Source organism: Bos mutus, chromosome 4, assembly GCF_027580195.1.
Source record: "Bos mutus isolate GX-2022 chromosome 4, NWIPB_WYAK_1.1, whole genome shotgun sequence".
NCBI classification, from domain to species: domain Eukaryota; kingdom Metazoa; phylum Chordata; class Mammalia; order Artiodactyla; family Bovidae; genus Bos; species Bos mutus.
This window is the reverse complement of record NC_091620.1, coordinates 69,408,680-69,884,209: the sequence shown is the minus strand read 5'-3', so window position 1 is coordinate 69,884,209 and position 475,530 is coordinate 69,408,680. Positions and strand designations below refer to the sequence as shown.

Genomic DNA, 475,530 nt, shown 5'->3' with positions numbered 1-475,530 from the left:
CTGGACATGGAACAACAGACTGGTTCCAAATAGGAAAAGGAGTACATCAAGGCTGTATATTACCACCCTGCTTATTTAATTTATATGCAGAGTACATCATGAGAAATGCTGGACTGGAAGAAACACAAGCTGGAATCAAGATTGCTGGGAGAAATATCAATAACCTCAGATATACAGATGACACCACCCTTATGGCAGAAAGTGAAGAGGAACTCAAAAGCCTCTTGATGAAAGTGAAAGTGGAGAGTGAAAAAGTTGGCTTAAAGCTCAACATTCAGAAAACGAAGATCATGGCATCTGGTCCCATCACTTCATGGAAAATAGATGGGGAAACAGTGGAAACAGTGTCAGACTTTATTTTTTTGGGCTCCAAAATCACTGCAGATGGTGACTGCAGCCATGAAATTAAAAGACGCTTACTCCTTGGAAGGAAAGTTATGACCAACCTAGATAGCATATTCAAAAGCAGAGACATTACTTGGCCAACAAAGGTTCATCTAATCAAGGCTATGGTTTTTCCTGTGGTCATGTATGGATGTGAGAGTTGGACTGTGAAGAAGGCTGAGCGCCGAAGAATTGATGCTTTTGAACTGTGGTGTTGGAGAAGACTCTTGAGAGTCCCTTGGACTGCAAGGAGATCCAACCAGTCCATTGTGAAGGAGATCAGCCCTGGGATTACTTTGGAGGTAATGATGCTAAAGCTGAAACTCCAGTACTTTGGCCACCTCATGCGAAGAGTTGACTCATTGGAAAAGACTCTGATGCTGGGAGGTATTGGGGGCAGGAGGAGAAGGGGACGACAGAGGATGAGATGGCTGGATGGCATCACTGACTCGATGGATGTGAGTCTGAGTGAACTCCGGGAGTTGGTGATGGACAGAGAGGCCTGGTGTGCTGTGATTCATGGGGTCACAAAGAGTCGGACACGACTGAGGGACTGAACTGAACTGCACATGATATTGAATATAGCTCCCTGTGTTAAGAGACTTTTTTTTTTCTTTTGACATTCTCTTCTTCAAGGCTTTTCCTAGTGAGATTTTGGTTTCTCCTGCGAGTCCCACATTTCAATCCCTCTAATCTTTCACTCCCTACCCTGTAGCATCAATACAGCATTTCCTACTTCCTGAACCCTTTTCTCATGCAGATTCCTTTGCCTTGAATGCCACACACCTGAACTTCAATGCCAGCCTCTTTATGAAGTTTTTTTTAAGGGTGTTTGAAATGACTGACTGTAGGCAAATTTCCCATTCTGGGAAGCTCTTCACATGGCTTGGGTTCATTTTACATCTTGAATGCTATACAGAAATCACTCACTGAGAAGTGTACCCACTGTGGCATACATATTTGGAAATAAGCTCTATCTAAATATCTAAAACCAAAACATCTAAAACTCATTAGTTTGTCCCATATACATGCTTGCCTCTTGAATTCCATTCTCAGAGGATTGTTAAACCTGGGGAGCTTTAAAAATCCTGCTGCCCATAGTATTCCATACAAATTAAATCAGAATATCTGATGACACAAATAGATGGATAAAGATATATTATGTTCTTGATTTGGAAGAATCAATATTGTCAAAATGACTGCATTGCCAAAGGAAATCTACAGATTCAATACACTCACTATCAAATTACCAATGGCATTTTTCACAAAACGTTTTAAATTTGTATGGAAACACAAAGACCCCAAATAGCCAAAGCATTCCTGAGAAAGAAAAACAGAGCTAGAGAAATCAGACTGTCTGACTTCAGACTATACTGCAAAGCTACAGACATCAAAACAGTATTGTACTAGTATAAAAACAGAAATATAGATCAATGGAATAGGATATAAAGCCCAGAAATAAGCCCAGACCCCTACAGTCAATTAATCTGTGACATATGAAGCAAGAATATACATAGAGAAATGACAATATCCTCATTAAGTGGTGCTGGGAAAATTGGACACTTACATGTAAAAGAATGAAATTAGAACATTCTCTAATACTATACACAAAAATAAACTCAAAATGGATTAAAGACCTAAATGTAAGGCCAGAACCTATAAAACTCTTAAAAGAAGACAGGCAGAACATTCTTTGACATAAATTACAGCAAGATCTTTTTTGATCCACATCCTAGAGTAATAAAAATAAAAACAAAAATAAACAAATGTGACCTAATCAAATTTAAAAACTTTTACACAGTGAAGGAAACCATAAACAAAACAAAAAGACAACCCATGGAATGGGTATTTTAAACCCCAAAATGAAAGCTGCAATGAATTCAAGTCAGCAAATATTTTTGATATTTTTCTAGGTACTACCAGGGGCTAAAAGATGAATATTTGCCTTTAAGGGTTTACAATCTAATAGGAAGGTCTAGACAAATTATATTTAAAAAAAAAAAAACAGAATGTTTCCACTCCTAGGTATCTACCCAAGAGAAATGGAAGCATGCATCCATACAAAATTGTAGATAAATGTTAATTGCAGCATTATTCATGATAGCCAAAGAGATTCATTTTGATATTTGGCAAAACTAATACAATTATGTAAAGTTTAAAAATAAAATAAAGATAAAAAAAAAAGAATAGGAAAAACCCAAATGTCTACCCAATGGTGAATAAATAGAATATGGCATATCCCTATAATGGAATATTACTTAGCATAAAAAAATAGTGCATTATTGATTCATGCTACAACATGGATGAATCTTAGAAATATCATGCTAATTGAAAGAAGTCAGTCACAAAGGACCACAAATTGTCCACAATGGTTTTATTTATTTGAAGTATGCAGACTAGGCCAATGTACGGAAAGAGTAGATCAGTAGTTCCCAGGGGCTGCAGAAAGAGGCAGATTGTTGAGGGGAAGGGGGCAGGGGTTTAAAATACGCCAGTCTCTGACCTCAGCACTAAGTGACATGATATTTCTAGCTTGATTTTTATTTACTGGCTATTCCATTAACTTCAGCTTCTCTGCCTTCACTGGAAGGCCTCAGCTGTGCCCTAGAGATGCCCCTTCGTCTTGGTTTCAAAATGTTGGTGTAAATTGTCAACCCTGGGTGTTCCCTGGTGCTAAACTTTTTCCTGCCTCTTCCTCTACAGTCTCTTTCTGTGGCTTCAAGTTCCTGATTTTATTATATATGTAAATATTGTTTTCCAGAGCCCCACTATGAAACTGGGTCTGTCTTTTAATCTGAAGATTTAAATGATGTAATAGGAAGCACTTGGATGGTATAGAAGGCTAGAGATGATTACACAGTGCTACGTATTTTAATATCACAGCTGGAAGACAGTCCTTGTCTCCATTTAGAACTGATCTTAGAACTATGCTTTGTGAAACAACCCTGAACCACATCCTGTGAAGGATTTACAGCTTTCAGGTCAGAAGAACTGGCCTGGAGCTCGAAGCATTCATCCTGTGGGGTTCTCCAGGGCCCAGTAGAATGATGGGCTGGGGTTCCCGGCTCCCTTTCCTCTACTGAGATAATGGGAGTGGCCCCAAAGGACTGCCAACATGGGGGTTTAAAATCCTTCAGCTCTCTGAAATCTGTGAGGCAGATGTGAGTTAGTTCTGGTTAATTCAGGTGACTAAAAATATTCTCCCTGAAATGAACCAATAAAATATGATGAAGGGACAGAAATTACCCCTGATTTTCTTACTTCTCTGTGTTATATAGCAAGTGGACCTTGGACTTCCTGTTACCAATTTGATTTCCTCGTATTTCCCCCTCACTCAATTCTACCTCCTGGAATTGAGTCTCCTTCTCAGTGAACATGGATGATGGCTGATTTCTGCAATTACACTGAAATGTTTAAGCCTATAGCAGCTTGCCTCTTCTCACGTGCGCAGGGGTTCTCATAGGATTGGTTTCCGCCTCCCCCCGCTTCCCCTTCGCAGAGCACATTTGGCAAGTGTCTGCAGACGCTTCCCCTGGTCACAGCAGGGGAGGGGGATGCTACTGACACCTAGTGGGTAGAGGCCAGAGATGCTGCTAAACGCATATCTGACAATGCACAGGGCAGCCCCAGTCCCCTTAACAAAGAACTATCAGCCTCAACTATCAACAATACTGAGTTCTGAACCCCTGCAGGTGGCTTCAGTACCCCTAGCTGAGGGCCCGCCACCCCACCTTTCCTTCCCTAAGTGGTTCAGCCCTAGTCTTACTCCCAGCTTTCTGTTTCCCATTTTAGGTGATTGGCTTCAAACTAGAAGAGTGTTACAGTAAGCTGTGCTTCCCTGATGGTTCAGCGGGTGAAGCATATGCCTGCAATGCAGGAGACACAGGAAACGCAGGTTCAACCCCTGGGTCTGGAAGATCCCCTGGAGTAGGAAATGGCAACCTGCTCCAGTATTCTTACCTGGGAAATCCCATGAACAGAAGAGCCTAGGACAGAGAAGCCTGATGGGCTACAGTTCAATGAGTCAGATACAACTGAGAGACTAATCATGTATAGTAAGTCCATCAGCTTTTTAGAAGTTCTGTTATTTGCAATCACTTACCCAGTCATGATAAAACCCCTCGGTGTACATAAAGCCCAGTTCCAGGTGTTGTGGTCATCTCATCCATACCTTCCTTTATCAAGCTACACATTTAATTGGTCCTGCTTTTCTGGTTGGTTTACCACATTGACATTTGCAAAGCCTCAGTGGGGCTACATGAAATTTTTTCTCTTGGTAAACTCATTGGTAAGCTCAGTGATCTATGTATTAATCACATAAAAGGGGACAACAGAGACAGTTGGATGGCATCACTGACTCGATGGACGTGAGATTAAGCAAGCTCTGGGAGTTGGTGGTGAATAGCTTGACATACTGCAGTCCATGGGGCCACAGAGAGTCAGATATGACTGAGTGACTGAACTGAATCAGCAGGAATTAACATAATATTATTGCTTTTGGGGATGAAAAGCATGTCAATATAGTTACAAAGGAACTGGATGCATTTTGGTAATTGTTTCATGAAAGTTGCTAGATTATGCTGGTCTTAAAATGAGGACGTGCTGTGATAAACAGTAAAATATATGAAACTGACAACTAATTTTCTGGCTTCGCTAACTGGTTTTCATTGCTGATTGTGTACTAACTTTACCTCATTTGCCTTCAACTTGAAGACTGTGCTCAGGCCTATATCTTGTCCAAGAGTTTCCTCATTTTTTTGTCCAGTTTGGATGAAAATAAATGAAAACACGAGGGGCATATCATGTCAAAGTGCCCAGCCCCTCAACCACAGTGTGGGCGCAAATCGTATTCGGTAAACAGCCTCTCCATAGATAGTCCTGCATTCCACTCTTGTTTCTACTACTGTTCTTTTCTTTTGAAAATGGCACAGTAATATCTAACACAGGGGATAATTTTAATAAATTTATAACATTATATTCTTCCTTTGTGGCTCAGAGACCTGGATTCAATTCAGGAGACCTGGATTCAATCCCTGGGTCAGGTAGATGCTTTGAAGAAGGGAACGGCAACCCACTCCAGGATTCTTGCCTGGAGAATCCCATGCACAGAGGAGCCTGACGGGCTACAGTCCATGGGGTCTCAAGAGTTGGACATGACCGAGTGACTGACACTACTACTCAACTTCTTTTTTGACTCACCTGAGTTATTGTATACATTTAAAACCACAATTCTCATAGAAACCTTATGCTTATTTAACACATTTTATTTTTCACATTACATCAGGAATCATGAACTATTTCACCCGTGTCACCTAAATGGCATAAGCATGAGGAATGCAATGCTTTAAAGCTAACTTTTCTTTCAGTGACAGCAGACACCATGTTTTCCTTGAAACTTATCATTTACATACACCTAGGATATTATTTTGAAGATATGGACAGCTCTATAGAATTTGAACTTTCTCTAAACTGTCACAACGTAGATCACCATGATAAAATAAGTATCCCCCTAATACACAACTTTAAATTGTGCAGCTCAACACTGTATCATTGGAAGCTTTCTTTAAGGAACAGAAAAGCTCAGGTCATTGGCTGCACCCTTCTCTAAACTATATATCGACCATCCCACTGGATACTGTATTAAGTATACAGGTCTTGCGTACAAATTTGTTGTTGTTGTTATTGTTACTTAGTTGCTGAGCTCTGTCCAACTCTTTGCAACCCCATCCTGCCAGGCTCCTCTGTGCATGGGATTCTCCAGGCAAGAATCCTGGAGTGGGTTGCCATTTCCTCCTCTAACAGGTTTTCCCGACCCAAGGATAGAATCCACATCTCGTGCACTGCAGGCAGATTCACCTGGGAAGCTGAGCCACCAGGGAAGCTCTCTATATAAATGTTATTGTTCTGAAAAAGGAATGATTATTCTCTATGCTGGTCCCCCATCTACCCGACAACTTTTAAATTTGCAGCTGCCTTCACTTAATCCAAAAAATGCCAACTTGCCAGTGAGACCGAAAGGGAGCCTTACCTGGATTTCAGAGCTCGCATTGAGAGGCGCAGGCAGCAAACAGGGCATGTAAAGGCATACCTGAAAGTGAGAGTCAATTGAAGCAGAAAATGCTTTCCCTGGGGCACCAGAGGGAGGAAAACCAGATGAGTGGTATACCGAAACCTGCCAGAAAAGGTGACTGTGGAGTCGCGTGTCTTAGGTTCTGTCTCTCTCTCACACACACGCTCAATACAGAGGGAAAGAGCTTGACTTCATGGCAAATGTTCTTCACCCTGATTTAGGTGCTAGACTTCAGAAAGCAATGACTAGGAGTGGATATCAGGGCTACAGGAACAAATTGCAACATTCCTACCAAATTTATAAGTTCTTAGGTTATGCGTAGCTGCTGTAATATTAAGGAGATAGAGTCACAAAAAATCAGAGGCTTACACAAGCTCATTAAAGCAAGTGAGTTCCCATGCCCTCTTTTTTTATATTTTTTTTAAAATTAAATTTATTTTAATTAGAGGCTAATTACTTTACAATATTGTATTGGTTTTGCCATACATCAACATGAATCCGCCACGGGTGTTTGAGAAAATGAACTGTTTATGAGGTGGGGTATGGATGAAAGGTATGAGCCTATTCAAATAATGTTTAATTACTACTTGCAATAATGTTTTACAAAGTAAACTCTGAACCTGGAAGAGAGTGGTTGACATGTGCAGATGTTTTCACTATTCACTAAGTAGTAGTGTGTTTTGCTTGTACATCCAACTTTGCCTTCAAAAACCAAGATTCTGGTGGCCTGGAGAAAAGAAGCTGTGTCGGATGAAACTTACAAAGAAAGAGTGAGACAGTCCGTGGAATATTCTGGCTCCTAGAATGTAAGTAGTAAATGCACCCTTTACAAATACGACTTTAAGACAAAATTATCTAACCCATCTATCAATTTAGAGTGGCAAATATCAAAAAGAAGAATTGGTTCATTCTGAACAAAAAGATTAAATTAAAAATCCAGAAGGCTAGCTGGGCCACGGCCTCTGCTGTTCTTGCCTATAACTGCTGCCCATGACGCAACGTGTGTTCATCCTCAGGGCACAAAAGGTCAGTTTTTCAGGATCCACTCAGCCTTGAAAGACTTCCCCCCATTTTTACCCTTACCCAGAGACTTTGGCAGTACATGCTCTAATATAGAAGTTCTGGAAATGATGTTATTCAGTATCTTCTAGATTGCAAATGATGGGTTTATGGGCTCCATTATTTAATTGAATTTGAGTAAATCAACGTCACCAAGCAATGTTTATATTTTCAAATGCCAAATAGATAAAACAGAAAATATTCTCTTCTTTTATAGTCTTCTTGGGCTTCCCTTGTGGCTCAGCTGGTAAAGAATCCACCCGCAATGTGGGAGACCTGGGTTCGATCCCTGGGTTGGGAAGATCCCTTGGAGAAGGGAACAGCTACCCACTCTAGTATCCTGGCCCAGAGAATTCCATGGTCTGTATAGTCCACAGGGTCACAGAGAATTGGACACAACTGAACGACTTTCACTTTCTTTAATGTTGGTGTTTCTTCTGGCTTTATCACCTGAGAGTCCCCTGTCTCTTCCTATGTGCATTTCTCAGAAAAACTCATTCAGACAGGTTAGTGATTTAATCCACTTCTTTCTCTTCTCTAACCCACCTACTTCCCTGAGCTTCGGCTCCTTGTTTCTAATCACTTATGGACATCTCTATCTGAATGACTCACCAGTACCTCAATCATACGATGTTTACAGGCGAACTCTTGTTTTGTTCAAACCTGTCCATCTTCTTCATTTCCATCTCAGTTAATGGCATCTTTATCTGCCCATTTGTTCAAGCCAGGAACCTCAGTTATGAGACAGGCCTGGCACCTGGGATCCTTGGCTGCAATGCTTGCCCCTGGACAAATGTTGCATTGAGCAACAAAGTCCAAAGAAACTATACAGGACTAAAAATACCTGTGTGCATGAGCAGCTGGGGAAATTCTGGACCCACAAGATACAAAGAGACCAAAAAAACCCAGTTGCCACTTTTGAAGAGCCTGGAACAAAAACAAGGTACTGTGTACGCCCCCTGTACACACCACCACCTAAGGGATGGGCAAAACACCTAAGCCACCCTCCAGCCTGACCCCTGGACACACCCCTACCCTCATCCCATATAAGGAGCAGGCTGGCCCCTGAGCAGGGACCAAGCGAGCAAAGAACTTGTTGTTTTCACTCCCCACTGTGGCAGCAGGGATCCCCATAAAGCCTTGCCTGAAGTTCTTGTATGGCCTCTACTCAATTTCTATTGACTGAGGAAGGCCAAGAATGCTGGTTGGTAACAGCTATGCTTAATTTCTTCCTTTCCCTTCCATTCTCCTTAGACATAGAGGCAAAATCTGAGCGTGAACTCTGAACAATGGATGGGGTCCAGTGACAAAGAGGGAAGTGGCCATAGCTGTTCCTTCTGCTGTTTTCCCCTCAGCTCAGCGTCAGTGACTGTCCTTGGGCCCTGGCTTGCACTAGGACACTGCTCTTGTCCTTTCAGAGGGAGCTCGTGGGGTTCAGACTGGGTCCCAGACAATACCCACCTGCAAGACTTAAAGGCACAGTTGGAAATAGCACCTGATCCTCGCCATTTCTACTCCCCCAAGACTGTTAAGAAGTTTACCTTTCACTGGCTGTTTATTCCCAAGATCCTTTCAAGAACAGTGTGGTGCAGGAAAGGGGAGTTGGTGTTGGGAAGTGGGGAGAGAAGGCTATTATTGACTGTTTTATTTTGCTTAGAAAGACCAAATTTAGTATTTTGGAGGCAAGGTCCTGATGACCAAACAAAGTTGTGTGCCTCACTGACTCAAGGCAGAAATTTTAAAACATTACATTTTTAGTATGGTTCTTAGCTTTTCTCAAGATGAGATCATCAAATAATTTTTATGAAGGAAATCCCCTGATTTCCAAATGCTGTCAAGCCAGCTTTAAAACAACAACAACAACTGCATTTATCCTTTCTTCTATTGCCTTACATCAATATGTTAAGCAGGGATATCCTCATTTCTGACCCAGACTCCAGGTGCCTTCTAACCCTCATCCTTACTCCTTCTGAGCCTCATCCTCATCATCACCAGAGAACACAGACTTATACCTGTCACTTCCTGGCTTACAAACCTGCATCAGGTCCCTTTTACTGGCAGGAGTTTCTTAGTTGGGAGAACCACACATGTGCCCAAGCTGGCCCCAGACTCTCCACGTTCCCTGCAGGAGAGTGGCTGTGCACCACCCATTCTGCCCCCACTATTCATGTGCTGTTATGCCTTATGCCTTCGCACAGGACACCATTCTGCCATCGCTGTTTGTCCTTTAGCTTTCACCCTGTCTAAAGCTTTTCTTCTCTCCTCCAGGAAGAGCTGGCTACTCCATCTTCTTCACAATGAAATGACAGCCTTTCTGTGGTGGTGAAGTATCGCTCTTAGTCTCCCCCTAATTACTTTTATACAATGTGATGGCACGGACCACAGGGAAGACCCATCCTTGTTGCTCTTCCTCTGACTCCATGAACTGGGCTGCTCATGTTTCCAAGAAGCCAAAGGTTCAGTTCTGGCAGGTAAACTCCTCCATATCCTCTGATCTTCCTTCCTCCTCCTCACACTCACCATCCAGTAACCAAGGGCCCAGTGCTGGGTATTCTAGTGCCCACAAGGGGGCAGCACTCCTCACCCACCAGGCAGGCTTTCTCTTTCCTTCCCGTTCTACAGGGTTGGTCTAGGGTCCCTGCCGGGGTCCAGCCCCGGCTGATCCAGGGTATTTGAAGGAGAGACGGCGTAGGCAAGGATCAGGAAACAACTGCTTAATTAAATGTTAATTAAGGATATAAAGAGTAATAGAATGAGGATAGCTCAGTAGGAAAATTCAGTGGAGAAAAGAGGCTGAGTAGCTTGGTTTACGCGGGAGACCAATAAAACTTCAAGACAAGAAGTTTGCACCACTTACTAGGCCACAGGCGTCCTTCCATTCTCCGGAAGGAGAGGAGACACTGAGGTCTCCCCGGTCGGATCTTAGAAGCCCAGGCATAATTAGTAAGCATGGTGGGTTCTGCGCTCCAGATGGAGACTCAGCCAGAGTGAGAGAGAGAGCGACATGGGGAGACCAAGTTTCGGTGAACAAGGCCTGCACTTTATTTTCCAAAGTAGTTTCTATACCTTAAGTTGTGCATAGACGATAATGGGGGAAGGGGTAGAGTCATGCAAGGACAGCAGTTCCTGATCCTAATCGAAGCCAGACTTTACAACTTTTCATATGCAAAAGTTCAGGTGAATTACATCATCTTCTGGCCAGGAGGCCTGTTAACATTTTAAGAAACTTATTTTTCTCTAAAGGTGATTATTCCAAAGTCAGGCACCAGCCTCCAGAAAAGCATTGGACAGAGTTGCATTCCTATAGGGCAAAGGTGAGGTGTGCTCAATCAAAAAAAGAATTAACTCAAGGGTCCAAGGTTGCAAACATTGAGGCTACTACGTACATTTCTATACACCCATTATACCAATCAATACACTGCCAAGGACACAGTAGGTAAGGGGTATGGAGACTTAGCAAACATTGGCCCAATAAGTGAAAAACCCTTCACCAATACAATTTCTAATCAATCTTTTAACTACTCAAAGGACTCTGTGTTTAGACAGTTTAGAACATCTCCCGCCTCTCACAGTTGGGAGGCTCTGAACAATCACATGTGGCCGGAAAAACCTATTCAGGCAGGCTAGAGGATTTCCAAAGGAGTTTGTAGGTTGAAACACTGTCACACCCAGGAATTATTAACTGGAGCTATAAGCTAACTCTTTTTTCAGAGAGAGGTAGTGGGGGACAGCCCCCCGTAAAGTCAGAGGTATAGGTGAAAGCACAAAGCAGAAAGTAGGCAGACTCTGGTTTTGGGGGTAGATGCTCGAGAATTTCCAGGGGGACTTGATCCTGAGGCTTGATCCCGCCTTTGCGTATGCCGAGCCTCCTTCCTCATGACCTTTGTCATGGGCGGAGTTCCTCACGCTGGCTCCTGGCAGTGATAGAATTCCAGTTGAGCTATTCCAGATCCTGAAAGATGATGCTGTGGAAAGTGCTGCACTCAATATGCAATATGCACTCAATATGCAATATGCCGGCTCCCGGCAGGTCCCTTTCTAGCAGGTAGCTTGGCCCAATATTAGGTATCTGCCCTTTCCATATCTACCTTGAGCCTCTCCTTTTACTGGGATCCGAGCACTTTGTTTCTCCTCTGAGGTGCGTCCCTCTTTACATTAGCTTCTTTCCATGGCTCTGCCTCAGGGGACAGATCATCAATATTTTAAGTCTTACGGATTTTCCACTGCTGGCTTTTGCTTAATCTCCACCAAGGAGACCATTAGCAGAATTCAGACACATCTGGCCTGTTCTTCTCTGCTTCCTACTCCAGTCCTGGAATGAACTGATTCTCCTTAAGAAGTTGCTATCCTGGACAGTTTTTGGAACTATTGCAGTTTGTCATCTATCTTTCTGTGATGAAGTCACTTGGGCATAATCTTCTACCCTACAAAGTTTTTGGTCAAGGATATAAAATATATTACATGCTGTTTTCCCACATGTCAAGTTTAGTTCAGAGCACACGGTGGATGCTTTCTTTTTGAATGGACTAAGCATTAAATTGCTGAAACTACCAACAAAATCATAATGAGAGGCTTTCTTGGTAGCTCAGTGGTAAAGAATCCGCCTAGCAATGCAGGAGACACGGGTTTGATCCCTGATCCGGGAAGATCCCACATGCTGCATGGCAACTAAGCCTGTGCGCCACCACTATTGAGCCTGTGCTCTAGAGCCCAGGACTTGCAACTACTGAGCCCACGTAGCACAACTACTGAGCCCATGTGCGTCCTAGAGTTCGTGCTGTGCAACGAGAGAAGCTACTTCAATGAGAAGCCCGCACACCGCAACTAGAGAGTAGCCGCTGCTAACAGCAACTGCAGAAAAAGCCAGCACAGCAACGAAGACTCAGCACAGCCAAAAATAAAAATGAATACATAAATTATCTAAAATAACATATGGAGAAATCTATAGATGAGAAAAGTCTCAATCTCTTAATATGGAATTAGATTCTAAACTATGGGGCATGTGATTTGAACTTCTCTGTGTCAGCTTTCATTCAGCCTAAGTTGTCAGAGTGGATGGACCCAGAAAGTAATCAAATGAAATTTTCAGGGAGTAGAGCATTCAAGACAAGAGAGGGACAATTTTCTCTAGTGCCTAGTAATTTAGAACAGCTAGAACATTCTCCTGCATGCCCTAATAAGGTCCTGTGGTAATTTAAGTCAACTGTTATTTCTCTAATCAATCACCGTCTGCCTTTCTTCACAAAATGTAACTTCCTTTCTTCTCCCCCCATCTTTTAGACCTTCTTTGTTTTCTTCTCTTATCATTTTCTCATAGCCAATTTTAATTGCCAGGGGAAATGCAGGGATATTTTGTTCCCTTTCTTCATTGATTCATTTTTTCTAGTTCATGCTTCAGTAATCATTTTCAGGCAGCTTGACACTTATCAGCTATAAAACATGCTGAATTAGACAGAAAAGACCCTAACCCCACTCCAATCTACTTCCAGGAGGACCAAGCAGAATCCTTCCTTTTTGGTTCTCAACACTTGGTCAAGTCCAGTTGACTCGGGTTCGTCCTAAATGATTGCTTCCCTTGCCTTGTGGTTCACCAAGTAGAACCAGTGCAGAAACTGCAGGTTTAAGTGGTTCAGGACTCCACGTGGTTTGGAACTGCATTCTCCTCCAAAGATGGCTTATATAATAGGAATAAAACTAAGGCAGATCTTAAATTTCACTCACGCGTCATTAAACTCACGTGTATATTAAACTCCCCATTTAAAATCTCCTATGCAGTTTCCATGGATAAGTTTGTTAGCTGCTTGAAAGGACATATTTGGGATCCCTACAAGCTCATGGAGAATGATAGTTATGAATTAAGCCAAAACTGTTCATTTTTTATACTACATTGACAGATTATAGATTCCATAAATGTTCCTCTGACACTACTTCTGTAGGCCTTTAGGCTCTTTCAGAATAGTTTTTCAGTGGTTCTTGTTACTTGTGTTTTTATTTATTGCTATATTTTAAGTTGATGCCATGATAGTTTTCAATTTTGTTCCCTACAGGCCAGATGAATCTGTTCACTTCTGACAGACTGAAAAGCAAACTCCAAAGACTGGAATCACATCTTTTTCCCTTTGGGACTGAGAGGAAGCTTGTGGACAGTATCTGCTGAACTAACTTGTTTTATTTCTTTTTAAAACCCAACAGCTCCCACAAAGCACCACGGAGTAAGAGACCAGAGAGCAGCATTTGATTTTTAGGTAGAAATATCCACAGGGGTTAACTGAAATAAAAGGATTTTTCTGTTTGTTCATTTGATTGGTTGGTGATCTGTTTTATTAATCAAATGCTATTTCCCCTTTTGGTCTTTTAAATTATTGTGCAAAATGTGAAACCCTAAACACTAAATATTGGTGTATATTTAAAAGTTGTTTCAAACATCAGGGATTTCACAAAAAAGTGTTTTCCTTTTGAAATAAGTAAACTTAAAAGGCTTGTTGCATTCTTGGGTGATTTTATCATATCTCGAGGGGTTTTTGCCTGATATATGTATCTAGAGTTTTATAACGAAAATTGAAGAGATAGCATCATTTACATTTCATAAATTTACTTTCAAATAACCATGCATGGGTTACTACGCCACTTAGAAAGCCCAGCCTCTCAGTACAGTATATATATGTGTATATATTTGCCTATGTCACACAGCATGTTCCCTGACCAGGGGCTGATCCTGTGCCACTTGCACTGAAGGTGTGGAGTCCTAACCCCTGGGCCTCCAGGGAAGTCCCCCAGTATAGCTCTTCTTAATCGAGGGCTTGGCTTCTCTCATTTTCTTTTCCAAAAAGAAAACAGCTTTAGTGCTTTCCCTGAAATACAATATATGCTCATTGACCTGACATCAGATAACATAAAGAAGCTGAAAATAAAAATCACCTCAAAGCCCACAGTCTTTTGGTGGGGATCTTTCCAGATGTCTCCCCGTCTCGTTCCTGCTCTGTCATCTCCCAGAAACAGAGGATGGGTGGGCTGCAGGGCAGGAGCAGCTCCCAGACTTAGCAGTGTGGGGTCCTAGCTCTACTTCTCTATTCATAAGACCTTTGAAGCAGGTAAATTCCATTAGGTATAATTTACATACCATAAAATCCACCTAAGTGTATAGTTAAATACATTTGGTTGAACTCAAATGCGAGAGAATGTAATGTTTCACACCTCTGGGATAAGATATTTCCTTTGAAGGCAGCCTGGAGAGAAATTCCCTGGTGCAGCCTTATCTCAGCCAGGCGATCGTTGTCCTGCTGGTGGCCTGGCCAGCCTTTTGCTCCTTGGTGACTCACCTCACTATCCTTCCCAGACTCAAGGGGATTTTGTGAGGGCTCAGGAGTCTTCCCTGGGTACAAGGAGGCTTGCAAGTCCTGACGGGATGTGTGGAGGGCTACAAAGTCTCAGGAGATATTGGAACAGCTAAATGGCCTTTCAGAAGATTCTGTGAACCTAAAGGAGGCTAAGATCACAATGCTCCTTGGAACTGACACATGCTGCCAAAACTGTGGAAGGACAGATGGGTGTGGGCATGCCTGCAAAGTGTTCAGGCAGAAAGGAAGCGGCCAAAGCTCCCCGAGAGGACTGATGTCAATTGCCCTGGGTTACCTCAGAGTCATCAAAGGCAGAGCCCATTGGCACCTGGAGAGAACCCTCACTCTTTACAAAGAGTAAATTTATTCTTTGGTCTCTTTTAAAACCAACTTTCCTGTTCTTGTCTTCATAGAGGAAGAAGGGAAAATTCATATAGTCTACAGTGACCTGGGCCTGAGGTAATCCTGGCACCTCTTACCTCAGAACCTGCCTTGGAATGTTCTAGTTACCAGACTATGGCAGATGGAGCTCACAGGGCATTTTAGAGCAAGCCAGGGGACTCAAGTTCATCCATGTACCTTTATAAGTCCTATCGGAATTTCTAAAATGTATTTCAGTACTTATGGGAAAGTGTTAAAAAGGACCAAGTGTTAAGTTGTTGATAAATGTGTACAGCTGTGTCATTCCTATGCACAAGTGGTTAACACAGAGTCATGGATGATTACAGTCCTAAGTCTTTGCCCTCAAGATGAGGAAACTAAAATCCAGAGCATAAAATGACTCGGCTAAAGCATATACTGGTCCACAGCCGTCCTCCATCCTTACTCTATCAGCTCTGCTTGATGCTCATGCTTCTTTTACTTCACTCCTTGGTGGGTGCCTGTGTGGCAAGGTGTCACACTAGCATACTTTAGGGTTTCAGTGAGTGCAAAGACGCGGAAGTGTTTTGAAGGAGAATGAGGCATACTCAGTTATTGAATTCACATATTCACCTTGTGCACTGCTGCTGCTACTGCTAAGTCACTTCAGTCGTGTCCGACTCTGTGTGATCCCATAGACGGCAGCCCACCAGGCTCCCCCATCCCTGGGATTCTCCAGGCAAGAACACAGGAGTGGGTTGCCATTTCCTTCTCCAATGCAGGAAAGTGAAAAGTGAAAGTGAAGTTGCTCAGTCGTGTCCGACTCTTAGCGACCCCATGAACTACAGCCTACCAGGCTCCTCCGTCAATGGGATTTTCCAGGCAAGAAGTGGGGTGCCATTGCCTTCACTAGGTACTAAGTTATCATTTTACAGATGAGGAAACTGAAGCACAAAGAAGCAACTTGCCCATGGTTACACAGATATCAACATTTCCTCTGATTCTCCTGAAATAAACTGACATAACAGGAAGGCAGAGGAAGAAGTAATAAAGACCAGGATGTTGGGTAACAAGAGACAGAACCAATCCTCTTAGAGCCCTTCCCTCCAATCACACTTAACTGTGTCAGGAGAAATTGTGAAAATCATAGAAATGAGAATAAAATTACTAGTGTTCATGTGTACTGCGTTCTTCCTAATTATTAATGTCTTCCATAGTCTTTGAGTTACTTTATAACTCTGTTAAGTCTTAGAGTACTACCGAGAGCAATGCAAATAACGCTTGTCCATAGAGGTGCAAAACGTATTCTGAGAGGGCTTCCTTGATGGTCTAGTGGTTAAGAATCCACCTGCCAATGCAGGGGGACATGGGCACAATCCTTGGTCCAGGAGGACCCCACATGCTGCAGAATAGCCAAGCCCATGCACCACAACTGCTGAGCCTGCACTCTAGAGCCCATGCTTCACAGTAAGAGAAGCCGCCACAATGAGCAACCTGGGCACTGCAATGAAGAGAGCCCCTCCTCTCTGCAACGAGAGAAAGCCTGCACGCAGGAATGAAGACCCAGCACAGCCAAATAACAAGTAACTCCTTTAAAAAATGTATCCTGAGGAGATGCAATTGTAAGATGCCTTATAAATACTGACTAATTGAATTCAGCATTTCTGATGGCTGATATACATGTGCTTTTGAAATTTCCCCTTTGGACTGGTTGTAACTGGTAGTAACATTTTGCTGGTTTCCTCATTAATTAACAAGTTAGATAAAATCTTTAGCATATGTTTAATGTTTCAACAAGAGTAAGAAGTAATGCTTCAAGGAGAGTAAAAATGTAGATTATTTTTAGAATGTGTTTGAGCCTATATGACTATCAGTCTAAAGCAGATATAGGAAGAGGTTAACATCTGAAAAACAGGGTAACCACAAATCAAAAATATACACTAGATTCACAAAAACCAGAAACAGAACTGGAAATCATCAAACCACAAAAAGAAAAAGGAAGGAAAAAGGAGGAAACATAGAATCAACTGGAAACAAGGTTTAAAGTGGCAACAAATACATATGTATCAATAATTGCCGTAAATGTCAATGAACTGAATGCTCCAATCAAAAGACAAAGTGGCAGACTGGAAAAAGAACAAGAGCCTACAATATGTTGTCTACAACAGATGTACCTTACTGCAAAGGACACACATAGACTGAAAATGAGGAGTTGGAAAAAAAGATGTTACATACAAATAGAAATAAGTGGAAGTTGCGATACTCCTATCAGACAAAATAGACTTTAAAATGAAAAGCCATACAGAGAGATAAAGACAGACATTATATAATGAAAAAAGGATCAGTACAAGAAGAGGATTTTACGTTCGTCAATGTATATGCACCTAATATAGTAGGAGCACTCAAACACATAAAACAAATACTAGCAGGCATAAAGGGAGAAATTGATGGGACCACAATAATAGGACGTTTTAACACCACATTCTTATCAATGGACAGATATTCTAGAGAAAATAAATAAGGCAACAGAGATCCTAAATATACAAGTTAGATTTCATTGATATTTTCAGGACATTACATCCAAAGAACCCAGAATGTACATTCTTTTCAAGTGCACCTGGAACATTCTCTAGGACTGTCCACATACTAGGGCACAAAACTAACCTCAACAAATTTAAGAGTATATTTTAATCATCTTCTCTGACCACAATGGCATGAAACTAGAAATGAACCACAGGAAAAGAGAGGGGAAACAAGATTACACAGAGACCAAACAACAGGCTACTAAAAAGTCAATGGATAAATGAGGAAATCAAAAAAGAAATTAAAAAATACTTTGAGATGAACACTGAAAACACAACCATATGAAATCTATGAGATACAGCAAAAGCAAAACAGATACTCCCAGTTCTTCGAGGAAATTCAAAGTGATACAGGTCTTCTCCAAAAACAAGAAAAACATCAAGTAACAACCTATCACTTAAAAGAACTAGAAAAAGAAGAACACACAAAACCTAGTCAGCAGAAGGAAGTAAATAACAAAGATTAGAGAGGAAATAAATAGAGGTTAAAAAGCAATAAAGCCAACAGCTGGTTTTTGAAAGTGTAAACAAAGTTGGCAAACCTCAAATCAGGCTCACCAAGAAAAGAGGAAAGACATAACATAAGAAATGAAAAAGGAGAAATCTCAACTGATACCATAGAAACACAAAAAAATTACAAGAGTACTATGAACAACTATACGCCAACAAACTTGACGACCTAGAAAAAACGGACAACATTCTAGAAACACGGTGATGGTGCTGGTTTAGTGGCTCAGTCGTGCCTGACTCTCACAGCGCCATGGACTGTAGCCTGCCAGGCTCTTCTGTCCATGGGATTCTCCAGGCAAGAATACCTGAGTGGGTTGTCGTTTCCTTCTCCATTCTAGAAACATACAGCCCTCCAAAAGTGAATCAAGAAGAAACAGATAATTTGAACAGACTGATCACTAGAAGTGAAATACAATCTGTAATAAAGAAGAAAACCTACAAAGCCCAGGACTACATGACTTCACAGATGAATTCTACCAAACATACAAAGAATTTATACCAACCCTTCTCCAACTCTTCCGAAAGACTGAAGAGGAGGGAATACTCCCAAGGACATTTTATGAAGTCTGATACATAAACCAAACAAAGAAACCACTGAAAAAGAATATTACACGGACTTTCCTGGTGGTCCAGTGGCTAAGAATCTGCCTGCCAAAACAGGGGATGTAGGTTCAATCCTTGGTCCAGGATGATTTCACATGCAGCGGGGCAACTAAACCCATGTGCTGCAACTACAGAAGCCTGAATGCTCTAGAGCCTATGCTCTGCAGCAAGAGAAGCCACCACGATGAGAGCCCGTGCACTGCAACTGGAGAGTAGCCCCTGTGTGCAGCAATAACAACCCAAATTAAAGTAATACACATTAACAAAAGGAGAGACAAAAACCGCACGATCATCTCAGTGATGCAGGAAAAAGCATTCGACTCTGCTCAATGTTAGCTGGCAGCCTGGATAGGAGGGGACTTGGGAGAAAATGGATCCATGTGTATGTATGACTGAGTCCCTTTGCTATCCACCTGAAACTATCACAACATTGCTAACTGGCTACACTCCAGGACAAAATTAAAAGTTGAAAACAATTCAATATCCATTCATGATGAAGCTCTTACCAAAGTGGGTTTAGACAGAACATATCTCAACATAATAAAAGCTATTTATGATAAACCCACAGCCAATATAATACTCAAAGGTGAAAAGCTGAAAGCCTTCCCAATGAAACCCGGAACAAGGATGCCCACTCTCACCTCATCTATTCAACATAGTATTGGAAGTCCTAGCCACAGAAATCAGACAAGAAGCAAAAGGTATCCAAACTGGAATGGAAGATGTACGTGCTGACATGATACTAAATACAGAAAACTGTATGGACTATAAACAAAAGCTAGTAGATAAATAAATTCAGCAAAGTAGCAGGATGTAAGATTAACATACATAAATAAGTTGCATTTCTTTACATTAACAATGAAATATCAAAAAGAGAATGTTTAGAAAACAGTGCCTTTTAAAATCACACCAAAAAAACCCTAGGAATAATCCTGACCAAGGAGGTGAAAAACTTCTAAGTTGAAAACTATAAAACATTAATAAAAGAAACTAAAGAGGATTCAAAGAAAGAATAATGGTAAATGGCAATATTACCCAAAGGAATTTATAGATTTAATGTGATATCTGTCAAATTACCTATGATATTTCTCTCAGAACTAGAACAAATAATCCAAGAATTTATATAGAACCATACAAGACCCAGAATTACCAAAGCAACCCTGAAGCAAAAAAAGCAGGAGGCAAAACCTTCTCAGACTTCAGACAATACCACAAAGCCACAGTAATGAAAACAGTGTGGTACTGGTACAAAAACAGACACAGATCAATGGAACAGAATGGAGAGCCCAGAGACAACCCACACCCCTATGGTCAATTAATCTTCCACAAGGGAAGCAAGAATATACGAAAGGAAAAAGACAGTCTCCTCAGCAAGGTGCTGGGGAACTTGGACAGCTGCATGTAAGTCAATGAAGTTGGAACACACCCTGACACCAGGCACAAAAATACTCATAATGGCTTAAAGACTTAAACATATAACTACCGCACAATTGCACTCATCTCACACGCTAGTAAAGTAATGCTCAAAATTCTCCAAGCCAGGCTTCAGCAATATGTGAACCGTGAACTTCCTGATGTTCAAGCTGGTCTTAGAAAAGGCAGAGAAACCAGAGATCAAATTGCCAACATCCGCTGGAGAGTTCCAGAAAACATCTATTTCTGCTTTATTGACTATGCCAAAGCCTTTGACCGTGTGCATCACAATAAACTGTGGAAAATTCTTCAAGAGATGGGAATATCAGACCACCTGATCTGCCTCTTGAGAAATCTGTATGCAGGTCAGGAAGCAACAGTTAGAACTGGACATGGAACAACAGACTGGTTCCAAATAGGAAAAGGAGTTCATCAAGGCTGTATATTGTCACCCTGTTTATTTAACTTCTATGCAGAGTACATCATGAGAAACGCTGGACTGGAAGAAACACAAGCTGGAATCAAGATTGCCAGGAGAAATCTCAATAACCTCAGATATGCAGATGACACCACCCTTACGGCAGAAAGTGAAGAGGAACTCAAAAGCCTCTTGATGAAAGTGATAGTGGAGAGTGAAAAAGTTGGCTTAAAGCTCAACATTCAGAAAACGAAGATCATGGCATCTTGTCCCACCACTTCATGGCAAATAGATGGGGAAACAGTGGAAATGGTGTCAGACTTTATTTTTCTGGGCTCCAAAATCACTATAGATGGTGACTGCAGCCATGAAATTAAAAGACGCTTACTCCTTGGAAGGAAAGTTATGACCAACCTAGATAGCATAATCAAAAGCAGAGACATTACTTGGCCAACAAAGGTTCATCTAGTCAAGGCTATGGTTTTTCCTGTGGTCATGTATGGATGTGAGAGTTGGACTGTGAAGAAGGCTGAGCACCGAAGAATTGATGCTTTTAAACTGTGGTGTTGGATAAGACTCTTGAGAGTCCCTTGGACTGCAAGGAGATCCAACCAGTCCATTCTGAAGGAGATCAGCCCTGGGATTTCTTTGGAGGGAATGATGCTGAAGCTGAAACTCCAGTACTTTGGCCACCTCATGCGAAGAGTTGACTCACTGGAAAAGACTCTGATGCTAGGAGGGATTGGGGGCAGGAGGAGAAGGGGATGACAGAGGATGAGATGGCTAGATGGCATATTCAGTGTCAGATGGCATCACTGACTTGATGAACGTGAGTCTCAGTGAACTCCGGGAGTTGGTGATGGACAGGGAGGCCTGGCGTGCTGCGATTCATGGGGTCGCAAAGAGTCGGACACGACTAAGCGACTGATCTGATGACATGACACCATAAAACTTTTAGAAGAGAGCATATGCAAAGCATTCTCTGACAAACTGTAGCAATGTTTTCTTAGGTCAGTCTCCCAAGGTAGCAGAAATAAAATTAAAAAATAGATGGGACCTAATCAAACTACAAGTTTTTTCACAACAAAGAAATCACTAAAAAAAAAATGAAAAGACAACCTACAAAATGGGAGAAAATATTTGCAAACAATATGACCCACCAGGGCTTAATCTCCAAAATATACAAATAGTTTATAAAACTCAACAACAGCAAAAAGCAAGCAACCCAATCAAAAAGTAGGTAGAAACTCCAAATAGACTTTTTCTCAAAGGAGGAATAGATGGCCAACAGGCATGTGAAAAGATGCTCAACATCACTAATTATCAGAGAAATGCAAATCAACACTACAATGAGGTACCATCTCACACCAGTTAGAACGGCCATCAATAAAAAGTCTACAAATAACAAATGCTAGAGAATGTGTGGAGAAAAGGGAACTCTCCTGCACTATGGGTGGAAATGTAAGTTGGTGCATCCTCTCTGGAAAACAGTATGGAAGCTCCTTAAAAAATCTAAAAATTAGAGCTACCATATGACCCTGCAATCCCATTTCTGGGTACATATTCAGACAAAACCACAATTCAAAAAGATACATATATCCCTATGTTCATGGCAGCGCTATTCACAACAGCCAAGACACAGAAACAACCTAAATGTCCATCAACAGATGAATGGAGAAAGATACGGTACGTATATATAATGGACTACTCCTCTGCCATAAAAAAGAAGGAAATAATGCCATTTGTAGCAACATGGATGGACCTAGAGATATAAGTGAAGTAAGTCAGAAAGAGAAAGACAAATACCATGTGATATCATTTATATGTGAAATCTAAAATGTGCAAATGAACCTACCTACACAACAAAGAGAAAAGACTTGTGGGTGCCGCGGGGAAGAGGGATGAACTAGGAGGTCAGGCTAGGCATATGCTATCACATTCAGAATGGATAAATAACAAGGTCCTACAGTAAAGCACAGGGAACTATATTCAACTTCCATTACAGCTAAACCACTTCCTAACTCTTCAGTCTGAGCTCTCTGGTTCCCCCACCGGGTACACGTAACACCCGTATGGGTGTATCTCCTGTAGCTACTGTCATCTGTGTTACGATAATTGACTCTCTCTACGCTGTCATTCCTCCTCTGCTAACCCCTTGAGGACACGGATTGGATAACAAGTGTGTTTGAATATCACAGCATCTGAATACTTAATAATTAGTTATCAACCTATTTTTATTTTGAGGGGGCTGAATTAACAATAAGGACCAATCTACTTTTTAAAGATAAAATGATGGGGGTGGGAAGGGATACATTAGGAGTTTGGGATTAAAATATACACACTATTATATTAAAATAGATAACCAACAAGGATCTACTATATAGCACAGGAAACTCTAGTTAGTACTTGTAATAACCTATAATGAAAAAGAAACTAAAAAAAAGTATATTTACATATATTAACCAAATTCATTAATGGGTACACCATTTCTCACTGAAAAAAAATCCTGTTCAATCCAGTTTGCTAGCTATGAGAATGCCATCTAAAAAGTCTTGGTCTCAGTTTTAAATCTAAAATGTACTAGTTATTGTGTGACATTGTATAAATTATTTCATGCTTCTATGCCTGAGTACTTTATATGTAAAACTGAATTAACTATGTCACCTTCTTTCATTAATGTTCTGAATACTAAATGAAATGATGTATAAATGCTAGTTACAATTCCAGTACACATCAGCGGCTTTATGTGGTGCTAGTGGTAAAGAACCCACCTGCCAATGCAGGAGATGCAAGAGACACAGGTTCAATCCCTGGGTCAGGAAGATCCCCTGGAGTAAGAAATGGCAACCCACTCCAGTATTTGCCTGGGAAAGCCCATGGACAGAGGAGCCCGACAGGCTACAGTCCATGGGGCTGCAGAGAATCAGTCACAACCGAGTGAGCACACACATACCCATGCCTGAGTACTTTATATGTAAAACTAAATTAACCGTGTCACCTTCTTTCATCAGTGTTCTGAGTATTAAATGATATGTTGTATAAATGCTAATCACAGTTCCAGTGCACAATAGTGGCTCCATAAATCAGAGCCAGCTAGTTGTGTCTGTAGTGACAATGGTAGCAACTGTAGTAGTAACAATACTCAACAATACCTCAATAATATTTCTTACACTATACTTTGATACTGTGATTAGACAGTTAAGTCTTTGACTATCTTATCCTTATCCGTGAGTTTCGAAGCCTCTCCTGCTCATTTTTCCATCTCCATTCATTCTTTGGTTTTTCTACCTTGCCCTTGCCCTGTCAAGGAGCTTTTTCAGAACACCTGAGGCATCCCGTATCACTCAGTTTGCTTAAATACTCTACAGAGCCCAATCCTGTTTTTTGGCAGCTCTTTCTACTGCTCTGAATTTTCACTTTCAGAAGGCACTGTTAGTGATAAGAGCCAAGGGGTCCATGAAAATATGATTAGGAGCAAGATTTGCAGGAAATTCTAAGTCCTTTCAAGGAGCTAAGCACTGTGCGTTTCAAGTGCCATCCCCACACTGGCATAAATTCTTTCCTCAATCTGCTGGTTTGCTTTCTCAGCTTCTGGCATGGATTTCTCACCTTGTCTTGTTACAGGATTTATTGTCTCAGATGACCTAAAAATTCTGAGACCATGAGGAGTTTAATGCCATCTCAGTCTACTACAAGCCGAGGCACAAATGTCAATTCCTTGAAAGCACTGACTTTTTGTTCCCTTTGCAACTCTCATCTATATAGTGTATTGTGGAAGCTATAGGAGGCATTGGCAGGATACAATTCCTATTTATTGTGCTATGAGTTGAATTTGCCCTCCCTTTTCCCAAATCCATTTTTTGAAGTTTTAGTTCCCTTTCAGAGAAGGCAATGGCAACCCACTCCAGTACTCTTGCCCGGAAAATCCCATGGGCAGAGGAGCCTGGTGGGCTGCAGTCCATGGGGTCAGGAAGAGTTGGACACGACTGAGTGACTTCACTTTCACTTTCCTGCATTGGAGAAGGAAATGGCAACCCACTCCAGTGTTCTTGCCTGGAGAATCCCAGGGACGGGGAGCCTGGTGGGCTGCCGTCTATGGGATCGCACAGAGTCGGACACGACTGAAGTGACTTAGCAGCAGCAGCTCCTTTTACTTCAGAATGTGGCCTTATCTGGGAACTGCATAGTTAGCTAAGATGAGGTCATGCTGGAGTAGGGTGGGCCCCCAATCCAACATGATTGATGTTCTTACAAAAAAGGAAAAATTTGGACATGCAGAAGTAAGCACAGAGGAATACACCACATGAAAACTGGAGTTATGTTGCCAACAAGTCAAGGAAGCTGGGAGAGGGGCCTGGAGCAGATCCTTCTCTAGAGACTTGGGAGGGAGCATGGCCCTGCCAACACCTTGGTCTTAGATCTTGACCTCTCAGAACTGTGAGTCAATACACTCCTGACGTTGAAGCTGCCCTGTGTGTGGTCCATTTTATGGCAACCCCAGCAAATGAATACATCCTGGCAGCACACTCTGCATCCTTTTTTTCCCCTGACCCCCAGTATTGGGGCTGGGGATTTATTACCACCTAGAAATCACTGCCTTTGGGGTTTGTTGACCTTGCTACTTTTCAAAATTGAAGGCCCTCTACTCCACCCCCTGTATTAGTTTCCAGTTGCTGCAGTAACAAAACCACCATAAACTTAGTGGCTTAAAAGAAAAAAGAAAACACTTTCTTATCTTACAGTTCTGAGGTTGGAAATTCAGAATTAGTCTCATTGGGCTCAAGTCAAGGTGTCAGCCTGTCTAGTTCCTTCCTGAGGTTCTGTGGGAAGATTCCATTCCTTGACTTGCTCATCTTCTAGAAGCTGCCTACTTCCTGCAGCCCCTGGTACTCGAATCTCTTGTTCCCAATGTCACATCTCCTACTGCTCACTCTGACACTTCTGCCTCCCTCTATAAGAACCTTGTGATTATACTGGGCCCACTCAGATGATCCAGAATTATCTCCCCATCTCAAGATTCTTGAATAAATCACATTTGCAAAGTAATTTTCATCATGTAAGGTAACATATTCACCAGGTTCAGAGATTAGGATGTGGATCTCTTCAGGGATCCATTATTTTGATCACCATGCCTCTTTCCATCCTCATCCTTTCCGAATTCCACTCATCTTTCAAGGTCCTCTCCTGGGACTTCACTTCCTCAGTCCACAGTGACATCGGTCTTTGTAATGATAGCTTATATACCACCACAGGGCCTGGTCCTAGATCCCTAATTGTTGGACACGAAGTCACTTGGTTTCTCTAAATTGCTCTGAATATGCCTTGAGTACAGACTGTTGTATACACTCCTCTGGCTCTCCTTCAACACTGGATACTGGCCATGTACCTAAAGATGTAAAAACTGCTTGGCAGAAGGATCCATTCTTTTTTTTTAAAGCCATACTGTGCCACATGTGGGATCTTGGTTCCGCTGGTGAATCTGCGCCCCACTGGACTGCCAAGGAAGTCCTTGATCCACTGTTCTTTGGAGCAACAAGAGGTAGAGCAGCAAATCCAGGTCTCCAAGTTTCCCCTCTTTTTTCTCATGTTGCTCACTTAAGACGGAGGTAGGACTGAGCTTGGCTGAGCGGAGCTGAGACCCCCAAATCATCACCTATCTGTGAACTTTACTCCAGAGTAGATCTGGTAAGCAGTTAGCATGGCCTTCATATTTTGTGTCCTTTCCTTCTCTGTAGAAAATAATAATCATGACACAGCTAACAATCTCAAGTACCAACAATGTTTAAAGAACTTTATGAAGCTCTTATAAATGTGGGGAAAGTTGAGGAGGCTTTGGTTCTGCCTTGGAGCATCTGGCAGCCTCACAACAAGCAGAGCTGGACAGTGCTTAAAAACTGGCTGTCCTATGTTCTAATATCAGAAAACAGTAACACATGGATCTCTATTCTTACATAAATGTGGTTCCAAGCCTGGTTAGACAGACCTGCAGCAATGCCAAAGAATGCTCAAACTACCACACAATTGCACTCATTTCACATGCTAGCAAAGTAATGCTCAGAATTCTCCAAGCCAGGCTTCAATAGTACATGAACTGTGAACATCCAGATGTTTAAGCTGGATTTAGAAAAGGCAGAGGAACCAGAGATCAAACTGCCAACATGCTTTGGATCACTGAAAAAGCAAGAGAGTTCCAGAAAAACATCTACTTCTGCTTTATTGTCTATCCCAAAGCCATTGACTGTATGGATTTCAACAAACTGTGGAAAATTCTTAAAGAGATGGGAATACCAGACCACCTTACCTGCCTCCTGAGAAATCTGTATGCAGGTTAAGAAGCAACAGTTAGAACCTGACTTGAATAACAGATTGGTTCCAAATTGGGAAAGGAGTACGTCAAGGATGTATATTGCCAGCTGGCTTGTTTAACTTATATGCAGAGTATACCATATGAAAAGCCAGGCTGCATGAAGCACAAGCTGGAATCAAGATTGCTGGGAGAAATATCAATAACCTCAGATACGTAGATGACACCACCCTTATGGCAGAAAGCAAAGAACTAAAGAGCCTCTTCATGAAAGTGAAAGAGGAGAGTGAAAAAGTTGGCTTAAACCTCAACATTCAGAAAACTAAGATTATGGCATCCGGTCCTATTACTTCATGGGAGATAGATGGGAAACAGTGGAAACAGTGACAGACTTTATTTTGGGGGGCTTAAAAAATGACTGCAGATGGTGACTTCAGCCATAAAATTAAAAGATGCTTGTTCCTTGGAAGAAAAGTTATGACCAACCTAGACAGCACATTAAAAAGCAGAGACATTACTTTGCCAAAAAAGGTCCGTCTAGTCAAGGCTATGGTTTTTCCAATAGTTATGTGTGGATGTGAGAATTGGACTATAAAGAAAGCTGAGCACCAAAGAATTGATGCTTTTGAACTGTGGTGTTGGAGAAGACTCTTGAGAGTCCCTTGAACAGCAAAGAGATCCAACCAGTCCATCCTAAAGGAGATCAGTCCTTCCATTGGAAGGACTGATGTTGAAGCTGAAACTCCAATACTTTGGCCACCTGATACGAAGAGCTGACTTACTGGAAAAGACCCTGATGCTGGGAAAGACTGAAGGCAGGAGAAGAAGGGGATGACAGATGAGATGGTTGGATGGCATCACCAATTCGCTGAACATGAGTTTGAGCAAGTTCCGGGAGTTGGTGATGGGCAGGGAAGCCTGGCATGCTGCAGTCCATGGGATCACAAAGAGTTGAACATGACTGAGCAACTGGACTGAATTGAACCCTAAGTATTTAGGAAAGATACCATGTCTTTCCCTTTCCTAGCGTTTGGACTGAGCACCTACTGACCTTTACAAAGAGCAAAGCTTTGCTTATATTTTTCAATAGTTTTCCATAACTGAAGAGACCTTTGTCCTTGGCCAACTCTCCCTCTCTCCATTTTGAATATCAGGGTTTTACTGAATGTAGCTTAGGTTTAAGGAGAAATAATTTAAAGGGGGATGGGGCTAGTATTTTGGCATCAGATACACTTGAGTTTACGTGTTAGATCTCTTCTATGGCTGTGTGATCTCTGGCAAGAAAAGCTGTGCCACCTCACAGGACCGATGAGAATATTAAGTGGGGATGGACACTGCTTCCTAGAGTAACTGGCATTTCATAGGCACTAAAGGCAGGTTAGTTCTTTTATTCTCTTTCCTTATTTTAATACAAGAAATTCTAGCTAACTAAAGAGGATTAACTGCTGAAAACATCTATAAAGTAGAAAAACACCACAAAGATTGTTTGCCTCTGGGGGATGGAATGTGAAAAAATAATTTGCAAAGGATTATGTCTCAGTCTGTTTGGGCTGCCATAACAAAATACCCTAGAATGTGTGGCTTAAATGACAGAAACTGATTTTCTCAGTTTCTGGAGGCTGGAAGTTCCAGGTCAAGGTGCCAGACAACACAGTTCCTGGTGAGATGCTACTTCCTGCCTTCTATGTAGATGGCTGCTTTCTCTCCATATTCTCACATGGGGGTTGGGGCTTAACATAATAGTTTTGGGGAAACAGCACTGAAATTGAAACTGTGGTTTAAAAACTCCCAACAGGACTTCCCTGGTAGCTCAGTGGTAAAGAATCTGCCTGCCAATGCAGGGGACGCGGGTTGAGTCCCCAGTCTGGGAAGATCCCACATGCCGAGGGACATTAAAGCCAGTGCGCCACAACTACTGAGCCTGAGCTCTAGAGCCTGGGAACCTCAGCTACTAAGCCTGAGTGCCCTAGAGCTCGTTCTCCAAAACAAGACAAACCGCTGCAATGAGAAGCCCACACATCGAAACAAGAGAAGCCCGGATGGCCCCAAGTAGAGAGAACCCAAGCACAGCAATGAAGACCCAGTGCAGCCATAAATAAATAAACCTTAAAAAAAAAAGTCCCAACAAACAAAAGTCCAGGACCTGATGGCTTCACAGGTGAATTCTATCAAACATTTAAAGAAGAGTTAACACCTATCCTTTTGAAACTGTTCCAAAAAATTGCAGAGGAAGGAAAACTTCCAAGCTCATTCTGTGAGGCCACCATCTGATATCAAAACTAGACAAAGACACCACACACACACACACATTACAGGCCTATATCACTGATCAACACAGACAAAAAATCTTCAACAAAATACTAGCAATCTGAATCCAGCAATACCTTAAAAAGATCATACACCATGATCAAGTGGGATTCATCCCAGAGATCCAAGGACTTTTCAATATCTGCAAATCAACGTGATACACCACATCAACAAACTGAAGAATAAAAACCATACGATCATCTCAATAGATGCAGAAAAAGCTTTTGACAAAATTCAGCTCCCATTTATGATTAAAAACTCTCCAGACAGTGGGCACAGAGGGAACATACCTCAACACAATAAAGACCAATGTATATGACAAATCTACAGCTAACATCATACTCAATGGTGAAAAACTGAAAGCATTTTCTCTAAGATCAGGGACAAGACAAGGATAGCCACTCTCATCACTTTTATTCAACATAGTTTGGGAAGTCTATCTATGGCAGAGAAAAAAGAGTAAAGGGAATAAAAATTGGAAAAGAAGTTAAACTGTCACTGTTTGCAGATAACACGATACTATACAGAGAAGATCCTAAAGATGATACAAGAAAACTATTAGAACTCATCAATGAATTTGGTAAAGCTGCAGGTTACAAAATCAATACACAGAAATCGGTTTCATTTCTATACACTAACAGCAAAAGATTTTCCAGTGGTCATGTATGGATATGAGAGTTGGACTGTGAAGAAAGCTGAGCACCGAAGAATTGATGCTTTTGAACTGTGGTGTTGGAGAAGACTCTTGAGAGTCCCTTGGACTGCAAGGAGATCCAACCAGTCCATTCTGAAGGAGATCAGCCCTGGGTGTTCATTGGAAGGACTGATGCTGAAGCTGAAACTCCAGTACTTTGGCCACCTCATGCAAAGAGTTGACTCATTGGAAAAGACCCTGATGCTAGGAGGGATTGGGGGCAGGAGGAGAAGGGGATGACAGAGGATGAGATGGCTGGATGGCATCACCGACTCGATGGACATGAGTTTGGGTAAACTCTGAGAGTTGGTGATGGACAGGGAGGCCTGGCGTGCTGCACTTCATGGGGTCGCAAAGAGTCGGACATGATTGAGCTACTAAACTGAACTGACTGAACAGCAAAAGATCAGAAAGAGAAATTCAAGAAACAATTCCATTTACCATCACACCAAAAAGAATACCTCAGAATAAACCTACCAAAGGAGACAAAAGACCTGTACTAATCTGCCTACCAATGCTGGAGACACGGGTTCACCCCCTGATCTGGGAAGATCCCACATGCCATGGAGCAGTAAAGCCTATGTGCCACAACTATTGAGCCCACGTGCTGCAACTACTGAAGCCCATGCTCTACAACAAGAGACGACACCACAGTGAGAAGCCTGGGCACTGCAAATAGAGTAGTCCTCACTTGTCACAACTAGAGAAATAGCCTATGCAACAATGAAGACCCAGCAGAGCCAAAAAACTAATAAAATAAAGACAAGAAAATTAATACATTAAAAAAAGAAATAAACCCATGCACCCATGGTCAATTAATCTGTGAGGAAGCAAGGAAGCAAGACTACACAATGTTGGAAAGAGTCTCTTCAACAAATGGTGCTGGGAAAATTGTACAGTACACATAAAAAAGTGAAATTAGATCATTCTGTAACACCATTCACAAAAATAAGCTCAAAATGGATTAAAGACCTAAATGTAAGACCACACACTATAAAACTCCTACAGGAAAACACAGGCAGACCACTCTCTGACATAAATCGCAGCAATATCTTTTTTGATCTGTTTTCCAGAATATGGAAATGAAAAATAAATAAATGGAGCCTAAATGTGAAAGGTTTTGCACAGCAAAGAGAACAATAAACAAAAAAAGGACAACCCACAGATTGGGAGAAAATATTTGTAAATGCTATGACTGATGAGGGATTAAACTCCAAAATTTATGAATAGCTCATGATGCTTAACAGCATCAAAACAACCTAATTGAAAAAACAACAGAAGGCCTAAATAGATATTTCTCCAAAGAAGATATACAGATGGCCAAGAGGCATATGAAAAGATGTCCAACATCACTAATTGTTAAATGCAAATCAAAACTATAATGAGATATCACCTCATATCAGTCAAAATAGCTAGCATAAAAAAATCCACAAATAATAAATGCTAGAGAGGGTGTGGAGAGAAGGGAACCCTCCTAAACTGTTGGTAAAATGTAAATTGGTACAGCCACTATGGAGAACATTATGGATGTTCTTTAAAAAACTAAAAATAGTTACCATATGACCCTGCAATTCCACTCTTGGGCATATATCTGGAGAAAACACTGTTTACAACAGCCAAGACATGTAAGCAGCCTAAATGTCCATTGACAGAGGAATGGATAAAGATGACGTGGTACATATATACAGTGAAATATTATGCAGCCATCAAAAGAATGAAATAATACCATTTGCAGCAACATGGATGGATCTAGAGATTGTCATACTGAATGAAGTAAGTCACACAGAGAAGGAGAAATAGCCCATGACATCCCTTATATGTGGAATCTAAAAGGAAATGATACAAATGAACTTACAAAACAGAAACAGACTCACAGATGTAGAGAATGAACTTATGGTTGCCAGAGGGAAGGATGGGGGAAGGGATAGTTAGGGAGTTTGGGATGGACACGTAGACACCTGTATTTAAAATGGATAATGAACAAGGACTGACTGTTTAGCACAGGGAACTCTGCTAAAGGTTATGTGGCAGCCTGGATGGCAGGGGAGTTTGGGGGAGAATGGATACATGTAAATGTATGGCTGAGTCCCTTCACTGTTCACCTGAAACCATCACAACATTGTTCATCGTCTATCCCGCAATACAAAATAAAAAGTTTAAAGAAACAGTTTTGGAAAGCGTTCCTATGGCTCATTACAGAGAAATAGGGCTTCTAATGCTACCTATTTTCTGGGAGCCCTATTGTCTGGGAAAAGGAGAAAGGAGAATATGACTTTTCATTTGAAAGGTCAAGGATTACCCAGTTAGCTGAGCACCAGCCTCACACATCCAGAGACTTTCCAATCTTTGGGTGGTTGGAATTCAACTTGCTCCTGAGGCTTCCCGGGTTTCCCGAGCTGAGTGGGAAGGTGATCATGGACAAAACTGCCCTGGGAGTCATGACACCCCAGATTTCTGGGCACTTACTCTCTGGATAGCCAGCCTCTGACTCCAGGCCCTGAAACTGGCCTTCTCCCTGCTACAGCCCCCTCCTGCCAGCCATCCTCTAGTGTCCAGCTGCCCTCCATCCTCCTGGCCCCTTCCCTAACCTCTAGGGCTGGCAGAGGCCCCTTCCCTACCCTAGGTACCTATCCAGGCTTTGTCTCACCTCCCGGGACAATCGCCCCTGTACCACTCTGAGAGTCCACTGGGACAGTAACTATGCATCCTTTTTGGTCCTATTAGACACCAGAGCTCAAGTCACTCCAGGAAATCCCTCTAAATTCCCCAAACAGGAGCCCTTCTCTTACAGGGCTCTGCTGGGTAAACCATCACAGGGGCATAAATGTATTCAATGCCATGATTTGGCCATTCACCTCAAAGGGTTTCCTCTGGGGGCGCCCTCTCCCACTCCTGTTTCCCTCCTGTGGGCATGGATGCCCTGAATGTCACCACACCACCTGCAACAAGCCTAGGTTCTTGACTTACTGGTGGAACATGCCAAATGGATGCCAGGGACTCCTCTTTCTCCAGTCAGGATGGTAAACAGCCCCCAGCACCACCGTTAACAGAGCACTGAAGGCTTATGCCCCGCATTACTCACATGCTTGAGATGGGAGTCAGCAGGCCCTTATATTTAATATCCATGTGGCTGGTACTTAAGCCCCTACTGACTAATGGAACCTCACCACTGACCATTGGAACCACAATGCTCAGGCAGTTCCTAATACAGGATTGAGTGAGGTCATAAATGGGCCCAAGGAGAGTCCTTTGAAGTCGCTGACCTAGCTCATACGTTCTATTCTGTTCTTATTACACAGGAATCCCAGGGGTAACTTGCTTTTACTTTGGAAGGGGTTCCACATACATTTTGAGGCTCCCAATGGGGTATGTGAACAATCCTGCAAGGTTACATAACCTCTGCTGCCAGGACTTAAATACCATACAATTGCAAAGTGCAGTTCTTGGCATCATATTGATGACCTTAGACTGACAGTCCCTTTGAGGAAGCAGCAGGCAGCCTTGTATGTCCTCCCGCACCAGTTACAGCAATGTGGCTGGGCAATTACCCTTTCTGAGACCTAAGGTCCTCCTCACCTGACAAGTTTCAGGGCATCACGTGGTCCTCTAAGGGCCGAGAAACCTCCCCAACAGTCAAAACATCAGTTACTCACATTACATCACCCCCATACTTAGGCAAAACACAAACTAGGTCTTTTCATGTTCTGGAGGAACACACCCCTCATCTCTGTGTTTGCCCATATGTGCAATCACATGCATGATTCTGCCACCTTCTGTTGAGATGAAGCCCAACAGTGGGCTTCAGAAGCAGTTCAGCAGACAGTCCAACAAACCTTACCTTTAATGCCCTCTGACCCTACTTTCCAAGTCAAGAGCCTGGCCACATCTGACTATGCCTCCTGTTAGTGTCTGGACCAAACAGGAGTTAACCTGGCTTCTTGCAGACTTTTAGACTAAGCACCTACCCACAGTGTGCTTCCCTGGTGGCTTAGACAGTAAAGAATCTGTCTGAAATGTGGGAGTCATGGGTTTGATCCCCCGGTTGGGAAGATTCCCTGGAGAAGCACCTACCCACAGTAGCAGCCCCAAAATACCCACCTGGAGTGCAGTTGCGGGCATCCTCTTAGGCTCTTACAGAAACTGAGGCCCTAAGTAGCCTCCACCCCACTACTCCAAATCCAAGTCCCGATAAAGGCCTGGGTTAGAGATGCCTCCCAATGGAAGTCCAGCATGGCTCCCAGTGCCCCTTTGGTAAAATGGAAATGTACCTTTAGGATAGGGCCACACCTGATGTCAAAGGCCTTTCCGGATTACAGGAAGCTGTGGCTTCCCCGTGCTCAGCCCCTTGCCTGGGAGACTTGAGGAGGTAACGGTGCCTCCTCTCCCCCACTGTGGCTACTTGGGGAGCCCATTGGGAACAAATGTCTGGGATGGATGGGGAGTCTGTGGTCTTCACACATGGCACCATTCCAGTGCAGCTGGAAGATGCGGCTCCACCCACCTCTCCTCGGGAACCTCCCTGGAGGAGGGGAGGGGCTCTCCCGCTCAGCCCAGGTGATGGAACTCGTGACTGTGCACCCAGCCCTCAAGGAGGCCATACCACAACCTTTTGCAGAGCCACATAGTCAGACTCTTGGGTTGTCACTAATGACCTATGGTTTGGTCTGACCATGGGCTGAGGGGCAATTTTCTCACAGGAGGCAAGCCCACCCAGGAGACCCAAATATAAAAGGAATTAGTTGAGTCCCCAGGTCCTATCATTTCTATCCACATTTCTGCTTACACTAACTTCACCTCATCAGAAGCCATTGTCAACAATCCAGGAGACCCTCTCATAAGCCCTCCATACTCAGCCCGGTACAGGGCTCAGGGTACCTATCATTCCATCAACTCGACAAATAGGCTGCACAACCTCAGGTCACCAGGGAGTTGCACCTATCAACTTGACTACAAGGGGGCAGGACTCTCCCCTCCAGGAGCAGCCAAGGTTGCAACAAAGTGCCTTCTCTGCTCCCAAACCGAACACCAGAGATCATCCAGATCTGGGACACATTCCTAGAGAAACCACCACACACCTGCGGGCAGAATGGCTTCCTTGGCCCACTGCCCTTTTCTGCTGGGGCTTCCAGAAAGGGTGTTCCAATCACCAATGCTTACCAGAGCCTCCTTTTGGCAACCCCCAACCAGAACTCCTCTTCTAAATAGGTTCTCTCTTTCTTCTTTATGCCTGTTCGCTTTGGTTGGACAGACATCACAGACTCTGACCAGGAGACCTCTCAGGAGATTCCACAGTGGCCTCTGCAATCTAACACTCTTTGGATCTTCCATTCACATTAGGCCTGCAGGCAGCTGGTCTCACGGAGCATTTTAATGACCTTCTTAAAGAAACACTCAGGGTCTTCCCTGGTGGTACAATGGATAAGAATCTGCCTGCCAATGCAGGGGACACAGGTTTGATCCTTGGACCAGGAGGATCCCACATGCCATGGAGAAACTAAGCCCGTGGGCCACAACTACTGACCCCATGCTCCAGAGCCTGTGAACCACAACTACTTAAGCTTGAACACCTGAGAGCCTGTGCTCCACTATGAGAAGCCCCATACTGCAACAAGCAGCAGCTCCGACCCGCCAAAACTAGACACAGCCTGTGCGCAGCCACGAAGACCCAGCACAGCCAAATATAAAATAAATTAAATAAATGCAATTATATATATAGATATATGCAAAGAATCTGCCTGCCAATGCAGGAGATGCAAGAGACAAGGGTTTGATCCCTGGGTGGGGAAGATCTCCTGGAGAAGGAAGTGGCAACCCACTCCAGTATTCTTTCCTGGAGAATCCCATGGCCAGAGGAGCCTGGTGAGCTACAGTACATGGATTTGCAGAGTTGGACACGACTGAGTGACTAAGCAACAACATAACAAAAATACACATTAAAAAAAAGAGACACTCAAATTACTTTCAGGCACGTGTCCCCAAAAGGGATCAAACTCTTGTCCCGGTATTTCTAACCAATAGCATCACTATTGATAGGTTGAGGCCAGCACAAAACACATCTATAAACAGTTTTATTGGGACTTGGCCACACCCGTTTTGTTAAGTGTCTGACACACCTGTGGTTGATGTCCTTGCAGAGCTGAGTAGCTGTAATGCAGAGCACCTGGCCTGAGAAGCCTCAATTATTTGCTATCCAGGCCTTTACAGAAAAGGTTTGACAACCCTGCTTCACTGTGTGGCGTTTGGGTTGCAGGAGGGCAAGAGGGGCAGGCAGTACAGTTGGGAGGCTAGAAATAAAGAGATGCTGCAGGTATTCAACACAAAGTTTGGAAAAAATAGAACCAGCTGTTGGGTAGGAGAGGAGAAAATGCCGACTCTGCCTTGATTGAGCCAACGCGGGACCATTTACTGAGACTGGGTGCACTGGGCAGAGAAGAGTTAGCATATAAAACAACTGAAGATTTACATTTCGAACAAGTTAATTCTGAGATGTCAATGTGACCTCATCAGGATGGAGAATTGAGAGCTAGGAAACAGATGCTGTTTAGCCCAGGAGAGCAAACATGAGGGACAGCAGAAAGGAAAAAGGAAGGTCATGAGAAGTTTGGGGGAGAAAAATAAGAAAGAGAAGAAGGATACCTTGAAACACTGAGCTGGAGACGCCAACAAGCCGGGGTTTCAAAAAAGCCACACCAAGATGCAAGTTAGGGGGGACTGCCTCCCAACGCTTGGGAAGTCTGGGTGGATACCAGAGCTGACATGCATCCTCAGATGCCTGACAAGTCAGGCGTTGACCTCACGGCCCGCTGGAGTGAGGGAGAGATGGCTTCCAGCCGACCTTCCTCTAGAAGTCAGGTTGAATCTTAACCCCTTGCATTTACCACATGGAGACCAGAGCAGGGCCAAAGGTTCCCCACCTCCCCACCCCTGCGCCCTAATCTCCTTGGGCCAGCTGACCAGAGAATGAGAAAGAACCAAGTGACAAGTCACTTAGGCCCAACTCTTTTTTCTTTTTTCCCTTTAAAAAACAGCAGTATCAAAGCTCAATAAAACTTTTGAAAAATAAGATAATTTAAAAAGAAGAAAAAAACAGCATTATTGATATAATGGTGGACTTAAAACGAACCGACTGTCAATTACTTATCCAGCAAAGGTGGGTTTCTTCTGGATCAGACCAGAACTGCAATCCCTGACTTACAACCATGGTGAGCCATGAGCAAATCCTGCCCACAGCATGGGAAGAAATAGGCTTCTTACAGGGGGAGCTGGGAGGGCAGGAGCAAACAAAGAGCCCTTGGCTTCTCATTGGCTGAGTCCTTGCTGGGAAAGGAGTCTTTTTCCTGTTGGGCTCTGCTATCAGCATAGGATGTGAGAGCCCCTTCTGCTCTTCCAACTCAATTTGAGATTTCTCAAATTTGTTGATTTTTTTTTTTAACAATATACCCATTTTAAGTATATAGTCCTGACAAATGAACACACCCCTGTAAACAACACCATAATGAAAATATAGACCATTTCCATTGCCCCTAAAAGCTTCCTCAGCCCTTTTGTAGTAAATCCCTCCCCACAGCTCAGCCCCAAGCAACCACAGATATGCTTTCCATCATTGTAGATTAGTTTTGCTTGTTCCAATGTTTCACATAAATAAAACTTGTTTGCAAGTTGAATGAATGAATGACCTGTATCAGTAGTTTATTCCTCTTTACTGTGGTTAGTATTTCATTACTATAAATGTTGGTCTGATACAACAGAATTGTTTCCTCTATTACCTGATGATGAACACTTCATTATTTCAACTTTTTTTTGCTGTTATGAAAAGAGCCAAGTTTCTTCTTTTCATCTCAGAAGGTAAATCCTTTCTATGCTTACAGGCAGGAGAGAGGAGAGACTGGAGTGGAGGTTGACTCCAGCGCTGCCCACATGTTAGGATGTACCAGAATCGCCTAGAGTGCTGTGAAAACACAGATGCTGGTCTCCACTCCCAGAACTGATTCAGTAGATCTGAGGTGGGTCCAGAATTTGCACTGCTCTCCAGGACTGCTGATGCTGTTGTTCCAGGGACCGTACTTGGAGAACCACTGATCTTGTGGGGTCTCCTGAAAAAATCAGGAGGACGGGGAGGGGGAGTGACCCATCCTGTGGTGCTGTACTCATCCCAAGGCTCATTTACACACAGCCCTGATCACTCTCAGACACACATAAGCTTAGGATGGTTTGTCTTACAGCTTTATTGAGGTATAACTTACATTCCACAGATTCACTTAGGTATACAATTCAGTGATTTTTAGTAAATTTATCAGTTGTGCCATTGTCAGCACTGGTCTAGATTTAGAACATTTACATCACTCTAGAAAAATCCCTCCGGCCAATTTACAGTAATCCCTGTTCCCATTCCCAGACAACCTATTTTGTCTTTATAGACTTGCTTTTTTGGACATTTCAAATAAATGGAATCATGCAGTATGTGGTCTTTTGTGTCTGGCTTTTTAATTTAACATAATGCTACCCTTGGTCCTCTATGTTGCAGTAGGTATTAGTACTTTAAAAAAACTACTAGTGTCTTATTTAATTGTATGGATTCATTGTTTAATCGCATGGATAGACCACATTGTCTTTACGCATTCCTTAGTTCCCGGACATCTGGGTTGTTGTTTGGCTATTATGATGAATGCTCCTTTGAATATCTGTATACAAGTCTTTGCATAGACATATTTTTCCATTTCTTTTTCAGTACATACCAGGAGTGGAATGTCTGGGTCATAAGGTAAATTTATATTTAACATTTTAAGAAACGGCAAAACTGTGTTTCAAAGTACCATTTTATAATCCCACCAATGATGCAGAGTCCATTTTCCCTAGATATGTTATCGTTGTTTTTTACTGGGACAAATACAAGATAATTTGAGATCAACCTGTACGAAGAAATGTATTCAAAACACTGTTCATTAAATACTTTAAATGCACATACAAGAGTGTAGAAACATGTTTCTTGAGGCCGGTTTCAGTCTTGTCTGTACATTAGAATCATCTGGGGAGCTTTGAAAAATTCTGATGCCAGGCTATGTCTCAGACAATTAGAACAGAGACACAATGGAGTGAGTGGGCAGGCATGAGGACTTTCAGTGCTCCCCAAGTGAGTCCAGCGTGCAGGCTGTCTGCTCCTACTCAAGTGCACAAAGACAGGCACAAAGTTTGTTGATTAAAAAAAAGTTTGTTGAGTCACTCGCTGAGATAATAGCTAAATAGCTACAGCTGAAGCAAGACAGTGTCTCCAGAACACATTGAGTGAGACTGGAGAGGTTTGAAGGCTATAGAAATAAAAAGGAATATACCGTCTGGTTAGACAAGTCAGGAATCTAAGCACCATCTTGGATCTCTCCCTTTCCATCATCCTCCCATATCTGATCTATCACTCCCATTAACTTCCTTCCTAAATATCTTTAGAATCCACCCACTTCTATCCATCTCCAGTGATGTGATCTGGATTCAACCTCTATCATCTCTTATCTAAACAACTGCGAAGCTTCCAAGTGGCTTCTTATCAACCTTCCTGGCTCCTTTCCAGCCCATTCTCGACACTAAATCCTAAGAATTCCACCTCATTCACAAACAGATCTGGTCATATAACCCTTTTCTTTAACCTTTTTAATTACTCCTCACTTTCCACTGCACCTTGACTAAATTCAAAAACCTACCCTTTGCTGCTCAGGGCCCAGTATGCTCTGGCCCGGGCATCTGCTCCTGACGCAGGGCCCCTCCTGGGCAGTGGCTTTATCCTGCCTTCTCCTCCTGGGTCCCACTGTCCCCCAGCTCCCAGCTTCTCAGGGAAGCCTCCTGACCACCCTGCACAGCTCAGTCTCCTCCATCACTTGCTCTCATGGACCCCGTGCCTTCCCCTTGCAGCATTTATACCTCAGTTTGCTTCTTTAATATAAATACCCTGGGAGTATTCTTTCCCTCTCCTGCTTTTTCTAAAGTGAACAAGAAAAGCTGTCTCTGCTTAAACTGTGCTTACTGTGTTAACCAGCCACAGAATATCAAACCACTTGTGGCAGACAAGATGGCATGATGGGGAGAAAGGGGAAGGACCATTTTAGGATCCTGCCCCTCCTTCACAACCACCAGCTTGCAGGTGAGGTTGTCTGGAGGGAGCCAGGAGGCTGACTTCTCCTCCTTTTGCTCTGCTGATGGGCCACCAGCCACCCGGCCACCATACAAGGAAGCAGATACTGATGAGGCTCATGGTGACACAGATGCACGCCCTGGAGGTTGTGAACTCCTCAGAGAAAGCTGCCAACTCCGCTTCTCCCAGTTTCAGCAGGCAATCATTTTCTGCATGATCAGATCCAGTCTGATTATCAAAGGTCCTTGGCACTATTTCTCCAGAGGCTTTGTTTTCCCAGTTTTTTGTTCTGTTTTCCATTGAATAAGGTACGGGAGCCCTCTGGTGGCAATTTGTAGAAAAATCTCATGAGCAGGAGAGATGCTTAGTTGGGGTGAGAAGTCTCAGTTCTTCACATTTCTTTCCTTTGCCTCCACAAGCTATTTCCAATTATTTTATCAGACATTAAAAGTAAACCAGGTTACACAGGGTTATATCAATTATCTAATGTCTTCTCCAACTTGTGAAGTCAATTTATAAACATAGATCTTAAAGAACTGAACAATTAAAAAAAGGCTTGCTGAAATTACTTAAATTACAAAAGTAAAATTAATCATTATACTTTAAATTACAGAAATACTAATTACATTTTTTTTAAATTTTCACATCTTAGGTCTTCAATAAAATTTAAATTTACAAAAAAAAAAAAAAGAGAGAGGACAAAAAAGTAAAGCAGGGCCATTATAAACCATCTGAACAAGAAGGCATCAGCAAACCAGTGCTTTTTGTGGTCAGGCTTACAGCTGGCCAGGCTGTGTTGCTAAACTGACCTGTGACTGATGATGTGGTCCGAGGACGTCAACTGAATCTGGCCCATGGTATAGACTGGAGACCCTGACTTGCTGCTCAAAAGTGAATGCTCTCCATGGTAGAAGGACTAAGGTCTACATAGGGTCTATTAGCATCATTCAGTTGACGCATGTATCACATTGGTATCCAAGTAACTGTGTAGGGAGGGGGAGCTCTGTGCCAGCACAAGGTCTTACGGGTAGAAAGCTGGGACCAAGGGCAAATGGAGGAACAAGCCAGGTCTTGGCTATTTGCAGAGCTGGACAGTTATGAGACTCAAGAAGAACTGGGCTGCTGAGAAGGGGGTGGATGACACATCTGTCAGTGCTACTTGTTCACATTCAAGCTGTTTCATCAAACAGGAAAAGTTAAGGAATCCATTTGCCATAGCTGGAGATGGTGGATGTCCAGGCAGGTAGAAGAAAGGATGACAACAGGGAACAGCTCGTGGTGATCGGGCTTCAGGAAAGGAAGCAGCATCTAACTTCTCAGACTGTTTCTCCAAAGGCTGGTTAATATCTATTCCTGCTTTGCATTACAATGTTTGATATGCCCCTCTTTTATTAGCTCTTTTTCATATTGTTTAGCTTTTCATTTAACTTTTTCTCTGCCTTTTAAAAGCAAAAATCAAACTCTGTATTATATTTTAAAACATTAGGGGGGAAAAAAACACATTAGGGGGAATTCCCTGTTTGTCCAGTGGTTAGGACTCCGAGTTTCCACTGCCGGGGGCCAAGGTTTCATCCCTGGTCAGGGAACTAAGGTCCTTCAAGCAATGTGATGCAGCCAATAAATAAAATAAAACAAAACATTAGGAACTCTAGGTTTGAAGAAGAATCATAAAGAGATCATGACTTTTTAACAGTTACTTTTTTGATGGAAATCCAGTCACATCTGCCTGTACTGTTAAATATACCATTACTCGGACATTCATATTCCACTAGGAACATGATATATTACAAGAGACAGAAGGACTTTTAAAACCACATTTAACTTTTAATACAAACTCTGTTGCACTAGTACAGAAATAACCCCTTCATGCACAGATAAATTTAGCACCTGCCATTGTGGAAGAGGAAAAACTATACTGTTCTTGTCTCCCCTACCCCACCCCCATACATTGGTAAATTTGAAGTAACTTATCTCTGTGCTCTCTGATGCCAAGGCAAGCCTGTCTGGTCTTTCTGGATTTCCACAAGAAAGGCTGATCTGTGAAAAGTGAAGACTAGAGACATTAAACTATGTAGAGCCATCTTTACCTGGGATTACTTCAAACTGTGCTTCAGCAAAGCTCTGAAAATTTCTTCTAGAAACCTGCTGTCTGTATGGAAAATAGTTCACTCTTTCAGTTTCACAGCAAAAAGAGAAAATAAAACCCCAGAAGGCATTTAAGTAAATGCTTTCCAATCCCACGCACTGTATTAATTAGCTAACATTTTATACAGTACAACATAAACATCGTTGGTATGTTTATTTGTATGTAACACCCCTAAGCATATAGCATCTACACTCTAAGCGTATGTACAAATTCAACAAAATATCTACATATAAAAAGCTTTACTTAAAATTAAACTTGATGCAAGTTATGAGAAACCAATTTATTGGCAAATGAAACTGAGCATTCCTTCAACCATAGGTTGTTATAGAATTTCATATGTGGAAGGAAACCATTTGATAGATATTATTTATGAAGCTGGTAGAATATATATGCTTATTTTCAAAACCACAGATGTAATCCCTTTGACTGTTGGCCTTGTTAGCACTTATCAGTTTTCTTAGATTCTGCAAGGCATCCATGTAATTTGCATACACACTGTTTAATGCTGCAGAGTTTCAAAAGCTGCCACATAGGTAATGACTTAGAAAAAAATATATTCCTGTTGCTTTGCTTTATGTGCTTTTTTTTTGAAATAACTTAAAAAAAATTTCTACCAAGTTCCCATCTTTCTTACTGAATGTGACTTGTTTTAATAGAAACCATAAGAGACCATAAAATCATCATATGCTCCAGTTGGTGATAAAACTTTTCTTTTTAGACATATGGGGGAAAATGCTCCTTAAAATAAATTGTCTTCATTTTACTGTCACAGTTCCTTTTTATACCCCAACATTGCCATCTTCATGAACTCTGCCTTTTCCAAGTGACTTTTAGACAATGACAATAATCTAGGACTCCGAGTTGACTGTACCAAATGATATAGAAGGCAGTATGTTGTGGAATGCTTATCATCTGAAGGCACTGCATATGTCTTGCCCTGTGCTTTCTGGAATAATTTTGGAAATTTAATTGGAGTGATCTGTTTGAGATTCTCTTGGTCTGGCACAAGTGCCAAAATGCATTGCGATACACATCGTTTATGCCTAAAAATCACAGACCAGAATGGAGAGAGGATGTAAAAAGTAGAACACTGTACCAATATAATACCTTGATGATTAAGAGGTCAATGGAGTAAGAGGAGCAAAGAGCAGGTAAGAGAGTCTCAGTAAGCATCAGCAAATGTACCTGTCATAATTAACTCATTTAGCAAGTATATATTGTACATATGGTTCCTTACAGTCTCCCAAAAAGACTAACGACAGCTAGACATAGAGTCACCAATTTCACGACAATGTCCACAAAGACATTGAAGTTCTAGAGAATACTACAGTAACACTCTTGACAATGAAAACGGAATTCCTACTTAGGGGTTCAGTGGAGGAGAGTATCAAACAAAGTATCAACCCATGTTTGATTAACATACACAGGTATATCCTTTAAAGGTGTAGCATTTTTCATGCAACCTATTGAACTGTATCACAAAGTGGGCAGAAGGTGATCTGTTGATGATGTTGTATCATTTTTTTTTTATCAGTTCTTAGGAAATCAAGATGACCTATGTTGAATGAAAAAGTATGCACTTTGCACTGCAGTTCACATTAAGATATCATTTGACTGAGTTACGTTCTTGCTTTGACAGTTCTCATCATATGAACACCCAGCAGCACATAGACCTTCTGCCTCTATGTTCATAGTATGAGAAGGTGGACAGACAAGTGCTTATTAAGATAAACATTTGAGAAAAGTTGGATACTGGCAAAGAGCTCACAAATCAGACAAATGAATTCATGGCGTTGACAGGAGATGGTGCCTCTGAGCTTTCGTTTCCTTCAGCTGGTTCTTTCTCTTTCTTACCACTGTACTGTCCGATAAAGGAGCCGTCCTCATTGAACTGGCCATTCACTCCCTCTCCATAGTCAACTAGGCTATCATCGCTATCTTCCTTTTTCACAGTCCTGTCTGAAGGTGTTCGACTGCCTTTTTTTAAAGGCTTGTGGTCTTCCGCATCACTGGAAAAAGAAAGATAAAACATGTTCGTCGAGATGGGCCCTTAGGTAAAATGCTTGGTTCTCAAAGATCAGGCATGCAAATTATGAGGAAGCATTTGGAGCCCTGAGCTTCTCTAGCCCAATCTAATCGCCAGGTGGCCTTCAATGACCGGAATGTGGTTGGAATGAAAGTAGAGTGCAGAAATGGTTTAATCATGAAGTCTTCGACAGGTGGATGGCTTCACAGGGTGATGTCAATATCAATGACAGATTCTGGCCCCTGATTTGGAAGCAACTCAGAAATTGTCACAAGCATTACCAAAAGAATAATTGAAAAAAGTTGAAAATCATCACTATTTTACTAGAATTCAAAAGGGTGTAAAAGTTTATGGTAGAGAAGTTAGTATGTTAAACTGCATAATATCTCTGATTCTTTGGATATGAATGGAGAATGATTTTGGTTAAGTGTGAAATATGGATTTTTGTTTTTCTGAGCAAGAAGCAAAATCCTGCATCTCAAATCATTGTGTTACTGAGTGCAGGCCAGACTTGTAAACTTGAACCTTACCTTTCAAGAGACCTACACATTCCATTAAAGGGATGCAGAAGAAACAAATGAAAATAGCCTAAGAAAAAAAGCAAAATCCTTATACTGATTGCATACAGTATTATTTTTGATTAGTTAATGGGTAAAGATTTATTAATTTGGAAAGAAACATAATTTAACTTCAGGGCATTACATCTGTACTATTAGTAGTGTGTTAATATATTCTGACAAGTGTGAGTGATGCCCAAATGTAAAAGCCAGTATCTCCTGCCCTCTTCTTTACCCCACTATTCCCTTCTCCCCAGTGTGTTATGCAGCTGATCCATATCAGATGGTAATCTGAGGAGTGCAACTTAATACACATGTGTAGGACTCTCTATATATCTGCTTATGTCTCTGTTAAACCCCTAAGTATAACATCTGGAAGTAGAAGAGTAATTACTATATTTAAGAGCATTCACTCAAATGGTCATATAACTAGGTATGCACGCTGACCTAGTCCTTAACAGGTAATATTTGGTTTAAAAATAAAAAGGAAAAAAAAGCAATGACATATTTTGTATTCTTTCAAAGAACAAAAATGGGAAACATAAACATTAGTTTAAAAAAATTTGAAAGATTTCATGTAAAAGAGAGGCCCCTGAGCTGTAATATTTCACCTAGCAACTTGTGCTAGGACTTTACTATTCCCTTTCCTTTGAAAAATAACTTCTTTCTAGCCAAGATACAAATATTTCATGGTATATGGATATTCTGGCCAATAATTCCTACTAGGGTCTCCAGTTTTTCGCCAAGAAGAAAATTTCAAGACTGGAAAATAGTATTGGCTTTACATGACATTGATATATGCTATTGAAAATTACCTGTGTTAGCAACACACAAGTGCTTGTCACAAACTGAATAAATGATATTATCACTGTTGTTAGTAAATAACCAGGGAGGAATCACAGAATTTTGTAATGGCCTGTGTCTGGGAAATGTCAGGGGACATAGCAGCCAGTCTCCAACCTGGTACAAGAATGACTTGCACATTTTTGGAATTTAATCATTAGCTTCTAAGCTGTGCTTGAATACTTCCTGTGAGTTATTGCCCATAACTTGGTGAGAAAATTCCACTGAAGAATTTAATGATGAGCAGAATTTTGTTACCTTGATCCCAACTATTAATATTATTCTGCTTTAGAGAACTAATGTTCCAAGGTGTACACTCCAGGAAATTCTAGTCTATGACATTTCTTTGATTCATCCATTCACCCATCTATCTATCCACCCACCCACCATACATCTAATAAATGTTCATTTAGTGCCTACTCTACGACAGGTTTGAGTCACTGGAGATATAGCAATAAACAAAACAGACTAAAACCTTCACTAAGTTTACTTTTTGAAGGGGAAAATACAGACAATCAACATATTTCAAAAATTAGTCACAGAGTGTGTCAGAAGGTGATTAGTTCTATGGAAAATACAGAGGTGAGTAAAGAGAATGGAGGGTGTCAGGGGAGGGGGTGGAAAGTTGACATTCAAGTAGGATTTCCAGAGACGGCCTTGTTAAGAAGTGATATCTGATCAAAGACTTAAAAAGAGTTGAGTTAGTCAGGTAGACAGCTGGAGGGAGAGCCATTATGACGGGTAAATAGTTCAGATGCCCTGTAGGAGGGCAAGCCTGTTCTAGGAATGGAAAAGCAGCTTGGGGTGGGAGAGGGGGAGAGGGGAAGAGAGGGAAGAGAGAGACTGAGATTAAAGAGGTGATAGATCAGGTCATGTAAGGATCTGTCTCACTGAGACAGGAAGTCAATGGAGGGAATTCAATGGATGAGTGACCTGATATGATTTACATTTTTAAAGGATTACTGTCATCAGTATTGCAAATAGCCTACCCTAGAGGGAGGGGTTGGTGAACTACATCAAAATTGGGCTGTGCTCATTTATTACGTATTGTTTATAGCTGCTTCAGTACTACAACAGAATTGTAGAGTTGCAACAGAAACCATGCAACTTGTTAAGTCTAAAATACTTATCGTTGGACCTTTTACAGAAAGTTAGCCGACTCCTGCTCCAGGGGGCCAGGGAGATTACTGTGATAATTCAAGACTGAGAGGACTGTGACTCGGGACAGAGTGGAACACTGGGCTGGTACAAAGTGGTATTACAGACGTATTCTGAAGACTGCACCAATAGGACTTCCTGATGGGTTAGATATGGAAGAAACAGAGAAAAAGACAACACCAACATTTCTGGTTTGAGTAGCATGAAGGATGGAATTACCCTTACTCTGGAATGCAGCATGTTTGGGCTAGAAGACTGGTGGTCCAGTTTTGGACATGTTCAAATTTGACATGTCAGAGGAACCATTCATTTTGTGAGATAGTATAACATTATATAACACTGATATCTAAAACCAACAAGAACAATTTGAGAAAGTAAAAGTAACATTACAGGCTAATTTCACTTAGGAACATAGATGAGAAAAATCTCAAAGAAATCATGAGCAAATAGAATTTAGCAATTGGCTAAAAAGAGAATATAGCATGACCAGGTTGGGTTTATCCCAAGAATGCAAGCTTATTGTAGCATTAAAACATGATGTATAGAACAGTCTTTTGGACTCTGTGGGAGAGGGAGAGGGTGGGATGATTTGGGAGAATGGCATTGAAATATGTATAATATCATATATGAAATGAGTCACCAGTCCAGGTTCGATGCATGATACTGGATGCTTGGGGCTGGTGCACTGGGATGACCCAGAGGGATGGTATGGGGAGGGAGGAGGGAGGAGGGTTCAGGATGGGGAACACATGTATACCTGTGGCAGATTCATTTTGATATATGGCAAAACCAATACAATATTGTAAAGTTAAATTTAATAAAAAGAACAATAAAAAACAAAAAAAAACACCAATTCATGTAATTCACCATTTTTGCAAAAGAAAAAAATTTATGATTATCCCAGTAGATTTAGAAAAAAAAGTTTTATGGTAAAACTTTACCATAAAGGTAAAATCTGAAGAAAATATTTAGGAAAAAAGTTTCATTCACAATAAAACTTTAATATACTAGGGACAGAAGTGTCTTTCTTAAATGTGTCTATAAGAAACCCTGAGTTAATGTCATCCTTGATGGTGAATGTTGAGTTTCTTGTTTAACATCAGAAATAACAATTCTAATAAAAACTGAATTGGAAAATACTAAGTGACATGATGAGAAAAAGAAATAGAAGTCATATATATTAAGAAGAAGAGAACCATCATTATTCATAAATAGTATGATTACATACATAAAAAATTGGAAAGAACCTATAGGCAAACATTAGAATAAAAAGAAAGCTTAGTAACATTGCTTAGTATCATATTAGCATAAAAGTAAGTTTGATCTAAGTACTTACAAACAATTGGAAAATGAAAATTTAAAAATAATTCCATTTAGGATACCACAAAAATATAAAGTAGATAAGAACAAATCCAACAAAAATATGTGTAAGAGTCCCATGAAGAAAATGAAACCTGCATTCAAAGCTATTGAATAAGAGGTAAATAAATGGAGAGATATATCATAACCATGAATAGGAAGACCTCTGGTAACTGTGTTCACTTTCTTTACATTGTTTTTTAGATTCAGTTTATTTCCAGTAAAAACACAGCAGGCTTTTATATGGATCTTGGCAAGCTGATTCTAAGATATATAAGAACATGAAAAGAGTCAAGAATATTTAAAATTTCTTGAGGAAGAATCACAAAGTTGGAGGACTTGACCCACTAGCTATCAAGACTCACCCCAAGCTACTATATTAAGACAGTTTAGTTTTGGTGCAGAGATAGACAAACTTCTGAGTGGAATAGAATATCAGACCCTGAAATGGAAATACAGGAAGATCTTTTTGTTGGTTTTATTCCTACATCAAAAAATTTTTGACATTATCCTATTGGAAAATCTGGGCTTCACTGCTGGCTCAGATGGTAAAGAATCCACCTGCAATGCAGAAGACTCTGGTTTGATCTCTGGGTTGGGAAGATTCCCTGGAGAAGGGAATGGCTACTCACTGCAGTACTCTTACCTGGAGAATTCTACGGACAGAGGAGCCTGGCAGGCTACAGTCCATGGGGTCACAAAGAGTCAGACAGGACTGAGTTGCTAACACACACACACATTGGACAATTTTTTTTGGTAGCAACATTTTTTTTCATTAAAAAAATTTATTTATTTTTAATTGGAGGATAATTGCTTTACAATGTTATGTTGGTTTCTGACATATATCAACATGAATCATGCTATCATAACTGGGACAACTTTTAAACTCCTATTTTCCAACTATTTCCTGGTAGCAAGAAATATAATTGACTTTTACATTATTTTTTTTTAGGTAGCATTACTGAATTCTCTTATGAACTCTAATATCTTCCTACAGATTTATTTGGATTTTTACACACATAATCACATCAGTTATGAATAACGGCCAGCCAGTAAGGGGCTCCCCAGAAACATCCTTTGCAGTTTAAAGGCCACACGTGTGTGCTTAGTCGCTCAGTCGTGACTGACTCTTTGTGACCCCATGGACTAGCTCCTCCATCCATGGGAATCTCCAGGCAAGAATACTGGAGTGGGCTGCTGTAGTGGGCGAGAATCTATAGCAACATGGGCTGTGCTCAAAAGACATAAAGTAAGGAAACGGGATATTCTACTCACAGAGTCTTTCCAGGAAAAGCTGTTCAGAGGCAGCTCAAGATCTTTTAAAGACGTGTGATATAATGTCCTACTTCAGGAATTAGAATCTGGTTAAATGAGAAAAGTATTTATGAGGCACCAGCACAGCACCTGGCTTGTGAACAGTACCTAACAAATGAGAGTGCCCATCCACCTGCCATCACACCTCTTGGCTCCACTCCAGACTCCCTGCCTCAGAGAGACTTTTTCCTATGAAATACCTTGTATAACACATACACTTAGAACTTTCCAGATGAGATGGGTGGTGACAAGTCTGTGATGAAGCTCTGAATGAATGCCTGCCTCTTTTCAACTCAAAGATGAATTCTCTAATGACAGAGTAAGTCAACTGCTTTTGACATTGTGCCAAGGGAAGCTGCTTGGTCAAGTTTCAGTATGAAAGGGTAGTTTCCCAAACAAGAGGAATTTAGAAGCTACAGAAGATCATTGAACAATCATATCCTTATTTAGCTATGTGGTATTTAAAGCTTAAAAAAATCCATCCATGTTTTTATGAGAATTTTTTAAGGACAGGAGGTATCAGATGTTAATTCTTAGCCTGGAATGGCAAAGATGAACAAGTTCCCCAAAAAGTAATAAAATCATCCTAAAATAGTACATATAGCCACAAAATACATTTTTGATACATATAATCATATCAGTCATGGATAATGATTATCTTTATAAGTTGTGCAATGGAATGGAACCTTTAAAACTCAGCTCCTGCATTACTCCCTCTGGGACAACTTCTTGTGCCACCTCCTTCAAGGCCATGAACTTGGCTTTGGCTTCCTGTCCCTGCTCCCTTGGCACCTTGGCTGTATCCCTTCCCTTCCAGCGCACTCTTTACACTATGCCCAGATTGTCCTTTTACTTCCCTGCATCCCCCTCGACCATTAACTAGTGAGATAAGAGTCTATTGGTTTTAAAAATCTCCACAGCTTAGAATACAGTAGGCACTCAATAAATACTGGCTGAATGAATTCATTGTAAAATAACAATAACAATAAAAATAACAATAAGTGCATTTTAGAAATTCTTCAAAATTCCAACTCTAACTTTTTTTTCCATTTTTTTTCTTCATCAATTTTATGATGTCAGACAAAGCACTGGAACCAATTCTTTCCTTCTCTTACCCTAAAGAATCAATTTTAGAGTTCACTTTTTAAAAATAGCTGTGCACACAGAAAGTATCCATTGAATGCCTGCAAAGTAAAAATGCAGCAATGATGAATACATCTGTGATCACTAGGTCTGATTCTCCTGTGGTCACCACCCTACCATGGTCAAATCACACTGCAATAATTTTTGACGTTCACAAACCAAACACTCCCTCTAAAAGTCTGTCACTGTTTATACTGCTCATGATCAGTTTACGTCTCTGAGCAGAATAAATCTAAAGTATATATCAAATGCAATATATGTGCACATCATCTGTGCCTCACGAACATGGGTTAGCATGCGTGCAACAGGGTCATGTTGACATGACAAGACTTCCCTGCCAAGAGCCTCCATCAAATACCATGGTCACATGGCTTATGACCTATGTTCATTCTGGTTTTTAAAGGGATGGATCTAAAGAACAAAAAAACACTTACACAGTTGGTTGCATTGTTTCTCTGATTTTTCTATATGTTAGTAAGGATGCAGATCCTACTATCTGTATAATTAAAGAAACAAACAAAGAAAGCTGCAGGCTTCCACCAGAGGGTGACTGTTTGGGGGTGAGTGTTGGAGTGAGAGTACAAGGTTACAGCATATGCAAAAAAAAAACACAAAACCCCATCAAATTTGGCCATTGAAGTTCCATCCTTTTTGCACTATGAAATACTCCCTGGCTCAGAGCCAATCACATAGAAATGGCTTCATCCTCAAGCATGAGAATAAGCAAACCATCAACAGAATTCATTAACATTTAGGCAATAGTCCTGATTTTGTGTGTGTCTGTGTGTGATAGAATATTAATTTATTTTCAGAATGAAAAAGAATAAGAATCAATAAATAATACAGAGCTCAAAAACTTCTAGAAGGTGCAAAGTAGACAAGGGACTTGTAATTTTCACTCTTGTGACATTTAAGTGTATTATTTAAAATTCTATAATAAACAGTTGAATCCATTTTCATTCATGTGACATCTAAGGAATGAAAGGTTTTTTAGTTTCTCCTAGTAGAAAAGAAACCAAAGGAAAAAAATTCTCAGGTCATGCCAGGAAGTTATAAGACAAAGCCACATCGGTAGCAAAGGGTGGCTGGGTGTTTTGGGAAGTGATTTCACTTGTGGGATTGTCCTTATGAACTTTCAGCTTCAATGAAAAAAAATCACTGAGTTGTGTTTCAGGTTTAAGACACCTGTCAGAACCTTATCTCCTTTGGCAATTCGCAGATCTATAGAATTTCAAGGTTTTTTTCTTCACACATGAACCAATGAGTTTGTTTTTAATAAACCCAAGGGAAAGTCTTTGTCTTCTGAGAAACTCAAGGCATTAGCTAAAAACAGCTATTTGAAAATGCTTCACAAACATACCACATATGAATTAACACCAAGACAAAGAAACATGACCAAAGAAATATAAACACAGTGATAATGAGGCCAGTAACTAAATACTCACTATGTTCTGCTCTGAAACCCCAAATCACATTAAAACTCATTGGTAGATGGTTTATAAAGGAGCACAGAAATCAAAGAACTAGAAACCTTCAGAGATTCTCTCATACTTGAACAACTCTGTTATTTTAGAGATGGAACAAACTGACACTTGGATTAAATGCCATATCTAAAGAAATCAAAGGTAAGGGCTAAGTTGACAGCAAAACTAAGTCTCTTGATTCCAGATGAGTTCACATTCAACCTAGATTTCAATCATGTTTTAATGGAGTAGGCAGAAGAGGGACTCTGAGAAAGCCTTACTACAATCGATCATGGTTTCACATAACTATAAGAGAAAGCTGACATTTGAGATGCACAGAGTGAGCAGTATGTTGCCAGATTCATTTGGGCATGATAATGTAGAACAGAAATCCATTACCATGTGAAGAATATATGGAGAGCAATAGTTTGTTTTTGGTTTGTGCAGATACATAACTTTTTCAGACTATATCAAAAATTTGGCTTTATTACAATAAACAGTGGTGGAGAAGGCAATGGCACCCCCCTCCAGTACTCTTGCCTGGAAAATCCCATGGACGGAGGAGCCTGGTAGGCTGCAGTCCATGGGGTTGCTAAGAGTCAGACATGACTGAGCGATTTCACTTTCACTTTTCGCTTTCATGCATTGGAGAAGGAAATGGCAACCCACTCCAGTGTTCTTGCCTAGAGAATCCCAGGGACGGGGGAGTCTGGTAGGCTGCCGTCTATGGGGTCACACAGAGTTGGACATGACTGAAGCGACTTAGCAGCAGCAGCAGCAACACATATCTTGGGTAGAATTCTAGTCATAGGAACACTAAAAATAACAAGTTGTTTAGTAATTCTGGACTCTCTTACTTTACAGGAGAAATATGCAGGAGAGTGAATGAAATCAGCAAAGATTTCAACTCATCCAGTGTTAAGGCCTGGCTGCCCTTGGCTGCGACCCTCTGCAGGCTGCTTTAATGCATTAATATTACTTTGTGGATGGACCAGTGGGGATGCTGAATGAGGTTTTCATACCCTTTCAGCCTTGTAGTCAACATCTGACATCAAGACAACCCTCACTAGACGTTTTTCGGTATCCTAAGATCCAGAATTCTGAAGAGTTTTAAAAATCATAGTCACCTCTTCTGGAAAGGAGATTACAATGAAAGATGAGGTGCTGAGACACACAGGCAAAGCACTTACATCTGTGTGGAGACTGGTGTGAATCCAACTTTGTAAAAAAAAAAAATACATAGTTTTTCTCAGTCACTTCTCATATTTCTTACCCTTGGCTTTATTTTGCCCCTCGTGATGTTGACATGGTCATACCAAAAATGAGCTCTAGAGATAAGTAAAAATGAATACACATATCTTATTTATAAATATCATCTGGCAGTCACAAATAGTGACACATTTTATTTTACCTAAAAGCCTTTTCTTCTGGCAAGAGAGAACCTCAATACTGGCCCCGTGCATATTTAAAAGATTATATAATCAAGAGGCTTACAGAAAGAAAGAACAAGGTATAAAAGCATTTTTGATTAATAGATACATTCTTTTTGGAATACCAAAATCCCAATGTTTTAACTGAATAAATATATCTTTTGTTTCTGCTTTTAAACATATCTAAAACAATAATTTATCTCTCTTAAATACCTATACCCCTAGGCAAGAAAATCTTTGTTTAAAGAAATCTTTTTGTTTTTTAAAAAAACTATTTAGCACATAGGTTACATTACATTTGTCCTTAATGATGGAGCCAAGCTAAGAACATTTTATTTACCAAAACCCTGTGAATTAACACACTGCCTCCAGGGCTGTGATATTTCTTAATAATTAAGAGCTTCTAAAACCACCATTGAAGTGGTCATTGAAGTGAAGTGAAGTCAAAGTTGCTCAGTTGTGTCCGACTCTTTGTGACCCCATGGACTGTAGCCTGCCAGGCTTCTCTGTCCATGGAATTCTCCAGGCAAGAATACTGGTTTGGGCAGCCATTCCCTTCTCCAGGGGATCGTCCCAACCCAGGGATCAAACCCAGGTCTCCCACATTGCAGGCGGATTCTGTACCATCTCAGTCACCAGAGAAGCCCATGAATACTGGAGTGGGTAGCCTATCCCTTCTCCAGGGAATCTTCCCAACCCAGGAATCAAACCGGGGTCTCCTGCATTCCAGGAGGATTCTTTACCAGCTGAGTTACCAGGGAAGCCCTCCTAGCCATCATTTTATGATTAATAGGAAGGTGTACAGGAACCTGTTTTGGTAAAAAAAAAAAACCCTTCTAATCCAAGATGAAAAGAGTAACATCAGTTTTACAAAAGCACTGCTTGGAGAATGACAGGGATAGTTTGCTTTATAATGCAGGTTTGTAGAGTACTATTGTTTTAACTCTTATTGTAACACTTGAGCTTTTCTATGTTGATCAATTATAGCAAGGGTTTCTGGAAAATAGGCCAGAGTGGGAGACACTCCATCTCCAAACCTATTAATACAAAGGACATTTATAGTGAAAAAGTAGGATTTTTTTTTTTTTTTTGGTCTATGACATGTAGCTGGTGAGAACATGGTTCCCTGACCAGGGATAAAACCCAGGTCCTGGCAGTGAAAGTGCCAAGCCCTAACCAAAAGTGAGATTACTTTAACTGTGAGGGATGTGTAAACATTTATTCCCGGAAGTGTTTCTTGACTAATCTTTGAGATAAATAAGCAATTCCAGGCAGAGCATGTTCCTGGCTGAATCCCATTCTAGGCATGACTGAGTATGGTCTCTGCGCAGGGCAGGGAGAATGAAGGGCAACTAAGAAGCAGGGGGCTCACCTGTATTCTCCAAAAGTGCCATCATCTTCCTTCATAGGCTGGATTTCAGGATCTGCGTGGGCATCTTCCTTTTCTTTAACTAAAAAATTACCAAAAAACATTATTATCTACTGATCCTGTGTTTCCTTATTCAAAGTCTTTAAGAGCACACTCTATGAGACATATAGCAGTGGGGAAATTTTTCTATATGCCATAGATGATACGCAACCAGATGTATCATGTGGCCATCCATTTATTTATTGGCCCCACCTCCCCAGTTAGGGATTGAATGTAAGCCACGGTAGTGAAAGCCCAGAATCTTAACCACCAGGCCACTAGGGAACTCCCTATGCATATATTTTGATGTATTAGTCTCTTGGAGGTAACCTAGAAAAACAGAACAGGTTAGAATAACCTAGAATATTTTGTTAACAGATAAAGTTAACCTCATGAAAGCATTTTGGCACAAGTTTCTTACTCACTTGATAGAAGAATAAGTCTTAAGATTCTAAGATTTCCCCCTATTTTACCAATCTATCTGTTAACTATATTCATGGGTACAAGTTGCTTTGGAAATCTATTCTTTTGTAGATTTTCCCCCCTGTCACTGAAAGGGAAATGGCCAGGTAAAAAGAAAATAGAAATTCACTGGATCTATTAAATTGAAAAAAACATTAACCGTATAGGGAAAGCACTATTACACATCATATCAGGATCCAGTTCATGCATTACCTCCTTTAGAAAACTTCACGTTTTCCTTCTACTACTGCCTGTTGGTTTTAGATGCTATTTCAGTACCTGTGACTCCTGTGAAGCCTAAGGAAGCAGAGTCACTAATATCTTCAGAGGACAGATTCATTTGCTCCTCCAAAATTGTCTTTTGATCCTTGGCAATTTTTAGGCTTCTATTACATACAAAGGCATCAGCAAGTGTCTGAACAGAAAGTCCGAATGTATGGCTCTGGGAAGATACACTTATTGTAGTCTCCGTGATGACTCTCATGATCTTAGTTTCATGGATTATCATGCAGCATTAGAGGACAATTTCAATCTCTGTTTCTTACCTGGATATTTACCACCTTTGTTTCTTCTGATGAAGCAAACAATCAGCAAAATTAAGATCAGGAGAGCGACAGCACACATTAGACCAATGAACCAGCCCTGAGTTGCTATATCCACTTGCCGGCTTGCCATGGCTGGAAAACAAGTCAATGGTGTCAGTGCCAATGGGTTAAGGAGGAGGTGAGAAGTGTTGTAGCTTCTTGCAGCAAAAAACTGCCATGTACATGAGCTTTTCTATATTTTACATGTGGCCCCACATTGGAATCTGCCAACTACCAATCAGGAGTTACATAAATATTCAACTGGTGAAAAATCTTCAACAATTAAGAAAATTCAAATAGAGAAATCTGACTGCTAACACATTCAATGCTAACAAACCCTGCTGAGCATTGCATTCAGTTATTTTCACTATATATTTTCAACAGAAACATAGTCCCAAACCAATTAAAACATTTATTGTTTACAGGGTAAGTTGTATTTACGATGATAAGAATAGAAGATCATTTTAAACAGAACAGAATGTATACATCTAATGGAGTATTTTTCTTTCAAAGGAACCACTTTCAGAGGCTAAAATACCATTACAATAATGTTGCCATTTCCCCCAAATGTTTTAGAAACTGTTAAAAAGAAAACTTTTCACACATGAAACCTGTCCACATAAGATAACCAACCTTATTACTTTATATAACATCTTGATTTGTACACAAAATATTTCTTAGATTTATTTTTCATCTCATTTGCCAGAGTTCTGAAGGCTCTAGGGAAATTTCTGAAAAATCTTATTTACCATAAAAGGATCAACATGTAATATTCAATATCACTCAGGATCCAATCCAAAAACTATTAGGTCTATCTTTATCAGTGGTATTACTGGAGTAAGTGGCCAGTTTAAAGAGAATAATACTCAATCACATGTATACAGATTAAGTTTTCATCTACTCTGAGTCAAATAATGTGAAGCCCTTTATTCAACCAACCACAGTATGCAAATCTCCTAAGAAAAACACAGAATAATTAGCATTTCCAGTATTGTTCAAAAGTGTCAATCAAATGGGACAAAGTGCAGCATCAATGGCTAATCAGAAAAGCCCTTGAGAATTTGTTTCAAGACACTGGTATAAAATTTTTTTAAAACCTTGATTTTTTTCCCCTCTTTTTACCTTAATCAAGGTAAAGGGTTTTCTTCTTTTTATTGGTAAGAATGCCTGTATATCATTCTTTTAATTTGACTGGATTTCTTCTGAATCCATTAACATGGTTGGGTTAGGTGAATGTGATTGCTGGATGCAGAAAGAAGCATGGTGACAAGTATCCCAGGCTACTGTATATTGCAAAAACAGCACCTTATTGCCGTTTTTCTCCACTCAAAGGATAGGGAGAAAAATGAAATGCTTAAAATCAAGTGTGAAGAGGAATGTGAAAAATTATGTGGATGTGTGTTGAAGAAATAAAATGAGAAGTGAAATACATTCTTTGGAATATGAATCAAATTGCAGGTAGCCGGTCCCAGTAGCCTCTTGGGCCTCACTGGGTGGAGGGCTTTTGAGTTGTATCATCACTAGATACAACTGAAGCAGGAGTGTGGGCAGGGCTCCCCTTCCATACACATACCATAACCACCACGGGGAGGGTGAAGATGAGGATGATGATAACAAGAACTGACATTTTGAAACTTACTCTACTAGGCACTGGACTGAGGGCAAAATCTCATTCAGTCTTCACAAAAATCCTCTGAGGCAGGCATGAGGAATAAACTCAGGCTCGGAAGGGTAAAGACCTTGTCTGAGAGTCAGAGCTTCACCCAAGACTGTGGATTCCAAAGAATATGGTACCAGCCATTGCTCACTACCGCTATAATGCACTGGTGTCCGGGCATTAACTCTGCAGAAGTCTTTACAAAGAATAAAACGCTGTAGGGACTTGCATCTTTTAAATATTTTAAAAGTCCACCATTACACATACTCTGGCAACATAGTTCTGTCAGTTTACACATGCTCTCTGATTGAGTACATTTTCTTCAAAGCTGAACCAAAAATTAACTGATGTAAGTCTATGGAGCCTTTGCTTGAAGTTACGGAGTCTTTGTTTGTAATATGCTTAATGCTTTACAGTCCTGTAATAAATACTATCTACATTTACATTTTCCATCTAATTATGTGCAACTGATGAGGGCAAAATGCAAGAAGATACTGAAGTATCAGCACAGACATTGTCTTAGGAAGATACTGACTGTCAAAACTGAACTGCCAATTGGTGGTTTGTGGCTATGCAGCTATGCACAAAGTGGAAATGTTTCTTGACAGCTGATAAAGGAACCTCCAAGTTGACTTTGTGTTTTGCCCCTGTGTCTAAAGAAAAAAAGTATGTCTCTCTGCCCCATTTATTTAAGACTGGGCAGATACAGGATGTTAAGAGGTGCATATGTGTGTATGCTCACACACACATTCAAGTGTACCAGAAGTTGACATAAAATAAAAATTATGTAAGTGAAAAGAGCTTCTACTGATTTCCCATCCACATGAAAAGGAATATGAAGTCCAGAATGACTATAAGAGACTTTAAATGTTACAGGACATTCCAAAATCATCTTAACTAAAATGCACATATTACTACAAATCCAAGTCATGGCCACCACTGTGCATCTCTCTCTCTCGCACACACACATATACACAATGAAGGCTGTGAGGTTTTTTTCTTCTTGAATAAGAGTTAGTAGGATTGGGTAGGAGATCAACAGAGGATTGTCCTTTTATTCAAAAAATTTACAGTAAAAATCTATTCATGTATTAGTTGAATAAACCATATAGCAATACATTAAACAAATAGACCTAAAGAATATGAAAACAGAAAAGAAACCAGAAAAATGAAATTGACTTTGTTTCCTAGAAATTAGTCTTAACAACAGTCTTCTCTATCACCTTGCTTGTTGTCTCATGTTTAACCTGTGTTCTTTGGGAGCAGGTCTTTGAGGAAAATGTCCTTGAGTACTTAGGATCATAAAATAAGCATGGAAGACAACAGACTCACAGACTTAGGAAACAAACGTATGGATACCAAAGGGGAAAGATGGGAGGAGGGATAGATTGGGAGTTTGGAATTCACATATATACACTACTATATTTAAAACAAATAACCAATAAGGACCTACTGTATAGCCCAGGGAACTCTGCTCAACATTCTGTAATAACCTAACTGGAAAAAGAATAGATACATGTATATGTACAACTGAATCACTTTGTTGTACATCTGAAACTAAAACAATATTGTTAATTCAACTATACTCCAATATAAAATAAAATTAAAAAAATTTTTTTTTAAAACATGAAAGAAAAAGAGTGAGATAAATGGCTATTTTTGAAGAATCCATTATGTATAAAAGTGACCTGCTTAAGAGTTAAAATAGTTAGAAATGTTTAAAAAGGGAAAAAAATTACTTTGGTCAAAGTTTGGAGGCAGTTGACCAAACAAACAAACAAACAAAAAACCAGAACCCACTGGGGGAAAAAAAAACCAAACTGTTGGGCCCAGTAAATTTCAATCTGTTTTAAATCTTTTGTGAAAGAAGAGAAGAGACTCAGTGATTGGGGAAAAGAGGTGAGAAAGCAAGAAAAAGAGGTAGGAGTGTTAACAAACATGCAGGTAAGAAGCACAACAGCAGGATACCATCTCTAGCCTTGTTTTTCAGTGTGTGCCAGAGGAGGAAATTATGAAACAGACCTTAGGGACTTCCCTAGTGATCCAGTGGTTAATACTTCACTTTCCAATGCAGGAGAGTTCAGGTTCGATCCCTGGTGGGGGAGCTAAGATCCCACATGCCTTATGGCCAAAAAACCAAAACATAAAACGAAGTAATATGGTAACAAAAATCAATCAAGACTTAATAAAAATGGTTCATATCAGACAAATAATCAAAGAAATAGATCTTAAAAAACCAGTATCAAAGAAAGAGACGGTGTCACGCTAAGAAGAGTCACAAACAAGCACAGGTGAAAGTTGAGTCTAGGTTTCTAAAATGAACACAACTCAGAGAGAGAAGCAACTCATTCATATGGAGAATTAAGAATTCAGCCAGGGTGCTATGCTTCCATGCCAGGCACTAGCATTCGCACCTTGAAATCTAGCTGGAGGAGTGAGAATCAAGAGTAGCAGATCATGAACTCTACAGTTCATCCCACAGCCCTACAGGATAGACAGAGAAACTAGGAGGACCAGCAAGCTGGATTAACAGCATCTGGCATCCTAGAGCTAACATGTTAAGTAAGGTCACTGCGGTTTAATGGATGTTTATCCCCTTAACAGGGAGGCCTGGTGTGCTGCAGTCCACGGGGTTGCCAGGCAGAGTCGGACAGGACTGAGTGACTGAACTGAACTGAACTAATTCTCTTAACAGTTACATTTACATGTCAAAGGTGACAATAGCTGGTTGTGGCCTTATCCTATTCTCCATTGCTGACACACAAGAATGGCCCACCCCTGAGTGCTCATCTTGAAACTCACTTGCCAGCTGCTGCTATTATTGTAGGTCTAACCACATCAAAGACAAACTGTTTTCTAATGGGTTTTGTTTGCTCTCTGTCCTAGAAAATGCTGTAACTTGATTTTGTGGATGGAATCTAATTCTAGCTAGGTCTGCAAAGTAGGAGTACACTGGGACCATGAAGGGTCCAGAATAGATGGAAAGACGTTCCAAGAGCTGAACAGAGTGGTCATTTTTGCTGCTGTTGTTTTTGCTTATTTGTTGGCCGTGTGGGATCTTAGTTCCTTGACCGGGGATCAAACCAGTGCCCCCTGCACTGGAAGGCAAAATTCTTAACCACTGGACTGCCAGGGAAGTTCCTGAAGTGGTCACTTTGCAGACAACCTGTTCCCCTTGGGATGTGGGCCTCTGTGGCCTTGAATGGTGGGTGTTTGTCAGTTCAGTTCAGTTCACTCGCTCAGTCGTGTCCGACTCTTTGTGACCCCATGAATCGCAGCACGCGCGTGTAGAGAGAGCTTATTCTTGGTGTTGAAAATATGAGCTCTCCTGCATTCTAGCTGGGTGATAGGGCAGGCCCTTCACCTCTCATTACTGGTTGTTGACATGGGGTGGAAGTGGGTAATAACAGTCTCCTTCACAAGATTGTTGTAAGGACTGAATGAGAAAAGCCAAGAAAACCATTCACCTAGTTGAGATTAGCACTGAATGAATGCTAATACTAGGGCTGTTACTATTATTAGCCTCCTAACTCTATACGGACAGAATAGATAATTGAGCTTTTAGTATTTTGAAATTAAAAATTCTCAGTAATAAAAAACACCTTGTCCTGCTGGCTGTGAATGGCAATTCCTCTTTTAATACGGAATTTTCCTAGAACTCTGTACACTTATGGATATGAAAGTACAAAGAAGAGAATAACAGAAAAATATTTTTCCTTAAGCATTATGATTTTAGCATATGAATATTTTCATAAGGTATTTTAATACTACATTTATTTAATATGTTCTTAAATATTACCTATAGTTTTTCTTTTTTTCAAACCACTCATGTTCTTTTCTAAATTAGAAGAAATGAGTTTAAAAATCATGAGGCTTGGGTAAGGAAAGACACACAAAAAAATACATATTTTCCTATGGGTTCTACAGGAAATGCAACATTTCCCCAAGAATGCATGAAATGAGTGAATATAACATGATTTTATGAATCATAAAATGAACACATACCACACAACCCTTTAAATCGAAGCAAATGGGGATTATTTTCCATCTTATGAGGAAATATGGATATTTTTACACCTTACAAGAACATTTTTCTTTATTTTAGAGACTTTAATGTTCTTGTGTATTTTGATAATATTCACCTAACTAAAATATATACAAGCAGTCAAATATGGTATGATAATGAAGTACATGAATTTAATAATTTTTTGTTCTACAGCAGTTTAATAGTCTTCAAATCAGTTGTCACACAAACTGCAGAGTTCGGTTGGATTACAGTCCATTTTGACATTAAAAATTGTGACTTTATCAATGAGCTGTTTCAGCTCTAAAGCATTTCAAAAATTCTGTTCTAACTCTGAGGGAAAGTTGAGACATAAATGATGTGAAAAATTGAGTCACCTAAATCATGTAGGTTAAGAATCATATTTACCTCTGGTTTTGTAATGGTTTTGGCAAAAATGTGATTAGAAGGTGATTTCCTCAATTCTGTAATTAATTTGATATAAAGGGCCAAAGACAATTAAAAACCCAACTCGACACCCAACTGGGCCCCACAGACATTCTCAGCCCTACCCACAATACGGCTCCATCAGCCTCCCATCTCCAACTGGAGCACTGGGTGGCTTCACTTCTGACTGGGAGCCAGAACTGGTGTGGTGTGCACCTCACCTGGGCCTGTCTCAAACACATCCTCTGAACTCACAAAACCAGAGTCCCCCTCAGCACCAACTCGAACTTTGTATGCTGTTCCTGGCATTAGACCCTTTAACCCAAAGAAGCTCCGAGAACCATTTACAATTTCTCTCCTCCATTCTTCTTTGCCTATGGAAATTTTGCAAAAACAACACATTGGAATGTTTTAAGGGAACGGAAGTCATTTAGTGCTTTGAGAAAGGAAAATACACGTTATAGGCAAAAGACAAAATGTAAGGTGCTTCAGTTTATCATTTTAGGTGATATAAGTTGAGTTGTGTCAAATAAATCAATGAAAATGAACAGCTACATGACAACGTCCTCAAAGAAAAATCAACTGGATATCAGATGACATTTTAACTGCATATATACCCACTGGATTAAATCTTTTTAACACAAAGGAAACTTCTTGATCTTTACCTTGCCTTGTGAAACTACTGAATTTCTCTAACGATATTTATGAAAAGAACTGTAATACATTAAACAGCTTGATCCAACTATGGAAAGAACTGTTTTTTTTTTTTTTTTTTTTATTCACAAGACAAATCTTTCAGTAAACTTAAATGCCTTAAAATTTACCCAAGTTATAGATTCAACCTTTCTCAAGTACTGGTGTTTCTAAACTCATAGTTTTTTTGTTTTTTGTTTTTAATATTTACTTGCACAATAAGGGCCTAAACAGAAAGTTGAACTATATTCAACATTTTGTCACAAACATTCACTGGCCACCCAGCTCATTAAGTGCAGAGCACTGTATTAAGGAGGAGGACTGGGTTCTCATACACTCTGAAAATTAAAGTTGCCCCATCTCCTAGTAGATGTGGCCAGGATATAAGTAGAGTACCTGACTTGGGAATATATTAAACATAGAAATAAAATTATTTTTTATTATTCTAACTTACAAGTCATGGATAAGGAGTTTTAAGTACCACAATCTAAAAATAACAAATGCAATGGAACTTATTATGTCCCTTGTATTTCATAACATGAACCAACGAGACTCCTAGTTATATATAAAATATATAGGTTGATGGTTCACTCTAATTTTTTCACATACATTGGATTCATTTAGATCAAGTTATTTTTCCAGACGATCCACAGTACATCCTGAAGATGTTCTCAATCTCTTCAAATATAGCCCCCCAATTAAAACCCAGGTAATGAAATCATTTCTTACTGCCAGCTACACCATATTCAACATAAAAGTTCACAAGCTCTGGTCCCTCATATTCCCAACTGATATTGGCTGAGGTCTCAGCAGCGGCAGTAGTAAGTTTGCTGATCCCGGGGTATACTGCTTAAAATAAATATACAATAGAAAAAATAAAACAGAGACAGACAAGTCAAATTGCAAAATCAAACACACACACAATGTAAAATAAGTTTAAGTACTCTGAAATTGTTCAAGTCAAATGAAATTGATTGTTAACAGAGTTCATTTCTCCTTCACTTTAGAAAGGTTTTCGTTTCTTAAGTTACAGCATTAGGAAATAAATGAGAAATCAGAAATAATGACACACACGTATTAAAATGTATGAGTTCTATGACGTGGGTCCTAAACACTATAAACTGTTGTCCACGAGGGACAGTCTGAGAACATCAGAGTCTCCATGTACTGATGTACAGTGGGGATGGGGAGCTGACAATGCTAGGGGCAGAGGTCACAGGGTATGAGACTGCAAGGTCAAACCCAACACTAGTGGCTGCTTTTCCATGCTACTTATCATCTCAGTGTAGGTCTTTAATGAATTGCTGTTTAGATAAGAAAAAGAGTAGTGGCTTCTGATGTGTTTTGAGTCACAAATTTCTTTAAGAATCTGCCTCTGGGAAATTCAGGGACCCCAGGTGAGAAGCATCTGCCCTGGAGAAGGTTGGATAGTTAGGGTACACTGAAAAAGAAGCTGCAAAGAAAATGCTCAATACTAGTTAGCAGAAGTGAAGAAACAAGAAATAAAATGAATAAGAACTATTTCACTTGACACAGTCCAGACAGCAAGACAATCTTCCTTGACGACTGTTCATTACATACCACGTTCTGAGAAAATCATAGTGTAATCTAAACTAAGGCCACCTGATGCGAAGAACTGACTTCTTGGAAAAGACTCTGTTGCTGGGAAAGATTGAAGGTGGGAGGAGAAGGGGACGACAGAGGATGAGATGGTTGGATGGCATCACTGAATCAATGGACATGAGTTTGAGTAAGCTCCGGGAGTTGGTGATGGACAGGGAAGCCTGGCGTGCTGCAGTCCATGGGGTTCCAAAGAGTCAGACACAACTGAGTGACTGAACTAAACTGAACTGAATCTAAACAGCTTCCTGAAACATCAGATTATGGAACCTACATGATGCTACATGCTTGCCACCTAGTTAAGATGACATTTACAGTCATTAAAAGATGTTATTTGGCTACCTGAGCCTGACAATTCTATCAGCCTTACCACAATGGCCTACAGTAAAAATGACAGGCTGCTGCTGCTGCTAAGCCGCTTCAGTCGTGTCCAACTCTGTGCGACCCCATGGACTGCAGCCCACCAGGCTCCCCCATCCCTGGGATTCTCCAGGCAAGAACACTGGAGTGGGTTGCCATTTCCTTCTCCAATGCATGAAGGTGAAAAGTGAAAGTGAAGTCGCTCAGTCGTGTCCGACTCTTCGCGACCCCATGGACTGCAGCCTACCAGGCTCCTCCACCCATGGGATTTTCCAGGCAAGAGTACTAGAGTGGGGTGCCATTGCCTTCTCCGAAAAATGACATAGTTATAGCTATATTAACTTGAGTAGTTAAACAGTGATAAATCAGATTATTATCCCAGGGGAAATATCCTAAGATAGTAAATCAAAAAGCAGGAATGGGTTTATTAAGGCTCTGAAATTAAATTCCAAATTATGTTATATAATTTAGAAGCCAAAGCCTCTACTGAAATAAATTCAATGAAATAGCATTTCTTAGAATCAAAAAGAGAAGTATATTAAACAAATTCAATAATGCATTTGACCTCTGAGATCTAATTCACCATCACATATATATTACATACCCCTCTGTGCTAAAGATGGGGGGCAGCAGAAACCAAAACTGATTATGGAATTACACAGGGTCCTTCTGTGGACCTAACTGATTTTAGTTGTCTGAGGTATTCCTTTTAAAGGAATTGTAATAAAAATATGATTAATCAACAGAGACACAGTTAAAACATTTCCTGTATCTAAAGCATCAGTGGCAAAGAATCCAGGCAAAACACTAATTTTCCTCAAAAAACTTTGGTATCACGGAACTGAGGAATGTAGTCTTGGTGTAATTATGGAAGATGTTCAAGGCAGAACCATACCTTCCAACAGAAGAGCAATTTGCTGCTGCTTCTTTTTTTGCTGATTATTAAAGATACCCAGAGAAGACAGTACAATTTCCTAAGGTTATCCTGTTGGGCCCTTCTTATCACAGAGAATTCTAACCCTCTTTGCTTTTAATCCCCAGTCATGCACTTACTGAACCAACACTCTTGAGGACCTATCATGTGCTGGTGTCATTTCTCCGCTGGGCTTTATCTAGTCTGCATCTAATCCCTCTTCCTACTGTAAGTCATTCTCTGCAGAGACCACCAGCAGAGTTAACTAAGCTTTAACTTCCAAAACTGCATCTCTGATTCCTTCACTTCCCTGTATCAGATGTGGATGGCTTACTCTGCCCACAGGTGGACTGCTGTGTTTAACCCAAATATCCTGTGGGTTTTGAAACCCCGTGACTTTGTTTATGCCACCTCCCAAGAATTTATACAACCCACCTTCCTGATTCATCTGCCCAAATTCCATCTGTCCTTCAAAGCCCAGTTCAACATTACTTTCCTTGGGAAGTTTTTCCTGATCCTGTTTGGCAAAATAAATGGTTCACTGCTCTAAGATCAGATAATGTTTTGTTCCAGTTCCATCTATTTTCACTCCTTTTTAATGTGTTGTCTTACCTGCTAGATTATAAGCACACCAAAGGCAGAAATTGCCTTAGTGTCCAACACACAGAGCCTTAAAAAGGGCTGGTGCTTTTTCTGGGCCAGGTAGACATAAGCTGTTGAACCTTCTCTATAGTTGGGGATTTGGAGCCGGGAGAGGGGTTGTTCCTTTGTTTGTTTTTGGTTTTGTTTGGTCCAGGCCAAATAAAGTTGTGCACTTTAAACTTGCTTTTGACTCACTGGCCTTGTTTCTTGACCTGATCAGTAGCTGTGGGACTGATTCTGGTATACGGATAAAGCGAGAGTCTGACCACAGAGAGGATTCGTCACCAGTCCCTTAGGCAGAGCTCTCCTCTGCTCTGTCCTGTTTGACCACAGTCAGCTGCTAATTCAGTCAAGAACTAGATTCAGTTCTTGACTTGCCAGTTAGTTTTTCCCTATTCCTTTGCCCGAACTGGTCACCTCACACAAATGCTCTGAATGCCTGCTCCCAAGGTGAGAAAGTAGGTAATAATCCATAGATAAAGCAGTGTCTATCCATCAGCAGTACTGGGACCATAAGTCAAATCCATTCTCCATGTGTTTTCAGTTCATTTCTACAGATGCCTTCACAGGTCTGTTTCCCCAGAGACCCTGAAACTATTGAAAGGGACATCGAAACTGAACAAAGGCAGCCAAATGACTACAATTTCTTACACCAGTATTGAGAGTTCTGACCAAAGACCAAAAGAAGTGACTCCTGAAGACCTCAAGAGTACAAGAGTACTCTTGCTCAAACTCAGAAGAGTGGTAAGAAAAAGTGTTAGCCTAGAATAATACACCTAACTGAATTTCCATGCTCAAACTCAGAAGAGTGGTAAGAAAAAGGGTTAGCCTAGAATAATACACCTAACTGAATTCTCTTGGTTTCTAATTCATGATTTTGATAATCATTTTGTAATTCTATATTTGAAAGCTTGGGTTTCATGAACATCTCTTAAAATCTGTAAGAAAATTTTAAAATGTAAATTTCAAATCTATCTTAATGAAGAAAAACAGAGAAGAGAATAGAATTCATTCCTAGAATGAAAAAAGAAATATTTTAAGGAAGGAAAACCCAGGGATACAAATTATTCTTCAGCACTTTAAAGTCTCATCATGGTTAAATATCATCACTTTATGTAACCAATGTTTAATTACTGGTATACTATTAAATGAAACAATATAGAAAAGAAGGTTAGATTTAGCTTTTTTAAAAAAATTTTAAACACCATAATCTTATCTGAGGTTCCACCAGATTTCAACACTGGGGGCTTCAGGAACCTTCTGAGACTCTATTTTTGCTCATCTCTATAATAAGAAGTAATTTAGAATTCAATTTAGTAACATCAAATGGTAAAACCGCAACTATTTTAATTAAGATTTCTTTTAGTTCATCTTAATTCATTAAAATCAGCGGGTGATATTTTTTCCACTGGCATGCATGTCCTTTTCCAATATGACAAGTCAGTGGAAAACACAGACAACCCTGCCACAGCTCAATTACTCGGCTACTGCCTCTAGGCAGAGCCCAGTGACAGGCTGCTGCAGAGGGAAAGAGGCCAGGCTTTCTCTGGAATGGTCCCATGAAAGGGTCTAAGGGGAGCCCAGCAGCAAATTATTGTAAAACAACCAAGGATTTTAATGGACATGTAACCATCCCTGGAAAAAAGCACGCATAAAAAAGAGAGGCTCACATCCTTATATGCTCTTGTGAAAATTTTGAATTTTTACAACTTTGTTCTTTGGAGTCTAAAAACACCTATAAAACATTGTTAAGTTGATTGAAAATAGCCACAGTTCTTATTCTATCATTCTGAAATCTAGCTGATCTACATTTTATAATTTACCAAGACTCTGAGTATAAGATGTGTAAGAAAAGAGAAGATAAGATTAGGTCTAAGCTCCTAATATTTGAACAATTTAGGGCAAAGTGCTTATTTATTTTGGTTGACTTGTTCTTCATTCCCATTTGTACTTATTTGGTCTGTCGAAGTTCAAGAACATCCCTGGCCAGGGGTGTTCTCTATGGGTACAGTGCCCAGTGAGGCAGGGAGGTCTCTACCGCTCGCTAAAAAGCTGACGGATCTGCCAAGAGTCAAAGACTGAGGGAATCTCTGGGTGGAAGAAATAACTACAGCTCATTCAAGCATCATTCTCCCAAACAATCTTCCTCACACAGAGATCTGTGAGCAATTAAGGAGAACAAAAGTAATTCCCTGTGACTGCTGGTGCTTCCCCAGAGAAGACAGACTTGGTGTAGTTCGGTGAAGACAGAAATGGAATAACACAGCTGAGTAGAGCATGTGGGCTGCCTAACCTTGCTCCGAGGGGACCCCGCTGGGGAGACTTTCAGTCCTGGGCCAGTTGGAGTGTACAGCGAAGTCAAAATTCCAAGTGGACAGTGCAGTGTGATGCCAGCAACGTGTACACTGAGTTTAGGAGGACAGCTAAATCGGATTAGAACGGGAAGCTCAGTTGATCTGATTTCTTACTGGCTGTTTTCATCACAGGGCTAGTATTTCTGAGCCCTTCATAGACAGCATGGTCATCATGAGGGGCTGTGACAAAGTCACAGTTTGGGTCATGTCTGATCCAGCCACAATCCTTAGCATTAAAAGCCAAGAATAGGATTTGGACCTGGGATAAGTCTTGAGAAAAGGTGAATTCAATGTGCGGCTTTCTCTTTGTAAAAAAAGGCTAGACATGAATTTTAAAGTCAAGATCTTGCAGGATATTATCTTTCTGTTGGTGTTTCAGAGCTTATTTTATTTTCACTTTGAACCCATGCTGCACTTCCCCATGGTTAACATGGCAAATTTCACACATGTAGAAAGTCATGCAGATGAATTATTTTACCTTTGCCTGCACCTACATCAGGTGGGAGAATACCAGCTTTCCATGAAGGGAAACAGAAACAGGACACTATATAGTTAGCATGTAAAGCTACATAAAACACTTCTTAAAATGCTAAAGCATGCAAGAAGAATGGAGTGTATCATATCAGTGTACCACCGCAAGGTAGGCTGGTGTTCCCAAACTTACCAGGAATCAAATCCCCACATTACTCAAAGTGCATTATTCATGCTTGCCTATTATGTAAGATGCTTAGGAGATTTCAAACCAAATTTCAATTTCTAATGCTATGGAAGATAATCAAATAAATAACCCTTAAGCAGTTCTATAATTTAGAGGCATGCAAAATCTTTTACTTTTTTTTTTAATCATTTTCACTGAATCTAAAGTTTTTCAAAATCATTTTTAAAAGTATGAAAGGAAGAGTTCCTTCCTTTCCTAAATACTTTAATGCTTTCTCTGTACCAGATGGCATAGCAAACTATGAAGTCCCATGCTCAAACATAAAAGTAAATGTATTATTTAATAACTGTTTTGATTTCCTTGCCAGAAAATCTAAATCAGTATGTAGACTAGCAAATTTTTTCTGATGAATCTAGACCACCACCAGAATCACGTGTATTTATTTGTGTATAGGTCTGCATGTCTGTGTGTGCACGAATGTGTGTGACACATATATGTACGTATATGTGTGTGTGTATATCTATATGCAAAGTTGTAGACTGGAAAAACACATTGTCTTGAACTGTGAATTCAAGTGTGGCAAAATGTTGTAATTTCCTACTCTCACCTTAATATTTTAATACACGTTTAAAAGGGACTTAAAAAACAAACAGCAAATCATTATTTCAGTATGAATTAAATCATTTTTTATATATATTTCAGAAAGAGAAGTTACTGATACACGTTTGTATTAGTTGGGTAGCATGGATACTTCCACGGTAAGAAGGAAAGAAAAAACATGATTTCTGTCTCATGATACTTCTAATTACATGGATTTTATACATACCCAGCTTACCTTCATCCACAGTTGTTATTGCTTCTTCTGTTATTTGAATTCCTGATCCTGCTGCTGTTTGCGCATAGAAATAAAACTTATACCGAGTGCTGAAATTTAAATTTTTTAAAATCCAGCGGGTCTTGTTGGCAGGAATTTTCAGATCTACCAGAGGGCCTAATTCATGTGTGCTATTAACTGTCAACAAGAACATAAACAAAATAAAGTAATAAAGTAAATGAACAAACCAAACAAAAACAAACACACTGACAGAGAACAAAGCAATGGTTACCAGAAGGGAAGGCGTGTCAGGAGAAGGGGAAATGGGTAAAAGAGTCAACTGTGTGGTGACGGACAGAAGCTGAACTTCCAGTGGTGCATACGGAAGAGTATATACAGAAGCTGCAGTGTATACAGAAATCAAAACAGTACTGCACACATGAAACTTACATAATGTTGGAAACCAATGTTTCCCCCATTAAAAAAACCAAGTCATTCCCCATTCACTGCTGTAGGAACACTATCATAAATAAATGCATCAACCCAAAATGTTAAACCCAGATTACACTGATTTGTGTAACCTTACTCACTCTTTGTCCAACATAATTGATAACCTTACCTAGTCCTATAAATGGGAGATTGGGATTGACATACACAAACTACTATATATAAAATAGATAACTAATAAAGACCTACTGTATAGCACAGGGAACTCTTCTCAATATCCTTATACTGGCCTATGTGGGAAAAGAATCTAAAAAATGAGTGGATATGTGTGTGTATATATATGTGAATATATATATATAACTGAATCATTCTTAGCTGTAAACCTGAAATTAACACAACACCGTAAATCAACATACTCCAATAAAGATTACAAAAAGAGAATGATCTCAAGATTTACCCTGTGATTATAATACAAATACATCTATATAAGTATATATGTACATACATAGACAGGTATTTAATTTTGCTTTTGCAAGTCTTTTAAATATAAAAAATAAACTATGGGATTAACCATTTAAAAAATTTCTATAACATGGTGCAACAAGGGGAAATAAAGTCTCCATTGGCTTCTAAGATGGGAGAATTTTATAGCTGAATCTCAATAGCATTTCTTATCTCTGTTTTTGCAGATGGAGTCATGTGTTCTTAAATAACCCCTAAACTTGTCTTCAGGGGCTTTGTGCCAAATGTACCCCTTTTCTTCCCATTTTCTGGTTCTACATAATGCCCACATATGTAACGATAGTACCCACCTAAACCCCATGCTCAAGGTTTGTATTATTCTACACATCATTTATATTCAAAAGCATATATGTCATTTTTATTTAAAAAGTATGATTTGAAGTTCCTTCTAGAATAACAGTTGAAAGTGTATATATATATGTATATACATATATATATATATATTCTACAGCTGTAAGGAAACAACTCGTTTGTATTTTAAGATAACTGTTAAGATCTTTTCCTTCTTAAGCCATATTCCCAAATTTCTTTCTCCCCATAACTTACTTGGCTGATATTTTAAGGTATACTCTGTCAAAATGCCATTTGGGTGGCTTGGTGGCTCCCATTCCAAAGTGAGAGAATCTAGCGTTGGATTAACAATCTTCAAAGAGGACGGAGCGCTGGGGACTTTAAATGAGAAGTATAGTCAACACAAAGGTTTTTGAATGTTTCAAATTGCATTGAAGTGACATATTTCATCAGATCTATACCACACATCAAAATTTTTATAACTCTTATTCATAATTCAGCTGAAAATATGTTAATAGAAACCTGTTCTGCCTCACCATTTCCATCTAAAGTCATTAAAACCATTCTCTCCAAATACATAAGGACTTTGCCTTGATACGGACCCAAACTAACGTTCAAACTAATATTGTTGTTGTTCTTTTAAAGAGACAGTACTTGTTTGTTTCTTGAATGGGGTCTTAATAAAAGCAAACTAGTAACTGAGCAGAACTAGTAATATAACCAGACCTGCAAGTAGAAGCAGTTACATTCTGGGCCATGAAGGACTGTTTTCCCCAACAAACCAGGAGTCTGCAAACAGTCAGAACACGCTGTGTGCTAGGCTCTGGGCCTGAGCCAGCCTGTCCAGGTGCAGAGGGGCTCTTATCCCAAGAGCTGACAGATGTCCAGCATCTTATGGTGATGGACAACAGCCTGGTTGCTGGCAAACCCCTGGCTCTGGGGAAGGCCTGCAGGGAGTCAGGATCTCTGTGGCAGAGGCTGGCAGATTACCAGAGGAAACATGCCTGGTCTTCTTTTATCCCCTTTCTCCTGAGGATGAGGGATGATGGCAGTCCTCCTCATGATCGTTAGCTTCTCTACCCAACCTAGCACGCTCCCTAGACCCTCCTGTCATTACAGCCAGAAACCAGGTAGTCAACTGGAATTTCTCCCTCTGCCTCATTTTTACCATCTCAGGAACATGAAATTCTGCAACATCCACCGTGGTAACCTCAACTATATCCCTTCCCTCCTCGCCTCTCAGCTGCTATCCCCTTCAGGCCCTCACTGGCCTTTGACTGAGCCTAGCAGAGTCCTGGCATATAATTCCAGGTTTCCTCACATCACCCCTTTGAGAATCTGACACCCATAAACTCTCCCCTGAAAAACACATATCCCTTGTATATAACACTAGGGGGTTCATGGAGCTCCTTAAACCCATCCATCAACCTCTTAAGAGACTACAGTTCCAGGTTAAGAGCTCCTGGTTTGAGGGTTAATATCCATAGCATTTATGGATTATGACCAGATCAGCCATCATACTGGTTCTCCCAAACTGACCTTCCTCTCTTTTCTCACCATTCTTGGCGGCCTAACTTACGGTTCTCTGAAGGAGCCATGCTGCTTCCTACCTTTGTGTCTTGGACATACTACTTCCTCTTTTGTCTGTCCTTCAATTTCCTGGCCCTCTTTTCTATGGCACCAGCCCCTGAGCTATCTAAAGAACCTGTGTAAGGTCTCACCAGTGAAAGCCTCTAGTGTAAGAAGTCCTGACCTCCAAGGAGCAATGAGGTTGAGGACCAGGCATTGTAATGAGATGGGAGTTAGGACACAAGTGACGTTCAGAGGCTGCTGGGCAGCTGCCAACACCATGAGCCCTTCAACCAGAAGTCAGGACAGGGTTTGTCTATAGACTGCTTTTATCCGTGTCTAGGTATATGCTTGAAAAAAAAATACTAATTAAAAAAGATACATGCACCCCAATGTTCACAGCAGCATTATTTACAATTGCTAAGATATGGAAGCAACCTAAGTGTCCATCAACAGATAAACGGATAAAGAAGACATGGTCCATATATACAAGGGAATACTACTCAGCTATAAAAAGAATGAAATAATGCCATTTGCAGCAACATGGAGGAACTTGGAGGGTATTATGCTAAACGAAGTAAGTGAGACAGAGAAAGACAGATACTATATGATACCACTTATATGTGGAATCTAAAAAATACAGCAAACTAGTGAATTTAATAAAAAAGAAGCAGACTCACATATATACAGAGCGGACTAGTGGTTATCAGTTTGGAGTGGCAGGGGGAGGAGGAATCCAGAGGTAGGGGAGTAAGAGGTATAAATTATTAGGTATAAAAACAGGCTTCAGGAGTATACTTACAACATGGGGAATACGGCCAATATTTTACAACTAGCTGTATACCTATAACTTACATAATATTTGTATTGCAACTATACTTCACCAGGCTCCCAGGTGACTGTGCCCAGACTCCTCCAGCCCCAACTCCTGCATCAGTGTGTTTGGTTCTCCGCAACCCCCCCACTCCCTGCCCCCGCTGCCATGGCCTGCGCTTGGAGAGACTTCTTTCCAACATGTTCTGTCAAGACCTCCAACCTTCGGGGACTTCCTTGGTGGTCCAGTGGTTAAGACTCCATGCTTCCAATGCAGGGAGCACAGCTTCACCTCTGCTCGGGGAATTAAGATCCCACGTGCTGTGTTAGCATGAACTCTGAAGCTACGCTGAGAAAAAAGTAAACTACAACCTAGAGGATTCTTTCCTTTCTAGATGTTTTTCTCAGGCAATCACCTTTTGTTCTCATGCTTTTTGGCTAAGGTAATTGAGGTTTAAAGAAGTTACATAACTTGCTTTAGGTCAGAAAGTTAATGATCCAGGTCAGCATCAAATTAGCAAGGCTCTACAAGGCATTGTAATAAGATGGGAGCATTGTACATCTCACTGTAATGAGATACTTCCATATGTTAGCAATTGTAAATAATGCTGCTGTGAATATTGGGGTGCATGTATCTTTTTAATTAGTATTTTTTTTTTCAAACATATACCCAGACATGGATAAAAGGAGTTTACAGACAAACCCTGTCCTGACTTCTGGTTGTAGGGCTCATGGTGTTGGCAGCTGCCCAGCAGCCTCTCAGACTCACCTGAGTGTCCCAACTCCCATCTCATTACAATGCCTTGTAGAACCTTGCGTAAGTGTCCATCAATGGATAAGTGGATAAAGAAGCTGTGGTACATATATACAATGGAATACTAGTCAGCCATAAAAAGAATGGAATTTTGCCATTTGCAGCAACATGGATGGACTTGCAGGGTACTATGCTAAGACAGAGAAAGATTTTTGGCAGTATGACTAAGTGTGGAGAAAAATGTTGAGAGAAAGGTGGTTTTGGGGAAGCCTGTGAAGCCTTATCCACAGCCTCAGGCCATAGATGAGCTGACACTTTGCCAGCTCTGTGTGTGCTGTGTTCATCTATGGGACAAATCACATTTGGCTTCCAGAATATACCTTACTTTGGGGCCCTTCTGTTATCCAAAGCCTGTTGAGATGTGCCACATTCTCCTAGGAGCTCAGAAATACATCCACCCTACCTCCTTCCGGAGTATTGAAGACCTTGTCAGGGCTGGCTGGGCCCTCCCCTTTCCCATTGACCACACGGACATTCAGTGTGTAGTGGCTAAAGGGCTCCAGCCCAGGCAACATGCCGTGAGTCTTGCTGCCCTGGAAAGTAAGGATCTTCTTTTCAATATGGCGTCTGTTTCTTGTCAATGAACTCTGCGCCTTCCAGTAGTAAATCTGAAACAGCAAGAAGAAAAGTCAGGGATGGACAAGGGAATCAACGGAATCTTCATGATCACAAAATTAAAGCTTTGTGTTTTCCCCCAGAAAGTTCCCTGGGTAAATTTTAGACTAGAGGAACAATGGACAGATATTGATTTGGAGGCAATCGAGTAGGACCCCACAGGTAGTGAGAGAAATTAAGAATATTTGATGAAGCTGGACTCTACTATTTTGTTAGAGGAGTCTAAGTGAAACTAAAGAAATGAAACAGCATGAGACCCATAGAGAAGGATTTAAGTGTCCTTTACTTACATAAAATAGTCTAAAAGTAAAAATCATTGTTGTTGTTTAGTTGCTAAGTTGTGTCTGACTCTTACAACCCCGTGAAAAAAATTAAAGATTACTGTCCAATATTTACAAACTTTTCCAGACTTAATACAACTTCAAGTACAATATATCATTTAGTTTAATCCTAAACCCACAGAAAAGGTGTCACAACTTTTATTATGACTATTCCTATAGTACAGATGAGCCCCTGGGCTATCAAGAGGCAAGAAGACCCTCTACAAAGTCTAGGGCTTTCTCACTAAACCAAACTGCATTGCTTAATTAAAAGCACTTATTTTTTGGCATTAAATTGCAGAAACAGATTTTGAAGAGATAAAGTATCGATTAACTTTGGATAAAAATGCAGAATTGCTATTTATTAAGTCCTCTTAAATTCTCTTAGGAGTTTAAAAGCACTTTCAAAAGAAATCAATGTATCTACAGAATCTGGCCAAATTGAACATGATGCAGTGCAAAAACTGGCCTCTAGATGTCAGGGTTTAACAAATCAAAGCAGTGACTTCTTGGTCGCTAGGAAAGTTCTTTGACCATCTGTCAATCAAAAATATGAATCCATCTTTCTACCCTTCCCTAGAACAAAGAAAATTGATGTTTATAAGAATGACCTAGTTGGGACTACATGATCTTGCTGCTGCTTAGTCACTTCAGTCGTGTCCGACTCTGTGCGACCCCATAGACGGCAGCCCACCAGGCTCCCCCGTCCCTGGGATTCTCCAGGCAAGAACACTGGAGTGGGTTGCCATTTCCTTCTCCAATGCAGGAAAGTGAAAAGTGAAAGTGAAGACGCTCAGTTGTATCCGACTCTTAGCAACCCCATGGACTGCAGCCTACCAGGGTCCTCCGTCCATGGGATCTTCCAGGCAAGAGTACTGGAGTGGGGTGCCATTCTACAATCTAAATTATTAACAACAAAAGTCTACATTGTTCTCAGGATAATTTTGTTTGTTCGACACATGTCACTATTGCTTTAAAGCTAGGTGCATTTCATTACACTGTAGCTTTCTGAACAATAGTTTTTCCCATTTAATGCATTCGTTAACTGTTGAGTTGGCAGACTGTTAGATTACATGTGGGATAAGTGGAGAAAGTACTTTTCTCTCACTTTGTGAACAGTGAGATTTTGATCTGACTCTAGCTGGGATGCTGCAGAGGTGGCTTGCCAGATGAACTCTCAAGGCTTCCTCCAGCCAAGAAAAGTGAATCTGGCATGCCTTTCACTTAGATGGGCAGGTTCTAAGAAAAGAACAAGAAAAGTGTCTTTCACTTGCCCGATAGCCCTGCAGGTGTCCTCGGATACTTTTCAGAGGTACAGGGTCCCAGTGCACCTCAGCTAAGGTGCTGTTTACCACGTTGACACGCACATTCCCTGGAGCCACCATTGGGACTGGGGAAGATGAGAAAGGGGGGTAAGAAGTATCAATGTCATTTTGAATTTCATGCAAAAATGTCACTGTCTCATAATTTTGACTTGACACATGCCCCAACCCTATTCTATGAATTATCAAGGAGGAGAGTAATTTTTCATTTTTGGTATCTGTTCATTTGACTTTGTGATAATAACACATCTTTTTAAACAGTAATAACTTTTAACATTCTGAACCGATTTTCTACATAAGCAGGCTGTTTAAATGCAGAAATGTTGAGCAAAATAACTGCTGCCTCTCTCCTTCCCAATCTAAGTACCTCTGGGCATGGCCTTGACTTGCACCTTAGTAATCTGTTTGCTGGGGGACAATATACACAAAATAGCATCAGACACTTACGGTCTTCTCCAGAATGTCCCATGACTGCAGCTGGCTCTGGGGCAAACCCTGCATCGTTCAGGGCCTGAACTTTGATCAGGTATGGAACAAAGGTTGGGGTGCCCGAGACAATGTATTTGGATACATTTGCCACAACCACAGACGTCCATTCATCATCGCCATCCTTCTGGCGCCAGCTAACTTTGTACTGAAGGCCTGGCCCATTAGATTCAAAACCATTCAAGGGCTACAAGAAAAGCCAGATAATCAGAGCTTATAAAACAGATTGCACCATCTCATACTGGAATGGCAAGTTTGATTCCCAGACTTAAGGACAGTGAGCACTGAGACAGTAAAATATAAGCTATGAACAGTTTTCTCCAGGAAACTTTCTGTCTTTTTTTCACATGTGATGAGATTCATAGCTTGTTTGGGATCAACACTTCAAAGGTAGTTAATTTCTATCTTGAAGTAGTAAAAACCACCCAAGCCTTTCAAATTCTGGCTTCACAGTTATGGGTGGGTGACATAAAACTTTTCAGTTACATAATTTCCTTTATGTATTTCTGCTTGTGTGACAGTGCATCAGTCTCTATTTTACTTGGAGACTGAAACTTGTCAACTACTTCTTTATTAAAAAAAAATGATACTGGCATATTCTGTCTTGTTTCTCCATGCATGTATATAAATATACACAAAGGTGTAAGCATCTAAGTATGGCCCTGTATGGGTCTATCTAAAGTAAGTTTTAAAAAACCACAAGTAAATATATATTAATTTTTCAAGTCCAGAAAATACACACAGGCCAAAAAGAAAATAGTAGAAGTTGACTACTGGTACGTGTCTTCTAGATGGTTCTTTATGATGATGATAATTCGAGTCAGCATTTATTGAGCATGTATATGTGTTAGGCACCGTCCTACGTGCTTGCTATGCATTAACTCCTTTAATCTTATGAGGTGGGTTCATTGCTATTCCCATCACACAGATACATGATGGAGATGTTAAGTGTTACACAGTTAGTAAGTGGCAAAGCTGGGATTTGCATCCATTCATTCTGGCTCCAAGGATCAAGCTTTTAACTACTACACTATAAATAAATAAAGAGTCCCCCAAAAGGATGAAACAGGATTTTTAATATGGATATTATTTAAAAACAACTTTCTGGGATAGGGGAGGGGAAGGAGGATCATGAGGCAGGGGATATATGTGTTAATATGGCTGATTCGAGTTGTTATATGACAGAAACCAACACAATATTGTAAAGAAATTTTCCTCCAATTAAAAAAAATTAAAAAACGACTTTTCTTTCCACTGTAAATATACCAAGGAAAATTGAAGATTTCAGACATAGCTCACCTTCCATGTAATCACCAAATTATCTGGCTCTGATCCCAGCCCTTCCACAGCTGTGGGATTTTTATCAGGTTCTAGAAGTCAAGCAGCCATACACTTGTAAGCTTTGATCTTTTGCAAACAGTGGAAAACTTTTCTATTTTATTTCATATCACAGAGGTCCTGCTTTACCTGCAGCTTTAGTCAAATACTGCTCAGATGCCTCGCTGGGCAGACTCCTCCCCAGGTTGTTTTCCGCCATCACTCGGAAGGAATAGTTGACATAGGGCGACAGCTTCAGCTGGGCTGTGGTCTGCGTTCCAGGAACTTCAGTTTGGTGGTGCCACAGCCCTGGCTCATGCATTGCATCTTCATACTCAATGATGAATTCTGGCCATACCACATACATGCAACAAACCCAAGACATGAACTCATTCACCCAATGGTAGGTTACTAGGATAATGAACCAGATAATCTAACAAGAGCAGCCAAACATGAGTTATCTTACTTTCAAGAAAAAATCATTGGGATATTTTGACTTCAGAGTCCTATTATTGTCCTCAACACTCAAGCAGATCCAATAATGTTTGGTATTCTTTCTTTAGCTTGTTGAGTTAAAATTATTTAGAAGTGACCCACATATTTCTAGGAAAGTTTAAACAATGAAAACATGACTGATTTTTGTTTTCCACAACAGGAGAAGTTAAATTAAATACAAGAAGATACCATTTCCCACTACATAGACTGGCAACAATCAAGCATTTAACATACTTTGTGGACTTGGACATAGGGAAATGAGCGTTCTTATACTTTGCAGGAAGCATGAATTGGTACAACTTCAATGGAGCACAATTTAGAAGATCTAACAATATTTAACTCAGATTCCCTTTGATTGAGAAACTGTGCTTCCAGCAATTTATTTTGAATAAATGTGCTTATGCATATGTTCAAAAATACATGAAAAGGAATCCACATGGCAGCATTGTTTGCAAGTGAAACAACCTAATTGCAAACAAACTAAATGTTCATCAGTAGAACACTGATTAAATAAATTATGATGCATCCCCACAATGGAATATTCTGCAGCTGTAAAAAATGAATAGGGCTGCGCCACATGTACTGAAACAGAATGATTTCTAAAATATATTGTTAAGTGACACCAAGAAGGGTTCAGAACATGATCCAGTGTGTGCTGGATACTACAGCTGTGTAAACGTAAAAAGATTTACTATGACATACACACATACACATGTGCTTGAATGTACATGTGTTACTTCTCAGAGGACACAAACTGCAATACTGGTGTCACTGCAGGAACTGAGAATCAGGGGTGGGAGGAAGACTTACTTTTTAATGGATACCTTCTCTCTTGTCTCTATTAAAATTTTGAGGTATGTGTATTTTATCCTTGTAAAAACAGGTATTTATTTGAAAAGATGAATGCGCCACAATGCAGGACTATTTACAATAGTTCAATGCAGTACTATTTACAATAGCCAAAATATAGAAGCAGTCTAGATGTCCATTGACAGATGAATGCATAAAGAAGATACAGCATATAAATACAATGGAATATTAATCAGCCATAAAAAGAATGACGTAATGCCACATGTGGCAACATGGGTGGATCTAGACATTACGATATTAAGTGAAATAACCCAGGCAGAGAAAGACAAATATCATACAATATTGCTTATATGTTTAATTCAAAAGAAAATGATGCAAATGAACTTATATACAAAGCAGAAATAGACCCATAGACATAGAAAACAAACTTATGGTTATCAAAGGGGAAATGTAGGGGGAGGGATAAACGAGGAGTTTGGGACTGACATAAACACAGTACTCTGTATAAAAGAGATAACCTACAAAGACATATGGTACAGCACAGGAAACTATACTCAATATTTTGTAATAACCTAGAATGTGAAAAAATAGGTATAAGTGAATCATTCTGCTGTACACGTGAAACTAACAATATTGCGAATCAAGTATACTTCAATTAAAAAATAAATGGAAAAAAGGTTATTTAGATATTAATTATCTACTACTTGCCATGTACCATGACACAAATTATAGATACAAAAATGAACTAGAAATATGTGTTGCACTGCACATCACTTAGTGATGCGCTAAGCTCATCACTTAGAGTTCTTCTAATCTGCGTTAACTTGCTAGTGATCTCCAGCTTAAACTGATGACCTTCACATTTATATCTTTAGCCCCTATCTCTTCCCTGAACTGCAGTCTTGGATACTTAATCACCTACTCAAGAATTCCACTTGTTTGTTGAGTATGGCATCTCAAATTGGATGTGACCAAGACTGATCCCAATCTTCAGCCCAACTAGTAGTGACAACTCAGGCCAGAATCTTGAAGTCCTTTTTGATTCCTCTCTTTCTCTCAAATGCTCAACAGTTCTGTTAGCTGTGTTTTTTAAATATATGCAAAATTTCAGCTTACCATTTCTCAGCTTCTCCATCCCCATGAGCTAATATAAGACATGAAGATTTCTTGTGTGAATTACTGCATAACCTCCTAACTCACAAGTTCCCAAACTTCTCAGTCATAGTAGGCTTATGTTCCAGTACTTTTTTTCATGGCTCCGTTAGGTCAAAAGAAATACCTAACATTTCCAAGTAGTAAGGAGTTAGGTCCATATAAACTAATAAGTGTTTATGTCTTAACTTAAAATGAACAGGAAACCACATAACTTCTCTAACCTTGTCAACAAATTAGATACCACCTTCCTCCTTTCCTGTTTCACACTGATTTTCACACAGTATTTGCTTTTTTATCACAGCGAAGGCTTTGCAGAGATATGACATTGTCACAATGTGACATAGCACTATTAATACTGAAGCTGTGAACTACCTCCAGCTAGCATTTCATGGGGTGTCTGACAGATGTCACTGTATTTAAAAAAAAACCAAAATTTAAAAATCACAAACTTAACATCTGGAGGCACGCCTGTGAGTTTGCTGAGGTTCTGCATGGTATTTCAATGCATGATTTGAGAACCACGGTCCTGCCTGGTCTCGCCACCCTGCTACCCTCTTGTTTCTCTATAGACTATTTTCAGTAGAATAGCCAGTGCGATCCACTGTTGTTTAGTCACAAAGTCATGTCTGACTCTTTTGCAACCCCATGGTCTGCAGCCTGCCAGGCTCCTCTGTCCATGGGATTTCCCAAGCAAGAACACTGGAGTGGATTGCCATTTCCTTCTCCAGGGGACCTTCCCCACCTAGGGCTTGATCCTGTTTCTCCTGCATTGCAGGGGATTCTTTGCTGCTGAGCCACTGGGGAATCCTAGCGTGATCCATTCCTCTATTTAAGTCCCTCCAATTCCTTCCCAAACTGTACAATGGAATGCAGGGTCCTACACATGCATATCCCACTCCCCCACCAACTCTCTGCCTCTTTGACCTTTTCTCCTACTTCACTTCCTCTTGTTCATTTCACTCCAGCTACAGTGGCTTCTGAGCAGACACGCTCCTATCTCAGGGTCTTTGCTCTTTCTCTTGCTCTCCTTGGGAAATTCTTTCTCCAGGTAACTACATGGCGTGTTGAGTACCTCCTTCTTCAGGTCTTAATTGACATACACAAACATTACCTTCTTTTTTTTTAAATTGATTATTTTGTAATTGAAGCATAGTTGATTTACAATATTGTGCTAGTTTCAGGTATGTAGCAAAGTGATTTGGTAATACATATATAGAAGAATCTAACTATAATCATTTCCCATTACAGTTTATTACAATATATTGAATACAGTTCCCTGCGCTAAACAGTAAATCCTTGTTTATCTATTTCATATATAGTAGTGTAAATCTGTTAATCCAAAATTCCTAATTTATTCCTTCTGCCTTTCCCTTTGCTAACCATACATTTGTTTTCTATGTCTATGAGTCTGCTTCTGTTTTGTAGGTATGTTCATTTGCACCATTTTTTAGAACCATACATAAGTGATATCATGTAAGATTTGTCTTCTCTGTCTTACTTCACTCAGTATGATAATTTCTAGGCCCATCCATGTTGCTGCAAATGGCATTACTTCATTTTTGATGGCTGAGTAGTAGTCCATTTTCTTCACTCATTCACGTGTTGATGGACACTTAAGTTACTTCTATGTCTTGGCAGATGATTGTAAACAATGCTGCAATGAATACTGGGGTACATGTGTCTTTTTGAATTAGGGCTTTCATCTTTTCTGGATATGTGCACAGGGATGGGATTGCTGGATCACATGGTAACTCTATTTTCAGTTTTTTTTTTAAGGAAACTCCATACTATTTTCCAGAGAAATGCTACCTTATTAATGTAGCTTTTCCTAACAACCTTGTTTGTAATTATATCCCTTACCCCTGTATTCTTTAATCTCCTTCTCCTGCTTTGTTCTTTGTGTGGCCTAAACATGGACACACACACACACAGCCGTGTGTGTATATATGCTTATATTTGACTCCTCTAGAAAGCAGATGCAGAGACAGAACTAAATGTGTACAGTGTCAATTTTTACATGTATATAGAGGGTTAGGGTTAGTGTTGGGGTTAGGGTGAGGTAAGTAAAGTGACTTTTCAAACCCGCAACTGGTAACAGAGCTCAGTGCAGACATCTGAGGGGTCTTTCTTTCCATTAGCCCTTGCTATAAAGTGACACATTCACCAGTGTTAACTCCTCACCCTGATGACATCAGCCTAGAGAATAAAATCAGGTGAGGGACCATGCCATAAGGATACTGGAAGAGCTTAGTAAAATTAGACTATGGATAAGCTTAGAAGTTTTAAAATCAAACAGATACTTAAGAGAGTAGACACAAGTCTGTAATATGTTTATGCTGCATGAAGACTAAATTGCTTTACAGTGACTAAGATAATTCTGAAACGATGTGCATGTTGATTTATTATACCTGCTGTAAAGCAGAATAGTTCCAATTAAATTAAGCAAAAACCTCTCCTCTATCTTCTGTTCTTTAGTGATGTTCCTTTCTCAATGGATTTTCAGTCCTTGATCAGAACATTCATTTCATTCATGCCAAGTCTTCCTGTTCATCCAGTATATTAACCAGACTTAGCTGGTGTGGATGCTTAGAGACTTTTTTTTACCCAGGTTAAAATGACCCCATCAGATTTCAAGGCATTTCTACTCTTCATTCATTTATTCAACAAATATCTATTAAGTACCTATTATATATCAGGCATTCTTCTGAAACAAGTTAGTCAAAAATCTCTGCCCATATGGAGTGTATATTTTAGTTAAGGACACAAATAAGATAAAAAAAAATATTACTGTATTACTGTGTACAGTGTCTAGGCATATATATATATGTATATATGTGCATATATGTACACATGCATATGTACACATACATATACACGCACTACTCAGATCTCTTTTTGAGAGAGAACCCACTACCAGGAATGTCAACAGCAGGCTCTATCTGCTGCCCCTTTCCCAAGGATCAGCTGTGGTGTTCCCGTGAGGCCACTCTCCACCTGAGCTCGTCCAGTGACTGAGCACAGCGAGGGCCCTAGACTCAGCCCCACCCTCTGCAGAACTTCCCCCTGGGGTCCTTGCTGACCTGGCTGAGATGATCTGTACTGGAGTCTGAGAGTTCTCCCAAACACCCCTCCTTCCTCTCTCCTTTCACAGACATCAGACCTGTATTACAATCTGAAGATCTTTCCTGCCTACTGCTGCTTTCTCTCCCTTTTATCTTCCATGGGCTCTTTCCCAAATAATCTCTTTAGGCTGATGTCATCAAAGTGAGGAGTTTGAGGAGTTAACACTGGTGAATGTGTCACTTTATAGCAAGGGCTAATGGAAAGAAGGAAATGGCAACCCACTCCAGAATTCTTGCCTGGAAAATCCCATGAACAGAGGAGCCTGTTGGGTTACAGTCCATGGGGTTGCAAAGAGTCTGACATGACTGAGCATGCACACACCCAAGCCTAATCACCTCCCCAAAATTCCTGTCTCCTAATACTAATACCCAGAGAAGGCAATGGCACCCCACTCCAGTACTCTTGCCTGGAAAATCCCATGGACGGAGGGGCCTGGTGGGCTGCAGTCCATGGGGTCGCTAGGAGTCGGACACGACTGAGCGACTTCACTTTAATGGAAAGAAAGACATCTCAGATGTCTACACTGAGTTCTGTTACCAGTTGAGGGTTTGAAAAGCCACTTTACTTACCTCAATATTCTAAGATTTAGACTGGTCTTTCTGTTATTTTCTCCCATATTAATGGGCAAAATATCTTGCAATATATCTTCCTACTTTGGTAGAAACTGAGGGTGATTCTTATGGATCTTTAACACAAAAGCACAGTCTATTCACTTAATTACCATCTTAATCCATCAGTGTCCCAAACCAGAAACTGTAACCAAGAATGACTCCAGCTCTGAGGAGAGGTGAGCCATAAATAAATGTTTTGGTTCTGTGAGAAATGAAGCAGAGGATGCCAGGAAATATCCCTGTGGGAAATTTCAATTGCATGTGACAGAATGCTTTGAAAATAATCATAAAGTTGACCAGTGAAAAAGCAAATGACATCACATACTTGTAATAGGACTATTGTTGTCATCGCCTGGGGTCCATGACAGCTGAACACTCCTGTCCAGTTGATCTGTCAATTCTAAATCAAAGGGAGGATTTGGGACATCTGTAGATCAAACACATACATCATAGTTAACCATCCGACCTTGAGGGTCTCCGTTACTTGTGCTACTATTCACAGAGTGAACTCTTAAAGACACAGAGCACGTAATGGCCAATGAGCATGCAACCGAAAGGAAATGAAAACAGCTGAGGCTGCTGGGAACGCACACACCATCCAGGAGAACCCCTCGTTGAGCTCTGCTTGTATCTTTTTCAAATGAAACAAGTCCCTTGTCACCAAAGCCAGTGGAATGGACAAGTATGGTTCTCCAGCACTCTCAGTGTGTCTTTTCATAAACATAGACGAGCACAAACAGAAACAGTAATATGGAAGCTGAATTTCTAACAAATGGGAAACAGAGAATGGCAAACGCTGAAAAACAAAATACAGGTAAATGCATGTACTGTTAAAAGAAGCTGCAAATATTCTTTCTGAAACATGCTAAACTACAGATTTGGGGGCACTTGAAGAATATTCATATTTTTAAGGGAATTATAAAATTGATGCTATGCAGCTAGCCCTCAGCATGCATACTTTATGTGGATGCTCAGTACTCGTCAGGCATATGGGGAGGTGTGTTTATTCTCAGAGGACACCGGGGTATAGACACCTGTTGGGATGAAGGTGTCCCAGAAGCATGTCTGCCTCTTCTAATGGTGCACTTGAAATCCAGAGAGTTAATGTTCCCCTTGGGTCTTTTCCTGACCTTGCTCTTGGCAGTACCTCTGGCTCTTGGACAAACCAGAAGCCATGTAAAAATGTAAGCACCTCTTTGATACTAGTAAAGAAGCAGTAAATGTCTATAAAGGACAGCTATTCTATAGTATAATCCATGGTATCTGTAAAATCCAGCTGAGTTTTTGCCACAAAATTAATTTTTGTATTTAACACTGAAAAAAGATGAGGGTTCTTCAGTCAAAAAGATTTCTGGAAAAAAATTCTGATTTATTTTTCCAACTCAGAAAAATCAACATGATATGGAAGTGTCCTCTTTTTTGTCTATCTTTAGTGATTTATCTCCTGTGAACACAGTGAATTGGTGGTTTTCTCCGACACAAAGGTCAAATGTTGTTCTAGACATCTATTGTTTTCCTATGTAAATTTCTTGAAAAGGGAACCCCCAAACAACATTTAGCTTTCCAAAACAACTTTTAATAGATTGAAAATCTAATTTTTGGAATGATATATGAAATTGCTTTTCCTGTCTGTAAAAGGTGGACAATAGCTTTTGAAAAGCACTATGCTACTTTACAAAGAAATAATATCAAAGAGGGACTTTCATTAAATTCAACGACTTTGTAATAACACATGAAATACTTGAAATTGAGTGGCAATATATGCAGTGAGAAGTTCCAGGGTTACAATGGAAAAATGATTCACAGCAGTAAATGGACAACACAGCTGAACATCTGACAGAGCCCCTTTCCTTAAAGAAACACAAGGACGTGATGGAGATAAGAAAGTAAAGAAATTTTTCTGCATGTGTGAAATTGTTCAAAAGAAAACAGAGAAAAAGGACTCATATTAGTTTACCGTAAATGGGAGCTGGAGTTGGAGTAGGAGCTAGAAAGGACAGTAATATAAACGATTTTAATCAAAATTAGTAATGGAAAGATATACGATAGCACAAAAAGACAGAGACTGAACATGATTAAGATTATAAAACTGAGCCTTATGTTTAGCTGCAAGGCATGGCATTGATAAACATACAGGAACAATTTGGGGGTAAAACCTCTTCAGTTTTAAATAAAAGTAGATTAACTGCTCTATCTTATAAAAATATCACTAATATGCATAACCACCATTTTAATTCCAGTGCTGCTACAGGGTATATTTATGCTGGAATTATTTCCTCAAAGGACTCTTTCAAAAAAGATCTGGGTATTTCACTCACCTATAAAACGGTAAAACTGTAACAAGAAAATAGTTACAATTGACAATTTTTCCTTTCAATCCTAAAACAGGGCAGCCAGTTGTGCTATACGTGTTTTAGTTCTTACCGACAACGCTAAGCACAGCGCTGGCCGAAACGTTGTCCAGAGTTGTGTTGGCCACACATGTGTAGGTCCCACCATCATCATCGTTGACATCAGCGACCACCAAATGGTCCTTGTCAACGGTGAACCTGCAATATCACACGTTCAGAGCGGCTGAAATGGACACCCAGCCACACCCCATAACCATTTTACTGGCACGAAAACAACAGTGAATTTGATAGAAGGGAAAGACGATAAAGACTAGCAGCACACCAGAGCGAAAATCCTGTACAATACATGTCACTTTGATAATGATTATAGTTGGAAAATATTTTGAATGAATGAGAAGCTTGTTTTGAAATGATGACAAGTCCTCTGGTCCAGTGGGTTTTAACCATACCTCTGGAGTTTTAGGCACTTCCTCAAGACCAGGGGCTGAGGTGGGGGCAGTTCCAGTTATCCTGACTAAAGGGCTTTCCTATGGCTTCTGCGACTACCACTCATCCAGCTCAGTTTTTAACAAAGTGTATATTTTTTAAAAAGTTATAATTATTGTTGTTTATTTTTCATTGAGTATATATATACTTGATGTTTCATGTATACAGCAAAGTGATTCAGTTTTATTTTTTAAATATATATATTTAAAATATATATATAGTCTTAAATATATTTAGTCTTACTAAATATATTTACTTAAATATATATAGTCTTCTCTGGTAGCTCAGACGGGAAAGTGTCTGCCTACAATGTGGGAGACCCGGCTTCAATCCCTAGTTTGGGAAGATCTCCTGGAGAAGGGAATGGCAACCCACTTCAGTATTCTTGCCCTCCCCTCAAAAAAAAGGAGCTCAAAGAAATATTTTTGGGACTTCCCTGGTGGCTCAGACGGTAAAGCATCTACCTGCAATGCGGGAGACCTGGGTTCAATCCCTGGGTCAGGAAGATCCCCTGGAGAAGGAAATGGCAACCCACTCCAGTACTCTTTCCTGGAAAATTCCATGGACAGAGGAGCCTTGTAGGCTACAGTCCATGGGGTCGCAAAGAGTTGGACATGACTGAGCGACTTCATTCACTCACTCATATATATATAAATGAATAAGAATGTAAATAATCAGAGTATACATGTACATCCATATACATATATACATATACATATTCTCTTTTTCAGATTCTTTTCTGTTATAGGTTATTCTAAGATGCTGAATATAATTCCCTGTACTACACAGTAGGTTCTTGCTGTTCATCTATTTTACATACAGTAGTGTGCATCTGTTAATCTCAAATTCCCAATTTACTCCACTCCCATCCCTTTCACCTTTGGTAACTGTAAGTTTGTTTTCTAAAAGTCTGTGATTCTATTTCTGTTTTATAAATAAGTTCATTTGTATCATTTTTCTAGATTCCATATATGTGATATCATATGGTATTTTTCTTTGACTTACTTCACTTAGTATGATAATGTCTAGATCCATCCATGTTGCTGCAAATGGCATTATTTCATTCTTTTTTATGGCTAAAGAATTCATCATTTACTGCAGAAACTTTGTATCGTTTTTCTATATGCATAATTTACAATAGGAGAAATGATTTGCAATAGAAGAAAATAAATGCAAACAATACCAATCAGGTTTATCACTAGAAACAGGAAGATTTAGATCACCAGTCACTAAGAAGAGCTTTCTAGAAGTTTCTTGTAAGTTTCTTGTAAGCATGACAGTTTACCCAGTAGGTCAAAAATCTATGCAAATAGGATTCATGCATGGTTTTAATGAAGCCACATAAATCATTAACTGTATTCACAGGGGATTTCCAAGCTAAACCTTTAGCTAACTTAGTCCAATGGTCATTTCTTCATACTTCCTTCTCATCTTTATCAATTCAGATCCCAGAGATAAAACTGACCAGTTGAAGCACAGAACTAGATGGAAACCCTGGGCACAGAAAAGGCCACATAGTTCTTCTAAGGAACATTTACAGGCAAGAGGGCACCATTAAGGCACAGTTGAAAAAAAGCCACAGAAACCATTTCTACCAGCAGATAGCATTCCTTCCCACTGGGGTGACTGTAGCCCCCCTGTATCTGCTCAAATTCTCCCGTTCAACTGTGTACCCCATCAAACCCACCTGAAAATGGGCATGACCTTTCCTCCATTCCAAGCTAGAGGAATGCAGCATGCTCAGGCTCTTTCAAATTCTTTACTTGTTTTATTTTTCTCCTCCTCCTTCTATTGGCTTTAGGTAAAATGAAAAGAAAACTCCCCTTCCAAATAAAAACTAGAGTCCTGTAAAATACTGATGAGGATTCAGGCACACTCTGATGATTAAAGAGATCACATTTCTGCTTATTTGTAAAAGGGAATGAAAACATCTGTTGAGACTGCACTGTACATGGCAGAAAACAATGGACATTGTCCAAGATCTGAAAGGAATTTTTGCATCCTGAATTACATAGTACACCAACATACAAAAATAGACAACATTCTCAGGGTCTTATTTCCATAACTTGATACCTTTCTAGGTCTGAACAATATACAGCAAGGAAAGGAAAATGTATATCTACTTTGAAGAGAGAGCAGAAAGTTTAAAAGCGTAATCATTAAGTCACTATACAGGGACTTCCCTGGCAGTCCACTGGTTAAGACTTTGCCTTTCATGGCCGGGGGGTGAGGGTTCAATCCCTGCTCGTGGAGCTAAGATCCCACATGCCTCAAGCAAAAAACATGGAATAGAAATGATATTGTAACAAATTCAATAAAGGCTTTAAAAATGGTCCATGTCAACAAATCTTCCAAAAAGTCACTATACAGTAAACTTCTAGTTCAAGAGTAGCTTAAAGAGAGAAGGATGAGAAAGGAAAGGCATTGTCTTCAAATACCTTCCATCATTGGGCAGCTCCCCGTGGTCTTTGAGCCACATGACAGTGGGGATTAAGGTGTGATCGTGTTTCACTTTGCATTCAAAGGACACAGTGCTCCCTCTTTGCACAACTGCATATTCAGGCTGTTTAATGATCCTTGTTGGATCTGAAATGGAAAGTTACTGTTATCCATTGCCAAAGCTGGAGAACTTAACAAAATCAAAATACAGAGAACAGACTTGTGGTTGCCAAGGCAGAGGAGGGTGGGGGAGGGATAGATTGGAAGTTCGGGATTAGCAGATGCAAAATATTACATATAGGATGGATAAACAACAAGGTTCTACTGTGTAGCACAAGGAATTATATCCAATATGTTGTGGTAAACCACAATGGAAAAGAATATGAAAAAAAGTATGTATATATACACATATGTACATATATATATATATATAACTGAATCACTTTGCTGTACAGCAGAAATTAGCACAACATTATAAATCAACTATACATCAATAAAATAATTTTTTTTAAAAACCTGGAGAATTTGCTCAAAGACACATAATACATAAAAAATATTTGCCACCTTGCCTCACCTTTGATTTCCAGGTGAACATCATTCTTTGCCATTCCTAACTTATTCCGTGCGACACATGTATAAGTTCCTGTACTGTCCTTCTGGGCCACAGGAATTTCCAAAGTTCCATTTTCATGTAAAACATAAATATCTTCACGAAGAGCACTCCCTTTAGCGCCCTTAAACCTTCATTATGAAAACCGTCATAATGAGAAAAACACATCATAGTTTGAAGTCAGACATAAAATGCCCTGTTCAAGGTCAACACATCATGATCTGCATTACCAGATGATGCTCACAGACTTCAAATCTGTGTAAGCATACTGCATGCGTGTCAGTCAGGGGGGTTGGGGTGAGGGGGTCAATGCAAAGAGAGGATGTCAAACTGGAGAACTCAGTGATAAATGGTGCTTAAAGAATGAGGGTGATAATACTAAATACTTAAGTGATAATTTTCATTATGAGAGATTCATAATTTAATAATCACATTATTATTTTATCTCTAATAAATGAAAAAACAGACAAAATGAAGACTGCTCCTTTGACCTTTTCCTCCTACAGTGATGTGTCTGTAACTCCATCTGCAGAGATTTCAACATCAAGGTTACAAGGGTTGTACTTTTGAGAGTATAAATAGAAAAATATTCAGAGAGGAAAAAGAAACAAGCATACATGTAAAGTACATCTACATTCAGCTTCTGGGCTAGCATCAAGAGAAGTGAAGATGGACTCACAGACTTAGAGAATGAACTTATGGTTGCAGGCGGAAGGGATAGTTAGGGAGCTTGGGATGGGCTTCCCTAGGGGCTCAGACCGTGAAGGATCTGCCTGCAATGTGGGAGACCTGGGTTTAATCCCTAGATTTGGAAGATCCCCTGGAGGAGGGAACGGCTACCCACTCCAGGATATTTGCCTGGAGAATCTCATGAACAGAGGAGCCTGACAGGTCCAGGGGTTGCAAAGAGTCGAACAAGACTTGGGATGGACACGTACACACTGCTATATTTAAAATGGATAACCAACAAGAACCTACTGTATAGCACATGGAACTCTGCTCAATGTTATATGGCAGCCTGGATGGGAGAGGGGTCTGGGGGAGAATGGATACATGTATATGTATGGCTGAGTCCCTTTGCTGTCCACCGGAAACTATCACAACATTGTTAATTGACCATACCCCCTGCACAAAATAAAAAGTTCAGAAGAAGAAGTGAGGATGGATGAAAAGAAGTGTAAGACTAAGCATTAACTCTTCTCCTTTGCTAGGAAATTTTCTGCATAAGCATCCATGTTTGTGTTTTAATCCAATACCTGGCTTTAATCTCACAGTAAGAAGTAGAGCCCCACAGTGTCTGCCAGCTGACAGAGGATCCTTAAATGAATGTTCCAATTTTCTTTCACTCATTCTTTCTGACCGGTTGCCTCTCTTGGCCTTGTCTCTTTCAGCTCAGGCTAAAGCAAGCTGGGAGGATGAACAGGACTAGTACCAAGAGGGATACGTGAAATGGAATGGTCTAAAGAGGGAGTGAAAGACACGGGGGGAGCTTGGCTGGACGCAAGCCAGCATGCTCAGTGGGAGGGGAACACTGCTAATAGCAAATTCTGTTTTTAAGCTTACGGACCCTGCTCTCACCTCAGATGATACTTTTATGATCAAGGAATGTCCCTCAACCTATCTCTCCAGCCATCATTCATGACATCCCAGGTGACATCGTGGTACTGTAATTTTAATTTTTTTTTCAAAAACATTTATATATCCCTCTAGGGTGGACAAAGCACACTGACAAGAAGATTATCCATGTGACAGTATTTAGCACAGAGCAAGTCATTAATAAATATTTGTGGATACATTTAATAATTAATAAGATGATGGATTCTTCCCTGCTTTTTCTCCTATCTGTGCTCTGACTAAAACCCTACATACTGAGAAATTTGAAAGCTCTAGCAAATGTAAATATGACAAACAGACAGGACCACTACTTACCACTCGATGGTAGGCAGAGGAGACCCAAAGAAGGCACAGTCCAGTAAGGCAGGTCTGTTTGCGATGACCTGATAGAGTGTGTTTGCAGATGTAAGGATTCGTGGTGGCTCAGCTAAAAATGTCGTGAAAAGGTAAAGTAAATATTAAGATAAAATAAACATTTAGGCCCACTGTGCATTTCTGCATCTTTTTAAGGTCATTAGAGTTCATAGTAAGGCACAGCCAATGTATCTCTCCCCTTACGTTCTCAGGCAGGTATGACCCTGCTGGTCACTCAAGGTGGAAAAACACAAGTTTTCTCCCTCTGTCTCACGTTTGCATCTTACTCAGGCATAGTTTGTGATAACTGATTTCTTTATATCTCCTACTATACTGTGAGTTCCTTATAGGCAAGGAATGGAACTTTTTACTGTCTTCTTTCCATAAATCAGCACAGTATCTGGCACAAAATAATGACTAAATACATTTTTGTTGAATGGCCCATCAGAACACACAAGTTGGCAGAAAAAAGCAGAATGCTGAATGACCCAAAACACAACCAGAATCTGAACTGCTTCCTGTACATCCATCAACATCGTGATGGCTCAGCTCTTCACGTGATTTTACTGACCTTTATTTCAAGCATGAAGGAAAAAATACCATATATTGGTTGGCTTCCTGATCTTAATTCTATTAGAAAGGGAGCCTACTCCACTTAAAGAGTTGAAATATAATTCCTTGGTATCATAAAAACCATTCTCATGTAAATTTTACATCTAACAAATCTGGTATTTTAGTCATTTTTGTTTCATAAGGGAAATATAATGTTCACAAAAACCAACCACTTCAGAACATTTATGTCACAGTTTTCTAAACATATTAATATGAATTGCTAAATAAATGTACATCTGTGACTTAGATCAATGCTAAACATTATGATTAACGCCTGATTTTCAAAAATCAGAATCATGAAATTTTCATTTGACTTGTCAGTTTCTAAGGATGGTACAATAGTTACATTCAGTTATTAAGAGCAAACCAATGCTCTTTTCCTTTTGAGAGGTTTGACACAATGTAACCATCAGATTGTATCTTATCTATCTTCCTATATCCCTTCCAGCTCCAAGTTCTATGCCACTGCACAGCAGATGCATAATGTATTTCTGCTGAAAGAATGAAAAACAACAATGGTCATTAATTGAATTTGCCGTGTCTTTAATAAAGGGAGAGCTTACCCAGCACATTTACAAATGCATTTGCCAGTAAATATCCATATTCGTTAGAGGCATTGCACTGATACACTGCACTTGATCTTTCTTGAACTTTGGAAAAAATAATGGTGTCACCATCTATTTTTCTGCTGGGGTCATCAGGGGCAACTGTTTGGGTATAAAAACAAAAAGTATACTTTCATTCCTATTTACTTAAAAGATGTACAACTTGAGGTCTAATTTAGAGTAAGCAGAAGACTGATCTAGGTATATATGCAGTAAGAAAGAAAACCAACAACCAGGCAGCAACCATCAATTTCCTTTCTCAGAATTTAGTTATCACTTATCAGCATGGGTATCCACTTGATATCCATTCAGTTTTAAATGGATTGATTCTTTTCAATATTATTTTGACAGAGGTAGGAGAAAAAAACCACAAGTTAGGTGTAAATTGCAATACAAATTCAGGAAAACATTACCTTGTTCACAAAAAATTACTGTAATTTATGAGAAGGAAAGTTAATTATCCAGTGTTAATCACTTAGTTATATTCAACTCTTTATGACCCCATGGACTATAGCCCACCAGGTCTTCTGTCCATGGAATTCTCCAGGCAAGAATACTGGAGTGGGTTGCCATTTCTTCCTCCAGAGGATCTTCCCGACCCAGGGATCAAACTTGGGTCTCTTGCAGTGCAGGCAGATTCTTTACTGTCTGAGCCACCAGGAGGAGATAGCAAAAAGGTAGTCCAAAAATATAAAACCCTCTACATCATATGAACTTGTATATTTTAAAAGCCTCTTACTGAAACAGATATGTAAATAAGTATAGGGTTAATTATCAAATGTGAAAATATGTATTTTCCTGCTTTGGCAATTCGGGAAGCTAAAGTAGAAATAAACTGTGTGAAATTTCTCTTAAAGGTAGAAGTTTCAGCTAAATCTCTCAAGTATCTAAAAAAATGTTAAGACCACAGTTGATTGTATCTAAAGCGGAATGGAACAAGTTGGCAATATATGAGAATTCAGTCCAATGCATGACCAACAATTTGGAAATGCCATGCTATTGTACATATATTTATTTTTGTGAACACTAAATCTTAGGGTGTAACCTTACATGGCTTTAAAAGTGCACTAAAAGGGGTATGAGGTATCTGTCTCAGCATGCTGATCAAAAACAACTCTCAATAACAGCACCCATATATGCAATATCCCAGATAAACCATAATGGAAAGGAATAAGAAAAAAAAGTCTATCTATGTATAACTGAATCACTTTGCTGTACAGCAGAAGTTAACGTGGCATGGTAAATCAACTATACTTCAATAAAATGAATTAAAACAATAAATAATAGCACCCTTCCTCTTAAACTGCTCTTGGAACCTGAGCCACTTACTAGCCTGTACTGACATTCTAAACACCATTTCTCCTCTTTGATGACAGGAAAAGGATGGGCACCTAAGACATATTTATTACTGCCTTTAGACTCCTTTATCACTTTAAAAAGTTTCATCTGTGGATTATTAATGAAGATAAATAACAAAAGACATCACGCTAGTGTTATTCATCCTTGTTTAATCACACGTATTCAAAGCATCATGCCCACTCATTCTCATTCTGCATTAGTTGAGGCTAATGACTAATTAGTTGAGGTTGCATTACTGAGGCTGAGCAAGTTACTCTAAACTTAGTGGCTTAAAACTACACACATTTACTATCACACCATTCTGTATGTAGTTGTATGTCTGACATTCCAATCACAATTGATAGCTAACTTAGAAAATCATCTTAGTATAGCACATGGAATGCTGCTCAACGTTATGAGGCAGCCTGGATGCAAGGGGTGTTTGAGGGAGAATGAATACATGTGTATGTATGACTGGTTCCCTTTGCAGCTGACCTGAAACTATTACAACATTGTTTGCTAATTGGCTATGCCCCAATAAAGTAAGTAAGTAAGTGTTAGTTGCTCAGTTGTGCCAGACTCTTTGCGATCCCATGGACTGCGGCCTACCAGGCTCCTCTGTCCATGAGATTTTCCGGGCAAGGATACTGGAGTGGGTTGCCATTTCCTTCTCCAGGGGATCTTCCCAACCCAGGGATTGAACCCGGGTCTCCTGCACTGCAGGCAGATTCTTTACTGACTGAGCTACAAGGGAAGCCCTATACCCCAATACAAAATAAAAATTTTTAAAAATAAAAAAATCAAAAAAAAAAAAAAAAAAGGAAGAAAGACTATTCTCTTAGACAGTCCAGTTACTTCAATTAGTGATGGAGTGAGCCACGGTGCTTTGAGTTGGTGGACTTCCCTGGGTCCAGTGGTTACAACTCCCTGCTCCTATTGCCTGGGCATGGGTTCGATCCCTGGTTGGGGAACTAAGATCCTGAATGCTGTGTAGTGGCCGAAAAAAAAAAAAAAGAAACAATTTGAGTTGGCACCTTAGCTCACATCCACTGTTTATGGTTCTAATGATTTCAAAATGGCCTTAAGGAGCATGTTCTTCCAACCGAAAAAAAAAAATACAAGTTTCAATTCCTTGGACACAGTATAGATTTCCTCAGCAGAGGAATGACATGCTACACTGGCCTAGGAAGTGGATGAGACCTGTGGCCAGCTGTCAGGTACCCTGAGAATGCAGCATCCCTCAGGGAGGCCTGTGTTCCCTGTCCTGCATTCCAAGTCTAGGATCATCTCGGCCTTGCCGACTCACACATTCTCAGCAATGTCCTTCCACTGCCTCGGCACAGCGTGTTAGGACAGAGCGGCATCTCTGGAGTCTCCCCTATCAATTATTCTCAGTGTTTTGGACCCAGAAGTTGGGCTCCCTGTGCATTCTGACTGCACATGGATCCGCCAGGCAGTGGAGGGCTGGGAGTCCCTCCCAGGTCCTTGAACATATCGAGCTCTTAAAACCTACATCACTGTGTATTTAATGGGGATAGAGTTCCAGTTTTTCATGGTGAGAAAGTTCTGGAGATCTATCTCACAATAGTGTGAAAGTACTGTACTAAGTACTAAGTGAAGTCGCTCCATCGTGTGCGACTCTTTGCGACCCCGTGGACTGTAGCCTACCAGGCTCCTCCATCCATGGGATTTTCCAAGCAAGAGTACTGGAGTGGGGTGCCATTTCCTTCTCTGGGGGCTCTTCCCAGCCCAGGGATCGAACCCAGGTCTCCTGCATTGCAGGCAGATGCTTTACCCTCTGAGCCATCAGGGAACTGTACTCTTAAAAATGATGACGACGGCAAATTTTCTGTTATGTGTGTGTGTGTTTTTAACTGAAGTATAGTTGATTTACAATGTTGTGCCAACCTCGATATACAGCAAGTGACTCAGTTTTACACGTATATACATTCTTTTTAAAATAATTTTTCTATACTGCTTTATCCAGGAGATTGGATAGAGTTCCCTGGGCTGACAGTAGGACCTGTTATGTGTTTTTTCAACCATAGTAAAAAGTTACCTCGCCACGAACATGGAAGACCAGCTCAACTCACAAAGCCAGTAGGACCATCTTCCCCTGGTGGGGGTTCATCAAGCAGAACGCACACCATTTAGAACAGCTTTTATGTAGCCCACGGCTTGTTTTTTCCCCTGCTCTCAACCCTTTACAATTTTTTTTTCTTTAACTTGAGAGGCCTCTGAGTGTATCTGCCTTATTTCTGCTAAATGGAGCAGCCTCCCAATATTTATTTTTGGTGATGTATTTAGGAATCAAATAACCCCTCGAGGTAAGAATAATAAGAGTAAATAAGCACATATTTCTCCATGGGGGTTTGGTCTACCAGCCAAATGCTGGTTTGGTTTTCCTTGAGTACTTACTAAAGAAACACCAGCAAACCCAGGACCGTCACAGTGACATACGCGAGCTCAGCAGGTACTGGACAAAAAATGAAACCACTGGTGCAGAGAGATTTGAAGCCTTTGAATTCTGTGCCCTGGCTACTGAGTGGGAGTAACTCTCCAGTATCTAAACCCAAATTGCCCAAAGAAATAATAATTAATTCCAGGAATACCAACTTTGGTTGCTATACATGCACACTGGGTGAAGACACTTAAGAGCACAGACATGACCACCGTACAAAGCCCCAGAGGTGAGGTTCAGAACTGGGCTGACAGTCTTCCAATCATACTTTCTTTTATCTACCCTTCCTGACATGGCTGGCCAAAACCATGAATGTTTCCAACATTTAGAAAATAAGAAAAACAATAAGTGCCACTATACAAATAAAAATTACTATCAAATTTTAAAATATTTTTGTTTCTAATGCATAGTTTTATTTTAAAAAGAGCTTCATGAAACAGACTAAGGAGAGAGAAGTATATGTATCTCTAAGATGAGAAACTAGAGACTTAGTGGTTTGTTTAATGTACACTTACTGCTCAGATTTCCTGAGTTAGTCTCCTCTATAAACATCTCCCGAAATCTGAACAGCTGTGCATAATGTAGAACAAATCTCTGAATGAAGAGATGAATTTTCTTCATGTAGGTATTACATCCCCTGTGAAGGGATGGCCACTGAGCCCTTTGGAAAAAAGATGACTTGGTGGAATCTTGGGGAGTCCTAGACCACATCTCCTTTCCTCTGACTGCTTATTATGTATCACTGTCTTTCAATCCCTCCCTCCAATATCAGCAAAATACGTAACTGTGGCAGGAGGAGGCCTTCTGTCTACTCTTATTCTCTTCATTCCATCCCCTTCTCATCTTTTAGAGAAAAGGGGACTTTTAACATAATAATAGTATGACCTTACAGATGCTCCACTTGGAAGAATCCGAGAGATCTACCTCAACTCACAAGGGGGATGATTAAAGATCTACAAGCGCTAGGCTCTCCCACTGTCTCCCAGGACAAGGTCAGGAATCTTGGTGTCCACAGCCTTGACCTTGGACATTTTCTTTCTGGTCCTGGATTCTATTTTCACACTTTCCCAGACACTGTGGGTCACACAATAAAAATTAGGAGTTCTTTTTTGGCGTCAGCATCTCTGCAGCTTTCTGCAGGTGGTTTCAAACATATTTTATGCAAATTCCATATTTAATACTTTTTTTTTTTTGCTTCAAGGAAAGTTTAAAGTAACCTGGCCAGTCCTAGGGGGATAGAGCTTTGAAAGACATTGAGATTAGGGCCCTGACTCTTTCTGAATGAATTCTTCCAGGTTTGTAAAACAGTAGGTGCCAGGTCTTAAACGCACAGTCACAAACCAGCAACACTATATTTTGCTAACAAAACCCAAGTCTGACCCTTTCCTGTTCTGACCCACTTTCTCCTTTTGTTGGCAGCCAGAACCTACAGAGGTGGGGGCGAGGTGGGGGGGAAGAGAGTGATACATCAGGTGACTGTCTACACATCAGGAGTGGGGAGGTATCTGGTACTGTGGTCCTCTGATAATGTTCTCTGTTGCATGGTGCCTGGTGGGGAGGTCAGGCTCCTGGCGGGATGCCGCACTATGATGCTGCAGAAGCACAGCTGTTCCTGCCCCTGTCGCTCAGCAACTGGTCCAGCCAAGGTTTCTGCAACCTCCTAGGGAGAAGGTGTCAGCAAGCCAGCCTGTGCTCCCAGCTAACTTTTGAGGTCTACTCTGGCTCCCCCTTTAATCCTTACCATGCCGATTCTGTGTTATATACTGTAGCAGATCTTGCTCTCTCCTGCCTTCTCCTGTCTCTCTGCCATCCTTCACTGATGAATGTATCTGTGGGTTGCAAACTCAGCACACTATAGATGACAAGCCACAGTCTCTTGTTTCCAGAATGTCCCCAGACCTCGGTTCTATTCAGAGGCCTCTGAATTAACAGGTAAATTATCAAGCAGGGCGGACAGGGGAGAGGCAGGAGGCTCCTCAAACTTCTACAGATATTTGGACAGTTTTCTTCTTCATTTACTCCCTATCTTGGATCAGGGAGGTCAGTGCAAGGAGGGGGCATATAGAGTTCACTTTAACTAGCTGTTTAAGACTCAGTGTCTCAAATGAAATTATTTACAGAAAGACTCACAGACATAGGTAACAGACTTATAGGTGGGGAGCACTGGGGATATGGATTGGGAATTTGGGATTAGCAGATGTAAACTATTATATTTAGATTAGATATGCAATAAGGTCCAACTGTTGAGCACAGGAAACTATATTCAATATTCTGGGATAAATCGTAACAGAAAAGAAAATGAAAAAGAATGTATATACATGTATAACTGAATCATTCTGTTGTACAGCAGAAATTCACACATTACAAATCAACTATTCATGAATACAATCAAAATTTTTTAAAAAATTGAACATTGAAAATTTTTAAAAATTATTTAAAAATTTAAAGAACAGACTTAGGGTCTAGCCAAGAAGTCATTCACCAGAAGCCGTAGACGGACCAGTGGCTGAGAGTGGGGGTGGGGAACTGTACTGCCCCTGCCGTGCCCTCCTGCAGAGACCTGTGAGTCCCCACCAGGTGCCTCAAACCCATCAGCTTTCAATTCTGAGATTACAAACAGTAATCCATGCATTTTAGTTTGGCCTCCAGATGTGAAGGAAGACAACCCAGGGACACTTCTCATCAGTTCAGTTCAATTCAGTCACTCAGTCATGACCGACTCTTTGCGACCCCATGGACTGCAGCATGCCAGACCTCCCTGTCCATCACCAACTCCTGGAACTTACTCAAACTCATGTCCATCAAGTCGGTGATGCCATCCAACCATCTCATCCTCTGTCATCCCCTTCTCCTCCCACCCTCAATCTTTCCCAGCATCAGGGTCTTTTCCAATAAGTCAGCTCTTTGCATCAGGTGACCAAAGTATTGGAGTTTCAGCTTCAGCATCAGTCCTTCCAATGAATATTCAGGACTGATTTCCTTTAGGGTGGACTGGTCGGACCTCCTTGCAGTCCAAGGGACCCTCAAGAGTCTTCTCCAAAACCACATTTCAAAAGCATCAATTCTTTGATGCTCAGCCTTCTTTATACACTTCTCATCACCTCGGTATAAACAGACAGCATCTGCTCCCGGCACTGGGTCCCTGGCTCTGCTGCCAGGCTGCATGGCATTTTCTCTTCCTACGTGTCCACCAGAGTGCCCACTCTGAGGCACACCAGAGGCAGAGGGGCCCTTGATCTGCAGGCATCGTCAACTCTGATCCCAGCTCTGCTCAGTCTCTTAAGACATACTTCGGGGATGGAAGAAATCAACTGGTTTTGAACCTGATTTGAGAGATTTTGTTCTAACTCCTTTTGCTCTGGACCCAATCAGATGATCTGGGGTTATAGCAGACAGGTTCCACTTGTCTCCAGGGACCTACACCCCATCCCCCAAATGCCAGCCTTTCATAGTTGATCCTTCCCCCAAATATTTCATTTAAAGGGGAATGTCTATGAGTGAAACTTCAAAGCTCATTTTAAAAACTGAAGTCTAGTTGACTTACAATATTATATTGATTTCAGGTGTACAACACAGTGATTCAATATTTTATAATAGATTATACTCCAAATAAATTTACGAAATACTGGCTATATTCCCTGTGCTGGACATTACAGTCTTCAGTCTTACTTATGTTATACCCAAATAGTGCAAAACTCTCAATACAGCTGGAGTTACAGATTCCCTGAGAGGCACCACCTGTGCCTCGTTTGGAAGGATCACAAGCTGAGAGAACCAGAAGGAAAGATCAGCTTCCTTATTTTATCTCCCCTAATCCCTGTGTCACTGACCCACCTACATCTCAATTTCCCTCTGCTTCTGATTGCATTCTGGCTGCTGAGCTTAAGGCTTTATCTTTTCAACATTCCCTGGCTCCCTAGTTTCCCCACTGAGAAATGATGGATGTCCCCTCCCACTTGTCAGTTTCACGGAGGCCAGATCTCAGGGGTACGTTTAACCTTCCATAAATCGGCACAGAATCTCTGAGCTACGAAACTTCAGCTACCGAAAGCGCTGAGTATGCTCCATACCTTATTGCCATTCTGAATACATTCCTACCAGAAAACTTACTTTTTGGTTCAGGGCTTCCTTCCACTTCTCAGTTTTCACTCATATGTCCCTGAGACTGGCAACAGCTTCCCAATGCACAACCACAAAATATTCTGCAGTTTTTCCCGATTCTGATCCTAGTTAAAATTAGGAGTAGAAATATCCAAACCCATTTGGCTGGACCCTTTAGTATCTGTGCTCTTCCAGGAACATATTTCCTTTTACAATAAACACAGGCTGTCTGATTCTGCGCATCTGATAAAGATTGTGTTGTGTGACAAACTACTAATAAACACTCACAGAAGCGGGTATCTCACTCTACCTAGACCTGGAGCAGTAAGACCTTGATGGTGAGAATTATCAGGAACTTGGGCTGTTTAAAATCTGCCAGTATTTTTCAAATTCATCTTAGGGTGAAGACTATTTCATGAAAGCCAGTTTAATGGATCTTTTGGGTATGGGAGAGTAGAACCAATTTTTGATTCTGGCTTGGAGGCAATGAAGGGCTTCCCTGATAGCTCAGTTGGTAAGGAATCTGCCTGCAATGCATGAGACCCCAGTTGGATTCCCGGGTCAGGAAGATCTGCTGGAGAAGGGATAGGTTACCCACTCTAGTATTCTTGGGCTTCCCTTGTGGCTCAGCTGGTAAAGAATTAGCCTGCAAAGCAGGAGACCTGGGTTTGATCCCTGGGTTGGGAAGATCCCCTGGAGAAGGGAAAGGCTACCCACTCCAGTATTCTGGCCTAGAGAATTCCATGGACTGCATAATATATGTATGGACTGTATAGTCCATGGGGTTGCAAAGAGTTGGACACGACTGAGTGATTTTCACTTTGGAAGGAATGAGGAGTCAAGTTGCTCTATATCGTATCTTAATTCTGAAGGTTATCTTTAATGAATATCTTTACAGATTATTATGCTACTGATGGGGAGGGTGAACATGATGCGGGGTTTTAAACAGAAACCAATTTTTCTCTCTGTCTCCTAAAAAGGGGAAAATATCCAAAGATTCTCCTGTCAATAGCAGCTGGTGGTAGGTGGAATCAAGAAAATGGAGAGGCAGTGGGCTCTCTGTGGATGGCCATGCTTATGAATCCAAGAGGAGGGAGACGCAATATCCATTTTAATTTTCTTTTTTTCTTTGCTATAATGCCCTCCTATGAGACTCAAGCATCTAATCAAGTTTTGTAAAACTGGTCTTTGCTATGATTTAGAAGATTGAGGGACAGCCTGTGGCTACACTCTGGGGGACTGTTCTAGGCAGCCTGGAGAAGCTGGCTGAGAGCTGGAGTGGTCCAGGGAAGGTGGCAGAAGAGGTGATACTTGGCAGTTAAGATCATGTAAACACTGGTCAAGAATTATCTCAGTAATACTTGGGGAGGGAAGACGGGTCAAAGACAGAACATCCAGCATACGACTGAGGTCAGAAGATGTGTTCTTCTTTGGGCATTAAATGGAACAGTGACCTCTCAAGACTGGAGAACTTGGGAACATCTGAGCTCTATTAGGAATGGGCCTAATAATTTAAAACCTCTTTAAATTAAGACAGCCGTATTTCTTATTGCCATATCCACTGTCTCTATTCCTAGCCTCCCTAACACCTCCTCCAACTCCTGTGATGTTTCCACACATCACTTGACATTTTGAACAAAGAAGATAATGTGAACTTTCCAGTGGGTGTTTATTTCTCACCCTGTCACTGTTCCTATGACTCACACAAAACACAAGAACAACTGCAAGGTTCCAATCAGTGCATGCTGTTCTGTTAATGGCATAAACAATTGAGTCATAATAAATTATACCTAAAGATAACAAAATTAAAATCTAAAGGTAATCTGGTCCTTCTGTGTAACTTATATATGACTTCCTTCCTTAAGTCAAGCTATTTTATCATCATTTGTCTCCTGTGGAGAAATCACTATGCTCCAAAAACACACTGCGACTGGAGCCAATCAAGGAAACTTACTTTCTATTGGGACTCCATTTGATAACCAGCTAATTCTGGGTTTTGGGTTGCCATTCGCTCTGCAGATGAGGGTTCCATCCTCTTCAGGGGACAGCACAAGATTTTGAGGTGCTATGATCCAGTATGGAGCCGCTTTACAAGAAAAGGAGAAAAACACCACAAAATTTAATCAAGTAAATTATTCTAGGAAATTTAGTACACTGAACCATCTTAATGATAAAAGTAAGTATGTTGCAAACCATTTGTTAATTTCATGTTTTTTTAAGAGTGAACAGACTTCTAAGTTATACTTCAAAGAACACTTCAGATTTTCAAAAGAATGTTTAAAGAGACTCACTGACATCTATGTATCATTTCAAGAGCCTTTTGATTCAAATATCATCATCTTGTTCTATACTGTATGGATCGGATATCAAAAAGGTAACAGATTTCTCTAAAGTTGTACAGCAATTTAGAGGTACAGATAGGGATACGAAAGAGGAATTTAAATTCTAAGCCCTGTAGAATATATACAGTTATAAAATTAGTAAGCAATTTTTAAAGCTTTGCAGTTTTTGAAGCGCTGCCAAGTGAGTATAGTGTTCCTGTAAGTCCTTCACCGGCTTTCTCTAATGTTAACATCTTACAAAACCATGGTACAGATACCAGAACAAGAAATTAACATTACTACAATACCATCAACCCAACTACACACTGTACTAGGCTTTCCCGTTTTTCCACTCTCTTATTTCTGTTCCAGGACCCTGTCCTGGATATCACACTGCATTTAATTGTCACATCTTCCTACTTCGTTTCCTCTGATCTGAAAGTTTCTTGGTCTTTCTTTGTTTTTCATGAACCTGAGACTTTTAAAGACTACTAGTAAGTTATTTTGTAGAACATTTTTTTTCTTAATCAAGAGCTTTTAATTTTTTATAACAAAGAACAATATCCTAGTTTTATTATTATCAGGACAGAAATGGAGAAAAGTAATTATATGTGTGTTAGCTGTGTAAACGTATCAATGTTAATTACTTCCCCAACTCTATAAATAAGTTCTCTATCATCTCTTTTTTTTTTTTCATAAAGCAGTTTTTCTTTGAACTTCTTTCTAGACTTAGAAAGGAGTACTAGTCAATTGAATTCTTTCAGGGATAAATCAAGCTTACTAAATTGATTAATCTTCACATTTTTCCTAAGCACATTCTCCATTTCTTATCTGTGACCAAAATATTTTGTGAAACATTCCAACACGCCCTCATTCCTAGAGAAAGTTTATACCAGCGACTATTGAATTCTCATACAGATCAATAGGAAGGTTTTAAGTGAAACAAAAGCTTTTCCACCTAAGGTCAAATTTAGTGATTTCTGAGTGAAGAATTCCTGAATTGCTAGATTATAATCACCATTCAACCACCATCATTAGTATCATCATAATTACTTCTTTTTAAAAAAAGATTATATTCCATTTACAGTTATTATCAAATACAGTTATTATTATCAAATACTGTGTTATACAATAGATCCTTATAGCTTATTTTGAAAATCATAGTTTGTACCTCTTAACCTCCTACTTCTTTATTGCCCTCTCTCCTTCCCTCTCCCACTGGTAACCACTGTGGTACACCTGTTTTCACTAGAGTTTTTCCTGATGATTTTCCACGATTCAACTGAGGTTCTGAGTGATGGAACCTTCTAACTGCATTAAATCTGGGAGCACACAACATCGACATGGCTTATTCTGGTTTATGAACCTCGATCACTTGGTTAGAGTGATGCCTGCCAGCTCTCTCCACTGTAAAGTTACTGTTTTCCTGCTTTCCACATTCTGTTCACTAGAAGCAGGCAACTTCAGCCCTTACGCAAGGGGAGGGCGATTAAGCTCCATCTCCTTAAAGGATGAGGAGTGAAGAATCCGTGGACATATATTAAACCTACCTCAGTAATTAATCTGGATGTGTGTGGGTAAGGGGAGAAAAAACACTGAGGCTATGCAAACAACCTGTTTCTCTTGAAAGTTTGACCAAGTAATTTCATCATTTTATTTATTTACTTTTGAGAGTTATATTTTATTAAAATGTACGCCCAGGAGACAGGACTCTCAGATCACTTTGAGGGACTGCTCTGAAGAGGCAAGGGGGCATCCAGTAATTTTAGCACTCATCACTGGCTCTTGCCTACAGCAGTTACAACTGTGGAATTCTAATGGTGATTTTCTATTTCCTTCATTCTTTCAACATTTATTAATTGGAATCCTCTGCAAGGAAGATCTGAGGGAGCAAATTTTTAACCTGATTTAAAAGCACTATAAATGGCAATGAGAAGAGATTCAAGGTACCATGAGTACTGATATAAATTTACATTATTATTCTGAAGAATATAATTAAAGGCATTTAATGAAAGATTCTCATGGAGGCAAGAACCATGTATTTTAGACAATGATATACCTTTAACTGTGACAGAAATGGTATGATGGATGGCTCCTAATGCATTTTTGGCTATACACTGGTAATTTCCAGAGTCTGCTTCTGTAACCTGAACGATTTGCAGAGTTTTCTTAAAGTTCCTATAAAATGTCCGATTGATGGGGAGTGTTCCATCTTCTTTTATCCAGTAAATAATTGGGGTAGGCCTGATAAGGTAAACAAAAAATAACATCACAAAAAAACATTCGTGATAAAGATCATGAGGAACAGATAAATATTTTAAGTAGTACCACACTTTTATTAAGTAATGCTCAAAACCTTACATTTCAGTCTGTAAGTTACCATTTTCACACGAGCTAACTGATGGCACACTGTGATGACTTCAGGGATCTGTTGAGAATGGCAGTGAGACTTACTTGACTGAAGGGACCTAACTATTATCTTCAAAGTTCTGAGGAAGGAGCCACTTTCAGAAAATTTTGCATGACTGGGCTATATCGATCAAAAGAATGACCATGAAATTAACGATACAGAGTCACAATTTTTTAAAAAACTTTTTTTTTTAATGTGGGCCATTTTAAAAGTCTTCATTGAATTTTTGTTCTAATATTTCTTCTCTTTTTATTTTTTGTCTTTTTTTTTGGCCATGAGCCACATGGGATCTTAGTTCCCTGACCAGGGACTGAACCCATACCCCCTGCACTCTTAGCCACTAGACTGCCAGGGCAGTCCTTCAAGTTACAATTTCTTAATCAGCCAGACTTATAAAGGTTAGAGAAAGAAAGGTTAGAGAAAAACTAACCTAAGGTTAGTTTTAACTAACACTTTAACAGTGTTAACTAACCTTAGGTTAGTTAGGAAGCCCATAAACTTCCATACATATTTCCATACCAAATAGAAGAATCTCCCTATCTTATAACAGGCTATCTGATGAGATGAATGAAGTGATTAGAGGAATCATGCAGTTATTTTAATTTCATTATTAGTGATATTTTTAAAACATTATATCAATTGATAGAGGTAGGCCCAACTCACATGTTACTTATACCATTTCTCACCTATGTTTCTTATTAAATCATGAACTATAGAGACAGATGAAAAGTCAGGCTTAGGCTTAGAGTTAAAAAGATCTGCTTCAAAATCCCTGCCCTACTCCTAAAATGCTCTCTGATTTTGGATCTCTGGGCTTTGGGGGCCTCAGTTTCTTCCATTGCCTTAATGGAGACAATAATGCTTGTTTTGATCTGGTGACCTGAGAAGGTTTTCATGAGGGTAAAATAAAAATCCATTCAGTATATTTACTAAGCACTAAACTATAGATCCCCTGGAGGGGGGCATGGCAACCCACTCCAGTATTCTTGCCTGGAGACTCACCATGGATAGAGGAGCCTGGTGGGCTACAGTCCATGAGTTCCCAGAGTCAGACGTGCCTGAGTGACTACGCACGCCTCGGCATAAAACACACAGACCAGGGCTCCCCAGGTGGTGCTAGCAGTAAAGAATCTGCCTGCCAAAGCAGGAAACCCGAGACAGGGGTTCAGTCTCTGGGTTGGGAAGATCCCGTGGAGAAGGAAATGGCAACTCACTCCAGTATTGTTGCCTAGAATATCCCCTGGACAGAGGAGCCTGGTGGGATGCAGTTCCTGGGGTCACAGAGTTGGATTCGACTGAGCACATACACACAAACACAAACTATAGGTCAAGTATTAAGGTGTGTGTTGGGAAGATAAAAAAAAAAAAAAGAATGGTCCAGGCCCTCAGGAAGAACACAATATTTATCATTAGAAATACTAGTGGGATTAATGGGTTGTAGAATTGTTTTTGTTTGTTTACTTGAATAAAAATAACCGAACAGATATACTTGATGAACTGGGTCATGAGTAGTGTTATTTCTTGACATGGCCAGCAGGGGCCTCCATGTGTCTCCAGAGGTATTAATAAAATTTTTCCTGGAGGCCGATTCTGGGCTTCTAGGAAGGAATGTGATACTCTGAGTCACCAGGTCAAGGACAGCACAGATAACAACACAACACAACATGTTTCTGAGAGTCCAGTCAATGTTCCAGCAAATGTGCCTTATCAATGGTACTTACTCTATGCCAGGCATGAGAGGAAAGTATTCAGAAGCTTGCCTCCAGCGTTTGCCTCACATAACAGCTGTTCCTGCAGCTGAGCTGAGGCTTCCCTGGGACTCCTCTCAAGGGCACATGGGTTCTGGGGGTGGTATCAGTTTTGAGGTGTGCATAGATGAGACAGGGCTTCCCTGGTGGCTCAGATGGTAAAGAATCCACCTACAATGTGGGAGACCTGGGTTCGAGCCCTGGGTTGGGAAGACCTCCTAGAGAAGGGCATGGCAACCCACTCCAGTATTCTTGCCTAGAGAATTCCCATGGACAGAGCCTGGCTGGCTACAGTCCATGGGGTCACAAAGAGTTGGACACGACTGAGTAACTAAGTATACACATAGATGAGACAGCTGCAAAGAAGCTGGTCTGGTGACCAGCGCTAGGAGGTAGAGGATGGGACAGCATGCCAGCGTCAAAGTTAGGCACTAAGAGGCTGAATGAGCCTCCGCTGTCAGGAGAATAAGCCAGAGCTCGATTGCCTAGAAGGATGTGAAAAATTCATGACCAGGAGCTCCACTGCCCTGCTAACAGCAGGAGACCCAGAGCTGTGAACCCAAGGCTGAGCTGCTCAGAAGATGCGTAAGCAGGCTCAAATGAAATCAGTCAGATCCAGCCCTGTTACGGCACAACTGCATACTTGTAGACAAATCATCAATGACAAACAGCTCTTGGTTTTAAGCCTCTAAGTTTTGAGATGATCTGTTAGACAACAGTAGCAAAATAATAAGCTTAATTACAATTACAACAATCATAAGGTGATTACTGACACATTTCTAAAGGAACATTTACTTTAACAAAATATTTTCATAATACGAAATAACACATGGCCTGTTTTGGAAGTAATCATAATATTTTTCTTGATTGCTTAATGGAGTCTTTATCAATGATTCCTGCTATGAAACAATATTAATGTCTCTCTACCAATATACCATGTTTATATAAGAAATGGACATCAAGACAGACAGTGTTAACTCACAGCCCTTCTGCGATGCACTCAAGGGAAAGGACATTTCCTCTTAACTCTTCTTTGCGACTTGTATTGCCATCTGGAGTTAAAAATGTTGGTGGTCTCTGTCTATGTGATTTAGCTGCAAACAAGAAGATCAATATGCATTCAAAGTAAGAATATGGATTTCTAGAAGAACAAATCACTGTCTAAAAATCTAATCCCTTTTCAAATCAATTTACTATTGATTGTGAAATTTGTTAAACAAATATATACATACTCCTTGCCTTATAAATAGCCATACTCAGTTGGCCAGAAGTAGAAACTACTGTGGTTGCATAAGAACTAATATTGAGGACTATTTTCCATTGTATATTTTCCTAATTTGGGTTTAGGGTTCTATGTATTTTTGGTGGGTTGGTAAAGTTTCAAAATGTAGACATAGAGAGGAAAATTATGTTATCAAATTATCCACCTCTCAAGATGAGTACTCAGGTCAAAGGGAAAATGAGCTATCTATTTTCTGGAAGATGTTAGGTTTTTCTGAAAGATATGACAATGGACAAGGTCTTTTGGTTTACCCTAGGGACAATATTATAGTCAATTCCAATAATTAATCATGAAGATAAATCATGGTGGACATCTAATATATCAAGATACCCCAAATTGCAAGGTTTACAGAAAACAAAACAAAACTAGAAAGTGACTGGCAGAGGTCTGGCAAATGTGTGCCACAGATTATGGGTGAAGTTAAAGAAATTAAAGTTGGTTTCCTCAATGGAAAAATAAAGAGGGCTCAAGTCAGAGATCTCAGGGAGGTATATGTATATATATATAGAGATAGATAGGTAGATAGATAGATAAGAGAGAGAGACTACCTTCATGTTTCATGAAGAAAAATCATATGGAGACCTGGCCTAAATGTGTCTTTATCCTCTGGTGGCATCTCAGAAGAACTTAAAGTAGAAATCCTACCATCTTGATGTTCTTAGAGCCCTTTAAGAGTGTGCAACACTTTAATGTGTTATCTACTTGATGCTCATAAAAACTGAAAAGGTAAAATATAAATTATCCTCACTTTTCAGAAGAAAAAGCTAAACACCAGAAAAGGTATTACTGAAGACAAATTAGAGTTTTCCTTAGATTTTAGAGATGGTGGAGGAAATCATATCCCTTTAAAAAATCCCTTTGAAAGTGATTTCGAGATCCATGTTTTTCAGGAGTATTTTAATATAAAGTAAAATAATATGAAATAAGGTAAAAATAAAATAAAAGTAAGGCAGGAGTTATGGTATGTTACTCTGGCCATTGATAGTACCTTAGTGCTTTTTACTTCATATCTCAAGGGTAAAAAATTAGTACAGCAGAAATTTGAGCTTATGGATAATTTAAGAGGACCCCATATTCAGAACCCATAATTTTCATTCATAGACTCTATATTTAAGATCCATGTTTCCCTTAAGGAAATAAAATTCTTTTCCTTTTAAAAGAATGATGTTAAATCTATTTTTAAAAGATTATTTCCACTGAAGATAGTGTCTTGATTTTAAACTAAATTAAGAGAAATACTATTTCTAATTATATGACATTGATAAGGTCATGTGAAAACAGATGAAAAATATAATGCTTTTCTGTCAAAATCTGGTTAACGTTAGTTGCTAAAGGTTATTAAGACTTTGATGTTAGTATTTTAGCAGGTTAAGGTACCTTGCCAATTCTTATTAATCTATGAGAAAAGTTTATGAGCCAGACAAAAAATGAAAAATGTAATTCTAAACATATATGAAAGATTTTTTTTTCCAAATTTTGTGGGATGATTCTTTACATGAAAACAGTTATAGTAACTTTTGTTATTATACATACAACATGGAACATGTTTTAATGACATGTTTGAGAGCTCAAAGCTAAATTTATATGAAACATACATTGATTCTAGTGGTATTAAACATGTAACTAGGAATTTCGTAAAGAAATAAGGTTAAACAGCCATGGAGGTGAAGTTAGTGAACTAAATTCTACAATGAAGAAGAAATACCAGTTACAATCAATCACCAAAACTCACCACCATAAAACTCAGTGTCACTCAAATTAGCAGCTATAGTGTCATTCAATTCATCCACTGAAATAAACAGAATATTATGAAGAATGCAAAAAGAAGGGGAGAGAGAATTGTAAAAAAAGAAAAAAAATACTGGGCAACAAAACATAAACCACTATGCTGACCAAGTGCCCTCCCAACCTAGTAAAAACAGTGCTCTGCCTTGTACATGACTATTTCATTAATTCACTGAGCCACCCCCAACCAGTAAGATGCAGACATATAACTGAAGCTGCAGGACTCCCAGTTAATGACATTGTGGAGCATAAACCACAAGCAAATGCTCAGAACACTAAGAACTGGGTTGGCCAAAAAGTTCATTCAGCTTTTTCTGTAACATCTTACCAATGTTCTGGCCAAACCAATAGATTCAGGAAGTTGTCATAGAAACAAGAATGGTAATAACAGTAAAAACTGTAAAATACAGTAAAGTAGGCAAGCTTCCTATAATACACATGCCAACACCTTCATGACTATTCACAGGTACTTCCCTGATCAATGAATCTGTTTACTTCAAAGTTAGTGGGATTTAATAGTTAACATACTTGCACACATTTGTAAACATCATTGCAAGAGACTTTTTGGAAACTGAACTCTTACCTGAAATCACCTTAACAGAAATTGGTTGCTTCTGCTGTATGGTTTGAGTGTGATTAAATCTGGCGTAACAGATGTAGTCTTCCCGGGTGTCCTCTGGGAGCACATTGGAAAAGTACAGGTCTCCATTCAGACCTTGGGAAACTCTCTCACTCTGTGGAAGTCTTTGAAAGGCTGCAGAATGGCAGAGAGGTATCTAGATCATTCCATCACAAAGTGGCCACTTTCCAAATTAGCAAGATAACTGTATCTACTAATAAACAGTCCTGTGAACTTCACTTGCATGTATTTTTTTCCTCTATAAAGCTCTTTTGAGTAAAAGCAAATAATCACAAAAGAAAAGACATATGAATTAAAATCCCAACTGTATCCGCCAGACCCTAACTTCTCTAGCATGGGGGCAGAGGTGAGACTAAAGTTGCCCAGTGAAGGGTTTTAGAAAACAAGTGTAAACCAAAAAATGTTTTATGGAACGAGTTTGTGTGACTTTTCCTAACATTTACGTTAATCCCTAAGTACCAGATCACCTGACCTGCCTCTTGAGAAATCTGTATGCAGGTTAGGAAGCAACAATAGTTAGAACTAGACATGGAACAACAGACTGGTTCCAAATAGGAAAAGGAGTATGTCAAGGCTGTTATATTGTCACCCTGCTTATTTAACTTATATGCAGAGTACATCATGAGAAATGCTGGGCTGGAGGAAGCACAAGCTGGACTCAAGATTGCTGGAAGAAATATCAATAACCTCAGATATGCAGATGACACCACCCTTATGGCAAAAAGTGAAGAACTAAAGAGCTTCTTGATGAAAGTGAAAGAGGAGAGTGAAAAAGTTGGCTTAAAGATCAACATTCAGAAAACTAAGATCATGGCATCTGGTCCCATCACTTCATGGGAAATAGATGGGGAAACAGTGGAAACAGTGGCAGACTTTATTTTCTTGGGCTCCAAAGTCACTGCAGATGGTGACTGAAGCCATGAAACTAAAAGACACTTACTCTTTGAAAGGGAAGTTATGACCAACCTAGACAGCATGTTAAAATCAGAGACGTTACTTTGCCAACAAAGGTCCGTTTAGTCAAGGCTATGGTTTTTCCTATGGTCATGTATGGATGTGAGAGTTGGACTATAAAGAAAGCTGAGTGTCAAAGAATTGATGCTTTTGAACTGTGGTGTTGGAGAAGACTTTTGAGAGTCCCTTGGACTGCAAGGAGATCCAACCAGTCCATCCTAAAGGAGATCAGTCCTGGGTGTTCATTGGAAGGACTAATGTTGAAGCTGAAACTCCGGTACTCTGGCCACCTGATGTGAAGAACTGACTCACTGGAAAAGACCCTGATGCTGGGAAAGACTGAAGGTGGGAAGAGAAGGGGATGACAGAGGATGAGATGGTTGGATGGCATCACCAACTCAATAGACATGAATTTGGGTAAACTCCAGGAGTTGGTGATGGACAGGGAGGCCTGGCGTGCTACAGTCCATGGGGTCACAAAGAGTCGGACATGACTGAGTGACTGAACTGAACTGAATGAGTATTAATCACAGATACACACATATCTCGGAAAATGCATTATGGAAGCTTATAAGGATGTTAACTTGGGTTGCATCTACATACACAGTCAGACACGCAATACTGTGAGAGCATCTGATGGTGATGACCTAGGCCCTGGACAAAGTGTCAGACGGACCAAGGTCCCTGCCTTGTCTGAGTCCAGGATAGGGATCTAACTGGAGAATCAGGCAGCAAATAGGCAATTAACAGCAGGGTGCAACATTGATTTAACGATGCAGATGTGTGCCTCAGAGGCCCCCCCACACCCAGCGTGCCTCACCTCCTCTATCTTTTCTTTTCTGTGTTACCAATTACCTTCTCACATACAGTGTGTTTTACCTGTCGTGTGTATGGCTCATAGCCCATCTCCCTGAACTAGAATTTAAGTTCCAGAAGGGCAGAGACCGTCATCTGCTTGGGCTACTATTGTAGCCCTGAAAATGCACCTGGTCCTTCATAGAATCTCTGTAATTAAATGAGTACAAGCAGCACTGTGACTTCCCAGTTTCACATTTAACAACAGACTTCCCCTCAGGTCCAAGGAAATGTCTAGCCTTAAGAAAGGAGGGGAGATTTTCTAAGGAGATGAAGGACTCAGGGAAGTGGGACCACTGATCTGTGTGTGAACTTACACTTGGCTGGCTAGCATGCTTCCTGAGGCTTCTGACTCAGTTCACTGGGAGACTGCTTCAGCTCTGAAGTGACAGAACTAGGAAAAATCGCACCTCTCAGTTGCCTCCGGCCAAGTGTTAACATCTCCTGGGAGGAGGATTTCTCAGTCTGAGTCAAACAGCTATGTTCCTCCAGCAGCAGGTACCCTACCCAATCATCATGAAATGCAAAATGATGGGTAGAAGCCTGCAGCTCCCTTGGGTGGGAGAAGGCAGGGAAATCTGGAGACAGACTTTGAAAGGATGCCGGTTAACCATGTGAGCCAAGTTTGTGGTCAGGATGGGGGTTTGGTTGGCGGTTGTAAATTCATGGTTTGAAGTCACTAACCAGGGAAAGAATTGTTTTAAAAAATAACTCAGAAAAATAATGTATGTTTATTTTATGACTGCAAAGAGGTAAAGATAGGGATATATTTATCTTCTTTCATTTCTCCTGCTGTATTTTATTGTGGATTAGTGTTGGGAGATCAAATGAAAGGGAATGGGATTTTATGAGGGTGGGAACACTTTCCCCATTGAATTCCTTTGCACTGCATTGGGGAAAAAATGTATGCAGATAGGAATAATTTGGTAAGGTCATCTTGCCAGGAGAATGCTACACATATCTGAATTTTTTTCTCATACCTAGATGCAATTTCACTTGAAAAATCCAGAGGCATTGTCAACGGCCTAAAATGTATGGAAATGACATAACCAGCAGTGCGATATGAAAATAAGTTAGTTTCGTATTCAGATGATTCTGAGACTTCACATGTAAACATCTCTTTATGAAGCAGAAAAGTCATCATTTCTGAATAAGAAGCAAAAGCCAATTACTGGGCTTCACTTTGGCAGTGAGAGTTGGATACTGTTATTCTAAACCGTAGATATCACTCAGTTCTACTTGATTGGTTACTTATGCTTTCAAAATCTGTAAAAGTTATTACATAATCGTATGAAAAATATTTTTGTCCATTTATCCATTTATATATATATTTTCCACTTCTCTGTGATACCTTCTCTGAGTGATTTCATATAAGAGTCGAAAATGGAAATGAAATGTGAAAGCTAAATTTTATCTTCTGTAATGTGAACAGCTTGTGATTTCAGAGGAAATCAAGTCACTGAGAATAGAATGTATTCCCCACAAGTATTTTCAACCCTTCCCACCATTCCACCCAAAGGATTCCTGTCAAGGACAATGGCAACCCCCATGTTGCCAAATTCAATAGTTATTTCTCGATCAGATTGGAAGCTGTCTCATCTCTCAGCAGTGTTTGAAACGACTGATATTCTGTCTTCTTGGCCCTTTTTCTTCCCCTTGTTCTGGGGATAGCTCCTCTTCTCTGTTTTCTTTTTACTGAAGCCACTGCTCTTTCTCATCTGCTTTTCTTTGCTCCCTAAATGTCTGGCCCCAGGAGGGCCCTGGTCTCAGCCCCCAGGCTGTGTCCTTCATCACCTGCATTTCTTCCCTCAATTCTCTTCTCCAGACTCTGACTCTAAGAAGCATCTCTGCACTAACATCCACGAATGGCTGGAAAGAGCCCTGAATCTTTCTTCTGATTCATGAAGCTCTAACTCGCTGGACACCTTCACAAGGATGCCTCCCAGGCTTCTTGCATTCAAAACCCTGGTTCCTAGTCTCCAAGCAGAAACACATGCTACCTCCAAAGTAACATGCTAACGGGAGGCTTGGAAGGGTAGGAGAGCAGAGCAACAAACAATCCCCTAAGTTTAGAGAAGGGGTGGACAGACGTTATAATGACTAATGAATGACTTCATTTCCCTGTGCCTCAGTTCCCTCACCTAAAAAGTGAAGTCATCTGAGTTGCCTCCTGGGGCTGCTGTAAAGAATGGATGAGATAACTCATGTAGTCCTTAGCCAAGCGACAGGCACTTAGGCACTAAATGCCTAAGTAGCTATAGTTACTACTGTATATAAAATAGATGATAAGCAAGCATCTACTGTATATAGCACAGGGACCTGTGCTCAATCCTCTGTAATAACCTAAATGGGAAAAGAATTTGTATATGTGTAACTGAGTCACTGGGCTGTATACCTGAAATTAACACAACACTGCAAATCAACTATATTCCAATATAAGATAAAAAATTAACTAAAAAATATTAGCTGTTACTGGGGATAAAATAACAAAAACAATAAAAAGACACAAAACATTTGGAACAGTTTTATTTCCTTTCCTCCATGGGCTTCTGCTGTTTTAGGAAAGGGCAACTGCATTTTACCAATTGTTCAGTCTTAGTCTTTGGGGTTACCTTTGATTCTGCTCTCTCATGCCTCCATCCTGATCCCAAAAAATCCTGGAAGAGACTTTGAAATTATATTTGGAATCTGACTATTTCTTACCCACTCGACTACTACTACCCAAGTCAGAATTCCCATCAACTGTTGTCCAGATCACAGCACTGGCCTCCTAACAGGCTGCTCTTTTCTTCTTTCTGTCCTCTCTATTCTCCAGACATGAACCGAAGTGATGTTCTTACTATCCGTTCTGTGTCAGGTGAAGCAGCTCCTTCAATGGCTCTCTACTTCATTGAAAGCAAAAGCCAAAGTCTTACACACTGAGTCCCTGGATTTTCCCGACCTCTTCTCTGCCTGTCACCCTTGGATTGGTCAGCCTGGCCACACTGGCCTCCCTGCTGCTTTCACACACACCAGGGATGCACCTGTCCTTGGGGCTTACACTGGTTTTCTCTTTCCACCCAGATAGTGAAGGTCTGCCTACTCTTTAATTCCTGTAAGTTTCTGCTCAAAACTCTGCCTATTTTTGTCCATAGCACTTACTGTCAACTGATGCATATTTTCCAAATACACTTACAGTCTGCTTCTTTCTCTCCTTCCTTTTATTCCCACTGCAATGAACATAAATTCAGTGAGAGCAGGATCTTTGGTTTATTTAGAGAGGCACCTGGTACATGGTAGTTCAGTCCAGCGGCTCAGTTGTGTCCAACTCTTTGCGACCCCATGGATTGCAGCACGCCAGGCTTCCCTGTCCATCACCAACTCCCAAAGTTTGCTCAAACTCATGTCCATTGAGTCCATGATGCCATCTAACCATCTCATCCTCTGTGATCCCCTTTTCCTCCTGCCTTCAATCTTTCCCAGCATCAGGGTCTTTTCCAATGAGTTAGTTCTTTGTATCAGGTGGCCAAGGTATTGGAGTTTCAGCTTCGGCATCAGTCCTTTCAACGAATATTTGGGACTGATTTCCTTTAGGATTGACTGTTTTGATTTCCTTGTAGTTCAAGGGACTCTCAAGAGTCTTCTCCAACACCATAGTTCAAAAGCATCAATTTTTTGGCACTCAGCTTTCTTTATGGTCCAACTCTCACATCCATATACGACTATTGGAAAAACCACAGCTTTGACTATATGGACCTTTGTCAGTAAAGTAATGTCTCTACTTTTTAATATACTGTCTAGGTTGGCCATAGCTTTTTCTCCAAGCAGCAGGCATCTTTTAATTTCATGGCTGCAGTCACCATCTGCAGTGATTTCGGAGCCCAAGAAAATAAAGTCTGTCACTGTTTCCATTGTTTCCCTATACATTTGTGATGAAGTGATGGGACTGAATACCATGATCTTCATTTTTTGAATACTGAGTTTTAAGCCAGCTTTTTCGCTCTCCTCTTTCACTTTCATCAAGAGGCTCTTTAGTTCCTCTTTGCTTTCTGCCATTAAGGTGGTGTCATCTGTATATCTGAGGTTATTGATATTTCTTCTGGCAATCTTGATTCCAGCTTGTGCTTCATCCAGCCCAGCATTTCTCATGATGTACTCTGCATATAAGGTAAATAAGCAGGGTGATAATATATAGCCTTGACATACTCCTTTCCTAATTCAGATCCAGTCCAAATTGGGGACTGGACAACTCCAACTGTTCCTTCTTGACCTGCAAACAGATTTCTCAGGAGGCAGGTAAGGTGGTCTGGTATTCCCATCTCTTTAAAAATTTTCCCATTTGTTGTGATCCACACAGTCAAAGGCTTTAGGGTAGTCAATGAAGCAGAAGTATGTTTTTTTCTGGAATTCTCTAGCTTTTTCTATGATCCAATGGATGTTGCAATTTGATCTCTGGTTCCTCTGCCTTTTCTAAATCTGCTTGAACATCTGGACGTTCTCAGTTCATGTGCTGTTGAAGCCCAGCTTGGAGAATTTTGAGCATTACTTTGCTGGCGTATAAGATGAGTGCAATTGTGCAGTAGTTTGAGCATTCTTTGGCATTGCTTTTCTTTGGGATTGGAATGAAAACTGACCTTTTCTAGTCCTGTGGCCACTGCTGAGTTTTCCAATTTTGCTGGCATATTGAGTGCAGCACTTCCACAGCATCATCTTTTAGGACTTGAAATAGCTCAACTGGAATTCCATCACCTCTACTAACTTTATTCATAGTGATGCTTCTTAAGGCTCACTTGACTTCACACTCCAGGATGTCTGGCTCTAGGTGAGTGATCACACCATCGTGGTTATCCGGGTCAATAAGATCTTTTTTGTATAGTTCTTCTGTGTATTCCTGCCACCTCTTCTTAATATCTTCTACTTCTGTTAGGTCCATACTGTTTCTGTCCTTTATTGTGCCCATCTTTGCATGACATGTTCCCTTGGTATCTCTAATTTTCTTGAAGAGTTCTCTAGTCTTTCCCATTCTATTGTTTTCCTCTATTTCTTTGTATTGATTACTTAGGAAGGATTTATTATCTCTCCTTGCTATTCTTTGGAACTCTGCATTCAGATGGATATATCTTTCCTTTTCTCCTTTGTCTTTAGCTTCTCTTCTTTTCTCAGCTCTTTGTAAGGACTTCTCAGACAACCATTTTGCCTTTTTGTATTTCTTCTTCTTGGGGATGGTTCTGATCACTGCTTCTCATACAATGTTATGAACCTCCTTCCATAGTTCTTGAGGCACTCTATCTACCAGATCTAATCCCTTCAATCTATTTGTCACTTCCAATGTATAATCATAAGGGATTTGATTTAGGTCATACCTGAAAGTTCTAGTGTTTTCCTCTATTTTCTTCAATTTAAGTCTGAATTTGGCAATAAGGAGTTCATAATCTGAGCCACAGTCAGCTCCCAGTCTTGTTTTTGCTGACTGTATAGAGCTTCTCCATCTTTGGCTGCAAAGAATATAATCAATCTGATTTCGGTATTGACCATCTGGTGATGTCCATGTGTAGAATGGTCTCTTGTTTTATTGGAGGAGGGTGTTTGTGATGATCAGTGTGTTCTGTTGGCAAAAGCCTGTTAGCCTTTGTACTGCTTCATTTTGTACTCCAAGGCTAAACTTGCCTGTTATTCCAGGTAGCTCTCAACTTCCTACTTTTGCATTCCAGTCCCCTATGATGAAAAGGACATCTTTTTTGGGTGTTAGTTCTAGAAGGTTTTGTAGGTCTTCATAGGACTGTTCAACTTCAGCTTCTTTAGCATTATTGGTTGGGGCATAGACTTGGATTGCTGTGATACTGAATGGTTTGCCTTGAAACAAACAGAGATCATTCTGTTGTTTTTGAGATGGCACCCAAGTACTGCATTTGGATGCTTCTGTTGACTATGAGGGCTACTCCACTTCCTCTAAGGGATTCTTCTTTGGTCCCACCCTTTAGAACAAGACCCAGATTCCCCCACAGCCAGTCCCTCCCATCAGGAAGCTTCCACACGCCTCTTATCCTTATCCATCAGAGGGCAGACAGAATGGAAACCACAATTACAGAAAACTAACCAAACTGATCACTTGGATCACAGCCTTGTCTAATTCAATGAAACTATGAGCCATGCTGTATAGGGCCACCCAAGACCAACATGTCATGGTGGAGAGTTCTGACAAAATGTGGTCTACTGGAGAAGGGAATGGCAAACTGCTTTAGTATTCTTGCCTTGAGAACCCCATGAACAGTATGAAAAGGCAAAAAGATATGACACTGAAAGATGAATTCCTCAGGTCGGCAGGTGCCCAATATGCTACTGCAGAAGAGTGGAGAAATAGCTCTAGAACGAGTGAAGAGGCTGAGCTAAAGTGAAACAATGCCCAGCTGTGGATGTGACTGGTGATGGAAGTAAAGTTCGATGCTGTAAAGGACAATTTTGCATAGGAACCTGGAATGTTAGGTCTATGAATCAAGGTAAATAGGTACATAGTAGGTATTCAATAAAACAGAGCAAATGAATGAAATGATATGTGATTTGTTTTCTGAGCATCTCTAAAAAAAGTATAAACATCTTATGAATCACAGGAGGTAATCATTGACTTGGATCGCCAATAATCATAAGACTCATGAAGAAAGTTCATATTTTTAAAACTTACAATTATCCATCCAGAATATAATGGGTGGTGGTAACCCAATTGGTGGTCTGCAGGGAAGGACCAAAGACTGGCCATTTCGAAGTATTATTGGTTCAAGCTTTTCTTTGGTCCACAACGGTGACCCTAATAAAATAAAATAATAACTTCTAAGTTATTTCTGCACTGGAAAACAAAAAAAGCACTATAAAGAAAGATAAACCAAACTTGTAGAGAAATAGTAACTTGGAATTTTTGGAAATTAAGATAAATTTTTCAAAAAATGATATTCATAGGATAAGTTCTAAGTCAGCAAGTCCATTTCTAAGAATTTACATTAAATAAATCCTTGAAGATACACAATGATTTTGTTAAAAGCATACTTTTCACAAAAGAACAAAAAACATTTATATATGTAAAAAGATTTGTGAAAGAAATAATGGTAAAGCTATACTTTTGAATAAAATAGTGTTAGATGTTGTATAAAGACAGTTAAACAATAAGTATAAGATTAATATAATAAACATGATATGTAGATAAGCCAAAAAGGTTACAAATTCAGAATGAGTTTGTTTTCAATATGTACACACTTATCTGCCTAGGTAAAAATATAAAAAACAGTAATTTCCTTGAATGAAAGGATTCGTGAACAATTTTTACATTTCCTTTTTGTTCATTTGTAGTTGATTTGTTCTGTAAAGAACAAATATTATACACATAATTGAAAAAAGCTTTAAAAATGATCAGACTTTCAAATGGCCACTGTTCTTTAAATACATGTTCCTGGGCTGTTGAGAGGATGTACTGACTATTGCAAAAAGAGTTACAATAATATGAAGATGATGAGGCCACTCTGTTTCCAGTGAAATTTTGATATAAAAATGTTTAAAGAAATATATGCACTCTAATGTTCATGTTCATAGCAACATTATTTACAATAGCTAAGATACAGAAGCAACCTAAGTGTCCATCAACAGATGACTGGATAAAGAAGTTGTGTGTGTGTGTGTGTGACATATAATGAAATATTGGGCTTCCCTGGGGCTCAGATGGTAAAGAACCTGCCTGCAATGCAGGAGACCTGGGTTCAACCCTGGGTCAGAAAGATTCCCTGGAGAAGGGAATGGCTACCCACTCCAGTACTATTGCCTGGAGAATTCCTTGGACTGAGGAGCCTGGTAGGCTATAGTCCATGGGGTCGCAAGAGTCAGACATGACTGAACAACTAACACTTTCCCTTTCACACAGTGGAATATTACTCAGCCATAAAACAGAGTGAAAATTTGCCACCTGCAGCAACATAGATGGACTTGTAGGGCACTGTGATAAGTGAAATGGGTCTCTTTGTACAGAGCGAGACAAACAGATGATATCATTTATATGTGGAATCTAAAAAATATAACAAATTATATTGTTATATATATATTGTGAATATATATAAATATATATATTTATGTGAATATAACAAAACGGCAGTGGACTCACAGACATATACTCACTCACAAACTAGTGGCTCCCAGTGGGAAGAGGGAAGAGGAGAGAGGCAATATAGGGGAAGGAATTAAGAACTACAAACTACTGTGCATAAAATAAGTTACAAGGATATATTACATAACACAGGAAATATAACCAATTTTTATAATATTTTTAAATGGAAATGGGAGAAAATAATAGCAAATGAAGCAACTGACAAACAACTAATCTCAAAAATATACAAGCAACTCCTGCAGCTCAATTCCAGAAAAATAAACGACCCAATCAAAAAATGGGCCAAAGAACTAAATAGACATTTCTCCAAAGAAGACATACAGATGGCTAACAAACACATGAAAAGATGCTCAACATCACTCATTATCAGAGAAATGCAAATCAAAACCACAATGAGGTATCATTTCACGCCAGTCAGAATGGCTGCGATCCAAAAGTCTATAAGCAATAAATGCTGGAGAGGATGTGGAGAAAAGGGAACCCTCTTATACTGTTGGTGGGAATGCAAACTAGTACAGCCACTATGGAGAACAGTGTGGAGATGCCTTAAAAAACTGGAAATAGAACTGCCATACGACCCAGCAATCCCACTGCTGGGCATACACACTGAGGAAACCAGAATTGAAAGAGACACGTGTACCCCAATGTTCATCGCAGCACTGTTTATAATAGCCAGGACATGGAAGCAACCTAGATGTCCATCAGCAGATGAATGGATAAGAGAGCTGTGGTACATATACACAATGGAGTATTACTCAGCCATTAAAAAGAATACATTTGAATCAGTTCTAATGAGGTGGATGAAACTGGAGCCTATTATACAGAGTGAAGTAAGCCAGAAAGAAAAACACCAATACAGTATACTAACGCATATATATGGAATTTAGAAAGATGGTAACGACAACCCTGTATGTGAGACAGCAAAAGAGACACTGATGTATAGAACTGTCTTTTGGACTCTGTGGGAGAGGGAAGGGGGGGATGATTTGGGAGAATGGCATTAAAACATGTACAATATCATATGAGAAATGAATCGCCAATCCGGGTTCGATGCAGGATACAGGAAGCTTGGGGCTGGTGCATTGGGATGACTCGGAGGGATGGTATGGGGAGGGAGGTGGGAGGGGGTTCAGGATGGGGAACATGTGTACACCCGTGGCGGATGCATGTTGATGTATGGCAAAACCAATACAATATTGTAAAGTAAAAAAATAATAATAATAAAAAATAAAAAAAGAAGTAAACTCCAAAAAAAAATGGAGTATAACCTTTAAAATTGTGAATCATTGTATTATATACATATAACCTATATAATAAAGTACATCAACCATACTTCAATTAAAAAATGTTTAAAGAAGTAACACTTATACCTCAATTACCCATTTTATATTGAATTTATCTCCATCTGACTATATGAACTATGCTTATACATAAGATTCAGGAGAAATCAATGATTAGATCAATCTGAGGAAGAAGCATTTTTCTTACCCCTGGTGATTTATTCTGGACTTCTACAAAAGACACACTGGTTTGGCAAAACATTAGGCTGACGAAATGGGAAAAGTGGAAAAGGGTGACGATTTTCATGCAAAATAAAGTCAGAGTGCTGGCATCAGTGCCACTGCCTTCTTGTAAGGGTTATTTGGATGATGTAACAGATGCTGGTGTTGGAGCCAGACTTTACAAAGGGTCCTGTTCAGCGAACAGGTCTGACTTACTGGATGGACGGATGACAATGTTATTAGAAATCGCAGCCCCGCGTTCATTCCTGGCTGTACACTGATAGACTCCTTCATAGGTCTCTGCTTTCCCCTCGCTCATGATGTTGATTGTGAGGGTTCCTGAGCCAGGCTTCATGGTGACGAGAGGGTCTTTATCTATGTCAAAATGAGTACCATTTCGGGTCCAGGAAAAGCTGCCAGGCACACAGAGGATTAAGCTTGTTAACAGTCCAGAAAAACAGGATTACTTGCTCTTTAACAAATTCCTTGTAGTTTTATGAGTTTCTGAATAATTATACTTTAATATTCAATAAAAGCAATTTCATTGAATCGTGACTTAGAAAAAAGTGCTGACCATATATACTAAGGTACATGTCTTCATCAGAAGTACCAAAATCTGACTCAATAAAGAAACCATGCATACAAATTGCCTGTCATTTTTCAAAGAAAATATTGTAAGTAGGTCACCAAGGCACATCTTCTTAGAGCTTTATTAGCATTTTTATTGTAAACTCCATTGTTTATAGAATTGATAACCTGTCTATGAAAATTTGCTCCAGGGTGAAGTGTAACATGAAAGGCCTTTACAAGTACTAATATATGTGTATATTATAAGTGATCAGACTAGTGTCAAGTTACCACGAGGCAAAGTGTGAGTTGGGAGGAGAGGAAGACACTTGAATTCAATGGTATTTTAAATGTCAGGTTTCATTAAAAAAGTGCCCATTCTATATAAAATATATTTGAGAATTTTTAATCTAGAGATGATTTTGTAAATTTCTGGGAAAGTATTTCAAATTGGCAACTAAAAGCCTTCTTTTTCAGCTTTGTTTATATAAAATAAATGACTGCCTTATATAAAAGCCACAGAGGTCATGTAATCAAAGACTTGGTAACTGGTTACAAATGAACAATGGCCATGCTCTTACACAAGTATTAATTTCTAAACTTTTCCAAGCCCTCTTGGATTTCCCTTCCCACTGTTTATCCATTTAGTGGCAGTTGTCACACCTCCTAGGGCAGGAGGCAGTGGTAGCAGATGCTACTGGCTTATGGTAAATAGAGATTAAGGATGCTGTAAAATATCCTACAATGCACAGGAGAGCTCTGCCTCCATAACAAAAAATCATCCAGCCCAAAATATCAACAGAGCTAAGGTGGAGAAATCCTGCCTAACAGGGAGTTATAGGAAGTATTAAGTGAGTGTTAAAGTGAAGGGGACACTGTCCATCAAAGGACATTGCATTGGGGCTTAAGCACTCAAAAGTTTCTAATAATACAGCAGAACAGATTGTTTTAAGCCAGCCTTTGATGGAAATTTTTGATATCCTTAGGTATTTACTGCCAGTTAATTTTTTCCTCTGTGCCAGTCTGTGATAGATTAGTAAGGCTGGTCATAGACAAACTCAGAAATACAATATTGAGAAAATCTCCTTTCTATTTTATAACTTTAAAAATTCCACATTATATGTCCATAATAATCATCCAATTCTTGAAAACTTCCATATATTACTGGATAAGTTACAGATCACCCACTAAGGAGGTGTGGAACCTGGATAAGGTTACCTAGCATTATTGGGCATCAGTTTTCCCTCTATAAAATATATTGGCTGGACAAGATAATGTTTAATGTTTCTCCCAAGTCTAAAATGCTCTGCAGTGCTCATGCCAAGATACATATGAAGCGTCCTGAACTCTGCCATGTTTGGAAAACCACTTGGGGCTATTTTATAGATTTCGAGAGAGCTAGGAGAGATCTTAGAAGTTGTGTAATTCAGCATCTTTATTTTATAGATAAAGACACCAAGGCCCATACAGAAGGAATTTGCCCGTGTCACAGGCTGTCAGAAGGCTCTCATGACATCTCCCCACAATTTTTTAGCATGTCACACATAAAGCTATCAGTATGGAAATGCAACCACCTGGGTTTTTAGGAAGAACCAACTGAATTTAATTAAAAGCAGAAAGACAAAACAATGAACCTACAGACATTATTAAATGACACCTTAATAATAGGTGAAAGTGTGAAAGTGAAAGTGTTTGTCGCTCAGTCGTGTCTGACTCTCTTTGACTCCATGGACAGTAGCCTGCCAGGCTTCTCTGTTCATGGGATTCTCCAGGCAAGAATACTGGAGTGGGTTGCAATTCCCTTCTCCAGGGGATTGTCCTTACCCAGGGATCTATCAGTGCTTCTTTTCAGTATTATAACAACAGAAAGCACACCTACCTTGGAGAAGGTTTCCCCTTTGCCTCACACTGGATTACAATATTCTCTCGAGGGTCAATAATGTAATCTTTTGGAGACTGTTGAGTGATGGTTGGTGGTTGCACCACTTAATTGTAGAAAGAAGAACAATGGATAGAAATAAATTATTTAATATTGTAATAGTAATCATTTTTTTTTCTGTATCAAAATCACTTACCCTAGACTAAATATGCTCCAAACGTTTTTAGTAATTTCTCTTGTGGCAACACACAACTCAGCAGATTTTTGGCTAAAAGACTCCTAAAATTTTGGAGTCAAGACATAACTCCCTTTTGGTAACTTTATATGTGTTTATAAAGCCCATTTTCCCACACTGAAAGTTTGGGAAATTCATTACCAATATAAGCTTAAAATTAAGATTTTCATTTCTGATGTAACAATGAGAAATTTCTCTGAGACCTTTGGTTCAAATGATGCTTTTTGATAAAATTTAAGTTACGAGGTAAATTTGCAACTTTATTAAAAAAGAGTAACTGATTTATAGTTCATTCCTGGGTTCATGTAAATGAATACACTGGTAACAAATATATTTGAGAAGCACTGTTAAAAAGATGATTAAATTAGAGACTTGACATGTCTTATTAGAGCCAGGAGGAAGGTGGCTACTAGGAACAGAGATAAAACAGGCTTATTTAGAAGAGGAATTGGGAAGCTCTCTGTTATAAGAAACAATATTCTCATTTCAGTCTTCAAAGTGCTATGTGATAATTTATTATCGCATTGTAGGAAGAAACTATTCTGACTCAGAACAACTGAATCTGAAAAAAACCTGGTATCTGGACATTTGATGTTCAAGTCACTCTAAGATTACCATGCCCTCCTTCTTGTGAAATCAGAATCACAGAGTGTAGAACAGGAAGGGAAGGGAGAAATAATCTATTTTGACTTCTTCTGTTGCCTAATGCAGCAAAATAGCTTGACTTCCTAGGCAAGCAGAGAGAAGCAAAGTGTCCTGGGTACAAGGTAACTACCTTGCACACCTCCAAAGACAGCTGTTCACACAGACCACAATGGTTCTCAATCTGGTCACATCTAGAGATGATTCTGGTTGTCACACTGGGGTGGGAGTGGTCCTGGCATCTGGTGGGTAGAGGCCAGGGATGCTGCTAAAACATCTTACAGGGTACAGGACATCTTTATAATGTGAAGACTTGGTATTTGGTTCATTGAAGTTTTTCATATTTCAGACTGTCCCTTTCCTCTCCAACTATGCTCTGGGCTTCCTTTGTGAAACTTCTTCCATCTGCCAATCAAGTTATTTCCCAAAGCTTCATAACTGTTCTCTACCTTTGTCTTTCTTTCTTGTGCGGGAACTGTGCACATGACTAAACTGACTGCTTCCATGGCTGAAAAATGTCTTATAAATCTGCAGGCATGATTCTGTTTTCTTTGTCTCCAATCTTGTGTCTATTGACCAGACAGCTCTTACTAAATATCCAAAGAACACCTAAAATACAGATCAAAAATGGAGCTCATAATTGCCATCATTTACTGTGCACCTGTTAGCTGCAGGATACTGCACAGTGTCAATTTCAACTCCCTTTAGCAAGATCCATCCCCTTCCTTATCCTAAGCCAGCTGCTCCTTTCAGCCTCTGGCACTGTCCAGGGGAGCTTCATCCTTTCCAGCCCAGTCAGTTACCGACGCTGGGTAGCAGTTTGGTCTAACAATTAAGAACTAGTCTGTCTATTTTTTACCAGCTGTGAGAATTCAAGCAAGGTTCTTAACTTCTGTGAGCCCTCATTTCCGTAAAGGGAAAACCGGGTTTGAAAGTGGTATCTACCTCCTAGGGTTGCTGGGAAAATCAAATAAAACTACTTGTGCAAAATTCTTAGTCCATGCCAAACTGTAATGGTTCAGCGATATTACCTGTATTTAGATTATTATCATAGTCATTTTTATTTAGACCAACTTCACTTTGCAGAGATCCTTTAGGCTCTGGCAGTATAGAGTCTGGGATGATGGAAAGAAGCTTAGAATTCCCCACCAAGGGATCAGCAGGCATAGGTTGTGGGTAAGGGGGACTTTTAGGAGTGATTCAATCTGATTTCTTGTGCTTTTCTGCGAGTGACAGAGATGCAAGGGTGGTGGTCTCAGACCCAGAACTTAATGGAGCTGGTTTAGCTGCCACAAATCACGGCCAGGAGCTGACCATCTAGATGGAACTCTTTGAACAGTGCTGAGGTCACTGGGCAACCAACAACGGCTATAGAGTAACAAGGGGAAAAGGTGATTTTATACAATTGTTCTGGTTAATCCAAACCAAAGGATTTTTCAAATGCTTGAAAATTATTATTATTTTTTAGGTAGATGATAGGTGGTGCCCAGCTGTCAGAGGCAGCAGTTTTAGATTAGAGCATGCCACTCAGAAAGGATGTGAGTGGGGGTTGCTTGTCTTTTGTACACTTCCAAACAAGATTCAAACTCTCTGGGCCATTTTACTGATGACATTAAGAAACACTAGTCTACCCAGTCCTGCAGATTGAGCAAGTATATGAATGAACTCTGCTGAAGTACCTGCAAGTGCCCAACTCCTATATATATCCAAAGACATGTTTTTATTCCAGCCAGCTTTTAACAGCATTTAGAACCAGAAGTTCTCTTCCAATTTTGTGGTTCTCATTGAGTTACATCAGATGTGAATGAAGCGCAGAAGTTAGTAGTGCAGAATATTGGTAAAAGAAAAACAGTAATACCCGAGTTCAGAATTCATGCAGGGAATATATTCAACCTGCTTCTTGGATTTCATTGCAATGCTTAGCCACAGTAAACACACATGCTTAAAAAGACATTAGCCATGAAAATAAAATCGTGCATTTAATTCACAGTATTCATTCAAAAACAAAGACACAGTCAAATTTTCACACTGCCTGGTAATGACCGAAAGACACTTACAGTCTTCAAGAAGTTTTGCTTTTTCCCCATCAATATCAGCAGGTGAGTGGGCGAACAGGATTAAAGAAAACCAGATGTTAGTAATAGGAACGTTAGCACCCTGAAGATAATAGGGGCGTCTTGTCTATTTTACTTAACCTAAAAAACCAGTAGAGCAAAGGTGGAGCTGGTGAAGTAGCAAGAGAAAGAAACCCCCATTAAAGGTTTTGTTTATTCCTGAAGCAGTGATTTCTACAGAAACATAAGGGAAGAACAAAAGAGATGCTACAGGCCCCCAAAAATGATTCTTCCAGGAATAGCAATGGGTAATTCCATGCCATCCATGTTGTGCTGGACAAGTCATTATGTTCAATTTGAAAAATAGCCTAAATCTACAATTAATCTGAGTTGTCACATACTGTGTTGTGTCTGATCCTATTATTCCAGACATCACTATGCACATGGTAATGATACCTAACAATGGGACACTGCCACAAGGAGAGTGCTCCATCCAAGTCAAATCCAGCACTGATTTGAGGTTTTTCTATTTGCATGGTTAATCCCCATGTTGGTAATTGCACTTTTCAGACGGTTGACATATTTCTGCTTCAGAATGCCTCAGTCACCCAGGGCTGCTAGTACCTACCCCAAGCTGCAGAAGAAGTGTAAAGAACTGGGGCAGGAAGAAACTGCATTAGCATGCAATTCACATGATTCCGCTGTGCTGCCTGTCATTACTACTTGCAAAGGTTAATGCAGGAGTGCCTGGGTTGTCTGTGACTTTCTTTTCATCATGGTTCTGCCTCTTCTCCATTAGCAGCGATAATTGAGTTAGCCGTAGGTGACTGTTTCCCTCTGATTGTTAGATTGAGCAGTCAGATTAAGGGAGAATATATTTAACACAAGAGAGAACAAAAGCATTTCTCTCAATGCTTTTCTCTCACTTCTACATATCTGCTAGGGCAAATGCTTACTTAGGCATTCAAACTCCAATGGGCTTAACCAATCATATCTTTTTTTTTTTTTTAATTGAAATTAAAGTCACTGAATGAATATCTTTTGAAAAGAAGTTGAATGTTGCATTTTCTTATACTTTAAAGATGTACAGCAAAGGGAGTCAACAAAGCATGGGGCCCATCACATCTCTTCTTCCCGTTGGCAGTTGCAATCTCTTTGGTTAAAAAAAAAAAAAAAAAAAAAAAGACATCACAACAATTGAATTGCCCCAGGAAAGTGTTATCTTCCTTGCACCTTGGAAAGCTTGCCAAACAGATGTTCTATTCAAGAAGCTAATGGATTTAAAGAGGTCATGTAGATTAGGGATAAAGAATAAATCAATTCTGAAGTACAGTAATTGTCCAGATTTGAAATTCTGCTTTCCATTGCAGGAAAAGTAACCCGTTGGCACTTAGCATTATCTGTAATTTTTCAGATGCCACCCAGCTCGGGGACAGTGCAGCATATATGGTGCTTTATTGAGGAAAGGGTGAGCTCCTATAGTAGCTGTTACTTGCTCCATTATAAATAGCAATTTTGCTGAAGACTTGTTTTATTCTCAACATTGACATCTTGGTCTTTAATCACCATTTTTAAAACAAAGACCTTTCACTAGGCTTTGATAAGAAACATTTTCTAGCTCTAAACTCATACTAAAGATTCAAAACTCAAAAGTGAACTTTGCCTTGTCTGAGTCAAGAGAAATGAGTCGGGGGTAGTCTGGGGATACGGAGGGGCGTGGGGTTGGCTGAGAGATGATCATTTTGCTCTCAGCATATGAAGGGAGAAGATGGAGAGGTGGGAAGGGGATAAACGGGGAGGTGGGCGGTAATCCGTGATCATTCTTTTTATTGGCGTATAGTTGCTTTACAATTCTGTTAGTCTCTGCCGTACAACATCGTGAGTCAGCTAAATGTTTACATATATTCCCCCTTCTTGAGCCTCCTTCCCCATCCCACCCCTCTAGGTCATCACAGAGCCCCGAGCTCCCTGAGCCACACAGCAGCTTCTCTCTAGCTATCTATTTCACACCTGGCAGTGGACACGTGTCAACGCTACTCTCTCAGTTCGTCCCTCCCTCTCCTTCCCTGCCTGTGTCCAAAAGCAATTCCTGCAGGATGGCTTCTATAAAAAGATGCCTGTTGGGAAGATCAGCTCACACTTCACTCCTTCTTGGGCCAGCCCCCTCAGTGGTACACCAAAAAGGACCTGAAGGGAGGGAAAGACTGACAGGGAGGGGACCATGTGTCTGACCCATTCGATGGCCTTTTCTAGAGTCTGATTCTTTTTTTTCCTAGGGACTGATTCTTTATAAACACCAGGTGCTGTTTGATTTGCTTTTCAGGATCACACAGACGTGTCCTCCATCCACACTGTTCAGAGTGATGGTAAATGCCGGGGAGGTTCTGGCTCCAGGGGCTCAGAGCTTTGCAATGTTAATACTTACGATCAAGAGGGACTTCCAGGGCACTAATCATCTGGCACAGGAAGAGCATCAGCGGCGCTCTGCCTGCAGATAAGCGCTTCTTTTTCGGCATTATTTTAAGCTGCATTAGCCGAGCTCCTGCTGAGCCCCACAAGCTGAATTTCCTTTTCTTTTTTCACAAAAGATTTGTGTGCAGTGTTTCAATAATTCTCATGCAGGAAACTGAAAAAGGATAGAGGAAGAATGAGTGTAATCTTTTTTTTTTGAAAGAAGGAAATGAAGAGAGGAAGTCTGCAGTTCAGAACATCAGTTCTGTATTATACATGAACTCTAAATGGGAGCTAACTTTTAAATATTTAACTCTGAGGACTGAAAGAATCATTTATTCATAAATCAGCTAAAATTAGGTCAGAAATATTTGCAATGATGTCAAGCAAAACCTGTTAGTGCCATCCTTCTGGTTTTCCCAGTTTAAATATCTGTGTTTATATCAGAGGCTACCATGTCTCTAATAGAGCAAGAAAACTTAGCTTTAAATCGGTTAAAAGGTGTGACTTTGAAGGGGAGGCCTAATGGCTTCTCTTTTCCAGAGATTCTCTCTGTGAAAGTTCAGGGTGTGGTTGTCAATTTGTTTCAAACCTCAAACACCGATTTACTGGCAGAGCCACCAAGAATACTGGCCTTTTCCATCTCTTACCTGGACTGTGGCAACAGACACGCCTGGGCTCTGAGTTCCAGGTCTTCCTCACTGCAGCAACCCTCTGAAGCAATGCTGACTAATTTTCTCAAAGGTCTTTGGTTAAATCATCAGAGTAGTCTCATGGACCTACCCAATAAAGTTCAAATACCCTTAAACAGGTAATAAAAAACTTCAATGATCTGGTCTGAGTTTATCCTACCAACCTTATTTCCTCCTATTTCGACATAAGTTATTATTTTTGTTTGTTTGTCAGTTTGATTGCCTGATTCTGCTTTTCTTTCTTGGGCCAGTCCTTCAATATGCTTTGAGTTTTCCCAACTTCTTGCCTTGGTTTATCCTACTCCTTTTACCTGGAATGTCCTCTCCATCAAATTCCCTCATCAGTGTCCAAAGGATTTCTTTATAGATCATTGAAAATGGAAACACAAGCTGACCACTCAAATAAAGTCATTTATTTCACCCTCTGAGAACCCCTGAAATTCCTTGTTTTATTCATCACGTTATTATACAGGTATATACTTTTGGGGGATATGCATGCTCTCTCCCCTACTACTTCAGGCAAAGATTGTGCCTCTCCCATCTTTGTAACCTAAAATAGTGTACCTGGCACATGAAAGTGTCTACCGTACATAAGAAAACATGAGCACAAACACAGAATGTCGGACAGGCTTCTGTCTGACAGCAGACTCCTGCGTGAAATGATGGGTATAATCTTCTCCCTAAGAGATGCGAGTGACCAATGGCTCTCTCTCAAGAAGGTAGGAGAGGTGCCATTATTTTAAACTAGGGTCACTTATGCAGTTTCATTACTGAATTATTTGTGTAATTGTGTATTTTTAAAATGTCTATCTTTCCCACTCAACTGAAAACCTCCAAAGAGTAGGGACCACATCTTCCCTGTTCCCTATCATGTCCCCAGAGCTCATCACAGTGTCTGGCATATGGTAGGGAGTAAATAATATAGGCAGAAAAAAAAAAAAGGCAGGGAAAGGGGAAAGATGAGGTTGTATTCAGAGAGGCACTCTGACCACAGTCTATCTAAGGCTATATTTATATTTATACTTATGTGCATGTATGCATGCTCAGTCATGCCTGACTCTTTGCGATCCCATGGACTGTAGCCTGCCAGGCTTCTCCATCCTTGGGATATTCCAAGCAAGAATACTGGAGTGGGTTGCCATTTCCTCTTCCAGGGGATCTTCCCAACCCAGGGATTGAACCCATGTCTCTGGAGTCTCCTACATTGACAGGCAGATTCTTTACCATCATAGCACCTGGGAATCCCTGGTTTCCTACCAGAATTCTTCAGTTTCTTACTCAATTCAGCATTATGGTCTAAAAGTCAGAAAACTATTTATCTAAAAGTCCTTTATATAAATCCTCTTGAAGAGGAGGCATTTTTACAAAGGTAACAGAGTGAAACCATAACTGCCTATATTTACACTACTTGGTTTGAAAACCAAACTCTTATCAATCTGGTCAAATCAGTTGTCATATTACGTCTGTGTGTGGAAGAGAGCTTAAATGTATAAAAGAGAAATGAAATGATGCTGATAACATGTGTTTTGCTAGCAACTGAGTTCTGATTTGAACATGATTATAACTGTAGTTGTGTATTTCTTGCAAAACAAATATAAAAATATGCTAAACAAATGCAAAAAATGCTAAACATAGACATTATACATATATAAATATTATTTTATGAATGAAACAGCCATACTGTGTGCTTTCATTTAAGAGCCAGGAAATTTGTCTTTCTATATTACAATACATAAACATCACGATTTAAACACTGAGAGGCAGGTAGAGAAGCTCACCCAACCATTACTAACCAAAATATAAACCAGACTGTCTTTCTGTGCATGCAAAGCAGATCTACATTATTTAATCAGATTTACTTAGGTCTTTCATGATTTTTTCTGTTGAAATGCTAGTTGTGAATTTATAGATAGTCTTCAAGGAAAATAAAACATAAATGGCAAGATGACCCTAAAACAAGTCAATGATACATGCTACACATACTGAGAGAAAACTATAGAACCAAACATTGAGAAAACAAAGGGAACACCTGCCTGAATTGTGTGTCAAACTAACTGAGTTTATTCAATTTAAGTGCCTGGAATAGATGCCAGAGAACTAAAACACTTTCTAGAAGATGTACAAATAAATTGTAATGCACATAAGATCTTAAGCAACTACATACAATTTCTAAGTTCTTCATTCATTATTTGTTTCCCTGAATGCCTTAACTATTCATCCTTCAAAACAGAGAAACTATTAGACAACATCCTATAAAAGAAAGGATCATTCAACCTGCTTATCTTTTCAGAATATATATGGAATAAAATACTGCACATTAAATCACAGTGTTGTATAAAGAAAAAAATAAAAATCTTAAGAAAAACTGAGACAGCACTTACTTAAAGAGATATGAGTAAATCTTCACAATGAGAGGAGGTCATGAACTATAATAAATGAAGATGCAGTCTCTCATCAGAAGCTGTAAGCTCATTTAGACCAATAGCCACAAAATCATCTCCAGTGTAGGTTCTGTTTGGGGAGGACAAAGCAATGGCCCAGCCCATCCTCTGAATCTTGCCCATGGAAAATCACTGACTTCTCCTATGAATGCCATCACAGGTGAATAACCCAATCTCTAAGGACAGCACTAGGTCCCTGAAAGTCACAGTGAAAATCAAATACAACTACAGAAAAGTGAACTTTCTCTCTGTAAGAGGGATGGACTTTGCATGTCTCACAGAGGAAAACCACTGCTTCTGCACTCTGAGTACTGACGTCAGAGCCCTGTTCTGCCAGGAGCCCAACTGCTTTATAGTTTACCTTGGAACAATGGTCACTCTCTTTTACGTGAGAATCATGAACCAAAACTAAATGGTTTATGCAATTACATTAAGATGAATGAAACCCCCATCTGAAATAGCATCTTGTTTAGTCAAGTTATAGGGCATGCTAGCACAACATAGTTTGTAATTTTAAAAAAATATTTGCCACAGACATTTTAAAGCATACTTGAATGAGAAAGATGATAGGTTCATCTTCAGAATACAAATCACCCCAATATTTAAAACTACATATTGTTAAAATGACCCAGAGTAATCATAAACAGGAAAGCCTTTTACTATTTTGCTTCATTTAACTCCATTCAAAGCGACTTATCACGTTACCTTTAGAATCTCTGAAACAGAAGAGAAAAAAAAAAATTTCCCTTCTTTAGTAAACTTTTCACCATTAGGAAAGAAAGAAAACTTAAGGTTCCCTTATTTCTTTTGTATAAAATTCATATTAAATCATACAAGCACACGTTTTAACAAAGGTTTCATACTCATGTTGCTTACCTAAGAAGTCTTGTCATTAGAAAGAAAAGAAAATCTTTGCTTTTCTCAAATGAGAAATGAAATTAATTTGAATGAAAAAAAAATAGCAGTTCTCTACCAGAACCAGGAGGCCATGCATTACTTACCACTTCATTCTAGCCTATTTGTACTTTTTAGCATCCCAACATGGGTGGTTCAGTGCTGACTGCACAATGTAACATGATCTACTCTCTAAGCCAATAAACAAAGATGCTTATGTGACTGCACGCCCTTTGGCACACTAATTATTGCTCTGGTGAGCCATCAGCAGCTGGCCTCTCTGACTGGATAGCTAACTGGAAGTGGCATCATCTTGACTGTGAAAGGTATTTTTTAGCAGCCAACTCAGGATGGTTACTGTTTCTTAATTGAAGTACAGTTCATTTACAATGTTGTATCAGTTTCTGATATACACAAAGTGATTGATGTATGTATCTGTGTGTATATAAATATTCTTTTTCATATTATTTTCCATTATGGTTTATTACAGGATGCTGGACATAGTTCCTATGCTATATAGTAGGACCCTGTTGTTTTTCTATTTTATATATAGTAGTTTGTGTCTGCTAATTCCAAACTTCTAATTTATCCCTCCTCCATCCCCTTCCCCCTTTGGTAACCACAAGTCTGTTCTCTATGTCTGGGAGTCTGTTTCCGTTTTAAACATAAGTTCATTTATGTGATATTCTAGATTCCACATATCAGTGATAGTGATGTCACATTGTATGTCTTTGGATTATTTCACCTAGTATGATAATTTCTGCTGCTGCTGCTAAGTCGCTTCAGTCGTGTCCGACTCTGTGCGACCCCATTGATGGCAGCCCACCAGGCTCCACCATCCTTGGGATTCTCCAGGCAAGAACACTGGAGTGGGTTGCCATTTCCCTCTCCAATGCATGAAAGTGAAAAGTGAAAGTGAAGTCGCTCAGTCGCGTCCGACTCTTATCGACCCCATGGACTGCAGCCTACCAGGCTCCTCCGTCCATGGGATTTTCCAGGCAAGAGCACTGGAGTGGGTGCCATTGCCTTCTCCCTGATAATCTCTAGGTCCATCTATGTTGCTGCAAATGGCATTATTTTGTTCTTTCTTTTTTTTTTTACAGCTGAGTAGTATTGGGATGGTTACTTTTTATATTTTGTTAAACACTTACCAAAAGGAATAAGCATATTAGTGCCCAATCCTAGCCCATGCCTGTGCTTGTCAGTCATAAGTTTTGAGTCTGAGACTATGGAAGGAAGATTAGAGAGAAATTGACAAAGAGTTCGTATAGTTAACACATCAACAAAGTCATACAAACCTACATAACTCCACTACCATGAATGTGCCTTAGAAAGAAGGAGTTTTGGATTATGTGACTCTAGAGACTGTAATGATCTCTTCAAATAAAAAGGCAAATCTTGTGAAGCAAAGGAACATGTTTATAATTCCTTCTGAGCCCCAAAGGATGTCCCTTAATAGAAACTCTACAAGGAATCTGGTACCTAGAACCTGAAATAATACTGAAGGAATGGAGGACAAGTAACAGATGCTTTTTAACCAAATAATAGATGATGGAATGCTGCTGCTGCTAAGTCACTTCAGTAGTGTCCGACTCTGTGCGACCCCATAGACGGCAGCCCAGCAGGCTCCCTTGTCCCTGGGATTCTCCAGGCAAGAACACTGGAGTGGGTTGCCATTTCCTTCTCCAATGCATGAAAGTGAAAAGTGAAAGTGAAGTCGATCAGTCGTGTCCGACTATTAGCGACCCCATGGACTGCAGCCTACCAGGCTCCTCTGTCCATGGGATTTTCCAGGCAAAAGTACTGGAGTGGGGTGCCATGGCCTTCTCCAGATGATAGAATACATCTTGATAATAGCTCAAATCTCCATTCCTCAGAGCACTATAACTGATTATCTTGCTAGGTATTCATAAAACCATAGAAAATAGGAAAGCAGGTATTTTACCCATTTAACAGATGAGAGAAAAAAAAATCATGGGGCCATTATTCATTGGGACCTTCTCTGTGCCAAGAATCACACTGAGTTTGTTACATGTGTTAACTTATCTCATCTTGCCAATAACCCCAAACAAGAAACTCTATTTCGTTTCCCAGTTTACTGATAAGGAATCTGAGATGCAGGATGGTAAAGTCATTTGCTTAAGGAAACACATGATATGTAAAGAGACAGACCCAAAGCTCCAGTGCTTCTGAAAAGTTCTGGAGCTTCCAGCTTGTCATACCCTGAGAAGCCTCTAGCATTTCCCTTCCTCTCGTATCCTCTTATTTTGCACTTAGCCAATAAGCAAACAGAATTACCAAATTTAGTCACTGATGTTAAAAAAACAAACAAACAAACAAGTGTTAATGGTTTCTGAATGTCTACAGAAGATTTTCCTAGAGCACATCTCCAGGGGCCTCTTCACAGTAGATTGTATATGAATAGTGACCACTAGACATGTATCACACACTTGCCTTGACCTTTAGAAGGAACCGCAAGTTAGTACAATGGAGACAAGACAGACTTTTAGAAAGTTAATTTTAAAAGTAGGCAATGTAACTAAGGAGAACAGTATGAAGGTTCTTTAAAAGACTAAAAATAGAGTTGTCATATGAGCCAGTAATCCTATTCCTGGGTAAATATCCAGAAAAGACAAAAATTCCAATTCGAAAAAACAGATGCACCTCAATGTTCATAGGAGCATTATTCAAAACAGTCAAGACACGGAAGCAACCTAAATGTCAACTGCCATATGAATGGATAAAGAAGATGTGATATGTATGTGTGTACTGTGCTGTGCTGTCGTGTCCAACTCTTCACGACACCGTGGATTGCAGCCTGCCAGGCTTCTCTGTCCATGGGGACTCTCCAGGCAAGAATACTGGAGTGGGTTGCCATGCCCTCCTCCAGGGGATCTTCCCAACCAGGGATCGAACCTGCGTCCCTTATGTCTCCTGCATCGGCAGGCGGATTCTTTACTACCAGTGTCACCTGGGAAGCCCACTGTGTAGCATAGGGAACTAACTATACTCAATATCTTATAATCTATAGTGGAAAAAAATCCAAAAAAGTATATTAATACCCATGTCTATCTGAATCACTTTGTGTACACCTGAAACATAGTAACTCAACTATACTTCAATTTATAACAAAAAGGGGCCATACATTTTTTAAAAAATTAAAAAATAAAAAGATGCTAAATGGCTCAAAAAAAGTATGCAACATATAAGGAGATGGTACAACATTCATAAGGTACAAAAGATCATATAATCCAAAGTACACAACACAATCCCAGTTTCTCCCTGGGGAAGGTTATTATTACCAAGTTTTGTGAATTCTTATAGAGCTATTTTATGTATAAAGAGGTCTACAAATATATAAAACAATATTTTAAGGGGCTCTTAGATACAGAAAACAGCTTTAAATCCTTTTTGCCATTGAAGTTAGATCAAAAATAGGCAAGTCTTTCAATAAAATCTAGTTATTTACATCACATAAAATTATTTGGATATAGGCTTTTTCAATCTTCCTTACTTTAAATTTAGCACAGAAATTACAAGAAAGGAAATAGAGAATGATCTAATTGAGAGAGCAAAGACGAAGGATGAAGCATGCTTACTGAAAAGTCCATGTGTACTTATGTATGACAGAAACACTTTGCTGTACAGAAGAAACACAACACTGTAAATCAACTAATACTTCAGTTTAAAAAATCAAACATACGCAAATGCACAAAAGTCCGTAAGGGTGAGACTAATGGTGACCCTGACCAATGGTGGCGCCTGTCCCACATGTGTCCACCAATTATCTGGTGACAGGTGTCAGGATTAGCTTCAGGGGTGACAGAGCTGATGAGAAAGGAAGGATGGGTAGAGGGAGAGGAACAGTATACATGTGCGTGCTAAGTTGCTCAGTCATGTCCAACTCTTTGCGACCCCATGGACTGTAGCCTGCCAGGCTCCTCTGTCCATGGGGATTCTCCAGGCAAGAATACTGGAGTGGGTTGCCAAGCCTTCCTTCAGGGGATTTTTCCAACCCAGGGATCGAACCCACATCTCTTACATCTCCTGCATTGGCAAGTGGGTTCTTTACCACTAGCATCACCTGGGAGTTTCTCAAAGGAAGCCTTCCTCACCCTACCTCCACATCCAATCACAGTCAACTAAACAGACCAGAGGGGAAACTGTTTCCTCTGAATGCCTGCCCTACTCACAGTCTGTCTTTCTGCACTGACCCCACCACCCTGACCGAGGCTAGAAGAATCAGGCGTGGGTGTCTGACCAAAGGCCACGTAGTGCCTGTGAGATGACTTGGCGATTTTAGAGGGCTCGAGAGTGACCAACCAATTGGCAGCAAATTCCTTTTTCATGGGGAGAGTGAATATGAGGCAGAAAGGGACAATAAGTCACAGTTAGGAGAAGGAACAAAGGTCAAAGATGACCCAGAGGCAAGGCAGCATGAGAAACTGTGAGTCAGCAGGGGATATGAGGTGTCCTGAGCAGAATGAAGCCAGTAGGCAGTAACAGAATCAGTGGAAATGGTCAACTGAGTGCCCGTAGTATTGGTGAACACCTCAGGTGATGACAAAGGACCTGCTCCATTTGTACTATGATCACCGGGTCTCTAAAATTCTTGGCATCCCGAACCATGTTCCAATTCTCTGTGAGGTTTGCCAGAACAGTGGTTGTGGCTGAAAGATCTTCCCATCTTTCTTCCATCCTGCGAATTCTAAAATAAGCCTTCATTAGTGTGGTAGGTAGACTGTTACATTGCTGGCCCCCAGGAAGCACCCCTCCAGCATTCATCCCTCTGTGTAGCCCCCTCTCACAATGACTCTGGGCTTGGTCACAGGATGTGTTTTGGCCAATGAGATTTTAGCAAGGATTATGCAAATTGAGAGGTATCATTAGCACTTGCACACTGGGGCTTTCCTCTTGTAATGCTCCTTCTGGGAAGCTTAGCTCGACTATGGATGATGAGAGGAGAGAGTGGAAAGAGACCTTACGTAGACAAAAGATCATCTTGGACTTTCTGGGCTCCACTGAGCTCCCAGCTGAAAGCAGCTGAATAAACCACATGCCACAGAAGAACCATCTGAGACAGAACAATCAGATGTCAATCACCTGAAGATTAACAGAGCCTCAGAATTAAAAAAAAATCATCAACTGTTTCAAGTCACAAAATTTGGGGGTGATTTGTTACATAGCCACAGATACCCAAAATAATAAAACTCAGACTGACTGTTCCTTGCAACCAGAAAGGTGCTAATATACCCATTTAAGAGGCTTGATGATTCCGATGCACATATCTCCTTACAATATCATGGCTGGAGCTACAGGGATCCTAAATGAATAGTCTGGTGATGACTCTAAAATTATCCAATTTTATTATCCAATTTTATAATCTGAAGAAAATCACCTAGGAAGTAGACCTTGCTTTGAAGGAATAGACCTGTCTCTAAGGCCTACCTTTTTTCTTTTCCTCCCTCTTTTCTTTGATTCCCTGTTTAGTAGGAGAATAAGTAGATCCAAGTAGAAGCCAAGATAGAACACTAGAAAAATATATAATTCCTCTATATACTTCCTTGTATGTACAGCCAAAGAGCACAGACTTGTTATAGTTCTCATACAAAACTTGTACTCAATAAATAGAAAATAATTACCAGGGACTCCAAAGAAAACTTTTTACCCTAAAATAATTGAGGGCAAGAGGAGAAGGAAGTGACAGAGGATGAAGTGGTTGGATAGTGTCACTGACTCAATGGACATGAAATTGGGCAGACTGAGGGTGAGAGACAGAGGAGTCTGGTGCGCTGCGGTTCACAGGGTCACAGAGTCAGACACGACTGAGCAACTGAACAAAAACAAGGCCTGATTCAGGATGTTAGGTATTCTATCAATCTATTTCTAATGCAGAAAAGCAAAACTTAAGCTAGACAATAGGATGAGAGGGAGCTCCATGAAGGTCTGCCTCTCTTACCTTCTGATCTTCATGAATCAGACCAGAATCTGCTAGTGTTCTATCTTGGCTTCTACTTGGATCTACTTATTCTCCTACTAAACAGGGTATCAAAGAAAAGGGGGAGGAAAAGAAAAAAGGCAGGCCTTAGAGACAGGTCTATTTCTTCAAAGCAAGGTCCACTTCCTAGGTGATTTTCTTCAGATGATAAAACAGAAACAAAGTTCCAATTTTTAAACATGGAAAGTAGGGAATTCTAAGGGTGAAGTCTGAGAACTGGAAAATTAAATCTGAAATACGGGCCTTGATAGTAATATATTCAGAAACATTTGTCGAGTCACTGAAACAAGTTCTGGCTCTATTTATCTTCTTGTAAACAGAGATTTCTATAAATATCACTGAAAAGATGTAAGGATCAGAAACAGTTTATTAAAACTTTCAGCAGAAAAGGCCCTGCAGGATATTAGTATTCTTATCTGTTTGTCAAGTAAACAACATATGGCAACATGGCAGCCATTTAATAGTAGATAATAGCATTTTGGAAGGCCTGGCAGACTTGCCACTTTTTAAAAACTTATGTCGTACTTCAAAGATAAGAAGGAAGGATTTACAAACTGCTCTTGTTGTTAAATGGTATGAGCCACTGAGGATGCAAAGCAGGGGTCAAAATCTCAGTGCTTTCTTCTCCTAATAGCCTGGAGTCAGGGTTTGGGGAGAAGAAAGAGCTGGAGAGAGAATTAGCCTAAAGCACTGTGAGAAATTAACTCAGAGGTCTCAGTGCTTAGCACAGTACCCTTTAGACCTGAGTCCTGCCCGTGTCCAGTGTGGGTGGCACAGAGGCTCTAGGCTGACAGAGGCTCCACCATTCCCTGAGGCTGCCATCTCCACATGTGACTTTCAGAATCCCCGTGCTCTCCTGCTCTTAACTGCCCCTACCCAGAGGTGATGCTGACAGTTTTTGCTCCTAACCCATGGACCAGAAGAAGTCAATGACACTAACCACAAGGGATTCTGGGAAATGTCTAGTGCCTACAAATATCTATAGGGCACTGCTATCATTGCCACAGACAGCATGCTCAGTTCACAGTAAATTCTGAAGGTCCCTTTCTGGAAAGAGTTTCAGAAGTGACATGCTACACTGTTCTATTGTTTGCTCTCAGTGATCAGCCAGGGGGCAGGATTTTGGTGTTGAGCAAGGGCTGTGTGGGTGCTTGTTGGCTGCAGCCACCTCCTCTGCCTTCCGTCCAGCTGCATTTCTGAATCATTCTTTCCTGTCTATTGGGTTTCCCTAAACATGGGCCTGGGCATGGGGGTGAGCAGTCAGAAGACCCAGAGTAATCACATCCAAGGCTGTCCCTCCTGCCTTGTCACAGATGACTATAATCTTCACAGTAACATTTCCAAATGCATTTTGCCAAGGTATCCAAGCTCTGTGTAATCACAATGAGACCGTGAAAAAGAGAAATGGAGTCTGACATGACATGAAGAATTGTGTTTTCCGCTTGTTATCGGTGCTGGGGAAGGTGTATTATCATAAGCTGGAAATCCTTCATTCCAGCTAGAGGCTATTTCATACAAAGAACACATTTCAGTCACTTGCTAATATACATTTTCTACTACAAAGAATTTACCCACAAAACAGGGGAGTAATTCATATTTAATTCCTGATGCATTTAATTTTCTTTTAAACAGCCTATGTGAAAATCTGCATTTATAAAAATGATCAGCAAATGATCATAGGCTTCCAAGAGAATTTGTCAGATTTACTTCAAAGAGCATCTTCCTTCTGAGCATTTAGAATAGAATTCAGTCTCTAGGAAGTTAAATTATGGGCTCCTCAGGAGTCCATAGAAGCAAAGCACACAGAAATATGAGTGTTAGAAACATTGTTCTCTGCAATGTGAGATTCAATCAAGCCAAGAGTCAAAGCTCTAGAATAATTTGTTGTGTATGCCTTCTCAGAAACCACCATTTCTATAAAAAGATCATATTCTATTACTATCACTACTTAAATGGACTCCACAGAAGGAATATGGAATTTCACTGCTATGGTGTGGAAGAAATACCAACTCAAAGAGCAAGTCAGAAGCATCATTAAGAGGAAAGCATTCTTGGTCTAAGTTTCCAGCTTCCTGGAAGAATCAGGAGAGAAGAGTCTCTGGTTTGCATCAAAGTTGGTTAGTAGGAACATTAAACCTAGAATTACAGCCTCTTTGCATCTCCTCAGGTGAGTAAATCATGAAAAAAAAATTTTATGAGTAAACTGAGTTCCTAGAAATTAATATTTGTAATCTTTCTGGAAAGAGAGTTGGGAAGTAAGTGGAAAAGTGAAATAGGAGGATGAAGACAAAAAAAAAATGAAAGAAGAAATGATGCAGATGTCAGAAATTTCCAAGTTATACTATGATTATTATCACTTTTTTAAATGTGGAAATTGTGGTAATTCACAAAGCAGTTGGGCAAAAGAAAAATACCTATGAAAAATAATTTCTTAAGCACATGAAAGGAATCATAACTATTTCAAGGAAAACATTTATATAGAAGTCCCTCTATAAAGGCTCATGCTTTGAATACCTCTAAGGTCTCTTCTAGCCCTACTCTGAATTCTGAGAGCTGCACCTGCTATAATATAAAGCAGAATCTAATAAAAAGCCCACCAAATTGGGCTTCCCTAGTGGCTCAGTGGGTAAAGAATATGCCTGCAATGCAGAAAATGTGGGTTTGATCCCTGGGTCAGAAAGATCTCCTGGAGAAGGGCATGGCAACCCATTCCAGTATTCTTGCCTAGAGAATCCCATGGACAGAGGTGACTGGCAGGTTACAGTTCATAGGGTCGCCAAGAATCAGACACAACTGAAGTGCCTGAGCACACTGCCGCTGCTGCTGCTAAGTCGCTTCAGTCGTGTCCAACTCTGTGCGACCCCATAGACGGCAGCCTACCAGGCTCCACCGTCCCTGGGATTCTCCAGGCAAGAACACTGGAGTGGGTTGCCATTTCCTTCTCCAATGCATGAAAGTGAAAAATGAAAGTGAAGTCGCTCAGTCGTGTCTGACTTAACGACCCCATGGACTGTAGCCCACCAGGCTCCTCGGTCCATGGGATTTTCCAGGCAAGAGTACTGGAGTGGGGTGCCATTGCCTTCTCCGGCCTGAGCACACAGCAACACAGTAAAACCACTGAGATGCTACACCAGAAGGGAAAAACAAATAAGATCAGACAATGGAAAAAGAGAGCAAAGCATCAGATTCCACAAGGCTGCTGGTTACTGGCTCTGATAAAAGTAGGCAAGGTGGGAATGGAGAAAAGAGCACTCTCACACAAAGGGCAGAAGGATGGAAGCAGCTAAGGCACATCAGTGTCCAGTGCTTTCTCAGAGAGAAGGCTTGGGGCTCTCGGCTGACGCTGGACAGTGGTTTCTGGATCTCTGCATCCAGTGGAGTCAAGCTGAGCATTACAAGAAGGAACATCTTTTGGAGAACAATTCAAAAGGCTGGCAGAGCAGTTGTCAGAGTCTAGGATGAAAACCCTGGGTAAATCAGGTAAGAGAGAGGAGACCAAGGGAGTCCACTGAGAATAAGGTTGGAGACCAAGGGACCCCAGAGACATTCCAGAGCAGAAAAGAACAACTGGATACGGCTTTCACTGGGTACTGGCTGTGAGTCTTCGGCTGCCCAGTCACAGGCAGAAGAAACTGTTAAAGGTCCTTCTCTGCCTGCCAGGTCAGTGGGCTCAGGTTTAAGTTGATAAGCACTGGGGGCACCCCTTTGCCAAAACTCACTAGGCCAGGGTCAGCACCTTATGTATATCCAATTAGCCTATCTTGGGAAGGCTTTCAAAGCTTAGGTTTTTGTCTCCTTCAAGAATTTTTTTAAAAAGTGTTCTAGGCCTTTGCAAGAGTACAAAACTAAGGTTTATGAGTGTATTTTTCTCAAGAGAAGGAAGTAAATGAAGTAGTCTCTACATCAGATGCTTAACATTTTAATTTGCAAGGCTACAAAATTAAGAATACACCTGACACGAGTGGCACAATAATATATAACTGAATCACTCTGCTGTACACCAGAAACCAGCACAACACTGCCAGGAAAATAAATTCAAGCAAACAAATTTTTTAAAAAAGAGTGCCATCTTCTCATGCAAAGAATAAAATGTGCAGGAAATATTGAACTATTCAATTAAATTTAACTCAATAATCTGAGACTCAATTATGTCCAGATCAATGGCTGCCTGGGGCTGGGGTGGTCAAAGGAAATGGATGGAAAACAGGCAGGAAGGAACTTTTTGAGAACAGTGCTCAGCAGAATGGAAAATATAAGGCTTCTGGGGCCAAGTTATAATTACTTAAAAGACAACAGTATACCTGGTCTCTGGATTCCTATCATTAGCACAACCACTAAAGCATAAAACTAAAAAACAGATGGCTAAGGCATTGTTGTGGCATCCAGATCATTCTCGATTATTTTAAAAGGAATGAAATTCAATAATTTTAATCAAGTAAGAGAATAGCTTTGTGACCTTGGATTCGATTTTTAGACCTGATACTAAAAGCATAACCATAAAACGAAACAAATGATAACTTGAACATTATCAAAATGAAAAACATTTCTGCTCCAAAACACATAAATAAGGAAATACAAAACTAAGCCACAGATTATGAGAAGAATATTTATAAATCATAAAGCTAGTAGAGAACTTGTATCCACAACATATAAAAAGAAAACTCTTCAACTCAAAAGACAAACATTAAAAAAAACATATTGGGCAAAGGTTTGGATAGATACTTTTCCAAAGAAAATATACAAATGGCCAACAAACACATGAAAAGATGCTCATATAACTTATCATTAGATAAATTAAACCAAAAGAGATACCACCACACCCATTTGAATACCTGTTTTCAAAAAGATGGATCGTATTAAGTGTTGGTAAGCATGGGGAGAATGCTTACCGTCTCACTTCGTTGCTGTGAGATGGTAAAAAGGTAGCCACTTTGGAAGATAATTTGCCAATCTCTCTCTCTCGTTTTTTTTTTTGGCATACAAAGCAAGAGATTAAATTGGGAAGGGGCACCCAGGCGGAGGGTAAGGGTGCCCAGATGGCTTCGCCACGTGGTTCACAGTCTCGGGCTTTACGGTAATCTGGCTAACTCTTAAAACTTAAAACACATTTATTATAAACCCAGCAATTCTGCTCCTAGGTATTTACTTAAGAGTCAGTTCAGTCGTGTCTGACTCTTTGTGACCCCATGGACTGCAGCACGCCAGGCTTCCCTGTCCATCACCAACTTCTGGAGCTTACTCAAACTTATGTCCATCGAGTCAGTGATGCCATCCAACCATCTCATCCTCTGTCATCCCCTTCTCCTCCCGCCTTCAATCTTTCCCAGCATCAGGGTCTTTTCCAGTGAGTCAGTTCGTCCCATCAGGTAGCCAAAGTACTGGGGTTTCAGCTTCAGCATCAGTCCTTCCAATGAATATTCAGGACTGATTTCCTTAAGGATGGACTGGTTGGATCTCCTTGCTGTCTAAGGAACTCTCAAAAGTCTTCTCCAACACCACAGTTCAAAAGCATCAATTCTTTGGCACTCAGCTTTCTTTATAGTCCAAGTCTCACATCCATACATGACTACTGGAAAAACCATAGCTTTGACTAGACAGACCTTTGTTGGCAAAGAAATGTCTCTGCTTTTTAATATGCTGTCTAGGTTGGTCATAGCTTTTCTTCCAAGGAGCAAGTGTCTTTTAATTTCATCGCTGTAATCACCATCTGCAGTGATTTTGGAGCCCAAGAAAATAAAGTTTCTCATTGTTTGCATTGTTTCCCCATCTGTTTGCCATGAAGTGATGGGACCAGAGGCCATAATCTTAGTTTTCTGAATGTTGAGTTTTAAGCCAACTTTTTCACTCTCCTCTTTCACTTTCATCAAGAGGCTTTTTAGTTCCTCTTCACTTTCTGCCATAAGGGTGGTGTCATCTGCATACCTGAGGTTATTGATATTTCTCCTGGCTTCAACCCGGCATTTTGCATCATGTACTCTGCATATAAGTTAAATAAGCAGGGTGACAATATACAACCTTGACATACTCGTTTTCCGATTTGGAACCAGTCTGTTGGTCCACATCCAGTTCTAACTGTTGCTTACAAAGTTTCATTACTTAAGAGTAATAAAAACATATATATATATATATATATATATATATATATATATAAAACTTGAATGTAAAAGGACATACCAGCATTTTTTATAATAATAAAAACTCGGAAACAATCTAAATGTCCCATCAATTGTGAAAAGATAAACAAAATAAGGTGTATTCATTAATGGAAAACTACCCGGCAGTAACAAAGGATGAGCCACTGATATGAGCAACAAAACCTCAAGACTACACTAAGTGAAAGAAACCAGATGCAAAAGATTTCATTTATCTGATAAAACTATAAAACCAGAACTAGATTAATGGCCGCCTGGGGCTGGAGGCAGGAAGGGATTTTTAGGGGATGATGGATAATCTAAAACTAGATTTGGATGAAGCTTGCACAATGGTATAAAGTTACTAAAACTCATCAAACTACACTTGCTGCTGCTGCTGCTAAGTCGCTTCAGTCGTGTCCGACTCTGTGCAACCCCATAGACGGCGGCCCACCAGGCTCCCCCGTTCCTGGGATTCTCCAGGCAAGAACACAGGAGTGGGTTGCCATTTCCTTCTCCAATGCATGAAAGTGAAAAGTGAAAGTGAAGTCGCTCAGTCGTGTCCGACTCTTCTCGACCCCATGGTCTGCAACCTACCAGGCTCCTCCGTCCATGGGATTTTCCAGGCAAGAGTACTGGAGTGGGGTGCCATTGCCATTCTCCAAAACTACACTTAGAATGGGTAAATTCTGTGGCATGTAAAGTACACTGCAATAAAGTCATAGAAAAGAAAAATAAACCTGACTATCCTGTGTTTTGCAAATCTGGACACACTTCAGAGGGTACACTCACACCTTTGCTTTCCCTGCTAAGTGCTCTCACATTATACTCATTCTTGCCCCAGTAAGAGTTAAATATATCTATATTTTTTAAATTATCACCTTAGAGTTTTATTTTGACAACTACCAGAGAGTATATAATCCTATTATTTTAATTGTATTATAGTTGATTTACAATATTGTGTTAGCTTTAGGAATACATCAGTGATTCACATATATATACACACACACACACATTCTTTCTCATATTCTTTTCCATTATAGGTTATTACAAGATGCTGAATATAGTTCCCTGTGCTATACAGTAAATCCTTGTTGTTTTTGTCACACTGGTCATCATCAAAAAGTCTACAAATAATGAATAATGAAGAGGGTAAGAGGAGAAGGAGAAAAGAAAATTCTCCTACACTGTTCGTAGGAATATAAACTGGGGCAGCTACTATGGAAAACAGTACAGAGGTTCTTCAACAAACTGAAAATAGAGTTACCATATGATCCAGCAATCCCAATCCTGGGCATGTATCCAGAAAAAACTCAAATTTGAAAAGATACATGCACCCCAATGTTCATAGCAGCACAATTCATAATAGCCAAGACATGGAACAACGGAGTGTCCACTGACAGAAGAATGGATAAAGATATGGTACATATATCCAATCGAGTATTATTCAGCCATAAAAAGAATGAAATGATGCCATCTGCAGCAATACGGATGGACCTAGAGACTATCACACCGAGTGAAGTTAAGTCAGACAAAAAGGCAAATGTTATATGACCTCACTTACACGTGGAATATAAATATACTTATTTCTGAATAAAAAACAATACTGAAAGAAATGGAAAACAACATGTTAGTCTATGAAAGTCTAATGGAATTACTGAAGGAATAATTTTAAGAGGGGAAATGTGGAGATAAAAACCTATTTTAACTAAAATAGATAATGCCAATGAAAATAAAATACACTTGTCATTTTCATGAAAAAATATTTTTGTCTCCATCTACAAATCATTTTCGTTAACATGAGTTCAGGAAAATTTTCAGTACTTACCAAAGTAATTTTTTTTATGATATATTAAGATTCACTGCTACATAACTTTGATTTCAGATCAAACTTACTTTTGGTTTTACATTAACTTCCATGTCACTTAAGGTACATGAGATCTTAAGACCTGAGTCAGACAGGAAGGATCTGTTTGGTCCAGAGTCTCAGATGAGGGCTGAGACATGTCCTCTTTTGTACCTGCCACAGTGTTCCCTTGTCCTCAGGTCACTTAGCATGTTGAGGTTCATGAGGGCTTTTTAAACATCAGTGCTATTCATTTCTCTTTCTTGAAGCAAAAATAGGGCTTCCTGGATGGCTCAGTGGTAAAGAATCTGCCTGCCAGTGCAGGAGATGTGGATTCAATCCATCAGGCAGGAAAATCCCCTGGAGGAGGAAATGGCAACCCCCTCAAATATTCTTGCCTGGAGAATACCATGGACAGAGGAGCCTGGTGAGCTACAGTCTGTGTAGCCCCAAAAGATTTGGGCACAACTCAATGACTAAACAACGACAAAGCAGAAATAAGGCACCCAGAATAGAGATTAAGAAAATAAAACTTTTGCTTTTAAACAAAACTATAAATGAATATTTTAATGCAACAATCTTCATCCTTTATTTATATAGTCAAAATATAGCACCTATATTATACAACCTTTTTTCCAGAAAATAGAAGAGGAAAAAATACTTTCCAGCTGAATTTCAGACAGCATTATCCTAATACCTATCAGAGAAAGATATTACCAGAAATGAAATTACAAATCAATAACCCTCATAAGCATACCATATCTCCCTATGATGTAAGAAAATAAAACTTTTCTGACTCAGTTTCTGAGAAATCTGTGTTCTCATATAGAGGAGGAGCCTAGGCCTCTGCCTGTTAGAGATGGAGGTGGTGTGGGTGCTGGATGGAAACTCTGTCAAAGGCTTTCTCCACCAGTTTACACCCTGGGCTAAAAATTCCACCCAGGGCTGAAAATACTCCTGGTCGTTCTTTGGCTGGAAGCCAACCAAAATGGCACCAATCCCCTCTGACCAAAATGTCCTCACTTGCAATTCTTTCTCTTAATTGTTCCCACTAGCCTTGTTTTCGGAGAAGGCAATGGCACCCCACTCCAGTACTCTTGCCTGGAAAATCCCATGGATGGAGGAGCCTGGTAGGCTACAGTCCATGGGGTCGCTAGAGTCGGACATGACTGAGCGACTTCACTTTCACTTTTCACTTTCACGCATTGGAGAAGGAAATGGCAACCCACTCCAGTGTTCTTGCCTGGAGAAGCCCAGGGACCAGGGAGCCTGGTGGGCTGCCGTCTATGGGGTCACACAGAGCCAGACACAACTGAAGCGACTTAGCAGCAGCAGCCGCCTTGTTTTTGGCCTCCTGTTTCTCCCACTCTCTAATTCTTTTATCTGTGTTTCCTTTCTTTCCAATCTAGGTCCCATGGACCACTCTTTATTTTTCTGCCCAGTCCTTTCAATACCTTTTCTCCCCGTGTTTAAACATCAATTCAGAACAATCTTGTCTAAAATGAATAAAGCCCAAACTCCCCAAGGGGCACACACAAGTGAGTGGTAACTCCTGGGCATATATCTGGAGAAAACTCTACTTTGAAAAGATATTTGCACCCCAATATTCACAACAGCACCATTTACAATAACCAAGACATGGAAACAACCCAAATGTCTATCAGCAGAGGACTGGATAAAGATGCTGCACATATATACAATGGACTACTACTTATCATGCTAAATGAAGTAAGCTACACAGGGGAAGATATATGTATATGATATTGCTTATATATATGGAATCTAAAAAAAAGCATAAATGAATTTATTAACAAAACAGAAATAAGACTCACAGACATAGAAAACAAATTTATGGTCACCAAAGGTGGAGGGACAAATTAGGAATTAGGCATTAGCAGATAAAAACTACTATGTAAGAAATAGATAAACAACAAGGGAGAAACCAAGTGACCAGGTAAAAATGATAAAGTGTAAAGAAGACAGGCTCTAGTTAGACTTTCTTTCAAACCATGGCTTTATGTTTTGATTGTCCATTGTTTTTCTCTATGAGGTGTGATCTTTCTGAAGTACCACCTCGTTAAGTAAGTTTGCTAAATGGATTTACTTCCTGGAGGCCCCAGACCCACAAGGAAGGAACTCCTGATATCCTTGTTTTGGTTTTTCTATTTCTCAGTCCTCTCCTCCGTCAGTTCAGTTCAGTCGCTCAGTCGAGTCCAACTCTTTGCGACCCCATGGACTGCAGCATGCCAGGATTCCCTGTCCACCACCAACTCTGGGAGCTTGCTCAAACTCATGTCCATCGAGTTGGTGATGCCATCCAACCATCTCATCCTCTGTCGTCCCCTTCTCCTCTTGCCTTCAATCTTTCCCAGCATCAGGGTCTTTTCCAGTAAGTCAGTTCTTTGCATCAGGTGGCCAAAGTATTGGAGCTTCAACTTCAGCATCAGTCCTTCCAATGAATATTCAGGACTGATTTCCTTTAGGATTGACTGGCTTGATCTCCTTGCAGTCTAAGAACTCTCAAGAGTTTTCTCCAACACCACAGTTCAAAAGCATCAATTCTTTGGTGCTCAGCTTTCTTTATAGTCCAACTCTCACGTCCATACGTGGAATACTGGAAAAACCATAGCTTTGACTAGACAGACCTTTGTTGGCAAAGTAATGTCTCTGCTTTTTAATATGCAATCTTCTCCTAATCCTTCTTAATCCAGTTCCTGACTTGCTTGACTCCTGACCTCTCGCTTCTTCTCATGTGTGTATTCCCAGATCAGCCGCTATCTCTGTCTCTTAGGGTCTGTCCCTGGCTTCCCTTCTCTCTCTCTTGTTCTTTTGTGGGATTACATTTGTTTCTGTAATGCAACCCATTCCTAGGCATGGACACCTTGTAGTGGTGTCAACACAGGAGCCTTTGATAGGAGATGAGACGTGGGCCGGTGCCAAGTTGCCCAAAATTCATGCAGAACTGGAATGGGAGATGGAGAAGCCATGAGACTCTGAAAGGCAGCATGAAAGATGTCTGGCCTGGTGTGTATAAGTTAATCTTTCAAATGATCTAGCCATCGGGGGTGGGAACTGGGCAGCAGAGGATGACAGCAGGGGAAGATTTACAACACTGAGTCTCAAACTCGACTCTTGGCAAGGTTCTTGGTCCATGGTAAGCATCAATTACAAACTGACCAGTTGACAGCAGTTGAGAGGCATCTGAGAGTCCAATGGGGATATAAGGTTCCCAAAGGGTGAATGCCATGTGGGGGAAGTGGGCATGGGAGTGTTCAGGGGACTGGTGGGCAGAGAAGGGCTGAAAACTAACCTGACCCTTTTTATAATTTTGCCTGGTGCCAAGTCTCCTTTGAAAGACTCTCTGTGTTGTTTCTTTGCTTCTAAATCCCGGACTAATAAAACCATCCCGGCATCCCTTTTCACATTTCACCTTGAATAAGATTTCCTAAATCATTATACAAACCACTTAAGACCCAAGTAATAGTCATGGCACCAAGGATCAATAAACCTGGCTTATCACCAGCTTTTCCTCAGAGCTCTGTTTTCTGTGTTGATCACAATGGCCTACGCTGGGTCTTCTGTTCTCTAAGCTATAGCTGGGTCTGACTATAGCTCTATTTTGCTTCATATTTGGTCTACATACGGCAGCTGCCTTCGGGAGAATAAATGCCATTGTTCTGACTTGCTGTGTCCATTCACATTTTATTAATCAAGGCATTTTCAGTAATTTTTATCTTTGGGAATCATAGACTTGAAAGGTCAAAGGGTAGGCAGGCTGGCTTGTTTGTTGATTTATTTCATCCCCTTCTTTCTAGACAGAAAGACAAAAAAGACATTCTTGTGAGTGAGAGCTGGTGTATTCACCCCTCTTCTGCATGGCTCTGAAACTCTCTCAATGCCTCCTTGGATTTCAGCCCTAGCTGTTTGAGTCTTCTTTCTCTTCAGGCCTGGAGAGCTCTGCACAGGGGCACCTGGACAGCAGCCTCATCCTGTCTCTCATAAGGGATCCCTCACTTCCTGCCTTCAGCATCTGTGGCTCCATGGTCCCAGGAGTCCGCCTGCATTCAAGATGCACAACCCAGCAGGGCCAGAGACTTTTGAACTCTTGGTCAATAGGGATCTACAGCTAGTGAGGAAACCCAGCCTCCTTTCATCTCCTGGCAGACAGTTCTGAGGCGCATCTTGTAAACTCCCTCATAGGTCTGGGGGCATCCAACAGTCAATATAATTATGCATCCTGGGGGTGGCTTTTCCATTTTCTCTGCTTCATACTTTTTGTTCTGCATTTCTGCTTCCCTAAGATGACATTTCCAAACAAACAAGTTTTCATCTCTAGCTCAGCTTCTAGAGAACCCTAGGCTAAGACAAGCGGGCGGTGGTCTTAGACCTGATTTGCAAAGTCTCTGGATTCTTGCTCCAGGAGGACAACTGGCTCCCTGGGGTCCCCATCACCCCTACACTAGGATTCCTCTGAGTCTCTTCTTCCCAAGGCCAACAGGGGAAACAGGAACATCTCTGCCTTGGGCACTGATGTGCCCTGCCTTGTTTCAATGTTCACACTATCCTCCTTCTACACTGAGGGCACAGGTTCAGAAAGGCCAGATGACTCATCCATAATCTCATAGTGAGAATTCAAACCGAGGATCTGAATCCAGTCCAGTGGGTTCCAAGCTCATAACCTTCCTATGGCGGCTCAAAGTAGACAAGTCCTTATGACAAGTGTCGGGAATCCTTTTTATTCCACCATTTATTCCCTGAAGATCTACAGGACAAGTGTTATACACAACACGCATCTCTAGATGTGCGACTGCACTCATTCCCTAGGTCATTTCTCCTGGAGACTCTGCATCTGGTTCTTCTCCATCACCTCAGGGGGCATGCGATTCACAAAGGCTCATCTTGACTCCCATGGGAGAAAATCTTTCTGCTTCATTGCCTAGAACTGTTTTCTCTTTTCTTCTTTTTCTGGGTCACATTTTTTCACCATGAAGCCCCTTGGCTTAGTTTTTGATTCTCCTTTGTCTCATTGGAAATGTAACTACAAACTCCCTTGGTGAGAATTCCTTCTCTAAACCACAGCTGGGGACCGCTTTCTCAGACATCTTTAGTTTTGCAAGCTGGGCTCCCAGCTTGACATGGGGGCACACACTGGAAGGAAGGTGAATGTCACCCAGCCCATGGGGCCCCCAAAACATCTCCTCTTCAGAGGCACTCAGAGCAACTACCTCTTTCTTCTCTATAGTCCCCTCAGGGAGCACCTTGATGCCCTGGGGCAGCAACTCCCAAATTTCCTCTCAGACCCCAGGAGAGGAAACCAAATCATATTATCTATTTGCTTCATTTTACTCTGTTCATTCAACATTGTCACAGAAGGGAATTTCCTTGCTTTTATTATTTTTTTTTTTTTTTTGGTGGAAATGAGAATGGCTCTTTCCTCCCCAGGTGTGAGGATGAGAATATCATTAACCTCAAAGGTGACAAAGAAAGCAGTCCTCTGCCCGTGAATGACACAGTGGTCTAGCCCCTCTGCTAACAGGTGCAAAGTGGCCAAGAGCCAACAGCAGCTCGTTGCCCTCACTCTTAGTATCCCCACCAGGCCCCACCGGTGCCTGCTTCTTGCCAGCACCATCTGGCAGGTGCTGGCACTTCCCAGCCTTGCACTGGGCTGGGTAATTGCCTCAAATCATGGGGTGTTTCTCTGAAGCCCTTACCCCCGCCATGAGCACAACTGTCACACAGAAACCACTTAGGAAATAAGTCATTCATCTCCACAAATGACCCACTCCACAGAGCTGGGCTTGCAGGACTACGGGATGACTTAATCAGAAGTGCGCATCCTCGTGCTGGGCAGGTGCCATCCACCAGGAACACATGAGCAGCAGCTGAAAGTGACCTGAGCCAGGCCTCGTAGCAGCCTGAAGAGCTCCTGAACATCACGGTCCGAAAATACACTCTGGCCTCCCCCTGGGCGATCTTTCCCCATTGTGTCACTTGCTGTTTCTAAAACACACCCTATTATTACTACAGTGAATGCTTGTTTTTGTTGTTCTAAGTCGTGTCTGACTCTTTGTGACCCCATGGACTGTAGCCTGCCAGCCTCCTCTGTCCATGAGATTTTCCAAGCAAGAACACTGGAGTGGGTTGCCATTTCCTCTCTAGGGAATCTTCCTGAGCCAGGGATTGAACCTGCATCTCCTACATTGCAGGCAGATTCTTTACCACTGAGCCACCCGAGAAGCCCACATTGAATGTTACATATGTGAAAATCTAAAACAGCCTAGCATTTTCTTTTCTACTTCCTGTGTAAAGCCCTCTTTTCACTTATCTGGGAAGATATTTGATGCTGCATTATTTCATTTCTAATTATGCTGAAATTCTCTACAAATGAAATTATGTGGTTTTGATTTTGTTGTTGTTGTTGTTTGGTTTCATTAAAAAGGTCATCAAAACAACTAAGACTCTTGGGGAAATCACAATGACCTAAGGTCATTAGGTCTCATCCAAACCAGGTTTATCCTACCTTACTTGAAATGGCCCACCAGCTGTAACAAACTGATGTTTCAGAGACATATTCATGCTTCATACTGAATGATACAGAGCTTCACTGTATAGAAATGCCCTACATATGAACAAGCTCTGCTCTGAGAGTGCATTCATAAGTTCAATTTGTTCACAAGTACAACAAAGTTACCCTAGGTACCCAACTAACACAAGTGGCTATATAGTACTGTATTGTAAAAGGTTTATAAATCAAATATTTATTGTATTTAAAGTATGGTACCTTGAAAAGTACAGTAGTACAGTACAATAAGTGGCATCAAGGGGCTGGGACTGAGTGAAAAGGCAAGAAGATTTACTGACCGGAGGAGGGAGATGATGGAGCTGAAGGATCTTTAGTGCAGTTTCACTCTTGCCTGATACTGATGGTGCAGCTTCTGGCTCCTTGCTAGATTCAGTTCTATCTACTCTCTTGAACAACAATGACAAAAAGACAATCCAGGAATGTCTGGGTAGTAGCTCTTGTTCTCTCATCACAGATGACACAGTAGCACTGGACTGGATCCTGAATGGCTGCTACGATCTTTGTGTACTATTCTACGTTTGAGTCCTATGCCTTAAAACCAATAGTGCCTCCTCAAATAAAGAAAACCCCCTTGCCATTTCTTGAGTCACGGATCTCTTGGGCTCTTCAGTTACTTCTTCTTCCTCTTGTCCCTCTTCGTCCTTTCTCGGGTTCTCCAATTCCTGGCACTTCTTAGCAGTACCAGCTGTGTCACTGCAGCTTTTACGCTTGCTTCGGACACCCTGGGCTTGAAATAAAGATACTGTATTCTGTACTCTGTACCGCATACAGTAAAGCTTGCAAAAGCACAACAACTTGTAGAGGATGCACGCGCAGGACAATGCAGGCCAGGCATATGAACTAACTTAGGTGACCATGCATATGAAGGCATGTTCACATCTTTGAAAGCCTGCAAGTTGAAGGTTTGTATGTAGGCGACTTACTGTAATTGGCACCAGTTAGACAGGAGCTTTATCAGTCTCCTTGGCAACTCACTGCTTCTTACCATTTCCAGAGTTAAGGCTAAAAACAATGACCATTTCTCTGTTCCTGTAACAAACATGCATAATTCACTTTCCATGGGTTGAACTCTTTAATCAGAAATCAGTCTGTTTCCAGTCTGATTCATTGGACCAAATCCTCATTCAGTCTATAGGTTTCTAATTCTACAGGGTTTTAGCGGGAAGAAAACATTTTTCTCTGTCTTCAGGCAAGGCATAATGAAAAAGCAGCAATTTCAATACTTCTCTTCCTTCCAACAGCAGATGGTATTAGGAACAGTACCAGACAGGGAATGCATTTGACCTTACATTTGCCCAAGAGGCACTGAAGTCTCCAGCCCAGAAGCTCCATCAGCTGCTCCCAGGGGCCACGGAGGCACCTGTGTAACCTCCAACTCCCGCTGGTTCCATCTCAGCCTCACCTCCTGAAAGATGCTCAGAGCTGAATAGGCAGCAGCCAAGGCTTGCCCAGGGTTCCAGAGGACTCAGCTGAGTTTAGAAAGTAAACCTGTGTGACAGTACCCAGGGCACACTCACTATCATCCCTTCCCTCACCACCTGTAGAACCCTGTTCCTTTGCCCAGTTCTCTTGGATCTTGCAGGGAACCCTGGAGCTTTGAGATGCAGACTAACCCTGACCCAGGCGGAAGGCCTCACCAGCGCCCTTGCCCTTGATGCAGTGGTGATGGTGATCCATCACTTGTAGACGGATCTCAGTGTCCCTCTGAAGACATGGATGATTCCATAGCACAGCTTGGTGGAGATCTATCCTAGTTTGACCCGGTTTAGCAACGAGGTGGAGTTCCCCTAATCTCCCCTCATCACCTCCAAGGAAACAGGTTCACACCTGAACTCAGTTCTACATTCTCCAAATTACACAGCAGAACCTAGCTTCCTTCTGGAAATTCCTCATGTTCAAATGCTCAGGTTTCAAACTGTTCCTTTTGTATAGGTCAGGATCAAACCTGGGTCTCTTGCTTCGCAGGCAGATTCTTTACCACCTGAGCCACCAGGGAAGTCTCTAATAATAATCAACATTTACTTAATACCATTTGCATCAACATGGATGGACCTAGACATGATCATACTAAGTGAAGTGCAAGCCAGACAGAGGAAGACAAATACCATATTATTGCTTATTTGTAGAATCTAAAAGAATGATACAAATGAGCTTTTTTTTTTTTTTTTTTTTTACAAAAAACAGAAATAGACCCACATAGAAACAGACATATTTCTATGGACATAGAAAACAAGCTTATGGTTACCAAAGGGGAAAAGCTGGGGAAGGTAAGGATAAATTAGGAGGCTGGGATTAACATATACATACTACTATATATAAAACAAACAAACAATAAGGATCTAGTGTATAGCACAGCAAACTACCCTCAGTATTTTGCAATAAACCATAAAGAAAAATTATATATATACACACATATATATAAACAGAATCACTTTGCTGTATACACCAGAAACTAACACAACAAAACAACTACAATTCAAGTAAAAAACTTTTTTAATTATTGAGGATTTCATTACAAATACTTTAAGTTTAACCACATTTTAATATGTGTGACCACTAAACATATATCCTTAAAGGGATACATTTTCATTCCTTAATGCTTTATTATTTCAACTGGAACATTGCATTTAAAGTGTAGGTTATTTGGGTTTTTTGTAAGAGACAGAAAGATCCTAACATTTACATATAATCTCAGACTATGAATAGAGCTCATCAAAGTGGAATACTAATTCCAACCTGGCAGCCCTCTAGCTAGAAATTGTTAATTCACAGCTTGAGGGTAAAATAGGAAAGAACCCATTTATTCACTCTGAGATAAAGCTTCTTCCATGGTATAACAATTTTTTCCCTAGGGTGCTTATTATATTCATACATAGAATCTACTTTAGCAAAAATATTAACCTGGTTTTCCAGAAATATGTACAGATCATTAAATTCCTGCCAATATCATAGAGTTACCCCCAGATTTATGGAACAAAGTAGTGCACATCAGAATTTTTAGAAAATTGAAATTGCATTTAGCCACTTTTGCATTAAGATGCTAAAAAAGTAACAATTTACACTGCCTTTCTCCACTTTTTAAATTAGGAATTTTTTCTGTTTACCCTTTGTACTTCTGAAGTATAAACACAGCAGCCTTGCCATAAAAGATAAGAGGATGATTTTGTTTTCAAAAAAGTGTTTTTACACGAATAAAAAAAGCGACATATTAGTCTTTGTAGAATCACCATGAGTGGAATGTAAAATGGAGCTAAAAATAAATGCTAACAGAAAACGAGGAATTTCCCCAAAGACAGGAAAAGAAGCAGTGGATTTTGCAAGAGGGGATCCTGACAAGGGACTGGTCTGCTTATTTATTTATTTAAATTTTATTGAAGTAGAGTTGGTTTGCAATATTGTGTTAATTTCTGCTGTACATTCAGTGAATCAGTTATACATATATATGTAAATATATATATATTTTCATATTATTTCCACTATGATTTATTATAGGATATTTAATATAGTTTCCTGTGCTATACAGAAGGACCTTGTTGTTTATCTATCCTATATATACTAGCTTGCATTTGCCAATCCCCAACACCCAGTCCTTCCCTCCCCCCCCACCCCTCCCTTTTATTGTGTGCAGCCTGTTTACTTGTGTGCGGCGCTCTGCAAAGACTATCCAAGAAATCTGTTAATAAGTGAGGGTAAGAATCTAAAGTTGGACTTGTCAACAGCACACAAAGCAACACTGCAATCATGCAGAGATGGCGACCATTGCCTCAGTGGGAGGAAAAAACACTTAACAAGTCCAGGAAGTATTCCATGTCCATGAAATGGACTAGAACAGGCAGCTGCCTGAGGGTGACGGTGGGCCACTATGCCCCATCATCTCTCTGCTTGTTTCAGAGTGAAAAATAAGAAGGGGAAAGAGGAAACACAATGAGTAAGTTTTTCATTTTAAAAAACCTAACCACACTAGCTATCAGACTGTCCTGAGCATGTGAATAAATTTAGCAAAAATGGTGGCAGGGTGGAGCCTGCTGGTGGCGGCCTGGTGAACTGCAGACATGAATCGGCTCATAATCAGTGATTTAGTACTTGAAACAGTCTAGAGGCATCTTCCTTTACTAGCTTTTAATTTTTTTGGCCATGCCACTCAGCTCGTGGAATCTTAATTTCCTGACCAAGGACTGAACCTGGGCCCTCGGCAGTGAAAGCAGAGTCCCAAGCACTGCCCTGCCACGGCATTCCCTATGACGCTTCTTAATTACACTTTATGCCAGGCACTGCTCTACTGCTTTACAAATGTTAACTTACTTTAATCCTCATAATGACTTTATGAAGTACTATTATTATTCCCCTTTTACAGAAAAGGAAACTGAGGGACACAGTATACGCAACTTGCCTGATGTCACACAGCCAGTAAATGGCAAAACCAGGACTTGAACTCAGGTAGTTTGGTTTCAGAGCAGGGCTGGGATGAGGGTGAGGTGAGTTGAGGCAATGGCTTTCAATGCAAAATTTCAGGGGGTGCCAAAAAACTCAGTAATCAAGATGAATCATATCTTGAAGTAGTATTTGAAAATACAAATTAATGCAAAACATCCACTTAAACAAATACCAAAAGCTGAAGTAAAGACAAGATCAGTATTACTAATTTTCTCCTTTTTGCTTCGGTCTCCAATATGGCTTGGCCAGGTCTGTGTAATTACTGTGGTCTATAACCTCCTCTGTAAACATCTCTCTTCTTTTCACAGCTCTGATTTCAGTTTGTAATTGTACAAATGTACTGTGCTTATTTTTGCGAATGTCCCTCTGCCCTTCAGAAGATGGTAAACTCTCTGAGAGTAGGGGCCTGTGTGTCTTGAATCACTGTTTTATTCCAGATAGGCTGAAGGGAAGAATCTGATGGGGAGGGTAGGATTGTGCGATGGCGGATGTGGTCTGGATGTTGTCATAAGAAGGAAAGGACATGCCTCTTACAGGTTATACACTCAAACATGACACAATTATGTACCTGAAAGGATAACGAATGCAAAACTAGACCAAATTGTAATGAGTAAATAATACACTTCATTAGGTAAATAATTGAAGGCCTATCTGTCCCAATCATAAGAGAAATTGAGCTGAAAATAAAAGAAACTGGGCTGAAAGCAAATCTGAATTTGTATTAAAATTGAAAATATAACCCAGATACAATTTCATCCCATGGCTACAATATCCAGCCTTTATTACACCACAGCACTTAAGGAGTAAGAAGGAATAAACAAAATTTTGTAGCTGTATAAAAGGGTTGGAATGTGCTGGAAATCTTAGCAAGGTTTCCCGACACAGCAATCAACCATACTCTACTTAATGTGTTTTCTGATTTTACAACTGAAAAGAGACATTGGTTCTTTACTTTGTGCTGGTCAGGATTCAAAATGTTTTAGCAGACACAGCCTCTTTTATTTTCACAACCTATCAAGAGCTTTGCAAATAATAGTCTTTCTTATTTTGAAAGTCTTTCCTTATTCTCATATTGTGGGTACTTGAGGGACTGTCACATGGAAAAATGCAGCAAGATAAGAAAAGCAACAGTTTGAGACTCAAAAATAATTCAATAGGAAAACCAATCGCTTTCCTTTCTGGTACATCCTAGATTCTGAGGTTAGAACCCGACACCAGGTACACACCAAAGAAAACTAGCTGGTGAAGCTCTTGCATAGTCCCTTGGTCAGACAAGACCAAGCACCCCCTTTCTGGAGCCCTCTTCATACAGAGGCTGACATCCTAATAATTCATAGGTAGGCAACAGGCTGCACAATTAAATCTTAAATTTAAAATTGTAATTTATGCTGACTTTCTGTTATTGAGATTTTAAATAGCCAAGTTAGCATTTTAACAGACATGTTTTTAAGATGATGTAAGTGGGGAACTTTCCTAACAGTCCAGTGGTTAAGACTCTGAGCTTCCAGTGCAGAGGGTACGGGTCTGATCCCTGGTTGGGGAACTAAGATCCCACATGCTGTGGGGTTGGGCCCCCGCAAAAAGAAAAATAAACAAATAAAATAGCCTATTAAAATAAAGATGATATGACCATCTCTAAATACACAAGTAGTAACCATACTAATTCAAAATCATTTTCTCTCCATCCATGCTCGAACCAGCACCACTCACAATGGCCAGAAAGGGGAGCAAGGCAAGTGTCCATCAATGGATGAATGGATAAAGGACCTGAGTATATTTATATAGCATGGAAAATTATTCAGTCCTGAAGAGGAAAGAAGTTATGACAGATGCTGCAACGTGCATGCTGTATGACTCCACTTATACCAGATGCCTAGAGCAGTCAAATTTTGAGAGACAAAGTTGAATGGTGGTTGCTAAGAGCTGGAGGGAGTGGGGGATGGGGAGGTAAGTGTTCAATAGGGACAGAGTCTCAGCTGGGGAAGATACAAAAGTTCTGGCGATAGAGGGTGAGGATGGTTGTACCACAGTGTGAATGTACGTATACCACAAAACTGTACACTTAAATGTGGTTAAAATGGTAAATTTAACATTATGTTCATTTTACCACAAAAAGATGAAGAAGCTGCCAGTAAGTGTTTTTAAAAATTACACTTTCAAAGAGAACTCTCCTACACTATTGGTGGGACTGTAAATTGGCACAGCCACTATGGAAAACGGTATAGAGGCTCCTCTGAGAACTAAACATAGAGTTACCACATGATTCAGCAATCCCATTGCTGGGCATGTATCCAGGTAAAACTCCAATTCAAAAAGACATATGCACCTCAGTGTTCACAGGGGCACTATCTGTAATACCTGAGACATGACATGATTATAAGTAGGCCATTGACAGATGGATGGATAAAGAAGAAGTGGTACATATAAAGAATGGAATACTGTTCAGTCGTAAAAAAGATGAAACGATGCCATGTGCAGCAACATGGATGGACCTAGAGATTATTATACTATGTGAAGCCAGAGGGAGAAAGACAAACACCATATGTGTCATTTATATATGGAATCTAAAGTATGACACAAATGAACTTATCTACAGGACAGTAACAGATTCACAGACGTAGCGAACAGACCTGTGGTTGCCAGGGGTGACAGGGGGAGGGATGGACGGGAGCCTGGGATTAGCAGGTGCAGACCATTATCTATAGAATGGATAAACAACAGGGTTCTATTGTGTAGCACGGGGAACTATATTCAACATCTTGTGACAAATCATAATCGAAAAGAAAATGAAAAAGAATTTATATGTATAACTGAGTCACTTCCTGTACAGCAGAAAATAACACAAGTTGTAAATCAACCATACCAAAAGAAAAAATTTTAATTACTCTTTGAAAACATAATATACACAAAATTACACACATATCAAAAAACAGAATCCAGGTGGATGAAATAGCCTATTTTGATTAACAGACAGATACACTAGAATAAAGGTCAAAAGAAAATTCTCCTCCAGAACATGATGAATAACATTATTTCAAGATTGTAACATGTAAAATTATACAGTTGCCAGTCCCTCTCCTTTTCAGAGGGATGGTATGGGGAGGAGGAGGGAGGAGGGTTCCATTTAAAACTAAAATAATAAAAAAATTAAAACCCAAGAAAAACAGAGGGATTATTATCCAAGGGTAACCTGAAATACATTATTTCAAGACACACTCTCACCTCCATTTATTAGAACCAAGAAAGTGAGAGGGACATTATAATTTACAAACTCTGGTACTTTATTATAGTAAACCACTAGTGAGACACCTCACACGGACCCTCGCACACCAGTGAGCTGAAAACTCCCAGACTGAGGACCCATCAAGCATAAGCCAGCAGGCAAAATTTAGCACACATCCCCATCAATCACCTTAGAGCATTCAGACAGTAGCTGAACTAGTAAAGTGATTGATTTTACCCCCTTGAGTAAGAATTATGGCAAAAAAAGAGAAAGCTAAAAATTTCTTGGTACTAATTTTAAGCATAGGTAATGGAAATCTCATTTACTGTTCTGAATCTATAATTCTGAGCTTATCCATCATCTCAGAGCAGAGGAACATATGAGGATCTAAAATTACTTGAGAAGGCACTGATGCCCTCTTGTGAATATTTTCCTGAAGAGTGAAGTTCACCACCATTTTCTGAAATATGGTGATCACCTTTTATAAAATCCAGTGGGATTCAGAGGGGTATGTTGAATAGAATTCCTTTATTCACCTATCAATTTGTGTAAGAGATGAAGTCTACATTACCTACCATTAATTCAAATAAAAACAACAGCTACCATTGTTGAAGCAACTATAATTTGCTGAACAAAAATCCTCAAAGCAGGGGTTGGCACAGGCTCATTTACCCAAAAGTTCTGAAAAACAAAAGTTTTGGTGACAAATCTCACACATTTATATACTTTATCCCACTAAGTGTGACTATGCATGTTTACTGCAGAATTACTAAATTGATTACAGAATGCTGCTCCAGACCCTGCTGGGACTGTTATACTAATACAATCTAATCCTTGTATATACACTGTATTATCTTTGAAAAATAAATAAATATTCTTTAAAAATCCTGCACTCTAAAACTCATCTGATTATAAGATTCCAGAAAAGGAATTATGAACTGACATTTCCATTTCACAGATGAAGAAACTGAGACCAGAAATGTGGCAGTATCTTGTCAAAGTCATTCAGTGAGTAAGAGGCAGAGGCCATGAAAGAGGGCTGTCTTGGGAATTCCCTGGCGGTCCAGTGGTTAAGACTCCATGCCCTCACTGTCGAGGGCCTGAGTTTGATACCTGGTCAGGGAACTAAGATCCTATAAGCTGCTTGACTAGGTAAAAAAAAAAAAAAACGGAGAGAGAGAGAGGGTTGCCTATGTGCTTTACATTATACCAACAATAAAAACACTTGAACAAAGAATGTAAGGTAAGAGAATAGATATTTGGTGTTCATCTGGGTGTGCTTCTTGGCATAAGTGTAGCATGGCTAAAAATGCTGGATCCTGATTTCTTGAGTGTGATAATGATAGGATCTTCCTCATGATCAATCATAGTTTTTATCAATTTTGTTTTTTGTTCTCAAAAAACGTGAAAATTTTCAACGTTCACAAATCAAATAGAAACGACTTACGTTTCACAATTGCTGTTTGTTTCATATGCTTCTAAATACTTATATTCTTAAAATGTAAAATACATATACACCCACATATATATATATATATATAAATACACAAAATTTTTCTGGAAATTTGGGCGAGTGAGAGATTTGTGACCTCCCTCATAAGGAGACTGATACACCACCATTTTTATGCTTCCTAAAGGAGATGAGTTTTATTTGTAATACAGTAGCAGGATAAGTATGGGCAGAGGGTGGTTTTAAGTGGGGTCATCTACTGAGTCTCTGCTGAGCTTCCATGAGAGATAATATTTCACATGTGTTGCTATAATCTGTTGCTGGAGTAATTAAGTGCATCTTGTGTGACTCCAATGGGACTAGACTCTTGGAAACTTATGTCTGGTATCCTCTGGACTTTATTCCACGTGCCTTTTCTCTTTGTTAAGTTCTTGTATCCTTTGGCTGTAATAAATCATATTCGTATGTACAAAAAAATAAATAAAGTGGGGTTATCTGAGTCCCGAGGCAGAAGGGGCACACAGGCAGCTCACAGCTGCACATTCAACCAGCTTCTGTAATGAGAGCAACAACACTTACTAACACAAACGTAAATCTAGGTGTTTTCAGGAAATTTTTATATCCAAACAAAGTCTGGCTCCTTTCACCAGGCTGAAGGGCAATCTGCATAAGGCAGGAAGAGACCAGCACTTCAGAGGTGAGGGAGAAACGAAACATTTAAAGTGTGGTGTAAAGGCCTCTCTTTTCTGCTAAGAATCAGTGGGATGTCCATGAGCCACCACCTGAACACACCCTGCCAGTCCACCCTATTCAGTTTTGCCTAGATTCCCTTATAAAAAGAACTGTTGAAGAGTTACCATATGATCCAGCAAACCCACTCCAGAGTGTATATTTGGACAAAACTCTAATTCAAAAAGATACAAGCACTCCTGTATTGACAGCAGCACTATTTACAATAGCCAAGACCTGGACATATATGTCCATCAACAGATGAATGGACAAAGATGATGTGGTACACACACACACACACATACACAATGTAATACTACTCAGTCATAAAAAAGAATGAAATAATTTCATTTGCAGCAACATGGATGGATTTAGAGATTATCATACTAAGTGAAGTAGATCAGAGAGAATGACAAATGCTATATGATATCACTTATATGTGGAACCTAAAATAGGACACAAATGAACCTATCTATGGAACAGACTCACAGAGAATAGACTATGGAGAATAGGCTTGTGGTTGCCAAGGGGGAGAGCAGGCGGGAGAGCGATGGACTGGAAGTCTGGGATTAGCAGACACAAACTATTCTATGTGTGCATGCTAACTCGAGTCAGTCGTGTCCAACTCTTTGCGACCCTATGGACTGTAGCCTGCCAGGCTCCTCTGTCCATGGGATTCTCCAGGCAGGGACACTGGAGTGAGTTGCCATGCCCTCCTCTAGGGGATCTTCCCAACCCAGGGATCGAACCTGTGTCTCTTTTGTCTCCTACATTGGCAGGTGGGTTCTTTACTACGAGGGCCATCTGGGAAGCCCTTTTCTATAGAGAATGGTTTCTATGTAGAGAATGGATAAACAACAAGGGCCTACTGTACAGCACAGGGAACTATTAATATATTCAATATTGTGGGATAAAACATAATGGAAAATAAAAAAATAAAAACAACTACTGAAATCTCAGAATGGTCAGAGTTGGAAAGGAGCACTCTCAGAACAATAAGGAACACACACAACTCTGTCTTTCAACTTAATATTTTTTACTGAACTGTCTCAAAACTTACTAAGAGGCTAACCCAGAGCTCCTACATATAGTCCCTTTGGTGCTCCTGGAAATAGTTTGACCCTTGTCCATTTTTAACTAGATTGATGGCAATAACACTGTCATTGTATTTTGTGTAATAAAATAAAGAATCTGGCGATACAGCTAGCAGCTGTTATAGAAAGGACACAAATGCCACCTTAATATGATTTCATAAATATTTAATAAGCTGTCTTTTAGTCTGGTGTGTCTGCTAACACTAGGTCACAAAAAGATAATAAAATAATGAATTATCTTCCTCAAGAACACAGAGAAGGTAGACAAGGAAGCAATGGGCCTATTAAGCTAAAAGCTCTTAAAATGGAAGAATTAAATATACTTAAAAATTAATTGATGAAAAACCTGTCCTTCTAAAATCCCAAAAGTCTTTAGAAATCGGTTCCTTACTGAAGGAAACAAGTAATTTGCTGCCTGCTCCTTGGCATAATACAATAAATATGATAATAACTTCATGGAACCACTTAAATTATTCTTGATAAATTGCTTTAAGTGATTGCATGTTTCCATTTAAAAATATGTGAAAAACTATAAAAATGCAAATCTACTTTTTCCCCCTTAACCTAATGAAATCCACAAAAGTAAACACTTGAGAAACTTCCTCATGTCTTCAACGATAACACTTGTTTACATATGCATTACACGTGACAATAACATAACAGTACATTTGATAAATGCCTTGATCGTTAATGTTTTCACCATTTCTTCTATCCTTTACATTGTGGGCAATAAAACAAAGAATGACGGGAGTTCTCCAGGAGCTTTGAGTAGAGCAGGGGAGATGTTACAGGAGATTGTACCATAAATAACCGTAATGCAAGGACTAAAGAGATCAATGGGTCAGGAAGGGCACTACATCTGTGAAGGTTCAGAGAAAGGCCAGTTACCTTGGGATGGTGAATACAAAGGATTCTGGGCTAGAATATATTTGAATTGGATCTTGGCAGGGATTTGGAAAGATGTTGTGTCTAGCTGGCTACCCAGGGGCTGAGGGTTATTATCTGCCATCAGAAAATGATGCCCAGATCAGAAAGAGCCCCAGTGGCAAATGTGAGATGGGAGGAAGGGTTTCTCTAAAGAACTCAGGAAAGATCATTCTAGAATGGCTGCCTATCTTGGGAGCTGCTCTGCCCACCCTAGCTGTTGCTTTGATAAAGTTGACAGCTTTTTTTCTCAACGTGCAAGAGCTTTCCATTCTTTATTAGGATGAACATGCTTATAGGTTGGTCTCATTAAACATAATTCAATATAAATCAACTGGACCTGATAAACAGCACATCCTCATTCAACTAGCTATGTATCTTTGGGAAACTCACTCAGTATTTCTGAACCTCTTTTTTTAACACTATAAAAATTATTTATATGTTGGCATTTAGCCAACTGACAATGCTGTGAGACTTCAGGTGTATAGTAAAGTGACCGAGCTACACATGTACATGTATCCATCTTCCCCCAAACTCCCAAAGATGGCAGTTTCGATGAATAAACTAACCTCGACATGATGATGACAGATCTGACAGTGTTTCAGGATTCAGTGTCTGGAAGACTATTGATGGAACACAGTGAGTGGATAAACCTATTTCTAGATTTTATCCTAGAGATTTCTTATAGGAGCTGGAGAACTGGCCCCACAGAGCAGGGATGCTAGGCCCCTGTGGGAAAAACTAAAGTTCCGATGTCACTGCAGTTGCACTTCTTCAACAGATCTGTTACACAAATATCTTAAATAACAAGTAGCCCTGTGTGATGATTTATTTAGTGCTTTGAAGTACTTCTATGAGGTCACCAAGTGTTGGACACAACTGAGCGACTGCCCACACAGAAAAACAGAACTTTTCCTAAAGAGTGGATATATACACAAACTTAGTAGTATAACAAGAAGAAAAGATATTACTACCCTGTTTCTAAGGAAATGACCAAAATTAAGATTTTTAATAGAGAAGGTAACTAGGAAATCATTTGTCCCATAGAACATAAAATGGAGGACTTCACTAATGTCTGAGCTAATGGGTTGATACCTGTGTGCTTCTCTCTTCTTTTCTTTTCTTTCTCTTTAAACAAATAAATCTTTTTTATGCATTTACTTCTGGACACATGATTACTAGGAAAAAATAACATTGAGTTAGTAACCAACCTATTTTTACTAGGAATTTCTGTTTAGCTGGAACTTATTAAGAACAAAGCTACTCTGGCAACTTCATGCCACGAATAACATGAATGCACTTTCAATTTTCAGTATAAAATCAAATGTATTTTCTATTAAGTTACTATGACAGAAAAGGAGGTCAAAATTTCTAAAAATTTCTATGGGAATTTTTCTATACTAAAGGTTTGGTGGTTTGTTGTCAACTGGCCAAAGTCGCACATTTACGAAAGAAATGGGTGTTTTTTTCTTCTGGTAGAGATAGGAGCTCTGTCAGCCAAAAGCCTTGAGCATTCTCTCATGGGTTGGTTGCAGAGTGGAGGAGAAAGAGAAGAAAATATTTTAACAGGTAAGGATACATTTCTGCTTTTATAACTATACAGATTCCAACGTAGGAACAAAAAGTCATCAGCAGTAGTAACAGATTCAATCTTCAAATGCGAATCAGAGTGAAAACCAGTGGTTCTGGAACTCCACTGCTCCTCAGGGCCACCTGAGATGATCTGAAGTCTCTCAACATCCAGACTACACTCCCAGTCAGTTATGGCAGAAGCTTAGGGGTAGAACCTGGTACCAGGGTCTCCATGCGCTTCCGCCCATTTGGAAGGATGCTGGGGTATCCAGCTGGCCACCCAGGGGCTGAGGGAGGGGTTATTATCTGCCACCAGAAAATGCATGTAAAAGAGCCCCAGTGGCAAATGTGAGGCAGGAGGGAGGGTATCTCTAGAGAATTCAGGAAAGATCATTCTAGAATGGCTGCCCAGCTTGTGGGCTGCTCTGCCCACACTAGCTACTGCTTTGATAAAGTTGGCAGCTTTTTTCTTTCACCATGCAAGGGCTTGATGCAGCCAAGTTTAAGAATAAGTGTTTTTAAATGCTCATCTGTTCCCGACTCTCTAAGTTAAGACTGGCTTTTTGTGATCAAGTTTAAAGTTGTCTATGACAAATGAACAAAGAACATGACAATATTATAAGGAATTTGGCTTTACTGATTTCATATCACAATTAAGTTTCTGATAAGAGCTAAGTTTTTATGGTAGGTGGGTTGGTTGTAACATTCCAAATCATCAGCAAAAGATGATCATATGTCTTTTAAAGGACCTAATAGTTGAATCCCTAGGTATTGTGCAAATATGATTTGTCTGCTTTGCAACTGAGCAGAGAGGGGACAATGACACAAATCATTATATTAGGAAGAAAGTGACTGGTGGCCCAATGATGTACGGATCAAGGACTGGAATGGCAGAAAGAATGGAGCGATCCATGCCAGTTCAGCCAAATGGAAAGTGTCATTTGTTGTTAACTTTACAGCATTCCTTTCAGGAAGGAAAAGGACCAGGAGATGGGAACTGAGGGATACATATAAGAAACAGAATAGCTCAATTTGGAAAAAGTAAAAAGAAAAAAGGCAATGCATTTGGAAAAGGAGAATGGACTACTTCTGGGAGGATCGTGCATGTCTGTCTGAGGTTCTTGAGACATGGACTGGTAGCTTCCACCATGGTCTCACTTGACCTTTCCGCAGGGTGTGGCGCTGTTGTTCACTCGCCGCCTCCCTTTCTGAGCTTCCCTCCTTTGGGAGTCACCATGTCCTTCACTTTCTAGCTCTCTGATGACCTTTCCCAGTCCCCTTTAGACTTCTCTTCCTCCATTCATCCTATGTCTCTCATTTCCCGAACTCTATCACGTTTCTTAAAAATCTCTTGTCCCAGAATTCTGCTCCCATGTTTTCCTTTCTCGTCATCCAAAAGTGCAGTGTTTGAATGACCTTTTGGTGCTTGGACGCTAAGCTGGATGTTGTGTGCCATCTGTTATTCGATCTCCTTCTTGCTCCACCTTAAGAAGCCATCAGGTTCAGCTGAATCTCTCTAATTTTCACCTTCTCTAGGTGGTACCACCTACCTGGGTACCCTAAGAGTTATAAATACGCCTCCTGCCTCCAGCATCATGACCCTCCAATCCATTCTCCACACAGCTTCCAGAGCATCATTCCAAAATCCTGGTCATGAGACTGCACTGCTTAGCTGCCTAGGGATCTCACGGTCATGTTCAGATGTTCCACTTAGCACAGACAGCCCTTAAGAGCCTACACTAGCTCACCTGACTCGCAGCTTATACTGAACTGCAACTGTTCGTTTCGTGATCTGTCCCCAGCAGGAGCTTTTCACATACACAAACAGGCATCTATCAGAAGCCCACCATCCTTTACAACATTCGTTTCCAAATCTGTTTCTGCTGGGAGCCTGTCAGCGCCTCCCAGGGGAAGGCAGGAAACCCTTGTTCTGCTTTGTGTCTCACGCACTTAGCGTGGCGCCTGGCACATAATTAGCACTCCACTGAATAAGTGAGTGACTGATCAAGGTCCTGCAGTAAAAGGGCTCATTCATCTGTTCACTGAATGGCTGAAGCAGCAACGTGAACATGAGGCTGGGGTGAGACTTTGAGGGAAGAGAGATATGCTCCTAGGAAGAGTCAGGAGTGTCAATGCAACTGACAGATGGTGTTCATTAACCTATTAAATTTATCGGCTTGTCTGGCTCGACCATCTGAGCTTTAAGTCCACCTAATGGCTCTGTTCCTCTGTCTCCTGCCTCAGTTCAGTCATTGGAGACCAGGTCACGTGGTGCCTTCCACATGGCTACAAAAAATAACCCGCCTCCCACCCTTTGTAGTCACCCCATTACGTTCCTTTAGAGCAACACACTCTATCGCCAATCCTCCCAGGAATAGCTGTTTGCAATGAATTGAAAACTAATATGCATTTATTCACAAATGCCAGCACTGGCTCCATCAGGGGGGACTATCACGGAACATGTGATCACTTTCAATCTGTTTCTAAAAAAGGCTTTACAGTGGGTTTCAAGGTGGACATGTGAGCTGATCAGTTCTTCATCTAGAGAGAGACAACAGATTCCCAGCCTGCTCAGAAAAGACAATGGATTTCCCAGGGATAACAGAGTAATTGAGAGAAAGGGAGGGATTTACCTGTCATTAGATATCTTCTGAAATGCATGCAGGTCGAAAGTGGTCACAGGGATGGCTTCAGGGAAACTAGTGCCCTGGATGCTTCATAGATAAAACTGTCTAAAAGATTAGGGGGCTGGTTACAAAACTCCCTTGTATATAATCATCACTCATAAATTCCGTCAGGAGTTAGTGATACCATGAGAAGAGCAGAGATGGATTTTTGTCTGTGTGTGCCGGCAGTTCTACCAAAAACTCCATCCGGCTCCTTTAGCACTCTCCACACGGCCGCCCTGGGAAGCTCAATACTCATTCCAATCCTGCTGCAGTGGCCACTCCCATGAAGCTCCCCTTACAGAACCGGCTTCAGAACCAAACTAAAACCCACACAAGTTCTGTTCCTTTTCCAGGCACTCCTTATTCTGTCTGCCCTGCAGCCATCCATCTTCTCAGTCTTGGCCAGTGGCGGGCAGATTGCTTGTTCACCTCCCTTTTCTTCTAAAATCAGGTCTCAAGTGATGAACTGCCACCTCCTCATCCTTGAGAGTTTTCTGATCACAGTGCTGACACGAATATACTACCGAAGGAAAGATGACAAGCTTGGATATGAACCTTTCTCTTCTCCAGACCAGGATTTGAACCTCAAAGCCTGAGGTGAATGGCTTGGACAATGAAAGAGACACTGTATTCATTAGATGGGCACAGATTTCTTTACTGTTCTTCAACCTTGACCAAATGGGGATTGATTCTATTGTCAGCGCAAGCTGGCAAATGATGTGTGCTTGACTGTAGAGATGAATCAGAACTATGTGATAGGATGAAATTGTTTTGGATCTTGCTTGAGGAAGGTATTTTAAGCTTAATAAACAGGATGGAGTTTGATTTTCAAAAAAAAAATAAAATAAAATACAGGTCAGCAACTTTTTCTATAAAAGGTCAGATTGTATGAATAAATATTTTCGGTTTTGCAGTCCACAACCCCCCACTCCATTCCAACAACTTAACTCTGGTAAAACTGTGTAAAAGAAGCTATTAGATGATCCTCAACAAACGGGGGAGGCTGAGCTCCAACAAAATGTTATTTCTTATGGACCCCGAAATTGGAATTTCATAAAAGTCGCGTATGTCATGAAAATTGGATCCTTTTATTTTTCCAAACATTTTAAAATATAAAACATCTTTAAACTTGCAGGATATACAAAAACGCAAAGGGCTGTTTCATTAGTCACAGATCACGGCTTTAGAGTAATGTTCACCATGCTTACCCCCACAGGTAGAATGATGGTTCTTAATGACATTAGACCATTTCAGGGGTCAAATTCAACCTCAACGGGTGAAAACGATGCTAGAGATTCAGTGAAGTGGTTCCTCTGAGCAGGAAAGTACTCACTGAGACAAAGTAACAGGGATAAAACAGGAAGAGTAAAGTAAAAGGGGGAGGAGGGGAAGGAGGAAGAAGTGGAGGAAGAAGGAAAGAAAAAAGATGAGGAGAAGGAAACAGAGAAAAAAAGGAAAGATGGGAGGTGGAAGAGAAAATATTTCTTGAGTGATTAGTATGTATCAAGTGAAAGTGTTAGTCCCTTAGTCATGTCCAACTCTTTCTGATTCTATCGACTTCCAAGCCCATCAGTCTCCTCTGTCCATGAGATTCTCAGTCCCTTCTTCAGGGGATCTTTCCAACCCAGGGAACGAACAGGGTCTCCCACACTGCAGGCAGATTCTTTACCATCTGAGCCACTAAAGAAGGCATGACGTATGAAACATTCTTCTAAAGACTTTATGTGCCTTATTTAATACTTCCAAGTCCTGTGAAGTAGACATTACTCCCATTTTACAAATAGCCATTCAGTGGCAAGACCATGCATGATTCAAAATCAGATCTATGTCCCTCCATGGCCCACACTCATTCCACTCCACTGTGGTATCTACAGAATCAAATATGTCATTTTTATCACTTTTAGGCATGTCTTATTTAGTGAGGTTCTAGTACATTGAGGTGTTTTTTTGTTTGTTTTTAAATCTTCAGAAATCCCAAGTAAGAAATTTTTGTAGCTACATAAGAGGTTTTTTTTCATTCAAACTCTTTACTAAGTACATTTTCTCAATTTTAAATGCATGTATTAGCAAACCTAGACAGTGCATTAGATAAACCTAGACAGCATATTAAAAAGCAGAGACATCACTTTGCCCACAAAGGTCCACATAGTCAAAGCTATGGTTTTTCCAGTAGTTATGTATGGATGTGAGAGTTGGATCATAATGAAGGCTGAGTACCAAAGTATTTATGCTTTAGAATTGTGGTGCTGGAGAAGACTCTTGAGAGTCTCTTTGACTGAAAGGAGATCAAATCAGTCATCCTTAAAGGAAATCAACCTTGAATATTCATTGGAAGGACTGATGCTGAAGCTCCAATACTTTGGCCACCTGATATGAAGAGCTGACTAATTGAAAAGACTCTGATCCTGGGAAAGACTGAAGGCAAAAGGAGAAGAGGGCAGCGCAGGATGAGATGGTTAGATAGCATCACCAACTCAATGGATAAGAATTTGAGCAAACTCTGGGAGACAGTGGAGGACAGGACAGCCTGACCTGCTACAGTCTACAGGATCACAAAGAATCAGACAGGACTTAGTGATTGAACAACAATTAGCAATGGTTACTCAGTAGCACATGGAAAAATATACATCAGTATAGTATTATGAGAACCATAAGTAAGCTAATAGAAACGTGTCTCTAATGCCAGTTTGCATAGATTCAGTAAGAAAAATTTATTTTTAGCTTACTTTACCAACACACACATTTATTGTATTCCCCTATTTATCTTTAATAGCATGATTTATTGGAGACATGAATCCTTTCTCAGTTTAGTAGGCAATTTAAACTACATTAGAATCTGTCCACTCTCTAAATGATTGTCAGGATCAACTAGCCATCAGCAGGAGCCAGGGAGAGTTCTCTATGAGTCTTTCCAAGAACAGTTGGGAAAGTGTTTCCCCTTACCATAAAGATACCATATAACTCACCATATGGGCCATCACTACTGATTTTGATAAAAATGTAACTTGCCTTCTTTGGGAGAAGGCTTATGATTTAGACCTTGGGTCTCTGTTATTGCTTGTAATGGTTTTTCTCCATTTCTATTGTGGAGGGAGACAATATGAGAGGTGGTGAAGGTCAGCCTGCTTGGAATGAAATCCCAGGACACTGAGGGGCCTTCCTGAAGAAGACACACCCACCTCCGTGTCCCCTGCCTCTTGTTTGCAGAAAAACTTTGGCCTCCTTGTCCCTTCCCTGAGTTGCAAAGAGTAAATTTAATCAGAGAAGTGAGAAAATGGAGAAACAGAGGACAGTAGTCAAGCAAAACAAATTAATAACAGTTTAGCCATGAATAAAGTCAAGGAACTTTATTTCCTCCTTAAGGGCCATAGATAACACTCCGAGGAGTTGCATCTTTGGGTTGTTTTGCACACACTTAAAACCCCTATCAAGTGGGAGAAGCTGACTACATGAAGGTCATAAACAGCTGGAGCCCGTGGATTGATAATGCTAACCCCTGTGAATCGATGTTACCTGCCCATGTTAGGTGATAACATTTTATGGCTGGACAGTCTCTGCAGATACCAGGCACCAGGTTCCAACTGCATACATTTACACATGCATGAAGACACATACATTTCCCATGTGTAAATGTCCAATCACTTGCCATGATCTCTGAATCAACTACGCATGTGTCCAGCATGCCCACCATGCCTGCAATTGTGACACCACATAAGCCAGTTGTTAAACTGCACCAATTGCAGAATTGTACTTGAGCTGATCAGGCACCCTGCAATGCCCGCTCCTAACCTCCCTTTTTAAACCCCTTCTCTGAAAACCACTGAGGAGTTTGGGGTTTTGAGTATAAGCTGCCTGTTATCCTTGCTTGGCCCCATGTTTGACGCCTTACAATAACTGTTATATTTCCTTTACCATAATGCTGTGTCGGGAGATTGGCTTTGCTGCGTGTCTGGCAAGTTCAGTTTGGTAACAGGAATAGCACCTGCAGTGAATTGGGCCAGGACTTCCCTGAGACAAAAGTTATCTAGGACTTAGGGTGGTTACAAGACATAACCTTCTGTTTGAAATAAAAATGCATAATTACCACTGGAAGTATTGGAATAGTACACTTAAAGCTTCTCTGGTGGCTCAGAGGTTAAAGCGTCCACCTGCAATGCGGGAGACCTGGGTTTAATCCCTGGGTCGGGAAGATCCCCTGGATAAGGGAATGGCAACCCACTCCAGTACTCTTGCCTGGAGAATCCCATGTACAGAGGAGCCTGGTGGGCTACAGTGCACAGGGTTGCAAAGAGTTGGACACAACTGAGTGACTTCATGTCACTTCACTTCACAATTAAAGACATTTGGCTTTCCACTTAAAATTATACATATACTGCCAACAATAAACAGAAAAAGTACAGGTTCTCAACCTCTCCATGCAGTTATTTAGGTACCTGACAGATGTTTGTAGAGTCTTCGTCTGACTTATCTTTGTTTCTCCTCTTAGGACTAGCAGTGTCAGTCAGGGCCAAGCACATAGCGGGCACTCAAGAAATGACTGCTGAATTAAACTGCATCAACAGCTAAGTCACAGAAATTAAGACTTCAGAGTCTTACCTGGGAATTCCTCACTAGCAGGGATTTTGACCTATTGTAGTAAAATTATTTTAACTCAGTGGTTCTCTAAGTGTGGTCTCCAGACCAGCAGCATGAGCTGGGATCTGGTTAGAAAAGGAAGTTCTCGTGACTAACCCACAGCCTCACTGGGCCAGAAACTCTAAAGGTGGGAAGAATCAGTATAGCAATAAACCCTTGGTGATGCTGATGCAAACTGAAGTTTGAGAACCAATGTAATTTAAACTAAACTAAAATAAAATAAAAATGGTATTTTGGAGCTCCTTCTTTCCTGAAAGGAAGCCCAGGAAGAGGAAGAGATGTATTTCCCATATAGGGGGCAAATCTATGGTGTTAATAAACATAAGGTCTTCCCTGATGGCTCAGCAGGTAAAGAATCCAGTTGAAACGAAGGAGACACAAGAGACGTGGGTTGAATTCCTGGCTCAGGAAGATCCCCTGGAGAAGGAAAAGGCAACCCACTCCAGTATTCCTGTCTGAGAAATCCCATGGACCAAGAAGCTTGGTGGGTACAATTCATGGGGTCACAAAGAGTCAGACACGACTGAGCACACTGTACAATAAACATAAACTTGGAAGGTTCCAGGTAACAGGTAGGCTTGTACATTAACCTTGTCAAATTTTGAAGACTCCATTTCATCCCAAAGTCTCAAAGGTCAACATTCAAAGGTCACTTAGCCACAAACCACCAAACTTCTCTGTCCTAAATGAAAATACTACCACTTTGTTTAACTCACTCTTCTGCAGCTTTCTGTCAGCACAGCACCCTTCCTATCTGATCCCAAAGCCGAAAATCATCTCTCTCAAACATTTAAAAAGAAATCAATTATGTCCTTAAAAAGTCGAATCAGCAACCATCAGTGCAGGACAGAGCAGGGTCAACAAAAGAGAACAAAGCAGGCATTTCGACTCTTTGTGATGACAACTGTCTAAACATTTCTGATGGATTTTGTGTGGCAATGTTTTCCTGAATGGCATCTTCCAGAAGTTAAACAATAAAGAATTAAAGTCAAAACTTGAACAACACTAATCAAAGAAAATGAACTGTAATCGTTTCGAGGAAGCTGAATTGCATCAACATTTGAGTATCCATTATTCCTTTCATCATTTCAGCATTGTACGCTATCATTATCTATTCTTTCAGGGTTCTGAAAAGGCTTTAGAATCTGCTGACTGTCAGTCACTAGCTACCGGATGCCACAAAGCTCTGCAATACTACTGGACCATGGCAAATGTAAAAAAGATAGTTAACTACTGCAAATAGCACTTCTGTTGCCAGATAAATGGCATTACAAAGCTGGACTTATTGTGCACATCTGGGCACTTTCTGAAAGCAATCTGTACATGAGCATGAACAAAACCGCCTGGGATTAGCCACATTTCCAATGGATCCACAGAGAAAACTGGCAGATTCAGGATCAAGTTGCTCAGCTGTTGGCAGATGAAATACACAAGATCAAAAGAAAAGAGCTGTGTTTCTGGGCAACCCCCTCTTCCATATATCTCTAATCTAACACCAAATTAATTGATGTACATGAGTGTTTTGAGTTAAACTTGCCATGGAAATATTTTATTATCTCCTACATTTACTTTGGATAAATATTATTTAATTTGACTCCCTTCTCAGTAATTAAAAATGCATTATCTCAAGGGAAAATAGAATTAGTTTCATTATACAAATTATTTTTGAATTAAATATAGCCAGATAGCAAGCAAATGCTCAGAAGTCATAAGCCTGATGATACATAATTAGAAAATCAGAAATTAATACAATTTAATGATTGGCATAACAATGTAGAGAAAGATAAGCTGATTTCAGATAGTTTATTTCTCAAATGTGCCTTTCTTGATAGTTAAACATGGGTCACAAAAACTGGTTAGTGACAGTATCAATAGTGTTTTGGTTAAAAAAATTTTTTTAAGATTTCATTTTTTAGAGCAGTTTTAGGTTAAAAACAAAACTGACAGGAACGTACAGAGATTTCCCATGTATTCTCTGCCCCCACACATGTATAGCCTCCCCTGTTATCAACATCCCTCCCCACCAAAGATGGTACATTTGTTACCTGTGATATACCTGCATTGATACATCATAATCACTTAACTTCCATAGTTTATCTTAGGGCTCATTGCTGGTGTTGTACCTTCTATAAGTTTGGATAAATGTATAATGCCATGTATCCATTATAATATAAAGAGTAAATATTTTCACTGCCCTAAAAAAAAAACTCTGTGCTCTGTCTATTCATCTCTTCTCTACAATCCCAACCCTGAGCAACCACAGACCTTTTACTGTCTCCGTAGTTCTGCTTTTTCCAGAATCCTTGAAATCATAATATGTAGCCTTTTCTGATTGGCTTCTTTCACTTAGTAATATGCATTTAAGTTTTCTTCATATCTTTTCATAATTTTATAACTCACTTCTTTTTTGCCCTGAATCATGCTATTGACTGGATGTACCACAGTTTATTTATCCATTCACTTACTGAAGAATATCTTAGTTGCTTACAAGTTTTAGCAATTATGAATAAAGATTCTACAAACATCTGCGTGCAGGTTTTCGTGTGGGTAGAAGTTTACACCTCCTTTGGGTGAATACCAAGGAGCACAAATGCTGGATCATATGGTAAGAGTATGCTTTAGTTTTGTAAGAAACCACCAAACCGTCCTCCAAAGTTGCCGTACCATTTTGCATTCCCACCAGCAATGTGTGAGTTCCTGTTGTTCCACAACCTCATGAGCACTTGATGCTCTCAGTTTTCCAGAGTTTGGCCATTCTGATAGTTGTGTAGTGGTATGTTATTTCTCTTGATGGTTTTTTTTTTTTTGTTTCTTTTTCTCAACTGAGGTATAAGTGAAATACATTATATTAGTTTCAGGTGTACAACATAATGATTCAGTATAAGTATATATATATATTGCAAATCAGTGTCACAATGAGTCTAGTTAACATCTGTGATCATCAATAGTTACAGGTTTTTTTTTTCTTGTAACAAGAACCTTTACAGTCTCTTAGCGTTTTTTTAGATATGCGATACAGTATTATTAACTACAGTTGCTATGTTTTACCTAACATTCCCATGACTCATCTTTAACTGGAATTTTGTACCTTGAACTCCCTTCACCTATTTCATTCACCCTCTACCCCTACTTCTAGCAACCAATCTGTTCTCTGTATTTATGAGCTTCTAAAATTTTATTTACGTTTTAAGATTCTACATGGGCGATCATACAGCATTTGCCTTTCTCTGTCTCATTATGGTATTTAGCATAATATACTCAAGGTTTGTCTATGTTGTTGCAAATTTTCATTCTTTTTTATGGCTGAATAATATTCCTCTCTGTAGGGGTGTGTGTGTGTGTGTGTCAGTGTGTGTGTGTGACATAGTGGTCCAGTTTCCCCAACATCATTTGTTGAAGAGACTGTCATTTCCCCATGTATGTTTTTGGCTCCTTTGTTGTAAATTAATTGACCACACATGCATGGATTTATTTCTGGGCTCTCTATTCTGTTCCATTGATCAATACCATACTGACTGATTGCTAGAGCTTCACAATACAGTTTGAAAAGAGGAAGTGTGATGCCTCCAGCTTTGTGCATCTTTCTTGAGATTGCTTTGTCTACTTGGGGTATATGGTCCATGCAATTATTTTGTTTTAATTTGCATTTTCCTGACGACAAGATGTGAAGCATCTTTTCATATGTTTGTCATTAGCATATCTTCTTCAGTGTACCACCAGTTTTTAAATGTATTTGTTATATATGTATCTGTTTATTTGGTATAAATGAGGACAATAATCAAAGTTCCTTTTGACCTTGCATGAAATTAATGCATCATCACACATTTTTAAAGAGGAAAGGAGGGGATGGGAGGAAATGGAGAGACGCAACTTTTCACCCCAGAAGAGGAACTGAAACCTGATTATAATCTTAAACTAAAAGTACTTTTTATAAGTATCTGAATTGTAAATGGCTATAATTTTCTGAAAGATCCATGTAGTCCTGTAAAAAGAAGATGACTGGAATCAGGACATCTTTGTTCCAAATGAATGGTCTCAAACTAAAATGCTTAATGGGGCCAAGTAGCTAAAGAGTGAATCTGCCCAGCAAAGGAATAGAGACTCAGGCCCTGCTTTCTGGGCAGCTGAGAGTCTCCTGTTAACTCCAGCAGACTGTTGTCAGCGAAATACATAGCCAGTGTTGCCAGACCACCTGATTTTTTAAGGCAGAAATAAAATTTTTTATATAAACGTCAACTGTTTTACTCATTTAAAAGTTCTGCGTAGTTCCAAGAATCTGGGGCTAAAGATGGTATCCAAGGCCACATGCTGTCTAGACCCTGAGCTGCTACCAAGTACCTTTGGGTCTCCTTGGCACTGGTTCCTTACCTAAAAAACACATGTCCAAGTTTTTCTTGGCACCAGATGCCTATTCTGGTCCTTTTATGTAATACATTTTTTTTATTTGTGAAGAAACAGTTTAGGAACTTTAGTTCTCAGTAAGTTAGAATATTAAAATAATAACATCAGAAAGAACAATCTTAAAATGCTGATGCAATTTGAGTCTTGGAAAACTGATCACTAATTCACAAGAGTGATTTATTTACAGAAATGTGTGTTGTTAAATATGACACATTCACTTGAGTGAACAATCACCAAACAGTTAGGGACATGAAAGAAGTTTCCATTTTTCAAGAGACAGTACCTTCTAATGGTTCAGAAAATATTAATACACCGGAACCAGCCTCATCTGGGCTCAAAGCTGAGTCCCCCACTTACTGTGACCTACACAAGGTCCTTTAGGTCTATATGCTATTTTCACTCATCTGTAAAAATGGGCACCACAGTTCCTACCTCATAGGGTTATTACAAAGTTTAAGTGAGTTAGTGTAGTGCTTAGAACAGTATCTGACACAGAGAAAGCATCTGACACAAGAAAGAATTAGCTGTTGTTGATATTACTGGTGTAAAACACATTAATAGCTAAATCCATTAACCTCCTACACTGGTTGACTTAGCATTTTACTCTAAAATCTTAAAGAAATTTAACCCAATCTTCATCCCGTCAAGGCTAAAATCAATGGACTACCTAAACAACTCCACTGGCAACTTGTAAGTGAGGCCCTAACATGCCACAATTCACAGAAATCTAACAGAGGTCAATATAGGCACTGCAGGTCAATGCAGTGGAACAGGGGCCATTCGAAATCAAAGGGTCTCATCCTTGGTTTCCACCCCCTTGTGATTAATTACAGCCGGACTGTCTCCACCCGCCAGCTGTATCCTAGCTCACAGGCCTGACCCCAACCGAGGACTACAACAGTCTAATGAAAACTGTGCTTCTAATTGTCCAGCGGGTGATCCTGGCTTGGCTAAGAAAGGCTCTTTTCACTCCCCTCCTTTCTGATTAACTAGATGGCTTTATAAATCCCCTTAATAAGTTCATTTGTGTAACCCAAGGCTTGCTGCCCTTCCTTCCTGCTGCTAAGAGGGCTCAGCTGCTTATCTTTGGATGTGACCCACCAAAAGAGAATTGCTGAATTTTTTTAATCTGCTAAATTGACAAGTACCACTGATCTCACATCTCCCCCAATTTAGTAATTGTTCAGTATCATAAAGGAAATCTACATGCAGGCAGCAAATTGCCAGACTGGTTGAAATCTTTTCTAGTTTATAAAAACGTCCTTAGTGATTACCTCATAAACAGTGAATTTGATAACAGGTCTAAGGTACCTAATATTCACAGAGATATTGACCATTTCTAAATGGTTTCTGTATGCATTATCTCATTTAGCCCTCCCAGCAACACGGTAAGGCAGTACTATTACTATTCTCATTTTACAAGCAGAAAATCTGAGGCACAGAAAGGTGCAAGATACTGAACCTGTATCTTACACAAGAGCACATGACCATTGAGTGTTAGAGATGGGCTTGATTTCAGGTCTTCTGCTATTAAATTGAGTGATGTTTCCATTATGACAAGCATGCTAATGATCCATTGGCTGTCTTTCAGCCCCACACCTGTCCCGTTACGCTTTGTCCTGCTCGGTCTCTGCAAACTGTATTTCCGTGCTCCTTGACCAACTGTCTTCCCATTGGGTTTTCCTTACTGGTGGTACTTGTGGGCAATACTGAAGCATCACAGAGACAGAAGATGATTTCTTCTGATTCAGAATGAGGCAGCTGATGGCAGCTGCTGAAGTAGCAATAGGACTGGTACAATTCTGGACTCCAGCAGCCTCGGAAGGCCCTGGGCTTTCTTATGGGTTCCAACTCTGGTAGAGAGAACACTTCTTGAGTAGAACCAATGTCAAGTGTCTCAACCCACCTGCAGCAGCAAGATCAAGTTCATGGGCTCCAGCCCAGGCAGGTTAGCTACTTCTGACCTTAGGAGTCACCTCTTCTTGCTTTTTGCTCCTCCAACACCACTCCACCACCCCTGTCTCTCTCTCTCTCTCTCTCCCCGCTCCCTCTTTTTGGAGCTCTAGACCTTCTAATACATTCCCTTGTTTACAGTATCTAAAGTGGCTTCCTGTACTTTGCTCCTCTTATACAAATATATCTGCTAGGTGGTGACACTTTGGGAGAGGGATAAAATGCAAAAGACATGGCCCCCACCATGAAGAAATCTGCCATCTCTCTGGGTAACAGAACTAATATGTTTAAACCAAGAGTAAACAGGACAAAAGAGATACAGTCAAGGGTTCACACAAATGGCATTCAGACCCTTTGTGCAATTGGAAAGCCCTTGGGTATTTCATCTCGAACTTGATTTGTTGGGGCAAGGAGCAGAAGGTGTACTTGTGTTTTTCCTTGAGCTGGCAGTCAAGTCTGCTCTCAGCTAGTCCAGAAGCAGCCCCGTATCCAGCTCACCCTAATATTCTTCTGAATCACTTCCTCCTTTCTGTACTTCCTGCCCTGAAACCATTCCTGGTGCCAAGTGGTTTGCCCCATTCTTGTTCAGTTTCCTGTTCATTAACTTCTGGCTCATTAGAACATTAGCATCCCTGAAATCCACATTTGCATCATCATACAGAAGCAACTTTTTGTCTATAGCAAACAAGGGCCACAATCACTACCCATACATAATTTGGGACAGAACTAGTCTTTACAACAGAGGTTGAGAGTGGAAGAAAAGTGATTCAGTGATGGCTAGACCTTCACAGTTTTCATCCTCTTTTAAATCTACCAATTTCATTTTTCTCTCCCCTAAAACTGAAGAATTCCATATCAATTGGGACCAAGGTGTTCTTTTTTTCAATTGAAGTCTAGTTAATTTATAACATTGTGTTAGTTTCAAGTATACAGTAAAGTGATTCAGTTACATATATATACACACACATATATACATATATATAGATAGATAGATATACATATTTTTTTCAGTAGTCATGTACAGATGTGAGTGGTGGACCATTCTTAGCACCAAAGAATTGATGCTTTTGAATTGTGCTGGAGAAGACTCTTGAGAGTCCCTTGGACTGCAAGGAGATCAAATCAGTCAATTCTAAAGAGAATCAACCCTGAATATTCATTGGAAGGACTGATGATGAAGCTAAAGCTCTAATACTTTGGCCACCTGATGCAAAGAGTGGACTCACTGAGGAGACCCTGATGCTGGAAAAGATTGAAAGCAAAAGGAGAAGAGGGCAGCAGAGGATGAGATGGTTGGATGGGATCATGAACTCAATGGACATGAACTTGAGCAAGCTCTGGGAGATAGTGAAGGACCAGGAAGCCTGGCATGCTGCAGTCAATGGGATCGCAAAGAGTCAGACACGACTTAGTGACTGAACAACAACAAAAATATATACATAAATATTTTTTCAGATTCTTTTCCATTATAGATTATTACAAAATATTGAGCAGAGTCCCCTGTTGTATACATTAGGTCCTTATTGTTTACCTGTTTTCTATATAGTAGTGTGTATACATTGATCCCAAATTCCTAATTTGAGACTGAGTTTAGTTTATCTTTAAAACAACAGCTACTCTCTACTGAGGGCTTACTCTGTACCTGGTGAAAGTGAAAGCCGCTCAGTCATATCCAACTCTTTGTGACCCCATGAATTATAAATATAGTCCATGGAATTCTCCAGCCCGGAATACTGGAGTGGGTAGCCTTTCCCGTCTCCAGCGGATCTTCCCAACCCAGGGATCGAACCCAGGTCTCCAACATTGCAGGCAGATTCTTTACCAGCTGAGCCACAAGGGAAGCCCTGTGAAGCCCTCCTAAACTGAGTGTTTTCCCATTTTGCAAATGAGGACAGTGAGGCCTACTGTAGTTAAGTTGCTTCTGCATTTTCCTTACTTGTTACTGACAAAGTCAGGACTCAGTGTCTGACTAGGTTATCTGACTCCTGAGTCTGTGTACTTGAAGATAACCTTGAATTGTCTGTTTCCATGGATGGAGAACAACACTGTGACAACCACCCTAGTGCTCTGTAGTCAGCATCATGCGCCAGGGGCCAGCATCACAGGACAGAGCCCCTTCAGGGCTGAGAGGAGAGGCTCGCAGGTGGGGCTCCAGAGCAGCTCAGTTCTTCTCTGCCTTGTGCCCTGGAATTCTGCACATGACTTTGCTTAAATGGGGCTCCTCTAAGCCTGCTTGCTGAAGGAGTACAGGGAGCTAGCTCAGTCTTCATGGAGGTAGTTTGCAAGAAGCAACATTACTTCCATTTCACAGAGTTACTGGTAGAAATGAGCACTTCTGCCTGATGCTCCCTGGCACACTTCAAGGCCTTTAGAAGGAGGGTAAAAACAAGACAACGACTCAGGGAACCATGGGCTTTCAAACAATGGGCCTCCTTTTATCCCTGTAACCAATGGATTAGGCTGGGCCAGCCACATACATTTTAAGTAAAGACCCTTGGTCCTCAAAATATTTTATCCCTATAACCAATGGATGAGCCTGGCCCTCTGTAAAACCTTAAGGCTGGGAAAGTTTCTCTCTTATACCTTCAGTTGTGTCCCTTTTCTTACAAAGGCGCTAACTTTTCCTCTCCCCTCAGGTATTTGGTATCCTGGTATCTTTCCCACTCATCATGTGTTTGATACTTAATTGAAGCAGTAGCAGCTCAGTAAATACAGCAGTGAGTTAAGGTAACCAAACTCTAGAAGGAGAAGTTTAGGTGTTAGCCTGTAGGCTGGGAACTGTTTTTAAGAGAGAAGGGGATTATGGGAGATTCGTAGCATCCTGAAACCACTCCGTCAATACTGCATCTAGGGTAGGCCCTCGGGATGATGAAGATTTTTTATTGTATTGACAGGAAACACACTGGCTTCAAGATTTGTACCACAAAACCCAGAACCAGCAATTGGGAGATAGTTAGGAACACTGCTCCGATTCTTACAGTGGTTTTACAACTAGCAAATTAAATGAATTATTGGAAAAAAAAAACCCTGTAAAAATAAACAATGATAATCCCTCTCCCCAAGTAATGTTTCCCTCTACCATTAGAGGAACTGCTGTGACTTTGGCATGATTCTTCTTATTATTTATATCTCAAGCAATGCTTTATTTTAATCCAAAAGAGAACACTAGGCAAAAAAACTGAATTTCTTTGAGCACAAGGGTCTTTACTTAAAATATATGTGGCTGGGCCAGTGAAGAGCCTCCTCTGTGTCCCTGCCAGGCATTAGTCACAAGCCAAATAAATGCCCAATCAGTTTTTGTAAACTTATGATTCGCTTTCATCCCAACAAAGCCCATGTTTGTCACTAGGATTCCTCCTTCTCCGGCTACTGGTTAAAGATCAGTGACATACTTCAAAGATTTGGGGAACAGCTTCTATTCTTTGCAAAGAACATTTGTTCTCTCAAAAACAAATGCTAGATTTGTTCATGTGTTCCAAAAAACGAGAGGAACATTTCCTTTGATTGTTTTCCAACTCCACCTCCGCATTTAACAATGGAAAGCCACAATACCCTTAGGTCGCGTGAGCAGAGCCTGTGTGTCAAGTTCTAAACCATGACACAGAGGAATTCTGGGAAACTGAAAAGTGAAGTGAGCTTTATTTAGCTAAGGACATACTTTGACAAAGGGCTGATCTTCAAATGTTTATAAGTCTACATTCACGAATCCATTCACTGAGCAAAATTAAGTACCTACCACATACATGCCTGGCAGTATTTTGGTGCAGTGGCGCTAGTGGTAAAGAACCTGCCTGTCAATGTAGGAGACACAGGAGATGCCGGTTCGAGCCTGAGGAGGGCACAGACGCCCACGCCAGCACTCTCGTCTGGAGAATCTCATGGACGGAGGAACCTGGCAGGCTACAGTCTAGGGTGTTGCAAAGAGAAGGGCAATGTGGAGCAATATATATAAATATACATACACACATATATTATATATATAATATATAGATATTCTTTTTCAGATTCTTTTCCTTTATTTAGCCTACCAAGCTTCTCTGTCCATGGAATTCTCCAGGCAAAAATACTCCAGAGTAGGTTGCCATTCCTTTCTTCAGGGGTTCTTCCTGACTCAGGCTTGAACCTGGGTCTCCCACATTGCAGACAGATTCTTTACTGTCTGAGCCACCGGGGAAGCCTCTGTCTTTTATTACAAAATATTAAGTATAGTTTCCTGTGCTATATTCTAGGTCCTTGAATGTTATCTATTTTATTGGAGAAGGAAATGGCAACCCACTCCAGTGTTCTTGCCTGGAGAATCCCAGGGACGAGGGAGTCCGGTGGGCTGCCATCTATGGGGTCACACAGAATCGGACACGACTGAAGTGACTTAGCAGCAGCAGCAGCAGTGTGTATATATCCACACTATCCACAGGACTGAAAAACTCTGTTTTCATTCCAATCCCAAAGAAAGGCAATCGCAAACAACCGCACAATTGAACTCATCTCACACGCTAGCAAAGTAATGCTCAAAATTCTCCAAGCCAGGTTTCAACAGGATGTGCACCATGAACTTCCAGATGTTCAAACTGGATTTAGAAAAGGCAGAGGAACCAGAGATCAAATTGCCAACACCCACTGGATCATCAAAAAAGGAAGAGAGTTCCAGAAAAACATTTATTAATCTTCTTTATTGACTATGCCAAAGCCTTTGACTGTGTGGAGCACAACAAACTGTGAAAGATTCTTAAAGAGATGGGAATACCAGACCATCTGACCTGCCTCCTGAGAAACTGTATACAGGTCAAGAAGCAACAGTTAGAACTGGACATGGAACAACAGACTGGTTCCAAATCCAGAAAGGAGTAGGTCAAGGCTATATATTGTCACCCAGCTTATTTAAGTTATGTGCAGAGTACATCATGAGAAATGCTGAGCTGGATGAAGCACAAGCTGGAATCAAGATTGCCAAGAGAAATATCAATAACCTCAGATATGCAGATGACATCACCCTTATGGCAGAAAGTGAAGAAGAACTAAAGAGGAGAAAGTGAAAGATGAGAGTGAAAAAGCTGGCTTAAAACTCAACATTCAGAAAACTAAGATCATGGCTTCTGGTCCCACCACTTCATGGCAAATAGATGGGGAAACAATGGAAACAGTGACAGACTTTATTTTTCTGGGCTTCAAAATCACTGCAGATGGACTGCAGTCATGAAATTAAAAGATACTTGCTCCTTGGAAGAAAAGCTATGACCAACCTAGACAGCATATTAAAAAGCAGAGACATTACTTTGCCAACAAAGGTCCATCTAGTCAAAACTATAGTTTTTCCAATAGTCATGCATGGATGTGAGAGTTGGACTATAAACAAAACTGAGCACCGAAGAATTGATGCTTTTGAACTGTGGCATTGGAGAAGACTCTTGAGAGTCCCTTGGACTGCAAGGAGATCCAACCAGTCAATCCTAAAGGAAATCAGTCCTGAATATTCATTGGAAGGACTGATGCTGAAAATGAAACTCCAGTACTTTGGCCACCTGATGGGAAGAACTGACTCATTGGAAAAGACCCTGATGCTGGGAAAGATTGAAGGCAGGAGGAGAAGGGGACGATAGAAGATCAGATGGATGGCATCACTGACTCTATGGACATGAGTTTGAGTAAGCTCTGGAAGTTGGTGAAGAACATGCCTGGCATGCTGCAGTCCATGGGGTCTTAAAGAGTTGGACACGACTGAACTGAACTGAACTGAGTGTGTATATATTAGTCCTAAACTCACCATACTTTATTACTAATGGTCTTATTTAAACAAAAGTTAGCATATTTATCATGATCATTCTGTAAAAGTTATCACCGAGATAACTACAATCTAAGTGGGTGAGGTTTACGAGTGGGTAGTTTTATTGGATGTTGATTGCACGATTAGTGAGACAGGATCCCTCTGGCCAAAAAAAGATAACTTCCTTATGCAAGGAATTCTACTACAATAATCTAATGATAAGGTTTAACTGTTCCTTCTTTCAGATTTTCAAGCTATTTTCAAAATCCTTCTATTAAAATGCAAACACAGGGTTAGGATGGGAAAGGAGCAAGGAAAAGAGAGGAAGTCACATCTAAAGCAGTGGCCAGGTCATCTCTGAGAAGCAGTAGAGCTGAGTGCCTTCGTAATCCTCTGCGAGTAAAACATGGCTTTTGGGGTTCCTGTGGAAGAGCTCTGGGAGGGAAGAGGCTGGACTGGGGGTGGCGATGACAAGGTACAGACAACAAGCCTTCATTATGACTATTTCTGTTAATGTTGACAAATGTCATACCTGTGAGGAAACCACACTGACACTAAAGTTACAGGAACTTCTTTTTAGATATAATCAGCCTCACAAAAGACAGTAACACCACCTTGAAGCAGGCAAGCACCCCTAACATATTAGACTGTTTAGCCTAGAATGTAGCACCCACATATTCCATCCAACATGCATGAACATGGGATGCATATTTAGCACAGCAGTACAATGTAACAACCTTGATAGCCTTTAGATTTATTATTTGATAGAATGGGCAGCAGGGTAATAGCTTTGACCTCCCTCTGAGGCCTTGTCTTATACACAAAGCACAGTGACCAGAATGCCCAAGGCCAAGGGCGTCCCTTCTTAACTAATCAAGCATGCTGGTGGGTACCTCTTTTGTCTAAGCAGAGGCATGGTGGTGAAGCACATAGGCTCTGGAATTAGACTCAACTGGTTTTTGAATCCCTATTCTACTGTTTAACCAGCTGTGTGTCCATGGGTGATGATGAGGATAATACCAGGTCACCGAGAGGATGATAAGAGATAAAATGTGTTAAGTGCTTAGAACATGTCTAGCACTGAGTAAGCTTCATAAAAGGTGACTATTATTAATAGTAGGACATAATGGTTTTTAGAATAGGTATCAATGTGCTATGCTGTGCCTAGTCACTCAATCGAATCCGACTCTTTGCAACCCCATGGACTATAGCCCACTAGGCTCCTCTGTCCATGGGATTCTCCAGGCAAGAATACTGGAGTGGGTTGTCATGCCCTCCTCCAGGGAATATTCCCAACCCAGCTCTCCTGCAATACAGGTGGATTTTTTACCATGTGAGCTGCCAGGGAAGCCCCCAAACACTGGAGTGTAGCCTATCCCTTCTCCAGGGGAACTTCCCGACCCAGGAATCAAACCAGTGTCTCCTGCATTGCAGGCAGCTGAGCTACTAGGGAAGCCCTTAGGTCTCACTGGGAATATTCAATTCCACTGCTAAGATATTACTGTCTACATACAAATTTAATCCTTTCCAAAACATTTTTTATAAGCATGAATAGGAAGAAAAGAAATGAAGGAGGGAAGGAAGGAAGAAACTTGATATAAAAAAATTCTGCTGAGGGCATATCTTGATTATTCTCAGCTGTTTTTATAACACTATGTTAATTTTACCTTATTAAATATTGAAGAAGGGCCAGCACCATTGGGAAGACATTAAAATATATTATATGAAATTAAACTAATTTGTCTTTATGGAATACAAGCATAGAGGATCCCAGATGCTATTTTTATAATAAACATCTATTTTACATAAAGGCCCTCATGTCATACATATATGCCAATAAAACCCAGAAATAAAGAACAAATACAGCTTTGGGTAAGACGAGACCCTTGGAGAGGATGGCTTGGTTCCATGTTGTGCTAAACAAGGAGCAGAGCAGTACTGAGACAGGACGTGGTGAAAGGAGCAGGTCAGAGAACCCCAAGCGCTTCCCTGGTTGAGGCATGCAGGCCAGGCCAAGTTGATAATAAAGGGACCGGGCAAACTTTTGCATCAGATCTAGTTTTACAACCTAGAATTTCTTAATTTTCTAATTTATTGTAACTTTGATATGGTGCTGATTTCGTGGCACTGAATGGTTTTATGAATCAACAGTAGCTCAGTTATGAAAAAGAATGTTCTTAAATTCACATACTTTTGAGCAAAATGTAATACTATTAACTCAGTAACAGAAAATCTTTTTAAGAAGTAAATTGTGTTTTACTTTACACTGTATTCAGGAAACAAAATTTTACCTATATTGAATGCCTATTTCTATAGAATGAGGTTTCAAAGACTCATAAATTCTCATTAAAAATAATTACTGAGATGAAATAATGCCATTTGCAAGCAACATGAATGGACCTAGAGATCTTCATGCTAAGTGAGGTCTGTCATACAGAGAAAGACAAACACTATATGATATCTCTTATATGTGGAATCTAAAATACGACACAGATGAACTTATCTATGAAACAGAAACAGACTCATGGACACAGAAAACAGACTTGTGGCTGCCAAGGGGGAGGGGGAGAGGGAGGGACGGATTTGGAGTTTGGGGTTAGCAGATTCAGACTATTAAACATAGAATGGATAGACAACAAGCTCCTACTGTTGTTTATCCATATAAACATACACGAATATGTGTCTATGTATAGCATATATAGAGTTTATAAATACAGCACAGGGAACTATATTTGGTATACTGTTATAAACCATATAGAAAAGAATACGAAAAATAATGTATTACATATATATGTATAACTGAATCACTTTGCTGTATAGCAGATGTTAACACATCACTGTAAATCAATTATACTTCAATAAAATAAATGTTTAAAACATAATCTTTATAAAAAGAAAATTGCATAATGCTTCCTATATTCTATAAATAAAGGTAAACACATAATTACAACGAAGAAGTATACAAGGCACAGCTATGTAATGCCAAGAAAAGAAAGGATAATTTTGATAAGAAAATTAATTTAAATTGTAAATGAACTATCTAACATTATTGGCACAGAATTCTATATAATTTGAACAATTCAAAAAGAGTGCTATTGTATATCCTAACAAACATTTCCCATTCCTTTTATCAGGAAGAAAATTACTGACAGATGATAAAGGTAATTTCATTGCAGATGCCAAACGATATTATATGCCAGCTATATTCAAAACAATGCAAGTAAGATAAGGAAAAAAAAGAGGGTTTTTTCTTTCCACAGACAACATTTAGAGAAATTAAATTAAGTGTTAGATAGTTATCCAGAAAATTGATTCTATGGCCCACATGTATGACCAATATGACTTACAAGACAATAGGAACAAGAGAAAAACTGGTAACAGGCACCTGAGGGGTCGTTAGCAACAAAAGACTGGAGTGGTTGAGCTACAGAAGGAAGCAAGAAGGGTGACTCCATGGCATGAACATATGACCACTTAATAGCCCACCCCATGTTTTTGGGATAAATGAAAAGAGTACCAAGTCAGGTTTGGGATTTTTTTTTCTGCTTAAACTATACATAAGAACTAGAAGGGAAATTAGATAATCTTTCCATTTTTTAAAAACTACAATTCTTTTTGATTGATTAAATAAAAGATGGATGGAAAGTGCGAAGAGTCTTAAGAAAACACCTAGGAGCTCAAAAGAAAAATGTATGACTATATATTATGATTTTGACATTTAAAATTATGTTTTAGGGCATTAATTATGCCAGAATGTGTCCATAAGTACACGTGAATTTCCTCTGTAGCCAATGCATCGCATTAGGACCGTATTTCCGAGACTTGTGATTCATCTTAACACATGCCCCAGGGTTAAGTTGCCTTTCATCTAGAAATCAGAAAGAATTATTAAAATGGAAATATTTCATGTAAATGCCACCCCAATCATTTGGCATGTGTCTAAGTGGTCACCCTTTACAAACGGTGACTACAGGACAAAACAAAGAACCATCATGAACATAACAACAACGGGAACAAAACCATGGAACTCTTTCCCCGACACTGGACTCAAATCTGTACGCTCAGTAATAATGACATATTATCCCATATTACTGCTTCAGAACTGTTTCCAGTGACCCTGGGGAATGCTTTGCACAGTTTTCCTTCATTTTTGCCCTTGGCAAAATTTCCTTTGTCCAGATCAGCCTTTGAGAAAGTCATTTCAGTCTGAGTTGTATACATTCTAGGTCTGTGGGTTAATAACAGTTTTTGACCTTTTGGTTTCTATGGCCAGTTCATCTCTTGGTAGTGATTAATGGTGTTAATTCTCCTCACATGTGGCCCATGGGCAACTACCCATGTTCTTTCTTCAAAAAAACAGTGTATTCATTCTGAGGACAGCCTGGGAAGATCAGGTATCGCTGCTGCCAGCCCTCTGAGGCCCAAGGCTGTGCCTCACCTAGGGCAGAGATGGCTCAGTTAAGACCGTCTTCATGGAATCTTGGGACAAAAACTCCACTACATTTAATCTAAACCATGAAAGGCAAGGGGCTGCCATTCTGCAGCATCTACTGTTCTCTACTCACCAGCACATAGCCTCTCTCCTCATTCGGGGATCTCAGTTTTGATGCATCTACCACAGAGACTTTCTTAATGGCTTTCCTCACCTTCAATTTGCTTTCATTAAATTTTCCTAAAGTTCCAACGCCAAATTAACCTTCTTGAAACAATGGTGGTCACACTTCACTTCTCACTCATGAACTTAATGGATTCATAACTGAACATAATTCAAACTCAGTACAGTACATTTACCATCAGACATATATCAGATGCAATATAATCACAATGGAATCATCTATCTTCCTTTCAAAAGCATCTCATCTGTATTTTCTATTCTGATCAATAGCACCACCATCACCCAGTCACTAAAGCCAGAGGTCAGGACTTGCTTTTCCTCATTTCTTCACTCCTTTGTTGGGCAGGTCCACTCAAATATACCATAATCTGTCTCCTCTGCTAGGACCCTGTGTCAGGCTCTCTAGCTTCTTCTCACTTCTTACTAGTTTCCAGCTTTCAACATCACCTGTCTATTCCATATACAGTTGACCGGGTACTTATTGTAAAGTGAAGTTGCTCAGTCGTGTCCGACTCTTTGTGACCCCATGGACTGTAACCTACCAGGCTACTCTGTCCATGGGATTTTCCAGGCAAGAGTACTGGAGTGGGTTGCCATTTCCTTCTCTTCCCAACCCAGCAATCGAACCCAGGTCTCCCGCATTGCAGGCAGACGCTTTACCGTCTGAGTCACCCAGGAAGCCACTTATTGTAAACTAAGATCTAAACATGTGACTCCCTTACTCCAAATCCTTAAGTGGAATCCCACAACCTACCCCAAACTCCTGGCTCCCACCAGCCTTCATGGCACCTCCAACTTCCCCACCTTCAACCAAACCAAGCATTCCAAATGTACCCACCACCAGGCTTCTAGTGGTATCTACTCTCCTTGGAATGTCCTTCTCCACATCTGCCTAGAAGACATCTATTCAACTTTGATGTTCCTTTTCTAGGATTTTCCTGATGCCATCATGGAGAGTTGTCATATTTGCCTTTACATCACCCTATACCTTTATATTGGAGAAGGCAATAGCACCCCACTCCAGAACTCTTGCCTGGAAAATCCCATGGCCGGAGGAGCCTGGTAGGCTACAGTCCATGGGGTCACTAGGAGTCGGACACGACTGAGTGACTTCACTTTCACTTTTCACTTTCCTGCATTGGAGAAGGAAATGGCAACCCACTCCAGTGTTCTTGTCTGGAGAATCCCAGGGATGGGGGAGCCTGATGGGCTGCCGTCTATGGGGTCGCACAGAGTCGGACATGACTGAAGCGACTTAGCAGCAGTAGCAGCAGCATACCTTTATATATACATATACACTCACATAAAGATATATATATATATATATGTATATGTATATCTTATTTTTACCCTTTTGGGACTAATTACACTATATTAAAATAATTGTGCTGTATACCTGTCATGTATAGTATAGCTTGCCTGCTACTCTGAGTATGTCTGAAACACAGCAGCTCATGGATGAGTGAATAAATGTTTATCCATTCACACAAAAAAGAAAAGCACAAATAGCTGTCCAAAGCCACTTTCAACCACATCTTAGGTCTACTTTTTGCGTTAAATTGGTTAACTTATTTTGTCCTTTGGCTGTGCAAATGCCATGCTTATCTCCCTTCCCCCTCAAGACTGCCATTTCCCCGACTGTAATGTCTACCATTTTCAATTTAGTGTGTCTGAACTAGTTTCAGAATCATTCTTCCTTCAATAATCAGTTCAAGTTCAAAGCAGCCATAAACCTTAGTCAGCCTCTCAGTATGTAAAGGTCACCACTCCTTTGAACTCCCAGGACACTTTCAGCCTATTTCACACATTTCAAACACATTTAATGCTACTCCATGCTTTCTTTACACGTGCATATCTAGTACATACATGAGTACGTGAATGGTTGATTTATACGTATGTCACTAAAGAGTATGAGCTATGGAAGGGCCAGAGTCATATCTTACAATCAGTCAGTTCAGTTGCTCAGTCATGTCTGACTCTTTGCGACAATACAGACTACATTTTCAGAACTCACAACTCCCTATACATAAGAAACGATCAACAATCTTTAATAATAAAGATGGTTATCCTACAGGCACTAAACATAGGTCTCATAAGTTAGTATTTCATTTGTATTAATGAAACCCAAATAACTTCAGAATAAACTTTAATTTATTGGTGAAATATTGGTGAAATTCTAGGTTCAAGTATGGGCAGCGGTCTCATGAGTCATTCTGTGGTGATTGCACACTACTTGTGCAAATTTGTGTTTGACTATCAGTTGAGGGAAATCTGTTTACATAAAAAAGTTTTCCCATTGCTTCCCCTTTATATCTTTCCATGTTTCTTCTGTGTGTTTTGAATCAAGTCACTTACATTTCAATAATAAAAATAATTTGGACAGAATCAGCAAGTCCACTGTAAGACAGACAGTTGAAATCTACTTCCTCATTGAACTTCGGGGTTGTTCTACGGATGAAAAACCCTAGTGTCCAAAGGTTTTTTGTTTGTTTGTTTTTCAGAAAAGTGAAAATTTTATTTCATGTATTTGCCATAAAGCTGCTCCGGGTAGCCAACAACTATCAGCAACACATGGAGAGACCCAGAGAGAAAATTTGGGGTGAGGTTCTCTCTAGGGAGGACTTCTGGTTTGGGTATATAACAAGAATTCATTCAACTCTACAAATATTTACAGAGCATGTGTTTATTTTTTTCCTACTCCTCTAGGTAAGAAAGCTTCCTATTATTTTGCACAATAAATCAGTTTGAAGACCTTTTTTATAATAAAGAAAGCATATCTATAGTTGAATTCTCTCCAAGAGGGAAATATTACATAATGAAGAAATACAGGACACTTAGAACTTAGACCAATACCTTTTCCAGGTCATTTGAAGAATTTTAATATGGTAGTTCTGTCTAGCTATATTTGTCTAATTCTATTTCTCATATTTCTTTGCCCCAGGCAACAAAACCAGTTAAGAAACTACATTAATGCCATGTTCTCTATGCTTACTGACAAGAATTTGCAGGACCCGTTTTCTCTGGACCCCCTCCCCATGTGGATTGTTCTCTCCCTTCCACCCTCTCCTTTCATAACCTGTTCCTATGGCCTTCTCTCCACTGGGCTAACAGCTTCTGTCAGTAAGGCTTTTATTCAGTACAGTATCAAAAGCTTTGCAGAAAAACGGATTAATCGTGTTCGCCACTTCTCTTTGTTTACCCCTTCAATTCTTGCAGAATTCAAGCTAACCAGGAAAATGCATGTCTAATCACAAATGTGAACTCTCTCTTAGGCAGTTATTTGGTGCATTTCTCTTTTAAACATATCATATCATTAAAGATTCTCTGAAAATCAAATGAGTTTTCCCAAATACGTCTTCCATATCAAATATGCATTACAATGATTTAAGTGCATATTTCTGCGTACCTCAAGTTCCAAGGGAGTAGCTTATGTGTGCCTGCCAAGAAAATAATTCAATATTTTACTTTTTTTCCCCACAAGTATTCCTTGTGAGGCACACATAACACTAAGCATTTTTAAGTAATTGTAAATTGGGGGTTTAGATATAATTCATCAAATAATAGAAGTCATGTATTCTATGAACATTCCAAAGTAGATCTTTCAATGGTCTTGTCACTGCTAAATCTTCTACATGGAATTAAGGAATCTTCACTCAAGTCCTGTTCTTGAAAATATAAGAATGTCATTCTTCACCCTTAATTTCATGCCAGTTGTTAAATAGGATTTTGGTGATTCTACTATCTCTTTATATAATAGTTACATACATGAATTCTCTAATATATTAAAGTTCCTTCTTCTTTAGAGTGAACTTTTCACTTTTTTAAGAAAAAATAATTATTTTTTCTGAATAGCCTTGTTGGTCTCCTGTTAAAATGTTATAGTTGGAGCCTCAAGACACAGCAACAACACCATCAAACCACCACCACTGAATCACTTCTCTTATGTTCAGACCTTTCCTCACTAGTTTTGAACATGGTTTTCTCATCATTTTTGCCATCTTCCTGAAGATTCTGGAGTCAGGGAAGTTTTAGAAGTGGCAATAGAATTCTTATGACTCACATAACAAGTACAAGATAGTAAACAAATAAAAACTCTCAAAAATGTATCTCTATCAAACCATCAGCCAAGCAAAACCCCATCAAGATGAGCCTTTTTGGAAACAAGCTATGAAAAAAATTATGTGGTTTAATGGAAATTCATAATACAGGGAGAAATGTCACAACCCTGAATGAAGCCAACTGGAAACAGAATTACCCTGGCTGGGTTGATGGGAATCCCTGCCTCTGGGAAGAGTAGATTTCCAACTGAGATGCCAAGTTCACCAAATGTCTAATGGGCAGTCTATCTGCATAGCTCTTCCTGTATTATTCAAGTGAAAGCTGCACTCCCTAAGTATTTTCTGCTTTTTTTTCTTTACACAAACGTTGAGAAGAACAAAACTCAAAGTCAGGACAGGATCACCCACAAGATGGATGGTATCCAGGGTTTACACTTAGCTGGACAGCTAGTCTTTTATAAGCTTCATGGCTTATAGAATCCCTGCTAGATTTAACATACAACACATCTGCCAGAGAATATTCCTGCAAAAAAAATCTGCTAGATCTGTGGTTTTATTTACAAAGGTGCGGGTGTGAACCACATACCCGGAAGACCCATGTGCAAATGAGCCCATGTGGGCAACGAAGAACCAGTGACAAGGCACATCCCATGTGCCTCAGGTGCATTCTCAGCTTCAGGAGGCATCGCAGGAACACATTAATCAACACATTCAAGGAATGCATTAATCAACAGAGCCACGTCGGCTGGCATGCCCCATTGTTTAACCGTGCTTGCTAACGAACGCACAGCAGCAATATCAATGTGAATTTCCACCATGCTGCAAGAAACAAAACCCTTTTCAGGACTGGCCCCATGCACCATATCCTACTCAATTCGTTCAATAGAAATCGTTCTCTCCTGGATGCATACTAGTTTATGGACTCACTTTCTGCAACAGTCAACCATAAACAAAGGCGCTTTACAGACCAGCTAAGTTTGACAAAAGCTATAGAAATGCCTTCTGCAGATATGAAAACTTGAATCCTTCCAAGAGCTTTTCTTTTTTCCCTTGCCTTAAAAAATGAATTACTGTTGTGAAAGGCAAAATAAACCACAACAAAGCAAAGCGAAAAAAAAAAACAAGTCCCAGCATCTATTTGTGTCTGCACTCAGATGTGACGGCAGCATACTGCATCCACAGCAGGGGCGTGAGCCTGGCCTCCTGCTCCACACTGGGCTTCATTTTCCTCCTGGGTGGTTCCCTAGATAACCCTCTGTCAGGATCTGACTCCCTCCAGAAGCAGCCAGGGATGAAATGTCCAGATGCTGGGAAGAAGGGATATGATAAAAACGCCCTCAGAATCTGGGCACACAAGCCTACTTTTGTTCAGAGTTCTGTGCACCTGAGCACTGAAGGCTTTCCACTACTATCAACACTCAGAGGGCCTCGCTCAGTAGGTTAGGGTGCACTAAGTTCAATAAATATTGATTTTGATCAGGAGAACCCTGAACATAAAGATCATGATTTGGAATAAGTAAGGGAGGCCATTTACAATGATCTTTTTGAATTAACTTACCTCCAGGGGCAGAGTTATTTCAGCAGAGGTTGTACTGTTGGAAGCAAGGGTCACAGGGCAGTGGCTCCCCTCCCTGGTGGCACAATTCCAGTCATTCAATGAGCCCCCAAATGAAAGTCTGTGTCCCTCTGATGGAGCCTTTTCTCATCACCAACTTTAATTCAGGTGACTCTACAAATCATGTAAAAGCTACAAGCCCAAAGTGCAGCAGGTAAAACAAAGTTGAGCCAGTAAGAATCTGTAAAGGTCACCACACAGCCCTTTGGTGTATAATGCTAAGTCACTACATGCCTCCTGTACTGAAGTGACAGACGATTTCCTACCTCCAATTTCAAAGCAGATCTTTCTCCCTCTGGACCACAGTAGGAGGAGAGGGGAGGAACATGTACAAGTTGCAGAATTCCTTCTACAGACTACTAGCCCTAACTGCTGCTGCCAGAAGACGACTCCACCTTTCTCATTACTCGCTCACCCACCTCCCACTATCTTCCAAAAGAGGATGCTGATGTCTTTTGTCAGATGCCTTTCCACAGTTTTTCCTGAGATAACTACCAAACTGAGCAGCTTGAGCAGTGGGAGGCAGATAAGGTGGGTTTCCAAAGAAAAATGGTTGTGTCTCGTAAGAATCATAAGGATGAGTTGCAAGGGGCAGAACGGACTTAATCATTAAAGGCATCTCAATCATGGATGTCGCAATGACTCAGAAAAATATGAGGACGTGTATTATAACTCAACCTCCCTAAAGAAACGCTGTCTATGAGATTTAGTATGTTTTCATCTGACCCCAGGTCACAGAATGTTACTCAGACTCCACATAGAAATGAACAGCTGAGCACTACTCTGGGATGGAAGGACAGAACCTCCACTCATCTCAATTGGTTTCTCGGAATGCTGCCATTTCTTAGTGAGCAGTAATTCCACAAAGAAGTTTGCCAGTACAACTAGGCAGGGACAGTCTATGTTCAACAATGTTTTAGGAGATGTTGTCACTGAGTGGAAAGCTGGAGTTTGCCCTCATCATAAGTCAAGGGAAGAAGGAGGAAGTTAATAAGTACTAGAAAAGATCATTCCAGTTTTCTAGCTGATTAAATACCTAATCAATTTTAACTGGTATAAAACCCTAAAGAGGTGAATACCCTTTGCTTAGATACAAGCTGGAATCAAGATTGCCAGGAGAAATATCAATAGCCTCAGATATGCAGAGGACACCACCCTTACGGCAGAAAGTGAAGAAGAACTAAAGAGCCTCTTTATGAAAGTGAAAGAGGAGAGTGAAAAAGTTGGCTTAAAACTCAACATTCAGAAAACTAAGATCATGGCCTCCGGTCCCATCATTTCATGGCAAATAGATGGGGAAATAGTGGAAACAGTGGTTGACTTTATTTTGGGGGGGCTCCAAAATCACTGCAAATGGTGATTGCAGCCATGAAATTAAAAGACGCTTACTCCTTGGAAGCAAAGTTATGACCAACCTAGACAGCATATTAAAAAGCAGAGACATTACTTTTGTCAACAAAGGTCCATCTAGTCAAGGCTTTGGTTTCTTCAGTAGTCATGTATAGATGTGAGAGTTGGACTATAAAAAAAGCTGAGTGCCGAAGAATTGATGCTTTTAAACTGTGGTGTTGGAGAAGACTCTTGAGAGTCCCTTGGACTGCAAGGAGATCCAACCAGTCCATCCTAAAGGACATTAGTCCTGGGTATTCATTGGAAGGACTGATGTTGAAGCTGAAACTCCAATACTTTGGCCACCTGATGCAAAAGCTGACTGATTTGAAAAGACCCTGATTCTGGGAAAGACTGAGGGCAGGAGAAGAAGGGGACAACAGAGGATGAGATGGTTAGATGGCATCACTGACTCAATGGACATGAGTTTGGGTAAACTCTGGGAGTTGGTGATGGACAGGGAGTCCTGTCGTGCTGCAGTTCATGGGGTTGCAAAGAGTTGGACACGACTGAGTGATTAAACTGAACTGAACTTGGCTTTGGTGTTTTTCCCAGGTGGCTCAGTGATAAAGAATCAGTCTGCCAGTGCAAGAGACTTAGGTTCGATCCCTGGGTCAGGAAGATCCCCTGGAGGAAGAAATGGGAACCCACTCTAGTATTCTTGCCTAGAGAATCCCATGGACAGAGGAAACTGGAGGGCTACAGTCCATGGGGTCACAAAGAATCGGACACGACTGAAGTGACTTAGCATACAGGCACTTGGCTTTGGTAAATTCTGGGCTTCCCAGGGTAACTGCTTTTATTAATGAGCTTTTCATCTTTAGTTTCATAGGCAAGTATTCCTTTTGTGGATGATGTTTGTCTCCTAGGTTTGTCTGGCATCAAGTTAATGTGAAATAAAACTTATCAGCCTTAAAATAACTCTGGAGGACAAAATCCTAATGGATCTCTTTATTGTTGAATAGTATCAAAAACAGTACTACCAGCTGGACTCTGCAAATAAATATTGATTCACATTTACAGGTCAACTTAATTATAAGATAAAGTCTTTTTATTGTTGTCAGTTTTAGTATTATCTACTCAGAATATAACTACCATTCTCCCAAGACATCTACATCATTTTAAAAAGTTAGTACCACGAGTCCAACGGAAAGAACAAGTTCCAAACCATCAACCAAAACAATCATTTAATAGCTCCAATAACTCTCAGATTTTTCCTCTTCTGCTGCTTACCCAGAGGGAACATGCCGTAAGGCATAGCGTGAGAGTAACCCTTCTTCAGATTCATTATGGTTATGATAGGACCAAACTTCCACAAACGCAGCCAGAGCAGAAAACCAGTATTCAGAGTGATTTGGGGGGTATTCCCTTTGCATCAGAGTGATTTGGGGGGTATTCCCTTTGCATCAGAGTGATTTGGGGGGTATTCCCTTTGCAACTGTGGTTGCTTATTGAAATTCCACCACTAACTGTTCTGCGTTTTAGCTCAAAATTTTCAAGCCAGGCAGAAGGCAGATCTTCCTTGCAGAGAACTTATTCATTAATGTTATGATGAACGCAAATGCACTTTTTATATGCAACCAGACTTGGGTAGAGAGGGGAGTGGGGAGAGGGATGTGGGGTGGGGCTTCAAGAACCATGGCTCTGACTGCCCACGTCTTTCGGATACCACAGCCCACTGGTGAACGTGGGAAAGGCTACTGAAAACTGTAAGTAGCTACAAAAACACTTTCTATTCTAATGTCAGAGGCCGAATTCTTGAATAGCCTGGGGACGTTCTGAATACAAGTGTGCTTTAGAGTTTTGGGAAGTTTCAGGGAGTCTTTGTGAGGCAAGGGAAAGACATGGGAAGACACACAGCATTTAGTTTCCACCAGATTAAATCCTCCACAAAGATAAAGCGAGATATTCTTGTGGCTCTACTAGTGCCTGATGACTGAAAAGTTCACTGCTGTCAGCAGACAAACGAGCAGCCAAGAAGACCTCTGAGAAGAATGTACTGCAAAAGGTAGAATGTGAACTTTAACCTCTGTCTAAAAGACAGAGTTTTGAAGTCAAGTTACTCTCCTGCATTGAATGAATGAGAAAATAATGTAACCAGCCAGGAAAACTTCCCTGGGAACCAGCTTACTGAGCCCACTAACACCTTACAAGGGCACAGGGCGGTCCTTCCTGGCAGCCCCTCTGCTTGCCTCATCTCTGCACATTTCCCCCTTTTACTAGAAATCACCATTTACAAACAAACTCCTGGCCTTGTGGTCTTCCTACCTCTCCTAAGTATCACACAGTATGTTATTTACAGAAGAACTTGCCCAGAGCTTACTGCTGGTGCTGGGGTTTTATTGGTAGGCCACTTACTACTGAGACATGAAGACAAAAGTGCAGCCATTTAGGAAAAGGACCAATAACAGCTTTGGGCGAAACAGGCCTTGGAAGCTAAAGAAGAAAGGCTTGTGGGGCTTCGGACCCAGAGACATAAACCAGGCTCGCTGGAGTAAATTTTACCTCTGTTACACTCACAAATATAGCTAATGGCCATAAGATTCAACTATAAACTTAAACCTTATCTATTCCAGTGCTTTCTTGCAGGATATTCTCACACACTCCTTTCTCCTCACAGAAGTACACCCTACACCTGATAGCCACCATGGAGCCACCTGCTGCTGATCAAGAAGTCTGAGCATTTCTGGAAATTATCAGTGATAATGAGACAAGCCCCCCTGCTCTTGTTATAAAAGCAACTCGCCCCTTCTACTCAGGGAGCTGGTACTTTTCCCCACCTTCTCCTTCGTGCACAAGCCATCTCTTTTAGTAAAAAGCTTTGCTGGCCTAAGAGTCCTGTGGAAGTGAAACTCATTTCTATGATATTGCTGTCTAAGGATGTGGAAAGGGCACACTAACACCACCATTACTGCAAATTCCTAGTTTTTAACAACTGCGATTCAGTGTAAGCAGACTTCCTTCCATGTCCCTGCCAGAATGGAGAGGTAGCTTACACCGCCTCACCTGGCAGGTGTCTTTATTTTATGATATATGGACAGTCATTGGAGGGGGTGTGTCTGGGTATATCAAAACTTTATAAAATGAGTCAGTTTACATTAATGAGGGAGCTTCGCATTAAAAGGGTGATTTATACAAAATTAAGCCTTTTTGATATTGTTCATAATTACCTAACTCAGCAATGTTGCTGCTGCTGCTGCTAAGTCGCTTCAGTCGTGTCCGACTCTGTGCGACCCGAGACGGCAGCCCACCAGGCTCCCCCGTCTCTGGGATTCTCCAGGCAAGAACACTGGAGTGGGTTGCTATTTCCTTCTCCAATACATGAAAGTGAAAAGTGAAAGTGAAGTCGCTCAGTCATGTCCGGCTCATAGCGACCCCATGGACTGCAGCCTACCAGGCTCCTCCATCCATGGGATTTTCCAGGCAAGAGTACTGGAGTGGGGTGTCATTGCCTTCTCTGGCAATGTTGCTAGTCCTTACTAATTTTCACTTTTTGAGAACTCTCCAAGCAGAACAAAGCCTGTGCTATTTGATTCATAAAGTAACCTGCTTAATTTTCAGGCTACTGAACTGGGGATTTCTGGTGGGCTTCTGAAACATCACAAAAACTAATTAGTCACATGTATTTAGTCTGAAAACACAATGGAAGCAAATTCAATGGAGGCACGAATCATTTCCTCTGAAATACAAAATGATATATGGATGAATCAATTTCAGACTTCTCAAGGACAAGGGACAGTATCTTGGAAAATTTTACAACCTCAAAATCTTGCATACAATATCCATAAATTCCATGGGAGTTTATTTGTTAAATAAAACCTATAAGGTAGAGAACTAAATGCTGAACAATCACACTCTCAGAAATTCCTTAAGAAAGCTGTTATTGGGTGAGGTACAGTTCTCTGAACTGTGTTCCAGATCATTAAATAAGATATTTTTCATCAAATTCCATGGCCTTTGAGAAGAAGGCATCATTGGCCTGGCAGAGTCAGTTCTAGAACTGATAATTCTAAATGATATAAATCAGACTGAAGTGAGCAGTGTGGATGGGAAAGGGATTTACAAAGCAGAAAGAGTATCAGAGTAACATTAAAACTTTTTTTTTTTTAAGATTTTTTTGATGTGGACCCTTTTTAAAGTCTTTGTTGAATTTGTAACAATGTTGTTTCTGTTTTATGCTTTGGTATTTTGGCCATGAGGCATGTGGGATCTTAGTTCCCTGACCAGGGACAGAACCCACACCGCCGGAACTAGACAGTGAGGTCTTAACCACTGAACCAGCAGGGAAGTCCCACATTAAAACTTCATAAGCAGACTTGGGTATTATTCGGACTTCACGGTGAGACACACAAAAATCATGTACGAATAATATGTTCTCAGGAGATTTTTGATAGATGACTGCATCAAAAAGAAAACTTTTCTTATAAATAATTCCTTTTAAATCTTTAATTCCATCAGAAACATATAGTTTACCAGCAGTGCCTTTATTCTGCTGTCTACTTTCTAAACTTGATATGATTCATGATTTAGTAACACAAAAATCTTATTACTGTGAAAGGATGCAAAGGGCTGGTTTTCTTCCCTGTGTATTTGATCCATTTTTCTTGACATGCAGTATGATTCATGATTTGCAGCCATATCCCTACTCTCTGTTTTTCATCATACTCTCTGGATGGACAGTATTCAGTATGGCAATAATATTACACAATCACATCATTTTATGGTATAATTCCCATTTTGAACCAGTAACTAATTTAAACCTTTCAGAAGATAAACTCCTACCTTTGAAGAAGATCTTCCTATCTGAAGAAATTGTTCTTCCTTTGACTTCTTTAAACGAAAAGTCTTCTTAGCATTCCTCTGTGGGTTGAAGAGTGGGGAGACTGTTAACAAGACATTCGTCATCCATCACCACAGTCAATGCATTAACTCCAACTGACTCTCTGATGGGAAACACAATTACAGGGGAAGCCCTGCATGGAAAGACAAATTATGTATAGATTTGCCAGAACACATCTTTGCTGGTTTCAATCAAAAGTGACATCAGAGAAGTGACCAAAACTCTGGTGACCATACCCTCAATGGATCCCAATCAAAGCATCATGTCTGTGCCTTTTCAGTTTATGGGAATGGAGGGGATACAGAAAATGCATGCATACAGTGCAGCTACAATACCTCCTTGTTATGGGATGATGATGACTGAAATGTCTTATTTAGTAGAGTAGGAAATCTTCTATGTTTGAAAGGCCTCAAGATCTCAAGTGTTAGTCATGTTAGTCACTCAGTCACGTTCGACTCTTCACAACCCCATAGACAGTAGCCCTCCAGGCTTCTCTGTCCATGGAACTCTCCAGGCAAGAATACTGGAGTGGGTTGCCATTCCCTTCTCTAGGGGATCGTCCCGACCCTGGGTCTCCCACAATGCAGGCAGATTCTTTACCATGTGAGCCACAATATGAGCTGTGTGACTGAATATGGTACCACTTTCTGGGCCTCTGCTTTTGTCTTTAGTAGGATTTTAGAGAATATAAGAGCACCTACTAATCAGCAAGCTTCAAACTTTATGAGCATCAGAATCATCTGGGTAGCTGGCTACACTTTAAATTCTTAAGCTGCCAGAATCAAAGAGGGTCATAAAGAGATGATAGGAGCAGTCCAGAGCAGAGAAGACCCACCTGGGCTTTGACAAAGGGCCAGCTATGGACAATCCAGAGCCTGACCATCTTCAAGTCTCCTCTCCTCATCCTGAATGTTCCCAATGTTCCCTTTGCAAATATTCCAGCTGAGAAGTAGCCAGCAAAGGACAGTGCAGACGGGAGGAAAACAATCACAGCTGAGTACATTAGGTCTCTCTCTCTTTTTTTAAGACAACCAATTCAGGGACATCCATGGTTTTCTAAAAGAGAATCTGTGGCTTTTTGGACTTTGGACTTTTGAAAACAGAAGTCATACTATCAACCTCTGAAAAACCTTTCAGAGAAGAGACACAAGTGTCAATTCAGGAATTCCTGGCTTAACTCAAATATGAAGACAACTATGAATCACAAAATGATTCTATTACCAAAATAAAAAGATGTGTCATCGTCTCAGATGTTGTAGTTTAGGCACGTGTTATAAAATATCTTCTGTGTTCAACTGCAAAAAGCTTTATCTTAATTACATGTAAAACCATTCATTTGATTTTCATTGGCTCTGATGCAATGGTATTTTATCAGTACAAAATGTTAATGGTGCAGAGGTTAGTAATTCTTTCTTGAAATTAAAATCAATTTAGGATAGATGAGGTTTTATTTGTCATTTAGTTCCCACTTATAAAATCTCTATAAGTGTGTAGGAAAGAGTCTACAAGTATTTGAAGCTATGTCTATAATAATAATTCAACCAAACATTGAATATTTGATATGCATCTGTCAAAAGACTGGATAAATATAAATAAGAAGATAAGAATTAAATACGACATGTTTCATACATGAGAGATCTTAGTCCACGTACTGATGGGAAAACCAGAACTACCATCAGTCACCATAAAATGCAATATTTATAGAACATACTATGAAACCACAGACTCTTGAGAATCCCTTGAACTGCAAGGAGATCAAACCAGTCAATCCTAAAGGAAATCAATCCTGAATATTCATTGGAAGGACTGATGTTGAAGCTGAAGCTCCAATACTTTGGCCACCTGATGTGAAGAACTGACTCATTAGAAAGGACCTTGATTCTGGGAAAGACTGAAGGCAAGAAGAGAAGGGGACGACAGAGGATGAGATAGTTGGATGGCATCACCGACTCAATGGATATGAGTCTGAGCAAGCTGCAGGAAATGATGAAGGACAGAGAAGCCTGGTGTGCTGCAGTCCAAAGGGTCACAAAGAGTCAAGCGGCTGAACAACAACAATGAAACCACAAAAGAACAACTGATTCTACAAGGGGGCATCAAGGAAAGATTTCCACAGGACATAACACTTAAAGATGGGTAGAAAGGTTTCCACAGGACATAGCACTTAAAGATGGGTAGAGAGGGCATTCTCAGTAGAGGGAAGGAACGGCAATGACCAAGAGGGTGGTATGTCCCCACTAGTAGAGCAATGGAGCAACAGGCACAGTGATGGTGGGAGGCAGGGAATATGGCCAAGAGGGGAGGCTACAGAGGTCATATGGTACTAGAGAGCAAGGGACCTTTAGCACCGACCAACTGACAAGTCTAAACTCGAACCCGAGCACAATGCAGTCCTGCTGAAGGTTTTAGGCAAGAGGAAACAACAGTTGTCAGCAGTGTGGTAACTGTCCAGGAGGGTAGAGACTGGAAAGGGAGGCTACTCTGGGGAATGTTTCAGTCACCAACAAAGAAGATTTTTGGCTTCTGGGTGCATCCTCCCAAAGCCCAACCCTAAGATGAATCAGGAAACACTGACGGAACACTGATTTAGGGGTAAGAACACTGATTTGGCCATGACATTTGACATTATTACAAGAAATAATGATCTTTATTTAATTAATGGACAGATTTTGTGACTTCATTGTCCTAATACGTGAGTGCATCTTTAGAAGGGGAACTCCATCAGGTCAGCATGCATGTGGGGTCTCACTTCTCTCCCCTCCACCCAGCCTTCTCTGCATCTTTCTGCATTGCTCTCCCCTAGGACAACTCAGCTCTGCTTCTGGTCCCGCCTGGGGGCATGTGGGGTAGCCCAGTGCCAGGTGTGACACTAGGGAAACCCCTCCTGTGACCTTTCTTTCTGTTATGATATGTGAGCCTTGATTTACTGGTATCCTCACACTGCAGTGCTAGTATCTGACACTGGTTTGGGCTTAAGGGAATCAGACCCTGCCTAACGGAGGGCACTGCTTCCAGGTCATTACTCACCTAGGGGAAAGGAGCCTGTCACCTCTTCCAGCCTAGAGTAACAGAGCTCTGCCCTGGGATTCAAGACCAAGGCTTCAGCTACTCATGCAAGTGTATTTCCTCTTGCTTTGGCAATGACCTCTACAAGCAGAAGGTAAACATTAGGGAATCTCATAGGCAGAGGAGAAGGTAAGCATTCTTGGGTCCACTGACCAAAATAAACCACAATCCTTTATCTCCAAATAATCTTGGTAAGGTGGATATGCAACTCAAAAGGTAGACTGTTCTTCTTAAGGTAGACTGTTCTTAAAGTTTCTTCTAAAACAAATTTCTCTGTATGGTGAAATCAACAGAAACTTAGAGAGTGCCTGAGTTTGCTGATCTAAGCCCTTTAAAAGTCTCTTTGCCCCACCTATTTGGCACCCTCATTGTGTCTGAAACACTAACATCACGTTGCTGGGGAGCTGCTATTGAAAAATCTGTATTACAGATGACTAGAGGCTACAGTTAAATATTGGGAAGTGAGTCCATTAAAGACACAGTCAATAAAATTGATTTTACTGTAATTTTTACCTGGAAGAGCTAAGAGAACTAACATGGAACAGGCTGTACTGTGTCCCAGATGCACAGGTAATACACCAATTCTAGAAGCATCATTACTGCTTGGACTCAGGGGCGGAAAACTCAAGCACAAAGAGGTGAAGTTAATGACCCCTGTCACACAACTGGCAAATCCTTCACTCAGAGCACAAGACCACTTCTGTCTGAATCCCAAACTCCTGCTTTTTCTATTTCTTCCTTTTGAGAGAGGGTAGGATAAACTTGCAGTGGGATGCTACTGAGATGGAACTGAGAGAGCAGGAAATTCTCAGAAAGAGTGGTCAGACTGAGAGGATGGCATCAAAGAAGCTGAGAATGAAGAGGGTCAGGAAGGGAAAAGGATGGTCCACAGGGTCAAAACCTACAGGAAGGACAAATGGCGAGATCTCAGCTGCTGTCAGACAGAAGTCCCCGAGGTGCTGAGCTGGGTACTACCCTCCGCCCTGCTCCCTGTTCAACACAGCTGGACTAAGCTTTCCAGCTGTCAGCAACACCTATGCACTAGCATGTCTATGCCTCTCTTCCAGGAATGCTTTTAATTACTGCTGCTAAGTCGCTTCAGTCGTGTCTGACTCTGTGCGACCCCACAGACAGCAGCCCACCAGGCTCCTCTGTCCCTGGGATTCTCTAGTGTCTCACAAAAGGGGCAGGTATGAAAATACTACTGGGTATGGCATAGAAGATGTTCTGAACATGGATTTTAAAAACGAGGCAGTGCTGCGATGAACATTGGGGTACACGTGTCTCTTTCCCTTCTGGTTTCTTCAGTGTGTATGCACAACAGTGGGATTGCTGGGTCATAAGGCAGTTCTATTTCCAGTTTTTTAAGGAATCTCCACACTCTTCTCCATAGTGGCTGTACTAGTTTGCATTCCCACCAACAGTGTAAGGGAGGAGGGTTCAGGATGGGGAACACATGTATACCTGTGGTGGATTCATTTCAATATTTGGCAAAACCAATACAATATTGTAAAGTTTAAAAATAAAATAAAAAAAAAAAAAAGAAAATGGAACAAAAGCAAAAAAAAATAAATAAAAACCTAAAGTCTGTTACATAAAAAAAAAATAAAAAAATAAAAAGGAGACAAAGAAATACTGTTCTTTTGATAAGTTTGCATTATTTTCAGTATGATTCAATTCAAGGTAAAATGACCTAAAAAAAGCACACCTGTGTAATTTCCCACAGGTTTGGTTTCCCGTAAGCATCATGTGAGAAAATGATTTTATCCTTGCTTACCTATACTACTGAAAGGGGCACTGCCTCATTTTTAACCTCCTTCTGATGATGTAAACCCTCAAACCTTTGCAAAGATCACCAAAAGACTATGTATTAACTGTATTACCGTGTCAGCAATTATGCCAAACATTTCTAGAGAACGAATGCTTGTTACATCCATTACTCTTGCTTTGACAACTGTATCAATGGGCTTTCATCACTCTGACACATATTTAGGTCAATGGCATAGGGTAATACATCATTGTGAAGGATTATTTTTCCAATACCAAAGTAACAATTTAATTTTTTCTTAACCAAAATACAATCAACTTATCCTATTAAAGAAAGTCAGTTCTAACTCAAAGGGTCAAGATAAAATCTGGTGTAATTTAAAGTTGCCTTCACGAAAGATGAATACCATCTAGGTGAAAAATGTAACAAATCCAAAGGTCAAGGTACACAAGGTAAAACAATTACAAAAAAAAAATGAATTCAATGGTGCATAAGATTAAAAATTTTCAGTATTTCAAGAAAGTGGATACTTGCCTTGGCCAGTCATAGAAAAATAATAAAATAAACTTCCTAACAGCTCCAAAATAAATTTAATTATTGATTGGTATTTTTGGCATAATTTGTTTTAAAATTAGAATTCACAACATTCAATACAACCAAAAATCTATTTTGCAAACACTGTTAGGAAATAGTATCAGCAAGGAAAAATACTTGAAATCTCATTTAGTTTATACTCTTCAGCACAACTGTGAGGTCATTAAAAATGCTTACTCTGGTTTCTGTGAGGTTGATTTCTAAAAACTGGTCTTAGGGATGATAATCTACCCTTTGGGGTAGATTACATCAAAATATCAAACATTTGACTTCCCAGTCCAATTATATTTTCAATTGTGACAATTATTTCCTGTTTACACTCTTAAAAATATACAGTTTTCTGAACACTAATTCTGGAAACCTTATACATAACAATATATTTATATGCCTGCACTATTACATATTTAAGTCGCATGCAAAATCGTTTTGTGCTTTTATCACTAGGAAATGATAGTAATTTACAAAGTTATTTTTAATCTTTGGTCTTAATGAAACTTCAGTTGTATCAGTCATGGACTAAAACCCAAACTCTTCTTTCTTTTCTTAACTTCCTGCCTTTGACATGATCCTTGGACTGAATCTGGGGCTCATTCATACTTATTAACCAGAGAGAAAAGGATAAATAAACAACCCTATTAAAATTGGCATTTATCTTTGGTTTCTCTGGGGTGTGCCTGCCATCCAGCAGCCGAATTCAGTTCAGCATGGCAGAAAGCCAAAATCATCTTGAAACCCAGTTCTCCCCATTTCAGCAGCCTATGAAACAAAATACATTCCAAAAGCAGAAAGTATGGTCTGAAATAAAGCAAGTTCTCCAACTAGTACCTCAACAAGATGGCACCCAGAGGGGCCCACCTCCACCACAACCTGGCTGGCAAGGGTTATGAGGACACAGAGCCCGGACTTTTAATTTTAAGTTTAGTGTCAACTTCAGCCTACCCTTACAAGACCAATAAACTTGTTGCATGTGTGTGTGTGTGTGTGTTATTCACTTAGTCGTGTACAGTTCTTTGTGATCCCATGGACTACAGCCCAACAGGCTCTGCTGTCCATGAGATTCTCCAGGCAAGAATACTGGAGTGGGCTGACATTTCCTCTCCAGGGCATCTTCTTGACCCAGGGATTGAATCTGCGTCTCTTACGCCTTCTGCATTGGCAGATGCGTTCATTACCACTTGCGCCACCTGGACTTGGGACCACCTCCATGACCTCTTAAAAGTCAGGGTAGAGTGAGGTAGAGATCCATTCTGATGGGAAACTCTCGGGTGAACCAATGTGCTTTTCAGAGATATAAAGCCTGATAAATCAAATTAAACAGACTGAAGACAGACCCTCCCCAGAAGCTTCTGCCTGTTTTAAGTGACATTGTCACCTGCTACCTTGTAGACTGGTGCAAACAACCAAGAGTAAGCAAATCACACTGATGTTGGATAAATGCCGTCTTACTGCCTGTCAGTTTCCCTGGCCATCATGCTGTTGTACCCATACATTACTGGAACATTTCACGGTACCTAGAACATGCCACATTTCATGGTTTTCCAGGAGGAATAACTATAAGTGGAAACCTAGAAATCCAGTTGGCAGTAATGCTAGCTGTTCATCAAAGAGCCATTGTTCCCTCTGTCATGTAGAGGGGCTGTGTGGAAGAGGCTCCTGTCCAGGGTCTATATTTCCAGACCCCCTTGAATTCTAGAAAGACCTTGAGATGTAAGAGCGCTAATATGTATCACTTCTTTGCCCAGATGTTTCGGAAGCAAGTGTGTCTTTACCACACATCACATATCCCCACCATTGGCTGGATGTCAATACCCAACGTGACTGTGGAAGCCACATGGCCTGGCCCCTGTCACTGGAGGTCCCTGAAGGGTGACAAGCAGAGATCCTTCCCACCTGGCAGATAGTCTGTATTACTAGCACTGGACTGTGAGGAATTGGAAAGGAACAGGAGTTGGAAAGGAACTCTATTTTTTTTAGAAAGAAAGTGTTTCTACTGTTCAAGGGTTTGTTACAACTGCTAGCTCTGCCCTATCTAATAGAGTCAGCATGCCACGGACACAATAGAAACTTTAAGTTAAATCTATTCCCTCGTTGATCCCTTTTCTGTGTCTATAATCTAAGAGGAACAGATTTAATTTTATAATATTAGTGTATTCAGAGCAGTAGGGCAAGAGTGATTAAAGGATATTAAATAAGTCCTCTTAAAGACAATTAAAATAACTGTTTACTTCATTGAGGGAAGAAAAAGCTTAAAGGAGGCTGGTTGAACTGTCAATATATGTCAATGAACATAAAATCTTAAAAATTTTATATCACAGATAGTGAGAAACTATTTCTCAACTTCACTGAATATAAACCAAACAAATACAGAAGATTTAAGGTGATGGTATAAAAAATAACACTGTACCTAGAACATGGGTAAGATTGAAAATAGAGTTTTTCTAATTTACGGTTACCAGGGAGGAATGGTGGGAGGGATAAACTGGGAGGCTGAGACTGACATATCCACAAAACAGATAACTAATAAGGACCTGCTGCATAGCACAGGGGCTCTTCTAGTTCTCAAAACTCCGCAATGACCTACATGGGAAAAGAATGTGAAAGAGTGGATAGATGCATATGTGTAACTGGTACAACTTTGTTGTACAGCAGAAACCAACACAACATTGCAAATCAACTATAGTCCAATCATTTTTTTTTTAATGGCTACAGCAGAATAGTAAGTATTGAGTTAAAACCTCGGCTTTTAAAATTCATCATCTCTCTGATCCATTGAAAGCAAATTAAGCTTTCTTGAAAAAAGAAAAGAAAACAGACTTTTTGAGAGAATCTGACTCTTTGTAGGCAAGGATGGAAATCCACTCTTGTAATAGGCACCCCCGGGAGTCCTGGGGGATGCAGCCCTGGGCCACACCACGGGCAACATGGCAAAGATGGCTCAACAGGGAAAGAGGCCACTTTGTGAGGTTGTCACATTTCCTTCCTAGAAGAAAGCAGAACTGGGAAGGTCTCTTATACACAGGGTGGAATACAAACTCTTCCAACAAACATTACAGAGCTCCAGGAATCCAGACAAGTTAAGATATGATCCCAATCCTTAAGAAGCTTACAGTTTTAGGACAGTGACAGTGAGTGTATATCTGTGTTTGTGTATGTGTGTGTGTGTGTGTTGTGTGTAGAGAAAAGAGGAAACCAAGATGATTCCATGTTGAACCAGGGGAGATGAGAGCTTGTCTATGGGTGGGCAGGTGTCTCCCGCCATGGTCCCTGGTTCCCCAGTCTCTCCAAGGCATCCTTGTCCTGGAACACAGTCTCCAGATAACGTTACCACCCACCAAGACACGATGAAACAGAGGCACCCAACCCTATTCCAGAAGCAAAAGCAGTTCACTTTTCTATAGTTTACATACCAAACTTCCATGTGAAGTGATGAGAAGAAAAGATCCAAGGGAAATTAAAAAAAGTTTTCTAAAACCACATGGCTGTGTGGGGAGCCACTTGTTTAACGGGTAGCTTCAGTCTGGGATGATGAAAAACTTCTGGAGACAGATGATACTGATGGTCATACAGTGGGAATGGGCTTACTGCCCCTGAACTACACATTTAAAAATAGTAACTTTTACATTATATATGGGCTTCCCTGGTTGCTAAGTGGTAAAGAATCCCTCAATGTAGGAGACTTGCAGGAGACATGAGTTCGATCCCTGGGTAGGGAAGATCCCCTGGAGAAGGAAATGGCAAGTATTCTTGTATTCTAGTATACTTGCCTGGAGAATCCCATGGACAGAAGAGCCTGACAGGCTATAGTTCTTGGGGTCGCAAAGAACTGGACATGACCAAGTGACTAGACAACAATAAACAGACTTCCTTCTAATTCCATTAAATTAATGAATATAGGATAGTTGCCAGAAAAAAAAATTCAAAGTACACCTTATATTCTCTCACCAATATATTGTGTCCTTGAAAAAGTCAGGCAAATATTAATCTATTCAACAAATATTTAATAAGCAACAACTATGCTTTAGACATTCAGAAAATGAAGATCATGGCATCCAGTCCCATCACTTCATGGGAAATAGATGGGGAAACAGTGGAAACAGTGTCAGACTTTATTTTTTTGGGCTCCAAAATCACTGCAGATGGTGACTGCAGCCATGAAATTAAAAGACGCTTACTCCTTGGAAGGAAAGTTATGTCCAACCTAGATAGCATATTGAAAAGCAGAGATACTACTTTGCCAACAAAGGTCCATCTAGTCAAGGCTATGGTTTTTCCTGTGGTCATGTATGGATGTGAGAGTTGGACCGTGAAGAAGGCTGAGTGCTGAAGAATTGATGCTTTTGAACTATGGTGTTGGAGAAGACTCTTGAGAGTCTCTTGGACTGCAAGGAGATCCAACCAGTCCATTCTGAAGGAGATCAGCCCTGGGATTTCTTTGGAATGAATGATGATAAAGCTGAAACTCCAGTACTTTGGCTACCTCATGTGAAGAGTTGACTCATTGGAAAAGACTCTGATGCTGGGAGGGATTGGGGGCAGGAGGAGAAGGGGACAACAGAGGATGAGATGGCTGGATGGCATCACTGACTCGATGGACGTGAGTCTGAGTGAACTCTGGGAGTTGGCGATGGACAGGGAGGCCTGGTGTGCTGTGATTCATGGGGTCGAAAAGAGTCGGACATGACTGAGCGACTGAACTGAACTGAACTGATGCCTTAGACACTGTTCTAGATACTGAAGATAAGAGTAGTGCACACAATAAAATCCTACCATCATAGAGCATTTATTTATTCATCCCCTCAATAAATATTAGTTAAATGGCTATGACTTGCCAAGTCCTATGCTGGGCACCAGCGATACAATGGTGAAAACACAATGAAAACATCCACAAACCAAACCCGTTCTTGCCCTCATGAAGCTTCTAGGCAACTGCAGGAGACAGATATTGATCAAATAATCACAGAAATGAATTGAAAATAATAATTCTTTTTTTTCCTTTTCACCTAGAACTGTACTGAACAACATATTAACCATGTTATAACAATTCTTTAAAGTCTTCAGTGCAGAGCTGCATGGGGCTCCTAGTGTGTGGTGATGGAACTGGCTTTGTCAAGGAGGCTGGTCTTCCTGAAGGAAACAATGACTGGGCTGGGATGTAAGAAATGGAGCTGGGAAGAAGGGTGGCCTGAGCCCAGCAGAGGCAAAGGTGAGTAGCCCCAGTGAGGCTGGAGAAACAGGCAGAGGCCCAGCCCTGCGGAGCCCTGGAGATCCTTCAGTCTTTACCTCAAGCATCATGGGGAGCCCCAGATGCACTTTAATGAGGCTGAGGGTAGGAAAGGAATGATTTCATTAGAAATAATACTTATTTTGCTGCTTTAACAATTTTAAAACAGCAAAGTGAAAATGAGGGCAAAAGCAAGTGAATTCCTATACAGTTACAAAAATAGGTGAAGCTCTGAAGCTTTCAGATGAAAGGCAGTAGTTAACATATCAAAGATCATCATGGTCAGCTGAGAAATTAGAAACAGCCCTCTGTTTTTTAATTCTTTTGTGTTGATCAAAACATAGTCTCTTAAATTTCTACTGTATACTCTATTAATGAAGTAGAACTTGATTAAAAGTGAGTCACCTGAATTTGCAAGCCTGATAAATTAAGTTGCACACACTTGATTAATACTCTTTCAAGTGGATATTTTGCAGGGCGGGGGGTAGCAGGGGACAAGGGAAACTATTTGATGAAAAATAATGAAGTGTATTAAACTTCACAAAATATGATTACTTGGCATCTTTCATTAACATGTAAAGTGAAAACGGGACAGTTAACTAAATATTGTCCTAGCTTGATTAATATTTATGGATGTGAACAAAGAATCAAACGCACAGTGTTTCTTCCTTTAAAATATGGTTGTCAATGCTAATATATGCTGCTGAATGGGAAAAACATTCAGATTGGCATAATGCTGTGTGCTAAGAGCACATATATAAGGGAAAGGAAAAACCCTACCTTTTGTATATAATCAGGTTTGTCATATGCTCCCTCTTTTAATTTGCACAGATTTAAACATTCAGTAAGTAGGTGACAGAAATTTCTGCATTTCAAATTCTGGAAAAAAATAGGAATAAGGAAACATCAAACTCATAATTGTGTCGTTGAGCTGCTCTGACCCTAGAACAACACAGTTCATCCCAGACTATCTCTCAAAGTTCAGAAAAGGTGTATAGACTTGATCCATATGATATGCACAATTCATCTTTCCACCAAACTCATGATACAATTCAGATCTGTCAATTCATTGTTCTGCCTAAGTTACCATAAGAATGCAATGTAAACAGCCAGAAGAATGCTCCCAAGGATGCTTTATCCACATTTTATTGTAAACTACCAAAGCCTCCTTGATTTTATAGGTCCCAGTGACTAATGACAGATTATTTGCAGAGGCCTCTACATCTATCATCTTTAGGGACATAGCCTTACAATATCTTAATTTTAAAGTTTAATCTGACTTGATTTAAAGCCTAGTAATTACCCAGGTTCGATCCCTGGGTTGGGAAGATCCCCTGGAGAAGGGAATGGCTACCCACTCCAGTATTCTTGCCTGGAGAATGGACAGAGGAGCCTGGAAAGCTACAGTCCATAGGGTTGCAAAGAGTCAGACACGACTGAGTGACTAACACTTAAAAAAAAAATTATATTCAAACAATTTACACTTTGGCCCTACACATTTAAAAATAACTTTTAAATTGCATGTTCAAAATTATTCTAATTTTTAAGGCAAAGTTTTAAATGTTCAATTAAGCTGTCCATTGTTATCAACACTCTAGTTCACAGTCTTAGCAGATGTTACAAATAATAAGTCAGACTGTAAAGAAAGGGATGAAAATGCAATAAATCAGATTTAGGGCCAGTAAAGAGTAATGAATGCATTAAACAATTAAGAGTATCATTTGCACATCTTTTGTTGTTGTTGGCACTAAACCTATCTCACTATACAGATAAAATGAGAAGAGGTCTGAAAAACTTTCAAACATTCAGATAAAGACCAGGCATTTCTTTCTTCTTTCTTTATCTTAGATATGAGTTTTCAAAGCTGGCAAGCCCCTTTGGTTTCCAATTTCCTTTTTGCTCTGGTTTCCTTGTCTCTTCTCGATGCAGACATGAATTCACAGGCAGTCTCCTCACTTTCACTTTCCCCACAGCTTCCTGAGCAGTTGCCACGCTCACTGAACTCAATTTGCGGTCTTTTCATAATACTGCTCTGGAAAGGAATGAACCACAACAGAAACAAAACTAAATGCGTTCCAAATACAACTTTGATGTCACTCTAGAGACTTTGACTCTGTTTCCCATAATTTTGATTGGCACCCGAGACCACCTAATGAGGATTTTTGCCTCCATTTCTTAGTTGTCTATACAAGCGCTAATTTTCTTTTCTTTCTTTTTAAAACTGTATTTCCCAAAGAGCTTCAGAACTGGCATTAGGTACTATCTGTCTATCTACTGGCCCTGTGGCGTGTGGGATCTTAGTTGGCTGACCAAGGACCGAACCCGCACTCCTGCACTAGAAGCAGGGAGTCTTGACCCCTGGACCACCGGGGAAGTCCCTGCGAGCACTAATTTTCCACTTTAGTTTTTACATTGATTTTTTTTTAGTCAGAGGGAACTTTCTGAGCAAGAAAAGAAAAAACAAAACAAAACAAAAAAGCAGAGGAATCTAACAGGATTTCAATTATGGCCTGGGAGAACCCCTAATCACACTTAAGCCCACCAGTACAGATTTCTCCCTAGCAGTCTCTGGGCAGAGTGGCCTAATCCTGATCAATACCAAAATGGCTCTGGGAGTCTCAAGTCTCTAAATCAGCCTCTCAACTTGAGAATCTGAAATTCTTGGTCTTATAGAAATCACAATACTATTAGTTCCAGATCACTGACCAAAGTCAAGACCAAATATGAAGCTGTCCATTTAAAGAGGTCATCTTTAATGTAACATGATCTGTAATAAATGAGCTATTATTTCTAAATAAAGCAATCAAATTATGAATTCAATAGCTTACCAGGTGACAAAACAGCTTACCTCACTGTGTACAAAATGGGGTTAATAATCCTGACCTAGCTCCTGAGGTCTCTAGGGCCAATTCATTTAAGAGTTGTCCAAGTGCTGTATAAATGTTACTGGTGTTATGAAAGCTTGGTTTTATTGTCATCAGAACACTACCATCATGAAAAGGAATTTAGAGGTTTGGTCAGAGGTGAATAAACAAAGCAAAGTCTATGCTAATACAAGTACCCTCTGACCTTGGATCACTGAACTTGAAAAATCACACAGATCAGAATGTAAATGAAGTTTGCATTTTCGGAGACACAGTTTTTGTTATTTTATTTCCTATTCAAGTTCTCTGCTTTGAAATCACTACTTTGGAAGCAAAACAAGCAATTCCATTTTCAATTTCCACCTCCCCACCGTTCCCCCGCTTTTTGCATTATTCTCATCGCTATTCCCAGCATCATTTGCATTAAAGCATGACACTGAAGGCATCCAAGGCCTTTCTTTCTGAATCAACTATCTGGCACACCCAGGAAACATGCCTGTCAGTACACATGGGGTGAGTAGATACCAGTCTTCTTTAAGGGTTTTTTTCCCCCATATTGTATGATTCCTAGACTTTCAGTTTCCTTTCCCCAGTTAACTTTCCATGATTCATTTGTTTATTTGGCAAATAGTTACTGAGTGCCTAGTAAGTACCAGGCATGTCCCAGGTGCTGGAGAGAACAGTGACTAAACAGGACAGAAATCCTGGCTCTCATATAACTTATATTCTAGTGGGTGAAGACAAGCAGAAAGCAAAATAAATAATTCAATAGACAGAATATGTTAGAATGAAAAAAACAACATATGGTGAGAGGATGGGAGGGCAGAGATGGGGAGCTGTTGACATTTTACATATGATGGTCAGGGGAAAACTCCTTGAGAATGTGTGATCTCAGTAAAGATTTGAGGAAGGTGAGTGTGAGAGCCATTGGGAAAGGGTTTTGCAGGTAAGGCAAGAGTTCTAGGAAAATTCAGAGACTCCGAGGTAGGCATTTACAAGTTTTTTGTTTGTTCGTTTTTGGGGGGTTTTTTTGGCCATCCAGTGCAACATGTGAGATCTTAGTTCTCTGACCAGGGATCAAACCCACAGCTCCTGCATTGGAAGCAGGGAGTCTTAACCACTGGACTGCTAAAGTAAGTCCCAGGAGTTTGCATATTTGAGAACAGCAAGAAGATCAGGGTAGCTGAAGGGAGTGAGTAAGGGAGAGAAAAGCAGAAGACGAAGGTAGACGTGAAGTGGGGCACCAGATGAGCTTGGGCTGGTTTTTCATTGCAAGGCCTCTGGCTTTCCCTCTGCCTTAAATGGAAAGCCCTTGAGAGGGGTTCTGAGCAGAGCAATGACATGATCTGAGGTCCATTTTAAAGTGTAAAACAGGCTGCATTGAAAAACAGGCTGCAGGGGAGTAGAGTAGAGACAGGAAGACCATGCAAAAGGCTATTCCAACACCTCTGAGCACATATTAGTGACTTGTTCCAGTGGGGGTGGGTGGCACGTAAGTACAGCTTCGTGGTTTTCAATTAGTAATCACATCCTTCTTATTCATTGTGCTGTGGTTGCTTGAATTACTTCACTCTCTAAGGGAATATTTTTTCTTCAAAACATTCTCTTCTATACCCTCCCTATTGACAATAATGCTTTCCCTCTCATTAGACCATCTTAGACAGGGTCAAAACATCCCACATTTGGATGTAGTCAAATTAACAAGGAGATTACAGTTAAGAGATAAACTAAGGTGTATTAAAAATGAGGTTATTATTCAAGGGAAAATCTATTCAAATCAGGTAGCCTCCAATCTAGCAGATGGAAAGGGGCTCTGAGAAGCTTTACGAAATGAAAGACTTTTATAGGCAGAACGGAGCAGGAAGAAGGAGTTATACTAGGCAAAAAGCAAGTTTGTTATTGCAAAGCTACTCTCCTTTAGCGAGCAGCAGAGGTCTATTAGGCAGATGACCTCACTAGTGCTGATCAGGTGACTCCTGATTGGCTGGTTTAAGATTCCATTCCTATGCAAGTAAAAACACAATGAAGTATCACCTCATACAGGTCAGAATGGTCATTATGAGAAAGTCTACAAATAAATGCTGGAGAGGGTGTGGAGAAAATGGAACCCTCCTACACTGTTGGCGGGAATGTAAGTTTGTACACCTACTATGGAGAACAGTAAGGAGCCTCCTTAAAAACCTTAAAAATCAGAATTATCATGTGATCCAGCAATCCCACTCCTGGGCACATATCCAAAGAAAACTGTAATTTCAAAAAGATACATGCACCCCAACATTCATAGCAGCACTATTTACAACAGCCAAGACACGGAAACAACTGAAGTGTTCATCAGCAGCTGAGTGGATGAAGAAGATGTGGTATATGTATACAATGAAATACTGAAGTGACCTGAAAGTCACTCAGTTGTGTCCGACTCTCTGTGACCCCATGGACTGCAGCCTGTCAGGCTCCGGGAGTGGATTGCCACTTCCTTCTCCAGGAGATCTTCCCGACCCAGGGATTGAACCAGGGTCTCCCGCATTGTAGGCAGACGCTTTACCATCTGAGCCACCAGGGAAGCTGACACAAACAACTTTATCAATGAAACAGACTCAGAGAACAAACCTGAGGTTGCCAAAGGGAAGAGGGAGTCGGGGAGGGATGGACTGGGAGTTTGGGATTTGTAGATGCAAACTATTACGTAGAGAATGGATAAATAACAAGGTCCTGCTGTATATCACAGAGAAATATATTCAGTATCCTATTTATTGAATATATTTATATATTCAATATATATTGATAAATATATCAACATTTATTATGTGACAAACCAGAATGGAAAGAATATGAAAAAGAATGTATATATGTGTATAATTGAGTCACTTTTGCAGCATGGCAGAAATTAACACTGTAAATGAACTATAAACAAGCAAATAAAGCTCTTTTTGTAACATTTAGTAGTAAGAAAACTAATAAATGTTTCTTTAACATTAATCACAAATATATGTACAGAACTACACATAAACATATCTAATGTGCTCGATGAGATATGCAAAATTAATACACAAAGATATATCAAATAACTCTTCTACTTTTTGAGTGCTCCAAGGTCTCAAACATGACAAGATTAACAAATCTGGCTTGAGAGGTATGTTGGTACCAAAGAGAAGTGTAGCTAACAAGGACTTCCCAATAATCAGGGCACTCTGAACACTGAAAGAGGCAGATAAGAGTGCATCCTCACAATTTTATTTACATTAATGACACGGTAGTGAGTATTTCAATAGGGGCCAAAGCTTGAAAGCATTTCAGATTCCATTTGAATTTCAGGGCCAGGCTATTATGCAATAGAGTATCCATAATGAGATTTCCTGAGAAAAATGAAAGGAACTATGAAAAGCAGAGTACAGTCAAGAATGACAAAGAGAAGTGTTGACCAAGTAGCAGAATTAAAATCTAAGAGCACAGTTATTTAAAGAGTAGGAAAATTCAGAATGAAAAGAAAGCAGCCATGGGAAATGAATGCAACTTGTTAACACCAGAAATAAACACTATTCTTGATACAATTCACAGAAGCATGAGTCTTAGGTCATGTGTAATATAAAGGGAAATTTCATTGATTGAATATTTCCTTTTCTGGAAATGAAATATAAATATCAAGTTTGAGAAAGGTGCTTTTCTTTGAGTCCTATATGAAATTAACAAAGCAATGCAAATTTCTCAAAAGAATCCAGTGATGAGGGAGAAAAGCACGAAAGCAGTGGAGACTTCTTTTGACAGAGAGAAAAGGAAGGAGGCATGAACCTCATGAATCATGTTGCCCTTATCCTTCAATTCTTTTAACATCACTCAGTGATTCTGGCATCTTTCTTCTCTTTTCTCTCACTCTCTTAATTATTCTACTTTCAAACCAAGGGCTTTGATTTTAATATTTTTAATCTACCTAACACCAGCTGTTGCCAGAGTCTTCCTATTAAAGGACTTAGTTCAAAGAGCCTGATCATTACAGCAAACATTGAGCACATGGAGGCTACAACGTTTTGGAGAGAACACTCGTCCGAATGCCCAAGTCAGAATCCACCCCTGCACGTTCCTCCTTGCAGAGCTTGGAGCCTGCCACTGAATCTCACTTTTCTCATCCTTAAAATAGGGATCATAAGACATGCCCTCTCCAGAAAATATGCCCAAGAGGATCAAACTAGACATTGCAAACTGAAAAGCACTCTAGAGGAATGTTACTTTTACGGTTATTTTTACATTATTTTACTATTGTCAATAGAAAGTATCAACGATAACAAAAAACTGCCCCAGGAAAATAGCAGAATGTCTTTAAATACACTATTCTATGTCCTGCTGTAATAAAATCAGATAGCAAGTATTTCCAGGGCTGTTTTAAAGGATGCCAAACTTTGTTGCATTAGTGTAATTAAACCATGTTTCATCTCATGAGGGTCAAAAAACTGAGAGATGTGGAATATAATCTCACAGGTGGTCTTTGAAGATACTTCATGAGCTAAAGCTAACAAATCCAATTATAGCATTAAAAAAAAATGTGCTTCTAATCCAGCTTTTCTTGTTCTGTTGACCTTTGTGGAATATAGGAGAACTAATACAGAAAACTTGCGGGAAATTCTCAAGCTAGTGCAGAAAGAATGACAATAGAATTCTCTTTCAAATAAAAAAGGGAAATGGCTAAAGTTTATACCACATTTTCTGCATGGAAAGCACTATAATTACAGTGTAAAGAACAACAGGAATAGAGCAGATAAAGCCTGGCTGGAAAACTGTTTCAAGGTAATATAAAAATGGTCCATGAGACCATTAAGAATAAATAGCTATATGCAGGATGACAAAATACACTGACATTCTGTTGCTATAGCCTGAGAGCAAACATAAGCTACGAGTACTTACTTTTCCCTGAACTATGCTTGCAGTTGAGCGGTGAAAAAATACTTGAACTAAATTTGTCATGCGCTCATCCAAGTCTTTCTTGTCAGTGTTTAACAAGCCATGTGAAGGACACTGATTTTTGATACAAACTCCACACACCAGATCAGCACACTAAATGAAATCAAATCAATGAACAGAGATCAGAAAGCTTGAGACCGCCTTTACGGTTGGAATACAATTCTAATTTTGGCTTGGGTTTTAAACAGATCATTAAAATGCTACCTGGGAGAGGGGACCAAGATCCATCCCTTCCAGGAAACAGTCACACCTCGCTCCCTCTGTATAGAAACAAGCCCAGATATTACCTTACAGATAAAGTTATCTTACTGCTTCCTATTTCTTTTCAGCAGCAAAAGGAAAATTTCAGAGAGCCCTTACCAGCATATTTCTGCAGATAAAACACTGGCTTCTGATCCCTGCTGTGGCTGGACCCTGTGCAGTAAAATGGTAAAGCCCTCTCTGCGGCGATCCAAAGCTGCTCAGACCTCCAGGGCCTCCCAGGGTGATCAGGCAGCCTGGCTTTGTGGCAATACAATGGGGGTTAAACATTTCCCCATATCCATTGAGAAGCAAGAGAAATCTGTTTAGTGGCTCCAAGTTATTTAGCAAAGTGCACAATAGGTGATGGTTTGGTAATATTATTGTTTTAAGAAGTAACCGCCTTGGGATTAGCAGATACACACTGCTATACATAACAAAGATTACCAGCAAAGACTTACTGTATGGCACAGGGAACTCTAGTCAGTATTTTGTGACAACCTATAAGGGAAAAGAATCTGAAAAAGAACAGATATAAATATACAGGTATGAATGAATCAATGTGCTGTGCATCTGAAACTAACACAACACTGTAAATCAACTATACTTCAATTCTAAAAAATTTAAAAAGAAGGTACCTGCCATATTTTCACCTCTGATGGGAGAAGTAAGGTGTTATTTTTAAAAACTTACTATTTTTTCTTTACTTTTTCAATTTTTTATTGAACTATAGTTGATTTACAATGTTGTGCCAATCTCTGCTGTACAGCAAAGTGACTCAGTTTGTACATACATAGATCCATTTAAAAAATATTCTTTTCCATTATGGTTTATCACAGGATACTGAACTGAATATAGTTCCCTGTGCTATGCATTGCTGTTGCTGCTGCTTCAGTCGTGTCCAACTCTGTGCGACCCCATAGATGGCAGCCCACCAGGCTCCCCCATCCCTGGGATTCTCCAAGCAAGAATTCTGGAGTGGGTTGCCATTTTCTCCTCCAATGCATGAAAGTGAAAAGTGAAAGTGAAGTTGCTCAGTCGTGTCCGACTCTTCGCGACTCCATGGACTGCAGCCCACCAGGCTCCTCTGTCCATGGGATTTTCCAGGCAAGAGTACTGGAGTGGGGTGCCATTGCCCTCTCTGGCGCTATGCATTAGGACCTTGTTTATTCATTCTATATATAGTAGTTTGCATCTACCTACCCCAAACTTCCAGTACACCCCTCTTTCTACCCGCCACTTGGCAACCACAAGTCGGTTCTATGTCTGTTTCTGTTTCATAGATAGGTTCATTTGCGCCATATTTTAGATTCCACACGTAAGTGACAGCATATGGTATTTTGTCTCTCTTTCTGACTTACTTAGCATGATAATCTCTAGTTGCATCCATGTTGTTGCCAATGGCATTATTTAATTCCTTTTTATGGCTGAGCAGTATTTCATTGTATATATGCACCATATCTTTATCTATTCCTCTGTCGATGGGCCTTTAGGGTGTTCCCATGTTTTGGCTATTGTGAATAGTGTTGCTATGAGCACAGGGATGCATGTACCTTTTTAAATTATAGTTTTGTCTTGGTATATTCCCAGGAGTGGGATTGCTGGATCATATAATAATAAAATCTACTGTTAAGAAAACTCTTAGAAATCCTTTCTGGTCACTGCTTAAATACTTTTTCTTTACAGGACACAGTAACTGCTTAAGATGGGCTTGTTTTTTTTCCAGCATCAGGACCTACTTCACAAACATGTGTAACCTGTCGTCCAGACTCCCACCGACCATTTCTGCCTTTTTCTCCTTCCATGGCAGCCTATGTGCTTCAAATAATCCAATGTGAGACCTTAGTAAAAACAAATACTATAACTGTTTTTCTTTGTTTCCTTTCCCCTACTGACTTATTTCTCAATTTCAGTCCTCCCATGGTCATCAGTACTCACCTATCTGACTTGTAAAAACTTAAAAAAAATTGACTATTATTACTCTTATAAGCCAGGTATTATTGACACATAAGTACACAAATAAAAATAATAAATAGAAGGAATTTTCATTAGAGTGCTAAATACTTCAGGGTTAGATTTTATGTTAAGAAGACCTGAAGAAAGTAATGGAGGGTGTTCTGAAATGTCGTATGTATTTTTATAGCTATGACCTCATTGTTGGCATTGCCACAAATCCTTAAGCCCCTTGTTTCTGGTAAAATTTCTAAAGACTATTTTCAAGCTTCAAGGTTCTCTTAAAAAGCTTCAAGAAAAGAAGAAAAAGTCAATAAAAGTCATTCGCCAGCTATGGTTCAAGATTAGAAAGTGTCCATTTACTAGATTTTCAATGACAGTGATTTACTTCCTATAGGAAAAAAAACCTAAAAATCTGTTCCCCATTTATTACAGTGATGGTCGTGAACAATGGGTGGATATATATCTTTAAAGCTCTTTTCAACATTTAAGACTTGCTTAGAATCATGCTTTTCTTCACAAAAGCACAACCAACATGTAACACCGTCTCCTTCAAAGCACAGTGTCAGGGAGATTAACAACAACCAGGGCCACGTGAGCTCGGAAGCCCAAGCAAGTAGAGACATCAGAGCATCCTGACGGGGTCTACCTCTGTGCAGCTGTTTCTCTGCTGAACACGCCCTAATGAGCTTTGAAAAAACTGAGAAACTTATGCTTTCAAAAAACTTGGAAAACATAGACTAACTTTCAGACTTTTTTTCTTAGTCTTTTAAAAGATAAAACAAGTAGAGGGGGAAAGCCTTTAAAGTTACTTCTTCCTAATGACATATCTGCTGCTCTGTATACATGTTATTAATGGTACCAGCGGACAGGAAACAGTAAAAAATCAGCTACACGTGTCAATATACGGCACACACGGTTGGGGACAGAAACTGCTCTAGACAGCAGCATTTCTACTTGCTTTCCCTTTGGGTATTTTCCCATCATTTCTTTGGAGTGACTGGGGAGATGAATACACAGAGTACAGAAGTTTGTATGAGCAATGACAATAATTTGAATGACATTACAATGATGGATATATGTCATTATACTTTTGTCCAAACTGACAGAATGTACAACACTACTCATCTCATTAAAGTGCACTCTAAGATGAACTGGGGACCTTGGTGACTGTGATGCGTCAATGCAGTTCATCCTTGGTTTAAAAAAAAAAAGTATCACTGTACTGATAATGGCTATGCATGTGAGGGAAAGCAGTATACAGGAAATTTCTATACCTTCCTTTCAGTTTTGCTATAAATCTAAAACTGCTTTTAAAAGGGTCTCAAAAAAAATAACACCCAAGGTAGACGTTTTGGGTAAAATTTTTGTTTCACTTTTATATATGCGTGTATATATATATAAAACATATGTGTGTGTTTATTAGATTGTGATATAAAAATGAAGTTTTTAGATCAAAAAAGTTTGCAGGGCACTGTAGTTAAATTATACCAGCAAATAAAAGCCCAAATTAACCTAAAAAAAAAAAAAAAAACTCTCAAAATTTAAACCTTCCCATTGGAAAGAGAATGTGCCTATGTCTTTCTATGAATATGTTAACATAACCTTTTCTTTTCCGAGTGGGCTATTCCCACAGGTAGAAAAAAGGCTCACACACTGATGTGAAAGAAGGCTGTTATTTTAAAGGACAGCGTAAGGACTACTTATAAAACGGTGCTTTAAAAGGCAATTGTGTTCTGAACAGTCAGGGCTGAAAGGAGGAGAGACAAGTGTGATTATGCGGCTTGACTGACCGAGCCTAATCAGGATTATTTCGGCACACTGCTTCCCTACAGCCGTGGACCCATTAAACGCTAAACGCTTCTGCGGGCCCACTTCCCGCTCTGTCTCCCACTGTGACCCGCTACTTTTCCACACTGGTTACTCACTGGGCTTCTCAAAACATTTTTTGGTAAACGGAGGTACCGTTTAATAGGCTCCTCCAAAGTCATCATCAAATCTGTCATTTTTATGACAAGAGTGGGTACTGTCCCCACTTTAAAACAGCACCATTTGGACTGTTACACAGAAGGGTGCCCTTGGAAGTAATTCTGTTACCTTCCAATATATTTTTATTAAGCAAAGTGGAAGTTGACAACTACAACTCTTTCCATAAAAGCTGCTCTGGCTTTGAAAACGTCATTTTGGAATATCTCATTTAAACTCATGAGGCGATGAACTCTTATCACCCTGTGGACCACATCATTCTCAAAATGGTGGCTCCAATTTGGGGACCAGGCGTTGGTAACTTTGGGCATCAAAATCTACACTCTGCTTTCTGTTTCCCTATCCTATCCTCCATGGACAGACAGGAGATCAAACCAGTCAGTCTTAAAGGAAATCAACCCTGAATCAAACCTGAATCCTCATACTCATTGGAAGAATTGATGCTGAAGGTGAAGCTCCAGTATTTTGGTCACCTGATGTGAGAAGCCGACTTATTGGAAAAGTCCCTGATGCTGGGAAAGATTGAGGGCAGAAAGAGAAGAGGGCATCAGAGGATGAGATGGCTGGATGGCATCACTGATGCAACGGACATGAACTTGAGCAAACTCCAGGAGACGGTGAGGGATGGGGAATCCCAGTGTGCTGCAGTCCCAGGGGTCGCAAAGAATAGGACACAACTGGATGACTGAACAACAACATCCTGCAGGTGGTCCAGACTCGGCCATTCCTGGTGTATAACTGATTTTCTACACGTATGACGTGGTACCCATTTTAATTGTAGAATATAAAAATATTAGATGTGCTTTTTCACAGATATACTTCATTTAAACCCCAAATTACGTATCTATACAATGAGAAGTTTTAATTTTTAAAAATTGTAGTATGGCTGATTCACTACATTGTGTTAGTTACTGCTGACAGCAAAGTGATTCACTTATCTATGTATAAAATATACATTCCTTTTTCCATTATTTTCCATTATGGTATATTACAGGATATTGAATATAGCTCCTTGTGCTACACAGTAGCATCTTGTTGCTTATCTGTTCTATATACAGTAGTTTGTACCTGCTAATCCCAAACTCCTAATATATTCTACCCTCTTTCCTCTTTGGGAACCATAAGTTTGTTCTCTATGTATGTGAGTCATTTCTGTTTCATAAGTTCATTGGCATCATATTTTAGATTCCACATATAAGTGATATCATATGGTATTTGCCTTTGACGTGAAAGTGAAAATGGAGAGTGAAAAAGTTGGCTTAAAGCTCAACATTCAGAAAACGAAGATCATGGCATCCAGTCCCATCACTTCACGAGAAATAAATGAGGAAACAGTGGAAACAGTGTCAGACTTTATTTTGGGGGGCTCCAAAATCACTGCAGATGGTGACTGCAGCCATGAAATTAAAAGACGCTTACTCCTTGGAAGGAAAGTTATGACCAACCTAGATAGCATATTCAAAAGCAGAGACATTACTTTGCCAACAAAGGTCCATCTAGTCAAGGCTATGGTTTTTCCTGTGGTCATGTATGGATGTGAGAGTTGGATTGTGAAGAAGGCTGAGTGCTGAAGAATTGATGCTTTTGAACTGTGGTGTTGGAGAAGACTCTTGAGAGTCCCTTGGACTGCAAGGAGATCCAACCAGTCCATTCTGAAGGAGATCAGCCCTGGGATTTCTTTGGAAGGAATGATGCTGAAGCTGAAACTCCAGTACTTTGGCCACCTTACGTGAAGAGTTGACTCATTGGAAAAGACTCTGATGCTGGGAGGGACTGGGGGCAGGAGGAGCAGGGGACAACAGAGGATGAGATGACTGGATGGCATCACTGACTCGATGGACGTGGGTCTGGGTGGGCTCCGGGAGTTGGTGATGGACAGGGAGGCCTGGCGTGCTGCGATTCATGGGGTTGCAAAGAGTCGGGCACGACTGAGCGACTGAACTGAACTACTTCATTAAATATGATAATCTCTAGGATCCATACATGTTGAGGCAAGTGGCATTATTTCATTCTTTTTTAATGGCTGGGTAATATTCCATTGTATATATGCAACAAATATTCTTTATCCATGCATCTGTTAATGGACACTTACGTTTGTTTGCATGTCCTGGCCATTGTAAATAGTGCTGCTATAAACATCAGAGTGCGTGTATCTCTTTGAATTAGAGTTTTATCTTGATATATGCCCAGGAGTTGGATTGCTGGATCATATGGTAATTCTAGTTTTCTAAGGAACCTCTTTACTGTTTTCCATAGTGGCTGCATGAACTTATATTCTCACCCACAGTGTAAAAAGGTTTTCTTTTCTCCACATCCTCTCCAGCATTTGTTATTTGTAGAATTTTTAATGACGGCTGTTCTGACTAGTGTGAAGTGGTACCTCACTGTGGTTTTGATTTCTATTTCTCTAATAATTAACAATATCGAGCACTTTTTCATGTGCCTTTTGGCCATCTGTATGTCTTCTCTGGAGAAATGTCCATTTAAGCCTTCTTCCCAAGAAAATATCAGTTTTTAAAAATTTTACTTTCTATCCAAATTTTATAGTTTGAAATATTATAATGCACAAGCAGAACAGTCAACCTCTGTGCCTTAGTATCTCTATTTGTAAAATGAGGGTAATATAGAACCTTTCTCTTAAAGTTTCTCTGAGTATTAAGAGAGTTAATATTTGTAAATCACTTAGAACAATGCCTGGCACACAGTAAATGCTACATGAGTGCTTGCCCTAAATAAACGATAATATGATAAAAACCACCTATGAAGGAGCAAAAGATCCAGAATGGAAGAGTCCTACCCTAAACTATTACTTTGCCCTCACCATCTTATTGCACAGGCGCTTATCTCTGCCGAAGTTCAACTCATTGCCAGTTTCCTGCAACATTTTGTAAGTTCTCCTAGTGCAGAAATGATGGAGGCTTTACTTTTTAATTTCTTTACAGGAGATAAAAAGGATGCCAATTAGCTGGCTGAATGTGAGATGAAGAATTTTGCTAAAGTGGGCCTAGAAACTAAATGGGAAAATGAATTAACTGTTTTTTTTTTTTCCTCCCACCCTGAAATGCTATGCTAGATCCACAAGTTCACAGGCATCAGCTGGCATGTTTCTCAAAGCTGTGAATCTACATGATGGAGACAAGTTAAGTGCCATGTCATTTGGTGAAAGTGTCACAAGAGCCATCTGTTTCTGTAAATACAGTACAGAGACCCAGGAACCCCACAGATAACTTGATGGCACAGTAGACTGGCAGCCTATTGCTTTTCCATAATTTACAGAAAGTCAAAATGTCAAGATTCTAGGAAGGCATGGTAATGCCAAGTTAAGGAGAGAGATCAAGAGAAAATGTTTTTGAGGTAAATTGGTACACTTTTAAATATTTAAAGAGAACAGATTCTTTCTGAATCTGTGCACCACCATAGCAACAAAACATTTATTAATTCTCAGCTCTTTCTCTTTCTCTCAATCTTCATCTCTCTCCTCCTGCCTCACCTGTTCAAAATATATACAGACTTTCCGAACCACTGACTCTGGCATGGTTACAATGAAGAATGAATCTGGGGACTCCTCTGGTGGTCCAGTGGTTAAGACTCCATGCTCCAAAGCAGACAGCCCAAGATGAATCTCTGATCAGGGAACTAGATAATTGAAATTAAGGGAGTGGGGAGGCACAGATTGGGAATTTGGGATTAGCAAGTGCAAACTATTATACAGGATGAATAAACAGCAAGGTCCTACCAGTGGTAAAGAAACTGCCTGCAATGCAGGAGCCACAGGAACATGGGTTCAATCCCTGGGTTGGAAAGATCCCCTGGAAGAGGGCATGGCAACCCACTTCAGTATTCTTGCCTGGAGAATACTATGGACAGAGGAACCTGGCGGGCTACAGTCCCTGAGGTCACTAAGAGTCAGACATGACTGAAGTGACTTAGCTTGTGTGTATGTAATTTCAACAGAACTGCAATCTTGATATTTTAATTTTTAAGTTAACATTATCTCACAAACACTGTCATATTGCTAACAGAATTCAGACTTGCAATTTCAAGTGAATGCAGAATATGAAATGTTGAACTTCTGTGCCATAATTTCTATCTCCAGTCATGAAAGTTTTTGAAATTTTTTCTTAAAATAAATCAAAGTGAAAACATCTTTATGGAAATGCCATTCCACATTACGTTTTAAGTGGTTCCATCAAGATTGCCAGGAGAAATATCAATAACCTCAGATATGCAGATGACTCCACCCTAATGGCAGAAAGCGAAGAGGAACTAAAGAGCCTCTTGATGAAGGTGAAAAAGAAGAGTGAAAAAGCTGGCCTAAAAGTCAACATTCAGAAAACTAAGATCATGGCATCTGTTCCCATCACTTCATAGAAAATAGATGGGGAAAAAATGGAAACAGTAACAGATTTTATTTTCTTGGGCTCCAAAATCACTGGATGGTGGATGATGACTGCAGCCATGAAATTAAAAGATGCTTGCCCCTTGGGAGAAAAGCTATGAGCAACCTAGACAGCCTATTAAAAAGCAGATACATCACTTTGCTGACAAAGGTCCGTCTAGTCAAAGCTATGGTTTTTCCAGTAGTCACATATGAATGTGAGAGCACCCAAGAATGGATGCTTTCGAAGTCGTTTTGGAGGAGACTCTTGAGAGTCCCTTGGAGAGCAAGGAGATCAAACCAGTCAATCCTAGAGGAAATCAGTCCTGAATATTAATTGGAAGGACTGATGCTGAAGGTGAAGCTCCAATACTTTGGCCACCTGATGTGAAGAGGTGACTCATTGGAAAAGACTCTGGTGCTAAGAAAGATTGAAGGCAGGGGAAGAAGGGACGACAGAGGATGAGATGGTTGGATGGCAGCACCAATTCAATGGACATGACTTTGAACAAACTCAGGGAGATGGTGAAGGACAAGGAAGCCTGGTGTGCTGCCGTCCTTGGGGAGGCAAAGAGTTGGACATGACTGAGCAACTGAACAACAATAATAGTTATATCTAGGGCAGCCAGAAATGTATGTGGTCACCTTTGTATCTTGCAGTTCTGGTAGTTATCTTAAAATATTTTGGCCAGTTCAATAGCTGTAAGACATACTAATCTCTCCAAACACCAATTAACATATATTACCCCAATGTTCAGAACATGCCAGGCCCACTCCAGCTTCACACCTTTGTGCAAAGACACCACTCTCCCTTTCTTTAAATCTCCCCCTTGCAGCGAGACCAAGTTCAAGTTCATTTACCTCCAGATAACTGAACTGAGGGACACAGCCATCCGAGAACTGCCTCTCTGCCCTTAGACCTTATCATCAAGCACTTATCTTACATTTGCTACCATTTTTTAGTTGATTTAGCTCCTAAAAAATGTAATTGTTTCTTCTTCTCTTCTTGAATTATAAACTATTTTGTTAACTTTAATACCAACCACTGTATTTGTACACTGCAGGTACCTATTACCTGTTAGACTCTTAGTGACTGAATATAGCTATGCCTTCCTATCTAATGATTCTATGCATGAACTTGTAATGACGTAAGAAAAAACTCATTAAACTGAAAGAGAAGCATCCTCACTCCCCCACATATTGATCATGAATCATAGTTCTTGGCTCTGTGCCCTTCTTTCCAATGTTGTCACTCCTTGTTCTTCCTCCCTTTTCTTTAACAGTCTTTCAATCATTCCATCATTTCCAATTCTCCTGCCATTATTTTTCTTTTTCCTTTTCTTCTGTTATTCTGTCATGTCTCCACTTCCTTTTCAGCTCATTTTTTCTATTTCTTCATAAAGGAGTTTGGTGGTTAAGAACTCTGGAGTCAGAAAGTCCTGGGTTCAAACTCTGGCTCTGTCCCTTTACCAGTCTATAACCTGAGGTCTTTCTGCCCCTTCAAACTACATTTTCTCCATTTGCACATGGCCCCAACAGTAGTAACCTGGAGTCACATAGTGAAAAATACCACATACATGAAAGCATTGTCTTATTTATTAGTAAATGGTTAATGATGTTAACTTTAACAATCACTTTATATCTCAATCACTTCATATATTTATCTAACAATCACTATGTCTGCCTATTTTATAAATTCTTTATTTAAAAATTATGTCATTTCTCTCTCATTTTTTTATTATTTATCATACAAATTCTCTCCACCTTATCTTTCCTTCTTCAGGATTAATTGAAAAAGAGAATGGAAAACAAGTACAATTGTTTAGTAAAGAAAATGAAATAATGAACAGAATAGAAAGACAAAACTGGAAGCAATTTCATTTGCCTTTATCTCTTTTATCCAGGACTGCTCATTCGTTTTCTTCTTTTCAAGCTCACTGTGTATCTTCTCTTTCATATGTATGTATGTGTTTACATGTATATCCATGCCTGTAAAGCTTACACAGCTTCTTGACTTTTTTATTCATAACCATATCCCCAAATACTATGTATGTTCTAGTGGCATTTCTAAAGCCCACTGCAGTAACAGGCCTGTGCCTGTCAGTGACTCTCACACACCTGGGCGGGGCACTGGCTCTGCTGGAGCAACATCACCCACTCCACTAGATTTCTTCTAATCATTTCAAAATGAATACAAAATAATAACCAGTAATCAAGAAAGCATTAAATGAGATCCTCAATGTTTTTAATATTTTAGATAAGACAAGCAATGAGAAATGAAGAGACAAATTAGAAATTGGGGAAATGGGCCCATTTTTGCTATTTATATCTTAGGATATGGTTATAATAAAAAGTCATTTCTTGACTCCTTCTATCACTGTGTTAGGCACACATACATCTATTAATGAATTTAATCCTCACAGTAATACAATGATGTGTTTCTAATTATTACCATCATTTTATAGAAGGGGACGTGGAGATTAAGTGAGGTTAAGTAACTCGCCTAATGTTACTGTGTAAGCTAGGATTCTAACCGTGGAGCTGGGATTGGTTAGTGTACACACCCGAGTGGTAGAATCTAGTAGGCACTCCTTGAGACCACAGGTACCATGACAGGAGAATTTACATTCAGCTTCAAACTGACCACATTATCCAAATCATAACTCATAACTGGCTTTATGAAGAAATATATGCAACTGTGGTACTTTCCTTCACAGGACAGATAGTAGATTCTTTTTTATTTCCCTCCAAACATAAAGAAAATAGAAGACAAGAGAGTTGAAACGTCTCTTTTCAATTCCACATTTGGCTGGTTCATGTCCCACCAGCCTTTTTTTCCCCCTCCCTGCAAAGACAAGGGGCTGGCTGGCTGGCTGCCAAATGAGGGGAAGTAATTTTGAGAATGCTCAAGACATCTCAGATTTAACTATTTTGATCCCTCTTCCATCCCTAAAGGATGTGGAAAGTGTTTAGTTGCTAACCTCACCCAGATGTCTCCAAAAATATGCGCAAGGTTTTGTCCCCTTAGAGTTAATTCTGGAGTGGTGGAGTGAAAAAATGCTCTTTTGTGCTTTTCAGATTTACCGTCTCCTCCTCTGAAGCACAGAAATCTTAGTGTAGCTACAAACTGCCTGTGCACTGTCCTCCAGGCCTCAGATGCCACTCCTCGGAAAGCTCCCAGCTCACAGAGGATGATGCAGGACTCCACCCCGCTCTGTTAATGGGCCACTCTTTCCCTTTGTTGTCAGACTTTTTCCTCTTTCTGTTTTCCCCAACCAGCAGAAGAGGATACCATGTATGGGGATTAATATTAAGAACAAAAACATACTTTCAATGACCTACCTTTCAGTCAAAACACTAATTCTGAAAATGCCTCTCTTGTATCTATTTGATTTGAAATGACCTACACCCAAGTGGAACCCCATAGACCCATTTTGTTCTGCTCTCTACGTGAACTGCTTGCAGTCCATGACCTCAGCTTCATTCAAATGATCTCTCTCTAGTTCAGTTTCGCTGAGTGTAATTTCTGTAGCTAATTACTCATATTTAAAAGGTGTTCTGATACCACCCAACTCATTTACATAACTGAAGCAGGCAGTCCATGAGGAGACTTTAAGCCTCTTCCACCCTCCAAGTGCCCCATTCCTGCTGTCTAATCCAATTTGAAGCTCTCTGTGGTGGAGCGTCTGTCATTTGGTGTGTTTGTATCCATTTGTATGCACCCAGAAGAGTGAATGCAGTGTTTACTAAATATAATAATGAAAAGCATAAGAAGGCTTTGGAAAGGGTACAACTAGAGAGATTAGCTGATTTAAAATTATCTGTAGGGACTAACAGCTAAAGGTATTTGTTTTTTAAACAATACATAGATTTTTTTTTAAATCTTAGGTGTTGACTACAAATATATTAAAAGTTACAAGGCTCTCTTGATTTGCTCTCTCCACCCTCAATATTGTGCCAGCCAATTGCACAGCTTTCCAGATCCTTCTAGGGTTCACTCAAAGCTTTACAATGTTCTACAAGATTTTCTATAAGGAAAATACCCACCTGAATGGTATGCAGGCCCACTAAACTCAAGCTCTTTCATCATCCTGATATATCTTAAAATTTTCCCAGACACACTGAAAATGCTAGTAAAGAGCTAAAAGTAGAATCATTTTTACCTATAAAATGACAGCTTTCAAATCCCTTAAATAATTATAAATAAATACCTACAAACCATGAAATGGATTCCTTTTTAAATTAAGAGACACTTGTAAACTAACTAAATAAGATATACAATCGTCAGAGGGGCTTTTCTGGCGAATTATTAAAAATAAAAATAAACATTATGTATTATAGTGAAAGACTGATCCACACATCTGATGTTTCCATAATTTATTTACTCATTTTTGCAGTTATGGAAAGTCATAGCATGTACTGCTCTCCTATAGCAGCAGATGCGGGCCAATGAAGAGTAAAATTCAAGGAATTCCTGTTTTAGCATTATCCACATTTTGTTCCATTAATATCAAGTCCCTAAATATTTACAGAATGACTACTGTGTGAAATGTAACATTTTAGTGGCATCTGGGTATAGACAGAAACTTTATAGCAGGAAAAATCACTGAAATGATTTAGTTTATGTTTCTTATTTGATAGTTGAGAAAAACCAAAGCAGACAGAGATGATCAGAAGCTGTTTATGAATAATAAAGTCTTAGTCTTATTTCTAAAATATATATATATTTTAGACACCAGGGCCATTCTTAATGCCTTTAGTTATATGAAGTCAAGGATCAAGAATAGGAAGAAGCCAAGAAGGAAGGCTTGATTTTGACTCTATCCAGAGACTAGGATTAGAGCCAATCTAGGGAAGCTGTCATGAAACCAATTAGCAGTACCTGATGAACTGAGGATAAGAAATGTGGACCCTTGGAATAGATTTTATATTTTATAAACAAGAAAAAAATGGAGTAAAGAGGTGCAGTCAAATAAGGAACTGATTCTTTACTGTATATGTTATACATGGAAATACAAGAATGAGAGAATGAAAAAGCCTGGATTTGAGGTTCAGCTCAAATCTTGGTGAGCTGTGTGATGTGCGATGCTGACAAATTACTCTACCTTTCTAGATACCAGTTTCCTCATTCCAGTGAGGTGTCTGACTAGGTAATCATTAAGATTAAATCTAACACAAAATTCCCAATATCTCATGGAAAGCATTTTGTCTCAAAATAAGGAAAACCTGCCTAAGTACTGAACTTGTACAAAAATGACATGCACACCATTATAAAATCCTGTATTATATGTTTGAGTTTTTATAATAGCAACTGGGGGTTGAGCTAATTATTTCCCAAATCTCCTTGAAAGCTGGTCCGTTGCTTCCCTGCTATAGACTGAATGGTATCACCATCCCCCAACACCACCACCAATTCATATATTGAAGCCCTAATCCTCAGTGTGATGGAGATGGGAGGTAATTAGGTCATGAGGGTGGAGCCTTCATGAATGGGATTAGTGCCCTTATAAGAAGAGACATAAGAGAGATCCTCTTTCCCAGCCATGTGACATCATAGCAAGAAAGCAGCAGTCTACAAACCAGGAAGAGACTTTTACCAGAAACCAAGTTGGCCAATATCTCGCTCTTAGAGTTACCAGCTTCCACAATTGTAATAAATTTCTGTTGTTTAAGCCTTCCAGTCTTTGGTATTTTGTTAAAACAACCTGAGCTGACAAAGAGAGCCCTAGCAGCTGCAGTAGTCCAATAAAGCCAGAATATGGAGTGTGTCTGGGGGAGCAGATAAAAGCAGGCCATGCTAACGGCTATGGACCAGAAGCCACTGAGGGACATTAAGCACGAGATGATAAGACTTCTATTTAGAAAGGGTTTTTTGTGATAGAGAGAACAGGATAGATTTGAGACATTGCTGGGGAGACTAGCTGTGGTAGCTCTGTAAGAAATTATATAGGTAGGGAGGAGATAGGTTGTGGAATTTATTTAAGAGGCAGCATCAATGTAGGGGTGAAAGGAATTTAGAGATATCCATCCCAATCCCTTTATTTTACAGATGAGAAAACTAAGGGCTGGACAGGTTAATTTACTTGTTCAAGAATCTAAATCTAAGCCAGAAAGAGGAAAACAAATATATTAATGCAAAAATGTAGACACTAGAAAGAATGGTACAGATGATTTTATTTGCAGAGCAGAAACAAAGACACAGACATAGAGAATGAATGTAAGGGTATCAAGAGGGAAGGAAGGATGGAAGGAATGAGGAGATTTGGAGTGACATATATGCAGTCCTAGATATAAACAGATAACCCACGAGAACCTACTGTACAGGGAACTCTACTTAAAGCTCTTGCTCAGTCGTGTCTGACTCTTTGTGACCCCGTGGACTGTAGCCTACCAGGCTTCTCCGTCCATGGGATTCTCCAGGCAAGAATACTGGAGTGGGTTACCATTTCCTTCTCCAACTTAAAGCTCTATGGTGACCTAAATAGGAAGGAAACCCAAAACGGAGGGAATATATGTATGGCTGATTCACTTTGCTATATAGTAGAAACTAACACAGCATTATAAAGCAACTATACTCCAAAACAATAAATTTTTAAAAAAGAATCTAAATCTAACTAAAACTAAACTAAACTGAACTAAAACTAAAATTTCAGTCTGACTTTCAGCACTCTTGCCTCTGTCCCCACCCCACAACAGAATATACTATTTAATATTGTAAAATGTTTTTCAAGGGAAGGAATCATATTATCCTCCTTAGTATTAGTTTTCCTCATTATGAAACAGATCTGTACAGAATAAGTATTTTGTTTTCCTTCATGAATCCATTTTTCTCCTCACTCCACTCAACTAGATGATTAATTCCATTAGGTTGACTTAAAAAGTCAGAAAGTACTTTGGTAAATGCCAGGAGCCAGGGTTGGGGGGTAAGGATGGGGGATGGGGAGTTAGTGTTTAGTGGGGACAGAGTTTCAGTTTAGGAAGGTAGAAAATTCGGGAGATGGATGATGGTGAGAATTGCACAAAAAGGTCAATGTCCTGAGGGCCACTGAACTGTACAGTTAAATATGGTTAAAGTAGTATGTGTTATGTTGTGTGACTTTTACAATTAAAAAAAATTAAAACATACACAAATTTATTTTAAGACTTAAACATTCTTCCCTCCTACCTCCTACTCAGTTGTAAACAGAGGACCAAAAGTACTTGGTTTGATATCATCTTTTACAGGGATGGTGTTTTTCTGGCCAAAATACACAAGGATTTGGAAATATGAAGTGGCAGAAAGGCTGGAGCGTGAGTACAGACAGGCTCCCTAACATCAGAGCTGTGCTGTCCAATGCAGCAGCCATGAACCATGTGTGGAAACAGCACTTGAAACGCAGCTGGTCTGCACTGAAATGTGCTGCAAGAGCATATATACTAGGTCTTGAACATTAACAGAAAAGCCAGAATGTGCTGAATCTCACTGTTTAACATTCACTACATGTTGAAATAACATTTTAGATACACTGGGTTTAAAGATAAATTAATTTCACTTGTTTGTTTTTACTTTTTTTTTTTTTGCCATGCCATGCAGCTTTCAGGATCTCAGTTCTCCAAGTGGTGACAACCTGGGCCACAGCAGTGAAGATCCAGAATCCTCACCTCCAGGCCACAGGAAACTTCCTCATTTTTATTCTTCTAATGTGGCTACTAAAAAAACTAAAATTCCATATGTGGCTCCTATTATATTTCTTTGGAACTATGCTACTCTAGAAATGTATAACATCTCAAGGAAGAAAATAATGTTGCTAGACAGGTGTTAAAACAAACAAACAAAATGCCTGAAGAGATCCATTCTGTCTAAATTAGGCAGGCATTAGACCACAATCTCCCAAAGACTGAGAGGGAAAAATCCCAACAAAATAAAGTCCTGGGTTCCATCTTAATTTTTAGAATAAGAATTATCCCTGAGAATATGATCCAAGAGAACCATCTAAGGATATAAATTCCTCAACTGTCTGCAATCTTAAAACCCTCCAACTTCATAAGTGGAAGGAGTATTTTCCTAACTCAAAGGTATCCAGTATATGTCCAACCAGGGTCCTTTAAGCCAGAAATGCTTGCTTGTCAGGATAGAGCCTAACAGAAAATTTCGAGCTGCTTCCAAAAATGTGAAGAATGCCTCAAGGTTGGGTGCTTGAGGTGCTCTCCTTGGTACTGAGACCTCTGCCTCTGGTTCAGCTTAGTCTTGGCTCTGGGCCTGCAAGCTGAATACCTCCATCTAATTTGCTCTGTGTGAACAGCCCAGACTCCATACTCTCTACATATTTCAATCACCATACTCCTCATGTTCAGTGAGGGTATATTTACACATTCAAACCTTCTACTGGACTGAGCTTCTTAAGGCTAGCAACTACATGCCATATTCATCTTTGTACACCAAGCACAAAAATTGGTATGAAGTAGGCACTCAATAAATGAACAAATCTTTAGCTAATGTTTTCACCTGTGCTACTTTATGAGTTGCTAAATCTCTGCTGGGATGCACCAAGTAAAGGAATAGGTTTAAGAAAGAGACTTGATACCTAATATATTTTTGTGTGTGTGTAGGCAGAGATGGTGTGTGTGTATGTAGGAGACATGACAGAAAATTCCAGAAGAGGGAAAGAGAAAAAGCAAAGGCTCAGGGGGTAGCGACAAGGTATGTTCAGAGCATGACAAGCTTTGTTAAGCTGAGCTTGAGGGTTGTGAGGGAAGAGTGAGTTAAAGAGACTATTAACCTCAAGAAAGGAATCTAAGACTCAGAAATATTTCACTTAAGGGACTGCCAGCATCAAAGGAGGTTTTAGGGAACAGTGGGCTCTGGGGGAGGGGATGAAAAGCAAAAAATAGCAATTAAGTAGCTATTAGGATAATGAATGAGGGAAGGGCACCACGGGCTTAAGTTTTGTGGGTAGAGTTTTTAGAAATTTAGACCTGGGAAGGCAAGTTTTTAGGAGAGGGCAAGGAGTGGGTGAGCCATGTGAGGAGATGGATGTATTGGCAAAGAACATTAGGGAAAGCTTTGCTACGTGATGGGCAAAAATCCCCATACACAAAAGCTCATTTACACTCAACATGATTTTTCAGAAATTTTGGGATTATGTAATTGAATGTTACTCTATGTCCCAGAGAGTGGCCAAGAACACCAGCCCAGGTTATAGCTCGGTTACATTTTATTTTTGTTATTGCTTTGTCCCTCTTGGCTCTTTGACTTTCTGCATATTTATGTCACTATACTTGTTACTGGGCTTCCCTGGTGGCTCAACGGTAAGGAATCTGCCTGCAATGCAGGAAACTTGGGTTTGATCCCTGGGTTAGGAAGATCCCCTGGGGGAGGGCATGGCAACCCACTCTGGTATCCTGGAGAATCCCCATGGACAGAGGTGCCTGGCAGGCTACAGTCCATGGGGTCGCAAAGAGTCAGACACAACTGAGCGATGAAGCCCAGCACATACTTGCTACTGCTCTGTAAGTTTGTACTTAGTTATTAACTCTTAAATCTTGTTCTCAGTCAATGATTATATTTTTTGGATCTTATTTGCTACCTAGTTCATCCTTTGACTCTTATTGGTTGGATATCACTTCTACATGAACAGGAAGCACACCCCTTTACCATAAGAATATCTCTCATTGCAATATTTCTATTCCTATGCTTTAAGTCACAGCAGCCTGTCACATGAATGGTTACAATAGTCTCCCAGTCCACCTCTGGTTTCTACTCTTATTCCCACATAGGATCACAAAGATGGTTTAAAATAAAACTAGATCATACATACTGCCCAAAACCCTCTAAAAGCTTCTCCTCATATTCAAAATAAGACCCCAATGCCTTGCCACAGCTATAAGGTTCTGTGCAGGTAGGCCCTTGTCTACCTGACCCAATGAATCCTTTATCATTTGCCCCACTGCTGATTGTGCTTCACCTTTAATTCCCTGGACTTAACAAGACTTCTTGCAGTTGAGAGCTTTTACTGGAGATGTTTCCCTGGGATCTACCCATACTTCAATCCTCAACACTCAGGTTTCCACTCAAACGTCGCTTTCTCAAATGCCCACTTCTCACCATACTCTCTAAAATGGCATCCCTCCTCCCACCCCCACAATTTTCTTCCACTTTACTTCTGCCAGGTATTTAAAAAATTTTTATTTTATATCAGAGTATAACTGATTAACAATGTTGTGTTAGTTTCAGGAGTACAGCAACATGATTCAGTTATACATACACATGAATCTATTCTCCAACATGATATTTATTATAATCTAAAATTACCATTCAACCATCTTGAAATCAATCCTGAATATTCATTGGAAGGAATGATGCTGAAGCTGAAGATCCAATACTTTGGTACTGTGAAGAACTGACACATTGGAAAAGACCCTGATGCTGGGAAAGATTGAGGGCAGGGGAAGAAGGGGGAAACAGAGGATGAGATGGTTGCTTGGCATCACCAACTCAATGGACACGAGTTTGAGCAAATTCAAGGAGACAGTAGAGGACAGAGGACCCTGGCAAGCTGCAGTCCATAGGGTTGCAAAGCATCGGCCATGACTTAGTGACTGAACGACAACAATCTTGAGATACTCACTGTAACATGATGGTGGTGGTCCTCCAGCATCCCCTTGGCACTCATCCTTCCAGGTACACAGACGGCTGCCTATGTCAGCATCTGCCATTCTCCACCAGGAGGGTTTCCCAGGGGTGCTCAGCCTCTGAACAGGGCAGGCTTAAGAACTAGAAGCTGACACATGACCTGAGTGGACACTCATTCAGTGACCAATAGGAGTTGGTAGACAAACCTCCCTGCCTCCTTACCCTGTGCTTGTGACGACACTGAGGCATATTCTAAAACAACTCCCAAAGCTCATGGTGGGACTGAGTTTCACTTGCCCACAGGTAATAAGGTTACCTGCTCAGCATTACGGCCCAATTGGCTTTCTCTCTTTCCTAATTTCATGGGCCCACCCCCCTGTGGGTACTTCCTGGGGCCAGCTCCCAAATAAATTAGGTGCAGTCAAATCCTCATCTCAGAGCCTTCTTTGGGGATAACCTAGCTTATTTCTTTTTTCTTCTCTCTTCTCTCGCTCTCTTTTATGGTTCAACATTTTGAAATTACAAGTCTTCCAGTAGATGGTGTGTCAGTTTACTTGGTAGTATCAAATGACAACACCAAAACAATTTAGTAACAGGTCAGATGTCCTTTATTCAAGGGGAAACAACCCATGAATTGGGAAAGTACAGTGCCTCCCAAGCAGTGGAGCACTGTTCCCAATAGATTTGGGGGCAAGAATGAGTTTTATAGGGAGTTAAGAGGCAACCTGGAAATAAGGCATGACTGGCTAGGAGGTGGGACATTTACTTACAGGGGGAGCAGGTCTTGTTCTCCAGAATAAGGTAAGCTAGGTAAGTTGAATTGGAGGATTGTGATCAGTACACATTCGGATTCCCTAGAGGGTTTACTGTAAGTATAAGCTGACTTAGGTTTAGACTTGTGACAAAGGGCCACTGGGGCAGGCTCTGTTTAGTGGGTCCCCACCCATACGTAAATTAGTAACATCTTTCTTCTCATGGTGTTATATAAAATAGATTACTCATCAATTGCTCATTGATTGGGACCCCCCGGTAGAATACATGCTACCTGCAGAAGCTTGTCTGTTTGGGTTTTTATTCCCCACTGGTACACTGGTATTCTTGGCATACTGAACAGTGCTTGACATACAACAGATGATTTATTACAACACTTGATCAAGTGTGGCATGGAGGGGATAACATTACTTCCTTCTAAAAGCCACAATGTGGGACTTCCCTGGCAGTCCAATGGTTAACTATGCCTTCCAATGCAGGGAGTGCAGCTTCAACCCCTGGTCAGGGAACTAAGACCTCACATATAGCATAGACACAGCCAAAAAGATTAAAAAAAATAAAAATAAAAGCCATAATGCATCCCCCAGGAAGATGGGACATCGAGGTACCTTACAGAGTAGACTAGCTTCATCATGGGACCACAGGGGACCCAGAGGCAACGCTGGTAGTTGCATGAAACAGCAGCGCTCTTCGGCCACCTAGATAAGGGCTCTCTCCACTGAGCACAGAATTTTGGAAAGATTTAGGACTGGAGTTCCTGAGACTTCATATTTGCTTCCCTTTAGTTTTTGACAACCCAGAAGGAGGGGTGAACCTGGAGAGGGAGACACTGGACTTACTGCTGTGACAGGTTTAAACAATTCAATTCATTAGAGATTTGCAAAGATGAAACAGAAGTTGTACCTCAAGACTTTGGTCATCATTTTCTGGCTTTTTAAGAAGTGAATTATGGGTACTTTTGGAACCAGATAATATAAACTTAACAAAAGAAAACAGTTGTCTTTTTGCACTTCCAATGCAAACACTGCCTTGCAGTTATATAGACGGTACAGACCTACTAGTCATCCATCGTGAAGGCTCTAAAAGATAAGCTCATAAAAAAGCAGAGACAGCTGTGCCATCGCTCTGAGAGTGCCTCAGGGCCTCAGGGACCCCTCTCAAAGCACAGATGAGAAGACCACTGACCGTCTGCCTGTGGAATTGCTAGTTCTTGAGTGGTGCTAGTAATAAGGCCGCCATTGTGTGGATGATACTGCTGATGACAATGATTTGTAAGAACGGCCTATCCCCCTAAGAACTAATCTAAGACTACTTCCTTCTGAAAGCTTGAGTCATCAAAAGCTTGCAAGTTCAGGGTGCCAAACGGGCAAAACTAAATTTTGCTAACTTGGAATGCAAGATGTTGTAGCCTATTATCAACCCCCTGGAGCCCACCAGTCCATTAAAATAATGAGACTTGTAATGTCTCTCTTGCAATATTAAGAGCATCTTAATTACTTAATCTCCAGTGAGTGGCAGACATAAACATTTTACGCATAATCTAATCAAAGAAGTACTGAAAAGTGGTCTGTTTTAAAGTCAAAGAGAACTTTCCTTGATACGCCAGCATCAGAAGAACAACTCAAGAAAGCAAATATAATAAAGTATCAGATCTGCTTGGATGTCAGAAAGGCTGTCCTGCCTGTGATATAGGTTTTTATCCTTACAGTTTGGAGGAAATAGATTTTTCATGTAACATTTCTGGAAGCTGTTATAAAAAATAACTACATTTAGAAATAACTTTTTTTATATGTTGCAAATTTTTTTCTGACAGTGTTTTACTTGACAGGTACTAACAATAAACATAAATCACACTAGGAAGCAATGCTTAGAGAGAGCAATGCTAGAGGGTGATCAAGAAAATGAACATGTTTACATACATATGTTTTCTTTTCTTTTTTGGCTATGCCACGCAGCTTACAAGATCTTAGATCCTTGACCAGGAAACAAAGCTGGCAATCCTCCGTGAAAGCGCCAAGTCCTAACCACTAGACTGCTGGAGAAGTCCCCATATATTTTCTTTTAGTGAAAAAATATATTTTACACACTTTGCAGCAGCCCCCATATTATAAAAATATTCCATATTTCTACAATGAAAAAGTAATTGAAAATAAAAAGAGAAAGTTGATTGGTCAAAAATAAAGCTCTCCTTACATTTTATATTTATTTTTAACTAAAATAAATGTTCTTTTTATTCCCTTAACATAAATTCATAAATATTTGGAGAAGAAAAGACAAAAAGCAATGTGGGTCAGAATATAATCAGAAGGCTGAGAAAATGATGGATAATTTTTTAATGACAATCAACTCTTATTTCCCTTTGTGGGAAAAATCTTCTGTTTCCCTAAACATTCTGATATCAGTAAAGAGCATGGCTTAGCTGTTCAAATAAAGAAAACTAGCAATCAGCCTGGCTTGTCCTTTTTTCCTATACCCATATCTCAACAGTAGTCACAACTATAAATTGTTAGCTTAAAAATAAATTCTAACATTCACTTACATGACTAACCCATCAGCAAATCCATTGATTATGCTTCAGAAGTATATTCTAGATCCATTTCTTACCAACTTTGCTATTACCATTTCTGTCAAGCCACTATCATTACCTGCCTCAAAGAACATTAATAGTTTCCATATTTGCCTCCTAAGGTCTGTTCCCCCAGCCAAGTACCAATCATCTCCTTGAACTGCATCATGCTCCCTCCATTCTGGAAATCTTATAACTGCTTTCCATTTTCTTTTATGTGAATTTAGGATGTCTCTCACTACTAGAATATAAACTTCTTGGAAACAAGCACCTCTTCTGTCTTACTTTCTACTGTATCCTCAGCTTCAGAACACATAGCAGGTGTGCAATGAGTATGTGTTGAAAGAATGAATGAATGAGTGAGTTTCTCACCATGTGCCAGGCACCGGACAAAGTACTTTACATGAGCTGTTGCTTCACGAGGTAGGGCTGTTATGATCTCCACTGTCCAGAGGAAACGCTGGGTTCATAAACTAGGAAGTCACAGAATTGTACAAACCCAGGAAGTACCAACACTTCACATAACTCTGTTTCCAACGTGTGATGTTAGATTGGTTGTTTAATATTTTCCAGTTTCAGTTTCCTCCCATGAGGGAAAAATATCATGGACCCATCCTTCTCTAAGTTTATATAAATCAGGGAGTCCTTGAAAACAAATCGCAGAATCATGGAGCCACAAGTTACTTTAGACAGCCTTCAAAACCTAGCTCTCAATTCCACTAGATACTGCTGAATGAGACATACAGCAGTGCTTAAAAATGTATGAATATAAAATAGATTTTCCAAGGAATATAAATGTTTCATTATTAGAAAATATATTAAACAATTCACTCTATCACAACATTAAAGGAGAAATGTTGTATGCTCAAGTCATCAACTACAGAAAAATATTCAATAAAATTCTTTGCTCACTCAAGAGAAAGCTTTGAGAAAACTAGGATGCAAAGGAAACTTCTTTAGCCTGACAAGAGAAATTTACCCAAAACTTCCTGTAAATATCACAGTTTACAGTGACATGTTAAAAGCACTATCTTTAAAAATCAGGAAAAACAAGGATGACCCTTATCACCACTGCTAATTAACAGTGTACTGGAAATGTAGAGCTTCCCTGGTGGCTCAGTGGTAAAGAATCTGCCTGCCAAAGCAGGAGACATGGTCAATCCCTGATCCTGGAAGACCCCACATGCGGAGGAGCAACTAGGCCCATGCTACACAACTACTGAGTCTGTGCTTTAGAGCCTGGGAGCTGCAACTCTTGAGTCCATGTGCCCCAGCTGCTGAAGCTTGCGTGCCCCAGAGCCCGCGCTCCACAACGAGAGGCCGCTACAACGAGAAGCTTGCACACTGCAACTGGAGAGTAGCCTCCGCTTGCCGCAACTAAACAAAAACCCACGTAGTAACAAAGACCCAGCACAGCCAAACAGAAATAAGTACATTAAAAAAAAAAAAAAAAAAAAAAAAACAACAGTGTACACTAGAAATGTATATATATCCCTTTTTTACAAATGCTCCAACAGGAAAACAGTATATGGCCGTGGTCTGAAAATCTGTTTAATCAGGAATTGAAAAAAGATTGTTTAAAAAATTATTATTACAGCCTGCAAAACATAAATATACAGGCCAAAAGAGGAGCCAAAGGAACCTGACTTAGATCCATCTGTAAGTCACACATACAACACAATGAATTAGAGATTCTGAACAAATATTCAGATTTCTCTAGTTATGTTTTTCCCTCCCCCTGCTAAGGTGGCCTATTTGAGAAAGGAAAGAATGAAGCTAAAATATTATTCTGTTGGCAGGAATTTCCTGGCTGTCCACTAGTTAGGACTTGGTGCTTTCACTGCCAAGGGTCTGGGTTCAATTCCTGATTGGGGAACTCAGATCTTGCAAGATGTGTGGGACAGCAATGAAAAATATATAGAGATATATCTATCTTCCCTTGGCTATCAAGGCCTCCCATCCCTTGAAAACGACAAGTATGGCAGGAATGGTGGAGAAGCCTATCATCCAAAAGAACTGGCTTGTCTGTGTAAGAATCTTACAAATGAAATCTTAACAGGTCAATCATGAAAATCACAAATATTCCTTTCACCTCACCAAATGTCCTTTGGTCATGCTTTCTTTTTAAGGGTTTAGTAGTTTCCTGCCACCTTCCTAGTATTCCCCCATAAAATAATTTTTTAAAGGGGGAGATGGTAGCTTTATTTTGGTTGGTTTTATAGGGAAGTTTTGCCAATGCCAGGTGATGTTGAATTTGCATTTATAGATAGGTTCTCAGGACCCACAATGTACCGGCTCCTCCTAAAAGCTTGTGTCTCTTGATACAACCGTCCAATAACCTCTGTTGCCATCCAGACCTCTGTTGCCTGAGCTTCAGCTCACTCCCTGAACACAGTCACTCCCTCCTGTCAAGGGGAGTTGGTTTATTTATCCTATTAGCAAAACCAACTGAGTACCACCTCTGGGCAACATCAATGTGTCAGATGCCTTGGTTGGGAATTATTGCCTGAAGACAAAGTCTGAAGGCACTGCCAGAATGAGGACAGTCTAAAACCCCCAGAAGCTGGAAGAATATAATAGGGGAAACAACTTGACAGACTATATGAAACTGTTTAAAAGTCATTACAGAAGCTGTCATGTTTTTCAGCTTTGCATAGGTATGTTTATAACCTCCAGACTTGGCTGATGGCCACCAAATTTTATTTATCACCTGTCATATTTCGTCTCATTCATTATAACTTATAAGTAAGACACAAGGTATGTTAGAGGTTTTTGGGGTTTTTTTTAAAGCCAAGATAGCTTCCCCTCCCCAGTATTCCCCATTGTCCTATACACTCCAATTAATGAATTCATCCATCTATCTCTATCTATACATACATCCATTTAATAAATGTTTACCTAATTCTGTGGATGAAAGAAGGCAAATATAAGTAATCTTGCCTTAATGGAACTTACAGGCTGAAGTGGGAATAGGATGTTGACAAACAGTGCCAGGCACATTGCAAACACTACAGACACAGCGATTTAAATAATTACAATAAAATCAGGGTAAAGTCAAGACTATCATAAAAGAAATACAAAACGCTACCAAGTAAGGTGTTTAGAGTAGAGGTCTGGCTTTTGACATGAAATTTGAGACAAGATCATTTTGATACAGTAGGATTTAAAGACATTCCTGATTGAGGGAAAGGTGAGAGTAAAGACACAGAAGTGGGAAATCATGGTGCGTGTGAAGAACAATGAAAATTCTATTTTGCTGGATCGCAGGGCGTGAGATGGAAATAAGAAGAGAAACTTACAGAGACCTTAGATTTTTCAAAGGTTCTAAATGACAACTTGAAGAGTTTGAGCTGAAGGCAATAAAATATCACCAAAAGTTTTCATTCTGTTTTTCACTTAAAAAAATTTGAAGTATAATTCTATACAGAAAATGCACAGATCTTCAGTGTTCAGTTCAGTAAGTTGTGTCACAAGTCTACACTCATATAATAAATGACCTGATGTAGATATAGAATGTTTCCATTACCCTAGATAAGTTCCTCTTGTCTCATTCAAGTCTATTCCCCTCCCCCTCCTCCAGTGGCAACCAATGGTCTGAATTTTATTCCTACTGATTACTTTTGTCTGCTCTTGGACTTCATAAAAATAAAGTCCATAAATACATAGTCTTTTGTGTCTGGCTTCTCTCAGTATGTTTTGAGAATCATCCATGTTCCAAAATGTTTTCAAGCAAGAAACATAATACGATTGTAACCTCGCCTTGTATAATTAATCTCTCTCTAATGTATGGAAGTTGCTAACAATGGTAAAATAATTCCAATAGCATATTTCAGGGGAGTGGGATCTGTAGACATCTACCAAGGAATTGAATTCCCAAATGATACTGGAGTAGATGGAGGGCTACAGACTTATCAATTAATTGGAAAAGGAGAGGTGGGGAAGGAAAAAGCCAAAGATCACTTCCCCAGTCAAACATCTGCAAGGTCCAAGTTTAAGCAGCTGACATTTCCAATAGGATTAATTAATAACTGCCTGATTTGTCCTGGGAAAGGGGCCCAGGTAAGTGATTGGAGAAGAAGAGGGAGGAGCAAATACAAACTAACACTACATGAAAAAATAGAGAGGAAGGAAAAGAAATAAAAGAGAAGTTTCGAAGATTGAAATATTTCTCAAGCCAAAAGTCATATAGAAATGCAAGGGACCTAGAAAAGCCAAAGCAATCTTGAAAAAGTTAAATCAAGTTGAAGGACTCAAAGCTCCTGATTTCAAAACTTACCATCAAAGCTGCAATAATCAAGACAGTGAGATACTGTCATGAAGAGAGACACAGATCAATAAAACTCAGAATTGAGAGGCCAGAAATAGACTCTTACATTCAAGGACAAATGACTTTTGACAAGGGTACCAGATCAATTCAATGAGGGAAGAACAGCTTTTTTAAACAAACAGTGCTGGAGTAGGGGGATACACGCCTTGCAAAAGAAAGGAGCTGAACTTCTACCTCAAACCATATACAAAAATTAACTCAAAACAAATAGTAGAGCTAAATGAAAGAGCTAAAACTACAAAACTATTAGGAGAAAATAAAGATTAGCAAACTGTTTCTTAGATATAACACCAAAAGCACAAGTACAAAAGAAAAAAACCAAAAAATTAAAGTTGATCAAAAATAAAAATGTTTGTGCTTCAGAGGACATGAGAAGGTGAAAAGATAACTCACAAAATATAAAATATTTGTAAATCTTCTATCTGATAAACATCTTATATCTAGAATATGCAAATAACACATATCAATAATAAAAAGACAAATAAGTCAAATTTTAAATGGGCAAAAGATTAGACTAAAAATCACACCAAAGGAAACACATGGATGGAAAGTAGGCATATGAAAAGATGCTCAAGGCCTTCCCTGGTGACTCAGTGGTAAAGAATCTTCCTGCAAATGCAGGAGACACAGGTTTGATCCCTGATGCCAGAAGATCCCACATGCCTTAGAGCAACTGAGCCTCTGCGCCACAACTACTGAGCCTGTGCTCTAGAGTCTGGGTCTACAACTACTGAAGCCTGCGTGCCTGTGCTCAGCAATGAGAAGCTCGTGCACTGCAGCTACAGAGTGGTCCCCCTCCCCAACTAGAGAAAGCCCTCATGGCAGTGAAGACCCAGCACAGACAAAAATAAATAAATAAATGAAATTTTAAAAAACAGCTTCTATAAGCCTCTCATCCTTACCCGGCAGAGGGCAAATACAATGAAAACCACAATCACAGAAAACTAATCAAACTGATCACATGGACCACAGCCTTATCTAACTCAATAAAACTATGAGCCATGCCATGTAGGGCCACCCAAGATGGATGGGTCATGGTGGAGAGTTCTGACAAAATGTAGTCCACTGGAGAAGGAAATGGGAAACCACTTCAGTATTCTTGCCTTGAGAACCCCAAGAACAGTATGAAAAAAAACACCAGTATACTAGAAATGTGTATACACACCCTTTTTGAAATGGGTCCAACCACAAAACAGTATGCAGTTGTGGTCTAAAAATCTCTTTAACCAGGAGCCAAAAATAAAAAAAGATGCTCAACATCATTTGCTGTTAGACAATTGCAAATTAGAAATATAAAGAGATGCCATATATACCAGTTAGAATGACTAAAATCCAAAAAGTTGATGATATCAAGTGCTTGTGAGAATGCAGAGCAGTGAAGATTCATTCATTGCTAATGGGAATGAAAAATGGTACAGCCACATCAGAAGACAGTTTGACAGGTTTTTATAAACATAAATATAGTCTTATACCATGTGATTCAGCCATCATGTTCCCAGGTACTTAATGAGTTTAAAACTATGTCAACATAAAAATCTACATGCAAACAATTATAGCAGAAACCAGAAACAAACACAATGTCCTTCAATAGGAACAGTATCTGTTCTACTGAACCAACATAAAGAGCTCCCAATAGCCAAAAGCAGCACACAACGGAATGTTATTCAGCGATAAAAAGAAATGAACTATCAAGTCACAAAAAGTGATGGATGAAATGTAAACGCATAGAGCTAAGTGGAAGAAGCAAGTCTGAAAAGGCTACATACATTCCAATTAAATGACCGTCTCTAAAGGCAAAACCAGAGCGACAGGACAGAGATCACTGGATGTCAGGGGCTGGTTAGAATGGAGAAAGGGTTGAATAAGTAAAGCAGAGGCCATTTTTAGAGTAGTGCAACTAATTCCGTATGGTACTGTCATTGTGGATAGCACACATGATATTATGCATTTGTCAAAACCCAACAGAATTTACAAAAAGTAAATCTTAATGTACGCAAATCTCAAAAAATCATTTAGGAGATTGGGGGAATCCTAGGATGAAATGTAGAATATGACAAAACAATCTAACTGTACTACAAATGTGTAAAACAATCTTAGTGAACTGGGAGGAGAAAAAACGTGCTGAACTAAAGCAACTTTGGAAATGAGTCTATAAACTAAAGGCCAAAGAAACTGTAGGTAAGGACTGTATGTGCATGCTCAGTTGCGCCTTAGTCTTCTGCAACCCCATGGACTGTAGCCTGCCAGGCTCCTCTATCCATGGCTTCTCCAGGCAAGAATGCTAGAGTGGGTTGCCATTTCCTCCTCCCGGGGATCTTCCCCACTCAGGCACTGAACACACATTTCCTATGGCTCCTGTATTGGCAGATGGATTCTTTACCAACTGAGCTACGTGGGAAGCCCCCAGGTACTGTACCACAAACAAAGTTGTATCTATGGGAATATGGGTTATCAATTCTGACACTTCAACACATGCATACAGGGACTGGACAATTAAGTAAACGGATGGTGGATGGCAAGACCCTGGTTTCTCACCACTGGACTGAGTTTACAGATGGGCTAGGGGAAGAGACTAGACTGATCCTTGGGGTAATGGATTAGAGTGGGAGACACTGTAAAAACTTATGTTTAGCTTCATTTAGATATACATAGTTACATAAGAATATTTACAGACAGTTTATGGCACAAGTTATTATGGGCCTATACATTTCCTTGCTGTGTCAGCTGAGAAGACCTAAAAGCCATGACATCCTAGTGATCATGAGCACACCTAGTGACCAGTCTTGGTTTCCAGCACCATTTTCTAATAAAAGAAACCAGGGCTCCTTGGGAAAATGGATGGATCTAGGACTAGGGCAAGACATACATGAGTCTGAAGGATCTGGTGGTGCCAGAAAGTAAGTGCTTTAAAAAATCCATCACGATAAAGCTATGTCAAAAAGACACAGGAACAAAGGCAGAGCTCCCAATAGCCAAAATGGGAACAATTTGAGAAATACGATGAATGAAGCAGTACTGGATTATAATCCAATGTGTAAAACAAATATCCATGAGTGTATATCAATATAAATAAATAACTGAATAAATTTACAATGAATAGAAAGAAACAAATTTCCTCATACAGATAAATTCTAAGTAGTTTATGTAGATACTCCACTCTTAAGGAGGTGGAGTCTCACTCCCTACTCTTAAATATGAACTACTTGTAGAGATTTCCCTCCAAAGGGTATAGTATGTAACAGCAAGAGGGTGCACAGGGTCACTTCACGGTAGACAGGCCTGATAACCACCACCTCCTCAGAGTCATCACTGTCAGCATCCCCAGGATCCAGCTGGTAGCATGCGCTCTGCATATGTGTGAAAATGGTTTCCTACCAACGTGAACTTCCTCCCCGAAACCGACAACTCCATTCGAGTAAAATATTCAACAAATACCAACAGAATGGCATTTTATAAAATAGCTGCCCACTACTGCTCACAGTTGTCAAGGTCATGACAAACAATGGAAGTCTGAGAAAGTCAAGAGGAGCCTGATGAGATACAACAGCAAAAGGTGTGGACTCCAAAGAGGATCCCAGAACAGAAAAGCAACATTAGGTAAAACTCCAAGGAAATGTAATTAAGTACAGTTAATAAATTATATCACTTTTGGTCATTAATTGTAACAAATGTACTATACTAATGTAAGATGTTATTAATCTGGGAAATGGGGGGGGGGGTTGTTTAAGACAAGTTTCTGCACCATCTAAGCAATTTCCTGTAAATCTAAAAGTGTTTGAAAATTGTCATTTTAAAACACAAAGGATTTAAATACACATTTTTTCCAATGAAGTTACACAAATGGCAATAAAGGCATGAAGAGACGCCCCACATGTGAACACTGAAGCTGTGAATAAAAGAGTATTATGAAAACTCATAATTGCTTCAAGTTTAAATATCTTATTTTCCCCACTCAGAGGTGATTTAATTCTTTTCTGTGAAAATTCACTCTCTTTGGTTATTTGTGGGGTTTTTTTCCGGCCTAAAATTGCTAGAAATTTAAGTAACATGTAAAAGTTTTAGGCATAATATTTACATTGGCCCTTTGTACCAGCAGGTGGGGCATCTATGGATTCAACCAATCTCGGATTGAAGATATTTGAGAAAAGAATTCCAGAAAGTTTCAGAAGGCAAAACTTGAATTTTCCACACATTAACAAGTATTTACAAAGCATTGACATGGTATAATGTATTAGGAATTACACTGTTTTAGTAATCTAGAGATAGTTAAGGTATACAGGAGAATGTGCACAGGTTATATGCAAATACTAAGCCATTTTATACAGCAAAGGACTTGGCCACCCACAGGTTTGGATCCATGGGGATCCTGGAAGCCATCTCCCTTGAGTACTGAGAGACAACTGGACCCATCACATTCATTACATTGTGTTGGTTACTTAAAAAAAAAAAAAAAAAAGTGTATTTAAAGAGAATTACATACAAAATGTATAATCCTATCATTGAGCCATAATGCAAAAAGCTTGTGAAATTACACATTCTGAATATTTGCTTATTTTTAAAAGTTATATATGAATATATGTGCTTACTAAACAGAAGAGGTCAATGTAATGCAGAGATGAAAGACCAATTCCACAGTCAGATAACCTGAATGTAAAATATTTGCTCTGACTCTTTGGTCAAGTTATTTCGTCTCTCCAAGTTTTCATTTCTTAGAAATAAACAGCTGGATTTGACTAAACATTTATACAGCTGGAATTCAAACCTAGATCTGTCTGACTTCAACTCATACTTGCTTTACCATAGTGATCCTTTATTGTCTTAGAATGAAGTCTAGGAAATCATTAAGTAAACCCAGGATCAAAATGCTAAAGATTTACCATCCTAGATCAAAAGGCATTCTCTTCCATATTATTTCTGTAACCTGAAACAATCATATCCAAGGATAAATGAAAAGAAACTAATAAAGCAATTTGGGCAAGAGATGTCATGAACTTAATCCCAAATGTTAAAATATTATTTACTTAATTCTACTGTAGTAAGTTGGAGAAGGCAATGGCAACCCACTCCAGTACTCTTGCCTGGAAAATCCCATGGATGGAGGAGCCTGGTAGGCAGCAGTCCATGGGGTCGAGAAGAGTCAGACACAACTGAGCGACTTTGCTTTCATTTTTCAGTTTCATGCATTGGAGAGGGAAATGGCAACCCATTCCAGTGTTCTTGCCTGGAGATCCCAGGGACGGCGGAGCCTGGCGGGCTGCCGTCTGTGGCGTCGCACAGAGTCGGACACTGAAGCGACTTAGCAGCAGCAGCAACTGTAGTAAGTTACCTTAACTAGAATGGGAAATAGGAAAGTGGCGGTAGCTTTCTCAGCTTTCAAAGGTCAGGGAAGTCACATAGATTATAACATTGGAGTTGCTCATAATAAGAGCTGTCCGCTTGATTCCAGTAAAATATTTTGATTACTATACCCAAAAAGCAATTGTCTTGAAATACTATCCTGCCAAAACTCTAGGTTCATATTTTTAACACATAACATTGAATAATCATATTAGATGAAATTGTTTACATAGCATTTTCATTTAAAATTTATACCTGACTTAATCGTGAAGAAGGTTTTACTTTATTATGTGGCATCTTACAAAACATCTGAGTTTTTAAGATGGACTGATTCCAAAATTAATAACTGAAGCTCAATCTATAAGGCTCTTCCATCATTACAAAGATTTTAAAAAAATACATCCATTGTTTGTTCAGTAATAGAATTATTTATATGGAACCTTACAGGAGTTTGAGGCAGATATTTCATAAGCAGAGTTAAGCTAGATTTGGAGAATTTGCTGAAATTTTTCATATTTAATGTTTTTACAAAACATGACCTTTCTCTAAATTCAATTTTCTTTTCTTATACACCAAAAATGGGGTTCTCAACAAAGAACCACATGAAGGACCATATTCTATAGCTGATAATATTTTGAGGGATTAAGAAAAAGGCCCTGTACAAATGCAAGGTGTCATAAAAATATCCATTCATCAAAAATGGTTAGGAAATGAGGAAATCCAGCTAGATCAAATATTTTAATCTTTAAATGTTACCATATAAACCACACATTGATTATCTATTAGTGTCAAGCAATTATATTAAAAAGACCCAAGTATGAACATATTATATAGATTAGCATTTTTCTGTTCAGGATCTTACTGTGCTCAGTGCCACTATGAGGCCTTTTCATCATCACTATATACAGCTTGAAAGGAAACACACCCATTATTTGAGCTTTGAGGCTGACTCGCCTCCAGACAGAGAAGGCTTCACAGGATTCTTATCTTTATCATGATATTCACCAGGTTTTGGATGGTCTGCCTGGATCCCACTGTGGTATTTTTAGCACCGGCCCTTCTTAGAGCAGCCGGGAACCTAAACCCTGAAACCTGGTTTCCAAAGTATTAATTTCTACTCACAAAAATATTGGGAAAACACTTTTTCATGTGACTTGACTTACTACACGAAGTTAATTAAAGCTTGTTAAAAGCCATCTGACTTGCTACATTTACACACACAGGTACACAGACAGACACATACACATGCTCAATGTTTCTGAAATAAATATTCTCCACTGAAAAAGAAGATTTTTAGGGACTAGATGAGCAGCATGTATTTTAAATGTCTCTCTCCAGATCACACTTAAGTATATGTTTGGTTTGCAACAACAGCAGCCCAGTAAATGTAGCCAGACATATATTTTACTTAGAAGTTGCTATGGAACCCTTTCCTAACTGAAAATTAAATCTCTCCATCTGTTTGCATGACTATTCACTGCAGTGCGGAGGGCCAGCTGATCTAACAAACATCCCACTGAACAGATTCCTCAAACCAGAAAAAAATAACAAGCACACAGTAGAGCAAATACAGGAGACACCATGTAATTCTGAAAGACCCAGTCTCCAAAAGGCACCTTAATGTTTATAAAACTGGTGGAACTTTACTTAGGGATATACTTTCACACAGGCAACCTATGATATATATTTCTCAACAATATAATGAATATGATCTGCTATAAATCCAAATGGTGAACTGTCCTGTGATCAACTAAAAAAAGGGAGGGCATTATTTAATAGACAATTTGGTCCTAATTTAGGGTTGTATTTTAAAAATACCAAAAAGATAATAAACCGTATTAAAATACTAAATTGATTCCATATATTTTCCCACTTTGAAAAGCCAAATTAAAGATACTTCAATAAAATAGAACACTGTGATAAGAGACAATATAATTTTAGCTTTATTTTAATTATCTAACTTATCACACATTTATAATGTAAATCATGTTAAAAAGCCCCAGAATTTTCAAAGGCTATTAAGTCTATTCCAATTAATTCTAATTATCTGAATAATTTTATGTTCATAGGATTATAACTACTAGCCTGAAAACTTATCTACCCACAAATACACAAATTTTACCACACCAATTTATAATTCTTGATTATTTCCATTAGCAAATTTATAAATTCATCAAGATATTATATAGAAAGAATTACTGATAATATATTCTGAAGCAGTTTTAAAGTATTTTATGAAGCAGAGTTCATGTAAGTCTCTGAAAGCACTTTCCTTTAAAAAAAATTTTTAACAAAATTTTAAACTGATTTATTTAAATTCTGTTCCTAAAGAGAAATCAATAGGTATTATTTTTCTCCTCTTCAGATGTTTTTTTGTCCCTAAATAGTTCCTTAGTTATTTTTTCATACTATATTTATAGGCTTTTTTTTTCTTTCCTGAAGGTAATTTTACTTATGGACAAGTATTCTTTCCCCTAGTAGCCTAAGAAGTCCTAAAAAGCAAAACATTACTGTGCCTTACCTAAAATGTCTGTTAAGATGTATTATCCATCTTTGATTTCTCCCATACCAATGAACTTATTTTCTTAAAATAAATGTTTGCTGGTTCACTTTAACATATAGACTTGTACTAAATTTTCCCTGTGAAGCCATAATGTTTCAGATGTTCAGGGGAAAAAAATTTTAAAGAGGGTATATAACTTTTCAAAGTCTTGAACTTGACCTATGGCATCTTTTGGAGAACATGCTATCTGATAAATAAGCAATCTTACTTGACAATTTTACAGCAATGAAAAGTAAGTTGGGTTTTTTTAAGATTTCCTAACAGACTGTTAAGATTTAAAAATTCATTCCAGCTGTCTGAAAATATTCAGAAATAGAATCATTCATTCTGATGGGACTGTGACCTTGTTTTCTAGACTTGGTAAGGAATTCAATCATATTTCTCTACACCTTACCATTATTTTTCTGACAAAATTATCTGAAGGTACGCCAAAGATAAGATCCATCATTAATATAAATAATTACTGGAAAGGAAGTCAGTGTAGTATTATAATCTCGGGCAAGATCCAGCCTAGAGCCAATGTTTTCCAAAGTTTCAAGTTAAAGCTGTGCTAGACAGTCTGGGCCTGGGGGGATACGATTGTTTAGTTGGAGTTCCTTTTTTTTCATCTCACTGGCTATGTCAAATATCTCAGATCTCTTAGAAATAAAATCAGAGTCAGGCATCAGAGAACATCGTCATGTGTGGCTTAAAGACTTCCATTGTTTTCTGGTTTCACTGTAACAGTAACATTTCGAAATATAATAGGCATGAATGGTGAAGAAAAAATATTCTGATAAAAGCGATTAAGTATAAGAGGGATATTTTATCTAAATTTTATAGGACAATAAATTAGCAATCGGCATGCAATTTCTACAAACATTAAGAGATTCTTATTAACTTTTTTAGATAGTCAAATATTTCATCCATTAGCCCTTCTCTTCCCTTGGTATTATAATAAATACCTCTTCCTAAGTGCTCCAAAGTAACAGCAAATATAGACGGCATAAAAGTCCAACATTTGCTGCATGTATTTCTGCAACACCTCTTCCACGTTATGTACACAAGTTGAAGCTTCAAAACTGTGGTTAATTTTAAATGTAGTCAAGATGGCAGCCCACCCACATTTCCATGCTTAAAATATAAAATCTTTCATAACTGCTTCTTCACTCCTTACAGAATCCATATAAGCTTGTCATCACACTAATGATATTTCTCCAACCAGTTTCTGTAACTTCCAAAGATTTGCTTGCTTCTTTTGTACTGATGTTATCCACTGGAACCAACTTCCTCCTTGAAACACTTGGTAATCTGTCACAGACGATAGACTTACATGAAAGAGAATTCTAGAAATGCCTGCTGCTGCTGCTAAGTCGCTTCAGTCGTGTCAGACTCTGTGCGATCCCAGAGATGGCAGCCCACCAGGCTCCCCCGTACCTGGGATTATCCAGGCAAGAACACTGGCGTGGGTTGCCATTTCCTTCTCCAATGCGTGAAAGTGAAAAGTCAAAGTGAAGTCGCTCAGTCGTGTCAGACTCTAGTGACCCCATGGACTGCAGCCTACCAGGCTCCTCCGTCCATGGGATTTTCTAGGCAAAAGTACTGGAGTGGGGTGCCACTGCCTTCTCTACTGCCTCCTAAAATGATAAAATTTGTTTTTTCAGATGGAAAACAAAAGCAAAACCAAAGATAAGAGATTCTGAGACCTTAAGCAAACAAGTTACAAGATGAGAATGAATCTTACCTAGTAGATGTCAAATACAAACCTATTGGTCATAAAAACACCTTAGTAGAATAGTTATGGTAAGAAGGCCAAGAAGAAAGGGAGTCTGTGCTAAGTCACTTCAGTCCTGTCTAACTCTTTGCGACCACAGAGACTGTAGCCTGCCAGGCTCCTCAGTCCATGGATTTCTCCAGGCAAGAATACTGAAGTGGGTGGCCATGCCCTCCTCCAAGGGAGCTTCCCAACCAAGAGATCGAACCTGGATCTCCTGCACTGCAAGTGGATTCTTTACCATCTGAGCCACCAGGGAAGCCCAAAGATAGGGAGAAATTGGGCTAAAATATTTTTCCTTGAAACAGATATTCTCATATGTTGCTGATAGGAGAATGAATTATTTCATTTGGAAAAAAATAATAGTATTTATTAACATCAAAAACATACATACCTTTTGATTCAGGAATGTGGTTTGGGGTTGCTCTGCTGAAGAAAGAGATGCAAACACTAATATATAAGGATACCATGTATTGTAATTATGTTTAATTCAACACATCTCTGGTGGCAAAAACTGGAGAAGAAATCCCTTATTTTCTATAAATAAGACAATGGTTGAATAAATTATGATATGCCATGTAATATCACACCATTATTTTTAAGAATGACTTGGAACTATTTGTTTATAATGGTGGATGGCCATTACAGACGTTGTAAAGTGAAAAATGCAACTTCTGAATTAATGTACATAGAACAATTCTGTTTTGATGAAACTAATAAATACACAAATTTTCATGTAAACTTGTATTTCTGTGTATCTTACAGAGTAAAAATAGCAAAAAATTGTGTTCAGTTGATGATGACATTAATAAATAAATAGATGTTAAAAAATACGTGTACCCCAATGTTCATCACAGCACTGTTTATTATAGCCAGGACATGGAAGCAACCTAGATGTCCATCAGAAGACAAATGGATAAGAAAGCTGTGGTACATATACACAATGGAGTATTATTCAGCCATTAAAAAGAATGCATTTGAATCAGTTCTAATGAGGCGGATGAAACTGGAGCCTATTATATAGAGTGAAGTAAGCCAGAAAGAAAAACACCAATACAGTATACTAATGCATATATATGGAATTTAGAAAGAAGGTAACAATAACCCTGTATGCAAGACAGCAAGAGAGACTCAGATGTATAGAACAGTCTTTTGGACTCTGTGGGAGAGGATGAGGGTGGGATGATTTGGGAGAATGGCATTGAAACATGTATAATATCATATATGAAACGAGTCACCAGTCCAGGTTCGATGCAGGATACAGGATGCTTGGGGCTGGTGCACTGGGATGACCCAGAGGGATGGTACGGGAAAGGAGGAGGGAGGGGGGTTCAGGATGGGGAACACGTGTATACCTGTGGCGGATTCATGTTGATGTATGGCAAAACCAATACACTATTGTAAAGTAATTAACCTCCAATAAAATAAATAAATTTATATTAAAAAAAATAAAGTGGAGAATCAGTCAACAACAACAAAAAAATAAATAATGTTTTGCAGGAAAAAAAAAGAGCACTGGAGCTTGCTCAAACTCATGTCCATTGAGTCGGAGATGCCATCCAACCATCTCGTCTTCTGTCGCTCCCTTCTCCTCCTGCCTTCAGTCTTTCCCAGAATCAGAGTCTTTTCCAATAAGTCAGCTCTTCACATCAGGTGGCCAAAGTATTGGAGCTTCAGCTTCAGCATCAGTCCTTCCAATGAATACTCAGGATTGGAATCTATGATGGAGTCCTCTCCTAATGAGGTAAGTTTCTGAGTCTGCCCATATTACAGCAGATACTAATCATCAGAGCAGATATTAAGCACACAGAAAAATGATGTCTCCAAACTATCAAATGACACTTCAGTTCAACAGACCATGAGTGCGCTATGTGGAGGATGCTCTGAAAAACAACGTGGTTACACAGGTCAAACAAATGCCTTGTTCCAAAGGCAGGATTATCCCATCAGGAAAAAGATGCCATGAGATGAAATAGGTGCCCTAATAAAAGCAAAACTCAGAACATAGTGGGCGTCGGTAAGGTCATGGTCAGTGACCAAGGAGGGGTTAAAGACTATGTCTGTGAGCTCCAAAGAGAGACACATAATGAGTTTTCTTCCCAGCAGAAGGCTTAGGCAGGTGATATCTTCCTGTCATTTTGTTCCTTAGTGACAACCAAGAATGCCAATTATGCAGTCTGGACATCAAATATTTACTGAGTCAGCACATGGGCTAGTGTAGGTGTGAAGAAATAAATATACTAAGTGAAATAAGTCAGACAGAGAAAGACAGATTTTACATAATATCACTTACATGTGGAATCTAAAAAAAATGATATAAATGAACTTAATTACAAAACAGAAACAGAGGCATAGAAAACAAATTTATAATTACCAAAAGGGAAAGGAGAGAGGAATAAATTGGGAATTTGGGATTAACAGATATACACTACTATATATAAAATAAATAAGAAGGGCCTACTGTATAGCACAGGGAACTATGTTCAATATCTTTTAATAACCTATAATGGAAAAGAATCTGAAAAAGAATATATATGTATGTATGTATATATATATACATATATATATATCTCTGGAAGTAGATATATATATATAGCCAGATGCAGTGGCAGATTTTATTCTCTTGGGCTCCAAAATCACTGCGGACAGTGACTGCAGTCATGAAATTAAGACACTTGACCCGTGTAAGGAAAGCTATGACAAACCTAGACAGCATATTAAAAAGCAGAGACATCACTTTGCCAAAAAAGGTCATAGCTATGGTTTTTCAAGTAGTCATATATATGGATGTGAGAGTTGGAACATAAAGAAGGCTGAGCTCCAAAGAACTGATGCTTTCAAACTGTGGTGTGGAGAAAACTCTTGAGAGTCCCTAGGACTGCAAGGAGATCAAAGCAGTCAGTCCTAAAGGAAATCAGGCCTGAATATTCATTGGAAGGCCTGATGCTGAAGCTCCAATACTCTGGCCACCTGATGCAAAGAGCCAACTCACTGAAAAAGACCCTGATCTGGGAAAGATTGAAGGGAAAAGGAGAAGGGGGCGGCAGAGGATAAGATGGTTAGATAACATCATCAACTCAATGGACATGAATCTGCAAACTACAGGAGACAGTGGAGGACAGAAGAGCCTGGCATGCTACCATCTATGGGACCGCAAAGAGTCAAACATGCTCAGTTACTGAATAACGACAACATATATGTATCTCTGACTTTGACACAAGGCCGGCTTATCATCAGAGCGACAGCTAGAATTGGTTATCTTGGAGTAGAGAAAAGTGGTGACCTAATGAATGTCTTCAGGACTATGATTGTTGTTTAAATTTCTAGCCTTATTTTGAGTAGTCTTAAACCCTTAAAGGTCATGCAAGAAATGCGTGTGCGTGTGTGTGTGTAGCTGAATCACTTTGCTGTACACCTGAAACAGTGTAAATCAACTATACATTAGTAACAAATAAATAAATAAATAAACAAGCAAACATGTTCTAACACCAGCTGTCAGGAAGTTTATTTATTTATTTTTTCCAGAAAGTTTAGAAGCAGGGAACCTGGCCACACAGCCCAGATTGCCTGTCTCAGGAGGTTTAGCTTATTTTCAGTACTGATAAAACAACACCTTTGTTTTGACTGTGGAGTCCCAAGCTGGTGGCACACGTAGCTACTTACATGCCTGTCTTCTCCTGGGAGACGACAAGCCATACGTGAGGGCAGTGACACAGAACGTGAGCCACAGAAGTCGCTCCGTATCTGAATGACTCTACATCTAAAGCACTGGGGCTTCCCTCGTGGTCCAGGGGTTAAGAATCCATGCTTCCACTGTGGGGTCAAGGGTCTGATGCATGGTCAGGGAACTAAGACCTCGCATGCCGCACAGTGCATCCAAAAGATAATAAAAATAAATTTATACCTAGAGCATCATTCTCTCCCCGCAAATAACTAATCCCAATCTTTAAAGTCCTGCAGGGGAGAATCTGTCACCACTTCTAAGAATTCAGAAGTTCTTCCACATGATGAATAATGTTCAAATATTTCTTTGTTGTATGACTCTGAAGGCTTAAAACTACTCAAACTAAGCCTAGAAATTAAAAAAAAATCATAGTCTTGAAGACACTCATTCAGTTCAGTTCAGTTCAGTCACTCAGTCGTGTCTGACTCTTTGCGACCCCATGAATCACAGCGTGCCAGGCCTCCCTGTCCATCACCAACTCCTGGAGTTCACCCAGACTCACGTCCATCGAGTCAGGGATGCCATCCAGCCATCTCATCCTCTGTCCTCCCCTTCTCCTCATGCCCCCAATCCCTCCCAGCATCAGAGTCTTTTCCAATGAGTCAACTCTTCACATGAGGTGGCCAAAGTACTGGAGTTTCAGCTTTAGCATCATTCCTTCCAAAGAAATCCCAGGGCTGATCTCCTTCAGAATGGACTGGTTGGATCTCCTTGCAGTCCAAGGGACTCTCAAGAGTCTTCTCCAACACCACATCACCACTTTTCCCTACCTTAAGATAACCAATTCCTACGGAAAACAAGACATAAGGAATAAAGGGACATCTGTCTCCCTGGAGACCTTTCAAACTTAGCAAATCAATCTATCTTGAGTCCTATGCTGATCCAATATGCAATTAAAACAAAATAAAATTAGTTAACCCCATAAATATCATTATGCTTAACAGATTCTTCATGCCACTGTCCTGCAAACAAATGTTTCTGTGTCATTTGGTGCACACAAGCATGTAAAGTTTTTTAAAATGTCATCTATCCCATCTTTTAGAGAAGAAATAATGAGAACTTAAATGCCTAAAGGGCAAAACAAATAAGAAGAGAAAATACATCTGAAAACATCTGAGAAATTATTAATAAACTCCCCAAACATTTATAATTGACTGTATTAATGCAATGTATTGTATAGTTAGGGGCTTCCCAGGTGGCTCAGTGATAAAGAATCCACCTCAAACTTGATGCCGGAGATTTTTGAGAGTCCCTTGGACAAGAAGGAGATCAAACCAGTCAATCCTAAAGGAACTCAACCCTGAATATTCATTGGAAAGACTAATGCTGAAGCTAAAGCTCAAAAACTTTGGCCACCTGATATAAAGAGCTAATTCACTGGAAAAGACCTTGATGCTGGGAAAGATTGAGGACAGGAGCAGAAAGGGGTGAAAGAGGATGAGAGGGTTGGGTGGCATCACTGACTCAGTGGACATGAGTTTGAGCAAACTCCGGAAGATAGTGAAGGACAGGGAAGCCTGGTGTGCTGCAGTCCATGGGTCGCAAAGAGCTGGACACGACTTAGGGACTGACAACAATACCGGAGACATGGGTTCGATCCCTGGGTCAGGAAAATCCCCTAAAGAGGTAAATGGCAACCCACGCCAGTATTCTTGCCTGGGAAATCCCATGAACAGAGGAGCCTGACAGATTACTGTCCATGGGATCACAAAAAATTGGACACAACTGAGTGACTAAATAAAAAAAAAATAAATTGTAGATGGTTAATCTGATTTTGATCTTAAGTTGTCATTGCCTCAAACATTCCTGGGATTCACAGTGAACCTGAGATGGACATCTATTGGTGTTTGGTTGCCTCACATGGATGCCTTATTTATAAGTGCACCACATATTTCTTTCAGAGGTCATTTCAACTTTGGATATAATCTGGAGGGGCTTTGCATCCAGTTCCCTCACCTTCCCCACCCATGGGGCAGCTATGGAACCCCCACCAGATCAATCAAATACCTGCCTGGGATTCAAGTCTTGGGCAGAGTGCTGAGGAAATTAAAATGACTGAGGTTCATCCATTTAATCATTGTCCCCCAGGCCTCCCTGGTGGCTCAGATGGTAAAGAATCCGCCTGCAATGCAGGAGCCCTGGGTTTGATCCCTGGATTAGGAAGATCCCCTGGAGGAGGGCACAGCAACCAACTACAGTATTCTTGCCTGGAGAATCACATGGACAGAGGAGCCTGGCGGGCCACAGTCCATGGGGTTGTCAAGAGTCGACATGACTGAGCGACACAGCACAGTACCCCGACTGGATTCTTCGGCTATAACATAACACCTGGCTTCCTGCTTTCTGGAGGGGACCTGGTTACTGCCATGCTGAAGTCTGGTGACTGAGTCATCCCATAAATTCTGGGCTCTCCTAGTGGCCATGATATAAATTTTTTTTCTTTAAGTCAGTCAAAGCTGGGTTTTTCGTGTTTTTGCTACTCTAAATTCTTAATATTTTCACATTACATTATTGACAGCCTTATTTAAGGTTTTTTTTTACTTTTTTATTGACATATAGCAATTTACAATGTTGTGTTAGTTGCAGGAGTACAGCAAAGGAATTCAGTGAGATATATACGCATATATCTAATCTTTTTAAGATTTTTCTCCATTATAGATTATCAAAAGGTATTGAAAATGGTTCCCTGTGCTACACAGTAGATCCTTGTTGTTTATCTGTTTTATATACAGTAGTGTGTATCTGTTAATCCCCAGCTCCCAATTTACACTTAGTTTTGTTATGGGGCTTCCCTTATGGCTCAGCTGGTAAAGAATCTGCCTGCAATGTGGGAGACCTGGGTTCAATCCCTGGGTTGGGAAGATCCCCTGGAGAAGGGAAAGGCTACCCACTCCAGTAGTCTAGCTTGGAGAATTCCATGGACTGTATAGTCCATGGGGTAGCAAAGAGTCGGACATGACTGAGTGACTTTCACTTTCACTTTGTTATGAGTAAGACAAATGTGGGCTGGTACTTGCTGCCCTCCTGGGAGAGGTTGAGTATAAGACTGCTGGAGAGGCAGGATACCTGTACTTGTGTTACTTTAAAATCATCTGGCAGCTTGAATCTACCAATGAATATATGTAAACCTTACTGGGGAACTCCTGACTCATTCTCCTTTCTGATTTTCACTTTCTACCTCTGTTCCAGTTAAAGATGAATGTTAGGCAAGATTCATATTGGAAATCTGGTGAGAAGACCATCCAACTTCTTTCTATAACCTGTCTTAAATCCTAGTAAAAGTAACAGTTACATCTAAACTACTGTTGAACAGTTCTTTCCAAAATAATGTGACTAGGGAATCTCACAGCAATAGCCTCTGGGGCTAGCTCACTAGTGGAGCAGTGCACTGAAAACAGTGATGAGAACATTAATAGGAATTGAATGGAACATCAGACTGTAAACCTATCTGCATAGAAGAGTCTCCAAACAGAAAATCTGAGCATCAGGAAGCTCCTAGCAGGACCGAGTGAAAAAAAAACAATACAACACGACTTTTCAACCAAGACCAATCCCAGAGCAGCTGTAGCACTTTCACACTTGGAAACCTGGTTTACAGTCTTGTTAACAGTAAGACATATGAAAAGAATAATTAAAAGACATCAGAGATGAGTGTCAACAAATGTGGCTATAAATATCCTCCATGAGAGTGCTGAATTTCCTCTGGGAAAATACTAAATTGAGAGTGGATAGTATCAGTTAACAATGGGAGAGATCAAAATTACAAAAATGGAGATAATATTTCAGAAACCAAAGCAATCCCAGGAGTTTCACACAATATTTTTATGGCCTCACCACAAATCCAAGAGACTCAGTAAGTCAGAAAGGCATTCAGATGGATGACAATACTGCTGCCCTTCAGTCCTCCCCACAGCAAAAGGGCCATGCTCTCTCCTAACTTACCAACATCAGAGCAATCCTGTTTCCAATAATAATTTTTTTGTTTGTTTTGACAGTTCTTCATTTTTTTTATTGGCATGTAATTGCTTTGTAATGTTGTGTTAGTTTCTGCTGTACAGCAAAGTGAAATAGCTATACATATACATGAGGCTTCCTCGATGGCTCAGTGGTAAAGAATCTGCCTACAATGCAGGAGACATAGGTTTGATCTCTGGGTTGGGACAATCCTCTGGAGGAGGAAATGGCAAACCACTCCAGTATTCTTGCCTGGAGAATCCCATGGACATAGGAGCCTGGAAAAATCCCTGGACAGAGGACTGGGCTACAGTCTGTAAGGCTGCAAAGAGTTAGACATGACTGAGTGATTAAGCACATACATATACATATATCCTCTTTTTTTTAGATTTCCTTCCTGTTTCCAACATTGTTGACAATGGGTAAAATTTTTAACGCTCGGAATTTCCATTTCTGGCAATATAGCAAACTACATATTCTGAAATCCAAATAAATACTAAAATATTACGGATAAAGTATAAAAGACAGCTTGTAAAAGAAAAGCTGAGCTATAAGTAATTAAAAGGGAAATATCAGAGGATAACAGAAAAGTAAAAACATTAATCATAAAAGGTTAAGCCAGAACTGAAATCAATAGTTAAAGGTATTTTTCTATCATCAATTTCTGGGAAGGAGAGGGAGGGTGGAGGTGTCAAGAGTACAGGTCTTATACAGATGGCCAACAGATACATGAAAAGATGTTCAACATCGCTAACTATTAGAGAAATGCAAATCAAAACTACAATGAGGTATTACTTCATACCTGTCAGGATGGCCATCATCAAAAAGTCTACAAATAGTATGTTTCTCGGTAAATGTTACATTGCACTTGAAAATACGTGGATAACTTTCAAATATCTTTTGATACTGGTTTCTAACATAATTTTACAGTGATAAGAAAACAGACTCTATGATTTCCATAACTTTAGACCATGAAATTTTTGAACCTTTGTTTTATGTCCCTGGATATGTTCCACTGTCTGCTGGTTTACAGTATATGGGAATTTGAACAGAATTTGTATCTTGCTGCTGTGTGAAAGTTGTATAAATCTTTTTTTATTTTTTAAAGTCTACAAAAAATAAATGCTGGAGAGGGTGTGGAGAAAAGGGAAGCCTCCTACATTGTTGATGACAATGTACACTGGTGCAGCCACCATGGAACACAGTTTGGAGGTTCCTTAAAAAACTAAAAATAGAGCGACCATATGACCCTGCAATCCCACTCCTGGGCATATACCTGGAGAAAATTAATCAGAAAGGATACATGCACCCCAACGTTCATAGCAGCACTATTTACAACAGCCAAGACATGGGAGGAACTGAAGTGTCCACTGACACTTATGGATAAAGAAGATGTGGTATATAGATATTAATACAATGCAATATTCTTCAGCCATAAAAACAAATGAAATAATGCCATTTGCAGCAACATGGATGTACCTAGCGATGATCATACTAAATGAAGTAAGTCAGAAAGAGAAAGACAAATACCATATGTCTTTGCCATCACTTATATGTGAAATCTTGAAAAATGATTCAAGTGAACTTATATACAAAACAAAAATGAACTCACCAAGCAAACTTTTGGGGAGCACACTTGTGGCTGCCGAGGTGGGGGCAAGGGATAAACTAGGAGTTGGGGATTAACAGATACACACTGCTTTAGCAGATAAACAACAAGGACCTATTGAATAGCACAGGTAATTATATTCAAAATCTTATAATAGCCTATAATGGAAAAGAATCTGAAAAAGAATATATGTATATATATACACACATATATGTGTATAACTGAGTCACTTTGCTGTACGCCTGAAACTAACACAACATTGTAAATCAACTATATTTCAATAAAAAAAAAAAAGTAGTACAGGTCTTGGATCCATATTGAGAGAAAAGTCAGAACAGAGGCAATTACATGAAACTTGGATCCCCAAGGGCTCTGCCCTTGGTAAAGTAGAAAAAAAGTTCACCCTAAAAAAGGATGTGGTATATTACACACACACACACACACACACACACACACACTCACACAAACATATACACATTATGGAGTACTACTCAGCCATAAAGAAGAATGAGATCATGCCATTTGCAGCAACGGGGATGGACCTAGAGATTGTCATACTGCGTGAAGTAAGTCAGAAAGACAAATACCATACGATATTGTTTATATGTGGAACCTACAAGAAAATGATACAAATGAATTTATACACAAAACAGAAATGTAGTTAAGATGTAGAAAACAAATTTATGGTTACCGGGGTTAAGGGGGAAGGAAGGATAAACTAGGATATTGCGAATGATATACACATACTGCCAAGTCACTTCAGTCGTGTCCGACTCTGTGAGACCCCACAGACGGCAGCCCACCAGGCTCCCCCATCCCTGAGATTCTCAAGGCAAGAACACTGGAATGGGTTGCCATTTCCTTCTCCAATACTATTATATATAAAATAGATAACTAAAAAATGGATAACTAGTAAGGGCCTACTGTGAAGCACAGGGAACTCTACTCAACACACAGTAATGGCCTATTATAGGGGAAAAGAATCTAAAAAAGAGTGGATACATGTATATGCATCACTGATACACTTTGCTGTACACTTGAAACTAACACAACATGGTAAATCAACTATACTCAAATAAAAAAAATTTTTAATTAAAAAAATTCCTCCTCATGATAGCTATCAAGATCTCTTGGTATGAAGCTCATTCCATTACAACCTCATAAAGAACACTGCCAAACACTGAGGAGAATCAGCCACCATGAAGGAAAATCAGCAGAACAATAGAAGTAGATGCCCAGAGACATCAAATGTTATGAGAGATTAAGGATTATCATACTTGAAATAGTTAAAGAAACAAAAATGGTGATAAGCGTCACAAAGGAATACACACAATGGAATATTATTTAGCTTTAAAAAGGAAGGAAATCCCGACATATGCTACAACGTGGATGAACCCTGGTGGCACGTCATGTGAAATAAACAAGACACAGAAACATGCTGTAGGATTTCATTTAGCTGAGGCCCCTAGAGAAGTCAGGTTCATAGAGATGGAAAGTAGGACAGCGCTTGCCAGAGGCTGGAGGAGGGGCGAGGGATACAGCACTGTTTAACGGGGAAAGAGTTTCAGTTTTGCAGAACGAAGAGAGTTCCAGTGATCAGCTACATAACAACGTGAATGTACTTAACTGAACCGTACACTTGGAAACAGTGAAGATGGCATAAAAATACTCATGTATTTTAGCACAATTAAAATTTTGTTTTAAACACAAAGGATAAAATGTTATACAACTGACCAGGCAGATTTACAAAGTAACATGAAAATTCTGAAAATTAACAGTAAAATCAATTAATTTAAAATTTTAACTCAATATATGATAAACATAGTAGATATAGCTAAAGACAGTATTATTAAAAAGAAAATAGAGTTCAATAAGTGATTCATATTAGAGCATGAGCAGAAGAAAAATACAAAAAAAGAGTTTAAGTCATAGAAAATAAATGAGGTTTAAGTAAGTCTAGTTAGTTTCAAAGGGGAAGAATGAAAGTGAGGGAATGTTTATAGTAGTAGCAACAATTTTTCCAGATATGACGGGAGACATGAAATTCACTGACATATGGTGTCAATATATATTAATACTAAAAAGGATGAATAATAAGAAATATCACCTAGACATATTATAATAAAACAACATCTCTCCAAGGACAGGAAAATATCTTTAAAACAGTCAAAGAGAAAAGACATATTATCTATACAGAACAAAAGTTACATTGCCTAGACTTTTCATCTTGGGCACATTCTGGTTTAAGTATATATTGCTGCTATTTAGTCACTAAGTCATGTCCAACTCTTTTGCAATCCCATGAACTGTAGCCCACCAGGCTCCTCTGTCCACGGGATTTCCTGGGCAAGAACACTGGAGTGGGTTGCGATTTCCTCCTCCAGGGGATCTTCCTGACCTAGGGATCGAATCCGTGTTTCTGGCTTTAACAGGCGAATTCTTTACCACTGAGCCACCAGGGAAGCCCTTAAATATATATATATATATACACCAATACAATCATTTTGGAAAACAATTCTCCAATACCCAGTGAAATCGAAGATGCTCATACAATACTACTCAGCAGGTAAACTTCTTGAAAAAATAAAAACCAGAAGGACAAGAGCAACAAATTTTACACATGAGCATCAAGAAACAGGTAGGAGAATGTTCACAGCAACATGACTTGTAATAATATGAAATTTAAAGACAATCCAAAGGGATTAAAAAATGTGACATATACTCTTTGCAATGAAAAAAAATCACCTGAAGAAATCTCACAAACATAATGTTAAGTAAAAATGTGTATGAGGTTGATTATATGAAGTTCAAATTATATAAAGCTAAACAATGAGTTAGGGCAATGTTACCTCTGGAGGGAGGGAAGGGGTATGATCAAGGAATAGAACACAAACAAAAATGTTAGGTTATGTATAGTTTTTCTTTTTACATTACATATATGTTATCTTCATTTTAGAAAATAATAATAGCTAACAGTCTACATTGTGAATGATACATGTTCTATTTTGTCCCCACTTTATATATGGGAAAACTGAGCAAAGAAAGATTAAGTGGCTTTCCCAAGGTTCAAGCTAGCACAGCAAAACCAAGACCAGAATCTAGGCAACCTGTTTTCATAGTAAACATTCCTGAATACGGAGCCATTCTCCCTCTCTTTTTATATGTGTAAAATTCCAATCTAAAAATAAAAAGAACAAGTTGAAAAGGAGAAAAATGCTGGGCATTAATGTCCCAAGGGCTAATTCCATTAAAATTGTTTTTCAAGAAGCTAAACATGCTGTGTGTGCATCCATATATATGTGAGTATAACACAAAACACACATCAAAAAGTTAATAATCATTTTACCTGTATTATTTTATTTTCTTCATGTTTTCCACTGCTTTCTAAATTATCTGCAATGAATATGTATTACTTTTATATTTGAGGAAAATCAACATTATTTAAAAATACTTCTGCCCTTGGCTTTAAAAAAAAAAAATCACATATCCTAAATCACATGGTAAATTGCATAGGAAACTTAATTACAACTTGCTTGGTAGACAATAGACAACTCTGAGTGCTACTGAGTTCCAAAAAAAGGGCCTCTGTTTTACATCTGAAGGCAAATAGTGTTTTAAATTTCAGCAAAAATTTTAAGAAGCTAGTATAGAGTTGCTTCAGGCTGGTCTTAACATGTGCAGGTTTCTGCGGCCTCTATTTATAGGGCAATGTCAATCCTCTCCAAGGCAGAAGGGTACCCAGGAGGGGTCCTCTGTCCACAGCCACCAACCTGAACAAGGAGAGACTCAGAGGGAATCTGATGCAACAATCAAGAAACAGACTCACAATACAAAGAGATTACCTGCCTGACTAGCAAATTTAGAAAAACAGCCCTTAAAAGGACAGGTGTGCTGCCTGCTAACACTCCAGAAATTATGGGAGGCGCAAAGGTGGTGCCTGAAATTGCTAAGTGTGTGGTGCTAAGTCCGCCCTAAGAGTTGCATCTGTTTTGTTTTCCAGAGGAGAGGGAGGGGAAGAACAAGAGCTTTCTGCAAACCAGAGCTTTCTTGAAGGTGGGAAGAACAACTCTCTACAGACACATAATGGTAGGGTTTTGTAGCATTCTCCAATAAACAAAGCACTAACTAAAAGAGCAATCCATGGAAATACTGAGTCAGTTTCCCTGGCACCTAAGGCCCAGCACCAAGCCTCAGGTTTAAGTGAGGGCAGGACCGGCAGGCTCCACTCCCACTAGCCCAGGCCTAGTAACACTGTTCTTAACAACTTAATACACTGAAATAAAAACAAATTGACTCTCTAAAGGTGTGTGTGCTTAATCACTCAGTCATGTCTGACTGTGTGCGACCCTTTGGGCCAAAGCCTGCCAGGTTCCTCTGTCCACAGGATTTTTCAGGCAAGAGTACTGGAGTGGATTACCACTTTCCTCCTCCATGGGATTTTCCCAACCTAGGGTTCGAACTCACATCTCTTACGTCTCCTGCCTTGCAGGTGGATTCTTTACCCTCTGAGCCATCAGAGAAGCCTGAGAATTACTCTAAAGGTAATTACTCCAAAACGTCCCACAATCAATTTCTACGGATCAAGTAGAAAAGCACGTGAAACTTCCACATTTAATTATCTGTCATCACCACTCCTTCAGTTACTAGCTTTGAGAATTGGAGCAAATTGCTTACTTTTCCTTAGCTTTGGTTTCAGGCTTCTAAGAACAACAACACCTCTCTCAGAGTGCCCTTGTGAAGATAAAGTGAGATAGTGGGTGTACTGCCTAGCACGATGACCCTGAAGATACTCTGGAAAAACTCCTTCTGCACTTGTCCTGTCTACCTACCCAAGCCACACGACACACAGAGACACATATACACCCCTTCCCTGAATGACGCAGCCTAAGAAAACAGCCTTCAAAAGTCACTCCTATCTGGTTCATGACTTCCAAAATCAAGACGAACAACTCAAGTGTATTAAAGTGAGAACTGGGAGCTGTCCTTCATTTCAGACTTCATTTACAAATAACAAACTACAAACTAGTAGCTGGAAAAGGAAACTGCTAATGAATATGTATGAAATCTGCAACCCAGAAACAAAGATAAAAGCTGCCTTTTTTTGTCACATGAAAGTGAAGACAAACTAGACACAGAGAAGGTGGCAGGAGAGTCAAAATGAAACTTTCATTTCAGGGTGGAGGGCAGAGTTAGAAGTTCAACAAAGTATGCGGTTGGGACTGGGATAATTCATCTCTCTCTCTATTTTTTATTTTTTTGCTGTGCTACACGGTATGCAGAATCTTGGTTCCTAACCATGGTTTGAACCCAAACTCCCTGCAGTGAAAGTCTAAAGTCTTAATCACTGGACCCACAGGGAAGTCTCCTGGAATTCCATCTAGCATCTAAGGACAGGCATTTGGCTACTGGTGAATAAATCTAACTCTTGGCTTCCGAGTCAAAGAAGACTGAAAAAAGAAAACAAAAATTAAGAACAAGAGGTTGAAAATGTTCTTTTTTCATGAAGTACAGTCTCATACTTTAACAACTTCAGTTTTTGCCAGAGACAACCAACCGTAAGTCAGCCTTGGTCCAATAAGCTGGTGAAATACAGTGAATAGAGCCTGAAATATCTTGGTTACTTAATGTTGGGCGTGTGTGCTTGGTTTTTACTTCTGAGTTTCGCTGAAGACTGAGTGGGGCAACTGAATTTCTTATTCTGAACACTGAACATCATCATGATACATTATCAAGAGTCAGAACTTGGAAGTAAGTACATTTGGTTTAAGAACAGGCCAAAAACAAAAAAGAAAAAACAACCTTTTGAAGGGTACAAGCTGGGCTGGGGTAAAGGAAAGCTTTTCCTTCCATATGAGTTTGAAGTTTTAAAACTGGATTAGAGTATATGAAACTTATTTGAAAAAAGAACAGAAAGTAACTAAAAGTCTATCAAATCTGCTCAAAATCTCTTCAAAGGAAAGGGAGAGATGACAGAGGAGATTTGATGGCAGGGAGAGGGATAAAAATTTTAAAAACCTTTTCATGTTTGTACCACAGAGGCTTATACTGTTCTGATATTACAGTACTTCTTCCCCTTTAAATGATGGATGAATCCCTAGGCATCTTGTTAACATGTAGATCCTGAGAAAGCAGGTCTGGGGTGAGGCCTGAACTTCTGCATTTTTAACAAGCTCCCAGGTGACACCCACACAGCTGGCAGCTGGTCCGCAGACAACACCTGTGTTTAGACGTAATCTTATTTATTTGGCTGTGCTGGATCTTAGTTGTAGCACGCAGGATCTTACTCTGTGGCACACAAACTCTTAGTTTCGGTATAAGGGATCCAGTTCCCTGACCAAGGATCGAATCTGGAACACCTGCTTTGAGAGTGCAGAGTCTTAGCCACTGGGTCATCAGGGAAGTCATGCAGATAACACTTTTAGTAACAGTTTAGTAGAACAATAAAATAGAAGCCAGAAGATTTGAGTTTCAGTGCCTACTGTCAGCTTAACACATAAAAATTTGAGGGCACACATTTGGGGCAATATGGATGGACCTAGAGATTGTTATACCTAGGAAAGTAAGTCAGAGAAGGAGAAATAGCCTATGGAATTCCTAATGTGTGGAATTTAAAAAGAAATGACACAAATTAACTTACTTAAAAACAGACTCACAGACTTAGAGAACAAACACGGTTGTGGAGCGGGTGGAGGAGGGGAAGGGATACTTGGGGAGTTTAGAATGGATATGTATACACAGCTATACTTAAAATGGATGATCAACCAGGTCCTCGCATACAGCACACGGGACTCTGCTCAATGTTATATGGCAGCCTGGATGCGAGCGGAGTTTGGGGGAGAATGGATACATGTATGTATATGGCTGAGTCCCTTTGTTGTTCACCTGAAACTATTGTAACATTGTTTGTTAATCGGCTATACCCCAGTACAAAATAAATAGTTTTTTTAAAAAAGATTTGAGGTCATGGCCCCAAGCTCAGTTTTCTTGTTTGATAGACACTAGCTTACCTCAGTACCTTGTGGGTCATTGTGAAGTTCAAATTACAGAACATGCAAAAGCACTCTTTGAGGTGCAAAGAACAAAGAATAGCACTATTATTACAGTTATTAAGAAGATCTTAAAGAACAAGTGACTTGCTGATGAACCCAAAGTGAGAGGCAGAATTAGGCTTAAAATCTATATCATCAGATCAAGGCAAGTGCTTTGAGCTTTAATGTGTTATAACTTAAGGTAAGTTTTATTTCCATTCATGTTGCTAAAACTTCTTCCAGAATATCTTAATGCATAAAGAAAGCTGAGCGCAGAATTGATGCTTTTGAACTGTGGTGTCAGAGAAGACTCCTGAGAGTCCCTTGGACTGCAAGGAGATCCAACCACTTCATCCTAAAGGAAATCAGTCCTGAATATTCATTGGAAGAACTGATGCTGAAGCTGAAATTCCAATACTTTGGCCACCTGATGCAAAGAACTGACTCATTGGAAAAGACCCTGATGCTCGGAAAGACTGAAGGTAGGAGGAGAAGGGGATGACAGAGGATGAGATGATTGGATGGCATCACTGACTCAATGGACATGAGTTTGAGTAAACTCCAGGAGTTGGTGATGGACAGGGAGGCCTGGTGTGCTGCAGTCCATGGGGTCTCAAAGAGTTGGACACGACTGAGCGACTAAAGTGAACTGAACACTGAAAATTTACATTTGGGGATGATGCTGGAATGTGTATTTCTCTAGGTAAGTGGTGGTCACAGAGACTGCTGTAGTGTTCCCTGGCACCTGAGGGGGCGAAAATAACGCTGTGCACAGGCAGGCTACATAATACTATTGTCAAACTGGATAAAATGGAATGCAGACTAGCATAAATGCCCATGTGTGTAAGAGAATTTCAGAGATGGGCCAGATTAATAGGGGCTGGAGCAATCAAGGAAGGCCTTATGGAGGAGGTATGCTCAGAATAGGAACAGAATGGCCTGGGCGGCTTAGAAGGACAGCAGGATGATGCTGAGCAAAATCAGACAGGAAGCCGACTGCACGAGCTGCTTGTGAGAGGCCACCCAGTCTCCAACTCTGCATTTGATAACCAGATCAAGATGACCTCATGTTAGAATTCTAAGTCATGTCCGCTGCTGTGGCAGTGAGGGCGGCCAGGAATACTGCGGTAAACAGTGTGTACATTTTCCCTCGTGAGACAGACAGCTACTGGAAGAGTTTGCCGTAAGAGAAGCAGTGAAATTCAGTATTTTAATGAGATATACTGGGGAGAAAACTGACGACAAGAGATCAGCCTGTAGAACTCTTGTTTCTAGCAATGGATCTATTTAGTCAAGTGAAAACCTAAATGGAACCTCTATCTACCTGTGCTTGCTAAAAAAAAAAAAAAAGAAGAAGAAGAAAAAATAATTAGCAGAAGCAGAGCTGCTTGCTTTAGGTCAAGGGGTGATGGGGCCCTCAGGTTAGGTCTGCTGGGTGTCTTCTCAAATAAGGTACTGTGCTGTGATGAGCATCTAATACAGGGTTCTGAAATTAAGAGATTCAAAGAAAATCCATGCATAGTTCTATAAGAGAAGCACAGACCATTTTTAGCTGTGATGGAAGCAGAGCCAGGCATTTTGGCTTGTGGTCCAGGGCTCCTTCACCCACTTCATTCTGCTTCTTGTCTATGACTCATTTGATAAGCCATGCCAAGGAGAAAATACAGAATCCAATACATTTACCAGTAATTGAGAAACATCTTAGTGGCTTCCTCTTATCTTTTGACACTGAGGTCTTAAAGAACATTAAAAACCTAGTCCCATATCCACTCTTTAATCTTATCTCTAAGCCATTAATTGATTGAAAAAGTGTTCTCCAAAGTTCCAGACCTCTTGCTGGTGTTCTAAAGCCCTTCGGAGTGATTTATTACTCACAAGCGCTCATTTAAACATCGTCATCCCAAGATCTGAGTCCCCAAATAACTTACAGCACATATAGATAAATGGCATAGGATGCTAGGTTTTAATTTATTTTTATACATAATATAAAGAGATGACATATTGGAAATTATGATAATGATACTTGTCATATTTTTATTTTTATTTTTTTTAATCTTATTTTTAAACTTTACATAATTGTATTAGTTTTGCCAAATATCAAAATGAATCCATCACAGGTATACATGCGCTCCCCATCCTGTACCCTCCTCCCTCCTCCCTCCCCATACCATTCCTCTGGGTCGTCCCAGTGCACTAGCCCCATGCATCAAGTATCGTGTATCAAACCTGGACTGGCATCTCGTTTCATACATGATATTTTACATGTTTCAGTGCCATTCTCCCAGATCTTCCCACCCTCTCCCTCTCCCACAGAGTCCATAAGACTGTTCCATACATCAGTGTCTCTTTTGCTGTCTCGTACACAGGGATTTTTAATAGATACCTATTCAGTGAAAAAATTAACATTATCATAAAACCACATACAAGGTGCATATAGACATTTTCAAAGAAATCATAAGAAATTTAGTTAAAAAGAAAATGAAAGTGGTCAAATAGTAGTTAGTTTCCATTTATAAAACAGAACATATGTGTCTGAGTTTCTAGGAAACATCATTTCTGAAATCTCAGAATCATAGAGTTCAGAGTCCTCCATAAATTCCCTAGGAAGCATCTCAGTGATCGACTGAATGTTGTCTTTTATTTTATTTTTTTTGAAGATTTTTAATACATATATATATATATATTTATATATATATTACAAGCTCCTTCCCATGTTTACCAAGAACAGAAGAATTCCCTTAATACAAAGCCACCTAGATTCCTCCTTCAATTTATGTCCATTTTCTCTTGTTCTGTCTTCTGTGAACATGGGAAAACCAAGTCCACTATTCCCCTCATAACACGTTTCCACTTACTTAAAGATAGAAAGCAAGTTACTCCTCAATCTTCCAATCTTATTTCCAGATCCTTTCATTCTTTCCCATCACATTTTCCTTCTCCCTCTTTAATGACTTACGGTTCCCTTTAGAGACCTTTCCAATTTCTCTACACACTAAATAAATGGAAACTGACAATGAGGAAGAACTATTTAAATAAGCAGATGATGCCTCTTTCATTAACCTGACCCTGTACTGAAATAAATGTCATAAAATGACATTACAATACATTCTGTATTGTAATCAACTGGTCGGAACTAGTACATCATTTCGGAGAAGGCGATGGCACCCCACTTCAGTGTTCTTGCCTGGAGAATCCCAGGGACAGAGGAGCCTGGTGGGCTGCTGTCTATGGGGTCGCACAGGGTTGGACACGACTGAAGTGACTTAGCAGCAGCAGCAGCAGCAGAGGTACACTATTTATGGGTCATTTGTAGATAATTTCAACAAAAGCTGTAATTTAAGGAGTGCTTCTTGTGTGTCAGGTGCTGAATGCTTTGCTACTGAATCCTGGCGACAACTCTAAGAGGCTGGTATAATTATCCCCACTTTTCACAGGAACGGCAGGGACTAGACTGTCAGAGGTCTTGATGATGGTCCTCGAGTCAGTGCCTTTCCTCAGTGCACTCACACATGGACGCAAGGCACAGTCCAGGTATGGTGGCGGCTGCAGGCTGCCCGTCCTCAAACCAGACTCTGAGATGAGAATTTACACGTGCAAATTTCACTGGTGAGTGCTGCTGGACTCAGCACAAACGGGAGCGTGAACAAAGCAGGTGAGGCAGGGGGAGAAGCTGGACTGCAGTGCAGTCACAAAACAGAAGCCCCATCTGACCCTGCAGGCCCTACAGAGTTGTCCTGAAGTGGGGCAAGGGCCTCTGTGTCCCCAAGTTGACCAGCCACTGAATGTATGCTGCTGCGCCAGGGGCAAAGGGCAGGATCCTGAGCGAGGCAGCTCTCCTTAGCTGACAGCTAAGGGCAATCACCAAGGAGGGACCCAGCTGTGAGCTTCCAGCTGTTAAGACTCCCAGACGCTGGGGAAAGAGGATCTTAAGCCTGAAAGGGGAAAGGCGTCTGGGTGACAGCACGGCTCTACTAGAGTGACTATTTTCGGATCTCTAACTCAGAATATGGTTCTGCGTAATTGCTTATTGATTGTTCAGTTATAAAAAATCACGTAGCGTTCATGTCAAAGAAATTAAAAAAATAAATAAGATGGAGGCAGGAAAGGAACTCCAAATACTGCTTTGGTTTCTGTGTAGGAAATACAAAATATCCCTTGTTTTTCTGTCACTTTCTTCAGCTCTTTCTCTCTTTCTCTGCCTCTGTCCCTTTGCTGTGTCACATTCTCTGTGTGACACACATACACTAATATGATGACTGGAAACAAAATTGGAAATTTTGAGAGCAAAGAAGTGAAACAGAAGAGGAGAGAGAATAATCTGAAATATTGGTAACAGGTAATTATTACCCAAGCAGATACTGCCATTTTAAACAGTTGGATCAATGATAATACATGTGTCCTCTGAAGGAAAGATGTTAAAAGGATGAATAAACTCGATTAGTGATTCTGCATCCTCAATAATGTTTCTATCCTTAATCTTTCCTCATAGAATTTATTGTCTGAACTATATTAAAAAGACATAATTGCCTCAGGATGGTTCTTGCCAAAAGAAAACTACAAATATGTATACTACCGGGGATTGAAGAGGAAGTTCTGTCTCATTTCTCACTTTATAATGAGAACAATCAAACATGTTTTTAAAGTTTAAAATCAAAATTATGTATTATGTATTGTTCTCTATTTGCCCATTATGGAGAAGCTTTTAAAAAGCTAGAAAGCCAACAACTAGCTGGAATGGCTTACTAGGGCATGAATTTGAAATAGATCCCCAGGGGATAACGAATCCAGCTTATATTGTGGGGAAATGTGAAGAGTATTAATTCATATTATGCTGCCTTGCTCTTCTATTAATTAATGCAAAAAGAAATTCTCGCGGCAACGTTCTCATTTTAACATGAGCAGCAAGATATTAGTACAGAAGTCAGAGTTCAAAAAGTTAATAATAAATCTGAGTCAAGAATGATTCTGAAAGGATTCAGATGACAAAAGGCAGTGGAGAGTGAAAATTCAAATGTAGCAGGACATTATCTGGTTAGAAATCCACTGTTATTGTCCTCCACCAAAATGGCCCACAAACTGCTGATGTCTGTGACCTCTACAGTGGGACTGAATTTGGATCCAAAAGCTGGTGGCTCAGCATTTCCTGTCCCATCTCCTTTCAAAATCCCACACTACAAAAAGGCATAGGGTAACACACTTTACTGCTAAATATGATTTGAGCCTTTTGGAAGACTGCCCATTCAGAAGTGTCACCCTGGCAACTCACTGATTCTTTCACTAAGAGTTTTCTCTAAACAACCTTCCTCCAACAAAATTCTGTGCTCTACCCATAGGGCAGAAGAAGGGAAGTCTTGAATATTATTTTAAACTCTAAATACTTTAAAGTGGCACCTCCAAAGCTAATTATCAGTGCTATCCATTGTGCTTTGTTGGCATAATGGTACTTGGAACACTCATTCTGGAATTGGAGCAGGAAGACCCACCCAATACTACTGTCCACAGTCAGACTGTTCAGAAGACCCTACCACCAAGCCAAACAGCAGTGAAAGCCGGCCTGTCCCTTCCCAGACATCACACAACCCTGTGTTTACTGTCTGCAGAAGTCTCTCCATCTCTCCATCTCTGTTCACATCATCATTTGGTCCAATGTGGCCACGCTATGCAGAGAGCAACATGCCAAGACACTGTCTTCCCAGGGCTCTCACTTGTTACCAAATGAAAGGTGTGTGTGCACATGCGTGTGTGCGTGCGTGTGTGCGTGCTAAGTTGCTTCAGTCATGTCCAACTCTTTGCAACCCTATGGACTGTAGCCCTCCAGACTCCTCATCTGTGGGATTCTCCAGGCAAGAGTACTGGAGTGAGTAGCCATGTCCTCCTCCAGGGGATCTTTGTGACCCAGAGACTGAACCCAGGTCTCCTGCACTGCAGGCTGATTCTTTACCATCTGAGCTATCGGGGAAGCCCAGTGAAGGATGATTTGCCTGCTTTTCAATATACAACCAATTGTCTCCACTTCTAGATCCATAAACGCAAACTGTCAAGGGTCTCCTGTTTTGGAGATACCATATTTGTCTATATCACAAAGACTATGAGTGAGACAGAAGGCAGAAAGAGACCAAAACGGGGAGACATATTTCCTGTGTCCTGCACACAAGCAAGTGGAAACTCCTTTCGCGACTAGCAACTCTCGGGATGATTGAATCATGTTGTGTATCCAGACCCTGAAACAGCCCACTGGTTTCACAGAAATGACTGCCCGTTCTGTGAATTTCAGAGAACAATTCATTGTCCTTGAGACCACCTACAACTTGCATGCATGTGATGTCATTTTAAGTTACACCAACTCAGCATTTCCATGAATTCATTTTCTATACATGAAATTCACCAAGTCTTACAATGTTTTTGACCCAATCAGAAATAGCTTCTGCTTAAAAGTGTTGATTTTAAAATAAATGAAGAGTGTCTTTTTTTTTTTTTAATGTATGGAAGTTGCCTTTTATTTTAAAAAGGGAAATAAAGCTGGAAAAAAGTCAAATGTTTCAGGAAACTGGGTTGTATGGCCGGTGCTTGCCTTATTAGTGAATGTGCCTAGTATGTTGGTATTGAAAGCACCCGTTGGAAAAAACTGGCTTGATAATGGATTGAAATGACAGGTCTTTTTAAACTGGAATTTAAACACAGGTGGTTTCGATTCTCTTCCAGTCCTTCCTTTTAGCAGTGGAACCACAATGCTGCTGCTGCTGCTGCTGCTGCTAAGTTGCTTCAGTCGTGTCCGACTCTGTGTGACCCCATAGACGGCAGCCCACCAGGCTCCCCTGTCCCTGGGATTCTCCAGGCAAGAACACTGGAGTGGGCTGCCATTTCCTTCTCCAGGAACCACAATAGAGAATGCTAAAAACAAATTCCATGCTAAAAAAATTTTTAGGTGCAAAGGTAAAAAAACAATAAAACCTTAATCAGAGCCCAAAGCAGTGAGGCAAAATCTGTTTGCTGAGCAGAGAATGATTAACCAAAGCATATGCCATCAGTGTGAACTGATTTACTTAATTCAATTTCCTATTTTAAGACACATAGATAACATCACGGTTCAATAAAGATTTGGAATAAGAAGGAAAAAGCTCAAGTGGAAAGGACAGAATGCGTTTCAACTGGCCAGGGCTCTGGCTCCAGCTGTTAGCATTATGTACTTAATTCTGCTTCAAATTAATTCTCTTTTGTATAAAACTGCAAGTGACAGATTAACCGATCTTGAAAGTTTCTGGAAGGATGCTAGAGAAGTGAACTAGAAAGAGTAAAAAAGGAGCGTTTTGCAATTTTCCAACAGATCTTAAGAAAAAAAAAATCAGTAAGTTCATTACGACCATGGTAATCAAATAAAATTCACTCAAAATAGTACTATTGTAAGTATTATTTGAATTTAAAATTTTTACCCATGACATTCCCTCAAAGAAGGCTCTGCGTAATGATTTTCAGAAGTCTGACTTGGGTAGGCTTGACCTCAAACAGTGCAGCCTCTGTTGGAACAGTCTTCCTTAATGACATTCTGGGTTGATTCTGGGAAGACCCAAGGGAGGGACCCTGGCACCACCCCACAGAAGAATGCAAAAAAAATGCCGCTTGGTCTCCCATATGCGAGGCTCAGATCCTGGACAGAGCAATGAAAGGGAGGAATTGACAAGAAAACTCGATTTATACAGGAAAAAAAAAATACTATACTTTGGAAAGCAAAGTACTTTTTAAAAATAACTTCTATAGCCACTGTGAATTAAAATGGAGACTGGCACTTACAATTCTACAATATTTTAGGGTTTCATGGAATTTTAAAATACTAGGTGGAATTTTCTTTCATCAAACTCAAAAGGTCACAACAATGGTCATGAGGTAAAATCCAATTTATTATCCCAAGAAAACAGGACCAACAAGAATAAACACAAATGAAATGACAGGTAATGGAAAAATAAAATGGAAATTGAGAATGGGGTGAATTGTGCCTTAAGTGTACAAATAAATGATAGTGGAGGCTTAAGTACAATATCAAATTTATATTTTAAAAAGATTTTTAACTATTGCCTGTAACTCCCAAATCAATGTTGCTAGTCCTCAGCCCTCCCCTAACCACCACACTTACAGGTCCAACTAGCTGGCAGACATTTTGACCTACATGTCCAAATATACCTCAAAGTCCTCTCCTCCCCACCACCAAGTCCACTTCCCTTCTAATTCTTTTGATGAGATCATCATGCTTTCCATCACTCAAGTCAGAAACCTGACAATCCCAAGTCCTAATGTTTTCTCACTTCCAATGTTCAAACTATCATAAAATTCAGAATATTCTAGTTGTTCAAAATTTCTTTCTCTATTCCTCACTCAGTTCAGTTCAGTTGCTCAGTCCTGTTCGACTCTATGTGACCCCATGGACTGCAGCACACCAGTCTTCCCTGTCCATCACCAACTCCTGGAGCTTGCTCAAACTCATGTCCATCGAGTCGGTGATGCCATCCAACCATCTCATCCTCTGTCATCCCCTTCTCCTCTTGCCTTCAATCTTTTCAGACTTCATGGTCTTTTCTAATGAGTCAGTTCTGATAATCAGATGGCAAAAGTATTGGAGCTTCAGTTTCGGCATCAGTCCTTCCTGAATATTCAAGGTTGATTTCCTTTAGGACTGACTGGTTGGATCTCCTTGCAGTCCAAGGGACTCTCAAGAGTCTTCTCCAACACCACAGTTCAAAAGCATCAATTCTCTGGCACTCTCTGCTTCTACCTCAATTATAGTCCTCCCATCTCTTCCCCAGATCATTATAAATCTTCCTCCTTCAACCTTGCTCACTGTAACTCTTCCTCTAACTTTCTTCAGGTTAACACATCTAAAAAGCCAATGACTGCCACCTTAAAATCCCTCAGCAGAAAAGGAAACCCTCTTACACTTTTGGTTGGAATTTAAACTGGTGCAGCCACAATGGAGAACAGTACAGAGGTTCCTTAAAAAACTAAAATACAATTACCATACGATCTTACAATTCCACTCCTGGCATATATCCTGAGAAAACTGTAGTTCAAAAAGATACATGATACATGAACGGCAGCATTCATAGCAGCACTATTTACAACAGCCAAGACATGGAAACAACTTAAATGTATATTAACAGAATGGATAAAGATGTGGTGTGTGTACACACACACAGTGGAGTATTACTTAGCCATAAAACGAATGAAATAATGCCATTTGCGCAACATAGAAGTTATCATACTAAATGAAGTTAAGTCAGACAGAAGACACATATTATACGATATCACTTATTTATGGACTCTGAAGAAAATGATACAAATGAATTTATTTACAAAACGGAAATAGAATCACACATGTAGAAAACAATCTAATGGTTATCAAAGGAGAACGGGCCTAGGGGAATGATGAATGAGGAGTTTGGGATAATAAAGTCCTACTGTATAGCACAGGGAACTATATTTAATATCTTATAATAAACTATAATGGAAAAGAATCTGAAAAAGAATATATCACTTTTCTATACACCAGAAACTAAGACAACACTGTAAATCAATCATACTTCAATTAAAAAAACAAAAAACCTTCAGTGCTTACAAACACACACACACACATACACCCTATACCTATGGGTCAATAATCCTGAATGACTTATTACTTCCATATGTGAGTTTTACACAACTATCTCACCACCATTGCCTGCAATGGCCTCCTCCACCCCACCCTGCTCTTTATCAGTCTAACTCCTATTCATCTTTTAAGGGCCATTGCAGGGGTTACCTCCTCCAAGAAGCCTGCTTTCACACACACAACCTTCTGGCTCTAGGCTGCATCTGATGCCTTTTTTACTCCTTGCTGCATTCTCAATATACTTAACATCATATTGGAGTGGGTCATATTTATTTATGTGACTGCCCTGCATTTGACAGATATTCCTTGAAGGGAAGGACTTGACTTCTTAAGATCCTAGCAAAGTATACTGAATTGAAATAAAAATGAATCACACTATGGAAGAAAACAGATTGGAGGGTATGAGAGTAATCTGGAGGATTATAAGTGTTTGGAAATAGTGACTGCTTTTCTCACTTATGCAAATAATACTTCATAGTTTACAAAGTGCTTTCACATAAGTTATATTGTTTGATTCTTAAAATAATCCTAGAAGGCAGGGTAAAGCAGAAATGAAGGCTGAGAGAGACCTTAAATGCATAATAAATTTCTGAGAAGAGAAATGTTACTGATTTTTTAAAGAGGTGTGTGTGTGTGTGTGTGTGTGTGTTTAAATAAGTCTTCATAGATTGTCATTTCACAGATCTACACTTCAGATAAATTCCTATTTGGTCAAAATAGCCAACTGATATCCTTCATGACTACTATAAAATCTTCTGAAAAAGAAATACTCTCAGTTCTTTACAGAGAATTTTCCATAATGTAGTTTCCTATTCACTCTCCCAAAAAGCAGATCTTGAAGACAGAACAGCTCAATTAGATTTCTAAAGACAAAGAGAAAATGGTTTCATTCTCACCTTCAAAGATCCACCAGGCCAGGAACCTCCCGAAAATTTCCTTGATTCCGGAAGCTGTTCTTTTCCCAGGATGCCAACCCTGAGAGCAGATTTGGTTAAAGTCTTCGGCACACAAGCGTGGAGTATCACAAAGATTCCTGAAAACAAAACAAACACAGAGAACTGTAAACTGTTTTGGGTTAGCTAATTCTATTAAGCTTTCATTCAACTATCCTACTAAAATTGACGAGAGGAACTTAATACGTATTAAATCCCATGATGAATTTTAACCAAGCATTACAGTAGTTAAGGACATCAATGTCTAAGAAACTTTAAGCAATTTCATGGCAACAGGTAATGAAAAAAGGTAACACAATTCCAATTACATTTTGGTATATGATAGAAGTCTGAATGAGCCCTCAATAGCAGGAAACATCTGCTCACACAAATCAAAGAAAGTACAAAGGCACTTTATTTAATTTTACTCCAATACTTCATGGGAATACAGAGTGCTGTACAATCACATCAGCACACAGGTAGAACCTGGGAAAATCTAATAAAAACTGCAAAGAACAAACAATGAACTAAGTATTTGATCAAGGTTGAAAATCTCCGTGAGGAACCCAGACACGCAATTACATTTTGGAGGTGGCTTTGAAGGCGGTGAGAAAAGGAGGTATCTGGGAATGAAGGTTTCAGAACACACCATTGTAAGAAAACAAGCATGAGGTTAAGGTAGAACACCATAGAATGAAACCTTAATTAAAAGGAAGCCAACTAACAGAAGTGTTTGAATAATGTGTTTATTTAATTACTCATTCTTATGAGAAAGTGTGAAAAAGAAAAAAAAAAACACTGCAAAAATGTTTAGAAAATCTCTTTTAAACCAGAACTTGTGGACAATGTACAGGGAGAAAAGAGAAGCCAGGAGTCTAGACCTGCCTTTGCCATTAATAGTCTGACCTTGGGCTTGCTAAGTGTCTATAAACCTTGCAGGCACATTTGCACCAGTGGGAGAGGTTTTAGAAAATATCAGTGGCTAGGCCCCATGTGGCCAAATAAATGCCTGACCAATTACCAATATATCAGATCAAGTGGGACAGAACCCAAGCACAGGCATTTTTTTGATGGAGAGAAAGTCAGAGGAGACATTATTCAATGATTCATCCAGTGCTAAGAGTCCCATCTTCTCTACACAATTTGCATCTGATCTCTAAAATAAATACAGTTTAATAATATCCAAAACTTCCGAACTCTATAAAATTAAACAGTTCTCCTTTTCGAATCATAGTTTTCTCTGTATATATGGCCAGGAGTGGGATTGCAGGAGTTTTCATTTTTTGAGGAACCTCCATACTGTTCTCTACAGAGGCTGCACCAATCTGCACTCCCACCAACAGTGTAGGAAGGTTCCCTTTGCTTCAGACCCTCTCCAGCATTTATTATTTGTAGACTTTTAAATGGTGGCCATTCTAACCAGTTGAGGGGACACCTCACTGTAGTTTTGATTCACATTTCTCTAATAATTAGTGATGTCGAGAATTTTTTCATGTGCCTATTAATAACCAAAACAAACAACCTAAAAGTCCATCAACATATTAATAGATAAAGAAGATGTGGTATCTTCATATTATGGAATAGACTCAGCCATAAAAAAGAATGAAATAACGTCGTCTGCAGCAACATGGATGGACCTAGAGATCATACTAAGTGAAGAACACCAAAGACAAACATATGATATTGCTTACATGTGGAGTCTAAAAAATGATACCAATGAACTTAGTCACAAAACAGAAACTGATTCACAGATATAGAAAACAAACTTACGGTTACCAAATGGAAAAGTAGGGGGATAAATTAGGAGGTTGAGACTAATACATACATGCTGCTGCTGCTAAGTCGCTCAGTCGTGTCCGACTCTGTGTGACCCCATAGACAGCAGCTCACCAGACTCCCCCATCCCTGGGATTCTCCAGGCAAGAATATATACACGCTACTCTATATAAAATAGATAACCAACAAAGACCCACTGTGTAGCACAGGGAACAGTACTCAATATTTTGTAATAATCTATAAGGAAAAAGAATCTGAAAAAGAATAGACTTTATGTCGATTAAAAATAAATAAATAGTTCCCTAATTTTCAAGAGGAGGAAACTAGGGCTCTGAGAGGGACACAGACTTATATGAGGTCCAAGCAAAGGAGTGAGATCAGGATGGACTCAAGTCTTCCAAGTAGGATAAAAGCAGATCATGAGCTGGGGCCGGACATAACCCTATTTCAGGCTGGTCTGGGTGGGACAGGACCACATGGATTCACACCATTAACAGGGCCTGATGCTACTGACTTTCTGGGCAGAGGCAAGCATAACCACAGAATTCCCACCCCTTAGAGAGTAATGAAGATAAAAATAATCCTAAGAGCTAAATTTCTGAGTACTCTGTAAGAGCCCGACATTGTGCTAAGTGCTTTAATCCTCACAAGAACACTCTGTCCTAAGGACTATTATTATCCCTGATTTATAAATGAGGAAACTGAAGTTGAGAGTGCTTTGTCTTGCCTCCAAAATGGTGGAAGTGGAATTTTAACAAAGCTGTTTTTTTCCCCAACCATGTATTGCCTGGAGGGAATGCAATAAACAGGCAGCTGGAGGCAAGGCTACTCTGCCCTGTATCTGCCCAGCCCTTTTTTTTTTCCTTTTGGCACAAAGCACTCTCATGTTGGAAAAAGGAAACAGAAGCACCCGGGAGTCTTCTCAGTGCTTTCAGATTTTCTCCAATTAAATAACTAACTTTTGTTGTTTGAGAAAAGATGAACATTGTATGGAATACTTTTTCTTCTCGCTTCATAACACATACACACACACTTCCAAATTAGCAGAATTTGAATAGTGAGATTTAAAGCCACTACTTTGGAGACTTTAGCTCAGACAAGTGTCAGAAGAGTCACCACTGAAATCTGTCCTAAAGGATTCAGTCCATCATGACATGTGAATTTTAAAGCCTAACTGAAATCTCTGGAAGGCCATTTACAATTACTTAGGAAAAAATGTCTGAAACACTCTTACACTCATCTTCAAAATCTTAGAGAAGTATCTTTGTTGCAGTTTGTTGGTCCGGTACATTTACGTTATGTAAATGATTTCCTTTCTTTAAATAGTTACTGACTATAATAAAATCTAAGTTATAAATGTTCCACATATGAAATATATTTTATTTAAGAGGCTAATGCAAAGCATTACTGCTTCTGACACCTTAGGCAGCTCATAATTATACTGTGGCAGAAATAATCTTCACAGCTCATTTTAAAAATAATATGAAAAGATGGTTTTCATTAAGACACTTCTGGGAAGAAATAAAAGAGTGACAGTACAAATGAAAACATAATTTTGAGAACTGGAAGGGGCCTGGAAGGTGTATCCAACCGTCCATCTGCCTACAACCTATTCCATTTTCAGGGTACTCTGTACAGAGTTGAATCTCTCTTCTTGTAGCTTTCACTCCTTGATCCCAGATCTGGCTCTTGGATATAGATTCAGATCCTAGTGTAAACCTCCCCAACCACAGCCCTCTGTTCAGAAAAGCAGAGATCAATTGCTGTTTTAGTAGAGGTGGCCACTGATAGGACTGGGGGGAAGCACCGGACTCCAGGGCATTCTCAGAGGCTGAAAGATGACCCATGAGGTTGCTTTGTGCCAAAGCCTCTGCCCTAGTATGTGCTAAGTCACTGTAGTCATGTCCAACTCTTTGCAACCCAATGGACTGTAGCCCACCAGGCTCCTCTGTCTATGGAATTCTTCAGACAAGAATACTGGGGTGGGTTGCCAAGACCTCCTCTAGGGGATCTTCCCCACCCAGGGATTGAACCTGCATCTCTTAGGTTTCCTGCATTGGCAGGCGGGTTCTTTATCACTAGCGCCACCTGGGAGAAAAAAATGATAATCAGCCAAGTCAACCAAATCAGCTCTCTCTGGGACCTGGATGAAACACTAAGAGTCAGATGAGAACCTACTGAATATGCAGAGGTAAGCAGCAAGAGCAGAGATGACGAGAGAGAAGACTCATTCCCTGAAGGAGCATCCAAGCCTAATAAACCTCCCACTTTTCAGATCCAGATGGGCATCAGTCCATCCTCCTAAGGGTGTCCTGAAGCTCCAGATGCCCAATGCATATCAACTAAGTTATGCCACCTCAATTACCAGCTGTTCTTATAGCTACAAATCAGGTTGACGGCAGCTCCATTATTTTTTGTAGGTATTTTTGCTAGAACCAAGAGGAGGTTTTATTTTCACCCCTTTAATATTTCACCTTTTGAGAATGGAGTTTATCATTACAACTTGCCAAAAACATTTGACATCTCAATTCTGCCCTTTCAAAATACGTGTTATGCCTTTCACCTCCATGTCATCTCCAGATTAGACAAGCATGCCACGTAGAATGCTGTTCATGCGATGATACAACACAGAATGGGAAACTATTTCACAGAGCCAATAGTGGTATAAAATATAGTGAAAACCAAACTGTCAATAAATTAAAATGAATTAATTTTAGCCTCTAGGTCATTCTTTAATTTTAATCATTAGCAGTTCTCCAAATTGACTGCAAATCATCCAAAAGATATAAATAGCTACATAAACTTACATGGCCAAGCAGTTGACTTTGCTAGTAAAGGTTTTAACATTTACTTGGTAGAGACTGCAAAACCCAGAAGAATTAGGCTTCAGCATCATTAGGGAAAATTAGGCCATAGTTGAGATAATTGGCAACATGAACTTTATGGTTAGAGTAATTACCTGTGTAGCAGACCAAGAAGTTATATTTGAGAAACATATTGCAAAAACAGTCAAGCTCGCCTCATCCTTCCCTGAAGCAATCATGAAAATTAGTAGAAGCTGTCATTGTAGGTCATCTGGTATACCCCTGACAGTGAAATTGTTCTCCAAAGAGCTCAGCTACTTTGTCTAACTTTGCTTTCAGTAAGTCACATGAGATTTCTCCTTACAGTAAAAAAAAAAAAAAAAAAAAAACCCACATAAAAGGGCTTTTTAAGTTCCAGTTCCAGTGTCTGGTTTCCTTAGTTTTTCTGTCTCCACCTTGGCTGTCAGGCTGTCGAGCTGTAATTCCTTATCGTGGTGGATGTGCCTGCCCAGAGCAACTAAGCCCATCCTCTGGGCTCTAACTGGATACTTCCAGTCTTCCTAGGGTTGAATTCATATAAAAGAAGACTAGGGAGAGGGGCTGATGGATCGGTCTTAAAGAACATATGTAAGTATATCTCTTCAAGAAATGGGAATACCAGACCATGTTACCTGCCTCCTGAGAAATCTGTATGCAGGTCAAGAAGCCACAGTTAGAAGTGGACATGGAACAATGGACTGGTTCCAAATTGAGACAGAAGAATGTAGAGGCTGTATATTGTCACCCTGCTTATCTAACTTATATGCAGAGTACATCATGTGAAATGCTGGGTTAGATGAAGCACAAGCTGGAATCAAGATTGCCAGGGGAAATATCAATAACCTCCGTTATGCAGATGATACCACCCTTATGGCAGAAAGGGAAGAACTAAAGACCCTCTTGATGAAAGTGAAAGAGGAGAGTGAAAAAGCTGGCTTAAAGGTCAACATTCAGAAAACGAAGATCATGGCATCTGGTCCCATCATTTCATGGCAAACAGATGGGGAAACAATGCAAACAGTGACAGATTTTATTTTCTTGGGCTCCAAAATCACTGCAGATGGTGATTGCAGCCATGAAACTAAAAGACACTTGCTCCTTGGAAGAAAAGCTATGACAAACCTAGACAGTGTATTAAAAAGCAGAGACATCACTTTGCCAACAAAGGTCCATCTAGTCAAGGCTATGGTTTTTCCAGTGGTCATGTATGGATGTGAGAGTTGGACCATAAAGAAAGCTGAGCACCAAAGAATTGATGCTTTTGAACTGTGGTGTTGGAGAAGACTCTTGAGAGTCCCTTGGACTGTAAGGAGATCAAAACAGTCAATCCTAAAGGAAATCAACCTTGTATATTCATTGGAAGGACTGATGCTGAAGCTGAAACTCCAGTACTTTGGCTACCTGATGCAAAGAACTGACTCATTGGAAAACACCCTGATGCTGGGAAAGATTGAAGGCAGGAGGAGAAGGGAACGACAGAGGATGAGATGGTTGGATGGCATCACAAACTCGATGGACATGAGTCTGAGCAAGCTCCAGCAGTTGGTGATGGACAGGGAAGCCTGGTGTGCTGCAGTCCATGGGGTTGCAAAGAGTTGGACACGACTGAGCAACTGAACTGAACTGAAATGCATGTATAGATCTCATGCTGTGTCTCTTCGCTACACAGAGGTCCTCTTGGCGTGTTTTTTTTCTCAGTTGTGTTGAACTGTTAATCTGTTCATTCAACAGTCATTGTTCAGGTCCACCAGTGGCCAGGTCCTAGCTCTGGGAGCCACAAGAAACACAAAGGCGACTAAGACATGGAAGCTTCTGCTCCAAGACAGAGATGAGAGATCATAACACCATCTTGGGCTGTATGGCATTTTTATGATATTTCTCATAGAAGTAATCTCACTTAATTCAGAAAATAAGTATTCTACTTGATATTTTACAGATAAAAATAAACTAAGAGCAGGTTACTTCTCAATGATTCATCCCAGTCAGTAAGTGGCAAAGCCAGGACACCAAAAGCAAATCATGTGATTCTTAGTCATGTTAGTTCCACCAACATGGAAGCGATCATGGTTCATGTGGATAACATGACTACCTAGCAAAACATATTGCGTGCTTACTCCATACTGGGTACTTCTGTCACTGGGTACTATCTGTCGCTGGCAGATATTTGATCTTCATGGGAACTTTACGAGGAGGGAGGTCTTATTCTCCCCAGAGGACAAAACTGAGACACAGAAAGCGGTCTAATGGCTCAAGGCTGTATGGCCAGTTGGTGGCACAAAGAGATAAACACAATGAGAATGGTGCCACCCAGGAGAAATGCGGAGAGAAGTCACTGGATCTGTTGCTAGGAAGAATGCTAAGAAAGTTTTGGAACGTTTTCGAGCATTTCCAGAACAGTGAGACTTTTCTTCTCTTGTAAATCCTGTGAGAAGACACTGGCATTGGAGACGAGAAAAAGATGGCAAATCCCAGGAAAGAAGAAAGTGTGATGCTCCCCCTCCCCCGCCGTGGCTGTGGATGTGTGGGGGAGCTGCTGGCATGGAGAGCTTCTGGCATAGGAATGCCATCTGCTGTTTGAATACTTGCTATGGATATTTTCTGTGATTTCAGATGCTTTGGATAGGTCACACTGCTTGAGCAAAGCAGAGAGAAGAGACCCTTGGCATTTGTGGCCTTCTGTTTGTGCCTGGTGATCTTACAGTGACTGCCTGGGAGGCTTATGTGCTGGCAGTTTGCTGGGATACCAGTTTACATCACACAAATTTGCTGGCAGCTCCACACTCACACCTCAGCATGGTTTCTTTATTCTGAACCTGTGTTCAGGTAGGAAAGGAAGGAGCCAATCAGAAAAGAAGTGCTTCAGCCTTCAATGAATGATTGTCACGAGCCAGATGTAGGCTAAGGGCCTCCCTGACAATACTTCTCTTAACCCTATAAGTAATTCTGTATGACGGCTGTTGGCAGAGCAGCTGTCTACATGGGCAAACTGTGGACTTTTAAATGATGACCATTCTGACCAGTGTGAGATGGAACTCCACTGCAGTTCTGATTTGCATTTCTCTAACAATTAACGATCTTGAGCATCTTGTCACATGTCTATTGGCCATCTGTATGTCTTCTACTTGGAGAAATGTCTATTGAGGCCTTCTGGCCATTTTTTTGGACTGGGTTGCTTATGTTTCTGTTATTGAGTTGTGTGAGCTCCTATACCCTTGAATTTGTGTCCAGAAGTTTCAGAATCAGTTTCAACATGACCTGCTATGTCCCTAGGAATTCAGAGGTAGTGGGAGGAATGTGTCAAACGCCGGAATATACCTGGTGCAGTGCTGGGGATGTTTGTGGCTGACATGAATACCGTGAACAGCATATCAAGTGTCTGGGGATTCCAGAGGAGGGAGAAGGTATTTCTGGCTGGAATCACACAGTAAATATTGACAATCTTATGGAGACCTGGCAGTAAAAAAGAAGAGAGAAAGAGAATGGAACCTCTAAGGAGAAGCAGAGATAAGAAGTGCATTTTAGCCAGAGGAGATTTGAGCCCACTTATAGGCTGAGGAGACATGTAATAAACACAAAGAGAGAGAGAACGAAGCTGCAAGTGGCAAAAACAGTGGACAGAGTCAACCAAGAGTAGTGGGCTGGTGGTCAGGGACAACTGCTCCTTGGAAGAAAAGCTATGACAAACCTAGACAGTGTATTAAAAAGCAGAGGCATCACTTTGCTGGCAAAGGCCCATACAGTCAAAGCTATGGTTTTTCCAGTAGTCACATATGGATGTGAGAGTTGAACCATAAAGAAGGCTGAGCTCCAAAGAATCGATGCTTTCAAACTGTGGTGTTGGAGAAGACTCTTGAGAGTCCCTTGGACTGCAAGGAGATCAAACCAGTCAATCCTAAAGGAAGTCGACCCTGAATATTCACTGGAAGAACTGATGCTGAAGCTGAAACTGCAACACTTTGGCTGCCTGATGCAAAGAGCATATTCATTGGAAAAGACCCTGATGCTGGGAAAGATGGAGGGCAGGAGGAGAAGGGGGCGACAGAGGATAAGATGTCCATCTACCCAATGGACATGAGTGTGAGCAGACTCCAGGAGATAGTGAAGGACAGGGAAGCCTGGCGTGCTGCAGCCTATGGGGTCACAAAGAGTTGGACATGACAGTGATTGAACAACAAGAGATGCATACACTGATTTCATGTCTCCTCCCTTGCTAAAGAGAACACTCTTCAGATTGATGGGCCTTGGAAACGAATTTTCCAAAACCAATGTGATAACCATATGCAGAAACCTGCTAATGTGCATACCGCCCTACCTTCTTGCTAAACAACAGTTGGAGTCAGTCAAAATGAAATGAAATGCCAACACACTTCAACAGGAATACACATGCTTTGCAACCTTGAACTTGAGTTTAATAGAATAAATCAAACAAATCTGCTTGGATGTCTGAGAGCCAACTGAACTAGTTCCAACTTGACCAGGGGTTTGTTTATTTTGCTGAAGTCCTGTCATTTATGCAAACTGCGTAACAAACAGGGAGTGAGCGGCCGCCTACCAGCAATTCACACTATTTCCAAGCTGGAATGCTAATGGTTTTTATTTTCAGTCCTCATTTTGACTGGACTGTTTTATTTTACCGGGGAGAACTTTTGCAGGTGATTTTTAATACCACTGCTTTTTTTCTGATAAAAAAAGTATTTTCATTTTTCAAAATATGAGAGTAAAGGTTAAAAAATTAAAACCAAATGTTATCTTCTATCCCCAGAAATTTAAAAACTGTCAATGTTTTGGTGTATGTCTTCCAAGTGTTCTATTTTTCCTGAATGTGTGTGTGCATATACATTTTTAAAAATAGGAGTGGAATCATATAGGATGCACTGATTTAGTAACTCACTGTTCTCACCTAATAATACAAGATGACCATAGTCTACGGTCATTTAACGTCTGCATAATATTTTAGCATGTAAAGAAATCATTTTCATTTAACCAACTTCCAAATATTCGCCTTAAAGCTATTCTATTTGGCTGACTTTTAAAAATCATATTCTAAAGAGATACTATTTTACTAGTACTGGCTGAAAAACAATCAGCGACATTCTTAACACAGTTGACACACGGAGCATTATTCAGTTAAAAATTCCATTTCCCTCATCAGGATTTTGATCAGAACTGAAACGGTTTCAGGCTGGGTGCCCTCTTGGAGCGGTGGCAGCCCACATTTCCACTTGGGTCCCCAATCAGGTCCCACCCGACTCCCACCATCCCCATCATGGCCCTGCCTTTGCCAGATTTTCTTACATCTGCAGTTTGGCAATGAGAGGTCTGCTCGCTTCCATGTCATCAGAGGCACTGGCTGACTCAGATTGCTGTTAAATCTTGACTTTTCTAGTGAACATATCAGAGCAGAAAAGATGAACACATGAGTCCCCAAACCAGACTGTGTAGAAACAGTCCTTTGCGGGCCAGAAAGAAAGTTTAAGAGAAACACACTGATAGTCTGACAGAAAAAATGTTTCTTCTTAATGCAGTCAGATTAGGCCTCAAAAAAAAAAAACATATTATGTCTCAAAAAAAAAAAAAAAAGGCTGGGTTGTGAAATGATAAATAACTCTTCTCATTGATGTTACTATTATTAAGTATTAGATGAGACCAGCTATAACAGCTCAGGATTCCAAGGCTCATTTGCCACTCCCTCCCCCTCCACTGGCACTGAGGAATCCATAGATGATGTGTTCACCACCATGACCATGGCTATAGTGTCACATATGCCCACATATGGCAAAACTGATCAGACTGTTCATCGTGAATATGTGCAGGTTGTTGTTATGTGAATTGGACTTCAATAAAGCTGTTAAAAAATTATGACCTCAGGTGCCCCAAATCCACACCTGAGATGTTGATTTAACTGGTCTTAAGCAGATATGCAGATGACACCACCTTTATGGCAGAAGTGAAGAGGAACTAAAAAGCCTCTTGATGAAAGTGAAAGAGGAGAGTGGAAAAGTTGCCTTAAAGCTCAACATTCAGAAAACTAAGATCATGGCATCCGGTCCCATCACTTCATGAGGAAACAGTGGAAACAGTAGCTGACTTTATTTTTGGGCACTCCAAAATCACTGCAGATGGTGATTGCAGCCATGAAATTAAAAGACGCTTACTCCTTGGAAGGAAAGTTATGACCAACCTGAAAAGCATATTAAAAAGCAGAGACATTACTTTGTCAACAAAGGTCCATCTAATCAAGGCTATAGTTTTTCCAGTAGGCATGTACGAATGTGAGAGTAGGACTATAAAGAAAGCTGAGCGCCGAAGAATTGATGCTTTTGAACTGTGGTGTTGGAGAAGACTCTTGAGAGTCCCTTGAACAGCAAGGAGATACAACCAGCCCATTCTGAAGGAGATCAGTCCTGGGTGTTCTTTGGAAGGAATGATGCTAAAGCTGAAACTCCAGTACTTTGGCCATCTCTTGAGAAGAGCTGAGTCATTGGAAAAGACCCTGATGCTAGGAGGGACTGGGGGCAGGAGGAGAAGGGGACGACAGAGGATGAGATGGCGGGATGGCATCACCGACTCAGTGGACGTGGGTATGGGTAGACTCGGTAGTTGGTGATGGATCGGGAGGCCTGGTGCGCCGCATTTCATGGGATTGCAAAGAGTCGGACACGACTGAGCGACTGAATTGAACTGAACTGAAGAGGTTCTCCTAATGTGAAGCCAAGAATCATGAAGCCAAGAATCGTTGATTAACATAAAACAAAGCATTCCAAAGCTAAATGAGAAAATGAATTGATATAATTGATATGACAGTACAAGAGAACATTTTTAAAGAAGTGGTTCTATCATTTTTCAAGTACAAAGAACACATATCTGCCTTTTTAAAGTGCTACCCAGCAAAGAAATTGAGTCTTGCTTCAATAATCTGTAATAGTTAATTAAATCTAACTTTAAAGAGCCTATTGCCTCCTAGGGACTATTCCAGGCAGTTGTTAGATCATGTAGAACTGATACTGTTAAAAGCCCAACATGCTCTGAGGTGGATTAAAACTAGATTAAATCCACAAACTAGTTGAGATACTGATTTATCTAGGAAAAATGAAACACAGAAAATGTCACAATGAACTTGGTATGGCCCCGCGGGGTGATCACAGATTGTCTATCAGACCAGTTCAAATCCAGGAGGTTTTGCTCTGTTTGCCAAGTCACAAAGCTGGGCACAGGCCTTTAAGCAAGAATGTGAGAAAAGCTGTCCTAGAAAATTCGAAGCTTCCTGCCAGAGGGCACCATCATCCTCTCCAGACATTGGAGGCTATATGCCAGCGTTCCATCTATAGATCCCAAGACAGCTTCACATTCATAATAAAATAGCCAAACCTTCTTATTAGAGAAAATTAATATTCAATATTCACTCACATATGTCTTTACTCTGTTATTAATAAGAAACTTTGAAGATAATTAGTGTTGGCTTTGACTGCAGTTTGGAACTGCACCCAGCTGGAAAGAGGCCACAGAGCATAGGGTTTCATTCCTCACCAAGGCTGAGTGCTCTCAGAAAGGGATTAGAAGAGAAACGAATGGAACCAACCCTCATTCAGAAAGAAACAATCTCCTTGAGTTAACAGATTGTGGCTGTCACAGGCATGGCTCTTCTCAGTCCTGTCACCCCCAGCCTCTGTAAGACACAGCAAAATAAAATCAGATAAATGAAGTGCTGTGGGTTGGAAAAGGGATGAGAGGTGTGGTGTGCCTGGGGAGCTGCTGGTGATGAGACAAAAACACCTGAGCAGGTGAAAAAGTTGGATGAGGAAGAGCGGACAATCTCAAAGGAACATGGCCCCTTTAATCAGAGAATGAATGAATGAATGCCATGCAGGAATTCAAGAGCAATGTTAGAGCTGACCATAGCATTAAGAGAAAAGTAATCTGGGAAAAGGAACGATTTCCAGATACTGACTACTATCACCACTTCAGCTAAAATGAAACAATACTGACTTTTTTTTTACTCAGTAGAAATGAATGAATGATTTTCTATCCCTTACAGGAAAAAGAAAAAAATAACAGCAACTTGTAAATTACCATCAATAACCAGCCAAATGCTTTTCACGGCTCCTTCTCTGCTAACACCCTGCTACAGACATACGAAAAACTGGGGCTCCTCTCGACATGTCCTCCCCCAACGTCCCATCTGTCTGACACCCCCTGTTAGCCTCTCTGCAGAGTCTTTTTAGATTCATGTCCTATCACTCTTCAATTCTCTTTTCATCTCCAACATTTCTCAGGTCATCCCAGGCTCCAGGCACTAGCCTGAGGATCAAATCACCCCACCTTCATCCCAGTGCCTACCTCAGGGGTCCAGGAACTGTTTTGTTTTGGGTTTTTTTGGTGTTGACACGATGCCTTAGTCACACACATACTCCACACACAATGCGATGCTCTGGGTGTTTGAACATCATATTCTGAGAGATCTGTGAAATACCCTCCTTTCAATGAGAAATTCAGCTTTAACAAAATTTCCCCAGGCAAAAACAAGCCTCATACTCCATAGAAACTGTGCATACAAGGCCATGTTTATTTCAACTTCCTAGATAAATAATCTTACAGAAGAAATCTAGGTTCTAACATGACACATATCAAAATTTCTAGTTCTCACTACCAAACCTGAAACCCCTCAATTTATATCCTGCCTATTATATCTCTCTTTTAAGAAGCTGTATTTGATTGACTGGTTTTCCACTCATCAAGACAGGTATGTGTCTCACTTTTGGATTATTCCTGCCACAACCCCAGGTTGGTTTTTAAATCATTACAAAATCAAGTCACAGATGTAGAAAATGAACTTATGTTACCAGAAGGGAAAGGCGAGGGCGGGATAAACAGGAGAGTGGGACGGACACATACACACTACTATACATAAAACAGATTAGCTAATAAGGACCTCCTGTACAGCATGGGGGACTCTACTCAATACTCTGTAATGATCTACATGGGAAAAAGAGTGTACAAAAGAGGGGGGATATGTATATGTATGGCTGATTCACTCTGCTATACAGCAAAAACTAACTCAACAGTGTAAATCAACTATACTCCAATGAAAATTTAAAAAAATAAATCATTACAAAAAGCAGAACATTGAGACATGAAAAAACAGAGGTAGACTCATAAGGTCCTGCTCAGCACACAGATTTCTGACTCAGGAGCCTCTCAAATTCAGATTCTTATATGGCATTTTAGTCCCACTGCTGCAACTGAGTAGACTTTGAATTTCAAGTCTGTGAACACCATTAAAGTATGGATACAAAAACATAAGCCCATGTGTGTAAACTAAATAGCCCAGGATAAAATTTTGGTCTGATTCCTTATAGCATGATTTTTTTTTATCACCACACCTGTATTTCATCAAATTTCTTCAAAAGAGCAACCCTGTAATAGTGACTTTGGTATAAAATGATACTCATTATACAGAGAATCATTCCAAGCGGTTTCACATGAAGACTGGAGGATAATTTTGAAGAAGAGATGGAGGTGAAACATGAGAGCATTCTTTAAACATTTGATGCGCTTCCAGGAGGAAAGTGGTTGTCAGTCCTCACTGCCCAGGACACTCCCAAGGTCATTTGCAAAAACATGCTAATGACCCATTTCCAGGGACTTAATTAGTCTAGGGTGGGATCTGGCCCTAGATAATTTTTTAAAGCTCATTCCATTGTATATTAGAATCATACCTCTGGAGGTAGATTTTACTTCAGTAGAGAACTGCGAACTTTGTAACAAGAAGAGCTGTCCAAGGAAACAACAGGTCACCTCATCAGGGGCAAGTCCCCTGTCATAGCAAGTGACATGGAGGGGTGGGGTGAAGTGTCTGAGCCCCTATAAGGAACAGTGGAGAAAGGGGGGCCTAAGATCTTTGAGACTGATTTTTTTTCTTCTACACTAGTTTGACCTAGGGTCATTATTTAAGTGAGAGCAACAAAAGAAAGGGGGCTTCCCTAGAGGCTAAGATGGTGTAGAATCCACCTGCAGTGTAGGAGACCTGAGTTCAATCCCTGGGTTGGGAAGATTCCCTGGAGAAGGAAATGGCAATCCACTCCAGTATTCTTACCCAGGAAATCCCATGGACAGAGGAGTCTGGCGGGCTTCAATCCATGGGGTCCCAAAGAGTCAGACATGACTGGGCCACTAACACTTTCACTTTTTCACTTTTTTTCAAGAAAAGAAAAATGCCTCATTTGCAATGTCATCCTTGGGACAACAATTTTGTTTTAAAGTCTTTGATATTGTCCACATAAGACTTGTTAATCTGTACAATAACATTAACATTGTATTCTGTTTCAGGATTATTTTAAGGAAATTTCGCTCCACGGTGAATTATTCTGATTTTTGACCCTTTTATCCAAGGCTTATTGTTGCTTAGCTACTAAATCATGTACAGCTCTTTTTTGATCCCATGGACTGTAGCCCACCAGGCTCCTCTGTCCATGGGATTTTTCAAGTAAGAATACTGGAGTGGGTTGCCATTTCCTTCTCCAGGGGATATTCCCAATCCAGGGATAAAATCCATATCTCCTAAAAGGGAAACCTCTTACACTGTTGGTGGGAATGCAAACTAGTACAGCCACTATGGAGAACAGTGTGGAGATTCCTTAAAAAACTGGAAACAGAACTGCCATACAACCCAGCAATCCCACTGCTGGGCATACACACCAAGGAAACCAGAATTGAAAGAGACACATGTACCCCAACATTCATCACAGCACTGTTTACAATAGCCAGGACATAGAAGCAACCTAGATGTCCATCGGCGGACTAATGGATAAGAAAGTTGTGGTACATATACACCATGGAATATTACTCAACTATTAAAAAGAACGAATTTGAGTCAGTTCTAATGAGGTAGATGAAACTGGAGCCTATCATAAAGAGTCAAGTAAGTCAGAAAGAAAAACAGGTGCATATATATGGAATTTAGAAAGATGGTAATGATGACCCTATATGCAAGACAGCAAAAGAAACACAGATATAAAGAACAGACTTTTGGACTCTATGGGGAAAGGTGAGGGTGGGATGATTTGAGACAACAGCATTGAAACATGTGTATTATTACCATACGTGAAATAGATCGCCAGTCCAAGTTCGATGCATGCAACAGGGCACTCACAGCTGGTGCACTGGGACAACTCAGAGGGATGGGATGGGGAGGGAGGTGGGAGGGGGTTCGGACAGAGGACACATGTATAACCATGGCTGATTCATGTCAATGTACGGCAAAAACCACCACAATAATGTAAAGTAGCCTCCAATTATAATAAATTAATTAAAAAAAAAAAAGAAAACCCAAAAGAAGAAAAAAGAAAATCTGTATCTCCTGCATTAGCAGCTGATTCTTTACCATGAGTCACCAGGAAGCACACAGTATTGGAGAGTGTATACGATAAGTATAAAAGGTACAAAAAGCAAAAGCATCAGCTCTCACCTATAGCCGACTACTAGGGAAGAGGGGAGGGAGGCAGGAGGGAGCGTGATCCCTGGAGAAGAGGCATCCCAGGGAGTTAGGACAGGGCAGCTGCAGCAGTGGGTGTACTGTGGAGAAAGTACAGAGAACAGAAGTGTCACCCAGGAGCCAAGAGCTGGGTGGGGAGAAGCAGGACCAGCCCCAGGTTCAGAGTGGAGGGCTGTGGAGCACGGGGCCCGAGCGGTTTTGAGGGTGACGGGCATTTCTACTCTGCCTTTCCTCACAGAAGCAATACACTATTCACTCCCTTTGACTGGAAGGTAAAGCATATGTAGAACCCCTCCAGTTTCTGCCCACTATCCCGTCACACCTGGTCATCAGCATGGCGGGTTTGGGAGAAGAAGCTGCATCGTCTTGGCCCTGAGTCTTCTGGCCTTTCTGGGTCGATCACTGACAACAAGGGTGCCTTTTCTGGACAGGCTCCACCTGCAGTGGGACCAGGAGGGTCAGAATGTCTAAAGGAGGGGCAAGTACCAGGAAGCCCTCTGTGGCCGCACATCTAACCATTTCTCCAATCAGCTTTCACCATAATAAAGCCAGCATCGCTTTGTCTCCACCTATCTGGTTTCTGTGCTATATTTTTCAATGGGTGCAAATGTAGGCTGGGAGCAGAAGTCAGCAATATTACAACTTCCTATAACTTCAAAGGAGACTTAGGTCTGAGAAGCATAACGCACTCAGAAGCCTGACAAAAGAGATAATAAATGCTTCTTAATTAAGTGGTTGTCCTACATCCTAATTTTTGCCCACAGAAAGGGGACAAGAGAGCCCTGTGGCTTCCGTGTGGTTTCTCCCACGTGGTACTTCTTACCCTTGAGGGTTCTCTGCAGGGGACTCCTCTGGCTATATATCTGCCATAGAATTTCTTTTTCCTCTGAGAGACGCCACAAACATTTCAAAAACATTTCATTGTTTTCTCCACCCGACAAGAACGACTCTTCCAGGACAGAACGGGGCCAGCAGCACAGGAGAGTACATCCTTTAGATCAGCATGACCCAGATCTTCATCATTTCACAAGGATCATTGCCGGAGATTTAAACACTACATCTGCTTTAAACAAAACTGCAGATGTGATTCCAGGAGTAATACAGAGACAAAGAAAAGACATCACATTTCTTTGAGAGCACCATCATTGTGTCTATTTTAATCAGTTTTTAAGGGATGTTTGGAGACATTCCTATAAAACTGACAAGGTTGACAAGACTACATGAAATTGCCTCCGGGAGGAAAAAAAGAAAGGATTAAACCTTAGGCATGGCGCAAAGCAACCTGCTTTCTCAGAACTATGCTTTGTCATCTTGTCGTTGATCAGAGAGATGTTTCTATGGCAGCAGGTCACACTTCTGGCCAGAAGGCAGTCATGTAGGGATTTTTTTTTTCTTTCATTTTCTAATTAATTGTCTACCTCTTTGGCAAAGAAGTAATAACAGAAAAAAAAAGTATTTATTTACTAGACAGATCAATACCCCAAGGAAAATCTTGGGTTGATATAATGTGCTTTTCAAGATTTGAAATCCGTATCTGTGCAGTTGAAGGGCTGAGACCTCCTCACACAAAGCAGAGGGAAACCAGTCAAAGGGAAAGGTAACGAATGAAATTTCAGTCACCAGAGTGGTTCACACATCCTGTTAATTACTCTCGCCATTCATAATTAAGTGAGTTTCCTTGTGGACCTTGCTAGCTCTGCTATCAAACAGCACCTACCTTTATGAACTCTTGAAAGGCGCTGTGCGTTATGACAGTCTCCTCACATTTCAGCACCATGCTGTTAATTTCTCTGCTCAATTAGCTGACAACATCACAAATACACATCCTCCAAAGATGGTTCCTAGTTTGGGGCCATCCCTTTTCAGGTGTCATTACCAATGGAATTGACCATTTATTTCAGGTTCTCGTCTTCCCATAAACAGTAACTGACTGCTCAGCCATAAAAAGTATGAAATAATGACATCTGCAGCAACACGAATAAACCTAGAGATGATCACACTAAGTCAAGTAAGTCCGACAGAGAAAGACAAATACCATATGATATCACTTTTATGTGGAATCTAAAATATGACACGAGGCTTCCCTTGTAGTTCAGGGGTAAAGAATCCACCTGCCAATGCAGAAGATATGGGTTCAATCCCTGATCTGGGAAGACCCCACATGCTGCACAGCAACTAAGCCCACGTGCCACAACTATTGAGCCTGAGCTCTAGAGCCTGGGAGCCACAACTGCTGAGCCTACGTGCTGCAAGTACTGAAGCCCGAGAGCCCCAGAGCCCGTGCTCCAGCTCGTGCACTGCAACTAGAGGTAGGCCCCACTTGCCACAACCAGAGAAAAGCCCATGCAGCAGTGAAGACCCAACATGGCCAAAAATAAATAAAATTATGGTTAAGCTATTAAAATATGACACAAATGAACTAATCTACAAAACAGACTCACAGACATAGAGAACGGAGCTGTAGCTGCCAAGGGGTAAGGGGGGATAGATTGGGAGTTTGGGTTTAGCAGGTGCAAAGAATATAGAATGGATAAACAAAAAGGTCTTACTGTATATAGTACAGGGAACTATATTCAATATTCTGTGATAAACCATCATGGACAAGAATATGAAAAAGAATATATATATGTGTATAACTGAATCACATTGCTGTCAGCAGAAATTAACACATGGTAAATCAACTATACTTCAATAAAAATTTTTTTTTAAGTAATGACTGAATGCCTCATGATTTTCTCCTTTGGTCTCACAATATGCTTTCCATAATTTGATCAAACAACACTGGTATTTCTAAGGATACTTTAAGATAACAGCCATCTGTAGCCTACTGTAAGTGCTAAGGAGAAAAATAATTTCCTGGTAATGGGATAACTATTTCAGCAATTCAATTGAGAGTTCAGGGCATAATCACCTATAGAATTTGTTTTCTTTTCACTCAGACATTCAGACCTCAATCCCAAATCTATGGGCACTGGGCAGGCGACTTTTCTTTTCTTTTCTTTCCTTCTTCTTTTGTAAGTTGCAGAGGTAACACATGCTTCTGGTTAAACATCGTCACCTAACAGTCACTCACTGCTCATCTTTCTGCTATTATGGCAGCCCTTGGAGTCAATAATAATGTGCACAGAAAGAGGGAAGCAGCCGTCAATGTCTTGCACTAAACTGCATCCACAGCTTTTTTAACACTGAAAGCTGCTCTCACTAATGCTGGGCAAGTGGGTTCATGTTGATTTCAGGAGAGAAATAAAAGCATGACCCTCTGGAAGCCACATCCATAGAAGCTACACCTGTGGACACAAAGAACACGAAACAAAACCCAGGAGGCAGGAGAGGTGTGGTCACCCACTGCCTTGAAAGGAATGGAGCACAGTTCTGCACTTCCTTGGTCTTCCCCGAAGTTCAAGGCCAGTGCTATAGGACTGGCTGACATATTTCTGAACTAGAGCTTCTCTCACCAAACAAAAGAGTTCTGTGCTTCTATGAAGCATCCACTTCCAAAGCATATTTTGAGAAGAAAGACAAGCCCACTCACAGAAAACGAGCAGAAGGACCTCTCTGGGAACACTAATGGCTGGCATGATCTTAGGAATCGACCTCTACTAAGAGAGTATAGTAATAAACGGAACAAGAGATGACAGTCCATCTTGAAATGGTCCACACTGCACCCTGAGCAATAAAAGCTACACTGATCCATTACACTAGCTGAGGGGTGAAATTTTATCTAATACATATCTGGTATGTACATTTACCCTTGCAAAAACACTCAAGTACTTAGAAAGTACACCATCATCCTCATTTTTAAGTTATTATCAAGGTCAGTACTTAATTTGATTGATTAAAACATTTAATATAATTGCACCATTTTTATATAACCACAAAGATTTTTCTGGGCTTAATTTTCTGTCTGAAATTTTATTTGCTCATCAGTATAGTGGCTTTAGATGGTGATACACAGATCCTTTCCAGCAACTTAAGGGCAAGCAGAACTCATTTAAAAAATTCTGTTCTGAATTTTAAAAATTATTCTGAGAGTTTTTCAGGAGTGATTCTCCTCTACCTATTAACATAAGCTCTAAAAATATCTCCCAGCTCTTTTGATAATGAGAGGCACTAATAGGATATGTATGCTTAATGAGTTTGGCCCAAAACATCTCAGTATGTTTACCCTGGATAGTGTGCTATCATATGGATCTTTCTTTCACATTTCTATTATTCTTTGGTTCATTTTTATCTTCTTTAAGTAAAACAAGTGCCGTCATCCCCATAACTGTTCTTAAAAGATAACGTTAGTCATTGTGTTCTCACAACTGGCTTCTTATCTGGCAGTTAATCTCCCTGGGGAGTACTATGGATGCTTTATTTCCAGATACTCTCCAATTAGCTTCCTTGTTTCATAACTCTTCCCAGCTCACATTCACAATTTTCTCCTTATACATCTTCCTCCTCTTAACATATGTCTTTTCCTCCTAATATATTTCAAGGAAGATACAGGATTTTGATTGCTTATAATTCAACCCTACTATTGTTTGTTCACCAACTTGCATGAGAACTGAGGTTTTTTTTTTTTAATTTCCATCTTGCTATTTATTTATTTTTAAATTTTATTTTATTTTTAAACTTTACAATATTGTATTAGAGGTTTTAATTTTCAAAATCCAAATAAAATAAAACCGCATGTCTATCAAATGTTGTCCTATCTAAGCTGTCGTGTTAATTGCTGATGTATAGCACAAGGATTCAGTTTTACATATATGTGTGTGTATATATTCTTTTTCATATTCTTTCCATTATGGTTTGTCACAGGATACTGAATATAGCTCCCTGTGCTATACAGTAGGACCTTGTTGTTTATCTCAATCTGTCTTTTTATAAGTTTGGAAGGTCTATATTAAATACCATCCTGATGAATAAGACATGCCTAAGACAGAAAGAAGTGAGAGCTCAATTCAAAGTTAGAGCTCTCATTTCAAAGCCACCCGTTTCTTCCCAAGAAAGTTATACTCCACTGTCATGTCAACACCGAAAAGTCCTCTGGATAAGACAAAATGTTTATGCCCAAACTACAGATATAGCTTAAAACAGGGGTGGATAAAAAATGATTTTATTTCGTGCAAATGGATTAAAATTAGCTCCCTTTCCAACCCAGGTCTCCTGCATTTCAGGCAGATTCTACCAGAGAAGCCCAAGAACACTGGAGTGGGTAGCCTACCCCTCCTCCAGGGGATCTTCCCAACCCAGGAATTGAACCTGGGTCTCCTGCACTGCAGGTGATTCTTTACTGCCTAAGCCACCAGGGAAGCCCCTGATAGTACGTACAGCCTGACTACTCATGTTACACTTATTCTGTGAGAATTTTAATATTGCAGCTTGACTTTTTAAGGTGGCCAGGGTTTCTCTCTCCAATTCTTCCATTGGCTTCCATTCTATGGTTGCCCTAAATCTCCCATAGTCCAAAGTAGAAACCCAATAAACCCCTGCATAACCTGGATGTCTCCAGACCCTCAGTATTATATCCTTTCTATTACATGACACTGTCTCAGAGCTCTGTAAAAAAACATTTTTCAGAATTGTGTGTGTGTGAGAGAGAGAGAGGAAGAGAAAGGGGTAGGGGATAGGAGAACAGAACAGGAAGAAACTGTTCATAGTAAATATCTCCTTATTATGGTAAGAACATGTTGGTAAAAGAAAAGTGCCTGTAACCAAGGGCTAGTGAAAAAAACCACAACTCTTTGAAAACAAACACCTAACTCTGTTCCCCCTCACACAGCCTAAAATAGCAGGTACAGAAAGCAGCCTGACACAGACAGCTATGAAGGACTCACTATGTCTCTAATATGAGTTTTAACATTACGGTAGGTGCTAGGAAAAAAGACTATGTAGGCATAAAGAAGGAGAAGGCAATGGCACCCCACTCCAGTACTCTTGCCTGGAAAATCCCATGGATGGAGGAGCCTGGTAGGCTGCAGTCCATGGGGTTGCTAAGAGTCGGACACGACTGAGCGACTTCACTTTCACTTTTGACTTTCATGCATTGGAGAAGGAAATGGCAACCCACTCCAGTGTTCTTGCCTGGAGAATCCCAGGGACGGGGGAGCCTGATGGGCTGCCATCTATGGGGTCGCACAGAGTCGGACACAAGTGAAGTGACTTAGCAGTAGCAGGCATAAAGAAACAACATAAGAGAAATAAAAGAATAATAACCTTGTTTGAGATGGAGTGAAATAGGCTGAAAATACAATGAGAAGCTAGTGTGAACTGTGTATTAGCATGCTACGGTTTTATTTACTAAAACTCATTTTTGATGTGTCATACTAAGGTATTGCCTACAATGTCATATGCAGTTCATTAGTGTTTGTGCTTAATAATCATATGTTCAAATCTTTGGAAGTATTCCATAACACAGATCACTGAAATTTTATTTATATTACACAAATGTTAGTTTTTTATTCAAGTATAGTTGCTTTACAATGTTGTGTTAGTTTCTGCTATACAGCAAAGTAATTCAGTTAAACATATATATGTGTGTGTGTATATATATGTGTGTGTGTGTGTGTGTGTGTGTGTGTGTGTATACATTCTTGTTCCTGTTCGTTTCCACCATGGCTTATCAGAAGATATTGAATGTAATTTGCTGCACTATGCAGTACGCCCTTTTTTTTAACCCTTCTATGTACAACAGTTTGCATCTGCTAATTCCAAACTCCCAGTCAGGCCTTCTCCCGCCCACCCTCCGCCTTGACAACCCCCTTGTTCTCTGTGTCTGTGAGTCTGTTTCTGTTTCATGGATAAGTTCATTTGTGTCATATTTCAAATTCTACATGTAAGCAATATCATTTTCTATTTTCTTTCTCTGACTGACTTCACTTATATGACAATCTCTAGGTCCCTCCATGTTGCTGCAAACAGCATTATTTCATTCTTTTTTAATGGGTCAGTAGAATCCCATTGTACATATGCACCACATCTTCTTTATCAAATGTTGATTTTTAAAGGGCTTAAAAATAAATATTCTTAAACCTTGTGACATAATTTTCAAAGTCACAGGTAAGTACTGATTAATCAACAACAAAACATGTCAATATTTTCTGCTTGAGAATCTTTCCATCACTGTAACAGCACTGAGAGGCAAGGAAATATGTTTTAAAAAATTTACCATTACTTTAAATGAAGTTTAAATCCTTTACAGATTCTGCATAATTAGTATAGAAAGAAAGAACATATTCAAGGAATTGCTTAGAAAAACAAAGTCTGAAACTGAAATGTAGTTATACAACATGGTAAACCAACTGTGCTTCAATAAAATCTTGCTTGTTTTGGAAAACAATTTTTAATTAAAACATAAAAATAACATTTAAAAAATAAAAATGCAATTAAAACCTATAAATAGGTTTTCTGAAGATGAACTGAGAAAGAATGTGAAAGCATTTTATAAAAGGAAAATGATTACCACGAAGTATGTGTCAGAATCATCACTAATATTGTCATTTTAGCTATAAAATTACCTGAAGGAAAAAAAGCAGGACACAAAATTAACATACAGTATGGCCCCAATACTTTATTTTTTAAATAAAAGGCTTAGGAATCATTCTCTCTGTATTGTAGATAGGGACCTGAAACTAGCAAATTCACAGCTCAAAGAAAATCAATGGGGAGAGTAAATCATTCTGCTCTTCAATCACTTTGTTTTCTGTTCAGTCTTTGCAGCTTATTTTGAGAATTCCATGGTTTTAGGTACTGTTAGGATATTAAGAGTTTACAGATGACAGAGCCTCTGACCTGCCCTACGGAGATTACCGACACTGAGTCAATCATGTTCGGTCCAACAGGAGGGAAAATGGCAGCAGCCCCACACAGAAAAGGAGACGCATTTTTAAGACATGCTCTATCACACAGAGTGGACCTGCAGCAAGAAGAGGTCTGCAGGAAGTGGGGGTTCCAACCTCCTCCACTTCAACATGCCCTTTCTTAGATAATACCCCCTCCAGGGCCACTTCACAAGATCATTTGCCTGCAGGTTCAGAGAACATGTCTTCCTTCTCCTGTGCCTCTCTTTGCTGAGCTGCAATACCAGCAACACAGCCTTCAAAACACTCTGTTCCATGGTAAAATCAGTGCTTCAGATAAACAGTATCTCAACCAAATGTTCTAAGTTCTATGGTACTATAGCTAACATATGTTTATATGGAAGGTGCTGCAATAAGCACTTTATGTGCATTATCTCACTTCAAAGACAGCTTTGAGAGGCAGTATCATCATTATCCCCATTGATGCAGCCACTGTGGAAAACAGTATGGAGTTACCTTAAAAACAGAAATACTAAAAACAGATCTAACATATGACTCTGCAATCCCATTCCTGGGAATATATCCAGAGAAAACACTAATTCCAAAAGATACATGTACCCCTATATTCATAGCAGCACTATTTACAATAGCCAAGACATGGAAGCAACCCAAGTATCCATCAAAAGATGAGCAAATAAAGAAGATGTGGGGCATATATACTGTGGAATATTACTCAGCCATAAAAATGAATGAAATAATGTCATTGGCAATAACATGGATGGACCTAGAGATTATCATACTAGGTGAAGTAAGCCAGGCAGAAGAAGACAATTATCACATGATCTCACTTGTATGGGGAATCTAAAAAACAAAATAAAACAAAACAAATGAACTTATTTACAAAACAGAGACAGACCCACAGACACAGAAAACAAACTTATGATTACCAAAGGGGAAAGGAGGGGAGGGATAAATTAGGATTTGGGGATTAACATATACATGCTACTACAATCAACAAGGACCTACTGTGTGGTACAGGGAACTCTACTCAGTGTTCTGTAATAACCTACGAGGGAAAAGAATCTGAAAAATAATTGATATATGTATATATTTATGTATAACTGAATCACCTTAGTGTATACCCAAAACTAAACACAACATTGTAAATCAACTATACTTCAATACAAAAAGAAAAAAAAACAACGCTGAGAGAATTTAAGTTGAGCTGGGTCTAACCCAGGTCTGTGTATCTCTGGCCCAAGCTCGTTTGTATACGTGAAATATTTCAAATGAACTGAGAAGCACAGTGTATAATGAGTTGGCCAACAAGTTCGTCTGGGTTTTTCTGTACCATATGGAAAACCTGAATGAACTTTTTGGCCAACCCAGTAACGCACATTACCCAGCTTGACACAAATATTCTTGAAATATATGGGTAATCCTTGCCATAAAAATACATCTTAAACTATAACGGAGTTTCTCTAGTCAAAAGAAAGGGACCACAGGGAGATGAGGATGAAAGGGAATTTACAACTCCATAAACTAAGTCCCATAAGCACAGTGCCATCACTAAGATGGCACTTCCTAAAAGTTCACTGGACACATAACATTTTCTTTTAATTTAAATTTATTTATTTTAATTGGAGGCTAATTACTTTACAATGTTGTATTGGTTTTGCCATACATCAACATGAATCTGCTACGGGCATACACGTGTTCCCCATCCTGAGCCCCCCTCCCACCTCCCTCCCCACACCATCCCTCTGGGTCATCCCAGTGAACCAGCCCCGAGCATCCTGTATCCTGCATAGGACCTGGACTGGTAACTCGTTTCTTATATGATATTATACATGTTTCAATGCCATTCTCCCAAATCATCCCACCCTCACCATCTCCCAGAGTCCAAAAGACTGTTCTATACATCTGTGTCTCTTTTGCTGTCTCGCATACAGGGTTATCATTACCACCTTTCTAAATTCCATATATATGTGTTAGTATACTGTATTGTGTTTTTCTTTCTGCCTTACTTCACTCTGTATAATAGGCTCCAGTTTCATCCACCTCATTAGAACTGATTCAAATGTATTCTTTTTAATGGCTGAGTAAATACTCCATTGTGTATATGTACCACAGCTTTCTTATCCATTCATCTGCTGATGGACATCTAGGTTGCTTCCATGTCCTAGCTATTATAAACAGTGCTGCGATGAACATTGGAGTACACGTGTCTCTTTCAATTCTGGTTTCCTCGGTGTGTATGCCCAGCAGTGGGATTGCTGGGTCATAAGGCAGTTCTATTTCCAGTTTTTTAAGGAATCTCCACACTGTTCTCCATAGTGGCTGTACTAGTTTGCATTCCCACCAACAGTGTAAGAGGGTTCTCTTTTCTCCACACCCTCTCCAGCATTTATTGCTTGTAGACTTTTGGATTGCAGCCATTCTGACTGGCGTGAAATGGTACCTCATTGTGGTTTTGATTTGCATTTCTCTGATAATGAATGATGTTGAGCATCTTTTCATGTGTTTGTTAGCCATCTGTATGTCTTCTTTGAAGAAATGTCTATTTAGTTCTTTGGCCCATTTTTTGATTGGGTCGTTTATTTTTCTGGAATTGAGCTGCAGGAGTTGCTTGTATATTTTTGAGATTAGTTCTTTGTCAGTTGCTTCATTTGCTATTCTTTTCTTATTAAAAACATGACAACGGGGAACGTGGGCTGAATTGGGAGATTGGGATTGAGGTATAAACGCTACAATGTATACTGTGTAGCACAGGGAGCTCAGGTCGGTGTTCTATGATGACCTAGAGGAGTGAGATGAGAGGGTGGGGGGTGGGAGGCTCTAGAGAAAGGGGATATATGTATATGTATAGCTCATTCCCTGATGACCCAGATGGTAAAGAATTTGCCTGCAATGTGGGAGATTCGTGTTCGATTCCTGGGTTGGGAAGATCCCCCTGGAGAAGGGAATGACAATCCACTCAAGTATTCTTGCCTGGAGAATTCCATGGACAGAGGAACCTGGCAGGCTACAGTCCAGGTTTCACAAAGAGTCAGACATGACTGAGCGACTAACACTTTCACTTTTCATAGCTGACACACTTTGTTGTATAGCAGAAACTAACACAATACTGTATAGAGCAATTATATTCCAAAAAAAAAAAAGACTAAGAGGTCACAAAAGATCAAGTGATTAAAACAGGATCTCAGAGTGGGCAGAACACCCTCTGTAGTGAAAATGCTACCATTCAGCCCCACCCCCCGCCCCAGGATGGTCCTCTGCTCCTCTCCCTTGTGCCCCACCCCCAGGCTTCGCCTCCAGCAGCCAAGAGAAGATGCAGCTGCAGAGGCTGAGTGCTGGGGACAGCATCCGTCTTCCTGCCCCGGCAATCAGAATGGGATGTGAAACAGTATGTAAGACAGCAGTTAGTTAGCTCTGGGCAGGAGTGCAGAGGATGGAGGTGGGAAAAGGAATTCAACTAAACTGATGATGCTCTGCTTCTTAAGCCAGGCAGAGAAAATGGTGAAGCTCCCTTTATCAACCTTTATCATTTTATACGTATGAAATAATTTCATACATACGTAATACACAGGGCAGAGGTAGCAGATAGAAGAAAATTTAGAGTGCGTCAGAAACAGGAGTAAGCGATAGCATAAGAAGGATGAAAGGTAAAAAGGGAGAGGAAGCGAGTAAAAAAAAATCAAGGTAGAGTGGGTAGGGAGGGAAACCGAGCAAGAACACAGATAGGAGAACATCACCAGAGTCAGATAGGAAAGGAGGACATAAGGACATATAAATGAGAAAATGATGAGCGAGTGATGGGATTAAAATTAAAAGGACTTTCAAATGTAACTACACGCTCTGAGCTTGCTTTACCAGGGAGCTTCAGGAACGCAAACATGAACTATTTTGACTCATAAGGTTCCAAAATAAAATCTAAGGATACCTTGGCCATTGCATGAGTCAATATTCCAGATAAACACATTTAGCATTTTAGGCTCTGAACTTTATTTTTGGTGGTGATCTTGCTAAAATGTGTCACACTTCATGGCCTTCAGGGTCATCACCAAGAATGTAAGTCAGTAATGCACTCAGGGTCTGCTGCTGCTGCTGCTAAGTTGCTTCAGTCGTTTCCGACTCTGTGTGACCCCATGGACAGCAGCCCACCAGGCTCCTCTGTCCACAGGATTCTCCAGGCAAGAATACTGGAGTGGGTTGCCATTTCCTTCTCCGATACACTCAGGGTCTACTACTGTCAATACCTGGACCCATTTCTAATCAGGCAAGGAGGGAAATACCACAAAATAAATACATTAGCTCCAGGGAAGCCAAATAACAGACATGTTGACATGAGAATGTAGAAATCCTCATTCTGGAAGTTGATCTTCAAGTTTTCTCCACTATACTGAGTGACGAGTCTCACGTCTAATTTACTGCTGTCATCACCTCTTCTCCATATGCTTTGTCCTCCTTTTCAAGAGGACAGCAGTCACCTCACACCCTAAATGTGCCCTGGGACAGTTGTTCTGATTACCAATCACGTGCCTTGTAAGCCCAGCAACCCTGGATCTGTGCACTCATGTAAAAGACAAGAAGGTTGAACCTTCACAGTCACAAATCTGAGGACCCTGATTTAGCCCAGTGTTGACTAACGGCAGTTAAGGGCATATCATCTTCTCAGCAGGAAGGGAGCATCAAAGAGAGTGTGGGAGAAAGGAATGAGCTAGAAATTGCTGCTTCAGACCCAAGGGGCTTTTCTGCAAAGTAACCAAGATGGTAGCCATCCTGTGCACTGAGGAAGATGAGGTATGTTCTGTGGCTTCCTGGAAGTCCTGGAGAGAATGGAGTCAACCAGATACACAGTTGGCATCCCAAACTGACATCACAGCAGTTTTCTAGAGTGAGAGGTCATAAAGGTCATAGCTATCACTAGATTCTAAAAATGATCATTGTAAGGACTGATGCTAAAGCTCGAATACTTTGGCCACCTGATGCGAAGAGCCAACTCACTGGAAAAGATCCTGATTCTGGAAAAGACTGAAGCCTAAAGGAGAAGGGGGAAGCAGAGGACGAGATGGTTTGGACAGCATCACCGACTCAATGGATATAAATCTAAGCAAACTCTGGGAGATAGTGAAGGACAGAGGAGCCTGGCAAGCTGCAGTCCGCAGGGTTACAGAGTCCGATGTGACTTAGTGACTTAACAACAAGAGCAACAAAAATGATCAGGACCCACAAGTTCAAGAACTGCTATGCTGGAATATTAGCAAGAATATAATAAAAGGTGATGTTTATAGTAGAAAATGACTTAGCAATGTGAAATATTAAAAGACAAAGTTTTATTTTCCAAATGTTTATTTCATGTGTCTTTCCAGATTCATTTCTGCTTAGTTTCTTCCTAAGATCCTTCCTTAAGATCCCTGCTCAACTCTAAAATTCTCTCCTACAACTTGACAAAGTGGGACTCTAACCCTGAAAGAGATACCTGTGTGTTTTGAAAACCAGGGGGGTTTATTCTTGGTGGCTTAGGAGGCTTTCAGGTTGAAACTTAGAAGGTGTTTATTATCTTCACAATCTTATCAAGTGAGTCTGTCAAGATTTTTAAATGTATCACAGCAACTTTGCTGCCTCAAGCATTATCCCAGATTTTACAGTTCCCAGATACATTTAGAGCATACCCCCTTCCCCTAAAAATCAAATCAAAATTCAAGGTTATAAAATAGAAAACAGTGGCTATCCAAAGACACAGAACTGTCACATCAGCCTGCCTGGCTCCATGGACCTACTGGCAAAGCATGGGTCATTCTCATTATCACAAGTTACATAAACAGTTGACACTGTATTTGTCCAGGCCCATCATGGGCACAAATGAGCGGAGAGCTGAGCAGGCTTAAGGAAGAAATGCAGTTACCAAGGACTGCCTCAACTTCCCTGTAAAACTGAGGAAGCCAAGCTCTGAGCTCTCCCCATGTCATTCTTGCCCCAACTTGTTCTTTAGAATCTAGATCAAGTAGTTTAAACTGTCATCTTCTTTATTTATGATGAAAATTTTACGTTGACTACTGCACAAAGATGGCATGACTGCATTAATTATTTTCCAGAGTGAATTGAAATCTTCACAGAGGTATGGTAGATGATTCCAAGTATCTCTGAAGCTGACTGTGTCTGTCTAGCTAAAAAGATACGCACATCTCTGTCATCAGGACTAAATATTAACCAAAATGTGTACGTGTTTTTTTTTTTGGCTGCACTATGGCTTGTGTGATCTTAGTTCCCTGACCCGTGATGGAACCCCTGGACCCTACAGTGGAAGCAGAGAATCCAACCAGCGCCCTGCCAGGCAACTCCCTGTACATCTCTAACTGAATGTTCCCTTGTGAGCTGAAGCTCCATGACTACTTCCCATTTTATATTCTCGTATATCTGGGCTCTTGTCTCTGAAATTCTAGACACCACTTTAGTCACGGCTACACCCTAGACACAGAGTGAGCATTTGATACTTTATCTGTTTCATTTTAATTGAATGAAATATTTTGCCAAATGCCCTTACAGTTGATAAAGCTTTCAAGTACATGGTGCCCATAAGGGAAGGCCATTTGACTCTGCCCAGATGAAGTTTGCAGTTCATTGAAGTTTGAAGTTCATTTCTCTGAGCAGAAGCCTAACTCAGGGTAAAGCTGAAACTCTCTACCTAAACAACCAGGAAGTCTATCAAAGGGGCACAATACCAGCTATGTATTGATGAAAGGAGGACCTGACCTTTCCCTCCATCAGCAGATTAGACCACTTGTCATTTCATCTAAGCAAAAGTACACAAGCTTATCTCATTAAGCAATCAAAGCAGGTCATTACTGCCATAACCCAAAATAAATCCTTTTGTATCAGTTGTTGTTTTAAAAACATCTGTTTAAGATCAGACTTGACTTAAAAACCCATAAATATTGATCTGGTAGGGGGTGAAGACATTGTAAAACACTGTGAAATGTTCAAATTATAAACAAGTCCTGCTTACACAGGACAGTTTAATATTCCTTAAACCACACTTTTATCATCTCAGTTATTTAATCAAAATCTCTTAGGGCTCCCCACTGTCCGATACTAAACCAACTTTGGGCTAACCAAATTCATCAAAATACGGCCTTCCCCCTCCAAATCTACTCCACATTCCCAACACCAAAGCTCTTCTCTACTCAAGCCAACCTTCCTTCCTACTTCCCAAACTTACCTTTCCCCTGGAATTTCCACTCTCTAGCTTCCAGACTTCAAATCCTAGGGCACCTGGAGGCCCATCTACATTTCTTTTCCTTCCAGAAAGCCTTATCCAACCTTGGCTACCTCCAGGAGTTTCTCCCTTCCCTGAAGACCTCCAGCATCTCGAGCTCTGCCCCCATGACTCAGCACTTAATTAGCGACTACAGGCACCTTTAATTGTCTCAAGTGAGCTGGTCCTCACACAACTAGATGAATTCCTAGAAGGCAAACACTCCCTGTGCCTCCCACAGGGCAGCTCTAATGGATAAATAATAGATAAGCTGCCTCAGCCCTATTTTTAATGACAAATATACTACTGAGGTCAATGACTGTCAAACTGTGAGTGTATAACAGAATCACCTGGAGAGTTTATGGAATATGGATGGCTGGGCCCCACCCCCCATAGTTTCTGAGTTAGTAAGTCTGCTGTGGGACCTGAGAATCTGCATGTCTAACAAGTCCCCAGATGACACTGATGGTGCTGGTTCTGTAAACCACACCTTGTTCAGTTCAGTTCAGTTCAGCTGCTCGGTCGTGTCTGACTCTTTGCGACCCCAGGACTGCAGCACACCAGGCCTGCCTGTCCATCACCAACTCCTGGAGTTTACTCAAACCCATGTCCATTGAGTTGGTAATGCCATCCAACCGTCTCATCCTCTGTCGTCCCCTTCTCCTCCCGCCTTCAAACCACTGTTATGGTTCACTCAGTGGAGCAGCAGGTTCTAAGTGACAGGAAAGGAAATGCAGCAAACATCCTCAGAAGGGTACAGGACTGGAAGCCAGAAGAGTTAGTCTCTTGGCTTGTTCTCTTACTAGCCACTGTCTGGCCTTGGCAAGTTCATGGTTTTTACTCTCTCATCTGTAAAGTGGGGATATTATAGTTGCTATGAGAATCACACATGATCAAATGAGAATAATGAGCAAATATATGCGAAAGTAAATTGTAAAGTAAGCTATTTTACAAATGCCCATAGCATATAACAGGTATTTCAGATATGTGATGCCTTTATTTACTCTTTGGCCCAAGATTTCAATTAGAAGTTTCTAAAGTATATATTGACTTTATTCTTCAGTATAATTTCACTGATTGGAGAGAAACTGTTATGAGAACTACTCATCATTAAGTACCATGGGTTTTACCTCTGAGAGAGAGAAATTTAAGATTTTCATGTGCTCTTCACTCAAAATACCTAAGCACTTCCATATTTTCTGTAAATGTGTGTAGATCTATATATTTCCAAAAAAGAGATCAGAACCATGGGATCCTTTACTCAAACAGCAAAAAATGGCCACTAGTACAGAAAGTTAGCCTATTCTCTGCCCAGAAAGAAATCATTATTTTAAAAATAAATAACAAGCTTGAAAACTCCTATGAAGCATACTTAATCTGATCATGTTCTGGATTGATTGCTTTTAACCATTTTACTGCCATATCTCATATTATTTGAATGATTAACCATCAATCAAATTTTAAGATTCCCCTGTGGTCTCCCAAGCTGCAAATTAGGAAAATGATATATCTCCTTTATCCTTTGAGTTAAAATTCATGACCCTCTTAAGTATGTCTAATAAAAAGGGGTCATGGGTCAATAATGACAAATGGGCTTTGTGATGGATAGCTATAACCAGAGAAAGGACAAGATAAGGCAGAAAGAAAAACATTCTAAAACTTTTAGAAACAGAAAGTATATAAAATCTATAGGTATTTTGCTAACAGTAATAACTCCATGCTATTATACACATGCAAAACCATTCCACTTTCTCTAGACACAGATGAGAAAAGGAAGTTGAGAAAAATGAAGTTAAAGTTGTTCAGTCATGTCCAACTCTTTGTGAGCCCATAGACTGAACAGTCCACGGAATTCTCCAGGCCAGAATACTGGAGTCGGTAGCCATTCCCTTCTCCAGGGGATCTTCCCTCATTGAAGCCAGGTCTTCCACATTGCAGGCGGATTCTTCACCAGATGAGCCACCAGGGAAGCCCAAAAGTACTGGAGTGGATAGCCTATCCCTTCTCCAGGGGATCTTCCCAAGCCAGGAATCAAGCCAGGTTCTCCTGCATTGCAGGCAGATTCTTTACCAGCTGAGCTACCATGGAAGCCCTGAGAAAAGGAAAAGTGGCTTTAAGTGTATTTTGGCTAGTATCACTAGAACTGCAAAATTAATTGATTAGATGGTCTGCATTAGTTCTACCTAAATATTTGACCTGTTTCTTTACTCCTTGTCACCTGTCCTAACATATCCTAATAAAGAGGAAGAGCATCTGGACCTACCTGCTGTCCTAACAGATAGAGAACCAGGGCTTTGTACCTGTGACCTTGGCTTTTGGGAGAAGGCTATATTCTTGCCAACAAATCTGACAAAGACTGAGGCTCAAAAGATGCTGAGATCCTTGGACCACAGGAAGACAGAGGAGAGAGGGCAAGAGAAATGGAAAAGAAAACAGAACCAAGTAACAAGATCCTTACTCACTGCAATAGGCTTACCAGATGGAGTCCCCCTCTATGGGCAAATCTGCCACATACCAGAAATAATCGCTTTTACAGAAATTGTTCTTGATATCAATGTAAATGATTTTGTGTAGTCTTCCATAAGCATGTTTAAAATAGAACAGAATGCCTTTCAGACTTTGAAATTTTTCATCTCCTTTTTCATCCATCTCACTCCATTTATGCCTGTTGTTCAGTTCCTTTTTGGTTGGCAGAACAGAAGAGTAGGCATTTCTTGACAGGATGGCAGAATACATGCTATTCATTTTTTTCCTTTTCCAATTATTCTTGGCAAAGACCAAAGGTAAGAAGTAAAATTATAATTCCGACATGCCGTTTTGACCTAAAATCTTCTATTTCATTTTTTGAAAAGTGGTTCTAAGGATTATCAAACAACTTCTCCAGACTGTAAAGACAAAACCTGATGGCTCCATGTCAGACTTGTTTTGTTCAGAAGGCCTCATGAAATAGTCATTATGTTACCCAGGCTCAATTAACAACATTCAATTTTTTCGATTTTGAATTTCAAACAAAACCAGGGAGTCAATGTGAAGGAGGCACGTCTTTCACCCACTGTTTATTTTTCAACCACCCAGAAGAGAGACCTGGGTTATTCTAAGAGTCTCCTCCTGTTCTATGCCCATCCTCCTCTGCCACATTTTATTCTAAACATAGCAAACATAGGATCCTCTTAAAATAGAAGTCATAAAATAAAAGATTGTATTATCTCTAATAGTAGCCCATGTTCCCCACCCAGAAGAAAGACCTGAGCTCATTCTTACTTCCCCTCACTGCGGACCTTTTTATAATTCTTCCAACTGTGCACATAATCCCAGATGGTGCTCATCATGTTTCCTCATATAGATACATGATATGGTATAACTTTTCATGATATGGTTAGATACATGATATGGTTCTTCCATGGTATAACTTTTTCATTCATTCATTCGACATTTACTAGGAACCTAATGGGACTGCGTGGATCACAATAAACCGTGGGAAATTCTGAAAGAGATGGGAATACCAGACCACCTGATCTGCCTCTTGAGAAATTTGTATGCAGGTCAGGAAGCAACAGTTAGAACTGGACATGGAACAACAGACTGGTTCCAAATAGGAAAAGGAGTACATCAAGGCTGTATACTGTCACCCTGTTTATTTAACTTATATGCAGAGTACATCATGAGAAACGCTGGACTGGAAGAAACACAAGCTGGAATCAAGATTGCCGGGAGAAATATCAATAACCTCAGATATGCAGATGACACCACCCTTATGGCAGAAAGTGAAGAGGAACTCAAAAGCCTCTTGATGAAGGTGAAAGAGGAGAGTAAAAAGTTGGCTTAAAGCTCAACATTCAGAAAACGAAGATCATGGCATCCAGTCCCATCATTTCATGGGAAATAGATGGGGAACAGTGGAAACAGTGTCAGACTTTATTTTGGGGGGCTCCAAAATCACTGCAGATGGTGACTGCAGCCATGAAATTAAAAGACGCTTACTCTTTGGAAGGAAAGTTATGACCAACCTAGATAGTATATTCAAAAGCAGAGACATTACTTTGCCAACAAAGATTCGTCTAGTCAAGGCTATGGTTTAGTTAAGGCTATGGTTTTTCCTGTGGTCATGCATGGATGTGAGAGTTGGACTGTGAAGAAGGCTGAGCACCGAAGAATTGATGCTTTTGAACTGTGGTGTTGGAGAAGACTCTTGAGAGTCCCTTGGACTGCAAGGAGATCCAACCAGTCCATTCTGAAGGAGATCAGCCCTGGGATTTCTTTGGAAGGAATGATGCTGAAGCTGAAACTCCAGTCCTTTGGCCACCTCATGCGAAGAGTTGACTCATTGGAAAAGACTCTGATGCTGGGAGGGATTGGGGGCAGGAGGAGAAGGGGACGACAGAGGATGAGATGGCTGGATGGCATCACTGACTCGATGGAGGTGAGTCTCAGTGAACTCCGGGAGTTGGTGATGGACAGGGAGGCCTGGCGTGCTGCGATTCATGGGGTCGCAAAGAGTCGGACATGACTGAGCGACTGATCTGAACGTGTACTGGGTACTATGTGCCTGGGACGTAAAATCTCTGGTCTTCTGAAACTTACATTCCTATTAGGTTAAATCAGCAAACTACGTCGTATTTAAAAAGTGGTATGGAAAATTAAAAAACTACAGCAAGTTAAGAAGAATCAGAACTAAGGAGTGGGGGGACCTCCCTGGTGGTCCAGGGGCTCAGACTCCATGCCCTTAAAGCAGGGGTCCAGGTTTGATCCCTGGTTGGGGAACTAGATCCTACATGCTCCAACTATGAGTTTGCATATCGCATCAAAGATCAAAGATCCTACATGCCATAAGTAAGACCTGGCACAACCAAATAAATAAATATTTTTTAAAAGAGAAATAAATAGGGGTGGGGAGCTGCAGTTTCAACAGGGTAACCAGGTTAGACTCATTCAAAGAGGACACTTGAATAAAGTCATTCAAGAGATGAGATGATGGACAGTAAACCCAGGAAAAAGATAGTTCCTGATCTGGGACATAGCCAGGTCAAAAGCCTAAGGCAGGAGAAATGCCTGGAGAACTTGCTTCTACTCTGAGATGACTGGGCTGCTATTAGAGATAATACAATCTTTTATTTTATGACTTCTATTTTAAGAAGATCCTATGTTTGCTATGTTTAGAATAAAATGTAGCAGAGGAGGATGGGAATAGAACAGGAGGAGACTCTTAGAATAACCCAGACGGTGGCTTGATCCCAGGTAGAACTGGTGGTGCTGGTGGTAAGAAGTGGTTGGATTCTGGATATATAGAAGGTAGAACAAACAGGGTTCCTGACAGATGAGATGAGGCATGTGGAAGAAAGAAAGGACTCAAGTTTTTGGTTGAAGACTTTAAGGATTTGGTTTAAGCAACTAGAAGGATTGGTGGAGATGAAGCAAGTATGGAATAGGGAAAAGGGCAGGATATCAGCTTGGGATGTAGTGGGTATCAATCATTTCTTTTTAAAAAATCTATCTAGTGCCAAGGACACAAGTGAATACAAAAACTCTATCATCCAAAACATTCGTTTGTAAATCTGTTGACGGCATGAAGCTCACCTACCTTATTCTAGAGCCAAATAGTGGGAAACTAACAAAAATTGTGGAATGAATGCGGTAGGCTGAATAATGGCCCCGGCCTAATCCTGAACCTATGGCTACATGGCAAAAGGGATTTCCCAGATGGGATTAAATCAAGGGTCTTGTAATACAGAGATTATCTTGGATTATCCAGGTGCTCCCAATGTAATCATCAGGGTCCTCATAAGAAGGCAGAAGGGTCAGAGTCAGAGGGAGAGTGACTGAAGATGCCACACTGCTAGCTTTGAAGATGCAGGAAGGGCCATGGGCCAAGGAATGTAGGCAACCTCTAGGCAGGAAAAGGCAAGAAAAATGATTCTCCCCTAGAACCTCCAGAAGGAACACAGCCCTGCCAACCTCTGGTCTTAGGACTTCTGACCTTAAGAACTGCAAGATAATACATTTGTGTTGTTTTAAGTTTGTGGCAATTTGTTATTGCAGCCAAAGAAAACTAACACAATGAATAAATACATCCAACAGTAGGTAGGAACTAAGACCGTTTTATTCATATTCTTTCCCCAGCTCTTAGCAGTCCTAGAGGAAGGTAGGTACTCAGTGAATATCCGTGGGTTAATTTTAACTTGATGATTCTCTATGTACACTCACACGGCTGTGCCTTGAAAATGCCGGTCCTTCTGCCTAAAATACCCTTTCACTCCCTTTCAGCTGGGTAAATTTCTCATTTTCCAAGAGCTATATCAAAACCCACCAGGTCTGGGAAAAATTCACCAGTCTCCCTGGCAGAGGTGTCCATGACCACCTCTGATTCTTTATTGCAGTTCATAGCTGCTGAAGTTCTAAGACCCAACCACAAAGCATTGCATGGATGTGCTGCTGCTTCATCTCCACTGCCCTGAGAACCCACAAGGTCCAGCTCAGGAGCCATCCAGGTGTCCTAACAGGGATAACCCACGCCTGGCATGTACATGTTTGCTGAACGAATAAAGAAATGGTACAAATGTTTATCATCGCTTTTTACTTTCCCAAACCACTCAGACTTATTATTTTATTTTATCTCAATAAGAACTCTGAGAAGAGAGGGCAGCACTGTTTCTGTCAATGGAGAAAATGCTCAGCTTGCCCAAAGTCATGTCATTCACAGCAGACTGAACTCGAGCCAAGCCTCCTGACTCTTCGCCCAGTGCTCTTTTCCGTCAGCTCGTGCTGCTTCCGCTGCCGTGGGGTCTGCCTGGGCTGCCAACATAAGCACCCCCTTGTGACGTCCATATTGTGTTGGGGAAGCTCAGACCTTGCGTGGCACGATGGCCAAAGGCTGCAGCTACTCCTCAACAATTGGCTACTGTCTCGAGTTTTCATCCTGACTCACAGTTCCTGTCAAAAGAACAGTGTACAAGAGAAACATGAAATTCACGGGATATTTTTTTTTAAAGGCTTCACCAAAGGTTTTTTTAAAATTGAAGTACAGTTGATTTACAATGCTGTGTTAATTTCTGCTGTCCAGCAAAGTGATTCAGTTATATGGCTTCTTTTTCATGTTCTTCTCCAGTACAGCTTGTCACAGGATGTTGAATACAGTTCCTTGCACTATGTAGTAGGACCTTGTTGTTTATCCATTCTCTAAACAGTAGTTTGCATCTGCTGATCCCAAACTCCCAACTGTTCCCTCCCTTACCTCCTCTCCCACAAGTCGATCCTCTATGTCTGTGAGTCTGTTTGTTGATAAGTTCATTTGTGTCATATTTTAGATTCCACATACAAGTAATATAATATGGCATTTGTCTTTGTCTGACTTACTTCACCTTATATGATAATCTCTGGTCCATCCATGTTACTGCAAATGGTATATTTCATTCTTTTCATGGCTGAGTAATAGTCCACAGTATATACGTACCACATCTTTATCCATTCATTTTTTGATGGATACTTAGGCTGGTGGCTCAGACAGTAAAGCGTCTGCCTACAATGCGGGAGACCTGGGTTCAATCCCTGGGTCGGGAAGATCTCCTGGAGAAGGGAATTGCAACCCACTCCAGTATTCTTGCCTCCCCCCACAACCCAAAAAAGGGGCTCAAAGGAATATTTGGGCTTCCCTGGTGGCTCAGAGGTTAAAGCATCTGCCTCCAATGTGGGAGACCCGGGCTGGATCCCTGGGTCAGGAAAATCCCCTGGAGAAGGAAATGGTAACCTACTCCAGTATTCTTGCCTGGAGAATCCCATGGACAGAAGAGCCTGGTAGGCTACAGTCCACGGGGTCGCAAAGAGTTGGACAGGACTGAGCAACTTCACTTTCACTTTAGGTTGCTTCCATGTCTTGGCTATTGTAAATAGTGCTGCTGTGAATATAGGGGTGCATGTATCTTTTTGAATTATAGTTTTGTCTGGATATAAGCCCAGGAGTTTGACTGCTAGATTATATGGCAACTCTGTGTTTATAAGCTGGCAATCTGAAAGTTATCTGCTGGCTGTAAGTTTTGGTAGATGGTTAGAAAGGGAGGGAAGCTAGACATGCAAGAGGAGGAGCTGCTCAGAAAAATATTTAGAATTTTAGTGGATGCCCCTGGTCTTGGTTGCTAAATCTGTTTGGAACACTGTTTGGTATGTGTAGTCTTTACAGAATGTTTACAGTCTCAAACATTATTCTTTGTCTCATGTCTAATTAGTCAGGTTTTCTACAAATTTTAGAAAAGAATAAGTAACATACTATTATCATACAATCTGGCAATCACACTCCTTGTATTTACCCAAAGGAGTTGAAAAAAGTTCACAGAAATACCTACACAAAGATGGCAGCTTTACACCTAATTGCTGAAACTTGGAAAGTAACCAAGATGTCCTTTAGTAGGTGAATGGATAAATAAACTGTGGTACATCCAGACAATTCAGGGCTAAAAAGAAAGGAGCCATTAAGCCATGAAAAGACACGGAAGCACCTTAAGTGCCTATTACTAACTGAAAGAAGTCAATCTGAAAAGGCTACATACTGTATGTTTCCACCAATATAACATTCTGGAAAGGGCCAAACTATGGAGATAATACAAAGATCGGTGGCTGCTGGCGGTGGAAGGGGTGGGATATATAGGCAGAGCGCAGTGGATTTTTAGGGCAGTGAAAATATTCTGTATGATACCATCATGATGAATACACGTCATTAGACACACGTCCAAATCCATAGAAAGTATGATACCAGTGTGAAACCTAAAGTAAATAATGGATTTGGATGATTATGATGTGTCAAAGTAGGACCATCCTTGGTTAAAAAACAAACAAAACACACACACACACCACTCTAGTGAGTGATACTGATAAAAGGGAAGGCCATGCAGATATGGGGTCAGGAGATTAGACTGGAAATCTCTGTACCTCCTTCTCAATTTTGTTGTAAACCTAAAACCACTCTACAAAATAGTCTTAAAACAAAAAAGGAGGAATGAGGAAAAAGTCAGTGACACAGACCCTCTAGTATGGATTATTGTCAATGCAACTAATGGCAGTTGCTGGCTATTTCCACCGAATTTTCAGACAACATATGAATCCATGAAGTTATGCCAAATGATGTGCTGCTTCTTGTTCAAAGAACTGATATAACAAGACCATCAATTTCCACCAAACAGTAAGCATACAATACAGCACTTCTTGTACCAGCACAGAATAGCCAGCTAGAAAAATGGAGAATTCTCAAAGTTGGTAAACACATAATGAATGAGCCCTCTGAAAATTAGTTGACATACTTTTTAAGCATCCAGTGTACACCATGAAAGGGAAATAAAGAGTTCTCTCAGACTGCAACAGTGGCATGGGAAAAAAAAGAAAACAGAATCTGTTTAGGTGCAGAGATCAAATAATAAAAATTATACTAGTCAAACAGAATCACAATAAAATAATTTTAACTCAATCTTTCCTGAGGTACCCACAAGCACTCCTAACTCACAAGGTATTCCTAACTCGGAACAAGAGTATGAATGGGGAGGCTCCTTTTTCCTCCCACCCCATCTCAGTCCTACAGCATGTAGAGTGTTATGCTCCTTTACACAGCACCCCAGCTTGAAATGCCAAGCTTTGTCTTCCAACCCCATCCTCCCCAACACACCATGACACAACACCCCCCAGTGACCCCTCAGGCCCATGGGTATGCACACCTAGGCAGTCTGTCCTCAAAGATTCCTATGGGTTGGTCTCGGATATGGCTCCAGCTCTTTGGACAGGAAATCCATGGGTCCTTGGTACTGAAGTGAGGTCTAGAACTGTGGTACCCAAAGTGTGGCTGAGGGAACCATTAGTATTCTCATTATCTGGGAGCTTATTAGAAAAGCAGAATCTCAGGTGCCACCCTAGACCTTCTGAATCGGAGGATCTAAATAAGATCTCCAAGCGATTCAAGTACACAGTTAAGTGTGGGAAGCAAAATAGACATCCACTTGGCCTTTGGGTCCCTCACCCCTTTGGAACAGCCAGACTCGAGGAGGAGCAGAGCAGAGCCCACTGACTGTGTGGTAAAGCACAGAGGCCTTCTTTGGGATATAACCTCATGGCCTATACGTGCCATTTCTTAGGCTGAAGAAATAGAACAGACTGCTCAGAAAGTGGGAGGATGGCTAAGTTCAATGTTATTTATTATCTGGGGGAGGGGAGATGGGTAGTTATATGTTAGCGCTTGATCTCTGACCTGCCGTTCTAATCCACACTCAATTCAATCCACATTTGAATCCCTTTATTGCGCTGGCATCCAAGCAACCTCGGTCAGTCACATTTATTGACTGTCTAGTCAGTGTGTCACAGACGCTATAATTCTCTTCTAAATTAGAATATCCAGGGACCCAGACAGTCTATTTAGTTTTAATTATCTGAATACTTTTTGTTCCAATCTTTGTTAAAAATCCCTCTAAAATTCATTAGCCCACTTTCCTGAACAAACAGGCATCCTGCTATGAATGTGCTTTTTGTTGAAGAAGAAAAATCTTACTGAGCCTTGAAGCCATTATCCTGCAGGCCTAGCATCAGGGTTTAGACCTGCTGATAAATTCTGTGAAAGTACAAGCAATTAGGCCGATCCTAAGGCAAATGATGTACCTCCACGCTGGTTTTGCCACGAAACTGCTCTGTGAGCTCGGGCAAGAAACAGACCCTCTCTGGGCCCCAGTGCTCATTACTAAAGTGAGGTGGTTCTCCAGCTATCTTTCCTGTATCTAAGTATTAGTACTTCCTTGGTACCCTGAGAGTTGATCAATGAATCCTTCTTTCATCACTCTTCATCTTTGGGGCTCATGCAGGGTCAATATGAGTGAGAACTTTTTGACAGTGTACACTCAGAGACTCATTCTGGACTGGGAGAAAATGCCTAAGAAATGAGAAGGAAGGTGAAGGGCAAGAGCCACTTCCTAGGGTGGTCAAATCAGAGCACCAGCCATGAGCACTGGGCAAGGCAGTTCTAAGGAGACAAAGACAGAATGTAATCCTTGTTACCAGCTTCCCTCTATTCTAGGTAAGCTAAAGACTTAATGGCAGAGAGCTCTTATTGGTCTCTTTTCTTTGTGCAGGTTCTCTGCTCCCCCCCCAACCAATCCATCTCATCAGCATTTCTATCCATTTCTACATTAATTATTCAGTATCCTTTCACTGACATCTCTCCCTGCTTTCTGTTCTTCTGGTGACTCAGTTCCAACACCTTTAACCTTTCTTCTCAGAGTCTAATTTTCCAATTGTTAAAAAACAAGTCCCAGAGTCTCATTCTTTAAAAGAAATACATATATGTAATATATATTATGAAATATATATATTCCATAAAATTCAACCTTAATCACTTGCCGACCCTGTACAGGGGAAACTGGCCTTTACCTAGATACTAAGCCCTATCCTCAGTATTTTTAATTATCTCAATTAATCCTCACAACCACATTATAAAGCAGGTACTATAATCCCTGTTTCACTAACAGAGAAACAGGTTCCTAGACGTTAAATAAGTTATATAAGGAATAGCAAGAAGCTCAGATGGTCTTGAGCCCATGTCTAACCATATTAAAGTTCTTTTATCTCTGTTCTACAATTTACCATGCTTATAAAAGTGCATTTTAGAAGCAAATCTATCCTTTAAACAATGTAAACATATTAGTGTCTCAAATTTACTGCTGGGTCCATTCATTCTGATAATGAACCTTCAAAGAACAGACAAGCAGTTATGCTGAGGACAGTGAGGAGGCTGACAAATTCTCTTCCTCCAAAGCAACTATAAACCACAACCATTTCAGCGTTCTGGAAACTGACCCAGGCAGTCAATAACCAGAGCATTTACTTGTGATAACTCACTAAACTCAGGGTCAGAAGCGTGAGTCTGTGGCAGTGTGGCTGCCTGGATTTGCTTTCATCCCAGGCCTCCCGATCCCCAAACCAGCTCTATCATTGAGGTAATTCATTCAGTCAGGGCAGAAAAGATCGAAAACCAGCAGCTTCACTGCACCTCCCAGAGCACATCGTGGTCAAAGTACATGCTCTTACTAGAAAGTGAAGTTTGGATAGCCTGAGGTTGAAGTTTTGTTTACAGTAAACAAAGAACTGAGGGACCAATCAGGAATTTAACAGGGGGGATCTTCCCTGGTGGCTCAGATGGTAAAGTGTCTACCTATAATGCCTACCACGTGGGACACCGGGGTTCAATCCCTGGCTCGGGAAGATCTCCTGGAGAAGGCAATGGCAACCCACTCCAGTATTCTTGCTGGAAAATCCCATGGATGGTGGAACCGGGTAGGCTACAGTCCATGGGGTCGCAAAGAGTCGGACAAGACTGAGCGACCTCACTTCAGTAGGTAAACCCCACATGTGGGGCTAGAAAAAGCTTTCACATATACTGTTGGTGAAGGATGTGCAAATGATGGCAAAGACTAGAGAGGTTCAAACCACCCACATACCCAGGGCCATCGGACCTTGCACATGGTAGACACAAGGGGATTTGGCCGAATGTAAAAGCTAGGGGAAGACGTGAGAGTGACACCAAGTTCAAATGCATTCCCCAGGCACAGATGAATTCATCAGCAGAGAGTGGGAGCCTTATTGGCTGGAGATGTTTGAGCACAACTTCTGATATGAGCAATCACATGTTCTGAGCCACCACTGGGTGACTATTAAGCTATACAGGCACAATAGCAAACACTAGGAAGCTGGGCTTCTAGTTTTAAAATAAATGTTTTAATTTAAAACACAATGTTTTAAAATAAAAAGAAACTGAGTGGAGATATCAGCCGTTGTACATTGTAGGGGAGGCATCCCACAGATTTAACACAAATAAGTTACTAAACAAACAACAGCTACAAATTTCTCAGGGGGAAAAAGGGAGAATCCACCATGGCTATTATATATCTAAAATGCAAGTATTCAACAAAAAATTTATAAATAAACATGCAAAGAAAAAGAAAGTATAACCCTTATGCATGGGGAGGGGAGGAACTATCAATAGAGAATGTCCCTGCATGGTTCTAAAAGTTAGACTTGGCAGACAAAGACTTCAAAGCAGGTATTGTAAATATGCTCAAAAAGTAAATAAAACCATGTTTAAAAAATAAAGGAAGATATGATGACAATCAACAAATACAGAACCTTGATAAAATAAAGAAATTATAAAAGAGAATCAAAGGGGAATTTTGGAGCCGAAAAGTTCAATATCTGTAACACAAAATTTCACTAAAGGCACTCAGCAAATTTGAGAAGGCAGAAGAGAAAATCAATGAACATTAAAACTGGTCAACAGAAAAAAAAAGTCAACAAAAATCATTCAAGAATGGAAAGAGGACCAAAAAAAAAAAATAAGTAGAGTCCCAAAGACCTGTGGGACAACAAGCATACCAACATGAGTACAGCAGTAGTCCCTAAAGGACAGGAGAGGGGGAAAAAGGAAAAAAAAAAAAAAAATAGAAGAAATAATAGCAAAAAACTTCCCTACTTTGATGAAATATAATAATCTACACAGCTAAGAAGTTCATGAACTATAAGTAGGATAAACACAAAGAGATCTGTATCTCAGAACATCATGCTCAAATTTTTGAAAACCAAAAGTAAAGAAAGATCTTGAAAGCAGCAAGAGGGAAAAAGGACTCATCACCTACAGTGAAACAGCAATTTAAATAATTTATGGCTTCTTATCAGAAACAACAGAGCCCTGAAGGCAGCAGAACGACATAAAGTGCTGAAAGAAAAAAAACTGTCAACCAAGAATATCCCACAAAACTGTTTTTCAAAACCAAAGCAAAAAAAGATATTTCAAGGTAAACAAAGATGTTATGAAGCAATAATTACAGCACCGAATGAAGGGTTTATAACATATATAAAGGTAATCTAAATAGTACAAAGGAGGGAGGAGGAAAATAAGATATACTGAAGAAAAGTTTATATATTTTATTAGAAGCAAATTAGCTTTATTCTGAAGTAGGGCATGATAAGATGCATGTATCATATGCATTATGAAATAATTCAAGAAAAAAGTAAAAACTTCAATGGAGGATAAAAATGGTGCTTTAAAAATTACTTAACACACACAAAAAATCAGTAAAGAAAAATCAGTGAGACAAACAGGAAATAAAACAAATAGAAAATAAAAAGAAACAGCATACATAAGCACAACCAAATCAATAACATCATAATTTAAGGAATGCAACTAAAGTAAAATGTATGGACTGCAACTAAAGCAGAAAAAAGGCTGGAGGATTTATACCATCTAATTTCAAAAGCTACTATAAGTTAAAAACATTAAAACAGAATGGCATGGCATAAGGATAGACAAATCAAAGGTGCATAATTGAGAATCCAGGAGTAATTCCTTACATTTATTACCAATTTATCTTTAACAAATTTGCCAAGACACTTCAATGTGCAAAGAATAGTCTTTTCAACAAATGATACTAGGCCAACTGCATACCCATATGCAAAATAAAGAATTTAGACTTTTAACTTGCACTACTAGGGATCTCTTCAAGAAAATCAGAGATACCAAAGGAACATTTCATGCAAAGATGAGCTCGATAAAGGACAGAAATGGTATGGACCTAACAGAAGCAGAAGATATATAAGAGATGGCAAGAATACACAGAAGAAATTTTTAATAGTTTTTCTCCTGTAATTGAGATCTAATCTTACTGCATTGTGGTCAGAAAAGATGCTTGGAATGATTTCTATTTTTTTGAAAAGGCTATTTTTATGGCCCAGGATGTGATCTATCCTGGAGAAGGTTCCATGTGCGCTTGAGAAAAAGGTGAAATTCATTGTTTTGGGATGAAATGTCCTATAGATATCAATTAGGTCTAACTGGTCTATTGTATCGTTTAAAGTTTGTGTTTCCTTGTTAATTTTCTGTTTAGTTGATCTATCCATAGGTGTGAGTGGGGTATTAAAGTCTCCCACTATTATTGTGTTATTGTTAATTTCTCCTTTCATACTTGTTAGCATTTGTCTTACATACTGCGGTGCTCCCATGTTGGGTGCATATATATTTATGATTGTTATATCTTCTTCTTGGATTGATCCTTTGATCATTATGTAGTGACCTTCTTTGTCTCTTTTCACAGCCTTTGTTTTAAAGTCTATTTTATCTGATATGAGTATTGCTACTCCTGCTTTCTTTTGGTCCCTATTTGCATGGAAAATCTTTTCCAGCCCTTCACTTTCAGTCTGTATGTGTCCCCTGTTTTGAGGTGGGTCTCCTGTAGACAACATATGTAGGGTCTTGTTTTTGTATCCATTCAGCCAGTCTTTGTCTTTTGGTTGGGGCATTCAACCCATTTACGTTTAAGGTAATTACTGATAAGTATGATCCCGTTGCCATTTACTTTTTATTGTTTGGGGTTGAATTTATACACCATTTTTGTGTTTCCTGTCTAGAGAATATCCTTTAGTATTTGTTGTAGAGCTGGAAGTGGTGCAGAATTCTCTCAGCTTTTGCTTATCTGAGAAGCCAACATATGGAGGCTGAACAACACCCTGCTGAATAACCAACAAATCACAGAAGAAATCAAAAAGAAATCAAAATTTGCATAGAAACGAATGAAAATGAAAACACAACAACCCAAAACTTGTGGGACACAGTAAAAGCAGTCCTAAGGGGAAAGTTCATAGCAATACAGGCACACCTCAAGAAACAAGAAAAAAGTCAAATAAATAACCTAACTCTACACCTCAAACAACTAGAAAAGGAAGAAATGAAAGGGTTAGTAGAAGGAAAGAAATCTTAAAAATTAGAGCAGAAATAAATGCAAAAGAAACAAAAGAGACCATAGCAAAAATCAACAAAGCCAAAAAGCTGGTTCTTTGAAAGGATAAATAAAATTGACAAACCATTAGCCAGACTCATCAAGAAACAAAGGGAGAAAAATCAAATCAATAAAATTAGAAATGACAGTGGAGAGATCACAACAGACAATATAGAAATACAAAGGATCATAAGAGACTATTATCAACAATTATATGCCAATAAAATGGACAACGAGGAAGAAATGGACAAATTCTTAGAAAAGTACAACTTTCCAAAACTCGACCAGGAAGAAATAGAAAACCTTAACAGACCCATCACAAGCATGGAAATTGAAACTGTAATCAAAAATCTTCCAGCAAACAAAAGCCCAGGTCCAGACGGCTTCACAGCTGAATTCTACCAAAAATTTAGAGAAGAGCTAACACCTATCCTGCTCAAACTCTTCCAGAAAATTGCAGAGGAAGGTAAACTTCCAAACTCATTCTATGAGGCCACCATCACCCTAAACTATAGGCCAATATCACTGATGAACATAGATGCAAAAATCCTAAACAAAATTCTAGCAATCAGAATCCAACAACACATTAAAAAGATCATACACCATGACCAAGTGGGCTTTATCCCAGGGATGCAAGGATTCTTCAATATCCGCAAATCAATCAATGTAATACACCACATTAACAAATTGAAAACAAAAACCATATGATTATCTCAATAGATGCAGAGAAAGCTTTGACAAAATTCAACACCCATTTATGATAAAACTTCCAGAAAGCAGGAATAGAAGGAACATACTCAACATAATAAAAGCTATATATGACAAACCCACAGCAAACATTATCCTCAATGGTGAAAATTGAAAGCATTTCCTCTAAAGTCAGGAACAAAACAAGGGTGCCCACTTTCACCATTACTATTCAATATAGTTTTGGAAGTTTTGGCTACAGCAATCAGAGCAGAAAAAGAAATAAAAGGAATCCAAATTGGAAAAGAAGAAGTAAAACTCTACTATTTGCAGATGACATGATCCTCTACATAGAAAACCCTAAAGACTCCACCAGAAAATTACTAGAACTAATCAATGATTATAGTAAAGTTGCAGGATATAAAATCAACACACAGAAATCCCTTGCATTCCTATACACTAATAATGAGAAAACAGAAAGAGAAATTAAGGAAACAATTCCATTCACCATTGCAACGAAGAGAATAAAATACTTAGGAATATATCTACCTAAAGAAACTAAAGACCTATATATAGAAAACTATAAAACACTGGTGAAAGAAATCAAAGAGGACACTAATAGATGGAGAAATATACCATGTTCATGGATTGAAGAATCAATATAGTGAAAATGAGTATACTACCCAAAGCAATTTATAGATTCAATGCAATCCCTATCAAGCTACCAACAGTATTCTTCACAGAGCTAGAAAAATAATTTCACAATTTGTATGGAAATACAAAAAACCTCGAATAGCCAAAGCGATCTTGAGAAAGAAAATGGAACTGGAGGAATCAACCTACCTGACTTCAGGCTCTACTACAAAGCCACAGTTATCAAGACAGTATGGTACTGGCACAAAGACAGAAATATAGATCAATGGAACAAAATAGAAAGCCCAGAGATAAATCCACACATATGGACACCTTATCTTTGACAAAGGAGGCAAGAATATACAGTGGATTAAAGACAATCTCTTTAACAAGTGGTGCTGGGAAATCTGGTCAACCACTTGTAAAAGAATGAAACTAGAACACTTTCTAACACCATATACAAAAATAAACTCAAAATGGATTAAAGATCTCAATATAAGACCAGAAACTATAAAACTCCTAGAGGAGAACATAGGCAAAACACTCTCTGACATACATCACAGCAGGATCCTCTATGACCCACCTCCCAGAATATTGGAAATAAAAGCAAAAATAAACAAATGGGACCTAATTAAACTTAAAAGCTTCTGCACATCAAAGGAAACTATTAGCAAGGTGAAAAGACAGCCTTCAGAATGGGAGAAAATAATAGCAAATGAAGCAACCGACAAACAACTAATCTCAAAATATACAAGCAACTCCTACAGCTCAACTCCAGAAAAATAAATGACCCAATCAAAAATGGGCCAAAGATCTAAATAGACATTTCTCCAAAGAAGACATACAGATGGCTAACAAACACTTGAAAAGATGTTCAACATCACTCATTATCAGAGAAATGCAAATCAAAACCACTATGAGGTACCATTTCACACCAGTCAGAATGGCTGCGATCCAAAAGTCTACAAATAATAAATGCTGGAGAGGGTGTGGAGAAAGGGAACCTTCTTGCACTGTTGGTGGAATGCAATTTAGTACAGCCACTATGGAGAACAGTGTGAGATTCCTTAAAAACTGGAAATAGAACTGCCTTATGATCCAGCAATCCCACTGCTGGGCATACACACTGAGGAAACCAGAAGGAAAGAGACACGTGTACCCCAATATTCATCGCAGCACTGTTTATAATAGCTAGGACATGGAAGCAACCTAGATGTCCATCAGCAGATGAATGGATAAGAAAGCTGTGGTACATATACACAATGGAGTATTACTCAGCCATTAAAAAGAATACATTTGAATCAGTTCTAATGAGGTGGATGAAACTGGAGACTATTATACAGAGTGAAGTAAGCCAGAAGGAAAAACATAAATACAGTATACTAACGCATGTATATGGAATTTAGAAAGATGGTAATTGATAACCCTGTGTACGAGACAGCAAAAGAGACACTGATGTATAGAACAGTCTTACGGACTCTGTGGGAGAGGGTGGGAAGATTTGGGAGAATGTCACTGAAACATGTGAAATGTCATGTATGAAACGAGATGCCAGTCCAGGTTCAGTGCACGATGCTGGATGCTTGGGGCTGGTGCGCTGGGAAGGCCCAGGGGATGGTATGGGGAGGTTGGGAGGAGGAGGGTTCAGGATGGGGAGCATGTGATTTTTTTAAAAATAAAATTAAAAAAAAAAAAAAAAAAAAAAAAAAGGAAGAATACACAGAAGAATTGAACAAAAAAGATCTTCACGACCCAGATAATCATGATGGTGTGATCACTGACCTAGAGCCAGACATCCTGGAATGTGAAGTCAAGTGGGCCTTAGAAAGCATCACTACGAACAAAGCTAGTGGAAGTGATGGAATTCCAGTTGAGCTATTCCAAATCCTGAAAGATGATGCTGTGAAAGTGCTGCACTGAATATGCCAGCACATTTGGAAAACTCAGCAGTGGCCACAGGACTGGAAAAGGTCAGTTTTCATTCCAATCCCGAAGAAAGGCAATGCCAAAGAATGCTCAAACTACTGCACAATTGCACTCATCTCACACACTAGTGAAGTAATGCTCAAAATTCTCCAAGCCAGGCTTCAGTAATATGTGAACCATGAACTTCCTGATGTTCAAGCTGGTTTTAGAAAGGGCAGAGGAACCAGAGATCAAATTGCCAACATCTGCTGGATCATAGAAAAAGCAAGAGAGTTCCAGAAAAACATCTATTTCTGCTTTACTGACTATGCCAAGGCCTTTGACTGTGTGGATCACAATAAACTGTGGAAAATTCTGAAAGAGATGGGAATACCAAACCACCTGATCTGCCTCTTGAGAAATCTGTATGCAGGTCAGGAAGCAACAGTTAGAACTGGACATGGAACAACAGACTGGTTCCAAATAGGAAAGGGAGTTCATCAAGGCTGTATATTGTCACCCTGCTTATTTAACTTATATGCAGAGTACATCATGAGAAACGCTGGACTGGAGGAAACACAAGCTGGAATCAAGATTGCTGGGAGAAATGTCAATAACCTCAGATATGCAGATGACACCACCCTTATGGCAGAAAGTGAAGAGGAACTCAAAAGCCTCTTGATGAAAGTGAAAGTGGAGAGTGAAAAAGTTGGCTTAAAGCTCAACATTCAGAAAACGAAGATCATGGCATCTGGTCCCACCACTTCATGGCAAATAGATGGGCAAACAGTGGAAACAGTGTCAGACTTTATTTTTCTGGGCTCCAAAATCACTACAGATGGTGACTGCAGCCACGAAATTAAAAGACGCTTACTCCTTGGAAGGAAAGTTATGACCAACCTAGATAGCATATTCAAAAGCAGAAACATTACTTTGCCAACAAAGGTCCGTCTAGTCAAGGCTATGGTTTTTCCTGTGGTCATGTATGGATGTGAGAGTTGGACTGTGAAGAAGGCTGAGCGCCGAAGAATTGATGCTTTTGAACTGTGGTGTTGGAGGAGACTCTTGAGAGTCCCTTGGACTGCAAGGAGATCCAATCAGTCCATTCTGAAGGAGATCAGCCCTGGGATTTCTTTGGAAGGAATGATGCTGAAGCTGAAACTCCATTACTTTGGCCACCTCATGCGAAGAGTTGACTCATTGGAAAAGACTCTGCTGCTGGGAGGGACTGGGGGCAGGAGGAGAAGGGGACGACAGAGGATGAGATGGCTGGATGGCATCACTGACTCAATGGACGTGAGTCTGGGTGAACTCCAGGAGATGGTGATGGACAGGAAGGCCTGGCGTGCTGCGATTCATGGGGTCGCAAAGAGTCGGACACGGCTGAGCGACTGATCTGATCTGATCTGATATATAAAAATTAACTGGAAATAGATCATAAAAGCTAAATGTAAAAGTTAAAATAATAAAACTCTTAGGAGAAAATAAAGGAAGAAAGCTTTGTGACTTCTAGATTAAGAAATGAGCTAGATATGAGATCAAGAGAACAAGAAACAGAAGAAAAAAAATACACCGGACTAACTTGTGCTTCAAAGGACACCATCAACAAAAAGAATAATCAACCCACAAAGTGGGAGAAAATACTTCAATAACTGATCACACACTTATATCCAGTATATATATATATATTTTTTTTTAAACTCTTACAAATCAATAAAAAGACTCTGCTGAAAAAAATTGGGAAATCACTTGGACATTTCACTGAAGAAGGCATATCAATGCTAACAAGCACATGAGAAGATGCTCAATATTATCAGTCATTGGGAAATACAAGTAAAACTATACACAATGAAATGCCGCTACACATCTACTAGAATGGCCATAATTAAAAAGACAGGCAAGGATGTCAAGAAATTGGAACCCTCATACATTGCTGATGGGAAAGGAAAATGATACAGCCATTACAGAAAAGTATTTGGCAGTGCATTAAATAGTTAAACACAAATATACCATACAACACAGCAATTCCATGCCTAAGTATCACAAAGAAATGAAAACATCAGCACAAAGACTTACATGCTAATGTTCACAGCAGCATTATTCATAATTGCCCCAAACTGGAAACAATCCAAATGTCCATCCACTGCTGAATATATAACCTCAATGGAATTCCACTGATAGGTGCTACCGCATGAAGGAACCTCAAAAACATTACACTAAATGAAAGGAGACAGGTGCACAAGATTTCATACTGCATGATTCCATTAATATGAAAAGTCCAGAAAACGCAAATCTGTAGATAGATAAAGCAGATCAGTGGTTGCCTTGGAGCGAGAGAGGACTTTGCAAATAGCTTAAAAATATTCAAACCTGGATTATGGTGACAGTTACTATACTAGTTTCCTATGCTACACAACAAGTTACCACTAACTTAGGGACTTATTAGAACAACACATTTATTATATCACAGTTTTTCACAGGTCAGAAGTCCAGGTATAGCTAAACTGAGTTTACCAAGGTGTGAGTCAGGCTACCTTCTCACCTGGAGTTCCAGGTCCCCTTTCAAGCTCACTCAGGTTGTTGCAGAACTCAGCTCCTTGCGGTTGAAGGACTGCAGCCACTCTTCTCCATAAGTAATTCACAACATGGATAGAAGCACCTTCAAAAACAGTGGGAGAGGTTCCCCTCTGAATGGCCAGTCAGGATCATCTCCCTCTCCATCAGTTCATAACTGACTGACTTGGGACCCTGAACTACATCTGCAAAATCCCTTCACCTTTGCCATGTACTGTAACATAATTATGGGCGTGCCATCCCATCTTATTCTCAGGCCTCACTTTCAGGGAGGGTATTTTACAGGGGAAAGAGTCTCCAAAGCCAGTTAGAATCTGCTTACCATAGCTGCACAAGTTACAATTTTATTTTAAAAATCACTGAATTGTATATGTACTATGGATAGATTTTATGATATGTAAATGACACTTCGATACAGCTGTAAAAAAAATCCTGTGAAAAAAAAGTTGTCAATAGTACCATAATTCCATTTTTTATTTGGAATTTTCTACTTTTTTTTTTATTAAATAAACTAAACCTTAGGACTACCTTCTGTAGGAAATAACAGGAAAAAATTTGCATTGATCAATCATGCTTTTTCTAATCTGTTACATCAGTTAATTCACAGTAACCACTTCACAGGGACACAGCAGTCAACTTTTCCACTAGTTGGGTTTGATTCCCCTGTCAGCCTTCTTAGTAATGAATGCAGGCTCACTCAATTCAAAGACTTCACATTTCCAAAGAGAACAGGGTTACTTCCCCACAAGAGTTTCCACTCTCTGATTTCTCCACCAGGGAGTAGTCCCATTTTGAGCTTCCCTCAAAGTATAGCAACAATGTTGGGTCACATGAAGCCTCCACTTTGCCAGCTGCATACTGCCTGAAGTTTCATTCACCCAGAGGTCAGAAACTGTGAGTTCTGGGACTCTTCCTGGTGTCCCAGGAATGGCTTTGAAGTTGGGCTGCTCATGGTATTTTGTGTGCACTGAACTGCTGCCTAAAACTGAGTTTCCTAACTTCAGTCTATTCTGAATTAAGAGCTTGCTGTATGTGTTATACACACACTGCAAGCCTGTGAAATCCGACTTCAGGTGCTGTCTGGACACCATGGAGCATTACAAATTCCCCAAGGGGATGACCAACAACAATCAACAGGATGGTTATCTTATAGGTGTGTAGTTCTCAAGTTTGAAACTTAACTGTTACTATAGAAATAAAATATAAAAGGAGCTGTCCATCTTGGAAAACAGAAACTCATTCAAGGGCTTTCTATTGAACATGGAAAGAACTCGTCTGCATAATTTGCTTTCTGTAAAAATAAAAAGCTTTCTTGGGAATGTGCCAGAGTTATCTGACTGTGTAACATATGAACCACCAATGTCTAAGCACATTTTAAAAAGTAACAATTTACATATTTTTTAAAATTAGGGTAATTTGCCTTCCACAAATCTATTGATGAAAATGATCACAACATCGTCATATGGAGAATCTGAAAAGCTTTATTCAATTATCTGAGGGCACAGTCCCATGATTTGAATATGCTATGGATTAGACTATCTGGTGGCTCAGACGGTAGTCTGCCTGCAATGTAGGAGACCCAGGTTCGATCCCTTGGTCAGGAAGATCTCCTGGAGAAGGGAATGGCTACCCACATCAATATTCTTGCCTGGAAAATCCCATGGACAGAAGAGCCTGACAGGCTACAGTCTGTGGGGTTGCAGAGAGTCGGACACGACTGAGTGACTAACTTGGTCAGACTTTCTACTTTACCTAAATAACATCTTCAGGATATGAAATGACACTTTTCCCTATACAAGTTTTTTAAGGGAAATGAAGGTTTCTCCCAGAAGTTTGGGTGATAATCTATAAGTCACCACATGCAGAAACTAAAATTCCATTCTTTGTCATTTCCCAAAGCAGGATAACATAGTAGTTCTTAGGAGATAAAATTATGGGATGGAGTCAGACTCCTTGGGTTAGAATCCCAGTTCTACACCTGAAGAGTTGTGCAATTCTTATCCATCACTTAAACCCCCTAAGCCTCTGTTCCTTCATCTGTAAAATGGGCAAAACAGCATATAGTAGGGATGGCAAACTATGGCCCACGGGGCAAACCTGGCCCATCACATAAAGGGTGATTTATGGGGTATAAGAATGCCACTCACTTACATATTGTCTATGACTCAGAAAGGCTGCATGACGTACGAAGTCCAAAATATTTACTCTTTGTTCCTTTACAGAAAGATTCTGTTGGCCTCTGACATAAAGGGCTGTCGTAAGATTAAAACCATAAAGACTAAATGAGATCACTCATGTAAGATGCTTTATATACATAAGCAACCAGTAAGATGATAAATGACAGGGATGACTGTCATTTATCAATGGTAAAATGTTGTAAAATCATTGTGCTTTCATTTCCTCAAATTCAGAGAGACATCTTTATATATATATATACACACACACACACACATATATATATATCTCACCACAGGAGCAGGCTGCCCATGAAGCAATGCCTCAGGATCACAGGCTCGGCTCCTTTTTTGATGGAGGTGGCCGAGGTGGTTTGATAGCAGGATGTGAGATGCAGCTGTCAGGCAGGGCAGGGAACCCATGGGCCACAGACAGCAGCTGCTACGAGTTGTCCATGTCAAGTAACTGATACCCTGCCCCCTCCTTGATGGAGGCTCTCTTGGTCACAGATGTGTGACACACGCATATTTATCACTGGTCCCACTCCTAACTGGAGAGGGGACTGGAGAAGAAATGGGGAGGGCTGAAATTATGCTCAGATGATGAGCAGAGCCCTTCCCATTTTCCCTGGCAGTAACTGCTTTCCTATGATACATTCTGTGCATCCAGAGTTGTTGGAAATGAGAGTGTTCAGTTCAGTTCAGTTCAGTTCAGTCACTCAGTCGTGTCCAACTCTTTGCGACCCCATGGACTGCAGCACTCCAAGTCTTCCTGTCCATCACCAACTCTCAGAGTTTATTCAAACTCATGCCTTCCAACCATCTCATCCTCTGTCATCCCCTTCTCCTCCTGCCTTCAATCTTTCCCAGCATCAAGGTCTTTTCAGATGACTCAGTTCTTTGCATCAGAGAGTGTAGTTCTGAGCATAAAGTTTTAAGATGTGAGTTTAGTGTGACAAAACAAGTCAGAATAATAACGTGGACTTAAAAGGTAGTTCATTTATACTAGAACTGGCACTGCTAGGCCCATATTAACACATTTGCAAGGCTGCAGTCCACGGGGTCGCGAAGAGTCGGACACGACTGAGCGACTTCCTTTTCACTTTTCACTTTCATGCATTGGAGAAGGAAATGGCAGCCCACTCCAGTGTTCTCGCCTGGAGAATCCCAAGGACGGTGGAGCCTGGTGGGCTGCCGTCAATGGGGTCGCACAGAGTCAGACATGACTGAAGCGACTTAGCAGCAGCAGCAGCAGCAAGTACACTTTGGTTGACACCGAATGCTACAATGGTTCCCATAAATCTTTCAAACCACCATCATAAAATTGTGTTTCAAGGAAAATATTTAAAAGACCTAATGAGTTTATACTGAGAGGGTGATTTTCAGAAACAAACCACTCCTGCCCTCTGCTCCCTCAAGAGCCCTGGACATTTCACTCCATCCATTGGTACCTCATTGTCCTGAATGGAAAAGAGAAGCTGTAAGACCTGCAAAAGTGATAACAGCCTGATTCCAAATTATTTCCTGCTGGATACTCACAAGTTTTCATTAACCTTTCCTGACTCCAGAAGGAGACTGCAAATTGGCAAATAATTTACATATTAAAATGAAATTCCTGAATCACACAAACTCAGAGGTTGTAAAGTCCTTGGTGCTCATCCCAAGAACCCTCCTCCAAAATCATCTCACTGATATGATTTGAAACAAGTGGGCCCTTCTATGGATGAGGCAGTTCATTAATGCAGTACATATGGCACTAATAATTAGGATCACCGCCATGAAGGAGGGTTTCCCAGATGGTGCAGTGGTAAAGAATCCACCAGCCAATGCAAGAGATGCAAGACAAGTGGGTTCAATCCCTGGGTCCAGAAGGTCCCCTGGAGAAGGAAATGGCAACCCATTCCAGTATTTTTGCCTGGGAAATCTCATGGACAGAGGGCATGGCCAGCTACAGTCCATGGGGTTGCAAAGAGTCAGACATGACCGAGCATGCATGAATGCCATGAAGGCACTTACCATCCAAGACAGACAAGACTGGCACTGGTGAAAGTGAAGAATTCACAGCAAGTGGACAGACATCATTAAGGATCAGCTTAAATGGCTTCCAAATTGCCAATTCATTCCAACTAATATTCAAGTTGATTAAAAGTGCTTGGCCATCCTGCTTCCTCAATTAGACAGACGTGCTGCCTAATGATAGTTAGCTGGAGAGTTCTCCACAGGGCCACTCTTCACCCTGTCCTGCTGAAGCAGCATGCCCACTGAGGCAGATTGGCACCTCAGTCACACCTTTGTTTTCCTCAGTAGCAGGAAATGTCAGCCACCACACTGTTTTTCAAGTCAAGAGATTCGTCCCAATTGGCAAGGAGCAGCCAGGGTACCTGCAGAGATTTCCACAAAATAAGCCCCCTGAAGTTTTCAAGAGATGACAATTTACACAAGAAAAGCAGCCAAGTTGGAGTCAACCTGATTACACTCAAAAAAGAGTAATCCACTGATTAAACCACCAACTTCACATTTGTCCAGTGAATCAAATGAATACTCTCACCATTCCCAGTATTCCTGTGCTTTCTATACACATACTCCTTGGTACTGATGCTTTCGAACTGTGGTGTTGGAGAAGATTCTTGAGAGTCCCTTGGACAGCACAAGGAGGTCAAATCAGTCAATCCTAAAGGAAAACAACCCTGAATATTCATTGGAATGATGCTGAAGCTGAAGATCCAATATTCTGGCCACCTGATGCAAAGAGCTGACTCTTTGGAAAAGACCCTGATGCTGGGAAAGATTGAAGGCAGGAGGAGAAGGGGATGACAGAGGATGAGATGGTTGGATGGCATCATCAACTCAATGGACATGAGTTTGAGCAAGCTCCAGGAGTTGGAGATGGACAGGGAAACCTGGTGTGCTGCAGTCCACGGGGTCCCAAAGAGTGGACACACCTGAGCAACTGAACAACAGCTCTTTGGTATACGAAGCAGACGCTGATAGATATAGATATGGACATAGACATGGGAAGGGGCTATATTTTCGCCCTTTCTTATTTGTAAGGGATAGACTTAGAAACAGGTGACTGTATTATCACATTCTGTACTGGTTTCCTAGGGCTGTGTCACGGAGTCACAGGCTGGGTGGCTTAAATGACAGATATCTACGGTCTCACAGTTCTGAAGGCTAGAAATTCAAGATCAAGGTGGCAGCAAGGTTGACTCTTTCTGACGGCTGTGGAAAAGAGTATGTTCCATGCACCCACCTGGCTTCTGGTGCTTTGCTGCAATTTCTGGTATTCCTCTGCTTGTAGGATCTCTGACTTCATCTCTACAAAGCTTTCTCCCACTGTGCCTGCCTCCAAACTTCCTCTTCTTATAAAGACACTACTCATTGAATTAGGACTCACTCTAATGACCTCATTTTAACTGTAACGACCCCATCTTCAAATAAGGTCACATTCTGAGACACTAAGAGTCAGGCCTTCAGCACATGAATCTGGGGTACATCCTTGACCTAGAACATGTTCCCATTTCTAAAGCTCCCACTTCAGCTCAATGAGGACTACTGTTTTTCAGCTTTACTGAGGTATAACTGACAAATAAAATTGTGAAATATTTAAGTGTGCATTGTGGTCATTTGATACATGTATATATCATGAAAGGATTTCCCTCATCTAGGTAATTAACATACCTATCACCTCACATATTTCCTTTGTGTGTGAGAGCATATACCTTCTATTCTCTTAGAAACAATGCAGTATTATCAACTACAGTTAGCATGTTATACATTAGATCCTCAGATTCTATTTGTCTTTCAGCTGAAAGGCTGTTCCCTTGCATTAATCTCTCCCTATATCCCCACCCCCAGCCCCTGGAAACCACTTTTCTACTCTGAGTCTGACTCTTTTTTTTAAAAGATTCTACATATAAGTCATATCATGCAGTATCTGTCTTTCTCCATCTGGATTATTTCACTTAGCATAATGTCCTTCAGATTCATCTATGCTATCACAAATGGCAGGATTTCCTTTATGGCTGAACAATATTCCACGTGTATATATATTGATACCACAATTTCTTTATCCATTCAATTGTTGATGGACAGGTAGTTTCCATTTCTTGGCTATTACGAATAATTCTGCAATAAACACTCACTAAAACCCACTAACTAGTTGGGAAAGACCATGCTGTAACTCAACTCACATCTTATTGAGTTGGAATATAAAGGAAAGTACAGATAGGAGTACTCAACAGCCAACCCCAAAGGAGAAAGTTCTATTTTTAAAGCTTCAGCCTGAGCTCTCCTGATCTGTTTCCCACACTAGCCTTTTTCCACTTTGCATTTCAGTACTGTATGCCTCACTTCTGATTTCTTCCAGCTCAGAGGGTGAAAATCAATCTCAAAAAGTGCCTCAGCTCAATCAATGTGCAGCCACCCAGAGACCTCTGGAGAGAAGTGGCGAGCACCAGCTTCAGACAGTGAAGGGAAGGAAAGCCCTGTGCAAATCTGGAATTGCCAGCTGCCAGAAAAGGCAGAAAATTACAGAGGAACTCTTTGGGTCACAAGGATGTCATTTAGGGCTCCACAGTGGCAATTTCAAAAATGGCACCCTTCTGGATGGAGTGATTTCACCTGCCTGCTCAACTGTTTAATTGAGATCCAGGAAACAAATTATAATCATACAGAATCCAGGCATGAAATTATGAATGCGGGATTTTCCACGGTCTAGACTTCATTGTTTATGTCCTGAAACAGGGTGGGGGACAAAATCCCTTGAATTTTCTCCAACCAAAGATCCACTTGACATTTTGCAACATTCATGGATTCAGTTATTTATTCATACATTCGTTCATTCATCAAACATGGGGACTTGTGCATACACATTACCATGCATGAGAAATGCAGCTGAGGTTCCTCATGGAACAGAACACTGGGCTTCCATGCGTAGAAGACTGGGTAAGGCTGACAGAATTCTATTATGAGCAAAGCCAAAAATGCCTGGGTTATCTGGATGACAATTTTGTTATCAGCTTTCCTTTTTCATGAAAGAATTGGGCCTCTCAATGTTATCAAGAGCAAATATCAAATATTCTCATACAATCAAGGCAGTTCCCCTCACCTACCACCTGTCTACCTCTTCACTGATTTTTATTTAGCCTTATTTGCTTGAGTTCCACTTGGTATTAATATCTATCATGTTCTTTATTCATCTACTTTTTAGATAGTCTTGAAAAACTATTTGTGAATTCAACTTTGATAGGAGCAAATGCACTCCAGTATTCTTGCCTGGAGAATCCCCTGGATAAAGGGGCCTAGCAGGCTACAGTCCATGGGGTCACACAGAGTTGGACAGGACTGAGTGACTAGTGTGTGCACACACACGCACACACACACACACACTCACACACACACACTCATCATATCATCCTTATGCAAAGTGAAAAATCTTCTTTAACCTTAATAATCACCCCAAATATGCTTGGCAAGTTCCCATTTTCATATATCTAATTTTCTCTAGCTGGAGCCATCTGTATATAGAGGAACAAAAAGCTGGAGAGAAGAGATGATCTCACGAAGAATTTAACTGTGTTATGCTGAAAGAACTAACCTTTTGACTCCTGGTGAATTCTGTTCAATGTCTTTTTTCCCCAAAATAAATAATGTACTATCAGTTTTTTTTTTCAGAGTGACCTATGAATTATTTCTATTTTCTAATGTCAAGTTACTTCAGTGACCTAAAGTGCCAAAATAAAATCTTTTTAAAATATTTAGAAAGGAGGGGATGGATAAATCAAGAGTTTGGGATCAACATATAACACCACTATGTATAAAACAGGCAAAGAGCAAGGACCTAATGTATAGCATCGGGAATCAAACTCGATATCTTGTAATAATCTATAATGGAAAAGAATATAAAAAATATATATATATATATATACGAATCGTTTTGCTACATACCTGAAACTAACACAACACTGTAAATCAACTATATTTAAATTTAAAAATTATAAATATATTTGGTATTGGATGCTATGGAGATTAGTCTCCATTAGCCAAGCAATTGACACAAACATTTTTATTCTCCTTTCTCCTTTTCAGATTTTATGAATAAGTTATTCTCTTTCGATCACTCTTTCATTCTCTCCTCATTACCTAAAATGTCTCTCGCTCCTTCTGCCAGAGGAGACTTCTCTGGGATGTCACAATTCTCACCTGAGCCTTCCTTCCATTTGAATCCTTCATACTCACTAATCTCGACTCTTCCAATCCCAGTCCAAGCAAATAAACCTGACCGCAAATTCCCACCTTCCCTGGTGTTTAATGAGTGCCCTCAGAGTTTGGGGACAGCAATAAGCCCTTAATGTATTATACCTTCCAGTACGATTTTGTACCACGGTAACTCTTACTAGAAACACATACAGAGCCATGGAGCTTTTAAACCCTATCCCAACTATGAAAATGCAAGTTACCTTAAAATCTTTTAATATGAGACATACAAAGTATATATCATGATTTATGTAAAATACAACATGTGGTTTAAGTTATATAATCAAATCTGAAGTCAATTCACTTTTGTTTATATTACACTATTAATTATCTCTAAATTTTTATTTTACTGTTTTGTTCATATTACCATCATTTCATCATTATTCTGCTAACAGCAGAACTCTTCATTTGAATGTATTAAATGTATATAAAAAGGCTTTTCACTATCATGCTACTAACCATCAGAACAAAACTATATCATCAAGTCATTTAAATGGTCACAGGAACTCTGTGCTCAGTACTCTGTAACAGCCTAAATGGGAAAATAATTTGGAAAAGAATAGATACATGTATATGTATAATTGAATTATTTTGCTGTACACCTGAAACTAACACATTATGAATGAACTATAATATAAAATAAAACATTTTAAAAATCACAAATTACCCACAAATTATTTCAATAACCCTGACTTTCCAGTAGCTATATGATTATTCCAGTTATATACACAGCTGACTTCTCCTTCAGAAATATTCTAAATCAGATGCTCCTGACCAAACTGAATGAGGAAACCACGTACTGTGTTAAAAACTTCAATAGAACCTATAATGGTGATGGACTCCTACAAGAAGCAGAAAGCTGAAATCACTCTGCATAAATACACTCATATAGGAAACAGCACTGAATAGTCAATATTTAGGCCCGATTTATCTTGTCATATACCACAACAATCAATACCAAAACACTGTAATGAGATTTTACAAGGGACGCTGATTGGGCATTTCTGTGTTTATTTCGCTGGAGCCTAGCGGGGAAGGGGCAGGACAGCCAGAGTATTTGCAATGCAATTAGTGGAGGACCAGTGCATCTGAGTGTATGCCAGACGCAGGGGCCTCCCCTAATTCACGCGGCCCAGCGTGTTAATGGGGTGCACAACATCGAACTGAACTTCCTACAGTTTGAAAACTTTTGTCAGTTAACTAGATGTTTACCGAGTGCCTAGCTTCAGCACTCAACATCTAGCTCTCTGGATGTGGTTCCAGCACCATCTGTCACTTAAGCTTCCCCAGATTCAAAAATTTCAATTCAAACTAATCTACTCGGCACTCTAACTGAAGCTATAATTCAAACTTCAACATGAAGCTTGAATTCCTTTTCAGTGTTCTTCAACTTTGACCCAGCTCCCCCCGCCCCTCCTTCGCTGAAAAGGGCCAAGACAACAGCCCAGCAAGTGGGGCAGGCAAAACAGACCTCCTTTGTTCACTTCTGTCCTTTCAGCTCCCTATTGAGGTGAGGGACTGAAAAGCCGCACAGGGCTCTGGAAGGCAGCGGCGCACCAGCTCCAGCCATCCCTCCTCAAAGACCCAAAAGCTCCAGGACGAAACACTTTCGACAGTCCATTTTTACCTTAAAGGCATAATGAATGGAAGATTACTACATTTCCCCTTCCCTTTCCCTTGAGAGAGAATCTGTTAAGGGTGTTTAACAGGAGTTTGGAATGTTCGTCCAAAATGTATGCTGTAAATCACACCATTCAAATGCCAGGGGCACTGAAAAGTGGCATGAAATTAGCTTTAAAGTTGAAATTTGGAGAAACGATCAGTCCGCGTCGAATACATCTACTGAATTTTTTGAATGCTCTCAGCCCACTTGAGAAAGATAAATCAAATTCACTGCATATTACACAGTTGAAGACCTCCTACAGGATTCCCTCAGATGGCCTTGGGAATCTATTTTCTTGATTCCAGAGGACTTTAAACCAATACGCCATGCACATCAGAAAATTCAAATACACGTATGAATATGGATGTATACTCAAAATATTCTTTCCAGCCCTTCCTATCATCATTTAATAAGAAGAATCTTTTTAATTCTTATTTTATTTTTTTATTTTCATTTATTTATTTGGCGGCATTGGGTCTTAGTTGAAGCACATGGGCTTAGCTGTCCCACAGTATGTGGGATCTTAGTTTCCAGACTAGGGATCAAACCTGCATCCTCTGCATTAAAAGGCAGATTCTTAATCACTGGACCACCTGGGAAGTCCCAAGAAGAAAGTTTTAAGTATCATTTTCACTGGATAGTAATGTGTCCTTTCACTTTCATGTGAATTAAACAACGCTTTAGCAGGGAACAATATGGAAGATAACCAGGAAACAATTAAGACAGGGCAAGGTTTGTTTGTCATTCCTGTTTTTAAACAGAATAAGCCATTTGAACAGTATGTGGAGTAGATAAGAATTTGTAGGTTTATTCCCTTTATCACTGGCACTTCTTTTCTTAAATTAATTAATTTATTTTAATTGGAGGCTAATTATTTTATAGCTTTGTACTGGTTTTTGCCATATATTGACATGAATCAGCCACGGGTATACCTATGTCCCCCCATCCCAAACCCGCTCCCACCTCCCTCCCCATCCCATCCCTCTGGGTTGTCCCAGTGCACCAGCTTTGAGTGCCCTGCTTCATGCATCGAACTTGGACTGGTCATCTATTTCACAGATGTTAATGTACATGTTTCAATGTTATTCTCTCAAATCATCCCACCCTGGCCTTCTCCCACAGAGTCCAAAAGTCTGTTTTTTATATCTGTGTCTCCTTTGCTGTCTTGTATATAAGGTCATCGTTACCATCTTTCTAAATTCCATATATATATGTTAATATACTGTATTGGTATTTTTCTTTCTGACTTACTTCACTCTGTATAATAGGCTCCAGTTTCATCCACCTCATTAGAACCAACTCAAATGCATTCTTTTTAATAGCTGAGTAATATTCCACGGTGTATGTGTATCACAGCTTCCTTATCCATTAGTCAGCCAGTGGACATCTAGGTTGCTTCCAGGTCCTGGCTATTGTAAACAGTGCTGCAATGAACATCAGGGTACATGTGTCTCTTTCAATTCTGGTTTCCTTGGTGTGTACGCCCAGCAGTGGGATTGCTGGGTCGTATGGCAGTTCTATTTCCAATTTGTTAAGGAATCTCCACACTGTTCTCCATAGTGGCTGTACTAGTTCGCATACCCACCAACAGTGTATGAGGGTTCCCTTTTCTCCACACCTTCTCCAGCATTTATTGTTTGTAGACTTGTTGATGGCAGCCATCCTGACCGGCGTGAGATGGTACCTTATTGTGGTTTTGATTTGCATTTCTCTGATAACGAGTGATGTTGAGCATCTTTTCATGTGTTTGTTAGCCATCTGTATGTCTTTTTTGTAGAAATGTCTATTTAGGTCTTTGGCCCATTTTTTGATTGGGTAGTTTATTTTTCTGGTATTGAGCTGCATGAGCTGTCTGTATATTTCTGAGATTAATTGTCAGTTGCTTCATTTGTTATTATTTTCTCCCATTCTGAAGGCTGTCTTTTCACTTTGCTTATAGTTTCCTTCATTGTGCAAAAGCTTTTAAGTTTAATTAGGTCCCATTTGTTTATTTTTGCTTTTATTTCCATTACTCTGGGAGCTGGGTCATAGAGGATCTTGCTGTGATTTATGTCAGAGAGTGTTCTGCCTATGTTTTTCCTCTAGGAATTTTATAGTTTCTGTTCTTACATTTCGATCTTTAATCCATTTTGAGTTTATTTTTGTGTATGGTGTTAGAAAGTGTTCTAGTTTCATTCTTTTACAGGTGGTTGACCAGTTTACCCAGCACCACTCATTCAAGAAATTGTCTTTCTCCACTGTATATTTTTGCCTCCTTTGTCAAAGATAAGGTGCCCATAGGTGCATGGATTCATCTCTGGGCTTTCCATTTTGTTCCACTGATTTATATTTCTGTTTTTGCCTGGTACTTCTTACATTCACTAGATTTTCAGTCACTTGAGGGAAACCCTGTATAAGACTTTTAAAAATTAACCTTTTCTCATTTGAAATTTCAAGCTTGTAGGCCAATAAAATAGGTCAATGACACTGACACCACATCTTCCTTATTAGCTCAGCTATGCAATTATAATTGGGTGGTGAGTTTACTGTCACCTTTGAACATTCTGTGGTGGGGAGAAATGCCTAATACAGACTTGTAATTGACAACTCAGGCACATCCCTAAACAGTCAGCATACTGTCTTTCTGTTTCCAGATATGAGGCAAATGTGCTCTTCATCTGGGTTACAATAATGGTGTCAAATTTTTTAATAAAATAAAAGCATACTAATATGGAATCTAAGGGAAAGTTGCTCTCTTTGAAACTCCATGGAATTCTCCAGGCCAGAACACTGGAGTGGGTAGTCTTTCCCTTCTCCAGGGGGTCTTTCCAACCCAGGGATCGAACCCAGGTCTCCTGCATTGCAGGTGGATTCTTTTCCAGCTGAGCCACAGGGGAAGCCCAACATGGAATCTAACCTCAGAGCAAAATCACTTAGAACAAGAGAACTATAGACATATAATACTCTAATTCAACAGTTTTTTTAAAAAATCACATAAATGTGTGTCTCCAAGGCTGGTTTCTCCTGGACTAAGACACAAATCCCACAGCATCCATTTCGTGCTCTGCACAAAGTATAGGCTCAATTAACACTTGGAAGGAACCACACATTTCCTTATTGGTAAACAATAAACCATTAAGTTATAAAACACTGAGTAGCTTATTCATAATACATGTCATATTAACTTATGCCTTTCAAAAGTAACAGTTATAGTTCTTTACACCCATGAGGCTGGCTAATATCAACAAAAGAGAATGTATGTGTCAGTGAAGATGCAGAAATACTGAACTCTTATGCACTGCTCCTGGAAATGTAAAATGTAAAACAGCTGCCATGGAAAACAGTGGTTCTGCAAAACATTAAAGTAGAACTACCACACGACTGAGCAATCTTACTTCTGGGTATATACCCAAAAGAAATGAAGGCAGTGATTCAAAAAGATAGATCTATACACCCATGTTCAAGGCAGTATTATTTACAATAGCCAAAACATGCAAGCAGCCTAATGCATTGACAGATGTATTTAAAAAAACACCGTATGTACATACAATGGAATATTATTCAGTTTTTAAAAAGGTAGGAAATTCTGACACATGAATGAGCCTTGAAGACATTATGCTAAGTGACTTAAGCCAGTAGAAAAATACAGATACTGTATGATTCCACTCATGAGGTAATCAGGGTGTCCAATGCAAAGACAGATAGTAGAATGATATTCAACAAGAGCTGGCAGGGGGCACGGGGAGTTACTGTTTTAATGGACAAAGAGTTTCAGTTTGGGAAGACGAGAAAAGTTCTGGGGATGGACAGGGGTGATGGTGCTAGTGGTAAAGAACCCGCCTGCGAATGCAGGAGACGTAAGAGACACAGGTTCGATCCCTGGGTAGGGAAGATCCTCTGGAGGAAGGCATGGTAAGCCCTCCAGTATTCTTGCCTGGAGAATTCCATGGACAGAGGAGCCTGGCGGGCTACAGTCCATGGGGTCGCAAAGAGTCGGACACGAATGAAGTGACTTAGCACATCACAGCACAGATGGCTGCACAGCAATGTGAACTAACTGATGCCACTAAGCCCCCACAGTTAAAAATGGTTAAAACAGTAGATTTTATGTTAAATATATATAAACACCACAATAAAAAAGTAACAGCAAATAAATTCACGTTTTCTACAAATATCTTGCATTTGCTCCCCCCATCTAAAGACAACCTGACATTGAACATGTTAGCGTTGCTAAAACTGGAGGCAGAGCCATTCCCATATTTTCTCCATGCCACCCTCTCCTTCATATTTTGAGAGGGGAAATCAACATTCATCAGTTCCTTGTGGCACATTTTCTTGTTCTTAGAAACTTTAGCCTTTGATGCCAATAAAGACTCTTTCAAACTAAAGGGGCTTTTCATTTTTCTGGGTGGACAAAGGTTAAATAAAATGTGCCACTGGATTCTTGCCCCTAGCATCTCCGGAAGCTAGCAGAGACCTGCCTTCTCCTAGGTCCTCACCTGGAAGGAAAGTTCTGGGTTCCTTGAGGTGGGGGAAACATGAAACATAAAAGCAAAGGTGCTTCTAAATGTATTTTGTAAATTCCAATCATTCCAAACCATCTCAGCCCTGGTGATTCAGAGAGTAAAGAATCTGCAATGCAGGAGACCCATGTTCAGTCCCTGAATTGGGAAGATCCCCTGGAGAAGGGAATGGCAACCCACTCCAGTATTCTTGCCTGGAGAATCCCCATGGACAGAGAAGCCTGGCGGGCTACAGTCCATGGGGTTGCACAGAGTCTGACATGACTGAGCGACTAACAAACACACACTAGTACTTGAAGCCTGACCTCAAGCAGTCTTTGGATACAAACAGACAAAATGTCCTATAAAAGAATACCCAAGGAGCTCCATATTCTAGTTGAATCTGCTATGGGTTACCATGCTTCTCAGATGGGAAATGTTCTTTGGAAATGAGGATGAGACTCCAAAGGCGGCTGGCAGAGGCAGCAAATTGACGTTATGGACAGAACTGTTGGCCCCCAAAGCCATCTGTTGAAGCCCTGATGCTCAATGTGACTGTATTTGGAGACAGGGCACTTTTAGGAGGTCATTAAGGTAAAATGGGGCTTCTTTGGTGGCTCAGTTGGTAAAGAATCCTCCTGCGATACAGGGGATTACTTACAGCACAGGAGACCCAAGTTCAATCCCTGGGTCTGGAAGTTCTCCTAGAGAAGAAAATGACAACCTACTCCAGTATTCTTGCCTGGAAAATCCCATGGACAGAGGAGCCTGGTGGGCTACAGTCCACGGGGTTGCAAAGAGTTGGACACGACTTAAGAGACTAAGCCACAAGGTGAAATGAGATTATATGGGTGGGGTCCTAACTCAATAGGTTCCACGGCCTTATAGGAGAGGAAGAGAGGGAACTCTTCATAGGTGCAGTCTGAGGAAAGGGTATATTCGCACACAGGGAGCCATCTGCCAGCCAGGAAAACAGCTCTGACCAGAACCCAGGCTGACACTCTGGTCTCGGACTTCTAGACTCTAGAACATCTATAAGAGCATGAATGTTTATGAGCTGCGCAATCTATGTGCTTTGTACAGCAGCCCAAGCTAACTAAGACAAAGACCTTATGATCTCATGGTGAGACAATCAGGAATTAAAAGCCTGGTGTCTTGGAGGTTACCCTTAGGGGAACGTAATGACCGGTAGGAGCCACAAGAGGGCTTTCTTGGACCTTCATAAAGGTCTGTTGCTTGATTTGAACACAGTTACACCGTGTATTCAGTCTATGCAAGTTTATCAACTGTATATTATGATACATGGGAAAAGAATCTGTGTAAGTCTGTAGCCATAAATGATAAAAACCAGTATTAGTCTCCCTGAGGGCAGGAGCTCTGCTTTACTCAACACTGCATCCCCAGGGCTTAGGACAGCAGGCCACACACTCAGTAAATGTGAATAAATGAATGAATGAATGAAAGTATCTCTTTACCAGAAAAGCTTCATGAGGGGGGCCATTAAATAGCTCCCTTGTACATACACTACATCATATCCACAGGTTCTATTTCTATTTAACTGATCATACAAGGAAAACTATCCTACATGAAAGAATTATTTGAAATATTCTTAAGGAAATTTTCTACAGTCCAAGTGTACACATTCTTAGCACCCTCTCACCCTCCTGAAGCACTCACACCCAACGCATTCTCACATCAGCCTCACCGGAAGTACCATTTCCGAAGATGACTTTGCTTTTCATTTACTGTCCCTGCTGCGTTGTAAGTAGACTGGCCTACAGCCCAAAGACCTCACCACTACCCTATGTTAATCGGCTGGGTGACCTCTCTGAGCCCCACTGTATTCATTTGGAAACCCAAAGGTTAAGGAACAGTGTTTCCTTACAGCTCTGAAATTCCTGAATTGCCTGAAATGTTTAGCAACTTTCCTGTAACAAAGTAAAAGGCAAATTGAAAAAAAGACCATGAGTCAGTAGGATTAAGAAAGCAAAATGAATTCATTTTTCCAATTGGTCAGTCAATTACAATCATCCTAAAAGCTATTCCAGGAAGAACTGATTTCACTTTCCTTCAAATTCTTGTTTCTTTCAGTCAACAAGGAGCATCTTTATAAATGTGCCCCAGTCATACACTTAGGATAGCTAACGCTTTCCTAAGATTCTACACTAGGGTCTTATTCAAAATCAACACCCAATTTGAGGAGGAAAACTGCCACAGTCAAAAGATTCAAGGCTGGGGACCTGAAATCGAAATGTATGTATGCCAAATGGAAACGTTTGCCTTTTCTTCAAGTTTTCTTAAAAATTCTGATGTGCCAGGAACCTCTCAGCCTCTCTGGAATCGCAAGGGGTCATAGTCACTAAGAACAGTCCAGTGACTGTAACTGGTTGTACTGTGGGTTAACAGCCAAGTACTTAAAAGCTAACAGAAATAAAGGAACATGTAAAGGAATTGAGGGGCAATACAGTGCAGTAAAAAAGGCTATTTCACAGTACAATTCACTGAATTACAATATTGACTGCTACTAGGAGGTCTGCAGGGGCCAGAATTAAATGGGCTTACAATATGTCCTTGATTTTGAACACTGGGTGATTTTAGGCTTCCCCTAAACTGATGACAAGCTTCCAAAAGGCCACATTTTCAGTCCTGGATGGACAAAAAGCTAATCCTTGCTTCCTCATTTCCTAGCTATGTGGCCTTGGGAAAGTTACTTGACCTGTCTCCAGTCTCCTAATTTTTAACATGTGGCTGCTGTGAAAATTGAGATGATAGATACATGTAACATGCACAGCGCCCCGCACCTCCGACGCGCGCTCAGACTCTCATTACCCGTAAAGATCAAAGTATCCAATTGCCTAAATCCACTTCAGTACTTCTGGCAGGTCTCATTTACTCGTAAGCTATTATTACAATATTTTAATAACAGGGCACGGTTAGCAAAAACAGTGTGAACCAAAGTAGCCCAACCTCCTTCCATACGTTTGTATTCAGTGGCTACTGTGTTCCTTCCTGGAGAGCCCCAGGGGGAGCTGCTGGTGCATAACTGTCTCCCGACGCACGACTCTCTCCTCCATCTCCTCTCGCTAGCGCCTGGGGCAAGGAGAGGTCCCGAGAGGTCCCATCCCTCAGAGCTGCACCTCTGCGCCTTAACCACGCGGGATCAGGAAGGAAAAGAACACTTTGCTCTTAGGACTGACTGCTCTGCGCTGGATGCAGTCTCTGGCTGGAACTGCTAGAGTGAAAACGACAGGAGAGGCTGGGTGGGAAAGGCACGCCAGCGCTAGGCGCCCTCCCCTTCGCTCGCAACTGCGCAGGGACGGCCCCCCGGAGAGCGCGGGGGACAGAAGATGCTGCTGCGGTCCGGGTGGCGGGCGGGAGGGGAGGTGACCGGGAGGGGAGGTGACCGGGAGGGGAGGGGAGCGTCTTGCTTACCAACCTGACCCCTCTCCACCCCTCCCAACCCCCTCGCACCGGGTCCAGAGAGAACCCTCCGGCGGTGCTTGCTGCCCAGAGTACCCAGCTCTGGGAGAAATGACTCCTTGCACAGCGGCACCCGGGTTCCCCCTCTGCGCACGGGCAGATGCGGGCAGGGAATGGCTGGGCTGCTGTATGGCCGGGGACTCGCGCGCAGCGGCGCCCACCCGCACGACATGCCCAGTGCCGGGGCCGGTGCGCTGCACAGATGGCGCTCGCCGGGAGATGGATGCTCCGAGCCGGTGGTGACGGCCAGCTCAACACAACATCCCGGAGCGAAGCTGTTGCCAGATCCCACCGGTGGGAGCCTGGGCAGGGAAGGGGCTCTTCTGAGTCAGCCTCAAGCCCCGGCGAGCCAGCCCCAACAAGTCCCAGCCCCGAGAGGCCAGGCGAGGCGCCGGGGCCCCGGGGACCTGCACCTGTAGGGCCGACAAAGCCTTCGGAAAGCCTCCCACCCTATTGCTTTCGGGTGTCTCTCCTGTCTCCCATCCTTGGTTCCCCAAGTTCTCTCCAGGCTGGGGAGAGTGGAGGTCGGCTCGCCCCTGAACTCCGGCGATCCGCGCAGGTGTGAGCGCATCCGAACAAAGCCCACGCCCAGCTGTGTCTGCCGGGGCCGGAACGCGCACACGCCCGAGCGCGCCGGCTCCGCACCTGCGCTCCCAGCCCTGCCGGCCCTGCGGCGTGACAGCCCGTGCCCTCCGCTCTCCTGCCCAGAAAGCCGCAGTGCCGGCTCCAGCAGTTTCTCCAGGCCCAATGGCCCCCAAAGCCACCTCCAGACAGGGCTTCCCGGAAAGTGGGGGGGCACGGATGCACAAGTTGGCCACAGTCTGGGGAGGTGATGGGGGGCCCGCCGACGCCGCTGTATCTCAGCCTGGCCCGCACCCGGCTCCGGAGGAGAAGGGGGGAGTTGATGACCAGGTTGGCCCTGCCGCAGGCAGAGTTGGCGCGGCTCTAGGAAACCCTGGTATTCCGGTGTCCCGCTGACAACACGGCCGACCCCCGCGTCCTCCTCCGTTACAGCCGTCGCCCGCGAGCGGGACCGAGTGTCACTGTCAGCCACGCACGGAGCTACTCACTTTCTTACGCCGCGCCCACCCTCGGCCCCGAGCGCCGGTGTCTTCAGTCTCCGACGAAGCTGTACCTCCGGCAGCCCTGCGCCGTCCCTTGCGCCCGCGCGGCTCAGGCTCCGACTGCGGCGCGCGTCAGCCGGCGACCCAGGCGAAGCAGGGCTGGCCCGGCGCCCGCGCGCCCCCGCCAATGCGCCCTCCCGGCCCCTCCCCGTGCGCCGCTCTCCCTCCGCCCGCGGGGCCCGCTGCGCGATCCGCCCCCACCTCGCGCTCCCCCTCCCCCCCGGTCTCCCCCGCCTCTCCCCTCCCGCCCCAGCTGCTGCTGTGGCCAATGGGCTCTGGCCGCCAGCGCCTCCGGGGACTGGGTGGCCCCTCACCTGAGCGGCCGCGCCATCACCAACCCACGTCATCCTGCCAGCGCGTGAGGTGGTGGCTGTCGGGGTGGGGATGGGGGCCTGGGGAGGGTGGGGGCCTGGGGAGGGCGGGGGCGGGGGGAGCGTTCCGGGAACGAAGATAGCTGGGATCTGGAATTGGCTACAAAAGATGTTCCAGAAAATAATGAGTGGTTTTGAAATACCACTCTCCTGGGTTTAGGTTTCTGTGCGAGGTCTGTGGTCTGCCCCGGCTACACCTTCTTTTAAAGCATTTAATTTCTTCGAAACTCACCAGTTGGGATGGTTGAAACTGACGTCTTTTTGTTTTGCACCTCTTCTTTCCAAAGAGGGAAGCTTTAGCTGTCTGTTCCCGGCGGGAGTTGGATCTTCTGGTCCCAGAGAACAGGGTTAGTTCACATTCGCCTATTTTTCAGATTTGAGAGTATTTATGGAGAATTATTTGCAAGGTAAAGAGAGTTACGATTTTCTAAATGAGTAGTATTTTAGCCAACACACTGCGGGCTGCAAGGTTCAGACTCCGGAGCCCGCTCTGAGATCCCTAGCCTGACTCTCAAGCTCCTCACAGGTTTGCGGCCTGGCCTCCCTAGGCTTCTTCCCAGCCACCAGGCGTCACCTCACTTGACCATTTACTGCGGGCGCCAGCCCTCCCTCCCCTCTGCTGGAGCCTTATTGCCTTCTTCTCTCGGTTAATTCAAGAAGACTTTAGTGGAACCCCGCATCCCCTTTCCTCATCCCCAGGCTCCAGGCCCTGTGCTGGGGCGGGATTCAGGAATAAAAAAGGCATAGGGTCATACTTCAAGGTCCTGATGACTCCTCTGCTGTACTCTACCTTCAATGTGAACTTGCCACTTCAACCCACAGCACCAGGCATGCCAGTGAGCAGCCTTTTCTTTCTACTGCTGCTCCATCACTCATCCTCTCTTCCCACCAGCCAAAGGGTGCTCCAGCCACGTACCTCCAGCCACCTCCTGTTCCTGAAACATTGTGGTCTCTGGCTAATGGATCTTTTCAGAGTTGTTCCCTCAGTCCCATCACTCTTCCTGCCCTGGTCCTTACCCCACCTCTTGGGTACCTCCCACCTCTCTGCAAATTGTCCAAATCCTCCTCTGAATTATTCTTTTTTAAAAAACAAAAAGAATGTGATTCTATGATACCCTTACTTAAAAGTCTGGTCTGGCTCTCTTTTGCCTGTAAAGTGAACTCCAGTCTTTCCGGCACACTTCCTCACAGTCTGTCCCTAACTTCACTCTCCATCTCCAATGAAAAGAATTTTCATAACTCTGAGTCTCTGGATGTGAGATTTCTTCCATCTAGAATATTCTTCCATCTTTTTTCATCTGGAAAACTCATGTTCATCCCTCAGAGTCTTGCTCAGTTGCTAGCTCCTCTGTAAGGTCTTTCCCAAATCCCTGTGTTTCATTGTAATAGTACTTGTCACATTTGAGTGACATGTTTGCATGTCTGACTCCACAAAATTGAACTTCTTAATGTGGATTGTCTGTCTTATTTTTGTGTGACCTTATTTCCCACCCAAACAAATGGAGCCACAATCATGTAACTCATCTCACCGTCTCATCATTCCCACCTATGTAAAGGGCTTCAGCCCCTTCACTTCCCTCCTCACCTCAGCAAGTGCCTTGAGACCCGGGTTGTCCTGCACGTCCTTCTGTTTGATACTTGGGGGATGCTGAAGGAATGAAGACAGGAAGGAATCTCGGGCAAGTGACAGTTTCTCCAAGTATAGTTTACAACAGAATAGCAACACTTAATACTCGGGGTTATTGTTAGGGTCAGTTTAAAGCACTGCACAGTGTCTATGACATAATACATACTTTTCTATTTGAAAAGCAATTGTGTGACCAGACGTCTGTCAGCTAAATACATACTTAAATAAAAAGAACAAAGACAGAAGAGGTGAAAAGTTCTGGAGAAAATGGGAACCATGGTGACGGCAACACTAAGTAATTCTGATACTGCATAATACTTGTAATGCGCTTCCCAGGTGGCACCGTGGTAAAGAATTTGCCTGCTAATGCAGGAGACACAAGAGATGTGGGTTCAATCCCTGGGTCAGGGAAGATCCCCTGGAGCAGGAAATGGCAACCCACTCCAGTATTCTTGCCTGGAGAATCTCATGGACAGAGGAGCCTGGTGGGCTACAGTCCATGTGGTTGCAAAGAGTTGGACACGACTGAGCACACACACAATACTTGTAATACTATAAAATGATTATATATTGAATAGTTTTAATTTCCAGCTTATTCAACTGCTTTGCAGTTCTACAGGGAGAACCAAACAGCTGTTACATAAAGAGCTGAAATGAAGGGAGGATGAAGGGAAAGGATTAGAAGGATGCCTGAGTGGGCAAAAAGACTATCCGTTTGGTTTGTCTGGCAATGCATGAGGCACTCTGATTTGGCTGCATATTCGCAGTGACCCATGGACAGAGCAGCCTGTGGGGCTAGTCCATGGGGTGACAAACTGTCAGGCACGACCCAGTGACTATCACTCCCGTTTTTGCAGTGATACATACACCTCCTTACCTTAACTGCTGCCCCTTATTTCATCCCTAAGCCTCACCCCATCCTGTATCCCAGGCTTTACTCCATCCTTAAACCCAGGTGAGGGCTGAGAATAACATAAGCCTGGCTGTCCCATCACTTGCTGATAAGAGAATTTGGCCTGGGCCCTGCACTACAGTAAGAATAGTAAGCACTTTACATTTATTAATTTCACCAAGCCCATGGCCACCCCAAGCAGTGTGTCCCCGTTATCATTCACATTTTAGAAAATGAGGAAAGAGAGGTTAAGTATTAGAGCTTGCATAGGTCACAAAGCTAGTGGCAGAGCTGGGATTGCAGCCTGGGCATTCTGGCTCCAGAGGCCACAGCCAAAACCACTGCACTCTGCTGCCTTTTAAAAGGCACTAAAAGTTTGTTGTTTCCATGGATGCACCAGAACCTTAGAGGATTGGAGCAGCTGCATGGGCAGGTCATGGAGCCCCCAGTGGTACCTGAGGTGAATAAGCTTTTAGTCTTTCTCCTTCCCCACTCTTGCTATCCTGTTTCTCTTTCTTGGAATTCTCCCTCTCCTTTTTTTCTTCTTCCACTTCTTTTCTTCCCTGACCTTACTTCTCATCCTTGTTTTCTTAATCCCCAGCCATGCTTCAGGTCTCTCAGACTGCAGGCGGCCCTGCCCTAAACCCAACATTAAGTTCACCAAAACCTAACTGGGACCCAACACCATCCTGAGCTGTGTGGCCACCAGCAGGTTATTTCCTCTCTCAGTCAGTTTCCACACCTGAAATGAAGATGTTGGGCTAGGCTAGGTAAGAAAGAAAAAACAAAAACTTTAACGATGTCACTTGATAATTCTGGGGGTAACCAAGAGCATTTCTTCAGCCTGTAGGCCGAACTCTATGTTAAAAGAGGGTGGAACTCTAAGAAAAAGTGTTCCATAGTAGTACGGTTGTTGTTCAGTCCGTAAGTTGTCTCCAACTCTTTGTGACCCCATGAACTGTAGCACACCAGGCTTTCCTGTCCTTCACTATCTCCCAGGTTTTGCTGAAACTCATGTCCATTGACTTAGTGATGCCATCCAACCATCCCATCCCTCTGTCGCCCCCTTCTCTTCTTGCCTTCAATCTTTCCCAGAATCAGGGTCTTTCCCAATGAGTCAGCTGTTCACATCAGGTGACCAAAGTATTGGAGCTTCAGCATCAGTCCTTCCAATGAATATTCGGGGTTAATTTCCTTTAGGATTGACTGGTTTGACTTCTGCTGTCCAAGGGACTCTCAAGAGTCTTCTCCAGCACCACAGTTCAAAAGCATCAATTCTTTGGTGCTCAGCCTCTTTATGGTCCAACTCTCATATCTGTACATGACTAATGGAAAAACCATAGCTTTGACTATATGGACCTTTGTCAGCAAAGTAATGTCTCTGCTTTTTAATATACTGTTTAGATTTATCATAGCAATAAGAAACGTGGGTTAAATCCCTGGATCAGGAAGATCCCCTGGAGGAGGGCATGACAACCCACTCTAGTATTCTTGCCTGGAGAATCCCATGGACAGAGGAGACTGGCAGGCTACAGTCCATAGGGTCATAGAGTTGGACACCACTGAAGCGACTTAGCATGCAGCAGAAGTAACATCACACTACTTTTGCCAAATCCTTAGTTACAAGTAGGTCACAAGGTTGTTTCCTAAGAGTGGCTTACACCAGTGTCATCGTTGTTTTCATCTTCTCTGGCTGAGCAGCTACATTAGGTTTCTGACAGGGATGTGGTGAACTTAGTAACTTTTAAAGCCCTTCTCCAATAAAGCTCCAATCCTTTGGCCACCTGATTCTTAAGGGCTGACTCACTGGAAAAGACCCTGATGCTGGGAAAGATTGAGAACAGGAGGAGAAGGGGGCGAAAGAGGATGAGATGGTTGGATGCCATCACCAACTCAATGAACATGAGTTTGAGCAAACTCTGGGAGACAGTGAAGGACAGGGAAGCCTGGCGTGCTGTAGTCCATGGGGTCACAAAGAGTTAGACATGACTTACAGGAACTCAACAACAAAAGCCCTTCTATTTGAAAGAGGATTAAAGTCCATTATTTTCAGAAAGCACCAGTTGTTACAGTGGGCAGCTTCTAAGATGGCTCCCAGTTAACCCCTCCTCCTGGTGTGTGTGTGTCCTGGTGTAAAGCCCTCTCCTTGAGTGTAGAAGGCACCGAGTGACTCACTGAACGAATGATTTGGCAAAAGTGGTGGGATGTCATTTCTGCTGCATGCTGCGTCATTTCAGTTGTGTCCAACTCTTTGTGACGCTATGGATTGTAGCCTGCTAGGCTCCTCTGTCCATGGGATTCTCCAGGCAAGAATACTGGAGTGCAGTGCCATACCCTCTTCCAGGGGATCTTTCCTGACCCAGGGATCAAACTTGCATCTCATGTCTCCTGCACTGGCAGATGGGTTCTTTACCGCTCGTGCCACCTGCGAAGCCCACTTCTGTTGTTAGGTTACAAAAAAGACTCTGGCTGCTTCTGTCTTGCTGCCTTTTCTTTCCCTTGTTGCTCAGAGGGAAGTCAGCTGCCATGTTGGGGGCTGTCCTATAAGAGGTCCACATCCAGGGAACTGAGGGAGACCCCTGTAACTGTGGGCATCAGTCCAACATCTTATGAAGAGCAGAATCATGCCTTAACCATCAGAGTGGCCGTGGGAGCAGATCACCCCCTAGGAGAGCCTGGAGATGACCTCAGCTCAGGCTGACCTGTGACTGCAGCCTAGTGAGAGAGACCCAGAGCTCAAGGAGCCCAGTTAGTTCACCAGCCCATGGCTTCTCCTCCTCATTTCGCTCAAGTCATGTCTTACTCTTTGCAACCCCATGGACTGTAGCCCGCCAGGCTCCTCTGTCCATGGGATTCTCCAGGCAAGAATACTGGAGTGGGTTGCTGTTTCCTTCTCCAGGGGATCTTCCCAACCCAGGGACTGAACCAGTGTCTCTCATGTCTCTGGCATTGGAAGGTGGGATCTTTACCACTACCAACCGCCACCTGGGAAGCCCCATGGCTTCTCAACCTGCAACAACTTAAGAGATAGTCAATGTTTCTGGCTTTAAACTGCTAAATGCATCACTGATACAGTTGTCCAAGTGCATTTCAGAACACTGACTTTGCATCTGACATCACATTTATTTTCAGGATAATGGAAGTGTTAGTCGCTCAGTCGTGTTTGATGCTTTGCCACCCATGGACTGTAGCCTGCCAGGCTCCTCTGTCCATGGAATTCTCCAGGCAAGAACACTGGAGTGGGTTGCTATTTCCTACTCCAGGGGATCTTTCCCACCCAGGAACAGAACCCAGGTTTCCTGCATTGCAGGCAGATTCTTTACTGTCTGAGCCATAGTATTTACATTTTCAGGATAGGGAAGAGGCAGATGAACAAAACGACAGTTGTCATAAGATGCGATGTGGTGCTGAGTAAAGAAGCAACTGTGGAAAACAGATGAGATATCAGTGTGACTTGGCTGAGGCTAATCTCTGACTTCCATGCCCCAGAGTCACACTGTGCTCCTACAGCCAAGCCTGGGATTGGCCATCAAGGTACCCACCCAGCCCTGCTCCGTTCTGCTGTTAGACACCAGCCATAGTCTCAGCTGGGCCACACCTCCTGAGCTACAGAGTGGGTGATTACCCACCATGAATAATAACAGGATGTACATTTATAGATACTATAAATAATAATAGGATGTGCTGTTTCATTGATCACCTGACCAGTAAGCAGTGGGAAGTTTCCACGGATGCAGACACACTGATCAGTCTGACGTGCCTCTCTCTTCACCATCTGCCATGTAACCATAGAACTCTGTGTGCCTGTGTGGTGCTGCTTGGGTATGTGTCAGACAGAATCCAGAAATACACAACCCATTCCTTGTCTGGTGCTTGGCAACACAGCATCCCTATACCTATGTCAAGAATGCCATGTACAAGCAATGGAGGAAAGTGTGACCTCAGTGGTTGCCATATGTTGATTTCTTCCCTGGAAGCTTCTGAGTCACTAGGATCCTCTGCTCGGCTCAATCCGCCCCCATGCTTGGGGCACTAAGTCGGAAAGAGGAGTAACATTCTCTGTGATAACAAGCATGTTTTATGGCCAACTCCTCCATCTGTTCCTCAGGTTTCTGTCTGCAAGAACATACACAGGTTCTGCCGGATGAACGTGAGACCAGCCAAGGTCTGTGTGCGATCAGCCGTTGCAGATGGGGTCATCAGGGACAGGGAACTGTCGCTCTGGAAACAGAGATGCTGAGAAGCACTCTTGATCCGTGCCCTTCATCTGGTCTAAGAGGGGGCAGATGACAAGTACAATGAAGATGAATTCACTGTGGAGGAAAGAAAAGGAATGGCTTCAGATACAATACCCTGGGGTCTCCCTGAATGGTTGGCTTTCTCATTTGGTGTTTCATGGGGTTTTGTAAAGAAGAAAAAAGGTGTTGGGTTAATAAAAACTGACTTTGTCTTTCCGTTTGTATTTTCTAAAAGAAAATTTAAATGTTACTGTAAGGTCGTTCAATATTTTTAAATGTCAGATAGCCATAGGACACGAGCAAGTCCAGTACCATCCTGCCCTGGGCCTTGTGCTTTAGGAAGCCTTGCTCTGCCCACCCCACAAGAGCCCATGCCATCCTGTTCTCCTTCCTGACCTTGTCTGTGTACCCAGGACCCCCTCAGGACCTGCAAAGTCTTCCTTCTCAGGCTCCTAACAGAAAACTGCTCTGCTGGTATATGTAACTGGAGGCCTGAAGACAGTATATCTTAAAAGTTCTCATCACAAGAACAAAAAAAATCCATAATTACGTGTGATGATGGATAGTAAATAGACTTACTGTGGTAATTATTTCACAGGATACACAAACATCAAGTCATTATTATGTTGTACACTTGAAAGTAACCTAATGTTAGATGTCAATTATATCTTAATATTAAAAAAAAAAAAGTGAGGAAATGGTTGTGTTAACTAATGTTGTGGTAACCATTTTATAATGTATCAAATCATTTCATTGGACACCTTAAGTTTACAGACAGTTATATGTCAAATATATCTTAATAAAGATGGAAAACAAACAGCAAAACAAACAACTGGCGTTCTGGTAAGTGGCTAATGCAGGGGTGTGGACAGAACTTGGACAGGTGGGTTGGGAGCTTCACCTAAGCATGCCTGAGCCCTTGAAGATTCACAGCTAAGCCGGGGAGGGGGCCGTGGGCTGGGGTCTGGGGCCGCACTCCCTATGCCACCATGTCCTGGAACAGAACTCCAAGAATTTTAAAGTCAAATGTGGATGTCAAGATCTTTTTGAAGGCATCTTCATCAAGGTAGGAAGATGGAACATAGCTTATAACTTTTAAACATTTAGTATTTTGATCTCCAATTGCATTCTTCCCCTAACCTCCCTGCCCCGCCTCCCACTGCCACCACCACTTGTTGGGGGAGATCCTAAAATGAACCTGTTTCTTAATATACTGTAATAGATATACTGATGTATTAAAACATTGTTAGAATAATAATGCTACTTCTAGATTTAAATAATTTTGGTTTACTAACAGTTTATTTTGGATCTCATCTTAATTTATATTTTTTGAGGCAAGGATTATTGGTATAATAAAATTTTCTTGAAATTGACTGATGTTGCTGTAGGTACAGAAGAAGTGCCTTCTGACTATTCTTCCCTAGCTGGAAAAACTTTCTGGATTTTCATCCAAAGCCTACATTTAAAGGTAAATGTGTTTCTGTCCTTTAATGTTTTGATTATCCAGTTGTTTGATTGTCTAGGACTACTGTTTTTTCAAAAATCAAATCACTTCACTTCCTCCTTGATTCAACTTGCTAAAATTAGAGGACCTCTATATTAATAGTTTAACAACTTATGGTGTAGCACAAGATGAAAATATCATGCAAGAGTTTAAAATGATAATTATGACTGAGAAATAAGGAAAATATAAGCTGAAGTGAAAATAGTGCAGCGCAAAATAGTGTGTGTGCATTATTACTGAAACTCTGAAATACATGAGAGAAAGATCACATGCAAATGAAAACTCTTAAATAACTATTAATGAACGTTCATTCATCCTAGTGTTCACTGCAACACTGTTTACAGTAACAGAGACCTGGAAGTAACCTAAATATCCTAAATTTAGCAACCTAAATATCAACAGATGAATGGATAAAGAAGATATTGTTCCTATATACATGGAACATTACTTAACCATAAAAAAGAATGAAATAATGCCATCTGCAGCAACATGAATAGACCTAAAGATTATCATACTGAGTTTAGTCAGAAAGAGAAAGACAAATACCATATGGTATCCCTTATATGTGGAATCTAAAAAAAAACAAAAACAAAAAACGATACAAAGGAACTTACATACAAAACAGAAATAGACCCACAGACTTTGGAAAAAAAGAAAAACTTATAGTTACCAAAGTTGGGAGAGAGGGATAAATTAGGAGGTTGGGATTAACATACACACACTAGATAAACAAGGATTACTGTATAGCACAGGGAACTATACTCAGTATTTTGTAATAACCTATAAGGGAAAAGAATCTGAAAAAGAATAGATAAATGTATAACTGAATCATTTTGCTGTACACCTGAAAATAACATTGTAAATCAGTTATACTTCAACTTAAAAAAAAAAAGATTATTTAAAATGACAGAATTATGGGGGGTTTAAAATTATTTGTCTAAAGTTTGAGTAGACTGATTATTCCAATAAAGCATTTATATCAAATCTTGGGCTATTTTCTCATTATTTTTCTTTGCTGCCCCTTCTCTACTCTTGTGCCCTAGGCCAGACAGTGGTTCTTGGTGGGCTGCAGGATATTGCCTGGACTTGGCACTGAAACTTGGAGCTAAGACAGCTAATGTTTTTATTCCAGAGCCCAGGGATAGTGTGTCCCATGAATGCACACCATGGGGGGGATGGGCCTCTGAATTCTGATCTTCAGTAGACAGTCCAGAAATAACACATGCGTACCAGTCATTCATCCTTATAGCAAGAGAGGCACATGTCAAAAAGGCAGAGACTACATACTTGCTTAAGGAACTCCTGGACTCTGGCCCTTTGGTGAGTCTCTTTGGAAGTGCATGATGTTGTGAAATAGAAAAACCTAAAGGCAGAAGTAAAAACCAAAACACTTTGATAGACTTTTGCTCATCACTGCATGCTTCTACATGAATGCATAAACGGTCTGTGCAACATAGAAGGTATTTCTGCTTAAAAAGCAGTATGATTGACTCAGTTTTTTTAAATGTCCAGAGAGATTTTTGTCAATGTCAGTGATACCATTTTGGGTTAATTTCATAATGATAAATAAATCTTCACAACTGTATGATTTTTCCATTGTTCATCTAGTATTACAGGTTAAAAAAAAAAAAGCCTTGGAAGGGTTAAATAACTTCCTGAAAGACCATGTATTCACACTCAGTTATTTTGTTCCAAAGTTTCAGTTATTTCTGCCACACTACTAGTAAAGAAATAAATTATATAAAATTAAACATATGCATATGTATGACAGAAATTATATATTCTGTATATAACAGAAATTACATGGTTATGTACATAACAGAAATTTTATAATGTGTATATATAACTGAAGTTATATAGTGTATGCACTCAGGAATAAAGTTCCAAAACAGAGATCGGAAAATCACTGATAAAACTGTAAAGCTTCCCACAGTGACTGCTTTAAAGGCCAAGCAACTCTCTTTGGGACACATAAGGTCTGGTACTTGGGTGTTTTTACCACTGTTCCTCACTGTTTTATCATAATTTCTTAAATTCACCTGGCACATATTAGGTGTTTTATTAGGCACATATTCACTTAATCTGATTCCATGGACTATACAGTCCATGGAATTCTCCAGGCCAGAATACTGGAGTGGGGAGCCTTTCCCTTCTCTAGGGGGATCTTCCCAACCCAGGGATCGAACCCACGTCTCCTTCATTGCAGGTGGATTCTTTACCAGCTGAGCTACCAGGGAAGCCCAAGAATACTATAGTGGGTAGCCTATCCCTTCTCCAGCAGATCTTCCTGACCCAGGAATCAAACCAGGGTCTCCTGCATTGCAGGTGGATTCTTTACCAGTTGAGCTACCAGGGAATCCCACAAAATGCCTGAAGAGCTGGCTTACTCAATTGAGATAGAGATTAGACATGATTTTCAAGGAGGTAGGGGGCATTCAATCTTCTCTACCAACTATCTCCAGTCAATTCAGTGCCCACTCTACACCCAAGAATATTACAGCCAGTGGAGGTGTCAAATCATAACACAAACTATACCCTCTCATTCTGTTGTTCCTCTAGGGGGCCTTGTTCCCATCAAACACCCTATCCCTAGTGTGATTTAAGATTTACCCCCTTGGACCACTTTTCTAACTGTATGCATGTATGTATTAAAGTAATACATACTCACTGTAAAAAAAAATTACCAATAGAAGTATATTAAATGAGAAGAGAAAGTTTTCCTCCCATCACCATCTTGCTCTCTAGAGATAGCCTCTATTAAAAGTTTGGTTATATGTAAAACTACTGTTACATATGGAGGTGTCCTGGGATTCCCTCATGGTTGTTTAGAAAAAGTATTGAGAATCACTTCCCTAAAGCCAAGGTTCACTGCCAAGAACGGACGGAGCTTCATGGAGGAGATGTGGGGTCTTCATTACTAAAAGAGGAAGCAAAGACTTGGTAGGGATGTTAGAAAGAATTTCAATCATTAGCTAGGGTTGGTTGAGTTAGAGGCAGGGAAAGGAGAAGGCATTGAATTCAATGAATTTTATTATTCCTTTCAAACCAATAGCTTTGCATTTATACCAACAGAATGATCACCCCAAAGGTAGGGGAAAATTCCAATGCAATTTTGATGCCATAACTTAAGTGGAGGAGAAAATAACAGAAAATCCAATATATAAAATCCAAGTTTATAGGACAAGTTGTTCAGTTGCTCAGTCTTGTCTGACTCTTAATGACCACAGGGACTATAGCTCACCAGGTTCTTCTGTCCTTCACTATCACCCAGAGTTTGGTTAAATTCATGTCCATTGAGTTGGTGATGCTTTCTAATCATTTCGTCTTCTGCTCCCCTTTCTCCTGCCCTCAATCTTTCCCAGCATCAGGGTCTTTTCCAGTGAGTCTGCTTTATGCATAGAACAAGTTGCTTTGCAGAAAACACTGTACTTATCTTTCATACAGATTTCTTTTAACTAGGCATTTTGTTGTGTTCAAAATATACTTCATTTTTTAATAAATATGCTATTTACACTTAAAAAAATATTCCCTCAATGAATGAATGAAATGCCAGCAACAGGGAACTCATAGGTCTCAGGAACCATGGTGTGTGTATATTAAGGGGCAGGGCCCATACAGTGGGACAGCCCAAGGAATATCTTTCCACACTACAGAGGAAGATTAAACCCCTAGGTCCAGGACAACAAACATCAGTGTATTCTCTGGACACTGTTCCTTCCCTGCCTGCCAAAATTCCTGCCACATAATCTGGATTAAACTTGAAGTACCTCCCTTTCCTCATTTCTTGATGGAGTAGCCTCTGGGAGATGTGAGTAGACTCCATAGTCAGGATGTGAGGTGGCAATGGTGGGATGGCCCATGATACATTTCTTCACATCTGACTGGTTTCATTTTCAATCATGTGACCTGCACAGTTAGTAGCTTCTGCAACCTAAGGGAAATACAATTTGTGGAATATCTCAAAGTATCTTTTTAGGTATAAATAAAACATGTAAGGTTTGCTGCTAAGTTGCTTCAGTCGTGTCCAACTCTGTGCAACCCCATAGACGGCAGCCCACCAGGCTCCCCCGTCCCTGGGATTCTCCAGGCAAGAACACTGGAGTGGGTTGCCATTTCCTTCTCCATGTAAGGTTTACAGTTTCTAAATTCATGCTTGTTTTATTTTAAAATCAATTTCAGAAACAAGGGCATTGACAACTGTTGAAAATTATTTGGCAGCAAATAACACAGGACACAGTAATTTATGTGCAATGAGATCATTTGCCTCCAAGGTCAATATCATTATTTTCACATGAACAAAAATGGACATTATATCCTCAATTTATAACCCCCAAGCATAATACTTATAGTAGTGTTTTTAGCAATGCATCCTGTGCACAACAGAACAGAGTAATAAAAGATAATGCAGAAAAATAAAGAGGTCATATCAAAGGATGACTTGATCCTTTCAAGGACTGAAGGGGAGGGGTATGGCACAATGTAAATCTGTGACATTGAGAAAAAGAACACTGTGATTTCAGAAGTATATAACTCAGTAAAAATTATTAATTTATTTTCCCTTGGGATCTTAATTTCCCAGAACACAAAAATAACTGCTGTTAGTATATACTCATGTTAATACATATTAGTAATACACATTACAAACATGTAGTTATTGAGCACCTACATACTATATTCCAGGTCCTTTAACCTACATTATTCAAACAACTCTGTGTTTCAGGTATGAAAACTCTCAGGGAGGTGAACTTGCCTAGGGCCTCACTTTGAGCCCATCTGAGTTTTGACAAAGACCTTCATCTTAACACAAGACCTATTACCTCCCTTAGGCTATGATCAGCGACTTGAGAGAAAGTAGCTACAGAACTGGACAACACTGCACTGACCTTGTTCAATCTCTGCGCTCCCAAAGTGTCCGAGATATTGCTCACTGTACTATTTTATTTTTCTGACATCCAGGTCATTGTAGAATCATTCAAGGACACATTTCTTTCATATACTTAAATCTGAGTCAGGTTCATGATACGAATGGCACGTAATACACGTCATTTAGATGACTAAGTATTCCTATTTTAGAAAAATATAAGCATATCTCCCAGAAATGCAAATCTTGTGCCACACTGGGTAAGAATACAAATCCCCACTATGATCAGAGCTTATTTATTGCAACCAATACCCCCACCCCCAGTGATTATTTGGAAAGCAGAGGAAAGAGTTCTTGGCTGGGAATTTATTGGCTCAAGCCATCATACTAAACAAGGTGAAGTCAGACAAGCCTTTGGGTTTTCAGTGCTATATTTTATATATTCCTCGTGGAATAACAATGCTGGTCTTGCCAAGCACACAGGACAGCTGTTATAATAAAATGAAGAAATTGATTTGAAGGTGTTCTGGAAAGTACACAAATGCCATAAGCAACTATAAATAAATTTTGTATACAAATATAGACTACAGTTATTTTGACCATTGAGGGCTCCACCCACAAATTTACTAGAATAAGATGTATGTTTAAGGATCTTGGCAACAAGGCAGTCCAATAAGAACGGGTTAAAAAGCTCACATTTCAAACAAAAGAAACCTTTCTTCTTTTTGTATTTGAGTTGTTGTATTTGAGTCCTTGTCAGGAGGTAAGACATACAAATACTATGAATTATGTATTTACCTCGGGCATCAGGTGAGAGAGAATGACAGGCTCTGTAACCTGTGTGATTCTCAGTCGGGAAAGGGTTGTGCGCACACTGAGGAAAAGGATCCCAGCCATGATTCTATGCACAAGCACAGGGAACCAGACTCATTTTCAGATTTTAAAGTAAACAGATTCAGAAAGTACCTTTAAAGCATCTTCATTTTCCCCACTTCCTCATAACTGTGTAAGACAGATCATTCAATTAAGTCCAACTTACAAATACTTGGGCTTCCCTGATAGCTCAGTTGGTAAAGAATCTGCCTGCGATGCAGGAGACCTGGATTTGATCTCTGGGCTAGGAAGAGCCCCTGGAGAAGGGAAAGGCTACCCACTCCAGTATTCTGGGCTGGAGAATTCCATGGACTGTACAGTCTATGGGGTCACAAAGAGTCAGACATGACTGAGTGACTTGCACTTTCACTGTCTACAAATACTGCCGGCCTATAATGTATCTAGCAGGGTGTTAGAAACTGTGAGAGCTGGAAGCAGCATGTGACCAGCTGGGTAGGGAATGCATAATACAGATACAAATAAAGAAAGCTACATTATAGCAATTATTTGTTGCCCAATGAGAATTTTCTTTTTCTCTCATGCTTCATAAAGAAGCATCTATGATAGTTCTATTTACACCTTTTAAACTTGTCGTCATGACTTTTCAGGGGTTTCAAAATGAGTGCAGTGCATATAAGATGGTGAAAATTACTCTAAAGATTAAAGTTGAAGTCTTACTCTGTGAGCTGATGATTATATTTGTGATGGGATGGATGGTAGCAGTATTTTTCCACACACTATTACAGACACCTGGGATGCTCCATCGGGAGATCAGGACATAGCCACTCACCCATACTCAAAATATGAGAGTAGTATAAGCCTGTATCACAAAATTCTTAACCACCAACCTTCATCAAAACCTCTGAAGTGTGTATTTCTTTGTTATACACTATAGGCATATGTTAGTATATCTGCATTACATACTAAGCAAATAGTCTAGAGTTTCATTACTTCTATAATTTCTGAGTGTCAGCATTGGTACTTTTCACATAATTCAATTCAGGAAATGGAATTCAACATGTTTAGATGTGCATGGATTAACCGTATCCTGATAGCAAACAAGTTCATTCAAAATTAGCAAAATAACAGCACCCATGATTTACAAGATACAGTTTTAACATTTGAGACACAGAAAAAATGTGGTTTTAAATGGCTCTTAATTCTACTAGTATTATTTTTTAAAAACATGCTTTTAAGGCCAAATCTGAAAGGCAGGGAGAGGGGCAAGTTACCCTAGTTTTATTTAACTTTTTAAATTTGAGGGACTTTTAAGAATTCTTAGATTGTTCATACTACTACTACTACTAAGTTGCTTCAGTCATGTCTGACTCTGTGCAACCCCATAGACGGCAGCCCACCAGGCTCCACTGTCCCTGGGATTCTCCAGGCAAGAACACTGGAGTGGGTTGCCATTTCCTTCTCCAATGCATGAAAGTGAAAAGTGAAAGTGAAGTCGCTCAGTCATGTCCCACTCTTCGCGACCCCACAGACTGCAGCCTACCAGGCTCCTCTGTCCATGGGATTTTCCAGGCAAGAGTACTGGAGTGGGCTGCCATTGCCTTCTCCAAGATTGTTCATATAGTATCACAAACACAGAAGCAGGGTGACATGTTTGCTACTGCAGAACATCTGTTTTCGAAAAGGTGGTAGGTACAATTGTACAAAACATAATGAAAGGTAAGACCTTTCTTTGCAAAACTCCTACAGTGAATTCCAAAGACTGTGTATCTTGGCATAAAACATTGGATGATTTTTTTTTTCTTTTTCATATTCTGTTGTTTGGCCAAGGTATGGTTTACTTTTAATTGTACTCAGAGTTCTTTTAAAATTATTTTGATAGGCTATTTAACACTACAATAAATACTTTCTGGGGCAAGGTGTGTTGGGAATACAATGTCACACAATTAATGTTAAAATGACACAGCTTTCTTTCTTTGCAGATAATTGGATTGATTTTTGGCTTGCTGTTATCATTTTGTTTTTTACAAGCATTGTCAGCAGCAGTACATTCGGTAAGCAAGAGTGCAGTGCTTAGTCATTCAGTCATGTCCGATTCTTTGCGAGCCCATGGACTGTAGCCAAGAAAGAGTGCTGCTGCTGCTGCTGCTAAGTCACCTCATTCATTCGTGTCTGACTCTATGCGACCCGACAGACAGAAGCCCACCAGGGTCCCCTGTCCCTGGGATTCTCCAGGAAACAACACAAGTGGGTTGCCATTTCCTTCTCCAATGCATGAAAGTGAAAAGTGAAAGTGAAGTCGTTCAGTCGTGTCCGACTCTTAGCGACCCCATGGACTGCAGCCCACCAGGCTCCTCCACCCATGGGATTTTCCAGGCAAGGGTACTGGAGTGGGGTGCCATTGCCTTCTCCGAGAAAGAGTGCTACCAAGTCATAATTGTTAACTATTTTATTCTTCTATAAGATGAGCATAGTTATCTTAGTCTGATCCTTGAAAATTGTCTAAAAATATAAATCAGGTATTAAAAGTGATGTACGAGAATAAAATACATGAAGGGATAGTAAGGTGTTTGTTATTTTAGATAAATAATTTAAGAAAGACAGCTATCCACCCATGTCCACATTATGATCGATAACTTCCCACTTATAATGAAAAGGTTATTTGTTTTCTCTTTGGGGAAAGATACAGAGTCCAAACTTAATAGCAGGCAAGAAATGTAAGACTTTTCTCATCACCACCATCATCATCTCAGTGCTAATATAAAATAAGGATAATGACAGTACCTTGGTCTGAAGATTACATGGCAATAAATGTTAGCTACAACTATTACTGGGTCTCAACCATTTTGGACCATGTAATCTGTTTACAATCAATCAAACTGAAATCTTTAAAATACAACTCACCATATATATTGTCTAGAGGTAAGGAATTAATCCTTATTATAATTTTTCATCATGAATGTGAATCAACATTACAGTCAATACTTCAAAAGACTCAATTAATAATATGTATCTGTGGAGTATAATGAATATGTCAATTGACTTGCATCAGTTGAATAAAGGTTATAATGAATAAGGCAATCAGTCTGACTCTTGAGAGACACACATTTATCAAACCCCCGGACCAGCACATGAAAACACTTTCGTTCAGGGCCATCTGTACTCTATGAATCCTATTTCGCATGGTGGATAGCTCTGCCAGGAACAGAACAAACTGCTTTTTAATGTGATCTCCCTCCTTCCTGTCACGACAGAGTAACCGCCACAGATTTGGTCCAAAAAGTAAGATTAAGTGAACAGTTCAGTTGTATTTAAACTTGGCAAAAAAAAAAAAAAAAAAGAACAAGTGAACAAGGGGCAATGAATGCACAAAGAATTCCTCTTGAGATGGAATCCAAATGGAATTTTACAAATATGCACCTTAATTCTGGGCAAAGTATACCCTCAATTTCTTGTGGAATAAATACATCATTTCTATTCTGAAGATAAGCAGCTCATGGTTCTGAAAGGGAGCGATATTGGTATTTTGGGTGGAAGAGTTCATTGAGAGGTTGACCTGTCCATTGTATATGTAACATTTACCGTCTCTGACTCCTGGGAGACTAAAGGGCAGTAGTTCCCCCGACAATCTCCCCTCACTGTCTCAGATTTTCAAATCCTTCCAGGGAGAAGGGTAATACCACTCCTAGTAGATAACCACTGTGGTATACAAGGACTCAGAAAGTATTCACACAATTAGATGTTAGAATTATACTTCACTGATTAAACTTAAGAGTTTACAGATTCAGTTTAGTAAACAGGATCTGAAATCTCTTCACAACGTTTCACAAAATGACATTCTAGGGAAGACGTATAGAAGAATCATGGTTTAGAAAATGGGTTCATCTGCCACTTCCTAGCCGGGATATCTTGGGAAACATTTTCTTACTAAAGGATAATTATGCTAGTCACTTCACAGGCTTACATGTGAGTATTAAATGTGTTAAATAATACATGCAACCTGCTTAGCTCAGCTCCTGGAACTTAGCAAACACTCAAATGTCATGGCTGTAATACATAAAGGGAGCAAAGAGGAAATTTATGCATTTAATAGCTGTCATTCACAAGGAGCACAAATCTGTCAGAATAACACACATTGGATGAACAAAGGTAAATTATGGCAGCATTAAAAATAACTAAAAAATAAATCAAGTGGCCAATTTCTGCTACTAGAAATGTCTTATCTGTTGTCCTGCTAACTGGTAAAAGAAAACTAAAAAAGTGTACACTTTCATAAACTCACAAAGCCTGAGATGAGCTTTCATGTTAATTGTTTTTAATTATTTTAATTGGAGGCTAATTACAATACTGTGGTGTCCATACATTGTCATGCATCAGCCACAGGTGTACATGTGTCCCCCATCCTGAAGCTCCCCTCCTTTCTCCCTCCCCACCCCATCCCTCTGGGTTATCCCAGTGCACCAACCAGCTTTGAGTGCTCTGTTTCATGCATCGAACTTGGACTGATCTATTTCACATATACACGTTTCAAAGCTATTCTCTCAAATCACCCCACCCTCACCTTCTCCCACAGAGTCTAAAGTTTGTTTTTATATCTGCGTCTCTTCTATCTTGCATAGAAGATCGTCACCATCTTTCTAAATTCCATATATATGCACTAATACACTGTATTGATGTTTTTCTTTCTGACTTACTTCATTCTGTATAATAGGCTCCAGTTTCATCCACCTCATCAGAACTGACTCAAATGCATTCTTTTTAATAGCTGAGTAATATTCCATTGTGTATATGTACCACATCTTCCTTATCCATTTGTCTGTAGATGGACATCTAGGTTGCTTCCATGTCCTAGCTATTGTAAACAGTGCTGAGATGAACATTGGGGTACACATGTCTCTTTCAATTCTGGTTTCCTCGGTGTGTATGCCCAGCAGTGGGATTACTGGGCTGTATGGCAGTTTTGTTTTTTAAGGAATCTCCACTGTTCTCCATAGTGGCTGTACTAGTTTGCATTCCCACCAACAGTGTGAGAGGGTTCCCTTTTCTCCGCACCCTCTCCAGCATTTATAGTTTGTAGTCTTTTTGATAGACTTTTTGAGTCTGACAGGCATGAGGTGGTACCTCATTGTGGTTTTGATTTGCATTTCTCTGATGAGTGATGTTGAGCATCTTTTCATGCGTTTGTTAGCCATCTGTATGTCTTCTTTGGAGAAATGTTTGTTTAGTTCTCTGGCCCATTTTTTGATTGGGTTGTTTATTTTTCAGGTATTGAGATGCATGAGCTGTTTGTATATTTTGAGATTGACAGTTGCTTTGTTTGCTTTTATTTTCTCCCATTCTGAGGGCTGTCTTTTCATCTTCCTTGTATTTTTCTTCATTGTGCAAAAGCTTTTAAGTTTAATTAGGTCTCATTTAGTTTTGCTTTTATTCCCATTACTCTGGGAGTTGGGTCATAGAGGATCTTGCTGTGATTTATGTCAGAGAGTGTTTTGCCTATGTTTTCCTCTAGGAGTTTTATAGTTTCTGGTCTTACATTTTGATCTTTAATCCATTTTGAGTTTATTTTTGTGTATGGTGTTATAAAGTGTTCTAGTTTCATTACAGGTGGTTGACCAGTTTACCCAGCATCACTTGTTAAAGAGATTGTCTTTTCTCCATTGTATATTTTTGCCTCCTTTGTCAAAGGTAAGGTGTCCAAAGGTGAATGGATTTATCTCTGAGCTTTCTATTTTGTTCCTTTGTTTTATACTTCTGTCTTTGTGCCAGTACCATTAAGTCTTGATGACTGTAGCTTTGTAGTATAGTCTTAAGTCAGGCAGGTTGATTCCTCCAGTTCCATTTTTCTTTCTCAAGACTGCTTTGGCTATTCGAGGATTTTTGTATTTCCATACAAATTGTGAAATTATTTGTTCTAGTTCTGTGAAAAATACTGTTGGTAGCTTGATAGGAATTGCACTGAATCTATAGATTGTTTTGGGTAGTATACTCATTTTCACTATATTGATTCTTCCAATCCATGAACATGGTATATATCTCCGTCTATTTGTGTCATCTTTGATTTCTTTCATCAGTGTTTTATAGTTTTCTATATATAGGTCTTTTGTTTCTTTAGGTAGATTTATTCATAAGTATTTTATTCTTTTTGTTGCAATGGTGACTGAGATTTTTTTCCTTAATTTCTCTGTTTTCTCAGTGTATAGGAATGCAAGGGATTTCTGTGTATTAATTTTATATCCTGCACATGTTGATTGTTTTGAGCCACTGTTTAAATTCATCACTGGCTCCTGTTCTAACTAAATACATTTCAGGAACTTCTACACTTGAGAGCTTGTAATTGCTTAGCCTATGTAAAAGGATTTTCTTTCATTAGTTAATATCAACACAGAAATCTACAATGAAGAAATATGAAAAGGAAAGGAAGCTAACTCCTTAACTCTAAATCTAATGAATATCTTAAGCATCTACTGCACTGATCTTCTCTAAAGTAGTTTATAATTCCTGTTTTTACTGATTGAGACTAAACACTAATCCAACTCATTTAATCAGAAATAAATTAAAAATATTTTACATAAGAATAAGGAAAGACAAAATGTTAAAATCTAACTCAGTAACTTACCAGTTACTGAGCGCCTGCAACAATAAAATATCATCTAATTCAGAATTAGATCTGATCTTTCTCAATCAATATTATTTCCAGAGATTTAAATCCCTTACACCAGTTAATTCTGTATAAGAATTAACTGCAATATTTAGTATATATACATATTGCCATACAATGGGAATTGTACACTTAAAAATACTTAGAAATAAATTCTACAAAAGGTGTACAGGATATATACACTGACAACTACAAAACACTACTTAGAAAAAAATTTTTTAATCTAAATAAAATGGAGATAGTCCATGTTCATTGTATACTTCAAAGGACAGACACAATTGATCAATACTGTTAATATGTCCATTCCCTCAGCTTAATACATTCAAAGCAATCCCTATCAGAATTTCAGCTGTGTGTGCGTGTGTGTATACATGTGCTCTAACAAAATGATTCTAAAATTTATGTGAAAATGCAAATGGACTAGAAAAAACAAAATAAGTTTGAAAAAGCGTAAGTTGAAAGAATTCTACCGTCTGATTTTCAAACTTACATATAGCTATAGTAACAGGACACTATGGTACTAGTAGAAAATTAACATATAGGTCAATGGGACAGAAAAGAGAGTCTAGAAATCAACCCACAAATATAAGGATAGCAGATTTCTGATAAAAGAACAAAGACAAATCAGTGGTGAAAGGATTTTTCTTAAACAAATGACGCTGGTGGTGGTGGTGGTGGTGGTGGTGTAGTCACTAAGTTGCGTCCGACTCTTAAAACCCCATGTACTGTAGCCTGTCAGGCTCCTCTGTCCATGGGATTCTCCAAGCAAGAATACTGGAGTGGGTTGCCATTTCCTTCTCCAGGGGATCTTCTCAACCTGGTGGCTCAGAGGTAAAGAATCCGCCTGCAATGTGGGAGACCTGTGTTTGATCCCTGGATATGGAAGATCCCCTTGGAGAAGGGAATGGCACCCCACTCCAGTATTCTTGCCTGGAAAATTCCACAGAGGAGCCTGGCGGGCTATAGTCTAGGGCATCACAAATAAACGGACATGACTGAGCGACTAACAAATGATGCTGGCACAACTATTATCCTTATGCAAAAGAGAGAAAGAGAGATTTGACCCTTATTCACACCATATAGGTTTCCCAGGTGGCTCAGTGGTAAGGAATCCGCCTGCCAATGCAGGAGACATGGGTTCCATCCCTGGGTCAGGAAGATACCCTGGAGAAGGAAATGTCAACCCACTCCAGTATTCCTACCTGGAGAATTCCATGGATAGAGGAGCCTGGTGGGCTACAGTTTCCACAGGGTTGTAAAGAGTTGGACATGACTGAGTGACTGAACACACATGCACATATCATATACAAAATTAACTCAAAAGAATAAATTGATAACCTGACCATCAAAATTAAAAACTCATATGCATACTTAAAAGACACTACTGAAAATATGAAAAGGCAAGCCACTCACTGGGAGATACATATTATCTGGCAAGAGACTTGCATCTAGAATATAAAGAACTTTTGCACAACTCAATAACAAGAAAATAAACTATTTAAAAATGGGCAAAAGAGTTGAATGGATATTTCATCAAAGAAGACATACAAATAACTAATAAATACCTCAAAAGATACTCAACATCAATAGCTACTGGAAGTGTTAGTCACTCCGTCGTGTCCGAATCTTTGCAACCCCATGGACTGTAATGAGAAAGAGCCAACTACTGTTATGCTACAGCCTGGAAAAATCTCAGCAACATGCTAAGTGAAAAGAAAACAGATGCAAAAGATTATATACTATTTGATCCCATTTATAGGAAATATCCAGAAACAGTAACTCTACACAGACAGAAAGCACATCACTGGTTGTCTGGAGCAGAGGACAGGAGTAGGCAATGGCTATAAACAAGCATGAGGCAAGAAACAAGCATGAGGCAAGATCTGTGGATGATGGCATTGCTCTAAAACTGGACTATTTGATGGTTGCACAACTCTATAAATCTACTACAAAGTGCTGAACACTTGCAGTGGATAGCTTTTTTGGTATGGAAATTACACCTCAATCAAGCTATAAAAAATGGAGGAGAAAAAGATACTTCACGTGAAAGCAGGAATGATCCAATATGGGTGATGTAAAGGGTGGAGTCAATCTTGAAACAAAGATGTCAGTTAATAAATATTTGCACAATCAATAATAAAATTTGAACCTGGCTACTTCCCTGGTGGCTCAGAGGTTAAAGCGTCTGCCTGAAATGCAGGAGACCTGGGTTTGATCCCTGGGTCAGGAAGATCCCCTGGAGAAGGAAATGGCAACCCACTCCAGTACTCTTGCCTGCAGAATCCCATGGAGGGAGGAGCCTGGTAGGCTACAGTCCATGGGGTCGCAAAGAGTCGGACACAAACTGAGTGACTTCACTTTCACTTGAGAGAAACAAAAAGTTCAAAACGTTTATGATTTTTCTCTTTACCTCACTTTTAACTTTTTTTTTTTTTGGCATGTGTGACCTTAGTTCCTAAAATCCTCTGTAGTAAAGTGCTAGAAATATGGAGTTTTAACCACTGGACTGCAAGGGAAGCCTCTTAAAAAGTTACTTTTTTTTTTTTTTGTTATTATTAGGAATAATAGTAACAGTACCTCTTCCACAGGGATATAAATATAATGAGATAGTGGACATAAAGCTTTCAGCATAGTCTTTGGCATGTAAGTGCTAGATATTAGCTAGTAATAATCATAAAAATACTCACATTTCCTCTATAGATGTGAAAACACTTTAAACACATTTATGTTTCTCTACTTTCAGAGCTATGAAATTTCCCTTACGGTAAAAATGGAACTTTACTGGTTTATCTGTAAAACTACTGACAGTAGATACATTTTGGATTTTCAATCATTTTTCAAAATATAGCCACCTGCAAGGGACACATTGCTGTATTTTTAAAAAATCAAAATAATTTTAAGAATGAGATATATTTATTAGCATGAATGAAAACTAGTTGATTTAAATAAATTAATCAAGAAGCATAAACTGTGTGCCAAAGACATCAGTTAAATCTTACGAGAATAAGTGATATGAATGAATAAGCAGGAATATCCTAATTTCTTCTCTTTTAACTCATTTGATCACTGTTTACTTTTATAAATTATCACAGAATTATTGCATTGGAAGGAACCTAATTAGGCCATTATCTATCTTTAAAACATTCTTCTCATAAAGAACTGATCGTACTTTAAAAACAGTCGAATAAAGAACCCATAACCTACCTGGTAGTGTGTCTTCATATTTCAGGAGAGTATCCTTTTCTTCTGTTCTTTTCTGAAAAGAAATCCACTCTGCTTTTGGACAAAGCAAAGCACTGGCTTCATTGTAAAGTGAAGGTTATCTCGGGTGAATGACACAATTCTTCAGATAATCAGTTTCAAGTACAAATGGGGACAACTGAAAATGGGTGCACCACCCAACTGGTGTACCTTCTGTTGGTGAGAAAAGCAGAAGCAGCAAGGACAGAGACAGGGACATGGAAACTCTAGTGGTCCCAGTCCTTCAGTCATTAGCAGATTTACTCCAAGTGAAAGGAGAAGGCAGTGGTCAAAAACTGCTGGGCAGGACGCGGGGGTTGTGTCCCCTCAGACTGCATGCTCAGTATTCCTGACTTCCCTGCCTCTCAGAAGGTTCCTTTGTCACCTACCCTCTCCTGGATAAAGTATGGCATGGGAGAGGGAGAGGTGCAGAGTGTAATTATAACCCCGGCCAGGCTCTCTCCACCGTAGCCTATACACAACTCTGCCCAAGGCACCATTTTTAATAATGGACATCAGCAGCAGCAAGTACAGAAGTGAAATATTACCAGCACAGCACTGATCACACAAATAAGAACAGAATTATCCAAAAAAGACTGAGCTACAATTTTTATTTTCTATATTTTTAAAGTAATTGATGAGTTGGATAATTTGTTACATTTTTTTTTCTGAAACAGAGAATTCTTTGCTTCTTTGAAAAGAGCAGATATTTTACCTCTGTAGGACTGAAAATTCATTTTCACATCTCTTCTAATCTTTTGCTTCTACAATTGTAGAATTTTCTTTCCAGTTGCCCTAAGAGTAAATAAAATTTTACAGCTAGCTCTTCCCACTTTCCCAGAATAAAATATCTGAAGCCCAGAGAGGTTATCCACCCTCCTCCAAGTCAAAACAGAAGGACTGTGCATCGCAGCCCAAATTAGCATCCAGACTCTCAGCTCCCCCGGCATCTGTGAACCATGCCTCACTGGCTCTATGCAGCACTGATGCAAAGACACAGTAATGGGTTTAGCTCCAGTTTATGTAGAGAAAGCAAAGGACACTCACCTCTTTTCATTTTCCTTGACAAATCTAAACATGGTAAAGGATTTACATGGCACATAGATAACACAACAAAGATGAATTTGGTTAGCATAAACAATGATGCAAGTTGCTGTATATGTTATTAATCTCTGTGAAGTCTAGATGGTTAAAGGAGTTAAGATAAAACAAGCCTAACATTTTTTTAAAGCATTCTGTTGACAAAGCTACAAAGAGATGACAGGCTACATTATAAATAGTAAATAATTTAAAAATGACATCAGCCTTTTAACAGATTATTTCAACAGTTTAGTTTTTGCTAATGATGGGGTATTTCCTCAGTAAATTCAAATAATTAATTTTATATGAGTGAATGATAAGCTAGAGCTAGAAAATTGACACACAGCATTATCTTGAAATTTTAGGGGGGAAAAGTGGTTGACTGGAACTTCACCTATCTTTCGGAACCAAACAACGTTGAAATAAACATATTTGGGATAGAAAACGGTATCTGGCTCTTTCATATTTCAAATGTAAAAGTCCTTTGATAGAGAGAATTTCATTTTTTTTCTGCATCTGTTTAGATCACATGACAATCGTGGGAGGCAACATTTGGATCATAGAATGTAGCTATCAAAAACCTAAGTAATGTTTAAAGTAATAAAGAAGAAATTAGTTTTTCCACATGAAAGAAAATCAATGATTAAATAAATTTAACATGATTATGGTGACTAAAGTAAAAATACCAAGTATAATGTGATAGTTTTCAGTTCTTGTTTGGCACATATATTAATAAATTTTCAAACATCAAACAATACAACATCGATATGTACTAAAACCAACTAGTATAGTACAGTAAGATTCCTAAAGCACAGTTAATTATTAACATCATAAAAACCTAATTTCCATATGAATTGTGTAACCAAGTACACTCTCTCTGTACTGTGCAAGCTGGTCCAAACACTGTCTTTTCAGGATTCCCCAGAATTCAAGAGCATTTTGATGATAAATCATGCTGAACCCCACGATTCCTTATTGAATTCTGTGGACCTTCTCAACAGGCATTCAGTTAGGAGACTACACGCACACACTCATCACAATTTTGAAAAGAATGGAAGGCCTTCATACATGTCAGTTTTTAGTTTTATCCAATCATTAATTTTCTGCAGAGTTGTTTTTTCTTGACTTAATATTTTTGCAAGTTTTTTCATTTTTTCTTCATTTCTTTCTATGTACTTCAACCCTTCCAACTGCAGCTGATTCAGCTTTTCATTTCGACTTTCATCTAGAGGTATGTTTTCACACATAACAGGATTAAATCTAAAATAGGTGTCAGGAGGTAATAGACCATCAAGCATTACATGGACTTCTGTTAAAACAAAGAGAGGACAGAGCGAATTAAAAAATCAAGTTATTCTGCAATGATCTAATTTTATTTAAATTACCCTATTTTAGGCAAATCAGAAAGCCTTGCTTATTTTTCACATTCTAGCTAATTAACGGCAGAAGTAAAGAATTCATAATATTGAATATAATTATGAAATGAAATTCAATTCCTGATATATACCATATAATTCTGTTAAATTAGGATCCCAGCTCCAGGACTCTTCTGTTTTCGGTCATACTGTTAGCCACTGCTGAGATGCCTTTTCAACCTTCCTTTTGTTGTTTTTTAATTTCCTGAGATCATCTTTATTAAGGTATAATTTATATACAGTAAGGTTAATAAATTTTAAATGTCTAAACTGCCAGGTTTTGACAATGGTATACACTTGTTTGATCACAACCACCATGACACAGAATATTGTCCATCACCCCAGAAGCTTCTTCATGCCTCTTTATGGTTGATTCCTCCCGTATCTTTTGCCTTTTCTAGAATTTCATATAAACAAACTTACAAATATATATATAGCTCTTCTGTGTCTGGTTATTGTTTCTACTCAGAAAAATGCTTTTGAAATGCATGTTGCGGTATGGATCAATAATTTCTTCCTTTTTATTGCTAAGTAGTAATTCAGTGTAGGGATATTACACAATTTGTTCTCTCTGGTCTGGGTCTGCTTCTCTTCAGTTTTCAGCTATTAGAAATAATCCTAAATCATTTTGTGGATATATGGTTCTATTTTTCCTGCATAAATACTCATGGATGAAACTGCTTGCTCATATGGTAAAAGTTTAATTATCTTATTAAGAACAACAACACTCTTTTCCAAATGGTTGCACCATTCTGCATATCAACCATTAGGATTATCTGAGTCCCACTGTTCTTTATCTTTGCGAAGACTTGTTATTGTTGGTCTTATTTTTAATCATTTTAGAAGGTGTGTACTGGTATCTTGTGGTTTTAATATTCATTTCCCTAATGACTAATAATGGAGAAGGCAATGTCAACCCACTCCAGTACCCTTGCCTGGAAAACCCCATGGATGGAGGAGCCTGGTAGGCTATGGTCCATGGGGTTGCTAAGAGTCGGACACGACTGAGAGACTTCACTTTCACTTTTCACTTGCATGCATTGGAGAAGGAAATGGCAAACCCCTCCAGTTTTTGCCTGGAGAATCCCAGGGATGGAGAAGCCTGGTGGGCTGCTGTCTATGGGGTCGCACAGAGTCAGACACGACTGAAGCGACTTAGCAGCAATGACTACTAATGAAAAATCTTTCATGTACTTATCAGTCCCCTGTATATCTTCTTCAGTGAAGCGTCTGTTCATTTTTTTCCATTGATTTTTTGTTTTGTTTTCATCTCTATATATTCCTTATATGAAATATTGGAAGTATTTTCTATATGTTTTGCATCTGATTGTACATTTGGTTCTGATGATGGACATATTTTACTAATATTTGACTTCAGCAGATAGCTTGTCTCTTATTAAAAGTGTCTTTTGAAGAACAAAATTTATAACTTAATGAAGTCTAATTTATCTATTTTTCCTCTTATGTACTATCAAAGACTCTTTACCTAACCCAACGTCATTAAGATTTTCTCCAGGGTATTTTAGAAGATTTGCAGTTTTAACTCTTATATTTAGATCTATGATCCATTTCAAGTTAGTTTTTATATATGGTGTCAAGGGTCAAGGTTCAGTTTTTTAAATACAGTTATCTAATTGTCCTGGTACTATTTGTTGAAAAGATTATCCTTTCCTCTGAGTTACCTTTGTCAAAAATCTTTTGAGCACACATGTCTGGATCAATTTCTGCATTATTAGGTACCACTGATCTAATGCAAACACCACCCTTGCTTAACTGTAGTTTTGCAGCCTCGAAGTCAGGGGGTCTAAGTCCTCTAATTTTGTTCTTTTAGAAAATTGTTTTGGTTACTCTAGGTCCTTTGCATACCCATATGAATTTTACAGTCATCATGTTAATCTCTACCCCACAGAAAGTCCGTTTTGACTTCTCTAGCAGTTGCATGAAGTCTAAAACCAATCTGTGGTTTGCCAGCATAACAATACTGACATTTTGAATTCATGAGCACAGTTATCAATTACTTAGGCCTGCTTTAATTTCTCTCAGTAATGTTTTGTACTTTTTACCATCAGGTCTTGCATATAACTTTCAAAGGCAACTGCTGTTTTTATACATCAATAACCATCTAATACCAGCAATTACAAGTTTCACTCTAATTCTTCATTAACTAGAGTGTATGTGCACAAAGGCAGTATATTTCATATTTCTTAAACATTTCAAGTGAGCCAATAATGTGGTTTGCACAAGGTATACATAAAAGTATCATGAGACTGGGTAATCAAAGCTATCTTTTTCTAAGAAGACTGCTTATGGTAAGAATATTTATTGATTCCATAACAAAATTGTAGATAGTGAAAAATTCAGAATGTCACTTTTTCTTGGGTTCAAAGTGAAAGTGAAGTTGCTCAGTCGTGTCCGACTCTTTGCGACCCCATGGGCTGTAGCCTACCAGGTTCCTCCATCCATGGGATTTTCCAGGCAAGAATATTGGAGTGGGGTGCCCCTTCCTTCTCCAGGAGATCTTCCTGACCCAGTGATTGAACCCAGGTCTCCCGCATTGTAGGCAGACGCTTTACCGTCTGAGCCACCAGGGAAGTTTCTTGGGTTATCATTTAATAAATAAACGTTCTTAGTGGGAAGTTTAAGATGCTCATATAGGCTGATGACTCAGTCAGGAATAAGATAACAGAGAGAGAATAAGATTCAGAAGCAAGGGGCTGTTAAGTGGGAACAATTCTTTTTTACAAATTTAATAACAGATTTCATGTAGGACTTAAAAATAATATAGTAAAATAAGAAGCTCTAGACCTCAAAGGCCAAAATTAGAAAGTCAACAAATACTGACTGCCTACTATGTGCCAGGCATTGTAGTCAACACAGTTAGCTGGGTAAGTTTCTGCTTACATTCTGGTGGGATACAGAGATTAGAAAGTGAACAGAAAAGGGCTCTCAGGGAAAGTGACGTCTGAGCAGAGACCAGAATGAGGTTAAGGGAGGGACTCGAGCACATACTGATATGTGGGTAAGGCCTTACAAACAGAAGACAGATATCTGAGGCAGGGCCTTCTTAGGAAGTTGAGGAACAGCAAGAATTCAAGTGTAGCTGGACACACTTTACAGAGGGGACACAGCTTGAGAGAAGGGGAAGAGATGCATTCAAAGGCTAGGTCTTCCAAGGCCTGGTGAATTTCAGTTAATGAGGCTTTGGGGTTTTGTTCTAAGTGTGATGGGAAGCCTAGAGGGTTTGGAACCAGATAAAGACATGACGCAATTTACATTTTAAAGGATCACTTGGGCTTTATTACGAAGGCTAGATTACAGGGGCAGCCAGAGTGGAAGTAAGGACTTATTCTGATTTGCCTCCATGTTATTAAATAATCCAGAAGTACTCTGATTCTCTCCGTGTTATCCTGTGTTTATCTGAACCAACCTCTTTTTTCTTTTTCTTAAGAGTCTCCAACCAAGCCTTTGTGCTACTCCTGCCTCAGCTACTTCTCCAACTGTAAGGAGGCAAAGGTACCACTAGCTCCCACACAGAGAAGCTGCTACTGTAGAAATGAGTGAGGAGAAAGAGAAATGACAAAGACCTGCTCCCATGTGCTTCCTAAGCCTGCAATACAGACATAACAATGTACTTTTTGCAGTGAGCATCAGCACAGTCTACCAAAAACCGAATTCTAAAGGCAAAGTACATTAAGACAGCAAATAAACAGACTAACCTTCTGTGTCTGTAGCGCTGTTGATGACGTTGGACAGTTTGGTTTTTAGGCTCGTGTACGTCACGTTGTTTCTCACATCACTCTCGTAACGCCCAGTGCCCAGGGATACTATACACTCTAAGGGGACGTCTGGCCAAAGACATTTACACTCGTGCATTGCTAATGCGGAAGGGTTATTCAGGAGCAAACCTCCATCCTGCAAAATGTAAGTCAAACAAATATAGGAAGTAAATTTGAAGTGAAATTCTTTTTTACAAACGTGAAAACAAATTACATTTTCCACAGTTTGAAATGTACTCAATTAGGAAAACTGAACTACGTAATAAATTTAACAAATGATTTAAAAACAAGAGATTCCTTTAAAGTGAATTTATTTTATAAACTACAGCTACAAAAGAAGTCATATGAAAATTCACTGGCTCCACTGGCTTTATTAAACTTTCCTTTACTATTACGGAGGTTCTTTTTGAACTTTGGATTGCTCTGAATATTTTGTTCAAAATTACTCAAATGAACAGAATTACTTTTAAAGGTTTTTATTCTTGTTTAGTGGTTAATAGAGTCTATATAAAATCTAGCAAAAGAATTGTGGTTTTACCAAATAAATAAAGACCAGATCTTTCACGAATCCAATAAAACCAAATTGATTAAAGCAATTTAAGTTGAAATTTTATTAACAATACAATTTCAAAGTATCAATTTCATTTACTGCAGATATAACCTAAACAAAGTAGGCAAGCTTTATATTTCTAAGCATTATCAATAATCTACATTATTTTGAAGAATCCACAAGGAAAGAAAATAATTTTCTAAAAGTTTATAGCTGTTCAAAATTGAGTAGATATATCATGTGAGGTTTGCCAGGAATGGGATAAAACGAATGATACCCATACCATACTCCACTTCTAATTCAGCAGAAAGCTATTTCTTTCATTAAATTATTTTTATCTTCAATTCTATATTTATACTCTGCAACTTCTAATCATTTGGCTATTTTAGATGAAACATTTCATTATCATAAAAACTATGAAGAAGGATAGTTCCATTGGACATGAAACAACAGACTGCTTTCAAATTGGGAAAGGAGTATGTCAAGGTTGTAATTGTTACCCTGCTTATTTAACTTATATGCAGAGCACATCACGTGAAATGCTGGGCTGTATGAAGCACAAGCTAGAATCAAGATTGCCAGGAGAAAAAACAATAACCTCAGATACACAGATGATACCACCCTTATGGAATAAAACAAAGAAAAACTAAAGAGCCTCCTGATGAAAATGAAAGAGGAGAGTAAAAAAGTTGCCTTAAAACTCAACATTCAGAAAACTAAGATCATGGCATCATGATCCCATCATTTCCTGGCAAACGGATGGGGAAACAATGGAAACAGGGAGTTTATTTTTTGGGGCTCCAAAATCACCACACATGGTGACTGCAGACATGAAATTAAAAGACACTTGCTTCTTGGAAGAAAAGCCGTGACCAACCTAGACTGCATATTAAGAAGCAGAGACATTACTTTGCCAACAAAGGTCCATCTAGTCAAAACTATGGTCTTTCTAGTAGTCATGTATGGATGTGAGAGAGGGACTATAAAGAAAGCTGAGCGCCAAAAAACTGATTCTTTTGAACTGTGGTGTTGGAGAAGACTCTTGAGAGTCCCTTGGACTGCAGGGAGATCAAACCAGTCAATCCTAAAGGAAATCAGTTCTGAATATTCACTGGAAGGACTGATGCTGAAACTCCAATACTTTGGCCACCTGATGAGAAGAACTGACCCACTGGAAAAGACCGATGCTGGGAAAGATTGAAAGTAGAAGGAGAAGGGGATGACAGAGGATGAGATGGTTGGATGGCACCACTGACTTAATGGACGTGAGTTTGAGCAAGCTCTGGGAGTTGGTGATGGACAGGGAAGCCTGGTGTGCTGCAGTCCAAGGGGTTGCAAAGAGTCAGACATGACTGAGTGACTGAACTGATAAAGAAGGATTAAGAAAAGAGAAAAAGGGGAGAAAAGAAGGGCAAACAAGGTTTAGCAAGAAGAGATAATAATGAAATTAATCCCCCATCAAAAGTTGCCAAGTTTTAGATGGTTTTAATAGCTTGCTTCAAAATTAAAATTTCTGTTCCTTAAACTTTACCTGATTTCCATCCAAAATAGTGCAGAAGCTGATATTTTTGGTATTCACTTCAGCCCAGTGGCAAGGCATACCACCCCTTAAGCCATTTACAGAGTTACTAGCCCACCCTTGTTAGATGAGAGCCTACTCGTGTTAGATGCCTTTTCTATCGGCAAGTCATTAGGCTAATGTAATGTTTATGGCATCTCCTGAAGCCTTTCCACCCACAGTATTCATATACTCACATTTACTTATTTATTGTGTACTTCATGTTTATCAGCCACTGCTTATTCTAAGCGCTGAGGTAAAACAGACTTGAAAAATAAACTTGTTAAGTAAATTGATACTTATCTTTTAGAGGTACACAGGATTGTGTTTTAACTGTATTACATCATGCATGTGCTTCTTAAAAAGCCTAATATCTGGATACTTTTTACTGCTTTTAATGTATATTTAATCATTTCACATCATAAATCAGAATTTATACTGGAAAATAACCGATGGACCATACAAATGAATGTCTCTTAATCAACTCATGTTTAGTTTTTTTTTTTTTTTTTTTTAATTTTGGCCATGCAGCAAGGCTTAGGGGATCTCAGTTCCCTGAGAAGGGACTGAACCTGGGTGATGGCAGTAAAATGCCAAATCTTAACTACCAGCGAACTCCCTAACAGGGTGTTTAAAAATTTGTCTTTTATTATGAAAAAAAATATATAACATGAATTTGGTCCTTTTAAGCATTTTTAAGGTTACAATTCAGTGGCATCAGTAACACTCAGAATGTTTTCCAAAACATTTTTATTACACCAAATAGGATCTGCAACCATTAAGCAAGGATTCCCCGTCCTTTCCATCCTATTTCTATCCTAATCAACTATTCATTCTTTATATGTAAACTCAAAAGACTTCTTTGTAAAGCCAATCCTGACAAAATAAATCACATTTTTTATACTACTTCTTAACTCTGTATATATTTTTATTATTGAATTTATCATCTCATGCTATAACTGTTTATCTTCTAGTTTTGAGTTATTTGATGATAAGATCCAGGAAACACAAACAATATATCAGCAATTATTAAAAACCTTCATATTCTTTATGATTAACATAATGTCTGGCACCCAGTAAGCACTCTCAACATTTTATCTAGTTAAAATGAATACTGTTAGCTGGGGCCCTGCACAGGCATAATTTAGCACAGAAAATGCTAGGCAGGCTCTTTCTGCTTAAAACATCCTTTACTTGGAAGGTTTATATGAAATATCATAATTTGTTTTAGGTTAATGTATTCTGAGTTCTGAACCCAACGTTTTAAAATGTAAATAAGGACTAAAAGAAATAATATATTAGAATCTGCAGAAAAACCTTTAGTGCAAACTAATTTATCAGGATCTTTCCCCAAAGACAGTGAAAAAATGATTTAATTTTGGAGGAGGTGGAAAGAGAGAAGCGATATGCATATGATCAACTTCATTAAACTGTACACATAAAATATGTGTAGCTGTTAGAAAGAGAGAAGGGATAATTTTGTAAAAAGTAATTATTTCAAGATAAATATGATGCTACTTGGGTTGGGGAGACAAATAATACATTAGAAGCTATTCAAGAAGAATTCTTCCTACTTTATAGTTTCCCAGGACATCTAATAAACCTCGAAATACTGTAATAACATTCATCTCTTTACAAAGACAAATGAAATCTACCCATCCACCAACTTGTGCTTCAGTGTTGGTCACTCAGTTGTGCCTGACTCTTTGCAACCCCATGGACTATGGGAAAAGCCTGCCAGACTTCTCTGCCCATAGAATTTTCCAGGCAGGAATACTGGAATGGGTTGCCATACCTTTTTCCTGGGGATCTTCCCAACTCAGGGATCGAACCCATGTCTTCTGCATTGCAGGCAGATTCTTTATAGTCTGAGCCACTACGGAAGTCCCATAATTTATAATTTATACTTTACCTGATTATAAAAAGGATATGAACTTACATTAAAACATATGTCAGACATGACAGTTAAAAAGACATGACAGTCTCATTTTAAAAATGAGACTAGAAATACTGAATATAATCATTCTAAGAGCTAAGAAGAAGAGGATTGTAATAAATAGTGAGTTATAGTTCTGGCAACTTTTAAAGAGTAGGAAGGGAACTTTGCTTGAATGTTTTCTTTGTTTAAGCACTTAAGATCATTCATATCTTAGAATACTCTAATTAGCCTTACATGGTGTCTTTGGAAGAGAAAAATATGCCATTTCTTCAAGTATACAGAAAGAAATATGGAATAAGGAAAATATTTGCTCAAATATGGTTTGCTTAGATTCTAGATTCTATCAGAATATTCTTAAGTTAGATGTGCTAATCTTTCTGGAATCAAGTCATTGATTTACATGAAAGTATATTCTCTGCATATATTATTTTATGCATTATTTTTAAATTTTTTACAATTGAAGAACAGTTGATTTACAATATCATGTTAGTTTCAGGTGTGATGGAGGTGGTGGTGGTGTAATCGTTGTGTCTGCACAGCAATTCTTTTATATATATATATATGTTTACTGAAACTAAGTATTTTCTTCTTCAGATTCTTTCCCTCAGAGGTCATTACAAAATATTGAGCATATTTCTCTGCATAGTTACATGCTTTAAATAAAATTTATATAAATTATTTTAATCTGTAGACCAGCCTAAGTTCAAATATTAAGGTCATCAAAATAAAAATTGCTTTGCATGGAAAGGAATATCACTAATTTGAAATGGAAAAAGAATTGCTGAATTATTTTAGTTTATGATTTGCATTCTATAGGACTAAATTAAATCTTAGAACTACTTCCTCTTAGATAAAGCATAAAGAGCAAACGAGAGAACTTCTTTTGGAGTCTGGGAATGTAGGGCCCTGAAACTTTCACTAGTATTTGGCATAACTGCAATTTTGTAGCATGACAAGTCTTCAAGTTGTAAGCTATAAACATTAACTATTACATTTCCGAATAAATTGTTATTTCTCCATTTATGACATGGTGAAAACACTATGGAATATGAAGAAGTCATTGTTACAAATGGCAACATATATATTAAAATCCAATTTTTATTTTGATCAGTAAATCTCGAAATAAAATGTCAGAACAAAGCTCTATAGCTAGCACTTTCTGCCCTGAGGGGGAGGAATAAAGCGAAGGAAAGCGAGAATGGGAAGTGCCTTACATAACTCTGCAATGACTGAGCTGACCAAGTAGGAAACAGTCTGCACTGACTCCAGAGACCAAAGGAACCGATTTTAATCTCTTAATTACCAAGATTATAATATTACTTATGGTAAGACAGAAAGAAAATGAGATAGCTGAATGTAACACTTATAATATATCTAAGCTGGTACATAAAGTTATAGAAGATGAATTTGATAACAATGTTTTAGATATTATAACATTAACACATATATAGATGCTATGCATTTATATAAAAACTATGAGTTTTTGAACAATATCTAAAATTTATTATCAAAATAAGTTTTCTTCTCAACTATATCTAAATACTGAGCCAGGCAGGAAAGTTAAGGTTATCGATTCCATCAAGGAATTTTAAGTGTAGTAGCATATAACAAACTAAGCATACATTGAAGTGAAGTGGCTCAGTCATGTCCGACTCTTTAAGCATACATTAAAACATATATTTTGGAAGTTATCAGCTCAAAACCTTTGTTGACTTTTTTATCACTGAGTATAAACTATGAGTTAAGATTTTCATAAATAGTGGGAAAACTTGACAGGGAAAATAATTTATGATAAAAGTCTCTGTCAAAGAAAAAGAATATATCATTCAACATTATAGAACAATGTTCAGCTTAACAGATCACTTATCCATAAATTTTAAAATAGTATAATTATAGACAGCACCCTAACTCCATCAATTAACAGCTGCAACCCTAGTCTGGTCACTTAATTTTTTTTAAGTTTTCAATTTCTCATTTGCAAAATGGACATCACTCTATCTGCATCCTAAGCTGCTGCTGCTGGTAAGTCGCTTCAGTCGTGTCCGACTCTGTGCGACCCCATAGACGGAAGCCCACCAGGCTCTCCTGTCCCTGGGATTCTCCAGGCAAGAACACTGGAGTGGGTTGCCATTTCCTTCTCCAGCATCATAAGCAGTCATAATTAAATGAGGAAATGCGTACAAAGGACATTATAGGTGTCTAGCACCTAACTAACCTACTGAATGTTTAGTATTACTATTTTATTACATCTCCTTCCAAATACATCCACCAAAACTGTTAACAGACTGCATTCTGCATTTTTCGGGACTGTTTCACTTTTAATTTTTATCACATCTGGAAAGCCAGTCACACATACTACTTCATTTTTCCATCAAATTAAAATTATTGTAAATGGTCATGAATCTCATTTCAGAAGATACAAACGCATCTTTCCTAAAATACACTCTCAAACCAGAGAGTATTGTTAATTTAAGAAAAACAAACAGCTAAAAATATCCTATTTTATTGCACACACATCTTTTGCCACATGGAGACATGAGGAGAGTTTCCCTGGTGCATCCCTCTAAGTTCAGTTGTAAGTGCCGACTCTTCAGTCATGTCAAGTTTTAGAAGACAAGCCACACAGTCAACTTACTTGATGGAGATCATTTCCTAACGCATATTCTGCAAAGTAGCCCGGAGCAGCGGATGAGGCTCTGATGGCCTGCCACATTTTATACTGACAGCCTCCCAAATAGTGAGAGTTGATTCCAGGAAAATGTCCATAGTTTCTGAACACAAAGGCTTTTGGCGTTATCCCTCTGTTCACTATGGTACTTACTGCAGCGACCTAGTCGATTAAAAAGTGGACAATACGCATTGTAAGCAGCAATATTTGGGACTGTAAAAATTAAATATTTAGTGGTATGAATGAACATTGTACAACTGTACCTATCAAGGTAAAGTGTATAACATAACCCTAATGTTAACAGAAGCAGATCCTTTTAAACAGGTTTTGTTTTTTTTTTTTTTTTAATGGGAAAACAGTAACAAGGGCTGGGACAATTTTGAGAAATGCATTATGAGAGAACAGTAATAAAAGATATTCTTTGACTGCGTGATTTGATTAGCTACTTAAAAAGAGATTCAAGAAGGCATAAATTTGCAGACCTTTATATGATACTGCAGTAGTAGCAACAAACAAAAACTAAAGATGAATAATACACTAATTTCCTATCACTTATAAATCAATCTTTGTTCCTGTGCTCTTTGAAAGCATTATGACTTTAGTAACTGAAACTCTAACACAATAAACTAATTCTCTAGGCTTTTTGATCATAGTAACTGGTGGCTGGGTTGTTTTTTTTTTTTTTAATTAAAAAAACTAATCTTTATCACCTAGGGTCTCAGATTTTATCAGTATCAGTTGAATTTATATAAAATGTGATGTATCTATTAATGACCTGCTATATGAACTTTAAGAAGCTGAATGGTACTGGTGAGGCCTAAGTTATTAGGGCTCTATGCCAAGTCCTGCAAGAGGCCTGTGTGCTTTGCTATTTTATAAACCAAAAGTCACATTCCAAGTTCCTGTGAGTGACCTAAGTGTGTCTGTAGGCCACTATGGATAAGAGTTGGCCATATACTAAAATCTAGAGTCTTTCCATTAACTGGTATACAGGCAGGCTCAATTACGAAAGGTGTGGGTGGTTGCCTCATTTATCAGGAGTGAATTACTTTTTGAGGTGGCTGCAGTTCCCTCACACCCACTCTTTTTTTTCTTTTTTAAAGTCTGGCAAGGCTCACATTTTAAGAACAAACAAGAAGCCCTGAAGACACAAGAGAACAAACAAGGGGTGTAGCATTCATCCTTGGGTCCTTTCCAACGAGCTACTGCATCTCATCATCAAGGCCTCACATGGTCTGAAGGAGCTATCCCTCTAACCTCATTGCACACGCTGCCCTTGGATCCCTAGGGTCCAATCTCTAGGGCCTGCATTTCTGGAAGGCTCCTCTTGTATAGACTGTTCCCTTTGCCAGGACTGCTCATCAGCCCTTACACTGAAACCTCAAAGTACATTTCCTTACAGCAGTCTTCCCTCATGTCCTTGGTAAATACATGATTTCAGAGAACTGTTTTTGTGTTCCAAAGCACTTATTTCAGGAAAACTGCATCTCATTTGTGTGATCATTTGACTAATGCTTACTTTGCCCTACTGGACTGTAAACTCCATGTTGGCATTTACTCACTAACGTATCCAAAGTCCCCAGCACAGTGCTGACACATGGGGTACATAATTAATATCTAAAGAATGAACGAAAATATGTGTAAGCGGGAGTGAAAGAGCAATAGAGAGAGTTGTATCTGATTTTTCATGGTTACAGCTTGTTATTCAAGAATAAATACAAGCTGCACAGGTACATAAACCCTTATTCCTTAATCAAATAATGAGTCTTAATACAGGACACAGGACTCAAGCAATACTCAGATCACAAAATAAATAAAAAGAGGAGCCATACCAAGACACATTCTAGTAACACTGACATTTTTAAAGGTTGGAATTCCATTTGTATATTAACCTAATATATACTCACGAGGCACATGAAGTTTCTTTAAAAAAATCTATGGGGGGAAATGCCACAGTTTCCCTTAAATCCCTAGATTAGATTAACCCTATAATAATTCTTTATCTTTAGTCCCAGTCTTTCACGTTCTTAAATTTTTGTTTTATTTTACTTGATACAGAAAAGCTCCATCATTCACATTCTGTATCTTCATAAAATGACCCAATATATAAGGAATCAATATAATCTATTAACAGCAGTTCCTAAGAAAACTTTTCCCTTAATGAAGGGCCTTCATAATATTCTATTCACCTGACCTTCAATTGCATATAGGTGTTATATATAAGTGAAGTTGCTCAGTCATGTCCAACTCTTTGCGACCCCATGGACTGTAGCCTACCAGGCTCCTCTGTCCATGGGATTTTCCAGGCAAGAGTACTGGAGTGGGTTGCCATTTCCTTCTCCAGGGGATCTTCCCAACCCAGGGATCGAACCCGGGTCTCCTGCATTGTAGACAGACACTTTACCGTCTGAGCCACCAGGGAAGCCCATAGGTGTTATATTTAAGAGACTCTAAACTTACCTTAGGACACTTGGGGTTTCTTGCTGTTTCAATCATTAGTGAAGATCCCATCCTGTCCCTTTATTAAAGGAGAAGAATTAAATTATATCAAAATGATTTATTTCCCAATATCAGGGAACATACACTAGGCAGTTCCTGTTATGTGGGACAAAAAGAAAAATCTCCTCTAGGAAGCTTACAATCCAACTAATGCACATAAAACAATACATAGCTACCTATTAACCTCCAATTCAAACTACAAGTATCTGCAATTCTGCAGGAGGTTGTGTGTCTGTGGGGAGGGGTCAATACAGGCTTTCTTATTTAGGAAAGATGGATGGAGGTATAGCTTGACAAGGACACCACTGATGGCAAGAAAACACATTAAAAGCCAGAACATATACAGAGTAAAGGCACAGAGGCAGAACAAATTTGTTGTTTTCAGGGTCCTCCTGATAGGATAAAGGAACTGTGCTGAAATAAGAGTGCTGAACTATGACAGGCTACATACAGAACAGTCTAAAAACCACATCAAGACATTCAGATTTCAAACCTGTTTTAGTAATACAGAGCCTATGCCACCCCCCAAAAATGCTTTTTAAACCATCTGAACTGACATTTGAATTACTGCAACATTATAGGAATTACCCTTGGGCAGCAATTTTCACAACTCCATTACAAGGAAATTTTATTCAGTGCTGATTTTTTTTTTCCAGACTTAAAAATTATGTATTTTTCCCCTGTACTAAATATAAAGAATGTTTTTTTTTTTCAACTTGCCTCAATAAGGAAAAATGCCTTTCTAACAACATTTTTTTCAAACAGTACTTACATTTCTCAACTAGATTATTAGTGAATTTCACATATTTACAAATTAGGTAGCAATATACCCTTTATTCGGAGAAGGCAATGGCACCCCACTCCAGTACTCTTGCCTGGAAAATCCCATGGATGGAGGAGCCTGGTAGGCTGCAGTCCATGGGGTCGCTAAGAGTGGGACATGACTGAGCGACTTCACTTTCACTTTTCACATTCATGCACTGGAGCAGGAAATGGCAACCCACTCCAGTGTTCTTGCCTGGAGAATCCCAGGGACAGGGGAGCCTGGTGGGCTGCCATCTATGGGGTCGCACAGAGTCAGACACGACTGAAGTGACTCAGAAGCAGCAGCAGCATACCCTTATTATCTTTTATAAACACAATGTAAAATGCTTTCTATTAAGGACAAGATCTTTGTCTTCCCCAACCAGATCTGCATGTTTCTTCTGCATGAAGATCAAGGCAATTTTGTTCTCCTAAGTGTCTTTCACTTTATCTTCTCATAGAAATCTTCTGTAAAATTGGGACAGAGATCCTGGGAGTATGCTACTTTCACACTTTAAGCAAAGGTCACATTTATTTTTTTGTTTAAGGCTTAATTTTATAAAGAGCTAAAATGTTTTAGTGAATTGTTATGAATATAAATTTGAAGAGAAAATCGAAACATTAATTGTTTATTTTGGAGAAATGTTAAAATAAAATAAAACATTCCCAGATTCTACTGATGTTGTAATTAAAAAGTGTTCGTTAAGTAACACAAAATCATTATCCCAGGGAAAAAAGAATATAAATATGTTCTCAATAAACAATGAGAGGGAAACAAAAATGACTCAAAAGGCCAGGGAATGGACATGGTAGAGCATTAACAGCAAGGCCTTCACTGAATTTTCCAATCTTCTCTTTCTCATTTCCATACACTTGTATGCAGTCCCTTTCCACACAGATCCTGGGTGTGAGTGCTTTTGGTCAACAGGGCATCAGCAAATATGTCATTAAACTAAGGTTTGGTGAGTCCTCATGCTCTGTGCTTGCCCTGATGGAATTCTGAGACTGCCACAGTGGGATAAAGCCCAGGATGAGGAAGACCAGCTGTCCCGCCCATCTCAGCTGAGCTGCCCACTGGCTGCCAGCAGCCATGAGTGAGTTTAAACCACAGAACCATCAGACTTAATCATGACCTAAAAAAAACAAATTTAAACTTTAGGACTAGAAAATAATATAAAGATTTGCCTGATTTCGAGGTAGAAAACATTTTCTAAATATCAAAGTTCCAAATTAAAGGAAAAGATCTGACTACATGAAAATTTTAAGCTCACATTAAAAAATACTGTTAATTAAAAAGCACATTTTCAACATATCAACAAATGATTAGTACATTTATAATATAGTGCACAAAGCCCCAGTAGGAAAATGAGCAAGTACTACACTCTTGAAATCTGCACACTAAAAAGAAATTTTGAAAAAATGTTCAAATTTATCAATAACCAACGTGATGCCAACTGGAAATAGCAGTTTAAAAACCTCTAAAACTGACAAAGTTTTAAAAATTAAAATGCTTGGTGTTAAGTATTTCATGAAATGCAAACACAAATTGATTCTGGTGGCTAAGCTGGGACAACTGATTTAAAGATCAATTCAGGTATACACATATATCTATCTTTAAAAGATTCTTAAAACATGTAAACTCTCTGACCCAAAAAATTTCACCGAAGAAGTTTATCTTAAAATCATAACCAGAGATTTAAGTAGAGATGCAGGGTATCCACCAAAACTTTATTTTAGATGCAAAAATATCTGAAATATCCTCTTTTTTCCACTAGGAAATATGTTAAAAAACAGTACATCCATAAAATGGACTGTGAACAATCATTAAAACATGTCTCAAAAAATATCTAATGACACAGGAAACCAATAAAAATAAAATACTAAGTGAAAATGCACATGCATTATCATCCCAATTTTATAAATGGTATGAATACAAATGCATACTCACAACCTCACACACACATACACTTATTTATCTCTAAGAAATTCTAGAAAAATGTACATCACCATGTTAATAGTGATTTTGGTCTCTGCAGAACTATACATTTTCACTATTTTCTTTATATATTTTTGATTTCATATTTAATAATTACTTTAGAAAAATATCAGTATTGACCAAATAATTATGCCTCTTATAAACTGACCTACTGATATATTCTGAAGTGTGGGCAGAAATGTAAACTTTCCTACAACAGCACTATTCATAATTACAAAAAAATCAGAAACATAAAACATAAAATCATAAATCTTAACATTAGGTTAAGAAAATATGGCATCACCCTGCAGAATGCAGCTGAGTCTTTTTAAAAATATGTCAAGGGATTTTAATAAAGTTGAAAAAAGGGAAAAAGATAGAAAATTGTAATTACAATATAACTTCCACCATATAAAATATATATGAAAATATGTATCATCTAGGGGAAAAAATTAGAAAATATAAGGTCCTTGGCTCTGAATATAAGACTGTGGGTGATTTTAAGTTTCTACTTTATGCTTATATTTTTAAAGTGAGTATAATGGCTTTATAGTATTTTGGGGAAAATGTTTAAAAATTATTAAATCTTTTAGAACAATATCTGTTAATGACTTGAGAAAGGCTAATACTACTATGCCTTTTTAAATAAGGCTGGTGAGCACCTGTGGATTCTGGTACCCTGAGAGTTCCTGGAACCAATATCCTGCAGATGCCTAGGGGAAACTGTTTGTGAAGGAGAAACAACAGGAGGCAAACGTGTCCTACACACAATGTTGTCGCAACTTTTAAAAAGGTGACTGCAATTTTTACATACCAATCTCACACATGTGAGCCCAAAAAAGCAGTAAATAGAATACACTTCACCAAAATATTAACAGTGGTTATTTCTAATGAAGGAGATCAACAATTGAGTATTTACATTTTTCTGCTTTGTTTAAATACAAGACATTTTTTAAAAGAATAAATACAACTTACTTCAGAATGTTTTCCCATGTTTGACTGTCATAAAATGCATGGCTCCAACTCATTTTGACTGTTCCAACAATGACATTTTGTGAAAACACATCTGATCCTAATTTTCGATAAAGTTCCTCACATTCATCCAGGGGCATATGAAACAATCCTAACATGAAGGCTAATATAGCACCTGAAAGAAAGAATCTTTAGTTTTTATCAGCACGACCATTATAGTACTTATAAGACCTTCTGAGTCACAGACCTGGTTAAAATTATAGCTTTCATACTTTTTGACTGTATCACTTGAGACAAACCTCTTAACCTCCCAGAGCTCTCATCTTGTTCATCTATAAAATAAGGAAAATTACAATAACTAAAATTTATACATTATTGTAACACTGGGATAACACATGTAAATGGAATTACCAGGCCTCAATGAAGATTCAACAAATACTAACCACTGATGATAATTTTAAAATATATACAAAAGTGTTATTTTACATTAAATAACATATAATTAAGATACTGTGGTAGGTAATGTCCTTTCTAATCTTAATTCCTTAGTTTTAATCACAGAATACAGTATATTTGACAACTTATCAATTCATTAATATAATTACACCTTCACGTTGGTCCCAGGAACTCGCATAACAAAGAAATTAGGTCTCTGGGATGTCTTTTTAAACAGCTGATTTAATACCCTAGCTGCAACTGATATCACACACTGCCATCTAGTGTACCGAACTGGCATAACCCTGAACTAAGGAGGAAAAGGGGCGAAGAATGCTTTGGGGGATGCAGAGAGGGTGGGAGGGGCAAAGATCTGTATGGCATTGCTGCTTACAAAAAGAAACAAAAACAGTAAATCATTATTATAATGCATTTTAAATATTGTATGTATTTTTTAAGTCTTATTCTAGTAAAAGAAGTCTTCAGCTTGTTTTAAAATTCACTGTATGCTATAACTATGTAACAAATTGTTATTTATCAAGTTTCAGAAAATGTTTACACTAGAAATAACTTGCCCCCAAAATTAAGTTGCTTATAAGGAAAGCTACTATAAAGATAAAGATATTAAAAAAAAAATTGAATTTTATTGTACAGGTAGAAAAAAAGAACAACAGGGATGTTAACCTTAATTAAATATGTATTTTTAACTTTATAAAAACTATATGTGCAAACAAAAGTTTCACATTAGAATATACAAAATGAAAAAGAAAGGAAAATTATGAGCACTGTAAGTTAAGGTTAACATAATCAAGAAGACACAGTGGAAAAGATACACTGCTAAGTGCAGAAATGCGCCTATCACACAAGATACTCTACTCCATGGATGAATCTCTGATTTAAATCCCGCTTATTGAGCATCCACCTACTAACCAGGGTGCCTGTAGATACATTTAAAGGTATGAATCTAGGACCATTCCAAATATTAACAGAAATGGCCAGGATAACAGCTTCAGGAAAAAAATTCCAAGAACATTTGCCCTGGGAAAGGTCTCTTCAAGAAAAGTTTCCATAGTTACATCAATTGGGTATATAAGTATTATTCTCCTATCCTGAGAGTGAGTCACAATGCATTTTTAACATACTAGAACATCTAAGAAGTGCGTCTGTAAAGAAAACTGTTTGACTTTCTTTGTTATGTGTTAGTTCAGTCATGTCTGACTCTTGAGACCCCATAGACTGCAGCCCGTCAGGGTCCTCTGTCCATGGGATTTTCCAGGCAAGAATACTGGAGTGAGTTGTCACGCCCTCCCCCAGGGAAGCTCCCCGACCCAGGGATCAAAGCTGGGTCTCCTACATTGCAGGCACATTCTTTACCATTTGAGCCACCAGGGAAACCCCTTAACCTTCTTTAACCCAGGTTTTTCAAAATTTGCTATCATCTGAGGAATCACTGTTCAGTGGAACATCACAGGAATCACCACTCCTTATGCTTCTGAAATTATCCCCACAACCATTATTGAGTTTTCAAAATGGAGCATAAACTAACATGCCCTTTGGGAATATGTCATACTTGATCCAGATAATACAGAGAAATCATTTGGCTTTGATGCTGGTAGCCTTTAGGATTACTATCATAATTCTAAAGAATGAGAAAAAAATAGAAAAAAATTATTATGATAAACTAATGTAAAGTAAGGAATTATCAGGTAAAGCAGTAAAATATACAGCAGGGATCTGTAATGCTAATAGTCCTTGAGCGTTACCTGGGCAGTAAGCAATGCGGATGGTGACTGCAGCCATGAAATTAAAAGACGCTTACTCCTTGGAAGGAAAGTTATGACCAACCTAGATAGCATATTCAAAAGCAGAGACATTACTTTGCCAACAAAGGTTCATCTAGTCAAGGCTATGGTTTTTCCTGTGGTCATGTATGGATGTGAGAGTTGGACTGTGAAGAAGGCTGAGCACCGAAGAACTGATGCTTTTGAACTGTGGTGTTGGAGAAGACTCTTGAGAGTCCCTTGGACTGCAAGGAGATCCAACCAGTCCATTCTGAAGGAGATCAGCCCTGGGATTTCTTTGGAAGGAATGATGCTAAAGCTGAAACTCCAGTACTTTGGCCACCTCATGCCAAGAGCTGACTCATTGGAAAAGACTCTGATGCTGGGAGGGATTGGGGGCAGGAGGAGAAGGGGACGACAGAGGATGAGACGGCTGGATGGCCTCACTGACTCAATGGACGTGAGTTTGAGTGAACTCCGGGAGTTGGTGATGGACAGGGAGGCCTGGCGTGCTGCGATTCATGGGGTCGCAAAGAGTCAGACACAACTGAGCGACTGAACTCAACTGAAGCAATAGGCAGGGCACCCTGAGAAGCTTCCTGTGCACACAGGAGAGTAGGTGTGGGGGTGGGTGGCGGTGATACACGGGTGAGAGAGCTGATATAGGAAACAGAAAAACAAACGGAAAGCAAAACAAACACTCATCTGATAGTGAGTCAGTGAAAAACTAGAAAATTATTCAGAAACAATTATACTCTAACTTGCCAATTTCTTCCATATAAATACGAAACTGGAATTTTAAATGTACATCAGTTAGGAATATGTGAGTAGCAAAAGTATCCCTCTGTGAAAACTGCTTCTTATATCCTTTTTTATCTAGTTGTCTGAAATCAAAACTTAAACAGATAAATGTGAGAATCCGTTTAAAAGATTTCCTCACAGAGGGACACTTTCCAAAAGAAAGCAAAATCTTATCCATCCTTGATGTTCTATTGGTTCGAGTACAATTTTGAATACCCACCATCTTGTGGGCTTCACCGGTAACTCAGACGTAAAGAATTCACCTACAATCCAGGAGACCCAGGTTTGATTCCTGGGTCAGGAAGATCCCCTGGAGAAAACAATGGCAAGCTACTCTAGTATTCCTGCCTGGAGAATCCCATGGACAGAGGAGCCTGGCGGGCTACAGTCCATGGGGTTGCAAAGAATTGGACATGACTGAGCAACTAACACTCACTTTTTCACCATTTTGTTACTTTTCGTAAGGCAGTTAATTTACAAATTGTTCTTGTCACTGTGGCTTATTTAAAACATATTAGAAAAGCACACTAAAATCTATTTCTGAATGTTAACTTATTTCCAATAAGCATTTTTAAAAGTTAAGCAAATTAAAGGACTATTCAGTATCAAAATATGAAACTAACATCCATCATTTCAGGAAATGACCATGATCTTAATCATGAGAGTTTAATGTTCTTTTGCTTAATGCACTGCTGGGATGCACCACTTCCATATAATAACAGCAATTACCTGTGCTTACACCACAAATGTAATCAAAGAGTTGATGAACTGGCTTCTGAGTAAGTTCAACTAATTTTCGTAGTGTCTGAAGAGCAACCACACCCCTGTAGGAAAAACAAAAGGCAAAAATGAGAAGTCCTGTTTTAAGGAAAGCTAATCTATTTACTAAAACAATCCCTGGTTTTCTAGTTTATATGCTAATATGAAAACTAGCCAAAGGTTTCTGGATTGCTTTTGAAAATACAGTATCTAAATAATGGTACTGAAACCTGGGTTACAGCAGCAGATTTTGAATTTACACTGCTGCTGCTGCTAAGCTGCTTCAGTCATGTCCGACTCTGTGCGACCCCATAGACAGCAGCCCACCAGGCTCCGCCGTCCCTGGGATTCTCTAGGCAAGAACACAGGAGTGGGTTGTCATCTCCTTCTCCAATGCATGAAAGTGAAAAGTGAAAGTGAAGTCGCTCAGTTGGGTCCGACTCTTAGCGACCTATGGACTGCAGCCCACCAAGCTCCTCCGTCCATGGGATTTTCCAGGCAAGAGTACTGGAGTGGGGTGCCATTTACACTAGTATCTCTTTAAATAAGACAATGAAGATATGGCAATATAAGGTATTTTAGCAGACACTACAACTCTGGAAATTGCTTAAACTCTGTATTCACTGGTTTGGGGATGTCATGAATTGGTTTCTCCACTTACCAACATGGTTGGTAAACCTATGCTTCTACACATTTCATTTTCTGTAATTCATCAGTCATATTTTTAAGCTCTCTTTTATTCATTTTTTTAAAACTCTCAACTATCTCAAGACAAGGTTCTGCACTAAGGAGGTATTAATTTACGCTGCTGACTTTGTTCATTTCTGAATCCTCACCAAAGGTAGCAAGTAGCTTCAAATGTGAAAGATGGAACAGCCTAGGAGATGCGGGCCAATTCAGGGTGTGTGTAACAGGTGGACAATCCTTAATATTGGAGGATATAAATACACAATGAAAAGTTTTCATCTCAATACAAGGTGTGGAGCAGAGAACACTGTATTAATCAGGTACCATAAAATAAAATTTAGTGTCAAATTGTGTTTTGATATTGCAAGCACAAAGTCACTAGAAAATATTGTATTATTAAAATAGAAAATGAAAGACTATTATTAATTGTAAAAATAATGTAAATTCGAAGACAGCTGATAAGACAAGATCATTTATGAGAGACACTGCAGATTTACTGTGCCTTTAATGTGAGACATGAAGAATTAAAGATCATGCCAGATAAAATATATTTAACAGTGTGCCCTCCATTATCTTATGAAAAGGAAAATAAAACATGCACACACACATGCACACATATATATATATTCATACAGAAAAAATATTTGAAGAAATAAATCAAAATAGTAAAAATAATCTTGGATACGTGAGATATGTTATGTTTGGCTTGTTTCTCTTTGTATTTTTTTTCTCCCAAGTTTTACTTGTATAAGCCAGAAGAAAACTGTTTTTAAAATGCAGTATTCATAAAGTAATTCTGGACAATTTAAAAACCAGTATTATTTCTAGGTCGAGTCTATGTTTAATGCTGTACCAGGCAGAACGAGTAAGAAGGGTTCCTTTTCTCATGAGGCTTCTTATCTTACTCATTCTGTACAAATTTCCCATCCTCGCTGCTTTCTCATAGTCCCCTAAACCAGGGTCTCCCAACAGCACATCACTGACATTTGGGCAAGATGTTCCTCTGCTGTAGGAACTATGCCAGGCATTGCAGGGTATTTAGCACCAACTGTTCTCTTCTAAATTGACTAATAAAACGAAATCAAATACTCTTTGGTCACAAACCTCTTTTCACTCTATAGATCCCTCACTCTAAACAGACATTTGAATGCTCTTTAAGGTTCTTATTTCAGAACTCAACTCAAATGTTATTTCTTCAAAAACTCACAGTCATGATCACTCTTTCAAACAGCACTGTTACACTCTATCCTTTCACTCTGCCTTATTTTTCTTCATAGCACACATTATACATTTCTGTTTTTCTAGTTGTTATCTCTTAAAGGAAGAGTAGAGATGGCAGGGAAGTAGAACACAAGCTAGAAATTTTAGGGGGAAAAGATTTATAAAACCAAGCCAAAGTGTCTAGCCAACAAATAATAAGGAACTACACAATTAGCAAGCATGGATGGATTGCCAGTAGTAAGAAAGGAGTCAGATGGTGAAACTGGTGAATTTTACCAATTGGTGAAAGGAGATGGTGAAATCTCCTTCTGAGCTAAGAATGCATTAAATATTTCTTGTGTATACCAGAACTGGTGTCTGCAAGATGTAGGGAGTCAGGAAGTTACTGATATAGGCTCCTTTTCTAACAATCACCTTATTACTAGGTGACTAATATATATAGGTAAGATACACACAATAAAAGAAAGGTAACATTACATAACATTGCCAAAATTTTAAGAGAATCATTGTTGACAAACTGTCCTAAACTACCAAAAATGTCTGAGAAGGTAAACTAAAACATAAGACTAGGTCACATTAAAATAACAGGAAATTCAGGTATATGTTAAAAGAAGTTCTTAGATTGATAAATCAGTAAATCGAGAAAAACAATTTCATGTTTTACTTTAGAATTTGGTTTTATAATGTCATAATTATACTGAATCAATTTAAAAAATTCTTACAATTGATCTGATCTACAGGTATTTTTTTTCAACTGATGTATAATTGCACACCACACTGTTTTAGTTTCCCATGTACAATGCAATGATTCAACATCTGTATGCACTGCAAAATGACCGCCCCATCTGTCACCATAGAAAGTATAACATTTTTTCCTTGTGATGAGAACATTCAAGATTTACTTTTTAAAGCAACTTTCAAATTTGCAAATACAATATTATTAACTACAGTTCCTATGCTGTACACTACATCCCCATGATTTACCTATTTCATAATTGGAAATTTGTACCTTTCACTTCTCTTCATTCATTTCACCCACCCTCCAACCTCCCTTCCATATGGCAACCACCAAGCTCTTCTCGGAGTCTTTGAGTTTTCTCTTGCTTTGTTTTTGTTTCTTATATTTCATATATAAGATCATACAGTATTTGTCTTTCCCTGTCTGACTTATTTCACTTAGCAAAATAACCTCAAGTTCTACCTGTGCTATCACAAATGACATTTCATTCATTTTTATGGCTAAGTAGTATTCCTGTGTGTGTGTATACACATATCCCTTACATATTCTTTACCCATTCATCAATGGACACAGATTGTTTCTACATCTTGGCTACTGTAAATAATGTTGTAACAAACAAAGGTACATATATATCTTTTCAAATTAGTGTTTTCATTTTCTTCTGATCAATACTCAGAAAGTGAAATTGTTGGATAATATGGTAGTTCTGTTTTTATTATTTAGGATCTATAGGTTTAAAAAGACTATTTTGCTAATACACTAGTGGACAGAGACAAGAGTCTTATAGTCACCAAGGGGGTGAGGGTTGGGGAGGGATGGAGTGGGAGTTTGAGGTTAGCAGATATAAGCTATTATATACAGAATGGATACACAACAAAGTCCTACTGAACAGCACAGAGAACTCTCTTCAATATTCTACAATAAACCATAATGGAAAAGAATATATTATAAAAAGAATGTATGTATGTATAACTGCATCAACTTTGTTATACAGCAAAAATTAAAACAATACTGCAAATCAACTAACTTCATTAAAAAGAATTTTTTAAAAATCATTTTTCTAGCTTTACCTGGTTCCTCCACCATCAATTGAGAGAATCCGGATTCCTCGTCCTTTCACTGGATCCACATAGCCAATTAACGCCAAAATTTCTCTAACTGCAGCCTGTAGAGTTTCATCCTTAATTTGTCTCAGTCGTAGTAAATAAGGAATAATTTTTTCCTATATTGAAAGTAAAGACATTTTGCTGCTTTTGTCACAAGAGTGAAAATATATGATTGTTTTAAATCAACACATGTAGATCATCTCATGTAACCAGAATGCCAGTGTTTATTACTTTCTCAGTAATCTTAAATGATAGACTAGCTTTTCACATATTATTGTCAACTAATATCTAGGATGTATTTGTCCTAATATCCAGGCCAAAAAGTAACTTCAATATAAATATTTTTTAAAAGGTTCAGTGCTTAAAAATTGGAGAAAATGCCATTTGCTTAACACATATTTACAAAGTACTGTCACAACAAAAGATTAACGTCATATAGTTCATACAATATTTTGTCCGAATCCTAAAGAAGACGAAATTGCTTCATTGTAATTATTGGAAATTAAACTTGTTATTAACAGAAAAAAATAAACCATCTCATGTATACCGCATATGGAATACAAGGGTAGCTCACTGTGAAATATGAACAACTGTTAATAAATAAAATTAAGGTAGAAGGTAAAGGGTGATCATTATAAACAAGTAATTAGTTTAAACAAACTTGGGACCTCAAGATTCTAAGCATTCAACTTCATATTGTTGATCAGGCAGGAGATTAAATAAATCCTAGGAAAATTCTGAAAGAGATGGGAATACCAGACCACCTGATCTGCCTCTTTAGAAACCTGTATGCAGGCAGGAAGCAACAGTTAGAACTGGACATGGAACAACAGACTGGTTCCAAATAGGAAAAGGAGTACGTCAAGGCTGTATACTGTCACCCTGCTTATTTAACTTATATGCAGAGTACATCATGAGAAATGCTGGGCTGGAAGAAGCACAAGCTGGAATCAAGACTGCCGGGAGAAATATCCACAAACTCAAATATGCAGATGACACCACCCTTATGGCAGAAAGTGAAGAGGAACTCAAAAGCCTCTTGATGAAAGTGAAAGTGGAGAGTGAAAAGGTTGGCTTAAAGCTCAACATTCAGAAAACGAAGATCATGGCATCCGGTCCCATCACTTCATGGCAAATAGATGGGGAAACAGTGGAAACAGTGTCAGACTTTATTTTCCTGAGCTCCAAAATCACAGCAGATGGTGACTGCAGCCATGAAATTAAAAGACGCTTACTCCTTGGAAGGAAAGTTATGACCAACCTAGATAGCATATTCAAAAGCAGAGACATTATTCTGCCAACAAAGGCTATGGTTTTTCCTGTGGTCGTGTATGGATGTGAGAGTTGGACTGTGAAGAAGGCTGAGCACCAAAGAAATGATGCTTTTGAACTGTGGTGTTGGATAAGACTCTTGAGAGTCCCTTGGACTGCAAGGAGATCCAACCAGTCCATTCTAAAAAGAGATCAGCCCTGGGTGTTCTTTTGAAGGAATGATGCTCAAGCTGAAATTCCAGTACTTTGACCACCTCATGAGAAGAGTTGACTCATTGGAAAAGACTCTGATGCTGGGAGGGATTGGGAGCAGGAGGAGAAGGGGACGACAGAGGATGAGATGGCTGGATGGCATCACTGACTTGATGGACGTGAGTCTGAGTGAACTCCAGGAGTTTGGTGATGGACAGGGAGGCCTGGCGTGCTGCGATTCATGGGGTCGCAAAGAGTCGGACACGACTGAGCGACTGAACTGAACTGAGGGGTTCTATGTTGAGTTTTCCTGAGCTTCTCTAGCTATTATACACAGAAGCATCTCATCTTGTCAGCTCCCCAAGTTTAAGAGAACAACTGAGTCACAGCTATACTTGTGTTTTGCTGTTCTTCAGTTGCTCAGTCATGTCCAATTCTTTAAGACCCCTGGACTGCAGCATGCCACACTTCCCTTTCAATAAATAAAGTGACTTCACAATGCTGCAATCATTTTGTCTACTATGATAAATCAGATTTGGAAGGGGGATAACTGCTGGGAAGTATAACTTTTCTTCCCTTGAGGAACTTGCTGATTTGGGGAAGGAAAAAAGGATTGAAAAGCTGGGCTTGGTTCAGACAGCGGGCCATGAACGGAGGCCAGAGAAATCAGCTGAGCACTTAGAATCTCAAGGGTTTGGAGCCACAGTACTGAAGCCTTGAGGGGCCTTAGTCACATCACTGGTTTCACCTCAAGACATTCGCTCGATTCTTTACGTGAAATGACAAGTTCAAAAACTAGAATGAATATGGAATGGGATTTTCTGTAGTTTTGAGATTTTAGTGGTCAAGAGGGTGGTGATGGTAGAGAACACACCAGGTTCTCAACTAAAAGTCCAAGAAGAATATACCCTAAAAATAGGGCAAACCACAGGTGCAAGCCAATTGTAAGCCAGCCATGACCCAGCTCTGACCCTAACTTAACTGAAGCTATCAGTGCCTCACTCTGTATGTAAAGGAACAAACAGACTATCTCTGAAAAAAGAAATCATCTGATACAGTCTAGATCCTATGCAATTTTTAAAGTTTACAACATCCAGCATCCAGGAAAATTATAAGGTATGTGAATCTGGTACCAAATGACCAAACACCAAAAGGTGATCTTGACATTATTAAAATATAATAAAAATAACATTACTATCCACAAACATGTGTGTGTGTGTGTGTGTGCACATGCGTGCTCAGTCCCATCTGACTTTTTGCAACCCTATGGACTGTAGTGCACCAGGCTCCTCTGTCCGTGGAATTCTCCAGACAAGAATACTGGAGTGGGTTGCCATTTCCTCCTCTAGGGCTTCTTCCCTACCCAGGGATCACACCCAAATCTCTCACATACCTAGGAATTAAATTTTCAAAAAAATCTAACAAAAGATATACAAGACACCTACACTGAAAAGTTTTTAAATATTAAGTGCCCTGGTCTGAATATTTGTGTCTTCTCAAAATTTCATCTGTTGAAATCTTAACTCTCCCAGAATGACAGTACTAGGAAGTGAAGACTTTGGGATGTGCTTGGTCATGAGGGTGGAGCCTTTATGAACAGGATTAGTGCCCTTATGAAAGAGGCTCCAGAGAGATCCCCTGGAGACTCCACCAGGTGAAGACACAGTGAGAAACCACCCGCTCTGAACCAGGAAGAGGGCCATCATCAGAAAGCAATCATGTTGGCACCTTGATTTTGGACTTCCAGCTTTCAGAACTCTGAGAAATAACTGTCTGCTCTTTCTAAGCTACCCAGTTGGTGGCATTTATTACAACATAGCATCCCTAATAGACTAAGATGTTGAGGGAAAATAAAAACAGTCCAAATAAATGGAAGAAGATACGATTTTTCAAGGCTTGGAAGACAATAAAGACTTAATTCACCACAACTACTCCATAAATTTAATGTAATCTCAGTATGGTTTTCTTATTTTATCAAATTCCCCAAGAAAAAGAAATGAAAAAAAAAAAAAAAAAAAGATTGTTTGAGGAGGACTTACATATATCTGAGGAAAGAAGAGAAGTAAAAGAGAAAAGGAAAGATATGCCCATCTGAGTGCAGTTCCAAAGAACAGCAAGGAAAGATAAGAAAGTCTTCCTAAGTGAACAATGCAAAGAAATAGAGGAAAACAATAGAACGGGAAAGACTAGGGATCTCTTCAAGAAAATTAGAGATACCAAGGGGACACTTCATGCAAAGATGGGCACAAAAAAGGACAGAAATGGTACAGACCGAACAGAAGCAGAAGATACTAAGAAGAGGTGGTAAGAATACACAGAAGAACTGTACAAAAAAGATCTTCCTGACCCATATAATCAGGATGGTGTGATCACTCACCTAGAGTCAGACATCCTGGACTGTGAAGTCAAATGCGCCTTAGGAAACATTACTACAAAGTTAGTGGAGGTGATGCAATTCCAGGTGAGCTATTTCAAATCCTAACAGATGATGCTGTGAAAGTGCTGCACTCAATATGCCAGCAAATTTGGAAAACTCAGCACTGGCCACAGACCTGGAAAAGGTCAGTTTTCATTCCAATCCCAAAGGACAATGCCACAATGCCAACGATGTTCAAACTACCGCACAATTGCACTCATTTCACATGATAGTAAAGTTATGCTCAAAATCCTCCAAGCTAGGCTTCAACAGTATGTGAACCAAAAACTTCCAGATGTTCAAGCTGGATTTAGAAAAGGCAGAGGAACCAAAGATCAAATTGCCAACATCCGCTGGATCATAGAAAAAGCAAGAGAATTCCAGAATAACACCTACTTCTACTTCATTGACTACACTAAAGCCTTTGACTGTGTGAATCACAACGAAGTGTGGAAAATTCTTCAAGAGATGGGAATACCAGATCACTTTACCTGCCTCCTAAAAAAGCCTGTATGCAGGTCAAGAAGCAACAATGAGAACCAAACATGGGACAATAGACTGGTTCCAAATTGGCAAAGGAGTGTGTCAAGGCTGTATACTGTCATTCTGTTTATTTAACTTATATGCAGAGTATATCATGTGAAATACTGGGCTGAATGAAGCACAAGCTGGAATCAAGAATTCTGAGAGGAATATCAATAACCTCAGATATGTAGACAACAACACCCTTACAGCAGAAAGCAAAGAGGAACTAAAGAGCTTCCTGATAAAGGTTAAAGAGGAGAGTAAAGAAGCTGACTTAAAACTCAACATTCAAAAAACAAATATCATGGCATCCAGTCCCATCACTTCATGGCAAATAGACGGGGAAACAATGGAAATAGTGACAGTATTAACAAAATAAATAAAAATAAAATAAAATAAAAATAATAAAATAAAAATCATTTATTTATAATAAATAATAAATATAATAATAATTTATTTTCTTGGGGTCCAAAATCACTGTGGACAGTGACTACAGTCATGAAATTAAAAGATGCTTGCTCCTTGAAAGAAAAGCTATGACAAATCTAGACAGCATATTAAAAAGCAGAGACATTACTTTGCCAAAAAAGATCCATATAGTCAAAGCTTGGGTTTTTCCAACAGTCATATATGGATGTGAGAGTTGGACCATGAAGAAGGCTGAGTACCAAAGAATTGATGCTTTTGAACTGTGGTGTGGGAGAAGAATCTTGAGAGTCCCTTGGATTGCAAGGAGATCAAACCAGTCAATCCTAAAGGAAATCAATCCTGAATCCTCAATTGGAAAGACTGATGCTGAAGCTGAAGCTGAAGCTCTGATCCTTTGGCCACCTGATGTGAACAGCCAACTCATTGGAAAAGACCTTGATGCTGGTAAACATAGAAGGCAGGAGGAGAAAGGGACGGCAGAGGATGAGATGATTAGATGGCATCACCAACTCAATGGACATGAGTTGGAGCAAGCTCCTTGAGATGGTGAGGGACAAGGAATCCTGGTGTGCTGCAATCCATGGGGTCACAAAGCATTGGACACAACTGAGCAAATGAACAACAGCAAAGCTGATTCTAAAATTTATACAGAAGCACAAGTGCCAAGAATAACTAAGCCAATTATTAAGAGGAAGAACAATGTTGGAAGATTTATACTACAGACATCAAATCTGTTACAAAGCTACAATAAACTGGGCTTTCCTAGCATTTCAGACAGTAAAGCATCCACCTGCAATGCAGGAGAGCCAGGTTTGATCCCTGGGTTGGGAAGTTCCCCTGGAGAATGAAATAGCAACCCAATTTAGTATTCATGCCTAGAGAATTCCATGGACAGAGGAGCCTGGTGGGCTACAATCCATGGGGTTGCAAAGAGTCGGACAGGACTGAGAGACTAGCACACACAATAAATTAGACAGTACAATATTTAAACAAGGATAAACAATGTATTTACAGAAAAGAATACAGTGTTCAAAAATATATCCATAAATAATCACCTGATTTACAATCAGATCAGATCAGTCGCTTAGTCGTGTCCGACTCTTTGCGACCCCATGGATTGCAGCATGCCAGGCCTCCCTGTCCATCACCAACTCCCGGAGTTCACTCAGATTCACGGCCATTGAGTCAGTGATGCCATCCAGCCATCTCATCTTCTGTCGTCCCCTTCTCCTCCTGCCCCCAATCCCTCCCAGCATCAGAGTCTTGTCCAATGAGTCAACTCTTCGCATGAGGTGGCCAAAGTACTGGAGTTTCATCTTTAGCATCATTCCTTCCAAAGAAATCCCAGGGCTGATCTCCTTCAGAATGGACTGGTTGGATCTCCTTGCAGTCCAAGGGACTCTCAAGAGTCTTCTCCAACACCACAGTTCAAAAGCATCAATTCTTCGGTGCTCAGCCTTCTTCACAGTCCAACTTGCACATCGATACATGACGACAGGAAAAACCATAGCCTTGACTAGAAGGACCTTTGTTGGCAAAGTAATGTCTCTGCTTTTGAATATGCTATCTAGGTTGGTCATAACTTTCCTTCCAAGGAGTAAGCGTCTTTTAATTTCATGGCTGCAGTCACCATCTGTAGTGATTTTGGAGCCCAGAAAAATAAAGTCTGACACTGTTTGCCCATCTATTTGCCATGAAGTGGTGGGACCGGATGCCATGATCTTCGTTTTCTGAATGTTGAGCTTTAAGCCAACTTTTTCACTCTCCACTTTCACTTTCATCAAGAGGCTTTTTAGTTCCTCTTCACTTTCTGCCATAAGGGTGGTGTCATCTACATATCTGAGGTTATTGAGATTTCTCCCGGCAATCTTGATTCAAGCTTGTGCTTCTTCCAGTCCAGCGTTTCTCATGATGTACTCTGCATACAAGTTAAATAAACAGGGTGACAATATACAGCCTTGACGAACTCCTTTTCCTATTTGGAACCAGTCTGTTGTTCCATGTCCAGTTCTAACTGTTGCTTCCTGACCTGCATACAAATTTCTCAAGAGGCAGATCAGGTGGTCTGGTATTCCCATCTCTTGAAGATTTTTCCACAGTTTATTGTGATCCACACAGTCAAAGGCTTTGGCATAGTCAATAAAGCAGAAATAGATGTTTTTCTTGAACTCTCTTGCTTTTTCTATGATCCAGCGGATGTTGGTATTTTGATCTCTGGTTCCTCTGCCTTTTCTAAAACCAGCTTGAACATCAGGAAGTTCACGGTTCACATATTACTGAAGCCTGGCATGGAGAATTTTGAGCATTACTTTACTAGCGTGTGAGATGAGTGCAATTGTGCAGTAGTTTGAGCATTCTTTGGCATTGCCTTTCTTCGGGATTGGAATGAAAACTGACCTTTTCAGTCCTGTGGCCACTGCTGAGTTTTCCAAATTTGCTAGCATATTGAATGCAGCACTTTCACAGCATCACCTTTCAGGATTTGGAATAGCTCAACTGGAATTCCATCACCTCCACTAGCTTTGTTCGTAGTGATGCTTTCTAAGGCCCACTTGACTTCACACTCCAGGATGTCTGGCTCTAGGTCAGTGATCACAGCATCGTGATTATCTGGGTCGTGAAGATCTTTTTTGTACAGTTCTTCTGTGTATTCTTGCCATCTCTTCTTAATATCTTCTGCTTCTGTTAAGTCCATACCATTTCTGTTCTTTATTGAGCCCATCTTTGCATGAAATGTTCCTTTGGTATCTCTGATTTTCTTGAAGACATCCCTAGTTTTCCCATTCTGTTGTTTTTTCCTCTATTTCTTTGCATTATCACTAAAGAAGGCTTTCTTATCTCTTCTTGCTATTCTTTGGAACTCTGCATTCAGATGTTTATATCTTTCCTTTTCTCCTTTGCTTTTCGCTTCTCTTCTTTTCACAGCTACTTGTAAGGCCTCCCCAGACAGCCATTTTGCTTTTTTGCATTTCTTTTCTATGGGGATGGTCTTGATCCCTGTCTCCTGTACAATGTCACGAACCTCATTCCATAGTTCATCAGGCACTCTATCAATCAGATTTAGGCCTTTAAATCTGTTTCTAACTTCCACTGTATAATCATAAGGGATTTGATTTAGGTCATACCTGAATGGTCTCGTGGTTTTCCGTGGCGACGAGAGGAGTTACCCCGCGTCCGAGGTTAGGGGTGGCGGCCGGGAGGAGCTACCCCATGCCCCCACGCCCGAGGCCAGGGGCTGCGGCCGGGAGGAGCAACCCACGCCCGAAGCCAGGGGCGTCGACGAGAGGAGTTACCCGGAGTTACCTCCTGCTCTGGCGCAGGAGGACCTAGAGGAGCTATCCCACATTGAAGGTCAGGAAGGGCGGCAGTGAGGAGATACCCCTCGTCCAAGGTAAGGAGCAATGGCTGTGCTTTGCTGGAGCAGCTGTGAAGAGATACCCCACGCCCAAGGTAAGAGAAACCCAAGTAAGACGGTAGGTGTTGCAAGAGGGCATCAGAGGGCAAACACACTGAAACCATACTCACAGAAAACTAGTCAATCTAATCACACTAGGACCACAGCCCTGTCTAACTCAATGAAACTAAGCCATGCCCGTGGGGGCAACCCAAGACGGGCGGGTCATGGTGGAGAGATCTGACAGGATGTGGTCCACTGGAGAAGGGAATGGCAAACCACTTCAGTATTCTTGCCTTGAGAACCCCATGAACAGTATGAAAAGGCAAAATGATAGGACACTGAAAGAGAAACTCCCCAGGTCAGTAGGTGCCCAATATGCTACTGGAAATCAGTGGAGAAATAACTCCAGAAAGAATGAAGGGATGGAGCCAAAGCAAAGAGAATACCCAGCTGTGGATGTGACTGGTGATAGAAGCAAGGTCGGATGCTGTAAAGAGCAATACTGCGTAGGAACCTGGAATGTCAGGTCCATGAATCAAGGCAAATTGGAAGTGGTCAAACAGGAGATGGCAAGAGTGAATGTCAACATTCTAGGAATCAGCGAACTGAAATGGACTGGAATGGGTGAATTTAACTCAGATGACCATTATATCTACTACTGCGGGCAGGAATCCCTCAGAAGAAATGGAGTAGCCATCATGGTCAACAAAAGAGTCCAAAATGCAGTAATTTGGATGCAATCTCAAAAACGACAGAATGATCTCTGTTCGTTTCCAAGGCAAACCACTCAATATCACAGTAATCCAAGTCTATGCCCCAACCAGTAACGCTGAAGAAGCTGAAGTTGAACAGTTCTATGAAGACCTACAAGACCTTTTAGAACTAACACCCAAAAAAGATGTCCTTTTCATGATAGGGGACTGGAATGCAAAAGTAGGAAGTCAAGAAACACCTGCAGTAACAGGCAAATTTGGCCTTGGAATACAGAATGAAGCAGGGCAAAGACTAATAGAGTTTTGCCAAGAAAATGCACTGGTCATAACAAACACCCTCTTTCAACAACACAAGAGAAGACTCTATACATGGACATTACAAGATGGTCAACACCGAAATCAGATTGATTATATTCTTTGCAGCCAAAGATGGAGAAGCTCTATACAGTCAGCAAAAGAAGACCAGGAGCTAACTGTGGCTCAGACCATGAACTCCTTATTGCCAAATTCAGATTTACAATGACACTCTGCAATAAATGGTGCTAGTCAACTGGATATAGGCATTTCACAAAATCAAGGCTCCTACCTCACACTATACAATCAAACACTATACAATAGTTTGATTGTATACTATAGATGAATAGTATATATGTAAAAGTAAAAGCAATCAGGTTTCAGAAGCAAACACAGGATAAATCTTTGCCTGATTTTAGAACAGGCAAAGATTTCTTAAATAGGACACAAAGTGCTAATCATAAGTAAAATATTTAAAAACTGTAGTATATTAGAATTAAGAACATCTACTCATCAAAAACCATTAGAAAGAAAGAAAACCATTAGAAAGGCATTTCACAAAATCAAGGCTCCTACCTCACACTATACAATCAAACCTATTCTAGATGAATATGTATATGTAAAAGTAAAAGAAATCAAGTTTCAGAAACAAACACAGGATAAATCTTTGCCTGATTTTAAAACAGGCAAAGATTTCTTAAACAGGACACAAAGTGCTAATCATAAGGAAAATATTTAAAAACTGTAGTATATTAAAATTAAGAACATCTACTCATCAAAAACCATTAGAAAGAATGAAAGGTAACCCACAGAGTAGGCGAATATATTTATAAGACACATACATGTATAACATATACATATTTTATAATATATAAAGACATATCCATAATTGATAAAGAAAATTTCCAGGTCAAACAGAAAAGGCTGATCAACCCAATGGAAAAATGAGCAAGACCTGGACGAGGCACTTTATGAGGGCAGCAAACAGTTCAGCTCCGTTGCTCAGTCATGTCCAGCTCTTTGCGACCCCCATGGACTGAAGCACACGAGGCCTCCCTGTCCATCACCAACTCCTAGAGCTTGCTCAGACTCATGTCCAATGAAGTCGGTGATGCCATCCAACCATCTCATCCTCTCTCGTCCCCTTCTCCTCCTGCCTTCAATCTTTCCCAGCATCAGGTCTTTTCCAATGAGTCAATTCTTCACATCAGGTGGCCAAAGTATTGGAGCTTCAGCTTCAGCAGTAAACAAATGGCCAATAAACACTGGAAAGCTGCTGAACTTCACAGGTACCAGAGAAGTACAAATTAAAGCCACAATTTAAATCACTAAACATCTAACAAAATGGCTAAAATAAGAAGATAATATAAGGCATTGGAGAGGAGGAAGCATAACCAGAAGGCTCATACAATCCCGGTGAAAGTATGAACTAATAAAAGCACTTTGCAAAAGCATCTGGCAGTGTCCACTAATATGAGAACAGGCATACTCTACAAGCAGGACTACTGCTGTTGCTGTGCTTAGTTGCTTCAGGCGTGTCCGACTATGCGACCCTATCGACTGCAGCCTGACAGGTACCTCTGTTCACGGGATTCTCTATGCAAGAACACTGGAGTGGGTTGCCATGACCCCCTCCAGCGTATCTTCACGACCTAGGGATGAAACCTTGGTCTGCTGCATTGCAGGCAGATTCTTTATTGCTGAGCCACCAGAAAAGCCCAAACAGGACTACTACTCTTATGTTTTCCAAAAGATACATCCCAGAAGTACTATTCCTAAATATTTCCAAAGAGGAAGCTATCCAAATGTCCACTACATTGTACTATATTCATACAACAGAATACATAACAATGAGAATAAATGTTCCTTAGCTACACTCATCAGTATAAAGGTTCTCACAAACATAATGCTGATGGGGGTGGGGGGACATAAAAGAGCACATTCTGTATCATTCCATTTATATAACAAGCAGAAAGAGGTACTACTCATCTATACTGCTAGAAAACTGGTCAATCTTTTTAAAGAATGATTGGAAGGGAGCATAAAGAGGCTTTTAGAAACATTCTGTTTCTTAACTGGGGTGGTCGTTATATAGATGTGTTCAATTTTTGAAAATGTATGGAGCTGTATACTTATGTATATTTTCTCTGTATAATATTTTTACAAAAATTTCAAAAAAGACACAAGAAACAGCTTGAAGGGCACCCTACTAGTCAAAGTTAAAATAAATCACACATTAAAAAAAAGGATGGGGGAAAGATTATGGAAACACAACTTATGAAAAATTATGAGTTAATAATGATAATAAAAAGAAAAAAACACCAAGAATTCATCTCATCACTGAAGCAGCTTTTAGAGCAAACTCTTTACTTTGAAAACTGGTGACTAAGTAGAACGAAATTACGCATTTCTTTTATTTTTCCTGCAACATTGATTTCTGAGAGTAACCAAATAGCTTTAGATGGGCGAAGAAATCTCCACTTTTACAGGAAAATGTCAATTATAAGGCAGAAGGAATGACAGAATTAGAAATTTATCGTTCTGAAACCCTAATAAAATGACAAGTTTTGGAAACAATTAGATTAACAGTTGGTGGACTGATACTTCTAGCCTAACTGTACAGTGAAAAGATAAGACTGTAATCTTCCAAATTCAGTGATCAACCTTAGCATTACTAATTGTTGTTCAACCAATTATGTTTTGACATGATGCAACATGAGGTACATAATATCATCTACAGTATACTCCAACAAGAAAACGCTCAATGCAATCAAGTCTTTATATTTAAATTCCAATGTGCAAGAAACAAAAAGGAAGAAGGAACACATCAACAATACCAACAAAAAGGAAGCCAGGTAAATTCGGAAGGTTAGCCACTCTACAAGAAAATATGTATCACATTTCTCCAAGGTATTGAAGGGTCCCTAGATTTAAGGTCAGTTATGAGTTCTCAAAGTTTCTATTAACAAAACAGGTCACAACAGACTAAAACTGAAAACTATCCAGAAATCCATCAACATTACCATGAGTAAATAAGCTACAATACATTCACACAATGGAATAAGAAAGAAACAAGAATGAATGACCTACAACCACCCACAACAATGTAAAAGATTCCTACCAGTGTGCTGAGTGACAGAAACAACAGTTTACATAATGTACAAAAACAGACAAAACTAATTTGTGATCCCTTTTTTGGGAGACTGTGACTGAAATGGGGTCCAAGGGAGACTTCTGCAGTGCTGACAAATTCTGCTTTTCATCTGGGTGCTGGCTATGTAAAGGTGTATGGAAACTCATTGAGCTTTATAACTGCATGTGTATCATATTTCAATAAAATGTTTTTCTTAAAAAGTTCATTAAAGTATGCATCTTTATCTTAGAGGTTTGCTTTCAGTGTATCACCTAAATGTTAAAATGACTTAAAAGCATATCCATATTTGGAAAATTTATCTTTTAGATAAGAGATTACATATATATGAAAGATAATTCCAAATTCTATGAACATGATATTCTAAAGTTTAGCTATTACAATATATGTATTGTATGAAATTTCAGAGAGAAAATTAATTTAAAATGTGTAACTCTTTAGCAAGATTGTTATCAAACTGCTGAATAAATATGAACTAAGTTAACTGACAATTTTCTGGATGGCAAGTAAAAAATACGCACTGATGGATCTCTAACAAAATATTAATGCTGTCTATTCTTTATATGACATGTCCAAATTGTTAATTATATGTTACTAATAATCTTAGTACAGAGGTAAAGAGACATCATTCACATTTTATGGTATTTCAGGGCTTCCCAGGTGGCACTAGTGGTAAAGAACCCGCCTGCCAATGCAGGAGACATGAGACAGGTTCCATCCCTGGGTCAAGAAGATCCCCTGGAGAAGGGAATGACAACCCACTCCAGTACTCTTGTCTGGAGAATTCCATAGACAGAGGAGCCTGGCAGGCTACCGTCCGTGGGGTCGTGAAGAGTCAGACACAACTGAAGCAACTCAGCACACATGCTAGCATGAAAACAGTCTGCTTAAGTAGATCTAAATTATTTTCACTGTTTTATATTTGAAAAAACTGAGGCAAAGAAAATCTATTTGTTTTATTAATAGAATCACAAGTTCAACTGCCAATAAGATCATAAAAATTTTTAGACTTTCAAATACAGAAAGATCATGAAATAAAAACAAGCAGTTGTTTTACTTATGAATTACAAACTCCTGTCCGAAGAGTAGCTGCATAACATAAACACTTAACATTGCATTTAAGAAAACCTTGGTAGCTATTAGGCAATTCAACTAATACACTGAGATATATCTTCTATTTTAAAATGGTGGAAGTATCTTAAAAGTATAGATATGAATACTAAGAGCATAACATATTACAGAAGAAAAATGACCATTTAGTGCAATGCATATCACAGAATAAATGGGTAATTACTGAGTATGTAAAACACCACACACATGATAAAACCACAAAAATGTTTAAACAGAAAAATGAAAGGTGTCTCCTTCCCCATTTCAGAAGGCGTACTAGTACTTTTATTCCAAGAAAAAACCAGATTAAAGGTAATCAAAATTACCTTGACAGCCACTCCTTTTCCCTCAGGAAATTCTAGAAGATGGAAAGTCAGTTCTTCAACCCTATTAATGCAGAGCCTTGGGTCAGTTGTTCTTCTTAATGCTTGAACTAACGCCCGAGTTCTGTTATCAATACTCACTCTGGCAATGATCTGCAAAGACATATTAAAATATGTATGATTCAAGTATGAAAACTGCTCCAGTGATACCAACAGATGATCAAAGTTCTTAAATCACAGTAGGAAATGAAACTTAAAATCACAATGAATAACGACTTGCCTTTTCTCGCTGAAGAGATAACCGCCTTTTCTCCTCTGCGTTTTTGTCTTTGCTGACAGCCTGCTCAGCTTTTGTCGCCTCTTCCTGGTCTTCTAACTGACTCTTTGAATCATACTTTAGTTTGGGGACAAGTCCACCAATATAACCACCTACTAAGGCTTGTACACCTTCCGTGGGACGAGAGAGAAAGTTAGCAATACTCTGTTTAGTAGAAATGGGGAGAACCTCAGGTGTTCCACTGGGACTTCCAGGCTTGTCCTCAGAATATAAAGAAGCTTCTGAATCTAGCTTCTTATCAGACAGGATGCCAGGATCTGGAGAACTGGGTTTCTCATCTTCAACCTTTTTAAGTTCAAGTTCTGATTTTTCCTGGAAATGTTGATCTTCCTTCTGTTGAGACATTTTTTCCTCACACTTGAAGTATGAATTAATATGACTTGACAAAAAGTAGAATGACTCTCCAAATTTTGTGGTTATATTACTTGTGTAATGAAAAAGGCTTGGTTTACCTATATCGTCTTTCTCTATAACCTGACTTTCCTTCGCTGGAATAGAACTCTTTTCTGCTGACTTGTCACTATACTTTTTCAGAAACTTGATGGTTTGTTTAACGCTTTTCTGTTTTAACCAACTGCTATCTGTCACTTTTCTTAATATTCGAGAACTTGGCTTAAGTTGAGCTAAACGAGAGATCATTTCATTTTGTTTGCCAAAAACAGCCTTTGAAACAGAGTTCAAAGTATTTTTAATACGGGACATACGAGGGCTCACTTTTGTAAGTCCCTTGGGAGCAGAAGTGCTAAGTCTCAAGATTCCAAGATGTAAACCATGGTGGCTTAGGGGGGAACAGTGCTTACTGCAAGAATGAGCTTCACTTTTGGTCCATTTACATCTTATTCTGCTCATATGAACACCTCTCTGTAGACTGATGTGGCTTATCCTCCAGTAATGTTCAGGTGAGCACAAGAAAGGCAGCTGCTTGCTCCTCTGCTTCCCACAAAGACTTCTCGCATTACTAAGGAGGTAAATATAATATAAATCTATAGTCAAATTAATAGACATAACTTAAAAATTACTTATTTTCTATACGTTATGACTTTCACTTCATTCCTGAATGCTTCATTTAAGAAATGCCATAATTCATGGTCTTACCTAAAATGGCAAGAAAAAAAAAAAAAAAAAAGATTAGGATTCAAGGTAAAACTGAAGTTGGGGAAGAGATAAAATATATTACATTACTTGAACTAAACTCAGGAACTTGTCTCAAAAGAAGATAGGACAATATATTTTCATGATGGCAATAGAGATTTCATTTTTAAGCAAATAGAAGGTAATTAATGTTTTAGTATAGAAATCAATGAGAAAACAAGTGAATAGTAGGATGTTTCATGGAAACTAATTTAGAGAAGCTACCGGATAAATAAGGTCTCCTACAACACAAAACCGAACATGCAACTGTGAAACAAAATCTATATTCATGGTAAGACAAGGAAAACTTAAACATAAAAGTTCTTCTCTGCCCCTTGGCCTCCTTTCTACCTGCACTCTCTGCCTACCACACCTCCCCCACCAGCAGGAATACCTGCTCCACATTCACAGCAACATTCTCCCAACATCAGCAAGACAGAACATCTTTTCTTGACCTTGTAAAGGGCCACATGACCCGCTGTGCTGGTACTTAAGTCTGGATTACGCAAACTGTCGATATACATTATTTTATGTACAGCCCTCGGTTTCAAAACATCTTATATACACTGTGTCTCAACTTCTAACAGCTGGAACAGTTCTCAGAGTTTTCTGAGATACTCTTCCTGGGTTATAATCCTCAAATTTGGCTCAAATAAAATCTCCCAATTCTTTCTTAGACCTGCTGATTAATTTTTCATTGACACAATTTAAATATTCTACTGTTTTTCTTCTTTATTATTAAAGTCTTATCTAGTTTATGTGACACTAGACTTTAAGTTCTTCGAGGACAATAGTCAAGTCTCATACTCCTATTCACTGCAAACCATTTATAGAATATTTAATGTGAAACTTAGTCCCCCTGAAATCGAGTTCCTCTGTCGAATTTATTAACCTCTATCCAAAATGCTATTCTCCTGTCCAACACCTGTTCCCTTCAGGATTGAGGCATATCAAAGAAAAGGGGGGACTGAAACCAACCAGGACCCTATGGGACCCTCCCATGCATGAAAGCCTGTGTCTCCAATTTCTTATTAGTAAGAAAAAGGCCTTCAGCCTCTGAGACCCTCCCTGAGTTCCAAAGGGCAGATTCAAACAGTTAATTAAGACAGTGAGGGAATGCAGAAAGAGACATCAGTGCAGAGATGGGACAGGGTCCTGGTTCATCCTGGGGGGATGTATATAACAATCTTACAGAAATCTCTGAGTTCTTCTACAGGAACTAAGGCCCCTCCCCGGGAAGACGATAGTAATGGCAGGCTGAGCACAAGCCCTAAGACCCCAGACTGGCTGGAACCAGAAAGCTGATGACTGAGATTCCTGGGACACCATTTTGTCACCTCAACCTATCAGAAGAGGCCTCCCCACAAATTTTGCTTATAAAATCTCTTCCCCTAAACCCATCAGAGTTCAGGTCTTTTGAGCAGGTGCTGCCAGCTTTATGGCTCTTGCAATAAACCCTTCTCCCACTCCAAACGTGGACATTTCAGTTTGTCTGGCCTCACTGTGTGTTGGGCACACATTCAACAACTTGATGCCAGATATAGTCCTAAATGCTGAGACCACAAAGAGGATACCAAGAAACTTTCAGTCTAGAGCTTGAGATAGCTTGTAAAGATTTCACGGTCTAGTAGTGACTGCTCATTTAATCAAAGAAGTCAGACTAGAATAAACTACGTGCGTACGTGCTAAGTCGCTTCAGTAGAGTCTAACTCCTTGAGACCCTATGGACTGTCCGTGGGATTTTTTTAGGCAAGAGTACTAGAGTGGGTTGCCACACCTTCTCCAAAACTATGTGCAACACCTAATAGACAAGGGGCTCATAACCACAACATAAATGCCATTTAAAACAGATATTCTGTTCTTTCAATTGGTAAAATGCAAATAGCTGATAATATCCAGTACTGATAATAACCTGGGGAAATGGGACACAGAGGGCTACCTGACAGAATTTAATGAATTTTTAATAGCTATCTATCAAAATTTTAAAGGCACATGTTCTTTGATTAGTAATTCCAGTAATTCCACCATAAAGAATCTATCCTACAGAAATAACTGCACAGGAGTACAGGTACATACACACATTCTTTGCCACACTGCTTGAAATATCAAAACACTGATCAACAACTCTTTAGTGTCTTCTAGAAAGGGATGGTTAAATAAATTACAGTACATAACATATAATACAATGAATTACAATGTAATGTTACATAGCAGTTAGGAACTAGATGATCCAATGTATCCAATGTATATATCCTTTATATACAGTATAGAGAGGAAGGCAAACTGCAATAACATATGTAGGAATATCATACACACAAGGATACACAGATGTAGACACAAAGGTATTATGTAATACAAGAAAACAAAAACCTATATATGCAGCTGAAATCTGTGGCTACACACACACACACACATTCTGAAAGGGTAAGCATCTGTTTGTTTATTCCTGTGAACTGAGATGTGGAATTGAAAAAGAAGGGCTTTCGAGAGAAGGGCTTTGGAGAAGGGCTTATACTTTTGGATGGATTCTATTATTTACAAAGAGAAAGCATCATATTTGTAATTTAAGAAAACAATGCAATGCACTTTAACAGATGGTACTGTATGAATGGAAGACACAAAGAGTAGACATCCAGGTCAGTCTGAAAAAAAAAGATGCGATGCTGAAAACTGGGCAAAAAAGTAATTCATCACATGGTAAAAGATCAGAGAGGAAGGAGAGAATTCTAAATAATGGGGAAAACAAACACAAACAAACAAAAAAAAGCATTTAAGAAAGTACACACAATATAAGCAAAAATTGCAAGCAGTCAATTCTTTCTAAGACCTGGAGCCACTAATGAGGGACAGGCCAAAGGTGATACTGCAAAGACAGGAGGAGCCAGATTATGAAGGGTCTGACAATCTTAGCAAAGAGATTAAAGATCAAACTGTCAATGAACTATGTTAAGCAAAGGAATGACATTAGGAAGATGCTGCCAGCAGATCTCTGACAGATGGAGTAAGGGGACAAGACTATGAATGACAGGAACCAAGAACCCATTGTGATTCTTCAGAAGATAGTCTGAACTAACATCTTTCCAAATTGCACGTGAGCATACTACTTTAAAATCTGTAGAGGGGAGGAAAGAAAAAAAGCAAACCTATGTGCCTTGCTGGCTCTTCTGTACCCCTCAGGATGTGCAGTCAATGTAATAAGCTGAATTAACACAAAAGTTCCACCATCCCCAACACAGAAATACATGATAAAATACATCTAAAGGACTCGTGGATAAAAAAGCTACACTCAAAACTAATAATGGACTCCTGTAATTCAACAACAAAAATCAATTAAAAAATGGGCAAAGGACTTGAAGAGATGAAAGACATCTTTCTCCAAAGATGACATTCAGTAAATTTAAGCACAAGAAAAGATGAAAAACATGACTGATATGAGAGAAATACAAATCAAAACCAACTGAGGTATTATCCCACACTTATCAGGATGGCTATTACCAAAGAAAGAAAAGAAAAGAAAAAAATACCTGAGAAATAAATTCTGTTGTTTAAACCAAAAAACAGAACAAAACAAAAATGCCAGAAAATATCAAGTGTTGATAAAGATGTGGAGAAGCTGAGCACTGAACCGGAGCACTGTTGGTGCAACTGGAAAATGCTGTAGTCACTATGGAAAATAGTAAAACGCGACATTATAAATCAACTACACTTCAATAAAAGTTAAAAAACAAAAAACCAGTATACCAATTCCTCACAATATTAATATAGACCTACCACAAGATCCAGTGATCCTAGGTATATATTCAAAGAAACTGAAAACAGGGACTTAAAAAGTGTGCACACCGATGTGTATCATAGCACTCATAACAGCAGAGGTGGGAACCATCCAAATGTGCACCAGTTAAATAAACAAAATGTGGTATATGCACACAATGGGCTGTTATGCAGACTGGAGAAGGAAGGAAATCCCCCCAAGCGCTAACGTGGAGGACCTTTGAGGACATTAGGCAAAATAAAACGAACAAGTACTATATGACTCCACTTACATGAGAGCTCTAGAACAGTCAAATTCACCAAGACAGACAGCAGAATGATGGTTACAGGGCTAGAGGAATGGGACAGAGGGGAATTGTTTACTGGGTAGGGTTTCAGTTCTACAAGATGAAAAAGTACTGGAAATTTGTTTTATGACAATGTGAATCTACTGGATGCCACTGAACTATACACTTAAAAATGATTAACATATTAAATTTTATGATTTTTTTTTACCACAATAAAGTTTTTTTAAAAAAGAAACCCCCAATAAAACAAAACCAACAGTGGAAAACCCACGGTTGAAGAGGCATCACATACCTGGATCTGCAGTCACATTTCCTTTAAGGTGCATTGACTAAGCAATGGAAACTAGTCTGAGCTAGGGAACTCCATGCGGCCTCTGCTGAGTCCACTGAAACCACCGTGGAAGGACACTTCCGAAGCTCAGGCAAGAGACTCTCATTCAGCAACCCCCACTGAAGATGAACTCACAGTTAAAGAACCATCACTGCAAGAGACTACTGGCAAGTACAGCCAACAAGAAAAAGTGTAACCGAGATTAGAAATAATAGAAAATAAAGTAAGTAGGTTTAAGGCATTCAGTGATAGAACAAAAATAAGGAAGCAAAAAAAAAAAAACTGTACAAAATGTACAGGAAGAGTAAAATTTTAGAAACGAAAATTCCAGCTGCAAGCTAGTTACTAGATGTTACTGTAATATGATGACAAAGAAAGGATGAAAATAAAGGAATAGGGGAAAATATATACCAAGGCCTATATAATCAAAAGAAAGCAAAAAGCACTTTAAAGCAAAAGCATTAAATAAGATTAAAAAGGCATACTATTTCATAGTAAAAGGAATAATCCATTTATTGAGAGTTATTAAACCCAGTTTCCTAGGTCTTGGAGGACAAGACAACTTATTAACAAACAAGTAACTAATACAATGTCTAACAACAGATCAAGAAGTACCATGCAGAAAAATAAAGCTGGAGGCTGGGGAGAAAAGGGCCCAGGGAGGGCTATTTCAACTGATGTAGTCAGGAGAAGAATTGAGTTGACATGTTACTGGAGACCTGAATGAACCAAGTAAGCAAATTATTTCAAAGTGTCCAGGAAAATAGCACTCAAGACAGAGGAAAAAGCAACCAAAGCTTTGGAGACAGGAATGAACTTTGTCTATTCAGGAATAATAAGAATAAGCTAGTTAAAGGAAAGTAAGAAATAGGAAAAATGGTAGACATGGGTCCAAGAGTCAAGCAGAGAACAGAGCTATAAAAGCCAGGATTACAGTAAGGGATCTTCATTGTTTCTTTCCAATAAGAGATAATCCTCAAGACCAACTAGAATACACCTATCAACCTGGCAAAGAAATACAGCATAGAAAGCAAATCTGAAAAGGGGAACAATTAAGGGAAGTCTAGACAATCTCATGATCATACAATTTTAGAACACCCCTCTAGAAAGACAGTTATCAGGCCAAAACTGCCAAAAAGAGCTGTCAACAAAATCAACAAGCTGAATTTAACTGCTCCCAAATCACAACACTAGTAAATGCAGATAAGGGTTTGGAGAGCAAATTGAGCTGAGACAAAAGTTAGATTGCAAACAGATAAAGAAGGTAAACTGTAAAGTGCCATCATCAACTGAGAAAAGAGCAGGAGGACCAGACTCTATCAGTTCAGTTCAGTTCAGTTCAGTCGCTCAGTTGTGTCTGACTCTTTGCGACCCCATGAATCGCACCATGCCAGGCCTCCCTATCCATCACCAACTCCCGGAGTTCACTCAGACTCACGTCCATCGAGTCAGTGATGCCATCCAGCCATCTCATCCTCTGTCGTCCCCTTCTCCTCCTGCCCCCAATCCCTCCCAGCATCAGAGTCTTTTCCAGTGAGTCAACTCTTTGCATGAGGTGACCAAAGTACTGGAGTTTCAGCTTTAGCATCATTCCTTCCAAAGAAATCCCAGGGCTGATCTCCTCGCAGTCCAAGGGACTCTCAAGAGTCTTCTCCAACACCACAGTTCAAAAGCATCAATTCTTCGGCGCTCAGCTTTCTTCACAGTCCAACTCTCACATCCATACATGACGAATGGAAAAACCATAGCCTTGACTAGACAAACTTTGTTGGCAAAGTAATGTCTCTGCTTTTGAATATACTATCTAGGTTGGTCATAACTTTCCTTCCAAGGAGTAAGCGTCTTTTAATTTCATGGCTGCAGTCACCATCTGCAGTGATTTTGGAGCCCAGAAAAATAAAGTCTGACACTGTTTCCACTGTTTCCCCATCTATTTGCCATGAAGTGATGGGACCGGATGCCATGATCTTCGTTTTCTGAATGTTGAGCTTTAAGCCAACTTTTTCACTCTCCACGTTCACTTTCATCAAGAGGCTTTTGAGTTCCTCTTCACTTTCTGCCATAAGGGTGGTGTCATCTGCGTATCTGAGGTTATCGATATTTCTCTCGGCAATCTTGATTCCAGCTTGTGCTTCTTCCAGTCCAGTGTTTCTCATGATGTACTCTATTTATAGGACAGTACAAATACAGATGCAGGCACAAATAGAAGAGTGAGGCTTAGACCAGCCACTGCGGATGGAATGAAGTTATAACTAGAAGAAATTCAGGAACTGCTAGGTGGAGGCTCCGCTAAGGACGGAAAGAATTAATTTATGGGGGACTTCATTTGGTTATACTGCAATTATGGAGACATGAAGTGACAGAGGTTTGGACTGGATTAAGATAAAAGTTCTATAATGGAGATGACTATTGCTCTGAGCCACACTTTGAAAATGGAGCAATCAACAAAACACAGCACTTGGTGACAGGAAAGAACAGGGTAAGGAGAAGGGGGTGTAAAGACAACTTAAGGGTTTTAATCAGAGAAACAGGGAGAATGCCATTTGTGGATATGAGATAGCTTGGAAGGGGGCCAAGTTAATAAAAATTTCTTGGTTTTACAGAATATAGAAACAGTGGGGCATTCACATGGAGACTACAGGAACATAGGCTGTTGGATTTATGTTTGGAGTTACTAGCACAGTGACAGCAGAAATCATAAGACTGGATTTACCAAAGAAGGATATACACTTAATTCTTCTCCAGAATTTGGGGATCGCAAAATTTGATAAAAGTTTCTCTTCCTCATAAAAATGCTTATCTGCATATATACACTATATTTCCCAAGACATTTCAATATATTTACAGAAGTACTAAAGTAGTCCTTGGCTTTCAAATTTTAAAATTCTGGTGTAGCGAGAACAAGGGTAGAGCCTTGACAGCCATTCAGAGTTAGGAAGAGGCAGTTTGCCAAGCAGAAAAAAAAAAAAAAAAACACAAGAGAAAAGACATCCAGAAAAGCTCAGGGCAATGGCAGGACGTCCGAAATAGTACTGGACAGTGTGAATGAAATAAAATATAAGACATGGGAAATAAAGGTCAGAACTAAGACATGACAGGAGGATGTCCCGCTAAGAGTTCTATGACCTTTTCACAAATATACGTTCCACACACCAAGCAGTAAGAACCCTTCCACACAAATCCTCCGTCATTATTACTAAGCAAAAAAACAACTCAAAAGATGTACCTTGATTAACTCTGCACTTGAAGCAAGTAAACATATAAACTAGTGAAAGTGATCTTTTCATCCAACTTGACTTGTTAAAAGGACACTGCTCTCAAGGTTTTAATTACGATCTGACCCAGGAACAGAGAAAAACAAGATCAACATCGAGAAAAAAGTTTAAGAAAAATGATGAAGAAAGAATATATTCTTACATTCAAAGCACAACTAATGTGCACAAGAGATTTGACATAAACAGCTACAATGGGCATTAAACTCTCGGGTCTCAGTGCACTAAACGTTTCTAAAACTCCCGGATTTAAAATTCTTTGTATTTCACTGTCTTAACAACATTTCCTTGATACACTAAAACCTACTTTTGTCATTTTTGAAAGCTCAATAATCGGGACTGTAGATTGGGATGCAGTTCAAATGGGATGTTACCAGAAGTAAAAAGCACCACTTTAAATAGGATTATGTGATAGCTCCTCATCTAAGTTTTTCCTAGGTGTCACCACTTTTTATTTAAAGGTATCATAGTATTAGGTATAGAAACCAGTCTCCTCCCCGCATGATGATTTACATGACAGCGACTGGAAGCAGTGCAACACACCTTCACCTATTAAACAGCACACATCTGAAACCGACTAAGCAACAGGAGCTGGGGACAGAGTTCAGTGTGGGTGGGGTTACAAAGAAACTGCTGATAATTAAATACCTGGAGCAGCCGACTCATCAGGTGCACTGACAGTGGTGAATCACGTAGGCAGAGGAGGGACACGGTTTTGACAAGCAACCGGGAACTGTCGGAGCACCCACTGCCCACGGGAAGTCAGACAGACTCAGGGAACCTCGGCTGCGAGGCTCGGGGGTGGAACAGACAGCTCGGGGCTGAACCAGAAAAACCTAAACAGTCTGAGCCGTGCGAACCAGCAAAGCCCACCAGGCCAGAAGACGAGGAGACTATCGCGCACCCCTCAGACCTGGGACCTGCGGACCCTTCCGGTGCCCGGTCGCCTTCTGGAGCCCGGGTCCGGGCGTCTCCCCGCCCTCTCGCCGTGGAAGCGCCTTCCGAGGAGAGGTAAGAAGTCGCGGAGGGCCAAAGGAGTCCCCGGGGCGACCCGCAGCCTTCTCCCCTAGCCTACCGTCCCGCCGGCCCCCCACGGGCCACCTACCGGGATGCAGGCCGCAGCTACTTGGGCGGCAGGGGCGACGCGCCTTTTCCCCGTACGTGCGTCCCCTCTGCCCGCCAGCATCAGCTGAGCTTCCAGCACAAACACCCAGGCAGCAGCTGGGGTGCCACCCTCCCCCAGCTCCGTCCCGCCCCAGCGGAAGTGACGCAGGGCGACCCGGGTCTACTCGCCGACCGGGGAGGAGCTCCTTCGCCTCGCTGAGGCCTCTGCCTGCCCGTCAGCCGCCGCCCCGCCCCCTCCCCAGACATGCGCAATAGAGCACGGCTGAGCGCTGGCGGGAGACGTGCGTGTGTGCACGCGCCTGCGGGCACCAGGAGAGGCGCCGCCTGGGGACCAGCCATGGGAGTTTCTCTGGCTCGGCGGGCTTGTGTGCGGGGCTTAGTACGCGATCAGCTGAGCTAAGCATCTATCTCCTCGTCTATTGAGATTTTGTCCGCTCTCCTTCAGGTTCTCGGAATCCAGGCTGCGTACCAAACGCCTGGAGGATGGTGAGCGGCATGGGCCGGGGTCCTAACCACTCTGCTGTCATCATTCCTGAGCTTCGCCACTTGGACTAAAAATCGCTGGAAAGCTCTTTCACATACGTTATCCTGTTGGAAGTCAGCCAGTAAAGCCCCGCTACACTCTTCTTTCCAAAAGGTCTCACACTTAACACATTGGTTTTTCAATCCTAACATTTTATGCCTACCAAATCTACAAATAGCCTATACAACCCATAAGGCAAATACAGCCTATGGCCTGTTTCTGTACGTCTGCAAAGTAAGAATGGGCTTTTCATTTTCAATCAGTTTAGTTCAGTTCAGTCGCTCAGTCGTGTCCGACTCTTTGCGACCCCATGAATCGCAGCACGCCAGGCCTCCCTGTCCATCACCAACTCCCGGAGTTCACTCAGACTCATGTCCATCGAGTCAGTGATGCCATCCAGCCATCTCATCCTCTGTCGTCCCCTTCTTCTCTTGCCCCCAGTCCCTCCCAGCATCAGAGTGTTTTCCAATGAGTCAACTCTTCGCATGAGGTGGCCTAAGTACTGGAGTTTCAGCTTCAGCATCATTCCCTCCAAAGAAATCCCAGGGCTGATCTCCTTTGGGGACTGGAATGCAAAAGTAGGAAGTCAAGAAACACCTGGAGTAACAGGCAAATTTGGCCTTGGAATAGTTACTGTAGCTTCCTTGAAATAAGTTGAGGTTACAAAACAGAAAAGCAGTCATTACTAACCTCAAAATGTTACCATGACAGAGTCTCTTTTCTCTAGACTTGTCATGTCTTGCATGGGTGAATGTTACTGCTTTAGTCCATATAAGATGATTGTGAAATGTTTAAGGAAGGAATTGTATGAGCTGTCACATACTGGGTGTTAGACTTACACCTTGTTTTTTCTTTTTAATTAAGAGGAAGAAGCCAGTTTGCCAGGCTCTTGGGGCACAAATGGCTGGATTATGTACATCATAATGCCTGATAAACCCCTGCAGTGCGTGATCTAGACAGCTTATTTAGCCATACTATAGTTAAAACGTACATGCACAAGCTAAGCTTTAGAGGCATGTGGAAGTAACCTTAGTTTCAGAGAGACGTTCCTCCCTGTTGTTAAAAAAATTATACTTGTTAAAACAATAAAGACTTTAGGACTTTTGCCATAGGTGTCAAGACTTTTGCAATTAGGGAAAGAGATTGGGCTGAATTACAAATACAACAGTTGGAGATGTGTAGCCAAGGAGCAGAGGGGCAGGGGCCGGTGGGTGGAAAATTACTAAGAGGGGACCCCAAGGGTAGTGGTGATTCTTGCTAAAGCATTTTAACAAGATTCTTGCTAAATACTGACCAGTGTGACTAGATATCAAGGGTGGGAGATTTTCTCTAAACTGAGTCAGCAGGATTCTTGATAAAATTGGACTTGGAAGACCAAAGACAGGACCTGGGGCAGAAGTCTTGATGGAAGAGGGCTCAGAGAAATCAAATTAAAGTTTGACAAATGAGAAAGTCTTTGTCACCATCCAATCATCCACCCCCCCCCACTTGTTTTCCTTCACTTCCTAATTTAGTCAGACTTTATCAAATATCTAAATTTTCCTCCGTTGCCAAATTTTTTTAAAAACTCTGAATTCTTCTCCTTTATTCTTTCTTCCCCATAACTTTAACCATCCTGAAGTCTGAGGATCTTAGTGGAGGATCTCTCAAGTCTTTCCATTGCTCTATATCTTGGCCTCCATTGCTTTAGTTTAAGCTTTCATCCTCAATCTCGTTAAACTGGGTTTCCAGCCTGTGAAGTGAAGTGAAGTGGAAGTCGCTCAGTCATGTCCGACTCTTTGTGACCCCATGGACTGTAGCAAACCAGGCTCCTGCATCCATGGGATTTTCCAGGCAAGAGTACTGGAGTAGGTTGCCATTTCCTTCTCCAGAGGTTCTTTCTGACCCAGGGATCAAACCCGGGTCTCCTGCATTGTAGACAGATGCTTTACTGTCTGAGCCACCAGGGAAATCCTGTAACTGACCTCCAACCCAGAGTTATTCTCTTCTGGGAAGCCAAGGTAATCTTTCTAAAGTGCAAGTCCAATCACGTGATTTCACTGATTAAAAAGTTTATGCTTCATCTTCATGGAATCAAGTGCAGGGCATGATAGGCTTCAAGCCTGACGAGCTTCCAGCCTTAATTTCACTACTTTCCCCTTGCTCTTTACCCTCTGGCCACACTTTGTTGTTCAGTCGCCCAATCGTGTCCGACTCTTTGTGACCTCAAAGACTGGCCATAATTATGGTTCCTCAAATACCCTGTGCTTTTTTATGCTTCAGTACTTTTGCTCATACCTCCTTCAAAACTAGAAAAGCTTACAAAACTAAACATACTCTTACTATACAATCCAACAATTGTTATTCTTGGTATTTACCTGAAGGAGTTGGCAACCTGTGTGAACACAAAAGCCTGCATGTACATGTTTATAGCAGCTTTATTCATAATTGCCCAAACTTGGAAGTAGCCAAGATATCCTGCAGTAAGTGAATAGATAAGTAAACTGTGGTACATCAGATAATGGATTATTCAGTGCTAAAAACAAACTTTCAGCCATGAAAAGATGTGGAGAAATCTTAAATGTTTATACCAATCTACACAGGCCATATATCATATGATTCCAACCATATGAAATTCTGAAAAGACAAACTATAGAGATAGTAAAAACAAACAAAAAATCAGTGGTTACTAAGGATTGGGATGGGGGCAGAGTGTGAATTAGGCAGAACACAGAGGATGTTCAAGGCAGTGAAAACACTGTGATATTTGATGATGGATACCTGTCATTACACATTTGCTCAAACTCATAGAATATACATTACCAAACATAAACCCTAAGATAAACTATGGACCTTGGGTTATTATGATGTGCCAGTGTACATTCATTGATTGAAACATATATGTATCACTCTGGTGGGAATGGCTTTCCTGATGGTTCAGATGGTAAAGAATCTGCCTGCAATGGGGGAGAGCCGGCTTCGGTCCCTGGATTAGGAAGACCCCTTCAAGAAGGCGATGGCTACCCACTGCAGTATTCTTGCCTGGAGAACCCCATGGACAGAGAGAATCCCAGGTAGTAGGGGTAGTTCAAACTGCTGCACAATTGCACTCATCTCACACGCTAGCAAAGTAATACTTGAAGTTCTCCAAGCTATGCTTCAATAGTACGTGAACCAAGAACTTGCAGATGTTCATGCTGGATTTAGGAAAGGCAGAGAAACCAGAGATCAAATTGCCAATATCGGCTGGATCATAGAAAAAGCAAGAGAGTTGCAGAAAAACATCTACTTCTGCTTTATTGACTATACCAAGATTTTTGACTGTGGATCACAACAAAGTATGGAAAATTCTTCAAGAGATGGGAATATCAGACCAACCACCTTACGTGCCTCCTGAGACATCTGTATGCAAGTCAAGAAGCAATAGTTAGAACTGGACATGGAACAACAGACTAGTTCCAAATTTGGAAAGGAGTACGTCAAGGCTGTATATTGTCACCCTGCTTATTTAACTTACATGCAGAGTACATCATGAAAAACGCCAAGCTGGATTAAGCACAAGCTGGAATTAAGATTGTTAGGGGAAATATCAATAACCTCAGATATGCAGATGACACCACCCTTACGGCAGAAAGCGAAGAACTGAAGAGCTGTTTGATGAAAGTGAAAGAGGAGAGTGAAAAAGTTGGCTTATAACTCAACATTCAGAAAACCAGGATCGTGGCATCTGGTCCCATCACTTCATGGCAAATAGATGGAGAAACAATGGAAACAGTGAGAGACTTTTTTTCTGGGCTCCAAAATCACTGCAGATGGTGACTGCAGCCATGAAATTAAAAGACGCTTGCTCCTTGGAAGAAAAGCTATGACCAACCTAGACAACATATTAAGAAGCAGAGACATTACTTTGCCAACAAAGGTTTGTCTAGTCAAATTTATGGTTTTTCCAGTGGTCATGTATGGATGTGAGAGTTGGACTATAAAGAAAACTGAGTGCCAAAGAATTGATGCTTTTGAACTGTGGTGTTGGAGAAGACTCTTGAGAGTCCCTTGGACTGCAAGGAGATCCAACCAGTCCATCCTAAAGGAAATCAGTCCTGAATATTCATTGGAAGGACTGATGCTGAAGCTGAAACTCCAGTACTCTGACCACCTGATGGGAAGAACTGACTCACTGGAAAAGACCGTGATGCTGGGAAAGATTGAAGGCGGGGGAAGAAGGGGATGACAGAGGATGAGATGGTTGGATGACATCACCGACTCAATGGACATGAGTTTCAGTAAGTTCCGGGAATTGGTGATGGACAAGGAAGCCTGGCATGCTGCAGCCCATGGGGTTGCAAATAGTTGGATACGACTGAGTGACTGAACTGAACTGAACTGAACTTTTTAGTATAAGTGTGTTCCACAAAATGTCTATAAACTGTGTAAAGGTAATTGTGTCAATTTTCTTTTGCTCCTGAAGTAAAATATCACAGTCAATGACTTAAATCAAACTTATCATGTCACAATTCTGTAGGTCAGAAGTCCAGGCAGGGTCAACTGGGTCCTCTGCTCCAGGTCTCCCGAGATCAAAATCAAGGTGTCAGCTGGCCTAGGCTGATCTCTGATGGCTCTGTCTGAGAACATTCTTTTAAAGGTTACTTAGGTTGTAGGCATAATTCTGTTTTTACAGCTATAGGGATGAACTTTTGACTCTTTTGCTGGCTGTCAGCCCAGGAGTTGCTCTTCACTCCTAACGCCAGCTGTGTTCCTTGTCAAATTGTCACTCCTTCTGCCCTCCAACCTTCGGTTCAGTTCAGTTCAGTTCAGTCGCTCAATCCTGTCTGATTCTTTTGTGACTCCATGGACTTCCCTGTCCATCACCAACTCCCAGAGCTTTCTCAAACTCTGGGAGTGATGCCATCCAACCATCTCATCCTCTTTCATTCCCTTCTCCTCCTGCCTTCAATCTCTCACCGTACTGTTGAAACCTGACTAGGAGAATTTTGAGCATTACTTTGCTAGCATGTGAGATGAGGGCAATTGCGCAGTAATTTGAGCATTCTTTGTCATTTCCTTTCCTTGGGATTGGAATGAAAACTGACCTTTCACAGTCCTGTGGCCACTGCTGAGTTTTCCAAATTTGCTGGCTTATTGAGTGCAGCACTTTCACAGCATCATCTTCTAGGATTTGAAATAGCTCAACTGGAATTCCATCACATCCACTAGCTTTGTTTGTAGTGATGCTTCCTAAGGCCCACTTGACTTCACATTCCAGGATGTCTGGCTCTAGGTGAGTGATCACACCATCATGATTGTCTCGGTCATGAAGATTTTTTTTTTGTATAGTTTCTATGTATTCTTGCAACCTCTTCTTAATATCTTCTGCTTCTGTTAGGTTCATACCATTTCTGTCCTTTATTGTGCCCATCTTTGCATGAAGAAGGTGTTTGTTATGACCAGTGCATTTTCTTGGCAAAACTCTATTAGTCTTTGCCCTACTTCATTCCGTATTCCAAGGCCAAATTTGCCTGTCACTCCAGGTGTTTCTTGACTTCCTACTTTTGCATTCCAGTCCCCTATAAAGAAAAGGACATCTTTTTTGGGTATTAGTTCTAAAAGGTCTTGTAGGTCTTCATAGAACCGTTCGACTTCAGCTTCTTCAGCGTTACTGGTTGGGGCATAGACTTGAATTACTGTGATATTGAGTGGTTTGCCTTGGAAACAAACAGAGATCATTCTGTCATTTTTGAGATTGCATCCAAGTACTGCATTTCGGACTCTTTTGTTGACCATGATGGCTACTCCATTTCTTCTGAGGGATTCCTGCCCGCAGTAGTAGATATAATGGTCATCTGAGTTAAATTCACCCATTCCAGTCCATTTCAGTTCGCTGATACCTAGAATGTCGACATTCACTCTTGCCATCTCTTGTTTAACCACTTCCAATTTGCCTTGATTCATGGACCTGACATTCCAGGTTCTTGTGCAATATTGCTCTTTACAACATCCAATCTTGCTTCTATCACCAGTCACATCCACAGCGGGGTATTCTCTTTGCTTTGGCTCCATCCCTTCATTCTTTCTGGAGTTATTTCTCCACTGATCTCCAGTAGCATATTGGGCACCTACTGACCTGGGGAGTTTCTCTTTCAGTATCCTATCATTTTGCCTTTTCATACTGTTCATGGGGTTCTCAAGGCAAGAATACTGAAGTGGTTTGCCATTCCCTTCTCCAGTGGACCACATCCTGTCAGATCTCTCCACCATGACCCGCCCATCTTGGGTTGCCCCATGGGCATGGCTTAGTTTCATTGAGTTAGACAGGGCTGTGGTCCTAGTGTGATTAGATTGACTAGTTTTCTGTGAGTATGGTTTCTGTGTGTCTGCCCTCTGACACAAGAGAAGACTCTATACATGGACATCACCAGATGGTCAACACCAAAATCAGATTGATTATATTCTTTGCAGCCAAAGATGGAGAAGCTGTATACAGTCAGCAAAAGCAAGACCAGGAGCTGACTGTGGCTCAGATCATGAACTCCTTATTGCCATATTCAGACTAAAATTGAAGAAAGTAGGGAAAACTACTAGACCATTCAAGTATGACCTAAATCAAATCCCTTATGATTATACAGTGGAAGTGAGAAATAGATTTAAGGGCCTAGATCTGATAGATGGAGTGCCTGATGAACTATGAAATGAGGTTCATGACATTGTACAGGAGACAGGGATCAAGACCATCCCCATAGAAAAGAAATGCAAAAAAGCAAAATGGCTGTCTGAGGAGGCCTTACAAATAGCTGTGAAAAGAAGAGAAGCGAAAAGCAAAGGAGAAAAGGAAAGATATAAACATCTGAATGCAGAGTTCCAAAGAATAACAAGAAGAGATAAGAAAGCCTTCTTCAGCAATCAATGCAAAGAAATAGAGGAAAACAACAGAATGGGAAAGACTAGGGATCTCTTCAAGAAAATCAGAGATACCAAAGGAACATTTCATGCAAAGATGGGCTCGATAAAGGACAGAAATGGTACGGACCTAACAGAAGAAGAAGATATTAAGAAGAGATGGCAAGAATACACAGAAGAACTGTACAAAAAAGATCTTCACGACCCAGATAATCACGATGGTGTGATCACTGACCTAGAGCCAGACATCCTGGAATGTGAAGTCAAGTGGGCCTTAGAAAGCATCACTATGAACAAAGCTAGTGGAGGTGATGGAATTCCAGTTGAGCTATTCCAAATCCTGAAAGGTGATGCTGTGAAAGTGCTGCACTCAATATGCCAGCACATTTGGAAAACTCAGCAGTGGCCACAGGACTGAAAAGGTCAGTTTTCATTCCAATCCCAAAGAAAGGCAATGCCAAAGAATGCTCAAACTACTGCACAATTGCACTCATCTCACACGCTAGTAAAGTAATGCTCAAAATTCTCCAAGCCAGGCTTCAGCAATATGTGAACCGTGAACTTCCTGATGTTCAAGCTGGTTTTAGAAAAGGCAGAGGAACCAGAGATCAAATTGCCAACATCCGCTGGATCATAGAAAAAGCAAGAGAGTTCAAGAAAAACATCTATTTCTGCTTTATTGACTATGCCAAAGCCTTTGACTGTGTGGATCACAATATACTGTGGAAAATTCTTCAAGAGATGGGAATACCAGACCACCTGATCTGCCTCTTGAGAAATTTGTATGCAGGTCAGGAAGCAACAGTTAGAACTGGACATGGAACAGCAGACTGGTTCCAAATAGGAAAAGAAGTTCGTCAAGGCTGTATATTGTCACCCTGTTTATTTAACTTGTATGCAGAGTACATCATGAGAAACGCTGGACTGGAAGAAACACAAGCTTGAATCAAGATTGCCGGGAGAAATATCAATAACCTCAGATATGCAGATGACACCACTCTTATGGCAGAAAGTGAAGAAGAACTAAAGACCGTCTTGATGAAAGTGAAAGTGGATAGTGAAAAAGTTGGCTTAAAGCTCAACATTCAGAAAACGAAGATCATGGCATCTGGTCCCATCACTTCATGGCAAATAGATGGGGAAACAGTGGAAACAGTGTCAGACTTTATTTTTCTGGGCTCCAAAATCACTGCAGATGGTGACTGCAGCCATGAAATTAAAAGACGCTTACTCCTTGGAAGGAAAGTTATGACCGACCTAGATAGCATATTCAAAAGCAGAGACATTACTTTGCCAACAAAGGTCCTTCTAGTCAAGGCTATGGTTTTTCCTGTGGTCATGTATGGATGTGAGAGTTGGACTGTGAAGAAGGCTGAGCACCGAAGAATTGATGCTTTTGAACTGTGGTGTTGGAGAAGACTCTTGAGAGTCCCTTGGACTGCAAGGAGATCCAACCAGTCCATTCTAAAGGAGATCAGCCCTGGGATTTCTTTGGAAGGAATGATGCTAAAGCTGAAACTCCAGTACTTTGGCCACCTCATGCGAAGAGTTGACTCATTGGACAAGACTCTGATGCTGGGAGGGATTGGGGGCAGGAGGAGAAGGGGACGGACAGAAGATGAGATGGCTGGATGGCATCACTGACTAGATGGGCGTGAGTCTGAGTGAACTCTGGGAGTTGGTGATGGACAGGGAGGCCTGGCCTGCTGCGATTCATGGGGTTGCAAAGAGTCGGACATGACTGAGCGACTGATCTGATCTTGCATGAAATGTTCCCGTGGTATCTCTAATTTTCTTGAATAGATCTCTAGTCTTTCCCATTCTATTGTCTTCCTGTTTCTTTGCATTGATCACTGAGGAAGGCTTTATCTCTCCTTGTTATTCTTTGAAACTCTCCATTCAAATATGTATATCTTTCTTTTCTCCTTTCCCTTTCACTTCTCTTCTTTTCACAGCTATATGTAAGGCCTCCTCAGACAACCATTTTGCCTTTTCGCATTTCTTTTTCTCGGGGATGGTGTTGATAACTGCCTCCTATACAATGTCACAAACCTCCGTCCATAGTTCTTCAGGCACTCTGTCTATCAGATCGAATCCCTTGAATCTAATTATCACTTCCACTGTATAACCGTAAGGGATCTGAGTTATGGCATACCTGAATGGTCTAGAGGTTTTCTCTACTTTCTTCAATTTAAGTCTGAATTTGGCAATAAGGAGTTCATGATCTGAGCCATAGTCAGCTCCAAGTCTTGTTTTTGCTGACTGTATAGAGCTTCTCCATCTTTGGCTGCAAAGAATATAATCAGTCTCATTTCAGTATTGACCATCTGGTGATGTCCATCTGTAGAGTCTTCTCTTGTGTTGTTGGAAGAGGGTGTTTGCTATGACCAGTGCATTCTCTTGGCAAAACTCTATTAGCCTTTTCCCTGCTTCATTCTGTACTCCAAGGCCAAATTTGCCTGTTACTCCAGGTATTTCTTGACTTCCTACTTTTGCATTCCAGTCCCCTATAATGAAAAGGAAATCTTTTTTGGGTGTTAGTTCTAGAAGGTCTTGTATGTCTTCATATACTCGTTCAACTTCAGCTTCTTCAGCATTACTGGTTGGGGCATAGACTCGGAGTATTAGAATGGTTTGCCTTGGAAATGAGCAGAGATCTTCTATCATTTTTGAGATTGCATTCAAGTACTGCATTTCAGACTCCTGTTGACCGTGATGGCTACTCCATTTCTTCTAAAGGATTCTTCCCCACAGTTGTAGATATAATGGTCATCTGAGTTAAATTCACCCATTCCAGTACATTTTAGTTCCCTGATTCCTAAAATGCCAATGTTCCCTCTTGCCATCTCCTGTTTGACAACTTCTAATTTGCCTTGATTCATGGATATAACATTCCAGGTTCTTATGCAATGTTGCTCTTTATAAATCGGACTTTACTTTTATCACCAGCCATATGCACAACTGGGTGTTGTTTCCACTTTGGCTCAGCCTTTTCACTCCTTCTGGAGCTATTTCTTCTTTTTTCTCCAGTAGAATATTGGGCACCTAACAACCTGGGGAGTTCATTTTTCAGTGTCATGTCTTTTTGCCTTTTTCATACTGTTCATGGGGTTCTCAAGGCAAGAATGCTGAAGTGGTTTTCCATTCTCTTCTCCAGTGGACCACATTTTGTCAGAACTCTCCACCATGACCCATCTGTCTAGGGTGGCCCTACACGGCATGGCTCATAGTTTCATTGAGTTAAACAAGGCTGTGGTCCATGTGCTCAGATTGGTTAGTGTTCTGTGATTGTGGTTTTCATTCTGTCTGCCCTCTGATGGAGGAGGATAAGAGGGTTGTGGAAGTTAGTTGTTGCTGATCTGAAACTTACATTTAACAGGGCATCTTGTGTTTTATTTGGCTAACCTAATTAGGAAGAATTTATGAGAAGCCATTGATAATTATGTCCAAATGGAAGGATGTGTAAAATGTAGAATAGGTAAAGAAAAACATTTAGTATAAGAAGAATGACAGAACAAATAAATGAAAATAAGGGCTGTACACAGCTTTTCCTGAGAATGGGGTAAAAGTCAAGTTAGATGTTGGGTTGGGAGACAAAGCTGAAAATTTTACAGAGAGCTAAATCACAAATAGCCTTGGATGGCTGACTTAGAAATTCAATCTTTTTGATGATGATTTACAGTGGGGTGTAATTTTGGTGAAATAGATATTATAAATTTTTGTTCCATTTTTTAATTCGTTACAAATGTAATGTGGCTATAATAGTGGCAGAAGCTATTAATGAGCGAATTTAAATTAAATAAATGAATAAACAATCAAAAATACTTGAACACCCTGAGAAGAGGAAAAGATCTGTTTAAAAGAAATGGGAAGTTAGTTCTCTCTAGGAAAATTAGTTACTACTTAGATACGTGAGTCACAGACAAAGGCAAAGCAAGCCTGCATGCAGTTGAAATATTCAAAAACTATGACATACTTACAAATCCCCAAAGAGCAGGAAGTGAAACTATTCAAGGGAGTCACACTGTGTGAGTCAAGAATCTTAGCATGTCAAGAAAGCACAAATGGAAAAGCTTTCCATTTCCCCCAGCCAAACACGTACAAATGTCAGAAATTTGGCAGCATGGTGGAAGGAGAGGTGCCCTGCTAGCCAATGTGCCAGGTACTATAACTCAAATGAATGGTTTTGAGTTAATTAGACTGTACGGGGGAGAATTTCCTAAACTGAGGTAAAATAGTCCACCAAATGTGGTGTGGGCTATGGGAAGAGATGGGGAGCATGCTACCCCAATAACATCCATAATACTACCTGCTGGACACCATCTGAGGATATTGGCATTACCTTCCCCCTCTTCCTTTGACATTACCAAAGTAATTTTAACTTTAAAGTATATTTGCAATTCAAATGGAAAGAGGAGGCAAATCCTGACTCCAACCTCCTTGGAAAATATTATTTCAAATATTTTCAAACTTCTTAAGCAATTTTGAAAGCTGCAAAAGGCACATTTTACACTATTTTCTGTGTTTTTAAAAAAATAGCTTGTCAACATATAGATGGTCAATAGGCACTGTGAAAGGATGCTCAACATCGCTAATTATTAGAGAAAGGCAAATCAAAGCTACAATGACCTCACACTGGTCAGAAAGTCATCATTAAAAAATCTACAAGTACCAAATGCTGGAGAGGGTGTGGTAAAAAGAAAACTCTCCTATACTGTTGGTGGGAATGAAAGTTGGTGCATCCATTGCAAAGAATAGTATGGAAGTTCCTCAAAAAAACTAAAAATAGAGTTGCCATGTGATCCAGCAATACCAGTCCTGGGCAGATATCTAGACAAAACTATAATTCAAAAATATACGTGCACCCCTATGTTCATAGTGGCACTATTTACAATACTCAAAATATGGAAACAACTTAAATGTCCATCAACAGATGAATAGATAAAGAATATGCGGTATATATACAATGGAATACTGCTGCTGCTGCTGCTGCTAAGTCGCTTCAGTCATGTCCAACTCTGTGCGACCCCATAGACAGCAGCCCACCAGGCTCCCCCGTCCCTGGGATTCTCCAGGCAAGAACACTGGAGTGGGTTTCCATTTCCTTCTCCAATGCATGAAAGTGAAAAGTGAAAGTGAAGTCGCTCAGTCGTGTCCAACTGTTAGCGACCCCCTGGACTGCAGCCTACCAGGCTCCTCCGTCCATGGGATTTTCCTGGCAAGAGTACTGGACTGGGGTGCCATCGCCTTCTCCGACAATGGAATATTACTCAGCCATAAAAAAGAACAAAAAGAATATCATTTACAGCAACATGGTTAGACCTAGAGATTATTATACTAAGTGAAGTTAGTCACAAAGAGAAAGACAAATATCATTTTTAATCACTTGTATGTGAAATCTAAAATATGGCACAAATGAGCCTATTTATGAAACAGAAACAAATTCACAGACATGGAGAACAGACTTGTGGCTGCCAATGTAGGGGAGGGATGGATTGGGAGTTTGGGATTATCAGATGCAAGCTATTATATATAGAATGGATAAAGAAGATCCAAATGTATAGCACAGGGAACTATATTTAATATCCTATGATAAAGCATATTGGAAAAGACTATGAAAAAGAATGTATATATATGTGTGTGTGTGTGTATATATCTGAATCACTTTGCTGTACAGCAGAAATTAACACAATATTGTAAATTAACTATACCTCAAAGGAAAAAAAAAAACAGCTTCTCTAAACAATTAAAGAAATGACTAGTAGCACTATATAGGTGTGATTATATACTCTATATTATTAAGTCATTATATTCATAGTTTTTTTAAACTTACACCCAAATTTCTTGCCTTTACTTTATGCCCAGAATAAAATCGAGATATATATATATTCCATATAATGGATCTTAAATCTAAAGAACTCAAGATACTTTGACTAGTGTGATTTAGTTAGCTTTATAATACTTATATAGATGTCTTAAAATTTCTTAAGTATAATAATTAAAAATAATATTTATTACTGATAAATAAATGATGATGGAATCATTTCTCAGAGGTCCAACAAATTAGAACTCCTTGGTATAGTTCTAATGTTTGATTAAAAAACAAAGTTTAGGGGAGGCTGGGATTCTTCATAAACTCAACCAGTTCCTACTAATTCCCAAATGATTTATACAACTGGATGTAAAGCCTCCTTGCCTCTACACATCTCTTCCAACTGACAGTATTGTGCTGCACAAGACTGGCAAATTGTTTCAGAGTGGGCTTTCCATGCATGCAATATTCTGTCTTCAAACATGTGTATTTAAGAAAGCAGTTTTATAGCTTCAGGTATGATCAGACTTTTAGAAAGTGAATTAACTCTAATCAGATTCATAAGAGTTCCCCCCCTCCAAGTAGTACATTTTAATTACATTTGTTCTTTAATAGCTCTATCTGTGTATATAGACTGGGCAGCATACCCACTCATTGATAAAACACTTCACAGTGTAGAAAGTCAGAATTCTTTATTACATGTGTTCTCTCTCCCTGTCCCAGATTTGAGATATCATTGAATACTCCCTTGTGTAAGTTTAAGTTGTGAAACATGTTGATTGGAGACACTTACATATAGCAAAATGATTACCAAAACAGCTAACACCTCTGTCACCTCACTGAATTATCATTTATTTTTAATGGTGAGGACATTTAAGATATAACCTCTTAGCAATGCTCAAGTATAGGATGCAGTATTATTAACTATAATCCCCATGTGGAATACTATATCCCCAGAACTTCATCTGGAGGTTTGTACCCTTTGACAAATCTCTGCATCCTGCCCCACCCGCTTCCCAGTAACCACCATTCTACTCTTTGATTCAAAAGAATGCCAATATATTTTTTTACGTTAGAGGATATGTGGCTTTTTTTTTGATACATGCTATCTAAAATATCCTCTATCAGATTAAAAATTGAAGTACCGGAGGCAAAAGAAAAAAATCAAAGTACCTGGCAAATATCAGTTGGCATAGCAAAATGATGGAAAGAAGTGATTACAGAAAACTTGGAAATAATAATAGCATGCTTTTCTATGACACAAGAGGTCCCTCTGAGTTTTTTTTTTTTAATGTAATTTTATATTTTTTAAGACTTGTTGGGTGAATTTAGTTACAGTTTCTGTGTGTGCTATAATGTCCTCCAGGAGGGGACTTAGATGGTGGCCAAGTGTACCAGGGGAAAACAAAACATACTCATCTGGCCACGAGGAGACAAGGTTGGCAGCTTGAGGAACTTGGCCTGGTAGTATTTACCAGACATGTTAGCCGGGGAAGCAGCACTGTCAGAGGTACAGCAGTACCCTCACTCTCTCCCCTCTTTTAACGGTGTGTGTTCCACTTATGGTAGGACGATGAGATCTCAGTGGAGATTGGCTAGCACCTCTACCCCCCAACCCTGGGGTGCGAAGTAGCTTACCCATCCCAGCAGAACTTCCTACCTTAAATTCCAGTAGATAATGCCACACCCAGGCATGATGGTGCTTGGTATTCTCAGCAGCATAGCTTCTTCATGCAGAGTGAGACTCAGGGCAGAGGCTGTTTCTGGTGACTTCTACACCTTTATGGTGTTGGATGCCTCAGCAGAAGTCCCCACTCTGGCATACAGGATAATAGGCCCTAGTGTTTGATCACTCAAATGTAAAATAAGCCTGGGACAGTACTTCAGGTCACCTGGCCAGAGTGGTTTTACCTGTTAGTGACTTAATCTGTTGCTTTAATACATTATTTCTTTTTACCAACCAGATTACAGGGGAGACAGAACCTCCATTTAATGTCATGGTCTTTTGATCAATCATGACCTTTGAAATGTGACCACTAATAACTGTCGATTTTATTCAGGTATCCACACAAGGTACTCAGCTTCTCTAAACCAACAATGGAGGCACCCTTTTTTGCACAATGACAGGAGAACATTTTAGTTAAGCCTAACAAGGTGTCCACACAAACCAAGGCACATTTAGAACCCTTACTTATAGGGAGGGGGCCCAATATAATCAATTTGACAACCTCTTACTAGGTGGGATCTCCAGTGTATGCTCCCAGATTCCTTTGGCAGTGCTTTGGGCATTGTTTAGAGCATCCAGGACATGCTATTGCTGCTTTAATTGAGTCACTGTCTTTCAAGAGCAACCCAGTATCCTTAGCAATATGGTATCTTACCAGGGCACTGTGGTGGTCACTCTTTCTTTGCACTCAATCTGTTGTATATACTGAAAGATCAGTTCTTTGGGTTCGTACCAGAGCTAGGCATCAGCTTCCTGATTACCAGGGGGTGTCAGTGCTTTATGAGCTGGGACATGGAAGACAATGAGGACTGCCTGAGGCTCTTGCAGGTGAACCCAAATGTCTCTCCATATATCCTGACCCCACAAGGGCTTATTTATATCACCTGCCCCTTGGTTTTTCATTGTCCAAGCCATAGGTTTAATCTCTTTAGAAGGGCCCATTTGTGAGTTCAAAGGGTTGATGACCAGGGCGTATGAGTGACTGCCAGCCAGTGCCCTGAGGTTCACCCACTGGCGGCTGCTGTCCTGTTTTTATCCAGATGGTGTCACTGTTGGACTGAGTGGCTACTGCAGACTAAGTGGATGAATTGTCTCCTTTAGATCCATTTGTATATCAGGCATCAGTGGGGATTTTCTTTCTTCTCTCTCTACAGGGTGCAGGGGCCACCACAGGAATAGGGGTGTGGCATTTGGAAAATCTACTTACTCTACTTGTCCAGCTCAGGGAAGGCAAGTGGACTGCACAGTCCAAAGACAGGGGAGGGAAGGAGGGAGGAGCCTTCAGTTGTCTGGGTCCTGCTCAGAGTCAGCCAGTGGTCACATCCTTTGTGAAGGTTACTGCCTTCAACAGTTTATATTGTCAAGATCATGTTTTATTTATTTATTTTAATATTGGGAAAGGAAAGGGAAAGAAGGAATACAAAAATCAACTAAAATATTCTTTTGTTGTTCAGTTGCTCAGTCATTTCTGACTCTTTGTGACCCCATGGACTACGACACACCAGGCTTCCCTGTCTTTCACCATCTCCCAGAGCTTGCTCAATTTCATGTCCATTGAGTCGGTGATGCCATTCTTACCACATGTATTTATTCTCTTGAAATAGCTTTAAAGCACAAACTAGATGATAAAACTGGGGCTTCCCAGGTGGTGCTAGTGGTAAAGAACCCACCTGCCAATGCTGGAGACATAGAAATGTGGGTTTGATCCCTGGGTAGGGAAGATCCTCTGGAGGAGGGCACGGCAATCCCATGGACAGAGGAGCCTGTTGGGCTACAATCCATAGGGTCATACAGCGTCAGACATGACTGAAGCGATTTAGCATGAACACACGCAGATGATAAAATTAATGAATCATTCTGGAATCAAGCAAGAAGTCTACAGGTTTCTAAGTTGCATGACTCTCAGAAATTAAGCATTCACATTTTCATGGGCATGCAGAAAAACATGACTTCATATTATTTCAAAAACAGAACCCAGACTACCTTCTTACAACATTTGTGAAGAAATGTTTCTTCACTTTCCCTTGAAGAAGGAAGTATATTAGTGTTTCAATATCTGAGATGTTTGATTAATATGGAATAAAAAGAGGTTGGAAGATGGAATCTTTGGTTTTGAAATAGAAATTGAGAAAACGTCCACGTTAAGAAGTGCAACTAAAAGTATCTCAACACAAAGGTTGAGATGACCCTAAGAGAAGACTTGGAGGACACTGTACAGGAGGATGTGTGCTGGGAATGTCTGCTGTGTCCTAGAGTAGGATAAATGGAAGATGGATTGGCAGTGCTCTCAGTTACATGCAAAAGCTTAGCTCCTTAAGTTGAACTTTACTGCCTTCATTTAATAGTGGACGGACCATAAGGGGTTCATGCAGTAAATTGTGGACCTGTTCTCAGCATTCAGAATCCTTTCATCGTGTTCCTGAGATGACAGATAAGGACGCTGTTAACTGCCTCCTGAAAGATCTACCCGATCCCTCCCTGTGCACTGTACCACAATGCTTTCAGTAGCGTGAGACAGGAAAGGGAGCCCTCTTCCCAGCCACAGAATGTAAACCATGGAGGTTTTAAGATAGGACGAGGAGTCAACAAATAACCCCTCTAGCCAACAAGGTGTAAAGACAAGACTGCTGGAGGGCTTCCGGAATGTCTTCTTTCCTATAAAAAAGAGTCACCGTGGTTTTCTGTCTGCCTCCCCACAAGCTTGTGTGAAGACAACTGCAACAAGAGCCACCATTTCGTATCTGTGAGGGGAAAGTCATGAGACACACGGGAAACCAGCCCAGAGTTCCGCCAGCCCTGATGGCTCAAGAGAAACTTCCCTGGAGCCATCCATCCTGGAACTCTTGCAACGTGAGAGAAGAGCTTTCTCATCTTATTCAAGACATTCATATCGATATTGTTACTTGAAGGCAGAAATCACTAGGCTCTAAATCACACAGTGCGGCTAATTTAGATGTGGTGTAGCCCCACTCTGATCTGCCTTTAAGCCCCGCCTCTAGGGTCATATCTCTCAGTCTACAATCAATGCAGGAGGTAGGGCAGGATGTCTTGCCAGTGTGTATACAGTGAGCCTGGCTACTGAGTTAGACACTTTCTGCCTAGCAGTCTGTTCCATGCTCCATAAAGCTGTGACTCTGCCTCAGTGTCTCCTCTGCAACTTCAGTTTCCTTTTAGGCTTTTGGCCCCAAAATAAACTCCAGTCCTTCACCTGCAGGATGAAACCCACTCTTACCCTTCTCAGAAGTGGTCCTCTGAAGGACTGCATCAAGATAAATCAGGATGACCTGGTTGCTTATTTAAAGTATGGGTGCCTGGCCCCACCCACAGGCTCTCAGGAAGTGCTGTGGTAATAAGTGTCTAGTTAACTCTGATGTCGGTGAAAGCTGCAAACTCTGCCTTATCCTTTGACTGTCCTTTCACTGGGCCCATGCAAGAGAAAGCACAATACCAGTCTCATTGCCTCTACCTATCCAGATTTGGGTTGCATCCCCTGGATTTCCTCTTGTTTCTTGCCCTTCACACCATGTTGAGCCTGCCAAAGTCTGGCACTTCCACAGGACATGGACTGCCCACCTGCCTCTAGGAGCCAGTCCATTGAGTAGAGTCCATTTCCTTGGTCCAATATTTTCTGGCTCAATCTTTCTCCCCAGTGCCCACTATTAAGCCAAAATTAGTAATTATCACATCTGTAAGTTCTCAGCCAGCCAATGTCCAAGTGTCTGAAATCCACTAATTATTAGAAACTCAGATTTTTTTACAAAAAATTCCTTAAAAGAAAAATCTGAGGCATGAACTTAGAGAATGATTGGCGCAAGAGAGCTAGGTCAGAACTGCATGGCTGTATTACGAAATCAAAATGCTTTTGATGTATCTGTCAGCTTTGCATTTTGTTCCTTAAAAAAAAAAAACAAAACTCTTAGGGCAGGGAAAAAATTCTATGTTGCTTATTTTATTTATTTATGTATTTATGTATGTACCTATGTATGTATTTATTTAGAAAAGCCCCAAACTATTTTTTGACAATGCCTCAAGGCTTGTAGGATCTTAGTTCCCTGACCAGGGACTGGCCTGGGCCCTTGACAGTGAAAACCCAGAGTCCTAACCACTGGACTGCTAGAGAAGTCCCAAGAAAACCCAAAACCTTTAATTTTCAACATGAGCTACCTGGTCATGAAGACAGTGCAAAATGACCCACTCCAACCCATGGGCCCAAGAAACCCTCCCTTCCCAGGAGCCCAAGAGACTCCTGCTCCAAGAGATGAGAGTGGGGAAAGGTGAGTGAGTGGAGAGTAATACTGAGGACAAGGGGTCCTGCCTTCCTGCCCACCCCTTAGAGGCAGTAGTAGAAAAGGCTCTAGAGATGATGCCTGAGGCCCTGGGTTTAAATCTCCACTTTGCCCTCACAGAAGCTACGAGTCAAGTGGGTACAGTCAATATACTGCCTATTTTAAAAATAAAGAGATTCAAAGACTCTGTCCCTTCCCCAAAGTGATATGGTGCCCATCTGAGTCCAAACTCCAGTGTAAATAAGCAAAAAGCTTTCCTCATTAACAGCCCTGGTTTAGTTTTATATTCCATCAACTACGCCTGTTCTGCTTCCCATGCCTCTGCATTCAATGGGCAATTCTCAAACCTTAGCTTATTTGTTCTCGTGGCAATACTTGTTCCTGTTGACCTTTACCTTTCTTGAAATCCTTTTATTCTTTGGATTCCTCAACAACTCTTCTTCCTGGTTCTCCTCTGCCCCACCTCCCACAGCTTCAAGCACACCTGCTTATCCAACCAACGCTTGTTATTTTCCACATAAAAGCTGGCAACCTACAATTAGAAAAGAAAGGAGGTGAGATCTCAAGGAATAGGAACTATTTAATGCATTGTGTTTTCCTTAGTAAGCCTATTCAACAGAACTTTCTGTAATTGAGCATTCGACTTATGACTGAGGAAGTGAACAGTTTTAACTTAATTGAAATGGCTGCAATGTGGAGAACGGCTACCATATTGGACAGTATAGTGTAGAGTCGCACAACATAAAGGATGGTGCATGGTGTGTGGTCTGTGGGACCAGCAGGCTGTGCATCACCTAGGTACCAGTTAGAAATACAGAATCTCAGGCCCTACCCTAGATCCACTGAAATAGAATTTGCATCTTAACAAGATCACCAGGTCATTCATAAGCATAATAACATTTGAGAAACGTTGCTTAGAAAGTTTAATTTCGAAGCACTATAGTGATGGACACCTGTTTATATCCCAGTGCACCTATGGCTATTATTATATCTGAAGAAGTTTCCTTCTGTGAATTTTTACAAAGTCCTTCTCAATACATTAATTAAATACTTCATTAATCATATCTTGATTGAAGTCCCACTGGATGTCAAAATACTAAGATAAGTCTTTTATTTCAGAAAGCAACTGAGTTTAATCTATTGACCTGAGCTATGTCTCATCCTTCTCTTGAGGGGGTATCATGTGTTCTAAAACCACTACTTCCTTTCCTTTGTTCTGAGGAAGTATTATCTTCCTTTCATAAAAGAGTAGAATATAGAAGAGAAAAAAAAATTTAACCACATTGTTCAGTAATCTCGAAACAGGTAACCAGCTTGACTGTGAAATCAGGTCACTCCCCAAGGCTTATGAGAAGACTCACGCAAAGCGTTTAAAGATTTGAAGCTAAAAAGATTGGAGAAAAAGTTTATGTCGAACAAATGTTTTCTCATTTTATGTTGAATGTCTCCATGCTCTGGGATCTCCCAAAGGTTAAAGAGACTCAATTTCCTAAAAAAGAGACAAGACTCTTTGGAATATAGTGAAGCTTCCAGATGCAGTGGCTTGGGAGATGGTCACTTTGGGTGACAGGGAAGGTCATAAAGAAGGGTGGGCTGGGAGTCTCAGAGGCAGGGCGCCTGTGTGGCCTCTACTTGGGCTGCCTCAGTTCCTTCTGTAAAATGAAGTATTTGGATTTGTTAGAGCCTCTTTTAGGTCAGTTCTAGCTCTCACACTCATCTTTGAAAACCTGTAAGAATGAAGTTAAAATGATTAAGTCATTATCTGCAAAAGAAGGATCGTTTCACAGTCACTTTTAAAAAATCATATACTTTTATGCATTTATTCAACAAATACTGAACTCATTCAACAAGTAAGTGCTGCACACTGGTCTGGGCACTGGGAAGTGACAATGACGGTACCGTTAGGGTCAGTGAAATCCAGCTTAGGAAAGTGGTAAATCAATCAGCAGCTGATAATTCTCAAACCTTGTTTACATGCCTAAGCCATTGACTGAGGCTTTGAAATGCCAGGCAGGGTGCCCTGTTTGATTTAGAGTCCAAAAGTTAAAGACACAGCATATCCTTAGGTACGTTCCAGGCAGCTTATCTCAGTAGACCAGAAGGCAGGCGATAGACCCACAATGAACAATTAACCAAGTAAAACACCTTGTGGAAAATCATATGTAAAAACTTCAATTGGGGCAGTGTGGTGTGTCCCCTGAGCAGTTGCCCAACACTGTGGCAGTTAGAGAGGGCTTCTCAGAGGGTGTTCACATTAGCAGTGAGAACTGAATGACCAGAGGCAGCCTAACGTGTGGAAGTGAGAAAAGCACTCTGGGCAGAGACTCACAGATGCACCTGAAACTAACACAACACTAAATCAACTTTACTCGGCCACAAAAAAGAATGAAATGATGCCATGAGCAGCAACACGCATGGGCCTAGAGACTATCATACTAAGTGAAGCAAGTCAGAGAGAGAGAAATATCATACGATATCAATATACGTGGGATCTAAAAAAAGATGATACAAATGAAGTTATTTAAAAAAACAAAAACAGAAAGCAATCTTAAGCTTACCAAAGGGGAAATGTGGGTGGTGAGGGATAAATTAGGAGTTTAAGATTAATATTTATACACAACTACAGGTGTATACAAAGTAGATAATCAATAAGGACCTACTATACAGCACAGGGAACTCTACTCAATATTCTGTATTAACCTATCTGGGGAAAGAGTCTGAAAAAGAATAGATATATGTATATGTACAACTGAATCACTGGGCTATACATGTGAAACTAACACAAAATCGTAAAACAACTATACTGCAATAAGTCATACTTATGATTACATTATAAACCTAAAAAAAAGAAGAGGATTGTATTGTTTTGGACTGGGGAATTTCTAAGCTCTCATACTAAGGTTTTGTTATTTTTCTTAAAAACCTGAATGAAAAGAGCTGAATTCTGAGTATAGTGAGAAAAATATACTAAATAAATGCATTCTTCTAGCTGTGTTTTAACTGCAATATATACATTTTTTAATACTTTGAATTCCTCATGCTGTCAGTGTGAACAATTAATCTGTGTGCTGGCCATAGTTTTGAATTATAGCTGACTTTTATTTTTAGGCTCCACTGTTGGTCACAACTGACATTTCCTAGTTAGTCCTTCGTCAGAGAAGCAAATCCTAAATATAGCATAGTTTCTATGGGAACATACTTTATCTTGAAGATTCCAAGAAACACATTTTATCTGAAAAACGAGACCTGCCAGATAAAATGTGAAAATCCAGGCTCACAATCTAGATTTTCTATTTTCAAAATAATATGATTTAAGAAGAGATGTTTAAAATGGATTGAAAAATTGGCTCCATGAGAAATCTTTCTGAGTTGAATTGGTACAGATCTGCTTTTGACTGTAAGAGTTGGAAATCTCATCTTTTATTGTTTTTCTTGAAATAATCAAGCACATGACTCTATTATGTTTAGATTCTATTGTTTTATATCTCTGTGGCAACAAACACTGTTGGGTGATCATCTAGCAGATGGCATAGGTGGTGATGATATTCATTCTTTCCAAAGTAAATGAAAATTTTATCTGTTGTTACTGAAATGTAGGTCATAATGAGTTTGCTTTACAGGTTATTGAGTTTTGGGCCTTTTAAATACCTGTAGCTGAATAGTAATATGATTGGGGGCTGCATTTGCTTGTGAGTATCAAAGGCATGTTGGTTTCTTTCATCTTTAGGTGTACTAAACCCAATTTCCTTAAACTTACTCTTTGAGACCTTAAGACAGCTAAAGATGACTATGCAATTAGAAGTAAGTTGACTGGAAGTAAGAAGACTGATGGAAGAATATTTAAGACTTTTGAGAAAAACAAAACGAGCCCTCTTGTGGAAGTTACATCACCAGACGGTCAAGCTCCAAAGGAGTCATATCTCCAAATGGCAGTTATTGAGGGAAGGGAGTCTTTGGAAATTGAACACCAGAGAGATAAATAATTTGATCTTACTGCTGAGAATACGAAAGTCTCATAGGAAGTACTCCTCTCCATCATTCTTGTACTGAATATGAAACATGTTGGATATAATAAGTGCAATAAGGAACAGCACTGGGGGTGAAAAAAGCTCTAAATTGTTCATGCTAATAAGAAAAATTACTGTAAAGAAATAATGGATAGTGAAAATGAAAGTCCTAACTTAGGAAGAATGGTTTGAGTCTGTCTCACCACTACCTTTAGAGATAAACATCTGTTGGTGGCCCAGATGCTTTATCTGGACCCTTCATCTTGACAGTGTAACTTCAGAAGTTCTCAGCCTAAAGCTTGAGCTCTCCACCAGTTCATTATTCATCCCATGACTTCCCTTGACTGTTGTTAGTGAAGACTTGTTTCTAGAAAACGATTCTTATTACCTGCTCTGACATAGATCACCAACAAATGACCAGGTTGCCTTGAGTCTTCCATCAGCAGAAAATCATAAGAGGAAAAGAACAAGTAAGTAGTTTGGGTGGTCATTTAATGGTTTCTGCATGTGAAACAGAGCTAGAAATCTCAATGCTTGGTTTTTACAAGCAAAGAAATACTTAGAAATTTCCTGGGGTTGGCGGTTCTAAGGCTAAGGTCCTGAGAGAAAGGAAAAGGGATGATCCAACTCCTCTCTTTGCTAAAAATTTATCCCAATGCATTTGAATATTTATAGGGTGATTCTGAGAGATAACTTCAAAAGGGTGGAATTTTATTTTATGATATAGCTTTGTATACACTGTAGAAGGAGAAGTAGCATGGAGACTTTTAAGACCAAGTCCATGTCAGGGAATTTATTGGCTCTTTAGACATGGAATCTTTCTTACTTCTCATAACATTCTTACAAACTAGATCTCATTCCCATATTTGCGATTGAAGAGGCAACTTCAATGATAAGCGTATAAAAACCACTTAAACTGGTTGGACTTGATAGATTATTTAAGTTTTCCTTGCTTTAAAGTCATTTCAAACTTACATCTTGTCTCCTTAGACTGCAGGACTACTGACACTTTAAAATTTTAGTAGTTTTGTATTTGTTTTTCATAAGTCACATAAAACTATTTTGTTTCACACAAAAAGTATATAAGCATTATGTATTTTATGTATATGTACTTGGCTAGAGTGCATATTTCAGCATATAAAATTTAGATTGTTATGCAAAATATAATTATATTTCTAAGTTACAATAAAATCTTATTTGAGGGTAGTCAACCTGACAGGGCCAATGTAAATTTTTTCATAAACAAAGATTTAATTATTCTAAGAAGATTCCATGGTAGCAGAAGGAAAATTCTAAGAGACTAAGGTATTCACTGTGGAATAACTTCTCCCTCAGAAACATGCTCAAACTTCTTCTGGCCACATGGAGAGCAGATACATGAGGAAAATGGACACAGATCATTCCAGATGGGAAAGTTTGACTTGTTGAAGCCTGGGTCTCATACAATCTAATCAAAGATCTGAAAAAGGTTTTTTTTAATTGTCAAATATTTATTATATACTTAATAACGCAACAACAATTTTATGTAACATAACTGTGTATCTGCCCCTATGTAGAGTAAGGAGAAAAAAGTAAATAATGTCTTTTTTGTCTTTGCTGTTTCACCTTAAGGATCATTACTTTGTGTAGCTCTCTCTCTTTTTTTTTTATGTATATAGAGTTGTCTCAAACACACTGACTTATTTAATTTTTCAGTGATGTAGGCAGTATGTGAAGTGAAAGTCGCTTAGTTGTGTCCGACTCTTTGCAACCCCATGGACTATACTGTCCGTGGAATTCTCTGTAGCCTCTCCCTTCTCCAGGGGATCTTTCCAACCTGAGGATAGAACCCAGGTGTCCTGCATTGCAGAAGAATTCTTTACCAGCTGAGCCACAAGGGAAGCCCGAGAATACTGGAGTGCGTAGCCTCCCCCTTCTCCAGCGGATCTTCCCAACCCAGGAATCGAACTGGGGTCTCCTGCACTGCAGGAGGATTCTTTACCAACTGAGCTATTGTAGGCAGTATGATCTTCTGTATTTCATAGCTAGAGTTCTGTGAGGCCAGATGACTTATGCATGCTCTAACAGTGAACAAATGACCAAGTGGCACTTAGGTATAGCAAAGCGCATTGCCAAGCATTCTTGTCTTTCTGCTATACAATCACTGCCCCAGTACCTGAAAAACTTAAACGAAAACTAAACAGAACCTACCCTCAAACCCCAAATTTTTACCAAATGTAGCACACCAATCCAGGAAAGTTTCAGAGTTTGGAAGAAGAAAAGAGTGAAGGTAATATGTATATTATAGGCCACTTCTTCCTCAAAGCTGTTCACAGAAAATATTTTCAAGTGTCTGATATATCTTCTTACAACAATTTCATGTGACTTACATGATCTCTACAGTATCTCAAGCTGGATTTCCTGAAAATAGGAAGGATGGCCTTTGTATTATGGATCTGATATGGGATGTTTGCTGGGTACATACAGACCCTACCATCATTAAAACTTTATTTTGTTCATCATGATTTTTTTGCATTAGTTTTGATTCTAAAAATTATTGCATTAGACTGTTACTTATTTTGATGACTGAGTCTCTAGCCCTTCCTTAAATTTTATGCCAGAGAATAATATGTCTTATCCTCAGCCCTGTGCTGGTACGTGAATTTAGGCATTTCCGTGAACAGAATGCCTGACTGCCCAATGACAAGTTTTATATTTAATCTTATTTTTGTTATTTGGTTTCACTCTCTGTCTTTTCAGTATTTTTGAGTAATAAAGATGAGTCTCTGACAATATTTTTTGGGTACTCAGTTCATGGGCAGTTGCTGTGCAGTTTTAATATATCTACTCTAATTTTATAAAACTTTTAATTTAAGGACTTATGGCCTCCTAAGCATTTTGTGGTGAAAGATGGAGCTGACCAATGTGACCACCCTGTCAAACGCTTCGAACACAGACCTGAGTCGCTGTGACAGGCACTGCAGAATGATTCTCATATCACTGTACAGTGTGGTTTTGCTGGGAGGCGCTGCAGGGGCCATTGCGATGTCTTATATGATGCTCAAAAGGAACAGCCAATCAATCGTCGCCACGATTGTTCTCAATATCATCGTGCTACACTCCATCCTCCTGTTCAGCCTTCCCTTCCGCCTCAGCTATTATGTCTTAGTTGTCTGGGAGTTTGGATCCTTCACCTGCCGATTGGTTAGCGGCATAATATATGGTCATATGTATTTCACCTTTGTTTTCTATGTGGCCATCATCATAAGTCGATTGCTCTTGTATTTTAAGAAACTCCAAACTCAGTTCCATAAGTACCATGTGGTGGTTTTAAGCATTATTATTTGGCTGGTGGGCAGTGTAATTTTTTTGCCAATATTTTTTTTACAATATGGCACCAATCCAAGTTACTCAGAACAACAGTGTTTTGAGTTCTACAAAGACCTCAAACGCAAGGAGTTTATTATCTTGAACTACTCTATGATTGTCATTATGATGACAACAGTTGTGACCCTCTTTCTGATACAGATGTGGGTCATTGTTCAACTGGTAAAGGCTCTTTGGCCAGACATGTGGACCCATCAAGAGTACAGAGCTCAAATCAAGAGCTTCTTCTTCCTCCTCATAATAGTGGTTTGTTTTATACCCCATCATGCCTTCCGGATACACTTCATTCAACATTACTCAGAGACAGAAGATTCTGAGTTAGTTCGTTATAACGAAATTTTTGTTGCTTTAACTACAGCCTGTTGTCTGGATATGCTGTGTTTCCTAGGTGGTGTTATCCATTAAATACGCCTGTGTTACTTGCTTTGTTGATCAGTTTCTCACTATTGTAATAAAATAGTTTCAATTGAGTAGCTGCTTCCACAATTTCGAAAGTTTTCAAATTCTTGTTCTTAATCATCACCAAAATGATTTTTTCACAAAAAGGTAATGAGGATTGATTTTTTTCCCTCTTCTCAGCGACCTGTTACTAGTTCTTCACTAACTGAATATGTTCAATTGCCTTAACTCTACACAAGTTGATCCCAACCATCCAGACTCAACCCCTATCTCTTTTTTTCTTGTAATATTTACTTCCACTATGCACAGCTATTGGCTTTCTCAATGTACTCTCTTCTTTGCATTTATTCTCACTGAGCTTTGATCCTAGAATGTTCTTCAAGGTCCAGAGAACCCAAAGATAAAGACTTTACAGAAGCCTTAACTTATTCAACTTATGGTCAACTTGTCAATGACTCTATCTTGAAAATTACTGATATTTTACCATATTTGGAGGAAAGAATTAGCTCAGAAAGTCAAGAGACCTAGAGGAAATTCTTTCGGAATTGATGAGGCATTGTTGTGGTTTGATTCTGATTAAGATATAACAGACAGTCAGGAAGCTGAGATTACCTCCCAGAGCTCCCTTTCCAAACATGCAGCCATAAAGCAGGAAAAGAAATAGAAAAAGGTGGAAAACAACTGGACTTAGTCTAGGCATACTGGCAGACTGTATTAGAGCCATGCCTCCGAGACTGTGGGACTATTCTGAAGCCTCTTTAAGACACCATATATAACCAGGAAGTGTTAAACAAAATCAGTCAGTGTCAGTTAAACTCAATAAAACAACCAAGACAACCAACTCAGATTCTACTTATCAAACACAGACATTGATAGATCCTTATGCTTTGCTTTGCTTATAATTATACTCCATAAAGAGGACTTACCACTTCTTCCCTCTCTAGTAAATTGGCCAGAGGCTTTAGTCTTGGCCAAGACAACTTCATGCCAGGGCACTGAAGAATCTGGCAGGAAGTTCTGACTTGGCTCCATTACCCTTTTATCAAATATCCTTCCTACTCATTCTGGATTTTAGAGAGAAATGAAAAAAGTTCACCAAGAATTATAAATGTACATGCATCTTGAAACTGGCTTCTGAGTTTTCATTTCCTTGTGATTTTCTACTGGGTCTATCAGACAGAAAGTCAAGTAGATTACTGGAAAAGGAGGGAAAATTGTACCCCCTGTGCCAGAGAGAAATTGTGCAGTACCTAAAGTTTACCATACTGTAAGGTCAATATCATAAACCTGTTATATGGAAACAATCTTTTTTTTTTAATGCATTTACTTTTAAACAGTAGTCTTCAGAGTGGAGTGGGTACAATAATACCCACTTCAGAGTGGAGTGGGTACAATAATAATTTAGTGGAATGTAAAAAGAGTAGTAGAAATTTATTTCTATTTATTTTATATTAAAATATAGTTTATTGTACTGATATTCATAAAGGAACTTATCAGCAATGTATGGGTATAAACTATGTATAAATATTATTTAATGACGATATATACATTTTTTTTTTACTGATAAGGATGTAAGATCAAAATAATCTGAAATCCACTGTTCCTGAAGACTATTCAAGTAATGATAATATTCCCTGTCAAATGTTTTTCTCTTAGAGATAAGACCATTCTTTCTTTAGTGAAAGTATCTTGATGAGATGTAATGAAATGTAACTATCAAGATAATATAGAAAAGCATATGATATTACCATTGGATACCTAACAAATGTATTTGTACAGACCATCTATTATTGCCCTTGTCAAATTGCCTTATAAGTATGCTGCGGCTGCTGCTAAGTCGCTTCAGTCATGTCCGACTCTGTGCGACCCCATAGATGGCAGCCCACCAGGCTCCACCATCCCTGGGATTCTCCAGACAAGAACACTGGAGTGGGTTGCCATTTCCTTCTCCAATGCATGAAAGTGAAAAGTGAAAGTGAAGTCGCTCAGTCGTGTAGGACTCGTAGTGACCCCATGGACTGCAGCCTATCAGGCTCCTCCGTCCATGGAATTTTTCAGGCAAGAGTACTGGAGTGGGGTGCCACTGCCTTCTCGGCTTATGTTTGTGTGTAGTTATCTCTTATACACTCCTCACTTCAGACCAAAGGAATGTGTCTTATTTGATTGTGTATATTTAATCCTACCTTGAAAATCAAACTGCTCTTGAAGTTAGAAAAGTGTGAAATCAGACACTGGAGGTTGGATATTGTGAGATCTGGGAATTGCAAATTCGGTCCTCAAGTAGTAATCATCTGTCCTATGAGCCCTCTGCCCAGGCTGGAAGCTGCTTACCCAACAGGTAATAAACCAATGACCTCATAAATCTGGTCAGATGGAGGTTTGTGCTGGTATCTCTCAATCTGGATGATGATAAATATTGATATTTCAGAGTAAAACTACTAAGATCAAGAGTACTCTAGATCTCAGATATTAACCAGATCAAGGATACATCTTCAGATTAGCTGATTTACCAGTAATTTTCTTTTTCTCTCAAGCAGTTATTTTGCCACTTGATAGGAAATACATCTTCAATAAAACTCTATGCATAAAAGGTTACTATTAACTCCTTCATTTATAAGGAGCTAAAACAAAGATAAACTCTCTACCCACTTTATTTATACTAAATCCAGAACCTTTAGTGCTTCAGGCTTACAAAGGGGATATCAGTTGGACAAAGTACTGTGAGCTGATCAGATATTCATTTCCTGTCAAGTTCCCACCAGGAAATCACACAAATTAGGATATTCATTTCCTGTCAAGTTCCCACCAGGAAATCACACAAATTAGGCTAATTCAAGGATAACACAATGATGAGAGACTAGTTATAAAGAAGTGTATACAACGCAGGGAAATCCAAAACAATGGCACTCCAAGGCTAGTAATAGTAGCGCTGTCACTATCCTTATGCCCAAAATGACAAACAGGGGTACTGGTGACCAAAAAGTGGAAACAGGAGTATTGTGGAGTGAAAGTGAAAGTCGCTCAGTTGTGTCTGGCTCTTTGTGACCCCATGGACTATACAGTCCATGGAATTCTCCAGGCCAGAATACTGGAGTGGGTAGCCTTTTCCTTCTCTAGGGTATCTTCCCAATCCAGGGATCCAACCCAGGTCTCCTGCGTTGCAGGCGGATTCTTTATCAGCTGAGCCACACTTCAGTTCAGTTGCTCAGTCATGTCCGACTCTTTGCAACCCCATGAACCACAGCACTCCAGGCCTCCCTGTCCATCACCAACTCCTGGAGTCCACCCAAACCCATGTCCATCGAGTCAGTGATGCCATCCAACCATCTCATCCTCTGTCATCCTCTTCTCCTCCTGCCCTCAATCTTTCCCACAAGGGAAGCCCAACTGTGGAGTGAGCTGCTTTGAAAGAAGCTATGACCTTGGGCCAATAAATCAATCATCCCACGGCAAAGCTGTAGAAAATAAACCAGTGGAATATATACCATCATTTTATTCTTCTCCACCCCTCCAATGTTTTGGTGATGTTCTCTATTTGCTGAGTTCACTAGAAGGCAAGGGAGACTGTTGAGGTGGTTAATACAAGTTAAGCTTTTCTGGGTAGAGAATCATGGAGAAAAATGTTGGCAGACCCCTACTTTCAAAAATATTCTTTATTGAAGTCATTGCTCCTAAAACAGAAGCAAAAAAGCAGAGCCCAAACTTGATGGTAAGATGTGATTTTTTAAAAAATGTCCAGAAGATGATAAAATGTAGACTGACATATTTCAAAGAATAAGCAACATAAAAATTTCAGAGATGAAGCTCATACTGATAACTTCATAAAAGAGAATTTGTTTAGAACATGGTAAAGAATCTGGCAGTCAGGATCAGTAAAAGCAAACAATTACATGAAAATTTTTTCAAAAATTAAAAACAATTAGCAGGAAAATAATTGGTTGTGGACCACAGAAAGGGAGTTCTAACATACATACTGGTATCTTTTTAGAAGTTTCTATTTCATCTCTCTTTTAAAATATACTTTTGTTGGGCATGGGATTCTAAGCTGACAGTTCTTTTCCTCCACTGTCTTCTTACTTAGAGCTTTGGTTTCAGGGTATTTCTAGCCTCATTAAATGAGTTTGGAAGTATACCTCTTCTATTTTCTGGAAGAGTTGGAGAAAGATTGGCATTAAATCTTCTCTATATGTTTGCTGGAACTCACTTTTGAAGTCATCTGATCCTGGATTCTTTTTCTTTGCAGGGTCTTTGATTAGTGATTTCATTTCTTTACTTATAGATCTGTTGAGATTTTCCCTATCACCTAGAATCATTTTATGTAATATTATGTTGGCAGGCATTTACACATTTAACCTAAGTTATCCAATTTATTAGTGAACTGTTGTTCATAGTATTCTCTTAAAATCCTTAGTTATTTCTGTAAGCTTGGTAGTAATTTTCTCACTCTTATATCTGATTTTGTGTATTTGTGTTTCTCCCCTATTTTCTTTGTCAGTCTAGCTAAACATTAATTTTTATTATGATTTCTAAGAATCAACTTTCAGTTATGTTGATTTTCCCTGTTTTTGATTTATGTCCACTGTAAATTTTATTATTTCCTACCCTCTACTAGCATTCATTGTAATTTCACCTGGTTGGATGTTAGATATTTTTGTATTTTTGTAAGTATTCTTGAACTTTCTTCTGGGAGGCAGTTGGTTCCTCATTAAGGTGTTGTTTTTAAGATCTGTTAGGCAGTTCCAGAGCAATATTACATCTAGGGCTATTTATTCCACATTATTCAAGCAAGAACTTGCTGAGTTCTATACCTCGGTTCGGTTCGGTTCGGTTCAGTCACTCAGTTGTGTCTGACTCTTTGCGACCCCATGAATTGCAGCATGCCAGGCCTCCCTGTCCATCACCAACTCCCGGAGTTCACCCAGACTCACATCCATCAAGTCAGTGATGCCATCCAGCCATCTCATCCTCTGTCGTCCCCTTCTCCTCCTGCCCCCAATCCCTCCCAGCATCAGAGTGTCCCATAAATTATTAAATTCTTCAATATGCCTGGTGGGAACATGTACTATTCCCAACTCTATGTGAACAATGGGCACAATTCCCACTAATCCTCTAATATTCATTCTTCCTTCCCTAGACAGATCAGTACTCAGCTGAACATTCAAGGAGAGGGTGGTTATATAAGTGTCTGGAGTTCTCTCTCTGTTTTGGTCTCTCTTTTCTGTTACCTCTCCCTAAAAATCCTCATTGCCTGCATTCTCAGCTCAGCCTCCTTAACCCGGGGACTGTGCCTGGTTCAACCTGGGTTGTCCTCCCTATGCAGCACCCTAGAAACTTACAAGGCAGTGATCTAAAGCAATCATCTCCTGTATTTCCTGTCTCTCATTGATCACTGCCCTTCTTTACCTGATGTTCATCCAATGTCTTGAAAACCACTGTTACACGTATCTTGTCAGTTTGTTATTGTTCCAGATAGTATGTTTAATCTGGTTTCCATCACTCCATCTTGGCCAGAACCACAGGAAATTAGTATGTAACAACATGTCATAACTATTCATGATCTTTTTTCTTATCTATGGGCTCAGCAATCTGTCTCGGATACTATCATGGTGCTAGTGGTAAAGATGCATTGGAGAAGGAAATGGCAACCCACTCCAGGGTTCTTGCCTGGAGAATCCCAGGGACTGGGGTAGCCTGGTGGGCTGCCGTCTATGGGGTTGCACAGAGTCAGACACGACTGAATCGACTTAGTAGCAGCAGCAGCAGCAGCAGTGGTAAAGAACCCATCTGCCTGAGATGTGGGTTCAATCCCTGGATCAGGAAGATCCCACTCCAGTATTCTTGCCTGGAGAATCTCATGGACAGAGAAGCCTGGGGGGCTACAGTCCATAGGGTCACACAGAGTTGGACACGACTGAAGTGACTTAGCACACATGCATGAGGATGACCTACTTACAGAGGTTGTAATCAAAATTTTACTTCTTTCTTTTATTGATTAATCACTGAATCATTTGTGTAAAAGGATATCAGCATTGATCATCTGAAAACATTTCAGTCATGTAATTCTTCTCCCTTCTCCATGCCCACTCCCATTTCCCCTGCATTCTTTCTCTACCATCTCCATTCAATTCTTAACTAGATAGGAATTTTTGTGAAAAGTTAGTCTTTCAAGTTTTCGGTAGACAGGACTTCCACACGGGTGTACTAATCAAAATGTTTTAGAGTTATATCTTTGCACGACAATAGAAAACAATAATTGAATACTTGCCATTAGCTGGAGATGGTTTTAAGCATTTTATATCTTTTAAATCATTGAATCCACACAGCAGTCATTAAATAGGCTCCATTATTAGCTCCAGTAAAGACTACAGAGTGGCTTCCCTGGTGGCTCAGTGGTAAAGTATCCACCTGCCAATGAAGGAGGCTGGGTTTTGATCCCTGGGGAGGAAGGTTTCCTGGAGAAGGGAATGGCAACCCACTCCAGTATTCTTGCCTGGAACATCCCATGGACAGAGGAGCCTGGTGGGAAACAGTCCATTCGGTTGCAAAGAGCTGGATGTGGCTTAGCAGCTAAACAATAACAAATACTACAGAGAGGTTAAGAAACTTGCCTAAGATTGCAAAAGCTACCATATCTAATATTACTTCATGGGGATTTCACAGAAAATGTGTGTGCTGGGTGGAAGGAAGAGCACAAATTAGCTAGAAAAGCCTTTTTTTAAAAAAAAAAATTTTTTTTGATGTGGACCATTTTTAAAAGTCTTTATTGAATTTGTTACAATATGTGTTTCTGTTTTTTGTTTTTGTTTTTTGGCCCTGAGGCATATGGGATCTTCACTTCCCAACCAGGGATCAAACCCTGTGCCCTCTGCATTGGAAGGCAAAGTCTCAACCACTGGACCACCAGGAAAGGCTCTAGAAAAAGCCTTAGCGTAATAACCTTATTTATTCACAAGCTACCAGTCACACAGAGCAAGGCTGAGCCAGAAGGTGTGATTACTCAAACCTAAGGTGATCATGCACAAGGGCTTTTGCACAATTACTTGTTTTCTGGGGATTTGATTGTCAATAGTGGTAATGAGTCTTCTTTTTCCACCTTGTCATCCTAAAACCTGAACTCACATTTTTCCCTCCAGGTCTGATTCTCCTTTTGTATCTCTCATTCATGTGAAAAGCATCATTCATTCACTCAAACCTGAAACTTATTTCTATATTTTCTCCCACTTGCTCACCTTGACAAAGAGTTGGTCTCCAAGTCTCACTGATAACAGCCCCCAAGTATTCCACAAACCTGTCTCTTTTACCCTGTACCTCCAGTCTCTGCCTTCATTGAGGTCTTTAGCCCAGCTCTCCTGGGTGGCTAAAATAGTCTTCTATCTATTACCTCCTGTTTCATTGCCCCCCCGCCCCCAATCATATTTGCTTCTATTACCAGGCTGATGTCATGGTGGTTTTCCTAGAATTGAAACCTTTTTATGTCAACTGTCAATTTTAAATCCTCCCACTTTAAGCCTTGAGAACATTGACACTGTTTTCATATGAAGCCCACACATAATCTTGTTCTTACGGGACCTCTGTGCTCCAGCCACAGGTGTCCTTTCTGAACTCATAGGGACCTTACCCAGATCCTTTATTTCAGGCCAAGCATCACAATCACAATTCTCTGTGTGTCTGACTCTTTCATCCTCTACGACTTGGCACATCCTGTTTTCTCCACCTTGTAGTCACCTTCCTTCCTCGTACCCTCTTCATCCCAATGGCCTCACTCTGTGGTCCATGCTCAGGTTTGCTATACCTTCTGCTCTTGCCTCCAGTCCCTCACGGCGAGTGGAGGGAGTAATTACGGTAAGTCCCCTACATATGAACCTTCCTGTTGGGAACTTTCAAAGATGCGAACGTGTGTTCACATGTTGCAACTTACCCTCCATCTCCTATTGCTGATGATCCTTCAGTTCTACATCTTCCACCTCCTTTCCCCGCTCCAGGCAGTAACTCTTCTTGCCTGCTCACTTGGTGCCAGCCCCTTTATGCCAACTGCTGTCCTGCACAACTGTACTTTTCAAGGTACTAAATATAAGATGAAAAATTTTTTTTTTATGTTTTGTGTTTGTTTCTGGTGTATTATTTGTGTGAAAGCATTGTAAACTCATTATAGTACAGTACCATATAGCTGATGGTATTAGTTGGCTAACTTTGTTGGATTTCTGAACAAATCAGACTTAAGAACATGCTCTTGGAACAGAACTTGTAGGGGACTTACTGTATTCTTACTTGTCTTTTCCAAAGGCATGGGCCGGATCTCGTGGTGCCCCTTCCCTACTTCCAGACTGAGTTATGAACTCCTATTTAACCAACCCCCTGTTATTTTACATAGGTCTCCATTGCAGCAACTTTCCTCTAGCATGATAAGCCTCGGTGTCAGACAGTGAGAGCAGAGAAGAAACTAAGTGACATTTATTTCTTTATCTTTAGGGTTTATTGTATTACATGTTTTAATTATTCTCAGAACCTTAATTTTTTATTTAGTGTGAAAAGAGAGTATTATTATTTGAATGACATTTAAATTGGCATTCAGAATCTAGAATGTTTGACCTGAAAGAGATAGGGAAAATTAACAAAAATGTACATAAATTTCTCCTAGATAGAGTAGTTTGTTTCTATGTCTAGCTCAAATGATGAACTTAAAGTAAATCCCTACAGTATTTATTTTCTTTATCATCTAATGACCTGGATCAGAGTGCTTAAATTTAAAACTAGGAATTTTGTTTAAAATTCAAAAAATAGGAATCCTCACCAAGCAGTTTTCAAATGTGTCAAGAATGTCTGCTATTTCCAAATGCACTAATTTGCCAAATAATTTTTGAGTGTTTTTGTGCAAGTGATGTTGCCAGGTGCCAGAGATAACCACAAGAAGAGAGCAAAGTGAAAACAATTTGGCAATTTTACAAGCCAGTTCCTCTCCTATCGTCCTTCATATATATTTAGAGATCCAGAGAACCTAGAAGTGAATCAGTAAGATACCAATAAACCTATGAGCCAAGAAAAAATGGAATGCTATAGATAGTGCTGTGTGAGGACCGAAAAACAAAGTGGCAGGTCAGTGTTCAGTTCAGTTCAGTCGCTCAGTCGTGTCCGACTCTTCGCGACCCCGTGAATCGCAGCACGCCAGGCCTCCCTGTCCATCACCAACTCCCGGAGTTCACTCAGACTCATGTCCATCGAGTCAGTGATGCCATCCAGCCATCTCATCCTCTGTCGTCCCCTTCTCCTCCTGCCCCCAATCCCTCCCAGCATCAGAGTCTTTTCCAATGAGTCAACTCTTCACATGAGGTGGCCAAAGTACTGGAGTTTCAGCTTCAGCATCATTCCTTCCAAAGAAATCTCAGGGCTGATCTCCTTCAGAATAGACTGGTTGGATCTCCTGGCAGGTCAGTGTAGGAAAAAGCATTTTGAATGAAACTTGAAAGATTTTGTCTTTTTTTTTTTTTTAAATTTTATTTTATTTTTAAACTTTACAATATTGTATTGGTTTTGCCAAATATTGAAATGAATCCGCCATAGGTATACATGTGTTCCCCATCCTGAACCCTCCTCCCTCCTCCCTCCCCATACCATCCCTCTGGGTCGTCCCAGTGCACCAGCCCCAAGCATCCAGTATCGTGCATCGAACCTGGACTGGCGACTCGTTCCATATATGATATTATACGTATTTCAATGCCATTCTTCCAAATCATCCCACTCTCTCCCTCTCCCACAGAGTCCAAAAGACTGTTCTATACATCAGTGTCTCTTTTGCTGTCTCGTATACAGGGGTATTGTTACCATCTTTCTAAATTCCATATATACGCGTTAGTATACTGTATTGGTGTTTTTCTTTCTGGCTTACTTCACTTTGTATAATAGGCTCCAGTTTCATCCACCTCATTAGAACTGATTCAAATGTATTCTTTTTAATGGCTGAGTAATACTCCATTGTGTATATGTACCACAGCTTTCTTATTGAATTGAAATTAAAATTGAACGAAACTTGAAAGATAATGTCAAATATACTCTAGAAGAAAAACAAAGTACTAGATCCTTCAGGAGTAAAACCTCTCAGAGACTTTTTGGCATTTCTAACTTATACTCTCCTTTAACCAAATATAAATATATTTTCTTTTAAATAACAGTTTCAGAAGTTATTGTCCTTGAAGTCTCTACTAGGAAGACCCAAATCAAAAGCTTATCAAGTTTATGTTTCAAAACCTCAACATTCAAGCTTTGTGCAATTAGTAGGAATGATATTTGAAAACTCAGTTTCACCTATTGCCCTGCATATCTTGAACTCTGGTAAATGTGATCATTTGAGAATAGATTGAAACCTTTTTTGTAGTAGTAATGTTTTCCCTTAAATAGTAAAAGCATTATGTGAAGATATTGAAACATGTGCATGAACATTTGTGGCACTTGCTAAATGCTTCCTGTAGGTGCTGCACAATAACATCTTTTCAGGTTAACAAGACAAATTTCATTAAAAAAAAAAAGATTCTCAGATTCTGCATATGGGTTGGAGTACAGGAAACAACCATAGGGTTAAGAGATGCAATGGACCTTTGTAGACAGGCTCCTTATTCCCACAGTGGACCAAGTAGATGAGCAGAATTACCTGCAAGAGAATTTCTGAATATGACCTTACCCTATCAAGGATATATATCAAGAGGATGTATTGTCCCTGCACTTCGCCGTCTGGTGTTTTCAGGGGTAGTATATATTTTCAATCACTGCTGCTTCACCAGGTTTAGATTGTCAGTAAATTGAATCGGATCCATCTCAATAGTTGTCAACAGAGGAAGAGGTTCCTAAAGAGGAAAGTTCTGGTACCTATGTTGTTGTCAACATGAGTCCAAAGGAAAACTTGGATTCCCCAGAGGTTTACCAGATGGCTTCCTGGGGTAACCTATGAGAAGAACTGGGATAAAAGCACTAGAGCTTGTGAAATGGACTCCAGAAATTAGATTGACTGCTAGCCTAAAATCAAGAAATAGTTACGTATGTTATGAAAACAAACTACAGGATGTCTATAGTGGTCCAGTGGTTAAGACTCTGTGCTTCCCTGAAGCAGGGATGGGTTTGATCCCTGGTCTGAGAAGTTCTGCATGCTGCTATGGTGCAGTCAACCCTGCCCCACCCCCACAAAACAAAAAACAAACAAAAAATTAAAACCCCAACAAATTGTGAATGGAGCAATTCATGGTGGGAGGTGTGTTCCTAGGTTGGATCATCAGAATCAGGATGAACTCGAGTAGGAATTGTTGGCAGTTAGAGTTGTATTTGTCCTTCTCCAGAAAATCAGACAACTAAAAAGCTAGTGAGAAAGATGCCACCTCAGAGAATGGAGTGGCCCATGTGAAACTTGCTAAACACAGGGAATAAACTGGAAGTTACACACATGACTTGTACTCTAAGTATAGATATTACCAGAGAATTCACCGCCCCCTACCCCCACATAAAAGTGGGTACAGAATACTTCCCAAGCCAAGCCAGCCACTCACCCTATCAAAATAGAACAAGTCTCACACTGAGGAGGGGTGATAAGAAAGAATACATCATGGGGCAATGGGAAAAGATTCAGGTTTTCTGCTGAGGGAAGTAGGAAATCTAATTTGAGAAATTAACATACAATCTGTCTGGTGCTGTAAATAATGATGGACCATGCAAAGGCACATGGAACATCATTGTGTAGCCATGCTTCTGCAGTCCTGTCACAGAAAGTGAAAAAAAGTGAAAAAAAGTGAAAGGGTCAGTTGCTCAGTGGTGTCTGACTCTGTAACCCCACGGACTGTGTAACCCTCCAAGATCATGGAATTCTCCAGGCAAGAATACTGGAGTGGGTAGTCACTTCTCCCTTCTCCAAAGGATCTTCACAACCCAGGGTTTGAACCCAGGTCTCCTACATTGCAAGAGATTCTTTACCATCTGAGCCACCAGGGAAGCCATGTCACAAATGCTCAGACTAAAAGCAATCTCTGCAAGATGCACAGTATTTTATACAGAATAGATAAACAGAAAGGTACTACTGTATAGTACAGTGAACTATATTCAATATCCTGGGATAAACCATCATGTCACATAGCTGTGCAGCAGAAATTAACACAACATTGTAAATCAACTATACTTGAATAAAATAATATTTTTTAAAAGGCATTAGCATTAGCATGGTGAAGGCAATGGCAACCCACTCCAGTACTCTTGCCTGGCAAATCCTGACGGAGGAGCCTGGTACGCTGCAGTCCATGGGGTCACTAGGAGTTGAACACGACTGAGCGACTTCACTTTCACTTTTCACTTTCACCCATTGGAGAAGGAAATGGCAACCTACTCCAGTGTTCTTGCCTGGAGAATCCCAGGGATGGGGGACCCTGGTGGGCTGCCGTCTCTGGGGTCGCACAGAGTCAGACACGACTGAATCGACTTGGCAGCAGCAGCAGCAGCATTAGCAGTAAGTCACTTCAGTTGTGTCCAACTCTGTGTGATCCCATAGACGGCAGTCCATCAGGCTCCACCATTCCTGGGATTCTCCAGGCAAGAACACTGGAGTGGGTTGCCATTTCCTTCTTCAATGTGTGAAAGTGAAAAGTGAAAGTGAAGTCGCTCAGTTGTGTCCGACCCTCAGCGACCCTATGGACTGCAGCCTTCCAGGCTCCTCCTTCCATGGGATTTTCCAGGCAAGAGTATTGGAGTGGGTTGCTATTGCCTTCTCCATTTTAAAAGGCAATCCTTGTTAAAAACTAACTCACAGAAAAAGTCATAGACATCAAAAAAACAACAACAGCAAAAAAATCATGACAAATAGTGAGCTGATCTAATGTATTTGGTGTATTTGAATCCTAAGAATAAGATAAAAGAGCAAGCTGAAAAGGCAGTTAAAGTAACTTTAATGATCAAATGCATATGGCACGAAAGGAGAGTATATATTTTTTGTTACTTTAAAAATTTCCTGATATAAATTCTGCAAATGCCATAATGAAATAACACACACACACACACACACACACACACTCACACCCACACCAAGGCTTTACAAGATAAAGATAGTCCAGAAGAATGGTTTTAGATGAGAGAAGAGCAAGGAGAGGTAAATGAAATGTGGGACTCAATCCCAGACCAGGAAAAGGACATTCTTGGGAAAATGGAAAGGACCTGATGAGGTCTGTAGTGTAGCTAATACTGTATCAACATTAGCCTCCTGGCTTCAATAATTATACTATGATTGTGAAAGATAAGGTAAGGGAAAAATATATAGAAGCTCTGGGTATTAATTTTGCAATTTTCATGTAAGTCTAAAGTGCTTTCTAAATTACTTTTTAAAGATGAAGAAGGGAGGTAGGCACAAGGGAATCTGGAGGATTGGCTGGGCTGGAGTTTGGGGAGCCCTTCTTTCCAACCAGAGGCGCATAGGGTTCACACTGCCCTTGGTGAGCAGCCATGTCCGGCGTCAAGTGCAGGAGATGACGGAATCTGCGGAGAAGGCAATGGCACCCCACTCCAGGACCCTTGCCTGGAAAATCCCATGGATGGAGAAGCCTGGTGGGCTACAGTCCATGGGGTCGCTGAGGGTCAGACACGACTGAGCGACTTCACTTTCACTTTTCGCTTTCGTGCATTGGAGAAGGAAATGGCAACCCACTCCAGTGTTCTTTCCTGGAGAATCCCAAGGACGGGGGAGCCTGGTGGGCTGCCGTCTCTGGGGTCGCACAGAGTCGGACACGACTGAAGCGACTTAGAAGCAGCAGCAGCAGCAGCACTGAGCAACACACTTTGGAGGAGGAGGGGAGATGCTGAAGGTACCCAGACGCAAGGAGGCAGCAGAAGTGGACGAACTTGGGAGCCAACTGCTCTGTAACCGCCGCCCAGGTCTGCGTGCTGGGATTTCGGTCCGTGGGTGGCTGGGACGGGGCTCGCGGGCAGGGGGACGGGTGGAGGGAAACGTTGGCGTTCTTCCGCTGCCGGAACCGTCCTGGCATTCCTCCTCATCCTCGGGACCAGCACCAGCACCAGCATCGGCGCCACGGAAGTCCGGCCACCGCCCAGGCCTGCTGCGCACCCCAGGGACTTGAGCTTGGCTGAATTTATCCCGCGAAAACACAAGCCTTGGTAAGGGATTGATGCCCTCGGGGATTTTGAGTTCCTGTTCTTGATCCTTCAGAATCTAGCAGCTAGACAAGGGTCTGTTTTGTGCAACGCTCGTGAGAGAATTCCCTTTGCCGGATGTAGTCTTGTTTCTGGTCACTCCTTTGTTCACACTAGTGTCCAGTGACACACGCAGTTGGAGCCATGTGTAAACAACCTTGACACCAGGGAGCAAGGTGTTTAGGCCTCACTGATTTAACATCTGCACAAAGTTTATGCTGTGCCTCAGAACACACTGGTGGCCTTGCTCTAAAAATTAAATCTCCCTGGAAAGGA

At 40.0% G+C, this 475,530-nt stretch overlaps 2 protein-coding genes across 9 annotated transcripts; both read right to left on the bottom strand.

Annotated features, from left to right (window-relative positions):
- Positions 1–38,231: 38,231 nt before the first annotated feature.
- NRCAM (neuronal cell adhesion molecule) lies at positions 38,232–359,118 on the bottom strand. 6 transcript variants are annotated; one of them, XM_070369605.1, is made up of 33 exons: positions 358,983–359,118; positions 287,088–287,224; positions 205,233–205,310; positions 131,318–131,518; positions 128,896–128,913; positions 125,962–126,067; positions 123,732–123,928; positions 120,550–120,672; positions 112,026–112,196; positions 111,390–111,446; positions 109,358–109,469; positions 106,277–106,461; positions 103,851–103,982; positions 93,955–94,098; positions 92,741–92,852; positions 90,776–90,942; positions 90,201–90,348; positions 87,350–87,474; positions 85,251–85,352; positions 78,882–79,079; positions 78,714–78,784; positions 77,376–77,601; positions 76,881–76,996; positions 75,075–75,279; positions 71,731–71,853; positions 70,237–70,413; positions 69,222–69,257; positions 67,231–67,236; positions 63,584–63,703; positions 62,383–62,535; positions 56,016–56,147; positions 54,973–55,051; positions 38,232–44,316 (listed from the first exon to the last, which is right to left on the bottom strand). In XM_070369605.1, exons 4-33 carry the CDS (start codon positions 131,421–131,423, stop codon positions 44,079–44,081), a joined length of 3,885 nt encoding a protein of 1,294 aa, XP_070225706.1. In that variant the 5' UTR covers positions 131,424–131,518; positions 205,233–205,310; positions 287,088–287,224; positions 358,983–359,118; the 3' UTR covers positions 38,232–44,078. The 6 variants fall into 6 exon arrangements, with proteins under 6 accessions (XP_070225706.1, XP_070225700.1, XP_070225704.1 ...); XM_070369599.1 differs by lacking the exons at positions 62,383–62,535; positions 63,584–63,703; positions 67,231–67,236 and having other exon boundaries at positions 38,233–44,316; XM_070369603.1 differs by lacking the exons at positions 62,383–62,535; positions 63,584–63,703; positions 67,231–67,236; positions 69,222–69,257 and having other exon boundaries at positions 38,233–44,316.
- An 18,716-nt stretch (positions 359,119–377,834) lies between these two features.
- PNPLA8 (patatin like phospholipase domain containing 8) lies at positions 377,835–434,221 on the bottom strand. Of its 3 annotated transcripts, none has more exons than XM_005886669.3 (10): positions 434,080–434,221; positions 424,126–425,140; positions 423,849–423,998; positions 409,988–410,139; positions 406,241–406,335; positions 402,498–402,669; positions 398,705–398,762; positions 396,212–396,406; positions 389,470–389,665; positions 377,835–385,647 (listed from the first exon to the last, which is right to left on the bottom strand). In XM_005886669.3, the coding sequence occupies exons 2-10, from the start codon at positions 425,029–425,031 to the stop codon at positions 385,373–385,375; spliced, it is 2,199 nt and encodes a 732-aa protein (XP_005886731.2). In that variant the 5' UTR covers positions 425,032–425,140; positions 434,080–434,221; the 3' UTR covers positions 377,835–385,372. The 3 variants fall into 3 exon arrangements, with proteins under 3 accessions (XP_005886731.2, XP_070225699.1, XP_005886730.2); XM_070369598.1 differs by lacking the exon at positions 434,080–434,221 and adding an exon at positions 433,623–433,763; XM_005886668.3 differs by having other exon boundaries at positions 377,837–385,647; positions 424,126–425,277.
- Positions 434,222–475,530: the final 41,309 nt, after the last annotated feature.

Excerpts from the sequence above, each read along its gene's own strand:
- NRCAM (XM_070369605.1), bottom strand. The coding sequence starts at position 131,423 with ATGCAGCTTAAAATAATGCCGAAAAAGAAGCGCTTATCTGCAGGCAGA. Across the intron at positions 78,785-78,881 it reads GTATTTGACTAAAGCTGCAG|AACCTGATAAAAATCCCACA; the intron begins GTAAAGCAGGAC and ends CTTGACTTCTAG. Across the intron at positions 71,854-75,074 it reads CTTCAATACTCCGGAAGGAG|TCCCCAGCGCTCCGTCCTCT; the intron begins GTAGGGTGGATG and ends TCTCATTTAAAG.
- PNPLA8 (XM_005886668.3), bottom strand. The coding sequence starts at position 425,187 with ATGTCTATTAATTTGACTATAGATTTATATTATATTTACCTCCTTAGT. Across the intron at positions 402,670-406,240 it reads CATTTGTGGTGTAAGCACAG|GTGCTATATTAGCCTTCATG; the intron begins GTAATTGCTGTT and ends TCTTTCTTTCAG. Across the intron at positions 396,407-398,704 it reads GAAACCCCAAGTGTCCTAAG|GTCGCTGCAGTAAGTACCAT; the intron begins GTAAGTTTAGAG and ends TTAATCGACTAG.